Source organism: Archocentrus centrarchus, chromosome 8, assembly GCF_007364275.1.
Source record: "Archocentrus centrarchus isolate MPI-CPG fArcCen1 chromosome 8, fArcCen1, whole genome shotgun sequence".
In the NCBI taxonomy this organism is placed as follows: domain Eukaryota; kingdom Metazoa; phylum Chordata; class Actinopteri; order Cichliformes; family Cichlidae; genus Archocentrus; species Archocentrus centrarchus.
The window spans coordinates 25,616,158-26,055,985 of NC_044353.1; the positions used below are offsets into that span (position 1 = coordinate 25,616,158).

The window sequence follows — 439,828 nt, forward strand, 5'->3', positions numbered from 1 at the left end:
CTGACGACACTGCTGTTGTGGGACTACCACAATGAGGAGACAGCCTACAGGAGAGAGGTCTCCCGCCTGGAGAACTGGTGCCGGGAGAACCACCTCCTGCTCAACGTCAGCAAAACAAAGGAACTGATCGTGGACTTCAGCAGGAAGCAGCAGAGGGACTACCATCCACTTGTCATCAGTGGTGCTGAGGTGGAGAGAGTGGACACTTTCAAATACATGGGAGTGACCATCTCACGGGACCTGCCCTGGACTCATCACATAAACATCACTGTGAAGAAGGCCAGACAGCGTCTCTACCTCCTCAGGCGGCTGAGAGACTTCAAGCTCCCACTCAAGGTGCTCAGGAACTTTTACACCTGCACCATCGAGAGCATCATGCGTGGGAGCATCACCACCTGGATGGGAAACTGCACCAAGCAGGACTTCATGGCCCTAAAAAGGGTGGTTCGTTCAGCTGAACGGACCATCAGAACCACCCTCCCCAACCTGCAGGACATTTACACCAAGCAGTGCAGGCTGAGGGCCATGAAGATCCTAAAACAGCCCAGCCACCCCGGACACTCTCTCTTCTCCCTGCTCCCATCAGGCCGGCGTTACCGCTGCCTGAGGACTAAGACTGAAAGGTTGAAGAAGAGTTTTTACTCACAAGCCATCCGTCTGCTCAACTCTGAGCCCTAACTGGACCATTGTTGCACTATGTAAATATTATAATCTATAATTCCATGTAAAAGTGTGTATAGTATATAGAGTATAGTGTATAGTGTGAATTACTTATTTTTATTTTTATTTTTATTTTTATTCTTCTTATTTATATGTGTGTGTATATATGGTTGCAGGTACAAAATACATTTCACTGTGCATTGTACTGTGTATAACTGTGCATGTGACAAATAAACACTATCTTAATCTTAATCTTAATCTTACTGGATGTCTAATTAAGCAACTGTATCATCAACTGAAAGGGGGATGGTATGTGTGTGCTGTTGAAAGTGACCAACCAACATGCAGAAACACCCTGGTGTACAAAGTAATGAATCAAACATTTGCTTCAGTTTCTTTCCAAAGTTATTCATTTGACTTTCCAGGCAAATTTCATGATATTTGCATAAATTGTCTCTGAAGTTTTGGGGTTCGTGTTGGTTTAGTAGAGAGAGCCGGATTTTTGCTCAGGTTTATTTCTGTCACCGTGCAGTAACATGCGACAGACTGGATGTAGCTCAGTGTGAGCTGACGAGAAAAGGCTGCCTTGTGCTTGTGACCCCTCTGGGCAGACGGCGTTCGAGAGGTCAGTGTCAACACTGGGCCACCAGTCTGGTTTTGTCAACTTCCTTCATGCCGCCAACCAGCTGCTGTCAGTGGATGTTTGATGACCAACAGACTTCTGTATTTTAAAAATGTCCTTTTTTTTTTTTTAACCCTTGAAACCATTTTTAGTTAAATTCTTTAACTATATTTTCACATTTGTCTATCAAAAATATGTTTTCGGAGTTCCCTGCTGAAAGGGAACTGAAATATTCAGATTCAGAGTTTTTTTTTGCACACTTATACTCGTACAGTCCCCGAATGCTGAATGTTGTGATTACATCATCTCCTGGGCTCCTGCTGTTTTTTGTGCGGGCTGTAACAAATCAAAGCAGTAAACAAACAAAGCAAAACGGAGGCAGGGAGGTTTTCACAGCCTGTCCAACACAGAGATGCAATTGAAATTTCACACGGTCTCACTGTTGAGGAAATTGAATTACACTGCTTGTTGCTGGACTGGAGGAATGCATAACTAATGCTTTGAGGTGAGGAGCTGAATGGAGAAGGGGATGGAGACAGGGGTGGGGTGGGGAGGGAGAGCCTGCACCCTGTGACCCCCACCACCACCACCACCCCCCCAACAGGCACTTCCTGAGTCTGGTTGGGATCTCTGCCAGATGGTCAGACCATGGCTCTCCTTCTTCTCTGCCTTCTCAGTGCCAAGCAGCTGCATGACTGACGGCCAGGAGGCGCACGGAAGAGTTAAACCTCACAAGGCAATTAAGACCTCGATTTAAGAGCGCTCCAGTTTAATCAGCCTAAAATCTCAGGGCTGACACTGCCCTGTGCCCTCTGGTCGAGATCTTTCTGATTCATCCTGATGCAGTTCTGATATCAAACAACAGCAACAGGGCATTAAAAAAAAATCAAGAGGATAAGTGTACAGTTTTGCAAGTTTTAGTAAAAAACAGAAAATGAATTCTTTACTGACAGTTATTTTCCAAAACATGTCATAATTATTTAGATTTTTTTTTTTTTTTTGGGGGGGGTCCCTCCCTTTCTGGCTGCACTGAGTTTCCATTTGGCCTGTGAAGCTGATACAACCTTTGTATTGATAATATTTAGACATTCAGCAGTTATACACAAAAATTAACTTCCCGGGCCAGGTTGACTCTAGACGGCTCTACATGTTGACGCTAGCCGACTGTGAATGCTGACCACGATTCACCCTCTTAAATACTCCACCATGTGAAAAAGAAAGTGCACCCTCTTTCAGTTCTAAGGTTTTACATATCAGGACATAATTTTTTTTTTTAAATCATCTGGTCCTCACCAAGTTATGCTTCACTCTTTACAACATTGCTTCAGTTCTTTGAGGTTTGTGGGCATTCATTTATGGGCAGCTCTCTCACAGCATTTCAGTTTTCAGGTTGAGGTTTGGACTTTGACTGAGCCAGTGCAACACCTCGACACTTTCTGCTGCCAACCCTTCCAAACAAATTAAGTTTCCTTGTTCAATCTTTTTCTAACTGTGCTGTCATGAACTTTAATATCTAACATGAATTTTGTAGGACTTCCACACCTGGTGAGACTGAATGTTTTCCACTTGAGAATAAACAGATTTATGGGCAGCAGTAATTGCTTCTCTAAGATCATTGCTGATGTCATTCTTCCTTGGCTTTGTGTTAACACACACCTGAATGCTCCAGACCAGCAGGCTGCCAAAACATATGTTTTTATGGCACTGCTCACGCTTGCTGATGATCAGTTAATCAAGTGTATTTGATTAGCAGCAGATGGCTGTAAGAGTGTACTTTTTATTCCACACTGTTTCTTCAGTTTGGTTTAATTTTTGCATTTACCAAAAAACAAAACAAAACAAAAGAAAGAACGCATCCTTTTAAGCATGAGTGTGTATTCTGTGTCTGTCTACTGCGTGGTGATTACCAGGTAGCATAGTGCACTTTTCAAGCTTTTTGACTCAATACAGCAACTTATCCTCAAAGTAACGCAACAAGAACAGTGAGAGTAAACCAGAAATGAAAGATAGCGTACTAAATAAGCAACAACTACTTACTAACCTCAGTAAATTCAGTGCCTCCTCACATCTGTATCACTACTATCAGTTGATGCAGCTGCTGCTATGGTGTGTTCTGGTTTCTGTGGTACACTATTTATCTCAAGAAAACAGATTTTTACTGTGATAAAAGACACTCAGAGAAGAAAGTTTAAAAAAAATTTTGTTGGAATATTTTTGTGGAAATATGGATGGATGGATGGATGGATGGGTAAGACAAGAAAGGGGGCAACAACTACACTACAGCTGTTAGTGTCATAAATGGAAAACTTCCATATGAGTAGTTCTCACACTTTTACCTCTCATTTCTCAGCGCATTCATCTTGTCATCACAGTATGGTTGAGGCAGACTGAACATTTGAGCACCTCCGTGTCCTGTTTCTGCTTTGTTGCTCAGGGGGAGTTGAGGAAACCGGGCGCCTGGCTTGTCTCTTTTGTGGCAGAGCTCCAGGGGAAGGTGCTGCGTCCTGAGAGTCAGCACTCACATCATTCACACCTCACCTCCTCCTTTGTGCACATCACCCCAAGCAGTCAGAGGCAGCACGTACCCAATGAAGGATTTATGGAGCTGTCCATTTATCCACGTCCTCACCTTTTTTTTTCTAAGCCCTTCTTGCTGAGATGCTTCGTGGATTTCTCAAAGCTGCTCTTGTTTCCTTCCTGTTCTTCTGTGTGAAGAATTTGTCATGATCCAGTGGTTCACCACCAAATTAAAAAAAAAACAAAAAGCCCACATAAGACATTCAACCACATGATCTCATCTCACAGCAAGGACAGTAAAGTTTTCTTATTACCAAGGTTACAACAAACGTTCAAAAACACCGTCTAAATGAGGAGAGTCACGGCTTTTGCACTGAGACACACACAAGTGTCTTTTAGTGGTTTTGGTCAAATATTATGAGGATAGTGTAAAACTTTTGATTGCTTGTTAAGAGTAGTGTACGTCCTGCCCTCCACATAAAAGTCTGGTGCATATCAGACCAAAAATATCTTTTACAGTTGGTTACCAGAATGTTGTATTGTTATGTAGAGATGACTTATCAGTGCCCGAGGTCATGCACCAGCATTTTCACTCTGATTTGCATTTGTGCAAAACTTATTTTACTTTTGATGTAAATGACCTTCAAATAATAAATTTATGTGACTGTAACAAATAATAAAAACCCAGCTTAAAGCACCTTTGCCCTGTGATAGACTCAAGACCTCTCCAGAACACACTCTGCCTTTTGCCCTGTTTACAGCTGGGAGAGGCTCCAGCCTCCCTGCAACCCTGAAATGGACCAACAGTTAAGAAAATGAATCAGTGGATGGATGGATTAAATCACCATGGAGAAATGTAATTTTAGTCATGTTATTTTAACACCGACTTACTGAAATTCTTTTTTGGAAAATGCAAACACCTCATCCGCCAGACTAAAGTGGAGCTGGACCATCAGGACTGTTATCAGGACTCAGTTAAAAAGGCTGCATCTCTGATGGTACAGAGATGCATTTGTACCAATAGAATTGTCAGCTTGCACATCTGGAAAGGCAACATCAGTGCCAAAAGATATGGGTTTCAGTTCCCAGATGTTTGCAGACTTGTTAGGGGGCACAGTAATAAACATGACCCCGTCCCAACTTTTTTGAAATGTGTTGCTACCATCAAATTCTAAATAATCTTCTGTTTTTCTGAAAATGGTACATTTTCTCATTCTAAACATTTGATATGTATACTGTGTTGTACTGTGAATAAAATGTGGGTTTATGCTATGTGCAAATCATTGTGTTCAGTTTTTATTTACATTTTACAAAGCATCCCAACTTTTTTTGGAATTGGGGTTGTACATCCAGTATTTTAGGCATGTTTGTAAAGTTGACATATCCTGATTGTCTGCACAACTGAATGAGAAAATGACTTTTTCAATCCATTTATGCTCTGTTGAACAATTCCAAAACATCATTATGCTGATGCAGTCTTTGTTGTTTTGGGTTGCTGCCATTTTCTGTTTGTTCTGTGTTGCCCAAGACACGGACTAAATGAGGGGGAATAAACAGTGGAAAGACTCATTTTTATAGGCTTTAGCTGTGTTCTTTTTTTAATGTTATTAAAGTCCATTTCTCTAACAGTGTTACTATTTCTGAAAATGTCAGTTTGGCCTTTTTTCTCCAAATAACCAGAAGAGTATCTTGGAGAATTTGCTCAATTTAATTGCTTGATAAAACTATTCATGCTTATGAAGTACAAAATGTCACTACTGTCTGTCACAATTATAACATCAAAATCCATATTTTTGCAATCATTAATGTTACAATTAAACCTCTTCCCTCTAGCTTTTATAAACTGTTTACAGCATGTAACACTGCTTACTGCTGTCAAACACTTTAGCTCCATCTATAAAGGCTCAGTAAATAAATGCAGCACAGACAGCCAGGGAGCCACAAGCCAGTGAACTCCCAGTGTCGGCCCCAAGCCCAGATAAATGGGGAGGGTTCCGTCAGGAAGGTCATCCAGTGAAAAATCTCTGCCAACTCAAATATGCAGATCATAATAGAAAGAGGAATGGAGCAGGGGAGTGGACAGGATTGGGAATGAGTGCAGTCCTTTGAGCTTGGACATAAAAACAATCAACAACAACAACAACAAATTTATATAAATAATCCAAATTAATATTAATCAATGAATAATACTAATCACCTAACATATTGGCAGCTTTTAATGTGGTGATGGCAGTATGATAAAAACAGTTTTTCAGTCTATTTGTCCTAGCTTTAGGAGTCCTGTATCATCTGCCTGATGGCAGTAATTCAAACAGACAGTGGCCCGGATGTGAATTGTCTTTCAGTAATTTGTTTGCTTTTGTGAGGCAGCAGAAACAAAAGAGTTCTTCCAAAGTGGGGAGAGGACAGCTGACAATCTTCTGGGCGGCCTTTGTGACCCCCTGGAGCATTTCTTTTGTGCTACCGTGCAGCCGGGGAACCAGACACACAGACAGTACTTTATAATACTCTCTATAGTGCATTGATAGAAGGACACCAGCAGTCTGTTTGGAATGTTATTCCTCCTGAGAACCTGAGTAAAGTCTTTGCTGGGCCTTCTTAGTCAGTTCCCTGGCATCTCTGGTCAGGGCCTCTGTTATGTGGATTCCCAAAAAACGGAAGTCTGAAATCTTCTCCACACATACCAGTCAGGTTGAGTGGTTTGGACATGTATAGATGAGGCAAGATTGGTATGACACAAGAGGATGCTAGGGAGAGAGTGAGACAGAGGCAGATGATCCACTGCAGCAACCTCAAAGACTTGATTTAGACTTCTGCGTTGGGCGTTTGTGGGACCGACGTGCGTAACCGGAAACCCCTCCGAACCCTACGCAGTAATTAGAATCTTTGTAGGCTGTGTCAACCTGACATGTAGTTACATTTCTTGAGAGGTTACGTTGTAGATTACTGTGAAGGATTCAGAGGGGAGTTCCAGTTACTTACGTAGCCCCACAAACACCCGACGCAGAAGCATAATTCAGGCCTAAAAGGAGCAGCCAAAGAAGAAGAAGATGTTCGAAAACAACCTCATAGCATTTTTTCATAATGACTATAAGGGTAAATAAAGCCCTGAGATTGATGGTAATCAAATTAAAACAAAGAAATGCAATTATAATTTGAAAAAATATCTGTGTTTAAATGAAATAATCAATCATAAAGATTTCTGATGGGAATCAGACAGAATTAAATGGCTTTAAAAAAAAACACACACACACAAAAAGCAAACACTTCCTGCGATCCATCTTTCAGATGAGAAAAAGAAATTTCTCTTCAAGCTGTTTCTCCTCCACATTCCTCAAGTACTCCACTCAAGTGCTGCGTTAGTAAGTTCAAGTCCTTCCATTGCCAGGATATGTGATACCTGGATTATAGTAAACTCCCAACTTGGATGGCTTTTAGAGCACATGCAGAGCAGGATTAAGTTCTGCACCAGTTGTTGTGAGATCTCTCTGTGGGCCTCATCCCGCCACTCCTAATCCTGCAGACAATACAGGCTGTTAATTGGAGACTGACTGATATAGCAGAGGAGAGTCATGAAGACAATGCGCGAGTGGTCAGCGTCGCTGTAATCCTCCGCACTCTGAGGAATGTCCCTCTGTGGCAGCTATCCATACTTCACCAGATCTACTCCAACACCCCTGTTCCACACACACAAAAGGGGTTTTCCATTTTACCGACAGTTACAGCTTCCGTTTTGTTTTCGAGTCAAACACAAGGATTGAGTACCTTTGCAGAGTTGTGAAATTTCACATTTTCCACTCAGAGTGCTGATAGGAGGTGTAAAAAAGCACACCGGGGTGTTTGTGTTTTAAACAGACAGCAGTGCAGACTGTTAACAGTGAATCAATTCAAGCGTTTCCTGTGGTTCCAACTAAAGATGGGGTTATATAATGCGACTGTTAAGACCTGTGAAACCTTCAGATCTGTAAGGCACTGATACGTCATCATTGTAAACAAACTCTAAATAATGTAAAAAAAATGTGTATTAAAAGTGTTGATCTTTCAGACTCGAGTCATTTCTTTTATTCCTCTTTCTAGATAATTTGGGCCTCCTGAGCCTTTTTTTTTTTTTTTTTTTTGTGGTTTCTTTTTAACTCTTTCTGGCTGTTTTGCATCTGCTTGTTCTTGTTTCGTCACTGTTTGCGTTCTCTGTGTGGTTGTTTTGCAAGTCTTTTTTGTTCACATCACATTTTGCATCATTGTGCAGTTCTTATGTGTGTCTTTGTGGTTGGGTTTGTGCCTCTTTGTGTTGACGTGTTTGCTTTGTGTGTCATTGTGGCAGTTTTGTGCCTTGTAAGGAATTTTACATCTTTTTATTGGCTCTCCTTGTCATTATTTTTAGATTATTTTAATTGCATTACTTTGTGGCTGTTTGATTGACATTTAGTCAATCAAACAACTACAAACATACATACACACATACATACATATATACATACATACCCCCCACCCCAATTCTTTCTCATTTTGAACTGAGTGAAACGCACTCCCAGTAGTCATAAAACACTTAACTGCTCTCAGCTCAGTCCGTTGGGTCATTACATGGGTGACAGGCAAGACTCCATGTTTTTCTATTTAGTTTCTCCCTGGGGTGAAAACATGTGGGTGGGCAGAGAGTCTGCGTTTCTCCTAAACCATGATTCAAACTGAGACAAGCACAAGTCATTTTGGATTTTTTTTTTTTATGTTTTGTCAACAGAACATTTAGGATTCTGGATCCTTTATCGGTGAACAAGCCACAGAAACAGCCCCCGGTAACGTTTCGCCACAGTTCACTGACAGGCAGGTGCTCGGCCTGAGGTGCACGTCTGCAGCTGGATGTTTGAGATCTTGTAATCTTTCACCTGTCACCACATCATGCATATGCAAAACACTTGAAAGCATTCCATTGCTTTCAACCAGTCATTCTATACTTTCCATCATGATTTCCTACACAAGCCTTTGTTTGCCATGCAAATGACCTGATTCATTTTTTACTGGAAGAATTACTCACTTATTTGTTGCAACCAGGAAAGGTTCATATTTGTTTGTTAATATTGCAGATGTTGCAAAAACAAAACAGTAAAAAAAAAATACTACTGAAGAGTGAATCATTGTGCCGGGCAGTTTCTCGGTGTCTGGTTGCAGCTACATTTTGTGTCTGACGTGCTTTCTGCTTTAACAAAGTCTCCCTGTGCGAGGGTGAAAACTTGGCTTCAACTTCAGGTGAAAATTTAAATGCTAACAGCATACACTTAACAGCTCAGTCTGGCTGTATTATTCTGCAGTTGCTTGTTGGTAAAAGGTATAATTGGAATTGCAAGCTTTAAAGGAAGATAAACACTGGAAAAGCACCAAAAGAAAAATATGTACTAGCGGTCATTTTTTTAACAGTTGCACTGAGATCTGAATGACATGTGACCTCCAGGAATCGGTGTATTTAAATCTGATACTTTATTTCCTGTCTTGGCAAATTTGCAAAAACATCCAAAACTTTTTTTTTTTTTTTTTCTTTCCTGAGCTGTGGCTGTTACTTTTTGAGGATTTACCGCTGAGAAAACTGTGTAAAACTGCGACCAGCTCCGTGTTTTCCTCCAAGGTTAAAAAGATTAGAGACAGATTAGACCAAGACTCTAATGATTTGTTGTTTATATAAAAACCTTTCCTTCTAGCAGGAAAAGATCAAACTGCTGCTGATCCAATTACTGTTTGCAGATTCACAGTTTAATAATACAAGAGTTTTACACTTAAGCCACACGTTCTTTTTTCCCATGGGTGCATTGCCAAAGGACGGATCTTTCTCTTCCTCTTAGCAAGCCGATGAAGCTGAACAACCATCAGAATAAAAGTCCACGAATCAAAGTGCCTCGGTTGCTCTCTTTGGTGATATGTACGAGAGGACTGATGCTGTGTTTGAACATGAGCTTCGGACACATGAAAGGCTGCAGCTTTTCCCACTATGCATCTGTGGAAGACAAAGCTGTGATTATGGTTTGTGGTGAGGATGTTTGCTGTGAGTAATTTGTCTCCCATGCAAGGCTTTGGTGATGGAGCTTCAGCTCAGTGTCTCCCAGAGTTCAGCTGGGATGTGATTCTTTTCAAGCAAAATGTTTATTTTACGATAATATTTTTAAAAAATGTTGTTTTAATTAATATTTTTTTTATTTTCAGTGTGGAAATTAGGATGAAGCAGGTTTTTTTTATTTAAAAAGTTCCTGAATTAATAGTTCCACCACCCCACCCCTCCTTGTGGGAGGACTCTGAACTGGGCCATCCATCATAACAAGTGGTGGAAAATAAAAAGTAAAAATAGCAATGCTACGATTTAAAAAAGTGCCCTTTACAGCCAAAGTCTAAATGGGCTGCTGATACTGTTGATACAGTACAATATACAGTTTATATATTTCAGGGGAAAAGTGTGACCCACAGGCCAGAGGTTTCTTTTGAGCATAGCAAGGAAAAGAAATCTTCTCATGTATATTTCATTCATCCACAGTTCATATAACACATTTTTATAGCACCAAAGAAAAAAGTAGCATTTGTTTTAAATGACATCTCTTCTACAGCAGACTAACCCTGAAAAATTCAGCTGCTGTCAACAAAGGTAACAGCCATCTCATGATGGTTAAAGACTAAACTGGCACAATAATCAACAATTTGTCATGGTCCTGGGTTCTGGTCTCAGGGTTCTGAGGTTCTTTGGAGTTTTTGTCTTCTGTTTCCATTAAGTGTTTTCTTTTTGGTTTCATTGTTGTTCTAAAGCTCCTGGTTTTTGACTGTGGTTAGGTCACGTTCTTCCTGTTTGGATCTCATTATCATCTCAGTTACTGTTTAGGATTTATGGAGTTTGAATGATTTCATGTTTCCCTTCACCTTTCTGTATCCCCCCCCCCTGAATTAGTGCATTTTTGTTTAGTATTAGGCAGCACAGTGGAGCAGCGTTTGCACTGTTGCCTCACAGTATAAGAGTTCCTGATTGAAACCCACAGGCCTACTGGGACCTTCCTGGTGTTTGCACATTCTCCTTGTGCCTGTATGGGGGCCCTCTGGGTACTCTGGCGTCTTCCCACAGTCCAAAGACAGTTTTTTTTAGCTTAGTTTGTAAATCCAGATTGGCTGTAGGTGTGAAGGGCTATCTTTCTCTGTGACAGACCCGCAACCACTCCAGGATTTCACCCTGCCTTTCAACGTGCCTCTCAGTGCAGGGAAGGAAAACCTGGACTGAAACTGAGTTGGTAGTTTGATGTAAGCTTCACTGGATGTGGGTCCCCTGGATCCTTATGTTAAGCTCATTGTAAATAACCCTGGCCTGAAAATGGATTGTAACTTAAGATAAATAGATTAATTCTGTTGTAAAATTAGATTTTTACCAACTAAGGCTTCTTTCAAAGGTTAAGCCCTTCTTATCTTTTATTAATTTTTATTCATTTTGAGAGTTATACATGCTTTTATTACAGTTTGAATTATAATGCCCTTTATCATGATTATCAGGATTAATTTTGAGATTTTATTGTACGTTTTTGAGTCCCTTAGTGGGTTGGCATTGCCATATCTTGCTGATCTCCTAATGCCTTATGTCCCTTCAAGGTCACTGAGATCTGCTGACTATTCATCATACTAATTAGTATTCATCATAGTAATTTTTGTTGAATATTGGATAATGAAAAGCAAGCTCAGAACTGTAGCGGGGATGGGAATCTTTAGTGTAACAGCTACAATTCATGCTGAAAGTAAAATAGAAATACTCATATAGACTAGTTTTTAGCGCAGTCATAGGTCTTTAACATGCCAGCTCCTTTCTACAAAGTCTGTGTAACATCCAGATGCGGCAACGTGAAAATCATCATCATCATCATCCTGTCTCCTGCACACTCTGCTAAGGCTGTTTCCACACCTAAATCAAACCCTTTCCTGTGAGATATCATCTGAAACAGGCTTTCTTTTATTGTGTGCCGCTCCTGAGAAAGGACAACTGCGGAAAATATCCCAAAGCGAATCTCAGTGTCGTCCAGAGTTCACGAGTGACAAAGGCTTTTGTTACAAGATTTAATGTTTGATTTAAGCTCAAGTATCAATAAAGCACCAAATATTACAAATGGGATTAATGTGAGCATTAAGTGTAACATCTTAAGCTTGCAAGACAGTCAAATAAAAACATTACCAAAAATGTAAAGTTTCTCAGTGGTTATGCACTTTTATTCAGAGTTTTAGGTCCCGCCGTGGGTCCCATGGTAGTTAATACCAGGATCAGCTCATAATCCCTGAGAAGCCAGTTATTGGGAATGAACTGGTCAAACTCTCCAGATACTGGAGAATAAAACACCACAGTCATTTAGCACAGTTTAAAGCAGGTCAAAAAAATATTCAGGTCATTAAAAGTGTATGTAAACCACAAAGGGGAAATTACATTCTAAGCACAGGCAATCACTACTTATTTAAACAAAGGCACAGTACACAATACTGTAATCAAGATGTATAGCGTAGCCCAATATGGGTGAGAAATGGCACAGAGGAAACAGACGCCTCCATGAGAAAACACTGATGTTGCTTTCACCTCGCAAGCCTCAACAGTAACCAGCTGATGTTATGTGTAAATAAGGAACATTCATATTGACAATAACACAGAGGCTCAACAGTCTTTTGTGCAAAATATTATAGACTGTGGCTCAGTTTACCCACGAGGATCTCCTTTCAGTGCCACTGATTCAAACTGTTCTTGCTTTTCTTCTTCAAATGGCACTCGTTAATCTAAAAGCCAGTAATTTTTCACTGTAGTACCTTTCAGAGGTGAGGAGCAAACATCAGCTCATTTGCAACACAGCTGTGCAATATTTTTAAAAAAAAAAAGAACAAAAAAAAAAACAAGACTTGTCAAAGCATTGCAAAGGTGACTGTAACCCCAAATCAAAATCTCTACCGCTCATTACTTTTCCTTGATTGTAACTAATGCAAGGAGTGTTATTAAATACATCAAAACGAGTAAAAGTTGAGATTTTGAGGGGCTATTTTTTTTTGTTAGTTTGGTTACAAATCTGAAGTATATCATTAGAGGACGTAAACTAGGTCAGTTCATGAAAAAAAAAAAAAAACTATGAGAAAGAGAAAAGTGCTTTGTCCTGATACACCTCAGATTGGGTCACCAAAGGATGCATTTGGAAATTTGCCAACTGCCAGCTCAAGTTATGGGGGAAATAACACTGTTCATTTAAAAGCACAAAGTCTTCATATTAGAGCAAATGTCCGGAGTCATCTGAGGCAAAAGAAATGCACAAAAAAAGACCCAAACAAGGCCTACAAGCATAGACTTGAAGGGCTCTACATTTTAAAAAGCAAAAAAGGTGTTAATGTAAAGCTGGCAGAAGGCTTGAATATAAGACAATACATTCTATGAGAATAGCAGATACATTTACAAGCAACATATACATCACAACGCTCAACTGATTGCCTGCAAAGCTTAACGATGAAAGCTACTTCCTGCTGAGAGCCAAAAGTCCTCTGCCCAAGTATTACAGGATGGGGTTCTGGCTCCAGAAAGGAAGGAAGAGTCCCGAGGTGGGCCGCACAGCAGCCCAGTAAAACTATTAAAGACCATGCAATACTGCAGCAAGAAAACAGCAGCCACATGGTCTAATACCAAACACTGGTCCCCACGAGCCTTTCAGATACCGAGGCAAGACGGGGACGAGGATGAGAAAGGAGCGGTCGCCCTAATAGGCAACCAGAGGGGGACACCATGGGGTGTCTGGGTACAGGAGACAGTGCACAGACTTGAACCTGGAGGACAGAAAAAAAAAAAAAAAACAGATTTAGATGTGTGTTGAAAATGTGCTTAAATTGATGAGTCTTGTAATTAAGGAGAACAGCTTCTCACCTTGATGGATCCTCCTCAACAGGAAAAGCCCCTTTTAAATTGATGATATTGCTCTTGTTTTCGAACATCCCATAACTGAGAGTGATCTGGAAGAAAAAGAACAGCAAAAACATGAACACCACGTTCACGCTGATTTGTGATTTCCTGGAGGAAGCAGCACGTATTAAGAAAGACGTCCCGTAAGCCTCTCACCTGCTTGTGAATCTCAGATCTGGACACCTGTTGCAGGTTTTCCAAGTGGGAGTGGAACAGGTTGCTGCGGGTCAGTGGGACCCCAAGAACCGACTCGATAATGTAGCCGATGGTGCAGTCATCTGGAAGACGGATCTTCTCTGCTGTGTTCATGAAGTGACCACCACTGAAAAAATAATAAGATATATGATCAGTGCAAAAACCTACTGCAGGCCAGTGTGCTGCACTGCACTCATTTCATCTGTTTTGTATTCATGCATGAGGCAATTTTTTTTGCCCTTATTATCTTTGTACTGAAACTAATCATTTGTACTGAGAGTAATTAAATGCAAATGCAATCTTAGTGCAGCAGAGTAATAAACATATTACCTGGCCCATGGGCTCATCTTCAGCGCCAGACCCCGACTTACACAGAAACCTGCTCCTCCTGTAGCAAACCAGAAATTCACTGGTTTCTATAAAAGGAGAAAGAAAGGTTATTAACACTATCATCTGGCAAGTTGTCTCAAATATTGCTGAAATATCTCTGCAAATAGCAACAGCATTCTTCAACATACCATCTTATTGTCACCCAGCCTTTCGGTGGCCTCTATGGGCCGGTCCAAACTGGGTTTGCCGATGTACATGTCCTGAGTGTGGGGGTACTGAGACAGGTGCTTCACCAGAGCCCGAACATTCACGTAATTGTCATCATCTACGTGACAAAACCACCTAAGAAACAGAAGAGTTATTAGATCCAAAAGACACTGAGGCTAATGCATCAGTCAGCATTTTAAAAAGCAATGCCTACTTTTTCCCGGACTCGATGAACTTGTCATATTCCACCGCCATCTTGCAAGACAGGGCTTGTCGGCTGTGTGCCGCGGAGCAATTGGTGTTAATTGCATGACTCCCTGTGGCAGCAACGGAGATAAAGAGTTACAGTTGAAAACATAAGACATGGCATCATCAAAGAAGCATCTGTGTTTTCCAGTGGCATCTTTCACAGAGTCGAGAAGCTCAGAGCTAAATTTGTATGGCTTTTAAAGGATGATTTGGTTTCTCATAGATGGCCCCTTTCTCAAACAAAATGCATCTTTGTTGCCAACTTTACACTTCCCTCATAAAACTTACCAATTTTTTTCTTCAGCTCATCATCTTCTCCGTCTGTGAAGATGTACGTCTGTAAACAAACAAGGGAAATTACAGATAAGGGGACTCGGTCTTAAGAGCTACAAAATTATGGCTACTATGGCTGATCATGTGAAATAGTCACACGATCATATTCAGCAGTGTGTTCAAAGTCTCTCTCCGTCGCATCCAGCTGGTGTGATTAGCATCAATCAGCGTTGCTTTTATGTAGTGGAAAACACATTGAGTTAAACAGCCCCCTGCTCTAATAAAGGCCTTTTGTCCTGCATTTTACTCTCACCATGGCAACTATGCAGCCACCCCAAAGCATCCTAGACAAACAACAAAGGAGGAGGCAGACTGTCCACCTCCCACACACAACCCATTCATGTATCACATCCCCTGGCTGAGACCCTTCGCTCTGCTGGACCTGCTGCCGAGCTTCAAAATGATAAAACAGTGGCATAAAGTCTCTTTGTATTTACAGCTGTATGACTGACAGACACAAAATGTCAGAAGAATTAAAAGCACCGGCTTGCCTGCGCTTGTTAAATGTAGCAATTAGTCATAAAAGGAGTGACAAACAAAGGACACCTTACAGGAACACACTTAAAGGGAGCAGGGAGAGATTAGACTCCTCTCTATGATAACTCACAGTGAGCAGGTGCAAGCTGCTGAATAGCGGTGATGAAAAGGCAGCCAGCCCCGGGCTTTGTAACCGCCAGCGGTCTGTTTACTCTTCACCTCAGGTGAGGCAGCACCTGCCGAACACCACACTACCTTATCTACGCCACGTGTCTCTACACGCCAGGTCATGCTGCCTTAACCCTCACTGACAGATCGCTTTGCATGTAGTCCTCATTCCCGTGAGTTCACCACCCTGCTGCTGAGCAACAGCAACTTGTGATGTGCATCCACAAGCAGGCCAGTGACTTTACTGGAATTAAAGGAACGATCAGTTGCTCCGGTTTACTTTTTTCCAACACAAAGCGAGGCTGCTCAAGCAGTTTGTGGAACAAATTCTGAGCAGATGTTGCTCAACGCTGAAGCCATGAGCCTGTATTTGTTTAGGGAACAGTGGTGGTTTCACTGGTGAAGGGATCAGAGGCTGGCGCTGTTTGCTTTAAAGCTCGTTCAATAGACAGCCTAATCACTGAGGCAGCTGCCAGAGCTGCCTGGGTACTGACAGAGAGAGGAGGAGGGCGGATGGAGGAGCGGTGGTGGATTCTCAGTGCTGATTAGTAAATCGAAAACCGTGTGTGGCCATTCACCCCCTTTTCACCTCCTGTCCTGCCTCCTCCTCCTCCTCAATCCCCCAACCCCCCCAAAGGGCCACATACATAGCCAGAGCCTCTTGAATAGAACAATGCTATGAGTTTTCATGCTGGGTAAAGTCTCCACTGGGTAAACTCTCAAAGCGTTTGCCAGCATTTGCATACAGCTGCAGGAGTTAACCAAAGAGAAACCTCCCAGTGAAGATTTTTCTTCCATCATTGTTTCTGAAACTTAAAAGAACAGTTACTTTCATGGAATACTAATTCAAACACAAAGAATGCGAGAGAGAAGAGATGGCCGTGTGCAAAGCAGAGATAAGAGGCGAGAGGGCGTGGGGTGAGGAGGAGAGCGGCACTGCGCGCCTGATCACAGGAAGGTCTGGCACGGCCCTGTCTGAGCTGAACGTGGTGCCTGGCTGGCTGTCTCCAGCTCCACAGGAAGGAAGGGCACCGGGCTCCCTTCTTTCCATCAACCACCTCCACCCCGACCACTTCCCCCCCCTTTCTGTCCCAGCCTTTCAAAGCCATTTCAGCACTTTTTGTGTGGACTAATAATTTTGTCAAACATCCCACAGGAGCATTAGAATCAGTGGGGCAGTGATTTGGTAATAGATAAGTAGATGGCATGAAATGTATGCATTTGTTGATTTCACAAATCCACAGTTGCAGATTAACAGCAGGATTTCCTACTGAAAGACATCCACTTTCTGACCACTTGTATTTTATTTCTTTACACTGAAGCCACTTGATTAACTGAACTGCAGCTCCAAGTATTTTTTTTTTCTAAATGTTAAAAGATCTCATTGTTGGAGGGCTGGCTAATTATCATACGCTTAAGAGAGGAATGCATGGCACACCACCGTGAAGATGTCAGTGCCAGCTGTCCAGACACTAGAAAATAAATTTATGCTCTGAAAAAAAAAAAAAAATTAAAACCGCAAGCGGTGATATCGGGCCCTCGCACTCCGCGCGCGTCGCCCCGTGGCGCTCGTCGACCCGTGCCGCACTCGGAGGTTTTGTGATCGTGATGGGTCTCTAGAAAGTTGAATTCTTTTATAGGAAAAGGTATCTTTTGCTCTCGGCATAGACGCAATGGAATATTTGGGGGTGTGGTCACGGCTCCAGCATGCAAAATAGGGCATGGGTCTGATTGACTTTTTTGATGGGCTGTTTGTCTAGATGATGTGGAGCCAATTTGGTCTCACTGGGTGAAATGCCCTAGGAGGAGTTCATTCAAATAGCAGGCCTGAAAATGGCAAAAATTGACACTTTCAATTGAAGATGCTGGACTTCCTGTAGGGTTTGGAGTATGGCTCCAAGAGACTTTTTTGTATGTCTTAGGATGTTACATGAGTGTGCAAAATTTCAGAGCTGTAGATAAAATGTAACTCAGGGGCTAGCTAAAAAACATGGTATATTATGATATTTAAAGCTGCCAGTAGGGGGCGCTCTAACGTTTATGGACTTTATGCATATCAATGTGTTCAGGGCAGGAGGCTTATCAAATAGATGAGGATTTTGTAAGGAATGGTGAAAGATATTTCATGTATTTCAGAGCAAAACTAATTCTGTGGACGGTCATACAAATTTTCATTTGCTTCTGTAGGGGGCGCTATTGCGCCTACAGTCTTGAATCTGTAGTTATGGATTCAGCCTGGGTGTGTACATGAGTGATTAAATTTTCAGCCTGATCAGACAAAGCATGTGCGAACAAGTGCACAAACAATTTTGGTGGTGAGGGAGAAAAACAAAGGCCAAATTTAATGGCCTGGTGTGACAAGGCCGTTTAATATTTTGTAAAGATTTCCACAATATTTGATGGGCTACTTGTGTAGATGATCTGGAGCCAATTTGGTGTCAGTGGGTGAAATGCCCTAGGACGAGTTCGTTCAAATAGCAGGCGTGGAAATCGCAAAAATTGACACCTTCAATTGAAGATGGCCGACTTCCTGTAGGGTTTGGGGTATGGGTCCAAGAGACTTTTTTGTACGTCTTAGTATGTTACATGAGCCTGTACATTTTCATACATGTAGATAAAACGTAGCTCCGGGGCTACTCAAAAAACATGCTATTTTAAGATATTCCGAGCTGCCACTAGGCGGCGCTCTAACGTTTATGGACTTTATGCATATGAATGTGTTCAGGGCAGCATGCTTATCACACCACTGAAGTTTGAGCCAGATTGGGCAAGTTGGCTTTGAGTTACAGCCATTTTTGTGTTCATGGCGAATCATCGAACTTTGCCGTCCCATAAGGGTCACGCCCTTTTGTCAAAAAGTCACAGTTTTGAAAACACAGTAAGTCCAACTTCTTAAGGCTTTCCAGGTGAAATTTGAGATGGTTCTGCTAAACCACCTTGGAGCTGGACCTCCAAGTGTAAAATATGACATTTCCTGTTCCCACTAGGTGGCGCTGCGACTGATATTAAATATTGTCATATGTATGTGTTCAGGGGGGCACCCTCATCCTACTGGAGAAGTTTGATGCACATTGGATCATGTAGGTATGAATGAGAGGCAATCAAAATTTCATGGCGAATGATCAAAGTTCAAAGGGGCATAAGGACCCCTCCCCCTTGGCAAAAACTCACCATTTTCGAGATTTAGATTCCCCTGGGGGTGTAGGTTAGACAAACCAAATATGAAGATGATAACGTCTAAAACCTCTGAGTTATTAGAAAAAGTGTGAGGGCTGCAAATCGCCAAATTTGCATAATTAATTCAAAATAGCGGACTTCCTGTTGGGTTTAGGGCATGGCTCCAAGAGGATTTTTTGTGCGCCTGGACATGATATACATGTGTATGAAGTTTCATTCATGTACGTGAAACACAGCGGTGGGGCTCCAGTTTAGGGGGCGCTAGCGAGCCATTTGGGCGCGCCCTTGCCCGAGCCCATTAAAATACTTAAATTTTCACCAGGTGTGACGCATGTGCAAAGTTTCATGAGTTTTTGAATATGATAAAGCCCCCAAAAAGCCAATTCATTTGCCTGAATAATAATAATAAAAATAAAAAAAATAATAATAATAATAATAAAAAAAAAAAAAAAAAAAAAAAAAAAATAATAAACGAAGCAATTACAATAGGGCCTTCGCACAGTTCGTGCTCGGGCCCTAAAAAAAGACGCTCCTATGTGCCAGATTTCCAGACCAGCTCAGGAAAGGGAGAAAATGAATAGGATGGTTAGGATTTCAAATTTAAACTTGAAATCCCAGCTAGTGAGTGGCTTTCTTTTTCAAAAGCATTTATTAGATGTAGAGGGTAACCGCTTGCATCAAGATCCCAACAAGCTGGATTTCCAAAAGTGTTATTTATGCTCTGAATGGGCTCAAAGATTAAGAAGGCCACTGGCACTATTGTGTCAACAAAGCTATCACTGAGCTAATCTACCCACCGTGTTCTCACAGAAACCCCACCAGATCTCACACTGAGCAGATAACACAACAGAGAAGCAATTAAAGCCCCCCAATAATTGACTTGGTTATACAGAAATAATATGTTTATCCCTTGTGTCTGAAGCTGTATCAGTGATGCAAACCCCACAGATGTCCATCAGCTGAGCGTGAGAATCAAATCTGATCACAGAGGATGGCCATATGTACATGGTGGGAACTCAGAGCATCCTGTGGCTGGCATTAAGGCCGTCCTTTGTGCTGTCCCCCCTGACCACCTGGCACCCCTTCTCTAGGAACTCCCTCTTTCATTGTGGTGCTCAGTCTGTCCTTTTTGTCCATGCAGCCACCTACCAGCTGCCTGCCTATCAGCCCTGCTGTTAATTCTGTCAAATGGGTTAACTAGCATCATCTACTGCAATAATTGCAACCAATTAGCAGAAATTATTTCCATCTAAGCAGCTGTTGCAGAGCATGGTTTGGTCTACTCCACCTAAGCTTTACTCTTTTTCACAGATGTGGACACAGTGATTGTGGCAGTCTATTATTATTAGAAACCCTGACATCAAACAGACCCCCCCCCTAAACTTTACTGATGCTTGAGATGAAAAAGAGAAAACCTTTATGCAGCAATGGCCGAAACAAATTATAACGACTTCAGCAAAAGCACATGTGAGGTGTAGGATAAAATCACTTTGACTAGCTACTGTTTCCTCAAAATGAAAGCCTCGTCATTGTGCACCCTCTAAAGGAGCTTGGTTTTCAAGGACACATTTTCATACTCAGCGTGCTCCTTCCCAGCATAAGCCAGCCTATAGCTGCACCCTTTTGTCCCAGGCATCCCCTTAACGAAGCCCCCGTTTTCCCATCCCTCCAGTAAGCTTGACCCAGACTCAGCTCCCACGTTCCCATGGAGAGAGGGGAGACAAGGGGCTGGAAAAGCTTTTCTTCCCCCATCAGAAAGAGGCTTTGTTAGCCCTGGAAGGGGGACAGCGCTGGAGTCGGTGCTGTGAAGCATCCATTGCACCAGGGGCATTCACAGGGACACCCCAAAAGAGGGGGGATAATAGAGAGTGGGGAGAGAGGGGGGTTTGAAAAAGGGGAGAAGAGGGAGTCCTGAAACTGCTCCCTCCGTTCTCAGGGACATCACTCAGAGGAGAATAAAAAGTGACAGAGCAGAGGAAATTCAGCACGGTTAACAGGGGTTGTGTGGCCATTTCAGTATGTCATCTGGTGACAAGGGGAACAATACAGCACTGTAAACAGCGATCAAACAGGCATCACCTGCATGTGTACACTAAGCTTATTGTTCAAGTCTGCAGCACAGACCCGGCAACAATGACATAAGCCTCAAATAATTATCTCAAATCCTAACTTTCAGCATGTGCGTGCTCAGTGTTTTGATAAAAAGCTGAAAATGCACACGAAATGGTAAGGATTCATGTTGCACTTTTCATTCACCTGTTGCACGTTTCTGGAGATCCATGTCTCCAGAAGCAGATTCAGCCTGGACTGGTGGAACTTCTTGGTGGTCTTCACAGCGATGAAGATGTCATCCGCGCTGATGTTCTCAGCTGGCGGGGGGTCAGCGGACGAGTGTGCGGGCTTCTCCACCTCCCTCCGTCCCCGGGTCAGTTTGGTGAAGTACGACGAGAATCCTTTCTTATCCTGTGCGCTCCCGGGCGGTGCGCTCCGCTCCTCCTCCGGCGTGGCATCTTGGAGAAGAGAGCGCGTACCGATGTCCAGTTCGCTCGTTACCTCGCTCACCTGAACCCGGTGATGCTGCACAGCAACCAGGAGCAGCAGCAGCAGGCAGAGGCATGCTGTGCAGGCTACCGAGATTGCGGTCTTCTTTCCATTATTTTTCAACATGATTAAACTTAAATACGACTAAAACCTATGAAGCGGCGCGACGAACTTCCAAAGCAAAGTCCATATGGTTTTTCTTTTCTCAATAAAACTCAAAAGGATAAACACACAGTCTACAGGAGTGCATAGCTATTAATACAAGAGCGAGAGTTTACAAGGGAAATATATAAGCTTCGATACTGGCCACGCCCCATGGGAGGCCCGTGAATCTAGCATTCAGCCAATGATGCAGCATTTGGAGCGTGTATGCATGCGTGTGTGTGTGTGTGTGTGTGTGTTTGTGCGTGAGTGCAGCCTTTTACAAATCATCAAAGTAAGCGTTTGACTTAAGTAAAACAAAATTGCAGCTGGTCACGAAGAAAGGTGTGGTTCAAACTGCACCTGCAGAAGAACCGCATCATCTCCACAATGCTGTGACTCATCTGGTGATAAAAAGAGTTTGTTCTCTGGGCTGAAATCACGCTTATTCTTTTTTTTTTTTTTTTTAAGGTGAAGCTATTTGAATTCACCCGAGTGTGAGCGGGGTGTTCACCAGACAAACAGGCTCCATTGTTCTCCATTGACCTTGCGAGGGCTCTAAACAGTTGGCCATTCCTGAACACTTGCTATTCAAATTTTGGCTCTCGCAACTGAGTGCTTTCTTGTGCTGGGATGCTGACCAAAAGAGATCCAGTTAGACCAACATGCAGCTGGTAGACCCTCAATAATCCGCAGCAACCGTCAGGTCAATCATATGCATATATTATTATCATTATGTTATCATGGGATTATTAACAACATCCAAATTAGGATGAAAATCTACACAGATCATAATGATAGCAATAACCAGTGAGCTGACACGGTGTCCCAAAGAGTACATCAGGGGAGGCATCAGGAAAAGAATCAGCCGCACTCTCCCAAGTCTGAAGTCTGCGTCTCTGCTTGACTCTGTCTTCTGTCTTGACAGCAGCTGCAGTACCAGTACAAGAAATTAAATTAGTCTTTCCAAGGCATTTGCACAAGAAAAACCTATTTTCCACTGCAGGTGTTTCATTATGTCTAATTCTGGGATGTGCAAGACATAAGTTACCTCTCCGCTCTGCTGCTCCAGACTAGACTCTTTGTCCACCTTTTAACAGTGAGCACAGAAAGACTTAAAAGAAAGTATAAGAAACCAGACAGAAGGGGCTGTCTCTGTGGCCTTCATTTTTCTTCAGTCAAATACCTCTTTCTGCTGGGCTTGCAGGGATTTCTTCCAGCTAAGGAAACAGTTTATTGCCTTTTAGATTTGTGAAACAATGTCAGTTGTTAAAATGGCAAGTCAAAAGTCTCTACGGTCTTAGAAGCCTCTGCTCCCCTTCCCTCCTCCCTCTCGGCTCAGTTGATTTCAGCAATTTGAAACGCTTTCAGATGCCTTTCCTACACCTCTTCTTTGACCTCTCCATCTAACGTTACTGCTGAATACCAGTGATATTAAACCCAGTTTCTTCAGATGAGCCCACTTCCTCACCACAGTGACCACAAACCCACAAATAAACACGCAGCGTATTTAATTTTCCCTTTGAAGCCATCGGCCTGTTAGGGGATCTGAGCCCAGACCATAAAATTAAAGGGTTGCTATTTATAGGTCTTCTATTTCCAAAGGAGATTGCATGTGATACACACAGCAGGTAAAGAATCACAGGATGAACTGGGACAAAATTATCATTCAATCTCAGAACTGTCCGGAAGACATCACACCAATTATCACTTGTTAATCACCGAATCCACAAAAACCCGAAAACACACTCAGCTCTGCCGGCTATAACCTGATAATCTACATATTGATCCAATGAGTTAGAACCAAAAAAATAAATAAAACAATAAAATAAAACGGAACATAGAAGACGTGAGCCCAAGGCAAAATTTTTTTTCCATTTATATTACATTTCCATGTGTTTGGCAGTCCTGAGGATGGTCCCATGAATGTTGCTGCTTTTTGAACCCTTTGTTTATTCATGAATATTTGAGTTTCAGTCTTCCATGGTGTACTCCATGTTGCCGCAGTGCAGAGTCTGAAGTCATTTTCACACATGAAGTCCCGACAGTGTCAGCAGACCAGGTCAGGACATTGTTTGAAGTTGCCCTTTCTCATGCACAATCCACTCTGAATGCATTCTCATTATTGGCAATGCTCCATTTGGACTACTAGGTAGTCAGTAGCCCTATGAAGGGAGGAGATGAACTTTTGATAAATTCTTTATAAGACACTGTAATTTTGTTATAACCTGATTCAGTATTCATTTTGCCAGGGAATATTCCAAGGAATACTTGTGTTACTACAACTGTGCTTCACTTGCCATTCACTTTGGAGAAGTGAGTTGCATTGCATGTGCTTACTAACACTTTTTTATGACTTTACTATAAATGCTAAATAGGGAGACATATAGTAAAAACATGCCAAGTTTGATTAATTTCTATTAATTGCTGAATTGATCAAACAAATCAAATGGTGTTTGCAAAGAAGCACGAATATTAGCAGACTTCCCAGTATGCAGTGCAATGTTTCAGATACGGCGCAGTGTCTAATTTTAAAAACACTACCCACCGTGGAGAGTAGTATTGAGTACCCTGTCCAAGTGTGAATGAAGTCTATAAAAAAGGACAAATGGAATAACACTGCACTGAGATGGGAGCTGAGTGGTGGGATCAGTCTTCAGTTCTGTTTATTTTCCCATCGTGGACACACTATCTCTGATGGGATTACAGGTCACACCAGAAGTGAGAGCCAGGGGACTGGCCGTCTGCCTCAGATCTCGGTTTCAGTTTCCCTCCTCACGCTACATTAGAGGAAACTCTCCAAAGACCACGGCTGAGAATGCTTCAGCTGCTTTGAGAGGCGTAAATATGACCCATTTTTATTGATCTACAGAGAGAGTTCCCATAAGTCTGAAAGCAGCTCCTTCAGGTGAACACAATGGAACAATGAAACAGAATATAATACCAGATTTTAGCTCAGATAGAGGAAGCAAATATTCCCGTGATACATAAGCCTACTGTGTTATGGTAGAAGTATTCAGGTAGTTTAAGTTTACGTGAAGAAATATTGACTTTTTGTGTAAAATTTGTTGCACTTTGGTTGATCCTTTTTTTTCATGAAATATCAGCCCTGTTGAGTTTGATCACTTTTTGTGATATGCTAGTCTGTTTTCACAACACTATGTATTTCTCTAAATTATACAAAACCACGTATTGTTACTGGAAACAAGATATTCAGTGGAAACACTTGAATCTCAATAAACTTAGGGGACCACTAAATGCTGATAAAAGGTGAATTATTTGCCTCATCAGACCCTTCCTTCTCAATCAAGTATGTGAGCTGCTGCAGAGGGAGTTTACATAGTCTATCTTTGCAGTTGCACAGCTTCATGTTTGTTTGCCATCATGTTGAGTGTACTTAACTTTTGATTTTTATTTGGAGAGTGAATCAGTAGCAATACATTTTTTTCTTGGATAAATTCAAAAAGAAAAAAAAAAAAGCTCAGCACCCTGAGCCAAAAGAATGATCCAGTGAAAACAGGAAACTCACTGCTGGTAGCGGATTTTAAAGTTCCCCACACCCCCCCGGCATATTTGTTCCCGTCACACTCTCCTCTTTAGCACTACAGCTATTTGCATAACTGTTCAGACCTGACGGTCACCCCCTGCTCCTGCCCTACTTCCAGTCCGTCAGCCTAATGTTTCCCAGCCCTTTGTCTTTGTGACAGGTCTTGTTCTGGGAGCATCAAATGATCAACACATTAAACAGGGAGGACTCTTGTCTAGTCTGATCTGGTCTTCTGCCTCACAACTGAGGCTCAAAACTGAAATGCATTTAGTGGGATGGTCCAAATGTCATGGTTTCCTACTTGTTGTTTCACCAGTGTTCCAGGAGGGCTTTATGTTGTTGTGGAACACGAAGAGTTGCAGAGATATGATCTGTGTGTGTATTGTGGTGGAAGAATAGGACTGTGGGATCTGATACTGTGGAAATGACAGGGCAGTCTGATGTGTCAGACTCTCACGGGACGGCAGACACAGTGGAGAGAGTCTCTGGTGGGAAAGTGCTGAGGTTTCACTCCGAGAGTGTTGTGTGGGTGTTATACGTATTGTGTCATTTGTCTTTTTATTTCCAAAAGAAGATCAGAGTGGCTGAGGACTTGTGGATTTAATGCTTACAGCCTCAGTGAAAAGGTTACAGTTTAAAATGGGAGCCAACTGGAACCATGTTAAGTTAAAAACAACTGTTTCTGTTTCCCACAGTCTGGAACTGGATGAGGACTTAAAAGTGCAGCTTTCTGCTTTGTGATTTCTCAGTGTTTAACTCCTTCCTGATAGACGGGGGTATAGCTCAGTGGTAGAGCATTTGATTCCAGATCAACTGGTCTCCAGTTCAAATACTGATCCTCTTATGCAGCATGACTCATTGAAGTATTGCACAGGGTAGTATTTGACAAAGTAACTTTCATCTCGCTCCAAATAGGTGTTGAGTATTCAGTCATGTGGATGTGTGTGACTTGATGTAAAGAAAAGAGAATGAATGACGATAACAGGAAACCACAATAAACCAAAGCAATCATTTCAAGACTCACTGGCTGGGCCATTGAAAAGCCAAGGCTTTACAGATGTTGAGGTTCATGTGAGATTTAAGTTACTGAGCATCTTAAAAACCTTTATTTTTAACCAGGAAGTGAAACTCTTGATATTTAAATTCTCTTCTGCAATGACGGGAGTCACCAGATCTCTCAGAGAAAACCCACCCAAGCATGGGGAAGAAAATCCTAACTTCACACAAGGGCCCTGCCTGGGATTCTTTTACTGTGAAGCAACAGTGCTAACCACTGAAGCCAAGTGATGCCAGCTGACAGAGCAGTATTAACATCCAAATCAAACTCTTGCCCGAAGACTTTTATGGGTCCTTCTTTCCGGTGGCTGTGCGACCAAATAAAAACTCCCTTTTGATCTCACACTCGCAGAGGGTTCTGTCATTTGAGCTTTTAGCCAAACCTCTGCTATCTCCTTTCACAGGCCTTTGGGCTTTGTGGTTCCTCCATGCAGGCTGAAAGGAAATTACCACTAAACAGTTGTCATCAGGGAAACCTTAATATCTCTAAGATGCCTTTTCACAATATTCACCTCTGATACTGCAATCGCTCACACAGAGCAATGGCAGACATCTTTACGTTATTCTACATCTGTTATTGTTTATGACTTAATGAATGTTTGCTCTGCAACCAGAAGTCTATTAGCAACTAGAAAGAATAAATACCCCGCTTTCAATTTCACAGTCTACAAGGATTCAGTCTTTAACATGTTGTTTTTAAGACTCATGAGAATTTTAGTTCATGTTTTTGCAAAGCAGAGCAGCAAAGTTCAGGCTTTTTGTTTACCAGGAGTGAACTGTACAGGGAGCAGGGTGATGTGCAGCAACATGAGGGGCTGGGCAAAATAAGGAGCCATGACAATGAAAAGCAGATGTGACTGTTGGGCAGTGAAATGACTTTGTTGCCATGTGAAAACAGTAGACAGTGCGGGAAATTGCAGATAATTGTTGAAGACACTTGAAGCAGTAGCTGGTTGAAAACTAACGTAATGCTTGTAGGACATGTTTTTTTCTCTGCAAAGCTCAGGCTCACAAACTTCATCTTAATGATTGGCTACTGTCCTTAAAGTAGTGTTTACATAGCTTTCTTTACACGTTAGATAATAGCATTTTTAGGACTACAGAATCACTTATTTAATCCATAGAAAAACTGTGTTAAGACAACAGTTGAGTGGAAACTTCAGAAAATTACTGGTCCTGTCCAAAAAAATGACATATTTCCCTCTGTAAAATGCACAAATTCACAAGTCTTAATATAGATAAGCACATGAGAAATTAAAAAAAAAGAAAGTCACATACCTGTTTTGTCTTAGTTGTGATCCAGGAGTTGTCATTTTCTCATAATTGTTATAATTTTGTAAGCTCTTTTAGTTCCATGATCTGATAATATCCATTAATATCAGGGAGCTGGTATGAAATGTCAGCCAGAGGATGAAGCTTATAGTAATAAGGCCAAGTAGGGGTTGCCACATGGCATAATATGAACATGCCACCTGTCAGGAAATCCTGTATGATCATGGATCCCACAAACACACACTTTCCTCCCAGACTGGCCACCGTGGTCAGAGGAGGGAATTTTGTTCTGTTTGTGACTGGGATTAATTCCTGGCACCATCACTGGTTCAACTCCAGCCGGGAAACAAGAGCAGCTTCCATCCCACAGGGCAGCGGTTTATCTCCTGTTGTGGGTCCAACTGGGCTGATCCTCTCATATTAAATGGATTAGCTGAGGGCTTGTTCTACTGTCATTAGGGCTGCAGAATTTGGACATTTTTTTCCCCCAATAACATTAAAAACAGTGAATTTAAATCATGGATTTGTAAAGTTTCTGTGCACCCTGTGCTCTTTTCTTTGAAGTATTTCTCCAGCCTAGTGTCAGAAACATGATTCTCACCTGATCTCCCTAAGTATCAGTCGTGTTTAGCTCCTGTAGTATCCGTGGGAAACTGCAGCATTAGTGCTGCTTACAAGCCTTTTGATTTCCCGTGGGAGACATCCACGACAGAAGCAGGTTACTTTGGCAGCCAAATGCTCCATGGGATCGAACAGATCATTTTACAGAAATCAGAAAAAAACAGGTATTCACGAAACACTGTACACATCTCTTTTTTTTGATGCACACTGCACAAAAACACACCAAGAATGTCCATTTTCTGGAAGACTGCACTTTAAATACAGATCGCCTGCTTGTAAATCTCTGACAGTCTTTGAGTAGATGCCTGAAAGGTGCTCCTCATTGTCTGTACACTTTTATACTAATCTCCTTCAGAAGACAGCTGACTGAACCACCCTCACGGGTTTCCATACCGGCGCCACTCTGATCACACAGTTTAATAGGAGGCCATGTCTGACCGAGCTGAGATCAAGCTCACCACAAAAAGCCCTGACCCTGGAACAGCCCAGAATCCCTGCTCCAGGACCAGGCTCTTTCTGCCTGTTTTGGGCCAACACTGTTAACATGATCTTTACAGTGTTCTTGCTGCAGTGAGGAATTTGTGTCGCTTGACAAAAGGCAGAGAGCATGCATATTGTTTTTGGCCTTCTTACTGTAATGATGGAAACAGTTTGTTAAAAGTTCCCCATTATTACTTCGCTTTTTGAACTTCCATGTGCAAAATGATGCATGTGCAGTTTTTAAGGGTTGGATTCTAAATGATGACAAACCAAAAAACTCAAAGATTCAAATGTGCACAAACTCAGAATAGACTTTCAGCAGAGTAGGGAACGTCTTGTGAATCTCCATATGAAGCCAGGCTTTATACATCCACCGTTTTTCAGTGATTTCGACCACTGAAATGGGATCTCTTTTTTTTTCTTAAATTTTTAGCCAGAGATACTAGTCTGTTATAAGCAAAGAGGAGGAGCGAGGGAACAAAAAAATAGGTTGAACAAGACGAACAAGCATGGAGAAACAGCAGCTTATTTGGTTTTATATTTAATTAATTAAACACGTCGGTTACATATTAGGGAAGTCAGTGCTCAGCAATGATGGAATTGTTAGTTGTGAGTTATCTGACCCAGATTTCTCTCAGTTTTAGTGATCTGCAGTAAACCACCTGCACCTCATCATGGACTATGATGGACCTGCCATCACTAATGTTTGAAGTCCACTCACTGAGGCTACATTTACTTACAGGCCCTTTCCCACAACCTCCAGGCACCCTGGAGGAAGTCATCCATGCATAACTGTGCTCCTTAATCAAAGGCTGAATGTAGAAGTTGTCCCCGAGGTTGGCTGCTATAAGTGCGGCATTAGCAAAGCACATGCTCTCCTTTCAGACGGAAACAATGCTGCCCTTTGTGTCGGTCCACAAGTGTCTATTTTGATTTAAAGGGGGATCTCACAAGTGGATGGACAATGATGAGAGGACTACAGAAACAAAACACAGGATACGTCAAGGACTGCACGCCATCAGAAAATTAACAAGTCCTCCAGCTATAAAACAAAGCATGCTTTACTGCAACATTTAAAAACAGCCACACTCCACCAGATCTGATATCACTGGAGATATTATCAGCTGCCTGATCTGCTGAGTAACAATCTCTGCAGCTGCTTTGGCAGGTTGGATTTATCTGTGTTTTTATCTTGCATGACAGGTTTTATTGGACCAGTTACAGATGTCAAAATAAGAGTTGACTGTGATGAATGGATTAAACAACTGGATCCCTTTACCCTGGAAACAGCAGGAGAAACCTGGCAGGCGAGGCAGCCATGCGTAGCTGATAAATGTACATAGGGAAGTTTATAGGGGTAAAATTCTATCTTCAACTTAAGAAATAAATTGCTGTCTTTATCTTCCTTCCCCCCCTCTTCTGGCCTCTTCACGGCTTTATAAATAGCAATGACCCATCTTTAAATAGGACATTGCTTTGTCTATTGTGTTTCCATGTCTCTGCTGTCCTGATCAGTGATGCTGAAGAAATGCAGTAAACATCCTCTGACCCGACTAACCCAAGACTCCCATTCATAAACTCCCTGTTCGTAATCCTTAGTTACATTAGCAAAGTTTCTGTTTTAAACACAAACTATTGGCCATAAAAGAGGCCCAGTCCAAAGACATGCAGTTACTGGGGTTAGGTTAATTGGTGATTCTAAATTGCCCATAGGTGTGAATGGTTGCTTGTCTCTCTGTGCTGGCCCTGCAACAGGCTGGCGACCTGTCAGGGGTGTATCCTGCCTCTCGCCCTATGACAGCTGGGATAGGCTCCAGCCCCCCCACAGCCCTGAACAGGATAAGTGGAAGAGGATGGATAAATTAATTGTTCCCCATATGATATACAGGTATGTAACCAGCTGTGTAACAAATGAAAACATCCTGTTCAGAAAAGAAGCTTAGTTTATATAATTATCAGGTCCAGTTAATCACAAATAGCTAGGAGAAATCTTAGACAGTATAAAACATGGACGCAGCTTCCGGGTCAGGTAAATGAAGCTGATGCAGGAGGGCTGCAAAGCTGCATTCTGTCTGAAAACCACCAGATGGAGATCGCTGTGATCGCAAAAAGACTTCGGTACTTACGGGATTCAACAGAAAAACCGCTTTATGCCTTGACCTCTGGAAACACGATAAAACTGAGTTTAGGGTCTCAGTCACTCATTTTGAGTCATGTTGAATAAAAAAATTAAATCTAGTTTGAAAATACTGGACAATCTAAGGTTCAAAATGGAAGATTATTTGTGTTATGAAACCACCCATTCATTGGCTAGTTGATAGCCAGTGAATGTGTGGTTTCACAATTAAACCTGCCCCGCCTGATTGCATAATTTTTGTTTTTTGTTTTTTTTTTTACAACCAAGATGGCAAAGGCAGAACCACTCAACTCGAGGCTTCAAAATGGGACTTGAGAAACCAATAGGGTGTCATCACGGTAGATATGTCCATCTTTTTCACTCTTTATGGGAGAAATTAAAAATGCAATCCAAGCCAGGAGGCGCAGTTCATCGTTTAGCCAGATTTAGTTCTTAGAACCATCTGTTTATATACAGTTAGGTTCATAAGTATTTCGACAGTGACACAATTTTTGTAATTTTGCCTCTGTACACCAGTGCAAGTTCACCACTTGGAATCAACTCCTGATCTTTTGTCTGCTGCTGAACTCTAAATAGCGGGGGGGGGGGGGGGGGGGGGTGTCATCTGGTGATTTTAAAGTGAAGCATTTAGTAGCTAAAAAACAGACATATGTTTCCCTTCGGGAGCTGATAGCGACCACATACTGAGAAAGTTACTGTTTGACTTAAATTGGCCACGTAGCCAGAAGAACAACTGCAAGGGAATAATAATGTCCTTCCAGAAGTGCTGGGTATCTAAGGCTGGGATTATACAAACTTGTGAATACACAAGCAGACAGCTGTGGACACCATGACTTGGACTCTGCCTTAAGGGCACATGTGGCTGGTGCATATTAGCATAGTATCTGCACAGACATGGAAGGTTATAGAGGTCTCAGTAGGTTGGGAATTTAACTACTTTGACTTCTTTTCAAATAACATGGATACATAAAGACAAAATGAGCTATATTACAATAGTGCATCATCTCCCCACCACTGCAGTCTCTGATGATGGAAATATTCAGTTGAACTAAGCTTGATGTGTCTGACTCATGTGAATTAAAAAAAATAAATAGCATCAGACAAAATTACGTAATCAAAGAAAACCACAATGCTTCCAGTATTTGTTTAAAAACAGGCACTAGTGCAGCTTTTCTTTTTTGAAAGCTCTCTGGAATCAGGTTCAAATTTGAATTGAACTTGGATATAAATTTTATTTTTGCAAAGTCTCATTTTAAGAAAAAATGTCAGCTTGGATTAGTGTTTTCTCTCATAAAGTAGTTTTCATTGAATTTGCTGAAATGTTAAAGAAAAAGAAAAGTATAAGCAGTAAATAAAACATGCCTAGACATGCCTTCTCCTTTTTAACATGATTAGGCTCAGCATCAGACTGTTTAAGAGTAGTCTTATAAAGGAAGTTTTGGGGCTTGGAGCTGGGGGTGTGCTGGAGTGGTGGCTCCCTATTTTCTCAATGCCCTGCTTTGCATTTTCATTGGAGTGAAGGCCATCTATCAGGAGCCCCTATAGGCCCTTTCAGAGCCAAATAAAAGGATCACTGTGGGCAGACCTGTCTGTGGGTTGCCCAGACATGGGAGACAACAGATGTGTTAAACACAGTCTGCTCCCTCACAAAAAGCCCAGAGAGTTGGGGCTGCATGCTCTCTAATGGAGAAGCAGCTTTATGTTAATTGCTGAATGGAGTCAGTCAAAGGTGCAGTGAGCTTTTGGTGAGCATGTTCAAGGAATCCCACATCATAAAGACGTCCTCATTTCCCTCCACTTTCAGCAAGAAAGCACTACAAAGGAAAGGCCATAAAATTGGTCTGTAACTGAACTGCACCGTTAGATCCTACAAAAACCCACCATGTAACTTTATATGGGTGTAAAACTACAACTGGACTATGTTTCTAAAAGGCTCAGATCAATATGACTTTAAATCAGGGGATATTGCATGGGGCAACAGAGAATCAATATTGCAATTCTTGCTTTAATATTGTTTACTTTTGTTGTGGTTATGCCAGTGTTTTTACAGTAAACACTCTGTTGTAATAATGTAATTACACATAAAAGAAGTAGAAATGATTGCTGAATGGTACATTTAGCTGCTCCCTTATTTCCAAAGAGGCTGCAACAGCAGATGGATCCACATAATTGATTTCGAAATACATTTTGAAAAATGCTTTTAAAGTTAAGTGTTATCAGAAAAATGTACACTTTAAGCATCCAAACAAATGTACTGTAAAATAAGCAGAATTATAATGTAATCTGACAGAGAGGTGGGGCTCTATAAGCTTTCATTGCCAAGCTTTTAAAAAAAAAAAAATCTGCATTGCATTGTTTATCCACCAAAAGGCAAGAACTGCAAAAATAAATAAATAAATCATTATTCAAGCACACATCTATTGAAAATGGTAAAAACTAATTTACCGTAATGCTTGATAATCTAAAAGTGACTCAATAAAGTTCTAGCAAAGAAAAAAGTGCAGTGTTCTACTCATTCATTCCACTTAGCCATTCATGGTGGTGGTGGAGGCTGGAGCCCAGCCCAGCTACTATAGGCTGAGAGGCCTGGGTCAGGCCAAGTCAAAGCAACAGTCATCTCAAGTTGTTTTATACAGTAAGATAAAGACCTTACAATATTAGAAAGCCAGAGAACCCCAACAGTCTGAGCAAGTATTTGGTGATGGTGGGGGGAAAGAACTCCTTTTTTGCAGGAAGAGACTTCTGGTAGAACAAAGCTCTGAGAGTAGCAGCCATCTGCCCCTAAGGGGAATGATAAGAGAGAAAAGAGACCACTAACATTTCACTTGATTGAAAAATTAATCCAAGCTTTATTATTGTGAACTGTTAACAACAATAATAAAACTAATGATATCTGTGGCTCTGGTCTTAGTAGTATCCCATATACCACATAAAATTTTTTTTTTTTGTGGTTTCACAAGATTGCCTTATTTTGTCTCAGAGCTTTGGTTGGCGATAACAATAGAAAACATGGCTTCTAGTATGAGAGCAAGCTGTGAGAGCTTGCTGCTGTTTCCCTGCTGGGACCACGCTTACCTTCTGTATTCCTGTGGGAATCAGGATAATCCTCAGTATCTCGCCCTTTTGTCACAGCATCAGTGTTTCATTTTATTTACCCACTATATTTTATACATAGTTAGCTTCCTTATGCATCGCAACATCCAGTACAGCATATATTAAAACATACAGTAAATATCAGACACTTGGTTGGTGTTACTGCATTCAGAGAGTTTAAATTCGGCTTCTGCATCCTAGTACGTTTTGTGACACTGAAGTGGGAGGAACAAAGGTCCCTGCATCAAACCCTTGGGTCTAAACAATGGCAGCTTGGCGTGGTTAGCCTGAGGCGAAGCCATCTGCCGCTGAGAGTGGAGTCTCTTTGTCGGCTATTGTGGAATGTGGAAGCAGATTGATGAGGGCCGGGTGATTCCTTTAGGCCCCGATGAGGCAGCAGGCAGCACAGAAATCTGAACAGACGCCACTGGGAACTCCCTCTCCTTCTGTCTCCACAGCAGTCACATGACAGAGCAGCCAGACAACGCAACCTGGGAGCATGAAAAGGCAAAGTGTTTTCAGAGGCTGATTTAATGTGTTATAAAAAAAATCAGTACAACTTGTGTTCTCAGGCATTCTGAGAAAAAGACTTTGCTTTGATCTGATAGCTTGAAGCCAAATGAGAGGAATTTTCTTCTCTTTGCTTCTTTCTCCTTTGCTATGTGGTGTGGTGGATGCAGGCTGGAGTCCTTGCAGGTCATGTCCTTGATGGGATGATGACCTCTAACCTTCTCAGCAGGTGTGTGTGGATGGCCTTTGTTGAGAAAGGCCAGTCCAGAAGCTCTGTGGCTTTTGGAGTGGGTGGCTCAGTGAGGGGGGACAGGGCAGATGTTGTATGTGAAATCCCCCAGGGAAAGTGTGCCACCACCAAGGGAAAGGGTCAGGGCAAAAGGGCGGATCTGTGACACAAGCAATACAACAGACAACTGTGGTTTCCATGGCAGCCTGATGCATCACTAAGCCGTCTGTTGTCTGGGAAATAAAATGGCACTTTAGGCTCTGGGATCTCTGACAAAACAAGGCTTTATTTTGCTTCTGGTAACAGATATAGTGCAGAATTTTTGAGGCGAACTCAGGTTTGCTTTTGAACAATTTTTCCAGATACAAGAAATATGAATTGACAGTAAAAACCATTCCAGGAAAACAAGCAGATACACAAACAAGTGGTGGAATCTATCTGCGAAACATACTCAAACTATAAAATGTCAATGTAATAAAAAATGTCTGGAGATGGTTTCAGCTGGGGAACTCCGAAGCCACAGGGTGCAGCGGAAAAGACAGAGATAAAAAGCACAGCTTGTTGTCCTGATTGTTTACTGTGGCTAGACTGAAAGTCATTTCCTTTGAGGTGATGGCTATAGAAGAATGTGACTTTCTGCCTAAGTCTTTGATCAAACCCTGGCTTCATCAGGTTATCTCAGCAAATGGGCAATAAATCATTCACTTCACTGACTGAAAGGTAGCCCACTGATCCTGGTTAGCTGACCAAATCTTTATTGCAACTTCAAGGGAATTTTCTTTTCTTTAGCTGAAATCCTTGGACAGGGTTATATGTCATATCATGATAACACGCAACTCCAAAGCTTGTTAAAGACAATTTATTGCAGACAGTTAAACCCAATTACAACTTTTACCAATCTTGAACATCAAAGATGACAGCAACATTGACTGTAAAGTACATGTGATAAATCTCGGAAGTCTTGCCGTGCTGAAACGAATAAACCACAAACTGCACTGCAGCATATAGAGCTTTGTTCTTCTCAAAGATTGCTCGAAGGAAGAGCCAGCTTGAGTTATTAATGACTTGAGGAAACAGACATTCCAAATCATTAATCAAAAGCATTTTTTAAGAGGGTTTTGCCAGCAGAAACTTTTCAGCATTCAAGTTGTTGTTGTTTGTTTCTTTTGATTTAATTTCATTTTTTTTTTTTTATGTTAGATTTTGTGAGTAATAAACTGTTGGGCTAGGGAGGGGGTCTCTGTTTTCATACAAAGGGCCTTTTCTGCAACAGTGCTTGTAGGCCAAATGCCTGCCTCTTATACAAGAGCTATCAGTCCAGTGACGCATGACATTTGTATAACATTACCAGGGTCACAGCATGGAACAGAGTGGGTCAGGACTCTGGACAAACTGTGAACTTCAGTCGGCATGAAGAAAGCACAGGTCAGGGATACGCTTAGATATGCATCTTCAGCCAATGCTTGGCCACAGTGGTTGAAAAAGGCCCCTCACTGTCAGTGGTCGTCACTCTATAAAGCTACTGTTGAAGAACAAAAGGAACAGCCTCAGAGGATGAAAGGAATGTCATACAACATCAGCAGATGTATCAAAGGCTTCAGAAACAATTAGCTTGTTCAGAAAACATAAAAACATAAATTCAATAAAACACAATAATAACACTTCACTGTGCACTGTACTGTGCATAACTGTGCACGTATGCAAGTGTGCAAGTACTTGTATTGAATATTTTTTAAAAGCATTAGCTCGAGCGTTATTCAGAATGGTGGGGGTTTTAGTGTGCTATTATCAGAACAAATTATATAATAATTACAATATGCAATAATAAATTATGGAGCCAGGGGAGAGGTGTAATAGTTTGAGAAAAAACAATTTCATTGTAGATTTAAGATCATGTCAAAAATGGACATGGCAGTATAATCTGTATATGATAAATGGATGTAGTCAGTCACCCACGCGTTATTGAAGGCCTGCTGTAAAGTCTGACGCTGAGTGTGAACCCGGACTTTATTTTACAAAATAAGAGACAAAACTACCAGCTGAGGCCATGAGCTCATCAGGAAAGTAATAACTGGTGTGACACATCAAGAAATCCAAAGGCCATTTTCACATAAACTTCTGTTCAGTTGGGAGTCTTATCGCAACCAGAGGAGCTGCCCCCTTCTGTCCATTAGAAAGAATGCAGGATTAAGGCCCTTCGGTATAGGTTTCATTTTTCAGAATTGTAAAGTCTATGGATGGCAGTGGTTTAAAAAAGTTTAATCTTCAGGTCTAATTTCAGGGATGATATTTACACTGTTTAAGGTTTGGAGCCATTGTTTTTTTTGTTTTGTTTTTTGTTAGCCAAATAAATAGAACACATAAGCAAGCAGCCACATTCTCCATGTTTCTTCTGTGTAGGCTAACTCATCATATGTTGAAGAGCTTATATCAGTTTTAAAGAAGACAGGAACAGTAACCTAGCCAGAATGACATAAAAAAAATTACAATAGAAGCACAAAGGAGATGTAAGGTCTGGACTCCAACATCAGGGTTTGACTTCAGTTAAACATTAAAATGTCTCAGCATTCAGTTGTCACTAATACATTTAAATCTAGACCAAAGTGGTCGACAGACAGAAATTGTTATAACTACAGCCGTGTACCAGTGTGGCTGAAAATGAAAACACATAGGAGGACAAGAAAAAATGAACACGGGGAAATTTAAGCCTGGATTTTTATTTATTTTTTTATGTGTAGTTGTGGTTCACAATAACTTTGTCTGTGGGTTACATGGTACAAGAATTTGGGCAAAAACTATATGACAGGAACCTAAATGATTACATTTACAAGGACTCAGAATTTAGGGAATGATAAACAAGATTAAGACTTCCTCTCTTCCACGCAAAGACAGAAGATAAGTATCTGTATCATCAACTTATGCCAGAAAGGATACAGGTACCGTCAGGCCTCCGCAAGCCAACGCAAACATGGAAATGTCATCACTGCCTGAGCAGAGGTGGAGGGAGGAGCCCTTCCAGGAAAGGGTCATCGTCCTCTGACATCTCTTTGTCTCTGCAGTATTAACGGAAAGATCCCGATTTCCTAGGTCATCGCCGCTGTTTCGTTGGTCTTGGCCAAAGTTTGCCTGACGTGCCTCAGTGAGACTTCTGTTGAGACAATGTGAACATAGTCACATATCCAGGAAAAGCGCACATGGAGATGTTGCCTTTGTAGTCTGTGTGTTGTGAATAGCTTCCTGAAATAGCTTTTCTTGTTATAGGACTAAAAAAAAAAAAAAAAAAATTGTGGATACAACATATTGGAGGGTGTGTTAATATTTAGCAGATACTAGAGAATCGGTATATATGTCTCTTCCCTGTCCCACACACTGCTGAAGAGGTTCACTTATTCTCCCGATATATTTAACATCTGAGGATGGTCTCCCTGTTTGAGCCATGAAAAACATGGCATCAGCCAGCTTTAGCCTCTGGACTCAGCAACAGCCTGGAAATAACATGATACAGGCCACACAAAAAAAATCACAGACGGATATCATATATTGAAATTGCAAACATCAGTCGGACAATCTTCAAAGCCTTTAAGGACTTCACACTTGCCAAGTCATGCCTTAACGTTGCATCTGGAGTCCTCTGTAGATGACAAATGACAGTTTAGAGGAAAAATCGTTCTAATTATACTCTTTTATGGGAGTTTTACAAGACTTTGTGGCAGGGTCACCCCAAAGACTGCATTTTACAATAATTCTTAAAAACCTACAGTTTCCTAAGTGTCATTCCATGCTTTCTTGTTCATGAGTTGGTTATGGATGGATGGAGTTGGTTCTGTAGCATGTAGAATTTTTCCATGTGTTGCGGAGCTTTTAAAAGAAGGCTTTTTGAGATGATTCCCTAGACATTATCTCCAATCAGGATCCCATGTGTGTGTTGGCGTAGATTAGAATAACAGGACAAACACTGAGTAGGATGTGAGCCACCCAACTCTGACATCCATCTGCACAGTTTCCTCTCCATTCTCCCTGGGTGGGACTCCCCCCGCGCAGCCCAAACTCAAACATACCTACTGTTCCCCAATGATGTCTCCCATAGTGCAGTGCTATGACTTCTTGGACTGGCTGTAGCGTTTCTCGGAGTGCTAAGGTCAGGGACCTTCATAGTTACAGTTTTGTTGCAGTTGGGCTACCGCCAACAGAGATATTAATCTCCAGTCATGGTGCAGGAAATCAAAAATAAATTGTTGAACACACTGAATTAGTGGGACCTGTTAGATAATCCGCCTTCACCATAACAATTAAGTTAACAGACTTGTTTCTCACAAAATATCTAGTGTTGACATCATTTATATCAGAGGACCATCAGCTTAACACAAAACTGTGTGGGAAATGAGCAGCAGCAACCTCTGGGGCTAAACAATGAAGCCAAAAGCAAAGAGACAAAAACTGCAGTTCCTTTAATCCCTTATCAGCAAGGAACCATATATGGTAGTTGAGTGTGAAGGTGATTTAATTTAATAATTACCAAAAACCAATTATGTGCCTAATGGTTTCAACTGACAGGTGTGCAGATACAGGTGGCTGAAGCTCCTTTGAGCTGCTGAAGTTGACCTCAGTGTTTTTGCTGTTGGTACCTTTTAGGGCATTTTAAATCTGACAAATCAAATTACAAACAAGCAACAGTATATTATTTCCATGTTGCTTAGCGCTAATTAGCACGTTTTTGTGTGTGCGGATGCATCCATATGGTCTATAGATGCAGATTGTCAACAAGGCTTGCTAGTGTTAGAGGATAACTTAAAACTCCTCCCTTTTGTCTCAATGCGATTGCTTCTGGCTCGATATCAGGGTGCTAAAATGCTGTTGATGAGCCTTCACAAACCAGCCGGCGATGTCATGGTGACTCTATACCAGAGGTAGGCAATTAATTTTTCCCAAGGGGCCACATGAGAAACTGGGACTGTTGTAGTGGGCATCAATAAGCTGAACTCGTTTACAACTAGCCTCTAATTGTGGCCCCTTGGGAAATGTAATCGTCCAACCCTGCTCTATACAGTATCAGGGTATAAGTCTGTGTTTTGTTGGCTGCTTTAATTTGAGCAAAGAATGTGATTGAACAGATTAAAAGATGCCTAAAAATCATTTGATTTCAAGCTAAAAATGAAAATGAAGGAAAGAGAATCTATGGCAGTGAACCCAGCTTAATGTCACATCACTATGCCAACAAGCTCATAGTGGTAATGCGGGTATGTTGATGTTCACTAATAATTTGATAGTAACAATCTTGGTTCATGTTCTAATTGGCATGAAATGGAAAGTATGAATAAGGCTGGCGGAGGCTGATGATGGGGCAGGGGGAAAATGTTAAGGTAATCTATTCAGTGGATGCTATAAAAGCTGTTATTTTGTTTTTCAGCTGTTCGGCATTCTTGAAAGAGGGAATTTCATCTGTTCTGGTACAAAAATCCCCCAAAATCAAGAATGAACTGATTAAAATTTGGTGGTCAAAAGTCAAACGTCACTGAAACTCAACTATTCATATGCTTATTATGATGAAATTTTACACAAACATCTAACTGAATCAAATGAGAAAGTGGTGACATTAAGACCAGGTCAAAGGTCATACCTCCCTGTGACATCTTTATTTTCTTGAAAAATAATTAATTTTGTAATGCCATAACTCAGGAACAGAGGTGAGATTGTGAGTGTGTTCATTTTTGAAACATCTTCACTGGCAGACATAAATACACTTATTCCTTTTTTTTAATTAAATTCCATTCAAGTCTCAGTTAGATCTAATATGTGAGCCTGAACAGATGTGAACTCTAACAACTCTGAGTGGCTGATGGCGGTAAGTCTAGTTTTAAGCACTTACAATACACAAACACCCCCACTGCTCATGTCTGCTTGTTTTGCACGTGCAGTCTTTTCGGTTTTACATACAGATACACGCAGACGAGGATGCAAACGAGTTCAGCATCTGGCCCAAATTTGTCTGGTTGGCTGGAACGCTTCCATCCTGTTACGGAGAACGGGGTTCAGTCTGGTGTACAACTCAATCCCCTCAGGAAGTGTGTGCATCAGAGCAAGCAAAAGGAAGTTTACACTGCAGTTCAGCAGATTGCTGTTTATGTTGGGGCCACCTCTCAAGGATGCAGAGTGGCTTTGATTTTTTTTTTTTTTTTCAGTGTACCAGTAAATGAGCCACTTTATGTGATAAATTAAAAGTAAACAAATTGATTCTGTTGCTATTGCTGTTTGAGTGTTACGGACCAGTGGTGTGCTTGTTTTTGCAATGATACATCGATTCTCTGAGTCTGGAAAGTTGGAACGCTTTATTGTCAAATCCAAATTCTGCATCAGTCGCTTAGAATAATCTAGCAGGCAGAAAGAGAATATGAAAGCTTCTAGTTCTCCCAAACAACACATTCAAACTTATTTATTAAAACAAGTTTATGGTTGCTGACAGTCTCATAGATAAAGTGCTGTTTCTGTGCATCTAAAAAGTGGCAGACCAAAGCACACTGACCGCTGTGTGACCTTTAATTAGGCCAGTCAGAGTTCATTCATTTTCTTTCACTTGACAAATGAAAGAAAGAAGCTATTCTCTTTGATCCCTTTTTTTTTTTTATTGTCTTCAGAAAGTTGCTAAAGATTACTGTTGCTTTGCTGCTCACAGAAAGTAGCAATCTTGCTTTGGGCTATTGACCTATTACACAACTGTAGGTAACAGCTTATATAAGTAGTATATAAGCTGTATAAATGTATAAATGACTTTGCTTGCGTATGCTACATTAATTACTAAGATATTTTGTGCTACAGTAGTCCACAAGTGCAGCATTTTAGTTGTAATAAAAAAGTTAATTGAATGTTAAACGCTACTGTTCAAATTTTAAATATGTGTAGCCTATTAGTTCCCATTAGTCATACCTGCACTGATATGACTAACATCTTGTTTCACATGCAAATAGATATTTGCTTCTACACACCAGAGTCTTTCCATATTGTAGGAATATTAAAATAAATTCCCCTACTGATACATGCGCTGCACAGTATTTCCCTGTGACAGAAAACCTTCTCTTTGATGATACGATCATAGACAAAGCCCAGGACTATAGGAAAGAAAGACTAAGGACTAAGACTAACCAACACATCAACACTGCATGCATAAACACAAGCTATTCATTTTTTATTTACACTCAAGTTTATGCATTTTTGGGCGTGTGTATGTGCTGCTAATTTATGCAACTTATGATTGTATTGTTGTCCTTCCAGGACACTCTTGTGAAAGAGCTTCTCAAGAGTCTTATTTTTCCTGATTAAATAAAGGTTAAATAAATAAATTAACTGTTGTTTCTTTATTTTCATATCTTCTACAATTAGCAGTTTAAAACTATTGGAGTTAATGTAAAAGCTATGCCCTATTAAGCCTCCAAACACAAACACACACCAATCTGCTCTCTCTTTCAACAAAATATGTTTTCATACATCTTACAAAATGCCACTTTGTCCCCTGAGACAAAGCATTACAAAGATCAGATTACCTCTCTTTGAATTTTGGTGGTCTTACCGATGCAATCTGTCTTTAAGACGGGAGATTTGCTGAGAAAAAAAAAATGAAGGATTTGTTTTTTCTTTTGTGGAATGTTTGGGATTGGCTGTTATCTCCAACACATTTTACACACTGCAATGAAACAGAGATGTTCTGGCAGCCAGGCACACAATGGCACAGGGTTATCAGCCATGTCACATTAGCCTGTTTTGCATTGAAAGCACCCCCTCTGTTTCACAGGGAGGATGTCTAACATGTGTTTGGCCTGCAGAAGAATTATCTCAGCCAGGGTCATAACTATCACTGAGGACATGGAGGGTCGCGCTCTCTGTATGTTTTTGCATGAAAATGCTAGCATTCATTTGTCACGCACCCTTTGAATAGTTCTTGTTTTCAGGCTTATACATAAAACCTCTCTGAGCAAGAACATTTCTACAAAACAGACATGACAAATGTTATTTATTCTCATTGTACCAGCCTGCATCAGCAACTCTCTCCCATAAACTGAGCACAACAATGTCATTTAGATCATACTTTCCTTTGATGCTACATTGCTCAGTTTTGGGTTTGAGTTTCTGTGAGGTCTGTCAACATGTGTGTTCTCCATTTTCTGTCAGTGGAAAAGTTGCAGCCTACATTTGAGCCCCATCCAGGGTAAAATATCTTAATAATCTCATGATTATGGAGAGATTTTTAACGTTACACACAACATATGTATGTTTGATTTAGAGTAGGTTTTCTGCCAAGCTGGAAAGACACAATAAATCCTCCAGATTTCCTGAACTATGAATCACAAAGCTCTTAAAGTAAAATTGAAAGTGTGCCATTACGTTAAATTTTCTTCGATTTAAGACAGTTTCAGTAAACGACTGGCATTTAATGCGTAACAAGATCACATTTGTAGGAGATCCAATGTGAATTCCTTTCTCTTGACTAGATATTGACTACATTGGTACGAAGGAAACACAGTTTAAATCAGTCAGACAGTGATTGGATGTGTTCCTTCCATTTCGTCTCTTTTATTCTGTTTTCAGCTGCAATTTACTAAAGCTGTTAAAAGTGTCTTATGTAGTACACATCATTTGGTTCTTTATCTAAACTTTTTCTTTTTAAGACAGTGAATTCAACAACATCTATCTATGTATTGCAAATTTTTCTGTGTCATAGGTCTTTGTTGTTGTCCAAAACCAAAATGTAACCATTCAACACATCATTTTTTGCACTCTTTCTGCATAAATAGGACTGTGATTGCAATCGTTTATATCAGTTTTGCATCATCACATCATTGTATATATGCACAGGCAGTTTGCAAACAGTTTACAGCCTGTTTGGTGCTGAGTATCATGTCATAATGATGTGCTGTCGGGTCCCAGTTTGTCTTTGTGTAAGTCTGGAGGGATGAAAACAGGAAATCTACCACTAAAAATAAACCTAAAGAAGCCCACAGAAAACTGCAGTGCTCTGCTGTTTTGAAGACTTGTTCAGCTTTTTGAAATGCATTCAAATGTACAGTCATGTGAAAAAGAAAGTTTTCACAAGACTCTTTGCAGTCCTGGGAAAAACTGGGTTCGCCCTATGATTCCGCAGCTTGTAGAACCACCTTTAGCAGCAATAACATGAAGTAATTGTTTTCTGTATTGTTTTATCAATCTCTCACATTGTTGTGGAGGTATTTTGGCCAAATCTTTTTTTCTTTTTTTTTTTTGCAGGCATTTGTTTATGTGCAGCTCTCTTAAGCTCCTACCACAGTATTAGGTTCTGGACCTGGACTGGGCCCCCCAGCTGACCTGAAGGAGGTGGCCAGGGAGAGGGAGGTCTCTGCTTAGACTACTGCTCCCATGACCCAGAGGGATGGATGGATGGATGGATGGATGGATGGATGGATGGATGGATGGCAGGCACTGCAACACCTTGATTTATAGTTCCAATGGAAGCAGTAAGGCTGCACTTATTTTTCATGGGATTGCACAGAGTCCTATTAAACTTTTTACATGACTGTATGTTTGATCCGTTTTGCAAACTACATTTCATCAGTGGGAACTCATGGGTTTGAAGAGTGGGGAGGTTAAGAAATACTGAGAAACAAACCAACAACCATGTGATTTACAATACGTGCATGTGCAGCTAAAAGCTATTGTCTCCTTAGTGTATTCATTGTTTACAAGCAAGTACAGTCACTTCAGTGGGAACCGTGCTTCAAGTTTTCTTAATGCATACTCAATGCATACTGAACACAGTGCAATGACAAAAAGGAGAATTGGTGCACTTACTTAACAAATATCCCTTTTATTATTTTTGACCTAGCAGGTCATTTTCCCATCTTTTTTTTTAACTAAAGAGTTACACACTCAAAATGAAGCAATGAAAGTCTAATTAAGTTGGGCAGAGCTCAATGAAAAATGTGGCCACTGTTACCATGTCTGTCTGAGATGGTGGGAACTGAGGTCACACATGAAGTGTATGATTTTTTCTCAGGATAAATGACTAAGTGAAAATGAAAACAGTGGAGCACAAAAATAAAGAGGACAACAACAACAACAACAAGAATCTTCACAATACTGTGGTTTGGTTAAGTAGGTTGCATGAACTGGATTTTCAAAATGCAACTAACTGTGGTTACCCAAGGCTGCATAGTTATGGTCTGTGAACACTTTATGAACTCATATGGAGATACACTGCGAGCAAGTGGCATTTTTTTCTGCCTATTGTGAAATTAAACTTTAAACTGACGAGGCAAGACAAGGAGCAAATTAAATGTCACTCTGGATTTTACATTACATTGTTTGAATGCTACCACACAAACTCCTTAGCCCTCATTTTGTGCATTCACTACAGTGCATCAAGGGCACTGACAACGACACCTAATTTATCAGAAATTGTAAAAACAAATTCATCTCTAAGAACAGTGGCTGGGAAAGTCAAAACAATCTGTGCTTTAATCACAGACACCACAGTAGTTTACTGCAGTGCAAGATAAGAAATAAGATCCACCAGAGGAGGCAGGATGGAGAGATCGATTACTCTGAGGTTTCCCATGATTCTGACTCTCTCTGGGGAGCCCGAGCTCCTGCTCCCGCGCTGCGTGGGTCTCTTAACTGTCATTATCACCAATGGGAGCCACAATAGGTCAGGGAGATGAGATAACATTGTGAGCAGTGGAGCAGCAGGTGAGAGGCTCAACAGGGCACGATTAGGTATCCGGGTCCCAGGGTGTAGCATTGCCTGGGGCCTTGGGGACCTCGGCCCCACCATCTGCCAGGGTGAATTCCTCCCGCTGCAGAGGAACTGCTCCATAGCGGCACAAACTGTTGCTGAGGGGCGTTCCTTTGAGTTTCTCCTGTTACACTTTATAGGGAAAAGTGTTACACTTTAAAGTCTTTTGTTACCTTCTCAAACACAAACTCGAAGAATTCAGCAAAGCAAAAGACTGAAACTTTGGGTATTTCTGCAGTTATCACCTCTCCCACCGAGAGGTGGAGACCTTATGTTTTCAGTAGCGTTAGCGTCTGTTAGCAGAATAACTTGGAAAATTATGAACAGATTTGTTAGCGGTGGCACTGTGAGATAGGGACAATATTCACATATCTGCATCTGACCTTATGAGAACTGATGAAACTTTGTATTATTTTATTTTATAGGTCAAAGGTCAAGGGCACCAAAAATATTCCAAAATATATAAAATCTCTGTCTCTATAAGTTTGCACCAAAAATATTAAAACTTTGTGGAAATATTCCAGGGGCCCAAGAACATATGCTTTCATTTTCAAGGCCAAAGGTCAAGGTCACCAAATATTTTCAAAAATGAAAAAGAATCTCAATCTAATCATTCACAAATATTTATAATTCATATCTCAGTCAATTTTTCATCTACTGCGATGAAATTTGATACTTTGATCATTTGATTCAATGCAAAAATACTCACAATAATGCAAAGTGAACTGCAAACCCTTCACAAAAACCACATACACATATACAATTCATATCTTGGCTTCTTCATATCTTCCATGAAGGCACAAGTCTGACATCACCTGAAAATAACACTTGTTCAAAATGCAGGCCTAATTCTGCTTGTTCAGGGCTCCAGTGTGAGGCCATCACTCAGCAGGAGCACACCCCAGGGATGCTCTGATGACAGCCATGCTGGATGGTTCACACATGACCCAAGATTGCTGCTGCACACAACACCCTGTCATGTGACCTGCCGGCACCAGCCGCCCTTTTGATCTGATGGCATGGTGTAAAATTGGAGATGTTCGCTGCAGTCACACATACCAGACATGCAGTCTGTATGACAGACAGGCATGAACACCGCCGAACATGAGAATATTGAATTAGGAGCTGTCGTGTAAACCTATGACATGGCTGCATGGCTCTCAGCTTACCAGACAGGCCAGGTGAGCAGCTATCGATCACTGTTTGGTAATGGATACTCTTTGAAGTGGGCACATTTTGCCCTTTGGCAAATATTCGCTCACATGTGAACAGAAATCATCGCACTAACAACCACATGTTTTTACAAAGCACTGACAAAAGCATCATTGCAGCCACACACTGATAAGGATGCAAGCGAAGAGCAGCAGCCACATCTGCTCAATCACTTAAAATCAGTTAAGAGGCTCAAGGTGCTGCTGTAGATAATGGACACTGATAACTGTGACCAGAACCTCTAACCTTAAAGACATAGATCTTGACATGCCTATTAGTCACCATAACCACTTTCACTGACTTTAACTGAAAGCTATCCAACCCTATATTTGACTGCAGTTTGCAACCTGATCACATGGCACTTTGTTTGTAGATGAGAATCATAGTCATAAAGACATGCTGCTGGACCCCATTTTGTCTTTGGCTCAAAATCATAATGGCATGCCCAGATGTGGAGGGTGACCCTGTGCTGACCCATAGTGAATCCATAGTGTTTCTGTTGTGCACTTTAGCAGGCAGTCACATGGGAGTGGTGGGTTTAATGGTTCTGTATTATACTGCAGTGGAAAAAAACATGAGTAACAAAATAAAAGATTTACCCGTCATAACCACTCACAGACTCAAATTCAGAGGTCATACATATAGTAATGTTTTATGTTCATAAATCTCTTTGGTAATCAAAGAATTTTACACAAGCAATTCTTGGAGGCATAAAGGCCCGTAATTTGTGGCAGTATAGATATCTAGTCTCATCATAATTAGAGATTTTTAAAAAACAAAGGGAAAGCCGAGTTCATTTTCACTAGCCACACCCACGACTGATCACTGCCAGAACTGCTGAATCAAGAAATCACCTAAATAGAAGCTGTCTGACAAAGTGAAGCAGGCAAAAAGCTCTCAGAAAGCAACACATCGTGTCACAATCTAAAGAAACAGCTGAGAAACAAGGTCACTGACATCTATCAGTCTGGAAATGGTTACAAAGCCATTTCTAAGGCTTTGGGACTCAAACAAACCACCGTGAGAGCCATTTTCCACAAATTGGGAAAACTTGGGGCACTGGTGAACCTTTCCAGGAGTGGCCGACCTGCCAAAAGAGTGCATCGATGATTCATCCAGGAGGTCACAAAATAACCCAGAACAGCATCTAAAGAACTGCAGGCCTCACTTGGATCAGTTAAGGTCCGTGTTCATGACTGGGCAAAAATCCTGAAGGAGACCTGGAGTGGCCTAGTCAAACTCTGGACTTAAATCCGATTGAGACACTTTGGCGTGACCTTAAACGGACAGTTCATGCTTGAAAACCCTCCAGTGTGGCTAAATTTGAAAAATTCTGCAAAGACATGTGGGCCAAAATTCCTCCACAGAGGATGTCTTTGTCAGTTATCGTCAATGTTTGATTGCAGTTCTTGCCGCCAAGGGTGGCACAACTAGTTATTAGGTTTAGAGAGCAATTACTCTTTCACACAGGGCCAGGGAGGTTTGGATAGCTTTTTTTTTCCCCTTAATAGACAAAACCATTTAAAAATTGTATTTTGTATTAGCTTGTATTAGGTTATCTTTGTCTAATATTAACATTTATTTGATGATCTGAGACATTTAGATGTGACAAATATGCAAAAAACTAAGAAATTAGGAAGGGGGCAAATACTTTTTCACAACACTGTACATACACGCCAGTCATTTGCAGAATTTTAGGACAAGAGGAGACAATTTTCAACAGTTTGAGCTTCAGCTTATTTTTTTGTCAGCAGTCTGTGATTTTGTCTGTAGTACAGACTCCTCTGTATTACATATAACAGAGCCTCCATCTGTTCAGTCCATCAGGCCTGATTTACTGCTGCTGTTTCTGCTGGAAAACAGCTTGGACGCCACTGACAGCCTCCAAACAACCCAAGATCAGGCTCCAGCTTCGGTGACTTTACAACCTCCTACTGGCTCACCAGAAGGCCTCTGTTTTGATAGTGGCCATTACCCTCCCTGGGGTGACCCTTTGAGTTAACATCACTGCCATTAGGTACACAAGTAAGCATGACTGCAAGTATGCTCCACGACTCTGGGTAAACATGTCGGCAGACTGGAGGAATGCAAAGTGACACGACTGTGCGTCTACTGTCATAGCTGGGAAATATATGGATAACAATATTTAAAGACTATTATTGAACAGCAATGTTTGTTATGCTGCAGTGCTGTTGTCTGCAGAATAACAGTGTGCTCTAACACCTTGTATATCAATGGTAACATAAGTTGCTTCTATACATAACAATAGGTGTCATGTACGGTCACCTATACCACAATAGGTGTGCAGTGGATATTTAACAAATGCATTTGTTTTATATCCACAGAGGGCCTGGGTGAGCCACCAGTGATGGGTGCTGCACTAAATTTCGATCTACACACAATCTAGCTTCACCTTTTGGTGATGCCTCCAAATGGAAAAATTGAGAGTAGTTTAGCAGAAGCACAACTGGCTTCCCCATCTCTGAGATTACTTTCAGCACCCAGAGAATTGCAGGGCTTGTGTTTCAGGAAGTGAGGATGAAAATACAAATAAATACAGTTTTTATGTTTTTAAATTCAGCAATCTGCATGGAAACAAATGCACCGCACAGTGGCACAACAAATGTATATCCTCATCCTAGTTATCAGAAGCTTTTAAGAACTCTTTAGCTTAAATGGTCAGAGCAAATTTATCTTGGCTTTCTGAATCCACACACAAATAAGCATCACCAGACTTATATAACCGTACACATCCATCACAGTTTTGACAGTCAGTTTTGGTTTATTATGGTTGCTCAGACTTTTTAAGGGATCAGACCTCTGCCCTCAGACAAACACTCTTTGGGAACATGATTGCACTCATGTGGGCTGGGGGTCCTGCAGGGCCGTGACGCTCCCTGGAGTGTCTGCTTGTGAGAGGGCCTGTTATTCAGAGAACATCCTGCAAGCCCTCCCACCCTCCTGTAGTGGTGGCAAACGAAGGGGAGAAGGAGCTGGGAAAGCCCCAGCACAACAGAGGACAATTTGTGGTTTGAAGCTGGGACACTGCTGTTTAGGTAAACACTGTAGCATGGGTGGAGAGCTACATTATTATTACAACAAAAACAAAAGTAAAAACTGTAATTGAGGGAAATATTTGTTTTTCCATAGCAAAGCTTCAGAAGAACAGCTGCTCAGTCTGCTAATCATTAAATGACGGGACTACTTACATGGCTGAGCTCACATTAACCACTTTCTCATCTTCACATCATCACCATATGTCCCACATTCACTGAGGCACTGAGAAAAAAGTATGTGCTGCGACATTATGTTAACAGTGACGCCTCTGCCATGGCACTCAGTTGGCAGACAGTGTGTGTGTGTGTGTGTGTGAGAGAGAGAGAGAAAGGGGCGGGGGGGCTGATTCCCATACAGAGGAGCTGTCAACTTCTCAAGCAGAAATAAGGGCAAATGCAAATGAATCAGCTGACAGGCCCTTGTTATGTATTTCTCTGAATCTCAGACATCACTGAGCATCATTGTGGCTTAACTGTACAAAAGAAGGAGGTCATACTGTCTCTGCATCATGGGAGTGTTAATTTATCTATCCATTAGAGACACCATCTAAAAGAAACACCTCAAGCTTAATACAAATCCATCAGAGAGCCTGGCTTCTCTGATAATATCAGCAAATTAGATTCATGACTGGGTCGCAATTATTTTAAAGTTGCTGCTTCTGCTAGTAAAGGGGTGGTGGTTAGCACTGATGCCTCACAGCTAGAAGGTCTGGGTTCCAATCCACTTCGCCCAGGCCTTTCTGTGTGGAGTTTGCATGTTCTCCCCGTGTCTGCGTGGGTTTTCTCCGGGTACTCCGGTTTCCTCCCACAGTCCAAAGACATGCAGTTACTGGGGTTAGGTTACTTAGTGATTCTAAATTGCCCATAGGTGTGAATGTGCATATAAATGGTTGCCTGTCCCTCTGTGGTCAACAGGGTGGCGACCTATACAGGGTGTACCCCCCCCCCCCCCCCCCCCCCCCCAATCAAAAGAATGTATGGATATTATATTATTAATTAATTATTGTAAAATGACACATGCTGGTGGCTAATCATACTGTTTTACCATGGATATGGTAAATTCAAGTGGATCACATTCAAACAGCTATTTGTTGCCCTCTGCTGGCAACATTACAAAGCCTGGTAGAAATAGGTTCATGCATTTTCATATTTTGAATGCCTAAAAAATAAATATCAATGTATGCTACAATACTATGCTTTATAATGGCTCACTATTTGAATGAGACTATGTGGCAGACTTTTCGTGCATCCCCTATCAACACTGTAGTGTTCTATATTGTATCCTATATGGTTCATAGACTCCATACCCTCTGTGACCTTGAATTAGATAAGCAGTTAAGAAAATGGAAGGACTTCCAGTGGAGATTATAGTGGACTTTAGGAAGCACACAGCCCCTCTACCCTCCATCATCCTGACTGACACCCCCATCACCACAGTGGACTCTTTTCGCTTCCTGGGAACTACCATCACCCAGGACCTCAAGTGGGAGCCCACCATCACCTCTGTCATCAAAAAGGCCCAGCAGAGGATGTACTTCCTGCGGCAGTTGAAGAAATTCAACTTGCCAGCGAGGACCATGGTGCAGTTCTATACTGCCATCATTGAGTCCATCCTCACCTCCTCCATCACTGTGTGGTACGCTGGAGCCACCACTAGGGACAAACAGAGACTACAGCGCGTTGTGCACTCTGCTGAGAAGGTGATTGGCTGTAACCTCCCATCTCTCCAGGACCTGTACACCTCCAGGACACTGGGGCGTGCAGGTCGGATCACAGCCGACCACTCTCACCCTGGGCACAGACTTTTTGACCCTCTCCCCTCAGGCAGGAGGCTACGGTCCATACGGACCAGAACCTCCCGCCATAAGAACAGTTTCTTCCCCTCTGCTGTTGGACTCATGAACAATTACCCTAAGACTGTTAGCACCACCCTCCACAAACGCTGATGACCCTATGTCTATGCACCTGTCTGTTTGCACTGATGTACATATTAGTGGAATATTAGTCTCTGCACTGTATATTTTGTAAGCTCTAATATCTCTGTATATTTGCAATTTGTATACTTGTATATTGTCTTATAGTTTTTATACTTATTTGTTTTTTGTTTTTTTTGTTTTTTTTCTGTAAGCACGAAGTACCACAGCAATTTCCTAATGCTGTGAACCTGTTCACCCATATGGCAATAAAAACCTTCTGATTCTGATTTTATAATTTACTCTCCAGTCCCATCAGTATGTCGCCCTGACATCCTACATATCATTCTAACATGTCTGTTTCTCACACTGATGTAAACTCTAGTATCTAATATTGTACACATTTACTCCATTATCATATCTCCATTTCCAATCTGGCAAATCACATGAATGTTCGAACATGTCTAATTTACAAAAAAAAACTACTCCACTGCCACAAGGGGTCACCCCATGATTGATATGGCAGACTTTTTAACTTGACTTCAGTCAGGTTGTGAATGAGTCCTGAGGTTTATACTACAAAGCAGGATTTCATCTTATCCAGGTAACTTTAGGGTTAAGCCTAGGTTTTCTGTACAACGAAGGTAACTTGTGCTTCAAATCTAACCTGCCCCAGATTAGACATCAGCAGGTACAAAATTACTACCTAGTGACCAACCAGTTCTCCAGAAAATAGCCGCACCCTTCCTGGAAGATCCCTTAGACGTCTGCCTGCTGAGCAGCAGGGTCTAAAGTTTTTCAGTAGTATCTAATGTTTTTATGTTTCCCCGATGAGCATCAGTAAGAAATACAGATTCTTAGACAACTTTATTCTTTAACATGTCAAGTTCAGAATGGTGAGATTCTGCCAACACCACCCCTTTCATGAACATTCAGGGGAAACCCTGGGCCAACAAGTTGATACCCAGTTTCTTGTGACCGCTTATCCTGATTACCAGTGTTAAGGTAAGCGAATCCACACAATGGAATGATACCCTGGGTATACTGAACTCACTTGTAGGACCCTGCTCCCAGTAAAGGATGTTTGGGAATTACTCAGTTAACATCACTAGAAGGTCAAAACTGCACTAATCTGAGCTCTCATCTACAAATAACTGCTTACAGATGGCATAATGTATTGTCTCGTGCACTGCATGAGACCCATAACTGAAGCTTGAAAACATACTTTTTCTATTGACTCAATTAAAATGTTTCACACTGCCAAAGTCCATCTTCTCTGCATCATCTTAATATACATGTTTCTCATGTTAAAAAGAAAGTCCTAAGGTTTGATGTAATAAAATCTTTTCATTAAAAGGCCTTATTACCTCAATGCTAGATGAACTACAAAACATTTTACATCAAATCAATATTTAACAAAGATTTAACCAAAGTATAGTGATAAATTTAAGCACACCCTTACTGCTTCCATGGGAATTAAATGAGTAAGCAACAGCCAGATGCTGCTAATGCACTTGAATAACCAATCATCACCAAGTGCGAGCACCTCTATAAAAGCAGACACTTCGGCAGTTGGATGCTCCGGAGCATTCAGGTGTGGATTTAACACAATGCCAATCAGGAGATATTATCAGTAGCAGAGAACAAATATCAGCAATTGTCACTGTACTGAAGCAACAATGTAAAAAGTGGGGCAAAATCCCTCCCCAATGAGACTGATAAAATCATACTAAATATTTATTGCAGCTAAAGGTGGTTCCACAAGCTGCTGAATCATGAGGCGTACTTAGTCTTCCACACACTGCTTCTGCAGTTTGGCTTAATTTTTGTTAAATGACACTAATTTGTCATATTGTTCATCTGAAGTTGTAGTTAATATCAGAATGTGCAAAATACCAGATTTTATTTCCCGATATGTTTTTAACATAACCGTAATGCCAGATTTTATGGCCTTTCAGACCAGGCAGAATTAGATGGTTCATCTTCACTGTCATACTTCATGGATAAAACCATTGATAAAATCTCATTACGCTAATCAATAGTATGTAATGTGCTATGCGTGTTTATTACACTGTAATAAAACACTAGAAGCAAAAACTTTTTTTTGTTTAAATTGCTGTCAGTCAATTTAAACAAGGTTTTTTTTATTTGAAAATTAGGCAAATTCTCCGACAGCAGACATCTTGCTTAAAGTCACATCTAAAACTTCTGGAACTGCTTCTTGGCTCCAGCAGCCTTTGTCACTTTGAGGACATTAAACCTCACAGTCTTGCTGAGGGGTCGGCACTCCCCGACGGTCACAATGTCTCCAACTGTGACGTCTCTGCAACAAACAAAAACCAGTGCAAAGGAGCATTAAAGTAGGCTGATGTATGCGCAAAACTAAACTGACAAAAAAGTTGCTTAATTCAAGCCAAGCCACATCAGCGTTTGCCAAAGGCAGTGTCGTCAAAGCTTCCTGAGCTTGGAAGACCATCGTGAGAAAAAACATCATTTGCAGCAAAGTAAGATGCTTGAAGCATACTCTTATTAAGCAAACTGATATTTAGATAGCATAATGGTGCTGATTTACCAATGATTCACTTGTCTTGCATCTTTAATATGGCAATTATAATAGTACATAGTTAAGTGTAGGTTGTAGACAAACCTTTTTATCAAATAAAAGGGAAATGTACATCTTCATGGATTTCTGGGAAACTGCTCAAGTCTGAGTAGTCCTGTTACATATTTAACTACAGAAACCCTGAAATAACGTTTGAGAGGTGCTGTACCTGAAGCAAGGTGACAGATGGACAGAGAGGTTCTTGTGCCTCTTCTCAAAGCGGTTGTACTTGCGGATGTAATGCAGGTAGTCCCGTCTGATGACAATGGTCCTCTGCATCTTCATTTTGGTCACCACACCTTTACACACAGACAATGGACATTTTGTGTTAAACCACTTTCTGTGGTCTTTAAAAAGACACTAGACAAATTTAGAAAACTGCTTAATAGTTTGTCACTAGACCACATCAGTGTTGCCATTAGGCGTTGTCGTCAGAACCCAAAGGGCTTGGAAGACCATCGTGAGAAAAGCATCATTTGCAGGACAGTGACAAAAACAGGAAGTTGAATAGTAAATTGTGGTAAATAAGACTATTCTGGCTTGGACTGTTTTCTCTGCATCTGAAAACTGAGGGTGCAAAAGCCACCAGTACCAGGGTGCTTAAACCAGTATATCTTCAGGTTTTGGAGTTTGTTACAATAAAATGTGATGTTAAAATGACACATTTAGGGGCTCTGTTTAAAAAAAAATAAAAATAAATAAATTTCTAGCAACCCAAGCCAGAGTCTGTGTGCGCTGCAAAACATTCAACTGACCAGAGAGGATACGGCCACGGATGGAGACATTGCCAGTGAAGGGGCATTTCTTGTCAATGTAAGTGCCTTCAATAGCCTAGAGAGAGAAAAAAAAATTAATGTTAATGTGTATGAATGAGATATAACACTATCAAATCTAACAGTCATAATCATAAATTTGCATCAGTGTTGCCAAAAGGCACTGTCGTCAGAACCTTGCAGGCTTGGAAGACCATCGTGAGAAAAAACATCATCTGCAGCTTTAAACAAAATAGATACCAATTCGTTTGAACAAAGTTCTGAGATGATTCATTTACCTCTCTCGGGGTTTTGAAGCCCAGCCCGACGCTCTTGTGGTAGCGGGGGATCTTTTCCTTGGTCTCCTTGCCACCATCAGCTACCAGAACACGCTTTTTGTTCTGGAAGATGGTGGGCTGCTTCTGATAAGCCCTCTCGGTCTGGTAAGAAAAACAGCATTTTAAGACTTGGTAACAGAAACCACATCAACTTCACCATACACTCGTCTCACATAATGCCGCTCGCTATCTAACTCAAGACTTACTTCTTCTCATGAAAGACTTAAGTTTACTTATAGTTAATTTGACATATAGCCTAGCAAATTACAGAGGTCGTGCTTAAATGGGAATATCTACTACATACAATAAATAAGGACTAAAGCAGTATTAATAGGGAACGATAAATGATAGCACGGTAAGCTAACAGAGCTACAATTCCGGCTACTTGAGCGCTGCACGAGGGGTTACAGAGCAGCAAGAACTGTTAAATGTAAGCGCGTGAATGTGACTTGAAATGACTCAAGAAGACGTATAAGGAGATCATAATGGCATACACGTAAAATAAGATAGCTAAACAGTTTATTAAAATGTAAATATGTCGATTTTAAATCACCACGCCGTTTCCCTGAACGTACTTGTGCATCCGCCATCTTTGCCAGCCGAGTCGTAAAGAGGCCTGTGCATGCGCGCGACGGACGGAAGACAAGGATGTACAGGAAATGACGTTGATAATATGCTAAGGCAAAAAATAAATACCTTTTTTTTATCGACTTTTCTAACTGGGATACCAAGGTAAACATATCACTTTACGGGGGTTTGGGAGCGTCATAGTTTTGCCCTTTTTCTATTGCCAATGTAGCTATTGCCCATTTTTAAATGAAACTGGGCGGTGATAAAACGCTGGGGTGGCACCCGTTGCCCGCTGCACGAATAACTTTTATCATAAGATTGCACGGGAAGTAGAAGCAACCCAAACAGAAAACAAGATGGCATCACACCCGGGAGCAGGGGATCCAGGTAGTAGCAGCTAGCATCAATAAATTTTAAAAAATATGTCTTTCGGCTCTGACAGTTGCTAGCAGTCCGGTAGACACAGATAATGTGGCGCTTTAACAGTTAACTTTTAGTTTGTAGCTTTGTTACTCGCCAAGTGTAACGTTAACATAGACAGGCTTAGCTTAGCAAAAGTAGCTAAGTGTTAGCTTTGCGTTATGTACTCGCACCGCAATGAGTAAGCAAACATGTTCGACCAAAACCGAAACGTACACATCAGTAAACGGCATATTTTTAACGTCGAAAATGTTAAATTTCCTCAGATAGCCACGACAGTGTTTAACTAATACTGTAAGTAGACAACTCCACTCGAGATGTGATGTACTGCCTTTGTATACTTTCACGTACAAACACGACAGGTTCTTAGAGTCGAGCCGAACAGCAATTATAAGTCCATGGCTAAATAATGGACAAAGATGTTTTAGAAGTGTGTTTAAAATAATTGTTGTAAAGTATGGCTTTGGATTCATCGAGAATTAACGTGTCGTTACATCTGAAATGAGATAACTATTTGTCGTAAATACGTATGTGTCAGCACGTGAGTCATCTAACAAGTATCTGCCATTATCTTTTCAGGGGATTCCACAGATCCGATACTGGAAGTGGGAACTATTTTGCTAAAGGAGTGAGTATATTATACATACCTGGGCTTGTGGGATATGCAATTTTGGGAGGGAAAACAGGGTCGCCATCAGTAATAGTGATAGGTCTGTAAAAATTTAGACCTTCATTTGAATCTAAAAAAATATTTATAAACATTAAAGTAGGCTTGTGATGGATGTAGGTCATTAGACTGTACATATAACTTGATTGGCATTTTGAAGGTGGATGTAATAAATTGGAGTGCCCCGATGACTGGGGCTCACAAGGTAGAGCAGGTCGCCTACCAGTCGGAAAGTTGTTGGTTTGGTCCCTAGCTTTTCTAGGCAGTGTTTAAAGTATCCTTGTGCAAGATACTGAACCCCAAATTGCCCTTGATGCATCCATCAGTGTGTGAATGTTAGATTAAAAGTGCTTGGGCATAGAAAAAAATGCTTTGTGGGTGAATGAGGCTTGTTGTAACAAAGCACTTTGAGTACTCAAATAGAGTAGAAAAGTGCTATATAGGCACCAGTCCATTTTGAAAGCACTAAGGCCTGAATTATGCTTATGCCTCAGGTCTTTTTTAGGGCCTGCGCAGTACGTACATAACCAGAAGTCCCCCCGAACCCTACGCAGTAACCTAAGACATAAGAAGTGTAACGACACATCTGGTCGACGCAGCCCACAAGGATTGTGATTACCGCATAGGGTTCAGAGGGGATTTCCAGTTATTTACATAGGTTCTGCAATGCAGAAGCATAATTCAGGCTTAATGTGCCATTGCTCAGCGATGACAATGAGGGGGTCAGTTTCACCCCTCCGTTTTGGTTTCTTGCTGTTGAACTAGAGAGATGGTCGGATGATGCTTACTGTTGTACGTTTGTCTGCTGTGTAGCTTCATCTATGAGCGTGTTCGGAGACATGGAGACAGCAATACTGTAGTGACGAGGGAGCAGCTGGGTGGAACCCAGCTGACTGACCAAAACCATAAGAGGCTTGCACAGTGCCTGCAGCAGATTGGAGATGAGCTGGATGGAAATGTAGAGCTCCAAAGGTTGGCAAACCTGTCTATGGCTCTTCAGGCAATTTTAAGGCCTGGACTATTATAAATTGCAAGTTTGTTCATTTACCTATAATAATAATAATAATAATAATAATAATGAAATAATTCCTTCACTATTATATGATCTTTTTCCCTAGGATGATAGATGACTCTTCACTTAGTCCCACAAAAGACATTTTTCTGAAAGTGGCCATTGAGATCTTCTCAGATGGAAAATTTAACTGGGGCAGGGTGGTTGCACTGTTCTACTTTGCATGTCGACTCGTCATCAAAGTATGTGAAACGGCTGTATATGTTTTTTGGAAAATGTGAGACGTGAATTTATTTTTGCAATATTATTAAATTATAAAGTCTAATGATATTCTCTTTACACATTCCCAGGCTCTTGTAACCCAAATTCCTGATATTATCAGAACCATTATCGTTTGGACCATGGACTACCTTCGGGAACATGTGATCAACTGGATCAGGGAGCAAGGTGGCTGGGTAAGGAGCTAACTAACAAACATGATTTATTAATAATGAACATTTCTGCTCTTGATTGGTTGTATATGCCCATATTAATTTTCATATCTTTTCATCATTTTTAGGAGGGTATTCGCTCCTACTTTGGCACACCCACATGGCAGACGGTTGGGGTTTTCTTGGCGGGAGTCCTCACCACTGTTCTTGTCATTCGCAAGATGTGAGGGAAGCATGAAGAGCAGACGAGAGAAAGATGGGAAGAATTGCAACTGAGGGAAATGGGCATAGGAGCAAGAAGGAACACAGAAGGAAACACTTAACAGGAAGAACTTGTCTCCAATGAAATGTTCTTCATTTCTGCCTGTCATTCATGTGTAAGAACTGGGAGTTGGACTGATAGCGCTGTTGCACTCGAGATGCCTATGCCACTGAGGAGGCGAGCTGTGCATGATTCCATGCACAAAATTGGAGGATGGAGAGGTTGTCAAGACTTGAACAAGGAATGCATTTTAAGTAATTTATTTTATTTTTTTTCTTGGTACACAAGTCACTGCATTCTCTTTTCTACCTTTAAACAATAATATTGACAAATTAAGAGGTTCCTTTCTGGGGTGGGGGGGTTTCTTTAGTTGTAGTTTTTGTTTGTTTTTGTTTTCCACTGAATTTGCCTTTCTGCTCTTACCACTCTCTCCATCCAATTCACCTCATTGTCTGTATGCTTGCCAATCCACATTCTTATATAATTGTGGGTGTTCACTGGTGTTATCTGCTGGCACTGAACCTACAAGAGGATCATCATATGCCGTCAAGTTGAAGAGATATTTTTGCGAAAATATTTAGAGAACGGTATATATTAAGAAAACTTAAACCTCTGGTTAAAGTTGGGTTCCAACAACCCCAGTTCATTTCTCCTCTCTCTTCCAGTGAATGCACAACTGAACCTTATTTCTAGAGACAGCTAAAGAGCCACACCTGATTCTTCTGTATAGTTATGTTTACGTTTAACATGAATCATCACACAATTTAGAGAAGAAAAAAAAGTCATGATATCTGTGAAATAACAATAGACTTAATTCCTGTCTTGTGTAATACACAATCATATGGTGTTTCGAGGCATTTTGACCAGCATTGTGACCTTAACGTGACAGTAAGATAAATTCTGCCTGTTTTTTTTTTTTTTTTGGTGTTCCTTTGGTCTACGAAAGGTTTTACGCTGCAGACACAAAGCAATGGATTGCTCACAGATTCTTACCTCACTTTACACATATTCAAAGTACTGTATTTTGTACGTGAGTTATTCAAAACTGCGACTTTGTCTAAACAGCAAAAGGCTTTTTATACATTTTTCTCGTTTGTCAGTGCCTTGGTGTTTTTTTTTTTTTTAAACTATAAAATCATTTTGATATTCTCAAGTTTTCACATTTTCTATCATATTTGTAAGGGTGAATTTCTTTCAAGTCTCCCTGAAAATCTTTTTTGCAGTGACTTTGCTGTAATATGTAAAAATAAATCTTTTAACTCTTACCTGTAGCTGTGCATTTATCATATATGGAATGCCAATTGTATTGAAGAGGGTTACAACAGTACGATCACATAAAATAAGACTCATTAAACCTCTCAAGAGATCTGTCACCCACCCACCCCTGTTTTGTTATTGAAATATTTGTATTAAGTTATACACAAATCAGCAGCCGATCCCAGTTATCCAAACGTTTTCCTGTTCCTGGAAAATGCATGTGTAGACAAGAAATAAAAACTCAGCTGGAGATACCGGCTCCATCTAGGCTGCCAGTGAAACTAGAGAAGCTCTTGTTTTATGGGCATATTTTTAATTACAGAATATTCTACATAACCTAAATAGACTAGCAAAGTGTTTTAAGAATATTTAAAGGCTAAAGAAATAAGACCAACTTTACTTAATGGGAAACCATTATATAATAGAATAAGTAATTATTATGTAGCTGAAACTTAAATCTGGTTTTCAACTTCAACAGTTGTGTTCAAAATAATAGCAGTCCAACACAATTAACCAGATCAATCAATATTTTTGGTAGAAATCATATTACTACATGACCAGTTTACCAGTAGGTGTAGTAGAGTCATAGAAAACCAAAAGACCCAACATTCATGAGATGCATGCTCCTGAGTCTGTGTAATCGAATAATTAATTGAAAGGGGCGTGTTAAAAAAAATAGCAGTATAGAGTCCAATCAGTGAGGTCATTCATTCTGTGAAAAAACAGGCATCAATCAGGTGGCCCTTATTTAAGGAGGAAGCTGTACATGTATTTCTCACTGAAAACCTGAGAAAAATGGGCCATTCCAGACATTGTTCAATAGAACAGTGTTCTTTGATAAAAAATATTGATTGGAGAGGGGAAAACATATAAAGAAGTGCAGAAAACAATGCTCGGCTAAAATGATCTCCAATGCTCTAAAATGGAAAGCAAAGCCAGAGAGACGTGGACGAAAACGGAAAACTACCATTCAAATGGATTGAAGAATAGCCAGGATGGCAAAGACTCAGCCAATGATCAGCTCCAGGGTGATCAGAGACAGTCTGATGTTACCTGTGAGTACTATGACAATTAGAAGACACCTGTGTGAGGCTAATCTGCTGGCAAGAAGCCCCCATAAAATCCCACTGTTTAAAAAAAAAGCATGCGCTGAAGAGGTGGCAATTTACCAAAGAACACATCGACTGGCCTGTAGAGAAATGTAGAAACATTTTGTGGACTGATGAAAGTAAGATTGTTCTTTTTGGGTCCAAGGGCCCCAGACAGTTTGTCAGACAACCCCTAAACACTGAATTCAAGCCACAGGTACACAGTGAAGCATGGTGGTGCAAGCATCATGATATGGGGATGTTTCTCTTACTATGGTGTCGGGCCTATTTATCGCATACCAGGGATCATGGATCAGTTTGCATATATCAAAATACTTGAAGAGGTCATGTTGCCTTATGCTGAAGAGGAAATGCCCTTGAAATGGGTGTTTCAACAAGACAAAGACCCCAAACACACCAGTAAGCGAGCAGCATCTTGGTTCCAGACCAACAAAATTAAAGTTATGGAGTGGTCAGCCCAATCCCCAGACCTTAATCCAATAGAAAAGTTGTGGGGTGACATCAAAGATGCTGTTTCTGACGCAAAACCAAGAAATGCAGAGGAATTGCGGAACGTTATCAGATCATCCTGGGCTGGAATACCTGTTCTCAGGTGCCAGAAGTTGGTCGACTCCATGCAACACAGATGTGAAGGAGTTCTCAGAAACAGTGGTTATGGTGCTAAATATTAGTTTAGTGATTCACAGGAATGCTAATTCCTAAAGATTTTTCAGTTCATAAAGTGAATATTTGAGTTTATAAAGAAAAATGCCGACACTACTATTTTTTTTGAACAGCCCAATATTAATTTTTCTTAATTTCCTGTAATTAGAAAATGTATACATTTTTCTACCTGTTTTGATTTAGAATATAATCTGCAGTCTCCCCAATGCCTGTAAATAAAAACTATTATAAGGATTCTGAGCGTTATTCGTTTTTGAATGCACTGCTATTATTTTGAACACAACTGTAAGTACTACAAACTTGATTTTGCATGAAATTAAAAGAGATCAAAAATTGTTCACACACTTTTCACAGTTCAGGATTATGTTTATTAACTCAATGCAAAGTTACAACATGCAGACATTATGCAACACAAAGCTAAGCATCCCTCCTTTAGGCCATTTTAAACATGAAAGCAGTTTGCTGAAATGGAGGCTCACACAGTGAGACAAGCCAACGGCAGGTTTTTGGAACACAAGGTGAAATCACCAGCGGTTACTCATGGTGGGCACTATCGTGTTTCCAGCACGCCGTTTTTGATCCTCCATCTCCAGGAAGTGCTGAAGTCTGGAGCTGGAATGCAGCAGAGCCTAAGGCCGGACTCCTGCACCTCCTCATCATGACCAATCTGCTGGCCATGCTCAGTCTCCAGAGTGAACACTCTCTCGGAGATCTAAATCAGACACACATAAGCATCAAACTAGTGTCATCTTTCTTTTTTACACTGAAATGGACAAACAACACATGGTGTTTTGACATGAGTGTGGATCGCTGCAACTATTCCTCACCTGATCACTGATTCCAGTGGCGATGTGGCCCACCTTTACCCGACGCACCTCTCTGATTTGAATGTTCCGATTGCCAAAGTCTTTGATGCAGACGTCTACCCCTGAACCAATCGTAAAGCAGAGTGAGGAACGTGACAAAAAAGAAAAAAAAAAAAAAAAGCACTTTATCATGTGTTGTTTGGTAACATTAAATTAATTAGAAAAGAGAATATTAAGCTTCTCATCTCACCTTCAAAACAGCAAGGCAAATCCAAACTGAAGACCTGCACATCTGGTTGGCTATTGTAGGAGAAGACACCAGAGCTGAAGTCATCTCCTGGGCTCAGAGACCAGCGGCCAGAGTCCTGGGTTGCATTTAAAAAAGGGGAACACAAATCAAATAGGTTTATTAACACACCTGTCAAACGAAACAATCGACCAAAGAAGTTCGTTTAAACACGTTTCCTAATTTCAAAATATCTGAACAGGTAAAACTGATAGCGATATATAGAAAAAAATATTCTCCAATACAGATTTTACAGAGAAAAAAATAGTTTCATAAGTCTGTGTATAGCTTAAATTGGGAAAAATTCTGGTGTTGTGGAGAGGAGTGTAGCAGGAGACAGTGATTGGGCTTTGACTTACAACTCTATATTAATATACACCTTCAGCATGCCATGAACTAAATTACACCTGTGCTCTACTCTGCATTTTGAGTTACCTTTTTGTCCCATGGATCCCAGTTGGTGTAAGGGTCACTGCTGAGGCATGACAACAACTGCTCCTGCATCTCAGCAGAATGAAGCTGGGAGAGACTGCTTAGGTAGAAATCTGCAAACAAACAAAAAAAAAAAAAGAAGAAGGATGCAGAGTTCAAGCATCTAAAATCTTGGACACCTGAAATTAAACACAACCTTAAAGGAAACCTCACCTCCAACCAGCTTCCGTAGTTCAAGTTCAGGTACTGTGGTGATCTTGTTGTCCCTCTTGTGGCTCGGCTCAGAAATCAGCATTTGTGGTTCAAAGGTCAAGTTTTGTTTTGATTTTTTAGAACCAGCTTCTGCCTCTTTCTCATCAGTCAGTTTCGTCGTCCTCCTCCCTGCTGTGATCAGCTTTTTAACAGACTCTTGATGCGTCTCTTCATCCTCAAAGTCAACACTGCTAGTGATGACTTGCATGGAGTCAGCTGGTTTGTTGGTGTTAAACAAGGGCTTCATATAGGGACCTTTCACTGGGCTGGTGAGTCCTCCAACTGCAATCAAATAAACCATTTTAAATTAACTCTTGCACCTTTGAAAAAATTCACTTTCAAATGTATAGTGGGTATTGCTGAACTCACTGTAGTGGTTTCACAATTCTTTGTGAAACCACTACACGTGGTCAACTGATGGTCGCTCACTACCCGAGCACTGTATACCATCTAAAGGCAAAACAACAAACTCTCTATAAAGTCACTGCTTTATAAACCACCCTCTGTCTCCCTTGCACTGATGTACACTATAGTGCAGATTTACTTTACCTTCTCTCAGAGCTCTGTCAGTTTTTTCTTTGAGATCGGACGCTGATGATCTCTTCAGGGGATCCTTCTGAAGTCCCGCCTTTATAATTTCAGCAGTGAGAGAGCAACAGTCAGGTGGGATCTCTCTCACAGGCGGGGGCTCGTTAGCAATCTGAAATCATCGAAAAAGGGAATTCAGTGGAAGCTTGATACGAGCACACTGAGGAACAAACATCTGTCAATGAAGAATTTGAAGAATACCTTCAGATAAAGGCGACAGGTGTAATATCTTGTCCAAGGCTGACACCCATTGAGCATGTGCAGTAACATACAGCAGCTGCTCCACACATCTGCTTTAGCTCCGCGAGGTTCTCCTTTTACGATCTCAGGGGCCATGTGAGTCTCTGTGCCCTTCAGATCTGGAATGAATTACATTAGGAAAACCGTGAATTCAGACATGTAAGTGGAGAAATTACATATCTTACCAGAGCTGTTAAGTTACATGGTATTTACCTTTGGATCTACTGAGGCTCTGACCCTGATTGTCGAGTTTCTCCGCATATCCAAAATCACAAAGGAAGGTGTCTCTACCATCATCCGACAGCAACACGTTGTCAGCTGTGAGAAACAAGCAGAGTCAGTAATCCATGGCATTAATCTTTGTGCTGTTGCGTGCTGTCTGATTTCCATGACTTGTGCTGTGTAGTTTGTAGATGACATAATTAGAAACAGGGCAGCTGCTTAGACACAAAACAGTCTAAAGACAAAGGAGCCAAATGAACGGAAAATATGAAGTCACAGAGGGACAGCTGCTGTACTAACCTCTTTAATGTGGAATGAATGTGGAAACTAGTAACAAATGGTAAGCAGATAAAGAGACATTGGGTATTACTGTCTAGCTTTTTCTGAGAAATTACAGACACCAGGTGGCGCTTGAGACACACCACAGAACATGTTTTTGTCAACCCTGAAGCTTCTCTTTGGCTTTTTTTTTTGCTCTTCCTCAAACTCGGTTCCTCTTCCCTTTTTCTGTTTCCTTCTTCTTCTATATAATCTTTTCCACTTTATTTTCATCTTCTGCATTATTTCTGTCCTTTGTACTTTTTCTCCTCTTGTTCTCTCGAACAACTTCCTGCTCCTTGTCCCACCCCCACCCCCCCCCCCCCCCTCCCCCGCACCAAATTTCATTCTCCCTTTCTCTCTCTCTCGCTCTCCTGATTCTGTGCACATGCGCTGTGTCTAGAGAACAGCGGTGAGTCACACTGTGGGAAATTCCCAGCCCGTCTTTTTCTCTGCGGTAATCTGGTTTCACAACCCAGGTGCTTGAAGATCAAATCTAGACTGTATCTATGACACTTGTGTTCCAAACAACAGCTGCACATCGACACAAAATCCTCTGATGAGAACTAATTACAAATCTGACTTTCTCTCTGTATACATATCTTTTTTTTTTTATTTTCCACTACCACAACAAGTAAAAGTCAAGCTGACACATTTCTTAGTTTTACTGTTATTACTATTGTTCTCCTGCTATTAAAATTCATAGTGAAAGTGTTATGAGCCAGTGCCAATATCAATATATTGGTACTCTTTTTTGGCTTTAACATTTACATTCAATAGTTTATCAATCTGAACAACATCACCAATATCTAGGAGAACATGAGAACAGTCCCAGTAATTATTAAGTTGTGGGCTATACAGGGATAAAAATGGGATAAATGATAACAACTTTACTTCTTGGATTTCTTTTCTGCTGCAAAAAAAAAAAAAAAAAAAAAAATCACTCTTAAGAACAGTAAATGTGCCTATGAATAACTTTAAAAAACTGTTTAGTCAAAACTTAGGTAGACCAAACATCATAATTATGTGGCTACAGAGCAAACCTTCAAGAGATCAAACCGGTTTTCGTCAGTGTTTTATCATCTGGGGTTTGAGTTTCTAGAATAAGATTTGAACATAACGTAAAGTTTTCATTTGTATAACATACCTTTAATATCGAGGTGCACCACCTTTCTCTTAACCAAGTATTCTAATGCTCTCAAGACTTGAGAGTAGTAGTGGAGGCTTAAATCCTCTGGCAGTCGGCCACGCTCCACTATCAGCTGGCCCAAGGAGCCTGGAATAACACGAAACGTTAGGGCAGGACAAAGACTGCTGTCTTGGTAATATTTACAAATACAGAGCATCTGATTAATCTTTTCCTTAGGCTTGTGAAGAAGTCAGCATTTAATAACAAAGGAAAAATGTGTGAGGTATACCATTATGTTTTATCAGGAAGGGATCTCCCATCCCAGGTTTGGTGCAGTTTGAACTAACACTCTCTGAGTAAGGTCAACAGTCATTTCTAGCATCCCAGAAACACCCACTTCCACATCTCAACACTAATCACATCCGTATTTTTCAAACACTTGAACTTAGTCGACTCATGTTCCATCTACTGTACGTGTTTGTGCTCTTAATTCATCACATCTGTTTCTTGAATTTAAGTGGCAACAGCAGCAGTTAGTATCAACAAGAGATGCTGTGTGTAAAGGGAGGAAATTGAGATTGCTTACCAGCTTTGTGTTCCATCAGAAGGACAACACTGGGCCCCTCTCTGACCACTCCGAAGAGTTTCACCACAAAAGGAGATCTGAGGGCACTCCACGCACCCACCTCCTCACTGCTGAACCTCTTCAGGGCAATCTTTGAGAAAATGACAAAAATACTAAGATTATAGACATACTTTATACAGGATAGAGTTATCAAACAAAACAATATGCTCTATATTACCTTTTTGGCCGCAAATCTGAACCCACTGTTCACATCTTCAGCACACTGTACTTCACCATAGGAGCCTTCCTTGATGAAGTGCCTGAGGACATACTCCCTCCCTTCCTTGTACTCTGAGTCCACAGGCTGAATTTTCTGTCAGGAAGGGAGAGAAAGTTAGTGTGGTTCAGCCAAAATATACTTCAGAAAGCACACTGAAGCAAAGCACAACTTACTTCATGGTAAAAGATTATTCCCTCATTGCTGACAGAGTCAGCCTCTGAGAACTCATCTTCCTCCTCCCTTGCCTCCCTCTCCACCTCTTTGAAAAATGGCCCTGCGTAGCACGGATCCCCTTGACTGACACAGCCTCTGAGCCCAGCGAGTGCAAGAGAGCAGTCTCCCAGACTGCTGAGCGAGTCCGAGCTGCTGTTGTTCTCATATGACCGGACGCTGGAGATGTGACCCAAAACCTGACCAGGCCAGTTCAAAGGGGAGCAGCTTGAGCCTTTGTTGTAGATTTGTTGGCTGTAAAAAGGCTTTTGGACCTGTTCCTCTGAGCTTTCAAAGCTGCTACAGCAAGAACTACTGAGATTGCTTCTCTCTTCAATAGAAGAGCCATCCTACAGGAGGCAAGAAAAAACACAATTCAGCACGGTGTTTACATCCTCTGGTCTTTGCTTGAAAAATCAAAGCCACAAGAGCCAATGTCTGAATTCAGCGTTTCACCTCCACAATTCAGGAAGGCTAATGTTTATGTGGAAACTTTTGGAGAATAAGTCCCTACTGTTGAAGATGATGCACAAGGAAAATGGTGCAAGAAATTTTAGTTCTTTTAACAGAACAGAATAGTAAATATTAACCCAGTTCTCAATGCCAGTTTCAAAATCTTTTTCATATTCAAGACTCAGTGAGATGTGAAGAGTAACCTCACCAGGATTGAGACCGAAGAACTTCCACTCTCCTGTTCAGGGACTCCAGAAGGCATTCGACGTCTCTGTCGCTGCTTCTCCTTCTTTGTCTTCTGCTTCCTCTTCCCCTTGCGTTTCTGTCCTCTGTGGGTCTTCTTCCTTGGGGAGGGGGGTGATGTGTTCGGCTCCTGGACGGAGGCCGTTGTCGGGCAAGCCACATTGTTTTGGTCGGAAGAAAGACTGCTAAAGGAATTCAAAGAAAGCTAAATGAATTTGAGGCATGGTTAAACAATTCAGTATAGACTCTGAAAAAGATATTAAAGGTAAAATGCAAGGAGTGTTCTCAAGATCTTACTGGGGGGTTGAGCTGTAAGGGGAGAAAACAAAGGGTCGTTCGCAACAAGAGGGCATGAACTCTTGGGAGTCCTGGGTTTCACCTAAACAGAGCATAATGTTAAGGTAAAACTGTAATCGAGCACAGCTAACTGATATAATTTATACTGTAAAAATAAGGCATATTTACATTCTGCCTGAGCAACAATGGTTGAGGTCTTGAACTGCATTTCTTCCACTTGTTCTGCAGTTCCATGCGTCAGAAGCTTATTGATTCTGGACGTAGACCACTTTGTCAGGTATCCCATTTTGCTATCCTTCCCCTCCTCTTGCTCCTCCTCAGTCTCCTGCTCTGCATTGGAGCATGATGGATATGTCTTCTTAGGCTCGGCTTGAGGTGGCCCAGAGAAAGGCGCTGTTGAGTTGAAGAGCCTCTGCCTCACCGCCATTTTATCTGCTAAATCTGCAAGAGACACAAGCAACTGATAAATACGGTTCTTCCTCATCAACTGTGTCATGCTTCCAGGTTCTGTCCTTAATGTTAAATGAGAGTTCATTAATTTAGTTATATTGTATATGCCTGGGTTGTTTGTGTGGCTTCACCTCAGACGTTTAAAGTAACTCTTAAGCATTAATATCATTACTATTATTTAAATTCGTTTTCAGCTGAATGGCAATACATTTGGCTCCTTTACAAACTGAGCTTTTGATTTTGATTTTGTTACTTCAGCGCTCACAGTGCGTCATGTCTAATCAGTTAGTCAGATGGTTGCTGCCACTCATCAGGAGTGACCTTTAGAAATGCTGTGAAGTTTGTGCAAGCGTAAACCATTTCTCCAAAATGTAACAAAGGACTTTTATCTGCTAATGTCAGCGTGAGAGTGAGGACACCGAAAAAGAACAAATGGATGCTGACTACTAGAAACATCTCAGGTTAAAGGTTCTAATCCGCTTTCCTGTTTGTTTTTGTTCATTTTTTTTCCTGCTTTAGTTCTTAGTATTTTTCAGCTTGCATTTAAGGCACACTTTGCAAATACTTGCCACAGTCCCCTTTACTTGCTACAATTGAGCAAAGCAGAAGATCTCATAGAGTTGACTGCACTCATGCATGAACTCAACAATAATTTGAGCTGCTTCATTATAGCTTCTCTGAAGTTCAACACTTTTGATTGCGCCACGCACGTTTAGAAGCAAAGATGAACTGAAACTGTGAAATTTGAGGTGGGAAGATGAGACAGGAAATTAAACCCTGGCCTTGTTTTCAGTGTTGCAAACTTTAATGCAAGCGCTCTTTTTTCACTCAGAGGAAGTAACCTTGGCAATGCATAGCCTGCAAAGCCTGGGCAAATTTCAAATAAAGATTTGCATGGCTGCCTGCCAGTAGCTTAAAAGTAACCAGCACAACAGGTATGACTGTAAAACCAACAAACTTGAAAACTTCCTCCTCTCAGCGCTTCTTGTATGCAGTTAAGACACAAACTTAAAACCACATTTGGAGCACTACAGTTGCAATTAGTTGCATCAGTGTATCCATTACACTAGCAGCTTCTAGCACAAAGATTAACCCTAAAGTCTTGACTAAAATAATCACCGGCATACTTTTGCTGCGGACAGCATTAATGAAGTACAAATACAAGTAGGGATACAGCAAAAAAAATAACACCAAAACATAATCAAATTTAAGATAAACCTGTTTAAGTGTAGTAATGATACTACCTTGTATGCAGACTTCATGCACCACAAGATTATCTGAATTGAAGCACTTCAACTGTCACTTCCGTCTTTAGACACTGCACCACCACACCCCAATGAATTTACGTGGAAAGGAAATAGAGAAAAACCCACTGCAACAAACACAGCCACAAAAACAGATTCTGTATGTGAGGCGGAGTAGCGGGTAGACATACCGATCGATGCTAGCCTGAACTGCATTCTCTCTCCTGCGTATTTGTTCTGAATAACCTGTCATCGACACAAACTAGGTGCTCCGTTTGCGTGTCTTCATGTTCTACTTTTCAGTAACAACTCGGCTCAGTCTCTGCTACTCTGCTTTCTCCTCTTTTGATGCTGGCTCTCAGCCAGATGGGGGGAGGAGCTGGCTGACTATGACTTATGGGAAATGCATCTACACTTCCCCATATTCCCCCCTCCTTCTGCTCCCTCCAACAGGGCTGGTTTACTTACTCTGCCCTCTGACTACTGCAGATTAAAGGATAACATGTTTGATTGTGGGTATGATGAAAAAACTGTGAACTATGGACAGTGATAAAAGTAAAAGTAATATCATAAACCCTTTCATTCTTTGCAGCCTATCATGATATAAGGTTTTAGTAAGGAATAAGTAGAGAACATGATCAGTACAGCACAGCATCAAATTCTAATTTAAAAAAAAAAAAGTGGAAAATGAATTATTAGGTGAAAAATAATCACAATTCTCTGTGCATGTTAAACCAGGTAGTCTGAGAATCACCTGGGATATACTTCCAACTTTCTGTACACCCTCACACCACTAAATGTGAAGGGATTTGTGACCTTTCATTCCTAATGAGCGCGTGCCCTGTAGCCAGCCAACACGCAAGAGCCCGTCACATGTCATGTCACACGCCCACACACTCTCCACTATATGTCCTGTTGTTAAAACATCAACAACAAACAACAAAGAGTTTCTTTCTTTCTGAAAATGTGACAATGTGAACTCTGACATTATGAGTATCTTTTTTGCGAGAAACTATTTCCAAAAACAGTATTTGGACTGGGACGAGCATATGAGCTGTCAATAATCTGATGGTTATATCTGAAATAATCTCACTTGCTTTTGTCTTAAGCAGAAAAACAACTTAGTCATATAAAAACCACTACAGGAAACTCAGAAAACCACTTGACATGCTCTGCTACATGCCATAATCGAAACTCTAAATGCAAGTTGCTCACCCCACCCCTAACGATAAGGAAACTGTTTGTCATGACAACAATATCTCTGCAAAAGCGGCATAAGTTTGAAGACACAGGTACAGACACTGTAGAAAGCCACAACAGTTAGAATTTTGCTTTTGCTTCTCTATTAGTCACTGATTTCACATATTATGAGTCATAATCAAGGCAGCAATTATTATTAATTATCAGTTTATCTGCCAATCATTTTCTCGTTTACTCATTCTGTCTAGAGTTGAAATATTTAGTCAGTTAATCCAGATTGTTAATGTGCAACAGATTAATTGTGTGAAAAAGATATAAAAAGTAACCAGCTCAAGGTTCTCAGATTTTAAGAGTTTTAAGATTTCTTTTAAGATGTCACTGTGAGTGGTGGAAAACCAGTGTTTTTTTGTGTTTGTTTTGCCATCTGCTGGTTTTGGTCTGTAAAAAGTGAGAAAATGTTTTAAAATGCCTCACCAGATTACTCCAAAAACCCCATTTACAGTCAATTTACATCCATCCATCCATTTTCTTCCACTTATCCAATTTTATAACACGCAAAGTACGTTAAACTGACAAAGTTATTATACAGCCTCCTTTTGCTGTCAAAACAGTGCCAATTCTTCTACTTTCACAATTTTTAAGCTACTTAGCATGTAGGTTGTTCCAAGAATTTTGGAGAATTTGCATGATCTTTTCTGTGGTATTGTCTTGTTTTTTTTTAACCTCACAATGACTGGAGACCAGAGCTCTGTGGGCAATGTACCATCTATTGCAAGACTCTTGTTCTTCGTGCTGCTTAAGATTACTCTTTATGACTCTTGCTGTGCGTTTGGGGTCAATTTTATGTTGCTGAATGAATCTGGAACCAGATAGACAGACAGCTCCCAGGTGCTACTGCAAAATAGACAGATAAGGATCGGGCTATATGTCTCAACACTGGGCACACCACTAATTCTGACCATATCCCAAACTTCATTTCTAGAAATGCAACCCTACACCTGCAACAAATCTCCATTGCACTTCACTGTTGCCTGTCATTACTCATCCAGTCCTGAGAAACTTCTGCTATTTTTCTTCACCTAGTTCTTTATTTCTAATTCTTTTGTTATGACTGTTTAATCATGCATTGGCCATATGTTTACAAATTACTTACATTTTTTAATCTGGAAAGTGTTCTGTATTTTCTTTAACATCACAGAAATAACTCACTGGTATATTTCAATTTTTGCAAAAAAAAAAAAAAAAGTGTGTAACTCTAAGGTCATTTCTTATTGACATACCAACTTTTTGCACTGCTGGTTCCTCAATTTTCTCAATTGAGGAACTGCCAGTGACTGACTATCAAAAACAGTTCCAAATTAATCTTGCAAGTCAACTAACCCAACCCAATCTGCCGTCAAACACTAAATACAGTCTTCTAATTTACACTCAAACTGAACCAGCCAAGTTTTCAAATGTCTAAATGTCTACACACATCTGATAAACATGTAACTAACACCACACACTATAAACTTGCATTCCTGATGATGTTTTTCATGGGAATCCTGAACTAGGCGCTAACCAAACATACAGTCGGTGACTATACAGCTTGTGCTGTTCTCTCTCACAGAGATTAATGAAATTCCAAAGCTTTTAGTAAGGACAGCAAAAAGGGACTCAGAATACACACAGCCAAATGTTCCTTAAGGGAACTGGTGGCTGCTTCTCAGGAAAACATTCCAGCCCTGGACTACACATGCAAAAAGACTGAAAAAAAAACAAAAAAAAACTGCATACACACATTTAAGTGCACCTCCTAGTATTCAGCCATACCTCTCTTCTAACAACTTTCCTTTTTCTAGTTGTTTTTTCAATATGTACTTCAATGAAAAAGCAAAACAGTCAGTTACAGTAAGACCTCTCTTGGCTGGACATTATTTTCATTCAACTGAAGATGTTCTCTAAACTAATTGGGGGCATTTGAAAAGGACAATTCTGAGCTAAGTGAGAAAGTGAAGTTATTAACATTATCTCAGTTTGCTCATATTGCCACTTTTCACTATCAACATCAGTGGGTTCTCTGACAAATTAAAATTATGAGTCAATGATACAAATGTGGGTTTGACAAGTCAAGAAAAGCATTCCTCTCCATTCCCTGGAGCTATTTTCTACACAGACATACATAGATTTACATGGTCAAAGTCAGTAAGGTTAAAGGTGTGTATATTATATGTTGTATAGTAAACTATTCTGCAATCTTTTGTATATATTTTGTATATAGTTAGCTCATATTACATATAGTCATATTTGCACTTTCTTGCTGTTTTGCAAAGAAAATTAGAACAGGACAGTTGCACTGACAGAACAATAGGTTTTTCGTTTAAGGGTGGACCCCAGCCAGCGCTGCTTCGCTAGTAAATGCAGGCCAGGAGTTTGACTCTGAGCCAAGAAAGGTCTAGCAAGCCTTGGTTCAGTATGATGGGGGCGCAGCAAAACTTGGACCTGAAAAATAGTACCTGTCAAGAGTGCCTAATGTAAACAATTACATCTGCTAGATGGGAGCTAACAGGGCCCAAATGTTTAAATAAGGCAAATAAGAACTTAAAAAATGTATAAAATTACATATGTGTAATTTCATATACTATATGGGACAACATATAATTACATGTAGATAACAGCTACTCTTATAGGGACTCCTAGATATATCTTAGCAAATAATTAGGTTAAAATAATTTAAAAAAATAAATAAATAAATAACATTTTATTGTTTTCGGGTATAAAATACATGGCTAGGACCGCTGCATGCACTTTTTCTATCACTGACTTGCTTTTCCGTTTTTTTCCCAGGTAAGAACATTAACATATTCATTTTTTCTTAAGGAAGTACACCCTCTCACACACAAAAACATTAAACAATTGACGCTACCACTGAGAAGTACGAGCAGTATGACGGCATTCCTGCTCTGTACAGTAAAATTTACAGTAAACCTCTACAATTTACCTACCTTTTATTACAGTGCTGACCTTTGATGTTTTAATTATTAACAGAAACTGAAAAATGAAGTAAATTTTACTAAATAATAATTTCATGTATATACATGCGCTGTTATTGTGTGCACGCGCTCTAAAATAATAACTTCCTTCTAGCCACATTCACCGCCATTTCACATCAAACTTTGCCCTAAATGTTTGAACTATTCGCTAAAAAGTCAAACATGTAAAACAAGAAATCGTATTCCCGACAGATAGCGGGAAACACTGAAGTCAAAAATTCTTTACTCCGTGTAACTGTTTATGATAAATACTATAGATTCTTCACTTACCGTATTTCCAGTAGATAGGCGTCGGTCGATGGCGATCTTGACATCGGGCTCTAGCTTCTTTCCGGTTTCCGGGTAGATTTCAAAGTAGTTTTTGGTGTCCTCTTAAGCTTTACAATAATAACACTTAACGACAGAACACAGTTGCATATTGCGCTTTTATTAATTACTGACTGTAATATTATGTTTTAAATCTTGTTCGAGAACTAGTACAAAGCTTTTCTGTGGCTTTAAGTTTTAATTATGCTTTTAATTTGAAGACAAAAAAGGTATTTACTCGCGCTGAAGGTTGAAAAAGGAGGAGGGAGAGTGGTCATGTAGCGTGAAAGAGGAGATATTTAATAATTTGGACGTGAACAAATCTTTCGTTATTTTGTCTATTTATCTTTTTAACAAATATACATAAGGAGTTTATTATTAATTTTACTAAGATGTGCAGTCTATTTAATACAGTATATTATCAACCCATTCATTATGCTGTAAAAAAATATATCTGTGTTGACATGAATCGATCACAAGATGGAGACATAACCTACCAAAGACATTTATGGGTCAGTACATGGGCCACCATGAGGCAGACATTGCCTTCTCAGCCTTAATGATGTGAAGTCTAAGTTATACCTTTGAATTGGTATCTTTCATGCTCATTATTTTTACAAACATTTCAATCACTCTAACTAGAACTAGACAATACACTACAGAGGCAGCAGAGCTCGCTCTCCCCAAGAATTATTCAACCCCTTTGTCATAAAGAACATAGGAAATCATTCCTGCTGTTCGCTATAAAACTCTTCTTCTTCTACTTTTTCTTTTAATAGTGTTGTTTCATTGTAGATTGCCCTATTTTTGCCACATTTGCTAAATCTTCTATCAGGAATCTTGGGGTAACTCATCCTTCACTTTGGATGTTTATGTTAAATCTCTGGTTTGCTCTTGCTTTTATCACTTAAGAAATATAGTCAAGTTGAGATCCATTGTGTCACGCTCTGAACTGGAAATTGTTTCCATGCATTTATTTTATCACTTGTCTCAACAAAACCTCCTTGGAACAGGTTGTCCAGAACACCGCTGCGAGGCTTCTACGATTTCTAAGTACTCGCATATCACATGGTTACTCATTGAGTTGCGCTGGCTAGCCATTAACTTTAGAGTCCACTTTAAGGTTTTACTTTTGACTTTTAGAGCTCTGCACAGACACACGTCGACATACATCAGTGAACTTTTACATCCATACATCCCTAGCAGGTCCCTGAGCCTGCTGGCTGTGCATCACACAAGGAAGAGTACCAAAGGAGACAAAGCTTTTGCAGCATTCACCCTCAGACTGTGGAACTCTTCCCCACTGAGCCTAAGATCTGTGGGCTTGGTGGATTCTTTTAAAAGGCAGCTAAAAAGAACTTTTGGGTAACTTTGTTTTGATGTTCTAGCAATTTTTTTGTGAACCACTTTGTGGTATTTATCTTGAAAGGTGCCATATAAATAAAATTTTACATACTTTACTTACTAATACAGAATATGTGTGAGGTGGTTTAGCAGCTTAATCCAGAAAGAGCTCTGAGTCTTCCTTGTGTGTAGATGCAGGCCAGAGAGGAAGCAGGCGATCTGGTTAGTTAAAATCCCTGGATAGCTCCTTGTTGTGACACTTGTGTGAACAAAAGGCAGTGGATTTTCTAAGCAAAGTATTCTAAGCAAGTGGATTCCGCCATTTACCAAGCACTTGTTTGGAGAAGAAAATATTTTTTTCGTTCCAAAATAGACTGTCTTGCAACTGTCTATTGAACTGCACATGCAGTATGTTTCAGAGAGACTTCAGAGAAACCCTATATATCTCTCTTGCTACTTGGCCATATATAGTACTTGATCATTGTGTCTTGTCTGGAAATTTTCTGTCTTGTTTCAGTCATGTTTTAATAAAGCCACATATAAGCTATAACTACAGTTTGCGTAGAACGACAATCATTTCCACTGAACTGCAGATAAATAAAAACAAATTTCTCAACAATGCACTCTCAGCTGGGATATATTTCCACTGTTAAAGCCTATTGGACACACTTAAATGTTTTTAGGTCCAATATTGGTTCAATGGTCCAATATTGAATGTCTCATGCTGCTTGTGATTAATTTATCCATGGCCAGATGTAGAAATACAGGAGCATAACTCTGCTGTTGCCCCCCACTGTAACTCTTTCCATTCCTTGTGTATTGTGTAATCTGTCAAGCACCCACCACTTGGAGACTTCAACCAGGCCTGCTTAAAGACTGTTCTCCCCAAAGTCACACAATATGTGAAATGTGCCACCAGAGAAAATAGCACACTGGATCATGTTTACTGCAACATCCAACATGTTTACAGAGCAGTGCCACAGCCCCATACTGGACAATCAGACCATCTGTCTCTGCACCTTATACCAGCTTACACCCCACTCAGAAGGAAATTCAGCCCCACGACAAAAACCATCAACAGTTAGCCTGAAAATGTCCTCTCCCAGCTACAGGACTGCTTCATGAACACAGAATGGAGTGTGTTTGAAAATCCGGACCTGGAAGAGTACACACAAACTATGCTCTCATATATCACCTACTGTGCTGAGAATGTCACTGTACAAAAATGAATCTGGGTCTTACCTAGCCAGAAGCCCTTGATGAATAGTGAAGTGCAACTCCTGATTAAAGAACACAACACTGCATTGAAAGCAGGAGATAAAGCACGGTACAGCATTGCCAGGTCAAACCTGAAAAGGAACATCAAAGCAGCCAAGGACTCATACAAACAGAAAATTGAGGCCCATCTCACCAACAACAATCCAGGAAAGGTATGGCAGGGAATAAACCCCTCCCCCAGCCTACAGTAGCACCTCACTGACCCTTCACCAGCACCAGGTGAGGCGTGAACCCAGATCAGTAAACCCAAGGAAAGCTGCTGGTCCGGATGGAAAACCTGGAAAGGTACTTGTGTCATACATGTACGAACTTGCAGATATCTTCACCAGATTTTTCAATCTGTCCCTGACCTGAACGGCCATCCCCACCTGCCTCAAATCAGCCACCATCATCTCAGTACCTTCCAAACTGCTGCTACTGTTGCTAATATCCAACACATACATATACCCATATCACACATACACATCCATACTCATATTCTTGATAAGTGTATTTATTTACTGTGATATTTATCCTTAGCTGTGTAAATCTAATTCCTTAGTTGTGTGAATAATTCCTTAGCTGTGTAAATATAACTTAAACAGATGTGTACAAAGTGTTTTATTTATGTTTTATTTATCTTATTCTATTTCTATATACTTTTATACTTATATTGTTGCACAATGGGAGAAGCCCCTGTAATTTAATTATATATGGCGTGCGATGACACTAAAGCTATTCTATTCTATTGTGCAAAAACTATACATGTGAGATTAATTAGAGATGGATTACAAACCAATCAGTTCAATACATTTGGTACAATATAGTGTATCTGATTGAAAATAGATCATTTACAATTGAGGCAGAGTGGAAAATATCTCATGGTATAACAAATTAACATCACATTCACTTTGTGAAATCATTAGCCAGGTATGAGGGTGTATCTGTACATAACACATGTATAACTTACACATGCTGCCATCCTGTTGATGTCTTTTCCTGGGAAGGCCTTGCCTACATCAACAAGACAATGCCACATTATACAAGTATTACAAGAGCATGGCTTTGTAGAAAAACAATGCAGGTGCTAAACTGGCACACCTGCAATCCAGTCTTGTCACACATTATGCAGCATAAAACAAAAAATACAACAAAAGAAGTCATGAACTCTTAAACGCCTATCAAGCGACAATGTGAAAACATTTTGCTTTTAAAACTACAGAACAAACACACCACTGTCTCAGCTTTTTTTAAAAGCTCTATTGGGGCACTTCATTCTCCGATTGCTGGAATACTTGTGGTTCCTAGAATACTTAAGAGTAGAATGGGAAGCAGAGCCTTCAGCTTTTAGGCCCCTCTTCTGTGGAACCAGCTCCCAGTTTGGATTTGGGAGACAGACACCCTCTCTATTTTTAGGATTAGATTTAAAACTTTTCTTTTTTTTTTTTTTTTCCCACTGTCACCAAGTGCTTGATCATAGGAGGTCATTTTGATTGTTGGATTTTCTCTGTAATTATTGTAGGATCTTTACCTTACAATATAAAGCACCTTGAGGCAACTGTTTCTTGTGATTTGGTGCAATATAAATAATATTGAACTGAAGTGAATTAAATGTAGGCCTACATATTTCTGAGATCAAATTCAAAATAAGTAGACTATATTTTGTCCAAACAAAATATGTTGCATTTGTACTATATATATATATATATATATATATATATATATATATATATATATATATATATATATATATATATATATATATAGTGTTGTCTGAAATTTTGATATTTTAATATCCCTACTTGAAGAAGTTAACACAGGTTAAAGTTCTGGCATTGATGATACATCATTACACAACATCTCTGTCTGCCTCTCTATTTGTTTCTTTGTCCACAAACTCCTCCTAGATCATTGGGAGTTGAGCAACCAAATGTAGCACACATTTGCATCTTAGCCCAAAGAAAGGTCTTACCTACATCAGCTATTACGAAATCATCATATTGCCTAGTAACCACCTAGCAATGGGATAAAATGGCTTATTTATCATCTATGCACCTGCATAACAAAAGCAATTTTTCTTTTTTATTTATATTGACATAAGTTGAATTGTACATGCCTAGGGAGTTCATGTTTTATTTTACTAAGATGAGTAGTCTGTTTAGTACAGTATATTATCAACCCATACATTATGCTGCAAGAAATATTTCTGTGTTGATCCCCTGGTTCTTCTCTATATTAGATATTATGACATCATACCTTTGCCTGGCAACTACCTATTAATGGGATGACCCAACATGTTTATTTGAATGCTATTTTCCAACTTAAGTACATGGAAGTTTTTTTTCACTGTCTTATTGCAATGACTGATAAAACTATTAACCAGTGTTATTAAAGGCAACTAAAAGTATACTAAAATTAGGACATTTTAGTTGAGTTAAAAATCAAAACTAGATTTTAAAACAAAACAAACAAACAAACAAAAAAAACCTAAGTTAGTTTCATTGTCTGTCATTTCCATGTTGGTCAACAAGCATGAGAAGGCTTTGGTCCATGTCTTAAAGAAGACCCCCTCTGTCACACTGCCGTGATTCAGGTGTATGTTTTTTTTTTTATTTTTGTATTATTTTTATTGTTGTACTGGTCTGATATTCTTTAGTCACATACCACACAAAGACAAACTAAAACTAACACTGAAAATAATAAAAAGTAAACTGTAGCGAGCAAACCCACTGTAGAACAAATTAAACTGAAAATAAAGTCGAAGCAAATTTGAGTTAATGTTCCGTCTATTTATCCTCTCTCTGAGGTGCAAGTTTAAAAGTAGATCCCATCAAAAATGTCGGTCACTCTCTCAGTATTGGATATAAAAATGTTTGTGTAGTCTCACAGAAAGTGGGATACTAGGTCACTCTACTTTCCGGGTTATCTAAATCGTTTACTTCAAAATTTATGAAAAATAAAATATACTTTATTATCTCGGCACATACACATTCCCCGTAGACGCAGTCATGTTGACATGGTGTAACTTTCCATGTATAAAACACTGGAAGTTGTTGGTGGATGTTGGCAGTGAAGTGTAAATTCACCGCAGACCGAGTGGTTTGCGAAGCGCACGTCCTCTCCACTACAGCGCGCTTGTGTTGGACAGAGACGGAGCGAGTACACAACTGCTGCTGCGTTCAGAAAATGGCCGACAGATTTTCTAGGTTCAACGAAGAGCGTGATTTCCAGGTAATGCGTGTTAAATTGTTTGTCCACCTGCATACATTCTAAAGTGTGGAGGTGTTTCAGTAAGTGAATACCTATTTGAAGGTTGAGGACAGTTTCGGCATATTGCGTACAGCTTTCTGCATTTCGCTTTAGATGCTCCTTGCTAGCGCTGCAAGCTAGCTATGCTAACGCCAGTGCACTGCGGCTCTTTTGATATTAACTTGCCTTACGTCTCGGTGTTTGGCTGCGTGCTATATTTGATCCATGTCTTGGGTTATCAGCTTCAATATGAACCATTTCCTATAACTGTAAACATCTTAACAACGCAACAACAAAATAGATACTGGAGTCCAACTAGCTCATTAGTGACCTTGGGCATACTGATCATTTTTCGACATATGCTAAGGATGGATAGCGAGCTAACAGCTAGCTTGTACGCACATTGGGCTGCTGTAGCATTAATAGCCAGAAATGGCTGTATCATTTTGACAACCGAAATGCCACCGCAGATGGTCATTATCACGTCCGGATCAATCTAGCAATAGATAGTTATCGGATATTATTCATAAATTGCCTCCGGTATCGCCTTAAAAGCGCACAGAGTGCAAGTTTGGGGCATGTTTAGCGACACATTTTAAGTACTGTGCCCTTGGTCAGTCATATACTGATTATCTGCTAATATACTTGTGTAATTTAACTGTCTCGTGGCGTGGTTTTCACACTGATATTCTTCACTTTTGTTTTGTTTTCTCCTCCATTTAAATATCGGGCTCAGTACTGACACAATAATCAGGAGTCTTCGTAAATATTTTGCGTCAGTTTGAGGTCAGTCGTGACTTACCTTAATAAACAGGATTCTAATGCCTGTTAAATCTTATGTTTGGGACATGACGTATTCAGGCTGTATATGTGTCTTGGTGGTGTAGCTGAGTAGATGAATTTCACAACCTTTGTTTGAGCCGTTTCTCCTCCACTTGTTTATCTTGGATTTAAGACCGCACCCTGTAGAAGCCAAATAGTACACCGCTAACTAGACTCCAAAATAAACTTATTTCTTGTTTGTTAGTATTTTTCATCATTAAAACGCCATTAGAGACTCACTCATGCATATCACTCTTTTAAACCACTAAACGGGCATTTTTTTTTTTTTTTTTTTATTGTTGTGGACTTCCCACTTTTGTCGTTGTTGTTCTTGGGCAGTGCACCAACTGTTAACCACAAGTGAAACTGAAGTAACCATTTTAACATCTGTGTTTGTAATCTATTGTCTTATCCAGAGATACTTCAACAGAGTAGCTGCATGGCAGTATGATGATCTGAACCTCAGATGTCATTCTGCTGCATGTGTTGTGCAGCACATGTTAATGATTTTTCTGTTCTTACAGCAATTTTGCAGTAGTTTCACTGAATAAAATAAGCCCATCACCAGTGCATTTAGATTCTGGGGATTTCAAAACACTGATTCTAGGTAGTATTTTTTTTTTTTTCCCCACACATCTCCCTGTCTACTTGGAAAACACGCCACCCTGTATAAACACAGATGCATTTAACTTCTTTTTGTCATGTATAAAATAAAGGAGATGGCCCAGACATTTATAAATAAGGAGGCAAAGTCCTGTGTTTTTTTGGTGTTTAAAAAAAATTACTGTTGGTAATTTCACTGAGCGGTGTTGTAACAAAATGAGGAAACTACCAGAAATGCAATTAAGTTCTAACTATCAGCATGTATATAAGAAACAGTTTTGGGTTTTTTTCCCCCCTTCTGCACCCACTGTGGAACTTGATTTTCAACTGGTTTGTTAGGGAGAGATGAATTGCTGCGTGGTCTGAATGAATCTGTTGAGGGCAGCTCCAGCGCAGCACAGTAGAGCTCTGTATGTGAGAACTGCTGCAAAGGCATTCATATGCTCAGTATTCAGAAAGTTTCTCTCTGACTCCATGGATAAAAGCTTGCTGCCAAGCAACACTACACAGGAAACACCCACAGATGGTCTACCTAATATCTACAGCACAACTTGCCCAACAGCCCTGTCCTCTCTAATGACTTAACATTGCTGTTGGACCTGTAGAACATGGCTAGTGTTGACCTGCAGAATAATATAAAACAATTTATGAGCTTGGCAGTTACTCTCATTTCCTAATGCGGCGCGGTATGGAACATCCATTTAACTGCTGTAGCACAAGTGGCAGTTTACTCTTGTTATGCACAACAGTGAACATGGGCAGGGTCATTTCTATGCAGCACTGGTGTGGGGTTTGTGTATTAAGAGTCAGGGTGATGAGGAAGCAAACAGCAGTGAAAATTAGAAGTCATTGGGTTATGTGGTGGATGGGGGCAGTGTTGATAGCACATTAAGTGTTTTTTTTTGGGGGGTGGGGTGGGGGGGCATCGATTTGTTCACAAATAAACCCTTTGCACTTCCCGAGCAGCTCCTCTTCTCATAATCCCCGGCTTCGCTCATGCGGGGTCCTGTTTCATTTGAATTAATGACAGCAAGTATGGCATCACATCACCTCATTATGGTGGGCTGAATTGAAGAGTTGCTTATCTCTGCAAAACCAGACTCTCTAAAAATGTGCTGGATAGAAGCCCTTGCATTACCCAGCCACGTTAGCATTGTTTTCTTTTGTTTTTATATAGACATTTCTTTTCAGATAGCCATAAAATAATTAAAGTGCTGCACATTGTAGAATATTATCAGTTATCACCCAGTGCAAGAAGCCTAATAATATAAATGCAAACTAGATGTTCTACTGCTTAAATCATCAAGTGCACATGTTAAGGCGGGAAAAAAAACCCTCACTGTGTTCTTTAGTTTTAGTTCTGATTTACGCAAAGGTAGCGCCGTTGAGAAACGGCTGCATGACCTCAGACATCTGTCCCCCTTGGATGGATGTTCTGTTAACTGCAATTTCCCCATTTGTGGGACTAATAAAGGCATTCTTGATTCTTGATTCTTGATCCCCACACATCCTATTTCTAGATACTGGAAGTGAATAGTAAATAATAGACCATGGAATATCTTTGGAGGCTTTCAGTTTTCTGAGGTTAGAATAAAATAAACTCACAAAGATGATCTTTGTCTGTCATCTGCTGCTAAAGAGAGGAAGCCATCTGACTCAGAGCTGAAACTGCTCCTTCGGTTGGGGTCGTAAGCCCATTGCTCACGCTCGTCTGACCCGAGATTCAGATTATATTTCTAAAGCTGTGCTTCATGTTCAGACATCAGATATCCTGAGGAAATCTTAATTCACTCTCACTGCTGGTAGAAATTTACCAAGAAATAAATAGAACTCAACCCTGTGATTTTTATTTTTAGTAAAGGTTTTAAATGAACTAAAGCATGTTCTAAATATTAATTGTAAACCTCACACGGAAAGATTCTGTGTAATGAAAACAAAAACAAAGAGAAAATCATAAATGTGTGTTATAGTGTACACCTCTTGAGCACTTTTTCTGGTACATGGAGGTTAGTATTGATTCTATATTTCCTATTTTTTTTAAAAAAATGTAAAGCATAGTATTGACATTTTGTTATGCAGTGAGACATACAGTGTTTCACTCCAAATTTCAAATTTAATGCAAGTATATGTCGTCCTCATTTAGGCCATGATATAGCATTATAAAATACACATTTTATTTGCTGACACCGTGGCCAACAGCAGCACCAGCTGAGAAACTGACTCCTGATGAACATATCTTTATGCTGACAATATAGCTTTTATTATAGGTAAAGTATCAGTCCTTTTAGCCCATTTGTGTGATTGACTATTACTTAGTGCAAATTACAGACAAAAGGTAGTCTTCCCTTCATAGCGCTGTCTCATTGTTTTGAAAAAACATGAAAATAAAGCCATTAAGTGTGTCTTGAAATGCAGATTTTATGTTCATTCCTGAATTCTTCCTCTGATTTCTTTCCTGTGATTGCTGTTAGTGCTGCAGCAACTAATGGTTATTTTCACTGCATGTCAAAGTAACAGTTATTTTCTCAGTTCAGATGAATCATTTGATCTCTGAGATATGAGAAAATTGTGAAAAATTACAGTTCTCCGCCTGTCTTTAAATAGCGTGGTTTGTCAAGCCATTAGTGAAAAGACCAAAAGATGTTCAGTATTTTTTTTTACTTGAAAATGACTTAACTTTTTCTTTTATCGAGTAGTTGCCAATTATTCCTGTATTAATTGAGGCGTTTACTACCAGTCAACTTAACTGCTCTCTCTGCTATAATTCTAAAATACACTTTTAAATATGTGTCCATCAGGGTGGGAATCACTTTGACCAGTATGAAGAGGGCCAGTTGGAGCTGGAGCAGGCGTCACTGGACAAGCCCATCGAATCGGTAAGGCTGCATCCATCATCCCGCACCATTGGACCAGCTGTGAGAATGGATATGATTGGTCCAGGGAGCAATAAGAACAACACCTTTTACTCCATTCATACTGTCCGTGTAGATGCATCCAGTGTTTTCTTGAACACATTGCCACCTAACCTGTAGAATCACTTGTCTCATGTGCATTAATATCCTTTAAGTCCCTCCCACTTCCCATGTCCTATGCCTACTCCATTTCCTGTGTGACAGTTAAAATGAATTTATATATATATATATATATATATATATATATATATATATATATATATATATATATATATATATATATATATATATATATATATATATATATATATATATATATATATATATAAAAGCTAGATCTTCCTGTTTTATGTAGAGCTTTCAGATAAACGTTAGATTTTTGTATCAGTTTCCCATTAGTCATTGTTAGTCATCTAAGCACTAGGAGAAGAGATTACTCTGAAAGCATGGAGTGGATGAAGCACTGTCATTAAGGGCTGTTATTTAATACTGTAGTGGTTCATTGATTTTTTTCTTTTTTTTTTTTTTTTTTTTTTTTTTTTTTTTTTTTTTTTTTTATTAAATTGATTCAAAGGAAAATTCATACAGATTTTAATCTGGATATGGCATGCAACTGCTTTGAGTTTACATGTTTATACAGAGTTGGTCACTTCTATTTTTAAGAGCTACTTTTAGTTTTTATTCAAAGCTTCTTTTTTTCCCTCCTTTAATTTGTAGTCATAAATGAAGTCTTATATAAATGCAGATAGAAGGCATTTTACAATGCACATTTGAACTTTAAAATGACCGCATTAGTTTAGTTATATATCTAATTGTTTTGCAGTGGCTCAAATTTATGTTTGTGAAAATGACGCAGTGCTTATTCCACCCCATTTAGCAAAGAAGCAAGCACACATTAGATGGTGTGAGTGGTTACATTTGTGTTTGAGTGAGTGTGTGTCTATGTAGCTTTAGAATTTGTGTCTTAGTGTTTGTGTCTATAGGACAGTTATCTTATTGTACACAACTTGGGGTGTTCGACATTTCTCTCCTGCAGCGAATTGGCCCCTATTAGCTAAGCAGCAATGACCCGGTTTGTATTTGCACGCTCTGCTTTCTTACTCCTATCTTTAGGGTCCTTGTAACGCTTCTCTGACTATCTTTCTCTCTCTCAGTTTCACTGCTGTCAAACTTTACATCTATTCTCTCTCTCTCTCTCTCTACCTCAGTTTCTCTCTCGCTCCCTCCCTACTACACAGTGATTCGGTGTACAGTACCCTCTGTCATTCTGTGCTGGCATGGTGCTTGTGCAACTGGGACTGCATTTTTCGCTGAAAAGGCACTTCGATAATAGCGCAGGCAGCTGTCTTCTTTCTGTCTTTCCTACTCTCTCCATACCCGCGTTCTGTCTCTGAAGCAGTGTGGTGAGCAGGCCCAAACTCCGCTTACCTTCACAGTGTTAGGTTTGTTTTATGAACCACATCAGATAGGATCAGCAATCACATTCAGAGCTAAATAACGCTCCATCTAAAGCACAATTAAATTGCTATAAAAACAAAAGTTTTTTTTTTCCTTTAATCAAAGAGTAAGTATAGGATAAGCAAACAGGAATAATGATGAATAAAACGTGAATTAAAAATAATGCATAACCAAAATATTAGCTTGAAAAATAAGCTGTATTTTTAATTTACAGGTTACAGGACTCTTGCATGTTTTGGATTTAAAATCTCTGTGTGCTGTAAATGGATTTAAGGATTTTACTAAGCCTATGATTTATTGAGTTTTAAGGAAGTAGTAGGCAGTACCCTGTTAACCAAAAAATTGTCTATATATGTAGAATTTTATGTATGAAGCAATTTTCCACAGATACAAAAAGATCCTACTGTGTGGGTGATAGAGAGGGGGAAAATTAAGGGAGAGAGGTGGCCTGCTCACCTGGCTTAAGTGGCTCTTTTGCTCCTGCGCTATTATTTGTGGAGGGGTCCTGAGGGCCATGCTGCAGCATCACACAGGTCCTCATGCATCAGCAGAGGTGCTGTCAACTGTCACTTAATCTCCGGTACTGTTAATGTTATTGAACATAATTGTTTTGGAAAGTGCATGCTCAAAAACAAGGTGATACACATTTTAGCTGTGTAAAAGGCTTGAATCACTCCCCAATTCTTTATTTTTTTGCTCCCAAGGAGACAGACTTTGTTGTAATTTTTAAAAAATAGTCTTGAGCAATAGTTTTTCCAAGCTTTTGGAAGGTCTTCCAAAGTTTTTCTTTGGTTATTGGCTGCTTTTTTACTCATTTTTAAGTCCAATCATATATATATTTTCAGAGGGATGCTTTTTGTTAAGCCACTTAACACTGACCTATGAATCACTGAAGCATGGAAAAAAGGCACCAAACTCAAAGGATGAACTAGTGTTGTGTCTACACATAAAATATAGCAAAGAACCTATTTTAAATTGTATCTTTAGGCACTTTGGTTCCAGCACTCTGTCATTAAAAACACAGTGTTTCAGCTTTAGTTGAATCTATGAAAAATGGCAAAGATTACACAGTTTGGCAGGTATGAAATTGTAATTTTGCACCAACAAGATGATTCCCTAGGAGCTATTTGCCAAAAACTTTAAATATCTTGCTATAGTGTGCAGTGTGTCGTTAAATTTTGAGGGATCTCAACAAGTGGAGGACAAAAGAAGACACGCCAGGCCCAAAAAAAAAAAAAAAAAACCTATCTATAGCAATAGATAACCGTATCTGAAAGACATGTAGGAAAAGACCTGACACAGAACATGAGAGGGGCATCTGGCCCTTCAGTTGGATCTATCCACCGTTCACCAAAGCCTCATCATGAATGGTCTCAGCGGTAGGTTTGGTGCCAAGAAGCCATTCTTAAGGAAGGGAAACGGGGAGAAAAGGCTGAGGTATGACACATTACGCAAGAACTGGACTGAAAATCATGTATATTTGCAGATGTTTAAATAAATTTCCCATTTCCCATGCAAAATATAAAGAAGTGAGGGGTGACTAAAGACTTTTGCATGATACTATAAATGCAAACAAATATGAGGCGATAATCTGATAATTCAGAAGATATGAAGAAGCTGTTCATAATTTAAAAAAGGTGCAGTTCAGTTTCAGAACAAAAACCCAACTATACTGTGCTAGCCAAATGCCTCATTGCACATTTAAATTAGGAGAAGAAACTTGCTGAAGCTCATACTTCTTTAGATGTGACCAACACCTAAATATATAGGTAGATTTGAAAGTTTGCATTAAATTCTTCCTTAGTGCAGACCTCTAAGGCAGTAGCATTTGTGGCAGTTGACCACCAGTGTTACATCCCGGAGTTGTTGGTGACTGCTTCGGCCCAGCTTCTCGGAGCCCCTCCCTTGCCACTTATTGTGTGTGATCTATAGGCAGCTAGAGGTCTGTGGTACTTTATTGGGATCTTTTTTCTCTTCCTGTCTTTCCCATTTGGTCTTTGCTATTTTCTCTAACACTGTTTTTGCATTGCATGTGTTAACTTGATAGCATTCAGTACTATTTCCTCTCAACACTCTGTCTTAATCACAGCTACAACCTTTTCTCCCAGACTCATTCCTCCCACTTCTCTTGACCCTCCTAGTCCCTCAATCCCACCATCCTCCCCTGACCTGACCCAGTACCAGAGCGATATGCAGCGGGCAGCCTCAGAGCCACAGAAACCACACAGATGTGCAGGCAATCCAAGAAACACATGTATTCAGGCCACAGGAAGATTATTTCTTTATTATGTATTCACCATGCTACTTGTAGTCACAATGATTATTTTAAAGTTACTAAGCATCTCATGGGAATATTTGGGTAAGAGTATATCAGCTGTTACTGAAGTATGTAGGCTTTTGCATTACAGCCAGGCAGTATTTGACACAGCTGTTTGTCCTTGTTAGACTTCTGTCACATAAAAGGTAGGAAGAGGACGACGACAAGCAAAGGTCAAACACAACTGACCCACATTTTTTCACAACACCACAGGCTCTAAATTTAGCGCGGTGATCCAAGGGTTCATAGCTGAGACCGTCACAAATCATTTAAGTTGCTATTTGACTGAGATTGGACATTAACAAAAAAACCTTAAATTGGAGAACAGTGGCATTTATCTGGTTTGAGGTCTCTATTTCTTAACTACACTTTGCTAAATTTCTTCAACTTGAATTGTGGCTTCAGAATTATGAGGTAAGTACATATTTTTAGTTATTTTATTTTAAATTAAATTAAGATTTTTTTTTTTCTCCCCTCATTTTCCCCATCACTTAGTAAACAAAATCTTTAAACACTTCACACTAAATCTGATACATTTACAAAGGAGCTTATCATTTTATTTATTTAACTTTTGGTACATCTAGATGATTGTTTCCATTTAGTCACACCTGCAGTAACTGACACCTACAGAGTTTCACATGCAAGGGAATTGCTAAAATGAACCTAGAGCTGCAGAAAGCAGTCTTTTCTACTGCCAGCAGCCCAACTTTTAGCAAGACAGATCCTTAAGGGTCTGCCTTAGTGTCGAAGAGCTTTTGTCCATGAAAAATGGCAGAAAATACGTGGCTTTAGCTAACTTTGGTTCATACATTTGTATGCGTATGCCTATCCAGTATTGGCATGTCTTTATTAATTTTCGTTAAAGCAATTTCTCACACCCAGACAGGGACATGCAGATGCACACGTACTGTCCCATTAAAATGGCGGCTCAATAAAACTAAATACTCTGAGGTCTCTAAATGGGGTCCCCTGCATATCACTTCCCTTTATACATATGTTGCCATGCACTGTGCCATTGAAAGCACATTGCACACTCTTTAAAAACACCCCTCTTGTAGAGGTCTTTGTTTGGATAACATTTTCTATTTTTTTTTCTTCCTCTTGTATTAACAGTCAGTTGGTGGATTTATTGAAATGCCTACCTTTTCTGTTTGTATACAGTATTATGTTTGTTTAAAAGCAGAGAGAGATTTGTATTTTTAAAAACTAGAGAAGCTATCAGAATTGCAGTTGAAAGCGTTTGGCCGGTTTCTTACGTTGTGTCACGTGTGACTGTTTTTTTGACAGCCCAGTATTTTAAAGCCAGGTTCGTATGGAAATGCCTTCACTCCACTTGCACTGCTGTTGGACTCGCCGTCGTTGCTTTCATCTGTCTGTCTGTCTATTCTTTTGGTGCATTCATCTGTTCAACACCCAGTCTGCTCCTCATCTCTGCCCTCTAACTTTTGCAGAACACATTTTGAACTCATCGCTTTCTCACTGTCAGCAGTTGGAACTGTTGCCTCATACAACATGCCTTTGCTGTTTTTTTTTTGTTTTTTTTTAAATCTCTTAATTAAAACACACACCCACACAAAAAAAAAGATTTGTGAAAGGCAACACATACATTTTATGGCACGTATCTCTGAGTCTTTTTCCTAACTGCTAAATTTTGTGCTGGAAAAATACATCTAACAGCAATTGTGCAGAGGATGAGGACGAGCCTTTCTCAGCAGTTAGTTTAGGGTGGATATTATTTTCTTCTTCCCTTCCTCATAGGTCAGCTAATTCCCCACATCAATAAATGCTTGTGTGTAGAGTCTGTTCACACTGCAATACTGCAGTTAAGGACAGAAGCAGACCCTGTGTCAGTGACAGGAGTGGCTTTCACTGCAGCAAATCCTGCAGAATAAATTCAGAGCATGTTTTGTCCAATACGCATGAAGAAATGACCTTTAGTGGCCCAGAGGCCTCTAATTCTTATGTTTGCTGGGCAGTCATAAACAGTGATTTGCTGGACTTTTTAATTTAGCCCTCACTGTCCTGATTTCAGAGTTGATTCAGGCAGGCTGTCTCCAGTCGCCTTCCTACCATGTTAGTCCCAGCACAAATTTCTCTCTTATCTCATCCCACAGCGGAAAGGATCTGACAGTTCCACAGTATGAAATGGAGGAGGGAGGAAAAAACCCACTAAACCATAACAGAAACAGGAAGTGAAGAACTTTAGTCTCTCTTGAGCATTGGAGGCAAACATCAGCTAGATGATTTGGATGATGTATAGTCACCAAGATGCAAAGTACCATTGTAGTGTTAAGAAAAAGTATGTCACTTGTAAAGTAGCGCAAAGGAAGGCAACAGTTTGCTTTGAAATACCAACTTAAGTAAAAACCCACAACAACAAGGATGAAGCCAAATGTATCCCAATTGCAGTCTCGTGGGCGGAGATGCAGTGTGCACGCTGCGTGTGTGACTACCACTCCCCTTCACATGCACTAACCCATACAAGCCCAGCTCACCTCCACCACCCTAGAAACTCACCCTCATCATGGCTCAGCCTGCTCTGTTCTGCTCCCAACCTCCTCGTTTTTTTTATTTATTTTTTATCAAAGAGAACTAATTGAGCCCTGTTGAGCCATCACTTTCCTCTCTGTGCCTGATCCACCTGAGACTAACACAGTTGGAGTTTCGTTAATCCGCCCACACCCCTCAGCCCGCCCCATTCCTCTGTATGTGTACCATTCACAGTGCGCTACTAACACCGACGATCCTTTTTGTTAAAACTCTTTAACAAAAAGCTGCATGCAGTTTTTTTTTTTTTCTGTTTAAACCCCTTCACTTTCTGTTTGTGAAAGTTGATGTCAATCTCTTTGTGATTATAAATATCCTTTTTGTTTGGTTTGTATGTTTTTTGGTAGAATGCAGCACTCTGGTGAATGTTAGACAAGCTTGGAATAGTTATAATCACAACAGAAAAACACTGCTTATTAAGAAATCTCATTGTTACCTGTTTATTTGTGCTTGAGGATGTACTGTAGTGTGTAGTGGTGGGACAGTCTTGCATTTCACTTAATGTTTTTGTGTTCTTGCTGACCCATACTAGTGATATAACGGTCTCCGACATGCACAGTTGGCCCCACGGTGTGCTGAGAGTTCCTGTTGTGTATGTTCTTGCACTCCTCTAGCCTCTTTGGTTCATTGTCAGTTGCGTGAGCTTGTGACACGTTTGTCATAGAAATCATTAGTATTAAACGAATAGCCTTGTACACACTTTCAGGGGTCCAAAAATAGTCTCAAGGTATGTTTTCTAGTTTATGAATACTAATGATATCTATGAGAAAATCAAATATAGGTCTGAAAATGGTTGAGGCCTCACAATTGATAACAGACCAGAGGTGCTGGGGGGTGTCCAAAAATATGCACAACAGCCATTTTTAGTATTCTGATGGGGCTACATGCACACGTGTCCCTTTTTTCACCTGCACACCCACATATCCCCTCACACGTGCATAATCTATCCACCCTGGGCCTTGTAATGGTAATCCAAGGCCCACTAGCTCCACTTCTGTCTCTTCCTGTTGCTATATTTTTTGTGACAGCTGCATATGTTTCATGGTGCTCTCCTTGTCATGGTTACAGAATCACAGCAAGCTTGGAGTTTCTGGTCTTTGTTTTGTTAATGCTAGATTTCCATACCTGTTCTGTGTCACTTTTCTTTGTGTACTGAGATCTTGCTCTATAGTGGTTCATATATGTATGCGTGTGATACATATATCGCCCTCTCCTGCCTCCTCCCTCCTCCTCCTCCTCCTCCTAACTTCTCAGTTAGTGGATGTGATTTCATGTGTTACCCATATTAGTGAAAAAATAGAAATGCTCTTGCCCATTTTCTCTGCCTGATAAAGGTTTTTAAAATGCACTCCTACTTTAGGAGGATATCTTGTAGTTTACAGACTACATATAGCCTCATTTATTGTTCATAGTGGAAATCCAACCCTTCCTCTCAGTTTCCCACCTTTTATTCCCTCACCCCCAAACGCCCTTACCACTCTTTGTGCTGGAAGACACTGATTATTACACGCTGTAGGTGATGACGATAATGACGATGGTGTTGGTGGTGGTGGTTGTGCTGATGATGATAGCGTGATCTGAGTGTTTGTTTTTTTTGTTTGTTTGTTTGTTTTTTTTTGTTTAATATTTTTTTCCCTTTTTTTCACCCGTGCCTACGGGGTAAAGCTCCTCTTATTATTGGAATATTTTTGGTTTTTTTCTCCTCTTTTCTCTCTGCTAGGATAACATCGGACACCGGCTGCTTCAGAAACATGGCTGGAAGTTGGGCCAAGGCCTTGGCAAAACCATGCAGGGTAAGGGCAACTCTTCTGTACGCTGAAGTTCAATGTATGCTGGTGGTATTGGACCACTATTTGTCATTTTCTTTCCCCTCACATTCCCCTTTTTGTACTACTTTTTTGTGTTAGATTTTCTTTTCTCTTCACAACCTTTCTCTGACTTCTTCCTTTTTGCTTGGTACTGTGTGAAATTAATTATTATTTAAAGAGGCATTTTAGTTTTTGTTGGTCTCATGCTGCTGTTCCTTCAAACTGAAAGAGGGAAAATATTCTTGAGGCCTTAGGAAAGAGACTTAAGGGCTTGGGAGTTAGAAGGAAGCGATTCATCTTCGCGTTATGAATTTAGTTTACAGCAAAGTTGACTCTGCCCTGTGTTCACATTCTGATTCAGTTTTTATGAACATGCAGTTTGCTGATATGGTGGTTTGTTTGGTGCCTTCGGGGCACATCTTTTTTTATCTTCTTCAGATCGTGCCCTGAACTTCTTGGTTGAGAGCATATTCAGATCAGATTATTTATCCCATATTTGGGAAATTCTAAAGTATTTAGCTAAACTTGAGATAAGATAAATTGTGTTTCTGTTAAAACATGAGTATTTATGTTTTTAGTGGGGTAGTGAGGCACATAAAGAGCGCACAAGCTGTTTTTCCACTGCAGGAACATTTCTCAGGGACTGGAGGCTTTTTGGAGTGAAAACCTAAGTGAATATTTCTGTTTAACTTAGTAACCTACTTACATTTTAACCAGCATTTTAACCAGTCTCATCTCTTGGTCATATAGGTAGTAAAAATCAGTTCAGTTACTCAGAAATTGCCAGAGTTTATGAATATGTTAATCAACAAGTTGGTATTGAAAAAGTGGTGAATTGGAGAAATGCAAAAAGCAATTCTGATGGCTTCACAGCCATTATGTTCTCAGTGCTTAATAAATATGCCCACACTTCTGCACACCTCCGCATCTTTGCAGGAAGGCAATGCATTGCCAGATTTTTGTAATCAAAGAAGGTTTTATCCTGTCCATTGTGTGGCTGCTGTGTGTGTATGCCAGTCATGACACAGATTCACAGGCCTGCAGCTCTGAGGCAGCAAGCAGAAGTTAGGGATGGAAACTGCTTAGATGTAACATCGCCAAAAAACATGTTTACGTCGGTGCTCTAGTTGTCTAATTTTTGTGGTTCTGATAGGTGGTGGGGAATCATGCTTGGCTCTTGTTTCTGTATGTGGGGATAGTTCAGGTGGTACCAAATATTTTACTAGAGTGATAGTGCCAGTCTGAGGCTGCATTTAGACCTATTTTAGCTTTGTGAAAAATACTGCCCTTTTATTTATTGAAAAAAGTTAAACATGGTCATGCTGCAGTGTAACAAAAAATATCTGGCCAGACAGTCCCATTAGCTGCACACCCTTTGTAACATTGACCTCAGTGTTTTTGCTGTTTACTTGATATACTTACTACTGTGATAACATTATATAATTGTAAAATCCAGCATCCCCTGTTTACTGTCTGATAGGAATAAATCTATTTTTGTTACTCTAACTGAATGGCCAACTACATATTACACTGTTTTACTCTTAGGTTAAGGATTGCTTTGTGTTTTGAACTTGAATCTGAAATACTCCGTGACCTCTGCACCTGGAAGTAATTCTTTAAGATGCAGAAGGCTTTAGACTTAAAAGCTGCATTAAGAGAGGTTGACTTGCTTTTGGCCATTCATAGTAATTGAATGGCCTTGTTCATATTGACTTGCACTTAGATTTAGGAGGCTGCACATAGCTGAGTGTGTGGGTTAGACCTTGGCTGACGTTGGCACCTCATTAGCGCAAACCTGCTGTGCTCATAGGCTCATTGGCTCAGAGTTGTGCAGAGCCTTGGCATGCTTCCACCGAGCCATTTCCTGTCTCTTCACTGGCTGTCCTGTTCTCATCAGCATCTTCATTTTCTCTTTCCCTCTGTTCTGTTTCTGCTTGTAGCCTCACCCTTCCTTGAAGTCTGCCCAAAAAGAATGATGTATAGCATTATGTATGAGTGATGTCATCGCCGTCAGCGCCAATGGGTCCTTGCAGTCTGTTAAGAATGGAGTTTGTTTTTCTACATAACGTCTGGCATTAATCTCATCTACCTCCTCCACTATGTCCTTCTCTGTCCACTGAATCCATACATTTTAGTCCTGACTTATCCTTCTCTCTCGCTTACTCAGTTCCAGTGCTTTCGCAAGTGCATTGCCCTCCCTGTAAACCTAGCAGCAACATCTGTTCTCAATGTCAGCATTTTATTGAGAAACACCACTCATACTGCAAAACAGTCATGAGCACACGCCCAAACTACAAAGGCATCATGAACATATGGGGCTCGGGCACAGCCAGTAACTGGGTTGCTTAAATTCACTCAGGTTGATAGATATACAGATAAATACATTTGTACAAACATGTGTCCAGGCTAATGCTGATTAATTTATCTAGTCTGGGTCTCCTTGGTTTTATGTATCTGAGAATTAGATTTTTAAATACACTCTTTTGTGCAAAGTAAATGAGTATGAAAAAGGGGCATTGAAAATGTCTTGAACTGTGTGTGTGTGTGTGTGTGTGTGTGGCAACACGGAATGGCAGATTTTTACCTGCTTGCTAACCAGGCAGTGTCCAGAAAAGAATAATAATGCTAAATGTTGACATTTTGCTGACCAGTAGAGGGAGAAGAACAAAATGAACCCTCCTTCTAATGTTAACATAGATATCTCATCTTTTTAAAAAAAAATTTTTTTTTTATTTATTAAATCTTTTTATTTTAGATTTTTTTGGGGGGGAGACTAAGTGTAGAAAATGTCTTAATGTCAGATAATCACTATATTCCTCGTTTGCTCTCAGCATTGCTGTATATGAAGTCTGCTCTTTCCAGATGTTGATTCTATGAATCGTTTGTCCTCCAGAGACACTCAGCTCTGATGGCTGGTTGTTGAGTTTTATTGTTGCTGCTGTAGCAGCTCTCTCATGTACATATATGGCCTTGGTTCTCTGTGCTGTCTCTCATAGGTATTCTCAGGCCGGCCATGGCCAAGGACCAGAGTAGGCCAGAAAGCTGCTTCATTTCATTCTGGGCAGGCTGACAAGTTTATGGAGGGTAACAACAGCAGAAATTTCAGAGCTTAGCATTTGGTATCCATCATTGTTTATTTCCATCTGGCCATGAACCACTGAATAGCAGTCTATTTGATGTGATAAGGATGTGTGCTTTGTGTGGAGGAGAGAACAAGTTGCAGGGGCTGACTGTGCTCTTGTTTTTGCCGCTGGCACCAGTCATGTGGTTATGTAAGCATCCTGCTTTGTGGGCAGATGAGACTGCGGCAAATTGTGTCCAGTTGTTGTGCTGGAATTAATGGCCCAGTGTTGGAACGTGATATCTCCTGTTAAAATTTGCTAATATACTTAGGAGTAGGCATATCACATAATTGCACCACTGCATCTCATTGAAGTCTGCTGGATAATCACTGTAATCTTCCTCTTCTTTCCTGTCCTCCTTGCCCAAAGAGACAGTTGTTGAAATTTGACATTAAAGCATTGTGTCCCCTTTTTAAGTTTTTCACTGTATTGACTCTGTTCTTATTCTTCTTTTGTCCCTTTTGCCCTTTTTAGGTAAGGTTTGTTGGATCCCCTCTGTGTGTGTGTGTGTGTGTGCGTGCGTGTGTGTGTGTGTGTGTGTGTGTGTGTGTGTGTGTGTGTGCGTGCGTGTGTGCGCGCGTGCGCGTGTGTGTGTGGGTCTGTGTTTTCTTTTCCCACTCTGCAGTTGACCTCAGTGTAACATCCCTTTTACAGTGTATCATAGGCTAATGGCCTCTGTCAGCTTCCTCCTCTTTGCTTCATAATCACTAAACCTTTATTTCAATCTGCTTAAGAGTAAAGTGCTTCGATTTGAACAAAGAACAATGAATCCTTTTAAATCAAGGTAGATTTAGGAAGCCATGATTCCATCACAACCCTTAGAATCATCTTCATGTATGTTAGATTTATTTTTTTTTTTTTCCTTCTTTGAGTTTCCGTGGCTGCTGATGGGTAATCTGATTGGCTGTAACCACGGCTCAGACTTTGAATGGCTTGCAGAGTAGACAAGTTTTCTCCCTTTTGCTTGTTTGCCTGTTTCTAGCTGTGAAACTCGCGCGTGTATGTGTGGTCATTATGTGGGACTCAGGTGTGTGTGTGTGTGTGTGTGTGTGTGTGTGTGTGTGTGTGTGTGTGTGTGTGTGTGTGTGTGTGTGTGTGTGTGTGTGTGTGTGTGTGTGTGTGTGTGTGTGTGTCTGCTACTGACCGGGCCATAGAGTCAACTTACAGGGAAAACCTCTCCACCTCTTACACCCCGATTGTCTTTGTCCCCATGGTCACAGGCTCCCATCCTCCCCCTGTTTCTTTGCCCCTTCTGCACAGCATGTTTGTCCCAGAGGTGCACTCCTGCTTGCCTCCAACTGTCATTCACCTGGGGCTTTAAGCAGTGTTGGAGGTAGCACACTGAACTACTACTTTTACATGATATAGTACAATATGAAGCTACATTTGGGTGCCCAGTTAACATCGTTAGTTTTACCTCAGTAAATGTTGCACATCCATAGCAATAAAGAAGCCACTCTAAGCACTGCTCAAAGCCTTGCTGGCTCTTCCCTCAGGTACATTTTATGTGTGTTGTGTTCACTTTTTCCGTGGTTAAGCACATCCCAAAATGAGCTTGCTGGCTGTAGGCTAGCGAGGAAATGAAAGAATCTCAGGGAGATTTGCGAACTGGGCTGACAAGCGTCTGCGAGGCAAAAAGCTCAGAGGGGGAAAATGGTGGTCATCCCTAGAGGCACCTATCATCTCAAACCAGATATTTGACCACATCTTTAATGAATCAAAAGTATACTTTTGCCTTTTTAGTTTTCTTAGACAATAAGCTTCCCTTTAGCCCTGCAATACTATCAGACTTGGCAGTTTTTAGTCTGTCCTTTACTCAGCACAGTTCCTTTGAGTTCTTATTTGATGAGATTTCATTTTTTGTTTATTTTTTTATTTTCCCAAGCTAAAATGTGAGGGATTTCTGGGGTTTTACTGATGCAACCCGCTTTTCCACTACAGGAACTTAATAACCTGTAACCTTATGAGAACTTGTGAGGCAATGGTGGTCTCACTCTTCAACTGTGTCATTACAAAGGCAGCAGTGAAATGGTAGTGTTCTTCATTATAAAGTTTTAAAAAGGCCCATGTTGGTGGTTTTTGCTATGTTATTGTTTTGGTTGCATTTAAACATCTAAAAACAAAAAAACAAAACAAAAAACAACCTATGAGCAGACCCATGTCCCTACTAAGTACCTGATTTAGCACCATCATCTGAAGGGAGCTGAGTTTTTGCTCCCACAACTCCCACGGCCACATTTTGAGAGAACGTTGTAAATAAACTGAGAGTCCGTGTTCAGTTGCAGGTCGCAAGTTCCCATAGTGGAAAAGACCTTTTTGTAAGGGGTGGTGGTCTCGTTTCTTGGGGCATAGTTTGTTTGAGAAACAAGGTGACATCAGGCTAGGGGCCTGGGGACTGGAACAAGTGGTTGAGAGAGAGTGGTGAGAGGAAATCCCTGTAAGCACCTAGCCCTGAATGAAGGGGTGGAGGGTGGGGTGTGGGGGGGTTGACACACAGTAGCCCCTCTGGTAATGACCCCCCCCCTAAACCCCTTAACCACACTCCCAACCCCACCCTCCCTTCTCTATGTGCCTCAATCTTCCTGCTTAACCAATTGGTGTTTCTTTTTTACAGCGATTTGATCCTGCCCATGTTGTGCTGATGGTAAACTTAGTGGTAAATGTTATTTTATCCCCCAATTGAATTGTTTTATGTTTGTTTTATTTCTCCCATTTTTTTCTTTCGTTTTCCTTTCATCAGAGCACCAATGCTACATAGGCTTTAATTCTCTCTGTATTAGTCCTCATTCTGCTGCTTGTATATTACCGTGCATATGTATTACTCTTAGAACATTGTCATTTTGTTTGTTTTCAGTTTTTTTTTAAACCTTGTGATTCACACCCTGTGATTTAGATGCACATTGTTTTTGTCTGGTCCCTTTCTTTTTCACTGGAATGGGTAATGTGGAAGTATTGTCACTGTGTTTTAAAGATTGGTGATAGTTTGGGATGACTGTAATTGTTCATTAATCTATAATTCTAGGCCTGGCTTGTGACTTGTCAGACAGACCACTGCAGTGGCTGGCTAACAGACTAAACCCTGTTTTTGGTTTCACTTCTGCTGCTGCTTGACAAAGGTCATGAACCTACATGTCCAGGCTATCAGTAGTCTTGTGATCTCAAAATCAGCCACTTTCTTTTACTTCGTCATTTGAATATGGCCACAACAATCATTCAATTCTGTTTAAAAAAGCCTGCCTAGCTGACAGACACTGCCGTGGGACTGAGAGTGCAGGCAGGTCATTATGCAGGATGTTACAATGCCCATGCATTTATGATTTCAGAATGACTATGTCATTGGGCTATGATGGCTAAATAACTTAAAGAACACATGCAGATGAAACAGAATTATTCTTGCCTTCCTCTGTCCAGGAAAGTAAGAATGTGCAAGAAGGTAGCTGCGGTTGTGATTTTAAAGTAATAGTTTTTTAATTTAGAGCCAAGCCAAAAGGCTTTGAAGTTATTTACTACATTACATATGTTTTCTTGATTGAAAATCATCTCTATTTGTCAGTATGAGAACTCTGTTTTCTCTTCTTTAAATTTGGCACTAACTGATAAGAAGGTTAAGCCTTACTTAGCGCCACTTTAATTGTACCTTAGTAGTTTTTCCATATGCCCAATGGTATACATAGAAATTTAATTTGTGGAAAAGCCTACATTGAATTTGTGGGAGAAAAAAAAAAAAAACTGAAACCAAACTGAATTGATAATCACTATCAGTGCGATTAATTATTGTATCTGGCTGGCATCAGGAGCAGCAGACTAGTCCAAATTCTTTTTATGCCTTTTGTTTTGAGATTCCCCTGTCTGTCTGTCTGTCCCCCCCCCCCCCTTCCTTCTCCTCCTACTCATACCCATGTTTTACCAGGTAAGTATCCCCATCCCTTGCACTGTCACCATGGCGATACCTGGCCTGTGACGTCACTCTGCTGTAGTTCAGTGCTTGTGTCCTTTTTTTTTTTTTTTTTTGTACTCTTTCTCTGCTTTGTTTGGCTGATTATGAGTGGATCAAGCAATTCTGTGTCAATCTCCAATGTAGTTTTGATTTACATATATTTTATATCTTTAATGTTTCATTCTGGTTTTTTCTTTTTTTTTTGGTTGTCTTTGGTTTGTTTATTTTTTTTACAAGTTAATTTCCTTCTGATCTAGCTCTTTTCACAGCTTACATAACATAGATTAAGTATGCAGAAGAAAAATCAGCTTCAATCATGATGAGGAAGAGGGCCCGGGACAAGGGAACAGGTTTGGACCTCAGGATAGTAAATGGGGCTTGCAGGGGTCAGACAGATAGTTCAGCAAGAGATGATGCAATGGGGTTTAGATAATATTGGGAGGCTTTGTGACACTCGAGGAGGATGTCGCAGTGGTGTTTTTGTGAGTGGTGGCAGCAGCTGCACCCCCCCCAAACACACACACACACACACACACACACACACACACACACACACACACACACACACACAGAGTCCCTCGAGCTGCAGTGTCCTTGATAAACTTGGCATTCTGGTTTAACAGGACTGCAGCAATGAAAAGATGGAGGAGGGGTACAGGGAGGTACAAATGAAAACCTACTATCTTTAAGCCAATCTACTTTCCAGTGTACTTTTCTATTAAGACATATTGTTGAACAATCCTGATCCCCTTGTCTTAATTTAATCCATCAGGAATGCAGTGCAGTTAATTTGAATCATTCATGATGCAAACCAGCAGCCAGGTCAAATGTATCAGGAAGGCTAAATTGGTCTGTAGCTGGTGGCTGCAGTAAGCTGTGAGAATAGCTGGTGTTTGGTTCACTGTAGCTTTCTGGTCTCTTTGCACTTGAAGGCAAAAATTCTCTAACCCCAGCACCCTATGCTCTAAAAGCAGGCTGTCTCCGAGTTGGTCCTTCGTCCCAGCCTCAAAAAAAACTCACCTAGTCCTTTCTCTGTCTCTCTACCCTCAGGACGTACTGACCCTGTGCCCATTATCCTTAAATATGATGTCATGGGGATGGGACGGATGGAGATGGAGGTATGATGCTCATTTGTACACTTTAAGTTATGGTTAGTGGGAGGTGTAGTACAAGGGGAAACTGGGCCTTCCCACCCAACCACCTCAACCACGGACAGTGTCCAAGCAGCAGTTTAAGTTGTGTTTAGATAAATGCTCTGAACTTGTTTTGACACTGGTGTGAGTACTTGGTGAACTAGCAATTTAGCTACAATCTGCTCCTAATGAGTTGAGCAGATAGCCTCTGGACAAATCATCAGGAGCATCAAATGCATTTTCATAATGTAAAAACTATACATGAGCCTGAGAGTCATGAGCGTGATACTTGTCAGGAAACACTTCCAGAGTGAATAATCATGGTAATGGGACAGGTCCCTTTGTTTACCTGAAGAGTCTTAAGGCTACAACACAGTGACTTCCTACCAGTCCACTTCAGTATAACTGTGATCTTGTGCACAAGGCACAATTCATGCAGAGGCGGTCTGCATCTTGACTGCCATGCACAGTCTTGACCACTTCAGATAACTTTAGAAATTGATTTTAATGCGATTTACCAGGGCTAATCACCCAATATCAATATTTCTAGCTAAATAAAGCAGTGTTTAAAATTTTCTGAGAGCATTACTATCAGTTTAGGGCGTAATCTTTGATAGTTGTCTGAATGTCATTCATCTGCCTTACTTGCATTGATGTTTCTACAGTAAACAATCAGTCAGCATGATAACTATGTAGGACTACACAAAAGTGACACAAACTGACCAGTTATACTTATTGTAGTTTCCATACCTTCTATAGCCAGGCTTGACTGGCCCTCAGTGTATTAACTCATCGAAACACTGTTTTAAGCTCACGTATGGTATATGAGATGAACTTGGACTGCCTTTGTCAATGCTGTTTTATGATGTAACTGCTTTATTTGTCCTTCTAGCTGGATTATGCAGAGGATGCCACAGAAAAGAGGAGAGTCCTCGAAGTGGAGAAGGAAGATACAGAAGAACTGCGGCAAAAATACAAGGTGAGGTAATTTATCTTTTTGTCACAGTGATGATAATTGCTGTCTTTCCTGTATTGTTTTAACACCCTTTTCCCCACCAAAAATAGGACCAGATGGAAAAGGAAAAGGCCATCGCAAAGGCTCTGGAAGACCTGAGAGCCAATTTCTACTGTGAGCTTTGTGACAAACAGTACACCAAACACCAGGAATTTGACAACCACATTAACTCTTATGACCATGCTCACAAGCAGGTACTGCTGTTGAACAAGCGTTGCACTCTTAAACTGTTGTTAATTAAAGCCACGAAGAAATGATGTGCCCCGTTTCTCCCTGTCTTGCAGAGGCTTAAAGAGCTGAAGCAGAGAGAGTTCGCCCGTAATGTGTCGTCACGTTCCCGAAAAGATGGAAAGAAGCAAGAAAAGATGCTGCGGCGATTGCATGAGCTTGCTGAGCAGAGAAAACAGCAAGACCGGTAGGAATTTTTGCCTGGAGTGCCATCTGCTGGATGGGTTGTGTATATAGATATATTTAATGGGATATCCATCCATCCATCCATTCACTTCCGCTTATCCTGGTCAGGGTCGCGGGGGGGCTGGAGCCTATCCCAGCTGTCATAGGGCGAGAGGCAGGGTACACCCTGAACAGGTCGCCAGCCTGTCACAGGGCCAACACAGAGAGACGAACAACCTTTCACACTCACATTCACACCTAAGGGCAATTTAGATTAGCCAATTAACCTAACCCCAGTAAGTGCATGTCTTTGGAATGTGGGAGGAAACCGGAGTACCCGGAGGAAACCCACGCAAGCACGGGGAGAACATGCAAACTCCACACAGAGAGTGGGAGAGGCCTGGGCCAAGGTGGAATCGAACCCAGGCCTTCCAGATGGTATTCTATCTGTGAGGCAACAGTGCTAACCACTGCGCCACCGTGCTGCCCTATTTTATTTAATGGGATAGCGTGAAGTAATTTTTTTCTTATCACTGGTTCAGTAAGTTAGTCCAAGCAAGACACATTAAACAAATTTTTTTTTAACAATTCATTCTCACTGCAGATTAAAATATATTTTTTGCATTTGTCTTGTTCAGTGGGCATGATGAAGATTGAAGTGAAAGACCCTGCTAGTAAAAAATATTTTCAGCATTACATTGCTGTAATGTTTTGTCTTTCAGGACTCCCGGAAGTGGACCTATGTTCAAAACAACCACAGTGGCTGTAGATGGAGAGAAAGGAGAAGATGGTAACAGTTTGACACCTGAGAACAGCATGGCACAGTCTTTGGCAGACAATGCCCTTGAAGGATCACTGGCAGATAAAACTGGTCAAGCCTCCCCAAAGCCTGGCCCAACCTTTAGTTTCTCTTTAGGTAAAAATACTTCCTCACCCCCAACTTCCAGCAGTGCATCAAAAGTCAGTGTATCCTTCTCTTTTGCCAAGAAAGCCCCGGTAAAACTGGAAACAGCGGCTGCTGTTTTTGCTGATCATGGTGAGGAGGCTATAGAAATAGAGGAGAGCCAAGACGGAGAAAAGGCTGGAGGACAAGAGGAGACAGTGGGCTGTGGCACAGACAGCCCTAAAGGACTATCTGGAGGAGGTGAAGGAGGAGAAGGAGGTGGTGCAGCAGGTACAGCAGGTACAGCAGGTACAGAAGAGGTGCAGCAGCCTGATGATGGAGGATCCTTAGCCTCAACTCTGAACAAATTGAAGATGATGATGAAAAAGGAAGAAGGATATGCTGGACAAGAGCCTCAATACTACCACTATGTACCTCCAGCTCACTGTCGAGTAAAGCCACACTTCCAGTTCTTGCTGTTCATGAAGGCCACTGAACAGTGCCAGAGCAAAGATGACGAAGATGAGGAAGAGATGCAGGAGGAGAACAAGGCTGAAGAAAGCTCGGAACCGACAGAGATCAGTGTTGCAGTGTGCAAGACTGAAAAAGAGCAAGGTAATGTTCCTGCAGCTGCTGACCCAGAGACAACTCCACCATCAGCTAAAGTAAAGGCAGAAGAGGAGAACTCCTCATGTGCAGTAGATGGAGCTCCTGCTGTACCAGTTTCGCCCACTCAAAAAGCAGAAACACAAGATACCGTGGATACAAACACAGGTCCGAAAATGCCCACTGGCCCCTTCTTTCCAGTCCTGAGCAAAGATGAGAGTACCACCCTGCAGTGGCCCTCGGAGCTCTTAGAATTTACAAAAGCTCAGCCTTCCCTGTCTTATAGCTGCAATCCCCTCTACTTTGACTTCAAACTGTCCCGTAATAAAGGAGTGCGTGGTGGAAAAGTGACAAAGTCCCCCAAGCCTGGTGAAGACATTGAGGACAAGGGACAAGAGGTAACTGCTTCACCATCTGAAGTAGAAAAAGCTACTAAACCTGGAACCAGCTCTGATAAAGACAAGCCTGTGACAAAAGGAGAGCCTGGCCAGCCAGAAAGTGATGAACAAAAGCCCACAACTGGCAATAATAGTGCAAAGAAAAAAAAGAAAAAGAAGAAGCATAAGAAGTCTGCAAAGCACTCAAAGCGCAAAGGAAAAGATAAAGGAGCAGCAGCAGAAGATGCAGAAGCAGAGACAGAGGTAACACACGAAAAGCCCAAAAAGAAGAAAAAACACAAACGGAAGAAGAGCAAAAACAAGGCGCCAGATCAAGCTGAGGCAACAGGTGAAGAAAAGGAAAAACCTAAGCCAAAGTCAGAAGATAAAGCTGCTGCCTCCTCTGTTCAGCTGACTGGAGGAGTAGGAGCTACAGGAAACACAGGAGCAGAACTGGGGAAGAGGAAACGTGCTGCTAAGGAAGTGCCTTGCAAATCTGGAGCAGAAGAAGGAGGGAATGGAAAAAGTACTGACAAGGCCAACTCCTCCGAGGAGCACAGTGGCGCCAAAAGACAAAAGACTGACACCAGTGCATCTCAAAGTGCCTCCTGCTCCACCTCAGCCCAAAAAAGTCCTGGTTCTGGTAGACCTCCCAGTAGTGAGAGTGAAGAGGAAGGGGGCTCTAATACCCAGCGCTCACGTCATCACAGGTCAAGCCCGAGAGAACAGCGCCGCCACCACAGCGAAGAATCAGGGCGGTCCTGCAGCCGCTCATCAAGACGGGGGGAACGACGGGGCAGCAGTCGCCGGCATCATCGTGGCCAGACCTCGCATAGTCGCTCTTACTCCAGCAGCTCTGAGCGCTCCTCAGCAGGCAGCAGTGCCTACAGCCACCGTAGTCGAAGCTACTCGGACAGCTACAGCGACTACAGCACAGAAGGTCGCAGACGAAGGCACTCCAAACGTTCATCAGACTCAGAGTATGAGCGTAGGAGTAGCCGAGGACGTAGACGATCCAGGAGGCATCAGTACTCATCTTCCTCTTCAGAAGACTCCCGCTCTCGTTCGCGCAGCTACAGCCGCAGAAAGAGGCACAGACGGCACCATCGGAGCAGCTCCAGAAGCTCCACCAGCTGGAGCCGCAGCACAAGTGCAAGATCCTGGAGGCGGAGCTACAGTCGTAGCTACAGCTCCGCTAGCCGCTCCTCTAGTTCAAACAAGGGCTCTCCTCACAGGCGAAGTGCCAGGGGTCGAGAGGACAGTGACACGCATCGCAGAGACTTCAACCGTTCACGCATCTATCGCTCCCAGTCTCCACGCTCTTCTTCATCTCGAGGCCTTAACCGCAACACCCATTCATCCAGCTCGCTGGGTCTGAGGCCAGGGGGGTCTCGAGATGCAGGAGAACAGAAAAACACCCTAACTGCTCGGCAGCTGTTGGAGAAGGTTCAGTCCAAGAAAAACTCTGAAGATTCTACCACAGGAACAAAATCTGGCATTAAGATTAAGGACCCACCGCAGGGCTATTTTGGTCCAAAACTACCCCCATCCCTTGGAAACAAAGCCATGCTTCCACTTATTGGTAAGCTGCAGGCAGGGAAAAAGCCAACAATTCCTCTAACCAGACCTGAAGAGGGAGAGAAATCAGGGACAGGGAAGAGTTCTGAAGCTGAAGGAGAGGTTATCCTAGTAGAGCCTATAAGGGAGTTCCCACCTCCACCACCGCCTCCAGCTCCACCAGTTCAGAAGGTTGAGGAAGCCCCACAGAGCACAGTGGCACAAGAAGAGACACAGCACCCTGCTACAGAAGACCAGGTGCACCAAGAAACCAGGCCAATGTTCGAACAAGAGACTTCCATGATGTTACCCCAGTACCAAGGAGAGTCAGGACAGGACCCTTCTCAGAACCCCATGATGGAGTCCATGATGCCTGAAATGCAGCAGCAGCAGGCCGCAATGCATGCCTATCCTGGTTACCCACCACCCAGCTTGGAGGAGGATGGCATGGAAGCAGAGGAGGATGGACTGGCTCCTTTGGAGAGTCAGCCCATTACATTCACACCAGAGGAGATGGAGAAATACAGCAAGCTGCAGCAGGCTGCACAACAGCACATTCAGCAGCAACTTTTGGCCAAGCAGGTCAAGACTTTTCCCTCAGCTGCTGCAGCAGCAGCTGCTGCAGCGGCAGCGGCCAATTTGGCCCCTGCTCCTCCCCCTCCGGCCTTGCAGCAGATCCACATTCAGCAGCCAACTGTGTCCGTAGCTTCTGGCACATCCATCACCACAGTGCAACACGCCATCCTTCAGCACCATGCAGCCACCGCGGCAGCAATGGGCATCCACCCAGCTCACCCCCACCATCCACATCCAGCACATGCCCAATTAGCCCAGGTGCATCATATTCCCCAGCACCACCTTACCCCCATCTCCCTGTCTCCTCTAGGCCCCTCACTTGGTCATTCTCTGGGACACTCACTGGGACATGCAGGTTTGATCCCTGCCCATCCAACAGCCTTCCTCTCTGGTCAGCCAATACATATTATTCCTGCTTCTGCACTTCACCACACCCCCTTAGCTCTCCACCATGTTCCACACACAGCCCTCTATCCCACGCTTTTCACACCCCGACCCTCACAGGCTGCAGCAGCAGCAGCCCTTCAGCTCCACCCACTTCTACACCCAATCTTCTCAGGACAGGACCTCCAGCACCCTCCTAACCATGGCTCTTGAGAACTAATGAAAATGAAAATGTTCACAACCAACCACTAAATGACGTAACCTGAACTGTCTTTGTTTAGGGTTTTTAAATAGTCTATGTGACATCACGCAGGCCGTAATATGGGAATCTTATGAGACCCATTTACTGGCCTCCACAGTGCAGCAAGTTGCCACAAAGTGGTTAAGACCATTGGATTTAGAATCGACACTTAATATTTTCTCCTGGTACATGTGAGATTTTTTTTTCTCATGTTTTCCTTTATTTCTTTTTAAGACTGTAGACTTCCTCTAGACATTGGCTTATATTCCAAGTTGGGGAATAGTAACAGCCTCAGAAACTACTGGAGCTTTTTTTTTTCTTTCCCCCTCTCATTTTGGCAGCCAAAGAGATACATGATGGCTAAAAGTAAAAGCAAAATCATTTTTATAATTTGAGAAAAAGTGGTTTTGTTCTGGAGATGAACTTTTTCAACTGTGTAATCTAATTTTCTGAGATGAAGATTCATAATTACTGATCTCTCATTGTGTTTTCAAATGACTACTCACTCTCTATTGGGTTATTGGTTTAAAAATAATTTGTAATGCAGTAACTTGTACATAGATTAGTGTGTAATGTGAAGAAACTCACCAGTGACAGCCATATAAAATAACAGATATGGTGTCCAAAGTAGTATGACATTATGATACAAGAGGCCCTCTCTGAACTAGGGGAAATGTGATGAAGGGGTTTAACTCTCCTGAATACTCTGAAGCAAAGCTCGTGTTCCCTGAGGTGAGGGTACATCTGAATCAATTGCACTGAAATCTGTACATCGAGATGGTGCCTGTGCATCATATAAAGAAAAGATTGTAGTATACTGCAATAATTGTATTTTTTTTGTTCTTTTTTTTAAATTATTTTCCAAACTGCTCTTCAAAGGGAGAGCTGTGTTTGGCTTTTTTGTGTAATTTTGTAAATAAAACTGCTGTAGATTAACCTATTAATGTTCTAGTGGGTTGACACTGCTGTTTGTGGGGGTGGGGGGGAGAGAAACGACAGGTTGGATGGGAGCTGGACACACGTATTTTATCACAGTTGTTTCTAATTCATCCCTGCCGGGGTGGCCAAACAGTGGTGATCTGTTTTAAAAAAAGAAAAAGGAGAAAAAAAAAAAAGTAGCAACTCTGTATTTTTTAAAGACTTAACTCTGTTTCAGCAAATAAAATCTTGAGTTTGTGTGTCTTTTTCCATAATATGCAGAGTTATTGAAATTGACATGTAAATAACTATAGATGGTCACATGAAGGTCAATGCCTTATTTCCATAAGTTTCATCTGGCAGTCAAACAGTTTCTGCAGATGTTGGTGTCCAACAGTAGGTGGTGCTCGAGTTACCTGGAATAGACTTGGGAAAGCAGTCAATCCCTGTGAGTGAGGCACACATTTAGTGCATTTGTTCACAGGCTACTATTAGTGCCATTTACAGTGAAAGGGTGTGTGTGGGGTGGGGGCAGTCCTGTCGGCACCTGCAGAACCATTACACGAGGCTTTACAAACAAAATTATGGATTTAATTTTCTTAAAATCACTCACATAGTGAGACAAAACTAAGCATAAACCCAAAAGAAAGCATGTTACAGGAAAGGACTGCAGCTTCTGTAATTTTTCTCAGAACTGTTAGTTACATGTATGATCAGTTCCCATTTTATTAGGTACATCTTGCTAAATCTAATGTAGTAGCCCAGGAGGTCCCGAATGAATGCAGGACATAATGTTCTGTTTGTGATGAAAATCTTTGACTTTATGGTCATTTTACATAACGTACTAGGAACTATTGCATTAACTTGTTCCTGTTATTTTGCCCACCACATTAAATTGTATAAGCCAGGTGTAGCTAATAAACTGGTAACTGAGTACATCATAGAACATAAGAGTCTCCTGTGAGTATTACTAAATTGCACTGTGATGAAACACTGAGCATTACAAAGCATTTGCCCTCTGGTATTTCTAAGAACCATGTTTATCAAGGCAGAAGGACACTGACAACAGCAACTTGAGGAACAGTTAAGTATTTTTAAGAAATCATCTGGGTAAAGTCACCGGAGAAATTTACAGTTTCAGAGTGGTTTTAGGAACAAAAAAAAAAAAAGCAGACGGAGCTTCACATGGATTTAAAAATACTGTCTGTAGTTTAAGGTCTTCTCCAACCTTCCCATTAAAAAATGGTTGCAAATCATTAAAACAAAACTAAATATATGGGCACAATTTTAATATTAAAGTAATTTTTTTTTATAAAATTCATATCATGAGGGATGATGTGCTGCAGAAAAGTCCACGACTGATCCAAAAAAAAGAAAGCCGCCGTTGCAGATGGGTCGAGGTTAGCCCAGGTATCTGATTACCAGGAACATGAAGACGCAGGTCAGCAGCATGCCTCCAATCATGATGAACTTATCCTGGGTGGCTCGCCTCTCTATAAGTCTCATCACTGTGTTTGACAGCCCCAACATGTTAGCCACATCCAGCATCTTCTTATGGGTACCCTGTGCAGAGCCAAAACAGCCACACTCATTTAAACAGTAATGATCACATGTGACAGATTATAAGAGTCATAAATAAACAAAATGTTTCCATGACCACATTGTAATTATCTTCACTAATTCCTCTGATTTTGAGAGACGTGGAGTGCCAACGCCCTCCCTGACGCGCCACTCCGTCAGGGGTTTCTCATGGCTAGACAACCAGGCTGTGAGTGCTGATCAACAGACACACCCTGATGATAAGAGGCCTGAAGCAAAACCAGGAAGCCCATCTCCTCCTTGGAAACGGACTCGCCCTCTAGCTGAGCATAAGCGCACTAACAATGTGACTATTGTGATCACTGTGGTCACCAGGAACTGGGTCGGGGAATTTAATTCAATCCACCCTTATATACTGCTTCCTTTGTTTAGGAAACAATTTAAATAAGCTACAGGTGTAGACTGCTTTTTCTGCTAGATCTTCTGTTAAGTCACTCACCTTCAGCGTAGATCGCTGATCTCTGAGACCATTGAGGATGCTACTGCCACTGCCCAGGAGGTCATCCATACCTCTGTGTGCGTTGTGCAAGCTGGAGTTAAACTGTAGGGTCTCATCTATGGGGATGGAGGTATCTGCATCCTATTGAACAAGAGGAATCCTCTTATTTTTCACTAACTAAAGTTTTTCAACTTAATTGGATTCACACCAATAAAATCCACCAATTTGCGCTCTTTACTTCCCACAACACGAGTTTGGTCACCATTATCCATTTTACATACATTGGTTGTGAAGGTGCGGCTCATGAGTTCCTCCCTCTCTCTCTCCTGGGCCTCTCTGGCGTAGCGTCGGTGCTGGAAATTTTGCAGGGCAGTCCGGAGGTGCTGGACATCATACTTGAGCTGGTCTACTCGTCTAAAGGAAAGCAAAGGGTTAAACTGTTTGTCCAGTTTTACAACTACACAAAACATTTTCAAATTTAAAGACGAGGATCTCTGCAGTTCTTACAAAGCGATCCAGTCACCTCAAAGAGTAATTTATAGAGGTTTTAAATACACTTTTTCCCCTGCTGTAGGAGGTCACAGGCTGTTGGGAGTTGATACACACTTCTGAATTTATTTTAAACTCACAGCCCTCATAATGTGCATGTACTTAAGCAAATACTGTAACCAGGGTGTGACTTGTGTGACCTTGTTCTTTCATTTTGTTGAACTGCAGCTATGTGACAGGCTGTTGTCTGTGACATCCAGCAGAAATTACACATACAGCGCTGTGAGAGGAACAAACACACTCCTGTGTAAAAAGATCAATCCCACCTTGACTATAACAAAATTTTTTTTTTTTTTTTTTAAATTTGTTCATTTATGTGAAATAGGAAAGCGCCAAATTTTTATCCAAATTTTGGTTCTCTACCAGTCTCACACAGTTAAAAGAACCAGCAGTTGCACTGGAAAATTTATTTTGTCCTCAAATCTCATGTGGTTGTTATGAAGTCTCTCACAATCCCTCACCCCTTCCCCTCCCTGGGCTAACTCAGGCCCCACCAGAGACCTGCTAAGATTAAAGGAGTGCTGTGGGATGGGGTATACTGTGTCCCCTAAGGCTTGTTTACCCAGCTCAGAAACGAATCTTTGCCCGATGCAGCAGGAATGCTGGTGATGACGGGGCTTCTGAGGAAATGTTTTCATAGAGCCACGTTGCCACAGGGCAGGAGGTGGCTGCCTGTCTTCTTCATCTTCTACACCCTCCCTGTACCTTTATGAGATATGATACACCCTGCTGGTTCTGGGCCTTTATGGTCACCATCTGTTGTCTCAATCCAAACTCACAATTTGGCGTTCTGGCGGCGGTTTGGTGGTTCCTTGCTGGCCAGGATCTCGAGGCGTTCTAAATGATTGAAGATCTGGTCGATTCTAGCTTGCAGTTCATTTTCTAACACTTGTAGGAGGAGAGAGAATTACAGGAAATACGATAGTTAATGTGGTGAAATTATAATGGGTAATTCATGCTTGTCTACCTACACTATACCCAGATTTCTTAGTGTTGCGTTCATCAGTGGAACGATACTCGCTCATTAGTAGCTGCGCAGACTTACATCCTCCCCCGGGGTTAAAATAAAAACTGATGTCATCATTTGAGAAGGGGAGGGTCGTCCACTGCCCCGCTCCCACCATTATCTGTCACACCACCCACCCTTCTACTTCCTGTCCTGGCACCAGCTGGGCACAGAGCTGATCAGGCAGGCACCATCCACAGAAAACAATCAGCCCCCACTTTTATCATTATATCTGTGCGAGGAGCAAGAAGCCATAACATGGGGCCGGTGCTGAGCAGAAATTAGGAAGCCATTCAAAGGGGATTAGATCAGAGGTGGTGCCATCAGCAGTGACAGCTTTGTACCACAACAGCACTCAAACAGAGCAGGAGCAAAGCTCACCGTGCCCCTTACATAATCATGACAGTTGGTTACTTACAGTGAACTGACTGTCGGTCTGTCTTCTCCAGATGTCCCATTAGAGACTGAACCTCCTGGATTTGCCTAATTCACAATGATCATACCGTTAGTGAATAGTAACAAAACAGCCTTTTTCATCATCATTATTATTTTACATTAAGATCATCCGTATGTATGGTTTAATGTCTAATAATCACAGAATGTGTACATAAGTCTGATACAGCTGAAGTAAAAGTGATAATAAGTTACATGCATTAGCTGTGGTAGCTAACGGGCACAGTATCCACAGTAGACAGGAGAACTCACTTGTTGGTCTGGTGGTAAAGCGTCTCCATTTTTCCCGATCTAACGAAACGCTTCTCCCTCCTTTTACTTTATCGCGTTACTTTATTACGACAGTTTTAATTATGACCAATGGCTCACCTAGCTAGATAGCTAACGTTAGAGGAGTTTACACGTCATCAGCCGAGCTTTTGTGTACGGAAATAGGAAACCGGAAGCTGCGCAGTATCATCCCAGAGAGAGAGAAAAAAAAGAGGAGAGCTCACTCCTGCTTCATAACGCAGCAGATTGGAAGATGAGTCTGTTTTATTGGGGGTTTGGATATTTTAAATAATAAAAAAATTAAAAAACACACATCCGGAACACCCTCATAGCCTATCTGTACTTGCTTATCATGTAAAGCACGTTCTGGAAAAGTTTAGACTGAAAATTAATATTGAAATACAGGACATTTTACATTTTTCATTTGGAAAAACAGGTAAAAGGGTAAAATGTCCATGCTTTATATAACAGAGATTTCTTTGTATTATTTTGTGAACTTGTGACCATTTTTGGTAAGTTTCATATACAGAAATATGAAACGAACCTCTGCCATATTTTTAACTGACATCAAGCATTATTACAGTTCTCTCATTCAGTTGAAAAACAAGAAAGCAGCAAAGACCCCAGCAGTATTTGATACGTATAATCTCTCCTCATTACCTCTCAGTATTATGTTTTATGTCGCTGCTGCTTTGTTTACTACTTTTTAACTGTAAGCCTCTTCACATACTGTCCCTTTTATTATGTTACTGTATATATACATATGTATGTTTCAATAAAGTTTATGGGGATAAAAGAGTGCTCACTCCTCCTCGATTTTGGACACAGATAATTCCTCATGTGTACTTTCATGTGTACGTTTTCATTTTAAAAAAAGAAGGTATTTCTCACAGAATGTGTAAAAAAAAAAAAAAAAAAAAAAAAAAAAAAAAAAAATATATATATATATATATATATTTATACAATCATACTACAGTTTTATATTTTCCATTTATTTATTTTTATTATTTTATGTATTTTATTTTAGTTTCAGTTAGTTTCCAGATTGCATATATATATATAAATATTCATTTTCCAGGGTGAAATGATTGTACAGCATACATCCCTTTAATAGCTTTAAAAACAAGAACTGGGTGCATCAGTCTGAATCTATTTTGGGTTTTCTTTAATCTATACAGGGTCAAAATTTTACATGCACTCAGCTAAATCTTTTAATAAGTGGTGCCGAAGGTTCTACAATGTCTTTTAAGTTGACATGGCCAAGGCCTATAACCTCTCGTTAGTGATCATAACTGACTGCAACTGGTAGTCTCTCTTTCCCAGCATAAAAAGGATTTTTTTGGCGGCAAACTGTGATAGACTCCAGCCTCCCCACAGCCCTGATTTGGATAAGTGGAAGAAGATGGCTTGATGGATGTTTGGCTGCACTCATTGGATTGACCAATACTCAGAACAATGGGAAAGTCTAAGAAACTCAGTGAAGATCTAGGAAGGAGAATTATAAATTTACACGAGTTGGGAAGGTCTCGTGGAGCCATTTCTAAACAGCTGCAGATTCCAAGATCATCAGTTTAAACAACTGTACGTAATTACAAGTTTTTCAAATGTGTCACCGCTTTGCCAAGGTCTGGAAGAAAACTGTCCACTTCAGATGAGAGGAAATTTGTCTGGATGTTCAGGAACAACCATTAAGCTAATTTGCCACAATGACAAGGTATGTTTGGAGGAATAGAGGTGAGGCTTTCAAACCTAAGAATACTGTACCTACTGCCAAGCATGGTGGTGGTGGTGGTGTCTCTGGGGCTGTTTTGCTATCATTTTCACTGGCCCATTGCACAAAATGGATGGAATAATGAAGGAGGAGGACTACCTCCAAATTCTTCAACTTCACCTTAAATCAAAAGCTAGACAGTGAGACTTGGACACGATATATAATTTTGACTCTGTGTGGATTAGAGAAAATCCAAAATAAATCCAGACTTGTACACCCAATTCTTGTTTACTAAGTTACTAAAGATGTATACATGATGTACAATCATTCCACCCTAGAAAAAGAACAGTTCAATGACATTCATGCCCATGATGAGAGTATACAAACTTCTGACCACAATTGTACATCAATAAGGTGAAAATAGGACACCAAATGTTAGTGCAGATGTTGTGTGCAGACACTGAATCCTGTTTCTAAACAGACAATAATCTTCAGGTTATTCCTTTATGCTAAATTCCCAGCATTTCAATCTTGGCTGTAGGCTACATATTTCATTACATTTGATATTCTTTTAGCACACAGAGGTCTTTGGCCTACAAAGACAAGCTCTGAGAAAATACAGCATAATCTGTTGACATGTAGACATGTCACAGGAAAGACTCTGAGAAACATGTCCCGAGGTGAGCTTTTGTCAGCCCTGCCTGACTAGGTCTAATTAGGCCATCCTCTTTTTCCACAGTCAGGTGTCAGAGTATTCCCGTTTGTCCATCCAGAAGCGTTTCTCTTCTTGCCTGCAGTCAGAGACACCAAAACCAATATTATTAAACCTTTCATAGTGAGGTGAGATTACAAATCAGTAGACGAGAGGATGTCAGATTTGCCAGCCACAGACTGACTCTGTCAAGGAGTAGTGTGTGAAAGTGGTATGATTGGACTTCCCAGAACAAGGTGTGAGAATTTCACAATAGGTGATTGGTGATTTATTGGGAGGAAACCATCCTGGGGCGCTGCCTGGCACCTTAACAAAACCACATCTCAGTCACCCTACCTATGCCATCCATCAGTGTGGTGTCTACCAGTTTGGGAAGGAAGAATAAATGAGTCCAAGAGAAAGCAAGGGAGACATAAACATTAACATACTTTGTGGAATGAGCTCCTGTTTAGAGGTGATATCCGTGTTTGTTTTCCTCATACAACACAGCAATCAGAAGTTGGCCCAGACAATTTTCCACGGCTGCCTGATGCTACATGAGTTGATGGTTGTATCTTCAGGCTAGACACTTCTGAACAGAGGTCCTTTTCACCCACCCCCACATGTCAGAAATCGTGAAATCTGTTCATGCCACTTCTTGCTCCTGCTGTTCACCATTTTTGGTTGTCATAACATATCCCCGGGGCAGTGGTTAGATGCGTACGGCTTTAACCTGTTGCTCAGAATAGAGAAGAAGTAGAGAGAGGGAGGAAGAAGCCCCCTCAAACCATTTCTGAGCAGTACATGAGGCACATTTACCGCTCTTTTTCAATCTCTGAAGGTCGTGGGGTTCTCTTTGTCTGTCCTTTATGTTTCAGCCCTGAGGAAAGGATGAAATGAGCTTACTGGTTTTCATTCACACCTGAGCACCACGGGCACAAACTGGAATCCCGACTCCAGGTGTGGGCCTTGATCACTTTGACCAACTGAGTTAGCATATGTCGTTACCCCTCATTTGAGGTATAAATGCCACTGTCATACATTAATACACACTTATAGAGCACAGCTGGTGTAACATTCATTTTCTTTTTAAATAGTTTTTATTTTTTTGTAATTTTAAGGAATTTGGATTATGATTCAGAATATTATTTTACAGGTACTGATGTTACTGTAGAAGAAAACCATATTTCAATGTTATTATGTTATGTACTGTTTGTTTTATCAGTAATAATTTATTCACTCTATAATTGAGTAAAGAGTACAATATTTCCTTTGGATGTAGTATAAAGTAACATAATTGAAATACCATGGTGTAGTGTCTTGAGCTACTCCTCCTTTCTTTATATTATGTTTGGAAAATTGGAAATAGTTGAGGTATTGAAACATGTACAAACATACATGGAAGTAATTATATAAGGCAAAAAACGGTGTTTGCAGAATATTAATGAGCTTGAAAGTCAATATTTGGTATAATATTGAACTCTCTAGCAATTTCTTCAATAGTTCTCCAGGTTTCTTGAAGCTCTTCTTTGGATGTTGGCTCCCTTTTTTCCCCAATTCTCTGTCAAGATGATCCCACACTGCTTCAAGAATATTGAATTCTGGGCTCTGCACCGGCAGTGTGTTTGGGATCATTAGCATACTGAAAAACAGTTGCCAATCAGACACTTTCCAGATGTTTTTTTTTATGGTGGATCAAAATCTGACTGTACTTTGACATCCCCCCAACACCACTGGCTGAAATGCGGCCTCCCCCATGTTTTACAGATGTAGACACTCACTGTTGTACATCTCTCCTGATGTCCTCCATACATATTGACAAAGACTTGAACCATGGATATGAAATTTGGATTCCTCCCTTCCTTAAATTTTTTTTTTTTTTTTTTTGTCAGCCATTTGGCAAACAGTATATGGATCAGCTGTACCAGATGTATCACTCAGGTCCTGTGTCAGGTCTTAGCTGGATTTTCTTAAGGACATGACTTTTAGATACTGTTTCTCTGCTGTTAGTTGCTGATAGTTTTTAGGACTGCTGCTACTTTTGTCCTCTACTTGTTCAGTTTCTTCAATTATTTTTACAGGACACACTGCACACTATGCAGTTTTCAGCTAAAAATTCTTTGGAAATCACCTTGTTGGTGCAAAAATACTGTTTTTATTTTATAGCACACTAGTAACAAAGTGACTAAAGGAAAGTATGTGTGTATATACTGAATATATCTACATGTGTCTGATGTTACTTGATTGTTAAGGAATGCTGTTTGTCTGCAGCAGACTTTGTCCCCTTTGGAGTCTTGCTGGATCCAAACAAACTCGAGTGCTGAATCAGTCTCCTTGTCCTGGTTAGAAAACACTGCAGCTTGGTTATTGTTAAGTACAGAAATAAAAGCACTCAGTGTACTCGGAGACTCCCCCCCCCATCCTCCAATCCGCAACACTGTTTTGTTCATCAAGAGAAAATGATATGTTATTGAATCACTTCCCTACAATGTACTTAATGATGTTTTCCAGGCAGTATAATACATCATAACTCTACAATGATTGCCCAAGACAGACACAGCGAAGAAGCCAATTACGAGGAGCAAAATTGCCCTGGGTCAACAATTTCAGGATACCAGTCATTTTTTTGAAGGCACACTGATCTTCTCGCTGCTTCCCCGAGGGAGGTGAGCCACTCGTCTTTGAAGCCGTGATGAGGCGCTGAATGAAAGTAAATGAGGGCCTGTCAGAGATGACAGGAGAAACTTATAAGCTCCCAACGTCTCAGTGGGTATTAGTGGGAAACGGGTCCAGCTGGGGGTCCAGAGGGCGCACCCTCTCCTCTCTGAGGGACAATGTGAATGACCACCCCAGTTCCAAGCCCAACAGGTACTTTCACTCATTACTGTCAATGATTAAAAATGTCTGTGAAGAGCCACAAAGAGACAAACAGAACTAAAAAACAGATAAAGAGCGACAACAAAATGATGCAAAACAACCACAAATAAGCATAAAACCACAGGCTAATTGTGTTACATCAGTCCATGGCTGCAGGCTATGTGGAAATACAACTGCCAACTATTTACCATTTTTATCTCAAAGTAGAATGTTTAAAGTTGTTTGACATTCATTTATCGCATTTAAGATTTTTTTTTTCCATTAAGACCTTGTAAAAGATTTGAATCTAATGCATTTTTGTAAGCCTTCTGAGTAACCAGAGGGTCCCCTCAAACTCTGCTTCTCTCTTGAGTGGACAAGACTATACTTTTGAAATGGGCAATGGTGATACGCATTATTGTCTCCTCTCTCTTGGTTTCTGGCACGCTACATATTTTTTTTCTGTCCTCAAATAGCAAAGTGATTATACAGGCACCAAACACACACACACACACACACAGACATGCAGCCCTGTGGCTATCCCACCTGTGGCACTCAGACCTCTGAGGATGAGATGTTGTCCACCCCTGTGGTTAGATGACATCTTTGTGAAGATGCGATTAAAAACAGCAGTGGCACGGAGCACTGTGCCGGGGTTTCCCGGCCTGACAGTTTCCTGCCCACAGTCATGCAACCACTTTAATCCACACTCTCATCATTAAGTCATGTGTGCTAACCGAACTGTGCAGTTCACAGAGCTCAAAAGAAATCAAATTTTGAAGGTGGGCTATTGTGTATTTGCATCCCTTTAATGATAGTCATGATTTAGTTGTGAATACTAATGGAAATAAAGCCAACTGATAGCATAATTGTGCAGCTATTGATATCACAAATAATCACAGGCAAAAAAAACAGACTTATTTTTCAGAGATGTTGCTGGTTGGGAGAACACATAGCTCAGCACTTTATCTGTGTTTTTCTTTCCTGGACATACTTGATGTGGGAAAGTTTTGTTTTGATTGTGATGGAGGTCAGAGAGTGTGTGTGTGTGTGTGTGAGTGTGAGCGTTTGTCTGTGAGAGAAAAACAAGAGGAGTGCCATATATCGAGCAGGGGAGTCAGTTATGAGAGTGTGTTGGGTCTTATCACAGCAGCTGCCATGTAAACCCATCTGTTGGTGCTGCAGGTGTTTCTATGGAGCAGCATGGGAACGGCCTCCCCCAGGAGCTTCTCAATGGGTGGTTGGCAGCGGGGCTTGAGACTGGACAGTTCAAGAGGAATCTGGTGAATGTGTGCGGGCATCTTTGTCGTGTGAAACCGTGTGAGCACTACTGTGTTGTGCTTTGTCTCATGACTAGAACTCAAGTGTTGAACCCATTTTGTACCAGTGTAGCTAGCACTGGTTTCGTTTAGTGAGTCTGTGCGTGTGTCATCAGGGCTGTCGCTGTAGTTTTGAATACTTCGGCAGGTGTTTAAATGTGTCTGTGGAATGGTTTTGTCAAGACCATCAAATCACAATCTGTGAAGGAGTTTCAAGACTTTACAGGTGGGCAGTTCAGATTAAAACAAATGAATGAAGAATGAGAAGAGTGTGTGGAGTATGATGGCTGGTGGTCCAGCTGATTTGACTGTATTCTCAGGTGGTGCAGAGTCCAAATGATAAATATTTGCTTGAAATATTTGTTATATTCCTACAGTATTGTTCCACAAAGAAAGAACTGGGGACTATCAAAGTGAACTAGTAAGAAGATAATAGCACCAGCTCTTTTACCACATTTATGCTGACACAGTGTCAGCGCTGATGCTGGTGCTGGAGCAGACCCAATTCCTCCTTGGTGCCTTTATAATACAGTTTAAATCTCAACGGTTTTGAGAACTGAACATTATGTAAGCCGGGGTCACTTTAGGGAGAAGGGAAATATTTAGAGAGAATCTGCTGGCTGAATTTGCGAATTATTGGTGAATTTCTTTGTGGTAGCTTCTCTCAATATAATTGACAACAGTGGTTCCAACTATGGACCCAGCAGTTTTGTGGTGCTGTTCTGGTGGTAGGTAGTTTTTCAGCATCAGTACCAGTGGAAACCAGCTGTAGACTGCACACTGGCAGCACCATCACTTTGGTGACAAAATTATATTTGTAAGCTTTTTTCAATAATCATTTGGTCTGTAAGATTTCAAAAAAAGTAAATGAAGCTGAGTCTGTACTGCAGCTATCTTGCAGCTCTGTAAAGCTGTTTTTCTGCACAGCAGGATTTTAGGCTAATAGATACTGTCAGCATGCTAACCATAGATGGTCTTCCTTGGAATGGTTATAATTTACAAAATAGACTTGAGGTCTGTTGTGGCGGAGAAAGAGCTGAGCGTGAAAGTGAAGCTAGCGATTTAGCGGTCAGTCTCAGCTCAATCTACGGCCACAAACTCTGGGTAGTGACTGAAAGAATGAGATCACAGATACGAGGAAATGAACTTCCTCTGTGGGTGTCTGGGCTCCCCCTCAAAGATAGGATGAGGATCTCAGTCATTCCGATGGAGCTCTGAGTAGATACACTACTCCTCCACGTCAAGAGGAACTGGTTGAGATGGTTTGGGCATCTGACCAGGATGCCCTCTGGAAACCTCCTAGGTGAGGCGTTTCGAGCATGTCCTAATGGGAGGAGAGCTCCGGGCAGACCAGGACACACTGGAGAGGTTATATCTCTTGGCTTGCTTGGGAAAGCCTTGGTGTCCTACTGAAAGAACTGGAGGAGGTGGCCAGGGAGAGGGAGATCTGGGAATCTCTACTTAGGCTGCTGCCCCCTCAACCTGGACAAGTTGCAGAAAATTGATGCATGGATGGAGCTCTTCTACTCAGTATGTCCTGAAACTAGAGATTAATCCCATGACATCATCATGAATGCTTTTATTGGGGTCACAGAGCAAGGAAGATGAGGACCATTTTCCCACACACTTCTATACAAGTGGATAATTTTTGCAACATGAGGACTCGCCCCCTGCTGGTGATGAAAAAGAATGCAGGTTTAAAGCACTTCATGTGGGCTTCACTTATTAGACTGATCAGCAAAGCCTATACTCCAGGTTTCATCTGTTTTTTCTGTTTTGTTTTGTTTTTTATTGATTTAATTTCCTGTATTAATTTGTATCATCTAATCATTTGTATTGTAATACCTGTCAACTCCTCTTATTTTTCTCCATCCTCTGGTGAGAATTCATCATTTTAACCTTTATGCTGACTTAATTGACCATCAAATATGCTTGCACTATCTCATCACCTACTATGAGGAACTCAGCCACCATCCCAGTAAAACCCTGCCTCTGAGTTAGAGGTATGCACTCAGCCTTGTCATAGCTCTAGGCAGTGCATGTTCTTGTTGTGGGTTGAGCAACTGCATTAGTCATTTCACATTCCAAATTCCTACCCTATGCCGTATTCACAACTCTCTGTATCTCTCTTTTTCCTCTTCTTCTTCACCAAATCCATGCCTCTCCTCATTGTCTTCATTATTTAATTATCTGTGTGATGTCAGGGTGTGGGGATTAGGCACAGCTCCAATGAAGTCTAAGTGTCTCCTCTCCATAGGCGGAAGTCTTGTAGGGTGTAGATGTTTGACCTGGGGCTCAGAGTTTTCGATTACGGGACAGGACTATGCTTTGTGTCCTTGAGCAAAGTATCTACCTAGCCTTCCACGCTTGAGTTAACATCTACTGTTGAGTTAACATCTACACAAATGAGTGATGTATCAACCTGAAAGCTATGTAAGTCTCTATGGATAATATCTTTTTGCTAAGCAACGCAAATATAATACATATCTGGAAAAAAAAAAAAAGCCCCAGCCCTGATTTGCCAATTCATCTTCATCTATCACAGCATGGTGCACTGCTGCAGCCCAACCCAGCATAGCAACCTTTACCTGAACCAAGCCAATGCAGACACAGGAGATAGTGTTACCGTCAGCCTTAACCTACATTATCTATGCTATTCAGTGTCTCAGGTAGACAGGGAGAAGATCCAGCATACAGCAGGACGGCTGTAGCCCACGCCCGCACAGGAAGACCTCACTACAAACATGGCTGAAGTGACCACAGGTGTGCACATGGCAAGTATGCTCGCGCACACATATGCAAAAACCTTTCTGCCCTCACCTGTCTGCTGTCAGGACTCTTTCAAACACAGACACAGGAGCTTGCACATTGCACCTCTGCCCGGTCCAGCCCCCCCACCCAGCTCAAAGCACCCCCACCCTCAGGGCTTGTGCGTGCGAATCCAGCTGTGGACTCAGCAGCCCCCATCGCTGCGCCCCCTCCAGTGAGGGTAGTGGGGGAAATGAAGGCTTTAGGAGTTCATTATAAAACAACAACAGCAGCAGCAGGGGATAGGCCTCCTGGGGCCACAAACTATCCCTTCTCATCCCTCCATCCTCATCTTTTTCCTTCATGTTCTTCAATATCTAAACCCTACTCCACCTTTCTTTCCGTGACACACTCCGCTGTCATGTTCTGCATCCTGCAGCGTTTTAATGCATGGTATTCGTGATGAATAAAATTAACTATTGATCTGGAATATTATGATATGATGAGTTCATGTGTTGAGTCAGTAGTCTGCCCACATGAACTTGTTTGACCTCAGTCACTGGAGAGATGCTGACGCATTTTATGTACTGCTGAACTGAATTTTTCAACTTTATTGTCTGAGAAGGGAAATTAATTTTGCAGCAAAGGATACATCCAAAGGTTGAGAGAGGCAATACAATACGGTTACTGGACAGACCAAAACATATTGCTGTGGTCCAGTGAAAACCACATATCTCTAAAATATTAACTCTTCATTATCTAAGAAAACCTGCCCTGTTTAATCAATCAAGTGGCTCTTTAAATAATCACTTTAGTTTAAGGCATTGGAAAAGTATGTGAAGCTGTGCATCTTTTGCTGAAGAGAATGTGCTTTGAAAAAAAAAAGGGTTAGAGTTAGAGTAAGCTACTGGTGATTTCAAAGTAAGCAGTGGTGCATTTTATTGCTCAAGGTAAAATATCTTTAAAGGTTACGCAGTGGCTTTAACAACGTGTCAAAATTCAAAGCACTAAAGCTGGATATGTAACATTTTTACTATGAAAATATACATTTAGTGACACTGAATCTTTTTAATATTTTGTGAGTTCATAAGTGTGTTTGGTTTTTAGCTAACTTTAGACATGTTTTAAGACCCTTTTTTTTTGTCTGTTACACAAGCCAACCTTTCCCTTGACTTATTTCCCCGAGGTGACATTTGGCTCTCCTTAAAGTTTTGTCATTAACGCAAACAACTCTTTTGTTTCTTCTTCTTTGCAAGGTAGTCCTAAAAAATTATTAAAACATCGGAATAGGCAAAACAAGTTTACTCATCTCACTGAGAGATAATTTGCCCCAACAATAACCTGCTGTATATCAATAATACAAGGTAATTTTAAAAGATTGTCTTATAATTCACTGCAATACTTTGGGTTTCAAGTCAATGTTCTAACAAGGAGTAATAATGTGTAATCATAGTAATTAGAGAGCAACATCAAAAACACCAGAGCACACACTATAAATACCTGATACAATAGCCCTCTGTATGCTGTAGGTTCACTGATGCCTTGCAAATGAGTGGAAAGTTATGATTCAGGGATAATAGCACATAAACTGCTCCTATCATCGTTGTGGGGCGGACGATTGTAACTTTCTAATGGCGAATTGGGGTCAAACGCTCTGTTAGACAACACTCCTCTGAGTCACCGCCTTTGTCATCACCAGCGTTATGGTTGTCATCGCGGCTGGTGCGCTGGCCAGAGGCACAACACCTGTAAGCGTATCCTCCGCCCACTCACCCCTCGCCTTTTGCTGGGTGGTTGATGGCGATGCAGCAAGACCACAGTATTTTCAGATGAAAAGGAGGGGAGGGCACCATCAGCAGGAAGTGGTTTTTGCTCAGCTGGTGCAGGGAGCCGAGTTTCGGGCAGGTGTATCGCGCTTGCTTACTTGTTGCGTGTGGAGTGTGTGCATGGTTTAGTGTGTTTGCCTGCGGCAACTAAGCAAGACACAACAAACACGCAGACCTTGTGAACTTATGTCCATTTATTCATCTTATTTGTTTTAAATAAGAATGTAAAGCGATGAGATTTTTAAAAAAAATTGCTTTTGAAAAATGAGTATTCATATATTACCAAATTAAAAAGGAATGTACAAACATCTAAAATATGATATTTAAAACAAATGCAGAGGGGAAAACATGTATCTACAGAGAAGATAACTCTGCATAGCTCATAAATCTTAGTGATATTTGCCAAAAGATGAAGTGAGGTAGAAAATTATGATTCCACATTGTCAGACGCCAGGAGCCGTGACATGAGTTATATTCAGATCATATATATACAGTCCCTCAGACAAAACATTAACTGGCCAATAAAAACAAACCTTTGGGGTCCAACATGCACTTTTGACCTGCACACAAGGACACATAAAGTTGAATATATAAGGGGAGTAAACTGAGTGATTGTCTTTGATTAGCAATTTGAGAAAATAAGGAGCATGATTGGCCCACTTCAAAGGCATTTAGAACAAAGACGAGGCTAAATTAGACTTTGAAGACCAAATGGTTCAGCCAGACAATGTTAAACTTGAAAGCATAGCAAAGTGTGTGCTTCTATAAACAGCAAAATTAGAGGAGCCAGGTTAGTATGCTGACAAATTAAGCAAAAAAGTGATTTTTTTTTTTTTTTAGACACAATGTTTGGTGTTTCCCTCACTATTGCCCCAGGTATTTCTCTTTGTTCTCTTGAGCCCGCATTAGTCCACATGTAGCGATTTCCATAGACATTTCCATAAGAGCAACTGAAAGCCAGCTTCCCTCCGTGCACAAAAAGCCTCTCATGCATCAGTTACAACATAAGCTGTGGCATTAATTACCACTCAAAGCTTCCAGTGATTCTTTCTAATCATACGTTTAGACCTAAACACAAACAAAATAATTAAGCACAGAGTATCATATGAAACAAGAGCAACTTAAGTGCTTTTTACTCAGAAAAGAACTTTAACTAAAAGTTCTCCACAGCAGACGGAAAGACAGACAGGTAGGTTCCTTTTAAGGCCATTTTAGCCTCAGTGGTAACATTTGATTCTAAGAATTAAAATATAAAGCAGCAGTACAACACAATTGGCACAATAAATAGTGACATGGAGGGGGACAATTACAACACAACAAAGTCACTTTTAGAGCTTCCTTGAAGATGGGATTCAACATCTGGTGGCATCCAGTCCAGTCCAGTACCTGCTTTAAGAGCATTTCCCCCCTCCTCCTCCTCCTCCTCCTCCTCAGCAGAGTGGGGTCTCAGTGCATCCAGAGAGAGAAAAGCAGGGTAGTTTGAAAACATCCTCACCTACAGTAAGCTGTTGCATATCAATTTAGTGATTATAACCAGAAATATTATAATATTACGCTTTCCATGCAATTCACAATCCCTTAGTGTAGTGTCTATAGGAGATTACTGTTCAATCATGTCCAAGATCAGTGATGAACTCTTTATCATATTTTCCACTGACTCAAAGGATCATTCTTTTCTTTATTCAGGTCTTTGCAAAATGTCTTTATCTCATCATGTGTTTATGCATTTTTGCAGGTGTACACCTCCTCCTCTCTCACACATGTCTGACACTCCACATGGCAGCACCAGCGTACCTGGCAATGGCAAGACAAGCTGGTGAGGCGCATGGCTGTGTTATAACCACGTCCACAGCACAGACTCTGACAGCTTGTGTCTTTGGCGCATGAACGTCCACCTGTACCAGGGGAGTAGCGAGAGGGCCTGCAGAAGCTGGGGGAGTCTTCCAGGTAGACCAGGTCGGTAGTGCGGAGGCTCTGACCTTGGCGACGAGGACCCGCGAGCTCGGTTTCCCCCGTGGCTGCATTGGTGACGCTCAGCACTCGCACAGCAGTGTCGTATCGATACTTCAGCAGGCGTCCGGTGTCGTGAAAAGGAGACAGCTGCTTCCAGCAAGTCCGTACGGCACAAGAGCCGGAGACACCATGGCATTTGCAGGTTGTTTTCAGTCCGCTCTTCACTGCCTGGGATGGGGGGGGGTTGGAGGGAAAATGGGAAGAAATGTCAGTTCCTTCACTTTGATTCATTACCTGGACTCTTATCTGGGAGGTCTATCTGGAAAGAGCGAGACAGTTTCCTGCAGGGTGCGTAGGGGGGTTAGGTGTGGTGGTCCGGCAATATGTGCCTTTAGCTCCCCTCAGTGAAAAATTTGACATAATAGATTGAAAGGTACTGTTCAGCATGTCATATTTCATTCACCCCACATTTCTCACTTGGACAGCTCTTGCTACTTTTTTTTTTTTTCTTCAGTGTGTTGAAACTAGCTCATTCAGCTTCTCTCTTGCCTCTCCTTCCTAAAGCCTGAGGCAGAGGTGACAAACAGCAGCGAGTGGAATCTCTCCACCCTGTTTTTAGTACATGCCTGCTCATGGAAAACATCGATAAGAATTTCTGCGCAAGAAGTGCCAAAAACATAAAGCGGCGGTTGGTGGCGGTGCCCCTAATTTAGGTTAATAGTTCACTGAGCTTGATGGTCAGTGATGAGAACAATCACTCAGGCTGAGAGCTGCTGTCTTTGCAGGGGCCAGAGACAGGTCATACAGTTAGAGCCAGAGGGCACTTCTAGGTACTTCTGCTCAGTTCCTCCTTTTGCAGGTATGAACCCCTTGAGGGCTTCAGAGCGCCATTACTGCTAGATGAGGGACCACTTTAAGTTTTTGTTAGCACGGCTCCTGGTCTCTTCTTCCACATTGGTGTCGACCGAGGAAAACATTTAACTCAGGTTAGATCAGATAAGATAGTCCTGTTTTTCCTTTTTCTCCCCACCAGCCCTGTCTAGGTGTGAGCTACAGGAGTAGGACCCTGGGGCCTGCTAATTCACAGCTACACAGTGGTGGTTATGAACATTAGGTGGATTTATGAAGAGCACAGTGATCCAGTAAGTAGAAAAAAATGCTTGCTCGTATATTAAAAAGAGGCCACGATTATAATCGTTCTCTCTGACATGAGACCTTTAATTTTCTGCTGGCCTGCACAGCAAGCTTTATCATGCCTGAGAACACCTGGCTCCAACAATCCCACAGCCATCTTGTCTCCTTGCTACAACTGCCTCACCTTCTGCTTCTGTGCTATCCACCCGCACCAATGATGGAGCTTTTATCTGGCTGGCACCATGAAAAATATACAGGCAAAAATTACAGTTCAATGACATTTGATAAACAGGACTGTGTCGAAGGTGTAATTGTCATGTAAAATTGCAGCCCAACTAATTGAGCTAAGTGTTGCTTACGTTTTGTTGCCTTGGGCTTCAAGGAGTAAGTTGTTTTGCAGAAGAACATTTGATGCAATATTTCTACACTCACCCGAATGCCAACGTTGATGTTGTGGGCATCGACCTGAGCCCTGAGGTCCTTGCTGACCTTCTTTTGGCCGAGGAACTTTTTGAGAAACTTCGTGCTGTATTTCACATTGTCACCACAGACCCCCCACTGCCATGCTTCTCGATGCTGGATGCCGGGGGAATCATCGCATGTGCACCTCTCCATTCGACCTGAGCTGCACGCTTTGGCGAGTGCATGGGTCAGTGCTGCAGAGGACACTGCCAACAGGAATGCAGTCTCCTTGAATGCTGTGGTAGATGTAAAAAGGATCAGAGAAGGTGGAATAAAAAGAGAAATATTTCAATCTAGATTTGTCTTTTTTTTACCCAGAGCTTTTGATGCAAGATCTATTAGTGATAAAAAACAAACAAAACAAAACATTTGCTCTGACAGAATATTGCGTAATTTACAACAAAATGCTTTTTGCGTCAGTGATTAACCTTTTAAGCCAGAACTTTTACAAAGGGCTGACTGCGTTGTCATGGTTTGCAACAACATCAGCAATTCTGCAAGTTTTCTTACGTCGCAATTCCTCTCCTGACATTTCCTTTTGGTTTTGCACTGTTATTTGCTTCACCCGGAGCCATCACCACGGTGTATTTTGATCCAATTAATTATTATTTTGACTAGGAAGGATTTTCCCAGATGAAAGTGGGTAATCACGCCACCCTTTTCCTCAGGGAATGGCCACTTTCCCGAGATAAAAATAACCACAGGGCTTGAGCGCTCTGCACCACACCACATTTCTTGGCTTTCTACTCCCTCATTACCTCCGTGCTGACCTGTTCATGTTCTCCCACACGCTGATATCCATATGCATAAAGCTCGGAAGATCCTAAAGCACTTTATGTGCACAGCAGGGGTTTAGAATTATGTGCAATATGGTGATCCCGGTGTAGCCAATCAATGGTTGTATCATGCCATGAAAATTTAAAAATAAATAAAATATAATTCAAGTAAGCAGCTTCTCAAAAACTTTAAAAGGTTGTGTCAAGTCAAGGGGTTTCGAGGAGTTACTGGGAGTTATCTTCAAAAATTCTTTGGTATTAAAGAATTATTTGGGAATATTTTCAACTTTAAATGAGATGCACAAAAACATTTTGTCTTTGGCCTTCTGGAGCTAAATAAAATAGCAAACTCTCTCTGGGTACAGTGCATATTTCTCTGTTGTTTAATTAGAAATATATTAGGGAAACAATCAACAGAAGCAAAAACATTGCCTAAAATATCTTATGAATTGATTGTCTATTAATTTTCTACCTGTGTACAGCATGAAATGCTATCAAAATGAAAAAGTATTTTCCCTGTCTGAGACTGTGACTGTAAATTGAAGCATTATTTAAAGTATACTATAAAATATATTACATATTTGTTTAGAAACTTTTACAACTGTTAAACTGATACGATTGAGGAAAAAAACATCCCTGGATTAAAATACGTTTCAGCATTGCAGTTCTTGTTCTTTTCACAGGACATGCTTATCTATAAAACATGCTGTATGTCGTATAAAGGAGTGCTGAATATTCAGCCAAGCACCGAAAGTAAATAAAAGATAAAGACATATATAGTTTAAAGTTAGATTAAAGAGACTGCCCGACTTTCTCATCTGCCTTGAGCAAGAACCCAAAATTAAGGAAAGTGTTTAAATGGCTTCTACCTCTTTTCAGAAGACTCCCCCGGCCGTCCAGGCTGCAGTTCCAGCGTTCGTTTCTGAACTGATACCGACACTCAAGGAGGCTGAGGCGCACCGACTCCCGGAGCGTCTCGGCCAAACCCGGCTCCCTGCGACAAAGTCTCTTCTGTCGCCTCGTCAGAGTCATCTGTTCGCACTGCTTCAGGTGGGCCTTTCCTGTTGGGGCTTCACTTGAAAAAGGACCTGGTAAAAACACCAGGGGTTCCCGACCTGTCAGTCTTAGATTGAAGAAGGGGGGGAATTACATTAGAAGTTGTATACCTGGGACAAAGTATATAAAAAAAAAAAAAACTGCGTCCTGTACTACAATAATGAAATTATTCTGTGACCACACTATCATTAACCCACTAAACATATGTGGTTATAACACGACTGTGTTCCTACAACGGTATTTTCTCTCTCGAAGAAAATCCAGGAACAAAACGCATCAAAGCTTTTATGTTTAACCTGAAAAATAAAACATTTGAAAATGCAAATATGGATTTGTTTGTTCCACTGCAACAAATGAGCGTGTCCATTTACAAAGCTGTAAAGGTTTTGAACGAATAAAAAATGATCACAATTACGCGTGCGCAAATTGGCTGAAGCTCGTAAAAGTTGTGCCTATGATCACTTCTAACAAAGTCAAACAACTAAGACAGAGCGTGCAAGAAAAATTTCATCTTCTGACCCAAAATAAGCTGCAGTGTGCGATAGAAGGATGCAGAGTGCAATGATTCGCAATAGGCAGGCGGTCCTCGGGAGCCTGGAGCGCATGATGCCGGGTTGGCGCTGTTCCTCATCTCGCTGCTTCTTCAACAGAGAAAGTCCGTGCCGTTGGGTCGGCGCTTCTCTTTAAGGGGCCCCACATGCACACAAACTCTCAATCCGGTGCGCCAGGCCCAGTGGTCCACTGGGAGGCAGGACTCTTTGGGGGAGGAAGCATCATTTTGCCGCACCCTCATTGGATTCTCTCAGCTTTGCTACTGTATGTTCCCTCCCACTGTAACGCCACCCAGGTGCACGGAGCTGCAAAATCCCGGGCTTATCAGTGATATAGAAAGCTGTAATGCGCTTGGGAATGTCTACAAGAAACGAGTCCATCCATTGCACTCAACAGGAAACATCTTGACATTAAAATGTGCCTGTCTGTGATATCAAATATTTATATTTGTCCTCACCCTCTCTCCTAGCCACAAACACTTTAACGATCCATCATAATTAATACTGTTTTTCTGCTGTTGTCTTTAATATTTACGATTACAAAGAAGCCGGGTCAAAAACTGTAATAATATCTATTAAACGGAGTTCAACTTAAAGCTTAGCTTACAACTTATGGATAAATGTATGAAATAGCAACAAATATTATATTTTAAGGCTTGAGATAGTTCATCACCTGAAGCCGGTGGTCCTCTGACAGCAAACATCGCTGACCAAGGAGATCAGAAAGCAAATTTTTTTTTTCTTAAGAAATAAGTTCATACATTGCATTATTAAAGAGCACAAATTCAGTAATCTTGCAAACGCTGTAATAAAAAGCCGAAAGAAAATGGCTGGATGGATTTAAGAAAACCATATAGATAGGAAGCAAATGATCTATTTCTGAAAATAGTTCTGAAATTAAAGGGCAGAATCAGACTCTGAAGTCTGTTATTGCAATCAAACTTTCTCCGTCTTGTTCCAAACATTCAGAGGAAACAAAAAAAACAAACAAACATGGATAGAGCCCCATCTAGTGGATTTTTTTAAAATAGGGAATAAAGCTTGGAATAAGAATAAATGTAGATAAACGAGTAAAAGTTGACACTTTTTAATGTTTCAGTTATTTATCTACATTTCATTCACCTTTAACTTTTTTTTTTGTTTTTTTTATTTGTTTTGTCTGCAAGAAAAGGATGCAAGGAGTTTTTTTTATTATTTTTTTTGTTAAGATAGTCCCATGCTTTCATGGAGAAATGTTTTGTTTTAAAATATAGCTTAATGATCATTTCCTAATGATAAAATTGTATTAAATTATTATTCAATAAATAGTGTGTGTTTGGATGCTTGAATGTAGTGATACACCAAATGCAGCATGCTGCAGTTACACTGGTTAGGCTGGCATCAGGCCTTTGCCAGAGCATCCACAGGTCTACACATCACACTACTGTGAAAAATTCTCATTTCTTTATATTTTGCTTGGAAAATGGGAAATAGTTGATGTATAGAAACATGTGCAAACATACATGGAAGTAAGTGTTTGCTGAATATTAATGAGCTTGAAAGTCAGTATTTGGAATGACCACCCTTATTCTTCAACAGAGCCAGAACACTCCTGCAATTTCTTCAGGAATAGTTCTCCAGCCTTCTTGAAGGATATTCAAAGTTCTTCTTTGGATACTGGCTGCCTTTGTTTCAGTCGCTGTTGGGATGATCCGACACTGCTTCAGTAATTTTGAGGTCTGAAATCTGGGGAGGCCAGTCTATGACTGATATTGTTCTGTGTATGCTTTTGCTGCACTGGAAATGTTTAGGCTCATTATCATGCCAAAAAAAAAAAAAAAAATGAAGCAGTTGCTAATCACACGCTTTCCTAAATGGTATTTTATGGTATATCAAAATCTGATGGTACTTTTCTGTGTTCATAATTTTATGAATTTTACCAAGATTCCCAACACCACTGACTGAAATCCAGCTCCAAACCTTGACGGAGCCTCCACTATATTTTACAGATGGCTCTGTGACCTCCTCCGTATATACTGATGATGGTTTGAGCCCCCCCTTCCACATACTTTGTGCTTTTGTGACAGGCTAGTAGCAAAGTACCCAAATTGCACAAAGTGCCTAAAGATACACTTTAAAATTGGTTCTTTAAGTTTTCTGTTATGTGTAGACACAATACTGGTTAATCCTGAGTATTCATCCCTTGAGTTAGGTGCCTTTTTATACTTTAAAAATTCACAGGTAAATGTCAAGTGGTTTAACAAAAAATAAGGACTGGACTGAAAATGAGTGAAAAAGCAGCCCATGTCCAAAGAAAAACTTTCCAAGACCTTCACAAACCCTGGAGAACTGTTGCTCAAGATCACCTGAAAAAATTACAAGAAAGTCTGGCTTATGGAAGCAGAAGCAGAATATAAAGAAAAGAGGAGTGGCTCAAGAGTTTTGCGCAGTGCTCTAAAACAATATTAGTTTCCAGACCAAGCTTGTAATGTCACCCGTCGCATCACTTGGTGGCGCAAACGCACCATTTTGATGTTTGCCACCCCTTCAAAATAGCACGAAGAAGAAGGTGGTGACGAAGAAGAACACGACGACGCCGGAAAACGCCATTTTGTTGTTGAACCGGACCGGCGGTGTAGAAGCATCGAGAAGTGTCACTAAAGGTAAAATTTTTTATTATTATTGTTGCTGGTTATGTGTTTTATTTAAACGCAGAAGAAAGTCAGTTATGTTTAACTTCTCCATTTCGGTTGGTTTGAAGTTGTAGACGCTTTGAGCCGGATATTTTAAAGTTCATAAGCGATTTCCTTAGCAGTTTAACTTTAGCACGACTGTGTTGACTTAGGAAGTTCTTGGCCGCTGAATACACACCCCTCTTAAACCTCAATCAGTGGATGTATTAGTCACTGGTGTTTTTGTGCCTACGGTGGTCTGTATGGGTAATATTAAGCCTTACTCTGCGGATTCTTGAACATAACGAGGTTAGCAGGCTAACGTTAATGAGCTGTCACTTAGCGTTAACGTCAGACAGCTCCGACTCACCCACAATACCTTAAATGAGATTGAAATAAGTCATCTTTCCTGGTACTTAGTGGCTTACAGTTTCCATTAGCGCCACTTAAACTGTATGAGGACACTGAAACCTTATTTTCTTCTTCTTCTTCTTCTTTTTTTTTTTTTTTAAATCAAGGCAACTTTAAACGTTTAATTTCACGGGCGTTAGTCAGCTAACCGAGACTAGCAGTAGTCCCAACTGAGGGAAAGACTTGAATCACAGCGTTAAGTGTATATATAATTCAGTCTGTGTGGTTTAAAGACACTTGAGTAAGACTTCCTGAGCCTCTGGGTGGGGGACAAAAACGCTTTACAGGAGCATTTGCACCTCTTTCATTGAATGGATGGTTGGGTGTCACGTCACCTCTCTGATCCTGTCAGTCCTGTTTACTCAGAAGAACTCCTTCACAGCACCTGAACAGTACTTCCTCATTCCTCGTGCGAAAAGCATAATCTGTAAGGATTGGTACTAGGTTGGATTAGCACGAGGGATGCGCTGTTGCTGTCTTTGGGACATTGGAAAGGTCACAGCGCAGTAAATGGGCCAGTTTGGGCTGAGTGTGTTGGGAAATCTTCACTCTTTTATTTTTAGGTAGTGGCATCACACTTTCTCAGCAGTAATCACTTCTTAGTTCGCTTATTGTTGCTCACTAAGCAACTCTGTCACTAGATTTAGTGACTTTAAATACCCCTTTAGCGCACTTTTTCCTGGCTCACAGTGACCTTGTGTGGGGTGACTTAAGCACAGCAGCTTTATTGGGCCAGTTATAATAAAAGGCAATGCGTCTACCTTACTTCACTTAAAAGAAGTGTGTGCATTTTCCTGCTGTTTCTGACCAGTTGATTGAAAAAGTGTATTTGAATGAAACCCCACTTTAAAAAATAGAAAAGCTTGCCTTTGACACACCTAGTGAATCATACATGGACTCTGTGGGGAGAACTTTCTTGCATTATGTAACTTGATCCCTGAGTTATGCATGCAAACACAGCTATTTCTTTGAGGTTATAAAATCATGCACAAGTCACCAGCCTTTTAATGTTAATGCTACTTGCAGCTATTTGGCAGCTGTTATTCTGCTTTGTATAGAAAAGAAGTTTCACCACAAAGGTCCTTAGAAATTAATCAATAATTTTTTTAATTTTTTTTATTAGTCTTTCGTCTCTTCAAAATACCATCTTTGAATATTTGTTTAGCTAGCTCAAATTGATGTGACATAACAGAGAAAAGATAAATATTGACCACTGCTATGATGCTGTAAAGCTATCTTGTTTGCTGAAAGGCTGTCTACCAATTCCAGTATATATCACTCCATCACTATTTGTTTTTCTCAGGTTTTACCAACTTAGGAAATCTTAATGTTTTTGTTTATTGCTGCCAAAACACAGACATTAATGTTTGGGCATTTAAAACCTTATTGCGTCCAAGGATTGTTGTGAAACCATCTCAAAAAGTACTTTAATTTGCTAATAATTGAACCTTTGTATGGAGTCATTAAAGGTGGTTTTTGTAAACATAATTACTGCTTTCTGTATGTTAAACCCAGGGAGTGATGCACCACAGAGCTGGATGCTGAAAAGATAAGTTGATAAAGTTAGCAGTTAATCCACATAGTCCAAACCTCCGTGTTAAATCCATCCTTATCTTTTCCACATGCTGCAGGTGGGTACATTCATGTGGAAGTGAGCTTGAAAAACTGGATTCAGAAGTGTTGTTTTTTTGCTTGTTTTTAGCTTACCCTTATTTTAACCTGCTTCAGGCATGTAAAAATCAAACTGTTTACTGTGTGTATTCAGTGGGTGTTTTGACACTGAATTGCTATCTTGAGTTTATGGTATTCTTGCCGGATGATCAGCTGGAGCTGCTGGTTGCAAGTACATACTGTTACTGTGAAATGATTACAAAATATTGCATAGGTCACACTTGCACAGTCATCACACAGCGCACATCTGACCAAACGGAAACACTCATTAATTCAGCTGTTGACACTGGCTCAGTTTTTAACTTGTGCTGTATGCCCATAATTGTGAACCAGAACAAACCAAACCACAGCATTTCTTTAGGCCCCAAGATGAGTTAACTTAGTTCAGTATGCATATTGGCCTGTGGACACCTGAAGGCTGCCTGCAGTGCATCAGTGCTGTTGATGCTCATATACTATTGAAATAATTAGTCTTACAAAAACTATACAAATTATTGTTTGTTTTTTAATTTGAGATTCAAGAATAGAGTTGCACATCAGATACAGTAATTAAATCCTAACTTCACTCCCCACCAGGTTTAGTTCAGTTCACATTTGTTTAGCTTGTTCAGTTGGATTATAAGCTCTTTTTTTACAAAATACCCCCACCACCAAAAGTATGTAATCAATGGTTTAACAATAAAATAACTTTACCTTTTAACAATTTTTTTTTTTACTTAGGATGTTGTGTCTTGGGCCAAGCTTAAAGCCCTGCTTTTCCACCATGTTACTACATCCAAAATCTCCATCCACTAAGCAGTCATCCTGTTGTACAGGGTCTGACCAGCCAGTGCTCCAGCAATGCTCTGTTTTTGTTTACTTTTGGAACCACATTACCAGCTGCTAGCATCTCCTCCTTGCGTGCCTTCATCGCCAGACTGTACTCAGCGGTATGCTTTTGCCTTTAGTGGTGAAATAAGTTTGTATCCACCTTTAGTGGGAAGGTAAACGCATGATGCTTGACGTTTTTTTAAATTATAGCACACACAAATTAATACTGGTATTATCATGGATGATATGAGATGGCACAGCCCTAAGCCACGTGCATTCACAGCTAGTAAGTGGGTGTCCTGTGTTCTGCTGGCTGGATACTTCATACAAGCAGCACTCTTGGCTGTACCATTTCCACAAGTGAGAACACAGCTGCTGCTCACAATCTTCAGCTTTGTGCTACATGTGAGAAATGACAACTTCAGCCAACACGTCACTGTGCTCTGACTTTCAGTAGTTTGTGTGAAAGCAGCTTCTGCCTTTAAAAAAATAAAAAATAAATAAATTGTGGCTAGCTTCAAACCCACAGATGTGTCTGTCTGCCATGGGATGTGTCATTGGTCCCTTCAGTAATCATGTTTAGGAGAAGTTAAGGTTAGTCACTAATTTGCTGGCATAAAGGTGCGTTACACCAGTTTGTTCTGACACACCTACATAGTCATTTATGTCCATTATGGTGATGATTAATATTCGTAAACTACATCAATTAGAACAGATGTGATTTGTTCAGCTTTCTGGTTAAGGACATCTTGGCTGTGGTCTGTTGCGGCTCTTTTTCAGCTGACTTTGAAAACTCGTCATTAATGCCTGTTAACTGCTAACACTTAGTTTAACAAACTTGTATTTCTGTTCCCAGCTGTTTAGGGTGATATTTAATTGTTTATGTGACTAGTTACACACATCCCATATTATGTCATTTACCCTGTGAAATATCAGGACGGTATGAAAAATGTGGATCTCATCCAAGTTTAGCAGCAATACCGTTCCATGTGAAGTTAGTATTTCCTTTGCAGCTGCAGTGTGGGTGGTGGTGTTGATTCAAAGTCATTGGGTGTAGGTTCAAGATCATTTTTAACTATGCAGAACATAAATGGTAAATCATTAGTTACTATCGCCTGCTTTCCTCTGCCTTTTTTCTTTTGCTTATTGGTGCTTTTCCCTCTTGGCTCACCCACACAAACTGTAATGCACAGCTGAGCAGCAGAAGCTGGTTCATGTTGACTCATAGTTGCCATGAAACATTGTGTAAATGGGGGGTGGGGGGCCGGAGCCTATCCCAGCTGTCATAGGGCGGGAGGCAGGTACACTCTGTACAGGTCACCAGCCTGTCGCAGGGCTAATTATTTTCCAAACAGTACCATCTATATGCTTAAATTTGCGCTTTAGTCTTTGAAGATGAGACTTCAATTTCTGAGCAAAAGCTGAAGTTCTGGTATTTCAGTGGTTAAAAAGGTTTGCAACTGTATGTAGCTTAATCTCTCTTCAGTCTGTGGTTCATTACGATCAGGTCTGCATGTCATCTAGCTGGCTTAATGATCTCATGGTAATTTCACTGAAATATATTATTTGCTAAATTAAGTCACTTCCTATTTTCTAAGTAGTTAACTAATTACTCCTTTGTCATTAAGACAATAATCTCTGGCAGCTTAAGTGCAATGCTTTGTACTGGTTCTTGTTTACCTCAGCAGTTTCAGTCACAAGCTCATTAGATACTCGGGGCAAGCAGCACTGTTGCCGTGGCCTTTGTTTAACTTGGGAGGTGCATTCACAGCTCATGTGTACTTGAAGGGCAAATATTATCCTTCATTTTAGGCTCAGGAGGAAGTTCTACAAGTGCTTTTTACGGTCATTAACAATGACAGCAATAATGAATCTTCTGATCATAATTCTGTGGGAATCTTAACTGTACTGTTCAGCCAACAGCAGCTTCTATGGAGACAGTAACACTTTAGCTATCTTAGTGACATTGCTTTCAGTTTGGTATCACATTTTCAGAGACCTTGCAAACTGACGTTTTGTTTCCCCCCTGCAGGTGAGAGAAGATGGGAAATTTTGCAAGCCTTTTTAGTAAATTGTTTGGCAAGAAGGAGATGAGGATCCTGATGGTAGGACTGGATGCTGCTGGAAAGACCACCATCTTGTACAAGCTCAAACTGGGAGAAATTGTTACTACAATCCCTACCATTGGTGAGTCGTCCCCTACATTGTAATGAGAATTTCATAGCTTTATACAAAACATTGAAATCACAGCATTACAACTTGTTTACACCTTCCTTACGCACTCTTTATCCACAGGTTTTAATGTTGAGACGGTAGAATACAAAAACATCAGTTTTACAGTTTGGGATGTCGGTGGTCAGGACAAGATCAGGCCGCTTTGGAGGCATTACTTCCAAAACACACAAGGTGAGATAAATGACAGTGTTTCCACTTTGTTATGCAAGCATGAGTCCATTGTTGGCCTCAAAACTCACCTCTTTTGCCTTTGCAGGCCTCATCTTTGTAGTGGACAGTAATGACAGGGAGCGAGTGGGTGAGGCGAAAGAGGAGCTGATGCGAATGCTGGCTGAGGATGAGCTGAGAGATGCTGTGCTGCTCGTGTTTGCCAACAAACAGGTGAATTTGTGTGATTGTCCGTCAAGGAAGCAACTATTTTTAGCCGCATTTTAGACAAGAAATTCAGAATTCATTACTAGAAATGACATTTATTTGTATCAAATGCACAGGTTGTTGTATTTATTTGAATATATCTTAATTTAAACTAACTGTAGACAGTAAATAAAACTGCACACGCCATCTGACTGCATTGCCTCACAACTAGTTGCAGAAGATGTATGAAAGAGTTTAAGATGGAAACACTGTAGACCATTTTTAAATAAAAAATATTAGTAATGAGAAAGAAAGATGATCAACCGTAGGTTGGGAACCCTGCCAGCATTGTGCAACTGCAGTGTAGTTGTATAAAGGCAGATTGTGGTTTACTCATTTTTTTTCCTGTATTGTAAAGTGCACTTTTTATTTGAAGTAACTTGGGATGGTTGTTGCTTTGATCTCTCTTATTAACCGTTGTTTTCTGCTCCTGTAGGACCTGCCCAACGCTATGAATGCAGCTGAGATCACAGACAAACTGACCCTGCACTCCCTGCGTCACCGTAACTGGTATATCCAGGCCACATGTGCTACTACTGGAGATGGTCTCTATGAGGGTCTGGACTGGCTTTCAAGCCAGCTAAAGAATGCAAAATGATCAGTCACTGTCAGCTCTATCTGCAGTGTTTTTGGGAGACTGCACTGGTTCTGGTCTCACTCTCCTCTTCTTTTCTCTGTTTTCCCTGAAGCGTTGGACCTTTGGCCAGTGCTCCCCTGCATTTGTACTGTATGTGTGTGTTTGGATGCGTCTTTTTTGGATGAATGGAAGAACGACTGTGTGCATGTACGTGCGAGCTAAGTTGGAGCAGCCCTGCTGTGCCTTGAACACAGTTAGCTCTCAAGTCACCTCATTCCTTCAGTGTCAGCACATCCAAAGGCACTGGTTTCCACAAAGCAGATAACGGCACAATATTGAGTGCTGTGTGTCATCTGTCAAGAATGTTTATAATCAGGAAAACCAAAAGGTAACAATAATTGGGTTTTTACATCTGCTGGTGACATTAAGACCCTTCTCACATCTGTTTATTTACCCTGCAGAGATGCACTGTGCTATGTAACCGGTGTCATTTTTGGTAAAAATAAAGTTGACGTGTGTGACATCCTGGAACAGTTCACATTTTTTTTTTTTTTTTAAATTGATGCATTTTTGGCATTTTTAGAGAACATAAAGATAAAATGTTTTTTTAGTTTTTGACTCTTTAAATCCATAAACTTGCAGCTCCTGTTAATGGTCACACATTTTGTGTCTCATGCAGCTTATTCTGTAGAGAAACTCCACATTAAGTTCCTTAGATTGTACAAAATTCGGTTCAAGCCCTTTCGCTTCTCAAAGTTATCATCTACGTTATTGCATTTGTCTTTTCATTGGGTCTTTTTTTTTTTTCTTCTTCAGCGGATTAAAAGAACCATCATGACTGGGTCTACAAAAGGCAATAAATGTTGCATGTTTACATATGTGGAGGAGTGATTGTAGCTACTGGATCATTGGTGGATGTGTGTGGGTTTCATCTACTCCCAGCTCATCGGAACAAGACCTTTTTTTTTTTTTTTAAAGAGTTGCTCCCACTCTGGCTTTTTATTTACTGGTAGATTTATTTTCTCATATGTAGCTCCTTGGTTTAGGGTCTTTTTTTTCTATTTGACTATTTTGTTAGTGTTTATCTATGCATGGCCTGGCTTTCTTTGGCATGAGTGTGTGCCAGGCTTGCTGCCCTTTATATTGAGTTAAATGCTCTCGGGACCAATGGGTTGGATTCAGGAAGGGTTCATTGTGTGTAAGTTCAGCACAAGGTCACCAGAGGGGACACGCATATGCTCTAGACCGTATCGTCAGCACTGTGACAGACGGTACATTTGTATGACAAGTGTATCAGTCAGTTCTGTAAATGCTTCCGTAATGCTTCAATGTTTTCTCTGCATGCAGCTGAGGTGCTTCTCCTGGTGTTATTTACGTCACATTGTGCCATTTTGCACAACCTCATCAGCTTGCACGACACAGGCCTGTGCGAAGATGGCAGTTTATCTCTCAGCTGTTGCAGTGAGCCCATACACAAACATGCTCCCAATTGCTCTACACCAGCAAGACAGCTGAGATGTCCCAGTAACACTGTTACAGTTCAACCAGTATTTAACAACCTCCCACTGATTCTAAAGGCTCCTGCAATTAAGAAGAAACCAATCACCCTCATATCCCGTACTGAGTTAAGACAACTCTAAGGTCATTGACTGACCTCAAAAGGGAAAATGTTCCCTTTTTTTTCTCTCTTCTCCTAAAACTGGACATGTAGTGTTTGTTTTAAGTTTGCATAAATGAGTGACTAATCTTTCCTCATCCTTATATATAATTTACTAAACTGAGACCTAAACAGCAAGAAATACAAATGTATATAAAAAAAAAAATCCTGTAAGAAACTGTATTTTAAGTCATCCACCTGCTCTTGTTCAGATGTGAAGCTTTAATTTTCATTTCTGTAAAAATTACATGGTACGTGCATATGTATTTCTTAATTATCTTTTATCCTTTTTTTTTTTTTAAACTCATCTTGTAACATCTGATAAATGCACTATAATAAAGAGATCTCTATTGTACATCTTCCTTCCAGACGTCTTTATTACAAATGATCAAATGCATCTGAGTGATTAAACTCTTCAAAAGCTCTGTCTGCAGTGTCGGATTTAATATTCCAAACAAACTGATTTAATGAGCAGTGGTCAGAGCAGCATGAATGTTAATATCTCAGGGAAAGCTTTGTTTATAATGGCTTGTTTATGAAATGTTTACAGTCTTAATCACTTTTATGTATTAGTCTGTTAGGGTTTGCTTATTGACTTTTTTTTAAAGATATATTTTCAGAGTTTTTCAAGAATTGTGATTCCTTTTGAATCTTGTTTTCCTGTTCAGTAAAGTGTGCGAGTTATCAGTCATCAGGTTTAGATACCAGCTAGTTTTACATGTCAGGGATCCACAATACCTTTGTTACAGGTATAAGTAGTCATATAATGGTCACACTAATAATGAGTGTATTAGGATGGTTATACACTCATCTACCACTTTAATAGGTGCACCTGTTCAACTGCTTGTTACTGCAAATATGTATCAGCCAATGGCAGCAGCTCAGTGCATTAAAGCATGTAGACATGGTCAAGATGACCAGCTGAAGTTCAATCATCTCTTAGAGTTTACAGAGAATGGTCTGAAAAAGAAAATATACAGTAAACAGCAGCTCTCTAAGTGAAAATGCTTTGTTGATGTCAGAGGTCAGACAAAGCTGCTTTGAGCTGTTAGGAAGGCAACAGTAACTCAAACAACTACTTGTTGCAACAATTGAATACAGAAGAGCATGCCTTTTAATGCACAGGATGTTGAACCTCAGAGCAGAAGAGTATACATAAGCTCCTGGGAGCTAAGAACAGGAAACTGAGGGTACAGTTTGCACAGGATCTCCAAACTGAACAACAGAATGTGGAAAAAATATTGCCTGATCTAATTAGTCTATTTCTACGGCCACATTCAGATGGTAGGGCCAGAATTTGCCATAAACAAGTTGAAAGCATGGATCCATCCTGCCTTGAATAAATGGTTCAGGTTCACAGCCTGAGAATTGATGCTGGCCTTGCGTATCTGGCCTTGCGTAGGAGATTCGCATTGTGCAAACTGTGCGATGCTATCATGTAAATATGGTCCTAAGTCCCTGAGCAATGTTTCCAGCACTTTGCTGAATCTATGCCATGAAGAATTACGGCAGTTCTGTAAGTGAAAGGGAGTCCATCCAAGGTAAAAGCAAGGTGTACCTAATAAAGTGGCTAGTGCACAGTTTTTCAAGATTAATTTATACCTAGGCTTGCAGTTCTGTCCCATCACCACTGGAGGGCACACTTACAACACCAGATCACTAACCTGTTAACCCACCTAATAGTTACTTCGATATAAAACAAAGGAGGAAAAAGTATTCCGGGGCAGCATGATTCATGTTGATGCTGGAATGATATGAACATCTTTAAAAGACAGAAATTAGACTTTTGTTATTTTAAAAAGGATTTTTAGAAATACATTTTTATTATCGATTAAATATTAGTGTAATAATCATACAAATGAGTTGGCCATTGCATGAATTTCAGAGAGAGTAATGTTCCTCCTGCACAGACCTACCCAGATCAGACATCAGTCACATATCTTGACAATGACAGATTATTTTTAGACATGCCTAACTGTCACAGGCTTAAGTTTCAGCTTGTTGAGGTTGGCATTATGAAGACCAGTGTTCACTGCAGGACAGACAGCGCCGGTGAAGATGAGGATGCATTCCTTACAGTCAGAGAGCCAGAGACCACTGTTCACCCTCCTTTTCCACTCCATCTGAAATTCAGGTGGCCTATTCTCCATAGAGTTGTTACCTTGGAAACAGCATCTTATAGAGAGCAACTGAGAAACATGAAAAAGGAGAGCGGCAGACCAGACACGGACTGTGATACAGGTTTCCATTTAGAACGTTGTCCGTGATCATGGCCTCGTAGTGACATCGTCTGTCACCCTGTATTAGCTGCTGTTGCCCTTTATCTTAGAACTACAGGATGTTCGATGACCCGATCTGCTCATGTTTTTATTTTGAAAGGTCCTGCTGTGTAACTGAGACTGAGCCGAGGTGATTATCATCTTCTGACACCCCTCTCTCCGTTTTCTCTCCTGCCATAGTCTATCTCGGTCTCTACCGCACTCAAAAACTATCAAATAAAGCTGAAATGACCTGAAGTAATTTCCACAAGATATGTAGATTCACACTCTGCCCCTCTCACCCACATCGAGCTGCACTTGACCTTTGGCAGGTACTCACTGTGGAGCCACTAAATCTCACCTTGTACCGTAGTGTGACATCACACTCTGTAGTTTTTACAGCACATTAACTCTTCGTTCACCCCAGCATGACATCCACTTTTCAGCTTGCCTCTTTGTGCTAGCATTGTTGCTTCTCTCTGACCTCCTGCGGTAGGAAGTGTATTTGATCAAGAACTGCACAGAAGTAGGATTTTATACTCCACGAGTTTCCATTTTAATGCTACTTTATACTTTTACATCTCTTTACAGAGAAAAATGTAAATGTTTTTACTGAATTATTTGACAGCACTGATTTATTTCCATCCATCCATCCATCCATCTATCCATCCATCTATAACCTGTGTCATATTTCAGAATAAATAAAATGCTGCACAAAAGCTAAAAGATTTGTGCAGCAGGACTTTGTTTTTTTTTCTTCTTTCCTATCGCATTAATCATCTTGTCACCCCTTTGTTTTGTCCTCCGACCGATGGGAGTTACTTCTATAAATAATAATAATAATAATAATAAAAACTTCTTACAACTTGATCAACGAGCCGCAAAATGCTGACTAAGGGAAGACGCGTCAGTTTTAACAATCTCATAATGTATCAGTCACAGCTTATTTTTCTGCAGACCGAGTGCTTTCAGTACATTTTGTTTTGTATTTTTGCATAAATGATGAAGGACTTTTGTGTGCAATCATGTAAATTTACATTGCAATCCTGCTTACACTCAAGTAAAAGATACACTTCTTCTTCTACCACTGATGATCTCCATCCCAAGGGACAGGACAGAGGCGCTGCACCATTATTTTTCATTGATTAGCTGCACAAACGAGGAGGCATCCACTGAGAGGTACCTGATAATGAATGACAAAGGGAAGGAAAAGTACTTGTCTGTTTTAAGGTTAAAAAGGTCACATGCTTCCTGTACATACACTATGTGAACTTGCATTTCTATATAGTCTTTTCCCCCCATAGATGTATGCATGTGTTACATTAAGGCTCCCTTGCATTTGCTGGCCTACAGAAGTCACAGAAGGTGCTCAGCAGTGTGCCTGTACATAGGCTGGTATTTTGAATCCTGACCATCCACCCACACAGTCACACACGCCAAAGAAAACAGAGTTCACCAGCGACTACACCTTTCTAAAAGACTAGTCATCTCTAGCCTTTCATATTGCCATGGAAACACAGAGCTGGTCCACTTGATTGGCAGTGGATTAACACAGAGGGCAAAAACATTTTCACATTTGTGGAGAGCGAGATAAAGCTTATTTAACATGAATAAAGCATTTTTTTTTTTTAAAGCTGCATTATAATGAATAGATATATTTCTGAAAGGTGTTGATGTTGATATGTTTATTTTCACTCCTCTTGTTGAGGTTTTGATATATGAACAGTCATGTTGATCCAGCTTAAGAGGCTCTTGTTGCCAAATGCGGAGGTGTCTTGAAGAAGTGCTAGTGCAACAATGAAAAAAACAAAACAAAAAAAAACAAACACTGTTATTAGAAAAGTCCGTGATCATAATCATATGCTGGTAAAAGTGCAAAAATAGAGCCAGTCTGGCTGTCTCCAAAGGGTCACGTTAGGGTGTTTCTAGATGATTCATGTGGTAGGGAAGAAAAACAAGCTACTGCTTTTCTTTCTTTTTCTTTTTCTTTAATTTCTCCAATCTTTTGATTGGACCTCAAAGATACTTAAAGAGAAATTGTATCTCTATTTGAACGTGCGGTCTAATAAGCTGCAGTAAGATGCTGCTGATTTTAACTGGTCACATGCAGAAAAGTTTGGGACCCACTGGTTTACTGTTTAATAATGCATTATTTCTGATGTGTTTACATCACAGTCCAGTTAAATTATTTAGTGTACAGCTACAAAAAAATGTGTTTAAGGGTGCAGTAAAGTAAATCATAATATTAAATGTGGCTTGAAGCTTCGGCTGAAATGTGTGCAGAGGGCTTACTAAAGTACTGCACCCCTCTAACCTGCAGGACAGGTAAATGCAGGCTAACAGTTAAAATCCTGATAAAGAGCAGCCCAGCAACAACTCAACTGAAACAGGACTAGTGTTTAGCGTTTATTTTTTCTTCAGGGTTTTTCGTTTCATATTGTTGTTTATTGTGAAAGTTTGGTTTCATGCTTTTTTGTTAGTATTCTTCCTCTTGTGCTCTGAGTATATTCTCTGTTAGTAATTATAATGTGCTTGTACTTGTTGTTGTTCTTGCTCTGCATTCCCCCGTCTCAGTTAGTGTTTCTTATTTCTTGTTTTATTTTGGTAGTCATTTGTCTCTTGTGCTTTGCATTTATTTTTATTTCCCCAGTGCATTACTCTAATTAGTTTCACTTGTGCCTCTTTTCCCCAACAGTGTCTCATTCCCCTGATTAGCCTCATTGTGTGTCCTGCTTGTCTCCTGACTCTGCATTTGGGTCCTTATCCTGCAAATCCTGACAAGTACAAGACTTACTGCTGGCTGTGGATCTTTATGAGTTTTGCAGAATATTTCCCCAAAAGATTTTTTTTTTTTTTTAAACTTTGAGCTGTAGTATCAAAGTATAAAGTTTAGTGAATGGACGGAGTGGTAACGTATGCTACCTTACGGACGCAATTGTCCGTGGTCCTGCACAGAGTTCAGTCTATGAAATCAGTTGCTCATTTTAAATGACTTGATTTATTTGCACAACCACAGGTAGGATTCAAGGTCTATTCCAGAGTAGGCCTTTAATTACACTCATAGGAGTTAATATTAGAATCTCTGAGGTTGTTGTCTTGAATTAAGAAGGGTTTAATTTTTTTTAGGGTGTTTTGTTGATGGGTCCACTTGATGGCTTATTGGAAGATCTGTTCTCAAACCCCCCCCATCCCACCTTTATAGTGAAGTAGCCACATTTTTTTTGCCTTGGCTACTATGGCTGTGTATTTCAGGCTTATGTGCTGCAGCCTCCCGTGGCACCATTAACTTCTGCAAGGTTGACCACATGATCAGGTCTGTCCTGAGTGTAATTAAATACCAATAGATATATAAAGCCCACTGCAAAGTACTCACATGAGGTAAAAGACTTTCATTTACATCAGTTGGGTAATGTTGATTATTGACTAATCTGTAATTAACAGGCTGTGTCACCTTCATTATAAATCCCAAATATGTTTTGTGGCTCTACACATTTTTTTTTTTTTTTTTTTTGGGCAAATATTCTACAAAAAAGAAATCACACATAAATAAACAATAAAAACAACTTGGAAAAAAAAAAAAAACATCCACCCATTTTCTTAAGGTGGGGTACACCCTGTTTATCACAAGGCTAACACAAAGAGGTAAACAACCATTCACACATTCACAGGGCCAGTTCACAGGGCCAGTTTAGAATCACCAATGAAGCTACCATACATATCTTTGATCTGTGGGAGGAAGCTGGAGTACTCAGAGAACGTGCAACCTTCACACATGAAGGCCTCTGGCTCTTTTGGCTGTGAGCTAACATTGCTAACCACTGGATCGCCACGAAGCATTAAAACAAAACAAAACAAATGAGTTTTTAAATCAGTTTTTCCTGCATGTTACAATCCTGATGAAGACATAAAATACAGATCTAAGCCAAATTTTAATGAGCTCTTCCCTTGGCCATGCTCAACCTTTCCGCCAAGTGTCATAAATTTAGCCTGGTCATTTTTGCATATTCTTGCTGACAAACTGAAGAGAGATGAAAAGCAGTGATCACATACAGTGTGGTATGCAGTGCCTCTCAGTGGAATGATCTGTTTTCTCAGACTCCACGTCCAGTGCCGGACTTTGGCAGGCATTTGTTATCGTTCTTTGTGATTGGCTCACTAAATGTGGCTCATTTTCTCCAGTGGACATTGTTCTTTATTGTTCCCACAGGAAGAGGTGGCATAAGTCTTTTAGTAGCAGCAGCACTGCTGGATTTTAAAATGGTTTGATGATAAATGCTTATCTTAGAATTGGTTCACTATCTATTGAAGGTTGATGGCAGATGAAGAAAAGTGATATTCATCATTGCAGACATTAATGCCTAGACCTTACCTCTTACCTGCTATCCTTGGACCCAGAGGATCCTACTTTCTGCTCTGCTAGCTCTGAATATAATGTCTTTGGGTATTGGTTTGAAGGTTGCAATAACACATGCGCAGCTTTCCGCATTAGTGCACATACTGTATATGCAAATGAAGAGTTTACATGATCGCGGTGACAGTTGTGCTTTCCTCTCTTTCATACACAGTAAGAAAAGCTCTGCTCACTGCCTGCCAAAGTTGTCTTGTATTCTTGCATTCAAGTCATGCTGTCATTGACATTCCTCCCCAGCCCCTCCTCTAATAACCTCAGATGGCCAGTTTCCACTGAAGCGAGGGCAGATCTATTGTGCCACAGAATGTGCTGAAGGGTTTCTGGGTGGATGAGCTCGCACAGCTGAGATGGAGAGAAGGAAAGAGGACAGCCAGGACAAACTGGGTTTCCTTAAACTCCTTTGGGACAACTGACAATTTCCTCTAAGAACATGAATATGAAACTTGGAAAATGAAAAGCCACATCATTTTTTAGACTTAGCGCCTTGATAATTCATTCCGCAATATGGTCAGTTGCAGAGCCAACAATAAAACTGCAGCTGTCATTTCATTAGAAAACACTGGCACAGGGTGCTCATCGTCTCCTCCGAGCTACTTGCTCAGCGAGTTACATCTCTGCATATGAACAGCTTCCTGCTCAGTAAACTATACAAGCCCTGAGGCAAAACACCGGTTTGACCCAATCTTTAGTATTATTTTCTTAAATGTAGTGGACAAGAATGTGGTAAGCACTTTCACAAATGATGCACATGACAGCAATTATCTCAGTGTGTCAACTGCAGCATCTTTGGGCTGATAATCTATTAGACCTATAGAAGCGGCTTTGTGTTTGTTTAACTGCACACAGGTGCACAGCATAAAATGCAGCCACATAGCAGTGGTATATGAAGAGTAATAAAATGTAAAGTTGGCATATATATATATATATATATATATATATATATATAGATATAGGTTATACTGATGTGGACTGGCTAATGCGTTTGGAATGAAAGGAAGCCACATTGTTTGATGGAAATGAAAATGATCAGCCTGCAGAGGGCTGAATTCAAAGACACCCTGAAAATCAAAGTGAAGAAATGATGTGGCAGGATAGTCCATTTTGACAAAAATTCATTGCAGCCACTCAAAATGGTACTCAGTAGTTTGTATGGCCCCCATATGCTTGTATGCATGCCTGACAATGTCGGGGCATGCTCCTAATGAGCCGACGCACGGTGTCCTCGGGGATCTCCTCCCAGATCTGGACCAGGGCATCATTGAGCTCCTGGACAGTCTGATCAACCTGGGGGCAACGGATCAACCGAAAAATAATGTCCCAGAGGTTTTCTCTCATCTCTTTGTTGCCCCTCTAGTGCACCTGTTGTTAATTTCATTAACAACAAAGCAGCTGAAACTGATTAACAATCCCCTACTTAACTGAGCACATCAATATCCCAGAAGTTTAACTGATGTGATGCTATACTCTGATGAAAAAGAGTTCCTTTTCTTAGTAATGATAATAGTAGCAATTCCTTTGTAATAATATTGTTTTATTATTACATCAACATAGCGTGAGAGTCACTTAGCTTTGCACAAAAATAGCTGGTAGAAATGTCCTCCAAAGAGCTACTTTACTTTCTTTGAATAGATTTCAGAGCATGTACTTTTTCACTTTTACTTGAGTAAAGAAGTTGAATCAGTACTTCAACTGTTACCAGAGTATTTTTAACACAAGTATTTGTACTTCTACTTAAGTACAGAATGTCTGTACTTTTACCACCTCTGGTGACAGCGGCCCATATTTCAAGAAGTCTGCGTGAGGGCTTACTAGTCTAAGATAAAATGAATATTATTTTCTATTTTGGATACGGAACATCCAAATGGGTATCCCATCTCCAAAATATAGTTATCTGATTTGGTGCAGGTGGCTAACATCACTGTAGACAAAAGACTCACAGACTTTAAGATGAGGTATAATGAGCTATAATAAAAAATTGCAAAATTGCAAGTGTGCTACATATCCCTACTGCATCCCTATTTTTAATCCCCCTTAAGATTTTTAGTGTTGTATCATGAAACAAATCAGAAACTTTCAGCACTCATGCTCTTGTGACAGTAGCCATGACACTGCATAGGGATGATCCGGAGCAATTCCAAGCCGTTCCAAGTTATCATTTTGTCACGAAGCACCACTGTTTCAACATGAAAACTACCACTAACCAAATGAAAGCGTGATGAAAAGGATTCAGATGTTACGGGAAACTCACAGAAAAATCCTAGAAGCTTTCCCACTCAGTGCCTCATCATGTACATTACCTAGAAGGTGCGACATGCAGCTTCTTATTTCCACTTGTTAAACTGCAGTTAAGCACTGGGACCGCTGCCTCACATTCTGCAACTAACTATAAGGCCTTGATGTGAAGGGGGTCTATAAAGAAATGGTACCTGCATGGTTTATTGGCTTTGTAAGTAATGGTGCAGCTGCTCTGATGGGGATAAAGAGGAGCAGCCACACTCCTGTGTGAAAAGTTCATCCTAAATCTGACCGTCCTTCACAGGTTCACACCTGTGGTCCATGATGCTGTAAAACACATTAGCGAGCCGAGTTATTTTCACATATTTGTTGACTCTCATACTCTGACAGCCTGCTGCTGAGTAGATTTAACAGAGCTGCCTTCCTCCTATATAGAGATTTGCAGATGTGGGTGTAAAAGAGAGGTGACGCTCTGAGGAAAGCAGAAAAATATTCATCATCAAAGCAGTTTCTGAAATACATTGTAGCAGAATATTTATTTATAATTTTTTTTTTTAAGGTGACAGCATTTTGTGTTGTTGCATTTTGAATGTGTTAAGTGGAAGGGGGATTTAAAGGTGCAGTCAGTCATTTTTTGAGGTTATTTAATAGAAAAAAGAATGTTGTGCTCATAAATATACATAGATTTGTGTGTAATTAAGTTGTTAAGTTCAGGATATCTTCAACAACTCAGTATTATTGTGAGCTTCACTGACTCACTGGACTCCTTTCACAAAGTTGTACAGCCTCCTCCAGAGTAAACAGAGGTGGACGATACTCACCCAGCATATGGACAGCTGAGGTAAACAGTGGATTGACAGCCCACCCAGACTGCAAAAAAAAAACTTCAGGGCATGTGGCCCGGAGTTACTTTGCTATCTGGGTACACTCACTGCAAGTGAACGGTGGCCAGAGTTTTTGAGGTGAGTCAGGGGTAAAAATGTAAAATACCTCAAAATATTTATAAATAAATAAATCAATTTTTTATTTCCTGATTTATTGGTAAATGTTAATATTATTCAAATATGTTAAAATATATAGTGTGTGCAATAGTTTTATTTATTTTTTTGTTTTAACACAAACAGCTGGCTGACAGCAGCTGTTATGGGGTACGGTCTAGATCTCATGTTTTTGATCTCTCTTGGCTGACTACAACATGCTTCTCCTACAGTGGCCACTGGAAGAAAATAGAACTCAGTCGACTTCAGTCTGGAGTCTACTGGCATCTAGCAGTGACATGCTAACCTTAATTCTGACACGTTAAACTCTTTGTATCGTTGTGGGTGTTTGGATGACCTGACCTTGAAGAGGAAAACAGGACACTGAGAATACTGTGGAAATTAATTTAATTTTAAAAAACTAGTTGTATAGTGAATATGATTAAAAAAAGAAAAAAACTCCATTACATTTCAGTTAATCTGGTCAGCAAGTAATCCCTGTGAGCCAAACGCTCAGACTGCTCTAAATGCTCAGTTTTAAGCTGTTTTTTTCTACTCTTGGATCTGTGTGATGTCACTGAAAGCAGATAACCTTTAGCCACACTGGCTGTGAGAAGAAAAGCCCCACCCACCAGCTCTCAATTTTTGCAAGGTGCAGCTAATCAGAAGAAAACTATTTTAAAGAGCGTAAAGGAGCTAAAGCTGCTCAATTCAGATGCTGACTGTACTGAGGGGCTGCACAAAGGCCCATTATGAGATGAATGAGGATTATTTTGAAATGTTTATCATGCAAAAGCTACTGTAGTAGTGAAAAAAAGTGGAGTTGGAAATGGGCCAAACAGTTCTCCTCTCTATCTCTTAGCTATCCTAGATCTACTGTAATATTCCACCACCTTATTTCACCGTGGGTTTGAGGTGCTGCAGGTTCATTTTCTCACATTTGCCTCCATCCATACAGCCCTCCCATGTTGAATATTTATAGACACATATCTTGGCTCAGATACAAATGCAGCAGGAAATCAAATATCTGTACAAGATCTACTTTAAAGGATAACCCGTCACCAGTCATGTCATGTGGGAAGTTAAATCTTGCTTATTGCCTCTATAAAACTAAAAGTAGATAATTAAAAACGTTCCTGCTGGATTTAGTGTCTACTGGGCAACATAATTCTTACCATCTGCACCGTTATAGACAGCCTGACTGCTCACCACCACATTTACTTTTTACCCTGACTTTTCTGAATAACAGTTCATGTTATATTTATGTATTTTAGCACACATTTGTTTGGTGAAGACTGTGCACTTAACAGTAATTACCAGAATAGCTAAGAAGCATTATGATGACATTTTGATCACTGAATGCTCTTAAATACTTGCACTGTAAAAACTCTCATCTTACCAAAAATAAATAATCTGATGAATGTGTGTTGTTACAGGGTTTGGCTGGTTTCTTCCTAGCTGAAGTGGACAGGCTACATAAGGCAGGCTGATGTATCCCTTCCCTGAGCCGGTAAACCAGCTGGACATGACGGACGTTCCAGTGTGCTGTGTAAGTCATGAGCAGCCTGATCATATATTATTCATCAGCCTCATCATGAAGAGGCCCTCCGTCCTCTTTTATCTCTCCATCTCCTGGCATTTTACTTTCTCTCCCTCTCTTTTCCCCCCACTCTTAACTTCTTAATTCATGAGTACCCATTAGCTACGACAGAAGAGGCTGCTTCACTCTGCTTGACAGCAGTATTCTGAATCTCAATCATCTAAGGCTCATACAATATTTGTCCCTGATTTCACACCCTCCGCTTTCTTTTCTCAGCTACTTTTAGCTCATTTTGTCCTCCATCAGATACAGGGATATACAGGATTAATTTCAGTATGGATTCCCCCCCCCCCCCCCATCTTCAAGGGCGCGCTAAAGTAGCTGATATAACGTTGGACTTTGGCTAATAGTTGTCAGGACTAAAATTAGTAATAATTTATACAAACATCTAGCCGGGAAGAGCGATGCTGAGGTTGCCCTCCTGTGGCGTCCTTTTCGTCATGCTCACCTGCCGCTGAGCTCCCGTTGCCATGGCAATCCCACTATAACCTCGCCTCTGCCCTTACACAGCTTCATCATTAGCTGATGTTGTCACAAGGATATTTCAAGTGTTCGCTCCTATCTCTCTCTCACTTCCACTCTCTTTTCTCTTTCTCACACCACCTCTCCCAGTCCCTCCCCACCATTCCTGGTACAGCATTTCCACACCTGCCCCCCTGCTGGCTCAGCTGCCAAACCCCATGCAGGACCATCTCCCTGGACTCCCCTTTATTACCATATCATGAGATGCGCCTTAGGCATGTAGCAATGCAGCGTGCCGCCTGTGTCTTTAAGAGGAGAGAGAGAGTATAATGTGTATTCAGTAGGAAATAAGGCATGGAGAGAGGAAGTGAGAGAGAGTGGGTGAGGGAGTGTGAATTTATCATGGGCAAAATTTGTGCTTCATTCTTAGCTGTGTGCTGAGCATCCCTGCACCGGCATGCACAGTCTCCCAAAGCTGCTGAAGAGTACGCCCATCGCCTTCCTCTCTCTCCCTCACACACACACACACACACACACACACCCAGGCTCTCCCACCCAACCTCTCCCTCACACACTCGCATACACACACACACGTGCTCGCAATCACACACGCGCAGTGCTGTCAGGAGCGCCGCTGCTGGACCAAAGCCATCTCGCAAAGGAGGTTCCAGTGGAGGGAAGAGAAAGCCAGAGTGAGACAAAGGGAAGGAGGACGGTAGAAGGCGAGGAGCGAATAGGAGCGCGGGGACCGGCACAAGGAAGGAGAGACCCAGCGATTTGTGAAGAACAGAAAGCGAAGAACAGGAGGAGGGGAGGAGGAGAGAGGAAAAAAGAGGAGGGGGAACAGGAAACACGATCACTTTCAGCTGCAGCGGTCCGTGTCGCAGCATGGGCAATGCACCATCCCAAGGCATGTCAACCCTAATTCTATGCATACTTGTGTGGCAGGTATTTTTTTTGATTCTGTCTGTTGTGTTACCCAACCAGCTGGCTGTCCTCCTGCCACACTCTGTGAAAGCAGGGATGGGGGCTGGGCTAAGGGCTTGTGGAGAGCGGCATTGCTTGAGGAGAGTGATGCCATGAGGTAGCATCAGTTAATGGGCAGTAGGTTAGGAGTGAGGTGCCTGGGGAGAGGCTTGGGGTGGGAGGACTGTTAAAAGTGAATGGGGTGCTTGAAACACAGGGTGGTGGTACCATGTGTGAGAGCAGCAAGAAATGGGAGGGGGCCGGTGTAGAGCAGAAGTACCATCAGTGAAGCAGGTGGTGCTGGTGGGTGTGAATCTGTGTGTGTGTGTGTGTATGTGTGCGTAAGAGAGAGGGACTCGTGAGAGAGATTTTTGTGTGTAGCTGATCACAAAGTGTGATGGTGTTGCTGTGTTGGTTGCAGCTGTTGCTGTCAACCACATGGACAGCTTCTGGGAAGTGCAGCAATCCGAAGTGGAGGGGTGTGTGCATGTGGGTGGGTGCATGTGTATTTGAAAGACAATGAAACGGATAAGAAACAAAGATAAATAAGACAAATTAGAAGAAATGGTGAACGTAATGATAACTTAATCAGGGGTCTAGGCAGCTCTGGTTTCAGTGAATGGGGGATGGTATTGTAAACGGATGATCGGGTGGGTCAGCTCCTTAATGTGATGCTCTTGATAGTTCCTTCAACACCTTATCTGTTTTTTCTTTCATTCTTTTTTCATCTTTTTTTTTTTTTTTGCATTGTGAAAAAGCGATAGTTGAAAATGATCTGAAAGTCTTCTTTTGAGAAACAGGCAAATGTATCTACAGTATGTACTAAATTTCCTCCAGCAGAACACAATGTGTGTTACTTGTTTACACATTTTACACCTGAAATAAATGAAGTAACAATAAATGATAAAGAGAGGGCATAAAAATGGTGCGGGGAATAAAGTAAGAAAGAAATTTGGAGAAAATATACTTGAGACATGTTGAAACACTCCTGGGATGGCAAAGCTGTCTGACAGCAGCAGGAGAGCCACTCTTAAGATCCAAAGACAGAAAGAAAGGACAGGATAAATGCTCACTTTACAAAGAGATGGGCAACACGACACAGCTCTGGGAATTCATCCACATTCATTTCCCTCTCTAAGTCCTCATTCTCCCTCACCTTTCCCCCCTCCTTTCTTCCTCCCCTCCTCTTCATCCTTGCTTGCCTCTCACCAAGGGACAATCTGGTAGCTATTGGTGAGAAGAGAAGAGAGACAAGTGACAGAGGAAATGAAAGACGTGGAAAGAATGAAAGGGAATGCAAAAGAACAAAAGACAAAAAAAGGGTTTGCTCGTAGGTGGACAGGTAAGTTTTGCTTGGGTAGAGGCAACATAATTCTCTTTAAAAGTACTGTGTGCCTTTAATAGGTCATTAGTTGCAGTGATTGTGAGGGCTCAACAGTGGAATAGTAAATCAACTTGTTGTCTTGTGAGCTTATTCTGTGTTTTGTATTGAATACTGAGACCTTCAACTTGTCTGGTCAGCTTTTGGCTGCTGCCTTTTGCTTTTTGTTTGCAGATGACCTTTGAATAGTTTCATTTTTTCAGGCTGAATTCTTATGTCAGACTTGCTCATCTGTCTCTTCAAATGGAGAAAAATAAGTTTGCAGCTCAGGTGAAGGCAGAGGCAAGCTGCAGTGGCATAAGACCTTTTGCACCGGCCAGAGGTCTGTGTGTGTATATTGGATTTCTGTGCTTTATCACTATAAAGCTCGGCCTTAGAGATCTGTGTGTAGTCAGTGTCTATCTTGCAAAGACCGAGCTGTATCAGGCTGAAAACAAACCCCTGGGTGTTATTAATTCTAAAAGCAAACATTAGATTTGGCTGAATGTTTGAGCAGTGAGATTTTTTTTTTTTTTCTTAAACTATCAGCAGTTTCAGATAATTTGCTGAAATAAAAGATTCCCAATCACTTACACCTGCAGTATTCAGGACTGTCATTACTGCTGGTGGTAATTAACAGCACCTTTTTATTCTATAGCTGGTAAAATTGAACTAATTCAAGACATTCAAGCCACCAACAATTTCCTAGACCAGGCTTAACTTTGCCAAGTTGGCCCGTGAAGAACTATGACATCTACATTTGGTAGCCACATTTTAACCACTTCCTATAACTGCAAAGGGAAGCATCTTCATAAGCCTATTTCAGAGTTTTTCCAGTTCAGACTGCAAGGCTAAACCATAAAGAATAGATTAGCAGAGTCAAGCGTTAAGCCAGTGTTAGCCTGCCGGAGAGCTAATGCTTATCGTAACGTTGCCATTGTGCAAAGACTGTAGATCCTGGTAGCTTTATACCTCCATGTTACCCCTAGTATGTTCAGCTTAGGGTTATGTCAACACGCATGTCTGTCTATCTCATGAGCCGCTGCAAGAGAAGCAAAGCCAGAATTGGGTTTAAGTGCCTGCAGTGCCTGAGATGCTGTTACACTGCTGAAGTAATGTCATAGTTTATAAAAAGAGAGTACCTGCTGACTGGATTTTGCATGTTGTGATTTGCGAGATATAAATTCAGGCCAGTTCCCTTTGGGCCAAGAATGGAAGTGTCAGATAGTGTGATGACCTCTTTGACCACAGCAGCCTGCTGGATTTTCTTTGATATATAGAGGCTTTGTCTTGACATTGGTGCAGACAGGTTGGCAACATTACGACACACTCAGTGCAGACAGGTTGATAGACTACAGGAGGACTGATGTGAGAGGATAAACCTGTAAGATGACAGTAAACCTGTGTCATACAGCGACCTGAAACTGATGAATTCATAATTGCATCATTGTACTTGCTGCTAAAGTGCTATACAGTCCTACTATTGAGGAGAATGAGGAAAAGTCAACCCTGTTTCAGGTCCAGGAAAGATTTGCTTTTGATGGAACAGATTTTGTTTTGGAACCAGTCACTGAGCTGCTCTGTTTACCTTTTTCATTTCAATGCTGAAAGCAAAGACAGGTGGACTGTACCAGGTCATGTCATTATGCAGCTGCCAGATATTTATCTTCCATGCAAGGGCACAATCTAAATTGAACCACATTATATCCTTGCCTCTGTTAAGGTCTGTTTGAGCAGGGATCAGATCACCAGCAACATGAGTTTTCTGCTTAATTTCTTTCTTTCTTTCTTTTTTTTTTAATCAAATCATTGCTCGAAGCTTTAAATGCTTGCTACTGACAGCAGCACATTGTGGATGTCACTGTGTTAGTGTACTTGGGCACCTGCTTATTCCCTAGGTCTGTGCCACACAAAGCCCCATGAATCCTGCCTTGTGATTGGCTGATGATGATGCAATGTTTTATGGCAGAGGAGCTGCATGCTTGGAGGGGATTTCTGAAGTAATTGACCCTGCTGGGAATAGCATAACCAGAGTTGTTCTGATGTTAACGTAAATGTGCTAAGCAAAATATTTATGACATACACACTCCTCACATTCTGGGGTATATCTTCACGCTGATAAAAGGGGGTTGAGCACTTAATGATTGTGTAATGATAAAATCCCAGGCTTCTCAGCCCAAACCGACAAGCTGTTTCGATTTGCTTCACGCCATGTCCTCATCACATATGTGCACCCACATGCATATGTTCAAATATGTACTTTGCGACGGATGGAGGATGATGATGCGCATGCAGCATTTAGTTGTATGAGGCAACTGATCGAGCTATGAAAACTGCTCTGTAATTGATCGCTACATAACAAAAAAAAAAAAAAAATCCTTCACATCTCATTTAGCAATCTTTTCTCTGGTTTCTCACACTTGTCAACGATTGCTTTAATAGGAAATTAAGTTGCAAAGTTTGCACTTTTACTCTAGGGGGTTTGTTGCCGACTGTATGTGATGAGTCTCTCACAGCTGCAGTGGTAAGCACACTAGTAAGCTCTCAAGGTCATTAATGATTCAAGGCTTTAAATATTACATGCATCTATCAAAGGTCCTTGTTTCCGTGCCACAACTAGAGTTTGATATTTGTGCACGAGGATGGACTGAAAATATGGGCCCTCAATAAGATTTATTGCTCTGATACGGTAATTCTAAGCATAAAAAAAAAAATCCTACTGTAGTTTCATTTAATTGTGACCTTTTCAAGGAGACTTTTGAGCAAGCAAAGAGAAGGCAGAGGTCAGCTAAATAAGTGGAACAAATAACTAACACACCGTATCAGAAAAATGGTAAACTTTAATAAAAACATACTAAAATCATTTACAATTTACGTTTTTAAATTGACATCAAGTGTGGCAGCTTTATTGTGCCTATTTGTGAACAATCGCCAGTGGGTGTGGAGTTAAATATGAAGTGCTCTGTTGTTGCAAATGATGCAACCAATCCAAAATTAAATACAGTTGTTCTGTCATTCTGTCAGTGTCATAAAAACATTTGTCTCAGCCATCAGCCGCATTAATTAAGCCATGCTGCACCACAGAATTGTTTTTTGGTGCCACTGAAATTACTTGTATCATCTTGTTTGATATTAGAAATTATTTTTGCTGAGACCTGTGAAGTAAGATACTGCTTTTATGATGGAAGCACTGAGCTGAGCTACTGGAACTGGTGTCTGAATTCAAAGATAATAGTACCTTGCTTGCCTCAAAATCAGCACATAGAAGCCTATTCTGATCCTCAGCATGAAGATGTCAGTTGTCAGTAACTTGCATAGCAAGTTAGAGTGGGAAAATAATATATTTTTATGATTAGTACATGCTCAGTGCTACAATATTATTTGGCCTTTTTGTGTTGTTGGCAAACTGACTAAATCACACTGGGGAAAGTAAAACAAAAAAAGGGGGTGGTAGAAATTGTTTATACGATATAAAATAGTCGGTGCTTGCTGGGCATGTGTATTTCAGCTTTTGTGGATATAAGCAAAATGTTATTATCACAAAATTAAAATGATAGGATGCTTTCACAAGTTTTTGTAGGTATATAAATGCTAAAAACAGATCATTTTTAGTCCATTGCTTGGTGGTTGCCAGGCAACATGGTGGCATCACAATACATCATTCATAATTCAGTTCATGTGGATATAAATTAGATTTAACTGTTCCGAAAGAAAAATTACACAATGCTTTTAAAAGGTGTTACTTGGTGGTGGCTGTGCAACACTATAATAAACTATATTGCCAAAAGTATTCACTCACTCATCCAAGTCATTGAATTCAGGTTTTTCAGTCACTTCCATGGCCACAGGTGTATAAAATCAAGCACCTAGGCATGCAGACTGCTTCTACAAACATTTGTGAAAGAATGGGTCGCTCTCAGGAGCTCAGTGAATTCCAGCGTGGGACCGTGATAGGATGACACCTGTGCAACAAATCCTGTTGTGAAATTTCCTCGCTACTAAATATTTCACAGTCACCTGTTAGTGGTATTATAACAAAGTAGAAGCAATTAGGAACTCAGCCATGAAGTTGTGGGCCATGTTAAATAACAGAGTGGGGTCAGCAGATGCTGAGGCACATAGTGCATGAGGTCGCTAACTTTCTACAGAGGCAATCGCTACAGACCTCCAAACTTCATGTGGCCTTCGGATTACCTCAAGAACAGTACATAGAGAGCTTCATGGGAAAGGTTTCCATGGCCCCAAGCTGTATGCAAGTCTTACATCACCAAGCGCAATGCAAAGCATCGGATGCAGTGGTGTAAAGCACACTGCCACTGGACTCTAGAGCAGTGGAGACGTGTTCTTTGGAGTGACAAATTGTCACTGGAGGAAGAATTGTCAAAAATTCCCATAAACACACTCCCAAACACTGCGGAAAGCCTTCCCAGATGAGTTGAAGCTGTTACAGCTGCAAAGGGATCATACACAGTATAAAGCATGAACACAGCTTCTGCGTATATCTGAAAGTTGCCAGATGACGATAGCTGTGGTCTAAGTCACTCATTATGGGGTCATATTGAACAAAAAATTAAGTCTTGTAAATCTTGACCATGCCATGTTTCAAAATGGAGGATAATCTGTGGTATGAACCCGCACACTCATTGGCTAACGAGATGTTCATCACAATTCATCAGCCAGTGAGCATATGGTTTCACAGTCAGAGCTGATGTTTTGCAGCCAAAGTGGCAACGATGGAACTGCTCATTGTGAGGTTTCAAAACGACTCTTAGGATTCAAATGGCTGATGTCATGTCCACCTTTTAGACTGTGTATGATGTAGATAAGAACATTAAGGGGCTCCGTTTTTTTCTTTTTTGGCCATCTGCCCACCCCAGCCTCCTTCCTGGGCTAACTTGCTGATTGCTGAGTTATTCTCTTTAGAAAACATACTGGAAGTGCACTTATATGAAAGAATCTATATAAAACTTGTACCATTTTCTACTTATTTTAAAATGAATACAGCTCTATAATTGTCCTCCAGCTGCTGTCAGTTGCAGGGGTATAATCACCTCCTGTCAGCTGGTAAAGTCTGTACACTAATCAAGTTGAATGGTGCAACTCCTACTCAGCCTTCTCTCGAAGTGCAAATATGCCTGCAGCTAGTTTCTTATGATTCCAAAAAGAGCAGAAAGTGAGTAAAATTACTCCGCAGCAGCTTGTACAACATGATCCTGAAGCGATTGCACTGTGGGTCCAAGAGGGCAATATTTACTTCATTATTCTCAAGTTTTTCCCTCCTCACAGAGCTCTAGTTGGTCCACAGTGATCTGTTGAAAAAGTTGTGCTGCCCTAATGCGCTCTTAAAAGCTCCAGCCTGTGAGTCATAAACACAACTTGTCGTATATTAAGGTGTTCTGTAGTGAGACATAACAATGTGGCCCCTAAATCAAAAGTAGCTTTCTGCTGACTCTTTTAGAGACAGAGTGGTACAGAGCTACTTTGTGCTGCTGCAGGAGAAAGCAGTAAAAAACAATCACTTTTGCAAGAGGTGTTGTGATGGCAAGGTAATGAGAATACCACATCTTGGCATATTAGGAATGCTATATATATATATATATATATATATATATATATATATATATATATATATATATATGTATGTTTTCCATTTGTTGGCTATTTAACAATATGTTGGCTGATTAAAGTGTACACAATGTGTCTCAGCACTATTTGAAAGCTGCATGCTTTCTGCAGTAGTGACAGTTGGTACTGTGTAGATCAATGTGCGAAAAAGTAGGAGATAATGAGGTAAATATTCAAATTTCTTAGGGAAAAGGAGCTGTTTTATGTCAGGACTCAGCTTTTTTTTTTTCAGTGATTAATAGTCACATTTTTCAGTTTTTGGGCTCTTCAGTTGTGCAGAAATGAGATGTAAAAGGTCACCAACTGCATCGTTAATAGTCAGATCTTATGCTGAAATATTCATCCTGTGTGAGGCTGCACAGTTTCTCCTCTCCCTCCCAGATTCACTCAGCCTGTGGTGATCAGCACATTCGTGATTGACGGCAAAGCACACTATTCCTACTGTCAGTATTTTCAGTGTGATAGTTACATCTTGCTTACATTCACCCGATGCATTTTCACTGAATGACGATATCAGCTTATAACAGCTGTCTGTGGCAAACGGACGTGATTGCGTGTAAATTTTGATTTTAGCTTTTAATTAGATAAGCTCTGATGTTTCAGATGTCATTTTTCTTTGATCTGTGAAAAAAAAAATTTAAGCTTAAAAAGACTAATCAGAGAGGCTTTAACATTTCTGCTGTTTTTCTTTAACCTGCCATAATCTGTCAGAGCTAGGACAGTTCGGTTTCTTTGCTCACTTTGTTTGTTTGGTTTTGTTGACAGAATCAGAGGCGCTAAATCAGCTGATTACTGAGGTTGCAAGGTTAGTGGTGATGATGTACTGACTTCATTACTGAAATGAATATTCTTCCTCTGTGATCTGGGCAAAAACATCCCAAACACCTTCATATAATACAACATTGCTGGAGACTCATATATCAATTATATCCATAGTTAAATTATTATTCAACTGCCACCACAAATTCTCATTGTAAAAAGTAGAATCCATCGCTCTGTCATATTGGAATCTTTATATTTTACTGGTAATGGTAACTCACCTGCCACTTTTTTAGATACACCTGTTCAACTGCTCATTAATGTAAATATCTGATTAGCCAGTCTCATGGCAGCAACTCTGTGCATTTAGGCATGTAGACATGGTCAAGATGACCGGCTGAAGTTAATACTGAAACTTGCATATGCTCACCAAAATTGTACAGTAGAAGACTGGGAAAACGTCACCTGGTCTGATGAGCCTCCATTAGTGCTGCAACACTCGTTCAGAATTTGCCACAAACAACAGGAAAGCATGGATCCATTCTGCCTTGTATCAGTGGTTCAGGCTGCTTGTGGTGGTATAATGCTGGTGGGGGGGCATTTTTTAAACGTCATGGCCTACCTGAATATTTTTGCTGACTATGTCCATCCCTTTATTTACAATGTACCTATCTTGAGATGGCTACTAGCTACAGTCACCAGATGTCAATCCAGTAGAGCACTTTTGGGATGTGGTGTGCAGCAGCTGTGTGATACTGTCATGTCAATATAGACCAAAATCTCTGAAGAATGTTTCCAGCATGTTGCTGAATAAATGCCATGGAGAATTAAAACAGTTCTGAAGGCAAAAGGTGATCCAACGCTGTACAAGCAAGATATACCTAATAGAGTGTCCTGTGAATGTAAGTGTACTATTGTAAAAGTCTGCGCTTGTTTTCCTAAAAATGATGCTTATCTGGGTACTGTTTTGACTGAAAACATCACGACAAACCTAATTTTCTTTGGTAGGTTTTTGACATTTTCCTGTTTAATGTGGCAAAAAATAAACAAGAAACTACTGATGAGCTTTGTTTGCCAGGAGGCTATTTTGTGCATGTATCTGTGCCTTCTTGTTTATCCACACCTGCAAAAACCACATGTATTCTCTGCCTGTGGAACAAAGAGGTCTGATAGCTGCGTGAGCCTCACCTGGTGTTTTGTGGTACCTGAAATAGCAGCATGCGTATGCTCTGTTTTTAATATTCAGTGGAAATGGGGCACATTGTGTCAGGTTCAAATACATCTGCTTCTTCCCTGCATGGGACAGCAGTAGTCTAAACATAGGAGATGCAGATCATATTACACTGTTCTCCCTCCCACAAGGCTATGTTTTGTTATGTAGACATATTTTTTGTGGTTGTTATTAAACATTTATGACCAGGTGAATGCTTTAAAGGGCTCGGAGCATGTTGAGCTGAATCACTTACGAACAAGTCAGCTCCTGAGTGTAGGGTGAGCGTGATCTAGCTTACATTTCAGATACCTGTGGGCTAAAGATTCATTTCTGGCATCTGTGTTACTTCACAGAGTGCGCTGAACTGTGAAGCATGAGAAGACTGAATTATGGAAACTGCTACACCCTAAAACTTTCCCCCCAAAGAAAGCAAGACAGTTAGAGGAAATGAAGGTTGTAGTGTTAGTGAGGTGCTAGCAGAAGCGGTTATGGTGTTCTTTCTTCTCAGACTATTTCCTCCTACGTACACTTCTGATTTTCCTTCTGAAGATGTTCAGGCAGGAATACAAAGCAGGGGGGGTGGGTGGGGGGGTGAAGGCTCTAGTGATTACGGGCAGATTATCCTTCTTCTGCTCATGACTGGATCCAAATATCCCTCATCTCATTATGGCCCTGGTCTCAACAGACTGCTTCACTGTCCCCACGTTCAGACTAAATGTTGATTTATCAAACTGTAACGAGAGTTCGTTCGGGTATCACTTTGTGAACTGAAGCATCAAATATGTCTGCATTGCCTTGGGGCTTGGCTGCAATTCCAAATTTCCATCTTGACTCTGCTCCAGTCAACATTTAAACCTCCATCGTATTTACTGACAGTTGTGAACCAGTGTCTTAAGTCACTCGTTCGTTTTAGTATAATTTATGTTTTGCGCGCTGCAGTTCTTCGTGTGATTGTAACTCTGTGCTGTCAGAAAAGGCTGTGCTCTGCTGCAACTTTGTGGATCACTTTTCATTTCCTTCCTCATTTTCCCCACTAGGAGCTACCCTTCTCACAAGGAAACCAATTCCTGCGTTATCGCCCACTAATATACATGTAATGAGTTGTAACCGGCTGAGAAGCTGATACGGACTTGCATTATTGAGGAGTGCAGCCGAGCCTAAAAAATGGATTTTCTGTAACTGGGATCAGTGCAGTCACAAACATTGCATGCGAAATTCATGGATGAGCCCAAACCTGCCGCCGTAAACTATTAGAGCAGTGAGTTTGTAAAGGTCAGATGTGTTTTACCCTGAGACAGACCTGGATCCCTCCGGTTCATCCAGTGCTGCCTGTGTTTTGTGCCTCTTGATCGATTAGCTGGGCAGCATCAATCTCCTCAGCTGGAGCTTTAAAATGGGGAAACCAGTGGGTTTCATATAGCAAATTTCACCGGCTTTTTCACAACATAGGCTACAGTGTGCACTCTGCAATACAAACATAAAAAGGCAGGAGAGATGTCTAGGATGTGCTGAGATTGTTTTTTACATGGGGAGCAGAGATGTTTTGTGAACTGTTATGAGCAGTAACAGAGAGCGAGAGAGACCGAGAGAGGAAAATGGCTGCTTTTAATGTGACTGCACATCATGATTGGTCAGTGATTGTGCGGGGGTTAGTTAATATTTCTGCTGGTGCCGTGTCACTTATGGGTCATGATTTCAGAAGCCAGGAGTTGCTTTCTAATGTTTGACCTTGTTCAATAACAATAGGTCTGTTGAGGACTGCACACAGAGGTAATCGCTGCTGAATCCTGAGCTCAGCCTGTAACAAGGGTGTTTGAAGGTTGTCATGCTGTTCCTTCTTTCAACCCTGTTAGTGTTGATGTTCCAACTCGTTTGCAACCTCACATACATTTTGAAGGAAATGTAATGCCCCGCTGGATTACACTTTCATTATCAACATAATGAATAAATGTTAATTTTATTTGTTGCTATGTTTTATGTTTTGTCACTGGCAGTATTTAGTTAACAGCAGGAAACTGGGATGGTCTGATTCAAAGTTGTCTCGAGACCAAAACCATAAAGTCTTCCTAACTAAAGGGCTTTTTGTTGCTTCAGTCAAATTGCAGATGGGAATCAGGATGCCCGAGGTGTTATACTCCTGATCCTGATCCCGATCCACCTCTCTGAGTTTCCAGTGTAATTCATATATGTGGTATTTAATCCCCAGTGAATATATGATATGATATACATTCATTTGATAACAGGAAGCTCTAACGAGCCACAACAAGCTTCATTTTCTGTCAGTAGGCTCTCAAATTAATTGATATTCCTTTTCAGTACTACTTTTTGAAAATCAACCTCTTCCACCCCAGAGGTCTCTGTACTAAGATCATGCTGTAAATGTTATAAAAAAGCAATCGGCTCCATTTTTTTTTAAAGGCTGCAAAACATGGCATATTCACTGAACAGACTGGCTGGTACTTCTATGACTAAAATGGGTGTAGGATTTGATGTGCTTAATTTCTGTTGCATCAAATCTGGCAGAGCTGCAAATGATAATTTTTAGAACAGCTTCATTAATGTTAGTGTTTACTGACTCATTAGGATAAGGCTGTTGTTTACTTTGTAATTTACATTTTTGATCAGATGTAGGTAAAAATTTTTTTTTTTTTGCATGATTATTTTATTTTATGTATTTTTTTGGTTTTTGCTTACTATATTTCATATTTCTCTCAGGTGTCTCCTATGCAGCAAGCCCGAGGTTGCTCATTTTAGCGTAGCTGTTGCTGGCTACATTTCAGGATTTTTTTTTTTTTTTTTTCAGTGAAATAGTTTTTAAAAAATAAGCTGAGGCTTAGTAAGGGATGGTACAGCTTAGGCTGATGGAAATGTTGATTAGCTTTACATGCATCTGGTCATAAACCCAATTATAAGATTATTTACATTTTTGCAAGCAGGCACTACTAGATTAAAAAGGTAATTGCACTCTAAAGTTATTAATATTCATCCTGAGGGAAACATGAGGAGTTTGTATTAGATTTAATGGCAATCCAACTGAAAGTTGCTGCTAAACCACAAAAGCCTGTACCAAATGTTGAAAAATTATGATATTATGTTATCATCTGGTAGTCATCATGTCTTTACAAAATTTTATTCAATAGTTGGAATATTTCAGTTTGGACCAAAATGTGCACTGATTGACAGACATGTTTATCCCTACAGAGATACTGCTAGCAAAAAAAAAAAAAAGAAAAAAAAATCGAATGTTTATGCACATAATCCTGAAATTATTTAAAAATCAATGCATGCATGCACCCAACTGTCAGAATCCTGATAAAAAAGAGAAGCTCCTCCGTTCACCAAGCCCTGTGTCCCTGCCACAGTTACTAGGAAACAGGAGGCTCACAGTGCCGGTTGGTGAGGCTGTGGAGGTGCAGCAAAGCATCAGACTGGCACCAAGTGTTAATGTGATTATGAGAAGTGAAGCTCTGGGGGTTAAATGCTGTACAAATTCCAAATTCTGTATACGTTACAAGATTACCGCGTTATCCAGTATATTGGCATTGCTTCAGTGACACCTGTACCCGTTCTGCACTTTCTGTTTCAGTCATTAGTGTCTTTCACTGACAATCAATAGATTTTATGGAATAAAAGCTCACATATTATGTCTGCATCCTTTCAGAACCTTTTCTAGTGTGTTTGCTTTGTTTACAACCCCCCCCCCCCCCCCCCCACACACACACACACACACACACACACACACAAACACAAACAAAAAAGAAACAATCTTTTCTCAAGACTGAATTTATGTTATCTCTGCTGTGATAAATGTATCCATAATTCTAATGACCCTGCTTATCTGCTCTTTCACACTGATAAACAATGTATTAGGCTCATTGTGCATGCATGCTGGATCACCCACCCATAGCTCAACCCACTGATCTTCCAGTACGTGTTTGGAAACAGAGTGCAGCAGTCTTGACCTTCTAATCTCTGCCTCTGTGTTGGCGCACATACAGGTGTATTATTGGTACAAGTGTGTATTTGTACACCTGCTTCTGTTTGTTTTGTTTTGTTTTTGGTTAATGTGCTCCAGCGCTATTAATTCATTCTCTGCAGAGGTGGCTGTGATTGTATGCTTCATGCAGCCTTTCGGTTTAGCAGATGTGGGTTTGCTTTGGCCAGGGAATTTGGAGCTTGTCATTTGTCTTGTGTTGCAGCCTTCTCCCCTTTGGCATGCCAGAGTGCCAAGAGGCCATCACGGTAAAATATCAGCTCCACCTTCTAGATAACAGCAGGAATTCTGCACCACTGGCTGCAAAAAGAAGCTCCAGGGCTTTGCAGCAGAGCTCATCCAGTCCAGCCCACTTCCTCCTACTGCCAAGTCGATGCTCAGGAGATGGTGGAGTATACACAGATGGGTTACTGCCTGTCATTCAGACCTCCGTGATATTTGTTCATTGAGATGAAATGTTATTTCTGAAAACTGGAGGATGGTGCTTGTTCGGTAGTATCAGACATAAGTCATAGGGTTTACGGAAAGGTATGTTATGTAAGGTGTTTATTAACCACTTATTTTCTATATGATTGCTCGCTGCTTGTAATGCCTTTTCAGATTATGCAAGTAATGTCTCGGCATCAGTTCATTTTATCAATATGAAGCACTCTTTTCACGCCCTCACAAGTAACACTGACACTTACCCTGAAACTGAGCTTCAAATATTCATACCTTCTTAGAATTATTAATGCATTGTGTGCTCTGGGGGGAGTTTTATTTTACTGGTTTCATTAAAAGACATTCTGTTTCTCAGCAATGGAAAATGCCAGAAAAAGGTTGTTGAAGCCACTGTGGACTTTCCCTTATTGCTTTGTGTCTTCCCCGGTGTTGTTTTTGAAATTACACAACTGCTTGCTTTGTGTATTTTTTTTTTTTCTCACCTTCTGTGATGTGTTTAGTGCGACTGAAGAACAGAGATGCTGCGTTTGAAGGAGAGATCACAACCCTTGGATTCAATTTGGATCATTGCTGGAGGAAAAGATAAAAGCGTGCTTATGATTACATCAACACGTGAAGTGCATCTGTGTATTTGTATTAAACTCTATACAATAAATGCAGTGGTTAGCACTGCCGCCTCACAGCAAGAAGGCTCTGGGCTTGCCTGGCCAGCCAAGAGGTTTTTTCTGTCTCAGCTGAAATGAGCATGTAAGGCTAACTGGTGATTCTGAATTGGCTGTAGGTGAGGATGTGTGTGTGTGTGCGAATGGCTGCCACAGTTAAGAGAATGGATGGATGAATGAATGGATATATACAAAAAAATAACAATTACACTGACACTGCAAACATTGGCATGAAAACACATTTGCTAAAGTAGTCTTTTAAAGTGAATAGAGCCCTTGGCACACATTAAATGTGATGTGGTTAATAAATACTGATCCCTGGCTTCGGTACAAAATGGCAACTCCGTTGTGGCTCACTGGGTTATCATTGACTGTCCTGTTGCTTGTTACAGTACAGTGCGCGTTGTAATGCAAACGTATGGATAATCAATGCCAAATATGGAGACGGAATGTCGAGGACACAAAAGTTGTTGCGCTCTTGTAGTCGTGCATCTCCTCTGAGCGCCGTAGCTTACTCACAGAAAGAGAGAGCGAGGGAGAGGAGTATCTTTGAAGTTGATCCTCTCTGCATTAGTAGTCTGTTCTGGTTTGGTGTGTAAGCCTGTTAACCACAAACAGTAGTTGCACACAGCATGCAAATTGAGTTTTTGTTGGAAAGAGGTCTCACCTTGTGCAGGCAAACAAAGAGCTTATTGTTTGTGATTTGCATGTTTCTCTACTGCACTCCCTTGTGGTATTGTTTACATAGAGTGTCTGTAACCGGCGTATCATTTGTAATATTAAGGCGCTGCCACTAGAGCTGCAATGATTAGTTTATAATTTAATTAGTTTATTTACAGGAAGCTGAGTGGCAACTATTTCACTGATTATTTATTAAGCAAAAATCTCTGAAATTCTGAGATTTAGTGTCTTATGTGTACAAAAATGTACTTCTTGATCATCTTCTGTGAATCTGTAGCAGAGTTAATAACCTCTCAGTTGTCCACTAAGTAATTTTAAGTCCAAAGGTCTTTCTGAACAAATAAAAGAAGCAAAGAAGAGCAAGAGAAAAGCAGCAAATCCTTAGTGGAGAAGCTTGAATCAGTCAGATATTTTTAGTCTTTTATACTTTTGCACATTTTACTTGTCTGTATATTTTTTGTAAGGACCCCTAACCGTAAAATCGTGTATGTGTGTCGTTGTAAGAAGCCCTGATGCTGTTTGTGGTAATGACAGCCGGCTATATGAATGATTCATAACTGAATACTAATGAGGCTGCAGATGTCTTGGGAAAGTCAAGCTGTGCCCTTTAGGTGTCACTCAGCGCTCGGGGATGCTGGTCACCTGAACGGCTTGCGCTCACAACTCCAGTGAAAATCTCCACTGATCCATCGAGTTCTTAATTTCCGACTTATTCCGGGCTTAATTTAACCTTTACAACTTTGTGTTGTTATGGTAATTTAAGACACTCACAGACTGAGAACATGATTGAAAGCAAAATGATGATCACACTGAAATGGATTGTTTGCGCAGATGTTCTGCAATAGATGAAAAAGAGCACAGTGTGATCTGGCAGACAAAGGTCACGGGGAGAAAGAACATCAGGCTTGTGCAGTGGAGGGAAGCTATAGGGAGCTGTCTAATAACAATAGGGAGCAAAGTTGGCCTTCAAAATGCGCCTCATCGCTCTCTTCTTCTCCTCATCTCCTCCTTTTTGCACTCTCTCCCTTCTTTTCTTGTTTCATCTTCACGGTCGAATATACCTGATGCAGCCTGAGCATAGCATGAGTCACTATTGATTTCTCTTCCCTCTGCTCTCTTGGTGGGTGTTTGACGCAGGAGTTCAGTGACACACAGGGCTTTGTTGTGGCCCTTTGATCCTTTTCACTGTCCTCAGTCCGTCCAGCCTATCCATATATCACAAAAATGTCCTATCGTTTTCGTCCGGCTTATCTGTCAGGATGCCCTCTGAACACTATCTGCACTGGTAGCAGTCTGGAACCCCACAGGAGTGGCATGACTTTCCACTGGAGCAGCAGGATGCACTCAGCAGTCTTTTTAAATGGTGAGAAAAATATTCCAGTGATTTATTCTACAGCGCCTCAGAAATCTATGTATATTAAACAGAAAATTCAGCTGTGGAGTAATAGAGTTTAAAATGGCTGTCGATATAGTTCCTTGAATTGAGATTAGAGCCAAGAATACCCATAAAGTGTTATTCACTGCTTTAAGTTAGGATAAGTAAACACAACATTCTCAGCATTGCAAGATGAAGACTGTGGGCAACAGCGGAAAACAGCATGTAGAGACAGGCTATAAACAAACCCGAGCTGATTGGGTCTCCCATTCGCCCTGCTCTTCAGGATGCTTGTCAACAGCTTCAGCCACTGTTGCGTTTACTGTTTCATTTTCTGACATGGGGTCAGAATCATATACTGCATGAAAAAAACAAAAAAACCTCTGGGCAGAAATACTTCAATTTCTCATGTTGGACTGAGAGCAGACCCTGCTACAGTGACTCATTATTTTTTTCTTGAGGTACAAATCTGGTATGAGTGGTGGGCTGGGTAGGGGATGTTAACTTTAGTAGATACAATTAAGTCCATAATTTGTTAAATGAGGGCACAAATTTTCTAGTTTTGCCTCTGTACACCACCACACTGGATTGTGAATCAAAGAATCAATATTTGTTATAAGTACAGAAATGAGGCCCTTTCCCTTGTTCTTTAGTGAAAAATGAAGTAGACATAATATCTGAAGTTGATTCAAATTGTTCAGTTGAATTCTGCAGCTTTTCATAGGAGTTTTAAAGTCAGTCACCTGATGTTAACATGGTAGAGCGTGCTTTTTAGCTACTAAATACAAAACTGAATGTAGAGAGACCAACACACAAACAGCAACTGAGCACGGCTGCCGTAAAGACCTTGCAGAGCAACTCAAGGGAGGAAACACAGCATTTGGTGATGTGTATGTGTTCTACACAGGTACTCAGGTAGTCGTTGACTTCAAAATATTTTCATTTACATATTAACAACACTCATTTCAAATTTTGTTAGTTTGTCCAATTAATTGTGATCTTCTGAAAATGGGGGACTAGGATTTTGAATATTTTATTCATTACGTTTATGATGGTAAAACTGAGTTAATTAAATTATTAATGAAATAGTTAATCAGCAGACAAGTTATTAAACTGTTGTCTGCTTCTAGCAGGTTATTTTGATTGCTTTTTTTTGTATCTGTTATTTTAATGTCTAAAAATGTGAGACTAAGAGTCTAGCCCATAAATTCCCTAAGTCTGATTTGAACTTATTATAGATGCAGTACATCATATCTCCTTTTATACTGATTAGTTGCAACAACATGCCTTTGGCAATGGGTGGAAGGACAAGGAGGTGAGGGTGGGGGTGGGGGGGATTGGTCTGTACCAATTCACACCAGTCATCTCAATGTATTTTGCACTGTAGGCTAAAAGGTCTTACAATATTAGAGAGGGAACCAATGAACCAACAGTCCCCTCTGCATAAGAATGGTGGGGCACAAGAACTCCTTTCTAATAGACAGAACCAGGCTCACAAAGCGTAGCCATCTGCTGTGACCAATTGAGGGGATGAGAGGAAAGGGAAAACAGTGCTCTTGTCACAAGAAGAAGTTTCTCTCTATATCCTGTTGTTTTTCTGTTATCTTTGCTTAAATTAACATCACACCAGTCAACCAACATAATGAATTCCATTCACTGCTCAATCCCAGCAGACCACTTAATTTGAAGCGACTGGTATCAGCCCCAATGCTTCTGTTTAAATCAGCCGAAGAGCCGTTAAGAGATATTGGGGCTGTGACACCTGTAAATTCTTTCCACATAAATTACTGTCTCTGTAAGTTGAAGGGTTACCTTTTTATCTCTCACCTCTTTGCCCTGCACGGTTACAGGCGCCACAAAATCTTCCACTTGGGATAGCTGTGCCTGGGTCTAGCTTTGCACCTGTGGCTCATTCAAAAGTGTCGCATCTGTCTTTTGCTGTCATTATCATAATCATCATATTACTCTTTCTTCTCTGACACATAATCACTTTAATTGGACCGAAGCCATAAAACTGGTAATTTTGTGGTGGAGGGGACATGAGAGGAGCTGTTGGCAGAATTGAGCTGAAAATCCTGTTTTCTCTTGTATGTATATACAGTATAAATAGGTTTAGGGGTTTAAATATTGTGTTTAAATATTATCTTTGGGATTAAGAGGGGTAATTGTCTCGCCGTAGATTTGATAGGAAGCCTTTGGTGAAGCCATTTTGTGCACGTGCCTGTGCATATCAGCATGGGCGAGGCTGTTTCAGCACTTGTTTCACTCACTTGTTGCCCGTCGCAGGCTTCTGGAAATGGAATTCACCAAATGCAAGATCATGTCTCAAGACAGAAACATGTTTGTCAGAAATCTGACATGCCGGCCAGTACACTTTAGTCACATCTGATTGATTTTTATTCGCTTTCACTGAAGCATTTGGAGGTTTTTTTGTGTTCATCTTGATGAGAGAGGAAAAAGTAGGCTTGTGGTCACATCACTCTGCATTACTGTGATGTGCAGTCCTGCTTATTATAGAAGAGACACAGGTGTGCTATTATTGTATCTGAGACATATAGAGGAGACTCTCTCTCCTTCTTTGTGGTTCTGTTCTGTTGCTTTATTATTTTTTTTCTTTAAATTGTTACTGTAAATGCATGACTTAGCATTCCCAAGTCTCTTTAGCTGAAAAAACGTTACCCATAATATCCTGAGATATTAGATAAACCAAAAACAGGAAGTGAAGTTATTATTCCAACTGAATCATGTTTTCATGATTGCATTGCTTGCACGCCGTTCCTTCCTGTGTTTTAGCATTGGCGTTCAAAATCTCGATAGCTCTTAATTTCCAGTAACATTTCCTCTCAACAGAGAATGATGGAGATATAGATTTTTCTTGTCTAGAGTTTTGTTCATCTCTCATTCTTATGACAGTTTTATCTTTTTAGTGCCCATTGTTTGGTGTACCCTGCTTTCTCTCCAAGAACTCATCTTTACATAAGCAGACATTTGGCTGTTCCCTGCGCAAGTCTCCAGGCCTTTTCCTCTTAGATTATCAGATTAGAAAGGCAGCACATCATATAAAAAAGTGTGACTATGTTGTGCGCGTGTGCATGCTATGTGAATATTCTGAAACTAATCACATTGTCACAGAAAGCAGCAGATATTATGCAGTAGATGTATCTACATGTTGCAGATGTGTAGCTGGTATTTATCTCATTGTGCTTCTCCCGTGTGTTACATTGCACATTACGTCATCTCCATATGGTACAGCGCACATTTTGTCTGAACACTGCCGGGATAAATCTTTCTTAAGTAAGAGGCTATTAAGCTGAGCATCTTTCTGATGTTGCACATGCACAAACTTTAGACAGGGGCGGTGTGTATCGTTGCAGGGCGGCACAATTCTGAGTGAGCAATTCTGGTAGCACCTTACGCCGGCAGCACTGTCTCTGCAATCACGTTCCCATTGAGGGCAGCCTTTCATCTCAGGCCTTTCACAGAAACCTTTCAGACAGAGAAAGGCGTAGATGGAAAGAGGTAGATCAAGGGAGAGAGAAAGTGCAGAGGAAAGGGGAAGTGCTTCTGCAGCCCCAAGCGCTTGTCTCCGATCCTGACTGTGAATAAGCATGCTGCTGATGAGGAGCGCAGACGCTGAAAGACTGTATAGTAGTAAAAGAGAGCAAGAGCAAGAGGTGCTGTTAGTCCCTATTATGCGTATTCACTATGTTATCAGTTAGCTACCCTATTTAGCTCTTTGTCATGCTCTAACTTCAGTGTCCTTTAAAGACATAATCATTGAGGCGTAATGTTACTGTGGCAAGGAAATGCTGTTGTACACTTTGAATACAGTAGATTACATAAAAGTACAGTATAGTACTGTGATGTATCACTCAGTTGGATTTACAGGTTTTTCGTTGAGCAGAGCTAAGCTGAGTAAAGCTGAGCAGCTTCAGTGAATGGATAGAGGCTGTTTGCTGGCAGTCCAGGGGGAGGGAATGTTTGGTGAGGACTACCAGGTGTTCATACCTGATGGGCGGGCAGTTGGCCAGGTGTTAGTGCTGGGACCTATGGATGTTGCTGCAGGAGGTAAGCAGGTTCAGCTTTAGAGATGAATTGTTCTCAAAATTCAACCACTTCTTTTGAAAGCTACCTTTTTAGATCTATTGCACCGCTGCAGAAACCCTTATCTTCGCCAAGGCTTGAACAGCCTGCGGGTTTGAACTTTGAACCACTTCAGAAATGGTGCTGTGGAGTTCAGGAAAACTAGTTGCACTTTCATGGGCTAAAAACTTTCGTCTTTCTTTGTTTGCCATCATCAGGTTTGTTAGTTTTTGCTTTGTGTAGCATTTATCTAAAACAAACAACTGGCAAGCTTTGTTGTCTCTCATAAATCATTCAGACCTACTTTGTCTGCCAAGTGGAGCCCGAGATACTATTTCACACAGCGGTGTGTAGTGTGAAACAGTTTTTGCTTTTGGATTCTCTTTGCTCCTGTATTCATAGTCCTCTGTGCCTCGACCATTACTGTCTGTGTGTCTGGATTTGGTGTGGTCTTTTATGCTCTGGCAGCTTTCCGCGTGAGCTGTGGAGCGCATTTGATGTCCGCTGGAATCATTTGAGGCTTGAGTGGTGGTGAACAGGGGAGATACTGTAAAAATCTGAGCTGTGATTGATCATTGGAGAAGGGATTGAAAAAGGAATGTAAAACTTCCTGTTTCCCTTCCTTCCTTTTTAAAGTCTCTGTCTGCCTCCCTCTGTTCCAAAGGCCAGGGTTGTACAGGCAGGAAGGCTAATTAGCCTGCTCCATCCCATTCAAAATGTTCAAAAGATGCTGAAGCAATAGAAAACCAGAGACTAATGCAAAGAGTGGTGGAAAAAAATGTTCGCAAGGCACCTTCCACTGTTATCCTGAAAATATGAAAACTGTCCAAAGGCAGGTAGAAAGGAAAGGATCAGCCAATGTCTTTCTCTCTGTATACATGCTCTAGATGATTAACTCCACCAGCACCAGTGTCATGGTTTTTTTTTTTCCCACAGTATTATTCAGTATGATGATGGAATATAGATGGATATTAAGCTCACCCACTGTGCATCCACATTGTGAACATCTGCTGGAGTTTTTAACCACTATATTCTGCATACACAGGGAAATATGATGGTAATGACTTCCACCTCTGCGGCAAGACAATCAAATGCTGTTAATTAGTTCTGGCACTGTAGCACTCTCAATCAAGAGAAATTCTCTGCAGCTACGAGCTGTGATAGAGAAAATCCAAGTGTGTATATGTGCATGTGTTGGCTTGACAGTCCTGCTTATTTGTTGGATGATAATTATGACAATTATTAATCATGATTATCAGCCTTGATGATTTGAGTAGCAGGATTTTGTCCTGCATTTTTGGCAGCTTGTATTGACAGCTTGAGGTATTTTTATGTTAAATTATTTATTTCATTATAATTAATGGAGCCGAAAAGGTTGTCATAAGATGATACCCTGTGAGGAGGAACAGGTTAGCTTACCTTAACCTAAACAACCCGCCTGTCACATTGATGACAGAGCTGTCAACACGGTTTTCAAAAAGATTTTGGAAGAATTAAGAAAACAAATGCCTCAATTCCCCACCAGTCATTATCCCGGTGACAGACTGAGGAATGCACCTTTGTGTGGAAAAACAAAGTGAAGCAGGGCTTTGTGTGACAGCTGGGAGAGAGATTGGGAGACAGTAGGAGGGATGGCAGGAGTGTGCATGATTGAGATAAGCGACAGAAAGATGGGGAGCCAGGCAGAAGTCCTCTCCCACACACTGGGATCCCAGAGATGCCTCCCACAGAAACGGTGAAGCACACTGCAGTTGCACTGTCACGCAAGGACATATGAAGGACGCCGGGAGAGGGAGAGAGGCAGGGAGCATTCAAACCGAGCGAGTGAGAGAAAACGGCAGACCTTTTCCTTCACTGAATAATAGTATTGTAGCTCATGCTCGCCATCATAAAAACGTATTACTGGCCAATTTGAAAGGATATATTGAAAAGTAATACCATCTTTTTTTCAGAAAAAGTGAGCAATGGCACTTAAGCTTTTACATAAATTCAACTTTAGTGAATGAGTCCTGTGGTTGGTAATGACTTATGCATACAATTTTATCTGCCACAGTACATGGTAAAAAGGGAATTGAAAAACAATGGAAGCTACTGCAATATCATGCAAGAAGGAGACAGAATCCTCAAAACTTTTGGCATATTGATGTTTGACCTTTGTTAATGTTCTTCTAAGTACTATTCAGTAATACTTTTGTTAAGCGCTGCATTTTGTAATGAAGTCTGACATTTTCTTGAAACAAAATGTCAGTATGGTAATCAGTGTCTGCCTTTTTTATGTGATCTTAACATAGGCCTGCTGTTGCTGTTGTTTTGATTTCATCATAAACATTTGATTGACATTTTGTTTCAGATGTCCTTGAATAAATGAGGTACTGTTGAAATAAAACACATTAATTCAGAGAAGAAAGCCATCTTTGTCAGCATCAATTTTTCCTGGGACTCTTTCTGCTTTCAGTCGTCGTCCTCACCACCCCCTTTTAAGTTGCCATGTTAGGCCTCAGTAACACGGGTCTAGAGACCAGTCAATGACTCCTTGGAAATCTCCGGTCGCTAAGGAAAACTGTGTATTCCCGGTTGGCAAGTGGATGCCAAAAGTTATCTGCTGTCACCAGGTGAAATCAGCCGCAGACAGGGTGCGCCACCAAAAACCTCCTTGTTATTGATTTTGTCGCTAGCAAATTGCCGCTGTTGGTAGTGAAAATTGAAAAAGTTTGACGCAAATCAGAGACGGAGGACGTTTGCCTTCAAAGTTAAAGTTGTGCCTTACTGCTGAAATTTTACTTTGAAGAAATGGTCCCCGAGTGTTTGCAGACAAGTTGGCATCTTCCATACAAACTATGGGAGACTGCCTCATTCTGCTAGCAATCAGAGCAATTGTAAGAAGGTTTTCGCTTCAACGCTTTATATCTTTCTGCACCCAATTTGATCAAGCAACCAGCAAACCCGCTGGGGAATACACACTTTTCCCTGGTCACCAGGGGGTCACTGACTGGACTCTAAGCCTGCGTGACTGGGACCTTAGCAATTGATTTCACAGCAACTGCCAGCAAATACTCACAACTGGTTAGGGAATACTAATTTTTCTCTAGCAGCCAGTAGTTGCCAGATGGTCATCAACTGGTCTCCAGGCTATTGTGACTGGGGCCTTACATGGCGAGAAACCATGTCAGGGTTTAGACTTAGTTTTCCCCCAGAAGATGACTCCTAATTATTAGTTTTTCTTTACCTGTTTTCATGTACTTCAAACAGGATATCATGGTATATTTACTGGATTGTAAGAAGGGCAAGGCTCATTGAGATATTCACTGGCTTCTAGCGTTCTTATTTTCACCCATTTTATCTCTATACAGTAGGCCACTCACAGATTTATGAATGTTGATAATGAAGTTGACATGGAAATGTCCATGTTACACGCTAATTAACAAGTATGATAATGTAAACAAGCCCTGCTGACCTTAAAGCTGCTCAATCAGGACATCTGAATTAAAGTGACACAACGACACGAAATTGGGTGTCTGTGTACATTCCTTAACCTTTCTGAAGCATCGGTTAGACGTGCACACACACTTCATGCTGTGATCTGCCAGTAAGCTGAAGATGAATTTGAACAATTTTTATGATTTACTGTGTTCAACACAATAAACGCTGTTTTAAAACCTTCAAAAACGATCCCTTTATCAGCATATTTAAACAATATATTTAGATGATTCTAATTCTTTCTGAGCTTAAGGGTGTTTCATCAGGATGTGCAGCTTAAGCTGATGAAAGATAAATGAAATCTAAGTCTGTTAAGTTTCTATTAAAATAACCACTTGACAGAGAATCATACCTCTTTAGTCAGTTAACAGTTTGAGCTTTCCTCTGCCACCACCCCCTGTTCAAACATTACAATTATTTGAACAATTAGCCAGCAGAAGAAAATCTAAAAATAGAATTCATTTCTTAAGATTTCCTTTCAACCATTTTGCGTACTTGATCTCCACCCATGCGACTGGTTATTTTTCTTACCGCCCTGTGTAGCTATGCAACAGTGTGTGCTCAGAGCCTCAGGGGATTCTCTCTGATTGGCACAAATGTTGACATTTTTTTTTATCATTATTCACATTTGAAAGTATGTTTTTAAGCTCGGTGGGGTTTTTTTTCTCCATTTCTTTTAGCCCTCCACAGGCCAGTAGGTCTCAGTGGCCTTTATTTCATGGAGCTGTCTGTGAAAAAGTTGACACCCTATCGCTGGTTACTGGCCTAATGAGTTGGCTGCTGCGGGTTTGCATCGGACTCCAGTAGCAGACCCTGGTTAGCCTATGCCCTTGGCTTTGCTTTCTCTTCTTCATTTTTTGTCTTTGAGGCCAACAGTCCTGACTGGGGAGGATCAATCCCATGGGTACAGGACTAAGATATCCCCATCATCCTACTCCCTGTTCTTCTCAGAGAGTGAATCTGGGTCAGACTTTGCGTGACAGACAGCCCGCCATTATCACTACCACTCAGATGCACAAAAGGGAAAGGCCAAGAGCTGGAAAGTGCTGGGATGGTGGAGGGGAGGGGTTGATTGAGGGGAGAGAGTGCTTTCCTGCTGTCTCCCTCTGGCAGTGCGACAGGATTGAATGTTTCTCCCGTGGGTGTCTGGTCCTGTGTCCTTTTGACACATTCACACTCTGCCATCATCCCTGAAAGCAGAAAAAAGGATGCAGACATGCACATACGTGAAAAAACTGAGCCGAGAAAATCAGTATGGCAATGAGAGTATGATGTCTTGGTTTTTCTTTTGTGCTAAACTGTTGGGAGCAGGTCTTAAGTTCAGGGTCTCATTTGTCTGATTTTCAGTGCACTAGCCTTGACTTGTAGTCACTGCACGAGCTGTCATCATGTGACATTGAGGTGATAGGGGCACATACCCCCAATCTTTTTCTAGACTGTCATTAGATGACAGGGGGGGTCACACCCAGAACTAGAATCCCTGTTTCCCTCTATTCTCTCCGTCATTGTTCACACCATCTTTTTTTGTTTGTTTTTTAATTTATCAAATCCCTCATTTGTACATTTTTTTTCTTTTGATTTGTGCTCCATCTCTTTTCAACCATGTTAAATGTCTCGCCTTTTACTCCTGCCTCCATTTCCCTCTCGCAGTCGTTGTTTTCATTCAGGGCACACTGCACGCTTCCTAATTTGTTCTGCCAGTGACACTGATGTGTAGTCAGGTAGAAGAGACAAACAAAGCAAATGGCAAGCCTTTCATCTGACCTGAAGAATTTGGAGTTGATTATACCTGTTTTGGTGTTCCAGGTGATAAAATACAAAAACACACACACACACATCCTGTTTTGTGCTTCCTTATTGCTTCTTAATCACATGCATGAATCTGTAACTTGTCAGCTCCATGACAATCGCTTCTCTGCAATATCCTGGGAATCACATGTCCTGTTTGATATTCTGTCAGGTGAACCACCCTATCAGGGTTCTTCAGGGTCCCATAGGGACCAGTACAGTTTATGAAGACAGATGAGGAATCGCAGCACCTGAAAGGTGGATTAAACAGGATAGATGGCTGGCTGCTGCTGATTGGAACCCATTAAATATGTCTTGCAAACGGTGTAGATGGCCAAAGCACGATGAATGTTGAATGCCGGCGGAAATTTGTTCACATTAAGGTGCCAGGGTAGCAGTGAGTTACACAAACGTGACCTTTTTTTTGCAACCTTAATTTTGTTTTATGTGGAATTGTATGTTGGAGTCACAATCTTTTACACTGTCATCACCAGCATTCGGTTTGTCAAATAGAGTGAATGTCAGAGATTCTCTGTTTCGTCTTGAACAAACACATTTCCACTCAAACCACATGGAATTTTATTCTCAGGAACTTTTTCCACTGAACAGTTGTATCCATTTTTTTTTTATTTTTTTTTAGCTTTCACTGTGGTCTGAAGACCCATAAATAACAACCAACATATAATGGACATATAATATTTACAGTCATATTTCAATTGTACAACTGACTCCTGTCCTGTCCAGTAAAAAAGACTACAACATACCACATATATGTGAAGTAGTAATAAACAGATTTGGAGACTGTGAGGTGACTCAGGTGACTGGCTGATATAAAATGCTCCGAGTTGTCAACAAATAAGAAATTAGCTTCAGTGTTCCTGAACTGAGTGGGATAACTTTCATCCACATGGATAATTGAGTTTGTGGCATGGCTGCACTGATTGACAGGTATTCTAACCTAGTCTGCTAGGTCTCAGTCATTAAACTGGACCTTTTAACTGTGTGTGTGTGTGTGCATTTATCTGACTAATGTAGTACAGAATACCTAGTGAGTGAAATTCTAGTAAATGGACTGGTTCTTATATAGCACTTTTCGACTCAAGCACTCAAAGCGCTTTATACAACATGCATCATTCACCCATTCACTTTCTTCTGCTTCCTATCTAACATTTACTTTGTCATCCAGGCTGGAGCAGCCAGGAAGCGAACCACTGACCTTCCAATTAGTTGATGACCTGCTCTGCCTCCTGAGCTACAGCCACATTATAGTATGTTATTAGTCCATTACTTAGCACTGATTAGCAGATATTGTGTCTGTGTTGCACCCATACAGTTTATGAATGCAGCTTGCTAACCAAGCTTATTAGCATTAGCTGATAAATTTGCCCTCCACCCTTTCATTCGTGTAAGGCAGGGGTTCCCCCAAAGATTCCTAGTCCCTGGTGAAAGCCTCTGCAAGGGGAAGGGCTAATATTGGGTATATTTCATTGATTGCTTGAAATATATATAATATAATAGCAGTTCTTACCTTAAATTGCTTGGACTTTGGACTATAGCAGGCTAGACTTAAGGAGTGCAAATGATTCTATCTATTCCAGGGCTAGGCTACAACTAAAAGTAGGGTTTTTAGATAAAGGCATCGAGTGCCTCATGGATCAGTCAGGATTAAAGTAGTAAGTCCACACATCTCTCTTGAAAGAGGTCAGGATTACTTGTTCCTTACCCACCTGTTAGCAGGGGAGTTTCCTTTGATTTGTTTTGCTGTTTGGGAATACCACATTGTAAGTATCTGTTCATAAAATAAATACAAGTGTCATGAAAATGGGAAAAGAAAAAAGCTCAAAATTATAATCACTGACATGTGCATGAACTTATTACTAGCTGAGAAGGCAGCTCTAAAAATCCCCAGGGACCCAACACATCCGAGAGCTTAAAACAGAATCTCAGGAAATACAAAACCCTAGTTTGATCTTTGATGAATGCTTGCTTGGATCAGTGTTCATATTTGTGTGTGCGCGTGTGTGTGTGTGTGTGTGTTTATTCATGCAAATATAACTGAGTAAGTTGAGAACTGTTCCCTTCCCCTGCAGTTTCTTTGCTCCAATGAAAGCTTATGCCAGATACTCAGTACATCAGGGTGTTGAATGTGGACTGAACTGATTGATACATCAGCATGGGAAATCTGATTAGTGCTGCAAAGCCATTTACTTTCTTTTTTATATAAATGCGTGAAGCTCGAACAGTGTGGGATAAAGTCAAGCCACTGACTGTAGCATTGAAATGTGAGGCTTTTTTTCAGTTAATTGCGAGCTGCAGTCTGTGTTGTGAAGCTATTCAGATCCTCTCCCAGTTGTTAGTAGTTGCAGACAGCCAGCAGCTCAGGAGAAAGACTGCCCACACTGATGCTTTCTGCAAGAGCAGCCCTGACCTGCCAGTCCTCACACACACACACACACACACACACACACACACACACACACACACACACACACACACACACACACACACACACACACACACACATGCACAGACGCCCTAGTCGAGTCAGTGCTGCTGCATTAATGATGTCGGAGCATCTGCCTTTAGAACATGCAGGTGCATATAAGTGCTAATTTCTTACTTGTTAGGTTGAGGTAATATCAACTGATATAAGCATATAAGAGATGTAAGTGTATTGTTTTGATCAATGCAAGAAACTCTGCTGCAGAAACAAGCCAGAGGAAATTCATAAAGCGTGTCAGTATTGTATAGTTTGTCTGCCACAGTTTCTTTTTATATTAAAATGTCCTGCTTAAGACAAACACAAAAAAAACTAAAACAGAAAATCTTTAGAATTCATATTTGTGGTTTTAAAATATTACTATATTTAACAAAAATACAGCCTTTTATATAGGGCTGACTCTGATCATTCAAAGATACAGTGATACAACAAAGAATCGTGAATTTGAGCATTTATTTTTCTGCATAACAACATCCATTACACTCATGGCTACCTCATGAGATGAGCTAAAATCTGAAACATAGTGATATTGTATTTCTTCCCCTTTTAGTAACCAGTGTGTGACATAGGTCCAGGGTTGTGGGAAGCTTCTGATGAGTGTGTGAGAAGCAGCTGCATCTACTTTGAAGTGCCTGCTGTCAGCTGTGATTAAGATACTATAATAAACCATTTTCAGCCAGTTTCCCAGACTTGGATTAAGCCTAGTCTAGAAAACTTTCATGAAGATTGCCATTGGAAAAAGTTTTTAGTCCAGCGTTAGGCTTAATCCATGTCTGGGAAACTGAGCCATGATATCTAGTTATGCCTAGTTTTCAGAGTAATATCTATCCAAATGTTGTCCATCAGCTTTGCTGCTCTGTAATAAAGGAGATAGAGGCCTGGTTCATGCAACGTTACAGCCGTCTTTATCTCTTCTTCCCTGTTATCACAAAAGAATGGGGGTCCAAATGCATTAGTATTTTTAGCTTTTCGAAGAAAGTTAAAAATAATACATTCAAACTCTAAGAACTAGCTTGTCATTCAACAGCAATGAGTAAGGTCAATGTGTGTGTGTGTGTGTGTGTGTATGTGTATATATGTATGTGAGAGAGAGAGAGAGAGTGTGAGTGTGTGAGTACGAGTCAAGAATGGCAATGAAGAGGTAAAACACCTCTTTTGGCATTAGTTTTAGAAAGCTATCACTTCTGAGTTTACTTTTTTAAGACGAGACTGGTTGCAGCTTACCGTTAATCACAGGATTTAGCTTGAATCTGCCCCCACTGTTTGCACTACCTAAGCAATAATGAGCTTTAGTTCTGCAATAAATATAACAGTGCTATTCAAACACACTGTTTTGATTACAATATGATCATATTTGTAGTGTTGACAGTTATCATTAAACCAGTGATTGATAAACGTGATTAAGTAGACAAATGTTTTACAGCTAATTTAATCATATATCAGGCTGCGTTGATTAAGTTAACAAATTGGGCATACAAGATTAAATCTATTTAAAACATGTTTCATTTCACAATCAGACATTTTTGAACTATAATCACGTTGTGATTGCAGCGTACAGTTTTATTTATCTCACCTTGATACCCAGCATACGTTGCCTGAAACTGACTCATGCTTTGCAGATGTACTGTTGTGGGTGTGTGTTGACAGCTGACACAGAGCCAGGAATGAAAAGCCCAAATGAAATTTCATGAAAGGCCCCCAGAAACCCAGAGCTACCCTGTTAAGTTGAAAGACCAAGCATAAATCCTGAAATACCCTCCATAAAACACAAATTTCCACCCTCGTGGACAAAATCGGATGAGAAATGCATTCATATTAAGCACACGAGGGGTGGATTGGCATTATTTTGCTGCGCTTTGCCTGTTGCGCAACCACTTTTTTCCCTTTATTACTTCATCTCACCCTCGCCTAAACCATGGTCCTCATTCATTCTACATTTTTGCAGAGGGTTTCAACAGATATGGCAGTTCATTACTGCTGATATTCTAACTTGCTGTTTGATTCAGATGTCTCTAATTGCAGCCAATTATATAGGCAATTAGTGGATTCATTAGTGATACTGTTTCTTCTTCTGCACACAGATTATCCACGAATCAAAACTTTACAGAAACTTCACTTCTACATTGTAAAACCACCTGATAAGAGTTGAATTGAATGGTGAAACTCTCATCTCATTGTCAGCAGAACCTTGTTTTCTTTCTTCCAAGGACGTCTGGATTTGCACTGATAAGGCTGGGTAGTTAAAAAACTGCTCGCTGAAGCCGTAAAGCCTCTTAAATACAAAGTGCTCATAATTTGCTTCTCTGGAAATATTAATAATAGAGCACATCAATATCAAAGTGAAGGCTAAATGATTGATGAATGTGTTTAAGTATGACATTAAAAAAGAGCAGGAAAGGTGGGTTGAGGGTTATAACACAAGGACAGATTTCAATAATACTGTATGGAGTCAGCTAATGTAAGTCAAGGTATGCACACACTGATGCTCAAAAACATTAGTGCGAGTTTGAGCACCTCTAATTTCCCCTCTCCGGTGTAGTTAAAATTCCTGTCGTCATAGCTGCAGTTTGATGTAGTGGTCTTCTCTTGGATGTGATGGCTGCCAGAGTGCAGGGTGGAATGTTAAAATTCAGGGTGCAACAAATTAACAGCTGAAAAGGGGAAGTGACAGAGTGTAGCCTTGACGGTGATGGAGCTCAAGTGCAGTACTGCGTAGCCAATATTCGATCAATATGTCACATAGGTGTCCAGCTTGCTGTTGAAAGGGCCGGCCTACTCCTTTTGGATCTCCTTCAGACCTGACTGAGTCTTTGTGTCCTCCAGTACTGAATGCTAATTCATCCACTGTGCCAGAGGCCCCATGTGCACTCTCTAATAGTCATTAAAAGCTGCTTAAGACGTCACAGGACACTGCGCTCCATTTTTTTTTCATGGATGCCGAAGTGAATGTGTTTTTAGTCCATTGTGCCACTAAATCTACATAATTAATAAACTTTAATGCATATTTGGGATTTTGTGTAGGATTTGCGAAAAACATGGATAAAGAGAAGTTGTCTCATCCACAGAAGAAAATACAATGATGGCTCTCTTTGGGCAGTTATCCTATCCCAGCCTTTATTGAGCTTTTGAAGAATGAAGACTACTCTCTTTCTCGTCATAGAACTAGGCGGTCATCAGGGACGCAGGGTTGATGGATAGCCCTTGAGAGGGCACCTTCACAGAACTGCTGATGTAGTACAGCAGTGCGATTAATGTAAAGCTGCTCTTTTATTTGGGATTAAACAGTATATATATATATAAAGTAAAAACGTATTTTTAAATTCATCTGCAAAAATCTGTGAGCAAATTGGATTTTGAAAGTACCATTTGCAGTGAAAACTCTTTATTTAAGTAGTTTGTTTTTCACATACTTAGAAGGACTCTGGTGCATAATTAGGACCTCATTTGTATTTTCTTCCCCCTTTTTTTTCCCCACTTTCTGTTAACAGAGTTTTTAACGTGCAGGAGGACCTCTTTTTTTGTGGCTGTGAGTCCTCTTCTAGAAGAAACAATTTTTGGTTGTGTGAAAACAGAAAATGAGTGAAAATGGTTCAGAGGGTTTGAACAGAACTAGTTTTTTGGTTAAAGTTACCAAGGTACGATATGTAGGATACATTATCTTGTGTGTCAGTGTAAACTAGAGTCCCATTGAAATAGCAAACAGAGCAAATCGATAACTGCTTTCTATTTTCTCTCAGATACAGATGCATACAAGGTCAAATAATGTGCTTTTGTTGTTTGTAAAATGGTATTGGCATATTTCATTTCATAAAATCTAACCATTGCTATTTGCTTTCCACTCAGAGAATGGTTAGATAAGAAATGGTAATAAACAAAAACCGAGGCCTCCTTACTTGGTTCAGTACACAAGCAGCATGCCGTCATGCTCAGTGTCTGCCTTCATTTACTCGTTGAGTGCTGTTGCAGAAGCTCTAAGACAAATGGGAGGAAATTTTGACAGAAAATTCTTTCTGAGAGCGCAGATTAAACAGACAGCACCATGATTCTCTTGTGCGCTTACACTGTGGCATTTTTGAAAAGAAAACATCCCGACATGTCTCCGCTGTCTGTTTTGAATTCCTTGCAGACTGATCACATCTAATGTTAATGCTACTCTGCAGTGCCGACTCTTCGCTGATGGAGAAACTCACCCACACAGTGATGAACGCTGGGCTGACACACATTGAACATACAGTCAAGACTAGAAAAAGCAGAAAAAGCTGGTGTCACCAGTGCCTCTCAGTTTGGCTGACTCACTGATGATATGTCTGACTTGGGTCATTTGTCATAAGGTGCAAAAGCCAGGGCTGCGGGGTTCCTGATCACATAAAACTGAGTTATAGCACCCCAATAACATTGGATTACTGCAGTGTGGGCCATAGTACAGTCAACAGCACCACTGAGAAATCCTCTGAGTGGTATTGAGGGAAGAAGGATAGATACAAAAGCCATAGATGCTGTCAGGGATGAAAAGAGATAGAAAATAGATGAGTGAAAAATATTGAATGGCAAAGTCACTAAAAGGACAGGATACCAGAAACTAAGTAAAAAAGTAAGTGCAGCTATACAAGAGTCCTCAGCTTTAACTGTAGAAGAGACTAAATACCATAACCCACACTTAAGGTTTGTGCGTGCACATATTTGTGTGCATGTGTGAGAATCCCAATAGAGGTTGTTCAGGGTCGTTGATGATCGTGCCTCCAGCTGAGGATCAAAGGAAGGGGAAACACTTTTAGTTTTTCTCTGGTTCTGTGTACTGCCTTGACTCCATGTCAGCTCAGAGAGAGAGAGATGGAAGAAGCTACTGCACACATTGTCAGTTACCAGACCTAAGGGCGAGTGTTTGGGCTACCATTGCAGAGAATGGCAAAACACAAAGGCAAATATTTGTTTGTTTGTTTGTTCTTGGCATTTTACAAGAAAGAAGGAAAATGTCTTTGCCGTTGTCATTTATCTCGGTGCTGACCACTCTGTCTCAGTGGCCTACATTCGTTTTGAACATGTCAGAGAGATTACCTAAACTATACTCAAGTGTCCATAAATGAGGCAATCTGCACAGTCCTGCCTATCCATTACTGTTAGCGTCATGATTAGCTTGCAGCCATTTACTCAGCAAATCCATCCATCCTCTCTTTCGGGCTCTCTTAGCTCTCTTTCCACTTGCACTTCTGTTGAGATTTTCTTCCATTTTGTCAATGTCTGCGATTTTTAAAGCCGGTTCTTATCGGCTCAACACCCCACCCCACCCCCCTTGGACTTCCTCTTATCAGCGCCATGGCTCGGCCCTGCGAGGCAGAGATGTCCTGTGTGGCCAAGCTGAGGTATAATGAGACAGGTACTTCTTCCTCAGCCACCCTCTCACTCAGAGATACAAGTTTCATCTCTCTTCCACTAACTCTTTCTATCTTTGTGTGGAACAGATTGTTTACCCGCCCTGTCAAAATAAGATCTGGCCCAAAAGGTCACACTTGTTTTTGCTGTGCTGTCATTACAGTTTCTTTCTTTCTCCCTCTCAGAGAGAGCGAGAGATAGGACAGAATTAATTAACTGCAGTGTGGGAGAGGGTTTAAGGCACCAGGTGATCTCCTCCTACTAGCCTCATGCAAGCCTGTTGTGTCCTCTCGATCAACCAGCCTGCTGATGCTGCTTTCACTCATATCTTATATCTGGATTCCTAGAGCCTCTCAGACTGTAGTTTGTCTAAAAACCATAAAGCCACAAAGTGTACCTGAAGAGGGTGGTTCTAGTTTATGTACAGAAAACTTTTTGTACTTTTCATTTGAATGTGCATAAATAAAAAAAAAATGTTGCTCAGGTTTTTGACAACTTGTTACCTCACTTTGTAATAAAAACCGAATAAATGCACATTCAATGGTAACTGTCTGAAGGTCAGGCAAAACAAAATAAAGAGTAAACACACACAAGCAGACAAAGGAAAAGTGCTCTTTATGGTGAGTGAAGAGTTTTTTTTTTAATTCTGTTGGCCGGACGTACTGCCTGATTGAGAGTAGCGAGTAGCTACAAGGAATGGTAAAGTGGCTGTGGAGGGTCCTCACTGATGAAGTCTGTCTTACTTTTTACTGTGTGACTGTGAAGGTCTTAAGAGTTGGTTTGAGTGGTGTCGATGATTTTTGGTTGCTTTGTGATTCTTGTTCTTACCAGGAGACAGAGTTGATTGTGAGAGTGCTGATTTGATGAGTAATCCTGGAGGACAGCTCAGTTCATCACCTGCCCTTCCAGGATAGTCCCATAGGTCCACAGAGGTGTGAGGTGCCCCTCCAGAAACAGCTCTTTGGTCTTTCTAGTGTTCACTTCCAGCTTTCATTGAATTACAGGAACTTGGTGTCTGCATGCTTCCTATATGTGAGCAAGAGCGCTTGTCTGTCAGGCGTGCCACATGAATTGAAGTCCCTAGTCACTGTATCTAGAAGAGTTAGACAATGATCCACAACTGTGCTCTTTCAAATTGGAGACAACTCCACAATCACCACCCTCTTCTTGCATTCATATATGACTGTGGTGAGTGCCACAGGTTTGAAATTTAGTTTTTTGGGGAACAGGATTTAAACAACCTTCTGGTCCTCAAAATGCAACAAAGTAACAGGTGTTGCATTTCTTTGGGTAAATTTCTCCTCCATCTTATTTTTGTATCAGAGCCTTGCTTGTTTTTTATGCTTCAGCTCCCCCATCAGTGCATTGGCATGTTTTTCCCTCTCTGTTTTTTCCTTAGATCCCAGTGTTTTTCAGCTCTCTGGGGTTGTTATTAGGATACAATCTGACCTGTTTAGTTGGAATGGCACCGTTACCACAGATTGACATTTACAGGCAGGTAGACTTACTGAGTGTGTTCAGGTCTCCTTCTCTTCTCCGGCAGAATATCTCCTAGTCAGTGAGCTCAAAAGACCCTCTATGTATTTTCACAGAATTGTTATTGCAGATCTGAATGACTTTTGAATGGATCTTGAGCATTTTCAGTCTTTGCCTGTGTTTGGCAGCAGTAATCTCATATAATGGCCTGAGAAACCAAGTGGAAAACAGCGCATATACTTTTGCTGGGTATATTTTCAAGACATAAGTCTCGTGTTCTGCTCCAGGTGTCGGTCTAACACGGTGATGTTGCTGCAGAAAGGTATGCTGATCAGTGCTGTAGATGTCTGCAATGCATTTAGCTGCACCCACGTCCTCAGGGCCAAGGACACAGGCAAGAATGACAGTTAACTGCATGGATGGCAAGCATGAAACGACAGTCATCATTTCATAAGACTGCGAGGAGATGTTTTCATGAACTGTAAAAGTTGGTTGCCCATTTAACATTTGAATTTGAGTAACTGTAACTGTAATGTCCTTAGAACGCAGCTTTCAGTGAAACAAATACACTTCATTCAGGTAGTCAAATATGAATTGGCACAGGAAGTTCATCCATTTTATTTTGTAGCAAGTGCACATTTGACTGCCTGTAGCTATACCCAAGCATATTTTATCCATATTACTGTTTGCCTTGTTCTACTTTGATTTTTTTTTTTTCTCTGCACAGCTACCATTTCATGTTGCAGTATGAACTAAGCCCGGCCTACTTTCCTGTCACTGAGTCATATTGAAATCTTATTTCCATTGCATTATGACTTTAATACCATAGTCCTCGTGTAATTCAGGCTTTATGTATGTGCTTGCATATTTTTTCTGCTTTTCTGGTAGCACAATCCACAACAATCCAATAAGGAAGGCATTAGGGAACTTGCTCTGCATCGAATCATTCAAACATAAAAGCATTTAAAGGGATGGGGTTCATATGACTCAGCTTCGGGCTCAGAAACAGAGCCAATAAGTGATTAAAAGTGTACATGGTTTAGCTTTAACTACAGTGACTACCTGAAGGCTGTCACCTTCAAACTTGCCTACAAAATATATAATGGAAGTAAAGCTTCAGAGGAGAGCTTGCATACATTTCAACAGTCCACTCATATATTACAAAGGATGCAGCAAAATCTAGAATAAAGACTCTTTAAGACAGAGAGGAAATTTAAAAGGAGAATGTATCATGTAGAAGCAAGATGGTGAGGAAGGAAACAATTGCAGAGAGATGATAGAAACAGAAAGATGCAGGATTGTTATAAGCAGTACTTTGGTGAAGAGCCAAGAGGAAGGTGGGTGGGACAGGAGGTGGGAGATGGGGTGGTGGTGGGGTGGTAGAGGGTTGGTGGATAGGGCAGAGAACTGAATAAACATCAGGATTATTGAATGTGATGGAGAGAGGTGGAGACAGAGCTGGTTATCCAGATGCCTTGCCAGAAGATAAAGAGAAAGTAAGGAGCCAGCAGGGTCCTCTCTAGGGAAATGCTCAGAGGAAGGAGAAAAGGAAATGGGGAAAAGGAAGAGGGGGCAAACAGGGGGCAAATAGAGTTTTCCGGTAACACAAGCAGGAAAAAAGTAGGACAAGATGTTAAGCATCAGGAAAAGAGACGGACAATATATCGGGCCCTTTCTTCCATAACCAATTATGGTCTGTAATAGCCAAATCATTTATTTGCTGATAGAGCATAATTGCGCGTCAGAGGGTTTGACTAGTGGTAACTGAGCTAATAAATCTCAGATGATTTACTGCAGTCACACGAGCATGCACACACACAGCCACACGCGCTCATCATTTAGTGTACACGAAAAGAAGGGAGTGTTATCCTATCTGCTCGCTGAATCACAATTCCCGCTCTACTGGAACATTAAGTAAACCTGCAGAGATGCTAATGCAATTATGGCATTCTTGCTCTGTACACAAATCAGAATAATTAAAAGGTCAAAGAGGACGCAGTAAGCCATTAATATCTCATCTGTATGTATTTGTTGGCGCTAAATTGCTTGGTGGGTAGAGGGTTGTTTTTCAAAGGTAGATATGCTGTTTTGTTGCTTGTTGTTTACTTGTCCTTGCAAGGCATTAGCGTTAGCTTAACAACACACTTTTTTTTTTTTTTCCCTGTGTTGCTCATCAATATAGGTTAAAACACAGAGTGGGAACACCAGTACTCATGTCCCACTCAATGCATACATGTGCACAGCAGATATGCAGTGAATAGTTTAATGTGTGTGCGTGTCTGCAAGTGTCTTTGTGTGTGAACTCTGGGGAGTAAAGCTGCGTGTTCAGCAGTTGTCAATCCCTATGTGGCCATTGTTAACCTTGCATCGCTCAGCAGGTGTAGTGCTGCACAGGGTAAGATATCTGTGGGTGTTCAGTGGAGTGATAATGGGGGGTTGGCCTTTGTTTTACCACCCCAAACACTTTATTGAAAGGTGTGGAGACAAAGCATTGTGGTCAGCATAGAGGACCACTTCAATATATGCTGAAAAAGTAAAATACTAGGCTGATGTGTGGCAACTTTAGTGACATGTGCATAATCATTTTATCAGAGGACCTTTAATGCTTCAGATACTCCACTGACAGTAGTGACAGTAAAATACCAAACCTAAAAAAGGGAAAATGAACTTAAAAATGGATAAATAAAAAAGGATGTAGCTTCGAGGTCTGTGAAGTTAATATGGAAATGCTTTAAAATGGCATTATGTGTAAAGACCAGCAGAGGGCAGTTTCTCTGGTTGTAAAAATAATTTAAGCCTCAGTCATACAGGCATAGAGATCAGTCAGCGACCTCCTGCTTTGGATGCTACCCAGTTTCTGCAGCCACCTGTAGTTTGCATAGGAATTGCTGACTTGTCTGCAAATACTTGGCATTTACCCTCCAAGCTGTAGTGAAACTTGAAAGTTGTGCATTATCACGTAACCAACCAATACATTTGAACTTTTATTCTTGTAGCCAAGTATTTAAAACTTATTTTCATAATGGAGTTTTCGATCGGGGCTAAAATAGGATTTTTTTTTTTTTCTTGGGATGCTGAGGTGCCAGTAAACATGTTCTTTGTCAGTTTCTTTTAAATGTGAATTTTTTTGTTAATTTATTGGTTGTAAGGTACACTGCATGAACTGCCAAAGGTTTACCTAATTTTACAAACTTCCATCACAAGGTGGCAGCATTGCAAAGAACAGTAGTTACCCCTGTAAGATTTTGCAAAGTGCATCTTGGTCTATGGTTCGTGTCACATTTGTTTTATGTTGGGGAATTCGTTTGGTCTGCACCAACCTGGAGATGCATGGAGGACAGTGATGCAAAACTGCTTTGAATTTTCCAGCAATATTTTAACAAGAGGTGGCATATTTTTTTGCTGTTGGTGTCAGTGATCAATATCTGCTGTGTAGCAAGATGCTAAGTGTGTCATCTCCAGAGTTGCCAGAGTGTCCAAAGTTAGCGAAACTGCTGTGAAATGAAAGTGCATATAGACACTGTGTCCTGTGTGGCAACTAATTTCCTGGCTACGCTTTGATGGCAAATGTTCTCAGTTTCTGGTTTGTGTGGCACATCTCACAGTTTCATTACTGCTTGGCAGTTTCCAAGTGTTTGCAGACAGGTCGGTGTCTTCTGTGCAAACCACTTCCACAGAGACCTGCTAGTGATTAAAGCAATCGGAGGCAGGTTTTTGATGCAGCACCATATATCTCTTTGCGGCCAATTTTCAAGTCTTATTGAATTAAACATTATGTTCACTTTACAAATTATGGTCATCATTAGAGTTAAAAAATATAATAAACCAAATAGACTTTAGGGTGTGGCTAAGTTGTGATACATCATTTACCTGATCCAGTATTTGGGTTGTATCTTACATCATAGAAGACAGTAAATCTTTAAAAAAAAAAAAAGACTCAGACATGCTCATGAGAAAAAGCAAGTTCGTTGTCATGGCACGTTGGATCCCTGCTTTTTTTTTTTTTTTTTTTTTTGAGGGTGGTCTTCATCCTGAGGGCTGCCTTGACCTTTTCTTTCTATTTATGAACGTGCACATCTTGACAACATCTAACATGTTAATCATTATTGCCGTTTCAGACGGGGAGATAGAAAAGACTTTGATTCACCTCTGATTTTGACTGATTGTTGTTCAGTGTGATTCTTGAGCTCTGTTGTACTAATCCCAGGCCCACTGTTAATTACCACACCACTCCTCTCACCTCCCCAGCCTGTGATTGGCTATCTTTATCTGAGCAAGGATGCACCCTGGGGGCTGTGTGTGTGTATATATACACCACTCTGATGGGTCTCTTTTTATCAGAGTAGATAAAGATGCAAAGATTGACGATCTCTACTTTTCCTGTGGGCTCTGCTGCTAAAGATTTGGGAGATGGATGAAATTCAATATAAAGACTCTCCCTCATTCTATGCAAAGAAAAGGAAGGGAGGGAAAAGTGGAGGCAGATGGAGGTGAAGAGGAGGAGGGAAAGATGAGGAGTGGAGGACGGGGGAAGCAGGCAGGGAGCGGAGGTGTTGCCGGGGTGACAAGAAGAGAAGGATGAAGTGGGACGTGCCAGTGGAGCGTCGGTAATCTGGGGCTCTGGCTGGCTGACAGTACAGTCATGCACACATACACACATACTCCTGCTCAATCTATGGCCTCAAGCGCACAACCAGTGTACACAGGTCCGCAGTCGGTGGTCTGTCTGCAAGGTGTTTTAGGGCCAGGGTGAGCCATGTTTTCTCCTCCTGCCCTGGCACGGCCACTCAGTTGGACATAATGTAGAAGATGGAGAGAGAGCGAGAGGGAGAGAGAGCAGCAAATAAGACAGACAGCTAGGGACACACAATCAGACAGAGAGAAAAAAGACAATGTTTGGAACTGGCAGCCTCACTTTTCTCTCTCTCACCCTCTTGCTTTCTTTGTGTGTCTTTCTCACTCCCTGCATTTCTTCCAATACTCCTACTCTCTCCCAACTCTTTCACAATCCTTTTGTCCCTCCCTGCCTTCCCTCGCTTAGATTTTTTTTTTTTTTTTTGTATACACGATATTCTGCCTAAGCCAGTGTCCCAGTGAGGTGGCAGTAGCAGGGGATGAATGAGGAGAAGGGTGGAGGGATGGAGTGACCTAGAAGAAAAAAGAGAGTGAGGGACAGAAAGCTAAAAGGAGCGCGGATGGAGAATGCTGGGAAACCCTCAGGTGGGCAGTCGGAGTGGTCCCCTCACCCCTCTCCTCCATTTGTGTGTCCTGGTCCCTGCTTGTTTTCGTCTATTGTCCATCTCCCTCCTCCTCCTCACTTTCTCTTTAGAGTTTTTCTTTTAACATTGCTGGATTCGCTTGGATGCTTGTGGTTTTTAATCTTGATAACTTGAAGCACTGAGGGACTTTGGATGTGTTTGACAGTGTGTTTGTGCATCTGTTTGATTGTGGTTGGTTGTCATGAGAGTCACGTAGCTCTGCTGTCTGCCTTTGCCTGCCTCCTGTATGTTCAAAGGCTGTTGAGCTTGGTGGCTCCTTTAGGACTTGCTGCTGTTGCTGCCACCGCTGCCTCATTCATGACAAGCTTTTCACAAACTCTGCTTTTGCGTCCCATGTGCCCTTTGGGAGTTTTTAAGTCATTTGTAGCCAGTCAGTTGTGGTTCATTTGATTTCTGTTCTCGCGTCTTCTGCTGCAACGCTGATATATATTTGCTTTTTTTGCTAGAACTTATCCTTTGCTGCTATTGAAGCTAATTCATATTTACTGACTCTATGAGGGCTCCTGCAGTCCCTTAAACAGTGAACTTGTCTGTTTCCAAGGAGATGTCAGCTTGCCAAAATAAAAGCCCTCAGTCAGTGTTGCCACTCCCTTTTCCAACATTTTTTCATATTCCTTTCTCTGCCCCTCTGCTGTCTGCACATATTTAGTGACAATATGATGCAGGGGAAACTAGCTGGATGATGTTAGCAGAACAGCTGGGCCAGCTAGACCAGTTATTCTTCACAATTATACTACTCTAATGACCTCAGTGACAGCATGTGCAAGAGTTTGTCGGGCGACGAGGAGCCTCACAGAGCGTCTAGGATGCTGTGAAGTGACTACAGCTTCTCTCTAGCTATTCCTACATGATGACTTCAGCTGAAAAGGACTGTGGTGAGACGCTAACATGGCACCTTTGCACTCCGATACAGGGATATAACAGTAATGAGTGTGTTTTTTTGTGTGCGTGGTGGTGTTTTTGTGTGTGTCCGTGTGTTGGAGTTCTCATTAGCCCACAGGGTTTTCGTCAATAGAGGCCAGCACCTCTCCTCCCCTCTTTTGTCTCTTCCTGGTAGCACACTATAGCACAAATTAGAATATGTTTGCAGTGTGTATATTTTTTCAAGTGTTAATGTGTTGGTGTGTATGAAACTTGTGCAGTAATCCTTGATTTACAAGTTGGCCTTCTGTTTCTCCTTTTTTATTGTTGCTTTACGAGAAGACTCCCTTTTTTCCCCCCATTAATTAGTCAACTGAACCCCAAGAGTTTAAACCATTATTTATTCATCATGCCCTCAGTTCAAACTCATCACTTAATAGCAAGTTAATGTGTGTCTGTCTGCGTGCTTATGCGTGCATTAGTGCCAGGAGGGTGCAGGGTTCACAGAGTCAAAGCATCTAATACACAAACACAGTGAGACAGACAGACACACACACACACACACACACACACAGGCGTGCACTTTCTTTGCAAAGCAGCCACTTCAGAGATTAAAACGAAGCAAACTCCTGAATAAACGACTTTTCTCTTCCACATCTTCTAAAAACGCCTACACTCTGTCGTCTTCATAAAATGAGTTTAAAGGATTCGAGACAGCTAGACAATAGGTGGTGGGAGATTAAAAGTGGGCAGCTGACATTTGTGTGTGCTGGGATTTCTGTGAGAAAGATACATCTATGTTATGTGAAGGATCACAGACAGTATGTAGGTGTGTGTGTGTGTGTGTGTGTGAGTGTGAGTGTGTGAGAGAGAGAGAGAGAGAGAGAGAGAGAGAAAGAAATCCCATTTGGCATTTTAAAATATTTTATTTAATTCATTATAAGCTATTAATACTCATCATAATCAAATGACAACTTGTCCTGACATTCAACACATTATGATCTGTATCATTAACAAGTAGTACCGCTAACTTTTCTTTCTTTTTCTTTTTTTTTTTGTCATCATTTCAAAATATAGCAAACCAAACAGTCCATGGTTTACAACAAACTGGTTTATTTTCTGTTATCCACGGTGTAATATTTGGTCTGTGAACGATTTTGCTTTTTGCATTTTGGCATTTAAAAAGCTGAGGTTCATTAATGTTTGTTCATTTTTATTGTAAATATATTCTCTGGATACAAAAAAGCTTTTGGCCTGTAGTGGAATTTGTTTTAAAAATACATGTTAACCTGACCTCTGTCCAAAATATTTTCCACGCTGCCAAACGCAGTGAGACAGAGTTCCCATTTATAGTGTGTTACCCCCCGCGTGAATATGGATTACAGCACAAGCCTTCTCTAAATCTTTTCCATGAATTTTTCTTTCATTGTGAACTCTGGTGAGCAGGATACAATGCTCTTTATTAAACTATTCTCTGTCATCCATGTGTTTGTGGGGATCTAGTAAGTGATTTTTGTCTTTTACTTTCAGAAAACTGCCATTGCATCTATCTTTTTAGAAAGACCTCATGTTTAAATTGGAGGAAAGCAGCAAATCCTCACATCGCTGCAGTAGGGACCAGCAAAAAAAAAAAAATGTTGTTGATGAAAGGCATAAACAGTTAATCACTCAGTGGATTTCAGCACTGCTTTTTTAGGCTACAACTAGCATTTCTCTACACTTAGCTAAAGCTCCAGTTAGTTAGTATTCACTTTAAAAGATGCAGCTTTGCTTTGCCTTTTTTTTCTCCAGGCACCATTGAAACAGCACTCCGGAAGCATGCTGTTTGTCACTACCATGGAGAAGAGGAGAGAGATGTAAGGGTAAAATTGCTTGTGAAGAGACAGGAGAAAGAGGATGATAAAGGGCTGTGGCAGCATTTCTGAGAGCCCCATCTTACCCTCAAAGTGATATTTCTTTTTGATATATTTTCCTTTTCCTTTTCAGTCACATTGACACGACACGAACAGTCGACCTCTGGCAGCAGCTCTCTATGGAGATGTGTTCTCACCACAAGTGTCCATGTTATATTTAGAATATCAGCTATGGCAGTTTTTCTGAAATATAAAAGAGTTTAACCTCTACTGCCACACTTGGAAATGTACGCATGATATTCTAGGCATTAGTTGACACGCTGCAAAATCATACAAAGACCAGTGGAGTGTGGAGTTATGGTTAGTTACAGAGCAATTGTAGTGATTTGGTGTATTTAGTTATGGGCAAAAAAAACTTTATGGTAACAGTGACATACTGTACACTGTACAGTATGTACTAGAGAAAATGTGCTTATACTGTACACTGTACAGTATAAGCACATTTTCTCTAGTTTGAGGCAAAACTTTAAAATTTCCCTCCTGTTCTATGAAGAAAAAACCCTGTGTATGAACCCATACAATCAAGGATTTTTGCTATAAGCAGCTAAACATTATACAAGGACAAATGTCTAAATCTGAATGTCTAGTGTCTGTGACACTTCAAAGCCTCATTTTAACAGGGAATTATGACAGTTTAGATCAATTGTTAATCCGAATATGATAGCCTGCGTGTTGAAAACTAGGAAGGACTTTCATCCTTAAAATGATACCAAACCACACTAATCCCCAAGTATTCTTAAAGTGACAACAACATACTTTAAGAATGCAGCTACAGCTACAGTATAAAGTCTTAAGACTTTAAAATATTTTGTCTGCTATTTGATAATGGACACAAAAAATTTTATTTATTTATTTTTTTACAACCTGTTCATGATACATGAAGCATTGATAATGCAGGATGAAACTCATTAAGCTTTTTTTCAGTGTATAATTTAGATGTTAGTCAATATAAGTTCATTTTTGCTAGTAATAAGTTAGTGTGGATGTGGAATGGACCAGAGCTAATGACAAAATAGCTGCATCTTAAATGCTATACCACCCCCAGTGGTCAAAGACTAAGGTACATGTAACTTTTTTAACCATTTTCAAAACTGGGGTACTTTTGTATTGCTTGCATCAAGTCACAGCCAGTCAAAATTGGCTGCAAAGCTATTAAACGAGACACGAGGTCATATCTCCGTCATCTCAAGGTGCTTTATACTGTAAGGTAAAGACTCTACATTATTGAAAGAAAACCCCAACAATCAGACCCCCTATGAGCAAGCACTTGGCGACATTGCTAAGGGAAAATCCCCTTTTACCAAGAAGAAACCTCCAGCAGAACCAGGCTCAGGGAGGGGCAGCCATCTGCTATGACTGGTTGGGGGTGACAGCGGGGAGACAGGAAAACATAGTACCAGTCAAAACTTTGGACACACCTACCCATTCAAATGCATACTGTAGAAGAGAGCCAGACATTAATATCTATACAAGTGGTGTATAAACACATAGAGAAAGAAAAGAGGTAAGTGACAAAAAAAATGCTAACGGCATCATGGGAAGCCCTCAGCAGCCTAGGCCTATTGCAGCATAACTAAGGGGTGGTTCAGGGGTGGTTTCTCAAAAAGGAAAGTTTTTAACTTAATCTTAAAATTAGAGAGAATGTCTGTCTCTTGAATCCAAACTGGGAGCTGGTTCCACAGAAAAGGGGCCTGAAAGCTGAAGGCTCTGCCTCCCATTCTACTCTTAAGTATGCTAGGAACCACAAGTAAGCCGGCAGTCTTAGAGCGAAGTGCTCTGTTGAGGTGATATGGTACTATGAGGTCTTCAAGATAATATGGGGTCTGGTTTTTCAAGACCTTGTATGTGAGGAGAAGATTTTAAATTTGATTCTGGATTTAACAGGAAGCCAATGAAGAGAAGCCAATATAGAAGAAATATGCTCTCTCTTTCTAGTCCCTGTCTCGCTGTAGCATTTTGGATAAACTGAAGGCTTTTCAGGGAGTTTATAGGACAGCATTGTTTTCATCTCTATGTCAAATTGTTCCTGAGGAAATTAAAGCATCCCCTGCTTTATTAATTGCACGGCTATTTAACTGTGACAGCTGAAAATATGCATCAATATTGGAAGAATCAGGTCAGGAAATGTTCCATTGTTACCCGTGTAGCATGTAGCAGGAAATAGTCTGCTTCAGGTGCATTCACATTATACTGTACTCTGAAATACTTTGTGTGGGAGGCACACTTGTGGGGACACCCACAGTTCACAAATTGGTGCAATCTAAAATCATAGTCATAAAGACTTTGACCTTCTACTGTCCTGTAGTCCTAGACCAATTCAGGACTGCAGTGCATGTGTGAAAACAGTAATCTACATTTTTATGACTTGGTTGAAAGTAGCTTGCTTGCTATTGGTTCCAGGTCATGACTGACTGCTCTTGGCTCTGAACCTCCTTCATTCATTTCCTGGGCTCTGCTACAGCTTTATGTCCTGACGATCAGCCACAGTGTAGCAATGCCAGAGATAGCGAGAAGGGGATCCAGCTTAGTCTTTTTGGTGGATCTGGGCTGAGATTCAGGGAGACTAGATTTTTGGAGCTTGAAATTGTTTGTGTGGTGGGCAGGAGATGGTTGTGGTGGGGGGGTGGCATGAGGATAGTGCTGTAGCTACAGGCGCCATCTACAGACAAAATGGAACATTTGTACACACGTGCACCAAATGGCCAGAGGCTGAGAACAACAGCAACTCAAAAACTGAATATAACCGGATGTCAGCTGGAGATGAGAGTGGTTAGATTTTCTTCATGTAATTAAAGCCAGTACTGCATTTTTTTGACTGTAGGGAAGACATGAATATAAGAGCAGAGCCAGCCGGAGAGACACAAAGAAGCTGGAGAACATGCCATGAGTGACTGACAAGCTTTTAAGCAGGAATGAGAAATATCTCAAAAGTGTCTAGCGAAGCATAAAGAGCTCTACAGTCAGAAGTTGGACAAAAAAGGGAAAATGCGGCCAAAAAAGAAGCAGGGATGGCATGAGAGACTGGAGGAAGGCTCTGTTTTTGAAAAACCTGCCACATCAAGGCAAAAAGTGCTCTTTATGGTATCAAACAAATCAGGGTCTTTTGCGTGTGTATGCCAAAACCACATGAGTGAAACCTTTCTGTTTTGGATCAGATTACAAGTTGGTAAAATACCCTGATTTGTTAAGCTCTATGACCAGTGAATCCCACACTAAAGCTTTCATTCATTTCACTCTCTTCATGTGTTGATTGACTGAAAATGACAGCTTCTACTTACAGGGGTTGGACAATGAAACTGAAACACCTGGTTTTAGACCACAATAATTTATTAGTATGGTGTAGGGCCTCCTTTTGCGGCCAATACAGCGTCAATTCGTCTTGGGAATGACATATACAAGTCCTGCACAGTGGTCAGAGGGATTTTAAGCCATTCTTCTTGCAGCATAGTGGCCAGGTCACGACGTGATGCTGGTGGAGGAAAACGTTTCCTGACTCGCTCCTCCAAAACACCCCAAAGTGGCTCAATAATATTTAGATCTGGTGACTGTGCAGGCCATGGGAGATGTTCAACTTCGCTTTCATGTTCATCAAACCAATCTTTCACCAGTCTTGCTGTGTGTATTGGTGCATTGTCATCCTGATACACGGCACCGCCTTCAGGATACAATGTTTGAACCATTGGATGCACATGGTCCTCCAGAATGGTTCGGTACTCCTTGGCAGTGACGCGCCCATCTAGCACTAAGTACTGGGCCAAGGGAATGCCATGATATGGCAGACCAAACCATCACTGATCCACCCCCATGCTTCACTCTGGGCATGCAACAGTTTGGGTGGTACGCTTCTTTGGGGCTTCTCCACACCGTAACTCTCCCAGATGTGGGGAAAACATCAAAAGTGGACTCATCAGAGAAGAATACATGTTTCACATTGTCCACAGCCCAAGATTTGCACTCCTTGCACCATTGAAACCGATGTTTGGCATTGGCACGAGTGACCAAAGGTTTGGCTATAGCAGCCCGGCCGTGTATATTGACCCTGTGGAGCTCCCGACGGACAGTTTTGGTGGAAACAGGAGAGTTGAGGTGCACATTTAACTCTGCCGTGATTTGGGCAGCCGTGGTTTTATGTTTTTTGGATACAATCCGGGTTAGCACCCGAACATCCCTTTCAGACAGCTTCCTCTTGCATCCACAGTTAATCCTGTTGGATGTGGTTCGTCCTTCTTGGTGGTATGCTGACATTACCCTGGATAACGTGGCTCTTGATACATCACAAAGACTTGCTGTCTTGGTCATAGATGCGCCAGCAAGACGTGCACCAACAATTTGTCCTCTTTTGAACTCTGGTATGTCACCCATAATGTTGTGTGCATTGCAATATTTTGAGCAAAACTGTGCTCTTACCCTGCTAATTGAACCTTCACACTCTGCTCTTACTGGTGCAATGTGCAATTAATGAAGATTGGCCACCAGGCTGGTCCAATTTAGCCATGAAACCTCCCATACTAAAATGACACGTGTTTCAGTTTCATTGTCTAACCCCTGTAGATGTGATAAAGTGTAAATGCATTTCTGCAAAGTCAAGAAAGCAAGAGCAAAATGCAGTATTTCCAGGAGGAATGATGAGTGTTTACTTAAATATTTATCTACAGTCCATCATGTAAATACTTGTGGCAGCACATCGATTTTGCCTTCAGATAACACTACATGCAACTAGGGATTCACTGAATTGATATTTGCTGAAGGGTATGGTGGAATTAAGACACTTTTTTTTTTTAACTTTGTCTTTTTTATTTTTATTTTTTGTTTTTTGCAGCTACAGTATAACAAGTAAATACTTCCAAGTACATAAAAATAGATAAATAAAATTAAAAATTTATAGTTTTCACCTAATTTGCTTGCACTCATTTCAGTGTTATGCTGGAGGATGGAGTAAAGAGAGTGAGGCTCAGGTACGGAAGACTTTTCATGGGAGTCGCTGACTGATAAAATAGTGTGCTTTGTTTTGGGAGATCTGTTTGTTTGTCTCTCTGTCCATCTTCTTGGAGTCCTCGGGTGAGATTAATGTCTTGCTGTCAAATCGTGGACACCCTACTGTCAAACACACACTCCCAAGCCTATTTATAACCAGACGCTCGCTCACAAACGCTAATGAGTCTCGAGGTGAGAAATGGATTTGAAGGACACCTTCAATAACCTGGCTTCTGCTCTCTGCACCCTCTTTGCCCGTCACCTATCTGGTCCCCAGCTCTAGCGCCTGCTTCTTTCCTAAAAAAATTTTTTCTGTTTCTCCCTGTGCACACCTCATCCTGGCCCACTCCTCCCCTCTCTTTCACAACTTTTCAGCTGCTTTTCAATGCTCACCTGAAAACCATCAATTACTCCTCTCTTCACTGCCCTCTTACTGCCAGCCTCTATGTTCCCATTTTTTATTTTTTGACTCTCTAAGTTTCATCCACCTCAATACTTGGGTTCTCTTATTGTCTCTCTGTAGCAGACATTGTCTCTCTGTCAATCTCCATTTCTCCCGCTCTGTCTCTGGGCTCGTTGTGAGTCAGTGCTAGTGCTTACTGGATCAGCCATGGGCTGCTCTGCCAACTGCACTGGGGCTGTGGGGCAGAACATTTAACAATTGTCAGATTCAAACTCCATTCAGACAGCAGGTGGAAAGAAGAAAGGGCTGGAACAATCACTAAAATAGAGACATTTCTTGATGTCTTTTTTTATATTACATGCTGCTGTATTCTCTTTTAAAGACCTAGACTCCCAAATGAGTCCTGCTTTAGCTTTAAAACTGTGGTACCCCGCCTATGTGAATGTGTCCAGAGAGGCAGCTTTTCTGTGGGTGTGATTGGCAGCATGAGGCCTTAAGATTGAAGGAAAAACATTCAGTCAGATTGCCCTTGGGACTCGTCATAACTGACATTTAACTTGAGTAAATGTTACTCGGTGCTCTTGAGTTTTAGGGAGTAGGTGTTTTTGGCATGCCTATATCGAGCCCTCCAGCTATTAGTCCCATGATACAATACAATAAGTGACTAAAAGTATACTACAGGGAACACTGTAGCAATCAGAGATTTTACATGCTATAATACGGAATCAAAAAGTTACCCGTAAATTTAAATCAAGGGAAACCAAATGTTTATCTGAGTTCCTAATAAGCTATCTAAAGTCAAAAAAGCAAAGCAACCAAAAGCAGCAGAATACATCTGATGTTCTCTCTTTTGGTTTGATTGATTTTGACTGCTGCAGCTGAAGTGTTTTGAAGTGGTGGCAGCAACATTGGTTAATCCTCATCTTGCTGTGGTAAGCCATTTGGGAGTGAGCTGAGATACTGAGGTTAGTCTGGAAGGGCACAGTTTACTTTACTGCAACTTTACTGCTCTTTAAGTTTCACCAACTAAAACTGCTATTTGCACCCCCCCCCCCCCCCCCCCCCCCCCCACACACACACACACACACACACAAAGTGACATCACAATTGGCTTGTGAACTCACTTTACTCACTCACTTTATTGTTTCTGTTAAGTGACCTTAACAGAAACAATCCATATTAGTACGTCTCAAAAAATTTGAATATCATGACAAAGTGCATTTGCTGATGTAATTTAATTCATATATTCTATATTCACTCATTTTGATGATTTTGCGTTATACTCATAAACATCAGAATCCAGTATTTCCAATTCTTTGTCCAGTTCAAGTTTGAGTAAATTACTGTTCAAACAGCATAGATATTGTGTATCTCTCGGTCTAGTTCAGCACATACGACCATAATCATGGAGAAGACTGCTGACTTGACAGTAGCACGATAACGATCATCGACACCCTCCACAAGCGGTGTAAGCCACAGAAGGTCATTGCTGAAAAAGCTGTTTGCAGAGGGCTGTATTGAAGCATATTAATAGAAAGTTTACTGGAAGGAAAGGTATGGGGGGGTGCACAATCAACAGAGATGACCGCAGCCTTGAGAGGCTTGTCAAGAAAAGTCGATTTAAGAACTTCACAAGGAGTGGACTGAGGCTGGTGTCAGTGCATCAACAGCCGCCATGCAGACGTCTTCAGGACAGGAGCTACAACTGTTGCATTTAATAACAAGCCACTCCTGAAGCAGAGACGAGATCAGCTGCATCTTCGCTGGGCTAAAGAGAAAAAGAACTGAACTGTTGCTCAGTGGTTCAAAGTCCTCTTTTCAGATGAAAGTAAATTTAGCATTTTATTTATAAATCAAGGTCTCAGAGTCTGGAGGAATAGTGGAGAGGCACAGAATCCAAGTTGTTTGAAGTCCAGAGTGAAGTTTTCTCAGCCTGTGATGATTTTGGGGTGCTATGTCAGCTGGTCGTGTTGGTGGTGGTTGGTCCGCTGTGCTTTATCAAACTCAAAGTCAACACAACTGTCGACTCGAACCCACCCAATTTAGCAGTGGGCCAGTATTAACTATTTGCCGATCTATCAGTATCTGCATTTACAACAGCTGATAAATGAAAAATTTAAAAAGTAAAGATGAGACGTGAGGAACCCTTCCTCATACCTGGAGGTTGCTGCTTGAACACAGTGTTGTATTCATATTGATTGCTGTTTATAGCACCAGGCTTGTCAGGGGGTTGTCTCTGTTGTTTTTGTTGTTGCATTGGGCGCTGTGTTGTGTTGGCAGTGACAGCTTGTTAACGTCTAACTCGTCATCTCCTCCTCCTCTTTCGTGCCAACTGGCTGCTCTTCCCCCGCTCACCTACAGTACATCACAACAGAACCCCGAACATCCATCTGCACGGCTGCCCCACCCCATTCATCTTTCCGCACACCAACCCAAATGAAACACTTGAAGCACATGCAGTAGAGACATGAGATAGAGGAGGAAAGAGACATCTTTAAGCTTCTCTAAGCAACTGGAAATGAGGTAATACTGTGGATAAATGTACTCAAAGATCACAGAGCATGTGATAAATGAATAGAAAACAGACAAGTGGCACATATTGCATGGCTGTTACTGTCTGCTCTACTATGATGCCTTGAAGGGCAACCATTCAAGAGCAAGAAGAGATAAATGAGCAAGATGCAAAATTTCATTTAGTTAAGTCAAGGTAACATAATAATGCAGTACTTCAAAAGCATTTGAAAAAGCACAGCGACATGGAATAATGGTGCATTATCCTGAGGATGCAGGATGCCATTATCAAAGCATAATACTATAGATTAGTAGAGGACACACTTATTTATTAGAGGAAATGTCTTTCAGATGCCCTCTAAGCAAGCTACTCTGCTTCTCTGTGGATTATTGGAGCGAAAAAACACTTGAAATCAGGTCATAGCTTTTTCTCAAGGAAAAAAAAAGAGAGAAATTCTGGAAAATAATATTTTCTTTGCAGATAAAATAAAAATAAAATTCATTACAACTGTCCTTTTTTTTTTTAAAAAAAACAACAACATTTTTTGAAACAGTCATCAATAGTGACAGACAGTATAGTCATATCACATAATAATAAAGAACAGAAAGATATAAAAATTGATTTTATTGTTACGGCGTAAAAGCCTGCACTTCCATTCAATTAAATTTTATTTATACAGCGCCAAATGACAACAAACAGTCGCCTCAAGGCGGATGGAAGGGAACCCACACGATTACCTACACTCCTAGGGCAGACTGTTTCTTTAGGTAGTGAGCTCAAAAATAAATGTACACCTGGGAATCTTGGAGTTTTAGTTTCTCCTTCACATCGACTGTACAGTGAAGTCATTTCATTATGTCGACAAACCCTGCCATAAACATAAAATAGCAAACATTTTATTGACCATAATTCTCTGTTACACTGTGACTCTAATCCACTTTATATTTTCTGTGCTTGGCTTCTGACACTACCAAGGGACACATACTGAAAAGGTAAAGTTCTGTCAGCCAGGTTGCATTTTGTTGCTCTGACCTTTGTGAGGGAGACTAGGAAGCAGGCAATGGAGGGTGTCACGGGATATGAAGTCGAAGGTACAGCTGCTGTTTTGGAGTGTTTAGCTGAGCTTCTCTGCTGCCCACGTTGTGATATCCTCTGGGGACTGGTTAAAAATAAGCAATTACTCTGACGCCCCACTAGGGACTGCTGTGTGCCATTCATCTCCCCTTCTAGTACTGGGATCACAACAGACGTGACAAAAGCGTGCTAAATAAGCTGAAATACTAGATATGGGAATTCCTTTCTGATCTGTGTCACAGTTTTCACTTGACTTCAAATACACATGGCGCCTTTGTATTTGTGACACTCTTTCAGCATGTGTATTTTCTGATCTGACTGTCCTAACAGATGAGGGGTTTTGTTAACATGAAAGCAGATGACTTGAAAATGTGATTTGAAGATGAAAGTGGTATGTTTTAATTTTTGTTTTTTTTGTTTTTGCCTTTTAAAAGTAAAAGCCATTTCCTGCCAGGCAGCTGTAGGAAAATCCACCTCCTACCTCTTATCCTCTGATTTTTCCATTTGTCTTCTCTCTGATCCCCGTTGACAGAGAGCAGTTTGTACTGTGACACATGATGATCCGTATCATAACACAGATTCATGTGCCGTGTTGTCTCGACAAGTTGTAATCTCCGCTGCCCTGCTTGTGCCACATCTGTCGCCGGCTACGCCTCTCACCAAAATGCTCTTTAACCATATGCTGTGTGTGTGTGTGTGTGTGTGTGTGTGTGTGTGTGTGTGTGTGTGTGTGTGTGTGTGTGTGTTTGGGGGGGTAGCTAACTGCAGAGAGCTTTGTAGAACAGCTGACCTGTTGCCAAGGTAACCGATCTGCAGTGACAGTGGCTGTCATACTCGTCACAGCTAATGACTGGTTGTTTTGATTGAACCCTTTTTTTTATTTCTTTTCCAGTTTCTTGTAGGTAATTTTTTTTTTGTGCGCGTGTTTTTTTTGTTCTTCTAATTTAAAGAAAATCTGGCAGCAGCATTCCAATTAAATTGTCAGGATAATTCCGATCGGAGAGGAAAATCGCTTCTATTATTGTCATGATTTGAAGGAAATCAGCACTTCTGCGACTTTGCATGTCTGCCCCTCCAGGTGGAAGACATGAAAGGCTAATTGTGGCTTATATCTAAGAGCTAGAAAACTGTTTAGCAGAGACAAAGATGACTCTGGTAAAGGTCTAGCTTGTTCTTAGGCTGTTAAGGCATTTTGTGGACAAAAATAATAAAGAAACATTTAAAAAATGGTTTTGAGAATTACCAGTGCTGTTAATTTAGGGCAGCTGTGGCATAAACTTTACAATGGGTGGTGGTCTAATAAATCTGTTAAGCACTGTACATTGCAAAAAGCCACTGTATGATCCTACCGAGAGAAATATGAGGAATAGCAAACACATTTGTTATAAAATCAGTGACATTTACAAATGATAATGTTGCTGACTGAAAGGCAGCAATTCAATTTTTTTCGGGGTTTCGCTGCACATTTAATTCTGTTTGATTTGTGGAGCTGAATACTTTAACTTTCCCCTCAATTTTTGGGCATTTCTCCATTGCTGTTTCTACATCTGTTCCTGCAGACCATTTAATCAGCTGATGTAAGTGATGAATGAATTTCACTATGTAATGTAATCCACCACTTTGACTGAGGACCCATGGCCAGAGCCTAACTAATCTGACAGCAGATGTGTTCCTGTGGGAGACTGCTCGTTAGGTTAGCCTGTTGGCTCTGTCTGCAACGAGAATGCTAATGCTACAAGAGGCTTGGCAGCAGGTCTGCTGGGAGAGGTGACGGCAACCACATGTTGGAGCCAGCTCTGTAATCCTGCCCTATAAAACAAGTAACCTTACCAGAGCCACGAGGACAAGATTTAGTGCAAATTACACAACATTACACGATCATTAGGAAACCTTAGACACACAGCCTCAGCATCACAAATTGGGTTTTGGCTTTCATTCCAGTATATTAATATTAGAATAGGAATAATCTTCTTAAGGAGGTTATTTTGGTGCTTTTTAATTAGATAACAATAACAACAAGAAGAAACAGTAGTAAGTGGCTGCATTTACCTTTCTTGTGTATGCAGTGCTGTGTCTCTTTGGCAGTGGAATGTGTCATTGAATAGGGTTTATTCAATGAAAATAAATAAATACGGTCTTTAGCGTTGCTAGTCACCTGTTACTCATTAAAATATCACACTCATTGTTACTGGAAAAGGTATTTTAGCTCTATTTAAGCAGTGTCACAGTATAAATTACTTTGTCTTTTTCACCTCAGCATGCATTTTCTTTGTTACCTTTTAAGAGCTCTTGACAATCTGGTAATTTATTTAATTTATTGTTATTCATCCTGTCTGATCACTGCAGAGAAGCAGGATGATTTCTCGCCTGAGGAAAAGAATACCCTCAACACTTCATCCTGTACAAGCATTTTTTTTTTTTTATGTTACTTGTCTTTTTATTTCACAACTCTTCTCACTGTGTACGTGCTGGTTTTACCCAAAGGAGCATTTTAGAAGTTGAAAGCTGGTTCTTGTGGTATCTTTGAAGAGCCATTCCACATCTCTCACTTTTGCCCAGATTCAGTTTGACACCTCAGGTGTCTTACAGAGAGTGTTGACATACCTGCGGATGGATGTTTTGAAATCGGCCGGATGCTTCCAGCCTGTGGAACAAAGAAACGCAGGCTGACCTGTCCAGAGCAAACTTAATGAACCATCAGTCAGTACAGTAACAAGAAATTCAGTTGTTCTGCTTGAATGTATTTCTAAGAATCTGTGTATTTCTACCCCTATTTCTTATACAGTGCCACTGAAAAGCTTGGAGTGTGTCCAAACTTTTGACTGGTACTGTATTTTATAAAAAAAAACATATTTTTGCAATTACTATGTCACAGACTACTTGCAGCGTATTGTTGAGATAGAGGATTGATCGCTAATTGTGCATGTGTGTGTGTCCCTCAGAGATTACAAAGGTGTATTTACATAAGACTGCACCCCAGTGAATCCACCCTCGCTCTCCTATATTGCCATGAAGGAGGAAACATCAAAACTGATACAGTAGAACACTACCTACAGTATAGTGCAACTAGACCACCAACCGCTTGATCTGTTCATGTTAATACTAAAAAAAGCTTACATAGCCTTTCTAGCTCCTCAGCCTCAGATTTTTTTAAAGTTGTAATCTTTAGACCCCCTCTGATGTTTTTCAGCGGTACTCCCACAGACATTTAAACAGACTTTTAGGAGTAATATGGGTGGCGCTCCACTTTAAAGCTGCAATAATAGATTGTTTTGGCCGCTGGCAGCAGGAAGAGGAGCTGACAGAGCTACCACTCAGACATCATATTAAGTTCTTGGCCCTAATGTGCACGCAAAAAAAAAAAAAGCTTATTTTTACATCTAGGATACACGGAGAATGTGAAAGTTGATACCAGAGGAAAATAGTGTGCCATATAACAAAACTGGTGCACTAAAAAAGAGCTTTGTAGAGCAGCAGGGCTGGGTGGTCATTGTTAGTGATTTCATCAGTTGCTTGCTTCGTTATTATAAAAAAACCATCATTATATTGGTGTTTGTGTATATTTTAATAACTTTTTACAGTCAGCATTGTCTAAAGTAGGAGCATAAGGCCAGAAACTCAAGGACACATAAAAGCACAGTTGTAAAAAGGTTTAAAGCTCTCTTACTGCCTCTCTCTTCTGGTGCTGGCCCCTCTTTCATAATAACCCTGCTCATCTCATGAATATGTAAAAACTCAGGGTATCAGCACAGATACAGAAGGCTTCTTAAATCTTCCTTTTATATCCTCAGATTTTCATTGCTGCCTAAGCTACCCGACCAGATTTCACCCCATCAGTCATGTTATAGTTTGGGTCTGCTTTGCAGCATTAGTACTCCAGCAAGCATCTCGATATGCAGATGTGTGGCTCTGTGTGTGCAAGTATGTCATTCTGTTAATAAAACAGGGCCGGTGGGACAGATAATGACCCATTAGACCTAAGGAATTTAATACGGAGTTATTGGCAGCCATCGCGGGGGGTTCTTCTGTTATCTGTGACCTCTAGCGGTGTTTCAGTTCCCGCTTTTTAATTTTTAACCAGAGCTCGCTCTGTTCTTCAGGCATGGCCGTGCAGTGCAGCAGCTTGACTGCTTTTAGCGTGCACACCTCCTTTTTTTGTTTCTTTTTGTTTTCTGTTTCAGCTGGCAGATTCTGGTTGGATGAGCGTTTTCAGCCACTTGCCTCTGCCAGAGTTGACCTGTTTGCATGATAAACAGTCATGTTGAAGCCCTCAGGAAACTCTGGAGTTTTCATGGGTCTGCCTCTGTCCCCTTTCTCTCTCCTGAAATATCTTTCTTTCTCTGCAACCACATTAACTTCCTCTTTTATAACAAAGAGCTGCATCCTGGGTCTTTTTTCTATTTTGTTTGGTGGTTGTTCACATCCAAAAAGCTGTTCTGACTTTATTTATTAGACCACTGCATGTATTTTTTTTTTTCTCATTTCTATCTTTATAAACGTCTTAGCTGCAGATCCAGTTCAGGAGCCTATCCCAGCTGCCATAGGGGAAGCGATCACCAGTCCATCACAGAGCTAATGCAGAGAGACAGACAACATTTCATGCTCACAGCTGCACCTACAGCCAATTTAGAAGCACCAAGTGCACCTAATGTGGAGTCCTTTCTTTGGACACTGTGAGGAAGCTAGAGTACTTGGCAAGAATCAGTGCATGTAGTAGGAAAGCATACAAATTCCACACAAAAAGGCCTGTCCAGGACGTCTGGTGTCCTGGTGCAGCCACAATAACCTGGTACTGAACGCCCAGAAGACAGTGGAGATTATAGTGGACTTTAGGAAGCACACAGCCCCTCTACCCTCCATCATCCTGACTGACACCCCCATCACCACAGTGGACTCTTTTCGCTTCCTGGGAACTACCATCACCCAGGACCTCAAGTGGGAGCCCACCATCACCTCTGTCATCAAAAGGCCCAGCAGAGGATGTACTTCCTGCGGCAGTTGAAGAAATTCAACTTGCCAGCAAGGACCATGGTGCAGTTCTATACTGCCATCATTGAGTCCATCCTCACCTCCTCCATCACTGTGTGGTACGCTGGAGCCACCACTAGGGACAAACAGAGACTACAGCGCGTTGTGCACTCTGCTGAGAAGGTGATTGGCTGTAACCTCCCATCTCTCCAGGACCTGTACACCTCCAGGACACTGGGGCGTGCAGGTCGGATCACAGCCGACCACTCTCACCCTGGGCACAGACTTTTTGACCCTCTCCCCTCAGGCAGGAGGCTACGGTCCATACGGACCAGAACCTCCCGCCATAAGAACAGTTTCTTCCCCTCTGCTGTTGGACTCATGAACAATTACCCTAAGACTGTTACCACCACCCTCCACAAACGCTGATGACCCTATGTTTATGCACATGTCTGTTTGCACTGATGTACATATTAGTGGAATATTAGTCTCTGCACTGTATATTTTGTAAGCTCTAATATCTCTGTATATTTGCAATTTGTATACTTGTATATTGTCTTATAGTTTTTATACTTATTTGTTTTTTGTTTTTTTTTTTTTTTGTTTTTTTTTTTTTCTGTAAGCACGAAGTACCGCAGCAATTTCCTAATGCTGTGAACCTGTTCACCCATATGGCAATAAAAACCTTCTGATTCTGATTCTGAGCGAACCAGTAGGTTCAAACCGAGAACCAGGTTTCTTATTTTTTTGGGCTTTTCAGCGTTTATTGTGATTGAACAGCAACAAGAAGACAGGAAAGCTGGGAGAGAGACCAGGGGAAGACGTACAATAAATGGCTTTGAGACAGATTCAAATCCAGGCCTCTCGACTAGCCTAATGGCATATGGGTCGCCTGCTCCTACCTAGTGAACTATATTGGCACCCAGGTTTTCCATTTAAGAAAAGAAAACATCCAGTTGTGGAAAATAGGCTCATTGTTTTAAATCCCTACAAGAAAATCTATATTTAGTATTCACCACGCTGTGATATCCATGGTTTCTGAGTTTAGTGTACTGTATTCATTTCATGAAAACAAGCAAAAACAGTTGGATCATGCCACAGGTGATGCTGTTTTAATGCTTTGTTTTGTTGCTGCTTTTATCACTTGGCTAAAAGGCTCAGCAGTGTACTGCATCATGCTATTTTAGAGGGATATTATAAGTCAAAAAGTCCAGTTTGCTATTTAACTGTTCAAGTGCCACTTTGAATTTAGAGAGTGCATTAAGATAGAGAAAAGTTCATACAGCATCTTATCTCCCAAACCAGATGTGGTCTGCACAGTTCCTGTTGTTTTCTCGCCAGCGTGTTTCGCTCTGCATACAGTGGGTACATTGTGGTTGCACTAATACACTAACACTGCCCTTAAATCAGTGGGAAATAAATAGACCTGGATTTGAGCTTTTCAAGTCCACACTCCTGATGTCTGAAGAAACACTTTTAAGAAGTTACCAGCACCAGTTGCTGCTCTGTTACTGAAACTGTACTCTGATTTCTGTGTGGGCAGGATCAGTCAGGAAGAGACACTTCCAGCAGGGATCAATAAGGTATCAGATTAACTGTAATAATGCTTAATCATTTATGGCATGGACTAGTGCAGATACTTTTAAATGGTGGGATTTCTACACCATTCTCCAGTTTGGGCCCAGCTCTGTGTACACTATACACTATGTGTATGTGTCTTTGTGAATTTGTGTGGCAATGAGCCAATCTTATCACATTGCCCTGCCAGAGGTTGTATTGTCAACAGCAGTTTTTTTATTTTTTTTTGAGATGTTATGACTCGGGCATCTCTATCATTCATACTGAGAGTATATAATGCCCTCGCTTTTTTTGTTTTTGTTTTTTGGTGTTCTAGTAGATATGTAGTGTGTTTAAACCTGGACCAGTTGTGACCATAATGTAGCGCTCCCCGTAAATAGAAATATTAATAGGGGTAGGGCTTTTGGGTTCTTATGCTATATTCACTATGTTTTAACCCTGATTAAGTCAGTGTCAATTTAAGCCTTGGATTTAGGTTACACAGTACCAATAAAACATTTCGAAACACACTTTTTAAAACTCACCTTTAAGGGTTTCTGTCTCTCCAAGAGTTTTAATCAAAAAACCTGTAAACACACTTTTCAGATGAAATGGTTTCTATTTATCTATAAGCTATAAACAAACTCACGGCACTCAAGTTTTAAGAAACAATATGAACAGATTTACTTAAAACTATTAGTTTTGATCAAAAGATAGAAAAAACAAATACAATTACATTAAACGGTCTTCAACATTTAACTGACTCGAACCCCTTTGTATAAAGTCACAACCAATATCATATGTGGACCCACATACACACACACACACACCTAAAGCCGGCAAACTCAAAATTACTTAAAACCAAATAAAACGTTGCAGGCCTGGTTCGTGGCTAGTGTACGTGGAGGCCCAAAACACAATGGCCGTTTCACTCGTTAATGAGCCAAAATAAATGAGTGGTACCTTAGTATTTTGGTTGCTGGTCTGTAATCCAAAAGTCAGGTAATTGCTCTGAAGCAGATCCTTCTCACCTCACCGGCACAGCAGAGTCCACCGTCTCCTCGCTCACCTCGCTTCCAGAACAGGTACAGATGAGGCTCTGTCAATCCTCGAGCAGGGTATTTACTCCATTCCCGGGCTGAAAACAGTCTTTCCCCTCTCGCACAGTTCCACTGGGTTAGTCCAACTATACGCAAACAGTCTGTACACTTGTAGTGTGCTGACTCACTGCTATCAAGCTCGTTAGCTTAGCCGTAGCACACGCGCTAACGCTCGGGCTAACATTAGCATACGGGCCACAGTCATACACAGTCTTTGACAGAAGAATTGGCCATCCCTCTCGTCCTCGCAACAGGAAGAACTTGTGCTCTAACGACAGATTGTCGAGCAGACAGTCCCACAAGAAACACAAGAATCCCCGCTTCTGTGTACTTAGCCTTAAAACTCGCTTCCGTCCTGTTCCGACACCCTCGTTCTTAGCTCCTCTCCTTCTCTCTCCCTCTCTTACTCTTGACACTCCCTCTGCCCTCTCTTACTCACGCATTAACCCCATAAATGCTGGTTCAAACAGTTCTTTGTCACACTTCACATTTTTAAAAGATAACCAAACAAACAAATTACAGTATTAAATGTATTTAAACCTTTCATTACATAAATAACAGTTTTTAACTGAAACATTTAATATTAACTGGATTTGAACAATCGCTTTTAAACCAAACCAAACACATTTTCTAACCGGGTTACACCCTCCCCCATCTAAATGGTTTTGATGTCCTCATCAAACAAAATGTACTCAACTTTTAAAATAAGCTCGAGGTAAAGGGTGCATTAGCTACATTCAATTAGCTCTGGCCAATCTTAATGATAACACCTCTATGCACTATGGTGATCGGCTTGTCTTTTGACATACCAGGCTCATCATAAGTTAATCTGATGACTGGTTTCACTGTTCTTTTTGGACGAGCTACAGGTTTGCTAACCATTTCTGGGCTAGAAATTTGAGCTTCACTGTGGCAAGGGTTATCAGACTCTGGGTCTCTTTCTTCCTCAGGAACTGAATGTTGATCGCCATCTTCATCCATGCTGTGGGTTTCCTCCTCCCAGCTGTCATCCTGGATGGGGTCTGATGGTCTCGCAGTTTCTCTTTCCTTTTGCAGGATTTCTCTCAGGAGAGTACTGTAATGTTTCTCAGGACCATAATACTCCACATCTGAAGAGGAATCTTCACTCTCCTGCAACTTTTGAAGAATTTCCTGAGCTTCAGGCGAGGCTTTCTTTGATCTCCTGTGTGTCTTAGGTCTTGTCGTTGTTTGGACATGGGAAACGTCCTCAGTCTCTCCCATCGGCATTCTCACCCGTTGTCCAATCGGCAAGAGATGATCACGATGTAGGGTCTTGACTGGTCCTCCTCCATCTTCAGGTTTCACTTTATACACTGGTAGGTTGGGCATCTTCCCCATCACTACATATGGTATAGGACTCCATCGACTCTCCAGCTTATGTTTCCCCTTCAATCCTAAATTTCTCAGCAACACACGGTCACCGATATCCAGTGTCTGGAATCCCACTCTTTTATCACACAGCCTTTTGTTCCTTTCATGTGTCTTATAGGCAGCTTCAGAGGCAAGCTTGTAAGCACTCTGCAAGTCATCTTTCAACTTAGCCACGTAGCGTGAATGGCCACCCTCAGCTTTGCCATCGGGAGAGGTTCCAAAGCACAAGTCTACAGGAAGTCTTGCTTCTCTGCCGAACATTAAAAAATAGGGCGAGTAGCCTGTGGCATCACACTTGGTACTATTGTAAGCGTGAACCAAGTACCCAATGTGTTTGCTCCACTGCCGTTTCTTCTCAGAGCCCAGGGTTCCCAGCATGGATAGAAGAGTTCTGTTGAATCTCTCGGGCTGCGGGTCTCCCTGAGGGTGATACGGTGTGGTCCGTGATTTCCGAATTCCCATCATGTTCAAGAGCTCTTTGATTAACTGACTCTCAAAATCTCTTCCCTGATCGGAATGTATTCTTGCTGGTAGGCCATAATGTATGAAGTATTTGTCCACTAGGATCTTCGCCACTGTCTGTGCTTTTTGATTCCTGCTTGGGAAAGCTTGAGCATAGCGTGTAAAGTGGTCAGTCACTACTAATACATTGCTTATGCCTGCGGAATCTGGTTCCAAGGACAGGAAGTCAATGCATACCAGGTCCATTGGTCCACTGCTCGTGATATGATGTAATGGTGCTGCTCGATGACTTGGGGTCTTTCGAGTGATGCACTCTCCGCAGTTCTTTATGTACTGTTCAACATCATGTGCTAGTTTAGGCCAGAAAAACCTGGTCCTCAGCAGGTCTGTAGTTCTGTCTATACCAAGGTGTCCAAGATCATCATGAGTGGCCTTCAGCACAACTCCTCTGAACTCCCTTGGTAAAACGAGTTGAATGAGTTCTTCTCCAGAAGATCGTTTACTTAATCGGTGGAGTAACCCATCTTTCATCATCAGTTTCCCCATCTCTTTTTTGAAAAAAGACCGTTCTGGACTGGAGTCATTCTCCTTAGACCATTTGCCACCTTTTACTGCTTGGATGACAGATCTCATGACTTCATCCTCTTCCTGAGCTTTTATCAGCTCCTGCTTTGACATTTGTCCTAGTGATTGCAACTCCAGGTGCATTGGGAAAGCGTATATGTCTGGAACACAATCAGGAGAGGCTCCCAACTGGTCCACATATCTTGTCGGATTGCTGGTAGTCCCATGGATGCAGATTCGTTTGCAGATGGACTTCACACCAGTCTGAGGTATGGTCTCCCAATCCTCAGCACTCTCATCAGGCATGTTCCTTGAGAGCAGATCGGCATCTATGTTGTGTCTGCCTGGTCGGTACTGTACCTCAAAGTCATAGGTGGATAAGGCAGAGAGCCATCTGTGCCCTACCGCACTGAGCTTTGCTGTTGAGAGTATGTACGTGAGGGGGTTGTTGTCTGTACGTACCGTGAACTTGGCCCCATACAAATAATCATGGAATTTATCCACGACAGCCCACTTAAGGGACAGAAACTCCAACTGGTGAATGGGGGTAGTTCTTCTCTGATGACGTAAGCTTCCTACTGGCGAAAGCCACAGGCCTCAGACCCTCTCTGTGCTCCTGATAGAGAACTGCTCCAAGCCCTTTTAAGCTGGCATCTACATGCAAGATGTACGGCTTGTTGGGATCTGCAAAAGCCAAGACCGGTGCATGAGTGAGGCAGAAAATAATCTTGTGGAATGCCTCTGTGCAAGACTGATCCCACCTGTCGCCAAATGGCTCAGACGTCTTAAGGTAAGTCTTGGTATGAGCTTTGTCTTGCTTCTTGCCCATCTGGGTTGGGGCATAGCCTTTGGTTAGGTCTGACAACGGCCTGACGATGGCTGCGTAGTTGGCTATGAATCGTCGGTAATAGCCACAGAACCCTAAGAAAGATTGGAGAGCTTTCAGGTGAGTAGGCGGTGGCCAGTTTGTAACTGCTTCTATTTTGGCTGGGTCAGGCGATACACCATCAGCCGATACAATGTGTCCAAGGTATTTTACCTTTGGCTGGCAGAACTGGCATTTGTCGACTGAGATCTTCAGTCCAACTTCTGCCAGACGATCCAGAACTTTCAGGAGTCTCTCCTCATGCTCTTCCAACGTTCTGCCAAATACAATCAGGTCATCAAGGTAGACGAGGACCTCAAGCAGATTCATGTCACCCACCGCCTTCTCCATCAAACGTTGGAAGGTGGCTGGGGCTCCGGTTATCCCTTGTGGCATCCGCTCAAACTGGAAGAACCCCAGTGGGCAGATGAATGCCGTCTTTTCCTTGTCTTCCTCAGCCATTGCTATTTGGTAATAGCCACTCCTTAGATCAAGTACAGAGAACCATTTGCTCCCGTTCATTGAGTCCAGCACATCATCTATGCAAGGTGTTGTGTACTGATCGGGGATGGTTCGGCTGTTCAACAACCGGTAGTCGATACACATCCGTATGGCTCCATTCTTTTTGCGAACAATCACGATCGGAGATGCATAAGGGCTACGGGACTCTTTTATGATGCCAGCACGCAGCAGTTCTCGGAGGTGCTTTCTCACATCTTCTATGTCAGCTGGAGCTAGGCGACGTGAGCGCTCCCTGAACGGCCGTGGATCTGACATCCGGATTGTGTGCTCTACTCCCTTTGCTAGTCCAACATCAAGCTCATTTAGAGAGAACACCTGGGACCTTGTCGATAACTTTTGCCGGAGTCTCTCCTTCCACTCCTCCGACACAGGTGAGTCTCCGAAGTTGATCAGATCAGCGTCAAACTCTGTGGCAGCTGACTTGGAAGGAGTGAGAGAAGTGACTTCATCTGTCAGATACATATGTCCAATGACGGTTCCCACGGGTAGGACTGTCTCAGTCAAGGACTCATTCCGAACCCAGATCCTAAAATGGTTAATGTTCACTTCCTCGCTAGGCACTACCATAGGCTGAAGTAGTACACCGCCTGGGAGTGGCGCTTCAGGAGAGGCGTCAACCATCAGGATTTCATGGTCGATGTGGTGCTTGTACTCGACTTTGCAGACTGCTCTGCAGTCTCCACCAGGGGGCAGAGTCAGTGGGCCAGGGCCTTGCCACGTCACACAGCCAACATCATCCTCCACTTCAAGGACTGTGGCCATACCAGGAAGTATTAGCTCTGTGTCTTTACAAGATACTTGTATGCCCAATGTCTGGGTGATGTCAATGCCATTGTCCCTGCATTGCTGCACAAGACGTCTGATGTGACTGGCATTGGTCCCCACAATAACAGGAGTCTGATCTGCAGTTCGAGGCTGGGGGCAAATAAGAGCAAGAACTGTAACAGTCTGGTCGGCTCCAGAAATTTTTGCTGGATATTCGAAATCAACCACCACATACCCACGGTAAGGATAGCTGAGTGTTGATTCACTTAGCCCCCACAGGGCTAGACCAGATACTGGGTGAATTGGGACATCAGACAGGTGAGTTTGATACCAAGACTCAAAGATGATGGTGACTTGAGAGCCACTATCTAGCAAGGCATCACAGGAATTTCCATTTACTTTTACAGGCACTATACTGGGTGGGCCAATCAGACCTTCAGGAATGTCCACCTGCTGTAGTGTGGTAACAGCACTTTCCTTTGCCCCACAGTTAACTTCACTAATGGGGATGTCGCCTTTCCCTTTTGTCACCTTTAAAGCGTGGATTAGCTTTTTGATGACCTTGGCCTGATTTTCAGGGTTTCGACACTTTGTAGCAAAATGTCCATTTTCTCCACAGCGATAGCAGAAATTATCCTCTGACCTTTTCGACTGTGTTTTCTGAGCATGTGTAGCAGGTCCAGAAATCTCCATGGCTGAAACTAAAGCAGGATGTTCTGACTTCTTGTTGTTAGCTTTCTGTTTCAATCGTCTCACTTGTTTTTTTAAGGCATTCAGCTCCGCATTGGGCCTGTTCTCTGGACCAAAAGATGTACTTACAGGTGTAGCCTCTGTGTACTCATCTCTGACGTGAACTGGTTTGGTTGCTACTGATGCAAACATTGACTTAAGTTCTTTGATTTCAGCCTTTAATTTCTGAATCTCAGTTTGCTTTGTGTCCACTTCAAGATTAGCCTGTACTTGGTGTACTGAGGTGCTGAGCTTCTTTCTGGATGCTTCGTACTCCTCTTCAGTGCGAATCTCAGTCAGAAGCTGCAGAAAGTTTGGTGGTGCTTTTTTCCTTTCTCTCAATCGCAGCTGGATCAGCATTAAGTCTGAGGCAATAGCACCCCTTAGCAGTTGCTCAAGTCGTGCTTTATCCATGTCGCTAGCAGGGAGGCCTCCTTTTTGAATCACCTTAGCTAGTAGCCGCTCTAAACGTTTGAGGAAATCTGATAATTTCTCTCCTTGTTGCTGTTGCATCAATCGGAAGGCAAAATAGAGATCATCCCCAGACTCCGCACTTCCAAACGCACTTTCAAGGGCATCCAAACACTCTTTTGGGGTGGCATCGGGGTTGGCATGCCGCACTGCTTTTATGATTTCTAGCGCGGGCCCTTTTAGGCTTCCCATCAGCCTGCGTCTTTTCTCCCTGTCAGAGCACTCGGACTCCTCCACCATAATCCATGCTTGCTCTAGCCAATGGTCAAACGGTTCCTCACCTGGCGGGGTTGGCAGAGCTCCTGAGAACATGCGTAGTCGGCAATAGCTCCCACCATCAGCTGGTTTTGTGGTCTTCTCCAACAAATCACCAACAACACGAAGGATAGATTCAGTGGCGCTTGTGGGCGGGGATGCACTAGGGAATAAGGATTTTAGGTCCTCCATTGTTTTTCCTTCAGCCTGCAGCAAGCCCTTTAGTTTACTATTAAACGTATCAGCAGCTGCCTCCACTTCTCTTATGATGATAATAGGCCATGCCTCTCCACCATCACTAGGGACCACTTCAGGAGGAACACTCCCTTCCTTAATAGTCTCTCTACTCTCGCACAAGACCATCCGACAATTTAGTCTAGCACAAAAGTTCCTCCCACGGACACGCACCCGTCCAAGTGACTTGATAGTTTGAAGGGTTTCTTCAATGACACTGATCTCCACTTCTTCTGGGACGAAGGTCATCAGCGCATGAGTCTCATCGACACCCTCACCACGGCACCAGCTCTTTAGCTCTGACACTAATTCAGTTTTATCCATTTTATAAATATCTGTAAGTGAGCTTTGCAATTTAGCTTAGACTTAGTTTAGCTGAGAAATCCAAGACTTATCCCAGCGGTGCCTCCATTTTATGTAGCGCTCCCCGTAAATAGAAATATTAATAGGGGTAGGGCTTTTGGGTTCTTATGCTATATTCACTATGTTTTAACCCTGATTAAGTCAGTGTCAATTTAAGCCTTGGATTTAGGTTACACAGTACCAATAAAACATTTCGAAACACACTTTTTAAAACTCACCTTTAAGGGTTTCTGTCTCTCCAAGAGTTTTAATCAAAAAACCTGTAAACACACTTTTCAGATGAAATGGTTTCTATTTATCTATAAGCTATAAACAAACTCACGGCACTCAAGTTTTAAGAAACAATATGAACAGATTTACTTAAAACTATTAGTTTTGATCAAAAGATAGAAAAAACAAATACAATTACATTAAACGGTCTTCAACATTTAACTGACTCGAACCCCTTTGTATAAAGTCACAACCAATATCATATGTGGACCCACATACACACACACACACACCTAAAGCCGGCAAACTCAAAATTACTTAAAACCAAATAAAACGTTGCAGGCCTGGTTCGTGGCTAGTGTACGTGGAGGCCCAAAACACAATGGCCGTTTCACTCGTTAATGAGCCAAAATAAATGAGTGGTACCTTAGTATTTTGGTTGCTGGTCTGTAATCCAAAAGTCAGGTAATTGCTCTGAAGCAGATCCTTCTCACCTCACCGGCACAGCAGAGTCCACCGTCTCCTCGCTCACCTCGCTTCCAGAACAGGTACAGATGAGGCTCTGTCAATCCTCGAGCAGGGTATTTACTCCATTCCCGGGCTGAAAACAGTCTTTCCCCTCTCGCACAGTTCCACTGGGTTAGTCCAACTATACGCAAACAGTCTGTACACTTGTAGTGTGCTGACTCACTGCTATCAAGCTCGTTAGCTTAGCCGTAGCACACGCGCTAACGCTCGGGCTAACATTAGCATACGGGCCACAGTCATACACAGTCTTTGACAGAAGAATTGGCCATCCCTCTCGTCCTCGCAACAGGAAGAACTTGTGCTCTAACGACAGATTGTCGAGCAGACAGTCCCACAAGAAACACAAGAATCCCCGCTTCTGTGTACTTAGCCTTAAAACTCGCTTCCGTCCTGTTCCGACACCCTCGTTCTTAGCTCCTCTCCTTCTCTCTCCCTCTCTTACTCTTGACACTCCCTCTGCCCTCTCTTACTCACGCATTAACCCCATAAATGCTGGTTCAAACAGTTCTTTGTCACACTTCACATTTTTAAAAGATAACCAAACAAACAAATTACAGTATTAAATGTATTTAAACCTTTCATTACATAAATAACAGTTTTTAACTGAAACATTTAATATTAACTGGATTTGAACAATCGCTTTTAAACCAAACCAAACACATTTTCTAACCGGGTTACAATAATATTACCAATTATATTTGCTCCTTAGTTTTAATATCTATCTATATTTCATCTCTGCTGTTTTGGACCCTTCAAAGGTTACTGAGTGTGGCACATTCAATAAAGAGGCAGCCTCGTACTGCTATGACTAAAATGGTTGTAGGATTTGTTTTGCTTCATTTGGCAGTCGTGCAACTGGGGATTTTTATAACAGGTTCAATAACAGTCAGTGGTTATTGGACTCATTGGGATAGGGCTGCTATTTACTCTTTAATTTACTGTTTTGAGTAAGTGGAAGTAAAATATGTCGTTTTTTGCTGGCTTGTCTAATCACACTCTGGTCTGATAAAGATGAGGAAAGATCTCCAAAATGTCTCTTTTTTTATACAGTCCAGTATTTATTTTTATTTAATGTTATTAAGGTCCTACAGTCTTAAAACTGTCTGGCCTGTAAGGAGAAGTTTAAGGATGATTTTGGTGACGTACACACTTTAAATCATACTTGAAATCACACTGTGTAACTGCAACCAGACTTTTATTGTATGATGGATTTACTTGAAATTGCTGTTGTGAATTTGTCTGTTGTAAATGATCTAAAACACTCAAACACATTAAAGCGAGGCTTTGCAGAGTGTTCTGCCTTGTGGAAATCCGATGTTAGGCACAGCTGTCAGAGAAGTTGCAAATCTTTGAAGTATTTCTCTCCAAACACATTTTTCATCAGCCCTCTCTTAACTCTATTACGCCTGCCTGTCTCCATCTGGTAACCTATTGTAGAGCTCCCCAGTGAAGCAAATGTAGCAGGACTGAAGTAATGTATTGTGTTTGCAGTGTCTCCTTCACACCCAGTGGCAGTAGCATGCTGCCTGACCTGGTTCAACAACAGGCTGTAATTAAGAGGCTTTCTCACATGCTGCTGGACTGCTGTTATTTCTGGGGAAAAAAAAAAAAAAAAAAAAAAGACAGCCAGCTTTCACCAGAATGATAAGTGAAACAAAGAAGTGCAATATGCTAGCTACCTCCACCTGTTTCTCCCCAAGTCTCTCCTCCCCTTCCTGAATATCTTTGTCACACTTGTATCCATCGCTCGCATTTATCCTCCAGTTGACTACACGCACATTTGTCGTTTGGAGCTACAGGCGGCCCCAGAGATGTTTCAGAGGAGCCGTAGCATGCTCTAATTGCTTGATTGTGTGCCTTTGTGTATTAACAGGTGTTTTGCTGCATTTTTTAACTTGGCTACCTCTGTAGTATTCCCAAGTGTTGCCCACAGAAACAAGTTAGAGCCAGCAAGGTTTGAGGGTGGGAGAGAGGCACAGATAATATAGACAGAGGAGAGCAATAGGTGAAAAGATGGGCGTGCCACTTTGTATTGTACGTGTTTTAATGATCAAGAGGGCGTCCCCCCATCACCTCGTGTGGAGCAACAGATTACAGTTGTCTCTGTCAGTTATATGTGAGGCTGTCTGGAGCCTTATGATTGCCTCGGCCTGTTATTCCATCGAGCAGCTCAGACAGGCAGGCTGACCTTCTCCTGATGGCTTGCTCTCTCTGCCCAGCTGTCATTTTCACCCCTTTTAACTCTCCTCTCCTGGCACAGCAGTGCGTCTGAGCTTTCAGAGATTACCTTAATGGAGAGAAAAAAAGTGAAGAGCACATGTCTGCTGGGTTATATGTGTGTGTGTGTGTGTGTGTGTGTGTGTGTGTGTGTGTGTGTGTGTGTGTGTGTGTGTGTGTGTGTGTGTGTGTGTGCCTGATTGCTTTAAGTGTATAGCAGGCACGACCAGTGAGAGAGGAAGACACGCGATAGAAACAAAAGTTCTTTTTACAAGTTCAGTTTTTTTTATTTTTCAATGAAATCCAAATGGCTGCCTTTATATACATCAGCTGCTGTAAATTTCAAAGTGTCCTACAGTTTGCAGTCGCCATCACAAGAGTTCCCTTTGCAGAATCAATAGTCACTGGATTTTACTGTGGTTTAACCTTATATGATTTTTAACTACCCTTTTTTGGCCTTGGATAATGCAGCTTACTGTAGTCTGATTGAGACTTATTTCTTGTGGAGATGCAGCTTCCTCTCGTGTTGTGACCTGCAGGCTTTATCATGTCCTGGTTGTTGGTTTTTTGTAAGGTTATAGATAATCCTGGCATGCCCCTCTTTCCTTCTGGTTGTTTGTTTTAAGTGTTCCCACTGGAGCTCAGTGAGTTAAAATTGGGAGCAGCTTTAGGCATTGCGTATTTCCTTTTGCCTTTAGTCTTAACAGATGAGCCAGATTTGCAATTTGCCGTTTTCACCTACTTCTGCTTAATTTTACATCTCCCCCCAATTTTTCTCAGGTTTACTAATCAACCGGTCTGTGCTGCCACAACCAGCATCCCACAAGGAGCCTTGCTTTGCTAGGAGTAAATTAGGTTGTGTATTACAGGGAAGAGCTCGCCTTGCTTCCCCTCTGTATTGGGAGGACATTGCACTATCAAAGAAACTTACTTTAAAATACAACAATACAAATGAAAGCAATCCAAAGACGTTTCCCTTTACAAAAAATTTTTTTTGACAGGTACAACAGGGCCAGAGGGCTAATTAGTAGAGATGACTGAATTATTCCTAGCTATTGCTACTCTTTTGTTAATTTATTCCCTCTTGCCACATCTGCTTCCTGCTGTCTGACAATGCACAGTCGAGACAATTCAAAAACCACCAGTAAAAACCCTGTACTGCGTGTGCCAGTGTGTTGGGACAGCAAGTGACTTGGAACATAGTGCATACTTTAAGCATTTCACATTTCACAGGCAAAAGCAGAATTCTGTCTGCCACTTTTTACCACCTAAATAAGTAGACAATAATCAGTTAGTCAGTTACTAATTAATTTGTTTAGCCAGATGATCGCATCACAGCTTCTTGAGTGCTGGTTTTATAAAAGCACTGCAGTCTCAAGATATAAAAATATCCCCTTCAACTGTTGGAAATTATAACCGTTATTTTTCTTTTTTTTTTTTCCGAAATTGTGCAGACCAAATCATTATTGTTTAATGGAGGAAAGCTTTAATTAGGAAGCTGTTGCATCCCTAATATACTGTATATCAACTACAGGGACCATGCTGCTCAGGTAATACACCTTCCTTTCTATTTATAAAACTTTTTTTTATGTCAAGAGAATGTACATTCATATTTATATCCTTCCAAATAATACTTATTCAGTGGTGTTCAATTGCAGCTGCATATGGCACAATATATACAAACCCAAGTGTTTGAACTACCTGTGAAATTAGATTTAGCTATTAAAGAATCCAGAGCTATGTTTATTCGCACCTTGTAGCTCTCTTATCATGCTGTGTGACTCGAAGCCTCTTGTACACCCCCCCCTACTCTCTCTGACCCACATGTTTAACATCCCTAAAATATAAAGCTGCACTGGCTGCCTCTTCCAAATCCAGCAGAAAGCAAATCCAAACCCCTTTTCCTGATTCTTCATACCATATGTCTCTGCATATGATGAGTAGTACCTTCTCCTCCTGAGCTGAAACTCCAGTTCAGTGGGTGGCTGTAAAAACACATTTTCCTTATGGAAGTATGCAGTCCAGAATTTGGCTGTTGTTATGCAGATTAATGTTGTGTGTGTGTGCGTGTGTGTGTGTCTATTGATAGCTTTTGTGGGTGAGTTGGCAAATACCTTGTCAGTAACTGAAATTGCCTGCATTTAATGGTAGATGAGAAAAGTTAAGCAGGATTGTGTGTGTGTGTGTGTGTGTGTGGGGGGGGGGGGGGGGGGGGGGGGGGGGACTGCTATAAGTCCCTGATTAAAAAACAAACATCTTTTTATGCATAATCTTTAATTTGTAGACAAATCTTCACTGATGGAAGGTGGTTTCAGACTTCATGCATTTTGCATAAACTCAGAGAAATATCAGTGGATTTGGACTGCGTAATCAGGCTGCATTTGTTGTTAGAAGTTTGGGGGTTTTTTTGTTGGGGTTTTTGGCCTGTGTTATAGTATCTGTTTTTCTAGGATTGTAATTTCTTCGCCTGTGTCTGTCTTGTGTTATCTCTCAGTGCCTGCCGCAGCAGGCTCTTTTTATTTAGACAGGTTAATGCACTTGACTGTGCCCTCTATCTTGGCAGTGCAGCTCAGGCCTCATTGGGTTCACAGATCTTATCAGTTCTCATTGCAGGCTCCCGTTGTCATTCAAGTCTTCTATTATTTAGCTGACCAACATCCTGCAACTTTTTCTGGAGGCTGTTTGTAGTTGCAATTTGGCCCGCTACAGACCCAGACTTTATGTCAGAAAGTGCTTTCTTGTTATACGGTGTACACCAGGAATCCACCGCCACCCTGTTTTTAAAAAAAATCTCCTTTTTTTTAATGTATGTTTAAATGATGCTGCCATTGCGTGGGCTTTCACAGATTGTTTTGGCTGTCAGGGTTATTGTCTGCCAGCTTATGTGGAAATATATTGGCTGAGAATGACGAAAGTAAAGATGAATAACCTGTTCCCATTTTCTATTCTTACACTCCTGCCCACACAATTTTTACTCATGCTGTGTTTAAGATGGAGGACTTTGTGAACGGCTTTGCAAAAATATATCCACAAATTGCAGTTTGGGAAGTTTGCGGATTGCATTTGAAACCAATGTTACAAAAAGATACTGAGTCATTCATTCTGGCAGATGTTTGCAAGCCATTTAACTTATGTTATGACATAAAATCTTATTAAAACAAATGCACAGCCACATACCATATTGGCCTGAATGTAGACCTGATTTTAAGGCATTTCCGATTATCTGACATCTGTTGAAGGAAAGTAATTTTAAGGATAGAAAACTTTTCTGCACTCACCTTGTTGTTTCCCTTAAGGACACTCCTTCATGGTGGACTAGGCTGACAAAAATCCTTCCGGATTCTCGATGATCAGACCTGAAAACAAGCCTAGCAAAGGAGGATTTTACTTTTTAAACTTAATTTCCAAGCTAAAAACATGTGTGCATAGGCCATTTGGATGTTCTCTTCACAGCTTTATGCCTGTCTATAGGCAGCGTAGTGTACTCAGCTTTTCACTGTCGTCGCGGCTGCTCAGTCACATAATAAGCCATACTACATACACACAGCTTTGCCAAGCATTGTAATGGGGCCCTTGAGTCAGGTCCTTGTTAGCTGATGCACAATAAGCTCCAGCCTAATGAGGTGTAAACCAGAGATCTGGGAGGCTGAGAAGGGGCCAAACGAGTACGGCCGTCAGCCTTGGTGTGCAGCGGAGAGCTCAATGCTAATGCTATTAGCTGGGAGGTCAGTCCATTTAGTCTTTTGCCTGTTCAGTTTATCAGCACTTCTTAAGGTGTGGGGTGTTAGGGCAGGGTGTTGAAACTGCATTTCACACGTAAGTGCGGGATCTTTTAGAGAAGGAAGAGAGTAAGAAAATGGGTTCACACAGACTTCTTCTGCGTTAAGGTTTCTCCACCAGAGAGCGTTGGAGCCTCCATCTGGCCAGCTTTCTCCTCGCCTCTGCGTTCATTAACAGTCCATTTGTTGCTTCTGCCCCGAGGAGCCTCTCTCCGCTGCTCGCTCGCTCAGCTCGTCCTAATGTTGCTGATGAGAATTTAATGTACATATGGTGCACTTCATTCAGCCCTATTAAGCCTCAGCACTTTTGATGCTTTTAGTTTAAATAGTATTATTTTTATTATTAAGTTGAAAAATGTTTAGTGATGTTTAGTGTTTGGTTATGCTTGATGAAATGTGTTGTGGTTTCAGGAAACATTATTTCTGTGTACAATTCTTGACATTCGCCATTCTGCAGGCTTCTGTCAGACGCTATTAGCATTCATAGAAAACCATTTCTCCATATGTGAACCCTTATTAATACATTATAATGCATATATAATGCATTAATATATTGTAATTCAAAGGAAGTGCTATCATTTCTCGATAGCCCTTTTCTGATGGTCATGTGTTCTGCTGTGTTTGGTTGCACATCTGTCCAAAACACACATATTAACCCTTGGCATGTTTCTCTTCTAGCCAACGCTGGGGCCTGTTTTCCTAAGCAAGGTAACTTACCGGACAAAAGGTTCTCTACTCTTTTTATCACACTTTAAGTTGATTCATTATTCAAGTCACATATTTTGTGTGTGTCTGTAATGTGTGTGTGTGTGTGTGTGTGTGTGTAACCATATTGTCCCCTTCCAGCTGTCTCCTTTCCTTTTCTTTCACCCTGGGCTGTGTTGTCTGTCAGAACGCTGACAAAGGCCAAGGGCTGTCAGTTTGAAGCACCTCCTTAAAAATGGACAGCAGGATCAGTACCTTTCAGCAGAGACATTGAGAATATGTAGAGAAAATGTCAGAGGGGGTTAAGGGATGGAGGCGATGCTGACACAGATGGACAGGAGCTGGTGAGGAAGGACAAAATAGTGACAGAAATGAAAAGGGTGCAGCTTCATGTTCCCTTGTGACTTTTGATCACTTCAATTTTCAGTGTTTTTTTTCACTGTTTCTCAAGAAAACAATGAAAGCCACTTAAGATGACAAGCAGGCATATCACAACGGAATATCTAGCAAAACAAATTCAGTTTGAGCCTCTTCCTTTGATCTACTGCAGAAGCATTTTACTTTTCTCATTTTTCTTCCCTCAGCATTTGAAATCAATAATTCTGCAAGGAACCGCTCCGTCCTGGTGGCAAATAGTCTAACATCCCATCCCATTTCTCTCTCTCGCTCTCTCTCTCTCTCTCTCACACTCTGTCCCCTCTGTACCTTATATTTCCACTCTCCTTCTCTGCTTCATTTGTTTCCACCTATGTGTGCCTGCTGTGCGTATGTACGTCTCCACCCTAAAATCTGTCTGCATGCTTGTGTGGGTGATGATTCACCTCTCTCCTGCACACTTTCCACCCTTTCTTTCTTCCTTCCTTTCCTTTATTCTCTCTTTCCTCTCCTGTCCTCATCTCTTAGATCCCGAGCGTGTTGGCGGTCACATGATCTCGAGAGATGACCTGGAATATCCACGGGAATACCGGACGCTGGGGAATAATGCTCGGCGCTTCTCCAATGTTGGTCTGGTACATACATCTGAGCACCGCCACACTGTCAGTGCTGCGCAGAGCCTGGAGGCCCTGACCAACCTGCACAAAGCTGACATGGAACGCAAGAGGGACGCCTTCATGGATCACCTGAAGAGCAAGTACCAGCAGCAGCAGCAGCAGCAGCAGCAGCAGCTGCAGCATCCACACCACAGCCCCCACCACAACCCACCATCGCCCTCACCCTCCCACGCCAGCATGAGGGGCACATCAGAGCGCTCTGCACGAGAACAAGTAATTAATATTCATTTATTAGTTGATGTGCTTGTGTCTGTTACTGTTTTTCACTTTATTGTCATTTCCAGAGATATTTCCTAAAGACAACTCAAGCTTGAAATGACTAATTTATTACAGCAGCAGAATACAACTAGAATTTGGCATTTAAGCTCAAAGACCATCTTTTCTCCCCAAATATCATATGCATAGAAATTTGGGTATAGGGGAGCCAACAGGTGGGTGCAGGGCTGCAGCAGCAGTCAGAGGGAGTGATGGGAAATTGTGAAGATTAAATGCACACTGCCAAATGGGGGCAGTGTGTTTGGTATACGACAGGAGGAGAGTGAGTCATGTTATGCTTGTATGACATACCGCGGCTCGAGCTGCTTGCCTTGAACCACCTTGCAGGCTTTGCTCCATTTATGGCACCCATATTTCTGTTTTCTCAGTGGGTGACGTCAACAGAAAAATGACGGTATCTGTAGACACAATAAGCCTCATTACCTACGACGAGCCACATGGATTGTTAGGTAACAAGAAGTCACTTGCTGATGGCATCAAAAGTGAAATGAACACACAAGATTGACACTGTGCCAGATGGAAAAGACATGAGAGAGGTTTCTTAGGTTGCATTGTTTCTCTCCTGGAAAAACGTTCAAAACTTTACATCGAGGGGTGGTTAAAGATGAGACATGTCTTTTATTTATCCCCGAAATCTGGAAAAACCCTGATTTAAAAAAAAAAAATAACAAAGATCAAAGAACCCAACTGGAGGTGCTGCAACAGGATGCTGCTCAGCATGGCGCCACCTTCTGAAGAGGGGTTCACAACAGAGCAGGGGGTCTGCTGAGGTGTGGGAAGGCACACTAAAACATATTGAATGCACATATGCTAATGCCGTTTAGTGAACACATGGAGGTAATCTTTCTCCACTGCTTTCCCTTTTAATCAGTTGTTTTGCCTTCTCCAAATATATTTTATGCTTTTACCAGTTTCAAGGCTCTCTGCACGGTTCTCTTTTCTAACTCACGCACATGCACATAACTGTACTGTGCTGCACAGAAACATGCTCTCAGTGGGCCAGTACGGCTGCTGTGTTAAAAAGGGGTAAATTTAGTGTAATGATGTGACAAGAAAAGCACATCAGGGGTGAGGGGAAAGAATCAAAGAGAGTGATGGAGTGAATGAGCAAGAGGGGAGGGTGGGTAAACGACAGGTGGAGTCCATAGTTGCCGTGGCAACCTCTCCCATATATGGTAGGTGGGGATATCGCGTTGCAAAGGTCAGGTTGTGTAGAGAAGGATAAATTGTACAATAGTGAAGGCAGAAAAGACAGAGGAATAAAGAGCACAAGGTTGGTATTTTTTTTTTTCCTCAGTGTAGTGTGGAGTGGACAGATCCAGAGGTGACAAGGCATTTTCAGGGAGCAGAGGGGGAAGCAGCAGAGCCCAGGATTTCTTGTCATCTCGTGGTTTTGCAGCGCATGGACAAGCAAGGAAGGGGGTGGGAGGGGAGGAGCTGGAGAGGAGCACAGCAGCCAGTCAAGCAGCCCCACTGCTCAATTAGCCAGCACCAGCAGGATCCAACCACCCATCTGCGAAAGAGTTAATCTGCTGGTGTTGTAATGAATTAAATAAAGAGTTTCCGCCGCATGTGCAACTGTAGAGCGAGACAGCGAGAGAAGGAGATTGAGTGAAAGAGAGGGAGGTGGGTTAAGAGAAGCACGGGGAGGGAGAGACAGGCGAAAGCGCGATGAGGATTCACTGTACCTGACGAACAGCCTGGGATGACTGGAGTGGTGGACAGGCACAGGTGCACTGCAGGTGAGATGGGACTGGAAACTGGTGGCTGCTGTAGAGAGTTTGTGTGTTTATGTGTTTCTAGGAGGGTGGTGGGCAGAGGGGATGTGCTAGCTGGGATTAGATTCCATACCTGTTGTGCTTGTTGTGGTTGTTGTAGAGAACGTGTGCATGTGCTCACAAGGCAGGCTAGATGAAAGCTGATGTATAAGCTGCTCACAGCAGTGTGTCTGTTTGACTGTGTGTTTTTAAAATAGAGGCAGCGAGAGACTGTTTAGACACCAAACTGGACTGGAGGAGGATTGAGGGAGAAAGCGTAAGAATGGTTGATATTGGGAGGGGGGTGGCTGGAGGGGGAAGAGAAGATGACGACATGAGAAAGAGACAGAGGTGGAGGAGGGGTGGAGCGAGTGCAGGCTGCTTTACATGCAGGTCAGGTAATGCAGCGCTCCACTCTGTGAGACTACGTCCTTCTATTAGATTTCTGTGGTTAACCCCAGTGAGTGCACAAACACAAACCTATGTGTAAATATATAGATGAATGCCTTAACTTTACAGTGAGGAATGCATTCAGCCCTTCAGCCCCAAGTTCAAACATCCATCAGTAATATTGTGTAAGTGGGGCTTGCAGCCTATTTAATTCAAGTGGAGGTTAAAAAAATGACACAATGTAGATTTGAGCTAAGTAGCAGAGCTACAGTCAAGAGTTACTCTATCATCTGGGATTATGGCTGAATGAGTTAGTGTGATAATGACTGGCAGTATAGGCTAAGGTGCTGAATACAATTTCTTCACAGAAGATGTTGGCAGGCTGGATGGAGAACTGTTAAAGAGAAATAATCTACACTGAAATAAGCCCTCTCCAGTTTGCTCTCTCACATTTGAGTATTTGGAAGTCGGAAATCCAAGTTGAGCAAATCAGTAGCTGTCGGCAGAGCAACAGTTAAAGAGCAATGAATGTGTTTGCTTTACCCGAGAAGTGTGAGTTAGCCTCATTAAAGCAACAAACAGAGAAACACTGGGAAAAGACAGACACACAAGACCACAAATCACTTCTGCACCATTAAAGCCAAGCCTGAGAGTCATTCAGTTTTGTGGGAAAATAAAATCATTAAGGTTGTCGGAACAAATGAACAGCAATTATTTATGATGCACTGGCGGCGCCCCTGAGCTGCTGTCACTTTGACAGATTGTCAAGGACAAAATTCAGTGGCTACAATTAACAAATGATGGACTCATGATCAGGTATTTAAGGTCAGCTTAAGTCCAGCCCTGAAGGCTTGTGTATTGGCCTATCCCCAAAAGTGACCCACTTTACCACTGACCTTCCATCTCTAACTAAAAGTCTACTTTTAGTTGATGAATTGATGATTTACAAATCCAGTGTGTTCCTGTGAAATTTTTTAACTTTTTAAATTACCCAAACAGTTTTTTCTCAATTATCAACCAATAATTGATCATTTTAATCCTGTGGACTTTGGAGATAAGTGGTTTTCCATGGACAGCAACATTATAAGGCAGAACAGTTTGGTAGGGGACATGAATTTTCCTCAGCATCACATCACATCTTCTGTAATAACTGCTTTGACATATGCTGGTAGAAATCTATATTCTATGGGGGGAAAAGAAGCGTGGGTAGAGATTATGCTCCATATAATTTTGTGTCCCACTTGTCTCAGAGCCAGTGAGCCTGTCATACACATTTAAAATTATACTTAGAACAGCTCCACTCCTTATTAGCAAAACTACTAAGAGAATAAAATTATTTTTAACAAAATGGCATGCAGTGCTTTAACTGAGATTTGAAGATTTTAGTATTTAGTTTTCTATTTTGGAAATGCATTTTCATGTCAGAGTTTTCTACCCAGTCCACTGGCCCACCCTTTGCAGCTATAACATTTTCAGCTCTTCTGGAAGGCTTTCACAAGGTTTAGGAGTGTTTATGGGAATTTTTGACCATTCTTCCAGAAGTGCATTTTTGAGGTCAGACACTGATGTTGGACGAGAAGGTCTGGCTTGCAGTCTCCGCTCTAATTCAACCCAAAGGTGTTCTGTCAGGTTGAGGTCAGGACTCTGTGCAAGCCAGTCAAGTTTACAGCCAAAATCCACTGTGCAATATTTCTTACACAACTAGAACCTAATGTGCAACATTTATTTTTTTTGAAATAATATTCATTGGTGCAATATCTGCCAAACCCAGACGGAGAAAAGTGAATCGTCACTCCAGAGAACACGTCTCCACTGCAACAAGGCGAGTGCCTACCCACTGGGCCCCTGCCACTGCAGAGTATACTGCAGTGTAGAGTCTAGAGCAGGGGTATTCAAATAAAATTTAAAGAGGTCCAGTCAGACAAAATTTCATGAGGCCAAGGTCTGGAAGTCCAACTATTTAATGTGATATATATATATATATATAGGCTTTGTTAGTTTTCAGAGCATTAGTTTTTATATTTGGTTTCATGCTTAGTTTTAGTTTCGTTTTCGTCAGTTTTAGTTTTTCATACTTTGTCAGGTGCAAGAGTGACTATTGAGTAATAACAACTCAACAAAAGATACCGTTTAAAAAATTGCATTCAACAACCAACTGTTCACAAAATAGCAGCATTACGTGTTAAATGTGTGTAATATTAAGGAAACACATGAACATTAACAAGAAAAACATGAACTCCAAAACTGAATAAACTCTCCAACAAACTTCAGCATCAGTGCAGAACACCTGGGGTAAAACATCAGAACACAGCGAATGCTGTACAAAAACAAACTGAACTCTTTGAAGGAGTCAAAGCTCAAATCCAGCTGCATCCTGATGTTCTCACCACATGAAGCTGCTTCTGTTTTGGAGCTGCTCGGAGAGCTAGCTTTGCAGCCTCTGTACACAACCTACTTAAGTGGCCAACCATTTACGCTTGTGTAGCTGGATTGTGTGTGTTAATTACCTTGCGGTCGCGTGTTGGTGTTTTATATGCGGTGCTGGGACTTTTATTGTCCTCGCTCTTTGTGCTCAGTTTTTTGGCTGCAAACATATTTGTCCGTGTTTGTCCACTTTCTTCATCCATTCCGATAATTCCAGCAGTCTCCCTCCAGGAATTTGGTGACATTTGTGAGTCCTTATATTGATGCTTTGATTATTATTCAAACACTGCAGCAAAAAAGTAGCCAGAAACGATCAAGGACTGAACAGGTTAATCACAACCTTGTGGGCTGTGTGGACCCGACATGTAGTTCGATTTCTCCCGAGGCGCACGTCAGGTTACGTTGAAGGATCAGTGCGGTTTCTCGGCAGACCGCTGCCATTACTTTGCGGACCGATGCGGTGAGCACGCACATGCGTGCACACAGTTGCCCGATGGCGCTCCCAGCTTAAACTTGTAGAGCGAAAAAAAAATGATTTCATATGAATCCACAAGGGTTTTTTTAATAAAATTACCAAAACAAAGGTCATTTTATCTATAATTTCTCTTACTTTTAGTTAGTTTTGTAAACTCACAATACTGTTTTTTGCTTTTAATTATAGATTTTATTTATTTCAGTTAATGAAAATGTTTTTTTTCAGTTTTAGTTTTCATTATTTAGTTCGTTTTCGTTAACTATAATAACCCTGTTTGTTACAAAGTTTACCAGCCGGCAGGAACAAAGCTTGGTGGTATCATGTGGTATAGCTAAACTCGCATGCAATTGGTCAGTGGGTTTCCTTGGACGCTTTGCTACTACGTAAGGACTGTAAAAACTGCGCCAGTAAACCAGAAAGCGCTCAACAAGATTTTAATTAAGTGGTTATTTCTGTTTTGGTATTAGGTTCGGGTCCGCTTGAGACATCATTTCGGTCCGGATCCGGACCGAGGTCCGCCTATTGGTGATGGCTGGTCTAGAGTATACTGGGTGGTGTGCTTTACACCACTACAGTACATCCAGCGCTTTGCGTTATGTTTGGTGATGTAAGGCTTGGATGAAGCTGCTCAGCCATGGAAATCCGTTCCATGAAGCTCTCTACGCACTGTTCTTGAGCTGATCTGAAGGCCACATGAAGTTTGGAGGTCTGTAGCGATTGACTCTGCAGAAAGATGGTGACCCCTGCACGCTATGTGCCTCAGCAGCTGCTGACCTCGCTCTGTGATTTTATGTGGCCTTCCACTTTGCGGCTGAGTTGCTGTCATTCCCACTTTGTTAAAATGTCACTAACAGTTGACTGTGAAATATTTAGCAGGGAGGAAATTTCATGACTGGACTTGTTGCACAGGTGGCATCCTATCACGGTACCACGCTGGAATTCACTGAGCTCCTGAGAGCGACCCATTCTTTCACATATGTTTATAGAAGCAGCCTGCATGCCTAGGTGCTTGACTTTATACACCTGTGGCCATGGAAGTGATTGAATTCAATGATTTCAATGGGTGAGTCAATACTTTGGCAATATAGTGTAAATGGGGAGACAGCTATAGCTGCTGCCTTCTTGGCCAGGAAGCTTTACCTCTTTGTATTAATTTAATTATAGCATTTCATTCTGTATGAAGGCCAAGCAAACAGTTGCACCTCAATACAAAAAGAAAAACAAAGAAAGAAAGAAACAGAGTGACAGAAGCACATTAGCTGAAAAAGAATGAAGGAATATTAAGTGAAAGCTTGGGCTGCAATAAGGTAGTAATCACTGGCACTGATGCCCGTGTTTACAGAAATAATCTAGGCTTTTGTTGAGACTGTATTAGAATGGAAGGCAGGTAATGAAAAACCACCAACTATCATAAATCAAAACTTGCCTGTCACTTTTTTTTTTTTATATTCTTCTACCAGGAGACTAATGTGTGTTCTGGAGAAGGGAGACTGAATGGACTGAAAATTGCCTGCAGATAAGAATAAGAACAAGAATAAGAGTTTGGATTAGAATTAAAATTCATGAACTTCACACAATCTTTTTTAAAAAAATTTCATGTCAGTTTGAGGTATTTTGGGGCCATTAGTGGATTGGCCTGGATTTGACAGTGGGGTAATTACGGCTTTATAGAAAGCTCATTTCCAGAGGCCTCTGCCAAAGTGCAAGCACCTTTTCAGCAGCAGGAAGGGCGAATGGACAGATGAGAAATCTAGCATGCACCGGTGAAAATAAGCAGGTGAGGTTTTGAGGTTCTGATGAAATGAGCACAGCCGGTGGATTGGGAGTGGATGAGACGGGAGAGAGCAAGCGGGAGGCAGCGCGCTTGCTTGCCTGTGGTGGTGAAGTCTGGGAGAGAGGCCAACGTCGCAACTACAGAGTGGGTTGCTGCTTGATTCGATTTCACTCTTTTCATTTCCTCCCCTTCACCAGTTACGGCCAACAATGCAATCTTGTTTCAGGTACGCTGTAACCCAACGCTTGCAAAACACAGCCACCACTTGCATTAACACCAATCCCTTAATACTTGGCAGTTTTAAAGAGTCCTATTAGATGAAGCTGTCAGCAATATTAATGAGTTTTTAAAAATAGCCAAAATACTGATGCTTTCTGGAGAGGATGCAAAACATCTTTGCAGCCTGCAGTCTGACTCTGTCTCTCAACAAGGTTACTTTGTTCTGTATATTTTTCTGTTTATATTTAACTATATTAGAGCAGCAAATATCTAACTGTTCTCTCTCTGTCTCCCTTCCTGAAACTTCACAGCAACAGCCCAACTACTGGAGCTTTAAGGTCAGTGCTGCTAGTTCAAGTGTCTCTGAGTGTTTGTCATTTTTCCAGCCCATTGTGTGTGTGTGTTTGTGTGTGTGTTTGAATGTGTCTATGCGTGCTTTGCGCTGTGGCATCACTTTCGACCCTCAGGCATCACCAGCCTATCTCCATGCTCCTTTGGCTTCAGTACCCAGCTCACTTGACATCTCTTGGCTCTCTGGGCAGTGTGTGTGCGTGCGTGTGCATGTGTGTGTGTGTGTGTGTGAGACTTTTGTCTGTGTATGGGTGTGTGTGGTGGCAGAGGTGTCAGGGGTGGCAACAGCTTAAACTTCTCCTGCTCCATTTAATCTGCAGAAGATGATTCTCTCTGGATTTATGATACCTCAGTCAGTTGGCATTAATGGATAGCAGCCATGTGACACTGCCAACGTATTACTGACTGAGACATTAAGAAGACTTTTCAGATGTGCCGCTCAAGCATTACTTAAATAATGCTTTGACATTAGCACAGAGGCTTGAGTCATGGCTGAAGGTGCTAAATGTATTTTATCCACAGGTTTATAAAGGAAAAACATGGGTTGTATACACTGGAGAACAGGCAGAGATATTGACTCTATAAATCACTTACACTGAATTGCTGGCTTGCATGTGGGGTTGTGAGTATCGCTTTCTGGCTTTATACCTCATAGTGGTAGGCAGAGAGTACTATCTAAACAGAGCAGGTTAAACAAGGTATTGATATGCATGTGAGGGAAGACCCCAGAGTTTATCTGAGTTGTAGTTTTAGTCTGTGCTTTCAGCATCGTTTGGACTAGGTGGAAATGTCACTAAATATCACTGGCCATATGCCCTGACCCATTGGGAAAGGTAAGCAATTTATCCACTACTCCCACAACTACTTTCACCTGAAAAGAATGAATTTAGAGTTCTGTCTGTCACACAAATCTGTTACACAGCTAAATGATTTTAAACTCTGCAGGACATGCAGGTGGGCTGCCAAACCTCGGGGGTGTACGAGGAAGAAAAAGAAAGTTTTCCTTCACTCCATCCCTGATTCTTCTCTGTGGTCTTCCTCTTTTCCTTACTGCCTGGCAGCTCCCTATTCAGCTTCCTTTGTCCAATATGTCCACTATCCTTCCTCTGCACATGTTCAAACCATCTCGACCTTGCCCCTTGTAACCCCTTGTAGCCGAACCGCTCAACCTGAGCCGTCACCATGATATACTCAGTTCTAATCTTATCCATCCTGGTCACTCCTAATGAAAATCTTAGCATCTTCTGAAAACATTCAAAAGTTGTGAAAATAATAAAACTGAAACTAAAAGTTATATTTACATTTGAAAAGTTGGGTTCATCATTAGCTGTGGAGGCCATGACACGCTCATCAGAGTTTCTCAAAGTGAAGCGAGCCTTTTCAGATGTTTTGTTTTTCCCAACCAACAGTGGAGAAACTCACAGCTGTGCTCAGTGATATACACACTGTGAACTGTTTAGGAGAAAAGAGCCTCAAAATTAATTGATTCTTCTTCATTCAAAGAATTTTATGATTAACTTTGTTTTTATCAATTAAAGCAATTTACCAGTTGTTAAAGCTCTCCCAAAAAAACAAAGATTATTGTATTCATTGCTTTGCATTTATTAGTGCAAGTTGCTGCTTTGTTATTCACTGGATGTTGTTTTGCAGCTTTGATTTGCGATGCACCAAATTAGGAGGTTTAATGGCCCGGCAGTGAGACTGAGAGAATTTATTTATTAGATTCACAAGGTGCTGCAGCAGCAATGTAATGCTGAGCAAAACAACCAAAAATGGTCCAAGTGGTAACAGATCTAAAGCTATTTATGTGCTTTTAACACAGAGGCTGTTATTGACATCTTTTACTCTATGTCGACGCCTCATCTCGCTCAATTTTCTTCATTTTGCACTAGAGCCTCTGAAAGCCATGTCCTGCTCCCCCCTACTATCATCTCTAATCTAAGCCTACTTTACTCCCTGGATTACCCTGCCTGCTCAAATTAAACACCAAATGGAAGCACTGTCAGGACTGCACTACACTCATGTTTTCATATTTATAAATATGTTTTTCAGGATCTTGTCAGATTGTAGCATGTTAAATATAGACCCATTTTAACCCTTATTAACAAGGCGTGGGTCATGGATGGTTAAACCTATCTCTATAAATGAAACTGTCAAAGCTACAAAGTTTCCAAACTACTGTTTCTCTCCTATCAGTCTTCTCTTGAAGGGCATTGCATTAATCTCACTCTCTTTTATAAGCAAAGCTATTGCGTCAACTTACAATTTATAGCAATTTTGCAAAGCAATTTGTTCCATGCATTTATGACTCTTGGTATTCTAAAGAGAAAGGACTCTTAAGAGTTTTTGGGGATTGTGTGTCCAGAAGATTGGCTTCAAAGTTAGAAAAGATGAAAAGAAATAATGGGGGGGGAAGCAAGTAGAGCCAAACGGGTGTGAGAGATGGATCGATTTAGGGAGCTGTTTTCTCTCCATTTTCTAAAAGTGAGAGCTGTGAACTTTTTTTGTGTGGAAAATAGCCAGGCTGTGGGTGGAGGAAAAACACTAAAAATGCTGAAGATGCAGACACAGAAACAACACAAGGAATGTACCTGGATGTGGCTTTGGCCTCTGCTGTCAGAGACTGAGGGGGAAGCAGATATGTTCAAATAAAGCAAAGGAGCAAGAATTAAGCGGAGACATATGAGTGATGGGGTAGAAAAGGTGGGAAAGGAGGACATATCACTGGAGGCTGAGATACATGGAAGTCTTTGGGGAAGATGAAGATATTGTTAGGAGGGGAAGCAAAATAAACTGGAAGAAAAAAGGATGAAATGTGGACAAGGTATAAGGAGCCAAAGGATTCACTCACGTCAAGTTGTGTTTGACATTTCTATATATAGTAATTTTCAAATCCAGCAGAATTTAATATCACTTAACAGAAGAATTACTGCTCTCGCAGAAAGAAGAGGCTGGCAGCAACCATCATGTAATAAACCAGCGTCTGGAATTAGACTGTAACAGCAGTTTAGTTCAGCCATATTTTCTTGTCTCGCTGTATGTTCACCTTGTATCCTATGGCATGGTGAAATCTCACACATTAACTCATCTTAAGTTTTAACCATATTTTTTGAAATGTTTAAAACAAGCTCACTACAGTATGACAGCCAGATCGTTGAACCTTCAAGCAGTTAATCAGGCATCATTACCCACCTGAAAATGAGCACAATATCCAATCTGACAAAAAAAAAAAATATATATATATATATATATATATTTACAGATACATTCATTTTTAATTGGCCCACAAGCATAATTACAGTATGCCTGTATCTCTGATTAAAACATTGTGGTTGTGTCACCTTTTAAAATGACAGTTTTATTGAAGAAGAGATAAAAAATTCTGCTGCCTATTGTACAACGATAACAACACTGAAGTGCAAGATGGAATTTGATGCTCCCCCAAACACAAAAAGCCATATAACAACGCTATCAGTCGTTTGACCTTAAAACAGAGCAGACCTCTGTGTGTGTGTGTGTGTGTGTGTGTATATGTGCAAGCACACCAGAGAAGAAAAGACATGATGGGAGGTTGTGAGGAGTATAATGCAGTTTGTAGCCTTAGGTTGGCTTGTCCCACTTTCCACTCTGTTCAATTCTGTTCCATGTAAGATCATCCTGTTCCCTACTTGTTCCTCTCTTCTGCCATGTCCTTATAGCCACGTGGAGCTCTCAACAGTAATTGAGTGCTGTTGAAAAAGTCTAAAAGAAAAGGTTGAGGTGTAGGGAGGGAGGGGAGTGCAGAGAGAAAATAAGGAGGTAAAACCAGTTTCCCTCAGCGGCTGTGAACACGATGTAATGCTGGCATTTCTAGCAGTACCAGATGCATGACCAGATGGTGTATTCACATATATTATTTACAATGCGAAATTACCGCAGTGAGACATCTTCAGTTTACATATCACATAAACCGCCAATATGGAAGTCAATGTTTGGGGACTGCTGTAACAAGGCAAGCTGAGTAAAACCACATATAACAACAGCTGCAGTAATCTCACACACCCAGTCATACATGGGGATTTCATTTTCTTCCTTTGTAGCATGAGCTGGAAGTTGTTGAGAGAATACAGTAGTGTTCATTGCTTTTTTTTTGTTGTTTGTTTGTTTTTTCTCAACTGAATCAGGACTTAAATTTGAAACACGATGGAAAGCAAGTTCAGTCATACAGCATCATCCGTTTCCATTTCCTAGAACGCTTCAAGTAAGTTATGTAGCTTTAAAATAATATTCTCCCGAGCACATCTAGAATGACTCAAGCTGTAATTCGCAGAGTTGCTCTTATTCCCATTCATCGAAAAATCTGCATTTCTATGCCAAATCAGCTCCTGGGTGTTACTTTTACTGAGTAGTGTTGCATGTACATGGCTGGTTCACCACCTGTTCTGTGTTGGCTAAATACAGGGATTTGTGTTTAATAAATGGCTTTTACCACCTTTCCTCTTTACTGGCATTTAGAAGGTCAAGTGTAGTCTAGGAACTGACTAGCATAAATTAAGTTTTATGAATACCTTGGAAATATGCTTATTCACTTTCTTACCGACAGCTAGATGAGAAGATTAATATTCCCCTCAGGTCTGCAAAGTATGTATGAAAGCATCTCTCTAGCAAACAAACTCTGCATATCAACACCTTTAGAGCTCAGTAGGTAACACCTTGAATGTTGTCCAGTACGAAAACCTAAGTGTAAAAAATAATAATGCTCTGTTTTGCCATAAAGTCATGTGCCAAGTAACTAGTCTACATAGTTTCATGGTAAATGATGAGAGCCCAAGAAACATAGTGATTGTTCCTTTACAGAGATGGGATGGATGTTCACCAGTGTTGCCAGTCTGCCAATCATAGCTTCTCAGTTAAACAGAAGATTTAAATCAAACTCCCCGTATAACACTGAAAGCAAGTTTCACCGTTTAATCATAACATTTCCTACCTAAAACTGCAGACATCTAAACAGAATCTGAGGTAATTATACATGGTTCCTTTTGATCAAATAACACAATATAAAACCCAGTCCTTATAGTACTGAAGTCCCCTCCTAATGTCCCTGTGTAGGATGGTCTGGCTAGAATGAGGCAGGCTGCAGTGTGCGCTCCTCCTCTGTGATGCTGTTGGCTGTGTTCTTCAGTGTGGTCACAGTTTAGATAAATGACCCTATTAGAAAACACGGTGGGGGTTATCTGTCAGCATCGCAGTTTCTCAGTGCGCTCAGACACCGTCTACCGCCGCTATCACTGGACACCACCGTTCTCATTCAGTGTGCATGATTGTGTGACTGAATTATGTATGATAGTGGCACAAGGAGCGTAACATTACATTATAAAAGCGATTGTTGTGATTTTTAGCCTTGCTGCAGGTTTGTAACTTGTCTTGTAAACATACACATGAAAGCATGCAGCAGCTAATTAAAAGACCAAATTACCAATGACTGCTGTACCTAACATGATGTAAGGCCCCATATATTAATGCTGTTTGGTTCCTGCTTCCTTTTGCTACTAACACAATTACTTGATTCTCAAAAGTTCAATAAGCAAAAAACCTTTGTCTCATTGATAATAAGTTGTATGACTATGTTCGATGTTTATCATCATTAACAAGTACAGTATATCTGCTGCCATCCTAGCCGCTGTGCTAAAGCTAAGCTGATTGTTATGTGATTAGTTTTGCAGGTATTTAGTTGGAAGTGTTGGGCAAACTGAACCATGATCGTCAGTACAAAATTCTGTAGCAATCAATCTAAGAGCTGTTGAGTCCGTACCGAGATGGTCGATCAACCAGATATTGAATCCACCTGCAAGGCTAAAAATATTAATCTTTTCATTTTGCCCACTCTGACAGTTTGCTGTCACATGCTGCTTTTTGAAACCAAAAACCACCAATTTCAAGATGTCTGTCTGGGTTCAGGGAAATTGAGATGGATTTTTTTTCCCCATTATTTTTTTCATTTTACTGATTAACCAGTTAATTGATTATTTTTTTGGGGGGGGGATCCATAATAAAAGTATTCTCTAGTTGCATCTTTCATTTCTTGTGCAGCATGCTTTCCTAGCTTATTACCCAATTAACAAAACCATAAATGGATGTACAGTGTTTGTGTATTCTGTGCAGTGTTGTGTGTTTATGAATGAATTCAAACAGCTCACTGCTGAGACTTAATGAGCGCAGATATGGCCCTCCGTATTGCTTCTGTCAGTCTCCCATTAATTAAATACCACATTAATGAAAGCAGCAGTAGATCCATGCTGCTGCTTGGCTTAGGAAGAGGAAGGGATAGAAGCAAATTCTTGGAGAGAAGACTGTTGTGCTCATGGTGCAAGGAGGAGGAGACAGGAACGGCTCCTGTACAGTGGCTAAAGATGCGTTTGCTTCTGCCATCCAAACAATGAGCAGACAGCATTCTGGGAGCTCATTACAGCAGCCTCTGAGCTGGAGGAGATGCTGCAGCGGTGGGGGATCAGAGAGACAGTTCAGTGAGCTCAGCCCCAGCTGTGCTAACAGTCTTTCAGTGAGAGACGCCTGGGCATAGGCCAGCAGGATAAACCCACAGTGACAGCCTGGGATTTGCATGAGCTTCTCCTCCCATCCCACAAGCATTCATTTAAAGTTCATAGCTGCACACGGACAAGTTTGGATGAGAATGTGTGGGAGGTGTGCAAAGTCAAGCAAACATGAACTTACTTTTTCTGAATTTCTCCTTTAGTACTTCTCCTTATATGTGATCCACAAAAGCTGATGTCCTGACATTTTGTGCTAATTGAGGACAGCTATATAATATTTTGTTGTCGCACCATGTCGCCAATGTTAGTGACTGTGACGCTAATAATTCTTGATAAATGGCTGGTAGCTAAACCATTGTCAAGGCCCCAATAATCTTGTTAGGTGTTTCATTGTGTGGTGTCTCATTGTGTGTTCACTTTCTGTTTTTGAGCTGTTCTTACACCATTGGCCCTGTCCAATCCATTCTTTCCACCTCAGTTTCACTTCACAGTAAATTACTGTCTCCCCTCTTTCTCTGTAGAGCCGCAGCCCACGCCACTCCCAGTCTACCCAGTCTGGTCTTGCCGACCAGGCCGCCAAGCTCTCCTTTGCCTCCGCTGAATCCTTGGAGACCATGTCGGAAGCTGACATTCCCATTGGGTTCAACCGGATGAACCGATTTCGCCAGAGTCTGCCGCTGTCCCGCTCAGCCAGCCAGAATAAACTACGATCCCCAGGTTAAAATCTGAAGCACTTCTGGCAGGCTCTGTCACACCAGACCGGCTGGACTCGAGGCAGCTTTCGCTTTCCCTCATGTAGCTAGTGATGTGAACCACTGTGCTTACAAAGAATTGGAAGATGTGTTATATTCACAGTTACAATACCAGTGTTTAGTCCAATTGACCTGCTTTATAAATGTGCAGAATAGTCAATCCTGAGATAGTACAACTTTGTTTTTCAGTGTATACACAGTACATTCCCAATATACTTATCTAAAGCAAACCAACTGTGAGCTCAAAAATGGTTTACAGTTTTTAGAATGACATTAAAAAAAAACATGAGATTTTTACTTCTGTAGTCTTTTTGGTGGCATTTTATTTAACTGTATTAGAGTTCATACAGGGCTAAGAATATGTTTGTATGAAAACAAAAGAGTCAAGGACAGTTTTACAGTGTAGAGAGGATTAATGTGAGGGTGGTGCAGATTCACGAAGAACAAGGTGTGGGGTTGCATTAGTTAAAAGAAGTGGCTGTAAAACTAAAGAGCTGTAACTGATGAGGGCATGCTGAATAAGAAGTTCAAACAGAAGTAGCACACCAGGCTTGCCTATCTCCCCTGTCTCTATACTAACTACTGTCTTTGTTTTCTTCTCTCCCCAACTTGTCTGCAGTATTAACTGACACTTAATTTTGCCTGATTTTTAACTCTTGGTCTTTCTTTGCTTTGTTTGTTCTTTTTGTTTGTCCCATGGTGTATGACTTTTTGTTTGTCCCATGGTGTATGAAGATGAGTTTTCAGGTTAGTCAGGCATCAAACACATCTTTACCTATATGATCGTTGCAGAATCTACTGAAAGCTTTTTATGCAGTTGGGCTGTTTTTGGAGTTAATTATTCATGGGTAGTACAAATTTTACAAAAAACAACAACAACAAAAAACCTTTTGCAAAAATTCAACTACTGCATGTGTCTTTGTGCATTAACTGTGAATTCTCACTAAGCTCCCACATTCCTATTCTAACATTCAGAAAAGGTTTGTTAGTCATTAGTAATTAGTCATGCTGACATATGATGAGAAACGTTATTTAGATTCCATCTACCAAGAGGCAGAACATTTGTATCATTTCAGCTGTAGCCAACAAAATGTCTCTCAAGATTTGACAGAATTTCTCTGCTAGTTCTCTCCATCCACTAAAGCCAACATCTTCTGACTCAGCCACCTTCTCCCTTATCACTCCCTTTTAGGCGTGCTGTTCCTGCAGTACGGAGATGAGACGCGTCGGGTGCACATCACCCACGAGCTCACCAGCCTGGACACGCTGCACGCTCTCATCGTACACATGTTCCCTCAGAAGCTGACAGCAGGTATGCTAAAGTCACCCAACACAGCCATCCTGATCAAGGACGAGGCCCGTAATGTCTTCTACGAGCTGGAGGATGTCCGGGACATTCAGGATCGCAGCATCATCAAGATTTACCGCAAAGAACCCATCTATGCTTCTTATCCTGCTGCTGCACACCTGGCCAACGGGGACCTGAGGGTAAGCAGAAGGGAGCTGGGAGGTGAAAAGATCAGCCCGTTTTCTGTTATTTTACAACAAAAGTCTTGTCTGATCTCTTGCGAGTTTAACAACTGAGCTGTCAGTGAAAACCTGAGTGGGGTGCCGTTTTGATAAGGTGGTAATGTGTTTTTTTTTTTTTAATTTCAGTGGTAACTTTGACAGGCTATTGCAGTGTATTCAGGTTAGTAATTTAACAGGTATTCCTCCTGGAAATGTATTTTCTTATCTTCTAGTAGGCCATCTGCTGCTGTGCAGACACCAGAGAACAATGTTCCTCTGTGAAATGAGCATATTTTAACATTCAAAGCTATTTCTGCTTCAGTAAAGATCAAGGGAGCCCGAGGCAGATCTTTTTTAGTTATTTTATACAAAATTCTGCTTACAATCTGCATTATTCACACAATACAAAGAAGACAACTGCTGTTAACCATTCAAACAGAAAATGAAAAATGATTTCAGTACCATACTCTATGTTTTCTGTTGGGCTTGTTTACATACATATTTCATACAAGAAATAGACATGGAAAAAGAGGCAAAGAGATGGCTGATCAGTGCAGAAATATCAATAAGTAAGGTCCACATAGTCCTATAGTCACCTGCCAATCACTGGTTGCTATGGAAAAATTAGTATTCCCTGACTGGTTGCATGTGGTTGCTTGCATTTGCTAAGGCCTCACTCTTGCAGGTTTTCGGCAGTTTGCATTTTGCGTTTCACTACTGCTCATTGGTTAGTTAGCGAGTATTTGCAGACAAGTCAGCATCTGCCATGCAAACTATATAAAATATAATTTTCATGCACGCCAGTCGGGTTTTATGTTTTATATTAAGGTTTATGGAGGTCCTCCATGTGCTGCCAAAATAACTCTGACCAATCAAACATGAAAAGGGGACCTCTTAAAGTGTCTCTGCTTGGGTGTCTTAACACCAGGATGTTGGCAGTTGATCCCTTGGTATCTGTGGGGGTGGTACTTCCGTAAATGGGGCTTGGTCTCATGAATGCTTAATAGAACTGGACTCAGTGAAGTTTTAAGCCTGGGTCATCTTGCAATCTGTGGTGTTTTTGAGCCATTTCTAAGCAGTGCTGTTCCGTTGCAGGGTGGCTGCCGCCATCAGCGGGTGCTATTTGCATGGGATCTACTGTACCTTGGTCTGTTAGTGTGAGTGGTACCTGACTAACACGTGAATGCTAGGACCCAAGGTTTCTCATCAGAACATTGTGTTGTAACAAAATAACAATCTTAACCACTCTTTTTAGTGATTACATTGGTTCGTTTTGGTTTAGTCTTAATGCCATGGTTTATCAGTGTATAAAAAGGAATTTATCCCTGGGCATGAAAGCTAAGCACCACAAATTCCTCTGTCCCACTCTAATGTATTCTGTGTATTAAAATGTTTGCTAAGATGCTGAGAGTAAATGAAAATGAGAATGACTTAAGCTATAAAAGTAGATATTCAGCTAGGGAAAGCAGACCATTTGACATTTGAAAGCTTCAGAAATTAGAAAAATCACAACAGGAGTAAATTAGCAGCAGGAAAACATGGCCAGAGGTGAACTGGAAAAAAAAAAAAAAAAAAAAAAAAGCACTGGGGCATGTTTAACAATAATATACGAGGGGAAAAAGGCAGATAGTGTCATGCTGCTGTGGCAGGCAGGCAAAGGTTGGACCCCAAAACGATGAACTGAACTTAAATGTAGTTTATTGAAAATGATGACTACGCATACAAATAGTCAGGGCTGGACAGATGCCAGAACTAAAACTAAGGAACGCAGAAACACACACGCAGGAACACTGACCGACAACACAACAAGGAACTGAAGAAAACTGAGGGCTTAAATACACATCAGGTAATTCGGGCAAGGGATAACAGCAGGGCACGACAGGTGGAACAAATGGAACTAATAACACAGGGGAAGCAAAACTAAACACAAAGTACAGGGAACACAAGACTGTCAAAATAAAACAGGAAACACCTATTGAGATACACGGAGACTTAACACGGGGGACTGGCACACAGAGGAAACTAAACAGGGACCGAGGCACGGGGAAACAGACAAAGAGAAACACAGACACGGGACAGAGATGCAGACTAGACACAACACTGAGAATAAAGCTCGATACGAAAACACAGGAGGTCAGGGTCACGACAAAAGGAGAAAACAGACACATGAACACAGATGCAGGGGAGACAGGGAGAAAGGGAACTAGAAAACCACAAGTGATAACAAAGTCAGAACTAAGATGAACAATGAAAACCAAAACAAACTAGGAAATAACAAAACTCAGTGAAAACAGAACTAAACACAAAACGCTGGGCACACAGCCCAGGACCATGACAGCGAGAGGGAGAAATAAAAGCTCAGTAAAGAAAAGCTCAAAGCTTTTCAGTAAAACTGCTCAGGTTGACTTTAGCTTTTGCACCTCGTTATAAAAATACAAATAAATATGCAGAATTTAGACTGTGTAGTTGTGTGTTGTCTCCCCTGTTCTTTCCATTCTGGGCAGACACAGTCCATTTTATTTCATTTTGTTATTAGTCTAATGAACAACATTAAAATCAGCACCTCAAAACGCTGCCGTTTGACCAACAATTTGTTTTGTGGTTTGACAAATTTAATCATATATATTTTGGCATTTGCAGGTTCTGACAGCTTGTCTGGTGTCAGCGAGAACCAAGTCATAGTTGTGCGAAGCTGACACATGGGAAACACAGCACGCTCATCTGTAGGTCTCCATGGTAACTCTCATCCCTCTTTGTTCATTTCAGAGGGAAATGGTGTATTCTTCCCGCGACTCCTCCCCGACACGCCGCCTCAACACCCTTCCTTCCTCCACCGCCTCAGCATCCTCTGGGTCTCCTTCCCGCTCACGCCTCTCCTACAGCGGGGGCCGCCCTCCATCCTTCAGTGGATCCCATCCCCAGCATGAGCAGCCCCGACACCCCCACCATCCCTCAGCCAGCCATGGTGCCAACGCAGGCCTGTCTCCTTCACCCAGTGCCATCCTGGAGCGCCGCGATGTCAAACCTGATGAAGAAGTTTCTGCAAAAAACATGGCACTGATGAAAAACGAGGGCTTGTATGCCGATCCCTACAGCTTGATGCACGAGGGCCGCCTCAGCATCGCCTCCACCCAGTCGTTAGCTGCGATCGGAGACCCCTTTAGCTTCCCTGTTTCCACTGGCCTGTACCGGCGTGGCTCTGTGCGCTCTCTCAGCACCTACTCAGCTGCTGCTCTCCAGGGGGACCTGGAGGACTCTCTCTACAAGCCTGGAGGTTCGCTATACTCAGACACATACTCCTCAGCCACTCTGGGCATGGGTTTTCGCATGCCACCCTCATCCCCACAGAAAATCCCTGACATGCAGCTGAGGGACAGGGACTCTTATTCCAGCTCACCCAGAGCTTCTCCTGTCAGACAGAGTTTCCGCAAGGACTCTGCCTCCTCCTCTGTGTTTGTGGAGAGCCCGAAGTCCAGGCCCAGTTCCGGTTCTGACCCTCTGTGTCTAACAGCTGGACCTGGTGAGGGCAGCCGTGGCACATCTGGTTTTGGGTCTTCATTATCTGGGCAAGATTCTGACAGTAGCAGGTCAGTAAGAATCGGTGTGACCATTTTTATTATTATATTGTTTTGTTTTTAGAGAGTAGCTATACTGTACCATTCATGAAATTAGCTTTTTCTGTTAGTTATGACTTCTACTGTACAGCACAATGATCTGTGCATCAGGGAAAAAAAAGGTGTCATTTATTTTCTCTACCTGGTAAGCAGATTATTAAAATATTATTAATTCGTGTTCAACAATTTCTTGTTCAAATTTCCATATTTCACACTCCTAAGAATAAATATTTTTCTGTTTGCAGCTGTCCCAAGTGTTATTTCATCTCTTCATTTTTTTGTGTTGAGTTTTGGTGTTTTGTTTCACAGCTGTAGTGTTTTTGTTTTTTGTTTTTTTCGCAGGGATCACCGCCTGGAGCGTATGGAGGCCATGGAGAAGCAGATAGCCAGCCTGACTGGCCTCGTCCAGAGTGTGCTGACCAGAGCACCAGACAGTGACAGCACGTAAGACTCTCAATTACAGCCCATTAACCCTCTAAAAGTCACAGATACAGCATTGGCTTAGACGCATGAACAGGATGATCGACAGCATTATTATCTATTATGAGAGCCATTATGAGCTCCATAGCAGTGGTGTGGTGCATTACCTTGTGTGAGCACAGCACAAATTTGTAGTGCTAAACATTAGCCGCAGGGCGCAGTGTTGATCAGTGCACTGGTAAATAAGATGTATGAGAGAGTTTTTCAGTAGATTTTGATAGACCATTGTTATCAGGGCACTTTACCCTCATGTATGCAATAGAGTTCATTAACAAGGTAAAGACTTGTTAATGTAATCATTCTGATAGTATCCAGTAGTGGTGCTTCTAGTGTTAGCACTGTAATTGCCTTGCCCTGTGGCCGTTGATCCTCAGATGCGGCCTGCTGCGTCTCTGCATGATGGCGGGCTGCCCTCCGGACCAAGGGACGGAGTTTTCACGGCCATTACCTTTCTCTTCCAGCGAGAAGACCGAAACCAACAGTGATGGCTCCGCCACTGGAAGTGAGTAAAGCAGCGTAATTGTCACCTGTGTACCCAACCGTTACTAACACTTCCTTTCCCGTGCTGCTCTCTGAGCTGTTTAGAATACTTTTGCTGTTTCCTTTCCCTGCACTCTGTGCGTGCACCCGAATGTACACAAACTAGCAATGATGGTGATTTCCTAGTGTAAGACTAATTTATGGCAGCTTGCTCACTCTCTTATAATGAGAGGGTGGACAACAGGTTAAGTTAAGAATTCTAGATTTGGCAATTGCTCTTTGCACACTTGTAGTTTGGTTTGCTTTGGTGAGACTAGACCAAGAAAAAATATTCACTGTTGCCTTTTAGTTCCAGTCCAGCAGTGTTCAAGGCAAGTTCTAGCTAACAAACTATATGTAAATATGTAGTTACACAATCTGACCCTAGATCCCAAAGATATTGAACTACATCCCATCCCAAGCATTTCAGCCTGTTGACCTATTAATAGGCCAAATACAGTGCATAGTACACTGAGTACGATTAACTACATTTGATACATCAGTAGTATTAAAAAGCTATGTGGTTACACTTATATGTATCATAAATATCTAACCTACATGCTTTTTTATTAAAAGCATTGCAAATCAGCAGATGGATTTACTAGTAGTGTTTCTTATGCAGTCATAATAATTCACATAGACAGTTTTTCTTCTAGTTCTCTAAAACTAACTGCACTATACAGGAAAACTTTATTTTAATTGATCTAAACCAGTTATGTGTTAAAGCCCCTTTTGGACACTCTATGAAAAATTACATTTCCACCTCATTCATAACTCGTTTTTTTCTGTTTCTCTTTCACTGCCTTTGCTTTTCTTCCCCTTTTTAAGTAGAATATTGTAATTTTAAATAACAGATTTACCCTTTGATAATCAAAATTAAGCACGGTCAAATCAGGTTAATAGAAATGTTAGGGTCAGTTAAGAGAAAATCAGTCTTGATTTCTTCTGAGATTGTACAGCAAAGTTTTCTTTTGCATTGCTAAGTAGAAATACAGGGAAGCAGAGGCGAAATGCTAGCACAGCTCTGTCAGAGATTGAAAAATATACCTGCTGACAGCTCGTGAAATGTGTTAAATAAACAAAGAGGCAAAAATTGTAAACATAACCTCCAGAGAGAGGAAATAAGACAGCTTTGAAGTCTCTGGAAGGTTTATTTCTTCACCTGTGACAGTGTCTCTGCTGGCGGCATGGAGATTCAATTTGATGTTCAAATGTGTTTTTCAAAATATGAGATATTTCCTATAAGAAATATATTTTTAAGCATAGAATTTTTTTTTTAATACTGACAAGAATTTTTCAACTTTTGTCATGCTGTAGGTATAGTGGATGCATCCCTTTGATATTGTGCAGTCATCCCTTTCTCTCCGTAATTTTTCAGCCCTGTTTTGGCAGAAATGAGCACGCTCTGTGGCCAGACCTTCACAGGGCCAGTGCAAGGATAATGTTGTCTTTGAAGCTTCCTCACACCATTGGTGCACTGCCAAAAGACTTAAGCCATCATCACAGTCATTGTCTCTGCTGTAGTCAGTAAAATGTTCTCCAGGATCACTATTCTGTGAATATGAACTTTCCTCTCCCTCTTTGTCTCCCTGTAACTCTCATTTCTTGGTAACTTGCTCACTCTTTCTATATTCCAGCTGGACGACAGAAGAAGAAAGGTAGTTGTCATCTCCTACTCTATCGCCCTTTAACTCCTCTCAGACATTTCTCATTGCTCCCTGACCTCTGTATGGGTGTGTGGTGTTGTTGGGTAGCTGGCAGCATCTATTCTCCTGTTTATCTCCTGGTTGGTTTCCCAGAGAGCGGACTCCCCTTGTTCTGTCTCTACTTTTGAAATTTCTGCTTCATTATTCCTTTGCGAATTTCAGAGGTTTGTTTTGTCACACAGTGGAAAGCTCCTTTGTGAGGGTGTGTGAATATGTGTGGTAGAATATCTGGTGGGTCAGTGGCCATACTCACAAAGGCCTGCGTTCAGATAAGAGCATGGTTATCCCCGTGTGTCACTACTGAATAGACTAATTGCACTTCTCTATGGGTTACTAATAGCATGAGCTCACATTTCTCCCTGTGGGCAATTAGAGTTTTGTGAATATGGGACTTTTTTGTATTCACACACTGTATCCTCTGTGTGTGTGTGTCTGTGTGTGCCCAGATTTTCTGTATTTGTAATTTCTTTGGGCCTTTACAGTGAGCGTGCCTGTGTGTTATAATTTTACTGTGCCATGCTGGCTGGCTGGCTGCAACTCTCACTGGAGCACAGCCCAACAAACTAACCACTTTGTCTCCCAACGACCTCCTTGTGACCTCCCCGTATCCTGCTCTGTGATTGGCAGCAAATACACCGTCGGCACCTCTAGCTCTGATGCCACCGCCACCTTCTAACTCAATCCAGGTGAACAGTGTTGGTCGCTTGCAGATGCAGCTCCATCTGCACGGTCTGCAGCAAAATGCCAGCGACCTCCGCAAACAGCTCAACCAGCTACGCAAGATCCAGGTATTTAACATCCATTGTGAAAAGCTATTCATCTGTTTGTCCTTTCAAATTATAAAACCGGCCCTACAAACAGTTTTTGTTTTACAATATATCTTTGATGTTCTAGTTTACATTTCATGTTACCTGTCAGAATATTTTAAACCTCTAATAGATCATCGCAGCTGGAAATGGCAGCCTGTGTTTGTGAACGCAGCTCTGTGTGGCTGTATACTGAATGCCAAAACATATGAATAAAATTTACCCGGACACATCTATTCCTTCTGCCTGTAGAGGAAATGAAATTTTTTCTTTTAACCTTTATTGGACTAGAGAAACATGGATAAATATAAATATGCAATAAAAAGAAAAATAGAGATCTGGAGTTAACACAGTTAATGCGACAGCAATTGTAAATACCCGCTGTAAAGGTAAAATCGGTGACAGAGGTATAACTCATCAAAGTGGAAAAGGTAAACAGTTATTAACTAATGTGTTTTCCAAAGGTCTCTGCCTCTAGCCTAATAATATCCAAATCATTATTTGTTTGTGGCACCCAAGGCTTTGCGAATGTACGTTCTAAAAAATCAGCATCGTGCTTTGCCTGAGACACTTTACTGATGACTCTGCAGTGTTGTGAACAGTTGTTATTAAGTTTCTACTGAAAGTAGTCCTTAGGAAAAGTGTTGACAGCATGCTCAGTAGATTATTTAGAGAAACCAGGACGCTGTTTCTGGGTTGAGATAAACCCATTTTCACTGAAGTGAACTGGCATTATCTTGATCAGCCTGAATGATGTGCTAAGAGCGGTTGTTTGGAGTGTCCTTTTCTATTTCACTCCTGAGACCTGCAGTATCTGTAGAAAGTTGGTGACATGCAAGCCATACAGATTGTGAGACCACTAAAAAAACTCTTTGATAAAGCAAACTGGTTGTCCAGAACAAAAGCTAAAATCGTGCCCAGTGTTTGAAATATTCATTGTCTGCATGTAGCTATACAGTGTTTCAACACACATGCACTATATGCAATAGCATACTGTACACGTGTGTTTTGTTTGTGTAGTGTATTTCATCTTCACTGCAATATTTCACATATAGTAAAGAACACGTGCAGGTTCACGGTGCTATAGTGCATGATACATTGAGGGCACTGCATGTTTTGGAGATTAATAATAAAAGACAGAAAGTGAAAGCTTAGTTCACATCTTGCACTATGCTACAGCAATGGAGGTTGTAACAATAGAACGCAGAATGAGACAAAAAACAAAAAGCCACAAGGAAGAGTGAACAAAAATGTGGAAATTACATCTTTATGTATTTCATTTATCTCAGCTTGAAGTGGTGCCATAGTAACTGTAGGAGGAATTAGAAAGAGATGAGATAAATACTCTCACTTGCAGAGGAGTGCAGTTTTTGTTTTTTGTTTTTTGCAGGAAAAAGGAGGAAAAATAGAGGAATGGGAGCGAGAGATGATAGGCATGTAGTGCTTTTATTTGTTCCATAAGAGCAGTCACAAGGCTTTCCTCAACTGGCTGAACAATGAGATGGCAAGCAAAAACACCCATGGTTGTGATGTACCAAAGAAGAACAGTTTGCTGTTTACATGTCGGTGTGCCCGAGTGTGACCTCTGCACCTGGGCCTATATTGCTGCCCATGGCAATGGCCAACCGCTTCAATTTTACATGTGGCTCATGAATTATACAGAAGGGTAAAGGAGAGACAGGCAACTGAGCAAGATAGAGGCAGCAGAGCATACTATTTCTCTAGATGTATTAAACATTTTTTTTGTGTTGCCATACCCCTTGCTTTTGGCCTCATCTGCGTCACTGCTGCTGGCAGTATGGTGGGGAAAACTGGATAATTATAAATGTTAGCGATATTGTTGTCTTGCTTCACTTCCTGGAACAAAAGGATGATCAATTATTCATTTTTCTTGCTTACTAGGTGATTTCGTCTTGGGGAGTTGTGTTACATGCATAGTCCTGTAGAATATTCTTTTCATAACAATGAAAGGAAGCCGAGTTCATGCTTGGTGTGTTTGTTATGGGCATCTTTCATTTCCTCAGGGCATCCCAGCCCTCTGTGTTTAGAAAAAATATTGTATGCACATTCTAATGCGAGCACAGACGGCACAGAGTGAAGTACTAGCTGCATCGCACAGTGGTTTCATGAACACATTGTTCATTACATCATGAAGGCTAAAACTCCCAAATGTTGACTGAAAAACTGCGTAAACAGAAAAGGACAGAGTTAAATGTTGTTCTCGTGTAACGAGGCAGAGAAAGGCATGCAGTAAAAAGGCCGTAGAACCTGACCTCTTAAGGACAAGGGGAAATAAAGTGTGCAGTTGTTGCAGATCACTGAAGTCTTCTGTAAGGCCTTAGTCAGCTCCAATCCTCCTCCTTAATGGGACATTGTTTTGCGATAAATGAAATAGCACATTTCATAACGTCAGCAAGCAATTCTCCGAAGGCCAAGAAGGCTAACATTTATACGGTTCATTTCCAAATTTTTGCTAAAAGGGTATGCATTTCTGTCATGTTATATTTTTTTAAATGTGTGTCTTGTTTCTGTGCAGCTGGAGAACCAGGATTCAGTGCGAATGCTGCTGAAACGGACAGAGGCCGAGCTCAATGTGCGCGTGGCTGACGCCCTGAGGAAGCAGGAGGATCCTCTGCAGAGGCAGCGCCTCCTGGTGGAAGAAGAGAGACTCAAGTATCTCAATGAGGAGGAGCTCATCATCCAGCAACTCCAGTCAGTTACAGCACAAGACTTGTTTGTTGGCAATATGCTACATAATAGTTGTTGAGCAGTACATGGTCATTTGAAAAAAATCCAAACCAAGTGATGGTTAAAAAAAAAAGTGTTTTTAAGCACAGAAGAATCTATGCCATGTGATCTGTGCTGTAGGTGAATATTGGCTAACTTGTGTAGTATAAGATGTGTTTGAACTTGTATTTTATAATTGCATCAGACACAGCCAAATTCATGTCTCTTTTACAGCGCACTGATAGGATAAAGCTGTAGCTATAATTAAGCCCAGCACAGAGCAAGATGCTTATTAAGATCTGAGGTACAAGACCGTCCGGCAACTAATTAAAGTGACTTAAAAAAATGAGAGCAAAGAGCTACCTTGAGATTTAATAATCAGATAACCTGCTTCAGCCTTGTATGTGGAAATTTTCACTGTGATAAAAATTGCTGGATGGCTCTGTGAGTCGCAGAAGACTTACTGAATGTCGCTTTGTTCGGCACTTGGATTTCAGAATAATTAGTTGAACTGTTAGATGATCCCTGCTAATCGATGTCTGTTGCTTTGCCTGGCTAGTGGCAGCTAATTATTTTGATTAATTATACAATGAAATTTTATTCATCGTATGTCTTCAGGACCAGACTAGATACTCAACAGTAGAGCTTAACAAATTTGTATTTGCATAGTTTGTGTTTTCTTGAAGACATTATATTATCTAGCTGTCTTAAAAGTTTCTTACCTCAGTTGCTGCTTCAAATACTAGTCTGTACTCCTCCAGTTCAGCTGGCCCAGACTTTTGATCTAGTTCCCAGTTGATTGAGAGACAGTTTACTGGCAGAAGTGTTGCTGAAACTTGAATATCACGATTTCGAGATAAATATTCAGTAAAAGTGTGGCGGAGGAATCCCTGGTGTTCAGCCTTCTGTCTGTTTCATCTCAGCGACCTGGAGAAGTCAGTGGAGGAGATCCAGAAGGAGTCGTCTGTCAACCACAAGCTGGTGACAGTGCAGGAGCTGGAGGAGAAGTCCGCTCTTCTGAGAAAGCTGGGAGAGACACTCACAGAGCTGAAAAGTGAGTCATTCTGGTGCATTTCACGTTCTGTACACTGGCGTGAAAAAGACAACACAGTCCTTTATGCTGGCAGACAATTTATAATGCCCGAGTTACTCATCAACGCTTGTAGCCACCGGCAGCCAGTTTGAAACACTTACCGTATTTTTCGGACTATACGTCGCTCCGGAGTATAGGTCGCACCAGCCAAAAAATGCATAATAAAGAAGAAAAAAACATATATAGGTCGCACTGGACTATAAGTCGCACTTTTTGGGGGGGGGGGGGGGGGGGTTGATAGAATCCGAGACTCAGAGCACAAATTCCATCTTGAACGGCAATTTAAAATAATAATGGATTAAAGAACAGGACGAACACGGTTACACCTACGTTATGCTAACGTAGCACATTCAGCTACATGACGCACAACGAACACGTGTTCGGTATTGTTACGTTGTAAACACACTTCCAAAGTCGGCGATATTCACAACAAAGGTCGTCTTTATTAACAGAAAAACGGCTGCTGTAGGCCACAGCCACGCCAACCACAACTACAACAGCGGAACAGCAACACACACACACAGGCAAGCTCTCGGTCTTTTTCTCTCTCTCCATGCTGCCTTCACGAACCTCCCGAACAGTCCGAAATCCCACAACATCAACACGCTCTCTAACTAAGAGAATCGCTACAGTATGTTAACGTAACATTAAGTTATTCAGATAGCCATAGCATAAAGAACATACTAACAAGTTAACCAAACCATCAATCCATTGAATTCTTCATCCTCGGTGTCACTTCTAAACAATTCCGTACACTCCGTAGACGAAGCGCCGCTTCCTCTTCTGTGTCGCTTTCGTCAGACTCGTCGTCAGCTGCAGTTCCAATTATTCCAGCCTTTCTGAATCCCAACAGGATGGTTTGTCACTGAAGCCCATGTTTTCTTGATCCATCCAATGACTTCCAGGAAATTTGGGTGGCGCATTCTCCCAGTTGCCGTTAAGCTGTGCTCTCCATCCATCATCCACTGCGCCCACAGGTTACGCAAGACTGCCTTAAAGCTGCAGTTCACGGAGATGTCAAGTGGCTGGAGTATTTTGGTTCATGTGTTATAAATGTCACATATACGTCGCTCCGGAGTATAGGTCGCACCCCCAGCCAAACTATGAAAAAAAGTGCGACTTATACTCCGGAAAATACGGTAATCACCCTCAGATTACTCATTGTCTTAATGAACTCAGTGACCATTTACCTAAATTGAAAAAGGTTATGGTTGCTTACCATAAAACATCTTTGACAAATGCAATTGATGTGTTTGGGGAGCACAGTTGCCTTCCTGTGTTAATCCTCTGCTTTCCCCTGAAGATCAATTCCCAGGTCTGCAGAGCAAGATGCGGGTGGTGCTCCGGGTGGAAGTGGAGGCTGTTAAATTCCTGAAAGAAGAGCCACACAGACTTGATGCCCTGTTAAAACGCTGCAAGACTATAACTGACACCCTTGCTACCATGCGCAAGTATGACAGAGTATAACAGTAGTTCATGTTCCACTTTAAAAAACAGCATTAAAGTCTAATAGCTGCCCTTATATTAAGTTAGAGATTTTAATAATCCTTTAAATACTCACAAAGAAGCACTTGTCCAATAAACTCTTAAGTGCTTGATACTTAGAGTGAAATATGTCCAACATCAGCTGATGGGAAAATGTTTCCACTTGTAATCAATTGGAGCAAGGTTTTTCCATTTGTACGTCTGCCAAAGACATTATGTTTTCATCTTTTTATGCTTGTGTGTCAGCAGAACATTATGGATTTTCATAAATTGAGGCGGGGAGACGGGTCTTGGACCAAGAAAATTGATTTGATATTGTCGTTGATCGAGATCAGAAACTTACATGCTTAAACATTTGCTGTTTTTAAGTCAAAGATCTGATGCTTTAGGAGATACAGAAGGGATTTTAAACCATCAAGTGCGGCGAAAAAACGGCCTTTAAGTGTGTAGTCACGCTTCAGGTATCGTTGTACTTAATTGGCATTATTGAGTGTCATGCTGATGTCCTTTTCAGTCATGTGAATAACAGTTTAATTTTGTGGTTAGCATAGACTAGAGGACTTTGAAGGACTTTGCCCTTCAGCATCCCCTTGTCTATCTCCTAATCAGCCTTGTGTCCAAAAAGCGCCTCACTCTCAGGCTTAATTAATCTCAATGATAAAAGAGCTCATCTAATGTTGTTCTTTTCTTTCATCTTTTTGGGTAACAGTAAGTTGGCAGATTCATTCAGTCAGAGTGGAGGTTTTCATCCTTTAGTGTTTTGGATCTTTTTTTGGCGTTTACCATTCATTTTCACTTCAAGTCCTGTATAGTTCATGTTTGATGTTTGTGTTGCATCTTAAAGTGTCTTGCTAACTGTCTCGCTAGACAAGCGAATGAGGGGGTATGGAGGAAGCAAGAGGACTTCACTAGTTCATCATCGAAGCACAGCGAGGACTTGCGAAAGTTTTCAGACTTTGAAATCCCTACCAGCCCGCCGCTCGCCATCAATGACCTTGGGGGAGGCAACAGTTTGTCCAACTGGAGCCCTCACTCCAGCCTCAGCCGTGGACATGGTAACCAACCCGGCCCTCACAAGGATAATCATCCTCCTGTTCCCCACAAGGGCAAAGCGCTAGAAGAGCTTGAGCGCCGTGCCGCTGCTGACAAAGCTTTGTCGATGGAAGTCCGACTGGTAGGGATTGTTTTTTCCTGTTTATTTACACTTTTTTCACCATCTGCTGTCACAGTTTTGTGTCCATAAATTGTTCATATCCACCTCTCCACTTCACAGGCAGCGGAGCGGGACTGGGAGGAAAAGCGGGCCAGTCTAACCCAGTACAGTGCTCAGGACATCAACCGTCTGTTGGAGGAGACTCAGGCTGAGCTAATGAAAGCTATTCCAGATTTGGACTTTGCTGCCAAGCAGATTAAGCCCTCCTCCAACACACCATCAACACAGACCCCCCAAAGTGGGGCAGCAACTCCAGAGCACCGTGCCAACAAGCCCCAGCACAAGCTTTCTGGGAAAGAGGGAGGATCCAGGCGTGGCTCTGGTGAGATGGAGAGTTAGTGATTCAGTCTGCATTATAATGAGACATCACTGTCAAATTATACAGTCAAGAGCCAAGAAAAAGGGTTTAGTTTTCATTAAATCCAATTTCTAATATTTAATCAGATTTCACAACAACTGTATATGTTAAAGTTGTGGTCAGATGTTTACACACACTCATCATGGACTTGAATGTCATGGTAATTTTGAGATTTTAATTATTCTTTAAACTGTTATTTTTCCAGGGTAGAATGATTGTACAGTGTACATCTTTAATGGCTAAAAACCAAGAATTGGGTGCACAAATTTTAATTTATTTAGGATTTTCTCTTACCCACCCAGGGTCAAAATTATACATGCAGGCTCAAATATATACACTGATCAAGCATAACATTGTGACCACCGACTGGTGAAGTGGATAACATTGATTACCTCTACATCATGGCACCTCTAAAAGGGTGGAATATACTGGGGAGCAAGTGAGCATTTTGTCCTCAAGGTCGATGTGTTAGAAGCAGGAAAAATAGGCAAGTGTAAGGATTTGAGTGAGTTTGAGAAGGACCAAATTGTGATGGCGAGATGACTGGGTCAGACTGGGTCCAAAACTGCAGCTGTTGTGGGGTGTTTCCAGACTCCAGTGGTCAGTATCAATCAAAAGTGGTCCAAGGAGGGAGCAGTGGTGAACCAGCAGCAGGCAAGGCTCACTGATGCACATGTGGAGTGAAGGCTGGCCTGTGTGGTTCGATCCAATGGATGAGCTTCTGTAGCTAAAATTGCTGAATATTTTCATGCTGGCTCTGCAGTTGGTTGTGTAGCTGCAGACCAGTTAGGGAGCCCATGCTGACCCTCGTCCACCGCCTAAAGCACCAACAATGGATACGAGCATCAGAATTAGACCACGGAGCAATGGAAGAAGGTGACCTGTTTTGATCAATCACATTTTCTTTTAAGTCACATGGATGGCTGGGTGTGTGCATTGCTTACCTGGAAGAACACCAGGATGCAGTATGGGGAGAAGGCAAGCCAGCAGAGGCAGTGTGATGCTTTGGGCAAAGTTCTGCTGGGAAACTTTAAGTCCTGCCATCCATGTGGATGTTACTATGACAGGTACCACATTCCAAAGCATTGTTGCAGACCGTGTACACCCTTGCATGGAAATAGTATTTCCTGATAGCTGTGGCCTATTTCAGCAGGATAATGCACTCTGAGGTGTTGACATGGCTTCCAAATTTCCCGGATCTCAATCAAATTGAGCATATGTGGTACGTGCTGGACGAAGAAGTCCAATTCATGAAGGCCCCACCTAGCAACTTACAGAACTTAAAGGATCTGTTGTTAACATTTTGGTACCAGATGCAACAGAATACCTTCAGGGGTCTAGTGGAGACCATGCCTCGATGGGTCAGGGCTGTTTTGGCAGCAAAAGGGTGACCAACCCAATATTAGGCAGTTAGTCATAATGTTCAGTATGCATACACCCACACTAATGTTTTTTTAAATGTCCCTAAAACATCTGGTTGACGTGTATCTGGTTGCACCTCAGCCAGAAGCTTTTGGTAGCCATTAACAAGCTTCTAATCTTGGCAGAGTTGGCAGAGTTGATTTAAATTGGTTGGTTTTCTGGTGCAGACCTGGCTTTAAAGTAGTAGTAACAGGTAACAGGTTTTGGGAATGCCATTCTAGAAGCTTAATATTAGCCAATACCAGTTTTGATGTGTGATTATTGTCTTATTGGAACTTTCAGTTTAAATTGAAAGTGCTGATTTTGGAGCAGGAGCTTCTTTCTTGGTTGGCATCCTCTTAGTCCATGGTAAAACTTGCTTCACTGTGTACAGTGACTGCTGGGAAGTGGTGTTCCAGCGGTCATGCCCATAATGAGTGTATGTAAACTTCTGCCAACAACTGAAAAATCATAAAAACTGAGGTAAATAAAGTATAAAACTGGAAAAAGTTAGTTTTAGTCATTTGACACATTTGAATACAGTAGGTTTCACATACTAAACACGGTCTTAGAGGCATTTATAGGCATAATGACCGTGTTTTAAAAACACAGTGTTATTTATGTAATAATTCTTTTTTGTTTCATGTTACTTTCTTTTCAGATGAGCTGACAGTACCTCGGTATCGCACAGAGAAACCCTCCAAGTCACCTCCACCTCCACCACCTAGACGCAGTTTCCCTTCATCTCCAGGAGTGACCACTCGCAGTGGGGAGCCACTAATTCCTGGAAAAAGCATAAAGGTAACAGGAAAGAAAATCATTATATATATATATATTATATATATATATATATATATATAGTAGCTTGTCAATAAAATGTTCAAATTGCAAGCTTCTGACATCGGCTTTGGACAATTTCAAAGCCCTGTTTGTTCTTGTGGCTCTAGAAGTCTGAATCTGAAGAGACAGAGGGGCAGAAACCTCACATAAAACTGAGGAGGACCGTGTCTGAAAACCCTCGTCCTTCATCAACACCTCCCACACTGGTTTCTGAAAACAAGGAGGAGGGAGAGGAGGAGAAGATTGCTGCTGAATTGGAGGTAAATGAGATGTCATGTTAATTATATCCTTAATAATCTGTTGTTCATTCGAAGAAAAATCTGTATTTAGTATTCACGTATTTAGCATTCATGTTACGTCCACAATTTGGAGCCAGCCTTTGCGTGCACGCGTGCAGGCAGTGTCTGTTCAGATATGCTCACCATCATTACCACATGTTCAAGCAGCAGGTGCCATATGTCCCCAGCCTCTGGCACTGTGAGAGCCCAAAGATCACATACTGCTCACTCACACACATCATCACCCAGGGCTCACAGATCACAGCCAGACAGATGGATCCTGATAGCTGCTTGGACTGTGTTTGAGATGACCTGCTAAAATTGAATAGAGTAAAGGCTCAACAGTAATTGAGTTTGATCAGTTAGCTGCTGCTGTGTTTTTTTTATCTTACAGTTTTTAACTTTTCTTTTTCCTCCTCAGCTATTTGAGAGAGTCCCAGTCAGGCTCTCTATGTCAGCTCCCCTTTCCCTGCTAGTTAGCCCAAAAAGTGTACCCCTCTCCAAACTGGACCTGTGGCCTCCTGAGGCCCCAGGCAGTGAGGTAACTTTATGGCTTACCCTGAGCAGTCTGGGTTGCTTCCCTAATAAGTCTCTATCTCTGTACTTCTAAGCCTGCTACCACACACAGGAGTCACTAACTATAACCTCAGTTCCAAAAAACATGGGATGCTGTGGAAAATGCAAATAAAAACAGAATGCAATGATTTGCAAACCCCATAGAACTTATAAAACATATCAATTTTTTTTTATTTATTTTATTGCAGCCATATGTCTCAAAAAAATAGGGGCAAGGCCACGTTTACAATGGTGTAGCATCCCCTCTGTTTTTTTTTTTTTTTAACAGTCCATAAATGTCTGGGAACTGAGGAGACCAGTTGCTGGACTTTGGGAAGAGGAATGTGGGTTCATTATTGTCTGATATGTGATTCTAGCTGTTCAACAGTCCTGGGTTTTCTTTGTGGCATTCTCTGTTTCATGATGCACCAAATATTTTCAGTTGGTGAAAGGTCTGAACTGTAGGCAGGCCAGTTCAGCCCCCAGACTCTATGAAGCCAGGGTGTTGAAATAGATGCAGTGTGCAGTTTAACATTGTCTTGCTGAAATATGCAAGTCCTTAATGAAAAAGACATTGTCTGATGGGAGACTATATTGCTCTAAACAATAATTGGGAGTTTGGAGGTTCCATCCCTTGCTCCTCCAGCCTACATGTCAAAGTATCCTTGGGCAATATACTGACTCCAGAGTTGCCCCCGATGCATCTGAGTATGTGAACGTTAGGTTAAAAGTGCTTAGGCATAGTAAAAAGTACATGTTTTTGTCTGTGTGTGTGAATGAGACTTGTAGCAAGAAGGTGCTTTTGAGTGCTTAAATTGAGTAGAAAAGTGCTATATAAGTACCAGTCCATTAAAACCTGTATATACGTTTTAGCACTAATAATGTCAGATGTGCAAGCTGCCAATTCCATAGACACTAATACACCCCCATACCATCAGAGATGCAGGTTTTTGAACTGAACGCTGATAACAAGCTAGATGGTCCTTCTCCTCTTTAATCCAGAGGTCGCGGCGTCCATATTTTCCAAATTTCAATTAATCTGAGCACAGAATACTTTTCCACTTAGCCTCGGTCCATTTTAAATTAGCTTTGGCCAAGAAAGGATCATGCTCATATGTGGTTTCTTCTTTGCATCATAGAGCTTTAACCTGTATTTGTGGATGGTACAGCGACCTGTGTTCGCAGACAGTGATCTCTGGAAGTGTTTCTGAACCCATGCAGTGATTTCCATGAGAGACTCATGCCTGTTTTTAATGCAGTGCTATCTGAGGGCATCCAGTATTGATTTTTGGCCTTGAGCACAGAAATTTCTGCAGGTTCTCTGAATCCTTTGATGATGTGCTGTAAATGATGAACTATTCAGTCTTTACAGTTTTGTCTTGTGGAACCTTTTTTTTTGGAGCTCAGTGAACCTTTGCCCATTAAACTCTGCCTCTTTGTAGACCCGATCACTGACCTGTTGCCAATTAACTTAATTAGTTGCAAAATGTTCTTCCAGCTGTTTCTTTTTTGTACCACTTACTTCCAGCCTTTTGTTGCACCTGTTCCAAGTGCAACAAAGATGTTGCTGCCAGCAAATTTCTGAAAAAGGTGCATTTTCCCAGTTTAAATATTTGATATTTTTTCTATATTCTATTGTGACTAAAACATGGATTTATGAGAGCTGCAAATCATTGCAATCTATTTGTTTCTTTAAGATTTTACACAGCGTTTGACCTTTTTTGGAATTGTAATTGTTATTTGTCTATCATGTAGCGTCTGTCAGTCAGTAATTTGATTCAGTTTGAGCAAGTCCATTAACAATCTCTCTAATCGTCCTTTGCATTTATACCTGTTACACAATTTTTTGCACATCTTTATGAAAGTCATCAGTCCTTAACAGGCATTGTGCAGTTGTTCTTTCTGCTGTTGTTTTTGCGTGTGAGAGAGCAAGTAACATTTACACACTGACAATTATGTGAGCAGGGCTTTATTTACAAAGGTATTTCAGCATTAGTATTCCTTTCTTCTTTGTGCTTTCTGATGTGCTTGGGCTTTTTTTAATGCAGTGATTTGTAGTCTCATTTGAAATTGGAGTGTGCCATAGATGAGTGTGTTTAAATTTAAACCTCAAGTGCTCTCTTCATTTATAGGCAGGGTACTTGTCTCCTGTCCCCCACATCGTGTTGACAGAGTGCTGTCCGGCTTTGCTCACAAATTCAGAGGACCCTATCAGAGATTTAGGGAATGACCTTGTGGAGGAGACGCCATCACAAGATTGGACTGGTTATCAATCAATCTATAAGACTATGATTTCATGGGAAACGCATTCAGGGGGTCCTCCTCATCGAGAACAGTGTTTGGATAGCAAATTCAAACAGGAAGTTGCCCTGCTGGTGACAGATCTGGACATGAGAGCGGTGTCTCTTCTTGAGGCCCAAGAGCTCAGTGAGACTAAAAGAAATGTTCTTCACACTCTAACCATCTCTCCGCAGACTAAAGAACTCTCTGAGGTTCAGCTGAGTCACCGGCCTCTCTTAGTGCTCTTCGAGGAAGGAAAAACTGTCAAAGAGGCCTACCAACTGCTCTATTCCCTTTTGGATTCATTCAAATTAAAATCCTCCCATGCCCCAGGCCAGCAGACGTCTCTAGTGGAGGCTCTGAGGAGGGGGATAGAGACAGGGGCTGGCATACTGACATTTCACCACAAAACTAAAATTAGGATAATACCTGAGATGCAGCAGAGCTCAGTAAGCCGTACTCTTGACTCTACTGGGTCATTTAGCTCTGTGGACACTCAGAGGAGAATAGAAGATGTCCGACGCAGCACCTACAAGAGGCTGGACAGCTTGGAGGAGACTATTCGGGAGCTCGAGAACACATTCATAGAGATTAGTGGCCATGCTACCACAGAGCAGATGTCCACTGAGCCAATCATCAGAAGTGCAGCTGTACAGATGACTGGTAGTCCAACTTCCAAGATGAAGAAGCCACCACCCCCGCCCAAGCCATCTTCTTTGAATCCAGCATCAATCCAGGTTTATTCCTCACACCTCCTGTATCCATTTCTGCTCTGAAGCATCATGCTCTTTTTTTCTTCGCTTCTCCTCTCTCGATGAGTATTGGAACTTCACTTTCAAGCTTCTGATGTCTGCTCCCCGATTAAATCGGCATACGACTGTATTTGAAATCGAAACTATGCAGAGGGGACAGACAGCAGACTTCCTACCTACTTGTCTGTTCTGTGATTAGTGCTGGTGCTGCTCTCCTGCTGAGCTCACAGCTGTTAATTGTTTTTTTATTGATCTGTCCTGGTATCTCCTATCTGTCTGTGAGTCTAGCTAATTTCACCTTTTGTTACAACAGGCAGTGAAAAAAGATGCATTTTCCTCTTCTCCTTTTCTGCTCTTTGCTAGTTAGTAACATCTAATTAAATTAACTTCTTATCTTAGTTCTGCCCTGAAATCTAACTCTCTTTTCCTCAGAAGTCATTTTAAGCAAAAATAAATGCAACTGCAGTTGTGCTGCCTTTTAATAAAGCTTAAGGACATATTTATGTTAAACTGTATTTTACATTGTGCAGCATCATTGTGTGTGCATTTTGCCTTTTTTTGCAGCAGCTGTTTTGATATGGCATTGCAAGGTAAACACGGGTGTTATTAATGAGATTAATAACCTGTTCCACATGCTGGTATTGTGCATGTTGGCCTACTTACAGTAAATGGCTGTTACATGCCCTGCTGTGACAAGTCAAAATGGCTACTGTAAAAAGGGCCTGTTGCACACATTACATTAGCTATGTTTACATGGAGCCGAAAGTTTCCATTCAGTGAATGTTCACTTTGAGAAGTTCCCCATATAAACACCTCAGTCACAATAAACAGGCCGATGCCCTTTCAAAAAATGTGTCAGCTTCTGAGCTGACCTGTTCCTCTGCAAAGAGTTTAAATGCAAACTCTTGGGGGAATTAAGAGCAACACAATAACAGCAACTTCTGCCCTGAACAGATGATGAAATCCTTTCTCGGGGAGCTTATCAGACGGGGGTCGGTGATAAATGAGCCGCTGACAACAGCAAAAGCAGGATGAATTCACCACCTTTGCCTGACTGTTACAATTAAGTGCCTGTTCATCCATGCACATGAACATTAGACTCATAATCCATGTGAACAGCTGACCCAAAGTCTTCAATCATCGTGATGCAAATGTGCGGGTATCAAAGCGGCCATTGAAACTTGGGGAGTTTAACGACTTTGAATTAACAAGATCAAACTCTAGAGAGAAATTCAAGCTAGCAGTTTTTTTTTTTAAAAGTTAGATCTCTTGCCAAAGCCTAGTATCACTTCTGATACACTTCATATTAATATATACTAACCATGTGCTGAATTCTATTACCAGATGTTGTCAGCAGCCTGGCTTTAGCTCACCTCCAGCTGACCGTTACACAGCAAAAGATTAGTAATTATCAAAAGCATTCCTGTGTCGGCTGCCGCTTCACTGAGAGGTCTTGACAGCTTGCGTAGCATTCCCTGTTGCTCTGATTGTAGCCTACCACTCAGGGCAGGACTGCAGTACTTGACAGTCACACTGTCATGGTGAGTTTAAGCCCTCTGATGTAGAGCCAGAAAGCATTCCCATGGGCATGGCTGAGGATTACAGAGTCTTCACACATTATTTCATCACTCCAACTCCAACCACGTTCATCATTTCAACATGACCCTTCTTCCAACTCTTGTCCAACATTTGCTGGCGCACTTACCAAATTCACACTGACAAGAAATCTACTTTCAAAACCCATTAGAGTTTAGTTTTTAATTAGCACATCAAACAGCAAGTTTACTTGTAAATTTTATGTCCTAATTTTAAAATTCAGCTCCTCATTAAGAAACAGATTGGCTTAGAAGGAAGGTGGTTACGAGCATTTCCTGCCCTGGATTAATGTAGTAGGGGAATCTTGACTGTTTGATACTAGGGTTAATCTTTTGTTAGTTTTTCTTTCAGCTAATGTCTCTGTGTGCAGATGAGGCACAGTTGGGTGGAAATTTGACTGGATATGTATTTGTTTTTCTGTGTATTAGAGAGAGTCAATAGAGTAACTCAGCGGGATAGATCATTAAGCACACTGCCTCGTGGATCGCGTGGAGAGCCTAAGCTACGCAACGTCAGTTTTGATGCTGCATTTCTATATTCTGGTCTTTGTCATCTTCTGCTGATAGATAGTGAAACTGTGTAAAGGGGATAGTTCAGTTTTATTCCAGCTATAAGCTCAGGTCTTAAAAACATTATTAGTCTCAAGAGAAAGACTGGATAAAGGCTGAAATCGAACTCTGTAGCAAGTTGATTTGTATCTGAAGCTTAAACTGAAGACACTGCAGAGGAGAGATGAAATGTACTGACACCAACTGTCTGACAAAGTATTATTAATACTTCTCCTCTGTTCTTTTGTTTATTCTCCTCTCAGGGAGGAACTCATTCCAGTGTTGGAAAGGTTCTCAACTCCTCAGCCGCCTCCAAGCTGAAGCACCTGCAGCAGAACAGCACAGAAAAGACTAAAAGTGGCAAAAGAGAGGACTTCATGAAGATCCAGGGCCAGCAACAGGTATCAGCTTTACATATCGCACTGTCTGTGCATGATACATATACAAGCAGTCATATTAGGTGACGCTCCCTTTATGCCCGCAGATATACCACAGTTGAAATTGGCTCAAAGAGAGGCAGAAATCTGTGCCTACTACAAATCAAGACAGACAGGATAGCATTACTTTTTTTCTCAGATATATATAAGCACATTTAATGACCTTGTTCCTCAAATAGCGACAAAATTTGGCAGAATGGTTATACCACCTCCCAAACAACTTCAGCAAGCCTTCGGAGTCATTTTCTTTAATGCAGGAGTGTGTGCATCCATTCATGTAATCCACTCTGCACCAGATCAAGCATAAATAGGCCTTAACTATCACTCTTCACTGCCACTCAGTCCTCTCCGTGCCCCACAGAACTAATGCACCCCCCCCCGAGCATGATGCATTCCTCTCTGTGTATTACGCTCTGTGTAACATTCAAGACGCTGGCTTGAAAGACAGCAGAAGTGTTAAATTGAATTTAAAGCCAGTTTTGCTAATGAGCATGAACTGTCCCTTTATTGTGGCAGTCTCATCATTATGAGATTGTTGAAATGGATCACAGGATCTTCTGCAGGCACTGTCCCACAGACAGATGTATGTCAGACAGGTTAAAGCGATGAAGGATTAGCACTTTAATTACTAAGCAGTGTTTTTAGTCTGAAAGTCTTAAGTTATTTCTAATTATAGAATCTCTCACTGTTAACAGACCTACTGCATTACCGGTCTTCACTTCTGTTTTTTTCTGGCAGAAAATTGGGTCTTAAGAAACTCTTAAAAGAGCTTGAGTTTAATTTGAAAAACTTCATAAAGTCCCTGTCTTTGTATTTGTTGTTATACATTTGGCTGACAGCTGGATTTTCATCCTTTTTTGTCAGTTTCTAATGTGCTAGGATGCTAGATGGCCTCTAGAGGCAAGGAAATTGAACTGTTGAAGCATGTCGGTCAAGCAATGCCAAGAGAAGATTTTTACAGCGTACGGGGGTGGGGGGGTGGGGAGTGCTTAATGTCAATGTAATTTGAAAAATAACCGAAGCAGTGAAGTGCACCTAAACCCTCATAACCCACAGAATTTGACAGAGCATTCTGACACAAATTCAGTCTTAAAGTTTGAAAAATGAATGTGTTAGGCAGACAGCGAGAGGCTTGAGACATGGGGGGCTTTGGTTGCCTCATACTGAGAGAAGATTGGGAAGAATCTCTGCAGTGCCGTGAAATAATCACCCCTTGAGTCACTGGCAATCACTGATTATTCAGTATGAAGAGGGCAGTTTCCACCGTAAAGTCTTTCTGGTTTTCTCTTCTTTATGTCTTTCTCTTCCCCTTTTCCGCTTTCTCTACTCTGCAATTTATGCATGCTGGCCCTTTCTCCTTTTCACTCTCCCTCTGTCAGTTTCGCTCATTCGCTGAGATTTGGAAGCTGAGTGGATGCCTACACTTGTGTAATGAAAGCAAAATTAATCCCATTATTTCAGTATGACACTCACACGCGGCAGTCTCTTTGTCCACAAACTTCAAAACAGTCATTGTGAAAAGATGCCGTGTGAGTGAAAGCGCTGTCCTCCGAGGGATGGTGGACACTCAAAGCTAATTGTCAGCGTGGGAAGTCGGTGCCAAGCAGTTAAGGGTGGCGGCACACCACGACTGCTCGATGAATAACAAAGAGAAACAAATAACCAGCTGGTTTAAGCTAGGAGAATATAGTGTCAGCTGTGGGAGACTCTACAATAGCCAGTAACTTTATTTTGTATTATTTTTAAGTACGAGGGGCTCTGAGTAGTTGACAGGTCATGTAGCCCCTTTGTGCATTTGCAGGTGTTATATAAAGACAGGCACAAAATATTTATTAGGAAAGTGCATTTGATAAACTAGTGCATCATGTTATTATATTATGAGATGTTCTCATTTTTAAAAATACTGCCATACTGGCTCTTACATTTCTTCATGCTAGCTTTATTTTTAATGTAGGGAATAATGAATAAACATTGGTTATTAATAATCTAGACTTGTAGTATTGTACAAGTCTAGTATTGGTTATAAAATAGCTCTATAATGAAAGTTACGCAGACATCTGCTATCTGCTTGATTTCCTTCGTGAACATCAGTGAACATTTTTCTTTAACTGCCTAGCAAGGGGGACATTTCCATCTATCCATCCATCTATTTTCTTTATCCAATTCAGCGTTGCAGGGGCGCTGGAGCCTCTCCCAGCTGTCATAGGGCGAGAGGTGAGGTACACCCTGGACAGGTCACCAGGGTACCACGGGGCTAACACAGAGAGACAGATGACCACTGATATTCAGACCTTTGGCTAATTTAGAAACACCAATTAACCTGCATGTTTTTGGACTGTGGGAGGAAGGTGCCAGGGGAAAATTTAGCAGAAGAATTTTTGTTAATCTTTTTTATCTAATACAATAAAACAAAAAGCTGTGGCCCATGGGAAGAAATTCAGAAATACATTTTGCTGTGAAGCAGAGTCAAACTCATGACCCCTTGTTCTTGTTATGCAACTGTGACAGTCCCCATAAGTAAGTTGACCATTTATTACATCATCTGATTACAACGATAACAACAAAAAAAAAATTAAAAACAGATACATGCAAGTTATTTGTTTATTGGAAGAATATAATCAGTAAAGGGGGCAGCGTGGTGGTGTGCTGGGTAGGACTCTGGGATCAAATCCACCATCCTTTCTGTGTGGAGTTTGCACGTTCTCCCTGTGTTTGCGTGGGTTCTCTGTGCGTGGAGGAAAGCGGATGGATGGATAATCAGTACAGTACTTGCTTGTTCTATTTATCTGTCTATTTGTCTATCTGCATCATTAACTCTATATATATATTCCTGATAACTTTAATGTCAAACAAAAGTGGTGCAGAGCCTGATAATTTAGCTTGAAGATGGATGGAGCAAAATCGGTCTACTAAATCATTTTAAATTCAGTATAATGAAACAGCTGAGCAAAGACTAGGCAGGAAAAACATGCTGATTATCTGCAGCTCATCTCATCAAATTATCAAGGCGGATGGCTGATTTGCATACTGCCTTTAAGAGCTAATTAAGAACTTTTCCCCAATCTACATTTACTTTACCTGGCGTGTGTGCGAGCGTGTGTGTGTGTGTGTGTGTGTGTGTGTGTGTGTGTGTGTGTGTGTGTGTGTGTGTGTTTAAACTCTCAGTGACATCTGGCTTGTCGTCTTTCTGAAAGAAGTTCTTACAGCCACTAAAGAGGCAAAAATATGATCAGTTCTTTAATTTTCTGAAACTTTAAATATTAGCTGGTATTTGTGAGTTGTGCAAAATGTAGAAATGGCTACAGTTCCAGTGCTTCCGCTCATCAACATATCACCACCAAACTCACTGCTAATCTGCATTTTTGACGGCTATTGTTGTTTTAATAATCAGACGCGCCCACCTTGGTTGACCTCTCTTCTTGGCCCCGAACTGAAGGTAAAATAGGCTATTCTCTTAAACCTCTACTGTTCATAATTCCCTAAATGGCCCCAAACTTTTACCCTCCTTCCATTTCCCCTTGGTGTTTTTAGATTGTTCTCTTTTGTCTCTTCTTGCCAAACCGCAGTGACATTTCTGGGGCATTTTAAATAGGGTCCAAACCCAAGGAACGAGGACAGCACTTCAGAGTCTCCTGACGGTCTACTGTCCCCCACTTTAGCTAATAAGTGAATAGACATAAATATCTGAATACATGTAAATATCTTTACCACACAATAACACTTTCCTTCAGATCGCGTGAAAGGCAGCTGGTGTTCATTTACTTTATTTAAGCCAGCTGGAGGTGCAGTTTATTATTTTCAAGATATGACTGTGTGCCAACTGCAGTCAGATCAAGCAAGATTCACTAGCACCACTTTTTGGTTTTATGTGGGTCCTGCTGTATCAAGACTAAATACTGAGTGAACATTGTGGCATTTCACTAACCATAAATTAGGATAATGGGGTGGGGATAAAGTTAGCAACTCATATTTTAATAATGTGCCTTGCTACACCTTCCCACAGTTCCAGAAATGTTCCTTCAAATAATGTGGCGTAAAATCTGGCATTCTTTCTTTCCAGAGAATTAGTTTCTTTTTTTAGATTTAATTCTAATGTTATCTATGTGTGTTAATTGCGGGTGTTAAAATTAACCAAGCTTTTCTGATAGTGCCTTGTGCCGCTGTGCTCGGGCTGCCTGCTCAATAAAACTATACTGAGACATATTAGACCATTTCAGACATGAGGATCCTTCGAATCAGTGTGCTGGATAAGAACAGACAGTTCAAAGCCACAATTTCTCCCCGTTTGCTTTGGCACAGATCAAGGAAGGCATGACAATGTGAATCACTTTCATGCCGGAAAACCCTATTTTCATTTCCCGTTTGGCCTCTTATTACTTTTGGCAGTAAAGCAGGCTAGTTAAAGGTGCTGGGCATGAGTTGGGGTTAGTAAAGGACTATCCATGGAGGTTATCATTTGGCAGGCAGGTCTGAGTGTGTGAGATGAAGAGAGGCTGCTCTCCCACACTCACAGACCAGAAAAAAAAAAAATGTATCCACCAAGCCTGAGAAGAGTTCCTCGAGCAGAAGGAACAGCCCCGCTCTCTGGAAATGGCTGGCAGCCTGGGATCTGGAGCTGTAACAGAGCAGACGAAAGCCTCCCAGCAGTGCAGTCTAGACTAGCACACCTGCTGTCCTTTCAAGCAGAACTAATTCCCATAATCTCAAAACAAACACCCAGTAAAACTTTTATAGCCACAGAAATCAACTTTTCTCCTGTTGCTTCTTCTGAAAAGTTTTAAAAGTCGTTTTTTTTTTTGTTACGTATTAAAAAGTGAGTTTTTACTCCTAAAACAAATTTGCACATGAAACAGAGAAACAGTTCTGTCAGATGTTTTCGCCTTAGCAAAGAGAGACAAATACCTGTTGTAAATGTGTTGCTCACAACTCTCATACTGTGAAAACAGTGCCATCTACTGCCTTCTTCCTGCATTACACAAAGGGACTAAAGGTGTGATGCTGTCTGCCCATCAGAGTATTGTACATTAATAATGAGTCAACATCATTAAAACAAGTGTCAAAATAAAGGTGGTCAACAGTGTAATTCGCGCAGTTTCACTGTTGCACCTTCTCAGTGGTATCAGTGGTTTTGCTTTTCATGTGTAGATGGCAGCCTATGTCGCGGCTTGCATCGCACAGTCTGATATCAACCTGAATAACAATCTCCTGTTTGTGTTTCCTGTTCTGTTCTCACTCCCCCACCCTTTCACTACATGTTTCTTCTGACACTTGTTCCTGTGGTGCAACCTCACCCACCCCGTCACCCCTTGTGAACCTGTGCTGCCCTGCACCTCCTGGCCTGCCCATCTACCGTACCTATAAACCTGCAGCAGTGAGCAACCTGTCCGTGTCCAGCCTCTTCAGCTTCCTTCTCCTCCTGTTCACCTGACTACAGAGATACACACAACCATCTGCTCCCTTTACCTTATCAACAACTTTCACATCCCCAATGTTTACTCTGAAATATGGTCTGACGCCCAGTCTGTGTGAGCGTGTGTGGGTGTGTGTGTGTGTGTGCAAGCATGCTTGTGCAGAAATGTTTGTGTGTAATACTAAGGGAAGGTGCTGCAGGGAACAGTACCAACCACAACCAATTTTAAGACTTTCATTTTTCATGATTTTCCCTTCGACCCCTGAAAACCTCATCTCTTTACATTCCTCCTCTACTCCCTCCTGTCTTCTGTGTCCCTGCTCTACCTGAAGGCCAAGGGGACCTACAGCACCAGTGGCAGTATTGAGCCATACCTCTCTGGTATCAAAACGGGCATTTTTTCAGGCCGAGCGGCCTCTCCTGCAGCAGCGTTTGTTCCTGGCCTGAGGAAGTACCCCCAGGAGGGGGCAATGCCTTCAATTACAGCCTCCTCAAGCCAAGCAAAGGCCCTCTTGGCAAGCCTGTCTGCTTCCGGCCTGAGCGCTGAGGCCTTGCTCCTTTCCTCCGCCCTTCGTCACCACCGCCTTCTACGTGAGCAGCGAGCCTCCTCTTTGCCCCTGCCCAGCAGCCAGTCCTCATCCCCTACTCCAACTGCTACCTCCTCTTCTTCATCTTCACCAAGCACTCCTACTCCATCCCTGTCTCCCTCCTCTCCCACCTCTTTTGGTTCCTTTGCCTTCTCCTCTGGAGTTTTCAAGCCCAGCAGGCGTAGCCTCGACAGCTCCAGCCTCAACAGGTGCAGGGATGGTGGCAGCCAGCCTGTGACAAAGGACCATTACCCTAGCAACTCTTAGTGACGACTGGGAGGAGGACGAGGACATTGGATATAGTTCTCACGCCATCACATCATGAACCATAAAGATGAACTAACTGCATTACAGAAAAATATTCTTTATATTCCCGTTCTTTTAAGACTTAATTTTTTTCTTTTGTTGTTTTTCCTTCTTTTTAATCCAATAGCACAGTGTAAATGGACTCACGGTTTTCTTCTTCACGGACAAGTTTCCTACTCCGATCTGGTTCCTTAGTTCCTCTGCAGTTCTCCCACAAAGTCATACTGCCACCTTCCCAGATAGAGTGCACAGGCCTCCCCTCCCACCAGCTACCTGCTATAAGCTGATGTGGTCTGGATGTAGTTGCTGACAATACCATTCTCACATACCCTCACTCAGTGGGTTGTTAGTGGCATAGTTAAAATATCTAGACTGTGACTCTGATCATATAAAAAATAGAGCTGCAGTAATCACCAAGTGAGTCTAGTAGTTGTGTGTGTTCAGGATAGTATTGTTTTGACTTAATCTGCATCACCTGACAGAATGTGATTCTGCTCAGAAGAGTTAAAAAAAAAAAAAAAAAAAGACCGAGGTTATGAATGAGGTTTCAAGCTGTTTAGTGTTAAAAGGGCATTTGTGGCTTTTCTTGCGTCGCCTGTTTTAAACTAAACTGGTGCTATATTTTCCCCTCTGTTTGTACAAGCTGTGAGCTTACACAATTGTTTCTCACTCTCCTGTCTCGACTTCATGTTGCATTTAAATCTACACATACAACCCTACAAATGAAAGGCTTGCATCAGCAATTAGGGGCAATTAAAGCGATCTTTAAGTGGAAAATTGGAAATCGCAACCTATTCACAGGAGTGCGCAGACAGCAGCACTCCTGAAATAGCACAATTCTTTTTTTTAAAGAAACAACAAAGAGGCACAGTTACACAAACGGAAGGGGAAAGTGCAAACGATGAATTGTATACAAATGTTGCGTTTCATATGTGTGTACTAGCTAGTTAATTATGACAATCAGGATGTTTCCACAGTAGCATCTTACAGGTTGGCATTTACAGCGCCTGACATCACAACCCATCCCAAAGACTCAAGCGCACACGCTGACGAGCAACACACAAAACACATGCACTTGACAAAAACAATCTGTACAGCACAGACGCGACTATTTTGGTTTTCTTTCAGTCAGCTTCATGTGATGACTCATGCTAAGTCACATCTGTTGCACCAGTTATAAAGAGCACTCTGGTAAAATATGCCGTATTCACCGGAACTTGATCTCCCCTTACAGATCTACAGACGGATGGATGCTTTCTTTTGAGCTACTTTTGAAGTTCCAATCAATTCAAAGTTTAGACCTTATTGTAAAATATACAGTAAGGCCTAAACAAGACAAAATTAGATTTTACTGAAGTGAGCTGATGACCCATAACGCCTCCAACTGAGTCTGAAATTATCAATGGCGTGCGAGGAGAATATAAAAATGTAAATCAAGCACAGTTGCCCCTCAAACAAAAAAAAAAATCCCAACTTTTCATTTTAACCTCGTAATTCCAGTTAATTATGACAAGCACAAAGGTCAAAGCGTTACCCTCATATTTGATATGCTGCACATCAGATTATAAGCATTGCTTTGGTTGGGTTACCTGCATTTTGAAGCAGGTAACATTTTAGTGTTTCTCAATGACAGAAGCTCAAGTTAGGATTATTTTCAAGCACATCAAAGGCCCGTCGGTGTAAACCCTGCACAAGAAACCTTTTGGAAGCTGCCTGTCCTGTGTGTTTGCCTCAAGGCAGCCTGCTGGGGAGGTGAAGTAGTTGAATGGACCGTAACCGACAAAGTGATTCTTCTCAGTAGTTCTCCAGCATGACTGTGTGAAATCGATGCTTTGTGGCATTGAGGTTTAAAACATGTGAAAAGGGGCTCATGTCAAAGAGTAGGCAGCTTTAGGAGAGGGGATTAGTTTGGGGACATGTGTTTGAAGGATACTTTAATAAGGCCGGCTTTGACTCGTCCCGTCTCTATTGAGAGTGCTTGTGATATAAAAGACCCAAAGAGATGAGAGGAAGGGTCTGACAGCTAGAGGGCACTTCTTCCCCTTGCCCATTTAACTTTGCCTTGTCTTTGGCGTGGAGCATCTCTAAGAATAAAAAGTGCTCAGCTGAGGTTATCCAATAGCAAAGTGTGATGAGCCTCAATTATGAACAATATGTGCAATATGTAATTAGCACTCTTGCAATTTTACCAAGGCAGTGCTCTTTGCCTTTGACATACTCCTGCCTGCTTCTCTACAAGGACCTGTAACCATGTTTTTCCCCAGTGCCTCTAAGACGTTGCTCCTGCCAGAATCCCCCAAATGATCTTGTATTACAGAAGTAGATCAGCAGCAATGACAGAATAACACTTTTACCCAAAGAAGAAGCTGTGAGAACTGGCTCGTTTCCTTTTTTTCGCAGATAAAAGAAAACAGTACTTGAAATGCACTGTGTCAGGTTGCAGCGGTGGCATTTGACTAAACACTCCCCAGCTCTAACAGTGTGCGCAACTGCAAGCTCACAGCACAGCAAATTAAGTCTCACCCCTGGGTGCTCTGTAGCTCTGCCAGGCAGGTTCAAGCCCTGGGTTTCATATTGAGTGAAGTCAAATGAAAGAAATTCACTTACTCATGCTGTTCAACACTCAAATCCATAACTCTCCAAGTTAAATTTGCTGCATTTGCGTCTGGTGAGCGCTGGGGAGGAAGTATGCACGCTTGGCTGCATTTCCCCAACTAAAGTCTGAGATGAAACCCTCCAAGAATTGCGTGACAGTGCTCTCTGGACTTTTTTTTTTTTTTTTCTCAAGACAAGTGTTAGTGCGCTGTGATTTCAACATGGCTGGAGGTTAAAAGGACATGTTGAAAAAACTCACAGTAGATGCCTCTGGCAATCAGAAAAACTCATGCAAACTTGAAGTGAAACACAGAAGAAATATACATATATAAATATATCTAAGTGAGAAGTTTGTGTATGATATTATAACTAGTGAAGAAAATGTGATATATATATATATATATATATATATATATATATATATATATATATATATATATATATATATATATATATATATATATATATATATAGACCTAGATTAAATTATATACTGTAAAATGTCATCATCTCTTCTGTTTTATATATTAGTGACCATTTTGTACAGATTTCTTTTTTTAATTCATTGAGAGATATTGCATTTCACACTAAGATTATTTATTCATATGCAGAACATTTTTATATTTGTTTAAAATATCTTTATAGATAAGAGTTAGCCTCTGTAATATACACTGATTTTTCTTTACAGACACCAAGTTAGATTTTATGTAATTTTAATTAAAAAAAAAAAAAAAAAAGCTTTTCCCTGAAAATGCTCGTCCAGCTCTTGTACACCTTTGCCTCTTCATGTGAAAGGTCACTTTAAGGTATAAGAGGCTGGACCAGTGCCTGTGTGTAGGGGCTTATTTTGCTACTGTTGTTTTATTTGGGGAAGGGTAATTTTTTTTCTCTAACTGTGATCTGTTTTGTTTTGGGGTTTTTTTTTTTAGGTTTCTCCCTAATCTGTGTTGACATTTGCGTTGGTTTTAATGATATTGGAGATGGTCAGAAAAGGGTGTTGTAGTTATTGTGAGTGTATGGGCCCGAAAGCATCATATGAGGCCTTGCTGCTTTGAAAAAAGAAGGAAATTACTTGGCTTTAATTTATCTCTGTGTCATGTTTGCCTGTGACCAGGGACGGCAGGAATGTGGATGCTCAGTGCAGAAAGATTCAGACGCGACGTGGAGGCTCGTTTTGTTGCTTATATTGTTCTGCTCGTTGCACTGAGTGGCTTTACGTAGCAGTTATGCTAAACTAGAAATGTAAAAACTGCAAAGTTGGATTAATAAGGGAATTATGTGGAGTTTTATGAATTTAAAATTGTATCTTTTCTTTTGCCATTGTATCTTTTCTTTTTATATAATGAGCCTACATTCTATAGTATGTATATGAGATTTTTACATGAATGTGTGGATGTTCAAAATTCTTGGCATCAAAAGAAAAACAAAAATGACTTGTAAATAGGCCAAGTCATTCCTAGCAAGTTCAACAAATTGTTATGTCCAAAAGATGTTTTAATAATACAACTATGATGATGGGTACAAAGGTATATACAAAACAATGCATGTATAGTCTCAAGCAATCGCACGGTGATTTAAAAAAAAATAAAATGTTGTCTACATGTTTTCTCAAAAATGTGAGAATAAAGCAGAGAAGGGTTCTATGTTATAGGTTTACAAACATGAAGAATGAGACATTATTTTGGTATGTGTGACACAGGCATGTTCAGTCTTATTGTGACGTTACGTGACAATGATGATAGTGGCTGAGAGTGTTGAAGGAGTCAAGAACGCTTGAACGCACCCCAACCAGAGAAGCCACCAGTGATGGTGTCCTCTTTCCACAGAGTAACTCTCCCATTTGTAGAGTAGTGTGATATAAGAACAAAAATAATACAGAAAATAGATCTATGATATAATGATATATAAATTTAAAAGCCTACTGATACTGGAGATACTAATTTATCAGTGTGGATGCCATGATATTCTGTGAGAAATGTGTGTGTTTTTCCTGTGAGAAGACAGCAGGCAGTTGAACCTGCCTTCTTTTGTACATAAGTTGCTGTGATTGTGTGTCAAATAAAGTGCAGCTCTCTTGTACAGTCGCAGTGTCTGATCTTGCTTTATACTGACTTGTCAGCAAATTATTATGAAAGGAAAGCTGGGAGAGAGAGCCGGGGGAAGACGTGGCCCGGGGGCGGGTTCAAACCTCTGCAGTAGCCCTGTGGCATATGGGTTGGCTGCCCAATCCAGTGACCTAAATCAAATATTGCATAATGTGACAGATCATGTAATCATAAACTTCTGAGACTACAGTCATAGTGGTTACAAGTTGGTTTATTTTAAAGTCATGTGTTTTTATCTCATGTGTAACAGTGTTAAAAATTAATACAACGTCATTAGAAACAAATCGTTACATTTCTGTTGGATTTCAATTACATTTCATGGACTGTTTATTATTAAAAAAGTTCCAACTTTATATTTACAGAGTAACTTGACACGAATATATTGTTCATACACACTGTGAGATGGCTATACTGTCTGATAAAACTGTATATACAGACTATTTAAAACTTATCTTCTTCATGTATTTCAATGACTGACTGCGGTCACATTTGAAAAAAAAAATGAAGAAAAAAAAAAACTTGAACCAAAGGTGGCTTAAGTGTCCTGACGCTGTGCTGGCCGACGACCATCTGCCCGCCTGTACGGCGAGTTCCTCAAATCTGAGGGGAAACAAAAGGCAGGCGAGCTGACATGAAGGTGGGATTTTTTTTTTACTTCATTTAAACATCAAATATTGCAGCATGAAAACTAAAAATGTAGCCTTGTTTTCCAAGCAAAAAGCATCACGTTACTGCACCTGTGATGATGTCCTCCAGCGCGCCGTCCTTGCCCTCGCGTACTGGTGGTTTCACCTGCCTCTTCTTCAGCTCTGCTATCAGGTCCATCTGAGGCATCTTAGGCATCATAGGGCCCTTAAGAAATCCAAAGTTAAAAGTATATATTGAAGTAGATTTCTCAATGACTGTCATGTATGCTTAAAAAAAATGACTGATTGATTAGAAGTCTGTACAGTTTCTTACTTTTTGTGATCCAGCCCTGTTTGGAGATGGTGACTCTTTTACCTCACGCATCTCACTCTCCATTTTCTTTTTCTGTTCAAGCTCTTGCTGTGCTGTCTGCATTCAGTCAAGAGGAAAAAAAACAATTAAGATGCAGTGGATGAGTTAATGATGGATAAAAACCAGAAACCTCCAACAGAAACTCACTTTATAGGCCTTCAAGAAGCGACCAAACATGGGAAAAAACATCGAGGGCTGCGTGGTTTTGGGATTCTCTCCGAAATACTCCACTACAAAGCCGTAAGCCTCCTGCACACAGAACAGCAGACGGATGTGTTTAAGAATGTGATGAGACATTTTTTTTTTTTAAGATTTGTGAGCTTGATAAAAATTACAGGCTAACCTGCGCTGTCTTGCTGTCTTTGATTAAAGTGTCCAGCTGCTCGCTGTTTGTTTTGATGAATTCCTTCAACACGGGGCTGTCGTCCTGCACCAGAAACTCCTTCTTGGTCATCTCCATTCCTCGCTCTAGTGAGCGGATATCCTGAAGAATGCCGTCCAGGGAGACTGGCAAAGAAACAGAAGTGAGTTTAAACTTCCTCTCAAATTAGATAGAAGGTTGATTGGTCAGCCTGAGCGTGTGTATGTACCAAGGGCTGCCTTGTCTACAAAGTGTAGCTCGGTGTGGAAGTTGACCAGGTCTGGGTATTTTTCCTGGATAATATTGGTGATGAAGTGAAGTAGCGTCTGTGAGCGGTCAGTGGATTTGGTCTCCAAAAGCTGAAATATAAAGACAGCCATGAAGTTCATTTAATTTCTTTGAATTGAAAGACAAATTTAAAAAAAACAAAAGCTACTTACAAGATCCAGACTCTGCAGTCTGAAACCACAGGCTGCACCTCTTTTACTGCTGTTCATGTAGTTACCGAACGCGAGAACAATCTGAAAGGAAACAAAATGGGTTCAGAGAACAAAAATCTTACGATTAGATGCCTCCCAAGCACTCATACTCTGTTTTACTTACTTCTAGGATCTTTTTTAATTTGTCTGAAGACTTGAGGGACATGGATGCAGCAATGATGGAGTTCAGTTGCTGTGGATGAAGTTAAAAAGAAAATAATCAGTATGTGTTTATAATCCCTTTCAGCCCAAGTTACAAAACATTTAAGAGACTGACCGGCTGCAGCCGTTTGACCGTGTCTGGGAAATTGCCCATGAAAGTCAGAGTGTTTATTCGCTGGTTCAGACGAGGAATCTTCCCAAAGCGTAAAATAAATTGGTCTTCGTCAGTCAGCTCATCCAGTGGACGGCCGTCTTTCTCATAGTTTTTAAGTAGCTTCATCTCGAAGTCTGATGGTATGAATGGTTCAAGCAATTCCAGGAAGTCTATGGACAAAGACTGCTGGTCATACCTGTACAAACGAGGGTTAGGATTAGTGTGCGCCGTGTGAGCGGTAGGGTGAAGGAAGAAACAGGATGAGTCAATGTGAGGAAAACATCTCACGAAGGTCCGTAATGCAAAAAGAAGCACATACGTTTCTATGGCAGTGCAGATTTTGGCCGGGCTCATTCCCCCCTTGCGTAGAGTGATTGCCAGATTTTTGGCTTTATTGGCATCAATCAAGGATGTCTTGGTGGGCGCTTTATTAGCAGTCTTCTTCTTAATCTTGGACAGGTCGGCTGAGTTACCCTGGGCCCTGGTTTTGAACTGTTCCTCAAACATTTCCATATTCAACTCCTGATGTAAACAAAAAACAAAAAAAAAAAACAGGGAGGGGGGGGGGTTACTTTGAGCGTGCTCACATTCAAATTTCAGATTTCTTTCAGGATATAATTTCTGCTGTTTGTAAGAAATATAGGATGTATGTTCTTACCCCCAAGATTTGCTCATCATCTAGCTCATTGAAGACTGTGCCTGTCACCTGGTTTGGTTTTAATGCCTGCCAGTTTAACAAAGGCATCCTGAACTTGGTCTGAATAGGTTTTCTGCTCTTAATCCCTGAGGAAAAACAAGAGGAATGGTAAACATATGTGACTGTTACTCTTCCATTGCTACCAACCCATGACAGCTCGCAGCACTCTTTTGATATCTGTTATCCTTCTCACCAGTATCTGTAGCTGGTGCTCCAGGGGGTGGTGGTGGTCCACCACCAGGAGGAGGAGGTGGGGGTGGGGGGCCAGCTCCAGGGGGAGGAGGAGGAGGTGGGGGACCAGCACCAGGGGGAGGAGGGGGAGGTGGTGGACATACTCCAGGAGGAGGCGGAGGAGGAGGTGGTGGTGGAGCAGGACCTCCTGGGAGAGATGGAGGTGGTGGAGGTGGTGGAGGCGGAGGAGGCGGAGAGACAGTGTGCTCTGAGCCACCTGGAGGGGGCGGTGGTGGTATAGGGGCAGAGGAAGGGAGGCTGGATTGTAAGGAGGTAGAATCGACAGCGTCTGGAGCGCTAGGTTGGGTCGCTGGGGCTGAGCTTTGAACGTATTCAACAACTGTGACAGGCACAACCTGGATGTCCAGATTTCCTGAAGCAGTGCGTCCCAGTCGGATTAGCCCCTGGTCCTGCAGCTCCTGGATCTTCTGTTCTAGCTCTGAAGGTGCCTGAGGGCCAGCGACACCCAGCCTCTCCCTGTCCTTCTCTCTCTCCCTGTCCAGCTCACGTTCTCTTTCTCTCTGCTGCAAAGTGCTAACCTGGGAACACGACTCTCGCAGGCTTTCCTATAAGACACAAATGCACAGAGTTAGGTTGTAACAGATTGGAATGACATAATCCAGGTGCTAAATAAATTTAAAAAAATGGTCAAGGTTTACTTGAATTATTTTGGATTAAATCTTTAAAATATGGTGACAAAAAGTTAAACAAAATATAGATTACAATATGGTTTTATGTCAGTATTTCCATTTGACTTATTCTGAATGCAAAGCCAATGTTGAGCATTAGTTTTGCCAGTCATAAGTCAAAGTAGTGTGCAAAATAAAGTATCAGCCATGTGCTGGCAAAAAAAATGTAGTGTTTCACAATTCCAACAAGTCCAAGACAACTCGTATTAACATTCCCGGGATTATGTTGCTATGTTGGCAAAAAGTTCAAGGTAATTTAGACATCTATTCAAAAAGTGCTTATATTTCTTTTACTTTTTATATCACTGGCATGCTTTTCACCTCATTTAAACAAATCTGTGTGATGATTACATGTGTCCCCCTGGCAAACTCATTAAACTCCGGACAAGCCTGAAGGCAGCACTTACTTTGAGCAGCTCACCCTCCTTGGTGGCCTGCATGAGCTGAGTCTCTAGTTCAGATATTCTCTCTGCCGTCTGACTCTCAATCTCCTGAAGCCGTGAATTCAGCTGCAACACCACACAGACAACACTGCTTCAGTATCATTTTACACAGACACATTAAACTCTGTTTACTGACTCAGATTCTTCTCTTTTTTTTTTTCTTTTCTTTTTTGATGCTGACCTGAACGTTGTGTTCGTGTAATTCGTCCACATGCTCCAGCACCCCTCCTCGATGCTCAGCATCTTCCAGCAGAGCTCCTACGTCTAACACATTGTCCAAGTAGGCCTGGATCTGGACCTGCAGCTTCTCGCTCTCTGTTAGCTTTAGAGTCTACACAAACATACACAATATTAGCACATCACTTACAAAAGTATCATATAGAACATTTTTACTGCATGTTTGATAAAGTGATACTTAAAATACATGATATAAACAATAGTACTATATGAGAATGAAGCATAAGGGCTTAAGATAAGATTTAATCTTGATGGTGGAAGACAGAATTGCAACATGACATTTATTTTAATATTGAATATCTGGATACGGCCAGTTGTTTTAAACTTATCAGCAAATTTAAAGTGATGCATTTCAATATTTTCCTTTCTCACTATAGGTTTTACAACCTTAACAAAAATCAACTAATGCTATCAATAAAATGCAAAGAAACCCCTTATGAGTTCTCTGTCCAACCCAAACATACATAGAAGTTTTAAAAATTGATCTGCTGCATACTTTAATTAATACCAGTTTGTACCACAAGATGGTGTAGCAAGTCAGTGTCGCCTCCAGGCACAACACAAAAGGATGCGGAAATGCCAGCAAAGAGGCTGATGTGGAAGGGGACAGACATTCTATTGAACTATAGATCAGACAATAATTTGTGCATCTAGAGGGACCCTTATCATCACCAACATGAAGTTCCAGAAGGAAACCGTGCTCGGTTGCAAAGAAAATAAATGATAAAATAATAGTAGACATCTGAGTAGATTCCCACCATTGGGGACAGCTCTTGGAGCGTAAAGGAATAAATAAATGGTCTTGCTGAGTAAGATGCTGAACTGGCAATGCTTCTTCTCGTTTAATAAGATTATAGCAGTGTTAATATTTACCATGTAGTGTAAATAGACAGTGCATGGTGTCTGTCACAAAAGCTGTTAATATACTGCTCAGCAGGCGTCAGTCTACAATAATATAATCACTGTATATTATTAGTACTTAAGTAGTATCTGATCTGTTAACTGGGTGACCATCTATGCTTCCTGTACGTAGGGCCAACACAGAGAAACAATTATTCACTCACACATCCATACCTATGGCCAATTTAGAGTCACCCCTTATCCTAAGAAGCATTTATTTGGACTGTAGGACAGCAAACACTGCAGAAAGGCTCCAGCTGACCAAAAACCCAGAACCTTCTTCCTGTAAGGCAACTGTGCTAAACATTGCACCGCTGCAGTATCAGACCAGGTGCTGCATTTTATTGTTTCTTAAAAGTTCAGATAAAAGACTTTCCTCTGGTTTTGACATTTTAAGTTACGCATCTCAAATTCTAACCACAATAACTACTTTTAAATCTGCAAAATAGGAGATGTTTTTTTGGCCCCATGAAATCACATTTTAAACTGTCGTGATGCATGCTCAATAATCCAGGTAAGGAGATCCCAGAAAGGTGAATCTGTTCATCTGGGCGTAGCACATTTTAAGTTGATGAGACAAATTTAGATACAATGTCACAAGATTTTGCTATTAGCTGTAATTTTTATGGTCATATGAGGGGCTTGTATTTTTTTTTTTTAATATATATATATATATATACATACCTCTAGATACTTGTCTAATCCAAGGTGAGTGAACTCATATTGTAGATGGACACGGAAGTTCATGTTCTCCACTGAATGGACCACAATGTTTATGAACTGCATGCAGGCAACCTTTGGACAAACATAATGAGAGTTGTGTCTCGGTCTCATACTCTCTCTCTCTCGGTGCAACTGAGTCTGGTGGTCTGGGTATTAAATTTGTGGTGCCTACCATGAAGTCAATGTTGTTGTCATCATGGACAAAGTACTCCATCAGCTTCTCAAAGCGGTTCTTTTCTTTGCTCACCTGAAAAAATATAAACTTTTTATATATGTATTTTATTGGAGCATAAAATTGTTAGATATTCCATGTATTTGCCCACCTCAGTGAACATGCATACAGAGGGTATGTTCTGCATCTAGTTTAGTCTTGCACATAATTGTGCATGACTACTAGACATGCTAAAATTGCGGCCATAGTGCGTATGAGCTGTAGACTGTTACATGATGAGTAATGAAAGAGGGGAAGTCTGAATAATTTGATGCCTATACAGTCAAAGTCAAATGATGCCATCAAAATGTAATGAAACTGCCAAAAAAAAAAAAAGTCACCTCTTTAAAGTTGTCAAAAGCAGAGAGGATGATGTCATGTCCTCCTCGGACGAGACACACGGCCGCCAGCAGCTCCAAAACAAGAGCTTTGGTCCTGTCACGGCAGAGGAGGAGGTGTAAGATATGGATACAGACAGATAGCACACACTTTGTCTCACAGGCAAACGCGCTCACCTGGGATTCCTGCTGTTGAGACTGAGGGTGATCTCATTCACGCAGCGTGGGTGAGTCATCACCAAATTAAAACCGGACTGAAAGCAGAGAGAGGATATATAAACAGCTGTTCTCTCTGGAGCAAATGTGATAAAAAGGTGCCAGAAATTTGTTTGGGCCTCAGAGAAACAACAGAGAAAAAAAAAAAGAAAAAAAAGAACTGGGTTTTTGGCAACCCAGAAAACATTTCGCATATGGTGACGATCCATTTTAAAGACAGCGTATGAGTTAAGGGGCTTAATTAGACTTGTGTGTTAAAGCTTCACCTGGTAGTTCATGATGGCTCGCAGGCACATTATGCACACATGTACGTCATCTCTCTGGTTGTTGAGGTGGGACTTCCTGTGTATTTTGCTTCCCAGAGTGGAGCTTATTCTGTGAAGTGATAACAAGTGTGTGGGAAAAAATGTTTAAGAGAAGAGAAGCTCCTGATTCCACCCGATGGAACAATAATGAATGATAAAACTACTAACAAACAATGAGAAGCCACAGCGAGAGGGTGTAAATGAATGAGACAATGAGAAAAGGGTATTTTTGTGATTGTCTGTTTCAAGAAGAAGCTGTGTTGCAGCTGAAAGGCTATGAAATTAAACTGGCAGCAATGCCTATTTATACAATTAATGGTAACACCATATTGATCAAGTTGCTAAACCTACTGCACTGTTTCATATTTTAGGTCAAATCTAAAGTGGAAATCAAATCATTTAGAGTTTTATGTGAGTTTTTTTCTCTCACCGGAGCCACAAATTTAATCAAATTGTACCCTAAATATATAAAAATCAGCAGCGTTCAAAAGGAAAGAAATAGGGTGAAGTCTGGCACCATTCTCACAGCAGTGAAAGCGTCTGTGGTGCTTAAACGTACCACAGAAGTTCTAAGAGTCTTCACACCGCTTCTGCTTTGTTCTATTAGTGTCAGTTCTATTTTCTGACACTGTACTTTAGAGTTCATTCTTAATTCATAGTCATGTGAACTGGAGAACATCTCTGAATCCATAATGCTGTTTCTTAAAGCTACTGTAGCTCAGTGACCTTTCAAGTCTAGAGTTTCTTACCTTACAGTCAGTGCACGGGCAGCTCTGCTCATACCATGTGACTGATGGCTGCTGGAGCTCTTGGTCAAGTCTTCCATTGACCGTTCTGCTGATTTTCCTTTGTCTGACAGGATGCCACCATTTTCCACACTCTCGACCTCAAACCTAAAGAGTGCAAAGATTTAAAAAAAAAATCTTTTTTTTTAACATAATCTATAATAACATAATTTAAGTGTAGAAATAGAATCTGATTCTAAGATAGTTTTCATGTCCTGCTAATACTCACGAGCTGTCACTTTGTGCATAGGACAGGTATTCCACCAGGACATCCAGACCTTTGTTCTGTTCATTAAGAAACTCCTGCGCCCATCTTCAGAAAGAAAAGTAAAGCATAAGGAGTAAACACGCTGATTAATATTTTGTCATATATGATAGATTCTCTGCCCTGATGGGATTTAGATCTAGGCAATTTTTTTTCCATATGCAATCTTACATGGAAGTGGATTTTTGACAACAACTTGCACTATGAAGAAAATAAATTTATTTAAAAAAAAAGCAAATAAGTCCAAGGGCTAAAAAAAATACAGATTTCTGCCACTGGTTTCACAGCCTTTATACCTATATACAGACTTAACTTTGCTTACAAGAAAATAATGTTTCTATGAATAGTTATAAACTATATATAAGTGTAGTTCTCAAAAAATGGGGTAGGCGCTGCTGGTGCGGTGAAGAGCTGCTGCAGCAGGGGCGCTGACCACCAGGTAAAAAATATCAAGTGAAACTACAGCATATAAAAGTTTGTTTGACTTCTGATGGGGGGCATGCTATAAAAATTGGGCTCTATGTGAGAAAACACACTTTTGGCACACCAAAAACCAAAATAAAACACATTAAACAGTAATAAATCAAACACAGCCTCTTCAAACTTAACACGCTCACCCAATGTGATTGGTGCGAAGGGATATCTCCAAATTTTTAAGGACCTGGGTGGCATCTTGGATCTTTTTCTTTAACTAAAGAAGCAGAAGAGGTTACAGTCACTGATACAGGCATGAGGATGTGATAAATATAAATGAAAAGAAATGCTTTTTCTTTTTTTTTTTCTGCATACCCTACGAGACACCCCTCCTTGATCCTGGTAGAAGCTTTTGATCTTAGTCAGGTAAGTAGATGGGGGGCTCTTCACCTGGAAACGCTCCTGTTGAAGTAGAATTAATTTAAGCAGCAATCCCAAATAGCGACTGATTCAGATGCGCATATACCGGCAGCCTGCATTTGAAGTTATTCTTGCCTGTGCTAGTAAATACAACAAGCACAAACCGCTCTCTGTTTCCATGCCGACGCCTCTATCAGTTGTCACCACCGAAACTAAGTTGCAAGGTTTTCATACTGCACCCACCGCTTTAGATTCTCCCCCGTTTGGGTATTTGTGCACTTTGTATCAACTCTGCCCCCAGCGGAGCAATAATCTGGTCCAGTCTGATGACATGTGTTGACGTTTAATTGCAAAACCAACGCATAATAAATAAATAAAAGTTCTCACCTGATCGCAGACTAATTCCCACTTCTTTTCATTGTCGTATTGACTCAAGAGCTCCAGCTTATCTGGAGGCAAGTTCATGCAGCTCTGAAAGAAGAAAGACAGAGGATATTTGAACCTCAAGACATAACAGAATTTAGAGTTTAGGTGAAACATAATTGGGGTAAAAAAAGAAAACCACGCCATCGCCACTGTCATTTGCGTCATTTGGCACACAAATATTACTCTATATGCTGTAATGTTTTTCAGGTTTCCTGCTTATGCAACAATATGCAAAACAACAATACCTCAGATGAACTTTAAGTATAAAGCTGAAGAGTGGTGACTGGTAGCAGGTGACTCAGTGTTTACATAGATACATGGATGGTTGCCAGTAGGAACCAATATGCTAAGCATCCTCAGCATGTACTCATATCTTCAACAACAACTTTATTTACTTTTTAAATAATATGACCCACATTCAGACATTGCCCGGTGAGTCTGTTTCAGCTTTATTAAAACATCTTTTTCCATCATAAACTGCACATAATATTTGTAATTTTCTGAATTTTGTGATGAACGTCATCCACAGCAAAAAAAAAAAAAGCCTCCACCTCCACGTTTTCAGTGTAGGTTGAATTTTGAGTTGACGTATTAGAGTCCAACAAGGGACCGTTTCAGACTGAGTTATCAAACCTACAGGGACGTATAAAGGTTATTTCCCTATTCACAGAAACTGAATGAGAAGAGGTACATTTTTTTTTTTTTAAAGGCCAAGTCAAAAGGAGAAGGGCACTTAAAGGAAAAGGGCTTCACTCACAAAATTTACTTGCTTTCTTTGATCACTGATCCACTGTAATTATTTATGTTTTGCTTTAAGATATGTCTTTTCACATTCCTCCCTCATATTACTGCAGCTGGTGCCACCTCTTATGCAGCTTGAATCATGGTGATGATTTATGGACAAATTTAATAATTTCTGTTAATGTTGGGTGTGGCTTTTGAATCTACTTTTGTGTACACTTAAGCAGCGGTTTGACGTCTCCTTTTTTAAAAAAAAAAAAGAAAAAAAGGGAGGAGCGAAAACGGAAATGGTCTGATGCTACGGTGCTCGAGGAGATGTAGCGCCTTCCTTGGTTGCTGTAAGGGAGAGGTCTTACTGTGGTTTTGTGGTACTTGCCAAAAAAAAAAAAAAAAGAAATGTTGTCATGTGAGTACCTCACATTATTAGGTGAATAACTTCTGATTAAGCCACTCAAAAAAAACAAAGTACTCACATTTTTCAGCAATGTTGGAAAGAAAAGAAGGTTCACTTCTCATTTCCTTGAGGGTGATGTCAACAGTAAAACCTCTATTCTGAGGTTTGAAAAGTGAGATCTCACTGAATTTGTCATTAGCAGCACTTCACTGAAGGAGGAAGACGGAAGACGCCTGAGAGGGTGTTGCCATTTTCCGGAGAGCACAATGCGTTGTGCAGCTATTGATAAATTGTTAACCCTGAAGCTAAAAAACATGATCTTGAATGACATAATGATGTTTCCATTCAAGGTTTGTCTCCTTGTGTGAAGCAGATATGGCGTAAATTTTGATATTTAGCATTCATGCTTTTTGTAAATGTATGGCGTGTTATTCCTAAAGAACATTTCAGTCATTTTTGACAAAAGATGGATAGTTTTGATTGGAATAGTTTTATGTTTGATTTCTTTTCAGTAAGTGTTTATTTTTTAGTTACAAAAACTGCTTTTTTCCCTCCACCTTATGTAAAAACACCCAATCATTCATTTTAACATCTGCATCCATAAGTAAACCTGTGCTAAACATTTTCTTGCCTGCTATTGTTGTTCTGCACATGTGGATGCTGCATCACAGGTTTAAGTCAACACATTTAAACTAACAAAGCCTCTTTTTTTTTTAATTCTAGTATATAAGTGAAACTTGGACAAGCTTATGCAGTGCTTTGGTAAGTATACTGCCCAGCCACAACTTTAAAAGCAATGACAGCACTGAATAATGCTGATGTTTTGCTGGGGAAGCCTTGGTTTTCTAACATTTCCATGTCAAAGTACCATCCCAAATATTGTCACATAATAGTATGAATAAAGGCAGCCACCTCACTCTGCAGAATAAGCCTGTCCCATGGAGGCCGCACCCTACAACCCACAAGTCTCAAAGGATTTGATGCTAACATCCAGGTGTTCAGCACCACGGGACAGCTCAGAGTTTGTTTTGGTGGATTCAAGGGGAGCTGCTCAATAATAGGCTGGTGGGTTTAACTGGTGCAGATGATAAGTGCATTTAGACACTACATGGTGTGCATCATCCACAAAAAGGAAAACTTGAATTCTTCATGTTTTTTTTTCCTAGATGTGTCAGAATCACATGGCAGTTTATAATAATGTGTCTTTGCTTCACTTTTAGAGATTTTTTATATTCCATTAACATGATTAAAGGAAAGAAATCAGATTATGACTTTAGTGATTTTTTTTTAAATTAAAAAAGACATTTTGTTCACTATAGAAAAAAAAAAAAAGAAAGGAAGAAAGGAGAAGAACCCAGGATAAAGAGAGTCCACAGACTGCTAAGTAACATGTCTTATGCGTAATGTAAGATTATTAAGAACTTCAGTTGTTGTGAGACTGTTGAAAGAATGGTGAAACAGTTAGTGCTTTCCGGTCTTATGGCCTCAGTCATGTAAACGCATTGCTCAACTTCCCATTTCGGCCTGCTGTTCATGCATGCATTTATCACCCAGTTTCGGGCTCGAAATATTCTAATCAAACCTTGAAGAATTGCTGGTAAATTGTTGATAGCATTGTCATTTTTTGACAATTAATTTGATATCTTAAATAATTGATTATGTTTGTAAAAATATAACTAGACAAAATGACAAGCTATTAGGCCCTCCAATAGATTGCGGGTTTTCTAAGGTTTAGCTCTATTTTCCCACTTGACAAATGGCTTTATATTAAACTGTAAAAGGAAAACCTCCATATTTTAACAAGTTCAAATTACAGCTGATTTGACATGTGTTTCTGTAATCTTCTTAATCATGTTTACCAGCGTAATCTCCCATACCGCTACAACAAAATCTTGTGCAAAGTCGTCATGCTTTCATGTGCAGTAAGGCTGTGTGCCATGTCCTGTGATACTCACCAGAACCGCATTGAAGCGCTCCTCCAGCTCCTTCTCTGGGGGCATGGGAAGTTTGGGTTGAGGTGGCTGCTTTTTTTGCAAGGCCGGTGCAGGGTCACTCATTGTTGAAGCTGTACCGACTGAGTTCCTCGCCTCTCGACCTTCAGCCGGTTCATGCTCCAAGCCCCCACCAGCTGCATTCCCCATCACTAATCTCCACAAGTAATCCAGGAGGACAGCTTTACACAAACTCTTTCTTCCAGGAAATCAGTGTATCCCAAAGCACAGTAACAAAAGGTGGTCACTCTGAATAAAAAGCGCAAAAAGGGCCCAAATCAAATCAAGTCCTGGGCCTCCAGGGGGATGAACATCAAGTCTCTGGTTTACAAAATCCACCTCAGTCTCGAGGACAGGGTGGGCGATAAAAAAAGAAAGTTTGGCCTCATGGCCCCCTTCTCCTTAAGTTGTCTTCAAGTTCCTTCAAGAAAGCAGTGAGAACCTTTGTTAGGGCCTGTTAGAACTCAAAGAAAAGGTCCACCCACGCCTCACTCACTATTGTCTACATTAGTTGACCAAGAAGTCCTCTGATAAGTTTAGTACAGATGCCTGTGTGAGAGAGGAAGGCGAAGGGGAGTGTGACACAGTCAGAAACCACAGAAGCACAAAAGCAGAAGAGTAACTTCCTGTGCATGACAGCTACAGAACCTGGGGCGGAGGACATGGCGGAAGATAAACATGGTAACCGTTACACATAAGCATGCAGTAGGTGGGTGATGATTAAGAAAAGATAGTACAGGAATGAAGGAGAGCAGAAACTAGATGTAAACGTATATGTAAATTAACCCTACAACCAAAGGGCACTTTTTTTTGCCACATTTTACCAAGAAACCACCTTTTCTGCACTACAGTTAGTCATCCTTCTGACATCAGCTTCACAGAAGTGTAGGGTTACATTTGTTTTGTTTTTTTTCCCTTCATATGATGGTTTTATCCAGACAGGTAAAGGTGTGGCAAGAATTGTCAAACAACACCCCTATGTGGTTGAAGATGACTACTGCATGTAGACAGATTTCCTGCGCAAATTAAGATGTTTAAAATAAGTGCAGAGGGCACGTGACCTCTACACCTTAAGTTATATTTCTGAATAGTAACTGAACTATTTGTTACCTCAGTAACTTACAGAGCCAGTGAGTGCACAGATTATTTCTACTGAGGAAAGTGAATAAGTTTATCACAGATGCAAAAGATTTCTTCTAGAAGGTGCAAATTATTACTGCTGATGCAGCAGGATATCAACTTTTCACAGCTTTCTGAGAACACTATCATCAGTTAAGTAAAAAGATAGGAGAAGACTGGTGAGGTGTTTAGACAGCCGTGAACTATTGATAAAAAAATATCAAAAGGAAAAATGTGTGTGAATGTCAGGGAGACCGGTATAAGAGTGAAAATGCAAGAAGCAGAGGTAGTGAACATAGATGAGGTTAAATGCGTGGGGTCAACCATCCAAAGCAATGCACAAGAGAGGTGAAGGAGTGCGTGCAGGGTGGAGTGAGTGGAGACGAGTGTCAGGGAGGATTTGTGACAGAAGGATAGGAGCAGGAGTGAGACCTACTGTGAGGTATGGTTTGGAAATAGTGGCACTAACAAAAAGACAGGAGGCAGAGCTGAAGATGCTAAGATTTTCATTGGGAGTGGCCAGAATGGACGAAATGGACAGCTGAGCAGTTTGTAGAGCCAAAGTTAGAGAGGCAAGCCTGAGATGGTTTGGGCATGTACAGAAGAGGGATTGTGGATGCACTGGACAAAGGATGTTAAAAATGGAGCTGTCAGGCAGGAGGAAAAGAGGAAGACCACAGAAAAGATTCATGGATGCAGTGAAGGAAGACTTGCAAAGGAGTCTGGGATCCACTAGATGATCCGCTGTGGCAACCCCTAAAGGAAGCAGATTTAGTTAAGTTTTTGGGATACAAATTATGAATAAAATTTCAGATTTTCTCTCTTACTATGCACGTCTTCTATTTTGTATAGTCTTTCCATGACGTACAGGATACATTTCAGTCTGCAGTAATTCTTCCAAACCATGCGGTGGCGGTTATCATGAACAGATGCACTTTGCTGCCGCCGTGCGTAGAAGAAGAAATTCATCGCATTCCGAAATGACGGACCCGACAACATCGCCAGAGGACCAGTGGAAAGTGAGTAACTGCTATCGGAAACCTCTGTTTTGGGTTAAAATGACTCATGTGTGCGGCGTGTGACAGCACTGGCAAATGACAAAAATGGGGTTGTCTTAAAGTTGAAGTTGTGTTAATGCTAAGAGCCACGCTTTGTTAGCTTTGTGGCTAACTAACGTTAGCTTCCTGAGGTTTTGACAACGGTGTAATGGTTAGGTAGCTGCGTATCTGCTTGTGTAAACAAAGGAGCCCGTGTTACCCATATGGTGCCTACAACAGGTCTTCACCGACACCAGCGGAAAAAAAAAAGGGGGGGGGGGGGGGGGGGGGGGGGGGGGGGGGGGGGGAGCCAAAGGAAGTCCTTCTTTCTCGCAAAGCTACAGTGTAGCGAATCACACTTGTGTATTTGTGACGCTCACATTGCCTTGTCCGATCGGCAGCTGTTTCACACAATAATTACCGCCTCATGAAATTGTAGTTTTCCATTCGACAGACTCCTTAATAAAGCTGTTCACCTAAATGTAAAAAAAGGAAGTAAATAATTAAAAATCCTCCTTTTCGTGGTAATACGTGAATTTTGTTCAAGCCCCCATCCCCCCCCCCTTTTTTTTTTTTTTTTTTTAAATATGGCTCTAATATAGAAGGCGGAAATCTTGTTTCAAAGTAATCTTTATATTGTAACAAAGTAAACATGTAGCAGGACTATTGAGCAGTACTACATTTACGGTTTTTTTTTTTTTCTCCTGAAAAAGTCCGACTTAGGGAACCACAGATTTGCCACCTGTTGTGCTGTGGTGCCCTACATCAAACAATAGCTCTGTGATGGACGCACTTATTTTCTACAGCTTTTTACCCACCTGTATTCCTGAATTGGACAAATCAGGGCAATACTTGGTAGGGGTTTAAGTGGCTATCTATTGGTCCTTTGTCAATAAATGTAGGGCAGCACAATGTTTCCCCTTGTCATCAACTTCACAGCCTCTTCTCTTCTGCCTCTTTCTATCTTCTGCTCTCTGGTGATGGCTCGGCAGACCGATGGTGCTTTCAGCGATGGTGGCTTTGATAACAGTGAGTATTCAGTCGGTTCTTAAGTTGTGTATTATCACCAGTGTAAGCTGATCTCTGAGATGATGCTGGCGATAATAGATGTAAATGTTTGCTGTGAATTATCATTGATGATTGCTGTCTTGCTGTCTAGGTTACATCTCTGAAGCAATCAGAAAGGGTTCTATAGTGTCTCGGGCCAACAGCATTGGCTCAACAAGTGCCTCTTCAGTGCCAAATACAGGTAATAACTGGGTTTGAATGTTGGGAATTTAGAGACACTTTGCTACTTTTAGATTGTGGTTTAAATATTTTCTTGTCTGGCTGTCGAAGCTTAAAGTCAGTCAAATGTTTTAAAAAAAATATATATATATGTATGTTTCATTTTTGTTTATTATTCAGTGTGAAAGCTATTTCTCCCTACTCCATATAATTAACATATAATAAAAACCAGTATAGGAGTATATATTTGTGATTAATATAAAGTATCTTAGCTTTAACTCTAGAGGTTTTATTTATTCCAGTATCTGAAAAATTACTGTTTTACAGCAGCCAAAACATTAAGCACAACCCTTACCAAAATGACTTCAACTGATATAGCTCAAGAAGATAAATACACTATGAATAAATATAGATTTTGTGACTGTTTGTCAAAAGTGCTTTATAAATTAACTTTACCCACTTATTCAATACAATAATAGAATGCATATAAAAATCTCAATATAACATAATGAGCTCAATAAGTAAAAATGAAAAGGATAAAAATACAGGTGTTGTTGTTTGAGGTAGGAAGGATTTCCTGTATCTGTCCTTGTTTAATTAGACGCACTAAATGCAAAACTGTGTTCCTTATTTTAGAGCATTTGTTTAAATTCTGAGGGTTTCATGAGATGTCAAATAATTTATTATGTAAATTGAGTACACCACAGTCACAGTCTTAGTGATGGAAAAATGAGTGTTGCCTACATTTGTGAAATGAAAGCCATTTTTTTTCTTTTGGTCTTTTTTTAATGAGTATTTATCGGTTTCCAAATAGATGATGAAGATAGTGACTACAGGCACGAGACATCGTATAAGGACTCGTATAAAGATCGTCGGAGACAAGCGCATACACAAGCTGAGCAAAAGCGTAGGGATGCTATCAAGGTAAGGCCACTGCAGGATGTCATCTTCTGACTAGCCTTAGATGAGCTGCACATTCTAAAAGGTGGAGTTTTGCTCTTTTTGTAACATTAGAAAGGATATGATGACCTCCAGTCAATCGTTCCAACCTGCCAGCAGCAGTCTGAATTTGCAGTGGGAGCACAGAAGATCAGCAAGGCTACTATACTCCAAAAAAGTAAGATGTGATCAACACCCCACCCCCAAAAAAGAGGAAGCAGCTGTACAGCAGAAGTAGCAACACCCTCGGGATAATGGTTAACTTTCAACAATGTCCTTAAAGTTTGTTTGTAGTGTAGAAATCCCCGAATGATGCATTTCTGTATTTTTTGTTTTGTTTTGTTTTTTTTTAGCAATTGACTACATCCATTTCCTTCATAAAGAAAAGAAGAAGCAAGAGGAGGAAGTTTCCGTCCTAAGAAAAGAAGTGATGGCTCTTAAGATTATGAAAACGTGAGTGCTTCACACTTTATTAGGTAGGCTACTTTTTCCACATTATGTGCTCCACAGTCCTACATTTTTATTTTATTTTTGCAAACTAAGACTTCCCCAAACCCTGTAAACAAACCTGCATCGTGCACATTCCCAAGTCATGAATGTTCTGTATCCAGACAAATGGAAAGACAGGTTTTAAAAAGGAACGCTGATCCTGAAAAAAAAAAAAAAAACTTGTTAGAAATGCTTTGATCCAGGTTATCAAAGGAATGACTCAAGTTTATTGATTCTTTATGAAATTTTATATTCTTTAATGTTAGGAATTTTTTTTTTTAATATAGGAACTATGAGCACATAGTGAAGGCCCACCAGAACAACCCACAGCAAGGAGAGGATCAGGTGTCCGACCAGGTCAAATTCAGCATCTTTCAGAGCATCATGGACTCCTTGTTTCAGTCTTTCAGCAACTCTGTTTCAATGAGCAGCTTCCAAGAACTGTCGGCATGCGTTTTCAGCTGGATTGAGGAGCACTGCAAGCCACAGGTAAGAAGTATGCTTAAAGAAGCAGATCAGAAATGATTTCAGAAATACTTTAATGTTGCTGTTGAGATATTCATAGTTTGGTTGCTGCTTCTGTTCTCTCCTAGACGCTGCGGGAGTTTGTCGTCGGAGTGCTCCGGCAGCTCAATGGTCAGCTTTACTGATTGAGCCCAGTGTCTGGTTAACTCCCAGAAATTGACTTTCTCAGCTTACTCTGGCCTCTAAGAGCAGCCTTAAGCTATGCGACAGTATTTACACTCACTTTGGCTCATCAGTGACCCCCCCCATGGCTGCAGTTTGATTACCTCATCACATGTGGCATTGGACTGAGCAGATACAAGTTTCAAACACGTCACTTTAAGCTTCTAAGTGTACATAAATGTATAACTGAGTGTATTTCAGGATCATCTGATTGTAATTTGGCTTTGGGAATACAGCAGAAACCCAGTAGTACAGAAGCCATTGAAATTACTCTTGTGTTTTCAATCTGCAGTAACCATAGTTGCCCCTGTTGTGCCAAAAAGTGATCGTCTGCCAAAAAGTGATTGCCAGAAAATGATTGCCCATATTTAAACTGTTGTAAATGACTTGCTGACCTATAAATCTGTGAAAAATATGTCAAACATATCTCTCGTGAATGATATCAAGTCATTTTGAGTAAGAAACAACATTTCCGTCACAAGGTAGAAGCTGCAATCAGTTTTTGGCAGCGACTTTTATATATTCTTTATTTGTCAGGGTAAAAACTGCGATTGGCCAGATTTTTCAAGAGATATGTGGCCAAGAGGGCAGCAGAAATCAGAACAAATATGACATTAGACTCTATAAAGATATTTAAGTGACCAAAGAGGACTGGATTTATTATAATGTACGTGCAAAAATGCAGAGTCATAAACATACTTGAATAACAGGTCATTTCTTCATTTTATATCTAAGCCCTTCATAAATCCTATTGACTACACTCTATTCACCAATATGAGCAAATACATTACACATAAAAGCACATAGAAACATCAAAAATCACTTTCTGGCATACGATCGCTTTTTGGCACAACACCCCCACTGAGACTAAAAGGAGTAAGAGATTAGATCTTATTAGCAAGAACTCTTCTTACAGATTGAGTGAACTCATGGTATTTTTTCCGGTGCCTTTTTTTAAATAATGGACAGAGAGAAAAGGGAGGCAGAGAACTCGTGAGCCGACACGTTCCCCTTCGTCACATCGAGCACTGCAGCTTGTTCTTGAACCAAATGGGCTCTTTGAGCTTCAGTGGACAAACACTGAATCACTCCTGAGCTGCAGCAGAGTAACAATCACTGCTAACTGTGCTGTCAGGAAGACACTACAGCGTTTTATCACTGATATTTGGCTCATACAAACTGCGTGACAGAATTTGAGGCGTACATATATGGAGCTCTGACAAGCTGTCAAACATGCTGAAATGTCAAATTATGGTATGTATAAATTTAAATAGTCTCTTCACAGTGTGCCGTTTAACTTTTTATAGTCAAATGTATTTCAATTCAGTTTGACTTTAATGGCAGGAAAAGTAATGAGTATTCTGTCATATGTCATCATTGAGGTACGTCACATTGTGAGCCGAAGTTTGCATCGACTTTTTTTTTTGCAACTTTTATATTTTCTTCTCAATCAAGGAGCTTAAAAATTCTGCTTCAGTTGGTCTAATCCCAACATGATGAACATTGTTTACTTTCGTCAGTGGGTTTCAGTGGCTACGATGCAGTTCACGCCAAACTGTGTCAGTCGGCACCCCTTTCTTGAATTTTGACCATCACCTTGAAAACTTGTCAATCTGAACTGCATCAGCTGGACTTTTAACGGCTGTTGAGGGAAAAATGGTGACTTTCTCGTAGGTAACAGCAAATTTTAACAATGGCTTTGACTGTTTCTATAAATGTCCTGTCCTGTGTTAGCTGTATTCATGGAAATATTTTTTTTAAACCTTGTCTTATGTCGTTGCTTCATGATTATTAATAATTCTGTCATACAAGCCGTGTACACTCAGTGGCCACTTTTAGTTACCCCTGTAAGATCGACTGACATCTGAGCCTTAAATTCTGCTTTATAAAGGAAATGTTTTATTTTGATGTACGCCAGCAGAGAGGTGTAATCTATGCATTCATGTGTAACTGTGTTTATGTTGTAGTTGCAGTTTGTTTTTCATGTTTAGCTACCCCATTTACAAATCAAGGAGGTGGAATATTGAAAAAATATATTTAAATCAGTACATCTGAGAGGAAACTGCTGTGTATTTGATTGTATTCGATTTCATAGGTCTGCCTAATAAAGTGGCCATGAAGGGATTTTTTATTTTTTGGGGGGTCAACTTCACCAGTAAATTAGAATGTGGAAATGAAGCATGCAAGCATGACAATAATGTAACAGGAAAAATCATAAAACTAGAGAGTGGTTCCAACTGTGGAGATAATGAAGCTTTAAAACCCATTTTATCAGGTTTAATAAAGTAAAACAAGTGTTGAGCTTCAGCATCAGAATTTATGGTCATGAACATTTTAATAAGCAGAGAACAGTGCAACTTATTATTTTAAAAAAGAAAATATGACAAGTATATAACCTGAAGCTCATAAAGATAAAACACACACACAAAAACAAACAGTTAATTTATGCTTGCAGAAAATGACAAAGATGGATTTGAACAAGAACAGAATGTATAGATTTTAAAGAAATCAATATTTTCATTGTGAAGCTCAGGATCGGTTAAATGGCTTTAAAAAGGGAAACTTCAAACCACTGTTGCCTTTGAGGTGACGAGCATCCCTCAGTGCTGTCAAATATTGTGACCTGAGGACTCCGGATGCCTAGGTAGCTGGTAGCCTCCTGAGACTGGAGTCCTGGGGCGACCTTCTGGTGATGTCTGTGTGCCTGTCCTGGTTGATGGTGGTGGGGGCTTGGATGATGCTGCCTTCGGTCCTGGGGTGTGGGCGGGGTGCTTGGGGGGGTGGTGCCGGCCCTCGGTCGGTTGGCTGGTCTTCCCTGTGTGGCTTGGGGGCTGGGGTCTGGGGCCCCGACACTGGGGCCGCGCCGGCTCCCGGTGGGTCCCCCCTGGCGCGGGGGGGGCCTCTGCTGTCCCGGCCGCGCCACCGGGTGGGGTGGGTTGGCCTGACGTCGGGATGTCCGGTCTACGCTTTTGGGGCCCTGGGGTGACTGCATTGCGGGGGGGTGGGGTGGGGGATGGGGCCGCGGTGGGGTGGTTGGGGGGGACTGGGCACTGCATTTCCATGCCCAGGCCAGTATGTCCTGTCGCCTGTTTGTGTCTATTGTTGAGTGAATGGCATCTAGGGGGAGCGGGCCGCCCTCTGCAGTGGGGGCGAGGGCGCCAACCTCGGGTGCTGCAGTGCTCCGGGATGCTGTCACCGCGGCCCCGGGCTCACCTCCCCCTGCCCTGTGCTGGGGTGTGGGAGGTCGGGGTGCCTATTGAGCCAGCGGACAGCTGGCTCTCTTCTTCCAGGATTCTTCCTGGTCATATGCCCCCCCCCCCCCCCCCCCATACACAAACACACACACACAGAATACACATCACTCACAGATGTAGGATGGAGAGGCCACGTGGAGAGCTGCACCACCACTTGCATCTCCGTTTTAATTGCACTTTAGTCATTATAACTCACAACACATACACACTTACAACCTGATACACATAGGACCTTTGGGGCAGGCATGTTACTCAGAGGTTGATGAGGTGGGGCCGCTGAGGTGGCCCCACTCGGATCCTCGTCACTGTCTGTCCCCAAATTTTATTTGCACTTTAGACATGGAGGGTTTTGGGGGGGCAGTGTGGGCAAGCACTGACGACCAACAGTTGGTGCTTGTGGCATAACTGTCCCCTCAATTTTAACTGCACCCTATACACCTCATTCACTCACAAACATTAACACATAGACCTACAAGTTGGGGAGGAGGAGGGGTGGATGGGTCATCTTACACCCCGATTTCTTGCGTCTCGCCCAGGGTAGGGGTCGGGTGGTTCCTTGGGGACCGGGCTGGTGGCGTCCTGGGGTCGCTGTTGGCCCTGGGGTGGTTTCCACTTGCCCCGCCTTCAGAGGGTGGGTAGCTATGGATGAATGTGTGTCTTTGTGTATTTGTCACCGTCTCCGTGAGTATGGGTGGGTGAGTGAATGTGTGTGTATGGCATATCTGTGTGTGGGTAAGTATGTATGGGCATGTATGAGTATCTGTGCATAAATGTGTACACGGGTGTCTGGGTGTGTTTGTATGTATGGCTGGACCTGGGTCTGGGCCTTGTGCCTTGCCTCCTGGCCGCTCCTTGCTGGTTGCCTCCTCCCCCCTACCCCCCTGGGATGGGGGTGCCTCGGGGTTCCTGGGTGGGGCTGGATGTTCTGGCGTGGGTGCTGGCCTGCCCCCCTTGGGGGTGCGGTGCGGGGCTGCGTTGGCTTCTTCGGCGGGGGGGGGGGCTCTGTGGAGGGTCGGGCGGTCCTTGGGTGCCGTGGGCCCGGGGGCCCTGCCGCCGGCCGGTGCAGGGGGCTGGCCGCTGAGGGGGGCTGGCTTCTCATCGCCTTGGGTTCCCTAGAGCCCTTGCTCCTCGACTGGGGGGGCTCCGTCTGAGACCACCCTCTCCCGTCTGCTGGGGTAGGTGTGCGGTTGTCTTTGGACTGAGTGGCCGGGGGTCTTCCTGGCTCTTGGTGGGCTGCTGGTGGCCTGGGGTTCCGGGGGCTTTCCATACCTGCCTCTAGCTTCTGATGGGTGGAGCTGCAGCGTTTTGCCCTCATTGGTAAGTACGTTCCATGACACAGACACAAACATGACACAGACACAAACGCCCACTCAATCACAACTCAACAAAATTGTTGGTGTGCGTAACATGCTTTGTTAGTTTTGTTTTTCACACACAAACTTATTTTTGCAAGTATTGATAGTATTTTTTTATATGTTAAAGTGATGAAGTATCTGATTAATAGACTTGTGCTCTTTCCCCTTTTTTTTTTTTGCTCCCTTTCTCTCTCCTTTTTTCTTCTCTTTATTTTCCTCTTCTTCAGCCTGTCAGCTCTGGCTGTTACATTGTATGTGAAAAAATAACTCAGATAAATAAAATAAAGGGTTAAAACATTAACAAGAAGAGCCTATTGAGAACCTATAGAGCTCATCTTGAAATAGCAAATATGTTTGGCACAACAACGCATTCAGATCACAGTTCTGCTTGCAAGATCTACCAGACATGACAGGCTTAAAAAAAAAAAAAAAATATTGTGACCTGTTAGTTTCACAAACAAAGCTGTTTTTGTAAAAACATTTTCAGTTATGAATGGATTTTCAATTTAACATTAAAGTTGTATTATTTATTGAAGAAAAAAAAAAAAAAAAAAAGGCCATAAATAAAAGTATTCTGCGAGGCTCAGACTGCTCCTGTGTGATCCATTTCCTTAGCTCAGTGACGAGGTGGCTGAAAAAGTGCGTTCTTCTTCAAGTACTTGGAAGAACCGCTTTACAGTCCTCATCAGTCTCCACCCCAACTTCTTCCTGTGAGGAGGCAGAACACTACAGCTAGTGGCAGGAACTTTATTTTCTATTTTTTTTAAATATATCTCGTGAGCTTCTTAAACTCACCAGGAATTCCTTTTTGCTCTTTGGATAGCCCTCGAGGATCGCACTTATCATGTCTGAAGCCTAACACAAATAAAGCAGTTTAACAACATATCCATATGCAGCTTTCAGCACTAGGGCCTAATGAAAGAGTCCATACTGCATTTTCTCCCAAGCATGGCGCCCGTTTAATACGATACACAGGAGGGATGAATATAAAATGTACTTGAAAGCAAACATTACCAGCCTCTTCCTCTTTTTCCACTCTTTAACGTAGAGATCTCGCTCTTTATAAACCTGTAAATTAAAAGAATAAAATTGAGAAGAACTAGGTACACAAACGCATAATACATTTTATTCTATTAAAACATTCAAGATCACCTCAAGCAAAAGACTTAAGAAAACAATATAAGAATAACCCAAGAAAATATCAAGTCAGCAAAACAAGTTTGCAATATCTAAAATCATTCAAGAGCGTTCATGACAGATGGAAGTCAATCAGAGTGAGTATGTCAGTTTAAAGAGGTGGGATCTGAAAGTGGAGAGAAAGTCAATGTTATGGATGTCTGGTGGGAATTTCAGAGGTGAGAAGCAGAGGAACAGAATGAGAACAAAATGAGATTAGAAAGTCACTCCAAATTCAGTGCCAAACTGTACAAAAGTGAAAAAAAAACTACACAGTTCTGAATCTGCATCTAAATATATAAAATAAAGTAGAATATATAAAATAAATATATACCTATAAACATAATGCACAGTGGGTACTTACAGCACATTAGTGAATGAATATTACACAGTATAGGAATGTTAGATATTGCACCATACATAAGAGGATATTGCCCAGTATGAGCAATAAATAAATATTGCACAAGTTATGGGTATTGTACAGTATTGAGTGCTGCACAGTTAGAATGGGAACTGAAGACTCTAATGAAGTGCGAATGGCTGTGATGACGTCTGATAGCTTTTTTTCTTAAGTGAAACTGTCTCTTGAAAATGGTTATCTTTATCTAATATTAAAATTTGTTGCATGATCTGAAACATGTAACTGTGACAACTATGCAAAAACACAAGAAATCAAGAAGGGGGCAAATACTTTTTCACGGCGATGTAAATAGGAGAGGCCCCAGGACAGATCCCGAGGGAGCACTGGTCGATTCCTCACCTTGTCTTTCTCTTCTGGCGTGATGTGATTTGTGGCCGACTTTATCTTTTCTAGGCGGGCTCCGTACCCAGAGCACTCTGCTTTTAGGTCCCGGATCTCTGACACCATTTCCTCTGTTGTAAGTGAGCTGTTGAGCTCTTTCAGTTCTGTCAACACAGATTTCACACAAGGTTACATAAGATCACCTTTCAAAGATATGGAGCAGAACAAAAACAAGAAGTGTAGAGAAGAGAGAAGTGTGGACAAGTTTCAGTATGATGCAAACCGTTTACTGTATCAAACAGCAACATCTTGTGGCTTAAAAGTGTGCCAGCTCTGAGACAAATTATTTTGAGTGGATTAGCAGCAAATTCTACCTGCATCTAGTTGCCTGCAGCTCTGAGTAAGGGACTGCACCTCTCCACTGAGCTCTGAGATTTGATGGTCCATTGCCTTCAGGTCTGCGTCGTTCACATCTTTGAACTGAGCCTGTTGGAGAGATTGGCTCAGTTATTTCAATTATTTAACAAGAACTTATACAATTATGCATGCATAATATTCCACATGAACAGACCAACCTGATCAGCAAAGTAAATCTTTTGCTTGCCATATGTTTTCTCCTTTATCTTGCCTTCCAGGGCCAGCAGCTCCATGGCTTTGACCACTGCCTGTTGGAGCAAATGCGCAAACAAACAAAACAAAAATCCCCCACTTATTTGGAGGCTATAAGCTTACCATAAAGCTTACCACACTGAAGTGTTCAACTCACCGTTTTGCCCAGCCCATGTTGCTTTTGTAAATTACAGAAAACATCCTGAGCACTGTAGGGCCGGTTCTTCTCATTTAGGTAGGCAAGGATGAGGGACGCCCCTGTGAATGATGGCAGGACAATACATCATATGAGGTTTACCTAAATTTAATATACCACTTAATACACAGCTGTTCTTCTCAAGTAGGCTTTTATGGTGATATTAATATTTAATAGTGTCCAGTTTTCTTGATGGTGCCCTGGCCATGATTATATTATTATTGTAGTGCAAGTTTCTTCCGGGTTTCCCCAAGACGGCTTCCTCCATGGGCAACAAAGGTATATTGTGTTACATTTATTACATATGATGTTTTAAAGATTCGCCTCCTTAAAACGAGTATATGCTTTCGAAAAGTGCAGGAAACATAAAAACACGTAGCTCAGCTCAGTTAGCGCTAGCTGATAGCCGTTTAGCTCAACTTTTCTTTTTATCTGTCTTCTAACAATCGTTGTTCGCTCAGCGCAGGCGACTGATAAGCCATCTAGCTTGTTACAGCCAAAAACAAAACATAACTGTTAACCTACCGTTTTCTTTTTTACTCATTTCCAGCTAGTCCACAGCTTTCCAGGTCGAGTTTCGCGCAAAACGCACGTCACGGAAAAGATCGTATTTATTAAGGATGCGTCACACCAGAACAAAATCCCTCTTCCGTCTTCGCGTTTGATTCTGTCTCTAAAGGTTTTACATATAACACGTTGCAAGTATCTCGACCAATGTTTATCTGTCTTAAATTGATGATTGACTGAATGAGTGTTCGTTGCTTATTAGATCTTTGGCTGCTCCTTTAACTCGCGTGGTTAGCGATATCCTGAAACAAGAGCAGAGTGAGAGCTCTGTTACTTTTTCAATTCAAGGTCCTAAACACAATCGTGATATACTCATCGGCCACTTCATTAGGTACACACACCTCAACGCAAATATCTAATCAGCTAATCACAGCACAAGAGAAAATATCCCGCGAGTACTCTGGGTGAAAATGCTTTGTTGATGTAAGGTTGAGGTAAATTAAATTTCCTAACTAGGCTTCTAAGTCCTCAGCTATGATGATCCATCTATAACTGAACAAAATATTATTGTCAAATTGTGCTGTGACTGGTTTTCCAGTTGTTTCAGAGCTTGTTTTTAATCAAAACGATGGAAATCTGAATTCTCTCGAGCACCTTTAATAAACACAGAGACAGACTTAATTGCAAACATTTTATTCAATATGATTTGCACATCAAAACATATCAAAACCAGTTACAGAGAAGAAAATACACTACTATGCACATTACATACTCAACAGCCTACAAATCACACTGAGGACCTTTCATGGAACAGCCTGGAGAACAATCTTGTTAACTGAGATGGTAAAAACCAAGGCCAACTAACTTTTATTGATATTTTTTTTTTATTTTCAGCAATTTTCACACAGCAACCAGCATTTTACTTTTTCATATTTGCATTTCAGTAAATCTCAGCTGTGGCTCGTGGAGGTTTCAAGTGGCATTTGCACTCTAAAATGCTATACACACGGTTTGACCATGTAGAGGAAATCAGGCTGACCAGCAGAAAAGCCACTATAAAATAACACTTTAAAAAATGATATGAGGATAACTTTCTATCCAAATGTGATGTAAACATGGTCACCTATCAAGACTGTAAAAGAGCCTTGAGAATATAATTTTTCTCTTAAAAAAGGTCAGCTTGAAGGTCAACCAGATAAAATACAAGAATGGTAAAACATAAAGAGACTATTTTAAATATTACTTTTCAAAAAAAAAAAAAGAAAAAAGCAAACACACAAAAAGCTGAGGGCTCATTTCAGGGATTAAACATGAACACAAGATCATTGAGCCATATTAAAGGGCAAGAAAACAAAAAAAAAAAAAAATCATCTGAACTTATTCACATGCGAATAAAGAAGCATCTTCTGCCGTGAGGCTCAGGTTCATTAACGACCAGGGCTGCTCTGTGAAAAACAAGATCAACTTTGAATGTCTTCATATGTTAAGTCAGCAGAAAAGGAAAGTAGGGAAAAAAAAAGCAAAACTTTATCTGGACAATCGCTGTCAAGTGTTATAATCGTGTAAATGAATCTCTGTAAATCTGCAGCATCAAATCAGTCGTCCTTCCTCAGATCATGTCCACATGTTACGGACAGCAGAGTATCAACAGCAACATGAGCTGCTGCTGCTTCTTGATGGGCTCATGCATCTAATTACTGCAATGCCTAAATAAGCTTTAATATAAAAGTCTGCTGCACAATGTCAATACCAAACAAACATGGCTTAGCTCAACCAACAGGAATGTCACATTTGGTCCTGTGTTAAATAGCCCTGTATGTTTAGACCTCTATGTAGAAAAGATTTGATTTTCATTTAAAGTAACCAACAAGTACCCTTGTAACTTACAGGTGTGCAAAGTTACAAGACTGCAAAAAGGCTCAATAATGCTGGTTTAATGTGTGAATGTGTTTTATTTCTGTTGCTGTGTTACCTATTGCTCAGCCTACGAAGTAAAAGGTTTCTGGATGATCAGGTTTTCAAAGTACAGCGAAGAGAGTTTGAAAAGATAAAAAAATATGAAGTACTTCACAGTGATAAACTGACGCTATCAGGAGCAGGGCTGCTGGAACCTAAAGTCATCTCTCACATACATACACACTTCATCAACATGTATTCAAGCTGTGGACACAGACACACTCTCAGCAGCGCACACACACCTTACTGTGGTTTACCAAGCAGGGTAGACAAGAAGTTAGGCCCCTGGTTCTCTCCCCGTCTAGTGCCCCCACCTTCACCGAGGGGATCCAGCTGGTTTAGTTCAGACTGATCAAGCATTTCAAAATCCTCTCCGTCCAAGTCCGTGTCCAGCTCGGAACTGGACTGCTTGCGATAGCTTCGGTGGGCCCCAGCCCTCGGGGGACCTTCTCTGCGCTGGGTAGCAGGAGGACGAGGTTGAATCGCTCCAGCCAGCGCCGCCTGGAGCATGTTGCTGGCAATGACTCCAGCCAAGTCTCCAGTGATATTAGAGGCAATTGGCAGGCCGCTGAGAGAAAGTTCAGCATCCAGATCCTCCTGGTCCGAGTCCAGATGACCATCCACATCCAGCACTGAAGCCCGGTGACTAGCTAGCCCAGATGGACCAAGGCTAGGTAGCCCAATGCTCGTGTCATCGTCATCATCCATCAAAGTGGCATCAGGGTTTATAGAGGGGAAGTCTGGGAGGTCTTGGGCAAAGGATTCTTCAGCATCGCTATGCCTGTCAAAATCTGACCAGATTACAGACAGGGAGAAAGTCAGAAGCGAGACCTGACCAGGAAACAAAGGCAAGAAATCTGTAATCGCTGCATGCTTACCCTCAGAGCCTTCTGTCAGTGGGGTCTGGCCACGTGATAGGTTAAATGTTCCATTGTCAGTATAAGAAACCTCAGCATCAGAATGCTCAGAGTCAGTCAATGCAAGCTCCTTTGCAACTACAGCATCATCAAACTAAGAGAGAGAAAATGAAACTGTTTAAACTGTGCTGAGGTGCATCTTTTTAGATGCCAGTCAAACTGGCAACTGTTTGATTCTACCATAAAGAAATATTTTTTGTTTGATTCTTTGCATGTTTTCTCACCCTTATACATTCTGCAGGCTTCACCACAAACACACATTAAGACGAAATTAAACAGGAAGGTCACATATTGTGCCTAACCTCAACAGGAAATGGTGCCGACATGCTGCTGTAGCTAACAGTGTGCTGAAAAAGCAGCAGGTACAGTGACTGTTTCCTCTGTACTTTCATTTTATAACTTTCTCACCCACACTGCTGTGTATGCACAGCTCATGATCTCTTAAAAGTAAAAAGAAAATGAACAGACTAGAAAGGCATCTGAAGACAAATTTCAGGTATGAAATTGTTTCTGATATGTAAACGTGACCACATGTCAGGTGTCTCTGACAATAAACAATAGCAAAGTAGGTGTAGTAAGATGACAGTTTGATTAAAGCATTAAGAGGCTTTACAAGTCAAACAGTCTTACTGTTGGGCAGAAAGCAGCCAACTCCTCCTCACTGTCGCTGGCTTCACCTGAGGCTGCACCATGTATAGGTCTGCGCAGGACTGCAGAGTGGAGTGACCAAGACAATAAATAATTAAGTCATTTTAACTGTACAGTTTACAGCGCATGTGGGACAGCTGGTTTCAGAGATACTAAAACAGTCTGTGTTATGTCAATTTCAGCTCGATTTTAAAATTAGAGCTGATTATCTGATTATTCAGTGTAAACAGAAATATGGGAAAAGATGCTTTTTTTTAATATCATTGTTTCTGCTCTGATTTTTGTACTTTTTTGTCTTAAAGGTTTAATCGCAAAAGAAAAACTGTAAAGTCCAACTGCTAGCTGCAGGGCAAGTAAAAATATATAAATGAATAAAACAAAATATAACTGAATTTACCACTTACACTGATTATCAATGGGCTTTGACATCATGTACCCACGAACGCTGAAGTCCAGCCGCTGCAGGACTGGTTCCACCTTCACGCCAACATGCTGAAAAACCCTGTGATAGGCTGCCAGAGGAGCCAGGAGAGTAGCTAACACTAGAGGAAGGACAGAGAGAGTACTACTTAATATAGAGAAGGAGGATAATTTGCATGCTATTGGAGCATTATATTTCACTACAAACAGACAGCCACATACCTGTTAGCTTTATTAGTAATAAAGACAAACTGAGGCACAGGGAGTGGAGTTAAAATGTAGAGTACAAGCTGCTGTGGATTGTTTCAGACGTCAGAGCAGAGGGCTCGACAGGTTCTCCTTGCCCAGCTCTACAGCCTACACTGGCTGAAGGTTATGAGATTAGCTTGGTCTCTGTCTGACCTCCTTAGTTTTCTTGCCTGGCTCCCTTCCCTCTTTCACTCCTGCCTCGTCTGGCTCATCCACATTTTAATCACCTCACAGACCAGGCCCTGGTACTGAGGCCCCACAGATCTGGTTTCACCACACATGCATTTTTAATTAGACTAGTCAGGCTACGTTTCCCTGCCAACATAGTCCTGCGAAGAGGCATAGATTTGTAATTAGGACTGGTTAGACTACTCACACGCAGAGTAGGAGAGCACCAATCCAGGAATGTAGCGTCCAATGACAGCCAAACAGGTGAACACTCCACAGGTCAGGATGCAAAACTGAAGAACAGGAAAAAAAAAAAAAAAAAAAAAAAAAAAAAAAAACCCACACACACAAAACAGTCAGCACCATGGTGCATTTATCCACAGCATATGCTACAGTCACACTAGGAAAACAGTGGTTGGAGATCGCAGCACGACCAAAAGTATTGCAACCTTGTGCCACTTCGTTGCCTTTGAAATAGTTGCTTTGAAGGCAGATGACGTCTGCGACAACTCGCAGTCAGATGTTTTCTTTATATCGACTTTAGTGATCATGTCAACGATAAAAAAGCAATATGAGGGAGTCGGTTTGCACTCAGTTTGCAACTGAATGGGATCAGGTTGGCAATTACATGATATCTGTTTGTGATATGGCAAAAATAGCAAATCTGTTGCCATCTACTTACACTTAAGAGTGCAGCCAGAACCTCATAGATTTAAACCTGAAATTTTTCCACCAATAGTCACATAGTTGCCACTTGTAGATTTAACTGCGATTCAACTGCAAAATGACAGAGGCTCAGCAACTTTGCTTTGCTCACCACAGATTGCCAACACATTGCTGTCAGTTGGAGTCAATGTCTGCATTTATAAATTACACAGCAATTATTTGCAAACATTTGCCAATGTGTCTGAGAGTGACTCAAGTCAGCAACCTGTGGAATCACCTTGTGACTGAAAACTGTCACCCAGAGGTCGAGGGTTGTTCAATGGCCAACGAATGTGAAAAAAATTCAATGCCGTCACTGGTCAATTGCCAATTTTTCCAAGTCCCACTGCAGTTTTGTCATATTTTTACCCTAGTGTGACTCTAGTGTGCCATTAATGAACCAGTGAAGAAAAAGGGTAGAAAAAGATCACAGGTAACTCAAACAGATCTTTCCATTACTTAAAGCCACAGAACAGATGTTATGATACAAAAATATGTTATTGTGTTATTGTGTGTAGTCCTCACTGTGCCAGGATTTTGTCGCTTGTACTGCACAATACTGGATTTGAGAACCACTCCACTGACCCAGGCCTCAGCAACATGGTGACACACTTCGGGCACACTGAGGATGCCAGGATGCACCAGACCCCAGCTAGACAAAGACACGATATTTTAAATTTCACCTACTTATTATATGACTAAAGCTGGACTGTTAGAGTCAACAAAAACTGTGGCTACAAACCTCTCATTTTCTGATTCATCCAGCCTTCTAACTGTGGAGGGAGAGGACATTCATCACTTTGAGAGACATTAACATTATGTACACTTTATTTGCTTGACTTTCATCTACAGTGTCCTCAGGATTTTGAAAACAACTGTGTAAGATTAACTGTTCCATGAATAACACGGATCACTTGCAAAGTCCAGAGTGCAAGGCTGCTGCTGATGGATGATATATTTATTCTGGTAACAGAAGTACATTTGCTACACCCACAGTCCACTAGGGACTGATTCAGGTGCAATTCATACGATATATGACATTCCAAGAGTGGTAAAAATGAAAATAAAGAACATGTTGCAGTCTCTTAAGGATACAAAGCCCCCACTGAGACAAAAATTTGCACCTCTAATTTCTGGCCAGATCTTATTTCTCCAGGTATCAACACAGACGAGCACAGCCAGGCCAGAAGCCAGCAAGAACAGCAGGCGCAGTGAGGTCAAAGCGAAGAACCTGGCAGGGAATGAACCACAGAAAACACATGAACAGACAGTACATCTATTTCCTGTTTTCCCAGGCAGAAACAATCAAGAGTTATATAATTAAAAAGTTATGCAGTTTAATTAATTCTGCACTAATGCCTCGAGTGAATTCCATTTCATCCCGTCAAAAATAAAGAGCCTCCACCCTCTGATGTGTCTTACACCCATTTAATTTAAGAAGGTTGGCAATAACAGAGCATTTGATTCTTTAAAACTTGTGGCACTGCTGTAATATTAATAAAGATTTAAGTGATTCGAGTATGTGATATTAATCTCACACATCTTCAGGCTGTAAAACTCTGGCCAAAAATAAATAAATAAATAAAAGGTATATATAAAGGTTTAAGGTATTTTCCTTTTTTTATTTCACTGCCTGGGGACTCAACAACTACAATTCCAACTGCTGCTCCATTTTCAGGTCACAAGACTTGAAAATGTAACGGGCACAACAATGCTACAGGATTCTGCCAATCACCAGTTAGAGATTAACCTAACAAAGAATTTGCTGGCAGAACAAGGGCTATCAGTATTTGGGTTAGTGCTGTAATTTAGAGTGATGGTAACAAAAACAATGTGGAAACATTTGTGGAAAGCTGGGTCACAGCAAAATGAGAAGATAAATATTTTCACTCCTCAGCACTGAAGCACTGGTTTTGGAGTTTGTCGCTGTGCACCTGTATGTTCACAATGGATTTAAAAATCAGGATAACTTCACTGTCCCGCTGTGAGAGACGATGCCCTTATTTTCTCCCCATATAATGTCTACTTTCAGTCACTTTGGGGTTGTGGTTGTATCGCTTTAGGCTGAAACTGGCCTGCACCGCCAAGTGTATGCTGAAGTAAAACACACACACAGAGCAAACGCTTTGAAACGCTTGGTGGTCTAATCAAATTGAGGCTGAATGCCAGAGCTCTGCAATCAGGCCCGCTGGCCAGGCTCTCTCTCCATGTCCCAGGTCAATGATCCTTCCCGCACAGCGAGCAATATCCAGGTCACCTAATTAAGCCACAATTTGGCTCAGTGAATCACTCAGATACTGTGATATTGCTACTCTTAAAGTGCAAAGACTAACTTTTGGGTAATGATCTAATTACATATATATGTAGGAAACCTTTTAATTACTTTACAATTGACTTTAATATACCAAAGCAACATGCATATAGTGAGACTCCCTCTCAATCTCTGATACCATATAAACTGTAACAATGAAACTGGTAAACGAAAACCTACAGCAGTATACCGGTTTCCAGATTAAAAAAAAACAAACAAAAAAAGAGTTTGGAGCATTAAAGTTGAGTTAAAAGTCCCTGCAAAGTGTGCACAAAAATAGTACCACCACTCAGCCATCTGCCTCATCTTGAACTGACAGGTGAAACATTTGCATTGTCTAAAAGCACCGTCTGCTTCCAGTCACGCTGTCTTGCCTCTTGGTGTTGTCTGAATATCAGCGGCTGTAACACATGCACACAGGAAACATAACTCACTCACAAACTAACATACGCTCAAACTTACCAGAACACAATGTTTACCACAACGTAGAGAAGGACACACTGAAAGGGTTTTTCCCACACCAGGACAGACTGCAGGTAGGTCAGGACGGGCTCATAGGGCCCCAGCCTGGACTGAAGTGCAGCTTTGACAGCCCGTACCTGACCGTCTCTCTCGCTGGAGCTTGAACGACTTCGAAGGCAGACATTAGACCCCTGCTTGGCAGAGCAATCCCCCACAGCTGCCTCTTGCATTGCCCCACTGTGAGCCATCTTAGCGTCCTACTGTCGACAAAGTAAGCCTGTAAAATAAAGACTTAAGCTAAGTGGAACCATGTAAACAGCTTCATGAGGGGCACCACAGCGCCGCTCCACTGACAACTATGCTAACAGATTTTTAAGCTAAAAGCAAGTGACACCAGCTGAACCACTTGATTACACTCTAATAGCACACATCTGGTTATATTAAAGTGAAATATCACATCAAAGCAAAGGTATAAAGGCTTAAAAATAAGCTGACACTTACTATTTTGTCATTTTTTTTTTGGCAGAAATGCGGCGCTTGTTTCGGGAGCTTACAATATGGCGTCACCTCTTTTTTTCTGAGCCCTCAGCGACCCAATCAGAGTCCGCTTGGTCCCTGCGTCATGGTGCATTCAGGTTCAGTAGGGATATTTATTCTTGTTTTGAAGAACTTCGTGTCCAAAGTAAAGAGCCAGTCGGGCTGTAATTTTCGACACCACTTAATCGAAAACCTGACCCATTTTCGATTCAGCCATCTACGAGCACATCTCTTTCCTCGGTTAAAAAAATACAATCATCTCGTATAATTCAGTAGTTATGACCTATTAATGAAAATTGCTTGTTATTAAAATAACTTAACTGTCCTGTCTAAATAACCTAAATGTAACTGTACACCTGAAGGTTTAGTAAGCTACTGTATTTTATCTCTTAGAGACAGTGGGTTTATCTAACATGTACAGGCTCCCCGTGGTCACACTCTGGAATAACACCGATGGATGCAACCATAGAGGCAATTAAAAAGAAGAAGAAGAAGAAGAATGAAGAATCTTGCACCTCTTTACTTGGCTCCCATCCCCATCAAGCTGTTTAACCCTGTATTTCATTGTTTTATTAATCACTTAGTAAATATTATCAGCAGCTCTTTACAGACCGTTTCTCTCACATGTAATCGTGCTGCTACTCAGGCAAAATAACTTAGAACCATCAGTTCATAACAAAGTTACCTTTAAAATGCTTCATTTAGTTCATGAAGCTCTCAGTGGTTTGGCCCTTAGTACATCTCTGACTTGCTCAGTGTCTATAACCAGATTAGACCTCTCAGGTCACCAGGTGCAGTTCTTTTAACTGTTCCCAAAATTACATCTAATTGGGCTGAGGGTACTTTCAGTTCTTGCGGGCCTGTTCTTTGAAACAAGCTGCCTGTGTTATTATACAGCAGTGTAGCTGGCAGGATTAGGACCCAAACTCCCAAAATGAAATGTAACGCAAAGGCAGATTGACTGGACCCTATATAAGTGGGTCAAAAATGTATTAGAATCGATCTGTTTTTATGCCACTTTTGTCACTGTGGTTAAGAATAATCTTTTGTATTATAATTTGGAACACACATGAATGATTTCATGTTTAAAATATTGTTTATTTTCACTTCTTAAACATTTTTGATGTTTTTAAAACATTCTAAAAATTGGAAAGGGGGGAAAAAATTACACAACAGCAACAGAAGGATTGGGGTTTGCAGTTGGGAGAAACCCTCCGGATGACTTCTCATGTGTGGTGTGACGAGCTCCTCCGAGAGCTCAGTGAGCTCAGTGATACCACTCTTGAATTCCAGGTGCTGAGCCATGAAAAAAAGGTGGTCATTTGTGGTGATGCTGTGCCCTATGTTTCTGAATCTACTGCACTGCTGGACAGTGTTTTCCTCTAAATTCTTCTGAACGTCTTCCCCTGGTTGTCTCCCTGTGTAAATCATTCCATCTATTGCATAGGAGATGCATGCATCATAAACCCAGATGATCTTTAGGCCATATGTGGCAGATTTGTTTGGCATGAAATGGTCCAAAAAATATATATCCTTGACAGTCACAATTGAGAAGAATAAAGGGTTCCCAGTTACATTAGTGTGTGTCATTAGTCTCTTTATTGTATCAAATGGCTAGGCAGAATGATCGAGCTGGTAAGGATGTGCAAATGTGTGGAAATGTGCCAACGAGTGTGCTGAAATGGTGGAAGGAGTACTCTGAGGAACAGAAGAATGAAGAAAATGAGAGAGAGGAGGATGGATGGAGGACAGTTAGTGAATCAGGAAGTCCAGAGGATTAGTAAGGAGGAAGTGAGGGCAGCTATGAAGAGGATGAAGAGTGGACAGGCAGTTGGTTCAGCCAGCTTGGGGAGTGTTGATGGAGAAGAAGGTCAGAAGGTATTTCCACTGTGTCTTTGTGGATCTAGTGAAAGTATTTAGCAGGGAACTGTGGTACTGTATGAGGAGTGGCAGAGAAGTATGTGAGGGTGGTGCAGAAGATGTATGAGGACAGCAAGACAGTGCTGAGGTGTCTGGTCGGAGTGACTCTGAGTTCCTTCTTGCTTGCAGTGGTGATGGACAAGTTGAGGTCAGTCAGGAGTCTCTGTGGACTATGATGTTTGTAGATGACACTGTGATCTGTAGTGAGAATAGGGAGCAGGTCAAAGAGAACCTGAAAAGGTGGAGGTATGCTCTGGAGAGAATAGGAATTAAAGTCAGTAGAAACAAGACAAAATACATGTGTATGAATGAGAGGGGGACAGGTGAAACAGTGAAGCTGCAAAGAGTAGAGTAGTGAAGGTAGATGAGTTGAACTACCCGGGGTCAATCATCCAAAGCAATGGACATGTTGGTGTGACAGAAGAAGATGTGAGGGATAGAGTGAGATGGAGGCAGATGATCAGCTGTGGTGACCCCTAAAGGGAGCAGCCAGAAGATGAATAAGAGTTAAATTAGGATTTGTTTGTGGTATTTATGGTGTTTTTAGCCTGTTGAAGCGAAGCATTAGAATATCATCCCGGAATACTCGCTTTTATGGTCCCTTACGGCGCTACATACTCCGATACGGACGGTGGCAGCACACGTTTACAGTTGCTTTGCGAGTTCCTAACCAACAATAGAAGAAGTCTGCTTCAAGCGTCACCGTGGAACCAAGCGGGAAGGAGCGGGCAGGAGGTGAAGCGGTGTGAGAGCAGCGGCTATTTTCTTCTATTATTTAGCTAGCAGGCAGACTACCAGGGCTAGCTAAATAAGGGGCGACTGAAGACGGAACATGCCGCGGGAAATCATAACGCTTCAGCTCGGACAATGCGGAAACCAGAGTATGTGCAACGACATTGATGACGTTAAAACCGCTACAGCTTTTTTTTTTTTTATTGTTAGCTGTGCGAGATGTCACCAGATTGTCATACATTCTGCTGTGTAACGACACTAGCTAACTGCTAATAATAAGTCGAGCTAACTTTAAATACATCAGAAACAACGACCTTGCAGCCTAGCTAACCTATGGCTGATGGTGTCTGTAAATATAATGTCACAGAGTACAAGTTACCATTAGCTTGCCTTTGTGTTATTAAGATGCATTTTACGGTAACTGGCACCTGTGCTTAGACTGAAGTTGCGCGAATTTAACTAATTAAAGCGAACATGTTTTGTTGACTTGTTCGCTTCCCTGTTTCTCAGTCGGGTTTGAGTTTTGGAAGCAGCTGTGTGCAGAGCATGGCATCAGTCCAGAGGGGATTGTTGAGGAGTTTGCCACAGAAGGCACCGACAGAAAGGATGTATTCTTCTATCAGGTAACTGTAGCAGAAGTACTCTGCTTCACAGCGCATAATCTGTCTTGCTACGAGTTATAGTTGGCCTATATTTTGTGCACTGCAGAGTATACAGTATACCCAGCCTCTATCTGGTGGCGCTTATGTGCAGCTGAAGTGCAGCCACAGTATTTGCCACTAGATGGCGTGCTTGTATTGTAAACTGAAATCAAGACCCTGCAGAGAGACAACAAACTCAAGACTGTGCAGTGTCTTAATCTAACCACTGGTTGTTGATAAAACACCTCAGGCTGACGATGAGCACTACATCCCTCGTGCAGTGCTCCTCGACTTGGAGCCCCGCGTGATCCACTCCATCCTCAACTCCCCATATGCAAACCTGTACAACCCAGAGAACATCTACCTGTCAGAGCACGGTGGTGGTGCTGGGAACAACTGGGCAAGCGGCTATGCACAGGTGATCACCAGATATAAGCCATCTCTTTTTTTTCAGCTTTGCCCCATTAAGAAAGAAAAGAAATAAAAAAGGATATTAATGCATCTAAAAATCTGCTCTGACTTCTTTACCTGTAGGGCAAAAAAATTCAAGAGGACATCTTCGACATCATTGACAGAGAGGCAGATGGCAGTGACAGTCTGGAGGCAAGTCTATCGTTTATCACATACTGACTGTCCCAGAGGGCTGGAGTGATTGAGGTTGTGGCAGTGTGGAATTTTTAAAATTGGTTTAAGAGTAAATTGATATGGTTGTGTGTAGAAATATTGCATTTGAAGAGCAGCTTGCAAATGAAGCCTAAACCTTATTCCCGCATTAAAGTATCAGGTATTTGTTGTTAATGGGAGGGATTACTTTAGTTTAAACATGTAGAAATTACAGGGATTTTCTGTCTAAACTTGTGAACAGATTTTAGGCCTCCTTCTGTGTTTCTTTGTAGTTTTGTGGTCATGCTGCAATCCCATTTGTCTCTTTGTGATCATTTCTGGTTTTCTGGTAATGGTTTTGTCATCATTTTGTGTCTCCCTGTGGTCATTTTGTGTCTCTTTGTAGTGGAGCAGTTGGTGTCTGTGTGTCTCTTTGTTGTCATTTTGCATCTCGGCGATAATTTCGTCTCTCTTTGTGGTCGTGTGGTCAGTTTTGGTGTCTCTGGGGTTGATTTGTGTTTCTTTTCAGTGACTTTTTGGAGGTGACGCTCAGTCTAGTCTCTCTAAACCCATTTGTTGGCTGAATAGTGGTATGGAATAGTTGATTTTACTCCGGCACGAGTTCTGTCAGGCTTTAAGGGAGACTGTTGTGTATTTGTTGTGGTGAAATGCACGTAGAAATGAATGACTTGATAGAAACGGCATGCTAAAATGGTGCCAGAGCCTGTCATCTTAAAACCAGCACAGCCCCAGCCGTGCCTCACTATTATTCTTAGCTTTTTTTTTTTCTTCTCTTCAGTGAACTTTCTTCAGCTGCCAGCCTCCCATAAAATAACACTCGCATTTCCCTTCGAAGGTCTGCAATTTCTGTAACTCATTCACATTATGACCCCACATTATTATTTAGTGTGTGCACTCGTGTGTGCATTGGATAGGAACGTGGGCTGGGCTGCCGTAGGCATGTGTATGTTGGCAGGGTGTGGCGTGCAGTATGTCTGGTGATAATAGCCGGGCAAGTGTAGAAGGCAGGTATTACTGGGCTGTCTTGGGGGGGTGAGAGAGCCTATTTGTGAGGTGGGGCTGAATTCCCATTTATATAACTGCCTAGGAAGAGAGGTGTTTGCACAACCACACACGCACACATTTAGCGTTCTGCTTCAGAAGAGTTCACAGTAAGCTTCACACGTGTGGCACACACTGTAGCTTGAAATTGCAGGTATTGAGTAACCCTTTGCCTTTGTAGGGATTTGTCCTGTGTCACTCGATTGCTGGGGGCACGGGTTCGGGGCTGGGATCGTATCTCCTGGAGAGGCTCAATGACAGGTTGACATGCACGCATTCAACTCGATCACTTGCATTTTCTTTTTCTTGCGATATAGTATGAATGAATAATGTATCATTTTTGTCCCCCAGGTACCCAAAGAAGCTGGTACAGACTTACTCTGTCTTCCCAAACCAGGATGAGATGAGTGATGTGGTTGTTCAGCCATACAACTCGCTGCTGACGCTAAAGAGGCTCACCCAGAATGCAGACTGCGTGGTGAGCAGCAGCATTTTAAAATGATGAATACTAATTAATCCCATTGCTTTCTTGGCATCATTACACACCCGTGGCACTAAATAGTCTCATAAGATGGCAAATGAATCTGCATTTTTTGGAAAGCCCTGGTTAGCTTGTAACTGTACCATTCAAAACAAAGTTAAAATTAACCAAATTGTTCAACTGTTTCACTGTGAGCCAAAATGGGAAATTAAAACTTTTTTTTTTTTTTCCAGGAAAAATAATAATGTGACGTCAGAGTTAAATAGATTTGGCTTCATGTGCTCTGATGCTATTGCCAGGAGTCAAAATCTAAGAAGCACATACTAGTACATACACTCACTGACCATTTCATTAGGTACACCTGTTTAACTGCTTGTAAACACTAATCTCTAACCAGCCAATAACATGGCAGCAACTCAGTGCATTTAAATATGTAGACATGGTCAAGAAGACCTGCAGAAGTTCAAACTGAGCATCAGAACAGGGAAGAAAGGTGATTTTATGCGACTTTGAATATGGCATGGCTCTTGGTGCTAGATGGGCTGATTTCAGAAAGTATTTCAGAAACTGGTGATCTTCTGGGATTTTCTTGCACAACCATTTCTAGGGTTTACAGAGACTGGTCAGAGAAAGAGAGAATATCCAGTGAACAGGGTGAAAATGCCTTGTCAGAGGTCAGAGGAGAATGGCCAGGCTGCTTGAAGCTGATAGGAGGGCAGCAGTAACTCAAATAACCACTTGTTAACCACTGAAAAAGTTTCTTAAAGGTCTGTTTTACATTGAGGTTTTTTTTTTTGACTTGTCAATGTGATACTGCCCCTCCCATTTATATCCTAAGTATAAAAATTGTAAAGCCTTTTTTTTCCCCCAATGTGACCACCCTGTTGTAAGTTGTCTTTGAAGGTTATTTAAATTATATCATATTTGCCATTAAGTACTACAGCTTAGTCTCTGACAGAGCCTTTGATGCACCTTTTTATGGCATTTTGTTTGTATTTTAAAATCACACAATCTTGTTTTATGATGCTACTGACAGATATAGACTGTTTTTTTTCCCCCCTTGAACTCTTATCAGTTCCTTTTGTTGAAAGTCTGCTCTCGAGGCTGCTCTACTACTTGTCTAGCAGACTAATAAAGAAGCAAACTGGAGTGCCGGCCTTGAGGCCTAACAAATGCTATCTAATATCGAACTTATTAAATCTGAGTCCTGAATTGGTGATTGTATTAGTCTGAGATGCTCTGACAGTCTAATGGTGTTTCCTCTTTAATACCTACTTCCTTCAGGGTCTTGCATAAGGCCCCCATGTTGATTAAATTAGCCAGAGAGCTAATAGAATCTGCCCAAGAATTGGTCCCCCTGTTGAGACTGTACAGTGTGTCTTTTATATTCAACTCCTCCAACAACAGCACACTGTATTGCTTCTTAAGAGGTTCCTTTACTGCGTCATTACTGCGATACCCTCTCACTCTTTCTTGAACATTGTAGCAGTGTATTGACTTTGACTGTGCTGTTTTGCTGGGGAGCTTTTCCCTCTCCCCTGTTTTTCCTCTTCATCTGTCTAATCATTTGCCCCGTGTGTGTCTGTGTGTCTGTGTTAGGTGGTTTTGGATAACACCGCTCTAAATCGCATTGCCACAGACAGGCTGCATATCCAGAACCCCTCGTTCTCCCAGATCAATCAGCTGGTGAGTGAGCGATTATAACTCTGTGTTACAGCCGCTGCTTCTGGTTTTGTCAGTCAGCAGGTCTTAGTAATAGGTGTAGTTTACAGTCTTCCTTGCTGTATTTGAACAAAGGCAAATGTTGAAACAGGCTGCACGAGACGTTGCAGCCAATACAGAATTACAAGATTCACGAACTAGTTTGACAAGTTGGTTGAACTTTAAAAATGGATTTCAGGTTTCTTGAACCGCACTCGGCTGCACTTTCCAAATGGTTTAACTTGCTTGACTTGAACCACAGTTGGAGGTTTTGAATTTGGGCTTGCTCTTTTTAGAGCCAAATAGTGTGGCCAAAAATAAATAAATAAATAAAGCCTCAGCTTGGGTGTTGATACACAATTTCTGTTTTTATATTATTTTGTGGGAAGATGAAAACATAACTGGTTTTTCACTAAAGCTGATCAATTGTAACACAGTTAATGGATGTATAGTGCAGAAACCAAATTTCCAGTGAACTGAAGTCATCCAAGTCTGCTTGAACATTCATTCATGCAGGTTTCCACCATTATGTCTGCAAGCACAACCACTCTGCGCTACCCAGGCTACATGAACAATGACCTTATTGGCCTGATCGCGTCGCTTATCCCTACACCCCGTCTCCACTTCCTTATGACTGGATACACACCTCTCACTACTGACCAGTCGGTGAGTTGTGTCCTTTTGTGATGTTGCATGAGATTAGAAAATAATCCCAGTGTTGTTGCATTTGAAATCAGCCCACCCTACTGTTTCTCAGGTTGCTAGTGTGAGGAAAACCACAGTGTTGGATGTGATGAGGAGACTCCTGCAACCCAAGAATGTGATGGTGTCCACAGGAAGAGAGAGGCAGCCCAGCCACTGCTACATCGCTATCCTCAACATCATCCAGGGGGAGGTCGACCCGACACAGGTACAATTGTGCATTAAGTGTTTGAGGTGGTGAACTGATCCAACATAATAATGTTAGGACTGTATTCAAACATATGTGAACTTGACTGTAGGTGCATAAAAGCCTCCAAAGGATCCGGGAACGTAAACTTGCCAGTTTCATTCCCTGGGGTCCTGCCAGCATCCAGGTGGCTTTGTCCAGAAAGTCCCCGTACCTGCCCTCAGCTCACCGAGTCAGCGGCCTGATGATGGCCAACCACACAAGTATCTCCTCTGTAAGTGCTTTTCTTCTCTCAGCGCGGTCAGTTACGGTCACTTCCAGTGTGTTTTTATGCAGTTATGTAGTTTTGACTTTAACTTTGTTCATATTTGAGCATATCCAGCGAGCTGCTACAGCACAGCAGCTTAATGGGAAATTCCAGAAAAATTAGATTTTGGATTATCACGCTGCCAAAGAAGACATTTCCTCAAAACGACATCATCTTTTTACTAAAAGAAACTATAGCCATGTCATTTCATTATATTACTTGATCTAAGATGATTTAGAAAGCCTTTACTGGTGGTCACACTGCAGGGCTTTTTCTCACTAAGCAAAGTCCTAAATTTAAGCAAAGGGAAATGACTCCTCCGAGTTTCAGTAATTCATTCGTTTTCCATTCCCGTAACACCAAGGTGAAGAAACAAAACAGAAAGTGTGACCGTTTTAAAGAAGTCAGAATAAACCTGAAACCTGATGTTACTTTCTTTTGCTGCCCCACAGTTGTTTGAGCGGACGTGCAGGCAGTACGACAAACTGCGTAAGCGCGAGGCCTTCCTGGAGCAGTTCCGCAAAGAGGACATATTCAAGGACAACTTTGATGAGCTGGACAACTCAAGGGAAGTTGTCCAGCAGCTGGTCGACGAGTACAGCGCAGCAACACGGCCCGACTATATTTCCTGGGGTACGCAGGAACAGTGAACAGACTTTTTGTTATATACTTAATTCTCAGTCTTCTTGACTTCCCAAAATTGTTTTATTACATGTAGATGTCACAGTAGTTATTTGGCTATAGCCGCTTCTCTGAATAAAAAAAGAGTATTTATTGGCTTGCTTTCACATGTAATACTGTAGTGTTTGTGTCTCCAAGTTAGAGACTTTCATTAATGTTAACCAAAAAAAGTCGCATCCTGGAGATTCTGAACCCCCAGTTTACAGAAATCTTTCCTCAACCCTACTTAACAGCTTTGTGAAATGAAAATGAGAGCACTTATTCTTTAAAATCCTGCACAAAGCATCTATAAATGCATATATCCACTACTTTATTTCTATAGTTCATCTCTTGCAGCCAATCTTATTAAGTTATCCTCAGTGTAAATCGACCTGTTGCCTTGTTTTGGTCTATTTTTATACAAAGTACAGTACTTCAGTTTTTGTGCACCTGGTGGGCAGTGAGATGTCCTTGAATATATAAGAGAGGACTGATAGAAAGCAGTAGCATGGTGATTAATGTAGATTTTGTTATTCCAGACATTTCTAACCGTCTGTCTGCTGCTGATACACAGTGCTCATTTGTTATCACTGTTCATGACCAACAAGAATGTCGAGTTGAAGTTGGACTGGAGCCATAAATGGTGTTAAAATACCTGTCATAAAAACAGCATGGGGTCCTCTAAGATTTAATTTTAACTCTTCATCTCTATGACTGTAAATATTCTCCAGTAGCTGATTCACTGGCATCCAATGTGTTGTCTGAAGTGAAGATACTGATATACATGTCGCTTTGCCTGTTGGACCTGTTTTAAATTGATGAATAAACACATTTTCTATTATTTTATTTTCTACCTGAAATGTCTCAGGTGTTATCTGAATTCAACTTGACGCCTGGTTAGTTGTTTGAAAGGTTAATGGAGCCGGACTGCAGACGGCTGTTCATCTGACTAATTAAAGGCATAAGCACAAGGGCAACAAAGACGCTTGACATTACTTGTTCTACCAGCCGCTCTTAACCAGATCGTTCTGGTTGGCACGAGCCGCAGCGCTGCCTCCTCAAAGCTACAAGGAAACAATAGTCTTAACACTGCTTTGCAAGTCTGGGCACCACCTAAGCGCATTTTCTCTACATAAAATAGGAAGGATGAGGCTGAATAATAGTATCAAAGACAATATGGTAAAATTTAGGTTTTATTAATTACATACAGTATTTAAAGTTTTTTTTATTGCACCCTCAAGTTAGTTAAAAACAAATAGTGCAATTAACTATACACAAATAGAAAGGTACCATGCAGCATACAAACAAGCTTAATACAAAGCAAAAACAGTTTTTTTTGTTTGTTTGTTTTTCTTCTTTCCTTTTCATACATGTGGCTTGGAGCTGCCTGCAGCTGCAGTAGAAAAAGCAAAGACCTGCTCTGAGCAGGATACAGGGCAGAGTGTGCAATGACTTGTCAAGGCCTTCCATGGTGAGAAAACAATTCAAATTAGAGGCTGGTTATATTGCATGGGGCAGTGTAGCAGACAGTACTGGACTATTATCTTTACAAAGCATCTATTGTCTTAAATTCCTACACTGTAAAATACTACACTAAAACAAGTTATAGAGCAGGAAAATGTTAATACATGTGAAATAGTTGCATATAAATTAGGGAATCTGCATTTGGTTAATTTCTTGTTGTAAAAGCTTATTAAAGTAAGCACATCTTTGGTCCGTGCTCAAACCCACGACTTGCTGAAACTTTGGCTTCACAAGAATAATCAGTGAACACAAAGAAGGAGCTACATGAAAAGTACACATAGGAAGCAGCTTTAGGGAGCGTGTATGGCTCTGATCGGTTAAAGCAAACTTCATATGAAAATATGCATGGGTCTGAAATTAAGACAAAGGACAGTTAAAACAAAACGCAAAGTTGGCATAAATAATACTACAACAGCATCTATAGCCTGATTAGATAAGTGTTTCTTTAAAGAAGGGGCGCTGCTCGAGTCAGTTCTTACATGATCCACATCGCTGACTGGGGCTGAGTTAGTCTTTTCATATCTATTTGTTATGTGAGTGTGTGAAAATAAAGAAGCACCTATTTTCAGCAGAATACAGCTGCATCAGCATACTTGCCAACATAAGCAAAAAAAAAAATCTAGTATCTAACTTATTTCATGTCAAGGATTGAAGCCAAGACAAGCAGCACAACAAAGGACAAATCAGAGCATTTGGTGGAGACACTGTTAGAAACAGCTCCAAAATCCTTTGGTTTCCGTGAAAAACAGTTAACCCAGATCCCAAAACGTGTCATCGAGGAAATGGTTTTTCTTGATCAAATATCACACGTAGGTGAGAGGATTTACGGCAGTGGCAGCCAAAGTGACTTAGTTACGGAGTTCAACATCTGGTTCCAGTTTCAAGTTCACGTGGCTCACTGCATCAACGGCTCCAGGTAACGCAAGCTCAGCCGGGACCTTGTGAAAACTGAATGTCTCTGACGAACACTTCAGCATAGGGGCATGTGAGAGTGAGTGAGCTTGCATGTGTGTGGCAGAGACAGAGCAGCAAGGGGGGGGGGCGTCTGTGTCACTGAATATTCTCAGCACTATGCCAGCAGTGCGTGAGGGGATCACTGCCTTCTACAAAAGGCAGCATACAATATGGCACGCTTCAAGAGAGACAGAGGGCGAAGTAGTGTCTAAGCGATACCGTTATGAGGGGAGTACCACAGCTTATTGTTGCCATAAGTCTCAGCTACTGTCTTCTCCAAAGGTTCACGCTAACATCTCACATTGTCTTGGAGGGTGGGGTGAGGGAGGAGTGGGAGATACTGCCATTTAGGGTAACCAAGTAGATTGCGTGACAGAACGGGGTGGGGGTCTTTGACACCTCATCAGCAGCCGTATTGGTTTCTGTGGGTTTCTGGCTTCACTTGCAAAAACAGAAACCCTTGCCTTCCCATGCTCGCCCCATTCCCCCTCCTCCTCGGCTCAGCGAGGGTTTATTTTCAAAGATGGGGAGTGAAAACAGCTCTCTCTTTGTTTTGGCTGCTGTGCCATTCCCAGCGGAGAAGGCACAGTGTGTCTTGAGGACTGGGCCTGGGCCTCACGGGGGACCACATGGAGGAGGAGGTGGCCGAGGGGTTGTGGTGATGAGTTTGGGGGGGTAAGTGTTAGGGTGCTGGTCCCTCTCAAACGGGATGTGAGGGCAGCTCCAGGAGTGTGGGTGTTGGCGCTGATCGCAGATGACAGAAGCCCACCTCTGTGCTGTCTGTTATGGTGATGTCTGCATCTTCCCCTTTTCCTCGCTGCCGATGGATGGCACTGAAATAAGCATTCATCAGCTGCATGATCTCAGTCAGCTGTGATGGAGAGGGGGAGAGAGAGAGAGAGAGAGAGAGAGGTCAAATTGGTGGCAGTCTCAGTGTCTGGCGCTGTCACTGAAGGGTGGATAAGGATGATGTCATTCAGCTGCTAGAAAAACTAGATCCTCCAGACGTACAGCATGATGTTTGGCACATTTAAGGGAACATACACATCTCTTAAATGTGTGTAGATATTTCTTCCCTTTGACATACACCATATTGTTCAGCAGCTGTTGCAGAAAAATAAAGGGAGGGTACTGTGGAGGAGTTAATTTGTTCATGTGCCTCTCCATTAAACAGACCTCAGGAGACATAACCACCAAACACCCAAAAGCAACAATTACCCTTATTCTAGTCCTGCTGATTCTTGGCTTAACAGTCTGTGCATAAAATAGTCTCTGGGTTTTTTAACATCACCTGCTCTTCAACTTCAACTATGACCCTGGAATCAGCAGCTAACCCCAGCCCTAATCATAATGTGCCCCGTCCCGCAAATCTGCTCTTTCCTTTATTTCCCCATGTCCACTGGCTGAAAACCTTGCACATTTTTATCAGAGGGATATGAGGACTTAAGTTCATGAAGAAGAAGTCTTTCTGAGCCGTACTTCAATTTGACTGTGTGTTCAATAAATAAATAAAAGTCACTTTTGTGCCTCAAGAGAGATCACAGAAGGCTTTTGTGTTCTGTGTGGGAAGATGCAAGCAAAGCGGCCCAGTGAAAGGGAAGATTTGTTCTCAACGGAGAAAAAAAAAAAAAAAAAAAAAAAACACGTCTGTTGGAAGTACATCCATGTTTCTGAGAAATGTTTTGCCTAATATTTTAATCTAACCGCTGCAATAAAACTTACCCCCATGCCATTTAATGCCAGGAAGTGAGACTTTTGGTGGTTACCATCTGTTGGGGAATATGGGCAGGTTGTGTGCTCTCTATTTAGACCAAATTAATGAGGGTTTTTAAAGTGGGTCAAAGAGGCAGAGGCAGAGTGGAGGGGGGATATCGTGAGCAGACAGTGTGCGTCTTTCTCTTACTCTGCAGAAAACTGCACGCTGATAAGGCCACTCGGCTCTGCACTGTACACAAACTGAATCCTGACTACAGTGGAGGCACATTATGTCTAAGCTCAGAGCAGAAACAGCTTCAATTAATATTTTCCTTCCAGTCAGCCCTCAGCCTCACCCTGTATGTGTCATCCTGGGAGGTGGGCCACTATACAGTACATGGGTGAAAATACTGTCAAAGATGCTAACACTGTGGACTAATAGTTGGTTTTATGGGGCAAACTCAGCACTAGAACTAATTAGTTTAGGACATTAAAACACTACTGTAGAGATTTGAGTGCTATGTGCTTTTTAATATTTGACATTGAAAGTTTACTTGCTGCTACTCAGCTCATGTTTCAATAAGTCATCTAAAGGTGAAAAAAAAAACCTTAAATGATCTAAATGAATCACACAAATGACCAATTTTGAATTAAAAATAGCAATTTTAGCTTAAACTGAACAATTTTGCACCCTGTCTCTACCTTGGTGGTTTCAAAGAGCAGATCCCGGTCCCCAGCTGTGATCTTGAAGGTGTTGCTGTCAGATACACCGTAAGAACAGATCTGGCCGTAAGGGAAGGACTCCAGGGCTTCTGATTCTCCCTGCTTATACAAGGATACAGATGTAGCAGCGACACCCAGCCATAGCTTCTGGGAAAAACTCCCCGTTGAACTCTGCAGGCAGAAAGAAGTGAGCAATTATCAGCACCCTTCAGAGTCATTCACCTCAATCTAAGTGGCTTGAGCCTTGAGGGAGAAAAAAAAAAACTTGAAAAATGACAATAAAACTAAAGTATAACCACACAATACTCACAATATAAAAGTCCACTTCATAAAGAGTGCATCCAAAGCCCGACCACTGGCGTGCAATTGTGAGGTAGGCGGCCATACTGTCCCTGCGGCTGTAGCCAGCCAGACCTTTCCAACGCTCCAAGATGGATGTCATGACAGCTGCTGCCTCCTCCTTCAGTCGGGACCGCAGACGCATGTCCTGCTCAACCTTTTGCTTGTGCACCGCCGTAGCTGTGTGGCTCCACAGGGTCCCTGCCAGGAGCCCCGTGTGGAAGCGCTGCGTCGTGGGACAGCCCTGAGCAGCCACCTGACACGGAGGCACATCTTGTGGTGCAGCGAGTGACACGAGAACCCGAGTTTCAAGCATATGACCTGGAAAAAGCTCATCCAAAGGTGGGCAGGGGGCATGAGTGCTGAAGTCCCCCATTAGGGTCTGAAGCCTCAGGGCAGCTAATGCCTGCAGGTCCTCTTCACAGGCTGGCAGCTGGCCACGTATGACCATCTCATGGCACTGCAGCACACAAGCCAAAAACCAGGACGGAGAACAAAACACAAAGAAGGTAAAGTTTGTCAGTAACAGCTTCAGTCCTCTCATTCATCCTTTCTACCCCACCCTGTTTTATTTCATCCCGTAACTCTTTTATAGAATTCCCCAGGAAAAAAAATTATAATGAAGCCAGTGCTGGCTGCCTTTTACCCCCTCTGCACTCCAGCCAGTGCTCTTAGTCATGTTTTTTATGCAGTCCATTTTATTGCAATCACAGCTGGTGAGAAATTACAGGCTGTGATTGCAGATTGTTTGGTAAAAGCATACATGATCCAAAAAAAAAAAGTAATGAATCACTGCATGACAATAAATTAGATGTCATTATTAACACCATCAGTGGTCACTCATAACAAAGAAATAGTAAAAGGAGAAGGCTCATGTTCTACTCCATTACCTGCTCAAAGAGGAATAAATACTCTATGCTGTCCACTGATATGCTGTCTGCATCCAACAGGCAGTAGAGCTTGAAACGCAGCTTGCACCGGGATTTAGACTCTGACTCTTTAGTTGAGAAACTGCACAGAAGAAGGACAGAAAGAGTTAAATCCTACTAAAGATTCACATGACATACAAAGAATCTTAAGCTTTCACGTTAATATGCTACAAGCTATTGTTTCCCCAGTGTGTAATATTGTTGTTTAATAACCTGGCAGTTTCATGTTTACCCTTTGCCTTGTACAATTAAATTACATCATCTTTACCTTGACTATCTAGCACCTGGCTGGATTTACTGACAGACATAGACACACAAACCCGGCCTCCCAGCACACTGTCATGTTTGACCAAGAAGAACAGACAAGGTCACCAGCTATCAAGGACACTGGATAACATTAGCACTTGGACTAGAGGAAGATAAATACACAGTGTGCTGCTGCTCACTCCATAATCCTCTGTAAGGTGACAAATAGGCTTTTGACCACAATGTTTTGATAGCACGCCTGTCTACTTGGCTTTATTATGACTGACTTCTTTGTTTGTTCTGTCTCACAGGGTGAAGACTGACGATCACTTTTCAAACCTGGTCAGGATGTCTGCGACCAAAGCGCTCCCTGTGACCGGCTGCTCCCACAGTGCATTCTGCTCGTACAGTGCAAATGTATTTTTGCTCTCCTGTAGGCCGAGCTTCTCTTGCATCCTTCGAACCACCTGCGTGAGGGGGGCAAGGAGAAGCGGGTTGAAAACACAGATGGACTCACAAGTTGCTGGGCTTCAAGGGTGAAAGCAGAGGAGACAGAAATTTACTAGGCTCTTGATTGCACTGTGAAATTTTGAATTGAAACCGGTGAGTAATTGAAAGACTCTGAAGCCAGCTCAAATAAAAAAAAAAAAAAAAAAAAAAAAGCTGCGCTGCCAAGTAGAATACAGAGAAATGCTTCCAAACCTCATTGGCAGTAGTGTGTGAGCTGATGTAGAGCTGGCAGGATCCAGGGCCAGGATAGTGCACGGTGCACAGCATCTCCTGTCGGTTCATCAGCATCTGGATCTCCTCCCAAGATGGCACGCACTCCCGACACTTTGTCTTCTCCAGAGCCTCACTGATGAATGACGCATAGTTATCCATTTCAGACTCAGGACTTTGGCTCTGGATTCTGCAAGGCAGGTTAAATGTGTGAGAAAGTGACACTGCTGTGAGTGTGCCTGCGTGTGTACTTGTGTAAGCAATTTGTCATGAAGATGAAAATATTAAACACATAAAAGACTGCCTGTGACTCAAAATCTGTTAGGTGTTACGTTGTGATTATGGACTTTGCGTCACCCCTTTGATTCAACTTTTTATTTTGTTTGGGCTGGCAGTGCTAGAGAGTCAATGAGGCGAGGAATGACAAATGTTCTCACTTTAGCTGTTAGGAACTTAAAAGACTCAACATCCCTCAACCCTTCAAAGAAAAGGAAAATGGCAAAGAAAACATGTTTGACTTCGGGTAGCGCACGAAACAGGAAAAGGTGTTTCCGCTCCTGTGAACCAGAGTGACCTGCTGCTTCCTCCCAATGGAGTGTCCAGGAGTGGAAGGTGAGTGTACGTCTGTGTGCTGTTGTTTTAAAGGAGGGGACAGGACCAAAAAAAGCAGCAGACAACCCAATCCAACAGGAGGCTGAGGTTTGTGAGTGTGAAAGGTGTGAAATACAACCTGATGGAGTTATTAGCTAAGCCCTGTGTAAACACAGGGGGACAAATAGGAAGGAAACAATTACACTTACCCAAAAATACACAAAAACCAGGACAGAAAGAGGCAAGCAAGAGGCCATGAAATATTTTGTCAGACACAGTAAAGGCAGCTTATTCAATTTAATGTCTTGCTATCTCATGCTATATAGCCACAGGGTGGCTGAAGCATAATTAAGAATGTTCCATTGATCTCTGTGAGCCTTCCTATACTGTCCTCTTTGTTTCTCTGTGCCATTTCCTGCTTTCTTTCCCTCTCCTTCTCCCCTGCTTTCTTTCTTTTGGCCTATTCTGTCTGACAGCAGACATTCCCTGGGGGTTTCTCAGGGCACTGGGGGGTGGTGGGGGGCGGAGGGGTGGAGGCTGGTTTCTGGGCCCACTGCCCAGCTTCAGTCTTAGCTCTGCCCAGCTGCAGCCTCAGCACTGATCCAAACAGTGAGAGAGTGCGTGAGAGCGACAGCAAGACGTATCAAAACACACAGCCAACGAGTTCCACAGAGTTGTTATGAATTGCCATCGCATGCAACTGTTCCATTAGCTAGAGGGTGATTCCCAGTACAGAAATATAGATAGAAAATTGTAGTGGTTTGATGGCATGACATTAGACAGAAAATCTAGAGCAGGAGATTAGTGCTGCTAATAACTTAGATTAGCATTCTTGACAGAGGGGCTAATTCAGACCTGTAAATCCAGCCCTTGAAAACTGGATCTGTCTGGGGAAGCATGCTAACAATGTGAAAGCATATCATGCTACTATATCTAAACAAGTGTTTAGGGATGCTGGCGCCTGCTTTTTGTCCGATGTCTAGACCCCGCGTTTCCCTGCTACCACGCAATAGTGGTTCACCTTGATCTCTTAGATCAAGTCATTCTCCCTTATGCCCTTCCCCAATCACCTACAACCTATTCCTGGTCTGATGTCTTATATGGGAATGTGGGAATCTTATTGCTAAAACTTCAGTTCACACTCATGTAAAACAATTTTCATAACTAGATAAACAACACGCAACTTTTCTGTTAACTGACAACTGCAGTCTGTTTCCTTTCTGTCAACATGGGTGGATACGCTGTAGTGTTTTCCACCTGGCTTCCACAAACCATGTTTCCCAGTCAGAGGAGTCATTGCCAGAAAAAGCAAGAAAGTTTTCCACTTTTAATTCCAAGTAGGAGATGACGATGCGAGCAGCTTTCTCCAGTTAGGAGCATTTGTATGCATTAAACCGAGTATGAATACATCCAGCCTGAATACTGTAGTCACAAACAAATGCAAAACTTTAAGTCGTCATGTGGTGATACATGTGAGAATTTCTTCACCTGATCTAAATAAAACAAACTACTTTAATCACATACTGCAAGGTAAGTACAATCACTGCACCTGACCTCCCAGCTGATCAGGAAGAAGCATTAGATTTCAATCTAGGCTCAAGCGCCCCCATTAACCCTCTGCTATCCTTTGTGTCCATCTCACCTTTTGAGGTGGAATCGCAGGTACTTGAGCACAGTTGGCCCAGGAAGAAAGGTGCAGCTCATACAGGTGAGAAGCTGCCAGTAACGGAGATGTGCTGCAGTGTTTGGGGAAGGTGTGTAGCTGGTCTGCTTCACTAGCTGGCAGTAGACTTCGTCGCGGAGGGGCCGCAGGTCCAGGCAGGTCTGCAGCACACCCTGGATGATGGGAACCGGCTCCCGTGCTGACTCCAGCTGCTGCAGGCAGTTGAACAGTTTCACGGCCTCCTCGCGCACTGAACCGTAGCCTTTCCCACTGTGGTCTGGAGAGACAAGGCAGAACAGAGAAACACTGTCAAAGGTTTTTGCCAGGACAAACCCCCTCTCCCCCTTTTTTCTCCTTTACCCAAGATATTTGAACCTTACAGATATCTTAAAGGAAAGCTATAACATTTAATCATGTCAGATATTATAATACAGCAACTGATTACATTAGCATCTCATTGGCTTCATCATCATACCATGATTTTCTGATGATGAAAACAAAGTACGATCCCTGAATTAACTCTTCCAAGAGAGGATGTGTGCATGAATGAGAGATGCATGCATTTTCACACTCCTCCCAGCGCATTTATGTGATTGGAGGATTGTCCATTAGGGCGGAGGAAGGAATGATTTCATGGTCACAGGAGGAGAGTGTACGCGAGGAAGCATAAGTAAGCAAAATGAAAAGCAACAATAGTGACCCGTGTTGCACTGAGTTTAATGCTTCCTCTAAGCAAATCAAACAGCAGAGCAATCACTGACTTTAAACTGTTTCTTTCCGTTTAGCCACAGTGCAGTTACAGAAAACAGCTGCCAACTTTATACACACACACACACACACACACACACACACACACACACACACACACACACACACACACACACACACAGGCTCTGCTTATCTATTTCATAAGAGCCTGAAGGTAGATTCAGCCAGTCGCCACTTACAATACTCCAAGTGCTATAAAAATGCTAATCATGCTATTATTTTACCTGTATTTTCACACACACATATAGTTATGGTAATGCATAAATCTTAAGCACTTACATGTGTGCTCCAGACTGCCGTAGGGAAAAGGCAGCAGAGGGGCATACAGGGGTCCATGGGTGTACTTCAGGATTGCGTTGTGCTGGTAGATGTGTTCCACTACCTCAGGGTTGAACTTATTCTCCTAAAATACGCAAGTACAAAAATGTCTACGATAAACAAACGCAGTTCAAACCAAACAGCAATGAAAACGCTCTGTGAGTGCGTGACTGTGTGTTTGTCTGTGAGGGGTGACTGAGGTCGATTTGACCGGGGTCACAATCCAGCTCTGGCATCTTTTAAAGCAGCAAGAAGGTCAAGTGATGACGCAGCAAGCCACACTAGCATGACTGACACATTATATTTTATGCCCTAGTGTCAATGAGTTTGGTGTGCGTGTGTTTGTGCCTTTCACTGGTTATGTGTCTAGATGCCTTCCAGCAGTACAGATGGCTTCCATGCTACTGCCCTGTAGCACCTGTTGCTCATTAGTAACGTTGCCACTGCTCTGGCTCTCTCCTGACTCTGCAACTTCCCCAGTCCTTCCTCCCTTTCTCTCTGGCTACAAGACAAGTCAGCTTTCTCCCTCCTTAGTGTGGCAAAGTTGACACATTCTTCTGAAATAATTGGTGCACACTGGTAACAGGCTTGTCTGTTTGAACTGTGGGAATGACATGATGCCCTGTGGATCATGTGCAGTGGGATACATCAACTCAACATCCCAGATGATATTCATCCACTCATCCAGGCCCAGAGACTGTTTTTGTTCCATTTGGTCATCCAGTGCCACATGCAATAATTTGACATTTTGGGAAATACGCTTATTAGCCGTCTTGCCAAAAGCTAGATGAGAAGAATTAAAGTGTTCACATGCTTGCATGGTAATTATGAAAGACTGGAAACATGGGCAAACAGCTAGCCTGACTCTGTATGAGGCCAATAAACTGTTTTCATCTTACTTATGTTACACAGAAATCCTTCACAATAACAAGCTAATACCATTAAATGATGATTTTATTTTTCTTCTGGCTCTGTCAACCTCATTGACCCTTGACCGACACACACAGGTGAATCCAATTATGAGAAAGGGTTAAGGTGGCCAGTTGCAAGTGTTTCTCCTCTTTGCATCTTCTCCGAAGAGTGGCAACATGGGAGCCTCAAAACAACTCTCAAATGACCTGAAAACAAAGATTGTTTAACATCATGGTTTAGGGGAAGGATCCAAAAAGTGATCTTAGAGATTTTAGCTGTCAGTTTCCACTGTGAGGAACATAGTGAGGAAATAGAGGACCACAGACACAGTTCTAGTTAAGGCCTGAAGCGGCAGGCCAAGAAAACTCTCAGAGAGGCAGAGGTGAAGGATGGTGAGAACAGTCATAGTCGACCCACAGAGCAGCTCCAAAGACCTACAACATCATCTTGCTGCAGAAGGTGTCACTGTGCATCGTTCAACTATGCAGCGCACTTTGCATAAAGAGAGGCTGTATGGGAGAGTAATGCAGAAGAAGCCTTTTCTGCACACACACCACAAACAGAGTCATGAAAGCACATTTGGACAAGCCCACTTCATTTTGGAATAAGGTGCTGTGGACTGATGAAACTAAAATTGAGTTATTTGGACATAACAAAGGGCGGTATGCATGGCAGAAAAAGAACACAGCATTCAAATACAAACACTTGCTACCCACAGTAAAATTTGGTAGCGTTTCCATCATGCTGTGGGGCCAGTGCAGGTACTGGGAATCTTGTTAAAGTTGAGGGTCGCATGGATTCCAGTCAATATCAGCAGATTCTTGAGAACAATGTTAAAGAATCAGTGACAAAGTTGAAGTTGTGCCGGGGCTGGATACTTCAACTAGACAACGACCCAAAACACTGCTCAGAATCTACTGAGGCGTTCATGCAGAGGAACAAGTACAACGTTCTGGAACGGCCATCTCAGTCCGCAGACCTGAATATGATTGAAAATCTGTGGTGTGATTTAAAGTGGGCTGCCCATGCTCAGAAACCATCAAACCTGACTGAACTGGAGATGTTTTGGAGAGAAGAACGGTCCAAAATACCTTCAACCAGAATGCAGACTCTCATTGGAAGCTATAAGAAGCATTTAGAGGCTGTTATTTCTGCAAAAGGAGGATCTACTAAATATTGATGTCATCCTATAAACGTCATTTCACTTCTCAAATATCACTGTGTTTGTCTGCTATATGATATATTTAACTGAAATTTTCCTTTATAAATCAATGATTTATAAATTATCAGGGGTGCCCAAACTTTTGCATACCACTGTACCTTACCTCTTCCCTATGACAGTGGGGCTAGTCTTCAGCCACCCAAAACCCTTAGTTGAATGATAATGGTTATGGACATGAATGCATTTATGATCTAAGCATTAACAAATTTACTGCTGAAATTAAAAAAAAAAAAATGACAAGCCTAATTTCTTTCAAACATGACTTCTGGCTATAGATCCATGTCTAAATCTGCAAGGCTTGTTCTCTTCTGCGTCTGCAGCAGACTAACCACTTTCTTTGAGATTAGAGATTCTCGTTGGGAGATTACCGAGATGGGAGGCCAGGCAAAGGACTGCTTATCTTGTCCTCCTCCTTCATGCAGAGCCCTCCTCCACCTCCTCAGCCAGAACTGCCCTTCTCTACACCCAAGAGGCAGACTGATGCAAGGCAAGTCAACTCTCTAGCACAATGTATTCCCTAGCAAACCCTGGTCTAAAAATATGGCTGCATATAAGTTTTTCTAAATGTTCAATGGCTGGAAATGCCTTTATCTTGGAATGACCTTTCAGCTACAGGTCTGTTATTATGCCCTGTCCCAGCATGATGGGATAAAATGAGATCATTCAAAAGAGAAAGGCAAGAAGAATAAACTTTGGACTCCCCGGTGCAATGTGGTCGTGTAGTTTCCAAGGCAACAGAGTAGGGGGCGTGAAGCGCCAAGTAGCCTGATGGCTGTTTGTGTTTGGTGGCTCTTATCACAGGTAGTTTGGCAGCGACCATGTGCATGTTTGTGTGTGTGTGTGTGTGGTGTGTGTGTGTGTGTTGCATGGCCTACCTCAATGTCTCGAATCAGAAGCTGTGTTGGCGTTTCCACGGGTGATTTACTATCAATGATTTTCTGGATGGCACAAGCCCAGTGCACAGCCTCATTGAAGTGCTTGGTGTACAGCCTATAGCAGTGTTTCCGGCCATAAACTGTAATGCTCCAGTAACCTGAGAAAAAAAAAAAAAAAGCAAGACACATTCAAAAAAATATAGCAAATTTTATGACAGGTAATGGTAATAATTTATAGTTAGCAATTTAAACTGCACCTCATCTGACCTCACACTTTTGTTGCCCTAGCCTGTCATACGCATGCGGTGTGTTTATGTAAACAGCAAGAGTTGAGGCTTGATCCAATTTCCTACAATGTGGGACAATAAACTGATTCTTGAATCCTGCACGACACATATATAGACTCCCTCTCCTTTACTTGCTCAGTTTCACTGATGATCAAAGGTCAACTTGAGGAAAAAAAGAAAAAAGACAAAAAAGAAAAAAAAAAAGAAAAAAACCACAGACCACACCAAAACCAAACAAGAACAGATATTCTGCAGATGTGTTAAGACATGAGTCCTAAAGCCCTCAGTGAGTTTCATTTTGGGTAGCACGGAATAAAAGTTAAAAAAAGAGGCATGCTTCCGCCTTCTGCAGAGGAAGTATTAGACATACCCCAGGCAGCCTGGCTTGATCTGTAGCCCCATGGCTGTTATCAGGCTTTCCTGCTACGTGACTTGGCACCACATCCTTCTTTGTTTAAGTTCTTAGTGAAGTATAAATGAAAAGGTTTTACTCCTCAGATTATGACACTGCACTACTGCCACTGACCAATCTGAACACGTTTGGTGCCATTAAATTGACACTGGTCAATAAGGCCAAAAATGGAGCCCTATAAAGTGAACCCATATTTTATGGTAACAACCAGAAAACACACAGAGGAAGTAAAGATTTCTCTTTGTGACAAATTTCCCCGCTTAAGAGGAACACAAATCTACTCAGTAGTGAAACAACCGGGAGCTTGTGACAAAGCCACTGTTGAAAGTCCACTTCTGTCCAGAAAAGTCCCCTGGCCTGCTGAGTTAGAAAGAATTATGAGCTTCGGTAAAGTTAGCAGGGAATAATCTCCTCCATTGACAGAAAAGCAGACAGAGTTAGATAGAGGGTATCTGATTAATACAGATTTTAAAAACACAAATCATCCCTGTGTCTTTTCAAATACAGAAGAAAGCCCTCTTTTTAATCTTTGTCATTTGTCTCCTGCATCCAAGAGACGCCCTTACTGATTACTCAAACGAGACATTTCTAGACCCGCATTTCTGACCAAACAATGTTGGGGCTTCCCAAACTTACTCAGAATTACAGCACTCCCGGGAAGGGCAAGATAGCCACAAGACACCACTTTCATTTTGAAAGACCCAAAAACGACTTCCTGGGAAGTTTTAAAAAATGTCTGATCACTATACCACAAAGGGAATTAACATGGGACTAACTGGACTCTACAGAGATTACGGGAAAGTGTGCATGAGTGTGAGTCAGCTATGCCTCAGCTTGTCTGCATATGCTTATGTACGTGTGTGTCTTGCTCACCTGTCTCCTTGTATGTCTGCTTGTCTGGCCAGATGACAGAGCAGAGATTTGTGAGGACCAGTGTGCCCAGTCTCCGGGCTCCTTTCTCTGCTCCAGTGTAGTAGTCAAGAGAGTCTTGGGTCAGCACAAACCAATACCGACGCTGCTTGATCCAGTTGCCACGCACCTCCCGTAACAAAAAACCTTTAAAACAAGCAAAATGCATGCGTTTGGCTCTTACTTATCAATACAAAGTAAATGTTTATTGAAAATTATAGCGGCTACAGAATAATGACATCACGGGTGCAAAGATTGGCTGCCTATAACCAAGGCAGGAAGATAATAGTGCTTTTGTTTTCATCGGTAGCCATTGGTAACTTTTTCCTGTTAGCTGACAAGGGAGACACTTCGCCTGAGTAACTGTGCAAACTCTACCCAGCAAAAGAAAAACAGTCCTATTGTTGGAGGAGGCAGAGAAGGTAACTGAAACCAAAAGTAAAACAAGAGTGAACATGAGATGGGCTTTCATGTGATAGGGAGCTTCAGAACTTCAGAGATTATTTACACAAGATTAATAGGAAACAAAGCCTGACTACTTATTGTCCTAATTTAAGCAGTTGTTTTAAAAGGTAAAGCAATCCAATCTGTGCAAAAGTGGCATGAGGAGTGGGGTTGAAGTTGTCTACTGCCACTTAAAAAAATGGATATACACAAGGATTATTATGATAACCAGATATGAAAGAACACGTGCCAGTTGAGGTACAGTGGTTATTCGGTAAACTGATTAGTAAAGTGATAGAAAATTGAAAACTGTACACGTCTGGTCCCATTTTTCTTTGTTTTTAGTAAACCAGTTTTGGACTAGTGGTTGGGTAAAAAGCAAGGCATCACTTTGAACTGTAGGAACAAGACCATGTGATTTTATATATACATTTATACATATTTCCTGATTGTTCAAAGAAATCATGGGAAAAGAAAAAAAAATTAGATAGCTAGTGTCTCCTGTGAGCAGTTTTTGCTACCACCAAGTAACTTGTGAATACTCAAAACATACCAATACTTTCCAACTGGCTTTCCTAAGCATAGGACCTTCAAACTAAGGCAAATATTTTCCATGAAAGTTGGTCATAGGGCTAAAAAACAAAACAGAAACAAAAACAAAAAAAAACAAAGGTGCTGCCACATTATGTCTTCGCAAAGAATAATCTCCAAAACATGTAATTGTCCCTAAAGTTTGCAGAAGTCAGTGTGAAAGCCTTGTTGGCGTAAATACTAGTGGATAAAAATACAGCCAGATAATAGTATAGGGATCAAAGGCTGCACGAAGCCACCATAATTACAATTTTTAAGGATGACAGAATGAGATAAGGAGACTGAGACACAGAGGGACACAAAGAGAATAAGGCAGATAGTCTTGCCAGGTCTTTCTATGCAATACAAGACTCTTGTGTTCCCAAAGTTCTGAGAACTGGGAATGCTGCAACAGCCCAGATCCACTGTTCCCAAACCGTGAACCTCTTCTCCCTCCCCAGTTGCGTGCAAATTGTTCCTAATAAGTATTTCAACTCTGAGCAGATAAATAAACTAAATTGTGCAAATGTGTGCAGATTTTTCCACATAAGTATTTCATTTCTGAGCAGATAAATAAACTAAATGGGCTCCAGTCCTCTTTTGTGGAGGAACTTCTTGCATCTTGGTAGAAAGGTCAGAGTTCATCCAAGATGCTGATAAGAGGCTGTACTGACTTACTGCAGGCTACCTTGACCAGTACTAGGTTGGGTAGGAGCATATGCAGAGACAGGTTAGTAAGATGCAATGGCAGTCTGCCATATGTAGGGTGTCTTGCATGAGAAAATGCATATGGCTTGTGTATGCATGCTTGAGAGTGATTTTAAAGGAATAATTAGGCAACATACCTTCAGCCTCCAACCCTGTGAAACTGTAATGATGCCTCACCACCATCACAACTTCCTCTGTGGTTAGCAAGCTGCGTGTCACCTGTCAGCCAGCACTCATTTTCGCCTGCATCTTTCCTCCTCCTGTTCTTACTCTCTTCCTATTTGCTTTCATCTGCCCCTTTTCTCTTCTCCCCCTCATTTTAACCTCGCCTCAAAGTGGTTTTCCCAGACAGTACAAAGAAACCGTTGCCCTGCTCCAAATAAAAAAAATGAAATAAAAAGAGAGAGAGAGGAGGGGGAGAAGGTTCAGGCTCTCAGACTACGTTTCCTGTTTAAGAATGCCTCCATTCGCTATAAGTGGCAAGTTTGAACCTACTGTAACCTACCCTTAAATATAGCTCAAAGTGAAAACCCAGGAGGTACTTAACACCGCATCAAAGAGGGTCAGCATCAAAATCCAATGTGAAATGGATAAATAAAAGTCACGAAGAAGGCCGACAGACTGCATGCAGGACAGGAGGCAGACAAGCTGACCGGGTCAGAAACGTCAAAAGACAGGCATGCCTGTTACCCTGACAGCTCTGTCACAGACACAGAATATACCACATAGCCTGGTCTTACTGGGAACTTTAAGCAATGCAATAACAAAATATGTAAAAAGGACAGAGATAAAGCTAGAGTCCCCAGTCCCCCTGTATAGCCCTCCGATGGTCTTCCATCTGGATCTCATCTCTGTAGCCTTCTAATGTCTCCCCTGGGGGCCACAGCTCGCCCTTAATTTGTTTCATTTGTGACCCCTGACCCTTCAGTGCCCTGCCCCCTCAAACACAGATTGAGAAAACAATCTCTCTCTGTGCATTTCCATCTTTTTTACTGCAAGCCCCCTGCTTCTCTCACCAATGAATGTTTGTTCAATGTACTGAACGCTGAACTCCATTATTGTTCTTGCTGGCATTTCATTAAAAGAAAAGAAAAAAAAAAAAAAACTCTTGGTAAGCAGAGCAACATTTCAGTAAAATAATAAGTTATAAACTGGCACTGAAATATTTTTCTGGGCAAGATCCATAAAATGTAAAACTAAACATTTCTCCCGTTTTGAATCGGAGATCCAGACAGTTTCAGCTGTAGACGACTGGAGCACGAGAAACTCTGCATCACACGAGGAATAATTTTAACAGTAAATCAACAAAGGCATATCAATAAACCAATGTCAACATCTCTTTCTGTCAGCACTCGTCAGTCTATATCTGCAATGTTGTTGGCCTATTTTAGATACTGGGGCAACATTCACCCCATGTAGCCTCGGGATGCCCTACTAAAAAAAAAAGAAAAAAAAAAAGGAAAAAGCCCTAATGGAGGCATCCCTCAAAAAACATTCTCGTGCAGTATACAGAGAGAATTATCTAACACCCTGAGGTTGCCTGCTGTTGGCTAGTAAAGCGCAGTGAAGGACTGTGATGTGGTGCAAAAGCTGTAATATTAAATGAAAGTCACCCACAGACTGTAGCTGTCCCCAGTTTTGGAGGGAAACTCTTCTAACACTGAAAAAAACACGAGTGGGGACAGCAGTAAGGGAGGAGCCATTGCCAAGGGTGCATGGTAACTGCTGTCAGAATTAGGCAATCTGACTGTCGCCATTCCCGACAGGACGTAACATATCCAAGCACTGGCATTTTACTGCTCCCTGTCAGCAGCAGGCTGAGCAGAAAAAAAAAAAAAAAAAAAGGAAAAAATAAACTGCACAGAAATATCCTGTGAGATCATTCCTCAAAAGCATCAGACATGCAAGATAGAGCTCCTGATGCCAGTAGCTATCCTTACAATAATACACATAGAGGGAAGGTGGGGGCAGCTGTGGGCCACATGTGGTAAGAGAGGGGTTGGCTACAGGGCAACAGAACAGTATGGCGCTGCGACAGGAGGCAATTAGGCTGATGAAATATATACCATACTTAAAGGCACGAACTGCACTAACTTAGCCCTGCAGGGAGCTTGTGGATTAACTGACACACAAAATGGGGACACAACAACAGATTTTTCATTTTATTACTGATTGCTCTAATGTATATTAAAAGTTTTTTTTTTTGTTTTTTTTTTTCAATCAATCATTTAGCCTGAGAAAATAATAGAAAAAGGTGATACTAGTGAATAATGCATGAAAAATTTTAGGATACCAAGGTGAAGCCTTGAAATAGCTAATTTTCTCCATTTTGCACAACCAAGAGTCCAGATACAACTGGCATTGCTTAAAAAAATGCTAAACAGGTAAGGATTTTTGTTATATAGTTAACTGGTAATTGACATTTTAAAAAAAATCTATTTCCTGTTTAAAGACTTCTTAATTAGTTTATCATGTCTGCAGGAATATCTGATTATAGCAGGTAGATGCATTTCATTTAAGGAGGATCTGAGTAATGGTGATGTGCTATGTTAGTAGTGCATGTGAGGCTTACCTTTCACCAATTGCTCAGGTTCTTCCTCTTGTCCCATTTTATTCTTCTCAATGATCAGGCTTTTCATCTCTTCAGAAGACTCCGAGGCAGTGTGGCTAAGTGGAAGAGGAGAAAGAGAATGTAAATAACTCTGCTTCCCTCTCAACTCAAGTCTTCCCCTGACTACTCCCTCCCATTAGACAGCTAATTGGCTCAGAGACACACAGTTGGCTGTGACCTCCCGCCCCTATGTGACTCTTTGCCAACTTTAAGCCTCTCTGATACTTCTAGGTGGGGGGAGAATCACACAGAGGGGACTGAAAGAGGTGCCATGAATATCTGTCCTCTAGCATTTTCCCCACTTTCCCTCCCTAGGAGCACGCAAGCCCGCAAACACACACTCATACATACCACGCCACTGTGGACAGCTCGTCTCTCTTTTATCACTTTGACCGGCGAGCCAAAGGGGAGACTGAAAATAAATGTGACAGAGCGACGCCGGCCCGACTCCCAGCCAGCCAGCTCATGCTGGTCAGAGGAAAGCAGAAGGTTCAAGAGGTCGCAGTCTTAGATAGTTAAAATCATAAACATCAAAAACATCACTAAATCTGCTGAACTGATATTTTCTCTTTCTCCCTTTAATGCCCCACAATCACATCTGCAGCCATTTCCAAGTACACTGACTGTTCTGCATCTGGTCAGTAATGTTGTGGACAACTTCAGACTTGTTATCTCAGGCCAAGGCCCATTTCCATTCTATTAGATTGTTTAGATGTTTTATCTCTCGTCATTCATTTACCTAATTACTCGTTTGTTTTTTCTATTTCCTGGATCTAACTAGCATGTGAGGTACAAGTGATGAACCGCTCCTTCCTTCCTGTCCTCCTCCACCTCCTCTTCCTCCTGGGACTGCCACTCAGGAAATGAAGTCAAGCCCTCCCTCCCAGGGTTATCTTGCATCTATTTACCTATACAGTTGCTAGCTGATTTATGCCATTATTGATCTGATAAAGATTCCTCCTCATGGAAGGAACCAATAATCAATGGGTCGGACTATTCCCTTATCTACACTCGGCTTATAGCAGTTGCCAATTTCTGTCTCCTTTGACCTCATCTCTGATCATCTCGGTGATCAGAGATGAGGTCAAAGATCTTCTGAACGGTGTCTCTTATGCATATGTTGTCTTTATGATATTTATTTGCAGTGGCTGATTCTAACTAACTGGCATCTCTAATTTAAGCTAATGTTCAGACACCATGAAACTCTATATGGCAGGCCATTTTTTTCCGTATGTGTGTATAAATTGGTATGATGCATCATCAGAAAGCAGAAGCGAGAGAAAGAGAGAGAGACTGAAGGGTCTGTCACATTATACTCAGCCATGCTATAAAACTAAGCCTGCTCGCCTGCCACAGCCACAGCCTATGGGGATTGCTATCAGTCCCTGCATCTACAGACCCCACTTAAAGGCATTAAAATAAACATAGAAATGTGACATCTCTTTTTTTGAGGTTGTTAATATCTCCTTCCACATAACAGAGACATTCACGCACACAGGCAGACCGAACAGGACAGCAGTGGGATCTATACTCCATGAGAGGAATATGTAGCCAGACCTTCACGCAGGACATGTTAATGCTAACTGTTCTGGATAACTGTGTACTATTGTTTCAGTTTCTAAATATCAGTTTAGCATACACTAATATCAAAATTAGGACAAGTCTGAACTTCAGTGTAGTTGGTCTAAACAACAGACAGAAAGCTTGACTTTCAAATTACATGCAAATTACATGCCTCAGCAAAGTCACTATTGTCCAAAAAGCCACTCTAATATCCAAAATTTCTCTCTGACTTTGGCTGCAGACCACAGTAATATTGCTACTGTTGTTACTATATAACAAGTTGCTCTTGTTATCAAGGCATTTCAATTGTTACAACAATAATGAGCTACTTTTTATCCTTCCGGAAGGTAGCTCACTATTTTCCTTAATCCACAAGAATGATATTATAAAGTGATAAATATATGCAACAGTCTAACAACACAGTAGCCCATATTACAGAATAACCATCACAGTCCTCTGACAAAAGTGTTGGAGGTAATAAAAACACTCACCAGCAGGAGGATAAATATAAATAAGTCACACAAATATACACAGAAATAACACAGATAATCCATGGCATTCTAGTTACTGAATAAAAGTTGTACTTCATTTACATTTACAAAAAAAAAAAAAAATCAGGAATCATTCTTCAGTATTTTTATTACTCTGCTATTCTGTCAGTGTGGGTATAGACACATGTGGACGTCATTCTCTGTGTACGTATACATAAATTGTGTAAAAAAAAAAAAATTTCACAGCAATCTATGGTGTAACAAATGGGGCAATTGTCTGAGCAAAGTTGATGTGGGAGCCTCGGATCTCCACAGCTGTCCAGCATCCCTACAGTACAACCCCAGTCCAACCCCCTCCCCCCCAGTGCTACCACCCCCACATTCCCAGAAGCTGCAGCAGAGGCCGTGACGGTGAGGCCTTTAGCAGGCAACTTCCTGTGGAGCGCAGGAAGCAATTTAACATGGGGATTAGACACCACGAAGAATAGAGCAAGAGATTTACAGACAGCACCTCTCCTTCATTTGCCCTAAACATCAGCTACTCAACTAAAGAAGCATCATAATGTCATACTGCTCCTCTGTTTTACACTGCAATGTGTTGAGAAAAAAAAACAAGAAATCAAGATTTTTTATTTTATTTTATATATATATATATATATATATATATATATATATATATATATATATATATATATATATATATATATATATATATAAAAAAACCAAAACATTCATATCTCACAGATTCACAGATCACTTTCAACTGGCAAATAAAAACTGTTGGCTATCCTGCAAAGTGGAAGAGAGGGAAGTTATGAAAATAAGATGGAAAAAAGAAATGCGATTTGTGAAAGGAAGGAACATATTTCCCTATTATCACACAACCACTGATATCTGATTCCACAGCGAACACAAAGCACATTTTAACAACCTGTGTAGTCACATCAGCGGTAATGTCCTCTGTACAGAAGTGAGGAGCTGCATGTAAAGCCAATGAGGCCCTAAAATACTGTGCTATATAACATTTTATGTTTGCCCTTTTCCATTTCTTTCAATTTTAACAAATATGCTTTTACAGCTCTTTTATGCCTAATCAACACAACAGCAATATATAGCCCAGGAGTTAGTGTTGTTACAAGCAACAAATTATATGTAAAGTACCTCACAAAGAGGAACAAGATAATAAAGAAGAACATACCAAAGGAAAGAGGAAGAAAAAGATTAAGAATACAAAAGAGATAACTATATTCATCTCAATTTGGAAAAGTGTTTCCGTTTTTATTTATTTTTTTGTACTGTCAAGATTTCCACGCTTTTTACAGTCTGATAGGTTCCATATCATACCAATAATACTTCCACTGCAACTTCTTTTGTCTCACAAACTATTATTCGGATTACCTTGAAAACTACCTGTTAGGGAGGGAGTTCATCCAAACACAATACATTTCAACTAATGATATTAGGTCCACCAAAATGACTGGGTTAATGACTTACACAAATACAACTGATACTGTTCCATTATTAAAAGGTCTTGAACACTCATACAGGTATATACAGTTGAAATTGGCTACTTTCTTTAGTTGGGTGGAGATTTAGTGGTAATTACATGAGGTCATCAAATTCCACGCACTACACCGAGAGAGGAACTTGAATGTTGTCTCGAATGTCCCACCCTTACAGGTGCAACAAGACTAAAAGGAGGGACAAGGACATGTCAGTCAACTATGATGTGTACACACCCACAAAGGCAAAGGGAAGACGTCTAATCAGCCAAAGTAGGTAAAGAGAGTGTGGCCATGTGATAATGCCATATGAGATTTTAGCTTCCTCTGAGCAACTTCCATAACCTGTTACTCTTGTGCATAGTTTTTGCAAAATCTTTTGAGACTTGAAAAATGACAGATTTACTGTATCGTGCAAAAGTCTGGACACCAAGAGATTTGAGCTTTCTGAGGTTTCATACCCTAATTAGCTTATTTGGGCTATGATTTATTTTTTTCACAATCATAGTTAAAGATAGGTTAAATTACACAAATTTCAAAGTTGTCTTAACCATAGAAGACATGGCCTCTCTGCTGCCTAGCATTCTGAATTAAAGTAACTGATACCCGTGAAGGAGTAGAGCTATCAGAAGATACCAAATTGTTTTCTGGTAACCATTTTTCTCAGTCTGTAATGTAATTAAGGAATGGCAGTACCAGGAATAGTGGAGGCTAAGTTGAGGTCTGGAAGATCAAATAACCTGAGAGAACTGCTCATTGCTAGAAAGATAAAGAAAAAAAAATACAACTACTTGACTGCAAAAGGCCTCTAGAAACTGTTTAAAGTGCCACAACACCCACTCAAAAATTACCTTCATGCATAACTTATCAGAAGAAATCTAGTCTTGCTTCCTGAAAAGAAGCAAGCACAGTGGCACAAACGGTGCTCTGCATGAATGTGCTAACAATGCACCAGTTCAGTGTTTCAGATTTTGGTCCCGTACTGGTTTAACAAGATACTAGGTTAACCAGGTATCCGTGATAGCAGGGTGATCTATGGGGCCAATCTATTCAGTTCCATTTTACTCTATTTTGTTCTTTGTTTATTACTACTTCACATCATACCACAGGTCTAACTGTGCACCTTGATGCTAGAGGTACAGCTAATGCAGCATGGGAGTTGCTAACAGGGTCAGTAATTTGGAGGCATTTCATACTTGCTGTGCCAACAGCTTTTCTTTGTGAATTTGCAGCAGTTTGTGACTTAACAGCAAGCAGTGGTGAAGTGAGCTGACAATGACTGAACGTTTATTGAACTTCAGTGGAGTGTGTGCCAGGCACACACCCAGTGAAAGGAAGAAAAGGAGAAAAACTAGAGAGACCATAAATGACAGTAAAACAGTAAAGACTCATAAGGACTCCCACACTAAGTTGAAATGCAACAATTGCAAATAAATTAGGTAATAATACTAAAAAATAAAACAAAACAAAAGATTTATAGGTCTTTACTTATCTTAATCACAAGAGCAATGTGTAAAATTTTTATATTTATATATTTTTATTTGTTCCAGTCTCTAACAACCTATAAATGAGACAATGGTACCAGATCTGTACTTGGTATCAGCTGATATCCAGAGCCAAAGTACACTATATGGATAAATTATTTGGCTACACCTCTTAATCTTTGAATTCAGGGGTTTTCAGTCCCATTGCTACAGGTGTAAAATCAAACACTTAGCCACTCAGTCTGTATTTATATACACTGATGTAAGGATGAGTCGTTCTAAAGAGGATAATAAATTCAAGCGTGCTACTGAAATAGGACACCACTTTTGCAACAAGGTAGTTCATGAAATTTCTTCCCTCTTACATATTACACGATCAACTGTAAGTGGTATTTGCAAAGCGGAAGTGTTTTAGGAACCGCAATAACTCAGCCACCAAGTAACACAACATGTAAAGTTACAGAACAAGGTCACCGAGTGAATTAGGTATAGTGTGTAAAAGTTGCCAATATCTGCTGACTCAATAACTGCAGAGCTTCAAACCTCTTCTGGTATTATCAGCACACAAATTGTGTGCTATGGGACCCTCATGGCATGGGTTTCCATGGCCGAGCAGCTTCTGTAAGCCTGCCCACAAGGCATGCCCGTCTTGACCTTGTGAGATGCCTCACTGCTTTTGTCCATATAGTGTATCAGTGTGGTGACAAAAAAGTTGCATTCCTACTCAAAAGAGTACCTTTTTGAACACACATATTTTCAGTGACCCCTGACTCAAATACATGGTTCTGTCAACTAAAGAACATGATGTGAGTGTTCCTGAGAGTGAATGCATGCCATTGCGTGCGTGTGCTGCACATGATGCTCTGTGAACAACAATACAGTTTGCTAGCAATGAGAAATGTGAACCAATTCAATTTCATCTGTGTGAACTGAACTTTGAGCTAGCTCTTGCGAAGGGTGACCTTGCACAACACTGAGCTTAGGGAATATTTCCCTGGTAGAGCGAAGAATGGATTCATTTAAATACCAGCAAATCCTGGAAGCAAATATAAAAGAAAAAAAAAAAAGCTGGTGACCAAAAAAAAAAAAAAAGACCCTAAAACGCCACAGAAGATCTACAGCTAGATCTGGAAAGGAAAAAAAAAAAAGGTTCATTTGTGCATAATTTTTTTTTTCTCTGGTATTTTGATTTTACAGACATTCAGTGGGTGCATTTATCAACACTGTAACATTATAGATATGTTCGAATCAACAACATGCAAGCAATTTCATCAAGGGCAACACAATAAAAAGACATACTGTCAGCAAACTTCAATGGCCATGACACACTTAAATCCAACAGCGGGAACAGCACAATAAATTAATTAGTTTGCGACTGTCTGCTTGGTTGTAATTTCTGTGGCAATGAGTAATTGATTTCAGTCCAGGATTTAATCACAATGCTGAGACACTAATTAAAGCTAGAGAGGTACTGTCCTTGCTCTTGGGCTTGGATGACCGCAGTGAAAACATTCCTTGTAACCAAAAGAACATGCACAGTTGCAAAAATGACCATTGCATTGATTTGTCACAGGAATACTTGTCTGATGGATAAAGAGCTCAGATGTGCCCTGAAAGACATTCAGAAAAGGGACCAAGTAAAATAAACCAATTTTTATTAAAATCTTGTTCTTCATATTGTAGCATTAATAATCAGCCATTCTTCCTGTAGAAATCCATCTATTTCTCTTCCCTGTCCCTATCCCGTCCTCCTCAGTGCACAGGCTGACTACATGGGTCTCTGACTGAAACTGGGCTGGTGGGAAAATGGGAATGTGGTGATTAAGACTGGGCCTATATGACCTCCCAGCTAAAAATACACTGTTTTCTCAAGACCACTGCCAAGAAGCTCTGGACTAGGCAGAGAGGAGAGGGAAAAAAAAGTCATGTTATGAGACCTGAGTAGGAGGGGTGTGTGACAGGAAGTCTGAGTTCGTGACTGAAAAAGTGAGTGTTGTCAGCAAGAAATTTTATGATAGCGAATAAGAGACTTTTTAGTTTGAATAAAGCCATTCTACTTGTGAAACTTGACGATGTGATTTAAAACTTTCCATATTTGTTGATGTTGTAAATAGGGCCAGATTGTGATGGTTGGATGGTTGACAGACAGGACGACAGACATCCAGGCAGGCAATTACCCGGGGCCCACTCCTAAGCTCTTCATGCAAACACTCACTTGCGTTATGCATACACACCCTCTCTCATGCACCCACATAAACTTACACATGTGAAATGCATTCCTTAATACTGTTCTCTTTCAGCTGTCTAGTAGCAAAAACTTCAAGCTTCTGACTACTGCAGAGAGCTGTCAACAAAGAGGAGAAGCTAATTACAGAACAGATGGAACATGGAAAAGTCCTCAAGTGTGCACTCTTTTCTGTACAGTTTGTACTCCGCTCTATAAGAAGGAACTTGAGAGTGAAGAAAGTGAAGATGAAAAAAATAGTGATGATGTAAGACAGATTTCAGGATGAGAACAGCAGGAGGGTGCAAGCTGGCTAGCACTTCCTGCTGACTGAAAGACAAACAGGAAGAGCCTTGTATCATCTGCCTGAAGACACACGTCCATCACTCACCCCGTGAGTTTGAGGCCAATGACTGACTGAGGTCAAATGCAAAAAGGGGCTCAAAAGTAATTGGACGATCAGGTGATGAGCATTACAGATTTGGTCTGTTCTCTTGTTATTCCATGAGAAATAAGCAGATAAAAGATCTGGAGTTGATTCCAAATACTTGACTTCTATTTGGTAGCTGTTCACAGGAACTCAATATGTGGTCCACTCTAAGATGTCAGTGCAAGTAAAGGAGGCCATCATGAGGCTAAAAAAAACCCCAAAATACACCTATCAGAGAGACAGTAAAAATTTTAAGATTGGGCAAATCAACAATGTGGTACATTCTTAAAAAATAAAGGATCCACTGGCTAGTTCAGCAACACCTAAAGGCCTAAAAGAAAGTGAGCTAAGAAAAACTTTCACAGCAGCTGACCAAGTCAAGAACACTCAAGTAAGTGCAGTAACCGTATGTCAATCTACAATCAAGAGACGCCTTTATGAATTTAAAAAACAACAAGGTGCAAACCACTCAAGAACAAAAAGGCCACATTAGACTTTGGTGGAAAACAGATAAAAGAGCCTGCCCAGTTCTGAAAAGAAGTTTTTTTGGACAGATGACAACAAGCACTTCTACCGTGATGATGGGAAGAAAAAGGTATGGAGAAGGAGAAAACCAGCTCATAATCCAAAAGCATACCACATCATCAACCAAACATGATGAAGACAATGTTTTGCCAGTAGAACCGGGTCACTAGTGTTTATTCGTGTGGATTCAAGTAGCAGGATGTTTTCCGAAGTGTACAGGGCTATACTTTTTACTCAGATGTAGACAAATACTGCAATATTATCAGACAGCACTTCACAGTGTAAATGGATAATGACCCAAAGCATACTGCAAAAGCAACTGGAGAGTTTCTGAAATCAAAGAAATTGGACATTCTTTGATGACCATGGGCCTATACTATGAAGCAAGATTTCAGAGATTTCCAGATTTCAATGACTTCATTTAAAATTAAATTAGTTTAGGAAGTTGTGAGCATGGATTGTATAAGACCCCTGAAATCACCCAATACATCAGACTTGCAGCATGACTATTTTATCTGAGTATTGCCATGTTAACAAAAATTCCCCTAATTAATCACAATCACATCTCTATTCAATCTAATTGTTAAATTGATGTTTCCTTGTGGACAGTTCAATCCGATAGTTTGTTCAAAGTCTGGTATAAACCAGAGCTGTTGTGCAACATTTAAGATTAATTGATATGACCCCATTTATTATAATAGTAAGGTTCTGGCTTATCAGAGCATAACCTGACATTCTTTCCATACAGCTGAATTTCTGGGTGTGTCCAGCCATTGGCCAGGTAATGAGCAAGCAGTATACTCTCTAATCTCTGCAATCGGTGTGATGATTACAGCCAAACAAACACACACTCCCTTCAAAACCAGTAGTTAATCATGCCATGTGGCCTGAGGCCATTCACCACAACAATGCAGAAGTGACATACATGTACGCGCACACGCACGCACCCGAGCCACACCTCTTATGGGAGTGCTGTTTAGGCAGGACTGAGTCACCCAGTCCAGTCCTTACTCCCCCCCAAGCCTCAAAAGACAGCATGTCCCATATGACTACAGCAAAATATTTCATCTCACATACCCACTTCCTGGGGCAGCTCTATTCTTGTTGAGAGGTTTTGCAGACCCATGTCTGTTCATTCGTGATGTGTGATAGCCCTACGAGTCAAGCCTGGTGATTCACTGCCTGTGAGTCGGCAGATGTACAGTAGCGATTTTGGACGGGGGGGCGAGGTGGCGATAAGGGCACGATGCCAGAGATAGAGAGGAGCAGAAGCTGACTACATCACTGTCTGAGATCACACCCATGCACTAATAGTCTGGATAAAGCCCTCCGTGAATCACTTTTCACTCTCATTTGCATTCACTTGCAATCCACATGGCCATTTGAATCTCATTTGTAGTAAGATGTGCACCAGTCCCTTGCAGCCAACCGTTTGAGTTAGTTTCTTCAAAATAACAAATTTAATGATTTTTTTAAAATATGCAAGCTGGTTGAGTTGCTTGGACGTTACAAGGATGATTGGTTAAAGTCAAGCTGAAGCTTGACATGGTGACATACAATCATGTAATAAAAAGTAAGATCTGAATGGATTCAAATCGGGAATTTGAATAGGCTAATTGAGCCTTTCCTCAGTGGATTTGCAGGTAGGATGATGACCATTCTCCTGTTGAAAAGGTCCACTTAAAGTTTTATCTGTCACAGACAGCTGGCCTCACATTATCTTCAAGCACCCCATGCAGGATTTATGGTTCACCAGTGAATGTGGGCTGCCCAGACCCTGAGGCAGCAGAGTAACCCACAACCATAACACTTCAACCACCATCACTGTGGCGAAGCAACTCAGCCTTTGATTTGTCTGTGTAGAGCATGTTATTCTAAAAGGCCTGACCTTTACCAATATAATCATTCACAAACTGTCATTACATTCCACATTTGTCAAATACATTCCACATTTGTCTCAATGTAAATAAAACTCACTTTAACAGTATACCTTTTTTCTGTTTTTCAGCTAATTATCTGGGGAATGCTGTGCTTGACAAATTACAAGTTGTTTAAAATCTAACCCACTTTTTACTATAGTAGAAAAATTAATGCCAGATTCCTAGGCAGCCATAATAATTTTTTTTTCCTGGGCCCTTAGGCAGGTCTTTAGATCTTAGCAGGATGACAGGGCACATTTCAATAGCAAAGGAGACCTAGACCTAGATATCAGAAGCAAGTTCTACCTGTTACTGCCTCATGGGGTTCTAACCAATGGCAATTAATGTGAAAGGTGTAATAAATATATGGGTGTGTTTAATGTTTCCATTTATTTGAATGCACCGCATTTATCTATGAAGATCCGTGTTTAAACATGTCAAAAACATCCGTAACTGCTGTCAGACATCATTATTTTTTCACATGGATATATTATTGGCAAATAAGCCCCCAAATGACAGCCAGGTTAACCTCTTAATGGCAAAACTCAATCAGGTGGTGCTCCAGAGAAAATGGATAAACCACCTAAAAGAAATCAAAGCATCGTTACAAATCGCAAGTGTCATTTCATCTGTCAATAATGCATATGACTCTGGAGCACTTTCATGCATACACGAGAGCACCATGAGATACTGAAGAGGAAGTGAAAAAAAATCAAGTATTAGCACATGTGCTTGGAGATATATACAGAAATCCCCGGCACTCAGAGGAAGTGTACAAGTAAAAGACGGAACTACTACTTCCTGTCGTTTCTACTGTAGCCTGTAACTTTTGTACTAAGTCAAGCTGAATGGGGAAACCAGCCGAATTGGACATAAAATGGACTTTACCCTGCCAGTTCTGTAATCTGTTCTGTAATGTCCAGTCAAGCCCATGTGATAATAGAGCATGTAATTTCCTGGAGAATTTATAGTGACAGTGTGGGTATTATGTGTCCTGTCTCCCGTATGCTCTTCCCAGGAACTATCCCTCACCTAAACCAAATGGAGCATTTCCAATACAGATAATGCACTGGACGTGTCCAATCTCTTGCTATTGGCTACATGTGTAAAAGGACCAATTCAGACAATGCTGGATAATGTCCAGATCCAAATCTCCCGAGACTGTCCAAAGTTCATGTGTGAAATTGGCTTCTCCCTCTCCTTACCCATTTGTTCCATTGGCTGTGCAGGATGGCTGTGAAACAATCACCTCAGCTGGAGTCTGTCGATAGAAAAGAGGAAAAAAAATAAAATAAAAGGGTAAATCGACAATCGTGCAGCACAAACATTGGTCTATCTTGAGAACTAGTCCACAATTTGAGATGATCCTTCAATGCTTTGCCTTCAGCGGCAGTTACAACAGGGCATGCAGTTGTTCCTGGCAAGCCTCAGCACATAGATATTCATATATACTATATTCCTGTAATGCTTGGCTTTCACTTGCAAGGAGTAAAGTGGTGGGGAGAAATATGGCATGCAAAACAGGCTAATTTAATATAAGTTATGGGAACAGAGGAATCTTTCATGTTAAAGCTGCGTGCACCCCAACAATCACAACCCAGAATTATTTTTTTCATTTATTCTCTAAGAAGATTAACCTAAAAATAACCATAGTTTTTGAGAATGCACGCATAACCAGAGCAACTGCATTCATTGTTTCTATCCACAAGTTGATTGGTACAGGCTGTTAGCTTGACAAAAACAAAGAGACCCTTTAGTCTTAATTACAATAATAGCTTGCTTTGAGAAAGTGCCTTATAGAGGATCCAAAATCTTTACACTTATGTAAAGAGAGAACACAAGAATAAAAAACAGCAGTGGCTATGATAGGGACGCACCACTGAATAAGACCCAGGGCCTTTGTCAACAAGTATCGTTAGGAGCTTTTTTCTGAATGTCACAGTAGAACTGGTGATACAGATCTCTGCCTGGGAATGTAGAAACTGCACTTTACCCAGAAAAACTTACTGTGTCCTTATGATTATGTGATGAACAAAGCCACAATTAATTATTTAGTACCTACGTTTTTAAAAGCAAGCAAGCTATTCCTATAAAATCACTTAAACACTTGGACAGTATTGTGTGGAAATTGGAGTTAGTTCCTCTGACTAAAATGGGGCTGCCACATGTCTGCCACTGGCAGACATGCAAAATCAAATTTTATGGGTAGAACAATGAACTTTTCATTCTAGGACTCCCCTGTGAAGCAGAAGATGGGAGAGGATGTTTCCTTTCACAGTGATCCAGCCCCTAGATTCCCAACCTGACCTTGGAAAACCCCATCAGACAGCTTGCCTGTGTGCAATTTGGACAGATTCCCTGGTGTGCAGAGCAGCACTGTGTGTCCCTGTGGCCTGACATGTTGTCTCTGTGAACCACAGCCTTGAGCCAGCTTCTGTGGCTGCCCTGGCCCAATTCAGGGGTGTTGGCCTACCTGAAACACTATCCAGGTCAGTTCTGGGCCCCTCACAGTTCACACACCACACTTTACTACTGGGCAAACCATCCTAAGTATAACTATTGCCCCACAAAATGGTCTAGGCTTCTTTTTAGATGGCTCAAAAATAACAAAGAAAACATCAACTGCAAATTTATAGGCTAGCTTGGAATCTGTGCTGTATTTATAAGGCCATAGGCGAATAAGGAAAAGATCACAGTTTGGATAATGACATCTCATTAATGTTTAACTAAGGGAGAAGCATTGTAAATGTCAAACCAAACTGACGAGAGCAAATGAACAGACAGAGTGTATGGTAAATCATTTAGTCGAGCCAACGGGCCCAATAAAGGAAATCCAGACAGACATCAACGACAGAAAAATGTCAGCCTTAATAAAATTCAGTGATAGAAAAGCTGTAATTTCATAATGTAAATTACTCAGATAATCAATAAACTAATGGGACAGGTAGACAAAGTCAGAATATTTTGAGTCATTGCTCACAAGTCTTTACAATTTACAGAAAAAAATGCTTTCCAATAGAGTTAATGGGCTGTGGGATGAGGAACAAGGATAGCGTGCGATGTAGAGCCCTGGCAAAAGATCTCTCTTTGGACGGCAGGGTATGAATCACTCCAGACTAGAGCAGATCTTAAAGAGAAAGAGGGAAAGATGCCGTGATGTGTTCGTTCCGTGGCTGACTTCCGCTCTCGCTTTTCCCAGTTTATTCTCTCCCTCTCTTTCCCCTCTCCCTTCAGCTCTCCTGGGAGGCTGAGTAACCAGGAGGAAATGCTTGGGCTCAGCCAGTGTCGGCCCGAAGACCAGATGTGTGGCCTGGAGGTGGTGAGGCAGAGACGCAACGGAAACCAAATATAAACCAGCGTACCGTGACACCTCTGTAGGCAGAGGGCAGAAGGGATGGCTAATAGGACTCGCTCTCAGCAAAGCCGGACTGTGTCTGTTTGTTCCAAGTAACAGGATGCACTGCGGTGCTCCAGTCCACACTTACAACTGCCTGGGCATAAACCTCTGTGGTGGTATTTTATTGGTAAAACTGCATACATATTACATAAATACTGAATAAAGGTTTTAGTGGAAACATGGAAAGAAAGGGAATGACGGATATCCTGCCCTAAAATTAGTGCCTAACTATTCCTACACTGGAGGCATTCAGCTTGGTGTGACTGTTTGGGCAGCTGTTAAAGAGCAGTTTCTTTGAATGGGGACTGTAAACATGAAGGGAAAAGGTTTTGACATAGCCCCGTGCTCTCAAGGGCCAAGCCTACATAAGCATCAGCACTGACTCATGATTCCAGCGTCAGCAAGAAGAGTCCTAGCAAGGAAGAGTGTGTCATCTATGGTTTTGGTACTGCAGTTTCTACATATCATGGCATTTTTCTGGCAGCATATTGTACAACAATGCAAGAGTTCATGGTGAGGATTTTAGATGTCTTGAGGAAGGTTAACGATTAATAATGGAACACAGCTCTCAGAGGGGTTCCCGAGAAATCATTATAGGCCATCTTCAACCTTTCAACTAACCTCACCCCCTTTGTTGACACTATGGAAAGCCAAACAGTATCAGTGAGATCTGCAGAGGGGAAGAGCTCCGGGGACTGTAACATAGCTAAGATTGACCAGTTAATGTGAGATTGGAGTGATTCAGCTGTGTTCCTAATTATTGGCTCAGCCTGAGATATTGATAACAGAATTTCAACTGTCACAATCCAATGACACAAATCAGGAGATAACATGATTTGCTGAAATGGATCAAGTGCTTGCAGGCATCAAGTAACTCCATAGCATACTGGGGATTTAGTATTAGACAAAAGGCCTCTTAGACCAAAATAATGGTTTACTGCCAATTATTACCTAATAAAAACACTGTGAATTACAACAGTCAATTATTTGGTTCCTTCCATTTAGAAGTAATCTGATAAACTGAACGTGCCTGACCGCATGACAGATTAAGACAAAATGCTGCTCAAAGGAAAATACATCACACAGATTAATAGAGGCAAACAAATACTTTATGACTCAGGACACGTCAAGTCATATTCATAAATATTTGTGAGCAGAAATCAATAGAGCACTACTTCTAATCAGTAATTTAATATCACTGTAGAGGACACAGCAGCATTATGTGCTTCACAGTGGGCAGATTTGCACTGCCAGAAATAATAAGAGCTGTTTTTTAAGCAATTATTCTTGATACATATTTGAGCTGACCTTTCAAAATGTCACAGTATTGTTTCATTATTGGGATAGTGTTTGATGCAGCTCATCAGTAAAAACTATTTTGAGGGCACTGTGATAATTTTATTTTATTTTTTATGCAATCTGCATGGTTACTATGGTCAGAATATTAGGCTTTGTGCCATTAAATCTTCTGTGATAACTACAGAGTTCAGCAGGCTTGGCTCAACAGAGCATTTAATAATAATGTAATGTTGGTCTTTTTTAATGAAAACTGGCTTCTAGGACTTTACTGGGTTGCTTTTTATTAGATAAATAATGGCATGACTGGTCATCCTTATCTTTATATTTTAAAGAAAGGCTAGGATTCTGTTCTCAACCAAGTATCTGTTCTTCTCCAAACAAGCTATAATTCAATAAACATTAAGCCAGAACCACCAGAGGAACACAATTATGCAAATGGATCATAGGTTGCATTTTAATGAGGGGACCGGGAAAGTTAGAGGAAAAATGATCTCCGTGTCTCACTTTAGAAGGCCATCAGGAATCTCCATTGGGATATGTTACTATGATCTTGTATTGATTGCAGATATGGAGCACAGTTGGGTTCCGCTGACCACCAATGGTAGAACAGATGGTACATTTTGACCAAGATAGTGTGTGCTACACACCAACACCTCTTCGGATAATGCTGAGCAACAGATGCTACTCTTATCTGGTGGGTTTTGGAACTGTGTAACTGTGTAACACTTATCTGCTCCCATCGTTTACATGCAAATTGCTGTAGTGTACAACTGGCTGGCTGCAAAAACACAAAAGGGGCAATAAACAGATAAGCAGGATATGCAAGTAATGGGTCCAGGTGGTATTACTTTCATCTTCAAAGCCTTACTGTTGGTGTGTGCTTTATCTCAGAAGCGCAAAAAAGTTGTGCCTATGATTTAAAGCAACGCACAATGTAGATTTAGCGTGCACTGGAGTCAAAGTCTAAAAATATATGATTGAAGAGCTGTTGTTTGGAAGGGTACGCAGTCTTGAAAAATACGCGAGGATATTTTTTTTCAATGATACTTTACATTAAGAGCTGCATGTGGGGTTACACAGAACGATCCTACCTTAATGCAAGGCAACAATGCCCCCTCACAAGTGGGTGGACAATGCTGAACTCTCTGTGCCTGATCAGATGACTAACATTACAGAGAATACAAGGCCACAGTCTTATTTGTCACTGAGGGAACGGAGGCCAAATACACAGGATCAGTTCAACACACTGAGTTCTCCAAGTTGCATCAGAGAGTGTGTGCATGTGGGATTGCTCAATGTTTCCCAGGGCTCAAAGACCATGCAAACCTTAATGTTGAACTAAGTTTGTTGTATTTTTGGGCACTTTGTTACTAGCAGTGTGTTACAAAAACACAATTTGTTCCCACCTTGTTTGACTCTACAAAAAATTGCCAAAGATAATATAGCTTGACAGGCATAAAATATTTTTGCACCAAAGGCGCTATTAGCTGGGATATACCTGCATGGTGTGCAGTGTGTCCCTAAAAACTTTGAGGAAACTGGACAAGGAGAGGACAACAGAAGAAGTGGCAGGCCTAAAAAGACTATCCACAGCAGATGAACAGTATCTGAAAGTCATATCCTTAAGAAACAGGAAAACATCCAGCAAAGACCTGACACAGGACCTGAGATGCATCTGGCCATTCGGTTGATCCATCTCAGTGGGTGGCTGTCAAGAAGCCATTCTTAAGGAAGGGAAACAGGAAGAAAAGGCTGAATATGCCAAATCACACAAGAACTAAAAAAAAAACAGGTCTTGTTGTGATGAATCCAACTTTTACATCTTTGGTTCAAACCATCACCAACACAACTGGCTGCATTTCAGCCAGTGGTGTCGAGGATCCTGTCGAAATTGATGAAATTATAACTGGAGAAAAGTACAGACAGAATTTTGATCCACCCTGCAAATGATTCCAAACACACTTGAAATGCAGTAAAAGCATACATGGGACACCATCTGTCATGGACTGGCCTCCCTAGAACCTGGAACTCAACAATACTGAAGCAGTGTGGGATCATCTTGACAGAGAACAGAACAAAAAAGCAGCCAACGTCCGAAGAAGAGCTTTGAATGACATTCAAGAAGCCTGGAGAACTATTCCTGAAGACTCCTTGAAGAAATTACAAGAAAGCTGCCTGAGAGAGTTCAGGCTGTGCTGAAGAATAAAGGTGGTCATACCAAATATTGACGTTCAAGTTCGTTAGAATTGTACAAACTGTTTATGCCCTATATACGGTATACTGCATATATGTTTGCACACATTTCGATAAATCGCTGCACCCATTTGCCAAGCAAAATAAAAAGAAATGAACGGTGACTCGAGACTTTTGCACAGTACAGCGCAAAAATCACTTTCAAATATAGAACTATCTTCAGGATTTTATTATTTTAATTGAATTCATTGTATATTATGTAGGACGAACAGGGCAGTTTTAAAAGTCATTCATTAAAAAGCAAGCTCAGAAGCTGTTGTCTAGTGCAGGTGGGAAGTTTTTACCCGTCCATTGGGAGTCAAGTCCTCCTTGTTGCGCAATTCAAAAGATTCTTCCTCCTCTTTCTCGCCATAGTCCCGTCCGAGCAAACTGAAGCCCTGCCTGCAGCACAGAAACCAGCAAACTCCTTGCAAAGGCATTCAAATGAGGTTAAGTGTGTCGTTTTCTTCTATCCAGGTCGTTGAATTTAACATTCACGGTGGCGTCTCGACCGTAAGTAACTCCAAAAGCTGCGTGAGCGCATACAGCAAATCCTCTCCATAGATATCCAGCGAGTAGGGTGATGGGAAGCATAAGCTTATTTTCTTCCTTTCTGTCAAGGAATATAAAATGTCTAGTAACTGAACATGTCAGCAGTCGTTCTCGAACACAATCGAGAAAGATGTGACAGGAAAAAAAAAAAAAAAAAATCCTTCACCGCTTCCAGAACTCCAGCTGCTTCTTTCGCGACACCCTGCTGTCCCTGCTTTAGACTTCACAAGACCGAGGCGCAGGAAAAATCTAAATTAGTACCCCAACCTGGTGCTGTAAGTTAAGAACACCAGTCTGGATCCCCCTGACGGGAGCGACTCTGTTGAGATCGACATTTTCTACACACATACGGCGAGTGACCTGAAAGCGCACCTCTGTATATGAACCACTGTCTGACTCCAGAGTTTGAACAAAAGCGTGCTGCTGCTTGGACAGGATCGTGTGGGAAATTAGACCACGCCTATCGACCTCAGGCCTACCACGCGATTGGCTGTATACAGACACTCCCCAGAATGACACGCTCACGGGACACGCCCCTCAGATCTAACAGCATCCACAGCATCACATGTCCTGTGGTAGATGGCAGTAACCAATTTATCCAAAAATCACCATGGTGTCTTATAATATTCTAATAAGGTCCGTCTCTAGTACTCATTGATAGGGGTATTTTCTTTAACCACTCACAAATCTCTCTGGTGTGGTATTTGTAGTATTTATACAGACACTCATTAGGTCTCAGTGACCAGTTTAGTCTTTGAATATTTTTAATAAGGACATAAAGTTATAGATATAAAAAAAAACCCACTTTTAGTTAAAGTGCATTTAAGAACATGTTTTACATAATAGTAATATGCTAAATTCTAAACAAAATTGTCTACCGACCTCCTAGTGTCATTTTGGTTATGGCTCTGTCACACTTACTGACTTTGCTCTCTATACTATATTTTGCTAAATGGTCCACAAAGTTGCAGCAGTAGGAGGCAGGAGGACCAGTGCTAAAACTAGACACGTGACCCATCCAGCCCCCTCAGCACTCATGGTTATTTCTCTGTTAATATGCCTTCATTTCCCCTTTGCTGCTCTGTGTAGACTTCCCCCACACATTTTAGTCAGCTGGCTTTAACTCATTCCTTACCAAGCAGAGCTCCTAGCGGCTGGTTCACCCACTTCGGCTTGATAGGTATACTTCTTTAATTCAGTTCTCAACTGCAGTACATACAAACTAAGGGCCATTTTTGCAGTGTGAGCACAAAAGCACGCCACCACTTCAGATACTTTTAACCCCTGTCTATGCAGTTTCCCTCAGGGCTTTTAAAAATCAATGAAAAGGCTTAGGGGTGGGAGGTGGGGGGTATTTTCAGCTTGGCATTATGGACAGTAAACCTAACTACCCCTTACCCAATTTCACACAGTCATAAGAAAGGAAGCAAATTGCCTCCATTTTTAATTACGTTCTCTTCTGACATACTACAAAAAAGATTGTGTATATTAGTACGCAAGAGAGAATATTTATTTTCTTGAAAGCAGCAGCTTTTCTCTTAGTATCTCTCTGAAGGCCAGATCCTCCCTGTCCTCCCCCATATCCCAAAACAATACGCTGGGGGCCTCTGCTCCCACAGACCTGGAGGAACATATGTTTTATTTTTAGAGCGCTCTCCCTCAGCCCACACTAGTAAAGTGAAAAAAGAGAAAAACCCTCCCTCCGTGTATGGTTTCTGAAAGAGCTGAAGTTAGTAGAAAGACTAAAAGTGTATCAGTATAATCTCCAAATATCCATAAAAAAGTACAGCTCAAATATTATCTATAATTTCTTTTCTTAATTAATAATTTTGGTGCAAAAGCAGCAATCTGAGAAGCTACAGTTGGGTTCTGTCTCTTACAAACTTTGTCCCAGTCTTTCAATATCCTTCACTGTCTTCAACCACCTCCTCCTCTCTTTCCCTCTTTCCAAGAGATGACACATGATTCTCTATTAGCACGCATGCACGCACATATGCAGTCACGCACTCACGCACACATACTTGGATACACACAAGACAACCTGATACAGTGTGTCAGGTTGAGGAACCAGATCAGGAGTAGGGCAGATGATTTGGTAGGGCTCCCAGTTTGAACAGACGCCAAGCTGGCAGGCCTCAAGATGCCAGAAGAGAGGAAAGTGTGAATCTGGAATAACAGTGTAGACATTGAAGTCTTAAAATATGATGGGATGCAGCTGCTAGATGTGGTGGAGCTGCAGGGTTTCTTTGTGCATCTGCAACGGCAAGCAAAATGTGATGTTGCTTTTAAAGCGCTGCGCAAATTTGGATTTCTTGCAGGTCAATTTAAGTGATATTTCACTTTTGCTTCTCCTCAGCCTTTTCTTTTTGGTACATCCAGCCCCCCTCCCCCCCAACCCCACCCCTATAATCACTACCCCCATCCCCAACATATACACAAACACACACACTTCCTGCCTCCAACTTCTCACAGCACCATTTGTTGAAATTGGCATATGGGTTTCCAACTGAGACAGAGTAGACACAAATCACACACATCAAGAGGCAGAGCAGAGCAGAGTGCTGTTCCCTCCACTTTCTGCCTCTCTCTCTATTTCTTTCTGTCTCTCACTCTTTCCCCTTTGAGTTTCTGCCTGCAGGATCCTGTTTCACTGCAGCCCGCATCACAGCCAGACTCACATGTTGGTGAAACAAATTGATTGTCAACAGAAAGAGATGTGAAGTGTGGCCTGCCAAAAAGCTCCTTGCATGATTCACACTTGGGCGGCTGCTATGTTTCTTTCTTTCTTTTTTTTCTCTGAGCAATGATTGATAAAAATCTTTTTGATATGTTTGAAGAGATTTCTGCCTTTGAGGTGTGATTTGAACATTAAAGGGGGTCTGTGGGCAGATAGAAGAATCAGTGAGAAGCTCTATATCTGTACAAAAAAGCTACTGCGTCCAAGGTCAAAGTTTATCTGACAACCCCCACCTAAGGATTTAGGATAGGAACTGACCCTCCGTGGCCCTGACTCGTGACTCAGACAGAGGATTTCCTCCCTGCTGTATTCAGCATTGAACTTAACCCTTATCCTGCTGTGGCACCAACCCCTCTGACACCAGTCCTGTGTGCTTGGGGTGACCAAAAGTTTAGGCTGCAGGTTAGAGGACAGAGGACTGCTGTTTGAAGCCTGCCGGCCCATGTAATGGGATAGGCTTCTGCAAAGCCCTGCGCCATTTGACCTTAACTTCCAACTGTGAAATATCCAGCAGTGCATGAGGATTGCTTGTGACAGAAAGGTTGTTTATGTTAAGATGGGTTGAAATATTGATGGGAAAGAGTTTAAAAAAAAAAAGAAGAAGAAGAATAAAGTCACTGGAATACTTGACATATGTGAGGATCTGGTATTAAACGCAGAGCATCCAGCCACAGAGAGGCTTGTTAAAGGATTTTCAAAGCAAATTACACATCAAACTTCATGCAAGATAGACAGTGGGATTCTTAGGCACACAGCTGAGCTCACATCCATCCTCCCTTTCCTGTTTTACTGTACTCCAGAGAGAGGGTATACCAGTGTTATGAATGCCACAGGTAAGGAAAGTGTTTCTAACCCTGGCTGTGGGTACATCTGTTCCCAGGGACTGCGTGGCGTACAGGGTTGTATCAGTGACAGGCCAGGCTAGAGAAAACATTCCTGGCTTCAACTTCTGACCCTCTCGCCCCAGTTAACCCCTCCCTGTTTCCCTTTCTTTCCTGGCTTCATTACAGTGACCATCAGCAGTCTAGATTCTTGCACACTGGCTCAGCCTATCAATACATAAACTGATAGATTTAGTTTCGCAACAATGATTCTCATGTTTTAACTGACAGGGCGATATTCTATACCTGAGGCATCTGTTGTAAGTACCAAGTATGGAAAGTGTACAATAAATGTCACAGTGATTTTTTTTATAGTGTCTTTTTTAATACAGTTGTTTGGAGTTTGTCTTCTGCCAACTAGAAATATTATGAAACTTTAAAAAGATTTCCACCCAACTATTTAGATATACATCAGTTAAATGAACGATGGTAACATTGTAAATTCAGTATTTAAATACGTTACTGTACTTACTAATTGTATTTGAAAAGCATACATTCTTCAGTTTTGGTAAAAATGTAAATAAGAGCAGACAAAATTCCTGAAATATTGTTATCGCTGTCACCAAAAGACAAATGAGGAGGAGATGCACTGGAATCAAAGAGGCAGAGAGAAAGATGGGAGACTGATAAAAATCAATAGTCAACCGGAGGAGATAAACAGCCAGGGGAACTGAGACTCCAGATCGGAGAACAGACACAACATCTGACAATGCAAACAAACAGAGATGTGCCCTCATAATATCTGGTATTTTCACATCAAAGAGGAGGTAAAGAACAGATAAGATTCCCCAAACAGTTGTGCTGAACACATCCTCTAACTTGTTGTTAACAATTTAGCAGCAGTGGATAAGCAAGCTCTCCCTTTTTCTCTTTTTTTTTTTTTTTCTAAAACCTTTATCATCACATGCTCAAGTCCGTCCAAAATAAAATAATTTATGATAAACCTTCGGTGCCTGGGAGTCAGTGATACTGTAGGTTAAACAGTGCGAGTGTTGGAGTGAGAGAGAAGATAACATATTGACAGTTAGGAAGGCTGGGCAGAGAACCAGAGTCCTTCAGCTATTTTTAGGATGCTGAGTGTGTGAAAGTATGCTGAATGCAGAATAGATGACACATTGCCAAAATCTGAACCTGTGATGGATTAGTGGTGTCTGTGCAAACTTGCATTTCTGCTTGTTCTTATGCATATGCATGTGCAAAAAAAAAAATGGTCGTTGGCACGGAAGCATAGGTGTGCATCTTCTAACATTCATTCGATGGAAAATATGCAAAAATGACTGGGCGTTTTGAGAATGTGTTGATTGGTGGTCAACATAGACATGTCATCGGGATTTGCACAGTCACTGGAAACAGTCTGCTGTTTGTTAAAGAGTAGTCCTGTGCATCTGCGCTGTGGCTTGCTCTCGCTTCCTGTGTTTAGAGATCAGCCTCGAGAGCAGCTCTTACAAGTACAAGCAGTATAATTACTGAATATGGAAAAAGTACCCACTGCTTTACCTCAGTCTGAGCAGCGGCCCTTCACAGAGCGACAGAGTAAACTTCTATCTCTCTGGTCCAATTTATGAGTGTGTATCTGGGTGTCTTTACAGAAAAACCTGGCCAAAATAATTCAAGGTTGATAGAGTTGCGTGAGAGAAAGGAGGTGAAGACTTTGAGGCATTTTCATATGTCAGTTTAAAGCAGAGTGACAAAGGAAAGATGAGAGAAGAGAGTCGAACACAAAAGTTTAACCTGGCTTTAAAGTAAATATGGTGAATCTACAACCTGTTTACATTGGTTGGCATGCTATTTAACGGCCTACTCTACGTGGGCCTTTCTTTCTTTGATCTGGCAGCATTGGCGTACACACCACATATTTTATTCACCTGAAGCCACTGTTGCACCGTGGCAACATTAGATTAATCTGTTTGCATTTAAGAAAATGTACTTTACTAAATAAACTGTGTGTGTGTGAGACAACACACGGGCGTCCCTCCATGCGTTGTCTCGTGTTTCTTTCAGGGCTTCAGCCAAGCTGTTGCCAGGTGCCATGACCTCCAAGAGCAACATTCATGGATAGAGAGGGTGAACCCTGCGAGGAGGACTAGGGCTGTATTTTATTTCTGCACTTCCCCCTACCACAAACGCACACTGTAAACCACAAAGTCCCAGTGGGCCTGGCCTCTGGCTAGGCTTGCTCACTCAAGTTTATCATTAGGATCCACTTTGTTCATAACTAATAATCTCACTCTCTGTTAACAGGAAGTGCAGTCTATGATCCTAAGAGGTAGGACATTTCAGTCTTTTTTCCCTAATGATGAAGATTTTAGTATTAAATAGGCTACTTAATACACTAAATTGCAAGAAATAGCCCTCACTTGCAATTGCTGCCCATCACGTGCCCGGGCCTCCCACCCCACCTCGAAGCTGCGAGTGGAGTGTGGCCCAGCATTAAGGGGACAAGTTGTTCTATAACCTCACTACCAAAGGTACTTTACTGCAGCTCAGCCCCACAGAACTGAGCTTTGGAGGGGAAGGACACACTTTGCATGTCTAGCCAGATATTTTAAGAGCGTGTGCATGCATAGCAAAGCATGCTGCACAGAGGGTTCAGCAGAAAGTCAAAGAAAAACAGACTTTAAGAATTAGCAGTTGTCCTATTGCAATTAGTGGAGTGTTCTCCAGTGTCTTTGGTAGCCAAAGAGAGAGGCATTCAGTTGCCACTTTTTGAACACAAACACAGGAACATTACTAGTTAGCCAACCTGACCACCTTCATGCGTTGTGACTTGGCGTAACCCTTTTCATCTTCACTCATCATCCTTCCAGCTGCAACTGTCATTTACTACAGTCAGTTTCAGTTTAAACAAAGCCTGAGGCAGTGAAACAAAGGAAAAAAGACAGTGGGCAAACAAACTGGGAGGCAGACTAAATACTCTGGCTTGTTTGCTGCATGAGGGACCGAAGAGTACGTGTCACTCACCGAGGCTATATATTTGTCTATATGTGAACTTCTGTGTGTGCGCTCGAGTTGGCAACAAACATCAGAAACAAAAGTGTCTTGACTCCATGTATCTCAGGCCACAGATGCTATTGGTATTTAAACTTAATACAGGAGCCTGTACTGCTGTGTTTGTGGAGCTGTCACTGTGTGTATGCCAACTTTTCTCTGCTGTCTTTAAAACAAGTTTGAAGATGTATGCAGGTGTGTGTGTGTTCGCAAATATAGGTCACTGTTTGTGTAAAGGTGGTTCACTGAGAGCAACAAATGTTGTAACTTGGCGTCACTACTTTTTTCCCCTTTTGAAGTGAAAAGATAGAAGCATGTGTCCCAAAGAGTAAAGCGTAGCTGTTTAGAGACTCATTTGCTTATGTGAGCAAATAACACAGAAAACTTTAAATCAGAATATAAACCACATCAACTCTAATCTCCAAGAGCTACTTCTTTTATACAGTATTTTCTAAGTAGTACAGATAGGAAGACAGTAAACATTGAATCTTAGACAGGACTGCAACTGCACAACCTGTGTGTGAAGCATTGCTGGTGGCAGATAGCATGAATAAAGCTGAATACTTTCTTCAAACATGGGGCATAAAAGTGTTGTTTAAGACAAGAATTATTCAACATTTTGGGACAGGTACTTCTATTCTTGCTAACAGCACGATGAGAGACTCTATCCCACTCTCATGATTGCATTTCATCAGTACTGATTGTTGCACTAAGGCTATAAACGGGGGTGGTGGTGGTGGTGGTCGTGGGGTGGTGCACTCAATCAGATCCTGTCCTAAAGAAACCAGATATATTCAATAATCACAATGTTAAATGGAAAGAAATCACATATCAGAGATTTACAAAGACTAAATGATGGACTCTGTTACTTTGGACAAAGCCAGTCTAAGTGCTTCCCCTCGCTTTTAATCTTGTAAATTGAGTTGGTGCGTCCACTTTTGGTATGACTGGTTGAACAGGTTGTAGCAGCTGTCTTGGACACACCAGTTGGGGTAACACTGGGGGAGAGTCTCCAGAATGGGATACCAGTTCACACATCTCCTGCTGGGCTTACTTGTAGCTGGGATTGGCCCTCACCAGCAGGAGGTCATACTGGTTTATGGACACCTGAAAGGAAGCTGGTTTAATTGCTCTGTTTGCAGCCCTTCACCCACCAGTCTAGAGGAAAACCAGGTTCCCAGAGTCTGTGATAAAAATAAGCACCTGTCTCACCGTCCTGCTGAATTATCAAGTTTCTGGCAGATATTTTAAAACCAGACACCATCAGCATTGTTTACGTCTGTTTTGTGTTAACATATCGGCTACACATAAGTAAAGACAGTGCTCACCATAGAAACCTTTCCAAATTCTTCCATCCATCCTCATGACAGCGTTCTTCTGTCATAACAGGTCGGCAAAATAATCTCCTGGAAACATCCGGGCTTGTTTACGAGTAAGTGTGTTCATGTGCCCGTAGCTATGGGTAATTGTATTTATGACAAATACTTACATGCGTTTTCAAGCTCGTACCCTCAGCACATGTGCTTTCAGTCTGGAGTGGTGCCCCTATGGAAAATACACAGTGCTAATGGGTGCAGACCACAGTAAAATGTGATCCCAAATAAAATCCCTGTGAGAAACAAGACCATCATGGTTCTCCATCTGTCAGTTTGTTTTTCCATGTGTGTGTTTTTTAAAAGACAGAGGGACACAGGAAGAGTGTGACCCCCCCCCCCCCCCCCCCCTCCTTTTTCTTTTGTTTTCTTTTGTCAACAGGGATTAAAACAAATATGCATTTTCTCTCATACTTTCTTAATATAAATAATCATGTGTGTGTGTGTGTATGATGTGTGGTGTGCCAGGGTGTATAAACTTAAAGCACCTTATTTAATTAATTTAGAATTTACATTAGAGGTTTGAACACTTTAAGAAAATGAAATGTTTCAAAAAACAGTTACAAGTGAATAGATTGTGTGAGATAGTTGGACAACAACCAGTGAAACTGTTGCTGAAGGGCTGCAACGTGAGCAATGCCGCTATACTGTGAGAAGCAGAGATCTGTGTGTGAGCTTTACCTGACATCTAGTGGTGAGTTGTGCAGCAAAATACAGTTTTGGTCTAACTCACTGGAGATTGCTCCTGCACCTATCCTGCAAAATGCACATGAATAAAATAAGGTTATCAGTGCTATTGTGCAGAATAAGTTTGTTACTCTTATGATTTCTCCTTACTGTTAGCACATTATAGTTTTTTTCCCCCTCATAAATTTATATAGATATTTGATAATTTGGCTTTTTAGCTAAAAAAAATAAATGTAGGACACAACAATTATCAATCGGAAATGGAAAGAAATAATAACAACACCTCAAAATAAGTGTAAGTGTAGTTTCTATTGCCTGAGGTAACAACTGAATGTAAAGTGAAGTAGATTTCTGCCCTACTCTGGATTAGTTAAGAGTATTTTTTCTATCATGAAAGACGTCTGACCACATTGTGAAGATTTTTGGTTAGATTTATATGATACAAAAACAAAACAAAAACAATTTAGTGAGACAAAATCTGAGACATTATCTAAAAACTCTGCCACTGATTGGTTGGTTATATTAATCATTTATCACTTTTGACTCTGAGTTGTTTTATCCAGATGAAAGGTTTAACCTCAGCCAGATTACATTAGGCTTCCTCTCATCAGCTCTCTAAGGTTACTATAAGGTCAAATGTAAACAGTAATTAGAGAACGAGATGGCTTAAAGCCAAACATATCTATAAGCTATGTGCAGATGTGCAGCATGCAGCTACTGCAGTTTCATGTTATTAGTAAAATAATGCCTGATGTTAAGCTTTACATTTAACCACAGTGCAGTGTATCATAAATTATACAATCTGTGTTGCGTTAAAGGGTGTTAAAGTTTTGTTTTGTTCCCAATAACTGGCAACAATGTAGCATTTTCACTGCAACTCTACTGGACACATGCATGTGTGTAATATAAAACTGATTATTGTACACACTTCTATATTAGAATCTCTCTTAAATATTAGGAGAAGCAGGGAAAAAAATGATTTCCACTGTGACTGAGATGAATTACTTACCAAATCCTTTGCTACTTGTCTCTTGTCTGTTAAACAAATCCTCATGCAAGGCCTGGGGCCGATTTGCAGCCACTTTCCTGTGCTCATTTGATGTCCTATTTTATTCTCCCATGTCATTTTGTCCTGTTTGCCACTGTCTTCTCCCTGCTGATATAATTCTATATATTTATGGTATTTCAGAGTGAAAATAGTTGCAGGGAGCTTACAAACAGACCATCTGATTTGATTGAAAACACGTAAATCCCACACTGCAGGCATTCAATCTCACATCATTACTGACGCTCTGCCGTCCCATAAACCCAATTCTTAATCCCAAGCTTTTTTTTTTTGTTTTTTTTGTTTTAATGTTGTGGTCAGTGTGCCACCAATTGCCACAAATCCCTCTCTGCATCAGTGTCACCCCGCCCCCATTCCATTGTGCATGTGAGTCTCTAGTGATGAATCTGAGTTCAGCCACGACTGGCAACCTCATGCTACAACCTGTTCTGGGTGTATTTGTGATTGCACTTGTATGGCTGAATACCTGGACAAGGTCACGCAGACAGCAAGCAGAACAGTGCAGCCTACTGGTCAGATGTGATTGTCATTCTCCTGCGGTTCTGCTGCTTGTAAAGGATATTAAGGACCTTCATCCTATTTTTGGAACAAGTTCACGTCTGCGTTCCTGGAGAGAAAGAGTTCTTAACCAAACCCTCACCAACTCAGGCCACAGTTGGACAGTTGGAAGCCATGAAAACTGTGCCAAAGGAGGATATCAGATACAAGAGGGAAAGAAAAGCGGAATAAAGAGCTAGAACAGTACTATTTAATCGAAAACTGATCATTTTGACCAGCTTCATAATACAGATTTGGGGACTGAAGACAATCAGTATTATTCTCAGTTGCTGTGGAAAACTGAGAGCTGCGGACTTAAGAAGCTTTTTTGTTTGTTTGTTTGTCTGTTCTTTCTTTTCTTTTTTTCATTGTTCCTTTCAAGTCTCCTCAGCATCTGAAAATCCAGACTCCTGCTGACGGGACACATCTGAATCCCGCTCCTAGCCGGCCTACAAGCGCACTGCTTGTTTAGGAGATTTAAAAATATTTTCATTGCCACCATGCAGGAGCTATAACATTCTATTATGGTCATGTAAATAAACCCATTAAAAGGATTTAAAGCTAAAGTGCGCGCTCTCGGCGAAGCGCAGCATCAGCACCAGCACCAGCAAACCAATGCGCGTCCCCGCCCCGGTAGAGGCTGCCCGAGATCCCGGGAAGAGGAGTTGGAGCCGCGCGAGTTAAAGTTGGGCTAAAGGGGGGTGAGAGGATGCTGCAGAACAATCGTCGATCTAATTAACATAGCATATGTGGATAAACGTGTCCTAAGTGAAGGATGACTTGCAAAACACTGAGCATATGCCTCTTGTTTTTGGGGTTTCAACATTGCTCATCACGTAAGTCTTGTGAAACAGCAATTATTCATCTTCTATCGTTTGCTAGAATATGATTAAAATATTTCAAGGTGTATATACATGCATTATCTGCAGACTGTTCAGTGTCGGATCATATGCTGACGAAAAAGTTGCATTTTAACATTCGATAACCTAATGAGTGAAAAATACCACCGGAGGGCAAAAATGTAGCCTGAGATGTTGGGATGTTTGAAGGGCAACACACGCTGTGATAAAACCAGGCGTTGTGTTAAAATACAAACGATTTCATTTTCATTTTGGTTATTGCAAATTCAAAGCACAAAAAAAAGTGTAGAAGCAAACCGCGTCGGTCCTGCATAGGTGCGCACGGCGATCCCCTTTGCACTGGACTGTCTGCATTGCAGTGCTTTCTCTCAGCCTGCACGCAAGTTTCTGCAGCGTGCGGGCTCAACTCTGTTTTCTTAAAAAAAAACCCACAGTGCTGTTTATGTTGTTTCAAATATAATAATCTACACACTTTATCGATAGTGTATCTTCTTATTGCTGCAAATCCGTTGAGCGATTTTTCTTCTTTTTTTAAATATATATATAACGACGGTTGAGAGCAGGGTTCAGCGTCCTGACCGGGACCAGCCCACTGCAGTACTTTTTTTGGGAAGCCTGGGTACCCATGAGCTTCCCAGAAAACGCTGCATCCTGCTTCCACCTTGGCTGGAAATCAATATTTACTGTAAGATTGCTGAAGTGCTTTAGTAATCTTACAGTTGCCAGAACTGAGAATATGTTTGTGGGGATATGTTTGGGGCTAAAACTGGGTAATGGTAAACACCCACCTCACCCATCCACCAGAGCTCGGATGCATACTGATAAGCCTTATGTGTGATGTCACTGTCAAGATGACCTCAGAGGGTCTTGACAGTTTCTTAAAGCATACTTTAAGAAACGGTCTCATCCGTTTAGGAAAGAGGGATGGGCTGTGATGTAACTTCTAGTCAGTTTGGAATGTGAAATTCAAATACAGCTAGTATACCGCATAAATGCATTTAAAAAAAGACCCATTGTTACCGTCATTATATGAAACAACAACAACAAAATTGCCAGGTTGAAGGTTTTTGTGGACACAGATGGTTCCAGATGATTTTGATATTACATCTTTGAGATTTCTCCTTGTAAGCAATTGTAACTTTGACATCCAGGAACTGTCATTTCCAGAGTTATTTTTATATATATATATTTTTTAAGATTTTCAAAAAGGACTGTTTCTGTATGATGCCATGCTACTGATGAAGAAGCTCTCAATGAAGCTCTGTTACATGCTGTGCTGGGAAGTTGGTACTTGTTTGCCATCCTATTACAAAGGGGATATATATATAGAAAGCAGCTATGTAGAATATGTTTGTCATGCTCATTAGATCACTTATTACTAATCAATACGCTGATGCCTCTGTGTTTAATTTGCAAAAGTTTTCTAAATAGTTTGCTGTGGTGCTGTGCACAGTGGAGCTGTGCCAGAATAAAATGGACCCTCAGATCTCAGAGCACTCTAAACCATCCTGGGGTGAGGCTGAGACTCACTCCCTGAAGTGCCTGTGTGTGCGTGAGGAATAATAATAATACATATGCATAAATAAGAAATTTACAGCCCAAACAACAGGGGACTAACTGTTTGCTTTCCATGTGAGGGGAATTGTTATCTTAAAAAAAAAGCTGTATTTTTCTTTTAGACAGAATAATTCTGGTCATTTAGATAAATGTAAGCCTCAGTATAACTCTGATATTCTGTGGAGTTTGTAGTTTGGATCCTTGGCAGTTAGGCACCACCCACTGTGAGGCCTGCCTGAGTATGAATAATTTAATAAAACCTCTCTGTTATATTTCTGCTATCCTCATACATTGCTTTGTTGCACTATATTTTGGCATGTTGGCAGCTGCCAGCATTCAGTAGATGTCTTCACTCAAACAGGGTTGCTATGTGAATCTTCAGCAGTCATGCATCACAGACCAGCGACAGCCAAAGGAGGTGCCTCTGCATACTGTATGTAAGCAGCAGTAATGATGTGTCAGCCCAGACAGGCCAACCCACACTTGCGGCAGAGTGATATTTCAGCAGGAGTGGTGCTAGAGCTCCACACAGCCACGCTGTTCTCCACAGCCTCCTAATGATAAACGGAGAAACAGGCTACCCTGTGCGGTGCATAGACGAGAGGGGGTGCAAAATCACAAGTAGAAGGGTACACAGGCTTCAGGTACACTCTATCTGCTGCAGCATGGCAACGCCCAATAGGGAAGAGCGAGGCAGTGAGAGAGACTGAGAAGATTATACGATGATGATGAGCAGTAATGGGATGCAGTGAAAGCATGGGAGATTGGAGGGTTTTTAGAGTTGGCATGGAAATAAAGAGAGTGACATTAGACTGAGGGAAAGGAAGTGAGACACTGAATAGGTGGGGGTGCATGACATGCTTTCCATAAAAAGGAGGAGCTGTATGGCCTAGGTTAACTTGATGCAGTCTGGGATGAGAGCGTTTGGCTGTTAAAGACAGAGCTTTAACTGCTACTAACTGAAGAATTAGAAATAAGTCAATACTCAAGCTATTAGCAGCAAATGAGCTTAAATATTTTTGTGTGACTGGACATTTGAGGGTGTGGAGCACTTGAAATTGCTTTAGAGAACAGCGATTAAGTAATGCAGCAGAAATCTGTTATTGATCGTCTGCAGAATAGCAGGCATTTCGGGATCACAAAGACAGAGGAAGTCATCAGACAGGAGAGTGAATCAGAGAGTCAAGGTCACATTTTCCTTGCTCAGCATGTTTCTTCCCTCTGAATGTGTAGCGTGCCCTTGTGGGAATGTCGACAGAACTCACACTTGTGTAAATACTGCAACATATCCTCTTGAACTCTAACTCGTCTAGAGGAGGGTGTGTATTTGCTGCACTGTGATTCACGGTATGTTTCATCTATTTAATGTATTGGAAGAAAACTCTACTTTCTCATTCATATTTCTTCACTGTAAGAGTCTGCTTTGATCACAGTGCCTTCTGTTCGTCTACAAAGTTATTTAAAATTTCAGACCATGCTCCACCTGTCCTCATCTAGCTCCATTTACAGTCTGCTAACATCTCTTGTTCTTAGCCACTGTCTACTGTACTCCACGACCTCCATGGATGTATAAAAACAAATTACAACTCCTGTTTTAGCAGTAAACAACTCCAACGGGTTAAGAGAGGATTGTACTGAAACAGGTGGAAGGTCAGACCGGAGCTGCTTTCATTTCAGTAATAGTTATACGTAGCAAGATTAAAACATTCGATTTTTTTCAGTGCACCTACGTTCTCCTTCATAAAACCCCATCCCCTTTTAGTCTATCTGTTTTAAATCTCTTGAGAGTAATAAAGAGCATATTTTGGCACTTAAAATGAGACAGTGTTTCTCTTGCAGCTTGAGGTGAGGGCATTGGGCATTTATCCTCAACCATGACAGAAGCAAGATTAGGTAGAATTATGGTCACTTGTAATAGCCTTCATCCAGGGAACAAGCCCGAGCAGATGTGAGATGGTCCTATCAGTCTCATAACCACATGCATAATAGCAATGCAGCATGACGAAGCTGCTCTGAATGAAGGTGGAAGGACTCTTTGATTTTATTTTCTGTATATTTTAATCTGCAAACCCAAAACAAAACAACAAAACATCCTAAAGGTATTTGTGCTTTGCTTTGGATTTAATTGAATTGATCCAGCTAAATGTGTCTCACAGAGCATGCACTAACCACTAATTAATCTCCAAGTGTTTTCTTTCTTATCTGGCTGTGCAGCAGTGCCCACCATTGTTACCCAGAACTTTACAATTTGATGGTGCAGAAGTGCTTTTTTTTTTTTTTAATGCCTCCTGACCTTGGTGTCCTCTGTGTTTTCACTGCAGGAGAATGTGTCGATCCACTCGTCTCTGGGCTCTATGCATCCTCCTTCCTGGCCTCTTCCAGATATAACTTTCTGTACTCTGCCAATTTTGCCAAACTGTATGGTAAGTTCTTACTTGCAATGCAGAGCCAGTCTATAACTTCATGCTATTTAGCTTTGAGACCTGATTCACAGCACACATTTATCTTAGTAAGTGCAAGTGTAACTAATACCATCAAGCACGGCTCCGTTGCATTTAGTTCAACCACCAAGGTGTTCACATTGGAATATCAGAATGGACTGAAGCTATTATTAATGTTATTAGTTATATCTGTTTTTTCAATGTCAACAAGCATGACATAGACTATTCCTTAAATGGCAAGGCACATTAAAGTATTCTATAAGCCATAGAGTGAGGGACTCCAACTTAAAGTGACAGTACTTTTAACAGGAATGCAAAGAATATACATACTATATACTATACAATTATAGCACCTACATGGGCTTTTAATAGCACTAAATTGCATCCTCTGTAACCACTGCAATAAGATTTGTGGTCAGCTCTGTAAGGTCACGCTTGCTTTGCCAGTGGTTTCAACCTCAACAAATTGTGTGTCACTTCCAAATCAAATCTTCCTCTTTCACCCCCTCAGGCAGCAGTGGCTGGTCCCCTTCCCCCAGGGACAGGCAGCCATGGTTGCAGATAGACTTGGGCAGGAAGTACCGGCTGATGGCAATTGCCACTCAGGGGACCTTCAACTCATATGACTGGGTCACCAAATACACACTACTCTACGGAGACCGACCAGACTCCTGGACACCATACATCATGAAAGGAGGCAACTCTGTAGGTGTCAATGGGCCCTAACAGTCTGGGTGGGATATAAGCCATAAAAGGGATGAGTCGAGGATTAACTAGTCAAACGTAATCTCTACAGCAGATTTTGGATTCAGTGGGTGTTCCGTTATATTCATTGCCACTGGCATGAAAACAAAGACAGCACAGAATATTATCTCTTGCACCACTGACAAAGCTAATCTCACCATCAATTCATCTACAGTCTCTTAATAAGGCTTTAATGCCACTGCAGTGGCTCAATAACTCTCCATTCTTTTCCTGTCTCAACTGTTTGCAGACGCTGCCTGGTAACTGGAATTATTATCAGGTGAAGAGGAATGTCTTTCATTACGCCTTTACTGCTAAACACATTCGTCTTCTGCCTCTGGCATGGAACACGGAGAATGGAGGGAAGATTGGCGTGCGGCTGGAGCTGTTTGGCTGCCCTTATGGTAAAATGACTGAAGGATGCTGCACAAGGAATTTACTGATTCTGACTGACATCCAGGAACATTCAACAACCCTCGCACTCGACCATATTTGACACTATGCCAAATGTGCTGAGTTCCATATTAGTTAATAAGTGACTATACTCTCAGTACCACCATATTCATATGCGCATATTACACATAAGTGCCAAACAATTTGACGGCGCCATGCAGCATACTTAAATAACTATTTTGAACTGAATCCAGTTTGAAATTTTGTTTCAGATTCCTATGTGCTACAGTACAATGGAGATGACTCAGTGATCTACATGTACCCTGAAAAAAGATCCCGTACACTGCAGGACCACATTGCCATAAACTTCAAGACTCTGGAGCAGGATGGCCTGCTTTTGCACAGTGAAGGGATTCAAGGAGACCTCTTCACCCTGGAGCTGAAGAAAGGCCGACTTTACCTGCACATCAGTCTTGGTAGCTGGATTGTTAAGTCTTATAGTTACATCAAAGATCTTCTAATGCTTAGAACATATCAGATCATTTATTTTTATTTTAATTCAGTTACTTCTATGCTGTATCTGCTCTTTTTTTTTTTTCAGGAAGCAGCATTGTACACAAAGTTGATGGTCGAACTACACTGACTGCTGGCAGCCTTCTCGATAATCTACACTGGCACTATGTCACAATCAAACGCTATGGTCGACAGGTGAACTTCACAGTGGACAGTCAGACAGTGACAGCCATATGTAATGGAGAATTTACTCATCTGGATCTAGATAACAAGGTACTGTCTTGAAAATGATTCTCCTTTAATTGCAGAAATATTAATGAATGCGGGACAATGCACTGGATTAATGAGGGTCACTGACTGTCTTAACACCTGATGCTTAGATCTATGTAGGAGGAGTAATAGAGCAAAACATGCCTCACCTCCCTTCCACACCAAATTTCCGGGGCTGCTTGGAAAACGTCTTCGTCAATGGCATCAATGTCATTGACAAGGCCAAGAGAGAAGAGCCTGACATCCGTATACCGAGAAAGGTAGAGCTTTATGATAACAGTAACAGTTAAATAGCAACCTTACCATTTTGCGTAATCACCATCAATTTCATCTAATTATTTCTGTTACATGTTCACAGTGGAATCACAAGCACTGTCCCTTGTTTCAGCATGACTAATGAGGTCTCATTTCTCTCTCTCCATCTAGAAAAAGATGCATTTTGCCTGCCGTGACATTCTGCTAAAACCAATGACCTTTGCTGGGCCCAACAACTACCTGCAGGTGCCAGGGTTCTTCAGGAGGCCCCGTATGTTTGTCAAGTTCAAGTTCCGCTCATGGGATTACACAGGGCTCCTGATGTTCACACGCTTTGCTGATGACCTGGGTGCTCTTGAGCTGGGTCTGAGCGAGGGACAGATCAACGTCACTATATTCCAGCCTGGCAAGAAGAAAATTCAGTTTGCTGCAGGTGAGCTTTTGTCAGGCACTGATTTTGCTTAATGATAGATTTGATTGCTTACAAAGTTACAAAGCGTGTTCTCCTCGTGTCCGTGTGGGTTCTCTCTGGCTTCCTGCCACAGCCCATAGACATGCAGTTAGTGGGGTTGTGAATGTGAGTGCGACTGGTTGTCTGTCTCTCTCTGTGTTAGCCCTGTGACAGACTGGCAACCCTCCAGAGTGTACCCCCCCTGAATTGGATAAGTGGAAGAAAATTTTTAGATACAGAGTAGCTTTTCTTTAGCATTTCTTGTAGACCCTCACTGTTTCATAATATGTGGGAACTGAAAGACTGAGAGTGTTAAACTCAAACTTAGTGTTAGTTCAAACAGGCTGCAAAGTCAACTGCAATCTGGGCAGGCCAGCTGATCTAACCATCAGCCCACATTAGCTGCTGGCTAAGCTGATATCCTTCTTCACATGCAATTGGCAGTGCATATCTTTAGACATGCTAAAGATATGCACTGCTTGTATATCTTTAGCCCATCTACAGTTGCTGCACATCTGGAAGCTGCTTTGCAAGCCACTTTCACCCCAGATCTTCCTTTCATGCTGTGTCTCATGCAGCTGCTTTCCATGCCTCCATGATTCCATACATTTTTATACAATAAAATTTTTTTTGTAATTTCACCTCTTTACACCATCAAAGTGAATTTTAAAGATGTGTTTGAAGTGCAGACTTTCAGGTTTAATTCAAGGGGTTTAACAAAAGTACTGCAGTAACTGTTCAGTAATTACTGCATATTCACATAGTGAATTCAAGCAATGAGTCTTAAATCACATCTTGATTGTTTGATCTGAAATCCACTGTGGTGGCGTACAAAAGGCAAAATTACAAAAATAGCATCATTGTTCAAAAAGCCATGGACATAAACGTATGAAAGGGCCAAATATTAGTCTCTCCAGAATGAGACAGCAATGTTTTTTGTCCCTCAACTATAATTGGACAATTCATAGTGACTTTTATCTGACAACTGAATGAATGGTAAGCATTATACCCATGAGGTCTGTACTGAGAGTCAGTACTGTACATATCCTTACTGATAATACAATATCAAAGCATCATGAAAGGCTTGCTTCACAGGATACAGGCTAAATGACGGTTACTGGCATTCGGTGGATTTGGCAGCCAGAGACAACCTGCTAACGCTCACTATTGATGAGGAGGAGGGCTCGCCACTGAAAATCACCAACCCTTTCACCATTCGGACAGGCGACCGCTACTTTTTTGGAGGTGAGGCGACTTCTCAAATAACTGCTAGCAACGAAAAAGATCACACAGATCAAATCTGTGCTCATCAAGTCTAACAACATTTGCTTTCCTGTGTTTAGGTTGTCCGAAAACTAATAACACTGTAAGGAAATGTGAAACTAAGCTAAATCGCTTCCATGGCTGCATGCAGCATATCTTCATAGACAACGAACAGCTTGATATTGACATTATTCTGATGCGACAGTGGGGAAGATATGCTGAGCTGTTGTTGGGCACCTGTGGGATCACTGACAGGTAGGAAATACACTATTAGTCATCGAGGAAACCTGGCTAATTCAGCTTAATTAAAAAATACTAATGCAACACTGCAATAATGACTCATTAGTGTATGTCATACAGACCCATTTATCATATTTAATGATAACCCATTTACAATGTTTGTGTACCCCCAATGTGGCCCCACATTGCTGTCAGACATAATTTTCAACAACAAATTGACCTCATAAACACTGTCTTAAGAATCCTAGCAGGATAAAAATATCTTAGAAAGGAGAGAAGCATGGGAATAATGAAAGGACATAGGTTAGTAAGTATGTAAGTCCCTCACTTTTGGAATAAACAAAACCTCACTGTAATAATCTCTTTTATGTACAGATGTACTCCAAATCCATGTGAGCATGAAGGTAGATGCATCCAGTCCTGGGATGACTTTATCTGCCTGTGTGAGAATACAGGCTATAAAGGAGAAGTGTGTCACATGTGTAAGCGCTGGCTGATAATTGTAAAACACCAATTAAGAGTTAATAGCGCCTTTCCTGTGCTATTTTTATTCTTACTATCATAACGCGTTTTCTTCTTTCCTCAAACAGCGGTTTATAAAGAGTCATGTGAGGCCTACAGACTCAGTGGCAAGTACTGGTCTGGAAACTACACCATCGATCCTGATCTCAGTGGGCCACTGAAACCATTTGAAGTGTATTGCAAAATGAAATGTAAGTAGTCATTGTCATAATGGTGCACAGCTTCATAAGCAGCGTGTTCAGTATTTGATGTTTTATCTGTAGGTTGTGAAAAGCAGGAGAAAACAAAGTCATGCTTTTATGCTGGAGTAATGAGACACCTGCACTGAAATTTCATGGGAAATTAAAACGGGTTTATATAACAAGGGAGATCCAGCTGTTGCTGTATTTGCATCTGTCTTGTAAAACTGTTCTTCCTCTACGTCCTCTCTCCTGCATTCTCTGTCCAAGCTTCCTGTTGATATTAAATATTAAATTGCTTTATAGCCCCCCCCCACCAATCTTCCTCTTCCTCTCTTTTTCTGACTTGACCTATATCTATCAAACCTCTTTGCAGCATATAAAGCTTGGACAGTGATTATGAATGATCGAGTTGAAGGTACTAAGGTGACTGGGAGTTCAATTGACAGGCCCTATATAGCACATGTCAACTACTGGAATGCCTCCTGGGATGAAGTCACCGCTCTTGCCAACATCTCCATGTACTGCGAACAGTGGATTGACTACTCCTGCTACAAGTCCCGCCTCCTCAATACCCCCAGTGAGTAGGATGAGTCAGACATTAATTTATTAGTGTGTTGATGATCATTAAGGAAAAAAAAAAAAAAACACGAAGACATGCTTCAAACACAGATTCAATTTCTTTTACAAAACAGATGGAAGGCCTTTTACTTACTGGATTGGTCGTAACAATGAGAGTCACTATTATTGGGGTGGGACATTCAGAGAAGTCCAAAAATGCGGCTGTGTCATCAATCAAACCTGCATCGACCCCAAGTATCAGTGCAACTGTGATGCTGACTATAGACAATGGTGAGAGAATAACACATTGACAGGTTCACCTTGTGACTCCGACATTAATCATCGTCTCTGTGCGTTTTCAGGCACTCGGACAAGGGCTACTTGGACTTTAGAGACCATCTACCTGTTAGGAAGTTGGTGGTTGGGGACACCAACAGGACTGGGTCAGAGGGGCATTTCACAGTGGGCCCACTCCGCTGCCATGGCGACAGTGAGCTTAAATATTATATGCATATGCTCATCATTAGTGTAACAAAGGGTTGGGAGTTGTTTTTGTTTTTTCAACTGTATTTAAATGTTTTCCACAGGAAACATCTGGAACACCATAGCCTTCACAAAGCCCACTTACATAACATTCCCCACCTTCAAGCCTGGAACAACTGCTGACATTTCTTTCCACTTCAAAACCTATCGGGACCATTGTGTCTTCCTGGAGAACTCTGATGAGCACCTTAGAAACTTTATAAGAATAGAGCTCAATAGTGAGTTTATTCACCTGCTGGAAGGAAATTCTCAAGTTTATCCAATTAGAACTGTAAATGTTGCAAAAATATTTTGTTAATTTTATCTTGTCTTGTCTTCCAGCCACCCATAATCTCGCATTTGTATTTATGGTTGGTGACGGCATCCTTAATGTGACCCTACACTCCCCTATGCCACTCAATGACAATGAGTGGCACTTTGTTCAAGCAGAGCTTAACGTGAAGTTGGCTCGGATTAAGGTAGATTATCAGCCTTGGGCTGTCAAACGCTTCCCACCTCAAACTTTTATCAGCATGAAGTTCACACATCCTCTCCTTGTAGGTAGGTTTCCTGAGGTGAACATGGAAATTTCAAGATATAAAAATGGCACAAATTAAAGAGATTTGATGTGTCCTCTAGAACATTGAGTGAATAGCCACTGGTACAAGTATTCTTTGTCACAGGTTCAGCCAACCGCACCTTAAGGCCTTTCTTGGGATGCCTTCGAGGGTTGCGGATGAACGGCGTACCTCTTGATTTAGAGGGGAAAGTAAACGAAGAACAGGGCATAAGGAGGAACTGTACCGGACAATGTCTTAATGCTACCATACCCTGTCGAAACAGTGGCCAGTGTATCGAGGGATATGCTTCCTACACTTGTGACTGCAACAATACCGCCTTTGATGGTTTCTACTGCCATAAAGGTGAGTTCATGTTCAACACAGCAACACTAAAACAACTTGAACTCGATGGACTTCAGGCTGATGCAGACATCTAATTCAATAATGATCTTTTCTAAGATATCGGAGCTTACTTTGAGATTGGATCGTGGCTGAGGTACAACATACGAAAGAAGCCTGTATCGGATGAAGCAGCATGGGCCAACTGGATTGACCCGCACTATGATAATTTCAGCCTTGGCTACAATGATACATCAGACGACATAGAGTTCAGTTTCAGCACTGTTCACGCACCAGCTGTGTTGCTCTATATAAGCTCCTTCGTCCAGGACTACATCGCTGTCATCCTCAAGACTGACGGTATGTAAAGCTAAGTTAAGCTAAACAATATTTGCTGAGAATTAGAAAGTGGTGACTTATATATAATCTCATTTTTAGGACAGCATAGTCATTTTATTCACTTGTTAAAATTATTCAGCAAAACAGTGCTATGTGCTACTGATTCTCTGTGTTGCCTCTCCCCCCAGGTAGTGTAGATCTGAGGTATAAGCTGGGACTCATAACACACAAGTACCAGCTGACTCACAGAAATCTGGCAGATGGATTCCCTCACTATGTGAACATAACCAGACACAACAGAACCATCAAAACTCAGGTTTAAGCTCCCATTGTGTACACTGCGATCTGTGCTTTAGATTACCTTCTGTGAAATTATTTTTTCATGTCTTGAAATGCTGTATTCTGCTGTGCACCCATTTAAGGACATCCAACTAATTAACCTTCCCAAAGTGAAGCAGAATTTCCTACAAATTACAAAAATAGTGACCTACACAGATCTTCATGTAATACATTGGGATTTGATTTGGGGTTAGATAGAAAGGCTGGAAACGGAGGTAAACAGCTAGTCTTTCCTTCCTTCATATCGACATCTTAAAATTCTAGATTTTGTTGCCTTTGACAGGAGTCAGGTTGGTTGTTTCAACTAGTTCTCAAATTTGTCTTGTTGTAGCCTCACATTCCACGTACAGAGATGAAAGTGCCATAAATGTCCAACAATATTTTAAAAAACCCTTGAAATTTTATCTGAAAGTGCTCTATATGCAACTGTTTAGCTGTTTATAATCATCAATGCTTGTGGTATTATAGGCATGTAATGGTTTCTCTTTATCCTTTGATTCCCCCTCTGCAAATGTGAGAAGTATAACAAATGTTTCCCCACCCACAGGTGGATTACATGGAGCCTATAGTGGAAAAGATAACTTTGGTGGAAGATGCCAGGTTTGACTCTCCAAAGTCCATGTTCCTGGGCAGAGTGATGGGTAAAAGTCTTATTAACTACTTGTCATTAATAACATGCAGTTTATTTATTTTGCAGCAAGAGTTGTTTTGGATTCATTTACAGACACTGAACTCATGTTTGCATCCTCTCCTTCAGAGGTTGGTGACATTGACTATGAGATCCAGAGGCATAATGCTCCAGGCTTCATAGGCTGCATATCTGGGGTGAGATATAATGTCTACGCGCCTCTCAAGACCCTGTTCCGTCCAAATGAAACAGACCCGCCGGTACAGACGCATGGCTATGTCTCGGAGTCAATTTGTGGTGCCTTCCCTCCCGTCCTCGGTTATGTACCATGGGAGGCTGACCCCTGGTTTACTGGAATAGGTAGAAGTTCATTTTTCATATTGTAGCTCTCGTTAAATAAAGGCAATCTTATTTTCTTTTCCTTCCCTTAACTGTGCATCTCTCTCTCTTGCAGAGTATATTTATATCCACGATGACCTAGGTCTATTTTGGATAACAGGTAAGAGTCATTTTTATCTTGTACTTGTACAAAAAATTGTAATGTGCCATTTAATAGTTTATATGGTTTAGACTGAAGCATCACTCATCTCTGTTTTACTCACTCTTTCCGTCCTGTCCCTGATGGCACAAACACTGTTTGAAATTCTCTCTTAGTTTTTCCTAAAATCCTCTAATCCAAAATTAGAACAGAGTTGTCAGAGTCTGACAGGAGCTTTTCACTGTTTATCGGGTGTCTGACTGCAGGCTGAATTTTATTACATGTGGGGGATAAAAAAAAAAAACCAAAGAACATAATCACAACAAACAACCATTTTTTTTTAATGCCGTCATGCCAAATGTTGGCTTTGATTATATTCAAGTGGATTCAGGTATATTAGTTGAGTAAATAAGGAAAATTTGTGGACTGTATATGACTTATTTAGAGATTATTAGTCACATCTAAAATATATATTTTAAGCACATTTTTCAAATATAATTGACTTAAAGCTTTTCATGCTTTCTTTCATGTTGTACTGTACCCGCAACAGAGAAATACAAGCTTAATAATAATAATGTTAAATGTCTTCCTATCCATATGTGTTTCTAGAAGGTATTTATTATATAATCAACATGAATATTATAACAAGAACATGGACGTGGAGGACATGTTGAGCACCGAGAGCAGATGAGTAGCCAGCAGCGCAGTATTACAGATTAAAAAAAAAAAAAAAAAATAGAGCAGGTCCCCCTGATGAGTAGGAGAGGCTGGAGTCTCAGGATTAAACTGCAGCACAGAGACTCCCTGCTCCATCCCTGTCTGAGACCTTTACCGGATCAGCTATATTTAGTCTGCACGGGCCCAGCTTACTGTTCATCACTGATAGATGCTTTAGCTTAATAGATCATTTTGCTTCTGAGATATTATGCTAATGCAGGACATCAGCATGTCACTCAAGATTAATGCACCATTCAGGCATCCTGTCAGTGGGCCCTCCTAGATATCAGACATCTTCTCTGTCTGATATATTGTCATGGGTAAAATGGTTATGACTCAGAAATTACACCTCCTGTTTTAATATTACTGATGAAATAAAATGTACTGGCGAAAAAATAATGTTCACAAAGATAAGGTCCGAATGCTTGATCCCTACATTGAGGGGATTCAGCGGCTCTGTTGTGCTGTAGGGAATATTTAGCCTGATATGGGTTCACTTTTCCACCTTGAGGGAAGAGTCACTATAATCAAAGCAATACACGTATTTGTGGAAGAATAATGTTCCTTCACTCCAAATTGAGTTCTACAGACTTTTTAAAGGTGCAATTAAGTTTTAGTGAAAGGATTCAACACCTTTTAAGACACTTTATGTTGGTTTTCAAATCTTTTACCCTTCTGTATCTTTCCCAGAGGTAAAGAAATACTGAGTTAGGTTTTGTTTTCAACACATCACAGACCATTCTCTGTACCCATTAACTGCAGTTATGAACCTGAGGCACTGAAGCCATTTTATCGGCAGAAAGGCTGGCAAACACTGTTGATATTTTGCCATTTCATTACACAGTGAACACTCTGAGTGACAAAAAAAAAACCCACACACCTACAGGCAATTTAATGCCATGATTTCACTCACTGAACTGCCAAACAAGAAATGTGGTTGGTCTCTAAGCTCACGGACAGCTGTGAATACTTACAACCACCGTCTTTTAAGATGAAAAACACATTTGTAATATGTTGAAATTACAGTTGGATGTAATTTCAATCTGATGCAAAAACTCATTTATGCCTCTGTCACAGCTGGATTAGTGAAAGTCCATCTTCACAGATGCCACATAGACTGCAGCAAATTCCAGATGCAGCTGCTTGGGAACTGAGGGCAAAGTGCTTATCAGGTCACTCTAATCGTCAGAAAATTCCTCTAGCTACCTGAAATTTCCTTCCAGCTCTATAAGACCTTGCTCCAGAGGGTGCGCTATATCAGATAATATTTTAAATGTACCAAACCTAGCAGAGGATTAGCAAGAAGCAAGTGAGGGCAGCGATAAGAAGGATGCAGCAGTTGGTCCAGATGACACACCTCCATACCATGGAGGGATGGAGCTGTCTAGGAGAGAAAGCAGTGGACCTTTAAACAAGATGGTTTAAAACAACCTTGGAGTGTTAGAGGATGCCTGAGGAATGGAGAAGATGTATACTGACACTGATTTTTAAGAACAACCACGAATGCACGGCAAAGAGTTGTCAGAGCTAGGTTACAAAGAGAGGTGATGATCAGCAAGCAGCAGTGTGGCTTCATGTTGAGAAAGAGCACTAATGTTTGCTTTGAGAGTGTTGATGGAGAAGCACAGAGAAGGTCAGAAGGATTTGGACTGTGTCTTTGTGGATGTAGAGAAGTCATGTGATAGGGTGCCAAGAGAGAAACTGCGGTACTGTATGAGGAAGTCAGGTGTGGCAGAGAAGTATGTGAGACTGGTGCAGGACATGTATGAGAACAGTGAGACAGTGGTGAGGTGTGCGGTCAGAGTGACAGATGTGAGGGTGGGATTACCTCAGGGATTGGCGCTGAGCCCCGTTCTTGTTTACAGTGCTGTTGGTATTTTGACAGATGAGGTCAGACAGGAGTCTCCATGGACTATGATGTTTGCAGACGGCACTGTGATCTGTAGTGAGAGTAGGGAGCATGTGGAAAAGAGAGGTGGAGGTATCCACTGGAGAGGACTGAAAGTCAGTAGAAGCCAGACAGAATACATGTGTATGAATGGGAGGGAGGCAGGTGGAAAGCAGAAGTTTCAAGGAGTAGAGGTAGTTAAGGTGGATGAGTTGAAATACCTGGAATCAATAGAAATTAATCAATTAGAAATGAATAGATCAGAGGGACAGCTCATGTTGAGCCATTTGAAGACAAAGTAAAAGGGGCAAGGCTGAGATGGTTTGGACTTACAGTACCAGTCAAAACTTTGGACACACTTCCCCATTCATATGAATAGATGCGTATGTCCAAACCTTTAAGTGGTACTGTATGCAGAAGAGGGATAGTGCATAGAATTGGGCAAAGAATGTCGAATATGGAGCTGCCAGACAGGAGTAAAAGAAGAAGAAGACCACAGAAAGGTTCATGGATGTAGTGAAGGAGGGCGTGCAGAGGGTGTGACAGAAGAAGATGGTAGGGATAGGGTAAGATGGAGGCAATTCATCTGCTGTGTCCCCTAAAGGGAGCAGCTGAAAGAAGAGGAAGTAGAAGATCAAACCCAGCAACGATTAAAAGGCAGCAATCTTCTTCATGCCTCAAAAGCCAGTTCTAAATCCAGTAAGATTGCATTCAGTATTTATGAACACAAATAATGTACCAGGTTTATTTAATATTCCAAAACTTTGACTTAAAAAAAAAAATCAGCACTCAGTATTTGTATAGTTGATAATTGCTCATATTTAATCTCATATTGTCCTGTTTGGATATGCTTTGATTACCCTTTGCCCCAGTAAATTACATTAAATAACACAATTAACACAATTCAGAGAGACTAAAAAAACTCCACATGAACAGAGCGTAAACCTGACACTTAAGATGTTACAGAATTAGGCAGACTTTTGGCACAGTAGAAAAAAGGTGTGGTACTTTAGTTATCATATTGTCATCACAGACAATATGAGACCTAAATTAATTTATTCTAACAGTTTGTCTTATTAATGTAAAAAAAAAAATTTGCACCTATATTTCTGTCAAACAGTGCCAGCTTGTCATCGGTATTTCTTGGTGCAGCTTTTTCCTCGCTGCCTTGCGGATATTGTCTGACTCCTTTTTTTTTGTCCTTCAGTTATTATCATCCTGGCACTGCTGCTGCTGTTTGGAGGCTTGTACAGCATCTATGTCTATGCCTACCAGCAGAAGGGCAGTTACCATACCAATGAACCCAAAAACCTGGAATCCCCCAGCAGCGCCAGACCCCTGACCGAGACCCTGAGGAGAGAAAAAAAGAACCTCCCAGAAATTGAAGAGGAGTTCAGGAGCGACTAGCATCAGAGGACCTCTGAGACAATGGGTGGGGGTTGGAATGTGGGAATTAACATAAACAAAACCACAGATACCTAAATTAAGTTTTCTATGTTTTTTGTTTCCTGTTTTTTTTTTTTTTTTTACATTTTGGTTTTTGTTCCTTTGCCCAGATGATTTGGATATGATGCCTGGTGCTCTACATAGTATGTATTTTGGTAAGTCTAGTTCCGCTGGGATCAAAGTTCAAATCAAGCCCCGTGTTGCATGAGTAGCCAACAAGTCTCACACTGTATTGCAGGGTGAAATATTGAAGTGCCTCATCTGAGCAAGCTTGATCTGAAGTACCCTTAAATAGCTTATTCAGATAGGGATGGATTACCGTGTGAAAGGATGTTTAATTGGAACATCAGATTTGTATTTTGGCTTAAATTGACTGATTTCTTTCCTGAGCCATTTTTAAGACCGAAAACTACCAATAACCTACTCCATAGATTTATTGCCATCTAAAATATACCTCTTGCTGACAATCTCTTCTGGAGCCACTTTCACCACCATAGGGCACGGAACAGTGAACAAAACCAGTGCGACAAAAATCAAGAACACAAGACTGATGTTCATGCACAAAAAACATCAACCGAAGGAGATTTGTGATTTTAAGCTTTGAGATGATGCATAAAGTAAAGTAAAGGTATATATGCTTACGTTTGTTGTATTGAAGACTATAATATTGCATTACATGTACAGGGTCAGTAGAGAGGAGCCTTGCCGATTACAGTATGCTCAGATTCATAACACATTCTCAGTCATGGGGCTTTGGATGTGAGTCTGTGATGATCTGAAGATACGGTACCTCTGGCTGTGGGAGCTAACAGACTGTTGGTGTACTGCAGAATGAAAACAAAATGTTAAAGTGATGAAGCTTGCCAGAGACAGAGTGAACTGTATATCCAAAATCTTATTTCTTCTGTCTTACTTCCGGTTGCGTATATTATGATCAGTCTGCCAATAGGTTGGTGCTTCAGATGTTTTGAGTCTCTAACATCTCAGAGTGTTACAAAAAGAATAAGTCCTTCCGCAATCCTTTCATTTTCTGTGAAGACAAATTTCAGGGAAAAGCTGCTATGGCCATATGGGAAGCGCACATATAAACACACATGCACACACAGTGACATATGTACAGAGGACCACAACAATGTAAATGCTAATCCTTTTTCTTTTACTTCATATTGCTAAACGATTTTTCATTATATTGTAGGACAGTAGCTGACCACCACGTCATTACTGCTGCTGCTGCTTGTTTAGCTGCTTTCAGTGAAAAGTGGAAAACTCTACAGTCACATGAAATTTTCATCTCTGGCAAGATGAAATATCATCAGATCTGTGGTACAACCAAAGCTTAGGGCGATCATCACTCACTGCAGCTCCCTTTGACACTAAAGCACTATTGTGTATGTGGAAAAAAAGAAAAGAAAAAAAAAAGTAATACATTTGCAACATATCAGCTATGCATATGTAGAGCATGAGCGCACTTTGCAGTAACATGCAATAATATTAGCTTCTTCCAGCCACCAATGATGTTAATGCCTCAGTTTAATTTGCAAATGCACAACAGCAAGTAGGATGTAATGAGTGTACACCTAACTATATGAATAATGTGTCAAGTGACTTTTAAAAAAAAAAAAATTCCTTCAGTTTATACAAGAAAAGCTAAGTACAGTTAAACGGGGTGGTTTGAATGTATATCCTTTGACTCTGTAATGTACTAGCAGCCGCTACACTGAAGACCTGCGCTGTTTTTATTGTAGACTGCTTAGTACTGAAAGTAAAACTATTCATTGTAGCTTTTCTAGAATGCTCAGGATAAAGAAAGCACAGTACTTGTTCTCTGTAGCACTAACACACCTCCAAAACTCAACCTTGTTGGTTTTCTTCCATTACAGATGGGCGGGACTGTGCGAAATTGTACAGTGAAAGGATGTACAGTAGATGTAAAAACTGCAATGACTGTAAAAGCTCGACTTGCTAATAATGTATAACCATGTACAGATTTGGCACTTACAGGCTCTATTTTTCAGAATGTGCTTTAATAACATGAATGAGAGTGAAAAGTGAGCAAAGAGAGTGAGACTAATGGTTTGCGATGGAAGACTGATTTGTGTTTTTGTTGTGTGGGCAGTCAACAAACTTGGGTCAAATATGCTTTGTTGCCTTTTAGGAAAGAGTCGACTTCTGTATCATATAAATGTATACGTCTCACTGTATTCATTGGTAAACGGATTGTAAACATTCAGCATAGCAGTGTCACATCATTGCATCTCACTAATTAATTCACATGTGGTCCCTGGAGCGTGTGTTTGTGTGATGTGATATTTTTGTTGCTTGTGTATTTATATATTTTTTCCCACCAAGATACAACCTGACGTTAAGTAATGACAAACGTGCACTGATGCCAACTTATTCAGCTCACTTATTGTAGTGCACCAACAGTAGCACAGTGAGACAGTAACACGTGTTGTTCAGTGTGTCTCCTGTTTGTACAGGCATCAGATGAACTGATCCTGGAGTGACCATCCTGCAGCCTCGTAATGGAGGGAAGGAAGTGGGTAGGTTCAAATGGCCAGTAGAGGGAGTCAGCCAGCTGGATGTTAGCTAAGACAGGGTATGTGCTGACAATTTAAAATGCGAAGCTTTCTGAGCGTTGTTTAATGAGTTAAAGCTAGGAATTTACATGATTAAAAAAAAAAAAAAAAGCATATTTAAAGGAGCTTAAAGTAGGCTCAATAAAAGAATTGTGATTTGTGTGTAATTCTGCTGTGTGTTCTGTTAGCACTTAGAGATTTTAATGTCTATAAAGGCCTTAAAAATCTGCAGAAACCCTGTCAACGGTGATACGATGTCTGAAATCACATGAAAAAGCACCAGAGAAGGGAGTTCAGACTTCTCTGCACCATCAAACTGAATCCCTCTGGAACAAATACCAGAAATTATAGTTGTGTTTTTGATCACATCGAAATGTAGATTTTTTTTTTTTTTTTTAATTTTCTGTTCTCTTTGCTTGCAGTCGATTTGTAATAGTTTCACTGTAAATGACCATAACTGTGTAAATCAAAGCAAAGCCAAAATGTCATCGCAATAAATGATGCTTGAAGGAAATCAATACGTTGCTTTAGCTGGGGTCCCCACACTCTTTGTGTCGTGAGCATTTAGCACAGATAAAGACTAGGGTGGCATCTTTATGTATAAAGTTAAACTTTTATTTTTATAGGCATACACTGTACACAGCATTAAACTCCATTTTGTTCATCTCTATTGAGAAAGGTCTCGTTTCAATGTGGGCTTTTAATGTTTTATAAATGAAAAACACAGGGAACAGCAAGTCTGGACAAACAAAAAAAAAGAAACAATGAAAAATGATCATTTACATTCACATGTGGGGGGGTGCTTTAATATTTGGTCAAACACTAACAAATTGACTTTTCCCATGGTCATAACCTTGTAAAAGTTACCTTTAACACAGCTTTGTTACACAACACAGCCATGTTGTTTCAGCACTTTTCTTCGTGGAATCATTTGGCACTTGCTTAATTTGTAAAGGAAACATCGACTCTGTGATCGCTTCACTCTTTTCCTGGCAAAAAATGTTTAAGTATCACGCTGATGTAAACACAAAGATAAATGTTTGATGTATGCATGCCACTCTGAGAACCAATAATAGGATAATGTTTAAAATGAAAAGAGGAATGAGATCCCTTCTCCATCATCTACAGGTTACATTCAGTCAGTCGGTTTCTCGTCTGGTTGCCTATTTTTTATTTTTTTGCAGAACAGTGATATTAATGCACAATAACTTATTTTACCATAAAGATGGATGATGATGCTAGCTGCAGGAAAAATTCACAGGGGAACATAATCAAGTTGCGTAAAACCTGATCGAGTTTCTCTGTAAAGCTACAATACTGTGTGACCGCACGTGAACAGTATGTGTCCGAAGCTAATGTTGTACCTAACATGTTTAACGGAGGGTTCGTCACATGCATTTCATTGATCATCATTACATACGCTGTAAAAGCTTGCATTACGTATTGAATTTTCAAAGAAAAGCCAGTCAGTAAGTACAGTAACAATACTGCAGAGAGTAACAGTAACGGGTTACTTCGGCTTTGTTTGCTTTGACAAGATGGAGTAAAAAAAAAATGTGCGATGCTCTCGGTACAGTAAGTGATACGGATTAATAGTATTTCCACTTTAAATAGTTTAAGCTTGGTTGATACAGTCTTACAGGTAGGTGGATGGGTTCGAGCAGATGAGGAGGAGAGCGAATGGCTGAAGAAGGTGGCAGAGTGTTTGCAGAGCAGGAGCACCTGCAAACAGCAGGGAGGGGCTTTCTATTTTTGGAAGTGCAGCAGAGAGGGCAGAGACAGTGACTGCTGATAGAAATTTGTCAGCTAAACGCGATGCTGCAGATGGGGAAAGAAGCATTAGTGGGTGGCTGAGGAGTTAAGGACCAGTTATGACGGTAGGCAGCCGATGAAGCTAATTCATGTCTACCTCCCTCTCTATTCCCACATATTTGAGGGCATCAGCTTGGCTATATCTGTGGGAGTAAACATATTATGATATGTGTGAGTTAGTATATAGTATCTCTTGAAGCTGGTAATTAAGTCACAATATACAGTGGGCTTGTTTTTAAAAAAAAAAAATTTTAAAGCTGATATAAAGTCAAGAACTCTACCTGTAGTCAAAGAAGAGCTCCTCTCCTTGCAGGATAGCTCGTTTGGCAAATATTCCAATACGATGGTCTCCATTTACCATCACCACTGCAATGGCAGGGAACATGACATCAGGCAACATAACTCTCATAAAGCTTCTGAATTCATATGATAAATTAAAGTGACTCCCACTGACCTTTTGCGTAGCAGTTGGGATTAACTGAATGATTTGCAAAGCGTATTTTGTTCCCCTTTCGTGTGGCATCCACAACAAAATCTACAGAGAGAAAGGGAGCATTTTATGGATTTCTTAATACACTGTAGTGGTGTGCCTGGCTTATAGGAGTGGGGAATACTTGCCATTGTTCAAGTTGAAAAGGAAGCTAGACATGTATTTGTCATAAATCCTTCCACGTCGGTCTGCCTCATCCTGAGAGATCAGCTGCTTATGCACACATACAAGAAAAATAACACTGTAAGCATGAAACTTCAGCTCTGCTGACAGCTTATGAATAATGAATTTGAAAACAAAATCTAGCTAAACCGTATAGACTTGCCTCCCCGCAGTATTCAGAGATGAACTCGTTCTTCTGAACAGGCTCTTTGATGAAGGTGCCCCACCCGGCAACATCAGATGGAGCCAAAAGCAGGTGCTAAAGATGAAGCCAAATTTAGGTTAGAAGACCATACACTATATGAGTTATCTAATACCTCTGAATTTCACTCTTTAGAATAAACGAATATTAGTTCCAGTGCACCTTTTTCAGGCCTCTCTGGATGCTGCAGTTCTTGCAGGAGACTACTTTGCTGTCCCAGTGGTCTGCAGCACCGCATGTCATGCAAAGATCTGGGTCACACTCTCTCACAGCCAGGTAGCAGGGACATTGTTTAGTGTTACACTGAGTCTTACACCTGCAGCCTGGGAAGCGGTTTTGGCCTAGAAAACATTTAGACACAACAGCTGCTTTGAAAGGGGAATTTATATATATAAAAAAAAAAATGTAAGGAGCAGTACAGAAAGATAAAACATTATATGAAGAAATATGATTATGATTAAAAAAAAACAAAGAATTTCAAAATGCAGTTGCAGGAAAGGAGCTCAGTGGTTGAGTAATGCTGAGAGGTTCATCAATCAGAGACCTCTGCTGGCAGACATGCTGAAATACAATTTTGAGGCGTGTAATATAACACCCTCCAGGCAGATGAACGGAAGGCTCAAGCAAGAATAACCGAAATGTCTTTCCAGCAGCCTATGCCTGGAAAAAACTGCCCATACCATGGCAGCTCAAGGCAATATTTCTCCCCGCTCTCTTGCTGCTTTCACTTCCCATTCCCACCATGAGTGGATTTTATATATCTGTATCATCAACCACTGTTTAGCTGGAGCTATCTGACTCATACTGATGCTGGAGATGATGTTGTATATCAGGCACAGAGCCTGACACATCCCTTTGATTTAACTCCAAGTCTTTAGAGCACACACATGTGAAACTGGGGGCTGCTTCCTGTTTGGCCTCAGCTCTTTTCTGCTACGGGAAGAGGCGAGGTACTGAGGAGAAGGGAGGAGAGAAGGTGACTAAACCACAACAGATGAATAAATGAGGCAAAAAGATTTTTTTATTTTTTTTTTCTAGACCACAGCAAAATGTTTGCTTCATCTTATCCTCTCCCTCCATTTGCAACTCTCCAGAGGGCAGCATAGAAAAAGGATTTCTCCACCATGTGGCCATTTAAGAAAACACAGTTCTGGGGCATTGCTGCTGCTGCAGCAACCAGCTCATTGTGAATGCAGCTCTCTGTTAAACAGACACCCACCTATCGCCGCCAGAGGACAATTTCTCCTCTGACCGCTGCCAGACTACTGCAGAATTGTTTTGCATTCTGCTGCCCTGCTCTACTGCGGCCTGGCAAAGGGCTCCTCAATGGAAACTGTGATTATAACAAACAATCTTCTTTGAGCATCACACGAGGAAGCAGACTTCTATATTTTGGTTGGTGTAAGCCAGAAAGAAGCAAACAGTGTATCACAAACTGCGACCAAGTGAATAAGAAAGTTAACACTTACATTCGTGCTCACATTGGCAGAACTTCTCACAAAAATTCTGGGTCATTACACATGGGCAGGAACTGTCACATGGGTGGTCAGGGTGGTCACATGGCTGATAGTTGTACACCTGATTGGATGAGTTATCTGGAGCAACAGAGGACAAAGCCCTCAGACTGGCACAGTAAGCTGTGTTGTATGTCAGAGTGCATAGTGTAGTAATAACCATGCTGGGTTGTTTTTAATAGTCAAACATACCTTTCTTAAGCTGAATCTTTGCCCACAGCCTGTAACACATTAGAAAGTTTTATTCATCTTTGCCCAAAGCTCTAACTTCTTTCACACCTATTCAGGTAATTTGCCTTTGATGGCTTATTAAGTGACAGAATATTCAAACGTGAAAGGAAGACCAAATAAATGATAAGTGAGGAAAAAGCTGGACAACAAGTGAAAAATAACAATTGGGTTCTTGCCTGTGTTTCCTTTTCTTCTTTTGGGGGGAGATGCCTCCATCCTCCAAAGGAACACGATGGATCAGAACCTCTTTCACTGCAAACTCGTACACCTTTGGGAAATGGCAATGACGTGAATGACATATCATCTTACAACTTCAGTGCACATACACACAAATATGAAGAAATCTGCAATAATTTTTGTGCAAAGCTGCAAAACATATCACTTATGCTGCAGAACACCCCTACCCTCTCCAACTTCTGCTATAAAAACTCCACCGCAGAGACCAGACATACACATGCATCTGTGTGAAAACACGCTCAACCACTTCTGGCAGCCAAAACCCAGATTTGGCCTCTTCCCTGGGATGCAGACATACATAATGATGCAGCTGGTTTCAGCATTTCCCCTCAGAGAAACAGTGGGTGCGTGGGTGGGTGGGGCCCTCACAATATCAGCAGGACCATGACAGCCCTACACAGACTTGTTTGGCCGTGGAACAAGAGGGGATACAAGGGTTGGATGTTAGGGCTGAAGCTGCTTCAGAGTGTCTCAGACGAGTCGAGATAAATATTCTTCTTTTTAAATGATGGCACAAATATAAAAACTTTAGAAATCTAATTTTAAAATTGGAAAATGTTCTCACCAAAGCCCTCTCACACACACAGCCCAAGTGACTCAAATGACATGAAGCTGGGAATGTCTGGACGTCTGCGTCGTGAGAGAACATGAGAGACGTCACATCTGGTTGGCATTCCTGTTTATGGTGCCACATGCCACTCTGTCTGTAGTCAGTCCAATTATCCACACCATAAAACCACAAGCACCGGATGCACGTTATTATACTTGGACTGACGCAACAAAAAAATAAGCATTGCAAGTTTGGTTTGTACTTTGTTTCAAAACAACTGTGAATCAGTTTCAGTGGAGTCAATAGAACGAAACTACAAAAACACATTTCATAGTTAGCATAACCAGTAAACAACAGATTTGAGGGAAAATCATGCACAATTGAGGCAGCTGAGGTCATTTTTCCTTGTTTAGGATTTCTATGTTTTGTTTTCTATTCTACAAAATGTGTTCAGAACTGTTTTACTGACACTCCCTTGCATTTTCTTGCACCAGCATCTCTTCTGGTATTATGAAGGGAAGATGCGTTTAGGTGTTAATGATGACGTGGTTCAGAGTAGCTTTAACGCCAACTTTAAAAAAGAAAATAAGAAGCAAAAGGGCCCTGAAGGGAAATAAGCAAGCAGAGAATCATTAAACTAGAAAAACTGTCTAAATTGTCTCAATTTTCACCTCCTTGCAGTTCTTTGTGCCGATGAGGCGAGCAATGGAGCAGAAGTTGTTGAAGTATGTGCCGTGTAGGACCCTGAAAAGTGACTCCTCTGCCCCACTCCACTGGACGACACAGCATGCCTGCTGCTCCCCGTCATCATCTCCTGGACGCAGCTTGGTGGGGGTCTGGGACCGTGAATTCCCCTCTGTTTAACACACACACACACACACACATACACACACAAACATACTTATGAGCTCTTGCTGGAAAGCATTTTGTTGCATTTTTTTTTTTTTAATCTACAAGTATCTGCACAGGCAAGCAGTTTTTAAATGACTTGGTCTTGGCAAAGTTTTTGACAGCTTTTATCTGCACTCGCGCAGCAGAAGCTACTCTGTACAAACATAAATGCTATTTCTAGAAGCCATCTTTGTATATAAGTACACGCAGAGGGAACCACGAATTTTGATTTAGGTTTTGAATATCCAACAATGACGCTCATACATCCACAATTCAAGACAGCGAGCCGCATGTTGCCAGGCAACAGACTAAATGCAGCGTTAATGTGGCCACATGCTCAAGCACCGAGTACCTTTATTAATCTGCTCAACAATCTGCTTTTTCCACATTATCCCAACACATGTGGGAGACTCTGCTGAGTCACTGGGTAAGTGCCAGGAGTTTCCAAAATTAATAGAGACTTCTGGTAAGATACTGATTGAAATGAACAACAACCTGAGAGTGAATAAGAGGAAGATAAAGAGCCAGGGGGGGATTGCTCTTATTTCCTTCTTCTCTGCATGAAGATGTCAATTGAAATTTAAAAGGAAAAAAAGTGCAGTAGTAGGAGGGAGGAGGAGAGGGAACAATGTGTTTATGTTGAGGCTGAAGCCTGCAACACTAATGGCTAGTTTATTTTTCTTGGCAGGGGAGAGCTGATGTTATAAGGAGATTGAAGAGGGGAGGCAGGGGAGAGAGGATACAACTTGAAAGCTGTCATCTCTAGCCAAATTTCACGTTTCTTAAGAGGGTTAGTCAGGCCAGACAGCCTTCCAGAAAGGGAGGGTTTGGGGGAGGTTATAGTAAATGATAAATCCGCTCACTAATATAGTGAATTAGAGTCTCAGAAACGCATTAAAATATATACAACTTATACTGTATGAAACTATAAAGCAGACAGCCTTGCAGTACCAGAAAAAAGAATAACTGATTTTTTTTGAAACTTCATTCAAAAGTAAGTGACATTTTGAGAAAGTTCCCACCTGAGGAGGAGGTGGTTTCATGGTCACTGTCACCCTCCTTGGGCTCTTCAGCAGACCCAGACGGTCCAGGGCAACTGGAACTGGTGGGACGCGGCTGCCTTCGTCTCCTCCGAGATTTCTGCGACCGTAACATGTTCTGATCCACAAACTCTTTAGCCCCTTTCTTCACAAGAGAAGAGACGGAGAAATGTTTAAATATAACGAGGAAGAAAATACAGGGAGATCGCAGAATGCATGAATCGGTTCGAAGATTGCGGGCATACCTGTAACAGAAAGCAGTCTACGCCACATGGTTCAGTCTCCATGCGGATCTCCTTATTCTTCCTCTTGTAAACATTGGGTGTAGCATGAAAAGCTTCATCAACAGAAAGAAAGATGTTTTGACCCTTGTTTTTCATTATGTGGTTATTAGTAGCAGCTTCATGGAAAAAGAAATATAATACCCAAAGCACAACAAAAAAAAAACAAAACTCTGAAGGCATACTATAATCTTAATGTATACATTTCAGACTAAAAAGAATTTAACTGAAAAATAAACATAAAACAAGCAGTTACGGTGGAGGAAACAGTCGTATTTGAAGCAACGTCTGCAGAAGAGCGTGTGGAAGGAGTGTAATGACTGTTCCCTCTGCACAGACTTTGCAAAAGGTCCGTCTAGGTTGGGGGTGCAGAGAGGGGGCAGCTTCACTGGGCCTGGGGGCTCCAAGAGGTCCTTGTACCTGAAGAGGATATGTGAAAAGTTTTAGCGGGATATGTCACCTCTTTGCAGCACAGTATGCTCAATTAACTTAGTGAAATGGTGCTGAGCAAAGATAAAGATGTGTTTTTTTCCCCTAAGCGCAGCTCTTTCAGATGCTGATGTAAGCGCCCCTTTGAGTCAGAGAGCCTGACATGGAGCGACTATTATTACTTTCCTCCCTGACAACTTTCGTCTCCATGGTGAACACTAAGCAACAAACTGCCCAGCACTGTGCACACAGATCCCCAGCTTGACTATACTTTTCTTACTTTTCCTTCAGCTCCTCCGTGGTGCCTTTGTAGGGGAACATTGAGGCGATCGCTGTAAATATCTTATCACTGGGGATCTTCTTGTTGCTGGACAAGTCCTTCACTGTGGGAGACAGCGAGGAGAGATTGTTATGTGGATAACCCAGGTTTGTCCACACATCAGGTTTTGATACAAACTCACAAATAAAGGTTATGTAATATGTTCTTTTGCAATGGTAAAGTTCCCTCCATTATCAAGGTCACTTAGAAATAACGTGAAAAGAAGAGAGAATAATGATGTAACACCGTACATCTCTTTTCCCAGTATCTTTCATTCACGCACCTTATTTGTGAATCATTAGCTAAGTGACACTGTGTCCAGGTGTGCTGTAAATTAATTGTCACTAAGTGCTGGCAGCGTGTATACAGCCTAGTTTTCCATAAAGCCTGGTGCAGGAGGTCATTCAGTTCTGTAATTAGAGCTGGGCCATATCAGTGTCATGGACAAATGGGTTCACTCACACACAGTAGGGACACAGAGGCAGCTTAAAAGCAAACAATGTCAGCCCGAGAGCTGCTGTGGCAGGGCGACCTTGTGGCAGGTGTACAGTGTAATGACACGAACAGCATGAGCCTGCAGCTCTCTTGTTCTCTCTGACTGAAAACACAAATGTGCCACGCTGAAGACCCTCACCCTCAGTAGTGCTTCTCCTCTTCCTCCTGACAAATGCCACAGATCCAGCCTTACTCTCTTCTGATCCCTCCACTGAGCTCCTCCTCATCGCCCTCTCTTCTTCTTTCTTCCCTGTCACCTCCCCAACAGTTGCTGGCGAAGCCTCCTCTTCTTCCTCGTCCTCATGGTCGGAGTACTGGCTCAGTGCGTCTACTAACTCTTTAAAGATCTCGTCGCTGATGAACCCCCCCTCTGGAACACAATCAACATGTCAGAACTGAAAATTATCACCACAAATTCCTTAAATATCTCCAGAAGTGCAAAAAATACCACAAATGTAGATGCATCCACATTGCACACTGTGCAGTTAGGCAATATCCAATTACACACCGTGGCATGTATAAATGTGCTGAATTGCTGGTGCTGTTCTGGTGGTACGTGGTGACCAATCTTACTAAGACATGTGATGTTGCTTTTCCTTTAATTTGTCTCCTGTTTACAGGAACATATGAGATTCAACACGTACCTCTGTCACCGTGAACACCATCATAGTTGTCTATGAGTTCCTCCAGGAAGGCCTCATCTTGCTCTAGCACCTCATCACCCATGTAGGGGATGTTGTGGAGGAATGTCTCATCCTCCACCTAGAACACCACGTTCCATGAACAAAGAATTTAATCAGCAAACAGTGGAACATTGTCACTTTCTATTTAATGCATAACTAGAATCAGGCAAGTTAGTAAACACGTTATATTTAGTGTGCTCTGAAGGTTATATAACATTGTAACTGCATCAACCGCAATTGTGTTTTATTCATACCATAAAGTTGTGCTGCAGAGGGGACCACGAGTACATAAAGGGTATTCCAGCTACTGTTGACAGCGGTCTCATGGCAATGGCTTGAGCTTTGAATCCTGGGAAGCCAAACTCCACTGTACACACCTGTAAGATAACCAGAGGTGGCTTGGGATTTACCAGACCCTAGAACATTATGCTGGATCACTGGGCAGTTTTATAACTATACAATGCAATTTGCATGCTGTTTGACCCTGAGCAAGGAAAATAAAACTAGTAAACATAGTACAGCGGACCATGACAGCATGCGGGAAGAGAAGGATGCTGTTATACCCTCAGGCTGTATGTATTATGAGCTCCCACAGGGCCACAGACTGCCATATGATCCACTTCTATCAACACTTCTCTGTCCTTCTCTCTCACACCCAGGTGGGAATCCGCACAGAACACTGGGGCGGATGAGGAGCTCTCAACACGATGTTCATTAAGGGGTTTTATCACAACACGTTCGCACTATAATAATAGATTCAGTTACTAGCTTATCCAGAGCATTTGGGTAGGAATATGAAGACTTACTGGAGATAATATTGCAAGTCAAGTGTGTTGCCATTGTTATAATTTTCCTCTCTCTCACTCTCTCTTTATATTTTTGGGGCTTTTAACCGTAAATGTGATAGAACAGTGGAGAGAAGGCAGAAAAGCTGGAAGAATTAGCAGGGGGAAGAAAAGCATTAAAGGGCGGATCCAGACCCTGACCTCTGCATTCACCTTACAGCATATGGGTTGCTTGCTCAACTAAAGCTAAACCAGTGCTCCATAATTTTCTCTGTCTCTCTTTGACAGACCACACACCCACCTTTTTGTTGGCCAGAGCCCCACTAGAGGTTGACAGAGGGATGGACTGAATCCTGAGCTTGGACCATTCTGTGTTTAGGATATTTGTCTGATCCTCAATTTTTTGCCTGTTAGACATGAAAAGGGTCTAGAAAAAAAATAAAGATCAAGTTAAACAAGAAATACATTAATATAACGTACACAGTGAGAGCTGTATATAAAAGACACACCTGCGTCACACTACGCAGACTGTACACAGGGGCCATGCACAAAACATTGATCTCACAAGAGAAAATGCACCTTATGCAAGATTTAGCTACATGCTTATCTTCATTTCCAGACCCTGGAAACAAACTGAACATGCATTTTCCTTCCAGCATGTCAATAACTGTTGTGACTCACTTTGACCTCTTCTGCTTTTTTAAGGCGTTTCACTTGGCGAAGGCGCATATACTCAGACTTGACCCTCCGTCTCCACTCCAGCATGCTGCGAGAGGGGGTAAAGGAGGCAGACAGAGGCCTTGGAGTTGATGGGGCAACGTCGGTGCCAGGGGCTGTTGCAGCAGTTTCCTCCATGACTGTTTAAAAATGCAAGGAAAGCACATAACAAAACAAGTCCAACTTCACAACATTCCAGTTTCACATTCAGACAAAAGTTACTTTTGTAAACTTGTGACTGTTTTCATTTTCCAGTCGATCACAGTAACTACTGCTACTAACGACAATAGTTTTGGTGTAATATGCCTACAGGGAAGGCCACTTCAATTACGTTATTACAGAATTAATGGGCTTACTATCGCCCTCTGCTTCTCACCACCCCTTATTCACCCTCACACATGGTCTATCTGAAAGAGTGCCCCCATCTGTTGGCAAAACAAAACGGACGTTTAATGTAAAAAAAAAAAGAAAAAAAAAAAGAAAAAAAAAGAAAAAAAATGTCTTCTCGAGTGCTTTACCCTGCTTATTTGCAGACTGCTTTTAGCCTTTGTTTTTAAATCTTGGGGTAAATTGATCGAATTATGTACAAACAAGACGACAACGTGTGCATCCATGAATAAAGTACATGAATACACGGGGCATCCACATTGCACAGGAGTGGGCGTGCCTCTTCGGAAAAGCAGAATAGAAAAGTGCGTAGTACAGTTTTTCTGTGTTTCGTAATCACCTCGGTGAACATCAACTTCCCCGTCTGAGCTAAAACAGAATTAAAAATAAATACAAAAGCAAAACTGAGCCCGGGGAACTGCCGTTACTTCATTTTTTGGGGCTACGAGACGTGCACACGTTTCAGACACAGCTATGAAGTGCGCGACGTCCTGTAAGTGCAGCCCCGTGCCAAGAGAGCTACACCGTATCCATTTAAATGTAGAACACTCTAAAGACGCGCGCATCGAACACCACAATGACGGCACGTTATTCTAGCGCACGGGTGTGCACGTCGAGATCTCTACATCCAGTGTCGCAGTTATTAAATACCTTTAAATCCACGTCCTGCGTCCTATTTGTTGCGACAACAGCCCGCAACGCGATCGAGTCCCTTTCTGTTTTTTTTTTTGTTTTTTTTATTTTTTTTTTTTTTTCTTTTTTTTTTTTTTTTTTTAGAGGGATCCGGAGCAATTCAAGGCTGTGTTTGCTATGGATCTGACGCAGTTATCGTCTCCGCGCGGCGAGGGGATCTCTGAGAAATCTCTATCCATGGGCATGGTGCTGGAGGTTGTTGTTGTTGTACCTTACAAATAACTGCGCACTTGGCTTGGTTGATCCAACTCGAGAAGGAGGGTGACGTCTATATTATGATCACAGCCTTTCCTAGCAGAGGAGGATTTATTACTATTCTGCGTCCTGGGAATAAAAAGTAGCATGGAGCAGCCACAGTACAGCCATTTACACGCATACACAGGAACTGATGCAACTGTCCGGAGTGCTAGATCGCCATCTAAATGCGTGAAGGCATAACACTCTGTGGGTTTTGATAGTAGAGCAAGTGCAATCACATCATCGTGTATACAGCTACACTCGACACGAGCAAAAATAATAAAAGGGAGAAATAAACATCATAAATACGTGTAATTTCAAAGGACTGTTGGGATATTTAATCAAATAAATAAATAAATAAAGCAAAAATAAACGGCTCGCAAAACCCGAAAACAGATGCATTTATTCAGCATACCCTCAGTGTTGAAATAACTGTCTAGTCTAAGGATTAAAAATAATAAATACTTGAACACTCGACCGCAGTTTCCCGACATTCCAATGAACTAGGGTCAACTGGAAAACAGTCAAGTTGCTGTTCAGTACTCCTCCTGCAGGGAGAGCCCGACACGTTTTAGCCTCTGTGTTGAGCATAGATAGAGGGTTGGGATGAAGGTATTCACGCCACTGATGCTGTCACTTACCCCACGTAAAATCCAATGTACAGAGCTCAAGCAGACTGAAACCTTGATTAAAGGACATTTTTATGGACTTATGTCGACATGAAAAGCATAATGATACAGAGAAATATATTAACCTATGCATTAAGCGCATTATTTCTAAATCTCAGTATAGATTCTTTTTCAAAATCTAAAAGGGTAAGTGTTCAAACGTTACACCCCTTTCGTAGGGAACTGTTTAATTTATGTTAACGAACCACAAGTAAACGTGACGTAGGGTTCAGCGGAACACGTGGTATAAGGTAATCTCGTGATTTTCTAACTTAATTTGATTTCATTTTCACTTTGCAATTATTAATAATTAAGATATGGTGCAAGTAATTAAGGTATAGCACTACCATTAGTGACACTGCTATACAGGCGCTAATTATGACTTGTGTGCAAACCTAAAATTAGAGATAATCACATGTGCACTCCTTTGAACTGCTGCAGTCACTTTAAATATTTATAAATATATGTACATTCACACCATGCGTACACTATGATGTGCACATATGATGTGTGTATTCCAAGTTTGCTGCTCTAAATGCTAAATAGGGAACTCAAAGTGCTGACAGTCGAATAGTGGTTCACTATAAATAAATGTCTTCGAGTACTTGAAAGTGGTATGGCTGCTTTGATGAACACGTTATAGATGTTGTGTGTGCTCTCCACAGGAAGAATTCTCACATATATATATTTTCCTGTTTCTAACCTCAGGATCCAAGAAGTAAAATACTTTTAAATACATACTCTCAAAATATTCTGTTTATAGCTCCCCTTTAGTTAATTTTATAGTTTATACTACTTGTTAGAAATACCCCCGTAATTATCCTTCTGTAAGACACAAGATGGCACTGTTGAGCTACTTTTTCTGGAAGGACGCCACATGTGCTCATAAATACACATCAAATTAGGATTAAGAGAAAAGAGTCTTTCTATACCGCAGTAACGGACCTGTTGTCTTTCTCTCTGATCACTGTCGCTCCGGATCTGTTCTCTGGCTGTGCTGTTGATGCCACGCACGCCTGCTTATTATGTCTTATGCATTCAGTGTGCAAAAGGATCTCAGATGATACAGTTTGTTTGGCATGTCTGCAGTGCAATTTGAAGTAGCCACTGCCATGTTGATACTAAACTGTCAAAGAAAAGCAAACACGCACAGGAAGATGAGCTTAGGACACTGTTATCAGCAGGAAGCTTTTAATTCTGGATCATGTAAACTGCGTGTGTTGATCTTGGCACCTCTATTTGGGACACAGTTCTTCAGATATGCTGCGGGATTTATGCCCTGCGACAAAGGCTTGGAGATAAAAAGATTCACAAAGTAGCTAATAAAACAGAGACTTGGAAAGTCGATTGAAATGTTAAGCGGCTGTTGTCATTGTGAGAAGCGTTTCTTTTTGTAGAATGGATGAGTCAGTTAAGCATTTACATATTTTGCCTTGCCCCAGCAACATTTCACTTCACTCACTCTGCAAGTTCAATATTTAAGATTCTATATGCTGGATTTTTAAAGTTCAGTCTATTGCATGCAAAACAGTGGCCTCCTTTAACTGAAATGAAATGTGGAAGCAATTTTGGCCTGAGCTACTTGGATTTTGTCCAAGCCCAGCAGCTGAAAAAGAGTACTCATCCCTCAGTGACGTGCATCAGTTTCAGACTGGATATTCCAGCCACCTCTCTTTACCACAGCAGTTTATTGAGATAGATAGTCTTTTTGAACCCATAATCCAAAAAAAAAAAGTAATTTAACTGTAGATGAATTGAAACTGTGTTCAATGCTTCTAGGCAACAAGTTAAAAAGTCTTTCCTGTGTGTTTGCATGTTTCTCCTACAGTACTAAGCTTCAAACTTCATATTTTAAGTCTTCATTCATGAAAAGCAAGTTGTCAGCAGTATGAATCCTTTCAGTCTAAGACAGCTTAGATTTCATCAGAAACTGCTGCAGTGAGCAACCATGACTGCAATAAAATGCTGCTTGTAATGACAGAAGTGGAAGCATAGGTAGAGACAGAAAGTGGGAAAGAGAAAAACAGGACAAAGTGTGGCCCCTGAAAACAGAGGGTGGGACAAACTAAAGAAATGGATGAAGAGAGAGAGATTGATGGTGCTGCAGCAATAGGCCGCAGCAGTCCTAACTTTATCAGAGGCTCTTTGCCTCATTTGGTGAGTCCGCCCATACTAGGAAATGAGGGCTTCCTGTTGTTTTATAGAGCCTTCCTGCAAAAGGTTGAGATATGTAATCCCTACCCATCAGGGAAGAGGAGCAGGACATTAGGCAAAATGACACTCACCAGATTCTCATGTGTGTATTCTAGAGTTTTTGTGGTGCTTTTCATCTGGGGTAAGTAAAGGTTTTATACTATCCTTATAATATGATATAATGTCTTAACTTGCCCATTAACTCACCTCTCGATAGCAATTCTAAGAAACTTTTAGCAATTAGTAGGTTTAGTACGGAGTTTAGCTATTCCCATGACCGAATTTTACACTGAAACAATTTCATAGCGGAACTGTGATCAGCCTGAGACAAACGATTTGTTTTAGAAAAGATTTTTCTGATACTTCAGGAGAATATATTCATGAATCTCATTGCATTTTTTTTCTATTCATGCTGTTTTTTATGAATCTTTATTAAATGCAACATTTCAATCATTTACTATTTATTACATCCAAGTGGACCGATTGTAGTCATGTGGAAAAGCTGCTGAGTTGAATACATTAAGACTTCCTCAGAAAAGTGCTAGACAAAGGGAGGATGCACTCATTTTTTCACTCACCACAGCGTGTTATTTCCTTTACCGCCCCTATTTTCACAAGGTCTGCAAACTTTATATAGAAGATTATTTATAAAATAATAATATAAAAAAAACCCCAGATAAATACATTTTTGTTTTTGGTGTTTTAACTTAACATGTTTTTTCCAATATTGGGTTCTTTATTTTATTCCTCTTATTGCAGTTGCTGAACAAAAGGTGGCTTTGCAGCCAAACATAACAGTAGGTAAGTTCCAAAGATAAGAAACACAAACAAAGAAAGAAAGAAACAAAATTCATCCATGACCACAAGTGCACTGACTAACTCACATCCCTTCTTTGCAGGGTTTAATGGAACAGACACGATGATCGCAGCTAGTAAGTGCACAACTTTTTTCTATCACTCATTATTGTAGACTAATGGCTACATGTCTGTGTCCCTGAAAACGGTCAGGGTTTCATTTATCATATACTGGAAATATATGAAATACATGCCATTCAGATGCTATATTTTTACAGTTCCAAGTAGGGTTTATGTAATTGTGTCCACTGGGGGATTGCTTTGGATTACTTCTCTAAACTTATTTGCCTGGTCTGGAACTGAAAAACCAAAAACCAGAACTCAGGGATGCTTTTTTCTGCCAAGATATGTCCTTGTGTGTATTACCATGAGAATCCAAGATAAACTCCTGGGGAGGTCTCTACCAGGGGTTCACCGTGAGTGGACATGAGGCCCGTAAAGGTTTGGGATTGGAGGTTAACTGAAACCTCATCGTGAACAGCCCCCACCTGGCTCAACTTCCTAAATTTGTTCGTCATTCGCCCCATGCATTGCCGCGATCAACGCATGAACTCTGAATTGTGAAACAACTGGAACATTGGAGCGGCGCCCCTTTCGCTGTTCCTCATCCTGTGCCCCCCCCCCCCCCCATCCTCGACTGTCCCCCCTCCTCCCCCTGCCAGCGCTCTCAACTCAGAGCCCCCCACCCGCTGGAAGAAAAAAAAAAAACAAAAAAAAAAAAAACACATTTCCTGATGTCATTACTAAATCAAAATGCTGCTTGGCAAACAGATGTTGTCAGAGGCCAAACATATGGATTTGCTGTCATAAATTAACAAGCTGGTTGTGAGAAACCTTAAACCATAGATTTAGTTTGTCATTCAGTCAATGAAAGCACCTCTCTTGCACACATTTTTTTTTTTTAAACTGGTGAGTAGTGACAGTGAGAAACTATCTTCCAGATGTACCACACACATGAGCAAGACTTCCCGTACATGTAACGTTAATTACAGAATGTTTTCTTATTAGCGTGCATGCCTAATGATCGTTGGTCTTTTAAACAGCTGGTCAGATCTGACTAACAACTTTTTCCAGGTTTGGTCAAATTAACCTAAATATGAAATCATGACTGTCTGCAGAGCACACCCTGCAGAGTCATGATTACATCCACCCTGAAACGCTAAGTCCTAAATGTTTACTTATGTTTCCTATTTGGCAGAGGCAGCCCAAAAGGCAAATAAATCACATGCTGTGAGCTAGCCAGGCCTTCGACTGTGAGAAACTGAGACTAAAAAGCAGAACAAGAGTTAAAGAGTAAAGGGTTTTCAGATGTGAGTCCAGCCCCAGCTTGGGTGTGCTCCTTTTTATTTGGGAGAATGGAGAGGACAATCTTTGTTGCCTCCACCCCTTTAAAAAAAGAAGGAAAATCTTAAAGAAACGTGTGTTAGAGAGGGGGAGAGCTGCTGCCAAGGCGCAGGGCCATCAGACAGATCTTCGAAGAACATCTGGTAACCGCGGGTAACATTGTTTGGACATCTGGTAACCGAAGATTGCACCGCGTCTTTTCCATCCTGTCGGGTTTCCTGTTATGCCTCGCTGTGCGAAGTCTAAGAAGTTTATACATGGTTGTCCGCTGGGGAAAACACACCTTTATTCATTTTTTCTGACATGAAGGGAGCGCTTGGTTTCATAGGGGTATTCCTCTCCTTTCTCTCCGGTGAGTGTGTGGTCTCCCTTTTATATCTGAAAATGCCTGCCTCAGTGCTACAGATGTGGAAAGAATTCATTAAATCATGGTGTTCAGATTTGCTAGGACAGCTGTTTATTGTTTATTGAACTCAATTAGGAATGGCTTGCATGGCAGATATGAAGAGGCTTAATGTTTCATGTACATGTTTTTAAGATTGAAAGTATTTTTTTTTTTCTTTTTTTCAGATGCCACTGGACAGTTTGGTAGGTGGCATAACCTTATGAACATACGTAGCCATACAACTTCAGCAACTTCTTTTTTATGTACGACTCATGTTTATTGCCATTTTTCTAATGCGCCTTTTTCTTTTTTTAATTTTGTTGATTCTTTTCTTCTACCCCATGTATAGTGTTCTGCCACAAGTATTATTTATATTATGTGTCGAACACAGTGGATCACCTCTACAAAACAATTTCTCATTATTGTGTGGAAGAATTTGAGACTGCAATGGAATCACTAAACAGCACTGACTGGTGCATATGGAGTAAGGTGAACAGGTAAGTAGAATTTATTTATCTTTGAAATAAAATCATAAAATAAATATATATAGCTAAGTATTTGCCAATTTTGGCTTCAATTTCTTCTTCTTCTATCCAGTTTGTACAGCAACCTAAGCACATGTACAGAGGGGATATGTGACTGTCTCTGGATCCCATACCCCAACCCCGTGGTGGAACAGACCTTTGTGAGCCTTCATTCCAAGTTCTTCGAGGATTGTGCCTCAGAGGAACTAAGTGACCCACCACCTGCCATTGTGTTTGCTCTGGTCATCACACCCATCTGCCTGATCCCTGTCATGGTTAGCTTGGTGGTACTGAAGACCAAAAATGGGGATGGCAGCTCCTGAGTCTCTGCTCAACGCGAAAGCCCCGCGAAAGACCCTGTTCTCCCTTCTCTCCCACCACAAGGACCGCTTGTTTACAGACTGCTTACACGCTCTCATCTCATCAGTGGCCTTGTATAGGAATCAATCTTTATTTCAGTTCTTCTGCACTTCACAAGTTAAACTAGCCACATAAACATAGGCATAGGTATCACTATCTCAGAGATAATGTTCTGTGACATCACAAAGTGCCACACTTCTTAACACAAACACTGTCAAAGCCTATGTCCTGTACTATACTGTATCTCATTTATTGTGACAAAAGTTTTGTTTTAAACCACTTGACCGTGGATTTGGCTATTGCTTGAAGTATTGGCCACTTCCTGTTTGCTCACAATATTCAGAAAACAAAGTTTCATTTATACTGGAGAACCCAGTATTCAGGCTTACTCTGATGAAAGCTCCGGAGCTTTAAAAGTTAAAAAAAAAAATTTATTGACACTGTGTTTTATGTAAGACATGTGTGCTGATGAAAGACAAGGTAAAGTTTATTACTGAACTGCTCAATTTTTCATATGCAGTGTTTTTTTGGGGTTTTTTTTTTTTGCTGTTGTATTTATGAAGACAACATCTGCAAGCTAAATGGTTTTTAAATCTAAAAGAGACAAAGATGTTCATTATTATGGAGGTCCACACATATGTATGTGTGTGTGTGTAGGGAGGACCAGAAGTTGACTGTATGCGTGGATCCAGTTATTCGAGTCATACAAAGGATTTAGGGTCAGAGGTTACAGATGAAACACAATGAATGGGAGTGTTCAAAAAGAAACCTCCTGGTATTGTCTATTTGTTTTAACAGTAAGTAATCCCCACGCGCATATGAAGGGGGAGGGGGGGCAGTTAAAGGAAAGCTTATTCCTATCCAGACAAAAGACATTTTAAATTGTCTGTGCAGCATTGTGACAAACACTGAGCAATGACAAAAAGATAAAAGTCTTATCTTTTGCCCTGAATGACAATAAAGCCACTGTAAGTGCTTTCAGATTCAGATCAAAATATGTATTTATGTACTCTGATGTATTGCTATTGTATCTGCTGTTGTCAGGACATAGTGGACTTATTCTACAATCTGTGAAAGTACATCCTGGCTGCTCTCATGCCATGACCTGTATGCATTTTTATTTTTTATATTTTAAACCAATAAATCTGAAGTTGTATGTTCACTGTTGCTGTTGTAAATTATTGTCATAGAGTGAACTTGTATTAAGTCCAGCTCATATTCACAAGGATATATTAACTGAGTTGTATCTACAAGGGCGAAATTACCCTTTCACCGTTGCAGGTATTTGATTAAACAGCCTTTTCCCTAGGGCAGATGGTCTCGCTTTTTTGCCTTAGGTAGTGTTTTACTGGATCTTCAGTAATCAGTATATTGCAGTGCAGTTGCTGCTCAAGTGCTGAGGTAGTGAAGGAAGTAGTGACAACAGTCATGGATCACACCCTCATCTGGCACACAAAACACTGCAGGGTGGGCCTGCGTTTATGTGTGTGCGTGTGTGTTTGGCAGGACTGGGTGGGAAAATGTGTTCAGTGACCTTGTTCCTCTCTAGATGTCGGGTCATCCTCGACATCCCCACCCCCTTCTAATCTCAGCCAACTTTGTGTTAGACATTATAGTTGGAGCCAGCAGGCACAACTTCTAATGCCTTTATACAAGATGTGACCATGCAGTCAGTGTCAGTCATGTTTTATCAGTCCCATCACTTGTTAAACAATACAAACATACATTCACTACTCTCAGGGTGAATATCTATCCGTACATGAGTTTTAAAATGTTTTAGAAAAGAAACTTTGCCCTCTAGTGGTTCCTTTAAAAACGGTGACAAACAGGCTTTATGAGCATGTTTTGAAGACCGACATTAACATCAAAACAAACAAGCAAGCAAACAGACAAAGAAACATCATTCAAAACCTCCATTTTGTATTTATTCAAGTTATCTTTGTCTAATATTAATATTTGTTTGATGATCTGAAACAAACAAAAACTAAGAAATCAGGAAGAATTAAGAACACGTCTGGAGTCCTCCAGTGATATTTTATTATGTAAAAGCTGACTTAGTTAATTTTGATTGACAAGGTGGTGTAATCAGGGTCAGTACAGTCAAAATACTTTTAAAATGTATTGAATAAATTGAAATAGTTATTTAATGCACGTGAGATTGATGAAGGTAAGTGAGAAGAATGTGTGTCCAAAATTTTGAACGGTATTGTATTTCTTTTATGTCATATTATGCCAAAAAAAAGGCAACAAAGGCTACAGAGGCAAAAGATAAAAATTCAAATTAATGAATAAATGACAAAGGTCCAAAATTAAAGGATGTGAGGACAGTGAGTGGTGTAGATCTTTGTTTGTAAGAGCACTGGGGCCCCAAATACGGAAATTTCTGATTTCTACAAATAATTGATCATTTATAAACCCAATTACCTTAAATTTGGGATGCTGTGTAAAATGTAAATAAAAACAGAATGCAGTGTTTTGCAAATCTCATAATCCCATATTTTATTCATAAGAACACAGAAAACATACCAGATGTTTAAACTGAGAAAATTGACCATTTTCAGAAAATGTTGTCCCATTCTTGTCTGAAAAGTCTGGACTGCAGGCAGAGTGGTTCAGCACCTGGACTGAAATAGATGCAGTATGTGGTTTTAAGCATTGTCTTGCTGAAATATGCGAGGCCTTCCCTAAAAAGGATGGGCGCATATGTTGATCCCAAACCTGTATACATCTTTCAGCACTGATGGTGTCTTTCCACATGTGTAAGATGCCAGTTTCACAGGCAATAATGCCCTCCCATACATTCAGAGATGCAGTCTTTTGAGCTGAGAGCAGATAACAAGCTGGATCTCGCCTCTCTTTGGTTCAGTAAAAACAGCAGCATTTCTGGCTCATGTTCAGAATGAAGCTTTAACCTGCATTTGTGGATGGCATGGTGAACTGTGTTCACAGACAGTGATTTCTGGAAGTGTTCCTGAGCCCATGCAATCATTTCCATGACAGAATCATACCTGTTTTTAATGCAGTGCCGCCTGAGTGCCCAAAGATCCTGGGCATCCAATGCTGACTTTTGGCCTTGCTCACAGAGATTTCTCCAGATTTGCTGAATCTTTTGATGATATTCTGTACTGCAGGTGATTGGATATTCAAAATTGTTGCAATTTTACATTGAGGAACATTATTCCTAAATTGTTCTACAATTTGTAGATGCAGTTTTTACAGATTGGTGAACCTCTGCCCATTTGTCCTTGTGAGAAATGCTCTCTCTCTCTAAGATGCACTTTTTATACCCAACCAAATCTAACCTAGTGGTGGAAAAAAATGAGATAGATATATATAAAGCCCAGGACCCTGAAAAGGATAAATGGAAGAAAATGGATGGATGGAAATAAATAAAGCAGAAAGTAAGGAAATTTGTCTTTGCTTGATTATTACTTTGTATTTTTTATAATTCTGTTTATTTCCCCTTAAATGGTGCCACATTTATAAGTTGTGGGTTGAGCAGCAGAGTTGAGTATAGAGGATGCACCCATGAAAAACTTGCCATATCGTCTCTGCTAATGCCAAACAGCTTATTCTGCTATGATGCACCATTTAAGGGGAAATAAACAGGCTTTCCAACTGTATAAGATATATTGGCCAGAAGTATCGTTACAACAAATAAATAAATGACCAAATAAAAATTTCCTTAGTTTATATTTCTGAAACAAACATTTTACAGCATAAAAACACCCTCCTCTCTCAGCATGAGGGATTAATGGGCCTCAGCTGTGTGCCCTGTTGTGGGGTGACTTTTGGCATTTTGTTGGGTGCTTCTGGGTCTTAGCACCATGGGAGATCATGACTGCAATACCTCAGTGATCTGGCAGTGTGGTTGGCATGATGGCAGGTAAGGGCATTTATCAAAGCTTGCAGCAGTTGATAGATGCCCTTAGTTGTATAACTGGGGATTCATATATGGCCAATGAAAGGGAATATTTTAAGTCAGCCTATATCAGATTATTGATGAATTACTGATATTGTATTTGATTTATAGATGTCCTTATTCCTAATAAACACCTTTGCATGACATGTTTTTCTCTCTAGCTAGATTATTGCCACACATACACACTGGAGTTTAGCCAGATTTGATGAAAATTAAAGATTGCACCCACTGATGCGAGTCATTCAGTGTGACATGAGTAATTACTTTGTTGTGTGAGAGCCAGGCAGCTGGTACTGCTGTGTCAGAGCTGACCCTTCAGCTGGCTGACACCATGCTGGCAGCAGATGACTGTACATTCAAGTAGGTTTGACATCAAAACGGCTGCTAGATCAGTCAGAATAAACTCAAAGAAATATGAAGCATGGGGAACCTTGTTTCACTGCCAGCTGAAAATTTGAGTGAAAAGCAGCAGAAACATCACTTCTCCAATGATGATGAAAAAGGAGCAGGGCCTGTAGAAGCCTGAAGGTCAACATTTTTGGTTAGATGAGAGATGTATCCCTGAAAAAGCAAGACAACTTGAGAAACAGCCAGAAGGAATTTGGGCTATGTGTTGGTTATTGTCTGGCAGAGATGGCACACACAAAAAAGGGTGCATTCATGGTCCTCTTAAGTCACTATTAATGACTTTAGGCTGGGATTAAATACATACAGAACAATTGAGGGCATTAGAACGTCATTTTACACGGCCTGTTTTTTGGAAACGGTCCGTGAACTCACATATGATCACCTGTTAAACTGATACTGCAAACTTGTGAGAAAACTGCCTTCTTGCATCGAGCAGATACTGAGTGACATTACTTGCTAAACTTGCTACTTTAATTGCCAATTTGCCCCGGGCAGAAACAAACAGTGAGCTTTTTACTCAAAACAGCTGGATACTGTGAGTAAAAAGACACTAATAAAAACCTGAACAAAAAAACAAGTTTCATGCAGGATCACCAAAACAATGAGCTGGAGGTCATGGGAATGCTTGACTGTGAAAGAAAGCCTGGTTTCATTTATTCAAGTATTTATTTTCTGAGGGGTCATCACTACAAGTAACCCTTTCCTAATGCTTGTTTGTATAAAAATATCAATTCTAGATACTTTAAGGAGCAATATTGTGTTAGTGCATTATAGTTTTTTTTTTCTTTCAGTAGAGATGGTTTAAAAAGGCCAATAAAGTAAAACAGGGATGTGCCACTGGATATGGAGTCTGATAAGAGGTAATAGATAACTCAAAATGCTATCTTTGTGATAAGATTAACCAATTTTAGATTAATAGAAGAATCAACAAAGTTTCTTGTACTGTAAAAATGAACACGTGAGGGTTTTTCCTCAGGCTATCTGTATTGTTACATGATATGGATCTGTGTCACCCTTCATGCTGAGAGATTCAAAAATAACAAGCTAAAATGGTACAACAGTTCCCAAAGCCTGCCAGGAATAACACGACATTTGACCCTCGCGTATCAGCTTAAAGGAGTTATTAAGAGTTTATGGAAAATAAACCATACAAATCTCGGAAAACCAAACAAACATGCACATCAGTGCAACTCAGCCTCAGCCAAACAATATTTGACTTTTCACCCTTTTTTTCACACCCAGGCAGAGACTCTAGAGCTGAACCTGATTGAGACTGAAGCCTGAAACTGAGCTCCAGTGTTGCGGCTGCAGGTGTTTTGGTACCAGCGTGACACACATCAGATCAGATGCACAGCAAACTATCAAAGAGTACCAGGCCCTGCAAGATGTCAAGACATGTTTGGAGCCGGTGGCAGCAGAAGAAGACAGGAGGTGATCAACTTTTGAAGGACGCAAAGGCAGCTTTCCCTCTTAAAAACAAGTTTTGTGAACAGCTTAAATTCATAGGAAATGTTATATTGTGAATGCAGTAACTATAGAGTCTAGAAAATGTTTTTAACCAACATATTTTCCTCTTAGCTGTCCCCAAAATGCCTAGAGCTGGCTATTGTGAGTACAATTATAATATATGTGAGGGGCCTCTAGATGGCAGTCTTTGAGAGCTTATTCTGTTGTTGGAGACGCTCAGAATCTGAAGTTTTTAAGTAAATGCCCATTTATGAAGGAGAATAATATAGTTTATGCTGCTGATTGTAACCTTGGTGATTTGTAAACAGAGGCGTAGGCTTAAAGCCAAACCTTAGGTCAGGGAAATTCCTTCGGCACGCCCATTTTGACAAATCTATGTCTTATACGCTGCAAGGCAAAAAGAGCGACTGTGGGGCAAAACAAATCAGAATCTGAATTTAATGTCAATTTTTTAAATCTCGACAACCTTATTTATCAAAAAATGTGCTTAACAGACACAACAAATACAGGAGGTGGTAATAATGGAAAGGAACAGACTCCAGTGTAAATGCAAACCGGGATGAGCACATGCTTCTTTTCCCAAATCTGTTTCTGAAAATGTTGTAAAAATCGTATAAAAATGTAGGAACTATACCAATAGCTCCAGAAATTAATTCAATCATTATTATTTGTGATATATATAAATGCAGAAAATACCAATATTAAGTAAAAATGCTTGCAAAAATTTCAAATGAAGCAACAGCTTTATGTTTTCCCAGGTTTTCTAATTTTATGTATTTGAGTGATTCTCTCTTTTTTCCCTCAGTTTCCTGCAGTGGGTGTAACTGGAACCTTACAGTTGTTTCAGTGTGATCAGCTGATATATACCTCATGAAAAGACATGTTGACATTGCTCATACATTTATCCGCCTTCCTCTACTCTTAACATTGCAACAGAGGATTGCAACAGAAGGTTTGACCAAGAAAAGAAGCTGGATTCCCTCATATTTAGTGTCTATGCTGAACTCCTCACATTTATCTACCTACAAAATTTTTTTTTTTCATAACTTTTGTTCCTTGCTTAAGAAGTCTAATCCTGCACTGTACTTGAAGGTTTTTTTCCACTCCAAAATACAAATCACATAATGCACAAAAGAATGTTTTTGATATAAAATATCCATATCTACAGGCGCAGGTGCGTACCCAGACTAAGAGATGCTCACCACAAGATGATGCAAATCCAGGAAGAGTCCCACACAAACACCTGCAGTAAACAATATAATACAAAAAAAAAATGAATGTGGACTTATGCACAGGTATAATAAGCACCGAGGAGAGATTTAAGGGGGAAATATGAAAGGAATGTGCAGGTATTCATCCTTATTTTATTGCTTTGAAAAAACAAAAGTTTCCATAGGGATTGCGCGTCATTTCTCCAGTGTGTCACTCAACGCTGCATCAGGGATTGTGCTTAAACATGCTCAGGTTATGCCTTTTTACTATGTATAGCTTTCATGCAAATGCAAAGGTGACAGAGAGCAAAACCTTTGATCTGAGCTTCTTTGCGGTTTGAACAGTTAATACAGCAAAACCACCGTAAATCTAATGGGAAAACACAATCAGGAAGGCAGTATTGAGATTGTAAATGGAATAGGCAGAACCTATAATAACCTTCTATGATATGTGAATGAAGAGGTGATATTGTGTCTTCTTCTTGAGAAGCTCGTATTTCCCTAAGGTTAATAACTGTATCCACGAAAAATGGGCTGTGCCATCACTGAAAAATAAAATCCTTGATGATGACATTCCACGTCAAGACAGTAATTTCTGCCCAATTAAATAGTTACAAGCTTTTAGTAAGTGTAATGAGTTACAATAATAGGGTCTTCTCCTAAATCTCATCCACCGTGCCAAGATTATAATCACAAAAAGAAAAGCAAGTGTAATTTTTCCCCGAGTTTACTGGTTCATAAAAAAATGAAGTGATGATTGCTGTTTTGGACAATAACATTACATATTACAAATTCATTCATTATAATAACTTCTTGCATTACAGATCAAAAAGAATGAAAACAAATCACAAATAACAACAACAGAAAAAAAAAAGTTTTCCATGTCATAGCAAGACTTTGATGAACTAAAAATGGATTATTTACAACTGCTCTAATTCAGCCGTGGAACTAAAACAGCACCTTTGTTTCTGTCCATATAACTATGAATTCTGCTCTAGAATGATCCTTATGAAGTCGTTGTAAATAAAAGAGCATGTGCTGGGTAGACTACATTCACAAAAAAACAACCAACCAACCAACCAACCAAAAAAAAAAAAAAAAAAAAAAAAATATATATATATATATATATATATATATATATACATAAAATCTCATTTCTTTTTTAAGCACTTTTGCATCTTCTAAACTCAGTCAACAGTCATACACAAATAGCTTTAGAAAAAGGTTTATTTTATTCCTCAGACTACAGTGTCAAGGTAAATACAGACAAGCTTTCTGCGTATTTTATTAAGCTATGTGCCCTCATCCTCCGGTGAGTCATCCTTTGATTTCCATTTCTAAAGATTCCATTTTAAAACTGAATGCTATTGAAACAGAGAGAAGCTGTGATTATAAAGGGGGGGGGGTATTGCTGTGTGAATTTATAAACAAACTAAACTCTGATCTTAAGCTGATTTACTGAAGGGTAATATCCAGGTACACAGACACATGTCAGCAACAATATGGCTGTTAAATCATGCATGCCTGCTGTATTAGAAATAGTCTGCCAGGAAGAAGCAGAAGGTGGCGGGCTAAATTCTGCTGTCAGGAAACATGACAAAAATACTGGTAGCAAGGGGCGCTTTAGCATGCCTGCTGGCCCATGGGTGTAAGAAGCTTATCCCACACCTCTACCTTCATGATGGCTTTGCCTAGAGGAGACATAGTGGCCCTGATATCTAGGTAGTTGCCCATGTAATTGATTCCTGACCCAGTGGCTTCCTCCCTGACAAATCCATGTTCATGCTGGTTCTTCTCGTAGTACATTTCTTTGTACAATTCCTTATCACAACTACGACCCTTTTTATAAATGCCCACTGCAAACCAGTTCTTGTACAGGTTGTAGTCCCAGGGGACTGAGAACATGAGAGCCACAGTCTCAATGAAGTCATTCTGTGACCTCTCAAAAAGGTCATAGGTCAGTACGCCAACGCTGCCTGTTGCTTTGCTGCTGGACTTGGTGAAAGTGCAAACCTCTGTCTTTAGAGGGCGCACTGTAGGTTGCGGTGGGTTGTATGCCTCCCCATTCTCAAGGTATACCCTAATTGGTACACAAACAGAAACATGCATTACACATGGTTTTTGATCTTTGCGCTTCATATAAACCTGAAAAGTCACAACTCAAACACAGTCTGGACTTACCTGGGGTTGACAAGGCAGTAGTTGTTAGTGAGATTTGATATTTCAATGGTCACACTTCTCCTGCTGCTCACGTCAGCTGCTGCAGCTTCGGCCGTCTCCGCCATGTTGCAGTGGCTGCGAGTTCTGTTTTTCTAATAAAAAATCATTTAATCATACCTGTAACCAGAATGTTTATTCCCTGCTAAAGGCAGTGAGAATCATGGGAATCAACTTATAACAATATAGAACTCAGTCTTGACCTCTTCTCTGTTGATGCACTCTATTATCATTACACTGACCTTCAAAAGCACACATCGACTGGCACAGGCTAATCATATCTCAGCAGAGAGCAGAAAATGACTACAGCCTTATAACAGAGTGTACCACTTCAGTAACAGAATTATTACTATACAGTAATAAAGTCAGAGTGAAAACAAACGAACAGGATCACCTCTTTTAACAGCAGATACAATAAAGAAATCAAACAAATGCCTCATAAAACTTTTAGATATCTTACAAATGATTTAGAGGAGCCACGAGATAAAGAGGAATTCTCTGTGCTGTCTGATGAAGTCATTTTCCCCAAATGAAGCAACTTACCTGCTGAGAAATGCTTGCTAGCTGTTAAGTCGTAAAGTTACTGAAAAGGGAGGTGCTGGCTGATCGATCTTTCTTTCTTTCTTCTTTCTTTCTTTCTTTCTTTCTTTCTTTCTTTCTTTCTTTCTTTCTTTCTTTCTTTCTTCTTTCTTTCTTTCTTTCTTTCTTTCTTTCTTTCTTTCTTTCTTTCACAAGGATGTAGTTACACTCAGAAAACCCTCCCACTTGAATTATAACCCCACTTCAACACAGGATTTCTTTCTAAACACACGGCCCACACGAAAAGAAGACTATGCGAACAAATATTACTGCCTCTGTGATGAAACAGCCACACCCTAAATCTGCAGCTAAGTTGAACAGTTTCCAACCATTTCCCTTGGATCCAACCTCTGATGGTAAGCTCCTTAAGCCTATAATATTGTAGGGATGTGGATGTTGTTTGGAAATATCATTCCTCTTGTATTGTGAAACACAGAAAAAAGTAGATCAAACAAGTTGATACAGACGTTTTTTTAGTGCTATGCTTTGCTCAGTCTTTTGCTGAATCTATGCACTCCAAATACCACACGATCAAGCAAGATGGAGAATCTAACAGCTAAAGAAGAACAATATTGTTTCACACAAATTAAAAAAACATCTATGCAGATTTTCCATCTGTTGTTGCTCATTAGAATTGGACAGATCAGATAAGAGATTAAAAAATGATTACAGTTCATCAGTAATAATGAAAGCATATGAATGGAAACATATCCCACTCAGAGGAACACAAGCATTGGGCCTGAATGTTTTATTACCATAATAAACGAAAACAGAGTATACAGTGTACATGAGCCCAAGAGCTAAGCTAATGGGGAATCAATGAGGTGGCTGTCAGATATTGATATCTTTCAGCAGACACAAATACAGATGACGCAAAATCAGTCTTCCTCTCCTAAATGTTTTTTTTTTTTTTTTTTTTTTTTTTGGATGACAAGAGTCGTCAATCAAATGAAGTTTATTTTTTCTGTGAGTACAAAAACAAGAAAGCACAGAAAAGCTGAACACAGCTAATGACCCATTTTATCATAGAGCTCCACTTTAACAATGGCTTTTCCAACTGTAGACATTGTGGCCCTCAGATCAACATATCTGGCTCTAAAATCCAGCCCAGAGCCATTTGCCTCACAGCGCGAGAAGTTGCTGAGATCCTTCCCATCATACATCTGGTCATACAGATGTTTGTCACAAGCACGGGATTGCTCAAACACACCTATGGCTAGCCGGTTCTTGTACAGGCTATGGTCAAAGGGCACAGAGAACATGATAGCCATGCGGTCAGAGCAAACCCGGCTCTGCATATGGAACAGATCGTAGGTTAGCAGGCCTACAGCACCCTTGGCAGTGTTGTCATCCTTGGTGAAGGAGCACACTTCTGTCTTGGTGGTACGAACCGTGGGCTGGGGCGGATGTTGACAGAAGCCACTTGTCATGTACACCCTATACGCGAGAGCAAGAGATAAATCCTTACCATCACTACTAATCAGTTAACAACTTTTATGTCACACTTCTCATACTTTTGATGAAAAAACACACTTTTGTAAGTTTTGTGGAGATTGTCAATTTACTTTTTGAGCGCTGGGCTTTCCAGGGTGAAGCATTTATGCTGATGGATGGAGTGTGACTGGGAGGTACTTACTGTGGATCTAAGCAACAGTGAGTGTACCTGCATGCGATGTGCAATGAGGCAGTGTGTGTCACTGCATGATGGATAGGTGGATTGTTCTCAGCAAAGTAATGTCACACATGAAAACCAGCCATCCAAAATATGGCCTGTCTTCCCACAGCTAGATAAATGTAGAAGGATGGCACAGATTCCAATAGACGTGAATTGTTTATATTTATTTTGTTGCTGTGTTTTATTAATTTTTCTTTTTTTTTTTCCATCAGAGGTGGAAACTTATATTACATTGTGAGAAAAAAGTGGGTGGCTATATAAACCTAATATTTTATTAATGTTATAATAAATGGTACACTGTATTTTGCTTGCAGTGTCATTGGCTTTCCTTATGAAAACTACACTGAATTTAAGTTTATTCTTATGAAGGACTCTGGTAGAAAGAACACATGCTGGAACATGTGGTGACCGCCAAGCTATAGATGGCTTTTTTGCAAAAAAAAATAATAATCATATCCATGTAACTTTTTTTCCCCCCAGTGGTTCACAACGCTAGGTGACCAGACCTAATTATGGGTGGCTGGATAAACATATGTTACATGGTACGGCTTTTATGAGATCAAAAGCATTATTATAGAGCGTTAATAATACAATGCTATGAAATTTCCACTGTTTATCCAATGTTGCACTGTGTGATATCATTCATTGACTTTGTTTATGAGAGTAAACATTCAACCTTCAGGTTTGGTCCTAAATACTATTCATTTATTTGCTCAATTAATCACATTTAAAAGTTTTACACTGGCAAAGCCATTTGCAGACTTACTTGGGGTTAATGAGGCAGTAGCTACCGCTGACATTGGTTATTTCTATAGTTGCAGTTTCTGTTGGTGTGTGAGAGTGGCTGACACAGCCTCAGCTGTTTCTGGCATCTTGACTGCAAGAGAAGCAGGATTGAACCTCAGAACAATACCCACAAACAGTTCACCATCCAGCAGCACACATTTAATTGCCTAAAAGATTAATTACCTCCAAAGCTGATTTTTCTCTCCTCCAATATAACACTCTTCTAAGAATGATCTTAACATGAAGTAGGTGTATTGTAAAAATGAGTACACAGTATATGGGAACACTTTTTATCTGAGAGAAGAGAAGCAACCTTTTTACACACGAAGACGTAAATAAGTACTAATCTTATTACAAGTAAATATAATTAGGTACCTTTTAGAGAAAAATATCCGGGCTGTGCCAGACACCAGCGTCAACTTCTTTTCTCAGAGAAAGAGAGCAGAGAAGTGGAGAGCGTCTCGAGAGATTACACCTCCACAGTGCTTGTTCTAACACAAGCACAGGCATGTCCATCATGAAATTATGTCTCAGAAAGCAGCATATTTTCCCACCTAATGTTCCATGATTACAAGATTTAGCAGTAATGAGCAGTCATTTTATTTAGGGGAATTATTAAAAACATTCATGTACAACATTTCTGCTGCCTTCATATCACGCATGGTTGGGATCCAAGAAGTTATTTTACTCCAATAAAGTCAATTGTATGCAGCGTGTTTTAGCAAAATCATATAAGCAACTGCATTTCAATATGGCTCTGTTGTGTCTCATAAATGAAGATAGTAAAACTACTTTAAAACACATGGAATATTTTCATGTTCCGTCTTGCTTAGAATGAGCTGCACTCACTCGGCATTGTTCATCGGCTGCCTGTTATGCAAGTGATGACTTGCGACACATTCCTGGGATAACCTCCAAACATCACTTGCACATTTCCACACACTTCCTAGCTCTCGTTTCACTAAATTCTCACTAATAGATTGCAGAATAGGGGAGGAGTTAATCCCTTCTTTGGTGTAACTAACAAAAACAATCCATTACATAACAAGACAGTACAGTGGAGTGTTATTTCATCCATACGTTTATAAGGCACAAGGATCTTTCAGAATAAGTTTGTTTTGCAGTGTGTTCATTACTCCACCAAGCAGCTTGAGTAACATGGCAGCTGTTCTGTTCCATTTATCAGATGCCTGGCCCTTGATTTAAATCCTTCAACTCCTGTGCTTGAAGTCACCAGATGGCACCAGACATGCATTTGCAAAAATGCATTTGCACTACACAGACTCTGAGAGTTAATTTTTGCTTTCTGATGATTAGCCAGTGACCATGGCAGAAAATCGCTGACAAACATTATATATTGAGCATGCCCTTCAGTGTCCCATGATAACAGCAGCCAAAAGGAAATAAGAAAGTAACAGTGGTAATATTACACACCTCACAATTATAAAAATCTAAGAGAATACAATATTATAGAGTTGATATAAGCAGTTACAGTGTAGCATGTTTGAAGTTTCCATCATGGACACTAGAACAAAAAAGATACTCAAATTCATCAGAATCTTAATAATATGTTGTCATGGAGCAGCTTTATTATGAACATGTGCCTGACCCTGAGCAGGTGAGCTTGAAGTGGCTCTAAAATGACCACCACACATGGATAAACTCTTCTGGCACGACTTCACCTCTGCCGCACCCTCAGGCCAAATGTGATCTTTTTAGATGAAACAACTGGATTATGAGTCTTGTTTAGGAAAGAATATACACTCACTGGCCACTTCATTAGTTACACTTTGCTGGTGAGCGGTTGGACTCTTTTTGCCTTTTGCCTTCAGAAGATGGGTATACTGTGGTCATAAAGGGATCGACATGGTCAGCAACAATACTCAGGTTGGTTGTGGCATTTAAATGATGCTCAGTTGGTACTAAGGGGCCTGAACTATGCAAGAAAATATCCCCCATACATTGCACCACCACCAGCCTGAACTGCTGATACACTTCCATGTTCTCATGCTTGTTGTTTACACAAAATTTTGACCCTACCATCCGGATATCAGAGCAGAACTTAAGACTTATCAGATCAGCCATCATTTTCCCAGACCTTTGACCTCTGGTATTTTCTGCTTTTTGCGCCATTCTCCATAAACCCTAGAGGTGGTTGTGCCCTCATAAGTATATATATTTAAGTAAATACATAGAACCAAATACTGTCTTTTTTCAGCTGCATTTTTAGGCTAAAAGCAGAGATCCTTTATCCTGCATTATGACCCATTTTAGATCACATTCGGAGCAGGTCTGTAAAATTTAGGCACACCGAGTTATCTCTCTGAGAACAGTTAATAAGAGGCAATTGGGAATATAACAAAAGGCAGAGTATTGGTAGTCATGAGTTGCAGACCCTTTTAAAGTGGTACGATGACAAAGATGAATGTACTGTGAAGATGAAACCATATTTGATTATAGTGGCTGCAGTATCTCAGCCTCATGCCACACATGTTTTCGTCCATTCCTTACATTCCTTCTTCACTTTGTTTTATGTGAGAAAAGTAACTGTCAGTGGACTGACACTATTAATCATTTATTTTAGAGGATGATAGATGGCGGCAGCAGCCATCATTATCTCAAAGACTAAGTAGACACTGAACAAATACAACATTTAATAGGTTCTCCTGAACATTATGTGTCCATCACTATGCTTGTTTACTCTTCTACCATTCAGCCTTGATTAAACTGTAAAGTGAAATGTTATGTCAGCGTGTTGTCAGCAGTGAGGGTTTAGTGCTCTGAAAATAGCTGAGCCATAAAACACAATCATGTACAAGAGGTAAAGGTTGTGCCACAATCAACACCTTGTTGAAATTACACACCTCAGTACAATGGCTACACCTCTAAAATCAGCAGTGACTACAAATAGGAAGCTGAAAGAGTAAAAGGTGGCGAATAGGTCAGCCACACCAAATGATATCACAATATTTGTAGCCTGGTAACAAATAAGTGGTGGTCGTAACAAGAAGTGACATTCAATTGTTTATGTGAATTTGCTGGGTGCAGAAGACATGATGACTCGTTGAAAGGTCTGGTTGGTGAACTGTTATGGCTCGGTATTGCACATTGGCCCTGCTTTGAAAACGTTAACGAGTAAACGGCTAGCTTAGTTCAGCTGATAACTGAACTGATGAAATTCCAATTCCTGTCTTATAAGTGCCTGGAAAAAAAAAAGAGTAAACAATTTCCTGTTTCCCAGCCCTCTAGTTGGGTTAAAGGTGCAACAATTTGTGTGTCAGAGACAAGAACATTTCCACTGCACTGTAAATGTAATCATTTTAAACCTTTGTGTGATTAGATCAAATAGAGGCTAACTCTTTTGACAGTGATTTGCAGTCCATTACATTGTGGATGAGAGGGCCGGGTACTAAGTTTCTAGCTGAGTCTTTGTTAACAAGCTGACTCATGAACTGTAAGGGTACATTGTGTTAGAGATTAAGACAGAACCAAAATGTTCCCTGAAGAGGGAAAAATATCACTAATGTTACACATCATTAGAGCTGCAATGTATAGGGTACATATATATGCTAATTAGTGCTAAGCAACAGACTAATAATACTAGAATTTCACCCATAAACCTCTTGGATGGACTGTAAAACAAAGCAAGCAATATTTTTAGTCAGATAATTGTTGCTCTATTAAAAAAACAAAACAATATAAACATCATGGAGATGTCCAGTTCAGTGACTAAAGTTTATGGAAATGAAGCCTAGTAGACACCTAGCAGCTACAGCTCCCTGCGTTGGCACACAGGTCAGCCAAATCAGCCACACTCCCAGTATCCAGATGCATGAGTTTTATTTATTTTTTAATTCTGCAAAGTTCGGCTTTTTTTAAAGTTAGACATTTCAACTTGGACGTCTATGGGCACTGATCAAGGGCTGAAAAAAGGAAGCCACTGTGGAAGTAGCAGAAACTGCAGTTCCTCTAATGGCCACTTGAGGCTGGCTCTCATGGATCAATTGCCAGCTTTACAGCTTTAAAAAAGCAAAAAACAAAACATACTTACAGCATGGTATAAAAAATGGTTTGGGCCTCTATGGATAGTTTCCCCCTTCATTACAACTGGGGTGATGTTTTTTTTTTTAATTATTATTATTATTTTGAATTTTTATTTCCTAATTCATTCACTTAGGGTATGTGTGTTTAGCAGTTTGAGTCAGGTGTCTTGAAACAGGCAGCTGGAGCTCATCAGCATCTGCTAGGTCTCATCAGCACTGCTCTGAGTCATTACGCTGATCCTGCCTTTTGGAGCATGTTTAATTGATTATCTGGCTCATGTTATGGCTTCCTCTGTGGTACAGACCAAGAAGTTTGTACTTCAGTTTTGGTGAGTGAAAACTGACCAAAACTCAGTCTGTTACTTAGCACAAATTAGCCGATATGATATGACTTTATGAAAACAGCTTGCTAATCAAGCTGGCTAGCATTAGGTCATAAATTAGCACGCCATCCTTCATCCATGTAAAGTTACTTATGGGTCAAAAGGGAAAACAAGCAAACAAACAAACATACACGCATATACACACACACTGGTAGTCCAAAACCAACAGTGGGTACCTCCATCTTTTATATTGTCAGGGGGATTGATTGGCTTGTGTAGCCAGCCTCTAATGGCCAGTTGAGGACCTGCAGTTTCTGGCACTTCTTCAGTGGCTCAAGAGAGCGCTGCTTGGTTGAAATAAGCCTTGACACCACTCATACTTGTGTCAGAAGTGTTATACAGTCAGCAGTAACACATGCAGTATATGTCAGTTGCATATGAATAACGAATCAGCTACCATAGTTGCAAGGCTTTTGTAACATAATCCTTTCCGATTAACTGAGCATTTTGAGAGGTTTTGTCATGGATGAACACAACCCCAGCGATAAGTGGTGTAATGTGTCCAGTGAGCAACCGAGGGAGGAATTCAGTGGGGTCATCTGGTGGGCATGTGTGGAATGGTTGACCTTAAACAAGAGGAGAATTTAGTAAACAGTAAAATGAATCGGACGCACAGGAGCAGGGACATGTCTGAACAGCTGTTTCTATGACAACATCAATATATCATTCATAAAAAATTTTGTGAATGTAATATTTTGTGTACAGATGTGCAAACCTTCACAGGCTTCCTAATCTATTTTGTGTTATTTGTCTTCTGATCAGGTGCAGTTGCCAGAAATTTTCATGACTGATTTGCAGAGCAATGAGGAACCCTCAACGTCACCAGAAGGACAGACTCCTCGAGCCATGTGTGTCAAGAAAGTCAAATGTAACTGCAGTATTGTATATTATAGTGTAGTATAGCCTCTGGTAATTAATTTCCCCTTCTAAAACATAACCACGTGTTTTTTTTTTTCTGTCTTGTGGTCCATCTTAACACACACAAACACCACAACCGCATCACATATTCCCCTGGATTTTGTATGAATCTACAGAAATACAGTGAGCAGTTAAGACTCAAATCTACACCTTGCTTGATGTCTGGTTTTGTTTTGACCTCTTCCCAGAATCTCTCCTCCGCTTCCAAATGTGATATGAACATTATTGAGCTCTGCGATGCAGAATTGGCCACTTAGGATGTGTGAAAACAAAAATCATTGTAAATTGCTCCTCTGTTGCTGGCATTGGCAGATGTGCCAGACTGATTTTAGATTTGTGTGACTCTGTAGCTTTAAGCATTGATGTCAAACTGCAGTACGCAAAGGCGCATACAGTCCTATTCTTTGTTCATTGAGAGACAAATCATTGCCAGTGATTTATACTTATCATTCATTATATAAAAGAGTTAAAGGTTTTATGTAGTAATTGAAAAGTCACAAAATATGACCAGCATTGCTTCAGTTAAACGCTGATGTCTTATGAGTTATGAGCATATTTACATTCCATCCCCTTATCCAGCACAGTCTATACTTTGCAGCTCTAATGATGTATAACATTAGTGATATTTCTCCCTCTTCAGGGAACAATTTGGTTCTGTCTTAATCTCTTTATGTCTGCTGTTATAACTGATGATAACTGCACGTTTGATGAAGTGCTTATTGCCACTTTAAGGACCACTCACTTTATAAAAGAGTGTCCACCCTAAGCTACCAAATGTATAAAAAAGTGTTTTCCTCTTTAATGAATCACTTTCAGCCCACAGGCTGTCACTTTTTTTTTTTTTTTTTGCTCCTCACATTTCTTCTATTTATGAATCACTAACATGGAAACATGGAAACACATCACTGTCTGCAGTGTAAAAGACAAAATGCATGTACTGTACTGTTCAAAATACTTTCTACTGATCTGGAGTTATTTCCCATTAATTTGCATAAAATTATCTTTTTAAGGACACAAACTGTGGAAAACACTGAGAGCCGCTACAAACGCTGATCCTGTAAACCTATGCAAACATACAGCACCAGATGGGACAAAATGAAAAGGGCAAATCACTGCAGTGTGTTTATTTCAGGAATGCTGTATTAAATCATACTTTTGTTTCAGATCTGAGGTAGACATAACGTACTCAATCACCATTACAATTGTTAATGTTATGTGATCCAGATATTTATTTGCACTGCATAATATTTACAATACACTTTACTTTTAGTATCTCTGTTATCATTTATAGGGAGTGGATCATCATTTGACAAATGTAACCACCCTCACCCAGAAGCTATCAGTACATCTTAACTGATTACCAATGATAATAATTTCTATAGGTGGTGCTGCTGTTGACAAGTCCATTAATAAACATCCGATATCTACTTTAGAGGTGTCACAGTACCCATGGATTGTCACTAACCATTTTAAAATGAGACATTAATATAATGTCAATGATGCATACATGAGAATATTATAAATAACTGCAGAATTGTTCTTTTTTTTTTTTTTTTTAATTTGTATTAGTTAAAATTATACTTTCTGCCTCGGCACATGGGCACAAGCACTTTACAGGGTGAACTATAGGGGCACTCCTTATTGGCATATTTGTAAGAAAAATCAAATGGTTCTATAAAATGATTTTTTTTTTTTATTGGTGTTAACCTAATATCATTTTTGCTGCCACCTATTTGTCATCTGGCTAATCAGGCTAAAGCCGCATGATTAAACTGAGTTAGAATCCATGAAATAGTTTTTATGGGGGGTTATTCATCTTGTACATTTCAAAGCTGATGTTTAAAAATCCTCAACAGAAGATTTATATTTAATGTAGGAGCAGAATCAGATGTGGTAAGGTCATATATTTTGATCTACATTTATATTATTTTCTAGAGAATATTTCTGTAATTGTTTTTTTTTTTCTACTTTGTTTCCAATCTTTTATTGGATTCTTATGCAGTATAAAGCATGCAAAACAAAAAAACATAAACATCAAATTATTTGTACTTGTTTTTCTATGCAAATATCTTATATCAGCAGGGAGGGCGAAGAAGAGACATTTATAAAAATCAGAATACGTTTCAGTCATTTCCCAAATTGCATGATTCAAGGGAGCAAAACTCGGACCTTTGTGATGTAAAACATGCACACGGTCTCAAAATGGAATGTATAAAACTTCAGACAATCAGTTAAGCTACAGATCCAATCTCTGAATACAAATACCCCGTTTTTATATATCATATCATTCACTGCATAAACTCTTACAATTTCATCAGCTTTGAGAATGGGAGATTCTGATTAATCCCTTCAGTCATCAAAATGGTCTTCAAAGGTAAAGGTTCTCAAACGTGAGGTAATGGGTTGGGGGGTGTGTGGGTGGAGGGGGATTATGCAAACTTCACAGTGATTAATTTTGGCCTGAGACGTATCTGCACTGATGGTAGCCGGGAGAAGAGCATATTGATTGATTGCTGCAGGGGGCGCGAGGTTCTGCACATTTACTTTTTGATGAATAGGCTGTCAAGGCCACGAACAACCAAATATGGCCCTATAAATGAATGTTTAAGCGATTATGGTATAAGTGTAAATATTACACATCCATTAAGGAGGATTACATTTGGTGCCACTTTGGGAGAGGGGAGGAAATAAAAGGGACAGGCCCGCAGAACATCCCATAGCAGAGTAGGTGCATGAGGAAATGTGGTTTTAATCTGCATGTATAATGTTTTAGAATTCTAAATAGGAAAGTCCTTGACATTAATCTGTATGTGCGTTAGTGTCTGTGCACGCATGAGTGCAAGTGTGTATGTTTATGTAGGCTGGTGTGTGTTTTCAAGAGGGCAAGACTGAAGATGGGGGCTTTAAGTTGACAGAGCATGCCAGTGCATCCACCCGCACAAATTACCACGCGATAAAACACATCCAGGGTGTTGCACAGGAGGTGAGAGTGGGAATAAATGCCAGCTTCAAAGATGATTTGCGCTCACCGTGGATTAATTCCCCCACCTAAGAAAAATCAATAGCACTGTGTGCAATAGGAATACATTTGTGTCACCTCTTGGGGACAAGGAAGTGAAAACGCAGCTCAGAAGTAGGCTTAGACAATATACATCAAAATGACTAAAACCCAGGCAAGAACTAAACTGGTTCTGGGGAACTGCCAGTAATTAAGGGCTCCCTTTCTCTGTATCTCACTCTGCATCAGAGCTCCATGTGAAATTTAATGCATTTACCAAAATAGCACTTGAGTAATCTTTAACGTTTGAAACTTCAGCATTTGATCACTCAAAATATGTAAATATATTCACCATATTCGTCATTCATTGTTCAAGAAAACCTCTTCTCATCTCATTTTGGCATTAAAATCTCTTCATTTGACCCTTGTATCGGTAGTGGCTAGTTTTAGAGCTTGAGGGCTTGAGAGCATCCTTTACGTTCTTGAGGTCACACATCGATGGATTTCAATATTGATAGTTAAACGCACAGAAAACACTTCATGAACACCACAAAGAGATACTGATTTCAATTGCAAACTGAAATTCCACTCAGAGAAGCCCAGCAAACCCTCCCAATATATCAAAAGACGAAAATGAAAACTAGCTCATTCGGCTACATTTTAGTTGCTTAAAACATGTGAATACTAAATGCTGTTTTTGTCCTCTAACAGCTTGCCGTTTCTGAAAAAAAGTAAACTACCTTAACCTTTGCCCTGTGGACTCACATTATCTTTCAAAGACATTTTGGGAAAATACTCTGCATCACACATGCATGCCATATTGTAGTGTTTGCCATTCATTTCCATATCCTCAGTCAGAGTGTCCTCATCCTTGCATTGACTAAATGATAAACACCAGGGCCTCTGTTTGCCACTGATCTTCTAAAGAAAAGACAGACAGGAAATCAATAAGCTCCCCATCCTCTATCGCATCTGTAGGTATTGGCTTTTCTTCAGTGACCCCCACCTCCCTGCCCCCCTCCATTCGCCCCTAAACCCTACTATTTCCCCAAATTGTGACTCTGCCATTGCATCCACAAGCTGTGCTCATGCAGTATCTATGACCGTTTGAGCCTTTGCCTTTCACTCACATGTCCACAACCCTGTGCCGTCCTTCCTGCCACCCCCACCCTCCTCTGTTCCATCCTGCTTTATAAGAAATATAATCCTATTGATCCAAAACCCGATGGGAAGCGTTGATCTGTAAACAGACGAGTGCTCAATAAGAGCTGTCCAGTTCTCTAGAGGAGATGGAGGGATGGTGGGTGTTAGGGTGAGTAGGTGGTGTTATAGGTGCAGCTGGTACAGGAGAGGTGTGCTTGCGAGAAGGGCTGCTGTGAGAGAGGAGAAGGTGGTGGTGGTGGTGGTGGTGGGTCTCAGTATCTGTGTGTCTTGGCATCATTTATCAGTTTTATTGCTTTCTTGTCTTGTTGCTGGCTGCCATCGCCCCTCACCTGGCCCTCCTGCTCCTGGTAAACCTCACTCTCATCACTGCTGCAGCCTCTCTTCAATCTCACTATGTTCTACCCAAGCAATTAAAAGTCCGCAGCTCAGGGTGAACAGATGAAAGGTGTGACATTTTGCTTTTGACTGACGATGAATTCAGAGTGACAGGCTGGACAGAGGCATCCAGGCACAGATATGGATTTATTTTTTCCCCTTATGTTCCCACACTCTCCCCACAGCTCCTCCTCTGCGCTCTCCTCCCTATTCCCAGATGTTTTATTTCGCTTCTTCCTGAGGTGATGGGACCTAGCTGTAAGAGAGTATGTCCCATACCCTACCTTATCCTAAATCATTACCTGACAATTTAAAAGGGCAAAAAGCAATGGATGGCTTTTTCTCAGTTTCCATGGTTATTTCTCCTAACCCTTTCCCTTTTGTGCCTTTGATAGAGTGAGTGGGTCTATCCGTATTTACACTCCTTCTATGTCAAGGTCATTTGTCACTGAGAGACTGAGTCACATCTAAACGGAAGGTTTTTCAGTTGTTGATATTTGTGGTTGTTAGTATTGAATCAGCTAGATCATTCCTATACTGTAATTCAGGATTATTACATGATTTTTTTTCATTTAAAGTTTAATGTAGTTAACATATATTTTTTGTATATGTCACAAACTGATATTTTTTTCAAATGATTAGTCAAGACTGGTGGTAGTAAGGTGGTGGCTCCTCCATGAACTGCTATCTTATATGATTCCAGGAACAATGTTACTTGGGGCATTTGATTTTTGTAGGCAAACTGGCCCTGGGGGAGGGACCAGATAAAGAAGAATTCAGATAAAGAAAAAAACAAGGGGCCAGTTTACTCTGCTGAGGGTAGAGCTACTGGGGCCCCACCCTGTGCTAGACCTGGGGAGGAGGCTTGAGGAAGACCACCTGGAAGCCAGGTCTTAGCCCATGGAGCCAGGTCAGGCACAACCCAAGGAAGCAACATGGGCCTGCCCTGTTCTGGGCATATCACTTGCAAGATGTACTGGAGGGGTCCAGTGCTATATGAGTCAGGCAGCAATTGAGGGGCACAGAAACTCGATGTTGGGACACAGAACATCACCTCTCTGGTGGGGAAGGAGCCTGAGCTAGTGATTGAGGTTGAGCAATACCAGCTAGATATAGTAGGGTTCACTTCAACGCATAGCATGGACTCTGGAACCAGTCTCCCATAGAGGGGTTGGACTCTGTTCCTATCTGGAATTGTCCGTGATGAGAGGCAGCAGGCACTACACATATCTTACCCCGGAGTTTTCCTTGGTGGATGAGAGGACTGTTTCCTTACATCTTCAGTTTGAGGAACAGGGTCTGACTGTTGTTTGCATTTAGTATCGTGCATTTTTTAAAGTCACTGGGTGGGGTGCTTGAACGTGTTTCATCTGGGGACTCCATTGTCCTACTGCAGGTTTTCAGTGCTCATTTGGGCGACAACAGTGAGACCAGAAGGAGTGTGATTGGAAGAAATGGCCTGCCCAATCTGAATCTTAGTAGTGTTCTTTTATTGGACCATGTATGAGCATAAGGGTGTTCATAAGTGCATGTAGCACCAGAGCACATTAGGTTGCTGGTCCATGATCAAATTCATATCATCAGATCTGCAGTCAGACATCTTGGACACCAGGGTGAAAAGGGGACTTGAGCTGTCAACCGATCACCACTTTGGCTGGCCTGGCATGCCCAGATGTATAGTGAGGATGTGCTGGGAAAGTCTGGCAAAAGGCCCAGTCTGTGAGATCTTCTATTGCCACCGCTGACAGAACTTCAACAGCATTCTGAGGGAGAGTAGGGACTTTGAGTCAGAATGGACATGTTCTGTTGCTAAGATGGCAAGGTTGGTGCCTGTCATTGCAGTCCTACTGGGTTTGCCCATCACTGAGGTTGCTAAACAACTCCTTGGTGCAGGACCCCTGGGGTGGATGAGATTCACCCTGAGGTTCTCAGGGCTCTGAATGTTGTGGGGCTGTTTTGGCTGACAGCCTCTGCAATGTTATACAGAAGTCAGGGAAGGTGCTTCTGGATTGGCAGACTGAGGTGGTGGATCCTCTTTTCAAGAAGGGAAGGTCTATGTCAGTGTGCTGGGGAGGAGAGTCCAACCATCAGTCGAGCCTTGGATTCAGGAGGAATAATACAGTTTTTGTTCTGGTCATGGAACACTGGACCAGCTCTTAATCCTCTCAAGGATATTCAAGGGTACATGACAGTTTGCCAAACCAGTCAACATGTGTTTTATGGTCTTGAAGATGGCATTTGTGGGGTCCTGAGGTTGTCTAGCAGTTGAGGTAGATTGGACATCTGACTAGGATGACTTCTGTGCTCCTGGTGAGGTGTTTTGGGTATGGCCTACTGGGAAAGGCCCCCGGGCAAACCCAGGACACTCTGGAGAGATTATATCTCTTGGCTGGCTCACTTAGATCTCCCCCCAGATGAGCTAGAGGGGGTGGCTTGGGAGAGGGAGGTCTGGGCTTCTCTGCTTGGACTGGTGCCCCTGCAACCCGAACTCAGATAAGTGACAGATAAGGGATAGATGGATGGATGGATAGTTGGTCAAAACTGACATAGGTTTAGGCCTTGGGTAAAAACAATGCACATGATCATAATCAAATACTATAAAGACACACTGTTATAGACAGAAATAATGTGCACAGTTGTACAGTAAACATATTTTTGATAATTTGTCTGTGTTATGTTTTTGTTTTGGATGGATGTTCTGTTAACTGCAATTTCCCCATTTGTGGGACTAATAAAGGCATTCTTGATTCTTGATTCTTGAAATTTAAGAAAAAAAAAAATCCTGGTCAGCACCACTGACCCACTGTCAGAAAAAGAGCTCTGCCAGGTATATCCACACATCTGTATGGTATGTTAAGGCTGTAAACATACCTTTTGTTATAAGTTACCAATGCCTACATTCAGTCCAGTTTTTTTATGCCTTGCCTTGGTTCTTAAAATGTCACAAATACTGCAAACATGCTGCATACACAGAGATTGGAAGGTCTTGTTTTGCTCTAAAATGGGGTCAGCAGCAGTCCAAGGCACGTGCTGTGCACAGAGGGAAAGTTGTTATTTCCAGTTTGACCCATGACCCAGCCAACGATAGACAAGAATAAGCTTTTTGATTTGCAATTAAGCAGAGATGAAAACAATTCCTTTTGGTATAAACATGACAAACATACACAGAGTGCATGACTAGGTGCATCGAACAAGAAAAGGTAATGTATTTATAAATAACTGACAAGTAGCAAGAAATCCATCAAAAACCAGCTTGACTACTAAGAAAAGCTGATTCACCAGTGTTCCCAGTTAACAATAATCTTGTGGCTCTCAAGCTCCAATTGTATTGCACTGTATTGTTCCACTTTCTGAAGGTAACAGAAATCAATTTCCATATGGACAGAGAATAACAGAATTTTTTTGATAGTGGCTAAAAATATAATAATTCAGTCCAAGAATTGCTGGCAAGTAGCAAACCAGAATTGCATTATGAGAAAAAAATAAAAATGAATACATGTTCGAGCTTTATTAGCCATATGTTTTTGTTTGTTTTGAAATTACTAGACTTTTGTGAAATCTGTATTTTGTCCAGAAAAGATTATCACATATAAAAGAAGAAGCCAAAAAAAAATTAATAAACAGATTTCCCCCAAATCTGAGCTCAAATTGGATATTTTATTATTATGTTTGGTGAGCCAGCTGTAACCTGCCTTTATTGTTGTTTCTCCTGTTATTGAGAATATTATTTTTCTGTACAATATACTGGTGTTTGTGTGTGTGTATATATATATATATATATATATATATATATATATATATATATATATATATATATATATAGAGAGAGAGAGAGAGAGAGAGTGTGAGAGAGTGTCTATTTATTTCCCCTTAAATTGTGACACTTTTTTAAAAAGAATGCATTTGTGGGTTGCGCCCATGAAAAACTTGCCAAATCTTGTCTGACACTGTCAGTTTATTCTGCTATTGACTCTTGTTTGGTATTGTTTATTGGATTGGATGATTGAAATCTGAAGTAACAAGGCATATTGGCAATTTAATGATTTATTCATTCAACAAACAGGGGCCTCAGTAACATCTGGAAGAAACATACACAGTCACAACAGCCTGGCACCTCCTCCTCATGCTGGTCACAGACTGCTGTGGGATGGGATCCTATTCTTCAGCCAGCATTTGTCACAAATCAGCCAGTGTGGTTGTATTGGTCACACTGGCACAAACAGCACACTCAAGTTGATCCCGCAAGTTTTCAATGGGGTTGAGGTCAGGACAGGAGGCAGGCCATTTCATCCTCTCCATTCTCAAATTATGGAAGTACTCTCTGATAAACCCTGCTCTGTGGGTTGAGTATTGTCATTTTGGAAGGTAGAGTTCAGTTACAGACTCTGGAGATATGGGAGGACCACTGGTTGCATAACCTCATCTCAACATCGCTCTGCATTGAGATTGCTCCAACAATGACAAGCCTGATTGTCAGCACCTGGGGTACCAGAAGCTCAAAACAAGAGTCAATGGCAGAATAAGCTGTGTGGCACTGCCAGAGTGCATTTTCCTTCAGGTGAATTCCAGTCAGTTCAAAGGAGTAAAATGCATTTTGCCTGTTCTATTGCACTTGCTTTATTATTTATTTATTTGTACTTTTTAAATTTTTCTAATTTTTCTATACTTGTTCTTTCATTTTATTCTAACTTAGTTATTTATTTCAATTGTGTGTAAGGCAGTCACAAGTAAGAACTTCATTGCTCAGCATAACCAGTGTGTTTTGCGGTGTACATGACAATAAACATCTTGAATCTTGAATCTTAAAGTATATATATTTTTTTTTACAAAATTATCTTCCCCCCACTGATTTTCTTTTGGATTTTCCTTCTGTCAGGTATTTTAAAGAGGAATTTTTGTCCAAGATGGCGCTCCTCAGTGCGCGACATCACGGAGCTCTCGGAGTGAGACTTTTGCTTTGTTTATTATTTTCACTTATTTTCATGCTTAGAGTTAAGGGCATGAAGCGAGTTTGTATTTTTGTATATGTATGTATATACATATATATTCATGTTATATATATGTATATACACACATATACATATATATTTACATGAATATATATGTATATACACATATACTTATACATTCATGTAAATATTTACATATTTATTCTATGCTTTTTATTTTATTATAGCTTATTTTTTTTATTTATTTTTTTTATGTCTACACTCCTACCCGAAAGCTCTGTACATGAATTCCTATGTACCCAAACCTTGCGTGTGAGTACAAATGGCAAATAAAGTCTTGAAGTCTTGAAGTCAGTTGCACAAATAATGTACGTAAATGTCTTATATATTGTAACTACTGGAACAAGTTTAAAAATGAAAGCAATTTAAATTCAAAAATCAATTATAGTACATGATCTCCTTCATAGAGTAATCCTCTCAGTCATCAACATGGAATTGCCAGGCAAAACTGAGTGTCAAATTTGCAAGTAGACAGATGGCTGGGATCACAAAAATTATGGTCCTGTAATATTCATAGTTTGGTACGTGGTTTGAAATGCGTGTTGTTGGAGTATTTTAAACCTTCCACCAACAGGCTGCTCATGCAGTGGGTCTGAGTTTATTTATTCTTCTGTGCATTTCTTCTTGAAATAGGCAGGATAACATCATTGCATCATGCTGAGTGAAGTAAAAAAGCTGTGGTAGTGGGAAAGCCATTTATGTTGCCTGTGAAACAGCCATAAAACAAGCTATTTGAATTAGGACCAGAAGTACATTGGCTCGGCTCCCAGATGATGAAGAACATCTTATTTGGAGCTCTAATTCTACCAATATCTTTAGATTCTGTAGTTATCTATACGCTTAGATGTGTTTCATTTGGTATTGCTGTAACAGATTTCAGGCAAAGTGGGTGGCAAAGAGAGAGAAGCTCCTGGAGTTATAGGTGATTAATAGATATTGACAAGCAAAGTCAAACCAAATCTGGCTTGTTGATCATGAATATGACTGTTACACTGGGAATAGAAAAAACAGTCTGCCATAGAAATAACATTGCCATATGTCAACGTAAGTACCTAGAAAGCATACCTTTTTATTACAATATTTCCCAGGAAACTTATGAAGTTAAGACTTAACTACGAACTAATTTCTACGAAACTGAAATAAAAGGGCCACTGAAATACAAGTGTGGCCTACAAAACTTTGGGTGCAAGGCAGATAAATTAGGTGCAACATCAACTACACTGAAGATATGTCAAGAAGTTGCACTGGTCTTTATCCTTTATTCACAGCTGGTGCTTGTGTTGTAGAACAAAGGTGTTCAAAGAACACGACGAGATCCCTCAGAGGTAACCTCTACAGTGGTGCTTGAGGCTAGAGAATAAACATGGAGTGCCTTTTTACTCACTTACCTTTTGATTTCTTTGATTGTCTTTAGTCTCCACTAAACCTCCCTACAGGCTTCTGAGCTTTAACTGAAGGACTTTGATGCTGCAGGCTTTACTTAATTGTTTTGTTCACTTCAGAAAAATCATTAAGTGTTTGTGTGTGTGAGAGAGAGTGAGAGAGAGAGAGAGAGAGAAAAGAGAGCGAAGAGGGAAGGAGAGAGAGAGAGAGACAGACAGAGAGATAGAGAGAGAAAATGTGCATGATGGGCCATCCTCCTAGCACACAAGGGACCTTGGAAATAGGAGATTGATCCGTAGACATCCAGTAGAACTTCCAGGCTGTTTTGGCACCTGTGCAGATGGCAGACCTTAAAATATCAGTTTCATCACAGAGGTGAGAGCCTGAGAAAGTGAAGCACCGGGCTCCATAATAAAACTCGCACCAACATGTTGTCAAGGGAAAGCGAGAACAATGTGCAATGTGTTGCCCAGTCTCTTTTGGAAATCTTTGAATGTGCAGGCAAAGCATAAAGAAAACAATAAAACAATATAGAGCCGTTATTATTCAAATTGTACTGTTAAAGGACTTGGACAATGGCACAACTTTAAGTCCAGGGGTTTAAAAAAGTATTGCATTATCTGTTTAGGAATTACAGCCATTTTTGTAAGTTTTCTTATACATGTCTTTACATACATTTTTTTAACCATAGTCTCTCATTTTCAGAGGCTCAAAGGTAATTGGATGAACTAACTAAACATAAGAATTGTCTTTAAAACTTTGTCTTTAAAAATCCAGTGGCTGCCTGAAGTCTAGAAGCCATGGACACCATAAAATGCTGCTTTTCTTCCCTTGAGATGAGTTACTGATGTTTGTGGGTCAGGTGGCAGTCCATTGAAGAAATTCCCATTTCTTTGCCTTGAGAAACTCTTGGGCTGCTTTTGCAGTGTGCTTTTGCTCATTATCCAGTCACACTGTGAAGTGCTGTCTGACCAATTTTTCAGCATTTTGCAGCTACAATACTGTGCCCTTCAGAATTCAACCCACAATTTCTATCAACAGTCATATCATCAGTAAACACTGGTGACCACTGACATTTAAGCCCATGTCATAACATTGCCTCGATCATGATAGACAATGTGAATGAATCATGTGCTGGTCCTTTCCTTCTCTGTAGTTTTCTCTTCCCATTATTCTGGTACAAATTAATCTCGGTCTCATCTCTGCAAATATTTATTTTTTCCAGAATGGGGAAGGCTCTTATAAATGTTTTATGGCAAATTCTGATTCAGCCTTCTTGTTCCTGAGTGTATCCTGTGGTTTACACCTTGTTATAAAGCCTCTCTATTTTATAATAAAGGCATTTCTTGGCTGTAGAATTTGACAGTGATACACCTACCTCCTTGAGAGTGTTTTTGACTTGGCAAGATGTTGCAAAAGCATTTTTCTTCAAGAGGGAAAGATTTCTTTAATCACTTACTCTAGTTGTCTTGTAGTCTTTGATGCCTTTTAGTGTTGTTGAGCTGGTCAGTGTGTTCCTTCTTTTTAAGAATCTACCAGATTGTTGATTTGGTCTACTTCATTTGCATCGATATGTCTTTGAAACTCATAATGAGTTTCAGTAAACGGCTACCAAATTAATTTTCAACTCTTGGAATCACCTCCACATATCTTATCTGCTTATTTAGTATTGGAATAAAGAGGAAACGGGTCTCACCCGGCTCACTTTTCAATCAATTATCCAATTACTTTTGAGCCTCTGAAAATGGCTCAAAGGTAATTGGCTGTAATTACTGAACAGTTAATGCAATACTTTTACTAAACCCCTTGAATTAAAGCTGAAAGTCTGCACTTCAATCACATTTTGATTGATTTAAAATCCACTGTGGTGGTGTACAGAGGCAAAATTATAAAAATGGCATCATTATCCAAAAACTTATAGGCCTAACTATACATAATTTTCTGAGCTTAACCTAAAACGAAGAAAGATACACTCAAAGCAGTTCTGCTGCAATATTCATGCAAAGGAAGGAAGTGAGCTCTATAGCAGAACCATAAAAGAAAGATTAATTGCGAGGGCCAATTTGCTGTAGCTTTGCTGTGTACGAACATTCACATTCTTATATTGGCAGCTTGCTTGATTTCTTTGAGCCAAAGTGTCCAGGAATTTTCATTGTGTTCCCAGTGATCTTGTTTTCGAATTTATTTTATTATTCATAATGTTTTATGCTGTTTCATAGACTTTGTCTTTTGCCTACTCTTACTGGATTGCTTGCCTATGTGCCTGCCTTTATACATATGACTACTGCCTATTTTTGGATTTCAGATTTTGATTTTTGGACTATACTATGTTCTTTGTGTGTCCTGGTTATGGTTCTTAAATAATAAAGCATACTGGGATGTGTAGAGAAGATTCTTGCAAGAAGAGTCCTGTGTGCATAATCCTAACCTAACATAGTCCTATAATCCTAACATAATCAAACCCTAACCCTACCCTTAAGCGCTTGTAATAACTTTAACTAATAATAACTTTATCAATATAGCACTTACCCATGTGTCCACCAGTGAACGAAATGAAACAAAGTCCAAGAAATTCTAGAGTCAAATTTTAGGAAATAAAACACTGTTCAAAGCAAATTAAAACTCAAACTAAAGAAAACAACAAAACAAAATGTTATGTCTTAAAATATAAAAGTATGTTTTAAGGCATGACTTAAAGGACGTGACTAAGTCTGCTGAAGTGAGTTCCTTGAGCAGGTCATTCCAGAGCCTCAGGGCCCTGACTGCAAATGCTCTGTCCCCTTTAGTTTTCAGTCAACCCCTGGAGCAGACAAAAGATCTCTGCCCGAGGATCTCAAGGTATGTGCTGGTGCGTGTGGTACTATGAGGTCAGAGTTGCAGCTTAAAGCCCTCAAGGGCCATAAAAGTAATGAATAAAAATCTTAAAAAGCAAATTCTACAACATGACATGAAAAAAATGGGGCGGTGGTGGTTAGCACTGCTGCCTCACAGCTAGAAGAACAGGTAGAAGGTCTGGGTTCGAATCCACCTTGGCCCAGGCCTCTCTGTGTGGAGTTTGCATGTTCACCATTCTGCATGGGTTTACTCTGGTTTCCCCCCGCAGTCCAAAGACATGTAGTTACTGGGGTTAGGTTAATTGGTGATTCTAAATCACCAATAGGTGTGAGTGCTTGTCTCTCTGTGTTAGCCCTGTGATAGGCTGGCAATAGTGTTAGCCCTATGACAGCTGGGATAGGTTCTAGCCCCCCCCACGATCCTGAACAGGATAAGCAGAAGAGAATGGATGGACATGAAAAATATTAAAAGGACAGTGATGTGATCCTGTCTCTTAGCTCTGTTTAAAAGCCTGTCACCTGAGCAGTTAATGAAAGGATTTTTTGCTAAGGCAAGCGAAAACACTGTTGCAGTAAGGTGTGACAAGACAAAAGCATGTAAAACTATTTCTGTGGCTCTAAATGTTAAACTACATCTTGACTGTGAAATACACTATATTGCCAAAAGTATTTGCCTTCACACCCATTTGAACTTGAGTGAAACCCCCTTCTTAGTCCATAGGGTTTAATATGATGTCAGCCCACCCTTTGCAGCTACAACAGCTTCAAATCTTCTGGGAATGCTTTCCACAAGGTTTGGGAGTGTGTTTATGGACATTTTTGACCATTTTTCCAGAAGCACATTTATGAGGTCAGACACTGATGCTTGATGAGAAGTCCTGGCTTGCATCTGCACTCTAACTCATCCCAAAGGTGTTCTATCAGGTTGAGGTCTGGACTTTGTCCATACCAAATTTGCTCATCCACATCTTTCTGGACCTTGCTTTGTGGACTGGTGGGCAGTCCTGTTGGAACAGGAAGGGGCCACCACCGAACTGCTCCCATAAAGTTGGGAACATGAAATTGTCCAAAATGACTTGGTATGCTGAAGCATTAAAAGTTTCTTTCACTGGAACTAAGGGGTTGAGCCCAACTCCTGAAAAACAACCCCCCACCATAATCCCCCCTTCACCAAACTTTACACTTGGCACAATGCAGTCAGACAAGTACTGTTCTCCTGGCAACAACCAAACCCAGACTTGTCCATCAGATTGCCAGATGGAGAAGTGTCATTCATCACTCCAGTGAACATATCTCCACTGCTCTAGAGTCCAGTGGTGGTATGTTTTACATCACTGCATCAGGCACATGGCATTGTGCTTGGTGATGTAAGACTTGGATGCAGCTGCTTGGCCATGGAAACCCATTCCATGAAGCTCTCGACACACTGTTCTTGAGCTAATCTGAAGGCCACATGAAGTTTGGAGGTCTGTAGTGATTGACTCTGCAGAAAGTTGGTGACCCCTGCGCGCTATTCAAGATTCAAGAGATTCAAAATTGTTTTATTGTCAGAGGCACAGTAAACAGTCAGTTACACTGAACAATGAAATTCTTATTCTGCACTTCTTCTGCTCCGGCTGAATAATAATAAATATGAAAATATATATAATCTTAAAAGAAGAGCAGGAAAAAAAGTAAAAAATAATAAAATAAAATAAGAAAAAATAATAAAGAGTCAGCGGATGCTGAGGCATCCGCTGACTCTGCTCTGTTATTTTATGTGGTCTACCATTTCATGGCTGAGTTGCTGTCATTTCCAATTGCTTCCACTTTGTTATAATAGCACTAACAGTTGACTGTGAAATATTTAGTAGCAAGGAAATTTCACAACTGGACTTGTTGCACAGGTGGCATCCTATCACGGTACCACACTGGAATCCCCTGAGCTCCTGAGAGCGAGCCATTCTTTCACAAATGTTTGCAGAAGCAGTCTGCATGCCTAGGTGCTTGGTTTGATACACCTGTGGCCACCACTTCCACCTGGAAGTGGAACGCCTGAATTCAATGATTTGGATGGGTGAGTCAATACTTTTGGCAATATAGTGTATTTCTAAGATGATTAAAAACACGACTGCATTTGTTTCATGATATGCTGCTCAAAATTTAGGTTGGGATCAAATCAGGTGCCAAGATTATTTGCTACAGACTTGAAATTTTCCAGCAGGTAACTGACTGATGGCAGAATCTGTTCAGCAGTGAGCTGAGACCAAGTGAGATTTTCATTTTTGTCTGAATGTAGTTGGAGGAAAATATTTGACATCCAGTTCTGAACTTTGCAAAGGCAGTTATTAAGAGA

The 439,828-nt window shown here is 41.1% G+C and overlaps 20 protein-coding genes and 3 non-coding genes across 38 annotated transcripts; 8 read left to right on the top strand and 15 right to left on the bottom strand.

Moving 5' to 3' along the window:
- Positions 1–11,849: 11,849 nt before the first annotated feature.
- lfng (LFNG O-fucosylpeptide 3-beta-N-acetylglucosaminyltransferase) lies at positions 11,850–21,645 on the bottom strand. Of its 2 annotated transcripts, XM_030735967.1 has the most exons (9): positions 21,117–21,645; positions 14,994–15,042; positions 14,671–14,773; positions 14,438–14,591; positions 14,250–14,335; positions 13,881–14,046; positions 13,689–13,774; positions 13,513–13,591; positions 11,850–12,319 (listed from the first exon to the last, which is right to left on the bottom strand). In XM_030735967.1, exons 1-8 carry the CDS (start codon positions 21,525–21,527, stop codon positions 13,525–13,527), a joined length of 1,122 nt encoding a protein of 373 aa, XP_030591827.1. In that variant the 5' UTR covers positions 21,528–21,645; the 3' UTR covers positions 11,850–12,319; positions 13,513–13,524. The 2 variants fall into 2 exon arrangements, with proteins under 2 accessions (XP_030591827.1, XP_030591826.1); XM_030735966.1 differs by lacking the exon at positions 11,850–12,319 and having other exon boundaries at positions 12,855–13,591.
- A 31,917-nt stretch (positions 21,646–53,562) lies between these two features.
- Positions 53,563–55,758, bottom strand: rps11 (ribosomal protein S11). The gene is made up of 5 exons (XM_030735873.1): positions 55,692–55,758; positions 55,078–55,218; positions 54,782–54,857; positions 54,196–54,325; positions 53,563–53,747 (listed from the first exon to the last, which is right to left on the bottom strand). Exons 1-5 carry the CDS (start codon positions 55,704–55,706, stop codon positions 53,624–53,626), a joined length of 486 nt encoding a protein of 161 aa, XP_030591733.1. The 5' UTR covers positions 55,707–55,758; the 3' UTR covers positions 53,563–53,623.
- LOC115785309 (small nucleolar RNA SNORD35) lies at positions 53,839–53,923 on the bottom strand. The gene has a single exon (XR_004020345.1). It is a non-coding gene; the product is annotated as a small nucleolar RNA SNORD35 (small nucleolar RNA).
- On the bottom strand, positions 54,424–54,507 carry LOC115785308 (small nucleolar RNA SNORD35). The gene has a single exon (XR_004020344.1). It is a non-coding gene; the product is annotated as a small nucleolar RNA SNORD35 (small nucleolar RNA).
- On the bottom strand, positions 54,935–55,019 carry LOC115785307 (small nucleolar RNA SNORD35). Its single transcript, XR_004020343.1, has one exon. It is a non-coding gene; the product is annotated as a small nucleolar RNA SNORD35 (small nucleolar RNA).
- Positions 55,759–55,877: 119 nt separating the features above from the next.
- Positions 55,878–59,831, top strand: LOC115784592 (apoptosis regulator BAX). Of its 2 annotated transcripts, none has more exons than XM_030735874.1 (6): positions 55,878–56,076; positions 56,686–56,734; positions 57,587–57,745; positions 57,892–58,027; positions 58,136–58,240; positions 58,345–59,831. In XM_030735874.1, exons 1-6 carry the CDS (start codon positions 56,043–56,045, stop codon positions 58,441–58,443), a joined length of 582 nt encoding a protein of 193 aa, XP_030591734.1. In that variant the 5' UTR covers positions 55,878–56,042; the 3' UTR covers positions 58,444–59,831. The 2 variants fall into 2 exon arrangements, with proteins under 2 accessions (XP_030591734.1, XP_030591736.1); XM_030735876.1 differs by having other exon boundaries at positions 55,881–56,073.
- Positions 59,832–61,852: 2,021 nt separating this feature from the next.
- map3k14a (mitogen-activated protein kinase kinase kinase 14a) lies at positions 61,853–74,157 on the bottom strand. 4 transcript variants are annotated; one of them, XM_030735755.1, is made up of 16 exons: positions 74,025–74,157; positions 67,997–68,269; positions 67,829–67,910; positions 67,497–67,716; positions 66,799–67,185; positions 66,584–66,718; positions 66,367–66,496; positions 65,799–65,927; positions 64,325–64,429; positions 64,073–64,230; positions 63,833–63,983; positions 63,245–63,565; positions 63,035–63,144; positions 62,564–62,678; positions 62,335–62,435; positions 61,853–62,219 (listed from the first exon to the last, which is right to left on the bottom strand). In XM_030735755.1, the coding sequence occupies exons 2-16, from the start codon at positions 68,253–68,255 to the stop codon at positions 62,058–62,060; spliced, it is 2,565 nt and encodes an 854-aa protein (XP_030591615.1). In that variant the 5' UTR covers positions 68,256–68,269; positions 74,025–74,157; the 3' UTR covers positions 61,853–62,057. The 4 variants fall into 4 exon arrangements, with proteins under 4 accessions (XP_030591615.1, XP_030591614.1, XP_030591613.1 ...); XM_030735754.1 differs by lacking the exon at positions 74,025–74,157 and adding an exon at positions 69,714–69,986 and having other exon boundaries at positions 67,497–67,713; XM_030735753.1 differs by lacking the exon at positions 74,025–74,157 and adding an exon at positions 69,714–69,985.
- A 5,649-nt stretch (positions 74,158–79,806) lies between these two features.
- Positions 79,807–107,791, top strand: gpatch8 (G patch domain containing 8). 7 transcript variants are annotated; one of them, XM_030735309.1, is made up of 11 exons: positions 79,829–79,892; positions 84,134–84,211; positions 85,284–85,319; positions 89,310–89,328; positions 92,290–92,362; positions 98,114–98,155; positions 100,487–100,554; positions 101,462–101,548; positions 101,635–101,778; positions 101,869–101,999; positions 102,700–107,791. In XM_030735309.1, the coding sequence occupies exons 7-11, from the start codon at positions 100,528–100,530 to the stop codon at positions 106,571–106,573; spliced, it is 4,263 nt and encodes a 1,420-aa protein (XP_030591169.1). In that variant the 5' UTR covers positions 79,829–79,892; positions 84,134–84,211; positions 85,284–85,319; positions 89,310–89,328; positions 92,290–92,362; positions 98,114–98,155; positions 100,487–100,527; the 3' UTR covers positions 106,574–107,791. The 7 variants fall into 7 exon arrangements, with proteins under 7 accessions (XP_030591165.1, XP_030591169.1, XP_030591166.1 ...); XM_030735306.1 differs by lacking the exon at positions 98,114–98,155; XM_030735310.1 differs by lacking the exon at positions 89,310–89,328.
- A 297-nt stretch (positions 107,792–108,088) lies between these two features.
- Positions 108,089–112,018, bottom strand: gosr2 (golgi SNAP receptor complex member 2). The gene is made up of 6 exons (XM_030735312.1): positions 111,818–112,018; positions 111,531–111,595; positions 110,886–110,994; positions 109,839–109,971; positions 109,558–109,698; positions 108,089–109,082 (listed from the first exon to the last, which is right to left on the bottom strand). The coding sequence occupies exons 1-6, from the start codon at positions 111,844–111,846 to the stop codon at positions 108,921–108,923; spliced, it is 639 nt and encodes a 212-aa protein (XP_030591172.1). The 5' UTR covers positions 111,847–112,018; the 3' UTR covers positions 108,089–108,920.
- Positions 112,019–123,160: 11,142 nt separating this feature from the next.
- Positions 123,161–129,075, bottom strand: wnt9b (wingless-type MMTV integration site family, member 9B). Its single transcript, XM_030736854.1, has 4 exons — positions 128,887–129,075; positions 128,181–128,434; positions 126,506–126,771; positions 123,161–125,167 (listed from the first exon to the last, which is right to left on the bottom strand). The coding sequence occupies exons 1-4, from the start codon at positions 128,970–128,972 to the stop codon at positions 124,706–124,708; spliced, it is 1,068 nt and encodes a 355-aa protein (XP_030592714.1). The 5' UTR covers positions 128,973–129,075; the 3' UTR covers positions 123,161–124,705.
- A 2,330-nt stretch (positions 129,076–131,405) lies between these two features.
- On the top strand, positions 131,406–139,699 carry arf2a (ARF GTPase 2a). The gene is made up of 5 exons (XM_030735097.1): positions 131,406–131,560; positions 136,494–136,648; positions 136,757–136,867; positions 136,953–137,077; positions 137,547–139,699. The coding sequence occupies exons 2-5, from the start codon at positions 136,504–136,506 to the stop codon at positions 137,706–137,708; spliced, it is 543 nt and encodes a 180-aa protein (XP_030590957.1). The 5' UTR covers positions 131,406–131,560; positions 136,494–136,503; the 3' UTR covers positions 137,709–139,699.
- Positions 139,700–192,218: 52,519 nt separating this feature from the next.
- On the top strand, positions 192,219–275,220 carry srcin1a (SRC kinase signaling inhibitor 1a). The gene is made up of 22 exons (XM_030735303.1): positions 192,219–192,277; positions 225,733–225,762; positions 226,663–227,024; positions 234,438–234,464; positions 241,529–241,724; positions 242,495–242,506; positions 242,952–243,247; positions 246,035–246,855; positions 247,225–247,326; positions 247,737–247,864; positions 250,215–250,375; positions 252,930–253,105; positions 254,044–254,174; positions 255,517–255,664; positions 256,566–256,872; positions 256,972–257,233; positions 259,332–259,471; positions 259,618–259,770; positions 260,210–260,329; positions 262,476–263,360; positions 265,783–265,920; positions 272,387–275,220. Exons 1-22 carry the CDS (start codon positions 192,253–192,255, stop codon positions 272,567–272,569), a joined length of 4,803 nt encoding a protein of 1,600 aa, XP_030591163.1. The 5' UTR covers positions 192,219–192,252; the 3' UTR covers positions 272,570–275,220.
- A 1,514-nt stretch (positions 275,221–276,734) lies between these two features.
- fmnl1a (formin-like 1a) lies at positions 276,735–290,106 on the bottom strand. The gene is made up of 25 exons (XM_030736161.1): positions 289,505–290,106; positions 286,376–286,459; positions 285,944–286,030; positions 285,772–285,845; positions 285,119–285,202; positions 284,854–284,997; positions 284,066–284,174; positions 283,761–283,837; positions 283,587–283,680; positions 283,207–283,281; positions 282,996–283,106; positions 281,356–281,505; positions 281,139–281,240; positions 280,005–280,608; positions 279,773–279,897; positions 279,434–279,636; positions 279,076–279,310; positions 278,923–278,991; positions 278,760–278,840; positions 278,549–278,678; positions 278,302–278,465; positions 278,106–278,207; positions 277,920–278,015; positions 277,697–277,811; positions 276,735–277,559 (listed from the first exon to the last, which is right to left on the bottom strand). Exons 1-25 carry the CDS (start codon positions 289,688–289,690, stop codon positions 277,495–277,497), a joined length of 3,366 nt encoding a protein of 1,121 aa, XP_030592021.1. The 5' UTR covers positions 289,691–290,106; the 3' UTR covers positions 276,735–277,494.
- A 1,493-nt stretch (positions 290,107–291,599) lies between these two features.
- mlx (MAX dimerization protein MLX) lies at positions 291,600–297,162 on the top strand. 2 transcript variants are annotated; one of them, XM_030736285.1, is made up of 9 exons: positions 291,600–291,678; positions 292,689–292,725; positions 292,856–292,945; positions 293,738–293,847; positions 293,938–294,040; positions 294,216–294,315; positions 294,639–294,840; positions 294,945–295,070; positions 295,858–297,162. In XM_030736285.1, the coding sequence occupies exons 1-8, from the start codon at positions 291,640–291,642 to the stop codon at positions 294,999–295,001; spliced, it is 738 nt and encodes a 245-aa protein (XP_030592145.1). In that variant the 5' UTR covers positions 291,600–291,639; the 3' UTR covers positions 295,002–295,070; positions 295,858–297,162. The 2 variants fall into 2 exon arrangements, with proteins under 2 accessions (XP_030592145.1, XP_030592146.1); XM_030736286.1 differs by having other exon boundaries at positions 294,246–294,315.
- Positions 297,163–297,336: 174 nt separating this feature from the next.
- psmc3ip (PSMC3 interacting protein) lies at positions 297,337–303,097 on the bottom strand. The gene is made up of 9 exons (XM_030736287.1): positions 302,896–303,097; positions 302,332–302,432; positions 302,141–302,230; positions 301,940–302,051; positions 301,584–301,729; positions 300,662–300,715; positions 300,443–300,502; positions 300,090–300,355; positions 297,337–297,661 (listed from the first exon to the last, which is right to left on the bottom strand). The coding sequence occupies exons 1-8, from the start codon at positions 302,912–302,914 to the stop codon at positions 300,299–300,301; spliced, it is 639 nt and encodes a 212-aa protein (XP_030592147.1). The 5' UTR covers positions 302,915–303,097; the 3' UTR covers positions 297,337–297,661; positions 300,090–300,298.
- A 475-nt stretch (positions 303,098–303,572) lies between these two features.
- retreg3 (reticulophagy regulator family member 3) lies at positions 303,573–311,319 on the bottom strand. Its single transcript, XM_030735629.1, has 11 exons — positions 311,215–311,319; positions 310,714–310,990; positions 309,065–309,171; positions 308,683–308,713; positions 308,466–308,592; positions 307,444–307,528; positions 306,803–306,940; positions 306,381–306,460; positions 305,712–305,844; positions 305,076–305,624; positions 303,573–304,322 (listed from the first exon to the last, which is right to left on the bottom strand). Exons 2-10 carry the CDS (start codon positions 310,959–310,961, stop codon positions 305,077–305,079), a joined length of 1,497 nt encoding a protein of 498 aa, XP_030591489.1. The 5' UTR covers positions 310,962–310,990; positions 311,215–311,319; the 3' UTR covers positions 303,573–304,322; position 305,076.
- Positions 311,320–313,706: 2,387 nt separating this feature from the next.
- On the top strand, positions 313,707–321,106 carry tubg1 (tubulin, gamma 1). The gene is made up of 11 exons (XM_030735437.1): positions 313,707–314,051; positions 314,413–314,525; positions 314,794–314,961; positions 315,078–315,146; positions 316,390–316,469; positions 316,560–316,686; positions 318,289–318,375; positions 318,907–319,056; positions 319,148–319,300; positions 319,392–319,553; positions 320,039–321,106. The coding sequence occupies exons 1-11, from the start codon at positions 314,003–314,005 to the stop codon at positions 320,234–320,236; spliced, it is 1,356 nt and encodes a 451-aa protein (XP_030591297.1). The 5' UTR covers positions 313,707–314,002; the 3' UTR covers positions 320,237–321,106.
- A 315-nt stretch (positions 321,107–321,421) lies between these two features.
- Positions 321,422–357,681, bottom strand: plekhh3 (pleckstrin homology, MyTH4 and FERM domain containing H3). Its single transcript, XM_030736847.1, has 13 exons — positions 357,038–357,681; positions 351,010–351,065; positions 339,628–339,722; positions 335,298–335,480; positions 333,726–333,883; positions 330,678–330,801; positions 329,610–329,907; positions 327,359–327,566; positions 326,996–327,123; positions 326,372–326,492; positions 325,453–325,941; positions 325,122–325,313; positions 321,422–323,595 (listed from the first exon to the last, which is right to left on the bottom strand). Exons 1-13 carry the CDS (start codon positions 357,170–357,172, stop codon positions 323,425–323,427), a joined length of 2,358 nt encoding a protein of 785 aa, XP_030592707.1. The 5' UTR covers positions 357,173–357,681; the 3' UTR covers positions 321,422–323,424.
- Positions 357,682–368,155: 10,474 nt separating this feature from the next.
- On the top strand, positions 368,156–388,155 carry cntnap1 (contactin associated protein 1). Its single transcript, XM_030735290.1, has 24 exons — positions 368,156–368,389; positions 372,292–372,393; positions 372,923–373,116; positions 373,406–373,559; positions 373,821–374,024; positions 374,150–374,334; positions 374,442–374,591; positions 374,758–375,019; positions 376,133–376,282; positions 376,381–376,555; positions 376,916–377,022; positions 377,131–377,253; positions 377,618–377,821; positions 377,937–378,093; positions 378,165–378,292; positions 378,390–378,563; positions 378,667–378,885; positions 379,008–379,247; positions 379,344–379,583; positions 379,751–379,878; positions 380,449–380,542; positions 380,659–380,889; positions 380,984–381,028; positions 384,820–388,155. The coding sequence occupies exons 1-24, from the start codon at positions 368,329–368,331 to the stop codon at positions 385,017–385,019; spliced, it is 3,927 nt and encodes a 1,308-aa protein (XP_030591150.1). The 5' UTR covers positions 368,156–368,328; the 3' UTR covers positions 385,020–388,155.
- Positions 388,156–388,818: 663 nt separating this feature from the next.
- On the bottom strand, positions 388,819–400,357 carry ezh1 (enhancer of zeste 1 polycomb repressive complex 2 subunit). 3 transcript variants are annotated; one of them, XM_030736827.1, is made up of 20 exons: positions 400,258–400,357; positions 398,440–398,615; positions 398,060–398,185; positions 397,228–397,350; positions 396,935–397,052; positions 396,430–396,660; positions 395,757–395,859; positions 395,304–395,467; positions 395,012–395,103; positions 394,749–394,911; positions 393,507–393,691; positions 392,225–392,316; positions 392,010–392,038; positions 391,773–391,898; positions 390,466–390,644; positions 390,265–390,360; positions 390,068–390,149; positions 389,904–389,984; positions 389,731–389,815; positions 388,819–389,592 (listed from the first exon to the last, which is right to left on the bottom strand). In XM_030736827.1, the coding sequence occupies exons 2-20, from the start codon at positions 398,611–398,613 to the stop codon at positions 389,532–389,534; spliced, it is 2,310 nt and encodes a 769-aa protein (XP_030592687.1). In that variant the 5' UTR covers positions 398,614–398,615; positions 400,258–400,357; the 3' UTR covers positions 388,819–389,531. The 3 variants fall into 3 exon arrangements, with proteins under 3 accessions (XP_030592687.1, XP_030592686.1, XP_030592685.1); XM_030736826.1 differs by lacking the exon at positions 400,258–400,357 and adding an exon at positions 399,767–400,021; XM_030736825.1 differs by lacking the exon at positions 400,258–400,357 and adding an exon at positions 399,514–400,021.
- A 1,849-nt stretch (positions 400,358–402,206) lies between these two features.
- On the top strand, positions 402,207–407,283 carry ramp2 (receptor (G protein-coupled) activity modifying protein 2). Its single transcript, XM_030736828.1, has 6 exons — positions 402,207–402,795; positions 403,413–403,454; positions 403,553–403,585; positions 405,423–405,440; positions 405,587–405,734; positions 405,835–407,283. Exons 1-6 carry the CDS (start codon positions 402,534–402,536, stop codon positions 406,082–406,084), a joined length of 753 nt encoding a protein of 250 aa, XP_030592688.1. The 5' UTR covers positions 402,207–402,533; the 3' UTR covers positions 406,085–407,283.
- Positions 407,284–414,265: 6,982 nt separating this feature from the next.
- Positions 414,266–416,028, bottom strand: apnl (actinoporin-like protein). 2 transcript variants are annotated; one of them, XM_030735920.1, is made up of 3 exons: positions 415,890–416,028; positions 415,311–415,441; positions 414,266–415,209 (listed from the first exon to the last, which is right to left on the bottom strand). In XM_030735920.1, the coding sequence occupies exons 2-3, from the start codon at positions 415,412–415,414 to the stop codon at positions 414,753–414,755; spliced, it is 561 nt and encodes a 186-aa protein (XP_030591780.1). In that variant the 5' UTR covers positions 415,415–415,441; positions 415,890–416,028; the 3' UTR covers positions 414,266–414,752. The 2 variants fall into 2 exon arrangements, with proteins under 2 accessions (XP_030591780.1, XP_030591779.1); XM_030735919.1 differs by having other exon boundaries at positions 415,807–415,898.
- Positions 416,029–416,815: 787 nt separating this feature from the next.
- On the bottom strand, positions 416,816–418,472 carry LOC115784620 (bryoporin). Its single transcript, XM_075074395.1, is given in 3 exon segments — positions 416,816–417,362; positions 418,367–418,419; positions 418,422–418,472. Coding segments are annotated over 3 exon segments (534 nt in total). The 3' UTR covers positions 416,816–416,932.
- Positions 418,473–439,828: the final 21,356 nt, after the last annotated feature.

Bases quoted from the DNA above. Each gene is read 5' to 3' on its own strand.
- lfng (XM_030735967.1), bottom strand. From the start codon at position 21,527: ATGTTGAAAAATAATGGAAAGAAGACCGCAATCTCGGTAGCCTGCACA. The intron at 14,336-14,437 runs GTATGTTGAAGA...CTCCTTTTATAG, and splicing joins GGCTGGGTGACAATAAGATG to AAACCAGTGAATTTCTGGTT. The intron at 14,047-14,249 runs GTAATATGTTTA...TTATTTTTTCAG, and splicing joins AAGATGAGCCCATGGGCCAG to TGGTGGTCACTTCATGAACA.
- rps11 (XM_030735873.1), bottom strand. The intron at 54,858-55,077 runs GTAAATGAATCA...TTCTCTCTCTAG, and splicing joins GCTTCAAAACCCCGAGAGAG to GCTATTGAAGGCACTTACAT. The intron at 53,748-54,195 runs GTACAGCACCTC...TGTTTGTTGCAG, and splicing joins CATCTGTCACCTTGCTTCAG to AGACGTCACAGTTGGAGACA.
- LOC115784592 (XM_030735874.1), top strand. From the start codon at position 56,043: ATGGCATCACACCCGGGAGCAGGGGATCCAGGTA. The intron at 58,028-58,135 runs GTATGTGAAACG...ACACATTCCCAG, and splicing joins CATGTCGACTCGTCATCAAA to GCTCTTGTAACCCAAATTCC. The intron at 58,241-58,344 runs GTAAGGAGCTAA...CATCATTTTTAG, and splicing joins TCAGGGAGCAAGGTGGCTGG to GAGGGTATTCGCTCCTACTT.
- map3k14a (XM_030735753.1), bottom strand. From the start codon at position 69,738: ATGCAGTTCAGGCTAGCATCGATCG. The intron at 65,928-66,366 runs GTAAGCAATCTC...GTGTTATTCCAG, and splicing joins TCTGATGGAACACAAAGCTG to GCTCCTTGGGCCAGCTGATA. The intron at 63,566-63,832 runs GTAAAGTAAATC...ATTTGATTGCAG, and splicing joins TGACAGAGCTCTGAGAGAAG to TTGGAGGACTCACCAGCCCA.
- gpatch8 (XM_030735305.1), top strand. From the start codon at position 79,848: ATGGCCGACAGATTTTCTAGGTTCAACGAAGAGCGTGATTTCCAG. The intron at 79,893-84,133 runs GTAATGCGTGTT...TGTGTCCATCAG, and splicing joins ACGAAGAGCGTGATTTCCAG to GGTGGGAATCACTTTGACCA. The intron at 100,555-101,461 runs GTATGATGCTCA...TTGTCCTTCTAG, and splicing joins TGGGACGGATGGAGATGGAG to CTGGATTATGCAGAGGATGC.
- gosr2 (XM_030735312.1), bottom strand. From the start codon at position 111,846: ATGGAGACGCTTTACCACCAGACCAACAA. The intron at 109,699-109,838 runs GTATGTAAAATG...CTTGTTCAATAG, and splicing joins GCCGCACCTTCACAACCAAT to GATGCAGATACCTCCATCCC. The intron at 109,083-109,557 runs GTGAGTGACTTA...GGCTCTGCACAG, and splicing joins ATCAGCGATCTACGCTGAAG to GGTACCCATAAGAAGATGCT.
- wnt9b (XM_030736854.1), bottom strand. From the start codon at position 128,972: ATGCGCTCCAGGCTCCCGAGGACCGCCTGCCTATTGCGAATCATTGCA. The intron at 128,435-128,886 runs GTCAGAAGATGA...CTTCAATCTAAG, and splicing joins CACACTGCAGCTTATTTTGG to ACTGACAGGTCGGGAACCCC. The intron at 126,772-128,180 runs GTAGAAGCCATT...CATCTACCACAG, and splicing joins GGGGAGTCTTCTGAAAAGAG to CATTCAAGGAGACTGCATTC.
- arf2a (XM_030735097.1), top strand. From the start codon at position 136,504: ATGGGAAATTTTGCAAGCCTTTTTAGTAAATTGTTTGGCAAGAAGGAG. The intron at 136,649-136,756 runs GTGAGTCGTCCC...CTTTATCCACAG, and splicing joins TACTACAATCCCTACCATTG to GTTTTAATGTTGAGACGGTA. The intron at 136,868-136,952 runs GTGAGATAAATG...TTGCCTTTGCAG, and splicing joins TTACTTCCAAAACACACAAG to GCCTCATCTTTGTAGTGGAC.
- srcin1a (XM_030735303.1), top strand. From the start codon at position 192,253: ATGGAGAATGCTGGGAAACCCTCAG. The intron at 246,856-247,224 runs GTCAGTAAGAAT...TTTTTTTCGCAG, and splicing joins CAAGATTCTGACAGTAGCAG to GGATCACCGCCTGGAGCGTA. The intron at 250,376-252,929 runs GTATTTAACATC...GTTTCTGTGCAG, and splicing joins ACCAGCTACGCAAGATCCAG to CTGGAGAACCAGGATTCAGT.
- fmnl1a (XM_030736161.1), bottom strand. From the start codon at position 289,690: ATGGGGAATGCAGCTGGTGGGGGCTTGGAGCATGAACCGGCTGAAGGT. The intron at 286,031-286,375 runs GTGAGAACTTTT...CTACTTCAACAG, and splicing joins GGGAATTAGTCTGCGATCAG to GAGCGTTTCCAGGTGAAGAG. The intron at 283,107-283,206 runs GTAGGCACCACA...GTTTGTCCAAAG, and splicing joins ACAACAACATTGACTTCATG to GTTGCCTGCATGCAGTTCAT.
- mlx (XM_030736285.1), top strand. From the start codon at position 291,640: ATGACGGACCCGACAACATCGCCAGAGGACCAGTGGAAA. The intron at 292,946-293,737 runs GTAATAACTGGG...GTTTCCAAATAG, and splicing joins CTCTTCAGTGCCAAATACAG to ATGATGAAGATAGTGACTAC. The intron at 294,841-294,944 runs GTAAGAAGTATG...GTTCTCTCCTAG, and splicing joins AGGAGCACTGCAAGCCACAG to ACGCTGCGGGAGTTTGTCGT.
- psmc3ip (XM_030736287.1), bottom strand. The intron at 301,730-301,939 runs GTAGAATTTGCT...CTGTGTTGACAG, and splicing joins CTGCAGGCAACTAGATGCAG to AACTGAAAGAGCTCAACAGC. The intron at 300,503-300,661 runs GTAATGTTTGCT...TATTTGTGTTAG, and splicing joins GGAAAAAGAGGAAGAGGCTG to GCTTCAGACATGATAAGTGC.
- retreg3 (XM_030735629.1), bottom strand. From the start codon at position 310,961: ATGGCTCACAGTGGGGCAATGCAAGAGGCAGCTGTGGGGGATTGCTCT. The intron at 308,714-309,064 runs GTGCAAATTTTT...CTCCCTCCACAG, and splicing joins GATCTGGCCAGAAATTAGAG to TTAGAAGGCTGGATGAATCA. The intron at 305,625-305,711 runs GTAAGCATGCAG...TAATCTGGTCAG, and splicing joins ACTGACAGAAGGCTCTGAGG to ATTTTGACAGGCATAGCGAT.
- tubg1 (XM_030735437.1), top strand. From the start codon at position 314,003: ATGCCGCGGGAAATCATAACGCTTCAGCTCGGACAATGCGGAAACCAG. The intron at 314,526-314,793 runs GTAACTGTAGCA...AAAACACCTCAG, and splicing joins AGGATGTATTCTTCTATCAG to GCTGACGATGAGCACTACAT. The intron at 315,147-316,389 runs GCAAGTCTATCG...TTGCCTTTGTAG, and splicing joins ATGGCAGTGACAGTCTGGAG to GGATTTGTCCTGTGTCACTC.
- plekhh3 (XM_030736847.1), bottom strand. From the start codon at position 357,172: ATGCCTTTGCAAGGAGTTTGCTGGTTTCTGTGCTGCAGGCAGGGCTTC. The intron at 335,481-339,627 runs GTAAGCCTCACA...CTTGTTTTAAAG, and splicing joins ACCTGAGCAATTGGTGAAAG to GTTTTTTGTTACGGGAGGTG. The intron at 329,908-330,677 runs GTAAGTGCTTAA...TTGTCTCTCCAG, and splicing joins CGGCAGTCTGGAGCACACAT to ACCACAGTGGGAAAGGCTAC.
- cntnap1 (XM_030735290.1), top strand. From the start codon at position 368,329: ATGACTTGCAAAACACTGAGCATATGCCTCTTGTTTTTGGGGTTTCAA. The intron at 372,394-372,922 runs GTAAGTTCTTAC...TCACCCCCTCAG, and splicing joins CAATTTTGCCAAACTGTATG to GCAGCAGTGGCTGGTCCCCT. The intron at 376,556-376,915 runs GTAGGAAATACA...TTTTATGTACAG, and splicing joins ACCTGTGGGATCACTGACAG to ATGTACTCCAAATCCATGTG.
- ezh1 (XM_030736827.1), bottom strand. From the start codon at position 398,613: ATGGAGGAAACTGCTGCAACAGCCCCTGGCACCGACGTTGCCCCATCA. The intron at 395,860-396,429 runs GTGAGGGTCTTC...TGTCTCCCACAG, and splicing joins GAGGAGAAGCACTACTGAGG to TGAAGGACTTGTCCAGCAAC. The intron at 393,692-394,748 runs GTGGGAACTTTC...TGTGTTAAACAG, and splicing joins TGAAACCACCTCCTCCTCAG to AGGGGAATTCACGGTCCCAG.
- ramp2 (XM_030736828.1), top strand. From the start codon at position 402,534: ATGGATGAAGAGAGAGAGATTGATGGTGCTGCAGCAATAGGCCGCAGC. The intron at 402,796-403,412 runs GTAAGTAAAGGT...CTCTTATTGCAG, and splicing joins TGTGGTGCTTTTCATCTGGG to TTGCTGAACAAAAGGTGGCT. The intron at 403,455-403,552 runs GTAAGTTCCAAA...CCTTCTTTGCAG, and splicing joins GCAGCCAAACATAACAGTAG to GGTTTAATGGAACAGACACG.
- apnl (XM_030735919.1), bottom strand. From the start codon at position 415,866: ATGACTTCATCAGACAGCACAGAGAATTCCTCTTTATCTCGTGGCTCC. The intron at 415,442-415,806 runs GTAAGATATCTA...ATTTTTTATTAG, and splicing joins GTGGCTCCTCTAAATCATTT to AAAAACAGAACTCGCAGCCA. The intron at 415,210-415,310 runs GTAAGTCCAGAC...TGTACCAATTAG, and splicing joins TACTGCCTTGTCAACCCCAG to GGTATACCTTGAGAATGGGG.